Raw genomic sequence first — 548,878 nt, 5'->3', positions numbered from 1 at the left:
TGCTCGACGTTAAATGTTTATTTAGAGTTACATAAAACAGACGATATGAAATCAAAAAACAACACACGCTCTGCCGTAAGTCAACCATTAAAAGAAAATTTTCTAAACATTTTCCCACGGATTCAAAGAAATCAATACAAAACAATGCAAATGTGGCACCCGTAATATTATTTTATTACGATGACATCCCCCATGATACAAGGCGAACGTGCCAAGAATGCACCATTGTTGATTCAATTCTGATGGAAATGTGTGACAGTAGAAATTGAACCTTATTGTATCCTCATATATGTATCTGTTTATTTATGCTAAATGATGTTATTCATATTAGCTTGGAACGGGTTTGTTTACTCTTGCTGTGAGATCAAAATGTGTGCGAGCACATTTAGATTGAATTATATTTAAATTAAACCAAAAAAACCGGCCAAGAGCATGTCGGGCCACGCTCAGTGTAGGGTTCCGTAGTTACTCTTCCTTCACAATAAGCTAAACTGGAGCTTAAAGTATAGTAAATTGTTAACCAAGGGATGAAACGGTACCTTTCACCCGAGTTAAACAAATAGGCAAATTTGCATAATCAGTACCTAATTAAAGTAAGTCTTTTTACTATGAAGGGAAAACTTTTTGCGATAACTCAAAAACAGCTAAACTGATCATGTCCGCTATAGTTTTCATTTAATGTCTTTCTTAAGCTCTACTTCCACGATTTTTTTCATATTTTTTGGACCTATGGTTCAAAAGTTAGAGGGGGGGGGACACATTTTTTTTTTCTTCCGGAGCGATTATCTCCGAATATATTCACTTTATCAAAAAATGTTTCTTGAAAACCCCTATTAGTTTTGAAAGACCTTTCCAACGATACCCCACACTCTAGGGCTGAAGCGAAAAAAAAAATTCACCCCCACTTTACGTGTAGGGGAGGTACCATAAAAAAAATTAAATTTTTAGATTTTATTGTACGACTTTGTCGGCTTTATTGATTTATATATCCATGCCAAATTTCAGCTTTCTAGCACTAACGACCACGGAGCAAAGCCTCGGACAGACAGACAGACAGACAGACAGACAGACAGACAGACAGACAGACAGACGGACATGGCGAAACTATAAGGGTTCCGTTTTATGCCATTTGGCTACGGAACCCTAAAAACACAAGTATAAGTAAAGATGGAGATCTATTTAATCTAGAATGATTTAAAGCCATTCCATTGTTTTTTCTAACCTCAATAAATAGGATCGTAATAAATTAATGATTTATTATAACTCAAGTTATGTTATACGCGTTCCATAATTGAAGTCTTGTGACAAATTGTACAAGCTGCCTTCAGTCACACCTTGGCAAGCGAGAAATGTACACGTTCTAACGAGCTCCCGCTCACCAATTGAGAAAGAGACAAGCTCACGTTTAACTACGAGTTTGACAAAGATGAATGGAATACGAAAATTAATCAATAATAACAATTTTTTTGTAGGTATAGAAATATTTATATGGAAGTATTTTTTATGCCCCTTATGTTTTGAGTATAACCTATCCATAGTTATATAATATCATTGAATGAATCTTTACGGTCCGTTTCGAAGAATGATTAAGACACGTATAAGATCTTGGAAAAATCTTTAAAAGATCGATAACTAAACGACATGTCAAAATTGACGTTTATTTCGATTCCGCTGCGATCCCAATAAGATCTATCTACGATATTTCTTACGTCAAAGTGACATTGGTTGCCCGAATCGAGCTGTTTCTGTCAATTATACGACATACAAACGATATTTAAATGAGAACTCTAAACTAGAACTTATCGTTATCGTATTTCATTCTTCGAATCGGGCCGTTATTCATAACAGATGAAAGCCTTTAATATTATCTTCGTTTTTATTAAAGCCTTTTTACGAACTTTAATTAAGGTGGTTCGACTAGGTTACCCAAAGCTTAAACCTCACTAGATGGCGCCACAATTGCAAATTTTGAGTTTTAATTTTTTTGTGGAGTAGTCTTGGTATTTCTATACTGTAAATTATGTTTAGCGCACTCTTTAAATAAATATTGAACTATTACAACAAACATTGAACACTTCATTGTACAAAAACTACCCCTTAATGTCGACAGAATGTTTCTTGACTCTATTTCTAAGTATCACTCACACATTCAAACAGTCTTACTGGGATCCTTGTAGTAGACAATTTGGCACAGCGTGAGTAGGCTTCAATAGCGTTGCGGTATGTACGTGGAAATACATGCAAGAGGATGTGGGTTCGAGACTCATTAATTTTTTTTTTGTTATCAGTATTATCAAGTACCTATTATTAATAAATTATTTTATGAGAAATATAAGCGTTTTCCATAAAAATATTAAAAATCTGATTCTCACACATCATGATATTTTTGGGTTCTTCCAACTCAGAATCACTAGCATAATCAATCCTCGTGCTAAAAAAAACCCGAAAATTTGTATTGAAATTTTAGTTTTACATTGAAATTTCTTTCACACTAAAATGTGACGTAATGGTATGGATATTTTAGGATATCTTTCTTTAATGCTAGGGTGGAGAAGATTCTAAGTAGAATGAACCTAAGAAAGTCCAAATTTGTAAGTCAGATTTTCCGGTATTTTTTTCAAAAAAAAAACGCTGTTTTGTTCTAAAATTAAAGCAATCCCTTACTGCCCAGCCTTTAAAAAAGTAGGTACTATTTTACAGTAGAATTAAAACATTTTTTTTACGATACATTTAATTAAATTACAGTGAGTTACAAAATTGCATGGCCTTCTATTTATAACCATTATAAAAAGAAATGAGATATTTACCATGTTTGTTTATATTATTGATTTCCCGATATTTTGACACAACTAGAAGTTTCACACAATGCCTAGAGATAGAAAATTATTTATTTATTTTATTTATTGTCAATTTCATTCAACGGATCATATCATATCCAATTTATGTGTTTATGTATTGCATTGTTTTCTACCTAGTTGGTTATTAAATTATGTTACTGCAATAATCTTTATCTACATAAAATATACCAACGAAAGTTTAATAAAGTATATATTAAAATGAAGTACATAAAATCAGGAATTACATATGACAATATCATTCAAAATCGCCTCCTCTGGCTTTGACACAGGCCCTCAAACGACGAGGCCAGTCATCAATAGCGGCACGCACGATTGTCATGTCTAATTCCGTCACTGTCTTAACTATGGCTCGCTTGAGGGAGTTAAGATTTGTGTGGGGTTTAGCACAGGCTTTCTCCTCAATAACCTGCTATATGGCATAATCCAGGAGGTTAAGGTCCGGGCTGGAGGACGGCCAGTCTTCGTGGGCAATAAAGTCAATTTTGTTCCTTCGAAACCAGGCTTGAGTTGTTTTTGCCTTATGTGCAGGAGCTGAGTCCTGTTCAAAGATCCATGGCTGGTTTTGAAATAGGGTGTGGCTTAAGGGCTTCACTATTGGTTCGAGAACGGTTTCCAGTTTCCGGTTTTCAAACCTTTTTCACAGAAATGAATGTGTGTTAGCCCTGAACACCCACACACACACCCAAAATCATGTTTGGCGGGTGCCCACATTTGTGCAACGCAATAGGGTTGTTTCCATCTACCAATCTTAGGGCATAATTGTATCCCAATAAATTCTTTTGGATTATAAGAACATGTTAAACTACTTTTAGGGGACCTGTAATGACCATATTTTTGTAAATATTGAATTTAAAATATCTTGGCACACGTCACGTGACCAAACTCGAAACGTCATTGAAGATTCTGATGACGTCACAACTCTCGGATTGACACTGTTGACAGTTAGGCGATTAACAACAAATGACAAATATCAGTTGACAGTTCGTATCTTCTACGTGTGTATGTAGTTATGTGTCAAACCATAAACTGTGACGTCACACAATTTTCAAAGAGCGTTTTGGGCGCGAAAGCATCTGTCAAAATATATTTAACATATTTAAAGCCGTTATTAGTATAAAAGCTGAATTTTAAGGCAACTTTTAGTTAATATAGAAAGTAATACAAGCGTTTCAAAAAAATTGAATACGATTCTCTTTTTGGGCCCCAATTCATTATAGATACGACGAGATAAGCGTTATGTGTGGTATATAATTATAGCTCACAAAGCCACCACATTATGTCATTTTTTATTTTTTCGGTAGCATTTGTTTTAACGGAAATAAAGAGGTTGCAAATCGAGTAACAGAACTTCAGAACAGATATCATTTGATATTTACCAGTCGCTTTTCGGTGAAGGAAAACATCGTGAGGAAACTGGACTAATCCCAACAAGGCTTAGTTTTACCCTCTGGGTTGGAAGGTCAGATGGCAGTGGCTTTCGTAAAAACTAGTGCCTACGCCAAATCTTGGGATTAGTTGTCAAAGCGGACCCCAAGCTCCATTGAGCTGTGGCAATATGCTGGGACAACGCTAGGAAGAAAGAAAGAAATCGAGTAACAGAACTTAGTAACCAACTAGGTATAATAGTTATGATGTAAATGTCCATATCATGTTGGAGTCATATATGTATTAGCCAACTAATTATTCAAGATCAATACACTTAGCTCCCTTAGGTATTCGCCTAAGTACAATCTCGGGCAAAATTGAGTTTTATAAAAGTGAACTAGTTTCTAGGTCATATTTTCTATGAATTGGTCATTTTTGTAGACTCCAATTACAGTTACACTTTTCCTGGTTTTTCGCGGACCAGAATATCGATGACTTTTTGTAACTTGATTTAGACGTTGCTATCATTTTCAATCCAAAAACACATAAAATCACAATTCAGAACATGCGGCAGCGTTGTTTTCTATCAAGTACCTCAAGCACCAGGACGGCTACCGGGAAAATCGAAATTCGTCAATTTCGGGCATTTTTCTCTGTCACTCTAATTACGTCTTAGTGAGAGTAAAAGAGAAAGATCCCCGCAATTTGCGAATTTAGGTTTTCGCGGTAGGCCCCCAGGTCCTGTCAAGTTTCAGCAGTGTTGCCAGGTGAGCGGAAGAGAATTATCGTACTTGAGTGTCAATATTATTGTACCGTTGAAAAAAATATCGTACGCCAATCAAAAAGGCAGCCCCTAAAAATGTCTAGCAAAATAAACTTAAATTTCCAATTAATAATAAAAAAAAGAAAATTTTCGTCTAAATTGCGCAAAAAATCTGTTTATGTTTGTGTATTTTTGGGATAGACTCAAACGGTATACAGGAAATTGTGACATTTTAAACTTTAAACTTACACCAAGGAGCCGAACACCCAAAAGATACTAATTTTAGCCTATTTCTGAGAGAAAGTGTCATATTTTGCTTCAAATTACTAGACTTTTAGGGTGGCATCATCCAAGGGCTGAAATTATAGTACTTTAGTGTACGATAATGCTCTTTGGAACATTACGTCATACCGGGGCCCAAATTATCGTACATGTACGACAATTATCGTACGCCTGGTCACACTGAGTGTCAGTGTCGACAGAGTCAGCTAAAAACGCGTCAAACATCGCAACGTCGCGCCGATGACCGTCCGAGGCATGGAGTGGCAACGCCGCAATGTATTTGTACACGACATTTGTCACACACACATGAGTAAAATTTATAAAAATATAACGTTGATTATTGCATGATTTCTGTATGAAACAAAGTTTTTCTATTAATTTAGCGCAAATGAATATTCGAAAGTAGATAGATGCGCAACTATTTATGTAATAATATTGTGTAATTAATTAATAAATAGCGATTGTTTTTTGTATGAAAATCGAACCACCTTAACGTGTAAATAACTTTATCTTTAAAAGAAATACCCATATTTTATAAGTTGTTAGATGTGGTCACGGTTTGAAATGTAAGTAGTTGAATAAAACTCATGTAAGTGAGCAGGTTTATTATTTGTTGTCGAATTTTCTCTTCCTTTAGATCCGGATAAAATTGGGAAGCCTCTCATTCCGGGCGGAATATATAGGAAAACCTAATTTTCCCCAATAAAAATGTATGTATAAAATTTTCCAATGGTAATTTACGAAAAACTTTTTCAAGGACATAATTTGATATTGAATAGGGTACTCTATACACCGTGTTTTTTTTTGATATGCGTTAATTTCGAGGGTACATTCCTGAGCTTAAATTAAGTAACTTTCTCAAAGACACCGATAGTCTAATTAACTCCATTTCGGAGTTAATCAATCATTAATTTTTATCTTATAAGGCCCTTACGAGCGTGTATACTTGCCTTAGGGCCTGTTTACTTATTGATTAGTATTTAGTGCGAGTTCATACATTTGCTACTAAACGTAAGTACTATCTCGGACGATCGACGTTCGAAATGACATTGATATGTCACAGTTTTCAATTGTTTGGTTGAGTTAAATGTAATGCCCGTGTTACAACAACGCTATATGCAACATTTAGTTACTTTTTATAAAAATAAATATTGTAAAAAAAAAACAAAAAAAAAATTTTTTTTAAAGTTATCTATGTCATTTAGTTTTCTTAAACGTACTTACCGATACCCCGAAGTTAACGAAATTCAATAAAAACACGGTGTATATCCACCAAAAATCAAAATCTGACGAAAAAAAGATTTTCGACTAAAAATAAAAATTGCCTTACGTATGTTTTTATTACTAGGACTCCATACATAAATCTTAGTTACTGATAAACAAAATAACATATACATCCAGCTGCAAAAGTACATACCCACTTTATGAATGAATTCCATTCATTAAGTAAAAGTATGCACTTTTGCTACTCGCTGTACATACCTACTTAATTGAAAAAGACAAACATACAGCATTTATCGTAGCAATACACTCAGAACCCACATCCTTTTACAGCTGCAAAGGATTAAGATGTACTAAACTAGTCAATTTGCCAGTAAAAGTGCACCCAATCCGCTGGTTGTGACTTATAAGCTGCCATAATCCCAGACTAGTTTTATTCGCACAGACAAGAAGTCACGCGACTTATCGCTGGGTATAAATAAAGTTCCACGGAACGGTCTTGAAGGGGATTATGAATATCAACCCTTGTTTATTAAAATTTATTTTTAACATGATTCGTGGAACGGGTTTAGTATTTAAGGCGCATTTGTTTGCCTAAGTGATAATTATTTGTTTCTTATATTTTAAGTAACTTAGAAATAGTCGAAAAGTCTAGGTATAGACTATTGTCAATACGAATCAATGCTAATATTTTTGTTTTACCACTTTGCAATCATGCTCATCACTGTCATCATCGACCAATGGCTTACAGTTAAAAACACTGGCAATAATTATAATGATCTGAATATTAGGTCGTGTCTCAAGATGTTGATTCAATTATCTAAATATCAAGGAAAGACGAAAGTTTTGCTGCTACTTATGTTACTCATTTAATTTAATATACTATCGGCCCGATTCAAACTAATACGACTACATCAAATAATAGGTCTAGATACTGTGAAGGTTGGGTATTGATCAGATACGCCAGTGTCAAGTGACGTTTTTGTTTAAAGAAAGGCATCTTAAACTTCGAATCGGGCCGTATTTCTTTTATTTAAATAGGGAGCGTGCATGAACTGTAGGAGGCAGCACAGGAGCTGTCAGATTTTTGGCGGGAAGCGTAAATGTGAGGTTTATTGTTCCGATGTAGCCCACAAGATGGCAGAACCTACTATGCACAAGAAAACACTTGACGTGTAAATGTGCATGTTTATGGTTCCGATTCAGACCACAAGATGGCAGACCATCCAACGCGCACGGTCCCTATTGAACTACCATATTGGAAGGTGAAAGAATATGTCGCGAACAATATAATCGTGGCTAGATAATAATTGCTTCTGTAATTGCACGGCTAATTCTCTCGCCGCCGCAATGACTCAGCTAATTGCGTATTTAATATTACAGCAATTTAGATGATATATTAGCTGAGAGCAGGTGTTCAAGCTCCTGGAACTCTGTATACACACACTTAGAAGTGGGACATATTGTTAGAAGTAGTTATCGTAAATTCAGCTTTGTTAATTGTGTGTGACCAGGCGATATTGTGTTTATGGATGATATCGCTTATGTATTACAGTGTGTATTTTTGATATAACCGCAAACTTAAACTAAACGTGGGTTTTAGTGCTATAAAACGATTCTGAAAGATATTTAAAATTTAGTCTTAACTACCAGAGCATAATTCATTTTTGTGCTTTTTCGAGCGGAAATTTATTTCGTACATCAGGGTCACTTGTGATAGTTGTGACGTCGCGTCATTAAATGCGACGTTTTGAGTTAAAACAAAGTAGTCATACATTGCTCGCTGAATTATTTTATATGGAAAAATAAAAGTCATCGTTTTATAAAACCTATGAAAGTGTGTTCATTAATGCCAAAACTAACAAGTCTAACAACCCTTTGGCTTTGCGGTCGTATCAAAAATACACGCTGTATAATAGTTTTATATTATATATGTTATGTGTATTAGGCGACGTGTATTCCACTAATATTTGTTTCTGATTTATTTACAATATGCAGTACTGTGTTTGTGTGTACTGAACCAAATTAACAAACATTTTATAATGTATTTAACTTGTAAATAAACTTAGATAAATAGTTTTATAACTATACCAATCCTATCTAAATAATCATATCATATTTTTAAAAGGACTGTAGGTACTTTAGGTAACACAACTTTTATAAGCCGCTATTTGGCTGCAATGCCAAATAATTACTTAGGCACAATTCCGTACACAGGCTTTTTTTATAATAGTAAACAATAGATAATTCCTTCGACAAATCAGCGAATGCTTTTAGTTTTAACAATCAAAAGCAGATAGACCATGTACCTAAGAAAATTTTACCGATCTGCATGACCCAAGTAATCCCATAAGTTTTCCGTGAACAAAGTTTTGTACGGAACACTAAAAAAGAAAAATACACTCATGTACGGAATTGTCCCTATGACGGATTAAGCCGCATTGATCTTGATTCTAATAATAAAGTTTTCCTATATATAACATCGCCACTAATCTACCGACTCCAGAAATGAAAGCTCCGAAGCTGAAAACTACATCTCATTGAAACTTTTTGCAAACTAATGAATTCTCGGACGAACAGAACGAGTGAAAAAAAAAACAGCTTTGAGTGTCCGCTCCATGTTTCAAATAATTCTCAATCTAGATTTATTTTTTAAACTTAACTATTCAGAATATCCCATTGAGATCTGGACTTGAATTCCGAGTCCGCAATTTCTTGGATTGAATTAAATTGAAGCATTCGAAGAATTTCTAACTAGTTCCTTGTAGTCATCTTTATGAGACTATGTGTCTACGGTTTTGTAGCAGTGTCTACGGCGCGTAGCGCGCATAGCTCGTACGAATGGTAGCGGGCAATTTTGTTGTAGTAACAATGGCCTTTTTAAACTAATTTTCAATTAGATGTTATTAGAAATAACGGTGACTCTCATTAATGTAACTTTTTATTCTATGATAAAGTTATAAATCAAAAACTATAAAGATAGTAATTATACATTAATGACTAAAATAACCAAAACACGCGAAAGATTACATTAAATTAGATTTCTTTATTTAACGATCAAAATTACATTATAAATTTGCTACATTCGTCAAAAGTATATTTATCTTGTCATCATGATCGTCAAACATTACATTATAAATTTCAAACAATAAAATTTATTTGTGTCTCCCAATAAGGATCGTCATGTGCAAAGAAAAACATGTCAAACAAATATACTACATATAATAAACCAACTTAACATTAAAGTCGATGTCAACATAAATAATTGTCAACTAAAGATAAAAATATCAACAATTTAATAATTACTAAAATTACACATGTCGTTACAAATTCAATTCCATGTACTCATTTACAGTTGAAATTTTTTGAATTTGAGAACAAAATTAATTTTGTTAAATTGAAGCTCCCGATCTACCTGACTGTAACGTTGGGGCATAATTGAATACCCTACCCCATTGATTAGAATATGTTTTATACTACGATCCCCTAAAAACCTTACCGAACCCCAATATCATCTCAGTTTAACCCTTACGCTGCCGGGGCCCGTAATACCCGCGTATTTTTAGTGACCCATTTCAGCTGCAGGCGGCCCGGGCCGCCCCATTGACCCACATGCACGCAGTGACGTCAGAGGTGCTGACGTCACGCTCTTTGTGCTCGTATTGAGAACGCGCTTGCCATCTCCAGGGTTAACTCCCCTACATCGATTCTCACGCAACTAACTTTTTAAAATACAACTTAAGCCTAACGTTGTAAGATTGAAATTTGGAATTAAGTAAAGATGTGATACAATGTTGTGGAAGTAATTGATCGATTATCCTGTAGTGTCCTTGTCGACGTATGCTGTTTGCCCAGGATATTGGAGCAATGTTTGCTCGTACTCTTCTTAGTTTATAAAAACAAGTTATGTATGCGATTGTTAAGATACCTACGTCGTTTTATTTTCGACTACTAGGGTTTGTCGAGCCTTTATTGCATAAGTAAATAACGTTCTGTCTATATGCTATATTTTGAACATACATTTAAGAAATATGATTATGTTATCGTCAAAGAGTGGGCCTCGACATAACAAAACTAAAGCCCTAACAACCTTTTACAAATGACGTGCTTTTTTATCTCTAAAAACTTATTTTTTATTTATTGTAGAAACAAAGTAAACTCCATAAAAAATCGATTTTGATAATAAATTATATCTAAGAACCACCGATAGAAAAACAAATTTCATTCGAAATTCAAATAAAAAACCGCATCCAAATCGGTACGGTCGTACACAGCAGTCAAACTTATAACACCACTTCTTTGGGGCAAGGGTTAAGGGGTCGACGCATGTAAATCATTCAAACATGCCACTGGCAAGTGTTTTTGGTAATAAATAAAACCGTGCACTGCAAATGCTTTAAGCCATAATGTGTGTGTGAGAGAGTTGTAATTTGTTATTTCCTTGTAGAGACTCAAATAAAAGCATGAAAATTAAATTATATATACTATAGTGAAAAGAATGTTTAGCCATATTTTAGGCATTATTAGTAAAAATACTCGTACCTAATCTTTTGAACTAAGGAATTCGAATTTAATGATTTAGGCCCATTTTGCTTTTTTTTTCATGTTTAGATAAAAGTAGACATGTACGTTCAAAAACTCTTACACAATGCATTTTACAAGTGACCTTTACTCGCACAACATTTTTAATACAAGTTTTTTATCACTGAATGTATTTTTCTTTCCCCAAGTAACTAATACTCATCGAGTTAATTCTAGCAACCCCAACTACAATAAGTTTGTGTTATTTGATCACACAGTTCCCATGGCCACCTCCTGTCTCCATCATCAGATTGGCTCCATGTCATCATAATATTGCATTATCATTCGATTTAAATATGTATACAAAATTTCGGCTCAATCCGAAATCGGGAAGTGGGTCAAATTTAGCTTCCAAGATTTGATTCACACTGACATAGGTACTTACTAACACAGCAAGCTAAATAAAAGCTTGCAAAATGTGTCATAAGTTTTGCGACTATAAAATACTGATAACAAAAACTGTAGCCACAAATCTTACTCTTTTCATATGTCAAAATGCAAAAAACCTACGAGCATATCACACCGTCATCCGAGCTCGCGTCGTTCCACTTTTTGTTTTATCTCATCTTATCTTCAAAGCCGTACCTTTATATCTGACTCGCAAGACGGCTTACGGCCTGATTCGAACTTTAAGATACGTCAAACATAAGGTCTAGATACGATATGGATCGGATATGTCAGTGTCAAAAGCGACGTTTTTGTTCGAAGAAACGTCAATTTTGATACTGACATATCCGATCCATATCGGGTAGATAGGAAGATCAACAACATGTTGAGATGAGGCTATTTCGTGATACTTTATTCTCACTACATAATTAATTTCTCTTTTAAATCCCGACCAGAAATATATGATCATTATCAAGAGGGCGCTGTTATTCTCATGTGTAGGGTGACAGTTCAGTTTAGTATAAACAATTTAGTTCCAATGAAATTCCGCATATGGCGCGTGATCATATATTACTGGTCAGGCTTTATGTATGTCTATTGGCTGTTTTTTTTTTTATACTACGTCGATGGCAAAGAAGCATACGGCCCGCCTGATGGTAAGCAGTCTCCGTAGCCTATGTACGCCTGCAACTCCAGAGGAGTTACATGCGCGTTGCCGACCCTAGCATTCCCCCCCTCCCCCATCCCCCTCGTTGAGCTCTGGCAACCTTATTCACCGGCAGGAACACAACACTATGAGTAGGGTTTAATGTTATTTGGCTGCGATTTTCTGTAAAGTGGAAGAACTTCCCCAGTTGGGCTCTGCTCTAGACATCCGCTGTTGGTGTGCCCTACCACACAAAGCGAGATGACATTCACAATGCCCATACCTCTCTTTTGGACGTACCCGGGTCCAAATGTTTGTGTGTTTACGTATTTAAAAAAAACTATTCTATTCTATCTAGTACTAATATTTGACGTGTCTTAAACTTCGAATCAGGCCGTTAGTTGGTGTAGTGAAACGATGGATCCCGGAATTGCTCTCGGTGTACTGGATAACAATAGGGGATGAATGTTTTTTCGACATTCGCTCTTTCGAAATCCGATTAGGATTATTGGTTGAATAAAAAAATACATATATTCAGTTGAAACCAAACTATTTGAAGCAATAGGTCGCATTAAGTCTCTAACAAAGGTCAATAAAACTTGTATGATATAAATACATACGATCGAGTAGGATTAGGTATACTTTACTATTGATAATAAATTCCTAGTACAATTTATTATCAATAGTAAAGTATACCGTCCTACGTCGGTGGACAGTGTAGACGAACCATTAGCGAATGACGTAGTGAGTGTTGTGTGCAACCTATTATTTGACATTAAAGCCGTGAACGGGGGTAGTTTCTCGCCTCCCCTGCCGCCGCCAGCGCCCGTGCCGAGTCATCGAGCATGGAGGGCTGCGGCTCGCAGTCTGCGCCGGTCCGTCAACGCAAGCTCCTGATCTCTCTCTCTCCTCCCGAAGTACGGAGTGAAATATGTCGAACGTATGCGACTAATTTTTAATTCGTGAGTGACTTGTTTTAACATATTTAATAGACAGAGTTACTTTCGCATTTTTAATTAATATTAAGTAGGGATTCTTTCATAGTAAGTATATAAGTTAAACTTTGACTTACTGAATACTTACTTACTCATTACTTGATGATATATTCCAAATCCTTAACGTGAAGAACAAAAAGAGAACTATTGAAAAAAAAGAAACATTTTATTTAAATATGTACTTTAAGTGACATTTTGTTTTAGCTAGGTAGGTACATATTCGTAAAGGGCCTAACTAAAAGAAGCTTAAAACACAAAGCCATCTAGTGTGACAAATCTAGTGCGAACATAAATAAAAGATCATGCCGAAAGCTATATAAATAATGTCTGAGCATATGAGCATCTCTCTTGATTTCCATCAGCATCACAATAGCTTAATTTGAATAAAAAGGTGTTGTTTACTAAAAGTAAAATAGAGTAGGCTGTTTTACTTATTTACTGAATAAATTACACCTGAACAAAAGCTTTTTATGTCAGATTTACATTACTTACATCATTATCTATTATGCGAGGTTACAATATTGTATGTCTAATTGTTTATGGTAGGAGATACGAGCACTATTAATCATTATAATTAAATGGTGACTTATAAATTCATAAAACAGGCCCCACGGTAAAATTATAAAATTACTGATGACGTCATAACCTTTTCATGCGCAGATGAATACAGGAAAAAGAGACGGTTAGCATCAATTTAACTCACAATACACTCTTAATAATTAAAATGTTCTGACTGAATAAAGTTGTTGTACTTTAGGGTGACCCAGAAAATGCCTAGTTTAAGGCCTTGGGAGTTAACCCTCATATTTCAGTCTCCTGGAGCGCAGAAGCCCGTCTTTATCGCCTATCTGGCCCTGAAAGACGCATTCGGGCAAAATTTTACATATTCCTAGGCTCAGGAGACCTATTTCAGCGTCGCGCCGCCGTACAGCCTACGTATAGTGTGTTTCATTATATAAAACACTTTTCTTATGTAATGTGGCAGTAGTATATAGAATTATTTGTAACAACTAATAATGTCCCTATACGACACTGAAAGTAGAATACACATAACATATAATAAAGAGAGAGAGAGACAGAGAGTAAACGAAGATACTTCGTGGACATTACCAAAGATATTCGTTTTAGTTGTTTTGTTATCTGCCATCTGGAGGTTTCCAGAAGAAACATTACCCGTTTTGCCTTGATTGTCCTTAATTTTCCATACAAAATTTATTAGTCAGTTTTGTAACGCTCCTTACAACATGTATGGTTAACTGCGTTACAAAACTGACAATTAAAAGTGGGACACTTTTTTATTGCTTCAATCGATAGTGCTCGTGATTCTGAGTAGGAATAACCCAAAATTTGTTAGATTTAAATAAAAAGTACATAGTACACTTTTTTCTGAAAATGCCCACGTACATACAAATAATCACGCCTATTTCCCGGAGAGGTAGGCAGTGCCTCTGCTCCACGGAGTTCTGCTTGTTACGATCCTGACATACCTCTTTTGCTTCCTTCACTTTCATAACATTCCTCATGCATGCTCGCCGATTTAGGGTGCTCTTGACCTGGTTTTTCTTTAGTATTTCCCCGATTTGATCAAAGAAAGTCCGCCCAAGTCTACCCCTTCTAACTCCCTCTTCTACTTCTCCCTTATACAATCTCTTTGTTAGCCTCCTTTCACTCTTTCCACGTGTACAAACTATGTCAATTTTTGTCACTACATCTTCGTTCAGTCCACACTTTTTCCTTATCACACTGTTCATCATTATATCTTATAATCTTACATCATATACACTTCTCAACGCTCTTATTTCCACTACATTCACTTAGCTCTGATGCCTCTTCTGCCATACCCAACTTTCGCTACTGTAAAGGGGGGCGGTCTAACTTGGTGGTATTATATGTATAAACGCTCGATGTAGATTTCTGATACTACATATATAATTATATTTTTTCTTCAATCAGTAATTAACACAAATACCATAAATGTTTCCAACCTTCACACTTCCATTTAGATTTGTATACCTATATTTTGAGGTTTTTCCGGGAAACGCCTCCCGTTCAATCTTGTTACCTCATAGAAGCCTCTCCATGTTATCTTAATTAAATACACCGGCAATGTAATTGAAACCGACGGCGAAGGCTTCCTAGAATCCCTTGGTTATTTTGTAAGCATTGTAAGATGGTTATAAGAGTGTTTGAACATTGGATTTCTCGGAAATAACCTAATTTAATTTGTTGTTTTTAGTTTCTTATTCTAATTATTTAATTGGGTGTATTGCCATTCAACATAGAAGGAAGACTGTATAGAATGTTTTTTTTTCCTTTTACGAAATTAACGATGAGATTTGTACAATGAGATTTTGAATGTATTTATTATGCTTTTTTAGGGTTCCGTAGTCAACTAGGAACCCTTATAGTTTCGCCATATCCGTCTGTCTGTCTGTCTGTCTGTCTGTCCGAGGCTTTGCTCCGTGGTCGTTAGTGCTAGAAAGCTGAAATTCGGCGTGGATATATAAATCAATAAAGCCGATAAAGTCGTACAATAAAATCTAAAAAAATAATTTTTTTGAGGGTACCTCCCCTACACGTAAAGTGGGGGTGAATATTTTTTTTTTGCTTCAACCCTACAGTGTGGGGTATCGTTGGAAAGGTCTTTCAAAACTAATAGGGGTCTTCAACAAACATTTTTTGATAAAGTGAATATATTCGGAGATAATCGCTCCGAAAGAAAAAAAATTGTGTCCCCCCCCCCCCCCCCTCTAACTTTTGAACCATAGGTCCAAAAATTATGAAAAAAATCGTGGAAGTAGAGCTTAAGAAAGACATTAAATGAAAACTATAGCGGACATGATCAGTTTAGCTGTTTTTGAGTTATCGCAAAAAGTTCCCCCTTCATAGTAAAAAGACTTACTTTACCTAATTAGGTACTGATTATGCAAATTTGCCTATTTGTTTAACTCGCGTGAAAGGTACCGTTTCATCCCTAGGTTAACAATTTACTATACTTTAAGCTCCAGTTTAGCTTATTGTGACGGAAGAGTAACTACGGAACCCTACACTGAGCGTGGCCCGACATGCTCTTGGCCGGTTTTATTTTCATACTTTTTGGACCCGTGGTTCAAAAATCAGAAGGGGGGGACGGAAACAAGTATTTATTTTCTTTTGGAGCTAATATTTCCGAAATTATCCACTTTATCAAAAAATGGTTGTTAGAAACCCCATTCATTTCGTTTTCAAAGACCTATAGGGAGCGTGCATGAACTGTAGGAGGCAGCACAGGAGCCGTCAGATTTTCGGCGCGAGGCGTATATGTGATGTTTATTGTTCCGATGTAGCCCACAAGATGGCAAAACTTACTATGCACAAGAAAACACGTGACGTGCAAAAGTCCATGTTTATTGTTCCGATTCAGGCCACAAGATGGCAGACCCTCCAACGTGCACGGTCCCTATCCAACGATACCCCACACCATTGGGTTAAAGTGAAAAAACATTTTGTATGGGAGGTACCCTAAAAAAATATTTTGGTAGTTTTTATATTCTTGTTCTGTCGCCATGCATGATTTATATATCCATGCTAAATTGCAGCTTTCTAACTCTAACGATCACGGAGCATAGCCGCGGACAGACAGACAGACGGACATGGCGAAACTATAAGGGTACTTACCTAGTTGACTACGGAACCCTAAAAAGATTGGATAGTGATAATTTAATTCCCTTAATATTTTTCCAATGTTTTCCAAACGTGTTTTTGTAGTTTTATGTCAAACTGTAAGTGGCTCTGAATGTATCAAAACTTTGAACATCTTCCGGTGAAGTACTTCAATCTAATAGATAGTTATCTTTTACAGCTTCTATAGAGGAAAGGGAGTGTGTCATGGAAATAAAACCAATGAACCCATTTATCTCGGTCTTATGGGGCGTAAACTTAAACCGTTTCTTGAGTTTCATTGCATTAAACAACAAGGTTTATATACCATCAAAAGTTTATTTCTATAATTTTTTGTTAAATTTAATTTGTAATACATTAAGGAATCGACTAACTATTATGTATTTGATTATTTTACGCACTTTTAAATATGTTATCACGGGATATACATGATATGTATTAGTTAAAAGTTTAAAAGCTCAATTATTAATAAAAGGCAATCATCTCATGAGATCTCATGAAAAGTCGAAGCCTCCTGCCAATTATCATACGCTTTAAAAGAAAACTACTAACTAATTAAAATAGTTTTTAGCTTTTACTAAAAAAACTGATACCTCTACAGTTTAAGACTGAAGAATATCAAAAACGGGTTCGTCTTGGCGCAACTACATATGCTCTCTTATAGGTGTCGTCATATCCCTCGCTGTTCTTTGCCGTAGTTTCCGGTCACAGCGCACTTCATTTCGTAAATCTGTCGCCATTTTTTCCCGACGACATTAGTCGCCGAGAGAGTGCCATAAATATCCCCTCCATTTCTGGAGACTTGGGATAATGGGGGCATTAGCGCAATTAGTGACGCCATACCCTAATTGTGCCAAACATTGTTGGTCGCATTTACAACCAGCTATGGAGACATAGGTGCTAAGAAATTGATAACTGAAAACTCAGCAAAATAAGTAAATATTTGTAAGTAGAAACCGACAAAAATTTATAAATTCTGCCCAATTCGAACTTTAAGATATGTCAAATATTTGTTTAAAATACAATATGGATTAGATATGTTCGTGTTAAAAATGGCGTTGCTTTAAGCAAAAGATCGTATCTTTAGGTAATTTTTGACGTATTTTAAAGGTCGAATCGGGTCGATAATTTCAATTTTGTATGAAAAGCGACAAGAAATTGAATAAAAATTACAACAGAATTCTTCAGAAAGTATTAATTGCCAGTTTTAACACTTAGAATAAGTAGATAAATGTTATACCTCCATAATATTATACGTTACCATATGTTAGTTGTACCGAACAATCAAAACAAAAACCTAATACACGCCCGGCACAGTTATTCCGCAAAAAAATCTGTTAAGTTTTATTCACACTGTAAAAAAATATTAAATGCGAAATGGCTTCTTTCATTATCGTTTCGTAAAAAATCGTAAATAAATCGTCACAAAACAATCTTGTTTTCTCTCGGACCTCAAGAACACTTAAACACCAACGTTTTAAGGCCACTTAAGATGTTTTCCGTGTACTAAACTGAATCGGTATCAACAGTCAAGTTTTTTAATCACAAAGTTTGCCGGTATCGAATTGCAAATGAAGTCTTTACCGGAGTCTTAGACGTATCGTCTAAAATGTGGAACTTTGGGAATAACTTTCTTATGTAGGTATTTCGTTCTTAGAAGCAATATTCTTTGTTCTTTGTTTACCAAAACTTAAATATTATTCAGCATTTAATTTCATAATTACATTTTAAGTAAGCTCTTCACTTCTCATGTTTGAAAAATTTATGTTTATGGACGAGTGTAGACTAACGGCCCGATTCGAAGAATGAGATACGATATCGATAAGTTCTGGTTTAGATAAGTTCTTATTTAGATATCGCTTGAATGTCGTAAATTTGACAGAAGCAGCTCGATTCGGGCAACCAATGTCACTTTGACGTTAGAAATATCGTAGAAAGATCTTATCGGGATCACAGCGGAATCGAAATAAACATCAATTATGTCATGTCGTTTAGTTATCGATCTTTTAAAAATCTTTCCAAGATCTTAAACGTGTCTTAATTATTCTTCGAATCGGGCCATAAAATGCGGGTAATATTCAGCTCTAAAAGTCAATAGGATATGAAAACTGTAAAAACATTCGTTTAACGTTTAAAATTAACGAGCCAGCAAAATAACCAATTAAGAGCTTTATCTCCGGAAATCTCCTTTTTATTATATAGGCGGCAAACGAGCAGACGAATCACCTGATGGTAAGCGATTACCATCGCCCATGGACGCCCGCAACACCAAAGGGGTTGGAGGAGCGTTTCCGGCCTTTAAGATGGGATAGATATCTTTTCCTGAAGGTTTGAAGGGCATATCGGTCCGGAAATACCGTAGGAGACAGTTCATTCCAGAGTGTCGTCGTGCGAGGCAGGAAGTTTCTAGAGAAATACACAGTTGAGGACTGCCAACTACCTAAGTGGTGATGATGGTGATCGACTGGTAACATCTAATGTAGACTTAGAACAACATAATCAACATAGTCTAAGTACAGTCAGCATCAAAAGTAGCGGATCAAACAGCGCAAAAGTATCTACCATTCTGTAACAGCTTAACAAAAAGCGGTAGTTCTACATGTAGAACAATTTGGACTACAAAATATATACATTTGAACGTAAAATTTAGGCATTTATCTACAATTAGAAAATTTATTCGGAATATCAGATACGTTATTTCATCCGCTACTTTTTATGCTGACTGTACTATCAATTAAGTACGTAATGTTTATTGGTTGACTCTGGTTTCTCCTCAATACAAACTAACTTTATATGTAATACTATATTCTTAGTGTTGTCTAAGTGTAATTATTTATCTTAAATAAGTAATTTAATCTAAATTCGCTGAGATTATCTGCAAATATGAGACATTAAGGTCGACCGAGACGTCCTACAAATAAACATAAGTACCTACTTATTTAGATTTTAATGAATATTTCAGTTAGCCTGCAGGCTTTTAGATACGACGCGTAATATTTTTCTTTACATAAATGTTCACATAGGTACTGTTTATATTCGGTGATAATTTATCAAAATTGAGTATAAGGAAAGTTATTCTAGACGACTACTACAACAAAATTAGATATTAAAAACGGACATCTAGTGATCTGAACTGTATCTAGTGCACTGTATCTATAGAAAACTAAAATCAGAAAAAAAAGTCTTACCTTTTGAGAACAAGAGCCTTCTTGGCTTACCGTGTAAATTAGTCAATTTGTACAAAAAAATTCCCTATAATATTTATTTATTTTAAATACTTTTCCCTAGGTACACATTTCAAGTGGTAGTTACTTAAAAATGTAAGTAATACATAAACATTAAAGTCCTATTTCAGCACCGTATCCTTATAAAAAATAAAAATGTGAAAGCAAATAGGTAAGGGTATATTTTGCATTTATATCAGAATCAGAGGTTTCTCTCATTGTATTTCAGAAAAACCGTAGGTATTTTATACAGATTCTTTGAATAGGTGAGACTTGTCACTGACGAAATAAAGTGGGATACTGAGCCTAGTTTGGTAGATAAGAATAGGTAAAGGATAACAAACAGCAGGCGGCCGGCATTCAAGATCCTTCTGTCCAATCTAGGGTTGCCACAAGCACAGGCGATAATCATTTATTTGTTTTGCTTGGCTTTTCTGAATGGCTACAATGAATAAAAAAATTGAAAAATGAGTGTTATAAACTTTAAAGCGTAATCATGGGCCTCTTTATGTATCGTAATTTTCGTTTTATTTATATAGATAGATCATAAAAATTCTCTGCTTAAAAATCACTGACATCAATCTAGTCCACAAACAGTATTTTATAATAATAATAAATGAATGAATAATATTTATTCCAGATTAATAAAAATCCATAAATCGGTTAACTGACAAATATACAACTAAAAAAAACAACGGCTTGCACTCCGGGAGTGCCGGCAGAAGTGAAAACTTGAATATTAACGTTGTGCATTTTTGATATTTTGGAATGGTTAGAGAATAATTTTGCACGAACTGCTTTAATTATCAGTATAAAAATACTATCATTGATACAATACAATATGAATGTTTGCTCTATAGTACACAAACATGACAATTTATATTACATTAAAAATTTAACACTTCAGAACTATTACAATTATTTAACATTAAAAGTTTATCTCTCAGAAAAATCAACTTCCATCCATAATTTCAACGACTCTTACACCATCATCATTACTATAACCATCATGGAGTTTTTCTACTAGGTCACGTGTCCGTCTTACGCATTTTCAATTTGACGAATCTGTCGGGTACGTGACCTGTCGCAAGTTAAACATTTTTTCCCCATCACAAAAAGTGCACAGCGCCGCTAAAGAAGTTTTCACTTCAATAATCAGTTATTAGCTACAGCTATAGTAAAAAAATATATCTAAGTAAGTAGGTGATCCATAGTAACATGGTGATCGTGAATATAATCAGATTTATAACAAGAGTCACAACATCAACAAACTTGTATGTGGACACGGCAAAGTGACAAAACTCTCTTATTAAGTTTTAAACTTCGAAGCGACAACCCTACCCAGTAACAATGGAAGAAGTTTTATTAAGTAAGCCGTCTTTATGAATCTCAGGACACGACCAACTTTGCATATGTAGGTCGGAAAGCAATTCTCGACATGCGAGTTTGTATGTCTTGCCAGACTTACGTTAGTCGTTTAAGATTTTGAAATGTCTTTGCAAACGTTGTTTGGGGTTTGGAGTTTATTAGGGACTCAAGTCAAGTAACGATTTGAACAATATTGCGTTGGAACTTTGAAAATTATAAGAGTAATTAGAATGATGTAATTCGCGTAAGTACTTAAAATACAGCATTTTGTAAGTTAAATAAGTAAGCTGCTTACTTTTAGACCAAAACTCAAAGAGAGGTATGGGCACTGTGAATGTCATCTCGCTTTGTGTGGTAGGGCACAGCACAGCGGATATCATTTCAGATCTAGAGCAGAGCTCAACTGGAGAACTTCCTTCACCTTACAGAAAACCGCAGCCAAATAACACGAGACCCTACTCATAGTGTTGTGTTCCTGCCGGTGAGTAAGGTTGCCAGAGCTCAACGAGGGTGTAGAGTGTTAGGGCCGGCAACGCGCATGTAACACCTCTGAAGTTGCAGGCATCCACAGGCTACGGAGACTTCTTACCATAATGCGGGCCGTATGTTTGATTGCCACCGACGTAGTATAAAGAAAACACAAACATACATCAGATCGGACACACAGCTCCAGAAAACAGCATCTAGTGCCTACTAGATGCTGCCAAGCTGGACATACCACTAAACGGAAGAAAACACATTTAGAAGCCCCAATGGGAATCAAACACAAATACGGAACAGGATAATAAAAAAAAACAATTGCATAAATAGCGGAAATTTTACCGAATTAGGCTGGATTCTTCTTAATCGTTTCACTCTTGACAGAGTAGCCGTGGTCATCATTGGATGGTGATGTACATCACAACACGCCGGCATTCTTCTCTGTTGGCTGCCTTCCTGGATATAAGCCTTGTAAGTACTTAATAAATGGAAAAAATATATGTATCTGTACTTTTATGTATAATATGTACCATTTATGAAGGGTAGCAAAGTGTTAATATACTGAAAGGGATGACCACGCTATGTTTTCGCATAAAACGTTACGGCTACTTTCCCATGACTGGTCACCATTTATCCCACCTGTCTATAAAGACGGTCCAAAGGGCGGAATAAAAAATAACAGACCATCTTTCCGCGCTATGGCTCAGCATTTCCTATTCGGAAGGGGTCGTTTTACGGAACGAGTACCAATAACATAAGCTTCGTTGAAAATAGTCAAATAACAAATGTATGAAAAGAAATCTGGTAGTATCGCTGTGTTCGTCAGATGTCTGGCAATTGTGTCTGGTGGGAAAATCTGTCAATAGAAGGTGGAAATTAGTCATAGAGGGCCTACCGCGAACACCGAAGTTTGCAAATTTCTCTATCACTCTAATAACGCCTTAATTGGAGTAAAAGAGAAAGATGAGGATGAACAGTTTTCGCGGTTATAGCCCAGTCGTATTTGCCAAAGATCTGTCTATAGACACATGTTTGGCAGACACATGTATATAGCCTAACTACGGCTATAAATGGACAATTTGGTCCGACACACCAAACCATACACCCCATGTATGCAAAAATCCAGGTGAAAACTTATATTAGGCAACCCCCAAAAATTTAAAATACACCCTAAGTACGAGTATCATCCTAATATACTGTAATAAAAAAAAATTGAAAATTTTAACGTAACGTATATCGTAATGAGAATGAGAGTTATTCACAAAAAATAATCGGACAGACAGACGGACATGACGAATCAATAAGGGTTCCGTTTTTTGCCATTTGGCTACGAAACCCTAAAAACTGTTATCTGGGGGCAATGTCGAACAGGTTCTGTTTATTTAAAACATTTAAAAGATTTTTATTCATGTTGATATGGTCAATACACGATGTTGTTAGGTTAGCTAATTACGTAACAACTTAAGACAGAAGGTCATTTAAGTGGACTGGATAAATTAACCGACTTGGTATTACATGGATCTCACTATTTTTTACGGTAGAAGAAGTAAGTTGCGAGACTTGGTTTTTTTACATGTTTTTGATGGCATCATTTTTACTACTATGTTTTCCAATTGACAATGAATAGTATTTAAAGTCCATCGTATGGGATCACATTTTTGTATTATCATATCAGCTTGTTTCCATACTATTAGCCTGGGGTGTATGTACCTATAACCCTAGCATCCGACCGCAACGTTTATTTAATTTTCCGAAAATATAAAACTAAATTTAAATAACCGGTAGAAAAGAAAAAAAATAGAATTTTAAATGCAAGTAACCGTGAGAAGGCAAACCTATCACCATCAAAGCGCTGGCGAAAGTTATTTATACACCCAACTGAAGGCCTGCCATCGATTGGTGGGGATCGTTACTGTTGTTGAAAACGAATACTTAGTAGACAGATGACTACAGGAAAGGCCATGACAATGATGAATATCAGCATAAAGTTATTCATTCATCAATCATGTATTTTTTATCCAATGCTATTCTTAAAATACGTGTAAAATGTAGCTTTCTGACATCTAAAATGTCTGATGCGTTAAAAGGACGTTCAGAAGACTTAAGAGAAGATTTCTCTGAAACTTTGTTCTTATAATAGGATAAGGTATATCTAAGGCTGTAATTACTCTGTGTAGCCTCAGATACTCCAGTAAAAAATACAGCGAATTTAAGATTTTCATACAAAATTTGTTTTTGCTCAATTTCGTTTGTTTTATAAGGTGGAGAAATATAAACTAATTTCAGCCTTAGATATATCTCATGTCATTGTATATGCAAAATTTCATTCCAATCGAACACGTCGTTTTAAAATGAGAACGAAACTCCGTTTGTATGGGAAGGTGAAATTCAACCGAGCTTGCCGGAGACTCTTAAAGCAAAGCTAATTTGCGTCAAAAAGTAGACGTACTTAAATAATTGTTGCAGTCCTGCAGTCCTCACCGACGTCATTTCCACTGAATAAATTCATAACACCATTATTCCTTTTAGCGTGCGCTTACAAATTTATCTTTATAATTTACGACGTAAGGTTATTTTTAGAATAATATCACAGGACAAAATACGCGGTTGTTGTAGTAACTGTACCGTACATTTTGTACGTTCTCCGTTCATGCAAAGGCCCAGCCAAATCGAACCTTGACCCACTTCGGCCCTAGCCTGTAACAGAAGGACATTCTTAAGTAGGAAAATAATGTCGCTTACGATATTTCATTTAAGCAAGGCTTTTATAAATGTAGATAACCAGATTTTATTCATGATAGTAATGTAAAGCGTCTGTGATAAGGTAATTTAATACGTCTGTGAGGTTTTTGAATTAGACTAGAGGATTTTAATTGACTTAAAAAATATTTTGAAAGAAACAAGCTTTGGATATTCAATTGTTTCAAAGAGACGCTAAAACTGTTTTAAATGAAGTTAACTTAAAAATTAAAATGAAAACTGATTGATTGGTATACAATAGGTTCTAACTAGATAAAACAAGAGCCTTCTTTTAAGTAAAACAAATACTTGTACCAGAAGGCTCCGCTCATCCATTAATGATAAAGTTTACCATCTTCTTCTTCTTCTTCTTCCTCGCGTTGTCCCGGCATTTTGCCACGGCTCATGGGAGCCTGGGGTCCGTTTGACAACTAATCCCAAGATTTACCATAAATATCTTAAATCTTATATGTACTTAATATTTAAAACTTTAAAATTTTAACTAAATTAAATGTATATAACCATGCAACTTGACAATTTAAAATTTTATATGCGAGTGTGTGTGTGTGTGTGTGAGTGTATCTTCAACCATCTGAATGATTTTATAGATTTTGAGAGAGAGCATTTTTTATTTTAATTAATTTAATTGTCTTGTTAGTGATACTTTAAGTAAGTAAAATGTGTGAATGCCTGAATGGCAAGATTTAATGACATAAGAAAAAATATTAGAATGTTTACACTTGTGCTGTACGTAGCCTAAATCATTTACACAATAAATTATTTTTATGTTTGTCTTTCCCATCCATGATCAATTGTGTTCCGGACATTTGGGAAAGGCTTTTTGATACTTCCCCGGGATGTTGCCCTTGCCCGTGTCATGGGACGCACACATAGGACACATCGGCAGCATACGCCAGGGTGTAAGGACTACTAAGAGTTGAGAGAATCTAAAATGAACAAGGATATTGGGTGAAAGCGATGGACTAAATACTGGGCTATTGGATAGAAAACCGGACACCTGCAACAATTACTTTATTGACTCTACCATTCTGCCACTTTTCAGTCTGAATTTGTGTCAGTGTGTGACATTATTAACTCTCCAGCTGAAATACCGATTTAAAAGCGGTTTTAATTAAAACGCAAATTAAATCGGTCATATAAAGGCGAACGTAGGGTTTTTTAGCTGTTTTCTCTGAGTAAATGTGAGAATTCTTTTGATCTTTAATTTTAATTTTGAAGAGACCAATAGGTCTATTAATCATTTAAATGTTTTATGTTTAGTCGCCTAAATAAAAACCCGGTCAAGTGCGAGTCGGACTCGCCCACCGAGGGTTCCGTACGTTTTAGTATTTGTTGTTATAGCGGCAACACAAATACATCACCTGTGAAAATTTCAACTGTCTGACAGGTGGCAGACGGGCGGACAGCGGAGTCTTAGTAATTGGGTCCCGTTTTAACCTTTGGGTACGGTACCCTAAAAGTAAAAAGTCCGTTTCATATACCGGGAGACCCCTGTAACAGGAGCAATAAATTAAACTGTAGGCTGTATTCTTCAAACTAACCAACATTTTGTTCAGCGACTTTTAATAATATGTAACTTGTGATACGATTTTCAGTAGTTTATTCTAAGACGCAAAGTATTGCAAATTTTGTTATGTTTTAAGCGTGACAAGCAACGTCATTTGATAGCGTACATTGAAGATAATAATTAATTCGAAAAATAGAAATTCTTAAGACTTAATTGTTTTTAAAAGTTGCTAACCAAAAGTTTTATCGTTTGAGTAGTACAATATATGTTTTAATTATTTGCTCGTGTTGTAGGGCTCACCCATTATACTTTATAAGAAACGTATGTAGCTATCTATTTTAGTTTGGGTTTTAGTACTACATTAATAATATAGATGCCCCTTAGTTTAAAAAAAATACAATACAGTATACTACAGTTTATGCTGTCGCATATTTTTACCAAACAAAATGTCGTTTAAAACATCCTCGTACATTCTCATAGTAGTCGCTACATATCGGTCTGCAGAGTAGGCTGCCCACTGAGACGAAATGTTGGAAATTACTACACGAACTCAAAGCATCATCGAAATAATAATCTGTGGTATGTATTTTTAGTTTAATGTATCTATACTAACATTGATATACATATAATGATTTTGTATGAATACTAAATAAATTTTGTACAACACAATATAGAACTTGTGCCTGAAATACATAATTTAAATTTAAATTTTAGTGTATAGGTAGTCGCGAACTCCCCTCTATTGTCAAGATGTTAGAGTGCGACCGTACACGAATAAAAATTACGTGTCGTATCTTTCAGTAGCTTGGATGTCGTTGATTTTATTACATTGTCGATGATTTTATTGGCACAGGCGCTGTAAAAATACAATGTGCCTCCAGCGTAGATTGTGCTAGATTGCTCGGAGAGCTGACGAGGAAGTTCTTTCTCAGCTAAATTGCTTCCGCCATGAAGCCTTCCGCTCCCTGAAGATATCTTAGCATTTACAAATTTGCCGACTGGCAGAATAAGCGTACCTATTTAAACGGTTGGGTAAAAGAAAGTTTTTTTTTAGACCATTTACTTTTACATTTAATAATTCCTATTGATTATTTCACAGAAAATATTCATAGCTACTAATTATAGGTAGGCATTAGAGTCAGACCAAGCTTAGTTGGCAGCGATTTTGATAGCCCAGACTGTGCAAGTGTTAAAATCATAATGTCATAGAAGTTTGACGTTTAAAATTACACTTGCACTGTCTGGGCTGTCAAAATCATTGCCAACTTATCTTGGTCTGATTCTATATGATTTTGTAATTGCCTACCTCTATCTAGATTGCGAAGAAAACCAAAGTATTATTTCTAAAATTAATCTATCTAATTATTATTTGGTGCGATTGCAACTAGAAGTAACCGAACGTACACTAACATCAGCCGGGCTAGCACATGATTGGCGCGACGGTATCTCGCGGCGAGATAGACTACTCGACCCTCTTTAATTAACATAGAAAATGACGGGTAGTCTATCTCGCCGCGAGATACTATCACGCCAATCATGTGCTAGGGCTACAGCATAATATCTGAATGATGTCATTCTGATGTCAGTGTACGTTCGGATTAGCCTGTTGGTTATCTTTTAATCGACAGGTACAGTTAAGGTATTATTAAATTTCAATACGGACAAAGTGCCAAATATATGTATACCTTATTGCTTATATAGTTATATATTAAGGTAGTGTGCACATATTTTTGTCACTTTGTCCGTTTCGATATTTAATACCTTAACTGTACTTAAAGATTATTCTGATACGATTAGTCTAGTACCATTAGTCGGTTCCCTAACATAAGTAGGTATCTACTTTTTTATACAACTAGTATGGTTACTTGGTTACTTAAGTTGGGGCACCGACCGTACTCATTAAACACATCTGTCAAATAAATGCATAGGTAGAAAAAAGGCGTGTTCCTATTTGAATTTGTGTTATATAGTTGCAAATGCCCAAAAAACCATAGCAGTTTTACGTTAAGAGGGAAGAACAGCTTTTCGAATCTAACAAAATGACGGTTATATTTCCATAACGTTCCATTTTGGGTGAAAACGGTTTCCACTAACTAAATCTTAACAAATCACTTTGGTCGATCGCTTCAGCATAATATATTTTAGGCTTGTAGATTTACTTTTTGAAAAAAAAAATTTGACAATTTTGAAAAAAAAGGAGAACTTATAAACCTAGTTTTTCACTGCGTCGATAAAATACTAAAAAATCATGGAGAATGGAAAATATTTTACAGTGGTAAAACGTATTCTGGTTTTGTATGGAGTTGCAGGCGTCCATAGGCTACGGTGACTGCTTACCATCAGGCGGGCCGTATGCCTGTTTGCCACCAACGTGATATTTAAAAAAAACGATCACGTGGCATAATTCCCTCTTAAATGATGATAATAACGTTTCTGTTGATTAATTAATATTCCAAATCCAAACAGTAAAAGCTGAAAAGACATAGCTGTATTTAAAAATGTCCGCTCTCCAATCTGTGTTACTAATGTACGAGTATGTATCGTTAACCTATTGTTATTGGTACGTGACAACTCGACACTAAGAGATTGTAGGGCGCAAGGACCTAAATATTTGAACAAGTTGGTCGGAAATGTTGGAACTAAATGTACCCGGGTTGAGAAACTTGGCAAATATTCTGACATGACGAGGGATAAGGCAAAGATCGGTTTATGACCTTGGAGAGTTAACTAGTTATACAGTAGGTACTACCGTGGAACCCCGATATTGCGAAATCCTCGTTAACACGAAAAAAAAATGCTATTTCCTTCCCTTCAAAGTCCAAAGCCTCCATAACTCTAAATATTTACCCTCATTAACACGAAGTAGTATTTTAAGTTAATTATATAATTTAGATTAAGGTACTAACGTTGAAAATGAGTGCCTCATTTCCCTGTTAAACATAAGTTTGGCGAACCTAACATAAGTTTAAAATGTATCATACTTTTTTGGCAATAAATAAAATAAAATCAGAAACCAACGATTCCCCTCACGGCTATCCAGTACAAATTTAACTCGAGAAAATTGACGTATTCTTATATTGCCTCTATATATCTCGAAATTACTTATCAACAAACATCTGTAACTCGAAGAAAATAATAAGACCGTACTTTATGCGTATGTATAAATTACCTCTCTAATACGAATTTTTCATTAATTTTACCACTTTAACTCAAAACCGAATAAAATAAAATACGAATAAAAACCTATAAGAACTTTTACAGTACATATGATGCTACTTTACCGCACTAGTGCGAAAATTAGCATATTACGTTACTATGTCAAACATTTAAAGGGCCATATTGTAATGTAAAACGTTGTACGATACATGTGCGAATAGGTAATTCGCAACTCGTGTCGATTTAAAACACTCCCTTTGGTCGTGTTTTAATTTATCGCCACTCGTTTCGAATTTCATATTTTTCGCACTTGTATCGTAATGTACTATTATAATTCCATACCTTTTTGAGACGAAAACTCGTTACCACAAACTTTTTGGCGTTTACCATCAGATTCGTGCTATCGAGGTTCCACCGTATAAGGTTTCACTATAAACTTAAATCCGCACCAAACTTGTATAAGAGCAAAAAATATAACTCATGATTCAAAGAACCTATTGTTTCAATAACAAAACTTCTTTTAAGTCGAAAACTCCCCACATGTTTCACTCCGTACCTAGGAGAACCCGTTTTAACATATTTAATAAATCTATCGTTTCAGGACAGAAATAGGCAAAAGCATACATAGCAGAGTATTTAGGAAGGATACCGCCGTGGTGATGATCTAGAGATCAGGACGTTAGCTACGTAAGATGAAAACGCCGGTTCGATTCTGGCCTCGGCCAACGGTGAACTGGTCACTTTTTTTTAAGTAAGTATATGACGTCTATTTCAGTTTACAATAGGTATGTATAATACATATAGTAGTGTTAAAAAAAAAACAAATCAAAAAATGTTTATGAAATACCTCATTTGATCTGTTCCCTAGTTGCAGAAATAGGAGAGTAACTTGTTAAATTGTCATAGTAATAATACATAAATATCAAAATCCAACAAAAAAAAAACAACGGGTTGCACTCCGGGAGTGCCGGCAGAAGTGAAAACTTGAATATTAACGTTGTGCATTTTTGATACTTTGGAATGGTTAAGGAATAATTTAGCACGAATTGCTTTAATTATCAGTATAAAAGTACTATCATTGATGTGGTAAAATACAATATTCATTTAATGCGCTATCGTACACAAATATGACAATTTATATTACATTAAAAATTTTACACTTCAGGACTATTACAATTATTCTACATCGGTCTACTGGCTTCAATGACATTGTAACAGTTTTTCGATCAGGTTACGTGTCCGTCTTACGAATTTTCAGTCTGTCAAATCTGTCGGTCATGTGACCTGTCGCGAGTTTAACATTATTTCCCCATCACAAAAAGTGCACAGCGCCGCTAAAGAAGTTTTGACTTCAAAAATAGTTTTATTATGATTGTCATTCAATATATCTCCAGGTTATAAATTTAAAAGAAGCGAACCGAGCTTAGCTAGGTGTCTGCACGATTTTAAACGGGCTACATGTACACGTCGGCCAATATGCCAACATCTTTAAACATGTTGACGACTTATTGAATAAACGCACAGTTAAAATAATGCTCGAGTCTCACGGAAGGACGAGAGTTTTGTAGTTTAAACTAAACAGATGTTATTCAATTTATAGCCATGGATTTCTTGAATTATTTTAATAAAAGTAAACTAATGTTAACTGTTACTTAGATAACTGTATCGCTATTTGCGAGTCTATACACAGGGGTTATTTGTCCTGCGATAGTCATTGCTAAAGTTTAGCGAAAGCCAGATGTTGTTTATGGGCGGCTGCGCTCATGTGCCGTAAACTGGACTCACGGCTGACCTACATTACTTGTAGTTTAGTTTTACCCAATTAGATAAAGTATGTGATTTATTATTTTACTCGGCACCACTTTATGCAATAAAAATTAAGTATAAACTAAAGTTACGAACAGTCTGAGCACGAAATTGTTCCAAATACTTTAGTTTTTGCAACTACCTATTAATATTTTCTTGAAACAAGCTTATTATTAATTGTAGGATTATCTTATCTGATGTGATGTGTAATATATCCACCGAATTACCGTAAACGAAAATTAATACATGAATATTGCCTACACAACTAATGTGAGGGGGGCGAAGTGCGCCATACAGTCTTAGTGCGCCTGGCCGCGTAGCCAACGTTACAATCGTTAACGCTCCGTAGCGTAGCGTAGTCATCTCTCTCTATCACTCTTCTATATTAGTGCGACTGTGAGAGTTGCGTTTCCTTCGCCATGGAGCGTGAACGATATACACGTTGGCTACGCGGGCTAGGTCAAAATTCGTTTCCTTGTCTTGTTTTTTTGTTCCCAAAAAAATGAGACGAAGTGTAGCTTTTTGTATGAGATGAAATTTAGTTTTTAATTTTTCTCATCGTAAATATAACCTACAGCTAAAAAGACGTGCAATAGCACTCGTCTTTTTTTATTTATTTATTTGATAAAATACAGAAATACAAGCGAAACAAAACACAGTAGTCCAAAACAAGACAACGAAATTAATATCGACTCGCCTTTTTTTCTTGAGTTTTAGATATATTCAAGCAACCTTAAACGGCATGGCGCATTTCACCCCCGTCACCTTAATACTTAACTAACTTATAGTTATTGGTACTTTATTTTATATTGGCCACGACATCTATAACAGATGATTGTTTCAGCGTCGGGTAATATCAACTGCGATCGCAGTTTGGCGAGGAATAAAGTGGTGTCACAATGTTATGCACCTTTATGATGAAAAAAAGGTGTTGCGGGGAGGTTGATTGCAACGTCTGCGATGACTGAAGAGTCCAATGGTAATGGTAATGGTGTTATTAAAAACATAAAAACAAGTCGTACAGTCGCATATAAAACAAAAAGGATATAGAGCCTTAGATACCTCCCTAAATTATGTAACTGACTATACGCAATAGGTGAGATACCATGGAGGTATCTTCATCTCAGTTGTACATATTTCGGCGTCCCCATCGTTAATTACTAAATTCAAGAAAATGTTAAAAGCTCTATAGTTTGCTCTCATGCCGAGCTAGAGCTACACTCCCATTGAAATGTAAACCAGTTGAAACCGGTCCTTTGTCTGGCGCACGTCGATGAGACGTCACGTCAGCTGCAGTAGGCCGCGTATCAATCATTTCTCGGCCGAGAATGACGTTCAACACAATAGGGTTACAGATGTTGCTTTAAATCAACATTATCATGTCAGCTGAAAGAGAAACTATACGTCCGTCCTCGGCCTCTAACAGTTATCTGAAACTTGACCAAGGCTCGATTCGAAATGTAAGATACCACGAATATTAGGTCTAGATACGATATTAACGTCACTTTCGACAATGACATATCCGATCCATATCGTATCTAGACCTAAAATTTGACGTATCGCCACAGATCGTAAATCTCAGCCACAATAACACTGCTTCTTACTCTGTAACTACGTATGGCGTCTTGTTTAGGTAGGTTTGTTGGCTGCTGCAGGTTAAAAAAGTTTTTAGATTTAAAAATAAATTCGGTGTTATTATATAACAGAATCGACATGAAGTGCTCATTCATGTGGAATAAAGCAGTCCTTATTCTATGAGTATTCTATGAGATGACGCCAGACGCAACGGGGCCACGCATCCATCACCGTTCAGTGGACAATGACGTTGGTCACACTAGAGAATCGAGCTTGGTTGCTGTAATAATTACCTACAATAGTTATAGTTCGTATTATCCATGATGACGCGCAAATTTGTCAAATCTAACCTTTAATAACATGACAATACGAGTCAACGCACGCGTCTTCCTGAATGACACGATCTATAGTATTTTAATTTGTCAAATATCGTATCGATTCTTATGATTAGTTTAAATAACATGGCTATTTAAATAAGTATCACAAACCGGCAGAACTAGTGAATTGAAATCAGTTTAAATCGCTAAAACAGCGGGTCATTTACTATTTGGGAGCTAATAAAGTTGATCACTTTAAGGAATCGAGCTTTGTTGCTGTGTAGTACAATGGTTAGTGTTTTACAACATATTATTCAGGTACTTACTAAGTACGCAACTAATGGGCAGAGCAAGAACGTGTTAAACTCGCTAAAAGACGGCGACTTAAGTTTAGCAACATCGCAATATCGCAAAAAAAGAAAAATGGGTGCATATTGTAAGGAGCAAGAAAAGTAATATCACAAAAAATTTCATGCATGTCAGGCGCACTCATGTGTAATGAACCAGTCGTTTGTGCAGTCTTCGATGAGATGTCACGCCAGACGCAACGGGGTCGCGCATCTATCAATGTTCGGTCGACAATGACGTTGATCACTCTAGGGAATTGAGCTTTGTAATTGCTGCGGAAATTACAGTGTAGTATAGTCAGAATCAATAGTAGTGGATAGTACAATCCTATAGTATCTGTTACCATCTAACAGTTTTTCAGCGTAGGGTAGATGATACCTTTCAGCTTTTGTATGGTCAGGTCCTGGGTATAAAAATAATCAATTAACATTTTTTTTCTAATTTGACAATTGGGTCAAAGATCTTTTTGTTGTCTGGTTTTTTGTCCCCAAAAAAAATTTGACGGAGTGGAGCTTTTTGCTTGAGATGAAATTTTGTCTTAATTTTTCTCTTATAAAATATTATCTATAGCTATAAAGATATACAACAAACTCGAATTTTTATATTTATTTGACAGAAGACATACATACAAGCGTGACAGAGTGGTCAGAAACAAGACAAAAAATCTGACCCAATGGCATCGTTGACTGTAAAAAAAACCTAAATTTCTAACATGTCAGTAAACATTAATTATAAAGTTAAGCCTATGCCTAACTGAGACTATTCTCTTAGGATCATTTTGACGTAGAGGCACAGGATCTGGTAGTGCCTCATTTAAACATCAACCTTCTATGTCTACACTTGGTGGTCAAAAGTTTACTAGTATGCCTCAATCTAATTGTTCTACTTATGGATACACAACTATATTTGTAAAGCTATTAGAGAATGGTAGATACTTTTGATTTGTAGTGTCATCCACTACATTATAAATAAATGATGACTGTACCTACTAATTTTTACACAAAAAATATTATTATATTCTCTGGAAATATAAAATAAGTATACTAAACTCATTTCGTACTGTGCGTGCGTACCTTACTTCGAAATAAATATGGATTTACGAAGAAGATGGGATTCAAAAATTATTTATCTTGTTATTGTGCACTCAATGGCGGAAATCAATAGGGACCTACGTCATTAACGTGTTAATAATTTACATTGAATTATTACTAGTATCTTAATAAGTACCTATAAATTTATTAAAGCTTTTTATTACTTTTTTTAATTATTGAGATAGATGAGATACACTAAGTATTAAACTTTTTTACATTTTCTATAGGAATTTCTTACCTATGCAATAGTGACTTTTGCTATACACCAATTGAACTGATATAAGTAGACATACGGCTGGCTACAAGGATTAACTATAAGTGTTCATCTGCCTATAATTTTGAAAGAACGTATTACCGATCAATGTACGTAATATGCCCTACTTTTCTTTCCCAGGCTCTTCTATAGACCTTTTTCACAAAAAACCCCAGTACAGGCCTTCGTAATAGTGGTCCTAATGGTGATAGATTGCTATAGCCCGACTTATATAGCCGGCTTTGAAGATAACCGAACCGCCGATATTCGAGATGACAACTGGAGGCTTTGGCGGCATTTGACTCTTTCTGTCATAAATCTCGGGCATTATCTTTGTCCCTATTATTGACGATTTGGGCCTAGTAGTATAATAGTATGTTATTATATCTACAAATATCATTCTATCAGGTAGGTTTGTTTAACAGCATAACACATTTAGGCTTAGACCTAGTTCGGGAGGCAGAGGCTCAACCTCACTACCTAAATGTGTTACAAACCTAATACACCTGTCTTACTCATAAATTTTACAATATGAAATGTAACGTAAGGTTAAAAGCAATAAAGATTTATTTATTTATTATTTAAAGCAATTAAAATGAAATTTATTAGTTTTTAGGGTTCTGTACCCAAAGGGTAAATGGGGCCCAATTACTAAGACTCCGCTGTCCGTCCGTCACCATATTGTATCTCATGAACCGTAATAGCTAGACAGTGAAAATTTTCACAGATGATGTATTTCTGTTGCCGCTATGACAACAAATACTAAAAAATACGGAACCCTCGGTGAGCGAGTCCGACTCGCACTTGTCCGGTTTGATGATGATGATTATCAAAGGTACGTAAAAGTTTTCTTTGAAATAAATATATTGCCATGATATTTATAATTTTGATGATGATATTTATTTATATATTATAATTTTCTTATGAACTTTTACCCGTATATACTGTTGTTATGTTAAGATCCATTTAACTTTGTTTTAATGAAAGTAGTTTTGATTTTATTTGATGTTTTAACTTCAGAAGACCTGATAAATAAAGCTTTTAGTCTTTTGCAACATAATTTAAGTAACTTGGGTAATAATAAAGTATAATAGGAGATAAAAAGATTTGCATAAATTTGAATGAAGTAGGCGTAATTTGTTTTTTGACTGAAATAATGGCTCGAATGAATGAATTTTTATGAGAAGAAATGCTTATTATGCATCTAATAAAAGTTTAATTAAATCATTTAATGTAAAAAAGTAATGGTCTACCATTATTTTATAGATTGCTTACAAATATTAAGGCATGTTTACATTCACATGCAGGTAAACAATTTATTGTAGTTTAAAATTTACATGATTATTTAGTACTTTAATTTGAGCAATAAATTATATTCATTGCCTTCAACAAATAATTGGTAAAATTAGTTCATAAATATTAAAAGGCATTAGAAAAGCCCAGCTAATAATATAAATGTTTGTTTTTTAAGTGAGACGTTATAGTCTCCTTTCCATTTTATTTCTCGAAGACGATTGCCCATATTTAAATATTCGATATTCTTTCACTAAATAAAAGATTGAGTTTTAATATTAGAAATATACTTTAACTTATCGTAAATATTTATTAGAATAAAGCTCGTTAAACGTACTTTACGCGTAGAAAAATATTAATATATACAAGTCGTTAGCACGATGAAAGTAATTTTAGTATCGAAATTGCTCCAGTTTAAAAATGTTGCTCTTCTTTTAATTAATGTTAACAGACTTTAACAATAGGTTGCTTAATATTTAAATCATAAACCTAACTATGCCTGCTGTTTATGTCGAGATGATAGGTTGTGTGATTTTGACCTTAATACCTTTAGGTAACGATGAAATTATATCAGCTTAAAATATATAATACCCGGAATTATCTAGGTCGCTCAACGCATAAATTTAATCAGGTACTTACCGTAGCTTAATTATGTAAATTTATTTCCCTCTAATTTGCAAGCTGAACAAATATCTATATTTTAATTAAGGAGTTAATTACCCTACGAACACAGGTTCTGACAAAGTGATATAATTTCGGCAATATCTAACGCTTGAGGTAATGTTATGCAGGCTACGCGTGCTGTATTATGTACACAGTTCTATGTAAACCATTTACATATTTTCGTGAATAATATATGGAACAGTCTCTCATTACGATGGCGAATATTCATTTTGAAATTATTAATGTGGTCTCCTTTCTCAAAATTATGTAAAACATACATCTGCTGCGCATAATTAAAAGTTATTTTGCCTGTACTATCATGTTTGAAAAATAAGTTCAAGTATTAAGCCCAATGAATTTCATAAACTGTAAGCATTGAGGTATAGTACTAGAGTCGGCATCTCAACAAAATGATTCCACACCTCATTGAAGTGCCAGCACTTCATTGCGTTTAGTACGTCTCCGACTACTGGCGAGATGCCACTAAGATAAAAATTGAAAATGCCTTTATGCGTTATGAAAAGGTATTCTAATAATATCTAGAAACATAATAAAAACAATATAATAACAATCCACTGCGAGAAATGTTTTGTTTTAAGCTTATTTAGATTATTTTGAAATGTCACTTTAAACACTGGCGGTGGTACGCCATTTTCTTTGGCGCATAGGATACATTTCGCAGATGTAACATGGAGGTACTAATTTAATTATAATCTACCTTATTGTTTGTACAATAATTACACAAAAATGATAAATTTAAATAGTCTTCTCGTTATCTTGTAATCTTTTGAAGTGTTTTTATTATATTTAAAGAATATATTATGTTATAAGCGCGATTTGATCAAAATTGCTCCGAGTACGAAAGTCAAATACAAAAGGTTTTAAAGACTATTTTTATAAATTTTAATATCGGCAGTGTCATGAAAGAAACAAAAATCATTGCACTTTAATGGAAATAAATAAATTTTATCTAGATTCTTTACAGTACGTATTTAGGCAGAAAATGAAATGTCGTCATAATAGTTTCGCTTCTGACTAGGTATTATTCTTAAGCTTAGTGACAGACGTCAAACGTCGAAAATGGCGGACACAAGTTGTTATCGATAGCGTGTCTAGTACGTAGTACATTTGTGTCAATGACATAAGTATTTTCTATAGACGAGCCATGCCTACGCGTGCGCCTGTGAGGGACATAACATACGCAATGCAACGGAATTAAAAACACCATACCACTTACCAAAAACATCCCACGTAATTTGGTCGCGATCGCTGTTCCCCACCATAAAAACGGTAGTCAACCAAAAACGTCTACGTCACTGAGGACTTTTTAGAGTAGGCACAAAGAAAAAGTGAGACTTTGACTAGGACAAACAATAATAGCGCTTTCTCTGCTACTCCTACTGAAAGTTCCTTAAGACCATCCCGTTCAGTCACTTACCCCAATCCTAGGTCTAATAAAGTGACTATATTCATGACTATTAATTCAAATTTTACGTCATCATCTATAGGTACTACGCAAATTTTGTATTTAAAGTAAAGTTAAAATCTGGATAGATCACATATCCAAAAAATCGACATAATATTATTACAGAAAGCGTAAGTCACACTTGATGTAAATTGCGAATATCTACAGCCCTGTATTGATTCGATTTCAATATGATGACGAGGGTGCAACAGGTTTAGTACATATCTCACAAACCAATCAGCAATATCCAGCCAAGTTCAATCTTAAATCAGTGTATTAAAGCTCATATTTAATTTTACATAAAACGCGGAAGCTGTAGTTCTGAATCTAGGTTTTCCCGGGGCCTGATAGAAAGAGACAGGTAGCTCAAGCAAGCTGGATTTTGCAAATGGGCTGTCAGAGATGCACTCTGACCTTTTTCTTTAAAATTCGCTTTGATGCCTGTAACCAGATTCGTGTTGCATTTTTAAATTTAAACCAGAACTCGGAAACAAAATGCGAGTGGTAAAGTGTTCAACGCTTACTTTTGCATCATGCAGAGGAGTAAAGTGGATTGATGCGCTCAATGTACCTACCTCATGCACGTCCTACAACATTTTTGGTGTGTACTCTGTTAACAGAAAGTAAGCTTAAATAATTTTACGATGCGAAGGGCGATCTATGCCTATTTTATTTATAATACTGTCAACCCTTTCACTCCTATAGATTTTCACATTATTTTCATCGGGAACATTCGCCTATCTTTTAAAGGTTCCGTACCAAACCTCCCCCCCCCCTCCCCCCTATCTCCGAAGTTTACCGAAGAAAAATGAAGAATTTTTTACATAATATTAATAATACTATATATTATACAGGAAAAATACAATCAGACCTCTATCTTAGTTACAAACTGTACTGTCATGTAAACGTGTTAAAAAAAATTAACTTTTTTTTAATTAACAAAAAACATTTCCAAATTCAGTTTGCAATTTAACCAGTATTTATTACACTTCAAATTTCTAACAGATTACATTAAAAAGTGAACACATATTTTCACAAATAAAAGAACAATTTTTGAAATCGGTTCATATGATACAGAAGAATTATCTTCGAAAAACCAACATACGTGCATTACATCGCGCAAATTAGTTAGACAATTTGCCGATAGATGGCGCTGTACACAATTATACTTAGTATAAATACTTCTGAACAAAAGTCTTTCGCCTTTATAGTTACACGGGATAATTCAAAGTTTGTATGGAACCATGCGTGCGAGACAATTAAGAGGGACAATATTTATTATATGACTATTTATGAATTATTACAACGTTATAACTACCCTGGGGTCACCGGGTCACTCATTTTCACTTCATTGCCCCTTTCGAGAGCGCGTGGTAGCCCGGGCAGCTATAAATAGAGATGGCACCTTTGCACTTTGCACCCGTGCAACCCGCGCGTGCTATCGATTTGCCTGTTTGACCTATGCCAATATTGTAGCTTGGGGGTGAACCTTTGTTGCTGATTGCATTGGGGCGGCTAAAGGGTAACTAGCTTCACCTTTTAACGGTTTAACATGTAATCATTAAATTTTTTACTATACTGAGGTATATCAGATGTTTATATTTCATTGCGAAATTCATACACGTATAATTAGAGTGGGTAATAATCTGCTGAATCGTAGTTTAAGTGTACTACTTATTATCTAGAGTTGACTTACGAATTTCCTCGCAGATTATTTTTTTAATACCACGTCGGTGATAAAAAAGCATACGGCTCGCCTAATGGTAAGCAGTCACCGTACCCCATGGACGCCTGCAACACCGGAGTAGGAGGTACCTAACTCACAAGAGGATTCACAACTTTATTACATTAAAGGTGCGTATTCACTTTAAACCTTTTTTTAGAAACACGGTTTCGGAAACAAAAATGCATAAATTAAAAAAAAAAAAAAAAAAATCCACGCTCGCCTAATGGTAAGCAGTCACCGTACCCCATGGACGCCTGCAACACCAGAGTAGGAGGTACCTCACTCACAAGAGGATACACAACTTTATTACATTAAAGGTGCGTATTCACTATAAACCTTTTTTTAGAAACACGGTTTCGGAAACAAAAATGTATAAATAAAAAAAAAAAAAAAAAAAACCACGTGTTTCTGAAACACAGAAACAGTTCATTCAAAGTTCATTGTATGTCAGACCGTCCACACTATGTGAGCTGAAACATTGTTTCTGTAAACATCGGCATAGTGTTTCAGAAACAGTGTAAGTGTCCCAAACATTGTTTATAGTGAATACGCACCTTAAGTATTTGTCTTTTTAAATAGTTTACACATAAGATAATTTTGTTTTTACAACTGCTTATAAGAACACAATGAAGCAGTTGTAGTAATGCAATAATCTTTAGCTGTAGATACAAAAAGTTCCATAAAAATAAATCGTTTTTACAGCATGTGTATAGAAGAAGAACTCGTCTTCCCGGGACTTCACTGTACGGCAAGTTTATGCAAACTGTGCCCCAGCGACTCAAAACTAGTTGACATTTAATTTCCCAGTTTACCTGCCACTTTGCATACCGCCCGTGTCGTAGCCTAATGATATACATTCGGCGCTTACATTTTATATAATGATATACATTCCTGCCACATTTTATATTCCCCTTTTCAAACTCACAATTTCTGCTACGCTTCAACATCGAGTTGACGTGACTTTTGAAGCAGAAGCTAAGGAAAGCAGAGGTATTTGTAAATTGCGTGGTAGAAATTGCTTTGACAAAATGAAACACAATGTTGTGATCTCAAATAATTTAATAAAAAAGATGCATCCGGATTGAAAAGGTATTTTCTCTCGGAAATTAATTTTAGGTAGTTAAATTGTGCTAAAGTATTTTGGCAGTCACAATTTCACAAACCAGGATGAAGAAGTGAGATTGTAGTCATCTACCGTTTACCTAATCCTTACCTGTCCTTTTCCTGTATTACCTGATCATTTTAGAATACAACTGAGATACTTGTCTCACAGCTTCAAAACATTCATACTAGCTTCAGTTATTCGATATGCAAAAACCAGGCACAGATAGTGATATCCAACGAGTCGAAACCCACTCTTATTTTGCACTAATTATGCACTTAATACGGATCCATACACAAGATGTCAAAATTATATTATTTAATGAAAAAATGCCCTAGCAAAAAAGTATAAGGTTATTATGTAAACTAGTTTAAAATGTAAATAAATTTCATAGTACACAAATAAAATTTATTAGGTTCGCGCCGTGCTTAATTTACACCGATAGAAAGAATCCTACTAAAATAATTCTTTATAAATAGAGTACTTAAAACATTATCCTACCTTTAACAAATGTTTATCCATTTTCTGAGGGTTATTAGAGGGCACACGTCATAAACAGGCCCGGAGCCAACGCAACCGGTAAATCACATATTTATCGTCCGTGTGCTTGTTAGCGCAAACACAGATAAAGCTAGGCCTAATTTACTGGCGTTTGTCTAGAAATAGCCTGCTGTACAGTAGAGTTCATAAATATGTATACATTTATGCATCTTTATCAATTGTAATAAGGTGAAAAAAATTATACATATTTATGAACTTCACTGTACATGTAGAGTCAATTCTGGTTACTACTACATTGTCACAGAAACATATGTATAGGCTCTTTATTACATGTTGTTTTTTCAATATTGGATTTAATATGTTGTAGCCATTGTAAAGGACACCGGTTTGTTCTAGATTGTAAGCCATGCTGATTAATTAACAAGTAGTTATGAGTAATTAATTTTGTCTCAAGCAGAAATGTCCGCGAACGAGCCTCCCTATGGCTCATATGTATATGGTGGAAATATGAGCTGTCTTGGGTACGGTCTTGGTAGCTCAGATGGCAGAGCGTGGTCGCGGGTTCAAGTCCCACCCAAGACAGTGAATTTTTCCACTTTTAATTTATTTCTAAGTCATAAGTAATGTTATACAACATCCCGATAGTATTTTGGCTACATATTACACGACCAATTGACGACCGGTCTGGCCTAGTTGGTAGTGACCCTGCCTATGAAGCCGATGGTCCCGGGTTCAAATCCTCGTAAGGGTATTTATTTGTGTGATGAACACAGATTTATTCCTGAGTCATGGGTGTTTTCTATGTATTTAAGTATTTATAAATATTATATATTATATATATCGTTGTCTAAGTACCCACAACACAAGCCTTAATGAGCTTACTGTGGGACTTAGCAAATTTGTGTAATAATGTCATATAATATTACACAACTATACCACTACAAAAATCTTAAAGAGCTGTGAAAAATAAAATCAGAAGTGTTATAATAAATATTATAAATAGGAAGGCTAGGACGGAGAGGTACTCATATGCTGGGCTTGACTCCTGGTAAGGGTATTTGTTGTAATTTATGGCTCTTTCTATGTATTTAAGTATTTTTATTTTCATATTCTCGTATCTTCATTGAGCACCTACCCATAACATAAGCATTATTGAGTATACTGAGTGACTAGGTTATTTGTATAAAATCTCATAAAGTTCGTTTATTTATTACAAGATACATGAAGAACATGCTTATAAAATAGTAGAAAAGAATTCAATTTTGAATACCAATCATCGTAATTTTAACAACAAAACCAATCGTTGTAACCTACAATTAGGTAAGAGTAACTTATGATTATCCGTCTCATAAAATCCGTCAAAGTATGTCCATACATCCCGAAAATATTACGATTTGTTCAAAAGCTCTCTGCAAATAATGAGAGAAACAGTGTAACGATTTCTTTATCGTATTCCACTTCGGTTGTGTTTCCACTTACCCCACCTGAAACTACTATTTCAAAAAGACGTCACAAATATTCCAAATTAGATCATTGTTGCCTCTTAATGTGCTCTAGGCGGCCGGCCAAAGATAAGGGTTAATAATTCAAATGTAATTTTACCATTCATTATAATTTCGCAAATTATTCTCATATTGCTGAGTTAAATTGTACTTAAAATCTTAACATCATTTTAACAAGTTACGACCGCTATAAATATCTGCTGAACTGGTGAAAGTCAAATAAAAGAGCAATTTCTCATAAACCGCGAGGTGGATGCTAAAATAAAAAGCTTTTGGTAACACAGACGACCTAGTTTTATTACACCTACACTATTTCATAAAATACTTAAGCACATTGTCCTTATCATTATAAATGTTTCACACAAAGGAGTAAAAACATGCTGTTTTCTTCTAAAGTATCATTGAAGTTGGTATTATCGTTACAAATAAAAACCGTCGCCTTCGCAAGATTATTCAGTTTACTATACGAGTAAAAGCTATTCTCCTCTTAAATATAATAGAGCTAATTATAGTCGTAGTTTAATAAACTTGAAATATAATATCCTGACCTACGTAACCGAATGAATGAAACGTCCACTCCATAAAGATTCCCTTAGTAAAGCCCCATAAACCATGAATGCAAACAACCTATAAAATGCTTTACGCACAACCCTGGCTCATTGGCGTACGGGTACTAAGCTGCCAACTTAAATATAGCCTAGCTGCCATTACTCGCAGCAGTCTGTGTGGGTCTCGTAATTGAGCCAGGTAGCGACGTGCTCAGACTGCGTAGCCCCGCCCAGCCAAACGGTGCACGTGTGTGGGTAACTGCGCCTGTATGCGTGCCCTACATTTCGATCTAGGGTTGCTACTGGGTTGGGATAACGACAGATTTATTCACCAGACACAGTGCCCGTTATTTTTACCGTACCCAAAATTACAGCGTAGTGTAATACCATTTTCCATTGAACTTGGTATAATATGTACAGTGTTTTATTTCCGGCTCCGAAAAAGAAGAAGAGAATTTTTATTTGATTATTTTTGTAGTTTACTTGATCGAAACTTTGTAATTAAATGACCCATTTTTCATCTACTTCAAAACCCCGTCAAATCCCCCAATAAACCGGTTTCAGAATTTTACCTAAAAAATAATATGATCGCAGTAACAAGGATCCGATGGGTATCACAAATCAAATAAAAAGAAAAATATAGGTTTTTCTAAATTAATCTACTGTATAATAAGAGACTCGGATCAAAATAAAAAACTTGGTTTTTAAAACCATACAAGCCGTATGGTTGTTTGTATTCTGTGACACGAAATATAAATTTAAAAAAATCATCTGTCATTACCATTATGGTAGGTATAAATTAATTGCTCGGGTAGAAATCTCACCTCCATTAAAAATTATTGAGCACTAATTGCAATGACCGTGCGTAATTCGTAATTTGCATGTTAATTGCTAATTCCAGGTCATAATGAAGTGGAAAAATGTTAGAGCATTCAATGGGATCCAGCGACCCTCACCCACAGCAGCTTGTCTTTCATTTAATGTCAGGGTTCGTGCGATCGATGTAGCGGCCGCCTACGCCGGGCCGCGTCCGCATCGCGGATCTCGAGTGGTAGGCAATAGCGGAAGCGGTTACAAAGTCTTTATTAACATTGCATTAAGAAAAACCTTTTGCAAACGAAATATCTTTGAATTGGAAGAAAACCTCGATAATAATATCAACCGCCTTAGTAGATCTTGATCAGGTCATGTTCATCTTCCTCCAGTAGAATCAATCTCCTCTGAGACTTTCGCGGCCGTCGGCTCAATATGGAGCTCTTCACACGGTATTTTACGTTTTGTCTGCTACTGTTTTGTTTCACGGCCAAACTACTTAACGGCTTTTATGAATTTTGAACTGTGCCTATCTAGAAAACTTAGGTAAATACCTAAGTATAAACATAGATACCTACCGAAACGCACGCAGGCGGAACCTTAGACAGAGTTAATATTTCCTTAATGATTGACTAATAGAAATAAAATTACGAATAGCAAAAACAAATAGACTCATTAAATAGAACATATTTCCAGGGTAGTGACAATTGAAATATACCGCATCTTAAAGTCAACACTGCCGCTCGATGCAGACACAAAGTTTAAATGTGTCAGCCCAAGCCATGAGAATAAAATATTACGAGATAGCGTATCGTTAAGCTAGGCCCACAGTTAATTAATATTCATACCAATAACGGACGCACGATCCAAAAATATTACGTTTGTTATCTTTGTAATATAACCAAAACAGGCGCAAAAAAATGGAGAACAAAGCATGTCAAATGTAATTTAAATAGTAGGTAATGTTGATTGACGCTCGTGTTCCACGGTTCCGCGTGCTATACTCGTATTTATGCCTACTAACACTTTTTGTTACTGAATAAAACTGTTCCAATGCTTCAGTGCCTCAAAAATTTATGAATCCAAAAAAAAATATTAAGTATATGAAAAAATATATATTTTATTGCTAAACGTCGTAACCCGCTCACTCTCTCAGCTTACTTCACGCTCCACGGCCCACAAACAGGCTCAAATGTAGCGAATGGGTCGAATAGCCCCAATGCTTTTGCGTTTGCTGAAGCTGGTGCTCTGAAGGCTTTCAGTAAAATGCCATAAACAAGCAGAAACGGACGAAATTTAGCCTTCTCTGCGCGCTCATTTAGGTATCCAATTACTCGAAGCTTTTGATACAGCTGATGTGTAACTAAGGAAATAATCTTCATTGTGCACCATAAAGTTAAAAATAAATTGAAAATGAAATACAAGTTTAAGACTAGGTATCAGAGAACTAAATAATTACCTACAACTTTGAAAGGGTCGTGGCGATAATAATTCAACAAACTGGGGACACAAACATTTATATTGTGTGTATAGTGCATAAGAACTAAGTCGTATTTTTTCTTAATAAAAGTCGATACTTGGTGCTTGGTTGGTAGGTTGGTTGCTTGATTGGTTGGGTTGGTATTTTTATACATATCAAATGTAATTAACCAAAACTAGGTCATCCAGGATTTAGGTTCCCTGGGTGCCAGCCAAAATGCCAATCCTTTACGCTACCACAACGAAACGCTATATGTCTCTCTATGGCACTAATATGTAAGAGTGATAAAGAGAGAGAGAGAAAGCATTTCGTTGTCGTAGCGCAAATTATTGGCATCTTGGGTAGGCCCCCGTACATTCATCGAACTACGGTAAATTCACAATGTTGGCGCAATTAACTAATGATAAATATTAATTCCAAGATAGCATTGTCGGCTTACTATTTCCAACTCAGTAGAATACAAATAATGTAATATTAGGAACATATACAGGCTGATCAGGAGACGTGCACAGAAACAACAATGTGCGGTAAAGAACCGTAAGGGAAATTTGGTATTAATATTTTTATTGGTTACAAGATAATAATCAGTTTTATATAACGAGAAATAACTATAAGTAGGTAATTTTCGTTAAACATGCCACTGACCATACAATATGGTGTCAAGTTATAGGATAACTATGAAAGAAAGTGAAACAAAACTAATAACTAATTGTTTACTGCTGTGGCGCTGCGGCAGCGGCTCGAAGTGGATTTTGGGCTCCGACACCAAAGACCGCCATGCTTCTCTGTCCAAAACCTTTTCTGTCCAGTCGACGGCGCCGAGTTCGCTAAGGTCTTTTTGCATTTCGTTTCTCCAGCGGTATCTAGGGCGTCCAGACGTTCTTCGGCCATATAAATACAGTTCGCCCCAAAATGAGAACTCGCGGTTTGCCAAAAATATAAATCAATTTAATGCAACTACTTAGGCGGAAAAGGATCGAAAACCGCGTGCTATTTATTGCAAGGTCTTTGGAGCTCTTAAAAGTCACCATAAAGATTAAAATAAACTGTATCTGTGGTAAGCCGTAATCTTTCTTGCAAATAATATGACCAAAATAGCAAGACCTCTCACAAACAGCTTTTTGGCCTTCTAGGCTCTTTCTAGCTCTATAACCCCTTGATCGAGCCTGCTCATAATTCATTGACTAAAATATAATGCCATCAACTACACGTTGACCCAATTTCATTTAAATTAAAACCAATTTACTTAAGTTATTGTCCATCACACTATCCTCTAATAGCGAAGCTTAAAAACTTTGAAATGTGGGACGTGCCCCTGCGGGATGTTCCAATAATGTAAAACTTCACTTCGCTTCATTCGTTCGTTGGATTACATAGCTAATGAGTTGTTAATGATACCTAGTGAGGAAAATACGAGTAATATGTCAAGTTTATTTCATATTGAGAAATATTGCTACTGAGCAATCCTGTATAAAACAATACATGAAAGATCAAAGGAAGTAAGCATATAAATAATTCCGAAACCCGGAGAGGAAGTATAATTTCTCGTAAGCGATGGGAGCGAAATGAGTTTGGCTCGTAAAATGAAACTAATTTGCGTGTAGCTGTCTCCTTGAAACTTCGTTGTGGCATTACGGCTCTTTTTGACTTCTTCGATGTTTAAATTGCTTTAAGAGTTGTTTTGACCTAAATTAAACATTTACTTCATTAAAAAAATAGAAAATGCCGTTGAAATGGTGTAAACATTCAACTTTATTTAATTATACTACGTAATTATTACCTAATTAATATTCTTTGTCTCTTACATGCACATATTTAATTGACCGAGTGTTAGCGAAGGTTTGCGTTTCAGCTTGGGCAAAAATGCTTTTTTATGTCCGGATATTCTCCTCTACAGGTCGCAATTCTCAACCGATTCTGGTGAAAAATTGTGAGCATATTCGATGATTATTTAGAAATTCTCAAAATGGCGGACCCAAACATTTTCTCAGTTTTAAATTAAGCTCGCGAGATCTACAGCTCACAGAGTCACTAGTTTAAATTATAAATTTATTAGAAATGAATACGTACCTCATAAAATATATAAATATTACTTCAGTTAACCTTACAGTTTGTAAATTATAGTAAGTATATTTTATAAATTGACAGTAAAAAAATCCCAAGTCACAATACAAAAGCTTTACACGCCCTTGCGTACATTAGAAAGTTTTAGGAAAATGTAAATATTAAACAACTTTCTCAACATCAAAGATTACTCGTGGCCATCCACTTGAATTTCATTACAGTTGAATTATATTATAAACGACTTCAAAAATGAACAATCTCAAAATAGAAAAAAAAACCTTTTGACAAAATTTTGAAGAATATAATTTGTTTGAAAACTTTGATAATTTAAATTTTATGTGGTAGGTAGTACTAAAATAGATTATGATATAAATCAAGAAGGGCGTGTATTGTATAGTACGTGAGCGCTGCGATTAGAGTTCTCGGGTAAACCAGTATAAAGTGGCATCGAGATCCGTAATTACCATGTTTAAACGGTGAGTCCTCGTAACTGGTTCACCCGAATGAGACAAGCTGCCAGATGGATGGGAATAGTACCTTAGGTAGGCTCGACTAATGGAAGGAAGACATGTTTTATTTATTTATCGGTACAACACGACACGTTTGTCTGACCTTGTCCTGGCGGTCTGACGGAAAATGAGATCATTGATTTTTAAGCAAGGTACGCAATAAAAATGGTAGGTTTTACAGACATCATACCTATTTAAGACGAGAGAACCGACATGAGTATACTTTTAAACATTGATTAAGTGCCTATCAAAAACTTGAAATATTTCCAATTCCTCTATTTATTAGCGCTCTTGTTTACGCGTGACATTTATATTGAAATTACTTTTAAATCACATATTATTATTTTTTGTTTATTTTTCATCAACGTCTAGGTATTTATGATATGGATATAACAGTAAAATAGGGCCAACTAGTTATACAAAAATTATACAATTTTTAAATTTAAATATAAAAAAAGTAAAATACAAAAAGTAATCAAAATTAATACAAACGTATAAAAAACCTAAGCTAGGGTGCCGCCAGCAGCGGGGCAGGGCCCAGGCTGCCGGTGGTCAGGATCGCAGAGAGAGGAACGGCAGGACTATCATCCGCGCAGTGTCCAAGACTACCGTCTTCTGCATCTGACCTTTAATCCAGCCACCTGGCGAAAGTCTCTAAAGGTGTTGGTTGAGACGGACGCTGATACAACTGTCGGGACAATGATCGTCGAATCAACGGCGGGCATCACATGGCGGTTATCTCGCGAGCAAGTCTAGGTACATACTTACTCGACTTATCTTTCTCAGCTTTCACGAGATACACATCATGGGTGATGGTTACATCGACGACCACGGCCCAGCGTTGCGATCGATCTATCTGCACGAGGTCAGGCTTATTTGCTACACTTTGGGTCTAGAGGATTCTTTCTATAGGTATACAAATACAAAACTTTATTAATAACGCCAAAGTTATAGGTCAAAATGTCTTAATAATAGGTACAAATTGTACTTAAAACAAACATGTCAATGTCACAGAGTAATATTTAATATAGATCTGATTCACATTAATTCTCATTTCATATAAAAACACTCAACATAATATAAGTTAATACAACTTCTTAGTACCTTAATAACCTATGTACACGGTAGTTTAAAAAACTCATCGACGTCATACCTTTAGATAAGGTTAGTAGTCACTTTCGCAGTCTACATTTAAATATATCGGTGGAGGCTGCATTTCTGACCACTGCGGGCAGTCTGTTATAAACGGACGGGCCCATAATGTATGGAGAATGCTCTGACTTCGAAAGCTTGTGCTTAGGAGTGACAAGACGGTAACTATATTTATTGCTATATATATATTTTTTGTTTTTACAATAATAAGTACAATATAGCGTTTATGCTTAATGTTATTTATTTCTTTGTTTACTGTTCCCGATTGTTCGTTTCTCCAAATGAAGAAAGGTAAAGTAATAACATCAATAATCTCAAGATTTCCTTATGAGCTAAGACATCTCTATAACTAATATTACCACCCCGTTTTCTTCCTAAATGCCTCGTTTATTACTGTACTTGTTAAGTTCTAATTTAAGTATACTTATAATACTTATTAATTCGTATTAACGTCATAAATAAATTTATAAGTAAGTTACAAATAACATTGTTTAGCAGTTATTTCCACAGCGAAAACAGAAACGGAATCTTTTCTTAAGGCGCAGGGTAGGGCAAGGCATTCTTTATACAAACCTTGTGCAAGTTTTATTCGTTAGTTTTGGCACTATAGCATTTAATTTAATTTTTTGCTTGTATATATTGGATATACGCAGAACTTGATGTAGAAATTTTCTTTATTTAAATAAAATAAAATATATAAAAAAATAATGCATCAAGCCCTAGCTAACAGAGAAATAAGCATATTTACCAAAAATAATAACTGTAGCCCAAACACAAACGAAGAAAAACGCGCAGAAAGTTTGTATGAAAAGAGCTGGCCCTACCCTTCGCCTTAAATAAAAAGGTCAAACATTATTGACGTAACGGAAATTACAAAACCGGACACTTCTCTGAATTCTCAACATTAATTTACTAAAAGCGGAAAATACTTAAAGAGAAAACGTTAAATCTATCCTTATTAAGAAGATAGAGTTGAGGTTGCCTTAGCTATAAATACGTATACTTAAGGAATTGAGTGATGTTCACCGAGAAAGAGGTTTATAAATAGCATTTTAAGTTTACTCATTAACCGTAGTTGTTTGCCATAGCCAAGCTTGCCTACGCATAGTACCTACGCATCCTGAGGGCTTGGTTCTTGATTTTCACGAGCATTATGACGATGTAGGCAGTAAGATAGTTTCTGCTGAATTAGAACATATATTTGTCTTAATCGTAATTATTATACCCGGCCCGGGGAACCTTGATCCCTATAACAGTTCATGTTAGTGATGGGTCGTGTCTATGTAACTTAACTTTTTTATAGGCAAAGGCGTGACTTGTATTCAGCCACGTTGGTAAACATGTTTTTAAAATATAATCTGCATTTCTAATTTTTGTTAAGCTGTTGTTGTAATGATTTAAGTTTTTTGGCATAAATTAAGTAAGTAAAACGAAAGTGTTCCTAAAATAAAAATGCACTCATTACATTTTCTTGACATGTTTTTTATCTGCTTTATTTTATTATAGCAGACAATTTAAATGATTATAAATCGGACACTGAAAGCGTACTAATGTTAATGTATTTTGTACACTCGTTTCCATTATCGACATTTGTTTATCGATACTTTTCCGCACTATTCGATATCTTCCAAACGAAAAAAGTTTTGCAGGACGTAAAGTCTGATTGAGATAATTTCTTTTAAATGTTAAGAATTGTTATAATTCCAACGGAATATCATTGTAATGGCATATATTTACCTAAAATTAATAACTGTAATTTTTAGACGCCTGCAATTCGATTCTAATGTAACGGTGACGCCACTACAAGGTTGTGTCGTGGGAATAACCGTCAGTGTCATAGGGATCAAGGTTCCCCGGGTCGGGTATAGATTCCATTGTAACAATCATAATTGATTTGAAATGTACGACTAAACGAACGTGAAATCAAAAATGTTGTTATTAACGTTTTACCCTATATATAGTATTTTAATATGCTTGGCTAAGCTTGTGATACGTTTATAATCTGCAAACGGGTCAGATACTCATTTAAATTACTTAGAATGTAAATCAAACACGTTGTAAATCTAATATGATTTCAAGTATTTGTAAAAGAAAGAAAATAGGTTAAAGTTAAATATACCATACATAATTGATTAAACATGGTATTTACGGCAAATTTATGTGCTATAATTAAGATATGCCCTTTCTATTTACCAAACGGAGCATCCTACTAACTTTAATTAAAGTGTCTGCCCAATTCATCTTAGTTTAATAAGATTAATTAAGTTGTATAAAGTATACTTTTGTTGGTGTACGCAAGCTGCGTGACCTCCATATTTTTTTTTATACCACGACGGTAGCAAAGAAGCATACGGCCCGCCTGATGGTAAGCAGTCACCGCAGCCTATGGACGCCTGCAACTCCAGAGGTGTTACATGCGCGTTGCCGACCCTTTAAAAACCTGTACACTCCTTTTTTGAAGAACCCCATACTGTAGACCCTCGGGAAAACCTCGGAATAATAACAATTGTTTTACACCATTTCAAATACGGAAGGTGGAGATAAGGAACGAAATCTCCATGTACCAAAAAGTGTCATCAAAAAACTTTAAATAGGTGGCGCTACAATACCTAGAGTACTTGAACAAAAAAATCAAATCATAGACAGCGCAATTCACTCCGTCAATAACACCTAGGTTCTTAGCTACTCTAGCGCTACTCTGGAGAGATTTGGAACTATTATTTATAGCTGACAGCTGGACACTTTTGCAACAGTTCTACCATAAGAGATGCCACTCCTCTTAATTCCACACTCCATAATTTCAAAGTTACTTTTATTAAAAACACTGATAATTATACAAAAAAATTAGGTATACTTTACTTTCCAAACGGTTCCTTAGTCGCTTGCTCTTGAAAATTGAACGTAGGTAACTTTTAGTAAAAAAAGTATTTCAATGCGAACCGTAGTCGCTTTTCACGACTAACTGGGTCAACGGCGCCTCGCCTCTCACTAATTAGGAGGGTTCCGTCTCAAAACTCTCTTACACCGGATTTGGTTAGCAACGCAGGTTGAGATTAGCACATCTCTTCAATTTATTCTGCGATATGAGAAGCTTTCTAAAGGCGGCGTGGTTAATGATTTGGCTATCTTGTCTGAAAACATATAGCAGCCGTATAAAAGGGATATGGACGTTAGATATGCCGTATTTATACATATTTTGTAAGATTTTCATACTTACTAAGAGTATACGACCTTGGGACTAATACAAGAATCGCCTCTTACCGCTTATCAGAAATAGGTATATTATTAATGTTTTTATTGAATTACTATACTAGGAACTTAAATAGTAGGTTGATACTTTGTTACAGCATATACTAATGTTTCTTACTTTGCAATACATTGCGTGCTCATATAATTTTAAAACTATAACGAATATAATATCAAGTCTTTTAATTTTTAAAACCTTTCGTGCCAAAAAATACTATCGCACAACTATATTACCGCATAATCATCATTCAATATCTAAGTTAAAGCCATGAATCCCACAGAAATGACAATTACGTCTCAGACAAACAACTTTACTAATAAATCACGCGAATTGCCCGCAGCCAATCCGAATTGGCGTTAGTAGGAATTAATAGAATATCTCTGGAAGCCAGAATTCAGCATAACCGCAAAATACTAAACGGTGTCTGCCTTTAATTGATAACGTTCCAGTAAATCTTCGCATAACTTTGATACAACGAATAAAATATTGGTTTTAGGGTATTCAAAGCCGATTATGTAATGTCGAATATTTGTGTATTTCAGGAATGTTTTGTTGAAAGTTTACATACCGTAAAACCCCCATCTCTTCGCCTGGAATACCTAACATCGCCTATTTTTATAAAAGTTGGAATTCCCGCCTAGTTTTAGGGCAGTTTCCAAAAAAAACTTCTGAATCGAAAGTGTTTTTATGCATGGAAATATTTTTGCAACAATTGTGGCTAGTTTAGCACCGTTTACGATCAGTGCCGTTTTTTTGTTGGAGAAAAGGTTTATTACCTCTGCGAAACTTCGTTATAAAAATAAATAGTGCTAAAGAAGAGATAAAGGTAAGCTTTTTCTTGTATTATTATCTACAACAAATGCTCTTTCTTATGGTATTGTTATTTTTAATGTACCAAAGTTATGTGTAGACGTCGCAATCGATTACAATGTAATTAAGGCGATGTTCCGGACACCTTCTTGCTACACTTTGCCTGCCCCTAGGGTTTGCCTGACCCTATGTTGGTATGTCGTAATGTTTGTCTGTGGCACCGTAGCTCTTAAATGAAAACAGGTTTGAGTTGGTTTTATTATTACATATTATATTTTGAATAATTATATAATCGAATGTGTATGTAGAGCTAGTGATAGTTTGTACTTGTTATTCTTTAAATTTTGTAATATTATTTATTAATTTTAAAACAAGACATATAGCCATAGAGATTCTTTATTGTTAATAATAAATTACAGGTCACAACTTACATATTATTCAATTATTATAAATTTGTAATTATATATATTATTAACATACTATTTCATTATTACACTTGAGTGTTCAATATATTCTTTATAAACGTATAGAAATATTTTCCACTGAGCCATTTAAAATCTATATTTGAAGCTAGTATCGCCTACAGCAGCTTCTATTACAAATTTTGGCAAGTATTCTTATTACTCTTAATGGTTAAACCTTTCTTATTTTGCTGTCCACTAAGTTAAGGGTATTTTTACAACCCTATCGAAAATACAGTAAATGTATAAAACTAGCTTTAGATCGTTATCTGTTTTCGCCTACCATGTTTTTTTCCTTCTAAATATGACTATTGTGGAATAGTTTAGGTTCCGACAGGCGAAGACGGGGTAGTATGCCTAAACTTCGCCTGCTATATACCTTTGTAGTCCATTTATAGGCATTCTGCAGCGAAATTTAGACCTGAGTTACCTTAAACGATAGTCCTATATACATTAATTGGTTTTTTGATCTTAACAAGCCCAAATACTCATACTCATACTCATACTCATACTCATACTCATTATTTATTGGTAATAGGTGATTACATGTCAACTTACATAACTAGTACAAATAACATAAAAAAAGGAAAGAATAAGGAAGGAATAAGTGTATATCTGTGGGAAATTTCAAAAAGGTGCCAAAACTCAAGCAAAGTCATGGGGTTTTACGTGGTCGTTTTTGTGGAAAAAAGGATACCTACGATCAACTTTCAGTGCAGGCTTAATCATTACGAAATTTTAATAACAAAATATTCGTGAGACCCAGACATATGTTAATCGGATCACTCGCGTAGTTTCAAGTCGAAGAGTGTGCGACAGTCGACATCTTTCACTCCATAACGAAGAGTGCGCGTTGGTGGACCGAAAGGATTAGTGTTGATTTTTAAGGTTCCGTACCCAAAGGGTCAAACGGGACCCTATTACTGAGACTCCACTGTCCGTCGGTCCGTCCGTCCGTCTGTCACCAGGCTGTATCTCATGAACCGTGATAGTTAGCCACTTGAAATGTATACAGATTATGTATTTCTGTTGCCGCTATAACAAAAAATACTAAAAACAGAATAAAATAAATATTTCTTTCCAATCTCGAGTTTCTCATCCAATCACCGAAGTTAAGCAACGTCGGGCGGGGTCAGTACTCGGATGGGTGACCGTTTTTATATATAATGGTACGGAACCCTTCCATTATCGTTCGTAAATGATTACATGATTGTCAAGCATACACTTTTCGTTGTTCTTAATTACACACAAATACCTACAGTAGAAATATTCTATACTTAGACATCACGAAAACTTGGCGACAAGAAACTACGAACAAGTCATTAATTTGTGCTTGTTATTTAATTGGACATCTCTAAGGACGTGGCCAAAGCACAAAAAAAAGCGGTACTTTATTAAAATCTAAAATATTTTGTTAAGGCTTATTCTATCAAACTTATCAAAGCACCAACCTTATTAATAAGGTTAATATGTTAACTAGTTTGCACCAAAATTCTATGACCTATCCCATGACAAATGTTAGCAAAATAATTTATAGTCTGGGCTTAGAACTAAATTTAAGTCGACTGCCAAAAATAGTGACAGTTTCCTCATTCAAACACAAAACACTTCTGGATTGTACCCCTAGTGTAACTTTGATCGACATCATAACGTGACGAACGCGTTTGCGTTAAGTCTCATTTTGTATAGGATTTTGAGGTTCCAAAACGTCCCGCTTGGCGCGCTCTTTCGAAATCCAATACAAAATGAGACTAAACGCAAACGCGTACGTCACGTTTGGAAATCGAATTTATTTACACTAGGGGTACTGTAAGTAGTATGTGTGCATATGCATTGTCTTACTGGTTTTCTAATTTTAAAGGTATTGTCTCTACTGCTATTTAGTTTTAATTTAGTTTTTTTGCACCTCCTAATTAGTTAAATTAAAAGTTTCATTCACTACCTAAAGGTTGTCTGGAAGAGATCGCTCTGTAGCGATAAGGCCACCTGTTGTTTACCTGTATCTTCATGTATTATATGTGTTTCCATGTACATTTATTCTGAGGTTGCGCAATAAAGAGGATTTGTATTTATATTTGGATCTCACAGGGCCAATGCTCAGCAAGTGACATAATTATACGCTACAGTTTTTTTCAATGGTTTGACTGACCCTGACAAGTAATAAGGAGGTTGGTAGACTTAGTAAACATAAGACATGAACTTTTTAATTAATATATCAAATTGCGGTAATCACACATCATTATTTTCTTCCTTACGTAAGCAAACTATTTTTTTGACAATAGGCCACAAGCGCACTTTCACACGTCAACATGGAATTTACATACAAGCAAAAAAAAGCACATCAACATAAAATACTATTAACTGAACTTCTCAATGCAAACTAAAGTAGGTATTAATATTAGTTATTACTTAGAGGTATATAAAGGCTCTTAATGTCGAATTAAAGAAAAAACTAAAATAATAATATTAAAAAAAAACACAAACAAATACAAAAAAAAATATCTAAAATTATTTAGTAGGGCAAATGTCTAACTTATCCTTAGAGATGTATAAGGTCTTGAAGAGTCAAAATTCTGCATAATTAAAACATTTTTTAAGATAAAATAAACATACGAAAACCGAATGAGGTGTCTCACTGTCATTACCTATACTCAAAAAAAAAGTAAGTAAATATATTTAACTAATTCTACGGATTCCACGAGTTTTTAGTCACTCCGCGGCGACATGTTTCGCAGAGCTTAATCTCCACAAACAGCACCCGTTCACGAGTATGACGCATATCTCCGCCATCGCCTCCCTCGACCTTCATTCAGGAAAGTGGCGACCCGATCATCGACGCGACCGTAAGCAAAAACTTATAATAGTGCATTACGATACTAATGTGAAAAATAGGAATTACCTTTTCGCGCGTGTATTGTACGAGTGTAACGTTTTACAGTAGATGTGGCCCTTTAAATTTCGACATACGCAGGTACAATGCTAGTTACAGCACTAGGGCGGTAAATTAGTGCCATATGTAGTAAAGGTTGTTTTGTCTGTTACTAATCGCAACAACATTTTAGCCGCCGTTACCTTGGACCAAATGAGACAATACCCCAGTTGGAAGAAATTTTCCCTACTTCTGAATTACGCAATGCTCCGTACGTAAACAAATAAATCTGGTTCGTAGAGTGGAAATCATTGCTTACAACTTTGTTCAAATTACTTTACGTGACTTAGAAAGTCTAATTGTTGTTTGCTGAAAGTTTTTGAATTATCGTGAGCATTATTACCAACCCGTTGCCTTTTCGGCTTTTTTATGATCAAAATTATATTTCATTCTTTATTTAATGATAAATAAATATTTGCTGCAAAAACCTGATTTGGCTTTGTCGCATTTAGATCAAAAGTAATTGAAAAGAAATCAGATTGATTATACAATACTAATCTTCTATAGTAATGTAAATTGTATTTTTTTCTTCTTATTTGATGCATGTTAATTATAAGATGTAATGTTTTGAAAAGATGTGTCCCGCCGAGTTTCTTGCCGGTCCTTATTGGGATACCCTCCTCAAATTGAGGGGGGATTTAAATCTTCTCGGGTCAGAGGTGTAGGGTTAGAGCCAGTGTAGCTTTATTTGACGTTGACAATTATCTTTCCTAAATCACTCCCACAATCAATTATAGAATTGATCGATTATTTTAACAACACTTAACAGATGAAATTATGAGGAGGCACAGACAGACAACCATGAGTGATTTACTAAAAACATGACCCATTCTCCGCCAGGAAAGTAAAATCGGAAGTACGAGAATATAAAAACCCAACCCAAAATACAAAATGGAAACAAAATACTGTTTCATGAAATATCCGACGCTCAGTCACTAACGAATGGGGCGGAAGTCTCCCATGCGTGTTCGTTATTTCGTAGCAATACAACGTTTAAATTTAACCCAGTGCCTCCTCCACCCGAAAATACCAAGAAAGATTCGAGCAATCATTCATTCCAAACATTGTCTCCAATTCGTTACAGGTAAAATGCCTATATAATCCTTTACCTTCTTGTAATAAACGTATATAGACTTGGAGATATAAGGGCTACATTTATATAATGGAGCCTGGCGGTAAAAGCCCATTCTGCCTAAGCGAAAGTATCTTAGTGGATCGTCGACCGGCTTGATTTTCTCTTAAAGGATGTTTGTATTACCTGAAGCTTCAAAATGTGCCCTTTCTCCATCCTCATTGCACAATCGTATAAAATAGCGGATTTCTAAGCATGACTTAGTTGGAGAATTGCGTGAAATACCTCGACGGTTTTTATTTGTACCCTTGGACGAGTTGTACCATATTTTTGCTCGTCGGAATTTTATTTATGTTTTCCTGTGGAAATTTTGCGTTTACTCATAGCAAATATTCCGCCCTCTGTTGGCTTGTGTCGGATTACGGTCTGTGCGTTTAATCAAGTCAGGAATAAAACAAAGTTATAGTCGTATGAAAGACTTGTTGACGGTATCGGTTGACGGTACGGCCTGTAACAAAAAATCAAAATAAGTATATATGCGAAGTGTGAACACCAGATGATTGTGAAACTTTTTTGTACCATATTTCATAGGGGCAGATATTACATTCCCAAAATTTGCCTAAGTGTTTGGAATCAACTAATGGATGAAGAAATTAATTTCTAAATGTAGTCAGGACAGAAATAGGATAATAAATACCTTTATGACTTCATAATCTCACACGTTGTAAGAACAAACACGATACAATCATGAACTCATACATTTAAACCTTATTATAAGTATTTACTTTAACTTTCAGTTAAAATACCTGTAAATTATATTTATGATTATATATCAATGGTAAACCATATTGATATCAAATATCACATCGTAATACCAATAACAATAAATTTCAAATGGGCTCTCATCCTTGAGGACTGAAACTACTATACATTACAGTGACAGTCTGGCCCTCCATAATGGAAATAGCGCCACAATTACTAAGAACCTTTCTTAATGGCTATTTACTTACTCTAGGTTAATAGAGCAAACTTGGAGGTTGAAACAAAAACTTTAATTAGAGAACAGTATCGCTGTAACTTCCATTGGGATTCCTTACAAAAAGTAATTGAAAGTATCCCCTGGCAACAATGAAAAATTTCGACTCCACCTCGAGTTCTTTTTTACAAAGTTTTTTTTTTATATCGCTTTCGAAAGGGTCCCTCAGTCGCTTTTGTGTGCCTTACAAAATGCCCAAAGCGGTTTCTCTACAAACAAAGGATTTTTTAGGTCGATTAAACTTTCTTAAGGCGATAACGCTACTCGATCCTAAGTATAAAGAAGACCCCATTAAAGTAACACTTTGAGATGATCAATGTCCCGTGTAACTTTTTTAAAGTAGATTGAGGAACTTGGCCGTGATCATTATATATTATGTATACAGCATCTAGATTGATAGGTACACTCAAAGGGCAGCTTTGCACTTTGAAAAAATATTTGCCCCTAAACTAGGACAAATTATAAATAGTTATAGCCTAGTATTAGTTATCATTAATCATGGAAGCAAGCGATGCCTCCCAACACACAGGCAAATATACTGCTTACCACTGGGAGACACCATCCCTTAAATTATATGTAAAAAAAAATTATATTGATTTTTGTATTGTATTTTGTATTTGTAAATTTAGTTTACAACTTTTACAACGTTGAACATTTTCGTATACATTTTTTCACGGCAATGTGTTATTTTTAGCGTAACATTGCCCCGGTTTGCGGTACATAGTAAAGTTTTCCCGCAAGAAACAGTAAGTGGTTCTAAATAGCAAAACTTTTAAGAACATTAAATCCTTTTGCTATTTAGAAGATTCATGGGCTTTTGTATATTTTCTTGAAAGGAATAAATTTAACAACCTACCTACTTTAGTACCGGACCTACCAAACATGAAATGGGATAAAGTAATGAATGTTGAATTTTGGTATCGTCTGTATACCTGCCCGCGCTGTGGATAAATATACAAGGCAATTTTCTTTCATCAGTTTCGCAAAAAACCCAATTTTTATGTGAATATAACATCGTTATTGAGATGGAAAAGGTTTTCCCCCGGAATCTCCTTCACGGAGTGAAATGTCAGGAAATTCAATAAAGTGGTAATAAGTGGATTTCTCGCGAAGTCATATTTTCGTCAATTCCTATATAGAAGTCTTTTATTAAAGCCCGACCTTTCGTCTCTCTCGCACTAGTGAAATTCTTTAACGTATTGTGAGAATCGGGTGAGGTAGAAAATTATTGGTACCTTTAATCCTATTTTGTGAAGAAATTTCATCATTGGCACAAGGTACCTAAGCGGGATTTCATCAGAAGTTTTTATTGGTATTTTAGCTTTGGTTTGTGAGCCCACGTGTGAGGATAAACTTGGTTCTAAAAGAGCACCTTTTCTTACATTAGTATCATCTTTATAAAAATACATTTTATAGCCTATATTCGCCACCCGTCTCGGACTATCTCCGCCTAGCCGTTGAGATTAAATATACGCCCTGGGTGAGTAGCCAATGTGCCAATCATTTACGCTCCGTAGCGAACGAAACGCAACTGTCACTGTCGCACTAATATGGAAGAGTGATAGAGAGAGAAATGACTACCCTACGCTACGGAGCGTTAACGATTGATACATCTAGGTCATCCCACCATCTCCGCCAGGGCCTGCTAGCTCCTCGCTCATCTTGCGGTATTCATACCGTGGCTAATATTATGACTCACAGAGGTGGGTACATGACATGGCCAGCTCAGTCCCATTTCAGCTTGGCGGTCTTAGCTCCAGCATTAGTTAAATATGCGCGTTTTTAGTTATCCTGGCATGCTGCGCTCCATAGCTCGTTGGCAAACCTTCAGTTTGGTATTTGACGCCTTCACGCGTCCTTAAAAATATTGAATAAAATAGGCATCCAAATTGGGAAACACTAATTCGAACTTCTAGGCCTTAGAAAATTTGCGACAGTTAACTATTAGTTGGATATTATGGCCCAACAAGCTACAACTATTATTATACGAGTATAACACTGTTCACAGGTTAACACTACTAAAAAGACCCTCAAGCTTTCTAAAGACTGTAAAATTGTTACTTGTCGCATTATAAGTAGTACTTATGACAGACTTATCTTAGTCTTCGTAACAATAAAATATGAGTAATATTCCAGCGTAGATGTAATTGTACCATCACGAGGCTATTGTTCTTATCTTATTTGGGTCATGCTCCTGCTTATTTCGTTGGCGGTAATAAAATGTAAGTGATTCCTGTCTCAATATATTTACTCAGGGCGTATAGGTACACATACTCATCTTCAATTTAGCGAATTATTTACTTTTCGCAAACTTACAATGAAATGTTGACATGACTTAGGTACTTCAAATTAGGTCCGGAATGATATGTAAAGGAATCTCATACAACCTTACACACCTAGGCCTGAAGGTTGCTTTACAAAGCAACCTTCATTTGTTTTAAAACGTATTATTAAAAAACATGTTTTTTTTCATTGCAAATTTTAGAAAAGCACACAAATCTCGGCGTGAAACGGGGTTGCCGGCCGCATATCCCTATCCGGCCTCGCTATGCTCGGTCTATATCTACTTGGCCTACAACCCTTCGTTTCCCGGCCTCTATAGTAATGTACTATTACTCGAATATATATTTTACAAGTTAACACTTTTTGTATACAGTTACAGTCGGGGCCCTTAGGTAAGATTTAAGACTGATTTGTTACACACTGTAAGGGTTAATGTTCATATTTATATGTTACTTGTTTACTTACTATGTTGAATTAAACAATTAAATGATAAATAAATACATAAATAACTTTTCTATGCGGCTAGTATGGCAACGTGGGTACCTACTTAAGTTGGGGAACTTTCTGTACCACTTAGCATAAACAAAATACATATTAAAAATAGTTACAGTAGGCAAGTGCATTACGAGAATATTTATTGTTTACGTAATTGAGTTACAACGAGTTTTACATATCTACAAATCATAATTCTAATGAAAGGTAGGACGGTAGGTACGTATGTGAAATAATATGTGACGTTCCACGGACAAAGCTATATGTTGTTTGGCGTTTACGCTATTATTAATGACACAATATATTGCGGTGCTAAACGACGTAAGCTCCGATAACCATAAGGATCCTTGCCCCTATAACGTCACATATCATCTTTGCCATTAAAATATAAAACAGGTACCTACTAATTTAATAATTAATTTACTTTTGTAATGTTGAATGTTTACTAAAACGTAAGTAAACCCTGTAAAAGTAATATGATAATTTGCAGCACGGTGCCGTAGCACATTTGGCGGCCCGCCAAAGATCCACTCAGTTCGCGAAACATTGTGAAGAAGGCTACACTGATTTAAGTGTTCTAACTTTTAACACAGTTATACTATGAGTGTAGCCCAACCTAGTTACCTCGTTATCAAAGAGCTTTGTAGGATACTAGAATAAATTATGCTAGCTCTAGGAATTTTGCATAAAATGGATTCTGAAAAGAAGACTTGAAACTTGTTGAGTATAATGAATCTTTGTGAGTACCTATTTTACTTAGGTACAATTGTTTGTTACTATAACGAACAATAACTCATATTATCCATATTAAGACTAAATTTAATTGTAGGTTCTTTAAATTAATTTAAAGGACCTAACCAGAATATAGTTACGAGTATTAAATTGATACTGCGTATAGAGCTTTTAACTAATATATCACTGTTAACTATGTAAGTACGTTGCAATAAGAAATTATAAGAATGTTTTTTCGTAATTTTATTATTATACCACGACGGTGGCAAACAAGCATACGGCCCGCCTGATGGTAAGCAGTCCCCGTAGCCTATGGACGACGGTTCTAGGGTGTGAGGATGGACACCCTGCCGACGGCGAGCGGTGCGGTGATAGAAAGCGGCCGTTGGCATCATGTCAAACAATTCTTCAGAGCACAGCCCATTGTACAAGCCAATGCATGTTGCATTGTAGATCTAGTTTTAACAGAGGACTACAACAAAATCAGAAGCTAATTGTTATCTGAAACCTTTTAAACAGATAAAAGTATTTTACAAATGGTGTCCAAAGCAGAACCGATTTTATTTTACGACGTTTTTATGGCCAAATCACTACTATGCAATTAGGTAAAACATCGTCACTATTCGATGTCCGTCGATATCGAATCGAACGAAGTGTTTGTTTCTTACTCGCACTTGAAGCATTTCGCTAAGCCGAGCGCGATTTTCACGAATCATTTGAATCCTCTTCGAAAGCTGAATCAGGGCTTACCGACCGGTCTCTTTTTGGATTTCTTATCTGTATCTAGTCTTGTTTTTAAATGTAAACCTTATTAGAATGAAGTAAAGTAGTTTTTACAAAGTTTTGGTAAATAAGATGTGAGATTGTGATAGTGAACCTCGTTATTCGAGTCACCCGGCGAGAACGCCCGATCGATTTGCCTACACAGACACATTTGGAATAAAGCCAAGTGTTATTGCATAGAATTGTGGGGCAAAATCGTATGCCATGACGATTCCGGGCGCATTATGAAACTATATACTTAGCCACAACTGGCGATATGAAAGCAGGAATAGGAATGACATTTGTTGAATTTATATCAGAAAAGTAGGGTTTGATACTGGAACATTATTTCATATTGAAACTTTTTATAATGTACCTATAATAGCATTTTCCTGAAATAAATATTAGTTACCAGAAGGTGTCCTCGCACTACTAAGAAAATTTGAAACTACTTGTTAGATTACATGTAGGAAAAAGCTAAACACGTTATCTATCACACCTACTAAGCTAAAAGTGCCAAAGCCATGGCAACCAAGTGCACAAAACAAAAATCCATATTTGGAATATTGATAAAATAAAAATTTACATGTCAGGAACATTATACTTACAGCAAAGCTTAAGATTGTGATTATTACAGATAGGTAGCACGAAACAAGTGAGGGTGAATGAAATATATCTCATTTGACTTTTTTGTTATTATATTTATGAACATACTACTACTTTGATAAAAAAAAACAGAATTGGTCGATTTTGGCTCGGAACTCCTGTCGGACAAATTTATACGTAAGTAAAATTTGTATTTCAGAATTCAGCGTTACATTACTTATTTTCCCTGAAGTACATTTTGAAACCTATGATCTGCATTTGGTATTTATTCAACATTAGAGTATTATTGAGACCAATATCAAATCAAGTTCGTATTTAAAAAAATGTAATGCTCCTGCTGGCCGCTCGCCACCTTCCGATTCCGATGAAGACATTGAGTGAAACTCGGAGTTCTTTACAGCCAGAATCTATCTGGTCTTCATCCACACCGTTTAGTGTGTAGTTTTTTAACTCGTTTTAGCTGCGCTATGCAATGGTATGTCACGCGTTACCTAAAGCTTACGGAGCAATAGGTTTTCAATGCAATTAATTCTCAAGTACTCTAAGTAACGGTACTTCCATAGTGCGAATGAAGCAAAGGCCGATGTCATAATTTGTTTTATTTGATTTATAGAGCGGCTTTTGTGTATACATGTACTTAATCATTACGAGAGTCGTTATCTATGTAAATATAACATTATTTACCCGTAGTTTCCTCAAAAATTCGTAGTTAAAATAGGTTTGGTTATCAAGGTGTGTAAATGAGAAGTAGGTCACAGAATGCAGACTTAAAGACATGAAAAAAAAGTCGAGTCAACTTCAGTATTAAGTAACGTTGTACCCCAATCAGTGACAAGAACGTGTGACCAAAATTTTCGTGTCAGCTATTCTGGACGACCGCCAACTGTGTTATTATGTGAAACAATTCGCATAGCGGCTACCACCAGGGACACATTAGCATCGCCCGTTCCCCACTAAGACAAATCAAATAGGGCAGTCGTGGATTGAATAAATATTGCCGTAACATGCAGAATGGATCCCATTGTGTCGTAATTAAGCAGGGTGTCGTTATTGGGTTAATGGGATTTTGGAGATGAATAGATTATGCCAAAATATACTCGAAGTTTATTAGCAATATTAATAGTTTACAGATTTAAAAATTACATAATATCTTGACGGATATAGTGCGCCGATTCTCTACCACTTACAATGTGCTATTTCAAGAGGGTCAATTGAACCCCTATCGCTATTTTGCCTCAAAAAAAAATCTTTTAGTATTCACCTTTTCTAGAGTTGCCACAAGTATCAGTTCCTATCCGATCAGATTTGGCACTATTAATACATGCATTTCAAATACAGGATTAAGACTGAATGCTATAGTTTTTATGTGTGAAATTTAGTTTACTTTAATTTGCGCATTACTTGCTCCGGTGTTTCATTTATCTAAGAGGATCTTAAGTCAGGAACAAGTTTTAGCACGGCTTAAACGATACAGTTTCGCATTTGCAAGAAACTGTGTCAAGCATGTGTTTGTCGAGCTGTGAAACTGAGTCGAGAGACTTAATTATATAACAGAATAGGTAATAGTAGAAACAGAATATTTTGCCTAGTCATTATTGCATTAAAACTGTTAAAAGCTGATCCTGATTGAAATTAAGCTTCTTGCCTGCATCAATGCGAACAACTACGAGTAATGTCAACGACTTTTGTGGGGCTACGGCTATACTTATGAATAGCACCGTATTTTAATAAATAAATAAAACACAATATCAATCAGTTCAAACTTTTCCAAATGCCGATGCCGCTCCTTCAATGTCGAAAAATTAAATAAAACATGACCTATACCTATGAATATTTTATTTCCCAACGGGTACCTACGAACCTGTAAGTATCATATTTTTTGCCGTGCCTAATTAAAGCAAAAACGTCAAAAATAAACAATCTGATACAGATAAATGCACTGAAAGTTATTTTACGAGTACTGTAGTTATGAAGATGTCCCCTCAATAATCAATAGGAGTCAGGTCACATTCGATATACCAAGACACGTCCGATTTTTGTGACATGCCGACAGCTACATATACGTAATGCTTAGTTTGGCACGTGAGGCACATTTATTTCAGGTAAAGGGTTTGCTACCTGCAAAAAGGTATGGTCGCACAAAACAAGAGTTTTGAATGTGGCAAAATAAATTGGCTATTGTGCAGAACAATGAGATACGGCAAAACTTTTGAATATGTAGCATTGACAGATGTACATGAACGAGCCCGCATCCATGTTATATCACTAATTGAAACATGTTCTTCTCTTAACATGGTTAATTTGATTTGATATAACAGATGAGGCATATTAAGAAAAATAAGGAAAAAAATAGAATATACACCGTGTTTTTATTGAATTCGTTAACTTCGGGGTATTTGTAAGTACGTTTAAGGAAACTACATGGCAGAGTAAATTTTTGAAAAAAATAAATATTTTTTATATATATTTTTTTTTATCTCTCCAGCGGTACCTAGGGCGTCCAGGCGGTCTTCGGCCATTTGGAACTCCAGAGTACGCCCTCCAGACTGCACGATCCTCACCCATCCGGACTACGTGCCCGAGCCATCGGAGTCTGGCGGCTTTCGTTTCTCCAATGATGTTCGGCTCGGACAACAGATCTTCCATCTCCTGGTTCCTGCGGAGTCTCCAGGTTCCATTCTCTCCACGTGGATGAAGTGCAAAAAGACCTTAGCGAACTCGGCGCCGTCGACTGGACAGAAACGGCTTTGGACAGAGAAGCATGGCGGTCTTCGGTGTCGGAGGTCAAGATCCACTTCGGGTCGCTGCGCCATAGCAGTAAAGAAGTTTTATTTTTATAAAAGTAATTAAATGTTGCATATAAAAAAAAAAATTAAAAAAAAATACATATAGCGTTGTTGTAACACGGGCATTACATTTAACTCAACCAAACAATAGAAAACTGTGACATATCAATGACATTTTGAACATCGATCATCCGAGATAGTACTTATGTTTAGTAGCAAATGTATTAAGTCATATTAAACACTAATCAATATGTAAACAGGCCCTAAGGCAAGTGAACACGCTCGTAAGGGCCTTATCAGATAAAAATAAAAATTAGATTATCTCCGAAATGGAGTTAATTAGAATACCGGTGTCTTTGAGAAAGTTACTTAATTTAAGCTCAGGAATGCACCCTTGAAATTAACGGAAATAAATAAAAAACACGGTGTATAAGCAAATCATATTTATAAAGCGAAGTTTAAAATACAGTTTCAATAATTAATATGTTACTCAACTATCAATAATGCCTATTAAACGTCAACTTCCTTGCAGAATGCTTAGGCTGTTTAAATCTTACAATTGAATAAATAAACTTTTCAATGCTATTTCAAAAAGGCTGACCGACAGTTTCCGCGGCGAACTCGTAAAACTCGATCTCAGTACGATTGGGTGCGATGCCGTTCAAGGTTTTTTGTGACAGCCAGCCTATGAGGAGGTTGATTCTATTTTAATAACTTGATATGGTTTTCGTCTTATTTTATTGACTGTGGATCAGCCACGGCTCAAGCACGTTGACGCTGACGAAATCCAATCAGGAGTCATCTCATAACGAAGCCATTTCACTCAGTCTTCTTGGTGAGTGTGAGATGCTTGATGACACAACTTCAATGAATGTTCTTTGATGAACCTTATCAAATTGTTAAAACAAAATCGGCCTCACGGTCAGCCTACAAATTTCATAGCCCTATAAATTCCTTGGTTAGAAATTCTTCCATTTTCACAGCACGCCCTTCGTAGTGTGAATAATTGATACGTTCATTTAAAATACATTAAGCACACCGGACACGATTATGGTCCCTAAAGTAAGGTAGGTACTGAGCAAAGGCAATTTCCGCGGCTAACCTCCTACTAAAGGTGAGCGTAACAACAAATTGGATTGGATGTTTTTACTCGATATTTTCATGAACAAAGAAATTAAGGGATTTTTTGCCAAGCTATTTGTTTTTGATTAAAGTTTAGCCAAGAAGAGTAAATAAATTAAATTGCTTAGTTATTTATAGGTATATCTCGATAGTTCTTTGATCTAAGCAAGGAAAAAGTAAAAAAAGTAGTTAAGTTATCAAGTAATCAAGTAGTAAGTAGTGAGGGTCTCGCACTTATACACTCTTTCTTTTCCACTTTCGCGAAAACTCAATAGATACAAGAAGTACTTTCGTATAAAAAACTTGATCATAAAACATTATTTACGAATACTTCACGTAGTAGCCCGTGCGGGATAATGATATCCACACTAAACGTGTATTAGTAGAAACATTAGAAATTTGATGGTAAACCTACCTAAAACTCTGCCTACTAATCTTATTATAAACGAAAAAAATATATAAAATAAAGTACCTAAACTTTTTCTTAGTTTTGTTCAATTTTTATCGTCGCCAATTTGTCTAGTTTGGGGCTAGATTGATCTGTGTAAGATTGTTATCAAATATTTATTTAAATCGCAAAACACGATAAAGTCAAGTAAGTAAGTAAGTAATTTTTTTTTGCACCAATAGATATACATTTTACATGTAAAACTACAAATAAATTTTAAAGAAAAATAGAACCAGGTAACGACAGGCGGTCTTATTGGCGGTCTAGTATCTCATCGATAAAGTAGATAATTTGACTTCGGTCCATCGACGGACCAATTTACAATATCAAAATACTTTGTTGCTTTTCGTGTCACAGGACATTAACACCTTACTTTTTCCACCTAAGGAGGTGTAGCCGTATTTAACGTAATTCAATTTGAGACACCAGGTCAATCTTATCCAAAATTCGAGGCACAATTCGGTAACTTCGTTCCCCGAGCGTGTGGTTACCCCGCGTCGGTGTTAGCTAATGGTATGGGACACGGATATAATTAATTTTGCCTGAAGGGCATTCGATATTCGTATTTGTGGGGGATTAGATTTTCATTGAATTCCTGTGCGCGGAATAGATAATTTATACCGATACACGGGAGGATTTAATGGGACAATTATTTATTGATGCATATACTGTGATCATTATTTTCGGAATTAATTTGTGCGTGATGGCGAGTAATTAACATTTGAGTTGCTCTGCAAATAGTAAATTCTACACCACATAGTATACTATACAGGATATTTATTTAGTCACCTGCAATAATTTACGGGGTGAATATATAGGTCATACTGAGCAACTTTTACTATGTGCCCAACCCCGAAATCGCGAAAAATCTCATTATGACCTATATATTCTGCCCGTACATTATTGCAGGTGACTAAATAAACATCCTGTATTTGTACTAAACAGACAAATCTTTGAGTAGTATTCAGGCTTTCAAAGGTCAACTTGATTTTGCTTTTAATATGATTGGTAATGCATTTCGACAGGGCCAATCTGGCCCTCTGGCGCTACCGCGTGAGCAATCGTATCATATTACAAAAAGAAAAATCGCTTCGAGCAAGACTCAAACTTGTGACCTTTCGGAACACCGATCCGATGGCTCTTAACCGACTGAGTTAACGACGCAAAGCTTACCAAAATCGTGAAATTTTTTCCATTCCTTGATTTTTGTTTACCAACACTCATTAGGAAGTCGAATACAATATTACCTAATAAAAAATCAAGTTGAAATTGTAAAATGTATTTTTTGTGTTGAAATGCTGATTTAATTTTAAAATACCATTGATTAATTCGGTATTATCAACATCTTTCCACCGTGTACGGAATTTATAGTAGCTTAAAAGCAACTTCATTTCTGCTTTATTGGCTTTTAGTTTTGTGTGCTACATCTAAACCCAACAGCTAGGTTACTAGGTCCACTCATCAGTGGAATTGCATCCAAATTAGTTTGCCGACTACCCCGTCCGCGTCCCGTCGCCGTGCATCAGCAGTTATCTTTTGATTAGCATACATTGTTATGCACTAGACCGTCGGCCGCCATATTGCATACATTTGCATTGTTTAGCCACATAAACTTATTGTGAGTACCGTTTAGGTCGGATTGTTTTTAATAAGGGAGTTTTTAGGTAGTGTTTACGATAACTGAGTGGAAGGGCGTTTCTAACTTTATAATCTGGTTATGAAACTGATAAGGTAGGATAGTTGACAACAGTGAGTTTTCTGTTCGAAGAAATCGAATTTAGCTCACTGTTTTTAAGCAGCGATTTATAAATAATATTTAGTTAACAAGGGTACTTGTTAACTAAATATGATTTATAAATTTTACCTCAAAAGCGAATTATATTACAGTTTATTGAGTATTATGGACAAGCCGAGTGGATACAACTGTGCCTAGAGCAAAACAATAAACATAAAGGGAGCGTTATAACTGGAAAAGGTGAGCGTATTTTCGTTGGTGATATTCATGTATTTATCTAAGGTACTGAGGCTCAAAGAACGGAGTCATAGTAAAGTCGAATCGCATTTTTATCACAGTATCATTGCCAAAGATTTAATTAGCAATCTTGAGACCTTTTTCTAGGGACTTCAGTGATTTGAATCCTGAGTGACTGACGCGAAATCACGAACATAGATGTAAAACACAATATAAAAAAATAAGTTTTAGTAGTATTATAAAACACACAAAAAAATTAAATTTAACAACATGATATTTGCAGTCACGAGCCACGCACATCCATTTCGTTCACGCTTTTTCAAAAACACGAAGCTACGGGGCTTTAATAGCAAAAGTGAACTATTCATTTTAGGCTACAAAATAGTTTACTGTTTAGAATTAATATGGCCACGCCAATCAAACCCTTACAGTGCTGTAAATATATCCCAAACGTTACATAAATAAACTAAAGAAGTAATGGCCTGGTTACACCGTTACATGTTAATGACAACACCTTGAGCTCGATTTTGATATCAATAACTTGTTCCAATCTGTTATATCTGAATTTTTGGGATCCTTAACAAACAAATCCGTTACAATATCAGAAAAAAAATATAATCAGAACCAAGCTCCTTCGGCCCGATTCGAAGAATGAGATACGATAACTATATAATTGACAGAAGAAGCTCGATTCGGGCAACCAATGCCACTTTGACGTTAGAAATATCGTAAATAGATCTTATTGGGATCACAGCGGAATCGAAATAAACGTCAATTTTGACATGTCGTTTAGCTATCGATCTTTTAAAGATCTTTACAAGATCTTAAACGTGTCTTAATCATTCTTCGAATCGGGCCGCTTATCGCATTTTTGGTCCTATAATCTCAAGCGTGCAGTGGCTACGTGCTTGCTACGCCGTAGCGTGTAGCACCTTTATTGCGCCTTATAACAAAGATTCTTCGCGTGATGCGTTATTTGAAGGTCAATAGGGCAAAACAAAAAAAATACGAAGTTACGAGAAAATATATAGTTATACCTACTTTAGCACCATATAACCATAATTAAACCAAACATACGGCCCGATTCGAAGAATGATTAAGACACGTTTAAGATCTTGAAAAGATCTTTAAAAATCGGTAACTAAACTACATGTCAAAATTAACGTTTATTTCGATTCCGCTGTGATCCCAATAACATCTATCTACGATATTTCTAACGTCAAAGTGTCATTGGTTGCCCGAATCGAGCTGCTTCTGTAAATTCTACGACATACAAACGATATCTAAATGAGAACTTATCTTAACCAGAACTTATCGTTGTCGTACCTCATTCTTCGAATAAGGCTGTAAGTAAACAGTAACACAAACTAGAGGATCATTAATATCAGCAAAATAACCCAAGCCACTAGTCCAGTTTTATGAAAATCAGTAATATTCGAGAAACTCCCTTTATGGACCTTTTGTTATGTCGGCTTTCATATAAGCTTGCCCTTTCAAGTGTAGGTATGGAATCCATTAGCATTGTTTCGTTATTATCTCACCGAACGACCCTTAACGAAGTGGCGGTAAGCGGCATTTGACTATAAATACTATAATGCGGGGGACATTCTCGTGAAACTTTATTGGCTATTATGTTTGTGTAGTGTGCAAAATAAACTGTGGGTCTATTGAAACCATTTGTGCTAACACGATTACAAGGAAAAAATATTTGAAAATGTACTGTAAATATTATCACCAGGGGGTAATTCCTTTTTTACAAGGTTTTATTAACAATGCATATGGTACTATCGAACTAATCTGATGATGAACACAGGGTTTATTAGATTTGTCTCGATGAGTAATAATCGCCTCAGTTAATCTAGTCAGATTAATTCCACACCGTTAACTCGCCAGAAGTAGTCGACCTGTGTGCTAGGTAACCCTTTCTATGCTTAAACGGAGTTATCTCTGTTACATCTATATGGATTATTTTCGTCCAAAAGCGGATAATAGCATCTATGATATATTTGCAGTGAGTTTGCAAAAACTGATACGAGACGAGCAAAAAAGGTCTATTATAATACTACTAAGCAGTAGAAAAGGCATACACTTGGATTTTTGATTGATATTACCTGTTAGATTCCATTAGTGGGAATAACCGATTTTATATTATATAATTTATATATATTATGATCTTATGACACTTATTATACAGTATGTCTCCCACGATGTGGCTTTAAATGCAGGGCTCAATTCCACTCGCTAAATCGACAGTGGCGGATTAACCGAACAGCAGAAAAAGCATATGCTAAGGGCCCCGCGCCTAAGGGGGGCCCCGCGCTCCGACCCCGACCATGCGATTTCGGCACGTGGAACCGGCCAAGTTCAAGTAGAACTCGCACTCCGCGGATCCTGTACTATCACATTTTATTTACAAGTTATTTGTTTCGTAAGTCAGTAACAATATTGATCAATTATTATTATTTGTTTTTATCCTGTAAATTTTTCTTTATGACGATACTAAATTTAAATAATTTTTAGGCTTACGCAAAGACCAAGAGCAGAGTTTAGCATAAAACCGAAGGTGCAGTGTCTCGAAATTTTGTGCATGGCTAAGCTGCAGAGCTCGGCTAAACGAACAATAGAAGATACTGTGTTAAAAAAAAAACATATTAGTGAAAAGCAAGGAAGGATGATTTATTTATTTTTTCAAATAACAAATTGCACCTTGCTACATGGATGATTTATTTATTATTTCAAATAACAAATTGCAACAGCTAATGCCTAATGATGTTCAGCTTTGAACCCGTAGTAGGCCAAAGGACGCGCTCCTCTACGGCTGGGCGGGCGCTAGGGAATGCAAACCGGTTTTAACCGAAACTGAAAAAACCGGTTATAACCGGTTTTTTGACGGAAACCCAAAACCGGGTTTTTAGAATTTGAAAAAACCGGTTTCGGTTTTTTTTATTTACCTAACATGCATGCATATTTGCATGTTTTATTCATTAAAAGGGTATAAATCGGTCCTGAACCGGTTGAATCGACATCAAATCAAATAATGTGGTGTTGTGTTAGTTTGATCATTTGTAACGCTAAATGATTTTTTACGGTAGAAAATACAAAAATACGAAAGATTTAAATAATTGAATGTACTGGCAGTGGCAGGACATCCGTGCTGGTGTACGAATTGTATAATAGTACTTTTTAATAAAAATGGGTATAAAAGGTCTTACTTATAATTTTATTATGCAATGCGCTGTAGAAAAATTCCACGTAATCAATTATATCAATGGCAGCTTTAGAGTCTTTTGTTGGTTCGGTCAGTTCGGTGATACCGACAACCTTTTTTGTCTCTTTCGCACTAATAGGAAAGGGTAGTTCAAACCCTAAAGAATAGAATTACTTGACTACCTGTGTTTGCCCAGTTTAAGCTAACACCATCAGTTTCTAATATACTAGAAGACAGTGAAAAACTTAGAGTAAAATTTCGGATTGGGCCATTTGATTTAAGACAAATAACATTAAATTATAAATTGATATTGTCATATATTTAAGAAAAAATGACCTATCCCATCGGTGTCTAACCAACAAACCAAAAAAAATATTTAATATAATTGGTTTGTTCCTATTCCTAGTTACAAATAACATTATGTCATTTGACAATTCCCATACAATACAATAAAATAGTCAGATATTCTGTCTTTAATTTCGTGATAAAATCGTGTATATACTATACTAGCATTCGTTTTTACACGTGAAGCAATCTTTTCTTTATTCCTTGGCGATGAATTTGAGAATTGTTGATTCTAAAAACCGAAGAAAAAACCGGTTTTGAAAAACCTCCGGTTTTTGCATTCCCGGGCGCCCCCAAAATATGCAGAGTTGCTGCAAAGCCGTTATAAAAAGAAAACAGCGGGGCCCCTATGCAGGGCTTTGCATTCGCGTAGGCCGGATGTACCCAAAGTATCCCAGCAAGTCGTACTTTCGAGCAAGAACTAAGGCCGAGCAGCAGGCGAGCCGAAATCTAAAAATTCGCATACTAGGGAAAAATCGGTGACAATACAATATTATCGACGATGATGATGAAAACCGAAGGTAAGGAGGAAACCTATATAAAAGATAGGAAATGTGATAAGATAACACATCTTCATTAAAATTAGGCTTTTTGAAAATGGCAAAAAAAGAAACAAATAAAAAAATCGGAATTCCTTAAAATAAATAAATAAGAACAATAATCCGGATTTTAAATGACGTCATTATAGTTCGTGTCATCCACGAAGACGCGATAATCTGCAACTTTTTGCCAATGTAGTAGTTATGTCTACTAATTAATGTGTATCGACAGAACTACTATAGTAGTAAAAGGTTACATACCACACTTGTAGGTACTATAGTTTTCTATAGTTTTAATTGAAAGTACCTGTATATTAAGCTTTAATTTTTTCTTTCGGAGCGATTATTTCCGAAAATAATAACTTTATGAAAAAAAAGGTTTTGAAGACCGTTATTCGTTTTGAAAGACTTTATCCAACCATACGCCACACTGTAGGGTCAAAGCAAAAAAAAAATAGTATGGGGGGGGTACCCTAATTTTTTTTATAAGTAGTTTTTATTTTACCGTACTGTCGCAATGCATAATTTATGTATCCATGCCAAATTACAGCTATCTAGCACTAACGATCACGGAGCAAACCCTCGGATAGACGGACATGGCGAAACTATAAGATACACTGCATAACATGTTACAAACAAATCGAGAACTAGTAAAAAAAAATGAAGACATCGTAAAAATGTTGTGATGGTACTGAATCCTCGGGGTGCGAGTCCGACTCGCACTTGATCTTTTTTTTTTCAAACCAGGGGGCCCCGCGAGTTATTGTGCTAAGGGCCCCGCGCCTTCTTAATCCGCCCCTGTAAATCGAGCTACTTTTACTATGGGACTAACCCCGACATCGCGAAAAAAAATAATACTTTTCCATAAAAAACATCGAAATCTGATCACCCAAAATGTATGAAAAAGCAAAAAAAAAAACCGAATTCTTTCCCGAAGTGTAGCGAGTAGAATAAATGCAGAGCTCGCTCTGCATTTATTAGCCCCATGATGGGAGACATCCTGTATGTTGCATATTTCGTTATCATGTACAAGTTTCGTTCGTACACATGAGTAAGTATGTACTCATTTGGATAACTTTTATTGACTACGCCACCCATCGCTTTTAAAACTTTTCCGTAGCTGACTTTTGCCATAGAAAATAACACTCTTTATCACCTTTATTTTTATACTTCGTGTTATTGCTTTTATAAATTGAAGTGTGGTATTAAAAGTGCTCGCATTGTGTTTGTGGCTTTCAAAAGAAGCAGTTAAAATAATTCAATGGACCTATCTTAAAAGTGTACAAGAACACATATTCCGCAACACAAACAAGTAAGCCAAACCATTCTGGAAATACACGTATTCACATATTTTTATTCCTGATCCAAATTGGACTCTGATTGCAAACGCTATCCACCAATCGACGCTTTAAATGTGAACGCGAAACTATTAACTAAATGTCCATTTTAAGCCTGATTAGGCCTCGTATTGTATAGTTTCAAATGAAGCAGTTAAAAATAATTCAGTAGTCCTAATAAAAGCGGGTACCGCAACTAGGCAAGCTGGCACATCCGGGAACGCGGTCGGGTCAAGGTCACGGCCCGCGATCGATGCAGCTAGAGCCCCGCCCCGCGCCCGCGCGCCGCGCCCGAATAACTGAACCAGGTTTAACTTGGATTTATAACTTGTAACGTTCATTTTTTGTAATTTTTTACCTGGAGGAAAAATTGTGTTTTACGTTTGCACCCACATGCATACATTTGTGACACGGTTTTTAGCGTGCGGAATGTAGTAACTTAGTTTTTTTTTCTGTTTAGGTTGACAATCCGACTTTGGCGGTTGACTCATTTGGCAATGGCCGAAGCGATCAACAGTTTGAGTGATGCGAAAATCAAGAGTTAAAGCAAGCTACATATATACCGACAGCGCTTCTAAGAAGCGCTGGTGGCCTAGCGGTAAGAGCATGCGACTTGCAATCCGGATGTCGCGGGTTCAAACCCCGGCTCGTACCAATGAGTTTTTTGGAACTTATGTACGAAATATCATTTGATATTTACCAGTCGCTTTTCGGTGAAGGAAAACATCGTGAGGAAACCGGACTAATCCCAACAAGGCCTAGTTTACCCTCTGGGTTGGAAGGTCTGATGGCAGTTGCTTTCGTAAAAACTAGTGCCTACGCCAAATCTTGGGATTAGTTGTCAAGCGGACCCCAGGCTCCCATGAGCCGTGGCAAATGCCGGCACAACGCAAGGAAGAAGAAGACATATATACCGACAGCATCAATGAAAGCAGCGGAGACTACTTGTCAAAAGTATCCCACAAAACACATTTTCATGTAAAATGTTGCCAAGACGAAACCATAAGGCTCGCACTGTCAAAAAGTTATCAGATTTCATGTAGAGCCAAGCTTCTAACTCTACTAGCTCTAACTTCACAAACTCTATACCTTAGTCAGAATATGTGGCTTGACCGAAACTACCCTAAGACTTGTGATGATCATCAGTGAATGAATGAGTCAGAGACAGAATCGGGGTTTTTTAGATATCTTTAAAATCTAAAGTTTAAGAGGTATGCAATTGAAACTTTTTAACAGGTCTACTATTGATATCATTTTCCGAGAATTTTTTTATCTGGGATAATCCAAACCCAAGTTTTTAGGGTTGATAAAACGACAAAGCACTTCGAAAAAAGGTAGGTATTGCCCTTGCGCTTCGCTTGGCTCGTCTCAGCAGGGGCACTATCGTACGTAGGGGGTACGGATACAGATCTACCATTCTTTAATAGACTTACAAAAAGAGACATGTATATATTGGTACAAATAAAATAAATAGAGCATGAAAAATACTTTTGAAGATATACTTACCTATAGATCTCTTTGCAAAACTATTATTTATATAGGGTGCTTTGGGTGCGTTATTCTTCCAAGGTTATGTGCAGACAGTTCAATATGAGCACAGGAGGTCTATTCAGATACTAATTTCTTGTTATCTGTTTTTTAATGATCTGTCAGCTGTCAACCGTGACATTTCTGGCTGGAGAAATTGATAACAAGTACTTGCTATCTGAATAGACCTAGAAAGGTTCAATCTTGAAAATGCTAAATGTTAACACACGCAATGTTTGTACACTAGCTTTTGCCCGCGACTGCATCTGTGTAATATGATGATAATGATGATCGATAAAAACTATCCTATGTCATGTATATCATGTAAATTCGTTCAGTGGTTAAAGCGTATACAAGTAACAGGCAGACAGACAAACAGGGTTATTTTAGCGTCTATAATATTAAGAATGTGCGTTTCATGTAATAATCCCCGAGTAATAGGCCCTACGTATTACTAACGTCTATCTGCCGAATCAAGAAAATATCTGAGGAAGTATTTGAACGTCAATTGAGGAACTTTTTATTGAAAAACCCATTATATTCAGTGGATACATGGAATTAAATTAAAGTAACTATGACATTAAGTATAGTTAATATAAAATTGATTTTATTTGACATTTGTTCTGAACTTGATATTTGTTTTAATGATAATCGTTATGAGATATTTATTATATTTTTAGTTTGACATGTATTCCATTATTTATTTAGTTTTCTGTTTTTAATTTTTTTCTTGATTTTTAATTTGACGGTAATTTTGAAATACCTTTTTTAGCTTATCAATTCTTAGTTTTCATAATTTGTTTTGATTTTTTTATTATTATTATTGACATTTTATAATTATATGTTTGCAAGCCAAATTATTGACGATCATAATTATAAATTCAAAACGCGCGCGTGCGGGCGATTTACAAGTCAAGAATAATTTATACTGCAATTTATCATTATGGTATAAATAAAGTAGGGAGTAGGACTTTTACTTCCACACCCACACATCCACAACCTGTAGTTACAGGATTACTGAGGTAATACCCATTCACAAATTGATTCTTATTCCAAGAATTTTCATTTACTTCCTCCCCCTGTAATTTGTATCATGGGCGACGCACCCTCCGTCTTACTCAACGTTTTTACGTTAAAAGTCTATTACATACCTATAAAATAGAAATAGCTCGCGCTTTTTTTAAATTCTTCCTTGTTTTCTTCATCCTTTTGTGCATTCATCCTATGAATCTAGTTTTTATGACGCCTAGCAATGACTTCGCTTTTGATATTAAGTTCTTATTTATAACTGAAATTTTCTTGCAGGAAAGAGATTGCTTAGTTTTGCCTATATTTTTTTAAATCTAAATAAATGACCGATAAACTTATTCCTTGTAAGCTCCTATTTATTCCTACATAGCTATACGAGTATATAGCATCCTATTCCTAATAGCTGATCAAACAAGTATTTACCATTCTGTAACAGTTTATCAAAAAGTGATGGTTCTATATGCGGAACAATTAATACTGTAAATGATATACTTTAGAACTTATTTGGAAAAGTTATCCAAAATGGCAGATTTTTGGCGCGTTGTTTTAGCCGCTACTATTGATGCTGACTGTACAACAGCCACTTAACACATTCACTACCAAGAACACGTATGTGTTATCATTTTGAACTGAAAACGGGGCGCACGTCACTAAAAGTGTTTAGGTAAAAAAACTAAATCAAAATAAATATTTACCTAAAACCAAATAAGTACATGAAAATATTTTGTATAGCTACAGCTATTCTAATGCTGCCATTATTTCAATTCTGCCGTAATAACAAAACAATATCCTGTTGTAGGATTCAATTAAATGCATTGTTTCATGACGTTTCGCACAAAGCGCGGAATCCTTGTCAATGCTCGTCGGTATTGAACACAAAGTGAGAATTTTAGCTTTAGTACAAACGTGCTCGTACTTTTTGCATAGCAAATATTGGATACTGGGCAATTTTGGATTGCCCACTGCTTTGCGGCATTTTTGGATTTTCAAATGAGCGGTGACATAGTTGTTGGTGAACCTTAAATTTCAAGTTATTTCTGTCTTGTCATATTTCAATGAGATCTTTGTGGCTACCACCAGTTCGGCACTGACATAAACGCTATCGAGAACGTAATTTACTTTCTATGCATTTCGCTCGTACTCACATATAAGTGCGTTTGACACTGTCAGTGACTCATGGTACGGGTTCTGTAACGCGCTTTTGTGTGCATCGGGTAACAACATTTTTGATGCGTACAATCAAGCCGATTTGACGGATTCGAACTTTAAGATGCGTCAAAAATTTCCTAAAGATACGATATAGATTGAATATGTCAGTGTCCAAAGGGACGTTTTTGTTTGAAGAACCGTCACTCGTCAGTTGAGAACGGGCCGTATGTGTACAAGTTTGTAAATAACAAACGAAATCAGTGCCACATTTTGCGCTTATTAAATAATTAATATCTTTTACTCGCAACTACGTTTGCGTGGAATGATGAAAATTATCTTATGTCCTTCCCCGGGCCTCAAATTTAATCTAAATCTGTTCAGCGGTTTCACAAAGACGTAGGTAACAGATAGACAGACATACACAATTATTTTCGCATTTAAAATATTTATCTACTCGTTGACTGTAGTGGTTGCACGATTTCGTATATCAAACTATAATTGGATACTTTCAAGTATGGGCTCCCAACTCAACTATAAGATTCATTTCGATACGCTGTAGTCAACTATAAAAAAAATTGACCAATCACGTGCCGTCGCACTCCCATAGAAAAAAATAACCGGGCGCGGAGCGCGGGGCACGGAGCGAGGGGCGCTGAGTCGCGCGGAGTCGCGCGTTTATGTATTTTGTACTACATTTTTGTCTACTGAGATACTTACCAATTTTAATTAATAATTATTTAGGTTTTATAGGAAATACAAGTATTACTTTAGATGACTCGTAGAAAACGTATATACAATACTGATATAATCATGCTTTTCTATTTCGTACCTTGCTTAGGCAATTCAGCAAGCTTCGTTTCCTAAACACGGTAATCGCCTGAAAAGCTCTCTATTATACCACAATTGTATAAAATACGTTTGTGGAAATAGGTAACTGACATTGATATCGATTTTACGACACGTTTAAGAGGCTGTCAACACCCAATGTCCTTGAAATTGATGTTACTTAAACAGTTCTTTAAGAAAGACTATTTGTTTTAGTCAAGTAAGAAAAATATATGTTCATATTAATTATATTTCAAAGACCGTGGTTGTACTCGATACATGATTGAACGAAATCGGCTCGATAGAAAATAATTGCAAAGATTGGTCTTAAAATCACAATTAAACGGTTTTATGTCTTTATTGTTTTGACTTATGGGTCTGCAATTAAAATCACAATTTCAAAACATTTATATCTAAACCGCTATTGAGACCGCTATATTACACTAATAATCCACTTTTTTTTATTTAAATATTTTTCTTATTATTCCCTTGTCCAGGCTCAGTAACATGCTACAGTGCTGTCTCATTTACTCCGATACAAATAGACAGTGTGCGCGCTTTAGGTATTGACAGCCTCTTAAGGTCTTGAAAAGATCGATAACTAAACGACATGTCCACATTGACGTTTATTTCGATTCCGCTGTGATCCCAATAAGATCTATCTACGATATTTTTAACGTCAAAGGGACATTGGTTGCCCGAATCGAGCTGCTTCTGTCAATTATACGACATACATACGATATCTAAATGAGAACTTATCTAAACCAGAACTTATCGTTATCGTATCTCATTCTTCGAATCGGGTTAATAGTCTAGTTACAACGTATAGTACTTACAAATCTTATAGGTAACCTACTAATATTTATTGTACAAACTATGTTCTATAGACATTTCCTAACGAACGCTATTTTTCGAACGTAATGAATTCCATTAATCGTCGTGAAGTTATTTAATTATCTAGTCTTTCATCAACTCGAGCCACGTATAATTCAGTATGTGCTTATTTACCTACAATTTCACGCTCCAGACAAAGCTAACTAAGATGAGATGGAACTAGTCGCAGTAATGAATAGCCTTAAGCCGGTATTACACTGTCCTGGCCTTAATTACAAGTCAAGATAATGATATAATGGGGATAAATATCTATTACGTAATTATGAGATTACGAATATTAAGGAAAAATGAACGTAATAAATAAAATAAGGTAACGTACACATCAACTGATCTGGAATCAGTTAGGCATCTATCAGACCGTGGACTAGACGCAAGCTGTAAGCGGCGTGGCGAGCGGGAAATCAAGGCCATTCATAGCTAGCCGCGCCGCCCGCCGCTCGCGTCCAGTCCGCGGCTTCATTCATATAATTATATGTTAGTAAATCAAAATGATCAGAACATTTGTGTACATCCACATACTCGTATAATCTAAACAAATACCTACGACCTCCTATTTCATGACCCATTTTTATGAATTTATTACTAGTTGAACACGTTCAATGTCTCAGTTCAGAACTGTCAATCTTATGGCTTTGTTATTGAGACTAGCCGTGACATAAATATGGGGCATGGGCAGTGAACGTGTTAGAGTTAAACAGTATACTATATTCCTACCGAGATTGTAACGAATCGTAGATTTGTAATGTTCTAATATACTAAACTAAGAAACAAACTAAAATGGAGTTCAATAGAAATGTCAAATAATGTAAACAATCCAATTTACCTTCATTACTCCGTAATCTCGCAACCTTTTAAGAAAACCATGATCCTATAAACAGTTTAATGCACTTTAACCTTTTCGCCGCCATTGATTCGATATTCATTTCGTGCCCCACACGCTACGACTTCATATCAAGTCGTAGTTTTTGGTCAGGTTTGTATACGTGCAATTTTTAACGTGGCGTTGATGACACTTTATTACTTCATTGACGAGGCGGCGAAAAGTATTATAAAATATTTTATTTATATCAATTTATAGTTAAAGTATATGATAATAATTATATTTCTGTGAAGTCTTCATGTTAGGTTACATGTCAAATGCTATCAAAATCTGTCATATTCGTACGTGTTTACATTATTTGCTATTTCTATTAAACTGCACTCCACCTAAGTATTGTTCGTCAGTATCTAGCATTCCTAATTAGAAAAGGCAGCAAGATAGTGTAAGAAAAGGTTTACGCTCAACTCGAGCAAGTCATTGTCTGCGACCAGGAGGCCAATTTGAACTTACTTCCGATATAAAAATGATGTAAATTTGCTATCATTCGCGCATACAGTTTACTCGTAATTGTTCGTACATGTGTTGGCGCGAGTGAGACGCATAGGCGAATGATATCAACGGATATAATTTTGATATCATAATGTAAGTTCGAATTGGCCTTCAGGGATACCTACGTCGAAAGCTGACTCTAAGACTAATGAGACCCCAATTCACTAATCTGGTGAGTTGGGTGAACGTTTTGTGGGATGAATTAACCTCTCAGAGTAAATAAGATTACGCAATAGTTATATAAGTGTTGATATATTTATACTTATATTGTTATTTGAAGATCTTGGCTCGAGGAAGGCCTAATGTCATTAATGTCATTGTCATGAGGCTTAATGTCATTAATTTGTTTTAGGAAGTAATACTGTTAATAAATAATTGATGAACCTCTGAGCAATATGTAGCTTTTTTTTGAACAGCCTTTTATTAAAGTGATTATAGAACTTTTCATGTACAGACCCCCCATGCATAAGAATTTGTTGCAGGGGCTAACTATCTCTGCAGCTGACTGTACATATATACTGCACATACAATAAAAAATACCAGCTGCGGATCATACAATAAAAATACCTACAGGTAGCGTACGCCGCGATCGGTTACAGCCTAGCGCCCCGATTCGAACTTTAAGATACGTCCAAAATTTCCTAGATACGATATGGATCGGATATTTCAGTGACGTTCAAAAATGACGTTTTTCTTTGAAGAGATCTAATCCATATCGTATCTTTAGCAAATGTTTGGCGTATCTTAAAGTTCGAATCGGGCCGTAGGTATGTCTAAAAAGAAATGGCTCGAGTCATAACTTATAATTATATAAGATATTATTTATAATTATGTTATCAATTTAGGTATTTGAATTATCCGTTTGCGTCCTATATAATGTATTTGTATAACTTTCTTATTATAATTATGTTATCAACATTTTAGGTACAAAGATTAATAAAATATCTGATAGATACGAACAGAAATACCTAACCAAGAAAGCAATCCCCAAGAGTAATGTCGATCGGCGATTACCCCAGTAAGCCGCTGAACTAATATCAAAGAGCAAAGGGTGGAAAAAGATGAAATCCCGGCGCCAACAACGAGAATCAATTCCTCATTAGCACAATCACCAAATCGATTCGCGGATTCGGGTCAGAACATCCCGGCTATTACTTACGTGCCAAATAGATGGAGCCATTACGTAATTTCGGTACGTGTTTAAAAAGCTGCACGAGATAACTAATGGGCTTGTCCCAAATTTGCAGAACAAGAGTAGAGGTATTATCCGTGGAAACTGTATAATTGATAGTTATTTGGGTTCCGTCTTCCAGGTAGATTAATAATGCTGCAGCACTCTTTTGTTCAATGGGAATAACATTGGTTTTGTTAGAGAAAAGCGAGTGATGGATAATGATTATAACGGATAGTAGTTCTTCGGGATGTCTCACGGCCTTTAATCTAACGGCGGAGAGATCTGAGTAAATTCTCGCATGCCAAAATAACGTACCAATAACACTGAATTCTCAAAGGATTTTTTTAGGCAATCACGTACGGAATCCTTAATTCAAGCATAAAAATTTCGTCCAAAACATTTACGCGGGACCCTAAACTGTTACACAATGAAATGCTAGCCACCGAGTCGCTTTAAACAGGAGAGTTACATTAACCAAACACATTTTTACGAGTTTCACGAATTAATTACGCTGAAATACACTAATAAAACTCGTCTGCCAACTTTATGCAATAATAGCTTTCCTCTGTCACAATATTTTCACCAAAAAGGTGTTTATCTGAAGTTTGGTGTTCAATATTTTATTCCAAACGGCGAGAAAGTCTCTACGAGAGAATATAAATTTGGACGCTTCGAGCTGTTTCGCAATTGTTCAGCGTTGTTTTATATTCGTATAAAAGCAGCTTTCCTTCAATAAATATTAAAATATCTTATGCTTTGAATACTGACACAACTCATTAATTATTTATGATTTCTGTTATAAAAACAGCCATCGGCTATTCGTTTATGCCATTCGCATCGATAATTTCTCGCCGCGTAACCTTACAACTCAGCGCTTCTATCACCTACATGACGTAAAAAAATCACCACAAAATGGGTTTGGCCTATAATAGTTTGCATAAGTTAGCACGGCGCTATTATCGTCTAATATCAAAGCAACGTTAATAGAATCCCTAGAACGACGTAACCTTGAAAATTACTTTATTATTACCGTAAGCGGGCAACCCTCGTCGGTCATGGTCGCGGAACGACCTCAGCATTATATAAGGGACGTCCGCTCACCTCAGAAGCCGGCGCCCGGCCTTCCATGCGCTACGGGAGCCGGGCCAGTGGGAGGGGATGTTTACCTCCCCCGCCCACCGAGCCAGCTGAGCAGAGGCACGCTATATTTAGGTTGCGCTGTAAATATTCGCTTCAAGTACGGAACCCGGGGGGAGGCCGGGAGGCGCTCTCCACGAGGCGGCTGAAAGTTGAAAGTTCACCAACGCCCGGCACACGAGTTCTCGCTGTTACGGAACGTTTTCTTTATTTAAATTCTATTGCAACTTGTTCACCGTTGTAGTCTCGGCTGAATTCGCAATGCCGTCTAATTTTTCAATGTTGGCCCCGCGAGAACTTTTTTCTCGGTTAGAAGTCATTCTATTGTTTTCTGGTTTTAATTTTCGAGGTTTCATACGTGTTTTCTCTAACGACTTTTACGGTTATTTTGTGTTCAGTTAGGCTGGGTTTAGGCTGATAATTTCAGTGACGGTGCAAATGATGCGGTGCTCAGTTTTAGCTGCCCATTACTGAACGAGCCCAGTTTTCCCTTTGACAAAATTGAAACGGATTACTTTTGACCGTAATGGACTGCTCGCGTGCAAATTTAATTTGAGTAGTTATATTGAAGGCTTTAATATTACGTGCGAGTTGTTTACATGGGTGAAACGAGTATTCATTAAGTAATGTAATTTATTCATAATTAGAATTTCAATCTAACTTTGCTTTAAAACATGTATAACTTACATATTTAGTGTTTTAATGGTACCTACTAAACTAAAGACAGTGATGACATCACGACTCGGTCTCGTACAAAGTTTCATAATTAAAAAAGATAAATGATAGGCATGTCACTAAGCGCTCGCAATATTAACATTTTAGAAGTTTGTAATTTAATTACCAAAGTTTTAATAGATACCTAACCAAAAATTAACACCTAAAAATTGCTATGGTTAGGTTTCATACCTATTAAAGTTTTAATGTAGGTATTTCTTGTTTTCTAATAGATATACTAAAATGACAATAATAATCCTAAAATCGTTACTATCAAGCCCACAAACTTGTGTATACTTCCCGGTACAGTAAAGGAACACTTATCTAAGCCAATATTTGCAAGGTCTATTTTACCATAATATCAATATACCTTCACGTTCTATTCAAGGTTTCTTTTTAATAGTGCAATACACGTGTAAGGTACAGTACCTTTTAGGTATTTAAAATACCACTCGTACTTGTTATACATGTCATTATTTCATCGTAATGGTATTTTTGGGGTTTGAGATATAACGTCACTAATTGGTCTGAATTTTCATTAGGTACAAGCTGTTTTTATGAAAAATCTAAAAGTGGTAATAGAAGTAAATTCTAAATTTTATTTTCCTAAGGTTTATAATTGTTTTATTAATGACGCAACAAGAGGAATAATTAACATAGTATCTACTCATACAGCAAACGATGTTTCAAGCTTGTATGTATATGTTTCAATTAGAGGTTTTACACTTGAGTACTCCTTTTACGGCTAGACAACGCTAAGCCTCCGTGGATGCGCCGCTTTCATAATCCTCATAATCATGTAAAACTACGTCACCAGAATCCTTCTGGTATAAATGGTCTTGCTCTTTCGGGTACTCTTCATGTTTGGGGTCGTGGAAAGTCACCACGTTGAGGACCGGAGCCGTGCCGCCGAAGGCTATGTGGTCCTCGTGGCTGGTGATGGCGAGCACGGCGCCCTCGGCGGGGTACGAGCAGGTTATGTAGCGGTTGTGAATATTGATGATCTCCACGCATTTGGTACCGCTGCCGCCTATGATGCCGTATTTGGCCTTGCGGTTGTACTGAAATATGAAGGGATGAGTTACAAGACAAATAAATAAGGATTATTACTCAAATCCTAGTCTGACACTGACAAAAAAATTATATATAAAATCATAGTTTTTTTTTTATGGAGGATAGGCAGGCGTTTGATCACGATCACACCTGATGGTAAGTGATGATGCGGTCTACGGTGGAGCACGCTTACCTATGAGATATTTCTGGTTATTATTTTACTCAGATGTAATCTGAGTTGATTCCACGATTGACAGTCTGTAAGACATACATAACTAATACTATACAATATTTTAAGCGAAGGAAAATGCCAAACAAAGAAAAATCAAATTATAAATAGTTATACGGTAATAGTTTCTCTAGCTAATCTCGTTTCACAAACTTTTTAATAGTTACCAACTTATTAATAGTTGTAAACTTACTCTTCAAAGCTAATTTTATGCATAAAACTAGAAAAATGGCGCCAGCCATACCAATATGTTCAAAAGTTTCGGTATGTTGCATAGTTTTCGAATTTCCAACTGAACTATCCCTGTCACAAGCAGTAGCTAAAATACCTCGCGGAACGCGAATAAAAGAAATAGTTTGAAATGCCATTGTAAATTTCACAGAGTATTTCCAACTTTACAATAGAATAGATAGCATCTAAAATGTGTTTACATCTGCTTGAAAACTAATTTAATTAATGTTTATGTTAAACTTAGATATCCCAAAACTTTTGATAAACATACACGTGCACAAACATGAAACTTGAAGTAAATACTAGTTAGGGTTAGATCTTCCACACATAGGCCTAGTTATGGTTAGTGGAAAGCGAGATTGTGTATGTTGCTTTAGTGAAAAAATTTAAGCGAGTCAATTATATGTACCTAGTTACAAAATTGTTGAAATGCAAACGTCGACATCAATTATTTTGTAAATTATAAATGGCAATTGGATATTTTAAAGCTTAATAATTATATACCATCTATTAGAGTTCATACTTTGCTAATCATTATTATTATCAACAAATATTTTTTTTACGTTTTAATTTGTCCAGTCTGATTGCAGCTTTATAGGCGTATTCTGATTTTAATAACAGGTTAAGACTTAAATCTGGATTACATAGGATATGATCTGTCAGTGTCAAACGTGACATTCCATCAAACAAAAACGTCACTTTTGACACTTTTAAACTGATAGATCAGATCCTTATCTAAGCCAGATCTAAAATCAAACCAAACTAAATTCAAATTGAAACGCAATAAAATTTCCCCTTTCCTTGCAAAGTGTGGTTTATATACCTACATATTTGGGCAAGGCTCACAAAAAGTGTACTTTTTAGGGTTCCGTAGCCAAATGGCAAAAAACGGAACCCTTATAGATTCGTCATGTCCGTCTGTCTGTCCGTTTATTAATATTTTTATCCTGGATCTAACGTTGCGTAAAGTAAATATGTTATTTAAATGTTACAGAAAATGTGTTATGTGGTTTCTGTATACGTTTATTTATTTATTTGACCGATTCTGTCCTTGAAACTATTAAAACATGTAAAAAATCCTGCAAAAAAATTTACTTTTCAAAGGTTACTCCCTCCCATAGAAAAATCAAGTGTGTCGACTCCAATTTGAAGGCATTAAAGTATTTTCTTAACTGTTACTGTCTTAGTATGTGTTGACGAAGGTTCGTAAATGATGAAGACGACACCAAATTGTACTTTAAAACCGTATATTGGTCTGAGCGATTAAATTACATAAAAAATAGGTACGTGTATCGCGAGCACTGATTAGCGGTGTGCGCGCGCGCTCTGGCCGAGAGCGCTGGAGGAATAGAATGCCGGCGCGCGATGAGGCGACGGGCCGGCGGTGGCGGCCCGCGGGGAGCGAGCGCGGGAGGCGGGGACCCGATCAGCGAGTCCGCGAGTGGGGCGCGTTAACAAGCTGGCCCCCTTGGACCATCCTGGTCCAATGTCAGTGGGAGCGGGCAGAGCCTGTTGTAGGCCCTTCTCAGCGTCCCTGTGGTGGTGGTGACGTCAGCGACGCGACTGACTCCGTCGTTGCCCGGGTAGACTGCGGTGACTCGCCCAAGCAGCCATCTGCTGGGGGGCAAGCGGTCGTCTTTGACGAGAACCATCTCGCCAAGCTTCAGCTGGCCTCCATCCCTGCGCCATTTGTTTCGGACCTGCAGTTCTGAAATGAATTCTTTATAATACCGCTTCCAAAAATGCGCTTTTAGTGCTTCTATTCTCTGATATCTCGTTAGGGTATGTATCGGCGAGTCTTGCACCAAGGGAGCAGGTATCATAGTGAGCGTTCGGCCTATCAAAAAATGCGCAGGGGTGAGAGGAGTAAGATCTGACGGATCAGATGAAATAGGGGTTAAAGGCCTAGAATTAAGCAAAGCTTCAACTTGAACCAAAAATGTAACCATCTCTTCATAATCTAAGTGAGCCATTGAGGTAACTCGTTTTAAATGATGTTTTACCTGCTTAACTGCGCCCTCCGCCAAACCATTAAAATGTGGGCTATAAGCAGGACAAAATTTGAATTCTATTTCCTTTGTAGCTGAATATGACGTTATTTCTTCAGAATTATTTTTAAGGAACTTTGCTAATTCGTTACAAGCCCCTATGAAACAAGTACCATTATCTGACAAAATGGTGGCTGGTTTGCCTCTGCGGGCTATGAATCTATTTAAAGCGGCAATAAAGCCCATGGCTGTCAAATCAGTGACGAGCTCCAAGTGTACCGCCCTCACTGCCAAACAAACAAAAACAACTAGATATGCTTTCTTCGTTTGACAACCACGACCCTTTCTGCTCGCTATCAGGATTGGCCCAGCGTAGTCACAGGATGTGTTAGCAAATACATATTCGGACTGTACCCTTTGCAGTGGCAAGTTGCCCATAATTGGCTGATGAGTTTTACCCGAGTATCTTAAACATGTAATGCAGCTTTGTGAAGTCTGTCTGCAAAGGTTACGGCCGTTAACTATCCAGTACCTGTGACGTAATGTTGTTAGCATCAGCTGTGGTCCAGTGTGCATCAACATTCGATGGTAATGGTGTACTAATATTTTAGTGATGTGATGCGATGCATGTAATAAAATAGGGTGTTTTGTGTTATAATCGTAATATGAACTTGCAAGTCTACCACCTACTCGCATAATTCCGAAAGTATCTACAAATGGATTAAATTTCAACAGAGTATCTTTGTGAGAAAGTGGGCGCTTATTTAGCAAACGCGAGAGTTGCTCGCTAAATTTGTCAGTCTGCACTTGTTTGCACAACATTTGTAAAGACAGATTAAGCTCTGACACCTTTAATGGACCTGTATTCTTGTTTGTTACATTTTTACAGTTATGAACGAATCTATTCATGTATGCTACAATACGTTGCAATTTACAAAAGTTTGAGTATTTAGAGGTAAAATTATCCTCGCATTGTTCAGTTGAAACGTGACATTGTATTTTGACTTCAGGCAAATTTTCTAAAGGTAAGTTTTGAGGTTGAGTAGGCCATTGTATTTCCGTTTCATGAAGGAAGGGCGGTCCTTCCCACCACAAAAGTGAATTTTTGAGGTTTGATGCGCTCTGACCCCTACTACCTATGTCGGCAGGGTTCAAGGTTGTGGATTTGGGTTTTAGATTTTCAGCTACAGAGAACAGCAGCTCATCAGATTGACATGACCAAAGTAAACCTAAGGTTTTCGAGTGATTTTGTGTGTCCAATTTAAATAGTTCATCGCTGTTGTTTTCTGCAACTAAATTATCAAGTAATGATGGTGTATTTGAACGCCACTTTCTTAAGTGAAAATGAGCACTTTCTAGTGTTTTAATGACGCCTCTGCATGTTTCTAACAGAGTGGCTTTGTCATCATTTCCTGAGATGTAGTCATCTATATAGAAATCGTGTAAGATTGTTTCACTTACATTTTTTTCTGCGCATTCTTGACCCAACTGTACAAGACATCTGGTGCGCTTGAATTTATGCTCTAATGCTTGAAATCGAAGTAATGCTTGTGCTTTAGAATCGCCCAAACATTCAGGAGATTCTTTTAATGGTATTGTGACAACAAACTTACCATCTGGGTGGCGGGTTGTTGATTGTGTAAATATGCGTTCGCATTCACTCTCACCTTTAGTGTGGATTTGTTGAGTGGATGGAACTGATTCTAGTTCAAAAAACTTGTCTAGTTTTGCATCGAGCTCAATGTTGTTGATTAGATTGCAATGGACTGTATAGGGTTGCTTTTGTTTAGAATTTTGTGTATGTATAGAACCTGCAACAAGCCATCCGAGTGTTGTTTCAACTAGGACGGGTTTTTTCTTGCCCAGGGATATGTGATTATATGTAAGGCACTCCCAAAAGAGTTCTGCACCCAGCAGCATCTGCACCTCGGATGGCTCGTGAAAGTTCGGGTCCGCTAGGTGGATGTGAGGGGGAATAGTGAACGAATCACAATTTAGTTTGGTGAATGGAATCATATCAGTGATCTCTTGGACAACGAAGCAATTGACTTCTGCTGTGTAGTCTTGTGTACGTGAAGTTATGGTTACATCACAATGTTCGGTGATGCTTGATCTTTTCTTTTCTAACCCTGTGACGGATATGCTAGTGGAATAAGTAGGTAATTTTAATTTTGCTTGAAGATCTTTGGTAATGAAACTAGATATACTTCCGTTGTCCAAGAGAACTCTAACTTGGTGTGTGTGGCCATCATAGTCGCTGACGTTGATGACAGCTGTAGATAACGGTACACGATGGCTACCGAACGTGGAGCATAAAGCAGCACTGTTTGTAATTTGTTGTGGAGCTTGTGTATGCTCTTTTAGAGTTGGTGATGCTACACAATCATTAGGTTTGGATGTGGAAGACTTAGGGTCTGCCTTTGCTTGATTGTTTATATGTAGCATGGTATTGTGTCTTTGTGTGCAAAGCCGGCATGAGCTCAGCCTGCAACGTTGTTCGTCATGTCCTGATCGCAAACAATTTGTGCAAAGATTTAATTGATTCACTTTATCAATGCGGGATTCAACTGGCATTGTTTTAAACTTAGTACATTGATAAATTGAGTGATTATTTTTGCAAACAGGACACTTATATTTATACCGAGTCTGATTTTGAGCATGGTTTACAAGAAATGATTTAGGACGATTGTGAGTAATGTCGCTGTGTCGACGTGGTTTATTTAGTGTTTGTGCCTCCTCCATGGTTTCTAGCAAATCTGCGCGGTTTCTTAAGAAAGTGGTAAATTCCGTTAATGTTGGTAGTTTTTTAATATTATTGCGCTCGGTTTCCCAATCGCGCAAAGTGGCTGAATCGAGTTTGCTAGTTACCATGTGGATTATGAGGATGTCCCAGTGCTCTGTGGGTAAATTAAGAGTCTTCAAAGCCCTGAGATTTTTATTGACTAAATCTATGGTATTTCGTAAGGCTCTTGAAGATTCTTGAAGCACGGGGTTTATGTTAAATAATGCATTTAAGTGATTATTTACCAATATTCTATCGTTTGTGTAACGTTCACAAAGCAAATCCCATGCGACCTTATAGTTGTCAGACGAGAACTCTAGTGATTTAATTACGAGTGAAGCACCGTCTTTCAATGAACTTCGCAAATAATGAAATTTGTGGATGATTGGAATTGATTGATTATCGTGTATGAGAGATTTGTAGGTATCATGGTATTCTAACCAGTCCTGATAGCGCCCAGAAAAGGTAGGTAAATGAATTGTAGGTAATTTAATATTTGGCCCACCTGTGAGTGCAGTAACGACATTGGAACCCGTTACCAGATTGTCCTCAGGCGCCGCAGAAGCAGCACCAGCCGCGGTGTGCCTGCTGAGCAGTTCCTGCGCAGCAGCCAAGGCACCAAAGTAGCTTGTCTCGAAATTTTCCCGTTCTGTGTGCTCGTCACCTGGAATTTCCGTCAAATTTTCTATATCAGTTTGAACTGAATCAAAATCATTGTACATATCTTGGATTTTAATGAATCTGGTATTCAGCTCATGATTTTGCAAATTATTTAGCGTATGGCATGACAAAAGAGGCTCTAAATATGATTTAAATATGGTAAGCTTTGATTTGAAAGAGGCACGTGTTTTTCTGAGATTTTTTAAATCCATTTTGGCAATGCGTGAAGTATTGAAAAAATCAAATTTTTAAAGAAAACAAAAGATTTGTGATAGAAAGTGAAAATTTAGTTAAAAGTTATAGAAATGGCGATAGAATTCAAATTTCCAGCTGCAATAGGAAAATGTGATTAGCAAGTGCTTAAATTAAAAAAAATGTGAAATAATATAGTGTGTGAAGCGATACGTAAATTTTGAAATTTTGCAAATAGCACGTGTGCGAGAGGCAATGGCGTGGCGTGGCGTGGCGGAGGCAGGCAGGCAAGCAAGCGCGAACACTGACGGAAGCAGGTGTACACGTGCACGTGCACGCTGTAGCTCCGGCCCCGGCACGGCTTGGTTACGTGTAGGTACAAATACGAACACGTGTAGATTTCTGAAATATTCCAAGTAAATATTAAAATATAGCAATGATGGCACACGGTTGGCACAAATGGTTGCAATACAATTAATTAGGCCTTGAAATGTGGTTACTAATTTTAAGCTAATTTTACGGAAACTGTAATAAAAATATCCAAAATATGAACGGGAATGTTAACCTTGATAAGAAAGCTTGTAAATTAAAAAGGAATATTAAAAAAATATTACGATTTAACTAAGATGTAGACTGATTAAGAGTTGGGTGACGTGAAACAGGAATGTGATTTTAGTAGCTAGAAGAGAATTAAATTGAAAATTAAAGAAATAAGTACCAAATAAAGGTGGTCAAATTATACCTGCGCAATAAGAAATAAAATAGGAACGACTCACAAATAAACACTGCAAACCCTTTTCCTGGTATGTGGAGCCGTTCTTGGTTTGTGGAACCCTTTTCTGGTTTTGAATGTCTCGTTTCTTTATTCTCGGGCAGGACGATGACTTCACAAATTTCGCTTTATTGTAGTAGTTGTAGCTTAGGTTGGCTCGCGGTGATTCACTCCGATGTTATAAAAATGGCGATTTTAGTCTCGGCCAGGCGCGCTATCTTCTTTGTGTTTGATGGACCTCGTCGAAACGGCGTCTTTAAAGTTGCTTTACGTCGAATCCGGCTCGAAACTTGTTGACGAAGGTTCGTAAATGATGAAGACGACACCAAATTGTACTTTAAAACCGTATATTGGTCTGAGCGATTAAATTACATAAAAAATAGGTACGTGTATCGCGAGCACTGATTAGCGGTGTGCGCGCGTGCTCTGGTCGAGAGCGCTGGAGGAATAGAATGCCGGCGCGCGATGAGGCGACGGGCCGGCGGTGGCGGCCCGCGGGGAGCGAGCGCGGGAGGCGGGGACCCGATCAGCGAGTCCGCGAGTGGGGCGCGTTAACAGTATGTATATCTGCAGTGGCAGCATGGTTCCATTTTTATCACTTGTCACTGTGTCCATCACTTTTGCGCTTACATATATACTTGTTAGATCGTGACAAGCATGGTGACAAATGATAAATAGCCGACCATCTTAGCCCTGCAATGCATCTTATATAATGGAATAATATGTATAAAATGTATTTAACTATTTACAATTCATGCATCAGATAATACCGAAATCAAAATATTATGTTTAAAGAAATGTCCCCATTTGGATTTCACGTATGTTATACTCAGAGTGTTATGTCGTATAATTTTGCTTTGAAGCAACACTTCACTTCTTTTTTGCGCTGGGCACTTACTATTCAAATGTCAAATAAGTAATATCAGTAATCTGTCCGACATCTTGGTTTTCACAAAAAGAGCGTTAATGATGTTGAGTTGTTAGTTCGTCATGGGATTTTAATACTTTGTGGAGGCGATTTTTCATTGTAAGTAGTAATTTGTTTGTGTTTGTTGTGTCTCATAGTGTTGTGTTCCTGCCGGTGAGTAAGGTTGCCAGAGCTCAACTAGGGGGGGCGGGTTTAGGGTCGGCAACGCGCATGTAACTCCTCTGGAGTTGCAGGCGTACATAGGCTACGGTGACTGCTTACCATCAGGCGGGCCGTATGCTTGTTTGCCACCGACGTAGTATAAAAAAAAAAAACAGTTCATTGGGAATCCGGACACCTAAAGCAGCTATTGAACTATGATTCATTGAAGTTGTTTCTAGTTGAATTGCATTGTATTTGAAGATGCTACTCGACTTTTACGCCATTGTTTTCACGTCTGTTTGTTCACGTGTGTTGCGTGTGTTACGAAATTATTTAATAAAAGGAGTACCAATGGAATACATTCGTAACCCTGTTATTTCAAATTATATCTTAGTGCTTTCATTACAAGTATAACTAAAACTAACATAGGTTTCAGGGTGTTACGTTGTGTTCCGTACATTACATGTGTTATCGTGTGTTATGGTACAATTTTTGTAGTTAAGCCTTACCCATTTATTCTAAACCAGATGAGTCCTTACAGACTGATCTTTGTAATTACAATTCACAAACACTTTATGGTTATCTAGGTAAAGTATTGGGTGTTCCCAGAGCAATTAAGATCTGATATCGAGCCAAGCTCGAAACTACCGAACTTTACCACCGAGAGCCTCAACACAAATCTAACTTGACTATACAAGACCGAGGATTTGGAAAGTTGAGCAATATTAGCACTTGGTAAGCGGTGGTCCAAGAGTGGAGCTTACAGCTGTAAGAGCCACGATTTAATAAGCCAAGGAATAAATGTTTCTTGTGCACTAGGATTTTCACACGTTTTCGTCTTTACCATATTTATTTATTATTTATTTATATTATAATAGAACCTTTGTTCAGATATTTCTAAGCCACTTCTATATATTCGATGACAACTGTAATGTGGTTAATTCCATGTGTCATTACGAGCGGTGTACTTTTTATTGTAAAATAACTTGACCTCGTAGCTTTCCGCTACTGTTTGTCTCTTAACACTTACCCTGTGTACAGAGCCGGCGAGAAATTTAAGGAAAACAAACTGCCAAAACCTCAGCAGGTCGCTTGTTCCTGACAGTCACCGCTCTTTAATATCCACGTTTATTCTGCGGTAATTGTGTTTTCAAATTAAACAGCTATCTTGATGGTGGTTAAGCAAATATTAAGGATTTACTTTGAAGGTTTTTCAATTTCTGACTCTTCTTATGAAGCAAAGTAATAAAACTGTTTTATATTTTTTGTAGCTATATTTTGTAATCTAAAACAGCACTATAATTTTTAATGATTTCCAATATATTTTAGCCAATGATCCAATATTCAGGTACTTCTGCTAACAACTCATATGTTTGAAGTCAGTGCCAAGCAAAATAATATCAACACCGACTAATAATACCCTCTAACAAATAATGGATAGATTTATATAACACTAGAAAAGCTCCCTAAATTCCTCATGGATTGGACTTTGACAAAAATGAGACCAACATAGACTGTATACTTTTGAACAAAAACGTAACATTCCGATCGGTTCAGAAATAACGGAGTTCTAAGATCTAAAACTATTCAAAAATATGTGCTCTATTTCGTAACCTCTTCCTTTTTCGAAGTGGGTTCAAAATTTTGACAAACATTTCCTCTCGGCAATAACTCAGAAAATGGTATACCTAATATCTAGAACTGCTCGTTTATCTGTACTGTAGCTAGTTCGCAGTCTCACATTATACAGGGTGAAAATGTCAAGTTTGACTATACAGGATATGTAGGTGATGTAGCTCATACTGTAAGGATATTATGGTCGGTCTTGTATGTATACGTGACAGCGTCATAAAATGGTGTCCGTCACTTTCCATCCCGCGGTGTTAAGTGACTGTTATTTTATCACGTGGATAAAGCCATCCATAATACGCCTGCTGAACAACTTTTACTATCTGCTGTCTCATACATTTTGGTGAATCACATGTTAATGTTTTCTATGGAACAGCTGGTTGTATTTTTCGCGATTTCTGAGTTGGCGCTATAGTAAAAGTTGTTTACATATTCACCCCTCAGCGTTATAGTCAAACATAACAATTTCACACTTATTGTTAATGTTGAAAATCCAAGAAAAATTACAAGTCATTGAAACTAGATTAAGCTTAAAGTGCTCGACACTATAATACACGTAATCTCCAGACTTTGTATGTCAAATAATATACGTAATCAGAATTTAATCCCATATTCCATTTAGTAATTCTGTCTGGCTGGGACGTGAAAGCCTCTCAGGCTATCAATCTTTTCACCTTAATGTACTTTTAATGTGTAAAGCCTATATTTGCAAAGGGGTTATAAACTGCGAATTGACGGAGAACTAATAGGTTGTAAATCTGATTTATCACTTTAACCTCTAAGAGCCAAGGATAATTGAAATATCACATACTATACCTACTAAAAACGGCCTCAGAAAATAGAAAATGTATGATATCAATTCAGCCCAAATTCTTTTTTGTTATTGTATGTCATTGGTTTTGATGAGGTTATTATTTTTATTGTACAATTTCTGGTTAGCACTAAGGTGACTCTTTCATATCGCTTCGAAATAAGTACCTGAGGAAATAAAAGAAACCCTTTGAGTTATAAGTATTTTTATGAGAAATGGTATAAAGTCCCCTGTGTAGTTGTTATGAAAACTAAAAGTTACGTGTACTTTTAACGGACCATTAGTTGTTCTTATGTCTTTGCAATAAGATTTACGAAGTGTCAGTTAACTGTGGATACGTAGAGAGTAGGTGTGCGCAATAATCGCAATATGTTTTTCGAGTGCAGTTACTACTTCAGTACGAGTTGATTGATACTTCAGTTGATTGACGCTCGATGTGTTGTAAAACTTCTGACTCTTGGTGAATTTTTTACTTGTTTTTTTATCTATTTATTATAATTGGTGAATTGATTTTTAAGCTGCTTTGGAGTAGTACTACTAAACTAGAAGTATATCATAGCAACCTCAGATTATAGAAGGTAAGCGTTGCATATGCCTATTTATACATAGGTAAAGTCAGGGTGCGTAGCCAATCGTTATCCGTAGCGTAGCGTCTCATCTCTCTCGATCACTCAGCACGTTGGCTACGCACCCAGGTAGCTTGTTATTGTTATAATGTTTTTCAAACTAGATGGGTACGCTGACAGGGTGACATTTCAATAAAATTTTGCGAGATTTGGCGTTTTTAGGTTATAAATTATATGGAGACACTTCACCCTACCCATAGAGTTTGAAAAATACTACAATGTATTATGATTTGATGGTCAGAGTCCATGAGGCCATTTCAAACGTACATTTAAACATCAAAATGATACCATTTAGTTATCATTCGTACAGTCAAGTTCACAAGCATATTTCCAAGCCAACTTTCCAAAAATATATTTAGTCGGCTTTGAGACCGTGTCTGAGTATATTTTTACACTTGACTAGTCTGTACATGTATTGGCGCGAGCGAGACGCACGGGCAAATGATAACTAAATAACATAATTTCGATGTTGAAATGTAAATTTGAATTGGACTCCAAATATATCAACGCAAAATTGCCTTCTGTAAAAAGTATGTACTTTCTTGTGTAAAATTCGTGCAAAGGACTATGCGTCAAAATGGCCCCAATACCAACAGAGTTGAGTGTAAGGTCATTAGATAGGTATTTCTATGTACTTCATTTCGTTCTATGGGCACCAAGCGAAATTCCATTGCAGAACTGAGATATTGGTATTTTAGTCAAAATGTCGTCACCCTTATTATTACCTAGGCAATATAGTCCACCGCCGGGCCAGCGCGGCAAATCATTCAGTGTGCTCGCCCGGCGGTGCGCGAACATCTACCCTGCAGTAATTAATTTACTTACTTGGACTCTATTGCCTAGGTAATAAGGGTGACGACATTTTGGCTAAAATACCAATATCTCAGTTCTGCAATGGAATTCCGCTTGGTGCCCATAGAACAAAATGAAGTGCATAGAAATACCTATCTAATGACCTTACTCTCATTTCTGTTGGCGTTGGGTCCAGGCTCCATACAAAGTTGCCCATGGTCCTTTATTATAAGCGTTAATACCTTAATCACCTTAATATTCAGCTTATTATTCAACTTAGGTCCTAGAATTACATTACTAAAATTGGTTTTTCAGTGGAGAAAGCACTTAGAGCATGACGCCCTTTAACTACTAGTATAACTTCTAGGTAGAGCAGTAGTATTGGGATCGTGCGAAGTGCATGGTGGGGGTAAGTAAAGCGATCCCAGCGCATAAGGTGGTAAAAATTAGAACTAACTGCGGATAGCCTCTTTAACAATGCGTACAAGTTAAATGGCTCTAAATGAAATTTTAATTTACGACTACTCCTGAAATATTCATTTAAATTGTATGGTGTAAGGGATCATTGTAATCTGTAGGAAACGCTTAATATAACTAACGTATTTTATTTGATAATTATTAAAGCTCCTAGCCAGTGGGATCTTTTCCGACAACATCATTATATTTCAACCTATTTACACAAAATCTTAACAAGTTATATACCTAAACCTCAAGAATCACTCTATTGATAGATGAAAGTCGTATGAAAATCCGTTTAGTAGTTTTTACTTTTCGAGTAGTTTTATAAGATGTGCGTGACAGTCGTGCACATAGCGAATAGGTAAGGCAATTGGATTGGATTTAGAGTCGGAGCGCAGTGGCGTGCCATGGGACTTATGGGAGAGGCCTATGTCAGATTGTCTGATAATGATTATACAAACTCACCTTACTGGAATTCCAAAACCGGCATGCGTAGATGTATTCCCCATCCACGTCCGGCCGCCGGTTCTGCACACGTACGATGGAAACCTTCTTCTTAGCGGCGATATCCCACACTGTCAGAGCTTCTGTAGGCAGCCAACTGCCTGCTATACAGAAGTTTCTCTGAAAAAGAAAAATGACAAGGTTATAAGTCACTAAGAGGGGATTACTAAGCCATTAAGCCAAGAAATTAGAAGGGAACATAATTCTCTACTCTACTTATACAAAAGTACGCGGGGACTCTATGCTACATAATATGTTACCTAGTGTGCGTAATTTATTTATTTAGACCTATAGGTATAATGCATGATGATAAATAGGGTCGTTCTTACAACTTTTATGACTTACCTAAGGATTTGTTCAAAATTGTGAAATAAATTATTTAATAGGGATTTTCAATGGTTCTATGTCTTCTTATAGAAGCCACATACAGAATAATACTAGTTAATTAACCTAAGTTCTCAACACTAAAGGAATTAGTTTAAAAGACATAGTTATGTAAACATTTGACCTAATACTCCTGTTAATTAAATACGTTTTGACTTAACCACCCTACCTATACTATCATTTTCATTTATATCTAATCTCGTAATAAACGCCTCTGAAGCAAACAAAATACTTGTTATCTTATTAAATCCTTTTACAATGGAGGCCTATTCAAAGACAAAAGAATAACAACAAAGGTCAACTCTTAGCAAACTTCCCAGTACCTCTATTGTACCCAAGTTGTATAGTAAGGATGCCAAGTTTACGGGCGGGTCCCTAATTTCCCCGCCGTGTCCTATATTGGAAACAACAGGATAATAAAACGTTGTCTACTTACCTATATTAGGTAAAGTATGGTGACATTTCTTTTTAAGAAACTTGGAGTAAATAAGTACCCAAATATTTTTATGGCACAAATAAGTAAAATGAAAATAACAAAGAAATTAAAAATAAAATGATAATTAGGTAACAACAGTGAGCCTTATCTTAAAATGCGAGCCGTGAAGATGTCGTTTGTTAAGAAATACGAGTATATTTGAGGCGTGTCCTCTGTCACTGTTGACGTCGTGCCACAATGTTCTAACAGATGGCGTTAACAACCTAGAACGCAATTTGGTAGAAACCTACATCACGCTTACGGAGTTCCTAATGTCAGTTTTATACAACTTACGACCAAATCTCAGTGGATTTCGGTCCCCAGGCACAACACCCGCCTGGACGGAGTATTTTCTATTGGCCCCCGTCTACCTTTCTACATATTCATTTTATGTCACGGTGGTCGCAAACAAGGTTTTTCCTATGAGCAATTTTATAATACAAAGTTTCACTGTGGTCACAGATTAGAAGGCTTATGTTTAAAGCCTGCTTGAGTTGAGACGCAAATGTTATAAGTAGGTATATTATGCCTAGCTATTAACATATCGTATGTTTATTGCGTAACGGGGAAAATAAATTACCTACATACTGTCCTGTCACGCTTGATGCGTCCAGTGTTCGGAGATAAATTAGCTACATTCATGATAATGCAGTGAGCGTGAGACGGGTATGAATTGGAATCGAGATGGGATGTTGCGCCAAAAACGTCATTAGTTCATTACTTAAGAGGAAAGAGGATGGCCGATTCCCGATACAAACGTAGTCCCCATTTTCCTCTATGGATATTGACATTTTGGAAAATATTTATACATAATTTGATGTCTATTAACCATAGATACGCCCCTACGTTTGACTTTTTTCGATTTTTTTATTATTATAAAAATTAGGAGCGAAAACAGATTTAATACAATTATTTTGATGCTTCTAATTTCTGTAATAGTTAAATATTAGAAAAAAAAAGAAACGTAGGGGCATAGCTGTGGTTGATATACAACAAATTGTATCAAAATATTCTCAATGATGTTAATAATATCCAGAGAGGAAAATGAGGACTACGTTTGCATGAAATGATTTCGCGCGGGTTCTCCACTATCGTCTTATAACCTGTTATTTCATATGCCAAAAAAATAACGATTTGACAGATTAAGATGAAGCTGTCGTATGTGTTAGATTATAATAGTTAAATTTAGCCCTATGGTTAGGATAGCGTAGATAAATATATGTGGTAAATAGCCATGTTATACCTGAAATAATCAATGGTAGCCATGTTATACCTGAAATAATCAAAGTAAATAATTCGATTCTTTTTTTCATGTAGTGATTACTTGGTATGTACCTATATTTAAATTATAAGTTCCTAAAGTTCTAAATCGGTAGTAGGGCCACGGTAATGGTACCTAGTCATTGGTAAACGAGTATTCGCCTTGTACAAAACTTCGCTGGAAAACTTAGACCAGGTAAAAGCAAACTAAGGAAGATAGCGTTCAAAACTAGGGATGAACATCTCGTTTAAGTATTCAGACAATTCCTCTGGAATAGAAATTAATATAGAATCAGAGTAGATTTATATAGAGTAGTACATCTCCATTCGATGGAGTATTTAGGTAAATGAGACGTTAGCAATGGGCGAAGTGGAGACGAAAGCTGACGATACAACATGCGCGTATTGGGCTGAATTAGTGAGAACAAACAGTCGTTGTGACCAAAGTTAGCTATATATATATATATATATATATATATATATATATATATATATATATATATATATTCAAACGTATGAAATGTTACCGCCCAATGTCAAATCGTCCAAGCACAGGCGCAACGAATTATGTATTTTCGAGGTTTAAACCGCTTTGGTTGGTTCGAGACGCATTCAGTCGGCGCGAAGGATTACTGTCTATACTCCTTACGCTGTGTTAATATGGAACTTTGTCAACTAAGTCTGCTGGGAACCTGTCTGCGCACCGCAAAGCTGAAATCGCTTTACAAACTGAAAGTAATGAAAGTACGAAAATAATATTCTTCAACTCAAAGTACGAACTAAGAGCATCAAACTTTATAACAAGTGTCGAGGCACGACTGAACTGTAGATGAAACACTAGTAGGGTTGCGGCAGATAAAAAAGTTGCACTTTGTTAGGAACCTATAAAAAAGTCTGGGTACACTTTTTCATACAGTTTTGCACTAGATAAACACTTTGCAACGATATAGTATGTTCTTAAGAGCACATGAGCATTCAACGAGCGGCAAGGCATGTGCCTTTCTATTCAATACTAGTTGGATGAAACCCTGCCAAATACCAATTAGTATACTTACTTAGTTACTGCTGTGGCGCAGCGACCCGAAGTGGATCTTGGCCTCCGACACCAAAGATTTGCTTCTCTGTCCGTTTCTGAGATTTCTGTCCAGTCGACGGAGCAGAGTTCGCCTAGGGTTTTTTTGCACTTTATAACGAGTATCATTATAAAGTGCAGTTAAGTGCAAAAAGACCATATGTAACATAATGTCATTTAATATTTATGAGTCCTCTTGATTAAAAACATCGTGAGACGAACTTCGAAGAGGTTAGTATGCTTTTTGGTTTGGCAGGCGAAATGCCGATCAGTTTCGGAACAATAATGCAATTCATGCATGCTCTAACTTTTAAGATTAGGTTGCTGAACGGGTTATTTAAAATAACACTAAAACAACAGTAAGGTGAAGAGAGCTACAAGTTCTAAAAACATTAAAAAATATATTTACTGGCGTCGGTATTACCATCTCTTTGATAATTATTATCTCAGGGTAAATCATTTTGATTGGCTATTGAAATCCATCTTGACTTACACATACACATCCCTAAAACTAAAACCACTAAGTTACAGCAAGAGAAGAGCCAAGTTTTAATTAAAAGTGCTTTGTATTAGCTTTGCTGGGCACCGCTCAAAATATTAGATAAGCTTAACATATGAGAACAAACTCTCACAAAGCAGTTGTGAAAGTGAAAGTTTATGGACAACTAGAAATTTTGCTTGTAGTAAACACACCTATCTTGTTTCACTTATGGGAACTAAAGGTCGGAGCATACCAAAGCTCGGCAACAGACCAGCGCTGCAGAAGATAAATTCTTTGACTGTACACACCCAACACCAAGCGCGACATGCATTGGGTGCGGGACAGTCCCAACACCATCTTGAGAATGATGGCGGACAAACTGTCCAACCTCCACTGTGCAGGACTAGATTGCCCTACAAGTGCGATAAAATGGTAGCTGAAATTGATTACATCGTTTGGCTATATCTATTGTTCAACTTTCATGTGTTTATCTGGTGTTCATGTGTGTATGTATTGTATGTTGTATGTTTTGTATTTCTATGTGTGTAAATTATATTAATTTATGAGAAACGCACGAGGCGCCACGAGCAGGCCTCCAACCCTCGCCCACCTGGGGAAGCATACATCTGCCGCGTGTGTGGACGTGGGATTCTCTCTCATATAGGGCTATACATAGGGCGAACGCAAGTGTCGTTACCAGGATACTGCTTAAAACATCTCACACAGATGAAAAGGCCTCTTATGTAAATTATATAAAATAAACAATTTTGGAATTTCAAATTATTTATGCTATTTTTGCCATAGTTCAGCGCTGAGGCGTGCGGCTTCCAGAGCCTTCGTTTTTTACACCCTAACTCGTACTAAATGAGTATCACGGGACTTATTTACGAAATGCCATTTAATATGTTTTACTCATTGCTTATCGGTTAGGAAATTTGTGTACACTTGCGAATAAATTCAAAGTCTACGAGATAATTACATGTAAATACTGAAAATACAAGGTTGTTATTTACTAGGCATTAACATTTTAGTAACGCTTTCAATCACATAATTAAATTTTCTCTAAGGCGTCGAAAGTTATATTAGAGAAAGGTCGAGCCAAATTACTTATAGTCATAAAATATAATTACTATGCCTTTTGCTTAATTAATTTGAGCTTGGCGTATAAATTGTCTTTTCTAATCTGTTTAGTTTACAGATTACTTCCTACAAGATAGAACATGTTAGGCAACTAGTGCTCACCGCTCTTTAGCACCCCTATAAATGAAAAAACGTGACCACTTTTGAGCTTCATATCGGCACACTTTCGGCCCGATTCAAACTTTAAGATACATCAAAAACTCGCTAAAGATACGATATGTCAGTGTCAAAAGTCACGTTTTTGTTTAAACAAACGTATTTTTGACAGTTCGGCAGAATCGGGCAGTTTGTAAGGTTAGGTTAAGAATGTAATATATGAAAAGTTGTTTCCAGAAGATACGGTGGGAGATTACATTACAATATATGTGGCACGTTTAGCCAAAGCATTCCACTTTGTCGATATGGAGTTATTAGTAGTTCCTAGACCTTCATACAATAAAGCTATCTATTGGTAAAATAATGGAGTCTCTATGGGTTTTTTTTTGGTTGCATGAGTGAAAAAACGATATATGAGAAAACGATAGTTAAATAACAACACACTTTTACTACAAATAGTGGGACAAAAACAACACACTTTTACTTTAAAGTTATGAAGTGATTGACATAATTTTTTTACGCACATTAATTACACGACGATGCATTGTTTTTGTATAAGCAAACTAGTAAAAAGTGCTTATTCGTGTTGACAAGCCATTATTATATGTTCTATCTTGTTGAATTAATCTATACTCTTGTTAAATGTTGGGCCTAGTTTGAAGGCTAGACATCAAACAGAGGCTGTTTGCTAAACTCGCATAAATTTTCAAATACCATTATTGTTACCTGTTCAAAACAGTTTTAGGAGTAAAACTGTAAACAATTTAACTAAAGACATTTCAGAAGTGTGCCTAAAATATTTAATGATAATTAAGTTAGACAAATAATACTGATAAATAAATTTGGTGAAGGTCGATTAATTGCCGGTGAAGCTGTGTTAGAAAACTTTTTCGATTTGTATTTAAATGTATGACAGACAGACAGACGGGCAACAAAGTGATCCTATAAGGGTTCTGTTTTTTCCATTTAGGTGCGGAACCCTACTAACAGTTATAATGAATGTATCAATAAAATGAATGTTTGTCAAAACGAATGCGAAAAACACAGATGTTGTATAGCGTTTAAAAAGTAATGGCGTTATTAGGGTTAAAAAGGTAAAAAAGGAATCCTTATAGTGCGACTCTGTCCGTCCGTCCAACGCTAATGTACAACGCTAACTAATAGGAAGTGTATTTTTTTTATTTAATTTATATTAATTATGGAAATTGCCCAATATAAAGAGGGGGCAAAATTTCAAAGTCTAGTTACTAGGTCAAGTGGGATATCATTAGAAAGAGCTTAAAATGAACATTACAAAACAGTGAAAAAATATTGATTTAGGAAGGACAATGTGAAAAAATATCATTTCCCCTTATCTCCGAAGTTTACGAATGGAAAATTATGAAATGAAAACAGATAGCGCTGTACACAATTATGCTAATAGTATACTTATTTACTTCTGAGAGAACTAATTTAAAGTTTGTACGGAACCCTCGGTGCGCGAAGTAAACAACCTCGCACTTGACCGGTTTTTTTTTTCATAAACGCGTTACTGTCCTGAATTTAGCTATGAATCGTTTGTCTTTATCTGTCATTTTGATTTATGTATTTGTAAGAACGGGATAAAACATAATTTAAATAAATCAGGCCCGTAAACTTTTATAAAGAAGGGGGTTACTCTTTACTTACTTTAATATACAAAGATACTTACTTTTAAATCAACACTGTTGCTGCACACGTCAACCCCTTCGAACGTCATCGTGCAGCCAACTTGGCACCTCGTGTCCCAGATCTGTAAAAATAAATCAGGAGAGGTCACAGTGCTCATAAGTATCTGAACAAGTGAACACGTATCCATTGCAAAGCAAACAACAATAATGTAAATTGGTCAAATTGAATAATTTTGTGTCTTCAATCAAGTACTCATTTTGTTGCCTTTTCGTATGTTTACTTTGCGATTACTTTCGAGGTACAAAACATTACTATCACCAGGGCCTATTTCGCAAAGTATTCGATAGCTAAATAACAACTTATATTAACTGCCAGATAAAACTACCTTCAGTTGTAAAGGTACCTATTTATCTACCAGTTAAGCTTATTTGACGATTGTGAAACGCCAACGACGACTTTATTCGTCAGATAAATAGCAGAAGCTTATTCAGGACTTAACTTGGACGATTTGGACATTGTGAAACAGGTCCTTAATATTACATAGATACATACCCCCTTATTCATAAACGTGTACTAAAGTTACGATGCCGCTAAACATCGTTTGTCCCTTTCCATCATACCAATACGTCGGAAAGGGACAAACGATTATGCCTTTGATGTCGACTACGAAAATAATAAGCATTTTGGTAAGAAAACTGATGTGTGGAGTGAGCACTCTATGCTTACTTATTTCTCTATGATATAGGGACCGTGCGCGTTGGAGGGTCTGCCATCTTGTGGCCTGAATCGGAACCATAAACATGCACATTTACACGTCACGTAGGTATAGTAGGTTCTGCCATCTTGTGGGCTACATCGGAACAATAAACATCACATTTACGCCTCGCGCCAAAAATCTGACGGCTCCTGTGCTGCCTCCTACAGTTCATGCACGCTCCCTATACGTGCCGTATCAGCCCGATTCGAAGAATGATTAAGACACGTTTACGATCTTGGAAAGCTCTTTAAAGGATCGATAGCTAAATGATATGTCAAAATTGGCGTTTATTTCGATTCCGCTAGTTAAGAAAACAGATGTATGGAGTGAGCACTCCATGCTTATTTATCTATGTTTATATAATTATATTCCGTCGCTGCTCTTAAGGTGGTTCGATTTTCATACAAAAAACAATCGCTATTTATTAATTAATTACACAATATTATTACATAAATAGTTCCGCATCTATCTACTTTCGAATATTCATTTGCGCTAAATTAATAGAAAAACTTTGTTTCATACAGAAATCATGCAATAATCAACGTTATATTTTTATAAATTTTACTCATGTGTGTGTGACAAATGTCGTGTACAAATACATTGCGGCGTTGCCACTCCATGCTTCGGACGGCCATCGGCGCGACGTTGCGATGTTTGGCGCGTTTTTAGCTGACTCTGTCGACACTGACACTCAGTGTGACCAGGCGTACAATAATTGTCGTACATGTACGATAATTTGGGTTATTTGGGCCCCAGTATGACGTAATGTTCCAAAGAGCATTATCGTACACTAAAGTACTATAATTTCAGCCCTTGGATGATGCCACCTTAAAAGTCTAGTAATTTGAAGCAAAATATGACACTTTCTCTCAGAAATAGGCTAAAATTAGTATCTTTTGGGTGTTCGGCTCCTTGGTGTAAGTTAAAATGGTCACAATTTCCTGTATACCGTTTGAGTCTATCCCAAAAATACACAAACATAAACAGATTTTTTGCGCAATTTAGACGAAAATTGTCTTTTTTTTATTATTAATTGGAAATTTAAGCTTATTTTGCTAGACATTTTTAGGGGCTGCCTTTTTGATTGGCGTACGATATTTTTTTCAACGGTACAATAATTCTGACACTCAAGTACGATAATTCTCTTCCGCTCACCTGGCAACACTGCTGAAACTTGACAGGGCCTGGGGGCCTACCGCGAAAACCGAAATTCGCAAATTGCGGGGATCTTTCTCTTTTACTCTCACTAAGACGTAATTAGAGTGACAGAGAAAAATGCCCGAAATTGACGAATTTCGATTTTCCCGGTAGCCGCCCTGGTGCTTGAGGTACTTGATAGAAAACAACGCTGCCGCATGTTCTGAATTGTGATTTTATGTGTTTTTGGATTGAAAATGATAGCAACGTCTAAATCAAGTTACAAAAATCATCGATATTCTGGTCCGCGAAAAACCAGGAAAAGTGTAACTGTAATTGGAGTCTACAAAAATGACCAATTCATAGAAAATCTTCTTCCTCGCGTTGTCCCGGCATTTTACCACGGCTCATGGGAGCCTGGGGTCCGCTTGACAACTAATCCCAAGATTTGGCGTAGGCACTAGTTTTTACGAAAGCGACTGCCATCTGACCTTTCAACCCAGAGGGTAAACTAGGCCTTGTTAAGATTAGTCCGGTTTCCTCACGATGTTTTCCTTCACCGAAAAGCGACCAATTCATAGAAAATATGACCTAGAAACTAGTTCACTTTTATAAAACTCAATTTTGCCCGAGATTGTACTTAGGAGAATACCTAAGGGAGCTAAGTGTATTGATCTTGAATAATTAATAGTTGGCTAATACATATATGACTCCAACATGATATGGACATTTACATCATAACCAAGGGTCGGACAAAAAGTGCGCATGACGTCAAACCACTTATAGGATGATTTCAAATACATAGTATTTTTGATTTTCATAAACAATTATCACTTATCATTTATCAACCTCTTTATTAAACGATATCGCCACTTGAAATGAGTAAGTACGTTTTTGACTGACACATTGTCAATCAGATGAACAATAAATTGACTTCGTTACTGTTTAGCTATTGTATCTTCACGATTATATTTAGCTAAAATTTATATTTACTAATGTATAAGAAAACGCTCTAAAATGTCATGTCTTCTTTACTCGAATATTGTGGCAATTTTCCGTTTTTGGAGGAACGTGACAAACACGTATACTGATAATCTTACCTACTGTTCCCACTTTTGACTATTAAACCTATTTATCTGAGGATCCCACAGACTTGTTCTAACTAATTTCAAATAATTATACCTTATGGTAACAAGTTTCGTGAAATTTATTTTATTCACTACATCACCCTACCACCTGTATTATTAATTCCATGGATTTATTTACGTTTATTTTGTTACTTCATTAATACTACTTTGTTACTACATGTCACACGGAAGTTTAAATACAAACTCAAACATCATCCTGTGTGCAAGATTACGTCATTTTTACGTCATCCGCACTTTTTGTCCGACCCCTGATCATAACTATTATACCTAGTTGGTTACTAAGTTCTGTTACTCGATTTCTTTCTTTCTTCCTAGCGTTGTCCCAGCATATTGCCACGGCTCAATGGAGCTTGGGGTCCGCTTTGACAACTAATCCCAAGATTTGGCGTAGGCACTAGTTTTTACGAAAGCGACTGCCATCTGACCTTCCAACCCAGAGGGTAAACTAGGCCTTGTTAGGATTAGTCCGGTTTCCTCACGATGTTTTCCTTCACCGAAAAGCGACCAATTCATAGAAAATATGACCTAGAAACTAGTTCACTTTTATAAAACTCAATTTTGCCCGAGATTGTACTTAGGCGAATACCTAAGGGAGCTAAGTGTATTGATCTTGAATAATTAATAGTTGGCTAATACATATATGACTCCAACATGATATGGACATTTACATCATAACTATTATACCTAGTTGGTTACTAAGTTCTGTTACTCGATTTCTTTCTTTCTTCCTAGCGTTGTCCCAGCATATTGCCACGGCTCAATGGAGCTTGGGGTCCGCTTTGACAAATAATCCCAAGATTTGGCGTAGGCACTAGTTTTTACGAAAGCCACTGCCATCTGACCTTCCAACCCAGAGGGTAAAACTAAGCCTTGTTGGGATTAGTCCAGTTTCCTCACGATGTTTTCCTTCACCGAAAAGCGACTGGTAAATATCAAATGATATCTGTTCTGAAGTTCTGATACTCGATTTGCAACCTCTTTATTTCCGTTAAAACAAATGCTACCGAAAATATAAAAAATGACATAATGTGGTGGATTTGTGAGCTATATATAATTATATACCACACATAACGCTTATCTCGTCGTATCTATAATGAATTGGGGCCTAAAATAGAATCGTATTCCAATTTTTTAAAACGCTTGTACTACTTTCTATATTAACTAAAAATTGCCTTAAAATTCAGCTTTTATACTAAAAACGGCTTTAAATGTGTTAAATTACCAAAATATATTTTGACAGATGCTTTCGCGCCCAAAACGCTCTTTGAAAATTGTGTGACGTCACAGTTTATGGTTTGACACATAACTACATACACACGTAGAAGATACGAACTGTCAACTGATATTTGTCATTTGTTGTTAATCGCCTGTCAACAGTGTCAATCCGAGAGTTGTGACGTCATCAGAATCTTCAATGACGTTTCGAGTTTGGTCACGTGACGGGTGCCAAAAGATATTTTAAATTCAATATTTACAAAAATATGGTCATTACAGGTCCCCTAAAAGTAGTTTAACATGTTCTTATAATCCAAAAGAATTTATTGGGATACAATTATGCCCTAAGATTTGTAGATGGAAACAACCCTATTGCGTTGCACAAATGTGGGCACCCGCCAAACATGATTTTGGGTGTGTCATACTCAGAGCTAACACAGATTCATTTCTGTGAAAAAGGTGTGAAAACCGGAAACTGGAAACCGTTCTCGAACCAATAGTGAAGCCCTTAAGCCACACCCTATTTCAAAACCAGCCATGGATCTTTGAACAGGACTCAGCTCCTGCACATAAGGCAAAAACAACTCAAGCCTGGTTTCGAAGGAACAAAATTGACTTTATTGCCCACGAAGACTGGCCGTCCTCCAGCCCGGACCTTAACCCCCTGGATTATGCCATATAGCAGGTTATTGTGGAGAAAGCCTGTGCTAAACCCCACACAAATCTTAACTCCCTCAAGCGGGCCATAGTTAAGACAGTGACGGAATTATACATGACAATCGTGCGTGCCGCTATTGATGACTGGCCTCGTCGTTTGAGGGCCTGTGTCAAAGCCAGAGGAGGCGATTTTGAATGATATTGTCATATGTAATTCCTGATTTTGTGTACTTCATTTTAATATATACTTTATTAAACTTTCGTTGGTATATTTTATGTAGAGAAAGATTATTGCAGTAACAGAATTTAATAACCAACTAGGTAGAAAACAATGCAATACATAAACACATAAATTGGATATGATGTGAACCGTTGAATGAAATTGTCAATAAATAAAATAAATCAATAATTTTCTATCTCTAGGCATTGTGTGAAACTTCTAGTTGTGTCAAAATATCGGGAAATCAATAATATAAACAAACATGGTAAATATCTCATTTCTTTTTATAATGGTTATAAATAGAAGGCCATGCAATTTTGTAATTCACTGTAATTTAATTAAATGTATCGTAAAAAAATGTTTTAATTCTACTGTAAAATAGTACCTACTTTTTTAAAGGCTGGGCAGTAAGGGATTGCTTTAATTTTAGAACAAAACAGCGTTTTTTTTTGAAAAAAATACCGGAAAATCTGACTTACAAATTTGGACTTTCTTCATCAACAACACAATCTTCTCCACCCTAGCATTAAAAAAAGATATCCTAAAATATCCATACCATTACGTCACATTTTAGTGTGAAAGAAATTTCAATGTAAAACTAAAATTACAATACAAATTTTCGGGTTTTTTTAGCACGAGGATTGATTATGCTAGTGATTCTGAGTTGGAAGAACCCAAAAATATCATGATGTGTGAGAGTCAGATTTTTAATATTTTTATGGAAAACGCTCATATTTCTCATAAAATAATTTATTAATAATAGGTACTTGATAATACTGATAACAAAAAAAAATTAATGAGTCTCGAACCCACATCCTCTTGCATGTATTTCCACGTACATACCGCAACGCTATTGAAGCCTACTCACGCTGTGCCAAATTGTCAACTACAAGGATTCCAGTAAGACTGTTTGAATGTGTGAGTGATACTTAGAAATAGAGTCAAGAAACATTCTGTCGACATTAAGGGGTAGTTTTTGTATAATGAAGTGTTCAATGTTTGTTGTAATAGTTCAATATTTATTTAAAGAGTGCGCTAAACATAATTTACAGTATAGAAATACCAAGACTACTCCACAAAAAAATTAAAACTCAAAATTTACAATTGTGGCGCCATCTAGAGAGGTTTAAGCTTTGGGTAACCTAGTCGAACCACCAAGTGTACTCCGTATTCAACACCTACATACACATGTTACTCCAAAGCATCGCGGGCATCCAGTGTATTTCACAACGCCAAACACAAACGGGATACACTTCTTTGTAGTACAGGCGCAAAACGGTGAAAAGAGCGCTTAATAAATAATTTGAACAGTTAACCACCGCCGAGTGGAATATTTTAATCTCGGCAGGGATCCTTTGAGCCGACAGATGACCTAGGGTTGTCCAACTTGTGAAAATAATCGTCATTGCATTATGAAGTTAAAATTTCATCAATAGTGATGGACAGTTTCTAAAACATGTTTCCTTCACCGTGAAATATTTTGTCCAAAATACATCCCTTGAAAATGCCACAACGTTATAATTTCTTGTTAAATTACTTCTAATATTAGTTGGTGCTTCAATAGTTTATGATTTAACCACAACCTGCTTTACCGATATTATTTTCAACGTTGATTTCGTTTTTTTTTTATACTACGTCGGTGGCAAACAAGCATACGAACCCCCGCCCCCCTGATGGTTGGTCGTTATGAACATCGGATTATTAAAACAGAGAGTGAATAAGTAATACAATCTGCATAAGCTAAATTAAATATACTGAACTAGCTAAACTAAACTTAATATAATATAACAATTAGATTTAGGCCTCGAGTGAGCAGCCGAAGTAGAGTACCTATCATTTACAAAGACATGTAAAATGTGAATTTTCTGCTAATTTATGAAAATTGACAGTTACATTTATAAAACTGACACATATCACGCCTGCTCCCCATAGCCAACGTGTCGATCGTTAACGCTCCGTAGTGTAACGTTAGTCATCTCTCTCTATCACTCTTCCGCAGTAGTGCGACAGTTACAGTTGTGTTTTGTTCCCTACGGAGCGTTAACGATTGGCATATTGGCTACGCGGGCAGATCTCTCAGTAGCAAGCTAGAGCTACGAAACTTCAATAAAATTTTGTGGACAGTTACGGTGAAAGACGATTTGGTTCAACCGACCGGCGACCCTTAGACTAACTATTTAGTTTACATAAAACTTCCTAGATCCAGAAAAATCATAAAAACAGCCCTAGCTCACCACAAAACAACCATAGGTCATTGCCTCCTCAGCCCTAGGTCCGCCATGTTTTATTCAAAGCGCGTTTACAAGTTACAAGTTTAGTGGTTGCTTTTGTACCGTTTGTCACCGACTCACAGGTGATATTGCAGGGGAATGAAGACAGCTTAGGGGAATGCAGCATGCTAAATGTCCTCACATAGAATAGAATAGTAAGGTATAGAAGAATATCTTGAACAAAGCCTATATTTTACTGCTGTGTCATTCTTCTCTGACCCACAGCGTGTTGTCTTTCGGGCTTAAAAAGGTTGTAGACTAGAGGATGTAGAGAAAACGACACAGTTGACTGATGGTCTGGTCAAGATCATAAGGAATCTTAAGGTGGGACTATCATCGGTCCTTGTGGAGATCCTTGGGGAGTTGTATGTCCAAAGTGGATATCTTTGGGTTAAAAATGGTGATTGTCAATAATCAGTATTGTTTCATTGCTCATGATATTATGAGCAGTATTATACCCAACTATTTATAGCAAATGACAAACTCGCTGGGAAGCATGTAGTCTATATAGAAGTGTTTAAAAGGGCTATTCTAATTCTAATACACGAGCGAGAATTCTATTTATATACAACGTCTTTATGAGAACATTGGCACAAATTATTTTTCCGAGCGTAAATTTGAGTGAGGTATTATCATAAATCCAATATTGAAGTTTAAAGGTGAGTGCGCAGAAGTCGACATATTTCACCTTGCCATTTCCTCCTTTGCCTCGCGTCATGACTGTCACGTGTACATGTAGGTATATTAAGGCTGCGTGCAGATAGGGTTTTTAGGGTTCCGTAGTCAACTAGGAACACTTATAGTTTCGCCATGTCCGTCTGTTTCTCTGTCTGTCCGAGGCCTTGCTCCGTGGTCGTTAGTGCTAGAAAGCTGAAATTCGGCATGGATATATAAATCAATAAAGCCGACAAAGTCGTACAATAAAGTCTAAAAATTTAATTTTTTTTGAGGGTACCTCCCCTACACGTAAAGTGGGGGTGAATTTTTTTTTTGTGTGGGGTATCGTTGGAAAGGTCTTTCAAAACTAATAGGGGTCTTCAACAAATATTTTTTGATAAAGTGAACTTATTCGGAGATAATCGCTCCGAAAGAAAAAAAAATGTGTCTCCCCCCTCTAACTTTTGAACCATAGGTCCAAAAAATATGAAAAAAATCGTGGAAGTAGAGCTTAAGAAAGACATTAAATGAAAACTATAGCGGACATGATCAGTTAAGCTGTTTTTGAGTTATCGCAAAAAGTTTCCCCTTCATAGTAACAAGACTTACTTTAATTAGGTACTGTTATGCAAATTTGCCTATTTGTTTAACTCGCGTGAAAGGTACCGTTTCATCCCTTGGTTAACAATTTACCATAGTTTAAGCTCCAGTTTAGCTTATTGTGACGGAAGAGTAACTACGGAACCCTACACTGAGCGTGGCCCGACATGCTCTTGGCCGGTTTTTATTTTATCATAGCCTGGCTGCAAAAATAACGGAATAGCATTTGTCTGTAAAGCATTTTACTCGGCATTTGCATGATGGATTTACATAATTGGAACTATTAGAAGGCACAATTACAGGACCGTTTACCGCATTTTAAAGGATCTGAAAGTATTTTTGTCCCACACACATAATGTGTGTGCATGTTTTATATGCCGCCCATCATACTTATTCGCCTAGCAAATGTCAGAAAAGGACATAGTGAGACTTTTAGCTTTTAGGGTTGGCAACGCGCATGTAACTCCTCTGGAGTTGCAGGCGAACATAGGCTACGGAGACTGCTTATCATCAGGCGGGCCGTATGCTTATTTGCCACCGACGTAGTATATAAAAAAAAACTTATTGATAATCGCAAGGCTGAAATTGACCGACATTCAATTTAAATTGAATGAATTGTGTAGTAAAGTTAAAATATGTACAATATGTATATATAATATGTATAGGTATGTACCTAGTATGTATAATTTGTTTTATATTAAAAAGCGGCCAAGTGCGAGTCGGACTCGCCCATGAAGGGTTCCGTACCATTTATGACGTATTAAAAAAACCACTTACTAGATCTCGTTCAAACCAATTTTCGGTAGAAGTTTGCATGGTAATGTATATCATATATTTTTTTTGATTTTTCATTCTGTTATTTTAGAAGTTACAGGGGGGGGACACACACATTTTTTCACTTTGGAAGTGTCTCTCGCGCAAACTATTCAGTTTAGAAAAAAAATGATAGTAGGAACCTAAATATCATTTTTGAAGACCTATCCATAGATACCCCACGCGTATGGGTTTGATGAAAAAAAAAATTTTTTTTTTAAATTTTATGACGTATTAAAAAAAAAACTACTTACTAGATCTCGTTCAAACCAATTTTCGGTGGAAGTTTGCATGGTAATGTATATCATATATTTTTTTTTAGATTTTTCATTCTTTTATTTTAGAAGTTACAGGGGGGGGACACAATTTTTTTCACTTTGGAAGTGTCTCTCGCGCAAACTATTCAGTTTAGAAAAAAAAATATATTAGAAACCTAAATATCATTTTTGAAGACCTATCCATAGATACCCCACACGTATGGGTTTGATGAAAAAATATTTTACAGTACATATGGGGCTACTTTATAGCACTAGTGCGAGAAGTAGCATATTACGTTACTGTGTCGAACATTTAAAGGGCCATATGTACTGTAAAACGTTGTACGATACATGTGCGAATAGGTAATTCGCAACTCGTGCCGATTTAAAACACTCCCTTCGGTCGTGTTTTAATTTATCGCCACTCGTTTCGAATTTCCTATTTTTCGCACTTGTATCGTAATGTACTATTACAGTACATATGGGGCTACTTTATAGCACTAGTGCAAGAAGTAGCATATTATGTTACTGTGTCGAACATTTAAAGGGCCATATGTACTGTAAAACGTTGTACGATACATGTGCGAATAGGTAATTCGCAACTCGTGTCGATTTAAAACACTCCCTTCGGTCGTGTTTTAATTTATCGCCACTCGTTTCGAATTTCCTATTTTTCGCACTTGTATCGTAATGTACTATTTTGAGTTTCAGTTCTAAGTATGGGAAACCCCCAAAATTTATTGTTTTTTTTCTATTTTTGTGTAAACATCCTAATGCGGTTCATAGAATAGATCTACTTACCAAGTTTGAACCGTATAGCTCTTATAGTTTCGGAAAAAAGTGGCGGGGACATAATCGGACAGACAGACGGACATGACGAATCTATAAGGGTTCCGTTTTTTGCCATTTGGCTACGGAACCCTAAAAAGCGAGTATGGTTAGAATGTTCCCACCTAAATACACCTTTATGTTTTGTTTCGTGCTAAAACAACCGCTGCTACGAAGGCTCGTTCCGAAATGTACATTTTTATTTCCTTTTTTTCGGCTGTTTAAATTTGCAAAAGGTTTCAAAAGGTTAAGCGGCACAGTTTAATATCTCCGCAACAAAATAACATTCCTGGTATTTAAGTACACTTTTAATTTATAAAAGGCTTTGTACACTTTGCGGGTAAATTAATAAAGGGGATTTCGTTTAACGTAGTTTTTATAATGGCCGTTAAACTGGTTTTGTTCTTTGTACAATTTTAGTGTGAAGTTGTTCTAGATAATGGAAAATACTTTGAAAATATAACAATTGGATAGTCAAAGGCATACCTAAGTAGGTAGGTAACTCGTTATAACAATACGGGTATTATGGAATAAGATCTATAAAAAACTCATTATTATTACAGTTGTGTCGGGGAACCCAGCCGTTGGTTTTAACGTCGGCAACTAAATCATGTTACACATTTTTATATGTGCGTATTAACGTAGGACTGACGTTCCATGATTGGCCAACCTTTTCGACAAAGCGCAGAAAAAACCCCAAACGTCGCTTTTGATTCTGAAGCACTATAATTATGTAAGGTCAGCCCGCGGACGTCCTGTAGGTACACTTATGGCGACTGATCGTCAAGAGTGAATGCAAACTGTTGAACCGAGTGAGGCCAAAATCGTCAAGGAATTAGAATTAGAATTGACCTTCCACACCTCCAATCTAACCCGAGGGCTATGAAACGCAAGCTGCTCCAAACAAGGGTTTTTGACTCTCTGTCATACATTAATTTATTTTAACCAATATATGGCAGGCATCGTTAGTAAAATGCAGTAAAAAATAAAAGCCTCGTGTACAACACCATCATCAAGCCGGTCCTCACATGGTGGCGAAATATGGCTAGTGACCTAGAGATATGTCCTTGTCCAAACCAGAAATGTGACAGAAATGAAGATGCTGAGGTGGATGGCCTCTCCAGGATTGATATAGAGTTCGAAACGAACACACCCGTGGTAGCCTTAGAGTAAGAGACGTCGCCGATAAACTCCAAGAAAGTCGGCTGAGGGAGTTTGGGCTTGTCATATGCCGCCTGAACACGTAGGTAATAGAGTCCAGCTTTGCTTAGTCAGGTCCAAATCGGAGGACCAAACCAACGCATCGATGGCGCAATGTCAACGCCAAACATTTAAACGCCTGTGGGTTAGCTGAAGACGATGTCCGGGATAGAGCGAAGTGGAAGAAAAAAGAAGGAAGGCGGACCCCGTTACAGTACGGGACAAACGCTAGGAGGATCATCATAATATGGCGGTCGGCGTCAGGGTCGAGCACGCTCGTAACGTGCGTTCCGTGGCCCTCAGGTATGGTGCCTTAGTTGTACTTAATAATAATAAGCAGTATTTCAAATCACCCTGACTGTCTTATCCCACGCCGCACTTCCGAAGACAAACGGCCTGTCGTCGTGGCACTTGATGGCGCACACCTGTCCAAAGTGCATGCGTTGCAGTTTCTTTGGGATGAACTGGAGACGCAGCTTGTGAACTTTGTATGTAAGGATTGCCTGAAAATCAGTAAAATAGCGTTATTATACAAGGGGATAAAGAGGTAAGTAATTATCTTTACATGATAATATTGGGACCGTGCGAAGTGCATGGTGGGGGTAAGTAAAGCGATCCCAGCGTTAAAATTTTAACTAACTGCGGATAGCGTCTTTAACATTTCGTACAATTATATGACTCGAAATGAAACTTTGATTTACGATTACTCCTGAAATATTTATTTAAATTGAATGGTGTAAGGGACCATTGTAATCTGTATGAAATGCTTAATATGACTAACGTATTTATTTTGATAATTGTTAATAATGTATCCATGTAAATAGCTTTGCAAATGCCACATATTACGTGATATTTTTCTAGAAGTTAAGAATGGATATAGTAAGTTATCCTTAAAAGATAGACATTTAACATCGCGGACTTTTTTGTAGACCTATGAATGAGAAACAACCCCACCATACATTGTGTTGTTATAGCTCAAACGGATTAGGCAGCGTTTTCGATTAAAGCTCCTAGCCAGCGTGATTTTTTTCCGACAACATCGTTATATTTCAAACAATTTACACAAAACCTTAACAAGTTATATACTTAAGCCTTCCTCAAGAATCACTCTATTGATAGATGAAAGTCGTATGAAAATCCGTTCAGTAGTTTTTAGTTTTGGAGTAGTTTTATAAGATGTAGTGAATTGACGTTTTCCCCTAGACTTGCGGACACTAAGTTGCGTGACAGTCGTGCACGCTCCCAATATGGTACTACTTTAACGCACTAGTGCGATAATTAGCTCATTACGTTACTATGTCGAAAATTTAAAGGGCCATATGTACTGTAAATGTTGTACGATACATGTGCGAATAGGCAATTGGCAACTCGTGTCGATTTAAATCACGACCGAAGGGAGTACCCTTTCCTCTTAACATTATTTATTCATTACTAATGCCTTTTTCAGAAACAGAACCTCAATTACCGATCATCAAATTAAGCCTAAAAAGACAAGCTGTTCTTATCTATTTTATTCAGACATATCAATATCACTATCATGGCATTGAACTATACCGGTCCCATGATCATAATTAGAGGGGCTCTGAAAATAGGTTACCTACCTACGCCTAATATTCGCAAAGTAATATAGTTAGTAAGTAAATAGTACATATCTATAAAGGCACTAATAAATAGGTCACAATGTCGCCGGTATAATATGTAGGTACATACGTTCAAATGTGTGTCGTGTGTCTGTAATAATAACCATTAAGTGGTCTCAAAATCCACTTGAATTCGGAGTTGAGGGTACTTGAATGGTAAGTTTAAATGAACCCCTATCAATATATTAGCAAAATTCAGAGGACTTGAGAATTTATGTAGGTATCTAAATTGTCAAGCTACTTTAGACTATAAAGCCGAGTCAATAAAGATGTTTTCTTAAAAATCTTTAAGAGCGATTGGCGACACTTACATTTTTAAGGGATTCTTTAAACGTATTCCTTGACCAGTGACCCAGTTTTTAAAGGATTAAAGGCGGCTCTCAAGGATACCGTAAAACCGTTGTAATGTTGAATTTACGACTAAAGCCATAAACTGAGATTAAGCCGAACGGTTTATTGGGGGCTACGTTTTACGCACACTCGTAACAAGTGGTCGGGATATAAATTAGATTATTTGAAAATTCTCGTGGGCAATAAAAAGGCTAATTTTCACGGTATTATAAATAAAATGTAAGGTGTAAACCTGATAAAAATTTCGTTCGGAGAAAGTTACAACGTTCTACTTTTTACTGCAGATTTTTGCGATTTCAAAGAATGTTGAAATTTGAATATTCTTAATACGTTTTAACTTACACTAGCTACCTACTAAAACATGATAAATAACAAATAGGCCTCAATATTAGACCCTTGACTTTTTTTTTATTCATCACCGTATGCAAACATGTTACCGTCCCTGCCCTTTTACATAATGACAACTTTTTTACTTTATAACAAATATGCACCGTGTTTTTATTCCGTTAATTTCAAGGGTGCATTCCTAAGCTTAAATTAAGTAACTTTCTCAAAGACAGAAAGACACCGGTATTCTAATTAACTACATTTCGGAGATAATGAATAATTTATTTTTATCTTATAAGGCCCCTACGAGCGTGTACACTTGCCTTAGGGCCTGTTTACATATTGATTCGTGTTTAGTACGAGTTAATACATTTGCTACTAAACTTACGTACTATCTATGACGATCGATGTTTGAAATGTCATTGATATGTCATAGTTTTCAATTGTTTGGTTGAGTTAACAACAACGCTATCTGCAACATTTAATAACTTTTTATAAAAATATATATATATATATATTTTTTTAAATTACCCGTGACACGTACTTACTCATGCCCCGAAGTTAACGGAATTCAATAAAAACACGGGGTATATAAAAATAAATAAAATATTTTTTCCTTGGTTCCAATGTATCGTTATTGCGGCATTAAAATGTGCTTTACTTATATTGATATACAATTTTAAAAAAATACATAATTTTCAAATATAGAAAATAAGGTCCTTGCTTCTGGGGACAAAAAAAATCTGCAGTAAAAAGTAGAATGACCAAAAGTTGCCAAGTCAGCAAGCATGGATAGCAAGAAAACAAAATTCACATAAATATAGGTACGAAGCAGTACGGTGTCATGTACATTAGCTGTCAAATACAAAACTCTGATTGGTCGTTCTAGTAGACGTAGGTACCTAAGCAAAAGTAAATTGTATGAAATAGGTTCATAAATAACGCCTTAACGAATAAAATGTTATTCGTGAAGTTTAAATAGTAAAAGCTAATAACGATAAATTGAACAGCTGTCGAAACCAAAAGTATTGTTTCACACCTTTCCACGTTTTAATATTCAATGAACATAAATCCAGCCCGCCCGATTGAGTAAATAAAAGTCGATGCAAGTAACACTGGCGTATTATTTAAGGTGTTTTATTTGACTGTAAGCTTTTATGCAAACTATTCGGTATTGGACTAGTTAGATATTTTTTCACGTTTTGTAGCCCGATGGATATTTGATCGCTTTGGCACATTCAAGCCGATCTAAATTATAGAAATGTGATACTTTACCGATAAAGTGCCAGTTACAACAATGACGAAGAACGCGGTATTAAATGGCGACTATCAGACCTCTATCTGTGGAGGGGCACGGTAGTGCTCCCGCCAAGACGATCCAAGCGAAGCGCAAGGGCACTAACTACCTTTTTTGAAGCGCTTCGTCATTTTATTGAACCTTCTTAACTTAGCAACTTTGAGAACAAATCAAATTATTTTACAAGCTTTTACTTAACTTGCAATGTAACTATGTATGTGTGGTGGGATGATAATTTCAGTATTCAGTCATTTATTGCCTTCATAGATACATAAGAATTCTGATCAGCTATGAACCCTGTAAGGACAATGCAACTTAAAACAAACTATTTATCTAATATAAGTACAAGAGCTGTTACGTCAAACACGTATACATGCACAGTCAACAATACTATTAGCTTAGAATCGGTCCAAATCCAAAACTCTCTGCGGCGAGTTTTATAGCACAGAGCGAGGAAGTGTTATCATAAACGTAAAATGTCTGTGAAAGTATAACGTCATACTCCTGTACATCATTTTTATATGCACGGTGCTAAGCGAATTGTTTTGCTGACTGTACCGACATCATAATCATAGTCATTTGCATATAGTGGGAATGTCTTCAGCCTTTTCTCTGTAACTCCCTGTGTATCTAACTCAGGAGCTATCATTTCGACAATATTCCCACACAAATTTCTCAAACAAGTATAAAAGCTGAATATTTACCGCCTGTGTCTCCATGTCGTACACCTTTATGGAGGCGTCGCCGTATCCGACGACCATGTTGGCGGAGTTTGCGGATATCCCCAGAGCGAGCGCCGGTGAACGTTCTGCACGTAAAGTAACCAGTTGATGGTTGCTGTCCAAACAATTTGTTTACTTTTGTACCATGTAGCTTTGCGCGTACGTTGTGACCCCGAAATACGGCATTCGTCGAAATTGCAATAAACGCTAAGTTACCTACGCCTACGTGGGAATGGTGCGGTGGTACTCGTACAATACAAAGCAGGAAAAACAGCCACATGTATAATGTCAAACAAGTCGTGTCAGCACATCTAACTCTACTATATTATAAAGGTCTTCAATACCTCGCATTAGTTTAAGATCTTATACGATTAGGACAGTGCGCCTTGGAATCAAGTGAAAGCTAAGCATAGGTATCTGCCCAGTGATACTCAGCAGATGATCCATATGAGGTCTGAGTTTCAGCGACTAATTAGGTAAGTCCTATATAAAATATTGTTTACCAACAAAATCTATCAACTAACGTGTAACAAAAGGAGCAGTGTACGATGATGGCCCTGGAGCTGCATGATATTGCATCTCTAGACAATCTAGACCCGGATTCGCTTTGATGCCGTAACTTTTTTCATCCTCTACCGCATCTGGTATCTAAAACAAAATTAATTTGGTATACACAGGTAACTCTTAATATAGACCTATAATATTTACTGTAAAACATTCGTCGAAGGCCATGGCGAAACCGTTCCATCTCATCACCTCAGGAATCGTTTGATTTGATAGAACATTTATTGAACGTATCTGATTTATACCTATGGCATGTATTTGTAGCCTACTTCAGCGTAAATTCTTACGAAAGGAATTTCGATGCGATAAATAGCTCCATCCACGCAGGCAGCATAGCAGACTCGTTCTTCCGTGTGACTGTATTCCAGGGCATATATGGGCTTTGGTGGAAATTGGATACTACGTAGAGTGTACAAGGCAGCTCCCGTGCGGCCATGGTGCATCTGTGCAAAAGAAAACAGCAGACACTAGACTCTACTCATTTAATAGTGTTGTGTTCCTGCCGGTGAGTAAGGTTTGTAGTTCTCAACGAGGGTGCGGAGTGTTAGGGTCGGCAAGGCGCATGTAGCTCATCTGGAGTTGCAAGCGTCCATAGGCTACGGAGGCTGCTTACCACCAGGCGGGCGTATGCTTGTTTGCCACCGACGTAGTATTAATAAAAGGGAAAATGTTACCAACAGAATCTGCAGCATCTGCTTTCAATTATAATGTGGCATAATTATATAGGTAACATCAGCAACAACATGCCAACAGCAGCTGAGCAGAAGCATGAGCCAACTATAAAAGGCACAGGTCATATTATGTCTACCTGTCCTTCTTTGACAAGATCAGAATTCTAGGAAAATAGCAATATTAGGACTAGATACGCCTCAGTTTTCAAATAAAACAAAGGACTCATTCGTGTCGTTTTGGTGGGGAGCATTAATTAGGTTCCAGTGTGTAGACTATAGAGGTTATTAAAACTATCCTTTTTCAAGACACTTTTTGCTTAGAATAATAGAAAAGTATATGTAGTTTCCCTCTTACCACTTAGGTTAGGTAGCAGTATCTATGTGTTCGACCTTAAGGTTTAAGGAAAACAGGAGCATTATAAGTATTTGCTTTCCAGTCTATCTACAACCCAATTTCTAAATATTAAACATTAACCGAAACCACGCTGAATTGCTCAATTTTACTTTGGTTACCAAATATCCCTACAAAGTTATGTCGTAATACTCGCAATTAATTGCTGCGGTACCGATCCACCGCAACAAATAACAAAAGGAACAGGTACATAAGGCAGGTAAGGAGGCTTAACAAAAATTAAGCTTTTCAATTTTTTCCCCGCAACGAGACACTTGTAATTTATTATTATCTCTTCTGAAATTAGAATATATGTACGGTTGCAGAGCGGGGGATTAGATCGTAGTTAAACGAAAAAAATATGTAGGTTGTAAAATATAACTAAACAAGACATTTTGTAATATCTGTTCCTACCTACTACATTTACATACATTATAATTTATGTTGTCATCTATTTGTAAGATTCACAAAAAAAGGCACGGAGTTTGTTGAAAATTTTGACAAATCCGTACAAATATTGTACACACCAGCTCTTATGAATCAACCTATAAAGCCTACACTAATACGGTTTGGCAACATGACGTTTTTACTGCTCACTACATTGGTACACAACATTGTTGTTCAAATGTCTTTCAAATAAACTTATTCATTGCATTGCATTGGAATTATGAAAAACAAATGGAATAAGCACTTTTTGAACACGTGCTCTACCTACCTACTGCTACTCTGCTTCTCTATTCTTTTATACTGAGGAAAGAGATGTAATGATTGCAATGCAATACAAATATTTGGGCGAATAACGCTAAGATAATCGCTTAAATAACCCTGGGCGTAGACATACAGAATTTTCATTCGGTTTCCGTACGAAAATGGTACGGAATTACAGGTACAAGCGAGACAGCACGTCCCGTTCACACCTGCCATTCCGTACGGAAACCGAATGAAAATTCCGTGCGTCTGCGGCAAGGGTCGTTATGGTCGATATTCAATTGAACGGTCTTGAGCAGGTAGATCCAAGATTCAATGGAAAGCACAATAAAGATACTCTATAATATAAACCATTATTCACCCTGCAACAGCAAGAGCATTCGATTGCTAAACTTAACTCATTACATTTTTCTTAAATTGCTATAGATACACAACAGTCATTTTGTTTGTATAGCAATGCAATTTCTAGTCTCCCCTACTTTTCTCTATTTACTATTCCACATCCACAACTCAATAAAGTCTAATCAATCAATATACCCTTTTTTCAGTCCTGTAGCTGCTTAACAATCGTGTTCACCAACCTGTATTAATCCAGACGAGTGACCAGCGATAATATGAGAACCATTAGGAGCATATTCCAATGCCGTAATATAACCCAAATCCGAATGATACCACCTATTGTACAATATTTTGTTCGCAGTTCCTTTCAGAAACGTTTCGTAGTTTTGTTTTACCCAATTTTTGTCATCCTGTTTTATTTGTCCTTCGTAAAATAAAGGATACCAAGCGTTACTTGGATGGTATTCTTGCTCATAGTATGTTTGAATTTGTTTGGCGTAAGTCTGAAGTATGGCATTTAGTTCGTCCATGTTGCCTACATCATTAGCGAGGCTTACTAGAGTTCAATTGATTAGAAATATAAAGATATTTACTGTAAACTAGGGGCAGCGCCGGCCCAAGCACTCGATCAGAGTACAGCGAGATTGAGTTATGGCGCCCTTGGTTAAACTTATTTACCTAAATTGCAGTAATAATTAAGGGAGTAGGAGTACCTTCGCAGCGCTTTGTACGTCTTTTTACAAAAAAGAGAAGACTATTTCGAATAATTCAAAAACGGCAGGACCGATCAGGTTCGCCAAAGTTTTCATTGGAAGTAGTTGTTAAGGTTTTGTTTTATGATATTTTTCATACTTTTCAGACTCATTGTTCAAAAGTTAGAGGGACACATATTTTTCCCTTCGTTTTAAAACACCTATCCAACGATACCCCACTCTTGTGCGTTTTTTTTTAATAAACGTATACATTTTTCCTAGTTTCTATTTTACTATGAGGCTGAAGCTTTCCTGCGGGCGCGTTCATGGGGGACCAAAACCTGAGCTTCAGGAGAGCTGAGCTTGGACAAGAACAAATGGCTGTGTTTAAAAAACAAGGCCCAAGACCAAGCTCTGCTTAGAGCTGATAACCCGGAGCGTCGGATTCGAGCTTCCGTTCGAGGCCAAAAGCAGGGATTGTGGGAGAAAAGCAAATTGCATTAATGGTCAAGTTGGAGTGACACCGAAGGCCGACCTCTACATAAGGCCGAAGGTACGAAGCATCCGATTGCAGGGCGCTTCCATGCAAGGCCGAAGACAGAAGTTACAGGAGAGCAAAGCTTGGAATTGAAATAACATGATTTCAGCTCTCATGCTGCTCGGTCTTTGGAAATGAAATGAAAAAAAATGAAAAGCAATGGCAAACCTATTCAAGGAAGCATATATATTATGCGGCACAATGAGGCAAATGCACAAACTACTAAGAAGATACTAATTATATTCGATAAATAGGTACTTACCCGAATGAGTCCTGTGGAATATCCTACGATTAAATATTCACCATCAGGTGAGTAGATCATACAAAAAACAAAACCAAGTTCCGATGAATAGTAGAACTGTAGCAATTTTTCATTAGGTGTCAGAAAAAAGAATCTTTCTTCGTTGTCCTGCAGCCAAGTTTCATCAGTTACTGAAGCTTTCTTGTTAGCAAAGGACGGGAAAGGACTTTTATAATCATCATCTATACTTTCAGCTAGATTGCATAGTACACGGTCCTTGAACTCGTTTATAAAAGTATTAATATCTGGAATACTTTTCGAGAAACTAAAATTAAAGCTGTAAGCGGACGGGCTAGACATTGACCTGCTTTCTTTGATTCAATTTAAATCTGTAAGCAGAACGTAGTGATTATATGCTCTTTGTCTGTAAGAGAAGAAAAAATATAAACAACGCAAACTATTCGCGCGTTTTATTCGGTTAATTGTCATTATTGACAACAAGATTTTTTTTCAGCATTATATTTTAGTAAAACTAAACAGAAGAGAGTGACAAACCGTGATTACAGGTTAGAAGCCTTAGAAAACAAACTGAAAAGTTTTATAAAATGCAAACATGTAAACCGTCTTGGTGTCTGCATCAAGTCTGAATTAAAAATATTATTTAAAAAAATCTAACATATATTGCATGGAATGGAACGTTACGACTTTGTTATGTTTATGTTGGCAAAACGTTTCTTTGATGATAGACAGAGATGATCTTATATAATCTGAAGGCGTATGAGCGAGCTAGCAATGTAGCTACCGGTCTGCCCCGATTGTAATCGAAACATTCACATTTGGACGCCATATTGTCATGTCAGAGTTTTGACGGTGGATGGTTAATGCTTGAGAAAATAATTTTCTAAAACAATTTGTTCTAATACGTGTTTTACAATTTAAGTGCGTCTTATTTCCTAAGGTAAGAATGTATTCTTCTATTTAATAACTGTGATGCGTTTAATTTTGTTGAAGCGCGGAATCGATAGAAATAATAAAGTCGGGTGTGGTATGTAGTTCACGCGATCCCCTTTTGTAATTGTTTATTTTGTTTTATCCCTTTGAATTTAGCCATGGATTGAATAAAACTTGCGGCAGGTGGAAGTGTTTGTAATGAAAATGTAAACTAAAATGGTGTATGTACTTAGTAGTCTTAGGAATCGATAGACGCAGCGTGTGTACTTAGCAGTTTTATTGCATTTTCAGACGCTGGGTGCAGGTAGCATCCTGTGAACCATGAGCTATCAGATTCCGACTTCACAAAGCCGCACAAGTAAGTGTTCTAATACCCCGTTAATAATGTAATATAAAACGATAGATATTTTCATTATCTGTATTCTATATCTTAGGTAGGTACGATATCTAGGTATGCTGGAGCTGTTGTGATTGTTATGGTGACTCACGTCAATGGTATTGACGGTTTGAACTTTCATAGTCTGCTTCAGTATATCTATGTGATAATCAAATATAAGTAAGTAAATCTTGTTTATTGCACCAACAATTATACATTTTACATACATGTAAAACTACAAATAAATTTTAAAGGAAAATAGAACCAGGTAACAACAGGCGGTCTTATCGCTAAAAAGCGATCTCTTCCAAATATACAATACAATACAAATACACTTTATGGCACACCTCAGTACAGAAACAGTACAAATAATACAACACATAAAAAAGAGGTAAACAACAGGCGGTCTTATCGCTAAAAAGCGATCTCTTCCAATCCGTTGTTAATTCATATACTTTGTTAAACTGTTAATGTGGTCAGAATGTAAAGAATGCTGTTCATATTGACATTATAATTAAGGGAATGCTTTAACCAATTAACATGTTTTATAACTGATGAAGTTTAGAAATTAAGCTAAGATTCATGCCAATATTACTTATAGACAATTTTGTGCTGAATGTATTTATTTATAACTTGAATTATCAACTTTTTTATTTTAGTGTCTCACAGCAACTATGGAGGATCTGACGTACCGATGGCTCCCAGCAAGGAGCAGCAAACCCTGCTGTGGCAGCAGAACTCCTACCTTGTGGATTCTGGTATCAACTCTGGAGCTGCCACTCAGGTAACTTATTATTGTAACATATATACTAGGGTGGCACAACTTTGTATGTACAAACTGACCCAAAAATAAAAATGTTGACCAGCATATTTTACGCTTACTTATAACTAATTGAAAAAAACGTAAATAAGTCAATAAAAAACATCTCTGCAAGAGGAAACTTCACTACACATTTTTTTTAAGCTTCTATTATGCAACTAGATTTCAAATAATATTATTAAATATTTTAGTTAATGATTGAAAGTAGATACACTATAATTTGTAAACAGAAATAGGTAAGGTGGGTATTATAATTCTATCTGTCACCATACTGAAGTTGTTTAAAAAATTCTGTAGAATAGGTGAAATAGGTATCTTATTTACATAACTGTAGGAATTGAGATGCGCAACCACACTATTGGGTCAAGCAAAAAAAAAATGTAATTTTGTATGGGCCTAAAAACCCTGTTGCCATGCATGATTTATGTATACATGCCAAATTGCAGCTTTCTATCACTATGAATCATGGAGCAAACCCGAGGACGGACGGACAGAAGAACATATCGAGACTATAAGGGTTTCTAGGTGACTATGAAACCATAAAAAAGCAAACATATTGAGTTTTTATGGTTGCAATTTGTCTTGCTGATTGTTGAAAGAAAAGTACAAATTGTAATAATGTAATGAAATGTTGTACAAAAACATGATTAGACAAAACATTAAGAATTTGTTTATTGCAGGTGCCATCTCTTACTGGCAAAGAAGATGATGAGATGGAAGGTGATCAGCTCATGTTCGACTTGGACCAAGGGTTTGCTCAGGGTTTTACCCAGGAGCAGGTTGAAGGTAAGACACACCTTACATAGTTATCACACATTATCGTGTGTATATAGCCAATATATCTCACTCTCACATTCTAATTCGCATCCAATGTAATGTTCGCCTTAACATCAATAATCATTATTCAAAACACAAACGCCGACAATTCCCTAAGTATTGTTGAGCTTAAAAATGATTACAATGGCTCAATAACTATGACAAAGCCAAATGTTCAAAAATACTGAACCAATTTTTACCACATGTAACACATTTGTGAAGATTTCCAAATATTACATTCCACTTGGCAAATTTTCATATTGTCCTAGCATTCTGCCACTATGCTTCAATATTTTTATTTCAAAAAAATATCCTTGCTAAGTCATAATAATTTACCAAATTGATAAAGATAAATTGAGAAGTTTTCTAATACAATTTTCATTGTTTCCATCAGACATGAACCAGCAGCTATCTCAGACCCGCTCTCAGCGTGTCCGAGCCGCCATGTTTCCGGAGACGCTGGAGGAGGGTATCGAGATCCCATCCACTCAGCTGGATCCTGCCCAGCCGACTGCTGTACAGCGTTTGTCGGAGCCTTCACAGATGCTGAAGCATGCTGTTGTCAACCTCATCAACTATCAGGATGATGCTGATTTGGCAACCAGGTAAACAACTTTCAGCACATTCAATACCTTGGAGGAGGGTAGTCAGCACTTGTTCAAGCCTTTGCAGATTGTGAACCTTGCTGTTGTCAACTTGATTGAATAACAGGATGACGCTAATTTGAGTAATTGACTACCAGGAAAACAAAATTATTATTTTTTGTCAAAAAGATAGCCATTGAGTTTCAGTAAAAAAAATATTTTTGGAAACAGAAAATTTTTCGAACCACTTCGAACTTGTAATTTCGAGATAAGTAAACTAGACTGCCACAAGCATATCTATTTTACTCTTTTTATTTAGCAACATTTAAAATATTAACAAGACTGAACAGTGAACATTATGAATTATGACTTTCAGAGCCATTCCTGAGTTGATCAAGCTCTTGAATGATGAAGATCAAGTTGTAGTATCTCAAGCTGCCATGATGGTCCACCAGCTCTCGAAGAAGGAAGCCTCCCGCCACGCCATCATGAACTCTCCTCAAATGGTGGCTGCCTTGGTCCGCGCCATATCCAACAGCAACGACCTTGAAACTACCAAGGGAGCCGTCGGGACCTTGCATAACTTGTCGCACCACCGTCAAGGCTTACTCGCCATCTTCAAGAGCGGTGGAATACCCGCTCTCGTGAAACTACTAAGCTCTCCTGTCGAATCCGTCTTGTTCTACGCCATCACCACCCTCCATAACTTACTCTTGCATCAAGATGGCTCTAAGATGGCCGTACGCCTGGCCGGCGGCCTTCAGAAGATGGTGGCGTTGCTACAGAGGAACAATGTCAAGTTCTTAGCGATTGTGACTGACTGCCTTCAGATCTTGGCCTATGGTAATCAGGAATCGAAGTTGATCATCCTCGCGTCTCAGGGACCGATCGAATTAGTGCGAATCATGCGCTCTTACGATTACGAAAAGTTGTTGTGGACTACTTCAAGAGTTCTTAAGGTAAATGTTCCCATTTTTTTGAAATTTGTTTTGAGTTTCCATATTTTCTTATTCAATGTCACTATTATATTTTCACCTATGATATACAATTAGAATTATCTACTTTAAAAGCGTGCTTCACAAAGCTGTGTCCACAAAATCTTACTCTCATGCTCTCCTGATGAAGTGCTGACTATGTACACTGCCAAAGACGTCAACTGACGTGCGCGACTACAGCCAAATATCAACATTCGTGCATTTCGATAAGGTTCACGATGACGCGCCGCGCACGATAGCCATGGCGTTCAAAGGGTTAAGGTGTTATACACATTATATTTTAAACACAGGTCCTTTCCGTGTGCTCGAGCAACAAGCCGGCCATCGTGGAAGCCGGCGGCATGCAGGCGCTCGCCATGCACCTCGGCAACCCGAGCGGCCGCCTCGTGCAGAACTGCCTCTGGACCTTGAGGAACTTGTCCGATGCAGCCACTAAGGTAAAACAAATATAATGCAGGAAATATTCTGTGAAAATTTTGTTATTGAACTATGATTAATGGCGAGTTTACATTCATTGGATTAATAATTTTAATGGTTCTAAAATGTCATTTTACCAGTTTCTTTTAACTTGCTGTGTTAGTTACTAGTCTTGTAAAAATACCAATACTTAGAAGCTAAATAACCACAATTTGAACTAAATCCCAATCAGGGTTCAAATTATTATATGTGTAACGTATAATAAATAAAATATGATCAGTGGCACTAACATAATCAAGCTAGTCTAATAAGAAATAAGAAGCAGTATAATAACAAAGAATATAATTGAATTATAACATAACTGTAATAATAATAAATCACCAACTGTAAAACGATTACCTACATTAACATTGCTAGTTTAAGCATAACAAACAACTTTAATATTGGTGATAGTTGACGTTTCCCCAGGTCGAGGGGCTGGAAAACCTGCTTTCCAGCCTGGTACAGGTGTTGGCCTCCACCGACGTCAACATCGTCACCTGCGCTGCTGGCATCCTGTCCAACTTGACGTGCAACAACCAACGCAATAAGGTAAGAGAAATGTACCATTTTCCATACTGCTTACTGATGATTCGGAAACTTATTGCAAAGGAGTAAGGTTCACCAATGGTCAGGGGGATTTTTTTTTCCATCACCGCTTTTGCCACCGGCGTCAAAATTGTCACCTGACCTGCCATTGTCTTAATGGACTTGTAAAAACCAACATAATAAGGTATGTACATACAGCAGACGATGTACCATCGTCCACACTATTAACTGACGACAATTTGGAAACCCACCAGCCTTTTGACCACCAAAGACATCAACTGACGCGCGCGGCTACATCCCAATATCAACATTCGTGCATTCCGACAAGGTTCACGACGCCGCGCCGCATAAGATAGGCGTGGTGTTCGAAGGATAACGAATGTTGTTGTTAATACGTGGTTAAGGCATAGGCAAGGGCGTTATTTTATTTACTTATCTTACAGATAAATTTGCTGCCATATGTACGTCTTGTAGATTGAGAAACATGATTTTATGGGCGCTTTAGTGCACACAACATTGCCGGCCAATACGCCAAAGTGCGACCGAGCCGTACGTCAGGCTAGAAAAGGGGGGATCGCCAGCAATCTGAAATGATCTGGACTCTGTACTTACTTAATCGTATGGCGATATAGTCACATAGGCAAAATTATACATATACAGTATTATTTATAAGGCAACATCCAAGTTTTGCAACCATTGCACACCATCGGGCGTCAAGTCTAATAGATCATACGGGCTACCCGAGTATGCGCGGAGTGGGCACCGCTGGATGATGTCCTCCATAGTCTACTCCTCGATGCCGCAGTCGCATAGCGCGGAGTCTCTCCAACCCCACTTATTCCGGAAGAAGCTGCATCGTCCGTGCGCGGTTTAAGCGACACCATAGTTTCCTAGGAAGGTCGGTCCCCTTGTTCATGATAGTCGGGTCGATATTCCCGGCCGGGCTGCTGTCAGCTTGCCTCATCCATTCTTGTTTCCAGAGTTGCTGTACATCGAAGGAATTTTGTGTGAATGTTGCAGCGGCTGCGTATGCCGGGCGACGGGACTTAAGTCTCGCCATATCCTGGTTCCACCACTAACATATATATTTCAAAAGTGCATCTCTGAAGGAATATTTCCGAAATGTCTTAAAAAATCCGTTGTAATCCCTGTCTATAAATCTGGAAGCAAAGTTCAAGTAACAAATTATAGACCGGTTTCTCTTTTGCCAGCGACATCAAAAATTCTGGAAAAAATTATTAATAATAGACTTGTGCAATATTTGGAGAAGCATGCTTTTTTGTCAAAGACGCAGTTTGGTTTTAGGTCCAAGTTATCAACTGCAGATGCTGTACACGAATTGACAGACTATTTAGTTCAGGAACTAGACAAGGGTAATAAGACAATTGGAATTTTTCTGGACCTCGCAAAAGCTTTTGACACCGTTTCTATTTCCATTTTACTGCACAAGCTTGAATCACTAGGTATTAGGGGCACACAGCACAAATTAATCGCGAGCTACCTAAACGGACGAACTCAATGCGTAAAAATAGATAACATCATCAGCTCAGATTTAGAAAACACATCTTACGGCTTGCCACAAGGGAGCGTTTTGGCCTCTACCCTATTTTTAATTTACATTAATGACCTATGCAATCTAAAGATAGATAGTGGCAAAATCATTTCCTACGCAGATGACACTGCGCTACTTTTTTCCGCAAAGTCAACAAACGAGGTTTACGAGTACGCACAACGAGGATTCAATGTTGTAACTAACTGGCTAAAACTTCATCTACTAACACTGAACTCTGACAAAACAAACTTTATAAGCTTTTCCATGCGGAAATCAGACCCAATGTCAAATAATCACACACTTTACGCACATAACTGTGAGGACGAAACAAATAAGCCCTGTACATGCCCATCTATAGCTATTACTGACAACATTAAGTATTTGGGAGTCATTATTGACGAAACTCTCTCTTTTAAAAATCACATTGAAGCATTGTGCAATAGAGTTCGAAAATTAATATTTGTATTTAAAAAACTTCGATCGATAGGTGATCAAACTTTAATCAAGCAAGTATACTTTTCACTGTGTCAATCGATACTAAGTTACTGTATTTCTTCCTGGGGTGGTACAGCTAAAACAACACTAATAAACCTAGAAAGAGCCCAGAGAGCTGTACTAAAGGTAGCTACTTACCGCCCATTCTTATACCCCACTGAACTCCTTTATAAAGCATGTGAAGTACTAACTGTTCGTCAACTATTTATATTAAGCACAACACTTAAGCAGCACACCAAAATTCCTTTCAACACTGCATATACTAACAAAAGGCGCAAAGATATTATATGTATACAAACCGTACAAAGAAAACACGTATTTTCTTCTAGATTTTTTGTCTTTTTGGGCCCTTATTTGTACAACAGGTTAAATTCAAAATTAGACTTATACCCACTTAGCTATGTTGGTTGTAAGAATATTCTACGACGCGCCCTTCAAAAAATGACATACGATGATACAGAGAACTTACTAATAGTCGTAAAATGATTTCTTACTGTACTTATATAGAATACTTAAATAAGTTATTTTGTTAAGGTTATCACCCTACCAGATTTTTATTGTGTACTATTTATAATTATAATTAAGTGAATAATTACAAATTAATTAATATGGTCCTATTCTGCCTGAAACACAGGAACTCCTAGTTCAGGCATTTGTAAACTTTTCCTTATCCTTAATCCTTAGTCTTTAAGTGCTAACACTGTACTTATACTGTTTTCAATAAAATTATTTGTATTAAAATTATTTGTATTATAGGCTCTGTACTGATGTACTAACTGTAATTGTAATGTTATTACTCCTCAGGTGACGGTGTGCCAAGCAGGCGGAGTGGACGCGCTGGTGCGCACCGTGGTGTCGGCGGGCGACCGCGAGGAGATCACGGAGCCCGCCGTGTGCGCGCTGCGCCACCTCACCTCGCGCCACGTCGAGAGCGAGATGGCGCAGAACGCCGTGCGCCTGCACTACGGCTTGCCGGTGAGTGTTGTACTACTGTAGAGCCGACAGGCGCACTGTCCGCACCGTGGTGTCGGCGGGCGACCGCGAGGAGATCACGGAGCCCGCCGTGTGCGCGCTGCGCCACCTCACCTCGCGCCACGTCGAGAGCGAGATGGCGCAGAACGCCGTGCGCCTGCACTACGGCTTGCCGGTGAGTGTTGTACTACTGTAGAGCCGACAGGCGCACTGTCCGCACCGTGGTGTCGGCGGGCGACCGCGAGGAGATCACGGAGCCCGCCGTGTGCGCGCTGCGCCACCTCACCTCGCGCCACGTCGAGAGCGAGATGGCGCAGAACGCCGTGCGCCTGCACTACGGCTTGCCGGTGAGTGTTGTACTACTGTAGAGCCGACAGGCGCACTGTCCGCACCGTGGTGTCGGCGGGCGACCGCGAGGAGATCACGGAGCCCGCCGTGTGCGCGCTGCGCCACCTCACCTCGCGCCACGTCGAGAGCGAGATGGCGCAGAACGCCGTGCGCCTGCACTACGGCTTGCCGGTGAGTGTTGTACTACTGTAGAGCCGACAGGCGCACTGTCCGCACCGTGGTGTCGGCGGGCGACCGCGAGGAGATCACGGAGCCCGCCGTGTGCGCGCTGCGCCACCTCACCTCGCGCCACGTCGAGAGCGAGATGGCGCAGAACGCCGTGCGCCTGCACTACGGCTTGCCGGTGAGTGTTGTACTACTGTAGAGCCGACAGGCGCACTGTCCGCACCGTGGTGTCGGCGGGCGACCGCGAGGAGATCACGGAGCCCGCCGTGTGCGCGCTGCGCCACCTCACCTCGCGCCACGTCGAGAGCGAGATGGCGCAGAACGCCGTGCGCCTGCACTACGGCTTGCCGGTGAGTGTTGTACTACTGTAGAGCCGACAGGCGCACTGTCCGCACCGTGGTGTCGGCGGGCGACCGCGAGGAGATCACGGAGCCCGCCGTGTGCGCGCTGCGCCACCTCACCTCGCGCCACGTCGAGAGCGAGATGGCGCAGAACGCCGTGCGCCTGCACTACGGCTTGCCGGTGAGTGTTGTACTACTGTAGAGCCGACAGGCGCACTGTCCGCACCGTGGTGTCGGCGGGCGACCGCGAGGAGATCACGGAGCCCGCCGTGTGCGCGCTGCGCCACCTCACCTCGCGCCACGTCGAGAGCGAGATGGCGCAGAACGCCGTGCGCCTGCACTACGGCTTGCCGGTGAGTGTTGTACTACTGTAGAGCCGACAGGCGCACTGTCCGCACCGTGGTGTCGGCGGGCGACCGCGAGGAGATCACGGAGCCCGCCGTGTGCGCGCTGCGCCACCTCACCTCGCGCCACGTCGAGAGCGAGATGGCGCAGAACGCCGTGCGCCTGCACTACGGCTTGCCGGTGAGTGTTGTACTACTGTAGAGCCGACAGGCGCACTGTCCGCACCGTGGTGTCGGCGGGCGACCGCGAGGAGATCACGGAGCCCGCCGTGTGCGCGCTGCGCCACCTCACCTCGCGCCACGTCGAGAGCGAGATGGCGCAGAACGCCGTGCGCCTGCACTACGGCTTGCCGGTGAGTGTTGTACTACTGTAGAGCCGACAGGCGCACTGTCCGCACCGTGGTGTCGGCGGGCGACCGCGAGGAGATCACGGAGCCCGCCGTGTGCGCGCTGCGCCACCTCACCTCGCGCCACGTCGAGAGCGAGATGGCGCAGAACGCCGTGCGCCTGCACTACGGCTTGCCGGTGAGTGTGGTGTTAGTGAGTTCATTATTGGAAGTACCGAATATTATGTATCTAATTATTCTGTCGTGTCGCCAGGTGATCGTGAAGCTGCTGTCGCCGCCGTCGCGCTGGCCGCTGGTGAAGGCGGTGGTGGGGCTGGTGCGCAACCTGGCGCTGTGCCCGGCTAACCACGCGCCGCTGCGCGAGCACGGCGCCGTGCACCATCTCGTGCGCCTGCTCATGCGCGCCTTCAACGACACGCAGCGGGTGAGAAGACTAGCTCTTCTATGATTCTAGCTACCAGAGAGCCATACAATGCCCTCTAATAACCTGCATGTTCTTAGCGTGCGTGTCGTGACAGAGGCGTCAGGCTCATGCACACTTGCAATTAAACGCGGCTACGTTCGGGGTCGATGAACTGCGCCGCATTAGCCAGTCTTTATGGATGTGCATCATAAGATTGTATAGAAAGATAAAAATCTTTTTAGTCTGACTTACGTGGCGTATGCTGGCTACCGAAGACCAAGATATAACAACCTGTTAAAAGCTCTAATGCTGTTCGAATGGTGATATTGGCGATAGATGTGGATCGTTTTCTCTTCCATTTGGGAAAATGTGCCTTCGAAGCATCTTTTGGTATCTGCTTACAAAATTTTCTCATTATGTTGTAGTCGTGTTTGTCATGTTCAAGCATGAATGTTCAGTATATGTGTGCAGCAGCGCACGTCGGTGCCGGGCGGCACGGGCGCGGGCGGCGCGTACGCGGACGGCGTGCGCATGGAGGAGATCGTGGAGGGCGCCGTGGGCGCGCTGCACATCCTGGCCCGCGAGGGGCTCAACCGCCAGCTCATCCGCCAGCAGAACGTCGTGCCCATCTTCGTGCAGCTGCTGTTCAACGAGATCGAGAACATACAGGTCAGTGGCCTGCTTCAATGCTACTAATCGTCTCATAAAACGGACATCCGTTTCTGGAAATACGGGAACGGGTAATGCCTACGCCCACGGAATTCGCATGGAGGAAATCGTGAGAGCGCTACTTGCTACGCTATTATCCTTTGGTGACAAGATCAGTCAAGAATTAGGTACAAACACATAATATCCGAGGATTCCCAGGTAAAGAATTCGACGAAAGGTAAAGAATTCTAATTTCAGCAAGCTTTATCTATTTACGATACCAGTCGAGTGCGTCTCCGCAAAATACAAGCAAAAACAATATTTAAACGCCGACGAAAAACCGACAGACGGCTTACCAAACTTTTGAGACTCGGTTACGAAACTTACGAACCTCCGAACGAGCATTCGTCTCGCCTAACGATTTGCGAGACAAATCGGTTATTCCGGCTACACAGTCCGACAACCAATCTGTTTAGAGAAATATAACATTTCTCGAACAATCATTTGTCGACCTCAACAGGTTCCAATTACGTTAGCGATATTTTTCACTAATGCGGTTATAAAGTGATGTTGTAATGGGCCGTTACAACCGTTCCAGCGCGTGGCGGCGGGCGTGCTGTGCGAGCTGGCGGCCGACAAGGAGGGCGCCGAGATGATCGAGGCGGAGGGGGCCACGGCGCCGCTCACTGAGCTGCTGCATTCTCGTAACGAAGGTACTTGTATTTTCTATTTCTATCCCTTTTATACACTGACCCGCGAGTCAGCTAGGCTATTAGTTTCCAATCTTTCTGATCGGCATGACGGTGCCCCAGGAAAATGTCACGCATCGCACCGTCGCACGCACCGTCGGTGAACTCTTTCTAAAATAGACTAGATACACATTTTAGAACATTAAAAAGTGCTAAATAAACATAAGTGCTGCGATATACGCGCATCACCTCCAAGAGCTGCTAGTGTATCAAATAAAATAATAATAATAATAGTTTGAAATCCCTTGAGCTAGGCAATTCATTCAATCAGTCTTAGTGAATGTTTATTATCTAACAAAATCGTCTTTGCCAAGGCAAAATAAGAGATTGGGATATAATATATATTTCTTAATAATAGATCTAAAACATTGATGTGTGTCCTGGGTTCATAATGCACGCTATGAAGAGAAAAAGTATAAAGAAGGAATCGAAATTTATCTCAAACATAAAGAGTATATCAATAATTTCTCCCAGATCATATCTTAATTTTATTATTCTAAGATTTCAGTTACAAAAATATTAAGTGATGAGTTTGTATAAAATCACCAGAAATTGTGTAGTATTGTTTATGACAGATACCTACATTCAAATCGTCGTTATGTTATGTTGGTCTAGGTTTCGAAATATCAAAACTACGAAAATTGTCTAAAATCTCCCTTTCCAGGAGTCGCAACCTACGCCGCCGCTGTCCTGTTCCGCATGTCCGAAGATAAGCCTCACGACTACAAAAAGAGACTTTCCATGGAGCTCACCAACTCGCTCTTCCGCGACGACCATCAGATGTGGCCCAACGATCTTGGAATGCAGCCCGATTTACAGGTAAGGACAGATATTATTAACTGTTGCGGAAAGACCAAATGAATAAAAGTAACTGAAGAAAAGCGCGTTCCTTACCATTACCGTTTTAGCGAGGTCTACATGTATTTTATATGGCGCTTAGACCTCTCAATACAGAAACGCCATCTAGTAAGCGCTCTCAGATTGAAAAGAGATTGCGTTAAGTCAAAGAGTTCATGGTTAAACTCTCATTCATGCAAGTGACGAGCTAATTATAAGACGAAGAGTTTGTCTTGCGCTTGCACTTGTCTTCGCTATTCGCCTATCATTATAAATAAGAAGTTCTCTATTATAACCAAAACCATTATAACCAGAGTAACCGGAACTCTATTTTCAACTCCTACGCTAACTCTGGTTATAATATTAGCTGAAAATCGTTGAGCATTAGACTTTGTTTGCCGCGACATCTATTGTCGAATAGCAGTACTGAGAGTTCCGCTACTCGATGCTAGATGTCGACTGCGAATATAATAAGCATTTTGGCACCAAAACTGATGTATGGAGTGAGCACTCTATTACTTCTTATTTTTCTATGGTAATGTTAAGGAGCGCGCCTTTTTAAGGAAACTACCAAACTTATTAATTCCTGCTTTAAATCAAGCTGATAATAGGTAGCACAATCATTTAATGTATTTACATTATGCATGTTGTTCCAATGATCATTCCGCCGGTATCTTCCATATTTCGTTTTTCACAAATTATGTTGATTCTGGAGATGTGTGACAGATGTTTTTTTGTGTAGCTAGTCACCCGGCTTTGTTCAGTATTGATTGTTACTTAAGTGTGAAAGACTGTTTTATAGATTGTGTGTTGATTTTTTTCCGTCCACAATTAGAAATGGCAATATTGTATCATTAATGTTTCATCCCTACGTTTACATTATCGATAAGCAAATTTACAATGACCCAGTCAGATCAAAAAGTAGTTGACTGATGAAGTAGTTGACTCAGTTGTTTTAATAAAGTGCCATTTAGACTTTATCACATTAATTATATCGTCAATGATAAACTTGCTCATCGAATGATCTCATTAATGTTTAGTTTCATCTAGTTTGGTAGTATTAGCCCTGTTTTATTTGATTTTGATGGACATTGCCCATTTATTAGGACATGCTCGGGCCAGAGCAGGGATATGAGGGGCTGTACGGTACCCGACCGTCCTTCCATCAGCAAGGTAAGTCCTAGACCTTGACCCAGCTTGTTTGTCCTCTAACGTGTAGATATTTGAAACTTATTACACATACTATAATCACTTAACAAAGACATGTTAAAAAGAGCTGTAGTCGACTTACGCAGTTATAGAAAATATCGTGGAGTGGTTTTAACAGCTAAACTTATTTCCTGCACGTTATTATGTTTTGTGGTAACTGTATTGTTAACGTTGGCTCTTGACAATCAGGTTACTGAGAAACAAAAGCAGGCGGCATCTTGTTAGGCTATTAAATTCGCTCCATTATAAATTCTCTGACTGTTACTGTATGTATTCTATAATTCTTTTGTCCATTATAACATGTATCTACATGTTATAATGGATTCTAAGATAACCAACCTAACACAACATACAGTATAAACATAGTAATTTTCTTCAATACTAATATCAGATATATGCTTTGTCCCTGGCTATTTTAAAACTACTTTAGCTCGGTTGTAATCCCATTGCTAGTAAATTATTTTTAACACGTCATCGATCATCATGATGAGTAAATACATGAGACTATTTCGACTAAAACTATATATATAAACCATCCATAAAGTTCTAAAAGAATACTGAACTTCAAGCTGAAATCGTGTTGACAAATCATCAGTTAGATTGTAATCTCACAGCACCATTTCTCCTTTCAATTCTTACAAAATATTATAAGCGGAATGCGCGATAATATGATCTTCTATTAAAAATAATGTCATGAACATGTTTATAGCACGAATTTGTTTTTGAGCATTATTTACAAGTATTGTCATGTATCTTTTAGAATATTATTTCCTCTCCTTCAAGTATCTACACCTTGTTATTCTTATTATAAGCACGCAAAGTTACCTACGTACTCGTATTGAGTATTTAAAGGATATTTATAAGCGGTGTTTAATTGTTTTTCTCTCTTCTTTACACGCAGCTTAATCCGGGACCTATTTATCACTAAACAGGTGAAGGGAATGTTACTTGTGTTTTTGTTTGGTGGTATATTTTTATGACTAACATTTATAAAACTCTCAATAACATGCTTGGTGTTTTCCTAAGATATAATTTGGCTTTATTTAGTATAAAATACTGACAAAGTTCGATTATGTGTGTTGTGCTTACTATTAAAAGAATCAGAAAACAAAAAGCTATTTGGTGTAAATATGCCGTTCCAACCGCAGACATACATCTCCATAAAAATTGTGTGGAACAAAAACATAAATTGTAACACTTAATCATTGCGGATTGTGTGTAGGTTTCAAGGTAAACACAGTTTTCGCTTTACAATATTCATAAGTAATAGAGCTTAAAAAGAACATAAAGCGGTATATGGATTTGTTTCTTTGTAAGTTTTGTATTTTTTTATCTGTTTGTTTTATTGTTTTATCCCAAAGATTAAAACGAAAGTTAAAAATTTTCACTCACCGGGCATTAACACATTCACTGCCAGACAAAAAACGGCGCACTACCCCAGAAACCGGTGGTCTATAGCTGCGTACAAAACAACCCGCCCAGCGGGTTTTCCGGCATCTGAACAAAGTTCACGAGCGCCCACCAGGTGGGCTCCCGGCAGTGAATGTGTTAAATACTGCTGACTCTTAACATAGTAATTGTAGAAGATGATTTTGCCTCATTTGAAGAAATATTTATTACATCGTAAAGCGTTCAACAAGTCAATAAAAACTTTTTAGTCTCTGGGAACAAACACTTCTCTTTTCACAGAGTAATAATGATGAATGTCATGTTCTAGGATACGATCAAATACCGATAGACTCGATGCAGGGCCTTGAGATCGGCAGTGGGTTCGGCATGGACATGGACTTGGGCGACGCGGAGGGCGCCGGCGCCGCCGCCGCCGAGCTGGCCTTCCCGGAGCCGCCGCACGACAACAACAACGTCGCGGCCTGGTACGACACAGACCTCTAAACCTACAGACCCATTTTACTAGTATAAGCACAAGAATACGTACAATTTTTTCTGTCGAAACACGAGAAACATCCATGGTTTTTCCTGGTATTTTTGTTTTTGTCGTATTTTTCGATCGGTAATCAGGAGATAATCTGCTTTCCACGCTGCGCTAAGCCAGTTCTTAGTCCAGGGTGGAGAAATAAAATTATACCAATGTGTCGATATATTTCCTTAAGAGCTAGATCTCGTAATCAAAATTTTAATTAAATTCCTGAATTAATGTAGGAGCATATCGAGGCTCTCTGGAACATGTGAGATTTCCAATTAATATGTATGATCGAGAAACCTGTGATACACAAAGCAGCTTTATGTCAATTCAGTGTTGCCAATATATGCATTGTCATATGGAATTCAAATTTATATTTGCATGACTCCATTTGAAAAGTATTAGAAGACTATAATGACAAACCGCCTATGAGTTTCAAAATTACTTTGGTGCTAAGTTGAAGAGCTTACTGGATTTATTATAATTATGTTTTATGCTAGTACAGCAGAATATTAAATCCATCGATATATTAAAATTTAAAATGATACCCGAAGGTAGCCCTGCGTTGTTGAATATCGGTCTATATCACGCGAAACGTGAGTTGATTCGGAAAATAGGGTAATTCATTTTGTAAGGTTTTGTAGCCTATAAATTATATAGCTAAATGTATTTATCGGTATTACATTTTCTAGCAATTTTTATTTCTTCCTAATCAATGTTTTTGAGATTTTGTTACACATTTTTTACTTTTTTTCTATTTGATTAAAAAGGATAAGACTGTCCTGTTATCGTATAAGGCGTGTATTGTTAAAGTAAATTTTAGTATTTGACTGCCATTTTTATTTCAATCAAAATGTTCTATTATAATTAAGGTTGATGCCATTGTGCTTCGTATGGTTGATACAGCATATTGATTTTGTTTAGAGTTTAGTATTTGATTTAATTAACGATAATGTGATTAATATTTCTCCGGACTATAGTTTTAAGCGAATAGTTTGATTTATCCATGGTTGATGTAGCAGTGAATATCTCTAACGGTTGTACGATGTAGATACAACTCGACGCCAAACTGGAAGGAAGGGTTTTCGCATTTAGACACTAGGTTACTAAAATAAAACAGCTTTAAGACTCCACCCTTGTTTTAACAATATCTTAACAATAGTGATTAAGGGTATAGTTGTGCCGTTCTCGAGAAAGTTCTCCATTTACTACGGAGAATGTTCTAGCACGAGAACATTCCCTATAAAAAACTGAGAACGTTTTCAAGAACGGCACAACTATTAAGGGTGACCATGAAATGTGTCAGGGATATTTTCTTTGCATTTGGTACTTATTTTCTCGACAGGCCCTATGATATACATAGACAATGCATTCTAACATAGACCTTGCACGTTCTGTACTTCAATTGTAGAAAATGCACTCAAAATTAACTTGAACCATAGCAGAATGTAATTTTTAGATCATAATCGTTAGAATAAGACTTAAAACCTAGAATAACGTAATCGCCCTCAACTAGGGGGCCCTTTTATGTATTTTTTTTATTGATAGTTATTTAATAGACTTTGCCAATGTTTTTATACGTTCGATTATGAAAACATTGCTGAAGTAAGTATGAGATTTTGTGTCCATTTGTGTATGGATAATAAATAAGTTTGAATATATAATATTTTTTGTTTTTGTTATTAATTTACCTTCAGTATGGCTAGCATATACATATCGTCGCGATCTCGCTACTTAATATTGTATCAAGTGGCCGACCTATACTCGCGCGAGTCACGGCAAGATGTGCTAGCCGTGCAGATATCTGCTACCTTTAGTACCCCTCTATTATCGAAATAAATAAAATTCTAAATGCTATTCCGCAGTAGTGAACATTGCCAATTTTTAAACGTATCAAGACCAAAGACTATGATGATAATAATGTTAACGGGTTATTTTCTATGTGAAATTCTCATAGTGAGCTATCATTATCAGTTTAGTTTGCGAATAACCCACATTTATTTATGTAGTAAAAATCCTGCTCAACAATAATTTTTTTATTGAATTGATGACCCTAGACGCGTACTGATTATTTAATTGACGAATCGTATGGTAGATGGCACTGTTCTTAGGTGTTTTAAAAATCTTGAATCAAGCTATCAAGATTTTTCTTGGAATCATGACCACAGACGCCTACACATTTTGTTTAGTTTATAAATAACCCGCTAGATGGCGTTGTTCGATGTAGGTAAAATCCTAAATCGCGCTATCAAGATTTTTCTTGCAGTGATGACCGCAGCCGCCTTACAAATTTTGTACAGTTAACAAGTGGCTCGCCAGATGGCGATGTTCTATGAAGTTAGTCCTGAATCAGAACCATAAACAATTTAGAGTTGTGCCCGCTCGGTCTTTAAAAAGAGCGCTCCGATCTCGGTCAATCGGTCAAACGAACTAGTTCGCTCTTTTAGGTCCTTTAGTTCCTTTAGTTCAGGAGCAAATCTTGAGATCTGAATGAGTATGACTAGGTTATATCTTGCTCTCGCTCGCAAATAAACTGAGCGAGAGCGTGAGAGAGCGAATTTCTTGACCTTGACTCATTCCGATCATTCGCTCCGACCGATTTGTTACTTGGTACTGAGGGCCTACCGCGAACCACGTTCGACGTGTTGCCTCTCTGTCGCACTTGTAAATTCGTACGTAAGTGTGACAGGGAGGCAACCCGTCGAACGTGGTTCGCGGTAGGCCCGCTGACATACCGACTACTGAACTAAAGGACCGAGACCGATTAAGAGCGCTTAAGATGAACTAGTTCCTTTCGGTCTGTGGTGGGATTTCATTCCTTTTAGTTCTTCGGTCCTGACCGACTCAAGCCTAATAAACATTACATTTACACGTCACGACCGTCACGTGTTTTCTTGTGCATAGTAGGTTCTGCCATCGTGTGGGGTCCATCGGAACAATAAACATCACATTTACGCCTCGCGCCAAAAATCTGACGGCTCCAGTGCTGCCTCCTACAGTTCATGCACGCTCCCTATTGGGACCGTGCGAAGTGCATGGTGGGGGTAAGTAAAGCGATCCCAGCGTATAAGGTGGTAATAGTTAGAACTAACTGCGGATAGCGTCTTTAACTTTCGTACACGTTATGGCTCGAAATGAAACTTTTCTAGAAGTTAAGAATGGGTATAGTAAGTTATATTATAGATAGACATTCAACATCGCGGACGTTTTTGTAGACCCATGACAAACCCACCATACATTGTGTTGTTATAGCTCAAATGGATTAGGCAGCGTTTTCGATTAAAGCTCCTAGCCAGCGTGTTTCTTTCCGACAACATCGTAATATTTCAACCCATTTACACAAAACCTTAACAAGTTATATACCTAAACCTTCCTCAAGAATCACTCTATTGTTAGATGAAAGTCGTATGAAAATCTGTTCATTAGTTTTTATGTAGTGATTTGAAATTTTCCCCGTGACAGTCTTGCACATAGCGAATAATGGGATCGGAATCAAATGCGTGCAAATCGTAATCCCACGAAAGAAAGTGCTTAGCTGTTCCTTGAAGGAAAATCGTGAATCGCTTTTTACATTTAAGATTTTCTTCGGGATAATTAAGAGGAATTCCTAGTTGCGAATTTTCCATACAAACGCTCTCGACTGATTCCTCCCTGGATTTTTAACCTAGAGCAGTGATTTTTTCAAATTAGATCAATATCATCAATATCTGTGCCGCTATGTTTTGCTTTTTTGGATTATTTTATTTTGAAGAAAGATACAGCGCCTCGAAAATCGCAAAAACGGCTCAATTGAATTGGCTGTAAAAAAGGGCACAGTATACGAATATGACAAAAAATATCCAAAAAATCAAAACAGCGGCATAGATTATTTCCTCCTCTTGCAGTTTCCAAAATTTCATAAAGATTGATTGCGTTTTGGAGGAGGAAACAGTCGAGAGCGAAACCTCGATTTTTGAGTTTTTTGCGTGTGAATTTCAGTCCGAGCTGCAGTTGTCCTTATCGCAGGAATTGGAGGCGGAGACAGTTTCTAAATATACGTACACAGAAGGAATAGTGAGTGAGTGAGAGGGCATAACATGTTAATGGTTAAAATGAAAAAAAATACACCAACAACCAACAGTCGATCGCCGTAATATAACCAAAATACCACGTAGTTCTAAGAAAAGGGTGCCATGTGTTTTCACACTCTTTAATGTAACTACTATTATGTACCATGGTTTCGCAATAAAGATTGATATTCTATTCTATTCTAAAATGTACCCGTAATGGCCTGTCACTTCAAACTGTTTTTTTGTATTTTTTACATTGCAGGTCATGTAATGCTTATGTTTAGTAATGTTTACTATTAAAGGCCTGTAAATAAAGCTAAGTAGGATAATAGGTACAACCTGCTTATTTTGATTAAAACATCATAAATACCCATTAACAATTTGATTGTCTTGCATTGGTCACACTTGTGCGTCACAAGTAAACCACTAGATAGCAAATTTACATTACAGCTAGCCGATATCAAAATAAGGGCCATTTTGAAATGCGGCGGTTCAACGATTAAGGTATGTTGGGGTAATACCGGATGTGGGTGAAGAACGTAGCAAATTCATTTCTCCCTAATTTGGCTTTATTTTTTAATGTTGGCAATATTGTGTAAGACGCCATTTCATTGACTCGACTGCTAGTGTCCCCGCGCCGCTCAGGGATGTCGGGCTTGTGCTATGCGCAATCACATAGAGCAAGGTAAATTTCGTGTATCCGATCTTCGCCCTGTAATTTATTTTGTGTATTGTGATGAAAATGTGTTTGTTTTTGTAATTATGTTAATGTATAATTTCGTTTTAGATTTATTTATAAAAAAATCCATTCAAAAACAGACCAAGGCAATGCAGAGAGGTTTAGATATTTTCGAAGATAAGAAGAAAATACCATCATCATCATCAGATGAAAACAAGCGGCGATTATTTTAATTTTGTTTACGACAAACATGTCCGATTAAACTCTGAAAGGTTTGTGCAATTTGATTCCGCTAAGTAAGACGAGATAGAGTGCATCTATGGAAGTACGTGTGTAGACAAGACATACGTTCTGTGCCTGAAATTCATTAGTACAAGAAGAAACCGAATAACGACATCATTACTCATGTGTTTATTTTAAAGAATATCTGGAGCAAATTGTTTACGGAGCTAGAGAGCGAGACGAAATTACCAGGAATTATCCTAATATACACTATACCTGTCCTTACTTTACCTCCAGAGTATCTTGAATTCACGTCCAATTGGATATTGAACTCAAAGAAGAAACGCTCAGTTGAGAACTAGGCAAGTCAGTTATGAGCACATGAAAGAGTTCTAGGTCAGACTGAGACACAAGTCACAAAAAACGAAGCTAATGCAGCTTTGTACACAAAGATGAACATAGGTAAAAAAAAAGAACAATTCCAAACAAAATCAGAAGCTGAAGTACTTACAATACCTAGTCTATTACTATCTTGTATACCAAATTGAAAGCAATAAACATATTCTTGCATTACTATACAGTATGTTTTTTTTATTCCATTCTTTTTAAAACTTTTCTACATAATATTAGGTCTACTTGGGCTGCTTACAACTTAGTATTTTGTTTAATATCTTGTAAACAGAAAAACTAAGAAAGTTACAAGAAATCAAACAAAAAAAATAACATGTACATCGCCGAAGTAGACCTAATATTATGTATTACGAAAGTACCTACACATACGGATGCATATGTAGATGTGAACGCACACATATATAGTTAGTTTCGGATACAAAATAGAGATAGCACTTCGAAATTTGTTTCCTTAAAATGCTTCAAGAGGGCTCTCTTTTCCTATATATTTACTTTACTCTTTGCATACGATCCTTACATTTTATCCAAAAAAATATTGTATATCAACTATATATATAATTGCAATATTTTACCGTCAAAATCGCAATTGTTAGCACATTGTTATTTATCAAATTGCCTTATGACATAGGTATTAAAGTTTGAGAGCCACAATTTCACCAAATTTTTGTATCAGGGTTAAGATCGGATACAAAAATACGAAAAATAAAACATTTGATGACAACTTTTAAGTTTGTATTGTTGGCTGCAATTTATATACGTAGGAGAAGGCTAAACACCGGACCTATTTCTTTGTGATACTTTATTCTCTTTCAATTAAAAGCAATTTTTATTAACCATCCGATTTTTCCCCCTTGATGGCAAAACACTCGTTACCCTAAAAAAAGTACGTCTCATCTTTACACATGTACAAAACTAAAACCTTTATATATTGAAGATTACCGAATCTACGGTTATTATTTAACGGTTTGCTCCGTACTTCAAGAATCTGACACGATCTAGGCTTCGGGCAGCGCATAATGAATTCCGGCCGGCTCGCCGGCAATGTCAACGGAACGGCGCGCAATGAGCGAGCGCTCACGTCTCGCATCTGTGTGCGCGCACTCACACTTAGATAGCTCCCTCTCCCACCCACCGCAGCGCGACAGAAACATAGCTTCAAAAATTCGAGATTTGAAAAGTTGCTCAGCTAGGAATTGCTCTTAAGCGATTGACTGACCTCGAATTCATGGCATGTCTTCTTTAAACTACCATCATGAATATGGAGACTTGGAGAGTACTACATATTCAGAGTTCTGACACCTAATTAATATTATGTATAAATAAAAGCCTTTTATATCATGCAAAGAATAAAAGTTACGTAGTTTTTAAGGTGAGAAGAAACTAAAATTAATTAAAAAAAAGTAAAATTAATTATATATTATCTGTTTTCTTTTTTTTGCTTGTTGCACGAACCCCTCTTAGGTGAAGGTAAAGGTCCATAATATTATGTACATAATTATATGTCGCAGGTAACTGGTTAAATTATCCCGCTAATTATTTGGCTGGCGAACAACCAGCCAAGTCATTGATTGCAACGTTTAACCAGATGGCAGAACGTCGTATAGTCATTTAATTATTATGGACATTGATGAATTTGATGTTCGGTTAGGTTAGTATTTTATTGTAAATTTATTTATTATTATTTTTATTTTATGTTATTTCATTTCTTTAAGTTTTGTAGGTTACATTTAAATCAACTGGCCTTATAGCAAGTTTTATGATGAATGACGTATATAATATATTAAAGATATTTCAAAAGAGTTAAGGTTATGCGATTTTCCTGTAAATATTAAAAAATAAATGGACTTTGAAGATGTCCTTGCTAAACCATTATAGGCATGATAAAACTTTCTATTTCTTTAAAACTGTATATAATTGATAAAAGCCTTTAACTTTTTTACTGTCCACCCAAAATACCGCTCGTTTTCCCACACATTTTTAACCTTCATAAATTTTCTAGGTAAGCGGGAGCTGCTCTTGTTAACCTTTTCTCCATCACTTGCATGAAAAGAGCTCAACTAGGCAATTAGACAAGCCGGTAGGAACAGAGTTAGACGCCCCGCCACTACTCTTTAACTTCCTCACATACGGCAACCTAAAACGCGCAAAACAATATAGAAGACGTCTATCAGCAGGCATAACTTGGCCCCCGCAAATTGTTCCGAAGCTAGGTGCGACCGCAGACCGCGCGACGTAACTTCCCACCTTTGTGCGCAGTTATTATGCACAATTAGGACTTAGACCGAGGCATGCGGCAGTAATCTTGCTATAACTTCGTGGGTTAGGCGGAAAATGGTTGCTCGTATGTGATTCATTATTTTCTGATCATCTCCGTATGCGTTTATTATATTAATGCTACATTTGAATAATTTATTTCTGTTGTTTAGCATTTTAAATCGTAAAAACTAGTGCCTATGCCAATTTTTGGGATTAGCTCCCAAGGGGACCCCAGGCCCCCACGAGCCGTAGCAAAAACCCGAGACAACGCGAGGAAGATATTTATCTTTTTAGATGCCTCCGTTGTTCGGAACTGTCAACTTTTTGTTTTAATTGGCAGGTCGATATAGTCCGGCGGACTGTTAATCAGTGAGCCCCTTTAAGGCCCTTTATAGTAGGTATTTAAAAAATAATATTCATTATATTTATAATATAATCGGGGAAATCCTGAAGAAAGGCCTGGTCAAAAGCACCCTAAACTGACGAGCGTGTATGAGGAATGTTATGAAAGTGAAGAAAGCGAAAGAGGTATGTCAGGATCGGTGTAGACATATCAAACAGCATTTGGTTATAGAACCTAGTGGTGAACTTTTTGAATTGAACTGGTGGAGTAAAAAGAGTACCAAATAGCCACGAAAACAATAAGATTGATATTATTTTAACATAACTTTGAAAAGCCTCAATCCTTTGACCCTTTAATTACTATAGCCACAACTATAATTTGGCTAATAAGTTTCGATATTTGCTCAAGCTGGAACACATCATTTATTCACACGCTACAAATCAACGGATCCTACCCGGCAATCATCGACTTCAATATAATGTTTCAAAGTACCTAAATGGTTTTCGGTCTTCCCATGAGCCCATTCCCATGAGTAATTAGACTTAAATATTAGTAACCTTTATTCTAAGGTATTAAAGTATAATATTCGTTTGGTGGAATCAAAACCGGTATTTACTGAGGAGTGAACTGTTGATAATTATCGGAACAGAAACGGTAAGTGCTGACGTAGGTTGGTGTGTGAGTTGTTCACAGGTAAATCTGAAAATTATAGTGGATTTCTGTTAGGTATTACAAATTCCAGTTCTTATGTCCCTAGATTAGAATTATTTCTTAATTATGTAACGACACAGAGCGTTGGTATTATTCTTCCACTTCTTTTCATCCCGTTACCCCCCGCTGGGGTCGGCTCGAACCATTTTCTTCCACTGACTCCGGTCTTGGGCAGCTTGAGTAACCTCCTCCCACCCCATCCCCAATACACCCAACTCTTGCTCCACGGAAAGGTGCCAAGTAGATTTAGGACGACCATGTTTCCGTTCTCCGGGCATCTTCCAGATATTACAATCTGTGAATATTTTTATGCTCTTATACATGCTAAATAGTAGATTGTAAACTAGGGATGAAAGGCACTCATTTCTGTCGATGTAGTTTGGCGCACGAACTACTTGCTAGAGTTAAACAGTCTACTTATACCTACTTACTCCGTCCGTACGTCCATACTTTTGATTTCGAATACGAGGAAAGTAAAATACATGTATTATGAAAACATGACAAGAGAGGAAAAGTTAGTTTTTCTTGCGAGTATTGATTTTGAGTCCCGAGTAAGCGAAAGATTCTTTTTGTTGAGTGTAGCGAGGGACTCAAAAACACGAGATGTAAAATAACTTTGCTCTCGTGTGACACATACAACTTTTCACATCAGTAGTGTGAATATATTAAAGGTAAAAAAAAATCCAACATCAAGTAAAGTTTTTATTCTTGTATTCATGGCCTTCACTAAATTAAAAAGCTACTTTGTCTCACTCCCTGGAGTGAGGAAAGTCGTACTAGGGAGTGACGAAAGTCGTACTAGGGAGTGACGAAAGTAGGCTTGTTCGGGCTGCTGAGGTGAAAAGTATAAACGTACATAGTACTTCTTAAGGGTACTTTCAATCAACAATTTAGGTAAAATGATATCGTTATGTATAAAATGGGGAGTTAAATATCAGAATGGATAGTGTCCAACAAACCCATTTAAATCCAAATTTTAATTGCTTATCGTAAATTAAATTTGAAAAAACGAACTTTCGTAACATAAATACATATTTGGGCTGGTCCAAAAAAAATAAATTATGAATACTTATTCCTTATCCACAAGGTTAATTTTTATCTAAAATACGCAAAAAATATCCATACCAAAATTTTGAGCAATTAAACATGATTTAGAGGACGCTATAAATGAAACAATTCTGCCGTACAAACATGTATGAAAATAATTTGACCCATCAATAATTCTTTGGTGATGTAATGGCTCTTTATACGTTTTATCTATTAATTAAAATTATTTAAAAAATATGCTGCTCGTAACTGTTACTTTTGGGTTCATTTGTATTTTTTGTTTGTCTGAGATTAATGCAAATATCAAAACCACTAAATCTTTAGCAAATGAGTTCGAATTTGGTATATAGATTACTATTTCATTATGGAATAAAGGGAGCCTTGTGCAGATAAAACTTTTTTATTATACTTTTTTTTCTCGATACAAAATTGGACATAATAAATATACCTAAGAAAACAACTGACGCTAAATAAAACAATCGAAATGAGGCTAATTAAAATGCGAAGCGCTGGAACCCAACCTGTCACAAGTACGATTGACGCGATTTCAGGCATCTTGCGCCCACCCGACCGGTGCGGTCAGCGCGTCACAACTTTTTTCATTACACTCAAATTCCGGAAGTGACGGATTTGCATGTTTTTTTATTACATTCTATTTAGATTAAGAATTATTTGTAGGTAAATAGGTACCATACATATACTGGAACCGGTTACTATCGCATCGGGTATTTCATAGAATTGTTTTTATACACCCTATCAGTTCGACAACTATATCGTTAACTTAACCGAATGAAAGTATACCCAAATAAATAGAGTTGATTTTGGGTAAGCGCTGATCGAATCAACGACCCTTCATAAGGTTTCCCTATAAAGAGTGTTTAGAACACGCTCAAATTACTTGTATTTTAATATCTGTGGCCAAACATATATTTATATGCATATCCTATTCGAAACGGAAACTAGATTAAGAGTGGTTAACCTTATTCAAAACGCTTTGAGGAATATCAATACCCAATATAATATCGAATGTCGCCTGCGGTATTTCCGGACCGATACGACCTTAAAACCTTCAAGAAAAGAGCGTACTCCCATCTTAAAGGCCGGCAACGCACTTACAACTCCTCTGGTGTTGCAGGTGTCCATGGGCGGCGGTAATCGCTTACCATCAGGTGATCCGTCTGCTCGTTTGCCTCCTCTACCATAAAAAAAAAAACACAATAACAAGGTACTCATGTCATCTAATATGGTCATCATCATCATTGGCCTTAAAACCTATTAGACTATAGAATCAGTGTCAGGTAGGGCTACAACGTTTTTCATGGTAGGGTATGTAGGGTAGGATAATAGGGTATTCCTATCGTAAATATATTCCTATCGGTTCCTTGCACCCAATACTGCGCTTTGAAGAATATCTATAGGCTAACACAATGACAAGGTAATCATGTCATAATCTAATAGAGTAACCCTATCGAAAATATTAATTAATTAAAAAGGGGTTTTCCGGTCCCTGGCACCCAATAGGTACTGCGCTTTAAAGAATATCGATATTATCGATAGGCTAACACAATGACAAGGTAATCGTGTCATCATTTAATAGGGTAACCTTATCGAAAATAGTAATCAATAAAGGGGTCGCTGGCACCCAATACTACAATAGTGATATCGGAAAACCAGTTAAAATTTTGATTTAAAGATGGATATGAGAGAGCGCAAGGTATCCGAAGACAATGTCGAGGATTGTGCGATACGGGGAAGAAGAACTGAAAGCTGACCCAACGTCATAATTTCATAGATGTTTGAGGTTCAAAATAATACTTGCACTACGTGTGCTATCTAAATCGTTGCAGACTTGTCTTGGTCTGACTCTAGTTTGTTTTTTCATTTACCTTTGTATACAGTATTAAGCTGCAGAGAACTGCAAACAAGCTTCTATGTAGGGGGGGGGGGGGGGGGTCAGTTATATCTGCATCTACATGTGAGTGGTAGTGTTATTTATCTAATTAACAAGTTTTTACAAAGCGCGAGTTTTCCCTTCGAAATCAACAATAGTCGTAAACTTAAAACGCTTAGTACCCAAAGGTTACGCCAATGATCCAATCAATGTCGATTCACATTAATTCCCGATGCCAAACATCCTAAATTAATATTCCATCAATATCTTTGGACAGGACGAATGGAACCCCTTCTTGAATTTGAAACCTTCGAGGGTTAAGGGCGCTATCATTGAAAGTGGAATCTTTAGTTATTGACGTCTGATCCATTGAGGAAAGGGAAATAGAACAGTTTGCTTTTACGACTCTTTGGGGTAGGAAATCTGATTAGATTATTAGTGAATAATGCACTACCCAGATATTTCACTTACTAAAATACTTATCGACCTACATGTCAGGTCTCGCAACTCCCGGATTGCATAACACAATTTACTTTTAGATTTTAATTTAATTTAATATTTTATTCAATTTAAATTTTCAGAATTTTAAAAGTTATTCTTATCAGCACATGCTTAATATTATAATATTTATAATTTTGACATAATTTAAATAATTTTATCGTGTTATTTTATGAATTTATGATTAAATCTTTAATGCGTTATTTTTAAAACTGATTTGTAATTTATTGTGTATATTATGGACTGATGTGTGTCTGCAATAAACGTTTACATTACATAACATATACCCTGTTGTCATTTTTCGTCAGGCAGTTGTTGTTATTTACTTAAATTTGTGTATTATTATTTTTCTCAGACCGTGGGGACCTTATACATCTCCAAACTTAATGTATTAACCGTGGAGACTATACGTCTCTGTCATATTGTATAATATACTTGACTTGGTACATACTAGTTATGTACAGAATGTAGCATTAGTTTATGAGACTGCTAGTTTAACAGTCCAGACGCGGTTTATTTATTTAGTATAAATTTTATTTTGACACTTGGAGAGACTTTACACCTCCAAATTTTATTAACTAGTATTAGTACTCTGACATTGGGGACCTTTTACATCTCCAGATTTAATGTGTTTTTAACCATAGAGACTATACATCTCTATTGTATTGTATTAATTATTTATTTTAAGATTATTATAATGTAATGTTTACCCAGGTATTGGCTGTTGTATTTATAAATGTTGTTATGTATTTTTCATGTCACTATATGATGTTACTATAAATGTTGTATTGACTTGTAAAAGAGCCCTTGAGGCCTACTTGCAGAATAAATTTTTGAATTTTGAATTTTGAATAAAATCATCTCGAAATTTAATTTCATTGATAACAATAGGATATGCTTCAGAAAAGTCAACACTCAACACTTTTCATTATGGATCTTATTTATCTACTCGTGTATTCAGTTTATTTTTAACGTACCTAATTGAGAAATAATTTTGTAAATACCTATCCTTACCCGTATAAAAACACGAGGAATTTGCTTTACACTAAAGAGTAGATAAATTCTAAATTTGTTAACATGACCGCGTACATTTCCCTCGACAGTTAAATCAAGTTGTAGGAATTGTACCACGTTATTAAACTGTAATAGCCAGTACACGATCGGAGGCGTGGTAACGAATTAAAATTGAAAACGTTAAACGTTTTCATCCAAACGTGTATTTAACTTGGCTACTGTCCAGTGATGTGCGGGTGCGATCTCGGGAATATTCAGCAGTCGGTTACATTCTTGGTAACGTAACCTGAATACCCAATTCAAGGGATAATTGATTTCCTCTATCTTTGTGAATGTAACATTCTACGGCTTCTTAAAAAGTGTATACGAATGTAATAGATAGACCCAGGGAATATGCCCAAAACCTTCAATATTGTTAATTCCCGTGGAGTTATTTCATACAAATCAAAATGTAATTAATTGAAATTTATCCACAACACTGAAATATTAATAATTAACATATAAATTAACAAAAAAATGATATAAATAAAACATTTAAATGTATAAACTGTTGATAAGATCATGATTGTTTTTAAAGTTTTGTGCGAAATTAGGTACGATGTAATGAAGATAAATTGGTTTATTTACATTATTGGCAGTATATGTTGAAGTCCACTTTAGCTTATACTGCGGTTTTCCTAGTATTGGAGGGGTTATTGGATTCTTCGAGTCGTAACAAAAATGCTTCGCAAGCACTGAATGAAATATGTACTTATATAAAAAACAGATTTTTGTTTAGTTCATTATAATCTCACATGAAACATTACGTAAATATTTAGAACAAAAACAAAATTCGGATTTAGAACTATCTACGATTCATTCAACGTTGTTATCGTAATAAATTTTCACCGTGTGGCAAATATTATACACTCGCGTAAGTGAGATAAAGAGTTTGTCTTATGTTTATAGTACATTACTATAGAGGCCAGGAAACATTGGGTTGCAGGCCAAGTAGATATAGACTAGGATAGAGATACGCGGCCTGCAACCCCGTTTCTCGCCGAGATTTATATAGTGCTTTTCTCCAACTTGCAATTAAAACAAAAAATGTAGTCAATTTGTTTTGTGGCGAACTACTCGCGTGCGCATGCGTGTCTTACGCGCGTAAGTCCGTGCGCTTGCGCGATGCGCCACCGCGGTTGCTTAGCAACGAATATGCACAACAAATGACCGCACCAAGCTAACTTAAAAAAAAAATTGTTGATGGTTGAATGCCAAGACCTTGTGTCACAATTTGACGTTAAAAAACAAAAGAAGGTTGCTTTACAGTCCTAGGTACTAGGTGCTTTACAGTAGTAGGTGTGTAAGGCAGTATGAAATTCCTTTACATATCATCTTCACTCATCGCACCTGATATGTAGTATTTCCGGACCTAATTTGACGTAAGTCATGTCATCATTTCATAGCAAGTTTAATAGCATAAGTTCGATTTATTTATTTTTTAGTTTTAAATTAGTTTTTTTAATAAATATATTCATTATATTTATAATATAATCGGGGAAATCCTGAAGAAAGGCCTGGTCAAAAGCACCCTAAACTGACGAGCGTGTATGAGGAATGTTATGAAAGTGAAGGAAGTGAAAGAGGTATGTCAGGATCGTAGCAAGTGAAAATCTTTGGTCTCTGCCCACCCCTCCGGGAAATAGGAGTGATTATATGTATGTATGTATGTAAATTTATTATGTTCGAATATTACCTCTCAGTTCGAATTAGATACCGGTGTAGCCATATCAAACAGCATTTGGTTATACAATCTAGTGGTGAATTTTTTGAATTGAACTGGTGGAGTAAAAAGAGTACCAAATAGCCACGAAAACAATAAGATTGATATTATTTTAACATAACTTTGAAAAGCCTCAATCCTTTGACCCTTTAATTACTATAGCCACAACTATAATTTGGCTAATAAGTTTCGATATTTGCTCAAGCTGGAACACATCATTTATTCACACGCTACAAATCAACGGATCCTACCCGGCAATCATCGACTTCAATATAATGTTTCAAAGTACCTAAATGGTTTTCGGTCTTCCCATGAGCCCATTCCCATGAGTAATTAGACTTAAATATTAGTAACCTTTATTCTAAGGTATTAAAGTATAATATTCGTTTGGTGGAATCAAAACCGGTATTTACTGAGGAGTGAACTGTTGATAATTATCGGAACAGAAACGGTAAGTGCTGACGTAGGGTGGTGTGTGAGTTGTTCACAGGTAAATCTGAAAATTATAGTGGATTTCTGTTATTACAAATTCCAGTTCTTATGTCCCTAGATTAGAATTATTTCTTAATTATGTAACGACACAGAGCGTTGGTATTATTCTTCCACTTCTTTTCATCCTGTTACCCCCCGCTGGGGTCGGCTCGAACCATTTTCTTCCACTGACTACGGTCTTGGGCAGCTTGAGTAACCTCCTTTCACCCCATCCCCAATACACCCAACTCTTGCTCCACGGAAAGGTGCCAAGTAGATTTAGGACGACCGTGTTTCCGTTCTCCAGGCATCCTCCAGATATTACAATCTGTTAATATTTTTATGCTCTTATATAGTTGGTCAAGCAAATCTTGTCAGTAGAAAAACGCGGCAAATTTGAAAAATCGCGGGCTAGCAACACTGTGTTCGAATAATTCCAAAATCGCGTGTAATCTGTGTTTTATCTGTAGAATGTGGATCGTCCATCTTGTTTGTTTACATTCCGAATCGGTGCTAATTCAAGAGAAATTTCTGCTCCCAGCATTAAAATAAATATCAATATATTAAATAATATTGTGCATGACCATAAGCAAAGTCAAGATGCCTACAATGTAAGTAAAATCATGCTCGTTGATCTTAACCATTAGAAAATTTTGAGGTTATGATAATTACTGCAAGATCCCGGAGAATTTTTAAGATAATGTGCAGTTTTTTCTGTTTCAGGGTTAAAAGGCTTAAATAAAGATAAAACGTATGCCTAAATATATCCAATAAGACCACGAATTGTGCCCTCGAAACCGCAACTGATTCGATTGTTCCCAATATCAACAGACGAAGTCCTCAAATATTTTCAAAGGTAACTTTTTTAAACAATCTTAAGACGTTTAAGAACCTTGACTATACCTACTTTCTTTCGCAACATCTACCTAATACTTCCATATGTTTGTTGCAGGATTAAAACTCGCCCAGTATAAGGCGTTCGTAAAAGTTTCTCTTCACACAAAACTTACCTACGGCGGTTTACGTACATACGTGTACAACGCAAACAAGACGAAAAATAAAATTGTTAATTAAAAAAACTAAAAAAAATGGGCCAATAGTTTAGATTATTATTGTAAAAGTTGTCCGTTTGTTAATCATCACGAAAATATATTATTTAGGCTGATTTGTTTCATGCACTCAGCTATTGCACATGTATACCTATGGAAAATCCTAGTTTATACTTTCTGAAGTCGGTATGTACCTATTTAAGAGAAGTTTTAAGTCGCTTTACCTGTTTGTTCAATAAATTAAAATAATTTATTCAGTGTGCATAATTTTAGAAAAATATTTTAACATTTAAATCATACCTTTTTTATCCAGAAACAATATAACTCCATATTACTCACATGAGTGGAAGTTGTTAAGTTTCCATTGTCAAGGTATCTTTTATTAATATTTTGAGTACCTGAAATTGTGTCAGTTCCTGACAAATCTTGAATAGACTAATGTGAAAGTTAATAAAATTTCTTAACAGCATTCTCCTTATATCTAAATGACTTTTTTAAATATCTACATATAAAATATGATCTAGCCAATACATGTAAATATCTAACATTTTTAGCCTGTATAAAAACAGTAGTGTGAGCAAAACCTTACTAAGCTAGCATGTAAGAGTGGTCTCAGAGATATTGGAATATCTCTGTACTATAAATTAGGCAAATTGCTTTAGACTAAGTTTTACGAGTATGTGTAACTACTACTATAAAAATACATTTTGAAACTTGGAATGGAAACTTTAAACTTGAAATTACAAATTTTCAAACAGATCTGTTTTATGCTTAAGATGCAATAAGTGACTAGGTACAAAGTATTCTGATGCTTGGTTGGAGTGGACCAGTAACATTGGTAACTTAATGATATTTTTTCAATGAATGGCCTGAATTAAGTGTAAGTAAGCTAAAGTGACCTGTATCTTAATTGCCTTGAAATTAAATGAACCACCACGTAGATGGTTGGCAGTCCTCAACTGTGCGTTTTTCCAGGAACTTTCTGCCTCGCACAGCTAAACTGTGGAATGAACTGTCGCCTGCGGTATTTCCGGACCGATACGACCTTCAAACCTTCAAGAAAAGAGCGTACTCCCATCTCAAAGGCCGGCAACGCACTTACGACCCCTCTGGTGTTGCAGGTGTCCATGGGCGGCGGTAATCGCTTACCATCAGGTGATCCGTCTGCTCGTTTGCCTCCTCTACCATAAAAAAAAAAAAAAAAAAAACACCAAAATATCTGCAGTTGTGTTTTATTTATTTTTAATCTGTATATTTATATAAGTATATTGTAAAACCATTTCAAAATTACACTGGTATGTGAATGTGACATTGTTCAAGAGAAATACACTAATTTACAATTAACAAGTGGCATAATTATTTTCTTTGGGCTTCTTCAGTTTCTGAACTGATGTTAAAAACAGCTTTCTACCGTGGTGCTCATGTTCTCTTTGCTCCCTATTTGTCTTCTAAGTTTGCTAAAACAGAATAAAACCATATCAAAATGATGTAAATAGTCCAGATATTAGATATTTAATAAGCCCTGCAATTGTGACAAGAATAGTTACAGTCATACCCTACCAGGGCTACCGCTGCCAGTGATGGCTCTGGGGTTACTTACCTAGGTTTTAATATTTACCTAAATAAAACAATGGATTGTTTTATTCTAGTTAAATTCAGTAGTATAGGTACCTACTAACAGCTCGTTTGGTAAAAAGTACTCAAGTGCAAATGCCTTAACCTTTACATTTATTTAGCTATGACATCTTCATGTTTAAGTTGAATATATATGTAGCAGATCTGCTCCTAAGCATACCAAAGGTTAAGAATGCGAGCGCTCGCCTTTTGCGTCCACCTTTTACTAAGCATAAAAACCTTTATTTTAAATCAATCTATTGATATATTTTTCGATTGTACCTACCTAAATATGTCTAATTAGCTTTTGAAGGTTGCATAAAGGAGCATTTGTATTGCATTTTATCGTGATATATCTTTAATATTGAATTCCAACCGAGAAATCTGATAATATATTAAAATCCAGCTACCTGCGGAAGCAATGATTTGATTCAAACATTATTTTCTCCAGCATAGTCCGTTTGCAAATAGGTAATTTTTGATCTCGTTTATCATATTGATTGACATCGTTTTTACTCCAGTTTAAAATTGTCCCTCTCATAATAATAACAATTTCCAAATGCTGCAATAAACCGCGAGCAGCAATTTTAGTTGACGTACGAAGAGCGCGCTCAGCGGAAAAAAATATGTTTCGGTTCGATGTACATTGCTGCTTTTCTTAGCGCAATACTGCTCTGTGAGTGTTGCCATACTTCAGTTTGCTTTACATTGCTACTGACAGACTTTGCTTGACAGACTATACATGCTAAATAGTAGATTGTTAACTAGGGATGAAAGGCACTCATTTCTGTCGATGTAGTTTGGCGCACGAACTACTTACTCGAATTAAACAGTCTACTTATACCTACTTACTCCGTCCGTACGTCCATACTTTTCATTTCGAATACGAGGAAAGTAAAATACATGTATTATGAAAACATGACAAGAGAGGAAAAGTTAGTTTTTCTTGCGAGTATTGATTTTGAGTCCCGAGTAAGCAAAAGATTCTTTTTGTTGAGCGTAGCGAGGGACTCAAAAACACGAGATGTAAAATCTTGCTCTCGTGTGACACATACAACTTTTCACCTCAGTAGTGAGAATATATTAAAGGTTAAAAAAATTCAACATCAAGTAAAGTTTTTATTCCTGTATTCATGGCCTTCACTAAATTAAAAAGCTACTTTGTCTCACTCCCTGGAGTGAGGAAAGTCGTACTAGGGAGTGACGAAAGTCGTACTAGGGAGTGACGAAAGTAGGCTTGTTCGAGCTGCTGAGGTGAAAAGTATAAACGTACATAGTACTTCTTAAGGGTACTTTCAATCAACAATTTAGGTAAAATGGGGAGTTAAATATCAGAATGGATAGTGTCCAACAAACCCATTTAAATCCAAATTATAATTGCTTATCGTAAATTAAATTAAAAAAAACGAACTTTCGTAACATAAATACATATTTGGGCTGGTCCAAAAAAATTAAATTATGAATACTTATTCCTTATCCACAAGGTTCATTTGTATCTAAAATACGCAAAAAATATCCATACCAAAATTTTGAGCAATTAAACATGATTTAGAGGTCGCTATAAATGAAACAATTCTGCCGTACAAACATGTATGAAAATAATTTGACCCATCAATAATTCTTTGGTGATGTTTTCATGGCTCTTTATACGTTTTATCTATTCATTAAAATTATTTAAAAAATATGCTGCTCGTAACTGTTACTTTTGGGTTCATTTGTATTTTTTGTTTGTATGAGATTAATGCAAATATCAAAACCACTAAATCTTTAGCAAATGAGTTCGAATTTGGTTCATTATGGAATAAAGGGAGCCTTGTGCAGATAAAACTTTTTTATTATACTTTTTTTTCTCGATACAAAATTGGACATAATAAATATACCTAAGAAAACAACTGACGCTAAATAAAACAATCGAAATGAGGCTAATTAAAATGCGAAGCGCTGGAACCCAACCTGTCACAAGTACGATTGACGCGATTTCAGGCATCTTGCGCCCACCCGACCGGTGCGGTCAGCGCGTCACAACTTTTTTCATTACACTCAAATTCCGGAAGTGACGGATTTGCATGTTTTTTTATTACATTCTATTTAGATTAAGAATTATTTGTAGGTAAATAGGTACCATACATATACTGGAACCGGTTACTATCGCATCGGGTATTTCATAGAATTCTTTTTATACACCCTATCAGTTCGACAACTATATCGTTAACTTAACCAAATGAAAGTATACCCAAATAAATAGAGTTGATTTTGGGTAAGCGCTGATCGAATCAACCCTTCATAAGGTTTTCCTATAAAGAGTGTTTAGAACACGCTCAAATTACTTCTATTTTAATATCTGTGGCCAAACATATATTTATATGCATATCCTATTCGAAACGGAAACTAGATTAAGAGTGGTTAACCTTATTCAAAACGCTTTGAAGAAATTTATTTATTAAAAAGCCTTTTATTTAATAAAAGCCTTTAATATCAATACCCAATATAATATCGAATGCCGCCTGCGGTATTTCCGGACCGATACGACCTTCAAACCTTCAAGAATAGAGCGTACTCCCATCTTAAAGGCCGGCAACGCACTTACAACCCCTCTGGTGTTGCAGGTGTCCATGGGCGGCGGTAATCGCTTACCATCACAGGTGATCCGTCTGCTCGTTTGCCTCCTCTACCATAAAAAAAACACAATGAAAATGTACTCATGTCATCTAATATGGTCATCATCATCATTGGCCTTAAAACCTATTAGACTATAGAATCAGTGTCAGGTAGGGCTACAACGTTTTTCATGGTAGGGTATGTAGGGTAGGATAATAGGGTATTCCTATCGGTTCCTTGCACTTAATACTGCACTTTGAAGAATATCTATACGCTAACACAATGACAAGGTAATCATGTCATAATCTAATAGAGTAACCCTATCGAAAATATTAATTAATTAAAAAGGGGTCGCTGGCACCTAATACTACAATAGTGATATCGGAAAACCAGTTAAAATTTTGATTTAAAGATGGATATGAGAGAGCGCAAGGTACCCGAAGACAATGTCGAGAGGATTGTGCGATACGGGGAAAAAGAACTGAAAGCTGACCCAACGTCATAATTTCATAGATGTTTGAGGTTCAAAATAATACTTGCACTAGGTGTGCCATCTAAATCGCTGCAGACTTGTCTTGGTCTGACTCTAGTTTGTTTTTCATTTACCAGAGAACTGCAAACAAGCTTCTATGTAGGACCCCCCCGGTCAGTTATATCTGCAGCTACATGTGAGTGGTAGTGTTATTTATCTAATTAATAAGTTTTTACAAAGCGCGAGTTTTCCCTTCGAAATAAACAATAGTCGTAAACTTAAAACGCTTGGTACCCAAAGGTTACGCCAATGATTCAATCAATGCCGATTCACATTAATTCCCGATGCCAAACATCCTAAATTAATATTCCATCAATATCTTTGGAATGGAACCCCTTCTTGAATTTGAAACCTTCGAGGGTTAAGGGCGCTATCATTGAAAGTGGAGTCTTTAGAGTTATTGACGTCTGATCCATCGAGGAAAGGGAAATGTATAGAACAGTTTGATTTTACGACTCTTTGGGGTAGGAAATCTGATTAGATTATTAGTGGATAATGCACTACCCAGATACGAGTATTTCATTTACCCTATTGTCATTGTTCGTCAGGCGAGACTAGGTTTAATAGGTACCTTTTGAATTCAATGATCTTTCGAAATGATTGTAAGTATTAAGTAAGTAAATATTATAAAAATATAATATATTAAATATTATTGGTATATATATATATATATATATATATATATATATATATATATATATATATATATATATATATATATATATACCAATAATATTTAATATATTATATTTTTATAATATTTACTATATATATATATATATATATATATATATATATATATATATATATATATATACATTTACTTACAAACATTTCGAAATTTTCATTTATGACAGGATTTGCTTCAGAAAAGTCAACCCTTATTTTTATTCAGCTTATTTGTTACGTAACTAGGAATTTGCTTTACATTAAAAAGTAGATAAATTGTAAATTTTTTAACATGACCGCGTACATTTCCCTCAACGGTTAAATCAAGTTGTAGGAATTGTACCACGTTATTAAACTGTAATAGCCAACGTACACGATCGGAGGCGTGGTAACGAATTAAAATTGAAAACGTTAAACGTTTTCACCCAAACGTGTATTTAACTTGGCTACTGTCCAGTGATGTGCGGGTGCGATCCCGGGAATATTCAGCAGTCGGTTACATTCTTGGTAACGTAACCTGAATACCCAATTCAAGGGATAATTGATTTCCTCTATCTTTGTGAATGTAACATTCTACGGCTTCTTAAAAAGTGTGTAACATGTAATATATAGACCCAGGGAATATGCCCAAAACCTCCAATATTATTAATTCCCGTGGAGTTATTTCATACAAATCAAAATGTAATTAATTGAAATTTATCCACAACACTGAAATATTAATAATTAACATATTATATGTTATCAAAATAAATATATAAATAAAACATTTAAATATATAAACTGTTGATAAGATCATGATTGTTTTTAAAAAGTGCGAAATTACGACGTAATGGAGATAAATTGGTTTATTTACATTATTGGCAATATCTGTTGAAGTTCACTTAAGCTTGTAGTACGGTTTTCCTTGTATTGGAGGGGTTATTGGATTCTTTAAGTCGTAACAAAAATGCTTCGCAGGCACTGAATGAAATATGTACTTAAATAAAAGATACATTTTTGTTTAGTTAATTAAAATCTCACATAAAATATTACGTAAATATTTAGAAAAAAAACTAAATTCAGATTTAGAACTATCCACGAATCATTCAACGTTGTTATCGTATTACGAGTGAATATTCACCGTGTGGGAAATATTACACTCGTAACTGAGATAAATAGTTTGTCTTATGTTTAAATACCAACCTCATTATGTAAAGTATAATTGAAGGGACGTTTTGATTTTCCAGGAGATTGATATAACTAAATTTCTCCTTAAATAATATTGATTACAGCTTGATTTTCAGAGGCGATAAAGCTAGGAATATCTCTTTTTTTTTTCTTTAAATGCTCTTTATTTTTTGGAAAAAATATGAATTAAAAACCAAGGTTTATAAAAACTAAGATTATTCGGAGGGCATAATTATTTTTATTGTAACAGTTGTATGATACTTCTTATTTGTAACAGTTATATATCTATGGCGTTATTCATAAACGTTTGTTAAATTTAAAATGCCGTTGATGATCGTTTGTCCCTGTCTGCAATATTGACATTTGTGTTTGTTAGAAAGCGGGAAAATTGAACAGAGGTTTGTTAAGTGTTATGAATAAGGGGGTTAGTTTGCAAATTTGTCAATAAATGATATGGTTTGAGAAAGATGAGATATTGTATATTTTCATCCACATATTTGCAAACTATCACACTTCTCGTATGGGCATAGACTAAGGTTGATAGCACTTTTGATTTTTTATGTACAGTTGCACAAACATCCATTAAAGGTGGTATTACATCGGAAGGAAGGAATATCTGCCACAAACTATCACACTTCTCGTATGGGCATATACTAAGGTTGATAGCACTAAAAGCATAAAATTGCACAGTCATGTGGGGGTAACTGTGCGCAGCGGGTAAGTGTGCGCAAACTCTTAATTTACTAATGGTGAGGGCGAAGTTTGTAATATGTGTAAAAAAAATAAAAAAAATTGTTGGTGAAAAATTAGTTTATGCAAAATATGGAATCATTCGTTTACTCAAAATAAAAGAATATTTTAAATCCGGTGCTGTTAAGGTAAAATTTGTCGTCAAGATGAAAGTTGTCACAAGTAAATAATTTTTTTTCCTGTTAGCAATGTTTTAGTCTTTTATCCAGTATAACATTTGAAGCTACGTTATGTCGCAATAAAGTTCGCTGTTATCAAAATGAGTCTGCTTGCAATAATAAAAATTCTACAAATTTCATTTAGCTGCGCACACATACCCGCATGAAAAAAAATGCGCACACTTGCCCCACATGACTCTACCAACTTGACATATATACTTTGTATGGGCATAGACTAAGGCACATACACACTTTTGATATTTAATTTTACTTCGGGTAAAAAAACACAAATAAAACAGCATACCAACATGACGAAACTAATTTGGACTACCTACTTACTCTATGTAGATGTGTAGCGAAACAACCAAGGCCGAAAATGCTGAAATTGGCCGGTCGTCGTAAAATGAATATTTTTATGAAAATTTCTTTAGCGGATTGTGAAGTAAATATACAGCAAAAACGGTAATTATTATGCTCTAGTTCTATTCTCAATTAAAACAATAGAGAAACGTGTCACCTAAATTCCTAAAAGTTTGTATGGCGCCATGTCGCTCCGTCCTTCGTTTTTTTCCCTTTCTGGGATTTTCAATTTTATATACTTAGTAGAAGATAAGTGAAATATTTCCAATGGGCTTATTACTGGGAACGGCAATATTCGCGCGATCGCGGAACATCACTATTGGTTTGACCTGCCGACATGTGGGCGGTTTATGCTGTGAAAGGCTTGGGGGTTCCGAATAGACAGTTTGAACCGTTAATTTGTACTAACTACCTACTTACTAGTGTTTACGAACTAATATAAAATAACGGTCATGATAACTAAATAAATAACTAATGACACAACTATTTTAGGGGGAAAAGGTATTGAAAAGAAAATCTAGAATAACATGAAAACCATTTTTTTCTGAACAAACAACGTATAAAAACTTAAAAAGCCTTGACACGAAAGTGGAGGACCCGTACGAAATTGCCTTTTCATACAAACGTAGTCATCATTTTTTTTTAATACTACGTCGGTGGCAAACAAGCATACGGCCCGCCTGATGGTAAGCAGTATCCGTAGCCTCTGTACGCCTGCAACTCCAGAGGAGTTACATGCGCGTTGCCGACCCTAACCCCCTCCCGCCCTCGTTGAGCTCTGGCAACCTTACTCACCGGCAGGAACACAACACTATGAGTAGGGTCTAGTGTTATTTGGCTGCGGTTTTCTGTAAGGTGGAGGTACTTCCTCAGTTGGGCTCTGCTCTAGATCTGGAATGACATCCGCTGTGCTGTGCCCTACCACACAAAGCGAGATGACATTCACAATGCCCATACCTCTCTTGTGGACGTAGTTTAAGGACGTACCCGGGTCCAAACTCTGTCCTCTCTGGATAACATTATAGAAAATATTTTGACAACAATTTGTTTTATATCAATTATCAACCACATTTATGTCCCTACATTTGATTTTTTTCGTACTTTTAATTATTATAAAAGTTAGGAGCATTTAAAAATTTGTATGAAACTTATTTTTCACTCCTAATCTTTACAAAAATCATAAAATCGAAAAAAGTCAAACGTAGGGGCATAGCTATGGTTAAAATATTTTTCAGAATGTTAATAATCAGAGAGTAAAATGGGGACTACGTTTGTATGGAGAAGTGGCCGTCCCCTTTCTTCTTAATTAAAGCGTCGTCGTACCAAAGATACTGGATAGTTGGTTTAAATGAGTCTTTTGGTGAGCTCCAATATATGCATTTTCCCTCCGAACACAACCAAAATTTACAAAAAACCATGTATATTTTGCTCATGATTTTACCCCAAATTCGTTTCGTCCCCCGCACTTTCGGTTTACGACTTTTTAATAAACCTACATTTTAATGCTAGGCGAAGGCATTATGCAGTTTTATGACTACATGGATTATACATCCGCCGTCTTAATTATCTAGCTGTGGGTCCGAGTAACTGTGCGGTTTATTTTGTTTTAGTGAGTTTTGCGCAGTGAGTTGGAGAACGGGTGGCTAGCTGGCTAGTGAGATGAATGTCTTTGGTTGGATGTTAGCCAGACAATTTTTTGTCATTAAGGCAAATAAATTTTGCAGAAGTTGTGGCGCGCATTGTTATGAGCTTAAGGGTTACGTCATCTGCTGTCGGTACATGACGTAGTGCTTTCTATTGGGACCGTGCATGACGATAGCGCCATATAGCGGCTGCAAATATAGGTAGGCGTATTTTGTTACAACTGTCAAGCGAGAAGTAAATAAAAATCGTAATAATTTCAATGAAATCTCATGATAATCGTAGTATGCTATCCTAGACAATTTTGGACAATTGTAGTAGTAGCAAATAGGTATATTAACATTCGTGGTAGGCCCTCGGCGCCAATGGTTTAATTTTTGGCCGTATTGAGCGCTGTGATCATTTTGGCTTCCTCGCCACCCGCTTAGCACTTTATACTTGACAAGCTACGATGGAACACTTTTATCGCAGTGGTGTAATTATATACCTAAAGGTAGAATACACTCGGACGCATATCGTGTCTTTCTCCATTTCTCAAAGAAACCCTAAATTACAATTTTAATTAGTTTTTATTTATAAAAATTTTGCTTAACTATGTTTTTGCGAAAACGCGAAAACGACCTTTAACTTTTTCAATTTTAATAAGGTCGGTAACAACGAGAATATCGAGCGCCAGCTGCCAACTGTTACAGGATTAATGCACAAGAGTTTTTACTACTTTTTAAAAGCCGCGGCGGGCAGGATTTTATATTCTACCTTGAGATAATCTTGGGTCGCTTTATGAGGCTGCTGCCTACCTATTTCGTTATGTTTATGCAGGGAACGCTTAGCCAGGTTGGGTGAACCTATACAAGGTAGGTAAACCTGGCGTCTGGACATGACAAGGAAAGAATGCTTGCTCGAATCACTTTTAGGAAATACTACTTAACCAAATATTAGAAATAAAAATAATAATCGGTGATTACATACACGTTACATTCGTAAAATGCATCCGTAGCCGCGTCGTCCACATGAACGGTTTTACCTACTACAGGGCGTTTATAAGAAGCATAAATAGTTATATTCACGCACAATATGTTTTTAGATGGCTTATTCTTACTTCTTGGTTGACCTCAAAAATTAATTTTAATTAATAAATTAATCTGTTTTAGTACGAGTAGTAACCTAATGATCTTTAGATATATTATACCTCTATCGATAGAACTTACCCGCTATCAAACTAGCGATCTGCACAGTAAGGTCTAGTCTAGACAATATCAATTAAATCGTACCCATGGGGTGCCAAAACGGTTAACGGTATTCCGAACCCAGCAAAAACATTTTGACATCGGAAAAACTTCAATGTCCCAACATCGCAAGGCCTGAAGCTGACATCTGCAATTAGGGACCAGTCTGTCAATTCACAGAACGTTTTGTCTTGAGTGGACTTCAATCCTAGTGTATGTTGAGCCTTAAGTATGGTTACAGATTCTTTATTATCATTAAGAATTAAACAATTCCCCTACATGAGAAATTGTTTTCATTGAAATACCTATTAATATTTAACTTAAGTACCTATAATTTAACTAGTACTTGATATAAATGAAAGATTTAAGTATACATTTTAAGCATAAACTGTTGATACAATCATGATTGTCCACAAAAAGTGCGAGATAACGAATAAATGAAGGTAAATTGGTTTGTTTACATTATTTTCCATTTCTATTGAACTCCATTTTAGTGTCTATATCAATGAAATGGCCAAAAACAGACTTCATACTAACTGTATGAGGTCTGTTTATGCCACATAATGCCTAAATTAAAATTAGCGGCGGAAATAATATTAATGAGGGTATCTCATCATACAGCCCGATATTAAAGATGCTGTCGATTCCAATTAAATGTACGACCGAAAATGTTTTGTTCTGTTCTAGACATCCAATGAGATGCAATTGTAACAACCAACCCTATGAAATTAAACCTAATATAAACTGGTATTTTTGTAGTAAAGGTGATAGTAGTGTTGTGAATCCGTCCTGTGTCCAATGGCGACTGCGTTCGGAATGTTAATTAAATATCTACTTGAAGATTTCGGATATTCCGCGGTTGTCTATTTTACAAGCTTTTATTTACTTTCACCTGACCGTTGTCTGTTTGTAATCAAATCTTGCAAGTTAAATTTGATCCACTTCCCGGTTTCCGATTGAGCTGAAAATTTGCATACATATGTAAGTCGGGTGACAATGCAATATTATGGTACCATCGAGCTGATCTGATGATGGAGACAAGAGGTGGACATAGGAACTCTGTGATAAAACAACCCAACCTAATTGTGTTTGGGGTTTTTAGAATTTGCTCGATGATATGCCTGTGGAAAGAAAAGTACGGTCAGCGATAAAAACTTGTACCAAAAATGAAATTTTTGGCAAAAACTTTTTACAAGGTTAGTATGTAAGTTTGTTAGTTATAGTTAGTGTGGGTCAAATCTTTGAAGCTATATTTCACCCACTTGCCGATTTCCGATTGAGCTGAATTTCATACATAATATGTAAGTCGGGTGACAATGGTATAGTATCGTCAAGCTGATCTGATGATGGAGACTGGATGTGGCCATAGAAACTCTGTGATGGAACAACGCAACCTAATTGTTTGGGGTTTTTATAATTGTCTTGATGAGTATAAGTTGCCTGTGATAAGAAAAGTACAGTCAGCGACAAAGGCTTGTACCAAGAATGAAATTTTTGCCAAAATGTTATTCGTCATTTAATCATAAGAGTACATTTATTTAATTGTATTTTCATTTAATTTCACTTCTTTTCAATTTCTATTAATTTATTTATTCTTAATTATTACGAGTATCAAGTTTACAGACAAGCACCATGTTTAATGAAGTTTTTGCGATAGTAGAATCAATAATAACAATGTCTTCAGAATGATATCAACATACATATTATTCACATTCATTACTTTAGGCACAAGTAATTGTTTTAATAACAAAACTTCTGCGAAACAGAGACATATTAAAAGTGTTAAAACGGGTCACTCACGTATTTTACGTCGAAAACGCTTGACATGTTTTACTCCGCACCGAGGAGTGTTTTCAAGAGCTTGCGTTGACGCCGTTTTAACATATTTAACATCACAAGTAATTAGGCCATAAATAGCTATTTTTTTTTGTAAACAGTGAATCAATAGTTATTTACGATGCCAGTGCGGAATTACATATTCGCACGTATATCATACAACGTTTTACTTTTGGTCCTTTAAACTTTCGCCATAGGCACGGAAAGGGCTTATTCCCGCACCAGTGCGGGAAAGTAGCACCATATGTACCGTAAAACGTATTTTTCTTATCCAATACCAACACTAAAAATTATGTTCATTTTGCAACTACAATTGTGGATATTCATTACGTTTTGCAAGTTTTTCAGAATAAGTGTAATTCAGGTTGCCGCTGGCGTTCGGAAAAGCTGTCTTCAAATTGAGATAGGAACAGAGACGACAATGGAGAGGAGTCGATACGTTGAAAATAAAATATAGATATTTAACATATTACTTTGAGTTAGGTGCCTAATCTACGTTATAACTCCTAATTATACTCTGAAATATGCTATACTAAAGAAAAAGTGATTCCGGCCTCGGTAGTTGTAGTATTCCATAAAATAATTTGATTTGTTCCCTAGTTGTAATTTCTAATCATAAATGACATAAGCAGGACTGAACTAATTAAATTATATCAGCAACAACAAAACAAGAACAATACTTAATTACGTAATAATTCAAATGTCAATAGCGTCTATTATCTTTCACACGACGGGTATCTTCATAGTATGTGCAGTCATATTATTATTTTTTATCTTCTTCAATATCGTAACTTCCCTACAATATGTGCAGAACCGATAAGCTAATGGCCTGTATTAACAAACCTTCATGTGTGGTTGAATCGTAATTTTAACCTCTATTCTAATATAAGTCGAGATGACGTTTTTTCGAAATGAAATGTCAGTTGCATGGTAGATAAAGTAGTTTATGTAACTGTATATAATTAGGCATTAAAATGCTCGTGTGATCCTTTTATAAAACTCTATTCATTCGTTTCAAATATCAGTATGGGTTACTTATATTTTAATGCCTTTCATTATGTAGCAGTCACATAAACTACTATTAAGTTCAATGCTCTCACAAATTTCTGCTCAGTACCAAAGCACCGTTCATCATCTCTCATCAGTCATCAAAGACATTAGATAGCGAAATTAAATTACATATATTTGTTAAAGCACTGAAGCTTCTTACAATTTGCAATACTACTTATACGTAGCTCCATCCGTAATGTGTTATTAATATTTATTATTTGTCATTAAATATATTTGCCTGTAATTGTTAGTTTAAGGTCTCGATAATACCACGTCGCCCTGACTCCATTGCACCTCTGTTCCCGTGTAACGGCAATTTAAGGGTGGTTATTTTAAAACATTATTCCTGCTGCCTATTTATTACGGCTTATCTTAGTACTTTCGCATAAATTAGAGGGCATGAACGCTGTCGCCTTAAGGTACTTCAAATTCTTTATACCAGTAATTACCTCCCTTTAACTCGATCGTAACGAAATTTCACTTCGATTCTAGAACGCGACGTAGAGTTTGACGATCAAAAGATCTGTCTTCCTTTGTAGTCTATTGCCACTTAAGGTCTTGATCTTTCACAAATTTACAAGTGTTCTTATCTATATATTCTCTTGACATTAAATGACCTATGTGGACCTGTTCTAGGTAGAAGCAATGTACCGGGTACCTGCAGGTATACGAAAGTTGACGTTTGGTGTTTGACTTCTCATTTGTATTATTTTATGGTCAAGGTCATAAAGATGAATATGTTACCGTGAAAACCTATTTTAGTGAAAACGTGTTTTAACTGACGTGATATGGAAAACTAGTTTTAACTAAGAAAACGCGTTTTCATTCAAAACAGGGTTTCACTTTGAATAAGTATAAAAACCGGGGATGACATTTACCGGATCATTTCATAAAAACTACTTACATAAATTGGTGTGGGTAGTGTTTAAGAAATTATTAGGTAATGTTCATTCCTGGTTTTTGATCTCTATTCACCCCGCCGACCCTATTTACCGCGGATGACAGTACATCTTATCTTCACCAAATACCCTATTGCTATCTAATGAATAAGAATACATTAGATAGCAATAGGGCTAAGCAATTCATATAAAAAGTGCCAAATTTCATGATCATAATTATATAAAGCTTAAACATGATGCCCACTTTGTGAGAAAAAACATGAAAACGCCAAACGTCAAGGAAGTACACGGTTATCAGGCAAAATCCGGAAAATGTCGAGTGGTGAGCGAAAAATTCTGTAAGATAAAAAGTCCTTTATAAATCCTTACTAGATATTTTATTATTTTTGTGTATAAGTCAACCGGTTAAAAAAACTGGTCAAGTGCGAGTCGGACTCGCCCACCGAGGGTTCCGTACTTTTTATTAGTTGTTGTAGCGGCAACAGAACTATCACGGTTCATGAGATACAGCCTGGTGACAGACGGACGGGCGGACAGCGGAGTCTTAGTAATAGGGTCCAGTTTTACCCTTTGGGACGGAACCCTAAAAAGGGTTTCAAGATAATACGGAAAATTAGTGAACATTTCATCAACCTGTAATATATCACTAGCTTACAAAACTAACAAGAAAATCGTTAAAAATTACATTTTTAATACCATTGTAACATTATAGTATTACCTATTAGGTACAGTCAGCGTCAAATACTTTGTAGCAGTCAAAGTGGCCAAATAGTTCGGTACACCATACTAAATATATGGTGTACCGAACTATTTGGCTACTTTGGTTGCTACAAAGTATTTGACGCTGACTGTACCATTTCTTACATCAACATTATGATTGCTCACATCATAGAAACCATACCAAAAATGCTCAAGGCTCAAGTATATCCCCGTCCGCAGTAATAGGTGCTTAAAATTATTCGCTTTCTTGACTCATAACTGCATAGCACTCAATTCAAATTAGGGCTGCAGCAATAAAGGAAAATGAGATTTTTTACGAACGGAAAAGTGTTGTTTTTATAGGACAGGATTTTTCCCTGCTCCACACTGATTAGTTCATTTATTCGAGGGTGGATTTATTATGATTTCTTTCGTTTATTTCCCTCCTGATAACTTTGTTTTGCACCATTGTTATGTGGACGTTGTTTTATGTGTATGGAAATGGCTTTTGTTTCATTGGACTCGTATTTCTACCTAGAGTTATCTGGCATGTTTGGCGACGCCCACGTAGAGGACATCCACGCCATGATGCCCAAAAAAATTATGTTCATAAGAAGCAGAATCCAGGGTAGTCCCAACAGCATACTAAGTTTGTTAGCGGATAGGCTAGACATCAGTCTTTTTCAAAGGCATTGGATGTCCGCATTAATAAACCCTCATTCTGGGGATGTTTATTGTTTAAATTAGTTTTTTTTTTTGTACAATAACATATAATTTAGCTTATAAGAACGATATCTGAATAAAAGAAAATATTTATTTATTATTATTTATGTAGTGTAGTTCTTGGGCTAGGTACACTCGGATCATAAATCCCCAAATTGGTATAAAATTACATAGTACTTCTTAAGGGTACATTCAGTTAACAATTGAGCTTAAAATATTTTATGGGATGGGGAGTTAAATATCAGAATGGAAACTGTCCAACAAATCCATTTAAAAACAAAATTAAATTGCTTATCGCAAAAAAAAAGTATTGCTGTAGTTTTGGAATGTAAAATGCTCCATTAGAGAAACGTATCACTTTCTGCAGACCTTGTAGAACAACAATGACCCACTTTCAGAGCATGAGAAATGAAAAAATCTTGAACGAGTAGATACTTATTCTGGCTCTTTCTTTTGCCTCACTTCCTCCGCGTACCACTTGTTAATTAAGTTGAACTTGACTATTTGGCTTTCCGTTCTTCAGTAGGATAAAAAAACAACCGCAGTCAAGTAGGCGGTAAGGCGGATGTCACACTGACGCCGCATTTCGTTGCGGCGTACGGAGCGACGAATTCGCGTGCGGCAATGACGCACAACCGGACGAATTTTCTTCGTATCTTCGTCCGGAGTTGCGGTGCACGACGAACCGCGTTCATTTCCCTTTTGTGTTCATTGAAATTCGAACGTCGAGGTGATAATTTATTACTACAATGGAAACGGAACTTATTCAAAACACCGCGGCCAATTTTAGTTTGGCTTTTATATATAATCAACTCAAAAAACGCAGAAGTTACTGTGTACATCCCTATTTACAAGCCAGACCCATAAATTGATCTTTTGTAAAAGTTTTTGAAGATTTAAGGCAACACGAATAAATATTTTTCAACTGCACCCAATGTCCATTTTTTTTCTTATTATCTATTGAGTCATCAACTCATCAGGGTCGGTAAATATATTTTTCTGCCCTCCGGGCGGAAAGCGTCAACTTTGCTCCCGCTGCGCTAAACGAAGTTGCCCCTTTCAGCCTCCGTCGAGTAGAAAAATAGTATGCGCACCATGGGACATTCCATCCAGCATCCAGCGTGTTTGCCACAGTGTTTGAACAATTTTACACGCGGCACGCAATTTTTACTTTTCCTCCCTTGGGACACAAATAACTATACCACCTCCTCCCATAGTCTTGCTTTTTGCACCCGATCACTGTACGCTTCACATTTCATGTTCCAAATTGCTGGACGGCTTTCAATTTCAAAAATAAACTTATCTATATCGAGATCCATTCCGAGCACGTCCTATTTGCACAAAAATCCCGACGAAATTGCGGAGTTCGGTGTGGCATACCCCCCGGCCCGCACCGCATCGCCGTCCGAAGGTGCGAACCATGGAGCCACTGTGTTATACCATGCGGTTTTTGTATACAAATATAGATTCTGCAGTACTAAACTAAAAACCGCAGCACCGGACGTCGCTGCGAAGTGCGGAGCAGTGTGACATCCGCCTAACAGGACGCGGAAAACAGACCATCAAAATTCTCGATTTGTAAACATGGCAAGGCCGAGATTTTGCCGCAATGACTTTTGGGAAAAGTTTTTGTTACAAAAACGATAACTTCTAACAAATATAACCTCTTACTTTGTTTTGGTCAACTGCAAATATACTTTGGTATGTGTAAAAAATATTGAATCTTCATTTCGGAATAAGCATAATTAAAACTGAGGAATATTCAGGATAGACTAATAGGGTTGAAAAGAACCGTGATTAATAGTAGTTTCATGTGAATGCTATTCATGAAAGGCATTAAAATACGAGTGTGAGTTTAAAAAACAAATGTAGTGAGTCCTTATATAGTAGGTAATTATTAGATGTCTCACTAAAATACTGAATTAGTTTACAATAGTTTATTTATCTTTGAGTTTTTACAATTAAAACAATACAAATCCTTCCTTCAATCGCTTGAGTTTTTTCCTCTCAGTCGTAATCTAACTGTCAATGTCACATTTTACCAAAACCGCAGCAAAACTATCTGTCACTTGTCAAACACTTGACAGAATAAAACTAAAAGATCGTTCGAGATATCCTTAATATCTAATATTCGGCCAACCTGATAATCTAGAAGTTTGTCCTCAAACTCAATCTAGCAGGTACTGAACAGTATAAAACCTTATTTTTCAATGAACCACACGAGTATACATAAGTTCATACATTAGTCTCTAATGTGCCATCATGAATTTGTTTAATTAACCTTATTTACGCAAAATTTTGTAACATTTCACCCTTCAATACACTGGTCTCTAATATGCGGCCGTGTATATCCCCTTTGTCAATCCAAAACATTAACAATATCCACCTGAGATGGCATTTCACTCCACACCACACCAGTCACTAATGCGGCTGTATGAACCTGATCACTCAGTCTAAAACATCAACAATATTCATCTGAGGTGACATTTTCCATTTCACTCCGCACCACTCTAGTCACTAGAGTAGCCGTGTGAACCTGGTCACTCAGTCTAAAACATCAACAATATTCATCTGTGACATTTCCATTTCACTCCGCACCACTCTAGTCACTAGAGTAGCCGTGTGAACCTGGTCACTCAGTCTAAAACATCAACAATATTCATCTGAGGTGACATTTCCATTTCACTCCGCACAACACTAGTCGCTAGTGCAGTCGTGTGAACCTGGTCACTCAGTCTAAAACATCAACAATATTCACCTAATGTGACATTTCATTCTAAACCACATTAGTCTCTACAGTAACCATGATCCTGGTCTCCCAGTCTACAACATTAACAATATTCACCTGGTGTGACATTTCACTCTAAACCACATTAGTCTCTAGTGTAGCCGTGGACTTGGTCACTCAGTCTGCAACATTAACAATATTCACCTGCTGCGACATTTTATTCTAAACCACAGTAATCTCTAGTGTAGCCGTGACCCTGGTCACTCAGTCTACAACATTCACAATATTCACCTGGTGCGACATTTTATTCTAAACCACAGTAATCTCTAGTGTAGCCGTGACCCTGGTCACTCAGTCTACAATATTAACAATATTCACCTGGTGCGACATTTTATTCTAAACCACAGTAATCTCTAGTGTAGCTGTGACCCTGGTCACTCAGTCTACAACATTAACAATATTCACCTGGTGCGACATTTTATTCTAAGCCACAGTAATCTCTAGAGTAGCCGTGAACCTGGTCACTCAGCCTACAACATTAACGATATTCTCTTGATGTGACATTTAACTCCAAACCGCACCAGTCTTTAGTGTGACGGGTGAACCGGTTCACTCAGTCTATCCATATTTACCAACAAATAACAGCAAAAAAGGCAACACTAAATCTTTTCATACTTGAATGTCTTTTGACAACAATAAACATGACGTTTTCATAAACCAAAATCATTTTCTTTGACTTTCATTTTCTTTACTAAGTACATCAAGTTTCTTAGGTTAGGTGGAATGGCCTTCTTTTCAGGCATACAATTATATTTTCACTAACTATTCTCACTATCGGTTACTTTGTTCAGATCAATCAACATATCATATTGTATCATCTAAAAGTCAAAAAATATTTTGAATAATCTGCTAAACCTGAATCATCAACATATCAATCATCATAATGCTATACTTTAAATTTGCATGACTGTATACAATCTATAACCTGGACATTTTTGCATTTTCCTTGTGTCGGTCTTATGCCCTATTATTTTGTTAACTGCCCTATTTCCACCTGTAATTCTATAAATATCTGAATTTTGTGTACCTACTTTATACATTTATTTATTTCATTTTCAATACAAACTTACAGTGTACACCAAATCGCTTATATGAGAACAATTACATAAAAAAAAAAGTCAAAGTATGTTACAGGTTTAAACATATCTATAAACATAGCTATATACATTCTTCATATATTTCGATAAGTCATGAGGTTCAGTAAATAGGGCAAATGCAGCATCTGCTTCAATAGTGCAGTCATCAATACATCATTCAGTTACGGATCGACCTAATATATATATAACAGGAAACAGGTCTACCTTAGGCACATAATCTACCATATCACGACGTTGGCAATGGCGGCAATGCTCATCTCACAGTTATGGTCACGCCAGTAGTGATCTGACCATCTGCGACATCGAACATAGGACTGCGCTCGAGCAATCCCCACAATCGGTTATCAGTTCAGCCTTCTGAAGAGAAGCCCTCGCCCCCGAATGTCAGCAAGCAGCACCGCAGGACCTCTGCGCCTCGTGCGCCTTCCAAAACGCATCAGGGGTCTCGTGACGTAGCCGATTTATGCTCAGCGGCTCCAATTGCTCCGACGGCCGTGCACCGCTCCGGCGTCCAGTCTCGCACAGCCGTTTAGCGGTACAGACTCGTACCGCCATTCAGACGTGTAGCCTCGCGTTAGAAGTCCAGACTCGCACTGTCGCTCAGACGTGCAGACTCTTGCCAGTACATTCTGCAATCATAACTCAGGACAACTAGATTTTGCTTGGTGCGCGGGGCCCGTGGGCCCCGCGGTGTGCATGGTGCTGTAGTTGGTATTGTTGTTTTTGTAGTTGGTGCTGTTGTTGATGTTGTTGTTGATGAGTTATTGTTGTAGGTGCCGTTGTTTGAGTGAAAAAGTTTGTTTTCCAAAGGGAAGAAGTGTTGCAGTTGTACTTTTGTTGCGCGTGCGAGCATGCACTCGGCCTTGCGTATGTTGTTATTAATATTGTTGTTTATGTGTTGTTGTTGTAGTGTTTGTTGTTGTTGCTGTTGTTTAGGTGTAAAAGTTTGTGTTTTCCAAAGGGAAAAGGTAAAGCAGTTGTACTTTTGCTTGCAAGGAATGGTCCGCGTGCGAGCACGCACTCCCGCAGCTCGGCCTTCGGCCTCGCGTGCTTGGGCGATCCAATGGGACGCTCCGGGCCTTCGGCCCTACGCGGAGCTCGGCCTTCGGCCTTCGCAATATAGTTACTTTGGGGGTTGAAGGGAAGTTGGAGCGTAAACACGACCCAATAGTAAAAGTGTCTTGACAAGCTCACGTCGGGCCTACGGCCTTCGGCCTCCGGCCCGCCGTTTCGCTTGTCTAAGACACTTTTACTATTGGGTCGTGTTTAAGCTCCAACTTCCCCGCTGGCGAACTTCGAAAGGGGACGCTTCGGGCCTTCGGCCCTACGCGGAGCTCGGCCTTCGGCCTTCGCTAGCCTCGACGCTTCGCCGTCGGGCCTTCGGCCCGCCGGCTCCGCTTATTAAGACAGTTGACTTGTTGCCGGTTCGCTTTATAACTTTTCCCGTTATTTTTGTTGTTATTAATATAAAGAAGATTTGTTTTCCAAAGGGGAAAGTTATTGCGGTTGTACTTCCGCTTTGGGCCGCACTCTCGCAGCTCGGCCTTCGGCCTCGCGTGCTTGGGCGATCCAATGGGACGCTCCGTGCCTTCGGCCCTACGCGGAGCTCGGCCTTCGGCCTTCGCTGGGTTTCGAAGCTCAGCGTCGGGCCTTCGGCCCGCCGCTTCGCTTATTAAAACAGTTAACTTGTAACCGTAACCGGTTCGCTCTATAAATGCATTTTTTCCCGTTATTTTTAGTATAAAGAATATTTGTTTTCCAAAGGTGAAATATAATGCGGTTGTACTTCCGCTTTGGGCCGCACTCTCGCAGCTCGGCCTTCGGCCTCGCGTGCTTGGCCGAACCAGTGGGACGCTCCGGGCCTTCGGCCCTACGCGGAGCTCGGCCTTCGGCCTTCGCTGGGTTTCGAAGCTCAGCGTCGGGCCTTCGGCCCGCCGCTTCGCTTATTAAGACACTCGGGGAGGGTTGGTTTCGCTTCGGGATTAGTGCGGGAAGTTGGAGCTTAAACACGACCCAATAGTAAAAGTGTCTTGACAAGCTCACGTCGGGCCTACGGCCTTTGGCCTTCGGCCCGCCGTTTCGCTTGTCTAAGACACTTTTCCTATTGGGTCGTGTTTAAGCTCCAACTTCCCCCTCTCAGGTGACGCTTCGGGCCTTCGGCCCTACGCGGAGCTCGGCCTTCGGCCTTCGCTGGCCTCGACGCGTCGCTGTCGGGCCTTCGGCCCGCCGGCTCCGCTTATCAAGACAGTCGACTTGGTAGAACGCTTGGGAGCACCGTACGCACGCAGCTCGGCCTTCGGCCTCGCTTTTAGTTACTGGGGGTTGCACGCTTGGGGGTCGGCCTTCGGCCTCCCAGCCTGAAGCTCGCCCTTCGGGCTCGCTTAACCTACTTGGAAATTTTACTTTGCCCCTGTCCACCGCCATTTTGGATTTTTCCAAAAAACTTTTTTTCATATGGTAATCTTGGCCCCCCAGGCTCGCCGCATGCAAAATCTCAGCGCGCTCGGACCAACATTAAAAAAAGAAAAAAAAAAAGTCGGCCATTTTGATTTTTTTTGATGCAGTTTTATTTGTCTTGGGGCCCTCTATGACATTTGGTCGAGCACCCCCCACCTATCACGCACCGTTTGAGAGTTGCCATACAAAAGTAAACTGGCCATTTTTCCGCCATCTTGGATTTTTTCCAAAATTTTTTTTTTCCGTACGAGTCATTGGGGCTCCGAGATACCGCGACCAAAATTTCAGAGCGCTCGGACCTTTTTGAAGTTTTAGAAAAAAAAAAAGTCGGCCATTTTGAATTTTTTTTTTCTTATTCAGATTCCACTCGGAGCCCTCTATGACATTTGGTCGAGCTCCCCCGACCTATCTCTCACCGTTTAGCATGTGGGGGATTCGAAAAAAAATCCCATACAAATTTTTTTTCGAGCTAAAAAAAAAAAAAAAATTTTTTTCGAACGCGGGGGCCCATATGTACCCACATACCGGTTCTCGGCGCTCTCGGACCGTTTTGAAATTTCGGCGCCATTTTGAGTCGGCCATTTTGAATTTTTTTAAATGCCATTACATTTGTCTCGGGGCCCTCTATGACATTTGGTCGAGCACCCCCCACCTATCTGTCACCGTTTAAAAGTTGCCATACAAAATAAAAGTGGCCATGGTGTCCGCCATCTTGGATTTTTTCCAATTTTTTTTTTCCATACCGATCTAGAGGGCCCCGAGATTCCGTGACCGAAATTTGGGCGCGCCGGGACCGACTTGAAAATCGGCCGCCATTTTGAATCCGCCATTTTGAAAAAAAAATGGCGGCCTCCGAAACTGCCCAGGGTCCTCTGTGACATTTGGTCGAGCACCCCCCCACTATCTCCCACCGTTTAGCCGGGCCGTCAAACATTTTTCTGTCCCGATCCGGTAGACCGAATGTCGGATTTTTCCGGAGGTCACCGGACCGCCCCCTGTACGACCGTACCGAACTCGAATCCCCCCCGCGCCTCCTTCCGGGAGAACAATTCGTGTCGATTAATGTTCGGGCTGCAGCTTTATATAATATAGACTAGATTTTGCTTGGTGCGCGGGGCCCGTGGGCCCCGCGGTGTGCATGGTGCTGTAGTTGGTATTGTTGTTTTTGTAGTTGGTGCTGTTGTTGATGTTGTTGTTGATGAGTTATTGTTGTAGGTGCCGTTGTTTGAGTGAAAAAGTTTGTTTTCCAAAGGGAAGAAGTGTTGCAGTTGTACTTTTGTTGCGCGTGCGAGCATGCACTCGGCCTTGCGTATGTTGTTATTAATATTGTTGTTTATGTGTTGTTGTTGTAGTGTTTGTTGTTGTTGCTGTTGTTTAGGTGTAAAAGTTTGTGTTTTCCAAAGGGAAAAGGTAAAGCAGTTGTACTTTTGCTTGCAAGGAATGGTCCGCGTGCGAGCACGCACTCCCGCAGCTCGGCCTTCGGCCTCGCGTGCTTGGGCGATCCAATGGGACGCTCCGGGCCTTCGGCCCTACGCGGAGCTCGGCCTTCGGCCTTCGCAATATAGTTACTTTGGGGGTTGAAGGGAAGTTGGAGCGTAAACACGACCCAATAGTAAAAGTGTCTTGACAAGCTCACGTCGGGCCTACGGCCTTCGGCCTCCGGCCCGCCGTTTCGCTTGTCTAAGACACTTTTACTATTGGGTCGTGTTTAAGCTCCAACTTCCCCGCTGGCGAACTTCGAAAGGGGACGCTTCGGGCCTTCGGCCCTACGCGGAGCTCGGCCTTCGGCCTTCGCTAGCCTCGACGCTTCGCCGTCGGGCCTTCGGCCCGCCGGCTCCGCTTATTAAGACAGTTGACTTGTTGCCGGTTCGCTTTATAACTTTTCCCGTTATTTTTGTTGTTATTAATATAAAGAAGATTTGTTATCCAAAGGGGAAAGTTAATGCGGTTGTACTTCCGCTTTGGGCCGCACTCTCGCAGCTCGGCCTTCGGCCTCGCGTGCTTGGGCGATCCAATGGGACGCTCCGTGCCTTCGGCCCTACGCGGAGCTCGGCCTTCGGCCTTCGCTGGGTTTCGAAGCTCAGCGTCGGGCCTTCGGCCCGCCGCTTCGCTTATTAAGACAGTTGACTTGTAACCGGTTCGCTCTATAAATGCACTTTTCCCGTTATTTTTAGTATAAAGAATATTTGTTTTCCAAAGGTGAAATGTAATGCGGTTGTACTTCCGCTTTGGGCCGCACTCTCGCAGCTCGGCCTTCGGCCTCGCGTGCTTGGGCGATCCAATGGGACGCTCCGGGCCTTCGGCCCTACGCGGAGCTCGGCCTTCGGCCTTCGCTGGGTTTCGAAGCTCAACGTCGGGCCTTCGGCCCGCCGCTTCGCTTATTAAGACACTCGGGGAGGGTTGGTTTCGCTTCGGGAGTAGTGCGGGAAGTTGGAGCTTAAACACGACCCAATAGTAAAAGTGTCTTGACAAGCTCACGTCGGGCCTACGGCCTTTGGCCTTCGGCCCGCCGTTTCGCTTGTCTAAGACACTTTTCCTATTGGGTCGTGTTTAAGCTCCAACTTCCCCCTCTCAGGTGACGCTTCGGGCCTTCGGCCCTACGCGGAGCTCGGCCTTCGGCCTTCGCTGGCCTCGACGCGTCGCCGTCGGGCCGTCGGCCCGCCGGCTCCGCTTATCAAGACAGTCGACTTGGTAGAACGCTTGGGAGCACCGTACGCACGCAGCTCGGCCTTCGGCCTCGCTTTTAGTTACTTGGGGTTGCACGCTTGGGGGTCGGGGTGAAGGCTCCGGGCCTTCGGCCCTCCGCCGGGGTCGGCCTTCGGCCTCCCAGCCTGAAGCTCGCCCTTCGGGCTCGCTTAACCTACTTGGAAATTTTACTTTGCCCCTGTCCGCCGCCATTTTGGATTTTTCCAAAAAACTTTTTATCATATGGTAATCTTGGCCCCCCAGGCTCGCCGCATGCAAAATCTCAGCGCGCTCGGACCAACATTAAAAAAAGAAAAAAAAAAAGTCGGCCATTTTGAATTTTTTTTTTGATGCAGTTTTATTTGTCTCGGGGCCCTCTATGACATTTGGTCGAGCACCCCCCACCTATCACGCACCGTTTGAGAGTTGCCATACAAAAGTAAACTGGCCATTTTTCCGCCATCTTGGATTTTTTCCAAAATTTTTTTTTTCCGTACGAGTCATTGGGGCTCCGAGATACCGCGACCAAAATTTCAGAGCGCTCGGACCTTTTTGAAGTTTTAGAAAAAAAAAAAGTCGGCCATTTTGAATTTTTTTTTTCTTATTCAGATTCCACTCGGAGCCCTCTATGACATTTGGTCGAGCTCCCCCGACCTATCTCTCACCGTTTGGCATGTGGGGGATTCGAAAAAAATTCCCATACAATTTTTTTTTCGAGCTAAAAAAAAAAAAAAAATTTTTTTCGAATGCGGGGGCCCATATGTACCCACGTACCGGTTCTCGGCGCTCTCGGACCGTTTTGAAATTTCGGCGCCATTTTGAGTCAGCCATTTTGAATTTTTTTAAATGCCATTCCATTTGTCTCGGGGCCCTCTATGACATTTGGTCGAGCATCCCCCACCTATCTGTCACCGTTTAAAAGTTGCCATACAAAATAAAAGTGGCCATGGTGTCCGCCATCTTGGATTTTTTCCAAATTTTTTTTTTCCATACCGATCTAGAGGGCCCCGAGATTCCGTGACCGAAATTTGAGCGCGCCGGGACCGACTTGAAAATCGGCCGCCATTTTGAATCCGCCATTTTGAAAAAAAAAATGGCGGCCTCCGAAACTGCCCAGGGTCCTCTGTGACATTCGGTCGAGCACCCCCCCACTATCTCCCACCGTTTAGCCGGGCCGTCAAACATTTTTCTGTCCCGATCCGGTAGACCGAATGTCGGATTTTTCCGGAGGTCACCGGACCGCCCTCTGTACGACCGTACCAAACTCGAATCCCCCCCGCGCCTCCTTCCGGGAGATCAATTCGCGTCAATTCACGTTCGGGCTGCAGCTTTATATAATATAGATATCTGTGTTCGGCTTAACATAGTGTTAACGCGAGGAATGCCGAAGGACCAGAGGAAAAGCGCAGTCCAAGAAATACAGAGGGACTATGGCTATGAGAAAACTAAAAATGAGAATAAAATTAAAAAGATGTTAATTATGAGGCCGACCGTACCTGGGTATAGATTCCGATTTGTTAACGGCGGCCGCCGTATTTAATTTTTGGTTCGTTCTTCTCTCTCCTTACTCCTTCACACTCACGTTTATCACTCTCGTTTATTATAATTATTTCATCGTATTATTTTATTCATATTATCAGGAAAAAAAGTATATTGATTTTTCACTTCATTGACGTTGTCCAACAATTGACATGTATTTAAATTTTTAGCTTCTTTATTTTGCGTTTAAGTAGGTCGGCAAAAAGGCGGGTGATATGAGAATAAAAATGAGGTTGAATAGAGTAGATAGTATGAAAGAAAAGCGAGCGAGATGGATGAATATGAATGATAATGAATGAAAAAGGGCGCGAACATTTCCCCCCGACCTTAAAGGGTTCCTTTAAAGGAAAGAAAAACTAAATATAATAAATAATAACCCTTATCATCAAATTAAACGAACATTCACAATAATATAGCGAAATAATGAACTAAAGAAAAAGTATTATTCTAACGAAGTATACTCCTATTAATTATTGGTTAGGCAGAGGGCATAATCGCACGACAGGACGGACGAAACTTCCTTTATTTGTCCTGACAGTGACAACGCGGGTTGAGCCGTCCTTCGAAGGATGTACTGCCTCTACGACGCCTAAAGGCCATGAAAATGGCGGCGCATTATCTACTTTTATGACAACCACTGTGCCAGTTACGATAGGAACTGATGGCGTGGTCCATTTAGCTCGAGACTGCAACTGATGCAGATATTCTGCACGCCAACGTTGCCAGAAGGACTGCACTATCTTATCCAGAAGTGCATGTCGGTCACGCAAATTACCTGACTCGACCAATGGAGCAGGTAAGGACAACAGCGGAGCAGTGTTGAGGAAATGAGCCGGGGTGAGAGCTGAAGGCTCAGCGGGATCACTACTCAGAGCTGTCAGTGGTCGCGAATTTACAAGGGCCTCTATCTGCGCAAGCGTAGTCAGAAGCTCCTCATATGACAGTATTTGCGTACCGATTACCTTGAAAAGGTGATTTTTTACTATTTTCACCATGCTTTCCCATGCGCCTCCGAAGTGTGGAGAAGCGGGAGGAATGAATTTCCAATCAATGCGGTTCTCCGCGAGCTCCATCTCCAAATGTGGACGATGACCGTCTAAAAACTTGTAGAGGTCACGCATGTAAGAGTTGGCACCAGTAAAATTAGTCCCATTGTCCGAATATATGCATTGTACGGGGCCACGCCGCGCCAAGAAGCGCTTTAAAGCAGCCAAAAAATTGGCGGTACTCAATTCCGTCGCTATCTCGATATGAAGGCAGCGCGTCGTGAGGCAAGTGAAAATGCATAACCAAGCCTTGCGACTCTTGACTCCTCTGCCTCGAGTAGGAGTGTACTGCAAGGGACCTGCATAATCACACCCCGTATGTGTAAACGGTTTATTCACTTGATTCACGCGACAGCTCGGTAGGTCTGCCATGAGCGGGAGAGACGATTGTGGATTCGCTCTGAAACACGTGTTGCATTTGGCAACGCGGTCGCGAATGACACGACGAGCCGACAGTATCCAATACTGAAGCCTAAGTATAGTCATTAATGACTCAGGACCAGCGTGCAAATGCTTTCTGTGGAAATAGTCGACGATCATATTGACTACATGATCACGTCGTGGAAGCACAATTGGGTGTTTCTGCGAATATTTCATGTCAGCATTTGACAGCCTGCCTCCAACACGAATCAGCCCGTCTTTATCTAAGAATGGTTTAAGCTTTTGCAAGGCAAGTGAGCAATACCTTTTGCTCTTTATTTTATCAATGTCGTCGCTAAAGTGTTCACTTTGCAACGATGAAATAATTTTACCCTCAGCGAACTCTAGGTCATTTCGGGAAAGTGCTGAGAAGCGCGGTTTCGGTTTAAGAATGCGGTACACGTATACTACGATGCGCAATAATCGAGACCACGACGATATTCGCTGAGCGAGTGAATAAACTGGTGACTCTGACACATCCGTAGTTGCAGCGTGTGCAAGAGGCTTAAGCTCCGGCACTTCACCGATGGACTCTCGATCGAGCTCCCTTAAAGGCCATTCCGATGGATGCTTGGAAGCCCAAGCCGGTCCCGTGAACCACAAAGGATGGTCCACAAGCTTAGAAGGCGTCAGGCCACGGGACAAGCAATCCGCGGGATTTTCTAAGCCCGCCACATGATGGAAGCAGTTGGCCGGAATAGCTTCGATAATCTTAACTACCCGGTTGGCAACAAACGTTTGCCAGCGGTGGGGGGATGACTGAATCCAGCAGAGAGCAACTTTCGAGTCTGTAAACGCGTAGACCTCGTTAATGTTATAACGAGGTTCGAAGTTATCTTGCACCTTCCGCATGAGCTTTGCCAGGAGGACCGCAGCACACAGTTCCAATCTCGCGACGGAGACTGTTTTAAGGGGACAGACCTTCGACTTGGAACACACCAGCCGAACTGCCACTTCGTCTCCCTTTAGAACCTGAAGGTATACGACGCCTCCATATGCACGCTCGGATGCATCACCGAAGCCTAAAAGGTTTATAGTACAACCCTGTGCTACTCCAAGATGGCGCGGTATTTGGATTCCATTGAGCTTTGGCAACTCCGAACAGAATCGTTCCCATAAATCCACAATATGGGGTGGGGGAGTCTCATCCCAGTCGCATTTGATCAACCAAAGCTCCTGGATGAGGAGTTTTGCGTATAAGACAACTGGAGCTACTAAGCCCACGTTATCCCATAGACGTGCCACTGCGGACAAGATCGTCCTTTTAGTGCACGTTGAGTCTGGCTCTGTCACCTTGAAATGAAAGTAATCACCAGATTTATTCCAACATAAGCCAAGGACCTTTTGGGAGACCCCTGGGTCGATTTCAATGTCTACGGAAGCCCGATGCGAAGCAGGTATTTCGCGTAGCACGGCGTCTGAATTGCAGGTCCATTTCACAAGATCAAATTGACCGCATTTGAATAAATCAATCAGCTCCTTAGCCGCGGCGATAGCAACAGACTCATCCTGCTGCTGCGAGTCATCTGACATAATGCTAAAGCATACGTCATCCATGTATGTACAAGAGGACGCGATCGCCGCTGCCGTTGGGTACTTATGCCCGTCGTCTGCAATTAGCTGACGGACGACGCGGAGCGCGTGATAGGGACTCGACTTCATACCAAAACACACGCGATTAAATTCGTATGTGGTAATGGGATCTGCCGGGCGGAATCTATATAAGATTCGTTGAAACTTGCGTTCCGCTTCGCGAACACCAATCTGTAAAAACATTTGGCGACAATCGGCCGAAAGCGCTATTTTGAATAAGCGAAAGTTCAGAAGGATTGAAAACAAATCCCCTTGAAGATTGGGCCCTGAGTGCAAAACGTGATTCAGCGACAGACCTGTGCTTGTCTTGCTACTCGAATCCAGGACCATGCGCACTTTGGTCGTTGATTTGTCCTCGCGTATGACAGCATGGTGAGGAATTATGTATGCGACAGCTGGAGAGGCCTTCATGGAGATAGTTACCTCCGATATGTAACCCTTACTGACGTATTCACGAATGATATCGTCATAGGCGGCACGTAACACACTCGATGACTCTAGCTTTCTTTCAAGGCAAAGAAAGCGCCTCTTAGCAGCAGAATGCGACTCTCCGAGCTTGAACACGTCATCTCGGAAAGGCAATGCGACAGTATATCTACCACTAGCGTCGCGCGTAGTGGTGGCGCGAAAATAATCCTCGCATTCAAGGTCATCTTGACTTTGAGCGGGCGGAGCGGATATTTCCTCAAGTTCCCAAAACCTTTTGAGAAGGTTGTCTGTGGAGTCTTGAACAGAAGTACAACATGCCGAAGTATATTTACGCGGTGACTGTAAAGCAGGGACCGAACCCATTAAAATATACCCCAATACTGTCTGAATAGCCGGTGGCAGATAGTCCACATCGCTTTTAACAATGTGCGGCAGTAACAAATGTGGAAATATAGTTGCACCCACCAGTACATCAATTGCGACGGGCGTATCCAACGTGTCGTCAGCCAAAGGGAGGCCATGAACATGTGTGAGGGTTGACATGTCCACCGGCACTGATGGCAAATCGTCGGTGATGCGATCGACCACAAAACTCGAAACGTCAAAGTTGACGTTTTCGTCGAATCGCGAAAATATTTTAATATCTGCGTTACCCTTAACAATTTTTTTAGTTTTTCCAATGCCAAATACAGCGCTTGGCTTTTTATCAAAATTCAAACCTAAGCGCTTACAACACTCCTCAGTAATGAAGTTACTTTGTGATGCGGTGTCAAGTAAACATTTGACGACTTGCGTGCCACCCTTATTATCGCGGACGATAACTTTTGCGGTGGACAGCAATACCGTATCACACGAAGATGTTGAGTTTTGTTTTGACATCTTATTGTTAGAGGCCGCTAGTGCTTGAGTCACGATAGACGTGTTACAAGATGTGCTTTCCGGCGGCGGTGAAGACGACTTAGCTACGGCGCTCGCAGATGCACTTGACACATCAGACGTCGTAGCTCTTTCATCCTTGTCTTTGTCAAAATGCAACAGAGTATGATGCTTTTGATGACAAACTCGACATTTCACCTCGGAATTGCACTCGCGGGTGCGGTGTTTGATACTTAGGCAGTTAACACATGCCTTAAGCTCTTTAGCGCGTTTGAAGCGTTCAGAAGGCGTTAAACTGTTGAGGGACGGACATTTAAATAAATGTTCATGAACAATATTGTCACAAATACATTTAGTAGTGCTCGCGCAAGCAACATAACTTTGTAGTTTTGGTGCGGCACTACGCGGTTGAGACGACTTAACACCTTTTTCGCGCGATAGATTTGCTGCGGCGGAGACGACGACGGTGCTTGGTTGCACATTTTGATAAATCCTAAACTGACTCTTCATAAAATCTGTCAAATTGCGGAAGCTAGGCAATTTCGTATCTCGGTGTAACATTTCAAATGCTCGAAGAGTTTCCTGGTCTAGCTTCTTTAATGCCATATGAAGGAGCATGAAATCGCATAAATCATCGAGCTTAAGCGACTTAAGCGCATTCGCAGCTGTGACAAACTTATCGATAAATGTTTGAAAATTAGACGAGGAAGCGGGACCATTAATCTTTAAATTGAGCATTTGATCCATGTAGGTCGAGGCAAGAGTGCGCTTGTCTTGAAATCTGTCAATTAGACTATCGATGATAAGCTGATAGTTTTCAGCGCTCGGAGTTATACCCGCGATGACGGCTTGAGCTTTTGGTGACAATTTCCCAATAAGATAGAAGAGCTTCTCTTCATCAGTAAGCGACAGATTTTCGTGCACTCTGGATTTAAAACTAGCGTAGAAAAGCGGCCAGTTACGTATATCTCCATCGAACGCTACCAGTTCCATCGTTGGCAAAGAAGGTCTGGCTCTCTCCACTATAGAAGGCAGCGAAGAGGCCGGCGGTGCGGCTGGTTGCAGCCGCTTAACCACTCTCCTGATGCGGCAGTACAAATCTTCGAAGGCTATAATCGGCTGATAATTAGGGACAGCAGCCGCCCTAGCTCTTAGCAACGTACGATTATACTCATTAACCACCTCTTTGAACTCTGATCGGAGTTCGTCGATAGTGTCAGCAGCATCAAGGAAACTCTCGCGACTGGCTAAATCGGTATCGACAACTAGCGATTTTTTGTAAATACCCTGGACGAGTTCAAAGAAGATATTGCGTTTTGCTTCAAGCATCGACAGCTCGTCTTCATAATACGCGCTGTCGACGCTTTCGATATTTCTTGTATCTTTCGCCATAATGCAGGAGACGGGTTAAGTAGTTTAATTTTATTTATGCGGTAAAACAATTTATGTTCCTATGAATAAGGATTAACTCTTATAAACGTATACCTAAATTGCGGGTGCGATTAAGAAATTATATTTAGGTAATTAATTTATAAGGGCGGCGCGGCGAATAGTAATACTCATATAAATAAATACCTAAACTGCGGGAGCGATTAATATAGAATAATTTAGGTAATATTTATAAGGGCGGTGCGGTGCGGGAGGAGAACGATTAGCAATGAATGTATGAGGAGAGAAGGAAAAGAAAAGAGAATCCGGTTCGAAGACCAGAAATGTTAACGCGAGGAATGCCGAAGGACCAGAGGAAAAGCGCAGTCCAAGAAATACAGAGGGACTATGGCTATGAGAAAACTAAAAATGAGAATAAAATTAAAAAGATGTTAATTATGAGGCCGACCGTACCTGGGTATAGATTCCGATTTGTTAACGGCGGCCGCCGTATTTAATTTTTGGTTCGTTCTTCTCTCTCCTTACTCCTTCACACTCACGTTTATCACTCTCGTTTATTATAATTATTTCATCGTATTATTTTATTCATATTATCAGGAAAAAAAGTATATTGATTTTTCACTTCATTGACGTTGTCCAACAATTGACATGTATTTAAATTTTTAGCTTCTTTATTTTGCGTTTAAGTAGGTCGGCAAAAAGGCGGGTGATATGAGAATAAAAATGAGGTTGAATAGAGTAGATAGTATGAAAGAAAAGCGAGCGAGATGGATGAATATGAATGATAATGAATGAAAAAGGGCGCGAACACATAGCATGTTTCATTCAACATTTGAAATTACGGTTGAACTATCTTTGCTTACTAAATATTTTCTAATAATTTATCAAAATACTTTTTACTAAATGTTTGATCAAAACGAATTACTTAAATATGAACTGAGGAGGCCTGTGCCCAGCAGTGGGACATTATCTTGTAAAAATGATAATGGCTTCAATTTCATTGACATGCATAAAAATGCAAACTTACAAAACAAGACACAAAGTCTCATATTAAAAATAGGTTTTATATTAGTTAAATTATGTCAATAAATATGTGATCAAAATATTGACTTAAATTGTAGATCCAATACTGTATGAGCTATAGCAAGCTATCTTAGTCACAATAGTAATTACCGGCAATGTAACCCATTTCTCCATTGTAAAAATGATAATGGCTTCAATTTCATTGACTGCATTAAAATGCAAACTTACCAGACAAGTCACAAACTCTCATATTAAAAATAGGTCTTGTATTAATTAAATAATGTCAATAAACATATGATCAAAATTTTGACTTAAGTTGTAGATCCAATACTGTATGAGCTATAGCAAGCTATCTTAGTTACAATAGTAATTATCGGCAATGTAACCCATTTCCCCATTAAGTCATTGTACTAGAGTCGGCATCTCTAACAAAATGTTTCCACACCTCAATGAAGTGTCGGCACTTCATTAGGTTTAGTACGACTCCGACTACAGGCGTGATACACGCATGTGACAAAAAAAAGTTTTTTTTTTTTTTTTTTAAATAAACTGAAAATGCCTTTGTGCGTTATGAAAATGCATTCTAATAATATCAAGAAACGTAATTAAAGCAATATAATAAAGATTCAATGCGAAAAGCTCTTGTTTTAAGCTCATTTAGATTATTTTCAAACGTTACTTTAAACACTCACGGTGGTACGCCATTTTCTGTGGCGCATAAATTACATCTCGCAGATGTAATACATAGGTACTAATGATTACTTACCTTATTCTTTGCAAAATAATAATTATATACCTACACAATAATGATATATTACTCTTTATTTCGTAATTTTTTTTTGTAGTTTCTTCTCTTCTCATATTTAAAGAGTATATTATGCTATAAGTGCGATTTGATCAAAATTGCTACGAGTACGAGTCAAATAGAAAGTTCAAAGCTTTATGACTATTTTTATAAATCTTAATGTCGTCCGTATCACATACGTAAAACAATTTCAATACACTTGTAAGGAAATACAATACATTTTATCTAGATTCTTTACAATGCATATGTAGACAGAAAATGAACAGTTGTCATAACAGTTTCGCCTCTGGCTAGCTACACAGCTATCCTTATTCTTTAGCTTAGTGACAGATGTCAAACGCTGAAAATGGCGGACACAATTTGTTCTCGATAGCCTGTCTAGTATATTTATGTCAATGCATTTCTCACAAACAAAAAAAAAGATTATGATTATGATCTTTTAATGTTAATTCTCCATACAGAATGTTATATACCAATAATTTATTTTATTTTAACTCTTGTAATTAAAAATATGTCTTGTACCACTTATTATTATAAGTATTTTATTTATACACTAGCAGTTTTTGAAGCGGATGCATGTATATCACAGCACTTGTGTTTATCTAGTGCCAATAATTTATTACCATTTCATGACATTGTCAGATTTCAACAAATTTGCTTGCATGAAACTTTCAAATACTTCAACTTGTTGAAACAAGGAACATGTGTGGAGTATACTTAACTTTTGTTATAGCAGCAAATACAGCATCCCCTTAACTTTTGACATAATACCTGCAGTCATCTCTCACCGCAGATTGCTTTTACTGTAAAGAATCCCTTGCACCATCCAGTTCGGGGAGGACACCCATCACGCACTTGCAGTACCCATTTGTGAAGACATTTGGAGATTCTAACAACACACAACATGCAACATGTTACATCTCACTCCACATTATCACTCGTCATGTAGATAAATACAGTGGAATCCATTTATTAGTCAACCGCTTACTATGACATAATTATTGTGTGAAAGTTTGAATATAAAATTCCTTGTAACAAAATCGCATAAGATGACTTGGCTTAAAGTGACAATTCGCTTAGTATGACCTATTTATCCTATTTTTATCAAATCATGGCTGACACATTCACTGGTTTTTATGGCAGTCCCCACACTTTCTACGCGAGGATGCTTGGTGCATGCTTGGCGTCTAAGTTGTTTAGTTTTGATTCTAATTGACAAGTTGATAATTGGTACAAAATTAATAAAAGTCATCTCTCATAAAGGAATTTGAGATTAATTAAGACAACATAAACAACAACTAGGTTTTATATGACATCCACTTAGTATGACATATTTGTCACGATCGATTGATGTCATTATATGCAGATTCTACTGTAAAATTATTGCACTGTAAGTTAACTCTGTAATATGAATCTTGAAATATTATTCTTCTTGTAGCAAGGCATTCAGTAACATTCTTTGGTTGCACTCAAGTAATTAGTATGAGTAAGTAGGTCTTCATGACTAACCAAGACTTAGTCGATATCTCTTAATATCGACACAATTTGCATTCCACAACAAAATATTATTATGAATAATAATTCTATATGCATAGATATATAAATATGTGTGTCCTGATTGACTGATTCATTAACACAGAGCCGAAACAACTAAAACTAATAATTAATAAATGGCCACTTTTACAAGTATCATAACTAAGAATTAGACAACAGGCCTAATTCTTATTTACTCATCACTGAATTAACTACCTCTGATAATACAGTCAACATCAAGAATTCATGTGTAAAAGAATTTCATACTTTTTTCTTTTTCACTGCACATGTTACTACAACCATACCATTTGGACAACACAGGCCTTTAGTGGCTATGCTGGCTTGATATATTTCATTTGAAACATGTTAACAAATATTAATTATTCAGTTAACATAACAATTTTGATCTGTCGGAAACATACCTCAAAGCGACTAATCTTTTGTATTAGTCAATTTTATGTCTGGCAGTAATACTCACATGTCATTATTTAAACCAATACTTACTTGTAAATTATGTGAATGCCAATGAAACATTCTATAATTTGACCTTACCTCACTTCATCTTGTGATTATATATTTTTATACCTCCAAACCTTTTACACACGGCCATAGTGCATATTTGAGTGCAATAATTCTTCAACAATTAGGCCTTTGTGGGTATGCCAACCCCCATCTTGTTCACCCTGCAATTTCATCTTAGAATTCTAACATGAAGCTTTACTCAATATTAAATAACCAAACTTTCGTATCTTTCTTTGCATGTTTTAAGGTTAGCATATGAGCATTGTTGTTCACATGGGTATATGCCATTATAGCTATGATTTCATGCTGTAAAATGTTTTCATATATGTAATACTCAGGATTCAAGATTTGTTAGACACTATAGCACTCAGTTTGCTCTGTCAACATGAACTCTGAACATGATGGCCTGTCCCAGTTTTCCTTTTTTTTGTTCTTTGATATTTCTTCAGTTCTTTGCCACTTCCGATATTAGATGTCTCACTAAAATACTGAATTAGTTTACAATAGTTTATTTATCTTTGAGTTTTTACAATTAAAACAATAAAAATCCTTCCTTCAATCGCTTGAATTTTTTCCTCTCAGTCGTAATCTAACTGTCAATGTCACATTTTACCAAAACCGCGGCAAAACTATCTGTCACTTGTCAAACACTTGACAGAATAAAACTAAAAGATCGTTCGAGATATCCTTAATATCTAATATAATGAAGCAAAAATGTCATTTTCACAGATAAGGTCTATGATTCGTAAGTATGTTAAGTACTCAACATTGTACTTCAAATCCATTTGTATATGTGACTGTTTGTGTTCTAAATAAAATAAAAAAAAGAAATATGTTGTAACAAATAGTTTATCTTAATGCTGGCCTTCATTTGTGGATTTTGAAAGCATCATAGAGGGTTTAGGTATGATATGTGTGTAGATAAAACCATTTTTTAATATACTAACTACGGTGCAGGAATATTTAGTCATCAGGCAAATTATACATGGCTCTGTCCACTTTTTTACACCACGCGATTGAAAGAGATGAATGCTGTTTTTGTCACTCTGTTACGTAGACAAATATGGCCATCATATCCGTACACGACAGATAAGAAAAGGACTGGATCTAAAGCCAGTTCTAAATTAATATTAATTCACTGACAAAATCTCGTGCAACGAAAATGATCAACAAAGCATTAACCACAGAAATAACACCAATTCATCCAGACGAACATCACGGACAAATAATAACGAAACACACTCAATCAAGAAATAATGAGCCAGCAGATTAGATAAAATAGTCTCAGCTAACTTGCCGAGACAGGGCATAAATCTCCCCGTACCAATTACAAGTATATGATCGGTGTGTATCGGAAGAGACAATGGCCCTGCTGGGAAATGCTGGGGTTGGAAGGTCCCTGCATTTATTTGTAAAGATTATACAGCTCTTTGTTGGGTTTTTGGGTATAAATGGGTACAATCACGTTTTATATTATACTTTCCGAAATAAAGGAACAATAGAAAAGTTACCGCCTACATACATAAAGAACAAGGGAGTTGTTTGGCCGAAGATTTTCTGGCTTCTTTCACCCATTCAGCGCTAATCACGACACGTTGTCGTTTTGCCTCTACGAAGCATTTTCGCTACCGGGAAACCCACGTTATCGGCTATGACGTAGCGCTAGTACCGTAGCACAGAAGTGAATGTGTTAATAGGTGTTTAAAATTTTTTATCTGAGAAACATGATAGTTTGTATACTACTTAATTGGCTTAACTGTAGTTAAGATGTTTATTGATAAGGCTGTCGCGACGATCGATTCGATCGAGTTAAATCGGATCGGATCGTGTCGTGAAGGTTTAAATCTATTTTGACAGCTCTGACAACTTATTTGTAGATAATTATGTAGGTAGATAAAGATCCAAGTACGCTGTGGTCGCTAACGGACGGTAATTTTGTCGTTAGAGCTTCAAGCGATTAGAACTATGATAACAAGTGTTAGGAAAGTGAATAAAGGCGACGCGTGGAGTCGGTGACCACATGGGCTGGTCTACCAGAAAGCTAAGTGCTTACCGCTTTGTTATATATTTATATCTTATACAATTAACTAATTAATGTTCTGGCTTGCCACGTGACTTTACCATGGAAGCAGTAAGTTTGTGTGAGTTGAGCTTGCCACGATTTACGATGTAGAAGCTGTTTGGAGGTAGGGCTGCCATCCGTCCGGGTTTCCCCGGATTTGTCCTAGTTTGGAGGCTAGTTGGTAGGCAGAGACCACGGATTTCCACTTACTTGGATCCTGACATACCTCTTTCGCTTCCTTCACTTTCATGACATTCCTCATACACGCTCGTCGGTTTAGGGTGCTCTTGACCTGGCCTTTCTTCAGGATTTCCCCGATTTGTTCAGAGAAAGTCCGCCTAGGGTACCCCTTCCAGCTCCCTCTTCTATTTCTCCCTTATACACTCTCTTTGTTAACCTTCTTTCACTCATTCTTTCCACGTGTCCAAACCATCTCAACATACCTTTCTCAATTTTTGTCACTACATCTTTGTTCAGTCCACACTCTTCCCTTATCACACTGTTCCTAATTCTATCTTGTAATTTTACACCACACACACTTCTCAACGCTCTCATTTTCACTGCATTCACTTGACTCTGATGTTTCTTCTGCCATACCCAACTTTCGCTACAATACATAAGTGTAGGCACCAACACCCCTCTATGCACAGCCAACCGTGCTTTTTGCGACACCTTCTGGCTGCTCATAAAAGCGTTGAGTGCCCCATTCACACGATTTCCAGCATTCACTCTCCTTTCAATGACTTCATCATGTTTACCGTCCCTAGTGAACAAGGCTCCCAGATACACAAACTCTTTCACTTGTTCAACTCTTTCTTGACCAATCAAAACTTCACAGTTTGTCATACTTTCTCCCTTTTCAAATACCATTACTTTCGTCTTGCTCACATTTATTTTCATTCCTTTCCTTTCAAAAGATCTAGATGGATATAGATATACGGAAAAAATACCATACTTAGCTGTAAACACTTGGTGATCGTTGTAATCATATAATACCTTTAACCACAGATGGTGAATGAGAGGCAAAAGAGCGAAGCAGATAGACGAGACTACGACAGGACAATAAGGTAGGACTAACCACTCCTACCCCAAATACACACAATAACCATTATTTCAATTGTCGCGGCGTTCTATATTCTGTAGACTATTGTTGTAGTCTAGTACATTTACTTATCTATATAGTATTCATTATGAGAACGCCGCGATAAAGGCATAAATTCCTTAATATTTTTTTATATTTATCAAAATAACAGTATTCTGATTTGCTGAGTTTTATAAAATAATATAGTCCATGAAATAAATAGGTACAATAATTTTTAACTATTTTACTATCATTAAATAAATAATAAATAAATATTATAGAACATTCTTACACAGATTGACTAAGTCCCACGGTAAGCTCAAGAAGGCTTGTGTTGAAGCTACTGTAAAAGAAAAAAAAAAATACATATAAAATAAGAAATCTAGTTCGAGCGTTTACATTCTCCACCTCAGATAGACCGTATATCTTTTACAGTACTCAGACAACGATATAGGTATGCAATGTAATATACAAAAAATACTTAAATACCTACATAGAAAGCACCCATGACTCACGAACAGATATCTGTGCTCATCACACAAATAAATGCCCTTACCGTGATTCGGAATAATTATTGAGATAAATCAAAGTAAACGATGTAAAATTCTTTTTTATAAAAAGTAATTCATGAAGCTTGTATTATTTTATGCTGGATTTTTGTTCGGCATTATAATCTGGCCACGTATAAGCAGCCCCTTGGCGTGAGGGATCTTAGGATGCCACAGTTAACATGCCTACAGTAGGCTCAAATAAGGGTCTGCTGTCACGTAAGTAATTTTGTAAAATGTGGTAATATTTTTACTTCAAAAGTCATTGATTTTGTTTCCAAAAACTTCTTGCATTAAGGTACCTTTTAACGTGTCTACGTAACTCTCGTATAAATTAGTGTCAAGACTAGTGCTTATTCCACTATATAAAAAACTACAATACCTAATTAGAAATAGAAATAAAAGTAGAAATAAAAATATAAATAGAAATAGAAACAGAAATAGTTTATTTGGTGTACAATGAAACTTAACCTTATTCTAGAAAAATCTTACACCAGTAAACAGGATTGTGGAGGAAGCGATCCTGAGCCCGAAGAACTCTTTTAATAACTGATTTATTCTGTGTAATAATTGGAAAGCATGATATTCAAAGATTTATTAACGCATTCTTTTGGATAAGATTCAACTTTGAAGCTGGCAACTTATTTCGATGGTCTACTGGATTATTTTTCCAATGCTGACTCCGGTAAAACTTTTAAGTTATTCGTTACAGAAAACCACCTTTGAGGCTTTGGTAACTTTGCTAAGTCGTCCGCAGAGCCCGGCATCAAAAATAAGGGTCTGATGATAAAATATCTACTAATACGCTTGGTAAGAATCCAGCTTGTTTACAGCGGTTTGTGGTCAGTGGTTAACTTGTTTTCAACATCTTTATACAACCGAGACTGGTAGTAATGGAATGTGTACCTACTTAGGATTTTCTTGTTCAGATGTCAATTTTCATTTTGGTCAACAGCATAAGATACAAAAGGGTGTTTAATAATAGGTATTTTTATGAAACGGTTTGAAGACTAAACTTTGTTTCAAAAAATTCGTGTGCATTACCACTGAAGCTACCTACTTCTTTGACCGTCTTTTAAATTCCATTTCAAAAATAAGCATTAAAATCGGTTAATATATTGTCTCCATTAACAAAGCGTCACACCTCCAGATATTCAATCTCACATTTAAAAGCCGAGCAAACACCTAAATTACGCTTTGTTGCAAAATAATTAACACAAAATTCTATTATCACATCACCATTTCCACAATACCAAAAACCATCACCAAATAACAATAACAACGTACATTGTTACACTTGTAACAAAATGTCAATCAACCAAAGCACTGAGACGTAATGCAATTTGTGTCGCTATTCAAACAATATGTTCATCAAGAAGGGCGTAAGTCGCGTGTTTTTGTAGGCACTTAATGCTTCTTGGTTGTTTGATTGTACAACTTTATAATTGGTGTTGGCTTCCAGGTAACGTGACGGTGATAGAAAATGGCGACACGTACAACAGAAGTCACGCACAATGTGGAGACGAGCAGAGGAAGGGTTGAAACGTAAGTAACTTAGTAAAACGTTTGCAGTTCTGTGTTAGCGATTCCATTGGTATTACAAGAAAGTAATTAAAATTTACGTGAAAACAAATTTGAAACCGGGGTATTTTCGTTCAAGTGAGATTTGTATCTATTGGCCATAACTATTTGTTGCTTAGTAAAAGAATATGTGAGAGGGAGAGGGGCGGCCATTTTTTTGTAATTTTACAGTCAGAAAATGGTCGGTAATATTCGGTCGAATCAAAAATATTTCTTTTCACCTCAGTAGGACTTCCGGTTCGAGCACCATCTTGATGGTTGCGCCTCGTGATGAATTAGGTACTTTGTTTTTTGCTCATTAATATTGTTCAAAGTGTAATATCGATAGCTTATTATACAGCAAACTAATGTGGTAGTGTGCAGTGAATGAAGAATTAATCTTGAAACGCGTTTAAACACCATTTTGGAGTCAACGGCCGTTAGTCCACGTGCTACTTGTAAAGTCCAGCTTGCGCTTTACAAGTGTTGATTAAATCACCGTACACTGTCTTGTACTAACCGTACAATTTGAGTCGTATCTGAAGCTCATAATACCTTGATACCGGCGAATTATAAAAGAAGAAGAAGAAAATAAAAAATCACCTTACACTGTCTTGTATTAACCGTACAAAAGACCCCGGAAATAAGCCAAAATGACACATGCAGAATTTTGTACAAGTATAAATTGGGAATTGGGATACTATGTTATTTGCTTAAAATCGTAATTCGATTTTAGATCAACATTAAATTATGCTAATATTTTAGGTACGGTCACGTCTAAAAATATCGATACGAAAAAAGTGACAAAAATATGTATACACGACTTTATTGCCTATATATTAGATAGTGTATACATATTTTTGGCACTTTTTTCGTATCGATATTTTTAGACGTGACTGTACCTATCTACTATACTCTGGCATACCCTCTTTGTCAGTAGAAGTAGGCGCGTAATTAAAATTTTCTATGAGAGGACGACCTTACGCGCCTACATTTTTTAAATTTGCTGCCACTTTCTAATATAAATTGCTTGCCAAACTCTATTATTGAACTCCTATTAAAAATACCGGACAAGTCCGAGTCTGACCCGCCCACCGAGGGTTCCGTACAAATTTGCAGGTAAAGTCGACGTCAAAGATATGTTCACACTTTTGCACGTTACCTAATCCTTTGTAATAAGGCGAAAAATTTAACATCTATAGCTTAGGTCAATTTTGAAGTTTGTTTTTTTCACATTTCCACTCGGTATCTCCACACGTTCCGGAGATAAAGGGTCTGGGCAGACAGACAGACAGACGGAAAACAAAGTGATCGTATAAAAGGTCCGTTTTTTCCCTTACAAGGTACGGAACCCTAATAAAAAACATCAAGTACAAAAAGAAATGCCGACCTATAACACCTACTTAAATTTTAAACACTTAAATTACAACCTAAGACTATTATTAGCCGTAAGTACCTTTATCATCAGATTATCATAATAAGTATAAAAAGGATTAGAAAAAATGTTTACAAGTAATACAAATCAATACAAGTCGTCAGCCGGATAAGTAATACGAGTACAAACAAATAATATCTTCTCACTCTCCCTTACCTCCACATTGTTTGACTTCAAAAGACGTTAATATCACGTGGAACAACCCAATAATCCTTTACCAAGAGAAACATCGAGAAAATAGTGAAATCGCGGCACCAATTTCCGGAGTCTGCGAACTCGATACGCCGACTCGATTCTCAATGGCCCTTTTGTCGACTCGAGTACCTGAAGGATAATTGTTAACGATTGTTTTGTTTTCTTGAATACCTTATTCAGTTGATGAACGTTTTTGTTTAAAAGATTAATTCATTATAAAATGTGAAATTCGTAAAATACCTTTGAAAATAAAAAAGTAATAACGTAGCTACTGGTGTAATTTATTTTACAGTACATATGTCGCTACTTTCCCGCACTAGTGCGGGAATGAGCACTTTCCGTGCCCATGTTGAAAGTCTGAAGGGCCATATGTACTGTAAAACGTTGTACAATACACCCTTCGGTCGCACAGCTGAACTGTGGAATGAACTGTCGCCTACGGTATTTCCGAACCGATACGACCTTCAAACCTTCAAGAAAAGAGTGTACTCCCATCTTAAAGGCCTACAACGCACTTACAACCCCTCTGGTGTTGCAGGTGTCCATGGGCGGCGGTAACCGCTTACCCTCAGGTGATCCGTCTGCTCGTTTGCCTCCTCTATCATAAAAAAAAAGTCCTGCTTTCCGCACTTGTATGTAAGGGAATGATGTAATTACGTGTCATGTTAGTCATGTATATTATTCAAAGTTACTATTTTACCGATTTAAAAAAAGTAGGAGGATTAAAAACTTTTTCTTTTTTTTGTGTTCTGTAAGATTATTGATCTAAAAAGTCCCTAGAGAGTGATACGTTTCTGATAAAACATCTCGTAGTTGTCGTACAATAACTTAAAATAATCGAAATTTAATACTACTTTAAAATGGCGAAGCAGCTGATTCCAGTAGGATGCAACATTAATTATAAGCTGCTAATTAACTTTTCAAGCGCCGGGAAGTCGTGACCGCGCGGCTACACCTCATATTAAGAGTAAATCCCTCTAAATGCATAAATAATTTAGCCGACAGAGGATTAGAGCGTTATCATTAACACCGATGCCGTCGCATCCAACTATGCTAGTCTGTTTAAATTAAATCTATGACATTTATAGTGGCGATGACGCGGTTACATTGTTACAAATGTAGCATGCAAAAGCGTTAGTGGCATTAACCACTGTGAAATGAAAAAAATAATAGTATTGTTGGAATATTACCGGATTGATGATGCAAACGAATACTTGTACCAATATTTTAACTTTATTCGTTTGTTAAAAACATAATAACTACCAATTTACAATATTCCAAGACGTATCCACTATAACTTGTTCGTACTCAGCTGCCTTTTTCAAACAATTAAAAATGGCGAGAACCAGTGACAAGTAAGAGTCAATTGATACCAAAGAGTAAAGTAAGTATTGATACTCTTTTATGAGCTTGTTATAAATAAAAGTAAGAATAGTTTAAACATAGAGTCTGTGCGGAAAGAGTCGTGGAATGTATAAGGCCCAATACATTCCACAAATCTTCTTTTTCCGAACAGACTCTAAATACTAACTAAAACCCTAAATACCTAAATACCACTTTTACCTATAAACTATAATAAAGTGGCAAAATGTTGCTTTCCGAAATTGGTTGTTTGAGCGATTTCCATGTATATTGATCCTCTGCCGCTTTCTTGTTGACAGCTTGATACAACACGACGTTGAGTTTTTCCTCTACTTGATCCATGTACATGTACGCTCCCCTTGGTCTCCCCTTCTTCTTCGTGGCTTGAACTCTCCTTTCTATGATGCTTTTGATAAATATGTCGTGTCATAGTGTCCAAGCATCGTTCTTTTTCTCTTTTCTATGGTTCAAAAAAAAAAAACTCTCCTGCTATACGTAAAACCTCTGAATTGGTTTTCTTTTCAGTCCATCTAATCTTTTACAATTATGTCAAACGGTGACAAAAGAAAGTGCCTCAAAGTGTCGCAAACATGCATTCGTTCGCATTTCACCCTGCTCTGTTCGGTGTGACAGCAACCCCCGTATGAGACGTGCGACCCTCGTCTTGCTGCACCATAATCCCCTTAATAGATTCCGACGGCCGCTCACTGTCGTCTAACTATAAATAGAGATCTTAATAAACTGCCGGCATGTCATATTTGCATGTCTGTGGTTTCGCGGAGATTTGGTGTCGCCTGTTTCATTTTTAAGTTTTACGGGTTTTTTCGAGCGCTAAACTGAGAGTGAGAGCGCCTTGTTTGACTTTCGGACTATGCGAGATAGTAGCCGTAGCAATTTTATTAAATTCAAAATCTACGTCTCGACTATTACAAATGACTATTCCTTTTTGACGTTTATTGTGATATAAATTTTATTTTTATTAGGTTATAAAGGTTTTTGGATTTTGGTTTTCTATCGAGCGTAGTTACTACGAAAGGGGATGACCGCCCCGAAACCGCCTTTCCATACAAACGTAGTCCCCATTTTTCTCTCTGGATATTAATATGATTGAAAGTATTTTTACACAATTTGTTTTATTTTAATCATAGCTATGCCCTATTGTTCGATTTTTTCGAATTTTGCATTATTCTAAGATGTAGTAGCATTTCAAAAATTGTTTGAAACCTGTTTTTCGCTCCTAAATTATATAATAATCAAAAATCGAAAAAAATCAAACGGCCCGACCGTTAGCTATGACTAAAATTATTAAATTCTGTAAACATATTTTCCATAATGTCAATATCCAGGGAGGAAAATGAGGACTACGTTTGTATGGAGAATCGATCGTCCCCTTTAATAACGCATTTTGATCAATTATATCTCGGATACGCGAAGAGCTGAAGGCCTCAAATATAACTTAAGTATATTATAAATATTATAATACATGGTATCTTGTATATCATTCGATGTGTGTAAAGCGGGTGGTGGGGGAAGCCAAAACGATCACAGCGCTAACACCGGGAAAAATGACAATGTGAATGTCATTTTCTTTATTCGCGGTACAATCTCTGTGTGGCTACCACCAGTTCGGCACTCGCCGTATATAATGCACGGCACTACGGCAATTATTCGAGGGATAATTGTCTTAAACCTATGGAAGGTAGAGTTAAGGAACGCAATCTCCATAGGCAGAACTTATGCAAAAGTGTCCAGTGGTCAGCTATAAATAATAGTTCCAAATCTCTCCAGATTAGCGCTAGAGTAGCTAAGAACCTAGGCGTTATTGACGGAGTGAAGTGCGCTGTCTATGATTTGATTTTTTTTTCAAGTGTTCTAGGTATTGTAGCGCCACCTATTTAAGGTTTTTTGATGACACTTTTTGGTATATGGAGATTCCATTCCTTATCTCTCCTTCCGTAACCTTCCGTACTTAAACCGATTTATTTTTGGAGCAAACAAAACCTGTTAATGTAATCTGTCCAAATATAGAGCGAGATGAAAATTCTACAGGTAGCCATTTTCTTCATCAACTGTACCTTTAAAAGCCTTTTCCTGCCAAAAGTCCATAAAGCCGTTTTATTATTAACTTCTCAAAATAAACCAGAGCCGATTTTATTTCAGGCCGCCCTAACTCATGGGGTGATACATAATTAATTAAGGTTTTTAAGAATATATATTTAAAGGGTTAATAATATAAAACGAGCCGTGAAAGGGTTAAAGATTGTCACTTGTCACGAAATAATGAACGGAAGAGGGAAAGCGTGTAAGTTTAAATAAATTATCGAATAAATTAATGCATAGGAAAGTCACTTACAACCCGTAAACGACCTGAATGATGTTTAATGTGAATGTTTATATCTTATATGTTTTGCGTCATACTTGTTCATAAAGCGTGGCATTTCACGAAAGTTGAGCAGGAGTTATAATCCATTTTGTTCCTTTTTATTGTGGTCTTACAATAAAAAGTTTAAATTTGCATGATTTAAAGCTATGTATATAAAATATTTGTGCATCTGTAACTACTTTAGTGATATTTCGCCTCTACTAAAATGTGATGCTGTTGGGCGAAGGAAGCGCAAGGGCACTACCTACCTTTTCTCGTAGTGTTTAGTCGTTTTTTTGAACCCTCATAACTGGGGCTTAGATTATCCCAGATAAACAAAGTCTCAGGATATGATGTCAATAGTGGACCTATTAAATATAAAATATTTTATTTATACTTTAAATTTTATTGACATTTAAAAAAACCCGTTTTCGTCACTGATTGAGTCACTCGTTCACTCACTCATTCAGTGATGATAATCAATACTCTTAGGGTAGTTCCTGAAGTCCCAGAAAGCAGAAATTTGGTATGTACTTATAAGCTAGTATTAGTACACAAACTAGAATATTCTAAACCCCAATTCCTTTTAGAGGATAAAAATTTGTATGAGGGTTCCACAAATTTTGATACTTGATGGCTGAAAATTGATATATGGACTTGTTATAAATAATAAAATTATGTATAATTTCAAGATTTTTAGTAAATCATCCCCCACCGTTTAAATTAGGGAATGGAAGAAGACCAAGCTTTGACTAAGGTGTAGAGTTTGTGAAGTTAGGGCTTGTAGAGTTAGAAGCTTGGCTCTACGTGAGATTTGATAACTTTTTGACAGTGCGAGCCTTATGGCTTCGTCTTGGCAACATTTTACATGAAAATATTTTTGGTTGGATTGACTTTTAGAAAATACAAATTTTAGTTGTGTGCAGCAACGTACATACGTAGTAACAAAAACTGGCAACAATGCCTAGATAGTAAAGTTGCCTCAGGAACCCTAATCATTTTCATACAAGTAATTTGTTTAAAATAGGGCTGTCCCAAACACTCATATCATTAATTACTAAAAAACGTGTTTATTAAAAATATTCTTAGACTAGACCAATTAATGCTTATTAAAATCAAGTATTAATCTTCGTGCTAACATAGCTTAAAAGACTTTAATACATAGAAACACACACGGCTCAGGAACAAATATCACACATATAATTGCCCTTACCAGGATTTGAACTCGGGACCATCGGCTTCATAGGCATAGGTAACTAATACCCACTAGGCCAGACAGGCCGTCAAATAACATTATCTATTAAAATATTTACAAATGGGTATATTCATGCACTTTTGAATACTCGTATCATCTCTGCTATGTTTTATATAGTAGCTATATTACAATTTTACTCACCTGCAATCAATAGTTTAAGCACTTATGAAGAAAATTTTACAATGACTCCGAAAACACGTGTTTACCAGATTTAGACGGCGTTATTGTCACTACTGTGTGTGTCAAATAAAAAAAATGCTTGTTATAGTTTATACAAGCTATCTTTTTTATCAGGAGGTTTCTATGAGTTATTTATATTAAATAATTAACCGACTTCAATTTCATAGAAGGAGGAGGTTCTGTATTCGGTTGTGACATATTGTCTGCGCGTATAGACATACGTTGGGGCTGATGGCCAGGATTTGCGCTGATGTGGATGGCAGGTTGGTGAAATGATGAAGGCAGCGGGTTCTTTGAATTAATGGTATAATTCGGAATTTTTCTACATGGTTTTTGAATCAATTAACGTTATATAAAAGGAGCAAAAAATAAGTACGTATAAGCTACGTGGTAGTTCGGTGAGAGATCGAAAATGTGAGTGTCATTCTCTGTCTTCATTGGTGCGCGCAGGGATGACGAGCCTCTACACCATTGGCTGCCGATCACGACATATACGCGATGGATGCCTCTCATTGGCTGCTGGTGACATGACGCGATAACATGTATGTGACGTAGGTGCATTGCAGCCGGGGATGAGCGCACGGGTCGCTAGGCACGGCCAGGCTGAAGGTCACAGGCCGCCGCCAGTTTCTATGCGGTTTAGGTATGCCTTAACATAAGCTCCCGGCCTTGGAAGAGTCAACTTCCAATGAGACAGTGAAGTTAGTCATCATGCGTAGGTAGCGGGCAGATCTTCGAAAAGGCTCGACGTACAGTGCCGCGGGATGTGCGGATATCGGCCACTCGGGAGACGCCGTCTTACCCGGGAAAGTCTTGGTGATTCGCCCTAAGCTCCATTTGAGGGGCGGAGCATGGTCCTCCTTGATCAAGACGAGAGTGTCCACCTTGAGGTCGTCCATATTCCTCGTCCACTTTGTTCTGACCTGCAGCTCGGATATGAACTCCTTCGACCACCTGGCCCAGAAATGTTGTCGCATTTGCTCCACTCGCTGGTATCGTGTCAGACGGTGTACGGGAGCATCGTTGAGGTCAGCGCACGCAGGAGCTGTCAGCGGACGTCCAACGAGGAAGTGAGCAGGGGTTAAAGGGGTGTAGTCTTGCGGGTCTGAGGACAAAGGACTCAAAGGCCTGGAATTCAGGATAGCTTCGCATTGAGTCAAAATCGTGCTGAACTGTTCGTAAGTTAGCTTAACATCACCTATCACGCGTCGCAAGTGATGCTTGCAACTCTTAACACCAGCCTCAACCAGACCGGCAAAATGACTAGCATAAGGTGGTGTCATAATAAATTCAATTTTATGCGAATTCGCGTATTCTTTTATTTCGCCTGAACATGATTTTAAAAACTTTGCAAAATCATTCATAAGACCTACAAAGTTCCGTCCGTTATCTGAATATATTTTTGAAGGTTTACCACGACGCGAAATGAACCTTTTCAACGCCAGTAGGTAAGCATCTGAAGAGAGATCGGTAACCAACTCTAAATGAACTGCGCGTGTAGCAAAGCATATAAATATACATAAATACGCCTTAACAGTTGTGGCTCCCCGACCTTTGCGGTTTAAAATGTAGAATGGACCTCCGTAGTCCACAGCGCAATTGACAAACGCGAACCCGGGTTCTAATCGCTCTGAAGGTAAATTACCCATAATAGGAGTTAGCGTTTTACCCTTAAAACGAACGCAAACAACACAGCTATGTACCACTTTCCTAGCTAAATTCCTACCGCTTACAGGCCACCAGGCCTCGCGAAGCGAGAACAATATATGCTGCGGTCCTGCGTGCAATAATCTTTTGTGTTCATATCGGAACAATAAAACAGTAAAATGGTGCTTACTAGAAAGTAATATCGGGTGTTTCTTATCGTAATCAAACCTAGAAGAATTTGTAAGCCGTCCTCCGACTCTAATTAACTTGTTATTGTCAATGAACAAATTTAATTTGGCTAAGAAACCCTTTGCGATACATTTGTTCTTTGTCAATACATTGTGAACATCCGATAATGACTCCAATTGCGATAAGTGGGAGAGTAATATTTCAGATTCCCTCAGTCCATCTACAGTGAGCGCACCGGTTCGACGTGCATCTTTATTGCGCGCGTTATGAATGAAGCGAAGCACATATGCGGCCGCGCGTTGCATACGGTTGAACTGAGAAAACCTGTCGAATGTAAATAGGTTATTATTGTTATTGTCGTTGCATACCAGACTAGTCATAGGATTAGTTTTACGTTCGGGTATCTGGGACTCGTCTAGCAACAATGACGGATCGACACTCTGAGCATTATAATTAATGTCATGAAGGAAGTCGGGACCGGTCCACCAGAGACTGGAGGTGCGAAGTGCGTCCAACTGTACTCCCCTAGAAACCAAATCGGCCGGGTTGCACTTGCCGCTAACGTGATGCCACGAATGTTCTTTCGTTATTTCGTGGATTTCTGCAACCCTATTTTGAACGAAAGGTTTTAGTAAATTAGGCTGCATTCGGAGCCAACTTAAAGCAATTGTTGAATCGGTATAAAATATTACTCGGTTGAATTTTGCGCGGAACGATTCTTTTATTTTATTATATAATTTAGCGCCCAATAAACACGCGGACATTTCCAATCGAGGCGTACTCAACGGAGGCGAAATTGGGGCCACTTTACTTTTTGAGCATAGCAACCGGACGGTAACAGCTGATTTATCATCAATCGTTCGTACATAGGCGCAAGTGCCATAAGCTAATTGGCTTGCGTCTGAAAATATATGCAATTCTATACATATATGGTCATTGCACATAACATGGCGTGGTATGCGAATGCTAGGTAAAATAGCTAGATTGTTTACAAAGCGGTGCCAGGCTTGCGTGACGTCATCGGGAACCGCTGCGTCCCAATCCACCTTTAATAAAAACAACCGTTGTAATAAACATTTAGCAATAATTATCATCGGACTTAATAATCCGAGCGGATCAAAAACCTGTGATGCCGTGGATAATATTATGCGTTTTGTGACAGGTTTAGGATTTGACTCGTGTCGCGTATGATAGAACAATTCATCACTTTTGTTGTACCAACCGAGACCTAAAGTCTTACTATGCGCGTGTTCGCCTAATGATAATTCCTTTGATGTATCATCATTATAACGTTGATCGGTACAATCGAAGTTAAAAACCCATTTTCGTAATGGAAAGCAACCAGAACTTAAAACTTTCGCGGTTTCGTCACAAATTCGTAGCAATTCGGGAATTGTAGACGATCCAGAGATCAAATCGTCTCTAATCGTTCTAGCTACTTCGGGGTCATTACATTCTAGCGCCAACTGTTTGAGACACCTGCAACTGAGGAAGGCAGCGGCCGCCGTGCCGTATGTAACGGTACTCAGCTGATATATGTCAAGGTTGTCGCATGGATTATCGCGCCATAAAATAAGTTGTAAGTCGCGTTGAGATTCGTCAATTAAAACTTGTCTATAATGTTTTTCTATGTCGGCGCATGCAACAAACCTATTTTCGCGGAATCTCAGCAATATGGCAATCAAATCGCCTTGAATAGGTGCACCTACGCGTTGTATGTCGTTCAGCGACTTGCCACTGGTCGTGGGGGCGCTAGCGTCGTAAACGACTCTAAGACGTGTTTTTTGTGCATGTTCACGATAAATTCCATGGTGGGCCAGAAAGTAGTTAGGGGTTCCGTAGGTATATACTCGTTTCATATGACCTAACGCGAGATACTCTTTTATAAAGTCGCTGTACATGCCTTTGTATATAGGATCGCGACTGAGACGTTTCTCTAACGACAAAAAGCGTATTTTTGCTTGCGCGAATGAGTCACCGAGACATTCGGGAGGTTCTTTGAGAGGAAGTTGCACGCAAAACCTACCATCCTCGAGACGGGTGGTCGTTTTGACAAAATGGTCTTCGCATGCAATTTCCTCTTCGCTGCGCGAATCGTGCGATTTGTTGTTTGCCTGCACCTCCTCTATTTCCCAAAACCTACGTAATTGATTATCTAATGATGGCATGTCAAGAGATTGCGTAAAATTACAATTGATAGGCTTCGTGTTGCGCGTATTAGAGGAAACAGGTCCGGAAACAATCCATCCTAACTTAGTGTTTACTAAAAATGCCCCGTTTGTTAAGCGCGTTATCTCAACTTGACCTTCGAGGAGCTCCCAAAATAGGTCAGCTCCTATAAGTAACTCAACGGGTTGACTTTCATAAAAGTTAGGATCTGCCAGACGTACGTTATCTGGAATGCGGAATTGATTACGTTTGCTCGGAAACGTAGGCAATGATGAGGTTAATTGCGGTAAAACCCTACATTGTAATCGCGCCTTGAAATTGGTAACAAGTGAATTTATTTCGATTTCACATACTCGCGAACTATGTGTAGCTAAATTCATGATACCGTTTAATTCTTCAGTGGACTGTAACGATTGCGGATTTAATTTGTCACACAACGCTTCGGTAATTAGACAACCTTCGCTCCCATTGTCGAGAATCACTCGCGTTTTATGATAATTACCGTAATTATCTGGAATTTCGACTAGGGCAGTTGCTAACATTACAGGTCGCCTCGAAGACAATCGCGCGTATACGTCTTCGTCTATGTGTGCGTTCGATACCTGCAATACGTGTTGTGCGTGTGCAATATTATTATCAGTGATCGAGGAGGAGGAGGAGGGCGACCTTGATGCGTTGTCTGTTGCCAGCAATGCTACGGAGCGCTTGTCACTGGCACCTTCCTTCTCGTCCTCGTGAATTATGGAATTGTGTTTTTTGTTACACTTTCTACACGGGCCATATCGACATTCACTGGATGCATGTCCTGTTCGTAAACAATTCTCACACAAACTTTTATCGCGAACTAACTTTAATTTATCTTGCAAAGTTAAATCAATGAATGCTTGACACGAGTACAAAGGATGTTTACCGTTGCACATAAAACATATTTTTTTGTTTGGTGTTTGTTTGGAGTGAGATTTGTCGACGGACTTTTCGGTAACGATATTGCAGTGAACCTTTGGAGCCGTCTGCGCGTTATGAGTGTATGATTTTTTAGCATCATGCTGCGGATAAGTGCTATTAGTGTTAGACCGGCTGTGCGTAACCAATAAGGTTTCTAACATATCGGCGCGGTCGCGAATGAATTTAAGCAAATCATCTACCTTAAGCGCGGCTTTGTTTTCGTTCGACACTGGTAATAAAGTGCTTTTATATTGCTCCCACTCACGTTCGGTGGTGGAATCTAATTTAGAGACAACTAAATAAATAATTAGTGTATCCCAACTTTCTGTGGGCTCACCGAGCAGTTTTAAAGCGCGTAAATTCTTTAAAACTGTATCTAATAACTTTCTTAACAGTGCCGGCGATTCTTTGTTAAGCGATTGTATAGAAAATAAGGCCTTTACGTGATTGTGCACTAGCAATCTACTATTGTCATACCGGTTCAATAGCAATTCCCAAGCAATCGTGTAATTATCTGCCGAAAACTCAAGTGAATCGATAACAAGAAGCGCATTACCCTTGAGCGATGACTTTAAATAATGGAACTTTTGAATGCTGGTTATTTCTTGCGAGTTATGCACTAAGGACGCAAATGTGTCACGGAATTGTAACCAGTGTTCATAAGATCCGTCGAAAGTTGGCAAAGAAATGACGGGGAGCCGAACTGTTTGGGCTAAATTATTCGAAGCTTGCACTTTAGGTTCGTTAGCTTTCTCCGAGCATTTCACCATACATTGAGTTTCAGCCAAAATCGCGTAATATTCACTTTCGAATGCCTCTCTGGCTTGAAAAAGTGAGTCCATTTCGCTATCGGGAATTAAAATTTCTAGCTGATTATTAATTTCAGTAAAATCATCGAAAATACCCCGAGCTCCCTGCATGCGTAATTTAAGCTCTGTGCGCTGGGTATCGGACAAAATTAAACCCTCAAACGTTTTGACAAACTTTTTGAAATTAGTTAGCCTACATTTTACGGAACCTCGCCTACGGCTTAAATGTTTTATCTTTTCCAAGTCCGTTTCTTGATTAGGACCTAACGCGGCGTGAAACACAAGATCATCTTTGCCAGTCATTTTGCGAATCGAATAAAGGCAGGCGCCAAGTACTCACAGTTGCAATCACCACCACGGTCGAGCACAGCAAGGCAGCTAGCGGTAAAGCTGATGCGCTGCTTGCAGACTTTTGCGAAGGTCGACTCGACGACGTGCGATAGGGTCACAACGAAAGCACAAGCACTGGAATTGAGAAAAGCACGGTATGACGCAAGCGTAAAAGGGAAAGGTAGGAAAGGTAAGCTGGCTCGTCTCACCGAAGATCTTCACCGCTGCCGATGACTCAGGTCGTTACAGCACTCTGCCGATGCGTTCTCACATCCAATCCGTGTATCCAAGGCTGGTTGATATCCGGTCTCGATGGATCAAAACTTATGTCTGCGCGTATAGACATACGTTGGGGCTGATGGCCAGGATTTGCGCTGATGTGGATGGCAGGTTGGTGAAATGATGAAGGCAGCGGGTTCTTTGAATTAATGGTATAATTCGGAATTTTTCTACATGGTTTTTGAATCAATTAACGTTATATAAAAGGAGCAAAAAATAAGTACGTATAAGCTACGTGGTAGTTCGGTGAGAGATCGAAAATGTGAGTGTCATTCTCTGTCTTCATTGGTGCGCGCAGGGATGACGAGCCTCTACACCATTGGCTGCCGATCACGACATATACGCGATGGATGCCTCTCATTGGCTGCTGGTGACATGACGCGATAACATGTATGTGACGTAGGTGCATTGCAGCCGGGGATGAGCGCACGGGTCGCTAGGCGCGGCCAGGCTGAAGGTCACAGGCCGCCGCCAGTTTCTATGCGGTTTAGGTATGCCTTAACACATATCTTGTCGCTTAAATTAGATTATGGTAAAGTTGTTTACAGAAAGTAATGTTGCCACGTTTGACGGTACCTCAGAACTCCGGCATTTCTCATTTTGAGTTTTTTTTTTTTTAAATATATACTTACAGATCGGTCCCATTATTGTCACGAACTAGTTCTAATGAATATTTGCGAGGAATCGAGAGAACTTTCTAATTCAATAGACATACGTAAATAGTGATTTATGTATTTATCATCAGCAACAGCATTTACATAAAAAAGTGACATAAGGATGAAGTGGAACTGCTGATAAGACAGAATGGTAAACCTCAGAGACACGTATATCACGTTTGGCAATAAGTCTTCTTCAGTAAATTTGTTCTGCAAGTTAGGTTTTTAAGCAACATTTTTGTGAAGGTCGAGTTCTGATGATATATTCCATGAGAAATTGAGGAAATTCCTCATTAATATCCTATAAGCATACTAAAAGCGATTTCTTATTTTTTATCTAATAACCAAGCATTTGAATTTATAGAGTTATATTTGGTGAAACGGACCTTGAACTCCTCTATGATAATAGACCCGGAATTGGACCCGGGTATGTCCTTAAACTACGTCCACAAGAGAAGTATGGGCATTGTGAATGTCATCTCGCTTTGTGTGGTAGGGCACAGCACAGCGGATGTCATTCCAGATCTAGAGCAGAGCCCAACTGGGGAAGTACCTCCACCTTACAGAAAACCGCAGCCAAATAACACTAGACCCTACTCATAGTGTTGTGTGGTGAGTAAGGTTGCCAGAGCTCAACGAGGGCGGGAGGGGGTTAGGGTCGGCAACGCGCATGTAACTCCTCTGGAGTTGCAGGCGTACATAGGCTACGGATTCTGCTTACCATCAGGCGGGCTGTATGCTTGTTTGCCACCGACGTAGTATAAAAATAAAATAAATAAAAATAGATTTATAAAGTCTTAAAGCTAATTATAATTGTTGATAAAAATACGAGTACCTACACTTTAACTCCCTCAACATACCGTGTCGTCAGGTTGGGATGGTCCATTCCTGGAACGTGGAACGTCCTTAATACTGACGAAAATTGCCGACGACGCAAATAAAAGCGACTCGGAATAAGCCAGGTTTTCTTCAGCAAAATTATTCCGACAGCCAAAGGGCAAAAGAGAATAACCAACAATTTTTCTCGGAATTACCAGTTTATTTTTAGAACAAATGTTTCAAGTGTGCTTCTTATGTCGAATGGACTAGGTCGTTTATAATGTATACTCGTATTAATGGCACTTAAGGTGTTTCAGTTTTAATACAATTCGTTATTAAGGGAAAACATGAGTGTGCTTTAGTAGGGTACTATGTCGTTTTAACGGAATGTATGTGACGTAGTAACGCTTTAATTTATTTGTAACGAAGGTACGGTACGAATGACTTGAAACGATAGTGTACTTTCTTCGTTTAAGTTTGGGAGGAAGATGAAGCTGGAACACTATTCGTTTTGTTAGTAATTATTATACGAGTATTACATAACAAAGTTAATGTCATAGTGAGGTTACCTACTTTTTGCCAGACCACGGGAAAAGTGGACAAATTTTATTCGAATGACGAGTACCTAACGATTGAAAATAATTAGTAATTACGATACAAGTGTGAAAAGTAGGAAATTCGCAACGAGTGGCGATAAATTAAAACACGACCGAAGGGAGTGTTTTAAATCGACAAGAGTTTCGAATTACTTACCTGTTGGCATGTGTATTGTATTGAACAACATTTTACAGTACATATGGCCCTTTCAATTGTCGATATACGCACGTGTAGTGCTAGTTACCGCAACTGTACTAGGGCGGTAAAGTAGCACCATAATATGTACTGTAAAATATCATTCATATAACGAAAAAAAAGTATCGAATGATTATTCTTATTCGATATATGTTAATAAATTATTCGTAGAATAAAGATGAAATAAATTAACCTTAAAAATGCAGTCACTCGAAAATACACTGTACGAGTACACCCGTAAAATTGCATAGTAATTTTTGAATAAATTCATCCATTGTGTCCATGCAATTCTGCAGCCCGTCGTACATATACACATAATATAAATTACATAATACAGCTGGAATAAGCTTACTATTATAGCGTTACTGTAACACTACCATTAGTTTGAAATGCAAATATACAAGTTTATTAACATATTCCTCAGACTACACGACTGGGAAGGTAAATTCATAAATATTTCTCTACGAACACTATTTCCGATGCTTTGTGCGGAATTTTCCGCTCCTCTATTGAGAAGCGTATTTTAAAAGTATGTATATTTGATTGGTATCTTAGTTCGATAATACACCTTACGGTTATAATAATAGGGACCATATTTGTTACAACTCAGGAAGGGACTTAAATCCTTTTGAATAAATATAGCTCATTTGTGATTGGATTCAGTAAACCTGTTCATAGAAAATATTTTCTGCTTAGAACATGAACTTGGTTTATTATTGATTTAAAATTTACTTTAGTACAATTTTATTTTCAATCTACTGGCATTTTTTACCGATTTCAGGTAAGTGATCTGAGATATTTGAGATATAGGTAAAACCGGATTTACATTTGTCGGACGTGTCGTGTTGTGTTGGTTGCGTTCACATTTGTCTGACGCAAAGTGCATCACAGAAATGTTAAATGTACTTATATGTTAACTGTATGAAACTGATTACTTTTCCGATGCCTCACGACACATCACAACACGCACGTCAGACAAATATAAAATTGTATAAAGCGTTTAATTAACGTAGAGTCTAAAAACGAGTTTCATACAACACATTGTTAAAGTTAAATACTGCTGTATGTTTAAATGTATGTTCGTTTTAGACTTTAAGGCGTGGCTCAGTTTAAGAAAAAAATATAAGTGATATGTCCTTAAACATAAGTACAGAAACTAATAATATTAAAACAAAGAGTACTATGATTTTTTGCTAAAACCTCGCATATATAAAAACAGAAATAGAACAATTGCGATAAAGAAGACAACAAGTACATACATTTATATTAAATAAAATGTAGAGCTATTATAGCGTAGAACTTGCTACGACGTAGCTAGAAGCGTAGCGCTGCTTTTCAATGAGTTAAACTTGTAGTCGATCGAACTTAATAATGTTTTATTAGGAAATGGGAGCCTATTCGGAAAAATATCCTATTTTATTTCAATATTATTTAGTTGCGCTAGTAATCTCACTCACATGTATGGTAATGCTGACACCAGCTGCGGAAATCGAAAGTTACAAATAAATCATTTGATATCATTTTCACATATTTAGCATCGCCCCTATTGGTGCAAGCGAGATGCGTTGTTAGTGAAAAGTAGGTACGAATGTTGCTTTATTATATACGGCCCGATCCAAACTTTAAAATAGGTACGTCAAATATTAGGTCTAGATACGATATTGATACGTCACTTTTGACACTGACATATTCGATCCATATCGTATCTTGACCTAATATTTGACGTATCTTAAAGTTCAGATCGGGCCGCTAGTATTCTTACATAGTGTAGTGTTCATATTGTTTAATAGTTGTATGTAGTCTATTAGTTAGTGGTAATTTGTATTTCTTTGCAGATTGATCGGATACTCCAACGAATACTGTCTATGACCGTAATATGATAAGATTCATATACTAGCCGTTTCTTATCCAACCTCGACATTGGCAGCATCATCAACACCTTGATGGAGCCATAACACGAAAAATTGATTGATTGATCGCTAGTATTCTTAAGGCTATTTATTGCTACGCTGCGCTGGTCCGTAGGCGTACACGTGTGCCATCGTGTACACAAGTTACTTACTATTCGTAAACTTAATTGCAGCGGGATAAGAACTCTAAAGGTTCATTAATGGAGCTCCTGTTAGTACGGCCACGTACTTAATCTTTAAGCCATTTAGGGTGAAAGCTACGATACTATGAAATGTAATGTATATTATTTATATTATCTCCCGTTCTCGCTCTTTTGATATCGTGATCGTGATATAATGTTGGTGCGAAAGGGAAGCGCTGTACAAAGCGCTTCTAATACGCAGTGCACCTATTTTCTCTCGCACTAATAATGTACGAGCGAAATACGAATAATAACATAATGAGTTGAAACTTTAGATCAAATCTATGTTGGAATGTCGCTCCTGCGGCGGTAACATGGTCACATTTTTATCGCCTGTAATGTTACCATGCCTATCACGTTCTAACAAGTATATAAGTGCGAAAGTGACGCGACAGGTGAGAAAACGCCGACCATGCTACAGCCTCTGGAAATACTCTGAGTAGGTATAATTAGATAATTTGATAGATTATACAAAATACTGCTCACTAAAACATAAAGTGCGAAAGCCAGTCACACCATTTTTTGTTGTTATTTTGCAACTAATACAATGATTAGAATTAATAATTTATTTCAATAAGAGTTGATAAACAAATTATATCCCGCAGTATGTACAAATAATATTCACGAAATCAAAATTGCTTATCAAAATTAAGCAACGTATACAGTTTCAGCTAACTTTATTTATCTCGAAATACTTGTTAATACTCGACCCTCGGGACTCGGATGAAGTCTGGCTTCCCTGAATCCCAGAGAGGCTGGATTCCTCGTCCGACATGTTGGCCTACTAATCGCGTCCACACAATGCAGACCCGAAAATCCAGTGCTCGATCTTCACAGGCACCTGTTTATGTGAGTACGTAAAGGGGAAGGGCGGCTCAAGATATACTGGCCTTCAGATGTGTAGGTGGATATTTTCTCGTTTTGATGGGGGGTTAGGTCGGTGGGACGGGAAGTGAGAAGCATCTAAGGACAAAACTTGTTTACACTACTTACAGAATTAAATCACTTCGGTCGATGTTTGTTTGTAAGTGGTCCGGTGACTTTGTGTGTTATATTTAGAGATGTTTTCGTATGAATGGGTGTGTACGTGTATTGAATATATTTTAATGAAGCTTTGTGGTTTAGTGGACTACTGCGTAATTAATGGCGTAATGATTTTGATTTTATTTTTAAGAGTGATAAAGACAAGACACAATATATTTAATCATACAATAATAATAATGTAAGTAGCAATTTCTTCCATGAGATTATGTCAGAAAATTTACTTTTCTGCATTTGCTCAACTTGACATGACGTACTTATAGAATTACATGTGAGTTACAGCACAATATTTGCACAAATACTGCAAAGTGAGGTATCGGCCTTAGGTAGAAGTTACATGTAGTACAGTCAACTTGTTTAAAAATTAACAGCGAACGTATGCGGCCCTCGCGGCGGTGCCGCGAGTGCCCACCAAACTTATTTAAAACTAGGGCAACGCACGCCCGCCCTAACTTATTAAAGTACTCTTAATTCGACTCGTTCCAGCCGATAACAATGCAGCAAAGTTATGCACGGCAGTTAGCGCGGGGAGGGGCGCCGCCAATCTTCCGCACGTTGCAGTACAATACCGAACTTCTTTGTAAGAACACCTCGCAAAACTTTGTCCCAAGTAAACTCGCGGAAACGCCGAAGTCCGCCGCCGGCCGGGCCCGCCGCTGCCCGCCTCGCTCGCCGCTCCGCGAAACCCCCCGACCCCGCCCCGCCGCGATCGACAACGATCCGCCTCCGACAAACAAACGGACAAGTTTTAATGTTTTGCTCACAAAGTGTATGATTAAACGCGGAGAGCGGCGGAGAGAGCCGGCCGTAAGTTATTGATTTTCCCCGACCGAACCCCTGTCGACTACGCGGCTCGCCGTCCGGTGAGCGAGCTCTTCTCGGCGACGTCACTTGCTAACTCATTCAAAATCTGAGGAAAACTACTTTTATACATAAACAGTTTAGCAAAATCACTTTTTGTAGGTCATAAAAAAGTTTTAGTGGAACATGCAGTGTCACAAATAAGTTTTTCGGAGGGTTGTTATGAGAAAAGTTGGGGGTTGCTGCGCAACTACACCGCGAGCCGCGCGAGTCGCGCACCCTACAACTTCACGTCGCTCTACGTTCCGAAGTTAACGCAAAGTTCCGCCATTTTGGAACATGCTCACAACCCACTTGTTTTATAAAGAAACTTTTTATTAATTCCTGTGGGCCGCGGAGTGTCAGTAAGATGTTTTGAGGTTATACTGTTGGACGGAAGACGTTATGCTGACTCGGAGCTGATGTTTGAGGGCCCCTGGGACCGCGAGCTGGTTGACAGAGAGTGTTTGTGCCGATTTGTGATATTGTTTTGAAGTGTTATCAAGACTGACGTTTCCCGGATGATGCTCTTGTAATTTGTGTTTACTTCTTCGCTTGTGAGGAGACGCTAAAGGTACTTTTCGGGAGCTCTGTCACTTCGGACGCCTTGATAATGTTAGGTAGACAGTAAAAAACTTTGTTTCGATAGTTTTTTAGAAGGATACAAAGTTGTGATAGTGAAAAGTTTTGAGACAAAAGTGTTTACGAGTTGGTGGTAACATTAAAAGTGCAATCAGTGAGCGTTGTGCCTTCGTTCCGAGTCAAACTGTCTGGAAATCGCCTGGATAACGGACTGCAGTGAGACAACTCATGAGGAATAACTGAGATATCATTAGGTATGCATTTTCATATTTTAATAATAATTTAAACGCCCTTAAAGCGAGCTGCTGTGTTCAAAATCATACCAAAAATTGTTAACATTCCGTTAGCATACGAAGCAATATGCAAATTAATAATTCCTAATCAAAAACACGAATGAGAGATCCGAGCGGAACACATTTAACAGGAAATTATTCTATGCGAATTAATTTTCGCAGAAGAATAAACAAAGTGAGCTTATAGCTTCTCAGAAAAGGAATTTTAAATCTTACGCGAAGTAACCTTGCTCCGGGGTGACGACGCGATCGATACCATTTTATCACTTTATTATCTCATTCAGTAGGCTTGTTTTGTAATAAAAGCAAGCTTCGGTAGGATAATTATAATGTAAACAATAATAACTTAAGCGTACCTTACAAGATTGATACTCGCACGTTACACAAAACTTTACGTAAATAAGCCTGTAGCAGCCAAACACTGTAAATATGACTAAAAACTTATTATTCCTTGCTAAAAGTAATCATTTCGTTTGTTTTATTAGTAACTCAATTTATGAAGACAATACCCTTTACTGTTAAATGGAACAAAAAGGTAATATTGGAGCATTTTATTGGGCCCGCCATTACAAAGTCATTTCAGTAACCGGTCCCAGACTCAGTCCATTGTAGAAGGAAAATCTTTCTACAGTCACGGCTCTCGATGGGATAACGCCAAAGCCTCAAACTTGAAAGATCCCATCTTCAGACCCCTCCCCATTCAATTATCAACCTTAATCCATCTATTCAAAGCGCAATCTCGCTCATCGCTATAGAAACCTATGAAACTTTGTTAAATAACTTTTCAGATAACTTGAACTCCGTCTATTTGCGCAAAGTTGGAAGCGGTGTTTCACCGCGATGTAATTTAATCTCTACCCGCTTGTAATAAATGTTGTTTTCGCGTAATGCCAATTGGCAAGTTGGTGTGTACGGTTGAGTTGAAAGTTGTGGACTTCGCAAAGCAAAACGCGAACTTTTGTAGAACATTTCAGTGTAGTTAGTACAATGTTATAATGGAAATAAGCACTTCAAAATGGCGTCGTCTGCAGCTGTGTTATAGGTGTAATAATGTATTGATTGCCTTGTTCCTTGCGTTATGTAATCATAGCTCTGCCTTGTTGTCTCATTATTCATTTTTCTATACTAAAAATGCTAAACTGCATAAGGGTGCAGGCGGTCGAGCGATGACCTATACAAGTATACATACATCGGCTCCCCTCTGCCTGAAAATTTTCAACCTCCGACCCGTTCCGGTCAGTAGAAGTCATGTAGCGATGAATGCGACTGTTTATGATTTAAACATAATTTTTTAAAGATTTATTAATACCTACTATCCCAACAATATTAAAAATGCGACATTATCTGTGTCTGTTATATCTAAACGATTAAACCGCTGAACCGATTTAGATGAAATTTGACATGGAAATAGTTTGAGGCAAAGAAAGGACACAGGATAGTAAAGCCTTTCATCATCATCATTCTATGCAGACGAAGACGCGGCCAAAACTAGTTTACAGTTTTTGTTTGAAGAAACCTCCACATATCCGATCGTATCTAGACCTAATATTTGACGTATCAAAGTTCGAATCGGACCGTTAGTTGAGTACTAGGTTATGTTTGTTAAAAACTGTCCTATGTCCTTCCCCGGGCCTCAAACTACCAAACCATACCAAATATCATCTAAATTAGTGCAGCGGTTTAAGCGTGAAGATGTAACAGACAGACAGAGCTACTTTCTCATTTATGATACCTATTAGTAGAGATAAGACGAGTGCAATTTAATAGGTATTTCATATTAGCATTTAACCAGCTGAGTTAAAACCTCCTTACCTCCATCAGGATCCGGGTATGTCCTTAAACTACGTCCAAAAGAGAGGAATGGGCACTGTGAATGTCATCTCGCTTTGTGTGGTAGGGCATAGCACAGCGGATGTTATTCCAGATCTAGAGCAGAGCCCAACTGGGGAAGTAACTTACAGAAAACTGCGGCCAAATAACACTAGACCCTACTCAAAGTGTTGTGTTCCTGCCAGTGAGTAAGGTTGCCAGAGCTCAACGAGGGTGTGGAGTGTTAGGGTTGCAAGCGTCTATAGGCTACGGAGACTGCTTACCAACGTAGTATAAGTTCCCAATACTAATTCTTACCAGACGATTACCTATATCATCAGCATTGATTATCTCATAATATTAATTATCTGGGACGACATTTGGCTATAACGACCAATTTAGATTAGGATCCCTTTACTCAAGCCAAACTTGCTATACATTATTTTACCGCTAAAACCCAATAGTCGTATGTCCTTTAAATATTGGTTGCTCTTACGCTGACTAGGATCTAAAGTACAATATTTACTAAGTAACTTAATAGTTGTATAGGTAGTACCAGAGACAAATTAATATATCCGAAGACTGGTAGTCTAGTCCCACAAAAATTTAAAATACCAATATTATGATATAGATAAAATGCTCTTTATTGCGCCACTGTAGTGCATCGAGCATGTTCGCGGAAGCGCGCACCTATTGCTTCTACGCCACTCTGCGCAAGCGGTGCGCGGCGATGCTCAGCAGAGTGCGCGCCAGCCGCAACAGCGTCCTAGCAATGATCGCAGACCGGCTGGACTGCCCCTATTTGAATCACTGTATAAGTGTTCACGTAGGTACAGGTGCCAGTAATTGATAAGTACTGACGGATTGACGGATGTATTTTAATATTTAATTTATAACAAACTTTAATTTAATTTTTATTGTAATGTATATTTTAATCCTATGTTAATATAATTTGTATTGTGTGGACCATTGTTGTCTATAAATAAATAAATTGATTGATTGATTGATTGCCAAAATGCCACAAATAGTATAAAAAATGGGGTTTAAATGGGTTATTGGTCATTTATAGATGTAGGCCCTAATTTGTCTTTCATGTACCCAAAAGTTAGGAAAATTGGTGATACACACATTGAGGAAACAGCCCAAAAATACTAGGCTATACAAGTCACACCCAGAAAGTAGTCCATGAGCATCAGAGTTTTATTTTTATGGGCCTTCACATGTTGGACTCCTTAATCTCCTCGATACACTTATCGCATGTAATTTATTTTATTTTATTTATTTGCAATGAAGCACTTGATATCAAGCCACCAAGATTGAAAGTCATTATTATACAATGGTCGTTTGTAGCACTATGCAAATTCGTACATAGAACTAACGCTATCTGTAGTCTGCTCCGCAATATTTACCTAGTTACTTAGTTACCCGAGCACTACAGCAACTATTCTAATTAAATCACTATCTTTGTGCTCCCGGCACGTAGGTATATTTTATTCAAACACGACATTCTAAAATTTACTACGAGCAGAATAAACCCTAATAACTTTTCTCTACTCCAACATAGCATATTTTTCAGAAACGGACATGTGAAAAACGACTTTAATCCGTTGAAATAAGTTTAAAATTTCATTGGGGAGTTGGAGACTTGTGATGTTTTGGAGTTTTTATACTGTCTCTTTTTATTTGTTGAGAACAATAAATTGCTCACAGCTCCACAACTGTCTTTTTACATGACTTAGCGATATTAGGCTAACGTACACAGTATCAAGTCGATTTTTATTATCTTTTGCGAATGTTATCGACTAACGTAATGTTATTAGGGTTGGCGCTTCGTCGAGTTTACTTAAAGAAAAAACTTTTGCTGTATTTCTTGGAGTTCTCTTAGAAACCAGTTTATGCTTTCAATAAGAACTAGGTTTTGTTTTCATTATATAATCTAAAATATACTCGTTCCATTGCCCACGGGCAAACTTTGAGGTTGGATGAGATGAAACATTCTTATGAAACCTGTATCCTAGTATAGTTAGTTCAATTTATTTCTTTCTTATGTCAGAGCTGACTCATAACTTCATATGTGCTTGCTTATGACATATAATTCTTTGTTTTTATGCAGTTTGAAAGGAACGCAGCCATAAGCTCGCATACATAAGTCCCTCTCTTTCGCCAGCGTCAGAATGATGGCACAATATTATAATATCTAACGTTAAAGTATTTTCCCGGAAAATAAGGTAGATTATCTCAATAAATTTTCGTTGGAACGTCGCCTTTTATTCAAATCACTTTTGCTTTTATACGACTTCGAAGTTTTTCAATTGATTAATTCAAATGTAAAAGTGGATTTTTGGTTGAAATATGTGAGCATGAAAGTAGTAAACACAGTTCGTTATTTACCAGCGACTAGCCGGAGTTTTACCAACTCATTGTTGAAGAAATGTAGCTCTTAAAACTTGGTGAATATAGTCGATACTCCAGTGGAAGTTACTTGACAAAATAATGTCCGTGTCTTGAACTCGGTCAAGCCCTGACAAAGGCACTTTATATTTAAATAAATGTGTGTGTAAACGTTGCCAAAGCGGCCCTATGTAAACGTCACGGTGATAGAAGTATCCTTAAAATAACCAACACTTCAAGGCTTCTAGGAAAATTCGTTTTATCGAATCTTAGTTTTATGGAAAGGTTGTTTAGGTACTCTTACTAGTTTACTGTTATGATATTAGAGGTGGTACGTCGTTGTTAAAATGGATACATAGATAGGTAATTTTATGGCCGATGGAGCGAACGCAAATCATCTTCGTTTCAGCTTGGATAAAAAGCTATTTAAGATATTAACTGATTTTCTTAAAATAAAATTTACACACCATACCTTCAGCTCGCAGGGGCTCTATTACTCGTAGATATATGGCCAAACGGGCTACATTAACTGCGATTTCAGGAGATGGCCAAGATGAATCATAATCCCTTTATTTCGTTAACTCGATTTTTAATTTGAATTCCTAAATATCTGATTGTATGGCAAAAATAGAAACCAATTAAGAGAGCAGGGCGAGCATCGGTATCTCGACATTTCACAACGGAGAAGATATTTCTTACCCGGCTTCCCGGAACATTTTTTCTTCAAGGTTAACTGAAGTAAATGAAAATACAAATTCGTTGAGTTTATATTTATCTTTTTCAATATTTTCGGGTGAAATGTTTTGAGTATTTGAACACAAAAAAAAAATATTTCTCATTCATCTCTCATGTCTTTATCTTTACGCTAGCCTTTACATTAAACTTTTTGAAGTACACCGTCCCTACTTAACACATTCACCGCTGAGCTACGTCGTAGCCGATAACATAGGTTTCCCGGTATGTAGAGGAAATGCTTCGTAAAGGCAAAACGACAACGTATCGTGATTATAATATTATGAATGAATATAATATTATAAATGTAAAAGTAACCCTCGGGTAAGGTAAGTAACGGCTCGATTCGAATATTAAGATACGTCAAAAATGTCCTAAAGATACGATATAGATTGGATATGTCAGTGCCGAAAGTGACGCTGTTGTTTGAAGAAAGTCTCTAAATGTCGAATTATACGAAAAAAAAAAAACTATGATAAAAGAATACAAACAACAAATACTAAAATTCTTTACAGATGTAAAAGGCTCTGTCTCTGGCACTTAGAGATATAATATTATTAAAAAAACGACCATCGAAATCATCCTTAAAGATGTAGGACAAAGACTTGAATTCTTATAAATTTAAATTTAAAAAAATTAAATCAGACAAACAGACAAGAATCGAATGAAGTATCTCCAGTGAGTATCTCACGTTAATGCCACTCAAAAGTAAAGTTAAATTAATAACATAACATGTAGCCCGTGTAAGCTTAAACATACTGAGGGTATATCACGTTCAACGTTTTGCCTCCCAGTCACACTTACGTACAAATTTACAAGTGCGACAGAGAGGAAACACGTCGAACGTGGTTCGCGGTAGGCCCTCTGTTCTCCACAAACAGCACCCGTTCACGACTATAACGCGTATCTCAGCCATCGCCTCCCATGATTTAGATGTCAAAGTCATAGGATAGTTTTTAACAATTTTCATAATCATTCCACGCAGCAGACGAAGTAGCGGGCAGAAGATAATAGCCTTTTAGTAAGATATAAGTTTTTGGCAAATAATAATTTATAGTATGTACCTACAAGTTTTTATCGCTGACTGTTCCACAGGCAATTAATAGTCATTGAGACAATTCTAACAACCCCAAACACAATTAGTTTTCGTTGTTTTAACATAGACTTCCCATGGCCAGCTCCTGACTCCGTCATCAGATCAGCTCCAAAATGGATAATATGCAATATTTCAGCTCAGTCGGAAATCGGGAAGTGGGTTAAACATACTACATACTAACAGGGCAAGTTAAAAAAAAAGTCAAACTACTTATTTTTTTTTATCCGAACATGATTCGTGTATTCTTACGTTAAATATGTATAGTTATAAGTCTACAATAATATCTCTAAGTACCAACTTCATCAAAATCCTAGTAAAAGTTTGAGAGTAACGAAATATAACTTTCGGCTACAAATTAGGTAGCGACAAAGTTGTGCCGAGCACTTTATATTCATTCCTCTTCAGTGATTCTCAGTGTACTTAATGGTCTAAGATACGTTATAAGGAATTTATTTTATTTATTTATTTATTCACCAACTTACATTTACAGTTAAACCAGACATGCAAGTTAAGGGTTACGTTACATACATACTTAAAACTAATTAGACTAAGCTTATCACTAGATTTAATTAATATTAATAGTTGTGGGTGTAGATATTGACTCTAGGTAGCGGGCTGCTGTGCGTAGTTGCTGTCCCGCCCATGTCACTGTGCGAGTTTGGCAGCAATATATGTAATTATGCCCGTGCAATAGAGATAGCAACACTGCCATGATAAGCCAATTAGCGGTATCTCAAATGAAAATGTAATGTAAACATATGTCTTAAGCTATTTATCAGAAATTTCCATTTTCGAACTCATTTATCTTTGATTTACCGCCTTATGGCTTAGCAGGGCAGAACAAGCGGGTCAATCTACGAAAATCTATCGGAAAAGCGTCTCTTCTTTAATATTATATTTTCACATTGATGCCTATTTCTTGAAACTACGCAGGCATGTTACAGAGCTCCATCACACTGGTTTTCGATCGGAATTTCAGTATATCCGTCCAGTTTAGGTAGACCTTGTACCGGAGTAAGTCACCCGGACCGTAGGTTAATTCGAACTTGCATTTTGATATCAAAATAATGTAATGTTGCTATCATTCGCGCGTGCATTTCGCTAGTACGTGTCCGTAGGTGTATTGGCTTAAGCGAGACGCAAGGGCGAATGTTAATAAAATGGCATCATTTTAAAATTAAAATGTACGTTCGAATTGGCCTCCAGTAGAATGATGGAACAGTATTATTATTTTCTGCTCGTGGGGAATGAATTTGCGTGGCGTGGATTTAGTGACGGGCAACTTGCAACTTTTAAAATAAAATTTACACTAAAATTAACTCGCATGGAATGTTATTATCTGACCAACTCTAAAGGCGTGAGGTATATCATGCTTTGGCATCGGAGTTTTCATCGCACGGTGGCCCTCAGCATACAGCGCGTAAGCGTAGCGGCCCGATTTCAAGAATGAGATACGATAACGATAATTTCTAGTTTAGGTAAGTTCTCATTTAGATATCGTTTGTATGTCGTATAATTGACAGAAGCAGCTCGATTCGGGCAACCAATGTCACTGACGTAAGAAATATCGTAGATAGATCTTATTGGGATCACAGTGGAACCGAAATAAACGTAAATTTAGTTATCGATTTTTTAAAGACCTTTCCAAGATCTTAAACGTGTCTTAATCATTCCTCGAATCGGACCGTAAGAGACGCTTAGGCGTATCGTATTCGTAATACGCGCGTAGAACTAGAGCGCTACGAGCCCGTACAAGGTCAAAGAATTCAGCATATGAAGCGTCGTCGTAGCGTAGCGTATGAGATTCCTGTAGTCATTACGACAGGCGTAGCGTAATACAGGCGTAAAAAACAAAACTTCTGACATAATCCACATAATTAAACAATAAAAAATCTTCTTCATCGGACGAGAAAGAAAGATCTTTGATACATCCACCGAAGACATCTGGCGCCAGTGACGCCATGATTTCAACGCATGAGCTTTCACTTATAAAACGATTACGCGACGCGTACACAACGCTTGGTGCCTAGAACTCTGCGCGTCTCGTACTCGTAATGTTTTTACGATACGCTTACGCTGACGCCTCGTGTGCTGAGGGCCTGATGATTGATGACTGAGGGTGTGATGATTATAATGAGCTACGGAGTTCATATTAACAATAAAATTAATGTCATACTCATCATTTAATGCAACTGCAATCATTTTGTGTAATGTCATCTATTATTTTAATATTTCGTCTTATAGAAATTGTGGTAAATTATAATTTTAATAATTTCATAATTATCTCTTTTGAAACGCAGCTTCATACTTACAATCAATTATATCGTAACAATATATATATCAATTTAGTATAATGTTTAACTAGGTGATTAAGTTGAAATACATCAAAAACTATGAAATTTTAATTCCTAAATATAATAATTATAACGTTTTATTTATAGTTCAAATATTTAATTAGAAGCGAATGCTTAGGATGTTTATAAAGGCATGAGCATGACTTTAATTTTAATGTTAACGTGTCACTCCATAGCTCACTAAATCTTACCGTGTTCGAAAATTCCAATGCCTAATAATAATATGCTTACACCTCTCATCCGATTTACTTACCTAGAAATTCTGGTACAGCGAAAGAGATGGCGCTGCCCTCTATGCAAATATGGATGTATAAAAAAACTAAATTATAATGCATGTTTAAGCAAGTTTACAATTATAATGTGTCCAATGAATACGTACGAATATGATGACACTTTCACTCGTCCCTGGTTTTCAATTCACCTTAAACCTCGCGGGACTCCTGCAAAATGACATACCTAGAACATTTGCATCGTATTGTGCTTTGTGTGTGAATGTGTATTTTTGACGTGAACATGTTGTTCGGTTCCAGGATGTCCCGCAAGTCCCGGCAAGGGTATAGCATCCGGCACCTTCTCCAACTGCCGAATGCACCTCGCAGCCCGCCCGCCGCGCCGCACCCCCCTGCGCCCTGTATAAAGGTATAGTACAAATTAACTTTTCATTTATCATGCTCTGAAAATAGGTCGTTGTTGTAAAGTGTGCAGAAAGTGATACGTTTTGGCTCTAGAGTATTTTACTTTCCAAGTACGTTTTTAGGGTTCCGTAGCCAAATGGCAAAAAACGGAACCCTTATAGATTCGTCATGTCTGTCTGTCTGTCTATCCGTCCGTATGTCACAGCCACTTTTTTCCGAAACTATAAGAACACTGTTGAAACTTGGTAAGTAGATGTATTCTGTGAACCGCATTAATTTTTCACACAAAAATAGGAAAAAAATAATAAATTTTGGGGGTTCCCCATACTTAGAACTAAAACTTCCAAAGTGGTAAAATGTGTGCCCCCTCCCCCCTGTAACTTCTAAAATAAGAGAATGATAAAAGTAAAAAAAATATATTATGTAGATTACCATGCAAACTTCCACCGAAAATTGGTTTGAACGGGATCTAGTAAGTAGTTATATTGAGGTTTATAATATATATTTTTTTCTAAACTGAATAGTTTGCGCGAGAGACACTTCCAAAATGGCTAAATGTGTCCCCTCCCCCTGTAAGTTCTAAAATAACAGAATGATAAAACTAAAAAAAATATCTACGTTCCTACAATACTTTAACATCATTTGTGCGACCTATTCGAACAATACATACAAATTGCATCATTCCTTTCTTAAGTAGGTTTGTTGCGAGCGAGGTGCCTTGTAAGTGATACCAAGAGCGAAGGCAATACGGCATTTATTGACATACTACTGAAAATCATTTTTACTGCAAATGATTTTCAGTAGTATGTCAATAAATAGTACCTATAAATAACTATTGACATTTGAGTCTGTTCAAAGAAATCTACATGGAATGGGTGAGCGATGTCGTGAGTTATTTTAAACCTCTTTTATAATGAGGGCGTAGTCGGTCGATTTATAAGTATGCATAAATGTTTTCTAACTCATGGTTAGGAACGATTACTTATGTGCAAACAGAAAGTTTCCAAAACTGAAAACTTTTCACATTTTTGTGTTGGGAATGAAAATTTCCATTTCTAAAGAAAGTATTCAGAAAATTCCTAGTATAAATCTACTCGTATTATAAAATAAAGTGGAGTTCAATAGGAAAAACAAATAATTTAAACAAATATGATATTCATATTCATATTCATTTAAAGATAGATTCTGTTAGCATCTGACGTTTAACCTAAAGTTTTACGATGGTTGTTTTCATTGAAAATGAAATATTATTTAGCATATAGGTATTTTAACTAGTCGTTGATATAAATAAAAAGTTCAAGTATATAAACTGTCGATAAAGTTAAGATTAGCCACAAAAAATGTAAGATTACTAATAAATTAAGGTAAATTGGTTTGTTTACATTATTTGTGTTATCTATTAAACCCCACTTTAAATACGAGTGCAAAATAAAACCGTGTCGACACTGCGCACAGTTAAAAACTTAAACAGTGCCACTGAATGTGATTAAAAAAAACAACGGGTGGCACTCCGGGAGTGCCGGCAGGAGTGAAACCTTGGAATATTAACGTTGTGCATTTTTGATATTTTGGAATGGTTAGGGAATAATTTTGCGCGAATTGCTTTAATTATCAGTTTAAAAGTACTATCATTTATGTGGTAAAATACAATATTCATTTATTGCGCTATCGTACACAAACATGACAATTTATATTACATTAACTATTACAATTATTTAACATTAAAAAGTTTATCTCTCTGAAATATCAACTTCCATCCATAATTTCAACGACTCTTACACCATCATCATTACTAGAACCATCATGGAGTTTTTCGATCAGGTCACGTGTCCGTCTTTCGAATTTTCAATTTGACGAGTCTGTTGGTCACGTGACCTCTCGCGAGTTTAACATTTTTTCCCCATCACAAAAAGTGCACAGCGCCTCTAAAGAAGTTTTCACTTCAAAAAAAACCCTAAAGGTAGATTAAACTCCATTGTCCAAGCATTTGCGTGCCTTTGAAATAATTTACAGTAAGCAACATTATTATAACTGGTTACATAGATTTGCTCCAAAAATCGTTTTGTTACCTGCCGGCGTACGTATTTCCTATTACCAATTCACTTTGCCTTATTTGTGCAAACACGGCTCTGGATCCTTCGTGTTATTCCATACTAAAGAAAGCGATGCAGAATGTATATTCAAGAAGATAAAGTGAAAGAAAATTGCCTCTATGAATTATAATCCTGGAAAATATTTATATACCCCATCAAGAGACAAACATTTTCAATAGCATCATATTTCAATATAGTCAGCACGTTTTGCTGATATTTATTTACCAGTTATAGCTACAAAATAAGGCCTGAAAGGCGCTTTTAAAGAAACGTTTACCAAAGGCGTTCTGAAATTTCAGAACATTACTGTTTTATTGGATAAATCTGCTTAAATGTATTTATACGTCGCGTAACATTTAAGGCATAAGCGATGACCGGTTTGGATAAGCATGGTGGGTAGTGACCCTGTCAATGAAGCCGATGGTTCCGGGTTCAAATCCTGGTAAGGGCATTTATTTATGTGATGAGCACGGACATTTGTTCCTAAGTCATGGGTGTTTTCTTTGTATTTAATCGTTCTCTAAGTACCTACAACACAAGCCTTAGGGCTACTTGTACCATCCCAATAACCCGGGTTAAACCGTTAACCCAGTGTCAAATTGTACTGGTAACCATGGTAATACCTGGTTAACCTCGGGTTGGTAACTGATGAAAGTGGCTCTTATTGAGGTTATTGTGAGCCTTAGTCAATTTGTGTAATAATGTCCTATTATATTTATTATTTATTTATAAGCAGTAGCGAATAATAAACTTTCATTTTATTTTATTTACATACATTTTGTGGTCATATCGACAAGACAGAATTGATAAAGCTCTAATTATTATAAAACGTTAAATCAAAAAAATTTTTTTTTGAGTTTTCGTTTGTTGTTTTTTGTTTTTTGTTTTGCGGGCGAGTGTTTTCTAATAGAAAGTTGACACCCCGCTAGTTTTAATTTAAGCAACAGCGATCAACTATTTATTCACACGGAATTAACATCCAGGATTATAAGAGCATTTCATTCGATAAAAAATAGTGTATCACTTTATGATATACTATAATTGGACAGGGCCGAACTTTTTTTTAGTTCTTATTGTATCTTATTGTCTTATTTTATTACTCCCTACCTCAAAAAACTTTACAGGCCTCATTTAGTTAGTTCATTTATGTTTTATTTCTTTCTTAAAAATAAATAACTGATAATGACAGATTAAGAGAAACGAGTAATAGCTAATAGCGGCTTGTAGCGTGTTTATCATTAACAGTTAATTTGTATTTTCTTTCATTCTTTGCGTAGGTAAATAGTAGTGGCGTGATATTTTAATTACTTTATCTTAAAGGACTTTAATATGGTGAATTGCTTGAATTAAAATAGAAACTCTTTAGGAAATGTTTTCTTTAGGCGCGTGGTGGAAAGCTTCAGCTTTTCGCTTGGACCACAGGCTAATGATTACATATTCAGTGAACAACACCTTCAATAGGCTTTATTGACTCGTTTTAACGCATAGGTAGAAACACAGGTGAACCTCGTAGTGTTATTTAAATTATCGTTTTAGATGTAATATTATGTTTCTTAATAGCACTTCTTATCAAGAAAATTTTATGTACTTAAATGCAAATATGAAAAGGAAAACGATTCATCAGTTTAAGCATATTATAATGCGTTTATGAGAGTCAAAAACCTTCACCTCCCAAGAAGATACCGGCGCAAGAATCTCGGCGAGCCTTTCTTTTCAAAACAGTATACATCTTACGCATATTATGGATTTATGACATACAAAAAGGTACTATAAAAACTAAAACAAATAGACTAACTAAAGTATGGGGGTGAATCAACTTTATTTGTGTATTAGTTATCCTGTCCTGGTGTTCGAAGGACAATAGTGGGACACTTTGTTCGAAGAAATGTTGTATGCCATTCTATTAGCATGCTTAGTAAATGGCCCATTATGGAAATTGGTTATAACTGCCACAAAAATGCATGTTTGACACATTTAAATACAATAAAATAGTGATTTCAGGAGTCTTTTGTCCCCTGGACAACAAATCGTACACATGGCAACGAGTGACACTAGTTGATTCACCCATGAATAGAATGGATGATATACTAAAGAAATATTACACCAAAATTAAAAGTAGGTATGACATAATGAATGAACATATTGTTTAAGTCAAAAATATTTATTATTCCAATACTTATTAAATAAAAAGATACAATCATTAAAATACTTAAGGACTAACAAATAAACTTAACTATAAATAAAACTAAACCTAAACTAACCACTAAAAAAAAAAAAAAAACTAGTCAAACAACCCACCCCGCGTCGCTCCCAACGCAAAGGTGCCCATCACGCTTGCTGCGTTTCCGCGTTGAACCGCGATGGACAACCTTTGCGCTAGGAACGACCCAGAGCGGGGGTCGAGACCCCTTTCCTGCAAGCGCCGCCCCAGTTCCCCAAGAAAAGATTTCGCCTCCGCGCACCAGCACCCTGACGTCTCCACGGCAAGGGGAACAAACAAGTAGCTTGCCAGCCCCGAGTACTTGTCCCTCTTTAGGGACGCCGCCTGCTCAGCAGCAGCTCCCGCCGATCGCACAGTGCGGCCAAGGTGCGTGGCGGCGAACGTACTGACGCAGGTGGCATCCCACAAAAGGCACTTACCCCTCTCCCACGGCACCAGGGTCAAACCATCTGGTCTTTTACCATCCGACCGACTCAGGCCCGGCGGCTCCAGCACACACGGGACATTGGCTGACACCAGTGCCCTTCGAATAATATCGTTTAACGCGTGGTGCCGTGGGAACCTCCCCGCGCAGCGGCGACAGCTCAAGGCATGGTGCCCGTTGCTCTCCACCATAGACCCGCAGATGCATAGATGTGGTTCACAAACATCGCAGCCCAGGCGAAGAGCAACGGCCACCCGCAACGAGTCGTTGTCGAGCAGGGTGCCAAAGTTAGGGGAGGGGAGGGCGTGTAGCCAAGCCCCCGATTCCGGCACCGAAGCAGCGTTTAACCTGGCTCTATCAGCACCAGAAGCGTTATTTAAAAGACTGGCAAATAGACGCTTAATGCCGACTTCGTCCCACAACCGCTGAAGGAATGGCCTTTCAGGCACGGGCGCACCCGGATTGAGAGCCTCCCAGGCTGGCAACGCATCGGAAGCGAAAGGTATTATAGCCTTGTCACCATCACAGGATAAAATCTTAGTAACAAGGTCCACTACCCCCGCTGCCGATGCCAGGAAGGCCGGAAGAGACACATCTCGCACACGCCGTATACCCAGACCGCCACTACGTATAGGCAATGAAGCCAAGTCCCATTGGTCCGAATCTAAAGCGACATTAAGCACACACTCAGCATATTCCTTTACCACAAGGTCGAACGAGTCAATGTGGCCGGGGTGCAGCCAGGCAGGCACAGTACGCAAAAAGTACGTCACCTTGGGAACAGCAAAGCAGGACCTCAACAAAGTAAGCGCCACATGAGCTGAGAGCTTTTTTAACCTCTCACCAGCGAACCTAAGAAGCTGCTCTCTCCCCCTGATGGCTTCAGGTATAGCTGCGGGGAAAATTGGAGATCCCAAAAGATTAAAATTTTGGGTAGACAACTCCTTGAGACCAGGGAGTAAGGTACCAAACGAAGAGAAGGAAGGTTGAGAATTGGCGCTACAGGGAAAAAACTCACATTTACTGGAGTTAACCTCGAGTCCCAACTCCCGAAAAAGTGGAAGGAGCGCAAGCAGATCCTGTTCAACTTCCTCTGGCCTACCCCCTAGAGTGCCGTCATCGAGGTACCAGACATTCAACGGTGACCGAGATCTAGATACTGCTTTTTGTATAGCCAGGCTGAAGATTAGGGGGCCAAGCGGGTCACCCTGCTGAGCACCGACCTGAGATGAAATGGGTGAACCATTATAGAATAGCTTTGAAGGCGACGAATAAGCCTGATATAAAAAAGGGTAGAGAGCTGGAACCTTGTCCAGAACCTCTGTTAGAAGAGTGTCGCGTTCTAAAGAGTTGAAAGCATTCTTTATGTCCAGCTTGATGATAATGCAATCCACGTTGTTTGGGTCGAGGGCGAAGGCTCGGACGGCGTGGATGGCAGCCTCACAACCCAGTTTGGTGCCAAAGCCCAGCTTGTTTAAGTTATAAATTATATTTTTTTAGAAATACAAAATGTAGGTATGTTTTGAAAGCAGGCTGATAAAATTTTCCCAGATATATTAATTAAATTATTCAGGATTGGCGCACATTGTTTACTTGTGAAGGTGAATAAAATACAAAGTAGCTGATTTCACCCCAAAACCCGTTCCGAAATAATCTCTTGACGTTTGATGTAACACTATTCCGCGAATAGGGAAGACGTTTGGTATGCAACAAAGAGCGTGATGTAATGACTACTAAAGTCCTTCACAGGACAAAGGATTCGACTGTCCTTGAGTACCTCGTTTTCCTCAACAGCAGCGCCTCTATCGGGAAAACAGACGTAAAAAGTTTACTAAACAACGCCTTTTGTTTAAAAGTATGTTAAAGTAATTGTTTAAAATGCATTAAAACAGTGGCCGCTTAGAAAAGTTAACAAATGAGCATCGAAGTGCAAAGAAAATGGAAGAAAAGTAAATAATGTTGCCTACATTCAGAATTCAGCTTTGCGTCTTTGTAAATAAAACAGTGTTTCGTTTACACGAACATACACGCAAATACTTAGAAACACACCATTCGGAATCCCGCCGACTTTCCTTTTACAACCCTCCGTAGTGGACTACCCTTGTCAGCCAGTTTTCGTAGTCGTTCTCTTTGTTTTGAATAGATGGCGCTGATTTCAACATTGTTATATTTTGGTATAATGTGTAGGAACGATATATTAATATTGGTATACGTGAGTATAATGAACTTGTTCTACTTGTTTTATTCATACTGGATGCCCAGTAATTAATGGCTAACCTTCTAAATACCGACAGGGCACCTTAGGCTGGTCCAGAAAATGCATTTATAGGTCTAGTAAAAGTTTTGTGGTTTTCGAGATAACCTTACTTAACTTCATTCACCATCTAAGCCATATCTTTGTTAGAACAGATGTAAAAAACATGACGTGTTTTACCATTTTGGAATCACTATTAGATAAACAATTTTTTTGAAAGTTGGTCTCTCTGTTCTTCGTAATTTTTATATATATTTATGTAGAATTATATATATATATATATAATTATTATTGTTGGGATGATTATTAGTTTGATATATTCTTGTTTATGACATCATAATGAAAGTGTTTTGTTCACAATTAGAAAATACTTCTTACATATTTATTTAGGTAACTTAAATAGGCATACCTAATATAAGTAAATTGTCTAAAAACTGCAAAGATATATGTAGGGTACATTGTAGGATTTGTAGGTAGGCTACATCCATGATTAATCTGAGATTACACTTACAAGGCTCTTACTAATCTGACATGGGCTCCCAACTTTTGTCATATTTTTAATTGTGTTAACATTTTATGCATAAAATTGTAAGTCATAAAAATCTTTAGTCGGAATTATTCCTGAGCATAACTGTGTTTCTGTCTTAAATTAGGTATGTCATAATGTTTATACTCATAAATTTAATTCGCATAAAATTTTAGATTAGGTTCGTTAGGTATGCACAAAAAATGTATCACAACTACTATGTATGCTATGTATGTACTATGTATGTGCGATAAAACCGCCTGTTGTCTGCCTCTATCACTAATCAATTGTTTTTTTTTCTTTAAGCTGTATCTTTTACTGAGGTGTGCCAATAAAGAGTATTCTATCTATCTATGTCATCAAATATTATGGCTAAAAATGTATGACACAATATAATATGACTTTTCTTTTGTATGCGGAATGATGATTATGACACAAGTTGTTATGGGTATCAAAGATATGACTTAAACTTTTATGGAACCCTATATGGACCTTTTAAAAATTTATAAAATATGTTACCGGAAAAATGGCGCCCATTGCCCAACCGAGCACTAATTGAAACAACAAAATCCAAACAATCCTATCGTATTCCAAAATAGCTAAAGCAAATCAATCAGCTACCCCCGAATTCTTGTAAAAGTATTCCGACCGTTGTAGTATTTACGGAGCAAATCAACTATTTATTTATTGGCTATCGCTTTGATCGCTCGGACGTCGTACAAATACGATTGTCCTGTTTAGAAAAGGGTGGACTGGGGAGTTGTGTGGATCGGTTCTTTGACAAACGTATTGCACAAACCTTGAGAAGGTAGTAGGTCTGGCACAAATAATTCGTGAATTCGCAGTATTTTGCTGCAGTAATCAAATATGCAGTAAATACACTTATTATATTTGTATTAACATAAACACTTTGAATATGACATAACTCACACATATGCCTCTAATCAAAATATCAAAATGTTTGATATTGTGTTGTCAAATATACATTTAGTTATTTAACACTTGTGTGTAACTTGTTAACACTTTGTTTGATTTACTACAACACTGGCCAATGTTCGTTACTTTTGTCGTGATACAATTACTGGGTAGTTTGCTATTATTTTAAAGCTAAGTATAAGCTTCAAAATGTTACATCTTGATAAAACAACCTTAAGCTTATCTTTCTTTTAATAAACGAAATAAAAAATTCTCGCATGTCCACATAGTCTCATGTCAACAAAAAGGGTTTCTCCCTATTGCACCGGAATGCCCTTACGAAGCGTGACCGGTGGGCACGGGCACTGTTTGCTCTCGTGTGTACACAGCTCACTTATGGATGAAGGTACACATAAACAAATAAAAACATCATTTGATAAGTCTACTTACTTAAACATATCACTACATATGATTATGTGTCAGAACGCAACTTTTTTATTTATTATTTCATAGATAAGATTCATTGACACTTCCTAATTCCTAGTTTCCCTAACTTTTAATCCCATTACAACTTGACATTGACTAATGTAACAAAAGCCAGAACAACAAAAAAAAAATGGTATAAAATATGAAAAGTCTAAGCGTGTCCTCGAGTTTGACAGCTGTAGAAAAATGATGAATTCAAAACATGAATTTGTCTTTGAATTTACTCACCATGTAGGTACAAGCACTGAATGAATCTTTGCATCGTATTCATAGCTAAAAAAATGCAGGCGATGTAGGTCACTTAAAACAACGCATCTTCGACAGAATTCCCCCTACGGGTAGTATGAGCTAAAGAAAATCTTCAAACTTGAAAACAAACTACACAATAAAACAATTAAATAATTTTCTTTCCCAAGCTCACTTCTTCACCTCGACCAATAAATAACAATTAGTCGTTATGTTTCAATCGCGGGCCGTACATTACCCGACCGTGAAATATCGTCCGGCCGGTCGCCGGAAAGAAATATCGCCGTCGACGCCTTTCCGGCCAGTGTTGTCACAATTCACGCTGTATACTATCGGTAAAACATATTTCTATCGATATATCGCTGTCGACGATGCGCAGCAAATTGCTTTTTATATTATTTTTTTTATTGATTGTTGTATAAAAGCGGTTTTAGTCAGAGTTTTTTATCTTTATCGCCACTACACAACTACCACTTTTTATTATTTCTGTTAATCCCGCACAGCTTCTTATTGTTTTTTATTGCCTGTAGTAAATTTCTGTGGCTTTGGTCATACTATTTTCGATTAGGTCGATTCCTGTGAAAACCCGATTGTAATTGAATAAATCGTAGCTAAAAGTAAAAACGTAATATTTGATTAATCTGTGGTCATGTGCCATTATTCACGATGACTTAACTGAAGCTAAATACTGGCTTAGAAGCCGTGGTTGGTGTCCCGTACAGTTTTATATTTTTTTAGTTATATAATAAATGTATTACATTGGTAAATGCTACTTCTTGGCAATTGCACCACATCGCGTGCTACGCTGTTGACCGTATTTCCAGTATAAAGCGTAAATTTAAGTGTACAGGAGTCATTAGACCAAATGTTTGTAGTAAATAATTTATATAATTATTTGTAGTATATAATTATTATATGATGGCTATGGCATAAGATAACGTACAGCCACGAAAGACCATGTATCGCTTACCATTCTTATCGATAACTTGTCCCAGCACTACGGTTAGTGTTTATGAACAAATCGGCGCGTAAGAGACCGGCCACCCGCCGCGCGCTTAATCACTTAACACTCCGGATTAACGACAAATTTATCGTTTACACCAAAAATGCGACTGTTTCTGTAGCGTTCTGGCACGGAAGGAAAGATTGATGCGATTTGGATGACCGCTTCTTGTTTGCGTGAGCAGAGGCTATGTTTTAGCCAAGTCTAATAGAATTGATTAATTAGATTTTGAAATATTTACTTACAGTTCTTTTCTTCCTGAAGGTGTTCACTGTAATAAAGGTGTGCCGTTCTCGAGAACTTTCTCCGTTTTGTATGGGAAATATTATTACGATTAACCTTATCGTTTCAAAATATTTCTCATAGTAAATTGAGAACTTTCTCGAAAACGGCACAACTCTACTGTAATACTAACTCTACTGTAAATATAACGTTATTTCGTTACCTAAACTAGGTTTTCCATTTCATTTCATTATTTTTTCAATGTTTTATAACGTTTCATGACTATTTTCCACTTTTTGTAATTTTGGTTATTCAAATTTGAGTGATGGGTAAGAAAATGTAGTCTTTGGTCTTTATTGATTATATTTTATATCGTAAGCGAACACTTTTAAATATGGCATGTTGGAATCTGACCAAGATAAGTTGGCAGCGATTTTGATACCCCAGGCGGTGGAAGTGTTATTTTAAACGTCAAACTTCTATGGAATTATGACATTTATTTAACACTTTCAAAACCGCTGCCAACTTATCTTGGTCAGATTTCATATTTCTAAGAAATTTATATTTTATTCGTATGGCAATATATAGTCAAATAGGCGAAACATAAAAACAATATTTTCATAAGGCAACCTTCAAGTTGTATGAAAGTTAGCAACGTCTTCGTGAATGTTTATTCTGTGTTAAACTTAGCCTACATACCGAGTTTGGCAGTTCTCTCAAACTGCAAGAGATGGCGCCCCAATAAACATAATATTTGTCCTCCATTTGATAATATTGTTAATATGAAATACAATAGATGTCATTCTTAAGTAGTTAAGATTGATATGAGATGAAGGCCAAGGCAGGAATCAAACTATCGTCTCTAGTGTCCACTACGGAACTTACGTTTGCGTCTACATATGTAGACATCTTTCAATTGGCTACTTGACTGTTTTTGTAAGTAAATAATGTCAAACGATCTTGATTTTCCTGAGGATCAAATGTCTATATAGGACTCATGGCATTTAAGCAACACAAAGGTCAGAAATGAGAGTTAAAGTCTGACGCTCGCAGTCGACGATTGAAACGCCTCTAATAAAATAATAAGGTGATGTGACGTCACATCATATAAGTCTGTCCTAAATGTATGGAAGATCAACGAAATTGCCATTTTGACCCTGAAATATTACGTTTATGTGTATAGTTGTCATACAATTTATTTTTCAATAAATTGTAAGGAATCGAATGGTACCATTTTCTTTTCTATTTTTGAAAGACAAAAAAACTCTTTTTTTTGAGACTTCGGAGCCTTGTATTTTGTTATAATCTCAATATAATTTTTTAAATTCCACTTTTTTATAATGGATGGCTCATTTTCTATCCATTTAACTAAATTTTGTTATAATATTCAACATGTGTCAAGTACCCAATTAACAATTTTAATTGCAGCGCCTTGCAATCAAAGGACACAAATTTTGTCAGTAAATGATTAGAAATAATAATAATGATGTAATTTGTCTTTTTTTATGAAATATACCTAATGATCTGTTTCTTCTGCAGCGTTTATCTTCCTTACCTGTCTTCCAAAATCTAAGTAGTAACACAATCAATTACAAACGTCTCTTACGATAACATATAGACACTTTAGCGTTCGCTACGGCTCCCCGGCGGGCACTTGGCCATAATCGCTCGTGAGTGTGCTGTGCACGCCCACAGGCGATATTGGCAATTCTTCTAGTTAATCGTCGGCAACATGTGTGGAGATAATGTGATGTTCGAGATCATTGATACCGCTAGTGTTGTGAGGAGATTCATTTGACATCATTAGAGATATTACATTTTTTCCCTCCCTGGTTATCCAATGAATCATTTATGGAACATACTTTTTGATAACAATATTTTTACACCTCATTGGCTACGCTGGTACAATGCAATATTTTTGCAGTAATTTATTCAAATTACTTTCTTTATATTAATAAAGCATGATAAGGAAAACTTAGCTTAGTTTAAGATTGATGATGGTGAGTAACGAACAGAAAAATCATCATGACAAATGACAATCCAAACACTATCCAAAAAGTTGTCCTCTTTCATCTACGCGCTCCAATACCTTAAACGAGTTACAGACTTCGAGAGTGCCCTTACCGCGTACTACGCATATGCCTATTCAAGGCTGTCCTACGGTCTCGTATTGTGGGGAAATAGTTGTGATGTTGAGACAATTTTTATATTGCAAAAAAAATGCATCAGGATACTGGTAAATATCGATCAATTGGACTCCTGTAGACCTTATTTTATTAAGCATCATATACTCACCCTGGCCTCGATGTACATCCTTGAAACAAGTAAATTTGTCAGAAAACATATTAACCTTTATTCACTACTAACAGACAATAGAAGAAACAACCGAAATTTAAATAAACTGGAATTGCCTTTCTCGTCATTAAAACTTGTTACATCTAGTCCTCATTTTATGTGTATTAAAATTTATAATCACCTTCCGAATTCGTTGAAAAACATAGAAAATTACAATTTGTTCCAAAATAAGTTAAAAATCTTCCTTACTGATAAGTGCTTTTATAATGTAAAAGACTACTTCGATGAAAAATTTGATTAGTAATGCTCGTATTCTTAACAATATGTAATGTTAAATTATTTGAAATGTATTATTTCTTAGTTTTAAGTTAACATTAGTTTATATGTTGCTGTGTCCTTACAGGACGTCACTAAAACTAACCACATAATATGTACCACCTTTTATAACTGGTTTGTGATATGCAATAAACAATTCATTCATTCATTCATTCATTCAATGTACTATCTAGTGGGGGGAGTCCGGGAGACTTGCCCATGTGAGAGACTTGGACCGTTTTATTAAAAAAGTGCCAAAATAAAATTATTTATAATATCAGCACTCCAATATCACCTAACAATACGGATTCCGATTTGCTAAAAATATTTTGATTTTGACACTTTTTCTTATATAACAGTTCAAGTCTCCCACCTGCGCAAGTTTCCTGACAATACACACTAACAGAAATATAAAGTGACAATATATGTTTATTCCATTTTATAGATAATAATATAAGCGGGTTACATTTAAAAATCATTTGTATTTTATTAATCGGCTTTTTAATGTAAGATTTATACAAGAGGCATGATGATAGTAATAAATAATCATAAAAATAATAGTTGTTAGGAACGTATATGTTGATATGATTCTAAAAAATTGCCCAATTTCAGTGTAAACAGTAGGAGTAATAATATTTTCAATAAAATTTCATTTCTATCGGCCATATTGACTGAAACACCAATCAGAAACGAACCAACCAATGACGTGATCACTCCATAATATATTTCTTTGAGCAGCATAGACAACCTCATTGACCGTAATCCACACAGAAATGTTGGAATGGTCAAAAAAAATTGTATTTATTTATTATTATATAAATAAATGATCTAGATAATACAATATTTTATTTAAAAAAAACTTGGCTGATTGCATTGCTATCAATGCCACTGTCGTTAACGGAAAAAAATAAATATTAAAAAGTAAATCGACGCCCGCTATTTTCACACAAAGTTTAAATTTATCTACTTAAATAATTCATATTAAATTGCAACCGTCTTAGTGTTTTTGTATAAAATGAGTTATGTAAGTATATTCATTTTGCAATGTATTTATCATCGCTAAACGTAAAATAAAGTCCAGGCTGAATTAACAATATCATTCAGCTTCAAGAGAAAGTTCGTAACTGTAAGTGTCATTAAGTTGTTTTATTATGTTTTTTTTTTTTCGCAAATGTTTTTAAAAGATTTTTGTCAGTTTATGCACATATTTTATTTTACAATCAATGAACGTATCGATATCGACATCGACATCGACATCACGATAAATCGAATAATTAATAAAACAAATTAAATAAACGGTTGGTTTCCTTTCATATTTCTTTCCTACATCACTGCAATGATTACAAAGCAGTGACGTCACAAACCAACGCCGTGACACTTACGAGTGTTTTCGCGCGAGGTTTAAACTAGCTATTTAAAAATACAATTATTTATGTTAAAACTTATGAGTCTAGCTGATATATTGTGTTTCTCGGAACCAATACAAGTGTACCGGCAATATTAAAAGGGATTTCAAAATTTGTCATCATGCCTATAGCAAACAACTTTGTAGGTAAATAAGAAATAGCACTGGACTAGGGTTTCTCAGATCCCCAAAGTTGAATGTACCTACATGATTCTAACATTAAAGTTATTTGCTCATACGACTAGTGTTGGTTAAGACTCCAGTCCTGAGTCCTCTGCGCTAAGAGTCGTCTGTATTTTTCTGACTCATATAATTACGTCGAAACTCCAGTTCTTTTCAATTTGTTAGAGACTCGAGTCTTTTGTAGAGAATTCTCAATTTAGTAAAAAAATAATGTTCCATCATATTGTAAAATTCAGGTTACGTACACCATACAATGACGCTTATTTTTATTACTGCTACTAGTAGTGATATAACCTATAAATTTATTGACGGAGTCTTTATTCGAAAACACGAGACTTTTTGAGTTGCGCTTAAAATAAGACTCCATAAAGGACTCGACTCGGTACATACTCGTAAAAGACTCGGAAGTTTTTAGCATAGAGTCTCGAAAAACGAGTCGAGTTCTTCAAATGTACACTCAAAATACTCGAGGTCCTACCAACACTACATACGACATGGCGACATTGTTTTCAGCAAGCCACTGCAACAATGTATCTCGCATTAACTCGGAGCATTTTGTCTCGAGACGTGACCCTCGGCGCTCTAACGAGTTTTTGAGAGCACCCAACAAAGGAGCAATTTTAAAGGGATTCGCACTTTGCAAGTAAATCGCTCGTTAGGACAGCGGTTGGAACATTAGTGCAAACAAATAATTAGAGAATCAATGCATCCGATTCTCAAACAACTATCAGCTCGTCCTAGTCTCAAATTTAACTTTGTTAGTCCATCAGCGACGGCATACTATAACTTGAGTTGACAAATATTAAGCAAGATAGGTACATTGTTATACATGCGTCAGTTCTGTTACTCTGTGGTTTAACAAGTTACACGCTATGTTTACTCTTTTGAAAGCCTAATATTCCTTGCCAAGTAGCTTGCCGCTAGACAATTTATATATTTACACAACGAAGAAGCCATCACGCATTCATTAACCAAAGTTGACTCCAGAATCCCGATGATCCGTCCATTAAGTATTCATCTCGCGACATTAGTGGCGAGCGTTATTAAAACCACCTGTAAATCCTCCTTGGCTCGTACGTGTCGACGAGAGTCGGGGGGGCCGTCCCTTCCGCCTTTGCGACTTTTGTCTCAAATCTCAGCGCACGTCTTGGACATCGGGGCCACGTCTTACGGAATTAATAATAAGCCAAGATGCCGCGTGCGGTTTGGGCCGCAATGTGCCGAAATTTCCAACCCTCATTACTGGTCCTCTGCACTCTAAACGCGCTCGAAACTTTGGGCGTTCGCGCCGCGTTCCGGGCTTGTTTATTGGTCTTGTAGACATCTTGCTGCTTGTAGTGAGTTTTAATCGCCGAATAAAGGATGCTGGGAACGTTTGTGATCTTAGCCGTTACCTGGTGTTTTGAAATACGGTGCGCTTCCGCACGTTTGCCTTAATGATGTTTTGGATTGTCGCAAGCACGTGCTTTGCTATCATTATCCCTTTCACCCTGCCATAGATTAAATTTTGTAAATTATACATTTACCTACAATTTACGACGATTTTGTCTAGACCTCGTTAAGGTACCGTTTCTACAAAACTGTTCTTTACAGTCCAGAGAAGGCTTATTTAGTATGAAGCAGTATTTAGTATGAAGAACCACACTTCTGTGTTCTGGTTTTTCTTTAATACTTATAAGTACCTACATTATTGTGCGCAGTCATTTTATAAGCTTCTGAATAAATTTTAGTTCTACGCCAGTTCTTTTTCTTCAAGTTGTAGCCAAACAACATCTCCGTCACCCACCAATGTTTTTTTCTTCTCAGAATCTCAAAATTTATAATACCCTCGAGAATTTTATAGAAATATCTATATTTTTTCTCAGGTTCAGTCAGGCATTGTAAATAAACAACAAACAAGAATACTGATTGCCTGATAGTAAATCAAGCAGAATTTATTTTCCTATGTAAATATAAATGTCAAGCTCGCTAACAGTTCCGCTGTTTCCCGCCGTATGAAAGGTAAGCCATTTATTCAAGACGTGCCTGTCCCGCAAGGAAGGGAAATTCATAATAATTTCAAAAGGAGTGGGGTGAAATCATTTCGTAAAATCAAAAGTTGGTCTCAAATTTCAATTACTTATTCGTTCGACGCGTGTGCCGCATGCGAGGGTTCCTAAGGAAATGAAATAATACTTAAAAGTGATTTATGGAAGAAATAATGTTAATCTATGAACAACGCGCTGTTTTCTTGAATACATATTACGTTGTGTAACGAGTCGTTTTATACTAAGATTTTATTGTGATGTAGGATACAGGTACGAATCATTTTGGTTTGATAAGATTTAAATTACATTTTAAACCAAATAAATATGCACGTAACCTGGAATAAGATACCGCGCTGGCGGAATTTTGAAGTTTCGGACTGTCGCAGAGTTAAGGAAACTTGGAGTATTATCTCAAGGCACCTACGGCCTCCAAACGGCTGCATAACAAATTTTATTTCCCTCCGAAAGGAGCGTCCGCACAAAAACAGAACACGAAAGTTGGGCGTTACCGGCGTCCTCCTGTGAATTTATATCGCTCCAAAACAAGAAAACAAAAGTGGAGCCGCGCCAAAGGTACATTATCTTAACAAAGTACAGCAATTAGGTACACGTTCCACATCTGACTCTAATAATTTAAATATGATAAACAAAGTAGGCGAAGAATAAGGCGGGCCCTCGCTTAACTTATTTATAAATTCTTCCCGTAGTCGTGAGACGTTAGGCCGCCGAGGGCCCGGCAACCCTTCCCCCGTATAATGCAATAAAAGGGGCACTCATATAAGTATCACCGCTTTACGTGCACCGAGATAAAGGCTAATCCGCCTCCTTGGGACTGATCTTTGTACTTGCTCATTAGATTTATTATCGCGTCTTACAATTTCCCGCTAAAATGCCGAAGTAGTCTTCACAAACTTTAGTCTGACTTTTAAAAGGAGCTTGACCTTTTTACTGCCCGTTACCTTTACCCGTCCATCAGATGACGTCAACTTATTAATTTAGCGTTAATGGTTTATACCTTCGGCTCAAGACGCTTGCGGTTTCTTTACAAAACAAAGCCAAGACTGTTCAATAGGCCACAATTCAGCGTGCTAATCTAGGGGCGGCTTCAAAGATATAAAATTACAGATCAGAACTTATCGACCCGGTGGCCTTTATTCAAAGTCAGCGGAGCGCACTATCAAAGAAAGTCTACTTAGGAGTTAGCATCTTAGGGTAGCCAAGTTTGCCGGCAAGGGTTCTCCATGCGGGTGGGGCCGTTTTTGAATGTAAATAGTGGCGCGGGCCTCGTATGAATTAAATTTCGGTAATTAATGGATGCCGGTGTGTTGAGCCTGGGCGAGTGCCACGATTACCTACAATAATTAAACTCACAATGCCTAATTTCAATCACCAATAAATTTATTTTAAAACGGTATTGGTAATTTTGGGAAGCTATTTATTTACTTATTTATTCATTTTAATTAACACAGTATAACAGTTAAAACTAAAGCACTGTGAAATTACATATTGAACCTAGACAATCTAGACATGTATAATTGGAAAGAGTTGACATGAAACATCAAAATACTAATTAGAATACAGGTGACACTTATAACACAGAGGAGGGACGAATATCCATCATCTCGCTGAACCTCAGACATTCATCACGCACTGACATCCATCTACTTGCAAACACATCACATTCAGGCGCTGATGCGAGGAGTGAATTCAAGCTGCGTAAAGCTATATACCTACCCTATAGTATGAGGATACAAAGAACAGTTAAATAAATAAATACCGACTGTAAGCAATTCAATCAATAACCAGGAAACACGTGCCAATTTTAAAGCCATCATCAATCAATATATTTATACTCGTATGCGTTTAATGTGCGTTGAAACGTCGAAATTGCGTATTACGTATTCGGAACTTAGTTAGTAGATAAAAAGTTTTAAGTAAGTAAATATGGAATATCTCATTTAACTAATAGAAAAAACAATGTAGATAATTTTCACATTCGAACGTACACTGAAATCAGAATGACATCTAATTAGGGTAACGGCGGCTATTAACGCGGGTATCAAAATCGACGTCTAACACCGCGGTGTTTACAAATACGCATTTTGCGAGCAAACAGATCTATTCCCTAAGAAATAAAGCATACACAAAACAAGCTCATTCATTGGTCTATCGTGCCCATTAGTGTGCATTTGTGTGAGTGTAACAAAAAACTCGCGATTCGTCAGTTTGTGCGACGGCGGCGCAAGAACCGGTTGTTCCATACAGACGCGTGACACCACAGGTAAGTGCACTCCAATCTTACTTAGTGTTTTACGTAATAGTTATGGCAAATAAACTAGTGCAATGCCTTTTAAGAGGTTGTGTATTGTTTTCTACACGATTTTGAATTACTTTTAACTTAGTTTTTGACCCGGAAATACGTTTAAAATTGAAAATAAAATACAGCGGTGATAGGCGCCAATTACTTCTGTGGTAAGTAATTCCGTGGTATGCCACGGTAATAGAAAAAGTGGTAGTTTTGTTATTTACTCTTTAGTTTTGGTACAAATTATCAATTTTATAATTTCTTTTATTTATTCCAATCTTGATCTATTCACGCTATTAAAGAGCTATTTCCGTGGTATGGAAAGTATTTAACTAACCCTTAATTTTTAACAACAACTTCAGCACCGATTTCCTTGTTTCTATGGGAACCCTTAATCTGTCAACTTTTTTTTATTTTGAGTTAAAACCTAAAATTTACTTGCCAGTTATGTGATTTTGACTTTACAAGAAGCTTGTAATATACGTGTTTGATTTGATTTGAAAAACCATCTGTGTTTTATTCTTTTTATGGGTCGGAATTAGGTTTAATTAAACTCCAAATTAAGCCTATTACCGATGGTATGATCAGATTACCCTCGGTAATAGAATGTATAGAAATCTATTACCGACCCAGAGAAATATCGAATGGGTCGGTAATAGGCTCTTAAAGAGTTATCTATTACCGAGTGACTATTTGGTATTGTATTGAAATATCGCATTTAGGGTACTGCAAGTACAGATTTCGTTGATAAAATTTAGACTTCAGTTATCATTATCAGATTTAAATTCTTCTGTTTTCTGATTCAGTTATTACTCTGACAAGGAAGGGTACCCAACTGCAAGACATTTCCGATTAGATTTTTTTTTATATAATTTTATTTATACAGTAGTCCAAAATCTCAGACATGATTTTTTTTAGCTATAAGAATCAGCAATAAGAAAAGTACTGTGATTTTTTTAATTATAAACGGGTAAATTATAACACAGAATATGTGAGAGACTTAATTTAACTTAATTACCTTACCAAAAATATTAGAATTAAAAATTTTCATGTTTTTATATATAGTCGAAATTTTATAAGGTGGACGTTTACCATTTTACTGTGGTAAACTTTCACTCAGGTGGTAAACGTCCAGCTTATAAAATTTCGACTAAAATTTACGCTGTGCCTTATGAGTAAATGTTACTTACTTGTTTTTTTTTTGTGCAGCTAATTATGTCAGTAAGACAAATTCTTATCAATCTTTATAGCATTTAAGAATTACTTTATTTAATAACAGGCAGGCCTATTTGTCATATACGTCCGTAGTAAAACTTTACTAATAGTAATTTTTGTTGTTTTACATGTAAAACATTCAACTTATAACTTGTTATACAGGTACTGGTGGGTACTTGGTAAGTTAACTATTTAATAGTATTTGATTGTGCCAAAGTGTAATTATAATCTCTTCGAATATATCTCTTATTTTTAAACATACTCCTATAGTTTTATTTTTTATTTTTGTGTCATTATTAAAGTTAATGACACAAAAATAATATACAGAACCCACGTCGTTATTATTGTTTTAACTCTCGGTATTAGGTTTCGAATTTTGAGTTTGATTTCTATTAACGAGTGCAGAAAAATCATGCCAATTGTACCCTCGGTAATGAAAGCTCAATTCGCGATAATAGAATCACAGCCTGTCCCTTGCCACGGTAATAGAAGATTTGGTCATTTTGGCTTCAAAAAATATTTTAATACATATAATAACTCAAAATGAATCCAAAAACGTGTGAAACGGAAAGTTCATTAAATGCTCTGATGAAAAAAAAATATTCCTGGCTGTTAGACAGCATTGATACCCTTAATTTTTGGATCTCTTTTGAAAAGTTCCTTAACTACCACGGTGATAGGTGCCTTTACCCTAATGTCATTAAGTTGCACGATGCATTTCGTTTTAACGCGGGCGAGACGCACGATAGCTAAATAACATCATTCAAATATAATTTTGATGTCAGTTTACGTTCGAATTGGCCCGTTGGTCACAAATTTTATTATTTTTTAGTCTATTTTGATCAAACTTTAGCACAATAAGACTGCCACAGATTGTTATAAATTAGAAGCACATACCGCGCCCGGACCAAGTGGGGGTCATTTATTAATTATAATGAACCTCGGGGCGGGGGTTGAGGTCAGCTCATGTCAAGAAAGGGCGCCCGTATTTTAAGACGTTGTCATCGCCTTTGCCCGAGGAATGCGTGTTTACATAGGGTGCCCTTTAATTATTTAAAATATGCTCTTAGGTACACACTTTACCCTATGGTCTGAGCTCAAGTAGGAAATAAATTAGAAGGTTCGTGTGTAGTGGTTTTTAGAAATGCGACCTTCAGGAGTGTGTGGGGTGATATTTATTTTAATATAAGATCACTTAGATCTTGTAAATTTTAAATATGATTTAAAAACCAGTGAATAAAATATAAGTTTCTTAAATTTGAAAAGAAAAAATCTTAAAATTTTAAAAAATACATATTTGTGATTCATACCATGAAGCCTTTCATTAAATATAAGGGCCGGTACAGACGGACTGCAACTTGTATGGGAACTGCACGTCGACGTTGCAGTTGGAGTGCAGTCGGCATGCAGTTCCCATACAAGTTGTAGTCGAGTTACAGTCCGTCTGTACCGGCCCTAACATGATATAATTTGCAAAACAATTTTTTTTAAATTTTCCCCATTTAGCCCCCAGAAGGGGCCCCTACGTTTTAAATTCATTTATTTACATTACATGACCGTCTTTTGGGTCCCAAACTACCACCACACCACCACATACCACAATATATACTCGTATGTACCAAATTTCTTCAGTACTTTCGAATTTACAATTTAATTGGCTGTGACATCCATCTCTTAAAGAATCCTTCATTGGACGCAATTAGGACCCTAAACGCTATTCATCATGAAGTTCGTGTTACTTGACAGAAGATCACAAATTACAAACGCTAAAGTTGCGAAGACGCGTCTCGTTTCGGACGTGATCAAAGTGCCCGTAATCGACAAGCACCTGACACGGTTAAGTGAGAAGCCTCGTTTTATCTACGTCGAAAATAACAGCTTAAAATCTTGTTTACTAAATTCGGACCAAGATAACCCTGCATGGAATAAAGTGTGGCAATGTCATCATTAATGTCACATTGCTATGAAAACGTTTATGATGTCCTCACTTTGTTCTATTTAAATCTATGCAAAGTTAGCTTAGATGGACTCTGTTCTTGCCTTACGGCCCGAGTCGAACTTTAAGATTCGTCAAAAATTTCCTAAAGAAATGGATTGGATATGTCAGTGTCAAAAGTGACGTTTTTGTTTGAAGAAAAGTCACTTTAGGTCGATGTCTTTTGATCGATTTAATATCGTATCTTTAGCAATGTTTGACGTCCGAACCGTCCGTTTCTTTTCAGTAACTAAGACGATAAGTAGCAAATAGTTGAAGGAAAAAAACGTATCGGATACGCCTGTAGCGCGTACCTTTCGCTGGCAGTGAATGTGTTAACTAAGTATATACAAGATCTTGATATTTTTTAATTAGGTAACTCGTGCTTCGTGCAAACTAAATACACTGACTATGTATGGCACTTACGGCTAAAACATAAATATTTAGATCGACCGTTTTCACTTAAGGCAATGCATCCATCAAAACTAAGTTCAACAAGCTACGGTAATTTTCCTTTGGCTATAATTTCACCAGTTGATCATGTGAAACGCTACTTGTTAAATATTCAAAGAAAAGGACCGGGTCGGGTATGTCTCGGGGGCCGAAAAGACCCCGCGAAGTGGGGTTAACCCGCGAGCACTCATGCGTAGCTAATTTCCGATTTGTCGGCGAAAGGGTTGACTGATTAGCATCTGACTTGTCACAACGCATCAGATTACCTTTGTTCTCGATGTCGTACCAAATGATTATTTGATTTGCGCCATTTCGACTGTGAAATTATTTGTTAATGGCGGAAGTCTTAAGGTCATAACTTTGTATTATTGTCCTCGTTAAATCTGCAAGCCGCCGTTCAATTGTTTTCTTTCTTCAATCGATGACTGTCAGATGGATTTTTTTATGTTTACTTATTTAAGCGGATCTATTTACGTTACGTGTAGGTACGGTCACGTCTGAAAATATTGATAAGAAAAAAGTGCCAAAAATATGTATACACGACTTTATTGCCCATATATTGAGGTAGTGTATACATATTTTTGGCAAATTTTTCGTAACGATATTTTCAGACGTGACTGTACCTATTAATTATTTGTTTACTTCCAAATTATTTAATTTTAATTTTTATAATTCATTACACTTCACAGCATAACAGTATTCCAAAGTACTGTGAAACCAATGACAATTTCATACACATAGAGCACATAATTAACATAGCACGGAAGAAGATCGCTCATTTATCGTCTCGCAGAATCTCAAGCATTCGTCACACACGTCCAACCATTCACACACATCACAGTTTGGTCACTCACAATGAGGTCTTCGACTTTACACACACCAAAATGTGAAATAATATTTTGTACATACGTTTCGAGCAACGCATTAGGTACGTCGTTTAAAAAGTTTCACGACAAACGTTTGCAGTAGATGGTTGGTGTGTAAAATAAAATATTATTAGTTCTTCCAAATATTTTCGTCCGCGACAAGACGAAGTTTCCAGGTAGACATCAAACTGATAGCGAAGTATACAATCATTCACTTAGCTGGAAGTTTTCCAGAATGTTCACTTAAGGAACGTTAGGTATTTACTCGCCTTTCATGTAAACTCAGTCTTCTAGGTTCAACGCTTTTAAAAATACAATTTTATTACAGTTTCTCAAAAAATGCTACTTTACGTTACGTGGCTGATGTTAGCGTTCGCAAAGTTAATTTTCATTGATACTTTTCCAATTTTTTAAATTTTACTTTTGACCTTAATTCTACCACACTAAAGAGATTGGGTGTTCAAAAACTTAATACTTATAATTTTTATGTCGCCGTTAGGCACAAAAATTATTATTACACAATATAAACTAAATATTTATTTGTTATTATATAAATAAATAGTTAAAAGGTTTTGATTATTTGGCTGAATGAGACTATTATTGCCACGATGACTATTGTAAAGCAAAAAAAATAAATAAAAAAAACGACGCCCGCTACTTTCACTCAGATTCATCACTTTCAATTGCAACTAAGTGAGTGTTTTTTGCATATCCAAATAAATTGTTATGATTAATTATTGCAATATATTTGTCATCGCAGCACTGCATTAAATTCAAAAGAAAATTCATAACCGTAAGTGTATGGGTAACATGTACAAAACAAAACTTTAATAAAGCAAGGACAAAAACAAAACGGGTTACATCCATCCCGGGCGGATATTCAATTCCGGGACATGTCCAAACTTGACCGAAACAAATATTTATCAGAACCTGTAAGGAATACATAAAATGACATAAAACATGGCGGCCGGGGCCAACAATGCCCCGTGATGGATTATTGCAACTGACCGCCTCTATTTCCTATCGGAATAAGGAATTACCATATGCGCCTCCTGGACTTAGGAGCGACTGGCCACGTTGGTATGGAAATGGATTGTGTTGGAAAGAGATAGTTTATTCGTATTTTTTTTTGGCTAATACCGGCTATAGCGATGTTCTAGCTCTTCAAGACGTTCAGGTTCTACAACAAAACGTTTGACGTTTGTGGATTCAAGTTTCACTCTTTCTAGTATGATATTCATCTATCAAGTTCAAAAGTGGCGGTTTTGGTTGAAGGTTGACATAATGCGCAATTGTAATGATGTCAAATCCATGTTAGATCAGTAAGCATCACATTATATTGTTCCCTCGTGTTAGAAATGTAAGATCATTTATATCATTATTATTTGGAAAACACCGTCTGTCATCAAACTATTTCTATTTTGATACTAGTTGTTAATATTTATATTGTCCGGGTTTGTAAACGTGCCCTAACTGACAGCCCAGCTGTCATGGGCGCGGCTGTCAAGAGAGCTTCCCGCGCCAACGTGAGCGTCGGTCGTCGGATTTAATATTATCATGTACTTAATTTACAAATAAATCAATTACTCAAGACCTAGTGCGTTTTATATCTTTCACTCGGGAGTTATGGATTATGAAAAAAAAAACAATAACTCCCTCGGTTTTTTTAATGGCACCAATTCGTACGTACCAGGTAGGTTTAAATGAGTTCTACTTTTAAAGTACTGACGTTAATATTTATTTTATGGGCTGTGCTAAATGGGGGTAAGAATATTCCAGCTCGTAGCTGTCGTGAATCTAAAAACCTCGTTCCGATATTTAACAAGTAAAATCATCAAAGTCTGTTTAGGACTCTAGTATTAACAAAAAATAGTTAAAGTTTTTGCACAAGCTCACGCTATACCAGATTCGCCCCCATCCGGCGGTCGGCGTCGCGGCGTCCGGCGCGACCCTTCAAAAAGTTTGATAATAACACCCGCGCGTAATGTGACAGCCGATACGTCGCCGCTGTGTGCTGGATAATTTCAACTGTCTGCGGCGGACATGAGCGCTAAGTAATTCTAGTGTGATTAAAGTTATTTGTAGTGTGTTTAAATTGTTCAGTATAGATTGTCTGCAGTTTTGTTGGCCATGCAGAATTATAGTCATGATATTGCTTTTGATGTTCTATAGCTGCCAAGCATACCTAAGCAATGCGTGATCCAAGTTAGATATGCTAAATGATTTCCTGGACTTTCATTCAAATTGTTAAATTATCCCTAATGTTTGGTACATGACAAATATTTTGCAAATAAATTTCAAAGTTTGTAAAGCAGTATACCTAAAGCAAAACTTTTGAAAAACAGCCTACCTCCTGGTCGGAATCTGCTCTTTTTTTCTGAAAATCAATTTAAGTAGATTCACGTTTCACCGTATAGCCTTTAGAATTTTAAACTTTATAAAAATCTATATATCTATCGATGTTTGGCCAGGAAAAGTGCCTAATTATTATAGAATTGGTAATATATCTAAGTGTTCTAATAGCATTATCCTCCTTCAACTCATAAATCTACTTTATTCTGCTGTACTATATTTATACCAGAATAACAAAGGAAAGAACGCCAAATACCATATTAATGATAAATGAGACATTCATGAGGTGTTACCGCGTGCCGGATTACGCGTGTCGTTACCGGCCTAATGTCGCGAAAGCGTCCCCGCGTGACGTGACGTGACGGAAACACGACTGCCCACACCATTAACGGACATTAGCACTATTTTTTTGGAGCATTAAATAAAGTGTCGATGTGACCAAAGCGGACCCGTGCTTTGTTTATCTACATGTAATAACTTAATACAAAGTTATAATTAAGACAGCTACTTAATTATAAAATAAATAAAAAAGTAAAACAATTTTATTCAAATATTGCGTCTGCTATCATTTTTACGTAACTATCTAGATATTTTTGAGGTTGTCATGAACCGAGACATGTGAGCATATTTCTTCGTATAGTTAAGATTGTTTTAGGTACTTAAATATTAAAGGCATGCCTAAACGTTCCAAAAGTACAATGTCTCATTAAATTATAGCCTTGCACCTTCATAAAATTGATATAACTAGGCTTTAGCAACAGCACTAATATTAAAGTTAAGGAGCGTTAATTTTAATAACGTTAAAAAGCATATTAACCATCTATAATCCAAAAGCGCTTAAAAATCTCCACCGCCTAAGTTCGTTAAGACAAAACACCGGCAAAAACTATCCGCAGAATCCTCAAGGGCCTTGACGTCATTACGAGCGAGCTAAGGACCGCATGCATACAGAATGGCTTATCAGTTATGCATAATGTGGAGACCCCGAAGGTGGGCAAAATATTGCACTGGCGTAGACGCCTACGGGGTGTGTGAGTTTTCTTGTCGCGTTTTATTTTTAATTTTTTTTACAGAATAAGGTGCCTGTACCAAAGAAGGCCCATCGCCATTATTTTTTATTTTTCCTATGTTTAAAATTAACTTGCAGTTTTGTCTATGGTACTAGCGAACATGGACGCAAAATATGAAGCCATTCGCACTGATAATAGTATGAAATTTTGAAAGTAGGCAATCAAGGACCTTACCTTCTTTGGCGGAAGCACCTTACTTAGAAACATAAATACATTTAGGTATAGGTTGATGCAAAAAAGCTGGCGAGAATTTTGTTTGAGATATTATGAAATGATTCTCATAAATAACTATAATAAATAAAAATAATAAATACGATGTTTTTTGTGTTTGATTCACTACCAAATTATTAGATTTTATGCTGATGATTACCTTACCTTACGGGTTTAGTATACACTTAGAATGAATGTTTTCATAAGTAAATATTTAGTGTTGTCTAAATTAATCTTACAAAGAATCGCTGTGGTCCAGGCGTTTGGTCTAACACAAAGAATAGAAAAGTAATAAATGTTTCAATTGGAGTGTTGAAAAACGTTTAACTAAATTTTCCATTTAATATCGAAATATAAATATGACATAAATTGAAATATGTGCAATGCTTATAACTGACTAAATGTGAGTTCGAATACTTTAAGTTCACAACGCACGCAAAAACAAACAACATTTTTTTATGAAAATAATCGTGCTGTATACCGGAAAGGCTCCCACGCGCCGCCGTGCATGTCAACCTGATGGATTTTGTTTTCAGAATCCATTGCTGTTTTTTATTTGTCATCTGCCAAAACAGAACTGACCCATGAATATGAATGGAGCGCGCGGTATGAATGTGTTTTAGAATGTATTTTTCCTTGTGCTTACACGTTTGTATTGCTGCAATGATTTTACGTTACCTTGTATGATATCAATATATTATTATGCGATTTAGAAAGCCACTATTAATTTATAACCACAAACGAAGTAATAATTATAAATTATAATCGTAGCTAAAAGAAAAAAACCGGTCAAGTGCGAGTTTGTTTTACTCGCGCAACGACGTACAAACTTTGAATTATCTCGTGTATAAAGGCGAGGCTTTTGAACAGAAGTACCTATACTAAGTATAATTGTGTACACGTATGTTGGTTTTTCGAGGATAATTTTCTATCATGAAAACCGATTACAAAAATTGATCTTTTATTAAAAAAAGGGTGCATTTAATGTAATCTCTTAGAAATTTCAAGTGTAATAAAAACGCGTGATCTTAGAAATTTCAAGTGTAATAAAAACGCGTGAAGTTGGTTAAATTGCAAACTGAATTCAGAACGGTTTTCTGTTAATTCAAAAAAACATTAGCAAGATAGAGGTCTCATTATAAAAATAATATTAGTAAAATTTATAGTAATGTTAATATCATGTAAAAATTTCATCATGTTTCGTCGGCAAACTTCGGAGATAAGGGGGGAACGGTTTTTTTTTTCACATTTTTCTTCATAAATATTTTTTTTTTCTAAAAAATGATTTGGAATGTACAATTTGAACTCTTTCAAATGATACCCCACTTGACCTACTCACTAGACTTTGAAATTTTGCCCCCTCTTCATATTGAGCATTTCCCATAGTTAATAAAAATAAAATAACAAAATACTACTTTCAATGTGTCTGGGTTAGTGTTGTTCATAACTATTCCAAATCAATAGCTTAAGTGGTTCTCGGGATATTTAGCGATGTGACAGACGGACGGACGGACCTTTTTGTACCTTTACCTTTTTGGTACGGAACCCTAAAAAGCCAACTATACGCACCTGTTAGTAGGGTGCCACTTTATTTTAAAGACATGCCATTTATATTGATATAAAATTGTTTCGGTTTAGAAAGAGTTTGAATTTTTTCCTTCGAATGAATATTATACGAAATATAATTTGACAATAAATAATTCTTAAAAATTTAACGAAGTTTAAAAATTTTCTTATAAGGTATAACGTATTTTTCAGTAGGATTTACATCGTTAGGGTTGAAATTTGTCACATTAAATCCTTAGCCGCGACAAATCAAGGAGGAAAAAAGTTACAAGTGCGATAATCTGCAACCCCATCTGCACGAACAAATGAATACCATCAGTCACACGCGTGAGCTAAGCCGAACGAATCTTTTCATGAATAAATACGTTACTTTAAATCTCAATACCAATAAAATAAAAAAATATTTGTAAGCTACGTGGATAAGTATGGCGATGGTTGTTAACTACCGTGTAAATATACAATTTACGAAAAGAAAAAAACATTTACACACGGACGCCTGAAGTTTTAATTTATACATCTAATACCTTTATATCGTACTAACTGAAAAAATTTTTTTTTTTTTTTTTCAAATTTAACCCAAAACAATTTAATGTCTTTTAACGGGACAGAATCGACGGATGCCCCTTTTCAAAAGGTAACTGCAAAACAAATCAGTGTCGCGACACTTTTAACTAAAAAGGGCAGCGGATATCAGATCGGTTTCCAATTAACACTGACTCGGGTCTCATTATATTTTTAATTTGGGGGATAATTTGGGGGAGGAATCCCAAATTAAAGCGCGCCGTCAAAGGACAGTGCCATTAGAGCTAAATAATTAAAGAATTCGACCGTCTTCACAGTCGTTAGACGGAATTAAGAAACCGCCGCAACTTTGTAATTCTGATTTAGGTTCCTAAAAACCTGCACCGATTTTGTCGTGGTATCGCCGATTTTTTGAAATAAATGAAGTTGGTAAAATAAAACGGTGGGATCGAGTTTGCCCAGAGTATCACAACATAAAGAATCAAGGATTTTTAATACCTATTACGCTCAGACGTTTTGCAACTGGAACAAATCTATATTTGTTAGTCGATGTGTTTTAAAATTATTATTGTAATATGTACAGGTAAATAAAAGTAGGAACGGTACATAAATAAAACTTACTTATCTACAAAATAAAACTAAATGAAGACTAAAAACTAATGCAAAATAATATAAATACATCTAAAAAATTTAGCCCCTTTGGCATGGTGCCGATGATGCTGGCAGCATTTCCCCTCTGTATTGGGATGCTAATACGTTGTGCGAGAAAGCTGCCCGCTCTTCAGTCACCAGTGAACTAGGAACTAGTTATAAAAAGATGAAAATCGGTTACATGTCAAATTGTTAAAAATAGTAAAGTACTGCAGCATTAATTAACGCTTATAGTAGCTAATTACATAGAGAATTTAGCTTATCGTGAGTTCCAGAAATCACAAACCCTCGGAGACTTAGCGGATATTATAGCTAATATATATTGAAACAATTTTTGTATGTACGGCAAGTTTTGTGTTAGACTTCAAAAAATTATCTAGCACACATTGGCGTCCCCGACGCACATTTGGCCCATTTTCTCAACGCTAACAATTTATAGACCCACCGCCTTACCCCTCGCCACTAGTTTTAAGTTGATAGTGGTAATGAATCTTGTTTGCATGCAAACGGCCCACGTTCACACGTCTAGACAAAATTGAAATTTACATTCATAAAGTTCAGGAGCAGGATCCTATCCATGTTTAAGTACCAGGAGCGGTGGAGTGGTGTGAGGTTCTTGAATAAAGACGAGTTATTAAGGAGTTATTTTTACCAGACTATGGGAAGGGTTATATATTATGAACTTATGATATTAAAATCGTCCATATAGTATGTAGCAATTATGGTGCTACTTTACTGCACTAGTACAGTAATTAGCACTTTACGTGTCTATGTTGAAAATTGAAAGGGCAATATGTACTGTAAAACGTTGTACGAGACACGTGCAAATAGATAATTCGCAACTCGTGTCGATTTGAAACACTCCCTTCGGTCGTGTTTTAATTGATCGGCACTCATTGCGAATTTCCTGCTTTTCGCACGCGTATTGTAATGTAATGTTAAAACGGAGTATTTAGCATGCAGCTACTTTTATTATTATTATATTTCTTTATTCATTACGAACAATGGTTTTCCGGACATTTGGTAAGCTTACGCGGAGCCAAAGCCAACACGTAGACGCTTTTAACACTTTATTTAGATGTAAGGGACACACTAAACGGACGCTGCCCTTGCCCGTGTCATGGCACGCACGCAGGGGCAGCACCCGCTAGGGTGTAAGGACTATTGAGAGTTGATGATAAAATAAACCAGGTTATTGGGATAAAGCGATGGACTAAATACTGGGCTTTAAGATAAAAAACCACAAAACCAAACATAATTATATTTATTTGACACTTCACGATATTTCAGCTCTGTTATAAATGTGACAGACACGAATTAATGCGTTTGCGAGTTTTAATTGAGGTCGACGCACAGATCATAGATAAATAGCCCTACTGCTAGCTGATTTTGATAAACGAAGTGTCAATTTGATTCGTTTTTATAGGTGACATGCTGTTATGGCTACATTTTTAATCGTATTTTTAAAAGTTTTTTAATCATCTACTATACGAAAAATTCTATCGTTTTTCAAACGTATTTTATTTCGCCTTCCGTTTCAAACTTAAAAATATATCAAAATACAAAACGAAACCATTCCATCGCTGTTTGAAAACATCTCCAAAGCATTTACAGTCACGAATGGAGAAGTTCACTATAATTACCTACACACTCGCAGTCGATAACCCTAAAGTTTACAGGTTTAATCTAATCAAAGCTAAAAACATCTTGGAGGTAATGTCGCAGGGTTGGAGGATAAATCCAGCTCGCAGGGTCTACGGGGCCCTGGGGACAGATTCCGGAGGAGATGACCGCTGAGGTACGGGAGTACTCTTATTATGAGATCCGGGTATACGGGCGGGTCACACGCTGCGATTTTTACCTCACCAGGGGACCTAGCCAAGATGACAATCGTTGATAGACACCTCCAATAGGAACTTAAGTAGAATTTGTGATCGCAATACATTTTTTCTTTTAGCATGGCGTTATATTTTTAGTAGATTTTTATCATTGCGCTTTCTTGGAAGATATTTCCTAATAGCATGCAGAAGTGCTACGCCTTAGAGATAGTCTGAGGCCTGCAAATGTATAAAAAGTTCAAATTGATATTATATTGAATGTCGGATCTTGGTTCTGATTAAATCTAGTCCTAAGAACTATACTTAGTTGATATTAATATCAGATTATGCAAACAAAAGGAACCCCCCTGCATAGAAGATTGTACTCGTACGCAAAGGTGCTAAGTGAATAGCTTGACAGTACAAATATTTGTTAATTCACTGCTGATTTCCCGTTTTTCTACATTTAAATTCATATACATAATGTAAAAGAAGGGGATATTACTCAAAAACTGTATTAATGGAAACATATTAGAATACTTGTTAGACCTATAAAAAATTTATAAAGTCTAAAAATTCCTTAAGGGTTTAAAAAATTCTTAAGGGTTCTTTCACTGGTACACTTACCCTACCTACCTTTTTAGCGATGAATACGGGTCCTTGTGGATCCACAAAGAGGCAGTAAAATAGCTTACGCATAATTATTTTGGTTTTAATATCTTACTATTTTTTTAAATACTAAAAAAGTGTTATAATGTTCGCTAAAAATATATTTCACTGCTCAAAATGGTGTCTTATTATCACTCCATTATCCAAATAATATAGAAAGATAGCTTTACCCGCTGCGTTCCAAACGCCCGTCTGCTCAACTGAGTGTCACAGACAAATAGCGATCCGTGCAACGACTTGGCGGGCAAAGGGTAATGTTGTTTACATTTTAATGTAAGAATGAGGTACAGCGCTCGTTAGGGGATCATTTTCACGTCCTATTCAAACGACTCTTCTTCTTTCCACGGTCCGTGGTAGATTAAACTAATTAACTTGGTGCTTAATTTTTTAACTCAAATTAATTTTTTTGCTCAAAAGGCAGAGTTGAAAAATGATTTGAGAGGGGTCAAGCCACAAACATACCATACATACATCGTGGAACTGGGAATATATAATTACTCACTTTTAAAGTCAGTAGCAGATTTTATTCTACGGTTTTTTAATGAAATAGCTTGGTTTGAAATATTAAACCTTTCATTACTACGAGTTTAGATGCTCAATAGTAAATTTCTACATTACTCCCAACGAATTTGGGCAACTACCTATATAATTAATAATTATGTTTGTTTTGTTATCAATGTAAGTGAAATAAAACAATGTCGTATAGATAATGTCAGTATCAATACTAAATATTACTGATGTGCCGTCGGAAAGTTTACAAAATTATAAATTTCCACATGGAAAAATTTCAGAACCTTCTCATATTTTTGTATAGGAATCGAAATTTTCCTTTTCCCTTTATTTCCTGTGATTTTTCACTTGTATTTCCAGGAAATTATCCAAATTTTTGTAAATTTAAATATTATTCAACTGTGCCAAAATGTTATAGAAACTGACGAAACTTTGTGATATGTAAGGAGAATAAAAAAATAAACTTAGACATAATAATTGACAACATTTCATTTTTGTAAAACCAGCAGCGGTATCATGGTCGTGTTTTTTCACTTGTCATATCATGCGTCACTTTCGCACATACTTATTTGTTAGAGCGTGACAGGTATGGTGACAAATGATAGACAGCCGTCCATCTTAGCCATGCTGAAATGTTACATATGATTTGGAAGTATGCAAAATACCTGAACACTGCAATATAGGTATTAATATAAATTGAATATCACTTATTACGAAAAATACAAAATAATGATAAAAATGTTGTGATTTTACCAATTCTACGGCACAATAGGTGAAATGCCATTGCCATTCATCACAAAGAAAAATTAGCTGTCATAATATTGGATTTGACATTGTCAATTAAGTACGACGTATAGATTGAAATTCAAAACAAAGATAAATTTATTTACATAATTAAGTTACTATCTACTAATCGTTTTTAAAATGGACAAAGCCGTATGTATCGATGAGGGATATATTCCTCCAAAGTATATCAAATACTGTTTCATCCTTACCTACTGCAAAAATGATTCGTGAAAGATATCGGTAGGTACAAACATTTAATTACATTACATTCGTTAGTGTTTATCCGTCGATCCGTCGTATCCCTATGAAAGCCTGGTGTCGTATTCATGTATCAGTATCCGTTATAATATCCAAATTGACGTAGAAATCTGATATTTTATCAAAATTATTTTAAAACAACAACTGACCAGTTTAAAACGTTTTGACAAACAACGTCAAATTAATTAAAACATGTTTTTTTTTTCGATCAAGATAAGACCTAACTTCTAGCGTAGAACTGCAGTAACGCCATTTTAGAATAAGTACACATTTTTTTTTTATTAAATACAAGGCCTAGTGAAAAAATTAAACTATTAGGTTGTTCCTCGTTTCAAGAAAAATGTAGAGAACCAATAAAATAATAGGATCAGAAATATGAAATGTTGTCAATTATGATTACCTGTAGAATTATTATAGATTATAGACCTTATGTCAATTAATGACCCCAAAAAATAGATTATATTTATATGTACTAAATTTGTATACACCGTGTTTTTATTGAATTGCGTTAACTCCGGGGTTTCGGTAAGTACGGTTTTTTTTTTACTATTTTTATTTTTATAAAAAGTAACTAAATGTTGCATATAGCGTTGTTGTAACAGGGGCATTACATTTAACTCAACCAAATAATTGAAAACTGTGACATATCAATGTCATTTCTAACATCGATCGTCCGAGATAGTACGTACGTTTAGTAGCAAATGTATGAACTCGCACTAAACACTAACTAATAAGTAAACAGGTCCTAAAGCAAGTGTACACGCTCGTAAGGGCCTTATAATATAAAAAAATATGATTGATTATCTCCGAAATGGAGTTAGTTAGAATATCGGTATCTTTGAGAAAGTTACTTAATTTAAGCTCAGGAATGCACCCTCGAAATTAACGCAAATCAAAAAAAACACGGTGTATATTTTAAGAGTCCCAGCTTTGTGGTATTAAACTCAACAGTAATTAATACGGGAAGCATTGTATAATTGTATATAACTTCTATATTAGTAGCCAGTTTTCATTTCTCTAGAGATTATCACGCAGTGACGACGTCAAAAACTCCATAGTCATTAATATTAATGCCTTAACGATGTGATCACATTTAATTTATTATAACGCCGACTTCAATCGGCACAGGCGCAACTCTTTCCAATAAGGGCAATAAAAATATTAAATCAGCTATAAAGGGGCCATAACAATTCCAGTTAATATTAATCGTTATTCTTTGCCGACCCTTCCGGGCCGATTTGCTTTATTTTCCCTTCTATTTGTCCCTGAGGATCACTATGATATATTTATTATTACTGAAACCGTTGGAAGACACTCTTGAGATGTATTACTGGTACTTGGGACCCTTATTGGTAATAAGGCAACATGGTGCTTTTTACGACTACTGTAAGGAAATAAGAAAACATTATATACATAGCGTTGTCCCGGCATATTGCCACGGCTCATGGGAGCCTGGGGTCCGCTTGACAACTAATCCCAAGATTTGGCGTAGGCACTAGTTTCTACGAAAGCGACTGCCATCTGACCTTAAAACTCAGAGGGTAAAACTAGGCCTTGTTGGGATTAGTCCGGTTTCCTCACGATGTTTTCCTTCACCGTAAAGCGGCTGGTAAATATGAAATGATATTTCGTATATAACTTCCGAAAAACTCATTGGTACAAGCCGAGGTTTGAATCCGCGACCTCCGAATTGCAAGTCGCACGCTCTTACCGCTAGGCCACCAGCGCTTCTTATTTGCATAACTATAAGTACTTTAATAGAAATTAATATTTATATTGGCGTGAGGACAATTGTTGAAAGAATGCGATGTATTTTTGCCAGGAACATTTATATTTTATTCACTAAAGAACTAATTTTTATAGCGTAGATACGTGTTTCTTGGATTTTTTAGTCAAACACAATTTACGCTATCCAATTCAGTAAGTATTTTCCGATCCCGCCTTTTTTACTATTTTATCACTTTTAAGAGGCGTTTCTCTGTTGTACTGAGAAGCGTTATTGCTAAAAAAACATAAACAGCTACAAAAGTAAAAACGCCTTAAGCGTGAATTGAATGGCTTTGACGATTCTTTTTTTTAATAAGTAAAATTGGTCCTATACCTAATTTTATTTTTGAAGGAAAAAGTTGAGCCAAAAAAAGACCTTGTACCGTCACCAATGACAGATGACGATAACACTGAATAATGTTTCAGTGTTATCGTCATCTGTCATTGGTGACGGTACTACAGTAGTAGTGGTGGTTCAGGTGCTACATCTTTTGTCTACTTTCCAGTTTGTTTTTAGACCACCTATTGCCACATTTCCGAACAGTGGCGTGAAAATCATATTGTTGTTCAATGTTTTTATTATCTACTACTATTTGAATTTAGAAACATCGTAATTCAATTTTGAACTGATATATTTATCCTACGCTTCATTGTACTATAGACTAAAATAAGAAAATATACAGGTGTTTCATAAACATATAACATAAACTAAAATAAAGAAAACATTCTCATTTTATCTAACAGCGCTACGCTGCTTCAAGAGAAAACAACATGTTTAGTTTGAGCAGTGAACGATTTCCGGAAAATTCCGAGAGATGGCGCTACGAGGCTCGTTAGCTTGCGAAACGTTCAAGACGAAGTGAATGAATTAAGTTCCGTTGTGTTATATTAACTATGATCTAAGTTTTATTTATAATAAGTAGAGTGTATAAATAGAAATGCAGATACTGAATGCACGAAACTTGTAACAAAGACTCGACAAATAGAAAACGAGACGCGACACCCCGCTAACGACCAAACTGCGTTTCTAATCACGAAACGTCAAAAATGGATATTGAAAATTAAATCGCAGATTTCTTTTTCCTTTTGCAAAGGGCGAGGGCCCGTTAAAATGGCCAGTTCAACTCAATAAGGGGTATGCGACGTGTTTACCCGGAACCCGCAAGCGGGTTTTTTACATTTTGCCAAACGTTATTTACCCGGTGTCGTAAAGGCATTGTGCCGATGGACAATAGCCAGGGGTGACATTCCCATCGCTTACCAAGCCTTGTAAGTCGAAGGTTGCGACAAACCAGTATAAAGGCTACCTATGACGTACAGTCGTCACAGATCTCGAGGGCAAGTCACACTGGTTTGCGGCGAACTCTATAGATCCCCGCTCGCATAACTAATACACACACGGCCAGGAATATTTGAATCTTTTTTCGTTTATTCTTTTCCGAATGTCGCTCCGTGTTCGTATTCGTTTCGATATTCGGCAGTGATACGAGCCACGACGGCTGACAGCTTTGTGTGGGTTTTGCTCTTTTAGCGGGCGCGAGTTAAGCAGATATACATAGGCCGGGGACGATGAAAGTTTTTGAATGGAAGGTATTTTTAAACCAAATGTTCGTTGTTGAAGCATAGTAATTGGAACAAATCATAGACTAACGCTTAGTATAGTTTCAAACATAGTTATACGACATATTGTTGTACATTTTGCTGTAGTATCAAATACATTAACTATTTTAATTTATTACCTACACAATTTGTTTTTTTTGTTGTTATTCTTTCCAAGGGAAAATAGTGTCACAGTTTGTTAGATGAAACGTTGTATCACGTTCTACTAACAGGCTTAATAGTGTAGTAGTTATGGAAATGGCTTATTACTACCGCAAAAAAAACATGTTACATAAATGTTGATAGCTTAACCAGATTTTAAAAGTCGTTTTTCCCCAAGACAACTTATCGTAACCAAATACAATTGACACAGAAAAAATATTCACGAAACTATCTCTTAATACACTCGACCGTAATACGAGTATCTGTTTCAGTTGATGAATGACTAGTCTGAAGGCAAGGCAGAGGTCGTAATCACTCATTGTTTCACGGCACATTACCCTCGTACGGGAAGTGAGCTGCAGGTAAAAATGTTTGCTTCAATTAACCCCCACGCAAACACATTTAGAATTGATACAAACAGTGTGTAATCTTTCTTGTTACTTATTCTGAATTTATATTTTATGATCATAAACCTGTTAATGGCCTCCTAGCCTAGACGGTAGTAACCTTGCCTACGATGCAGGAGATTCCGGGTTCAAATTCTTATCACAAATATCTGTTCCTGAGTTGTGGATGTTTTGTAAGTATTTATTTATACTTATGTATTATATTTACCGTCACAACACAAGCCTTATTGAGCTTACGGTGGGACTATTCGATCTGTATAAGATTGTCCTTATTGTATTTATTTATGTTAGTAGGTAATAATATCAATAACCACATAAACGTGTTGCATTATTTATATATTTTAAGCGTAATTCACTGGTGAATTCGAACGTGTACCTGTCATCGATCCATTATTTAGATGATATTGGAATCATATCAGTTTGCTGTCATTTGATATTTAATTCAACAGAGTTAGATACGAGTATGTACTTAGCGACCAAGACGGCATTATAACTTTATTTTCTCAATACTCATATTATGATTTTGATTTGGTAATATCAAATCAAAATTAGATTTAAAAGTTCGAATACGCTCCATTTTATCTCAGAGTGACGTATGACGTAATGACGAAAGCCTTACACGCGTTCATTCAAATAGTTACTTAACTAGTTACTTAGTTATTTACCTATAGTTATTGAGTATGATTACCTAGTAGCTAATTACATTATGTGTTTAAACATAGTTAATACACAAGCTAAAACTATAACTACTAACGATTTCCATGGTAATTTATTGTTCTACAGCTTAGGTACATACTAAGTTAGTATTACTAACCTACCAAAATAGTTTAAATGTCGAACCTAACCAGTAAGTAACTTTCTAATACAATGTTTACGTGACACAGTGCCATAACAGTTAACACATAAAACTTGAATTATTAATTTAGTTGTTACAAGCTCTTAATGAGCGGCTATATTTGCATGCTAATCGTAAGTTTTCAGTAATGCGTCTGGAGCATGATCCGCAGTGCACGGCGTGCCAACTTCACGACCTCCGGGCTCACAAGGTCCCGCAAGGCACTAACCTTCGGTCCGGACCTAGAAACGGTCACCAAACGTGTACCAAACTAATTCACTAGAGGCGGAGCCGGTCCAAGGCTTAAACCAGGCTTTTTAATAATAAAGAAGCAATAAAGAGCTCCGTACCCGTTTTCAATAAACACCTTTATCGATTATTCAGTCCGCCGTCCATACTTACAGCTCCGTAGCCCCGCCATAGACAGAGAGTTGGCAAACTAATTCACGACACAGGCATAGCTTGCGTCGACCGGGTGGCTGGAGGTGGTCGCCAGGCGATAGCCGGTGGTCGCGGGGCGGAGGGCGCCCCGCGCTGCGCGGGGCGTGCCTGCCGCTGGGCGGCACCGACCAATCCTAGTGGCCCACCCACGCAACCCCGCCCACCTTACCTGCGCTACACCATTAAGCCTGCTTTCCTCATACTTTTTTCGCGGACTTCGCATCCGTTCGCTGGCGCCGTCTTTATTTTATTTTCTCCTTTATGCCTCCTTCCCGCCTCGACTCCTATTTCACGCCCGTCGGCGTAGGTAGAAAAACCTTTTGTGAATACGAATGCTGAGCAGGTATCCTCGCTCGTTAGTTACGCCCGTTATGTAAAGCATCTAAATAAAGGTTCTTTGAAAGGCGTCCGTGTGATGTATGTAGACGAAGGTTCCGATACTGGCCCGGAATAAGACAAAAGCTAGATTTAATTAAAAATGGCGCGGCGGCCGCAGCACGAATTCTGGTTTACGAGTGCGGGGTTGTCGCGCGGTCGTAATAAAGTTTTAACTCGCCATCGATCCGCGAAACTTCCCGTGGAAAGTAATCCCGGGCCTTGCTCCACATTTTGTCTCGCTGGCCGTATGCAAGTGTCCCTACAGGGTGAACGATCCCCGCATCGATGAAGTTCAACTGAACTTGGAAAAAACTTGGTCCAACTTTGTTCGCGGCGCGTGATTAGGAAGACTTAGTTTTGAAGTGTGTTGGGAACTGTTTTTTTCAGTTTTGAAAGTGGGTGGCTCAGTTTATGATCCGGGTGAAAGTCGCGATCGATCAACCGGGGTCAAGTCTGATCAAAGTTAGGGGCTAATAACCGAATTTAATAGGAGGGGAACAGTTGCAGTTTGGCTAACGGCGGGGTCGGGGGTCGGCCACGTGCTCGCTCTCCTCGATACAAACGCTACATATTACTATCGAAAATTCTTAAACTAAATTATGTAATCAAGATTTCTTTAAAAGAACTCATTAACTTTTGACCTTAGACTTTTTGGTCATGGCTTAGCAATGTGTTAAAAAGTACCACCAACGACATAACTTAGGACGACCACTTACATGTGTTGTCAGAGGTTGAGTATTGCCGTTTTTTTATTATGCTCAAAATAAAATAAACATTTTTTGAACTTGAAAGCTGTAGGATTGTAAGGTAAGATTGTTAAATTCACTCAAAATTACACACTTTTCAGGAATTGTCATTTTCTATACTATTTATTTACTGTTCAAACTCAACTGAAACACTGAAATTTTACCTACATTTATTTTATAATTGCTTATTAAACTTAATAATTCTTTTTTCCGTGTTTTCTTATATTTTATCTTATTTCTTATGTTTGAATCCTAGGTTTTCTTCAAATAAACGTAGTCTAACATACGCATCCACTTCAACTCTACACGTTACCAGAACAGAAAAAAAAACTCAAACTCTTTCGGTTCATTGTATTGCTAGTGCATGAGCAAAACAAAAGAGCTGCTACTTATGCCGAGCTACGACTGTAGCGATAGTGGCGCAAGATGTTGCCGCCTTATCGGTAACGAGCCATCGCGATAAACGCACATACGTGATGTGGGAACAGGGAGGGATGGGAGACACTCCTCTGCATAATTGGGAGATGGGGATTTTCTGTTATTTTCTATAGCCAGTGAAATATACCAAAATTATATAATCCTATAGGTATTCAATACAATTGTAACTATAGATAGAGTGAAAGGAGTCAAGACATACTTAGAATTCCATACTACTTCTTTTTCTAGGAAAGGACGATTTTGCTGTGTGCTGCCCCCTTCAGTTGGTTTTATTATTTTAAATATGCAGTATATACTTCCTTTACTGCAAAATCGACATTTTTCAGAATTTGCGTTTAGAATTTATTTGACAAATGGTAATATTAATAAAATTCGCATTTTGTGCAAGTGTAAGTGCTAACAACCGTTAGGTACCTTTTGTCTGTTTTTAGGGTTCCGTAGCCAAATGGCAAAAAACGGAACCCTTATAGATTCGTCATGTCCGTCTGTCTGTCCGATTCTGTCACAGCCACTTTTTTCCGAAACTATAAGAGCTGTACTGTTCAAACTTGGTAAGTAGATGTATTCTATGAACCGCATTAGGATGTTTACACAAAAATAGAAAAAAAAACAATACATTTTGGGGGTTCCCCATACTTAGAACTGAAACTCAAAAAATCTTTTTTCATCAAACCCATACGTGTGGGGTATCTATGGATAGGTCTTCAAAAATGATATTGAGGTTTCTAATATCATTTTTTTCTAAAATGAATAGTTTGCGCGAGAGACACTTCCAAAGTGGTAAAATGTGTGTCCCCCCCCCCGTAACTTCTAAAATAACAGAATGAAAAATCTAAAAAAAATATATGATATACATTGCCATGTAAACTTCCACCGAAAATTGGTTTGAACGAGATCTAGTAAGTAGTTTTTTTTTAATACGTCATGAAATTAAAAATTTTTTTTTTTTCAACATACCCATACATGTGGGGTATCTATGGATAGGTCTTCAAAAATGATATTAAGGTTTCTAATATCATTTTTTTCTAAACTGAATAGTTTGCGCGAGAGAACCTCCCAAAGTGAAAAAAAGTGTGTCCCCCCCCTGTAACTTCTAAAATAACAGAATGAAAAATCTAAAAAAAATATATGATATACATTACGATGCAAACTTCTAACGAAAATTGGTTTGAACGAGATCTAGTGAGTAGTTTTTTTTTAATACGTCATAAAATAAAATAAAAGAATTTTTTCGTCAAACCCATACGTGTGGGGTATGGTGGGGTATCTATGGATAGGTCTTCAAAAATTATATTTAGGTTCCTAATATAATTTTTTTCTAAAGTGAATAGTTTGCGCGAGAGACACTTCCAAAGTGGTAAAATGTGTGTCCAAAGTGGTAAAATGTTGAACAAGATCTAGTAAGAAGATTTTTTTTTAATACGTCTTAAATTGTACGGAACCCTTCATGCGCGAGTCCGACTCGCACTTGGCCGCTTTTTATTTATTATATATATGTGTGCATTATATAATAAACCATTTTTTTCTTTCTTTTTTTGATGATCCAATCGAAGATAATAAATATCAAGATACTTTTAATAATATCCAGCGTGCACTTTTCTTTTATCAAAATTCCACTTACACATCCAACCAGAAATTGCACTAAAATACCCGACCGCTTTTCCCCATCACTTGAGTGCTTCTTATGAGCGCAGATAAGAAAACTTGAGCGTCAGCTGACCAGCGTTTCATTAGATCACAGATTACGCCAGGTTGTATTCAATATGTTGTTGTTTTATTAGTTTCTGCAAGTTGGCAGAGATCAATCAGCATAAAAATAACATTGCTACTGTATTTTGGATATGTCGTTGTATTATGAGAAGGAGAAAATTCATACTCTGTTTTTTTTATGTGATAAGCAGCAAACAAGCAGAGGAGCCGCCTGATGGAAAGCGGTCACCGGCGCCCATGAACTTAGCAATATCACCAGGAGTCACTTAAGCGTTGCCGACCCTTGATAACCCGAAGGGAATACCCCTTCCAGGGCACCCACTTCTTTAAGACCTATGTCGTATATAGCACAAAGGAAATACCTCAGGAGGCAACTCATTCCACTTTCTACACGTTCTGAAAAGAAACGAGCGAGATGCGCGCTTATTCGTGGTGGGCCATGTACCTAAGATGAGCTTTGCTCCTCTGGCGGAAGTTTTTGTATGGTTATTTTTTTCTATTTTACCACGTCGAGGAATAAGTTGATGTCTGACCTTTTTTAGGTTCCTAAGACCGAAAAAAACCCTCTTCTTCCTCGCGTTGTCCCGGCATTTGCCACGGCTCATGGGAGCCTGGGGTCCGCTTGACAACTAATCCCAAGATTTGGCGTAGGCACTAGTTTTTACGAAAGCGACTGCCATCAGACCTTCCAACCCAGAGGATAAACTAGGCCTTGTTGGGATTAGTCCGGTTTCCTCACGATGTTTTCCTTCACCGAAAAGCGACTGGTAAATATCAAATGATATTTCGTACATAAGTTCCGAAAAACTCATTGGTACGAGCCGGGGTTTGAACCCGCGACCTCCGGATTGCAAGTCGCACGCTCTTACCGCTAGGCCACCAGCGATTGAATCTTTTTATTAAAAAAGTGCCAATATCAAAAGATTTATTTTATCAGCACTCCAATATCATCCAACAATACCCATTTAGGCATGATACATGCACCAGGGATCGGCTCTGAGTCCCTACCTCTTTCTGCTTATTATGGATGCTCTGTCGTCGGATATACAGGAGGAGGCACCCTGGTGTATGCTTTTCGCTGATGACATTGTGCTTGTGGGTGAAGACGGACTCGAGGTACAGAGCAGACTTGAGGAATGGCGGCGGAAACTGGAGAATGTTGGCCTGAAGATCAGCAGATCTAAAACTGAACATATGTTCTGCGATTTCGGCGGTCTCTCCGGTTTCGCTGCCATAGAACTCGTTGGCGTTACATTGCCGGTCTGCTCAGACTTCAAGTACCTCGGTTCGCTCGTGCAGTGCGATGGCGATATTGACCGTGACGTAAAAAACCGGATTAGCACAGGATGGATGAAATGGCGACAGGTCACGGGAACAATTTGTGACGCCCGGATGCCCCTCCGACTGAAGGGTAAAATTTATAAAGCCATCATAAGACCTGTCGTCATGTATGGATCAGAGTGTTGGGCCCTAAAAGTGACGGATGAAAAGAGATTGCACGTAGCGGAAATGAGAATGTTAAGATGGATGTGTGGTGTGACAAGAATGGATAGGATAAGGAATGAGTATATAAGAGGAAGCCTGAAAGTTGCACCCATAATAGATAAAGTAAGAGCGAATCGCCTAGCGTGGTATGGGCATGTGAGGCGGAGGGATGAAAGTCATGTGACGAGAAAGGTATTACGAATAAATGTTGAGGGATGGAACGGGAGAGGAAAACCTAGGAAAAGCTGGATAGATTGTGTGAGAAATGACATGAAACGAACGCGAGTGAATGATGAGATGACGGGTGACAGAAAGATATGGAAGAAAAAGACATGGATAAGGGCAAGCGAATGATGATGATGATGACATGCATGTCAAAAATGTAATATTTTCATGTTGGCAGTTTTTTATAAAGTTGATAAATGTTTCCTACAGAAGTAGTCATTATCAATTCTTTTTAATATTTCTGTCTTAGTATAATCATCATGCTTACAAAGACTTAGTAACAAATAAATTGTCCCAATAACAGCGATTGTGACAAATCGCCTTACAGCCCCTTACAGATGTAAGGCGTGTACCCATTTGAATAACGCAAGACGCTGACTCTTGCCTAATCAATTATTTAGAAGCCTTTCATCTGCATTGGAAATCGTAGGGCGGACTCTACGGGATATTCGTCGAAGATTATTTCGGGATATCGAAGATTCGACGGCCGCTTGAAACCGTATTAATGTTATTTTATTAATTGGTAAAGTCAGTCAGCATCAAATAAATCTTATTCCTATAGTAACTAAGGTAGCTTTGTTTGGCAACTTTGGCTGTGACTATTTGATGCTGAATATATTACAAAATAAGTAAATAATTTTGAGTGTCCTCTAAAAATACCACACCATAGATAAAAGTTGAAATAGCTATTTTACAAGGGGGGCAAAGATGTTGTTATTATTATTAAACTCCTAGACAGATTTCAAAATTGAGCCACAAGCGTAGCGAGTAGTTTGAAAAGTGGAATTTTGAGCTTTATGAAAGTGACCGAGTGAAACAAATAACTATTTCAACTTTAATATATGCTTCAAGACATTTGAAGTCTATCGTGTCCTCTTAAATCTCGGATTAAATTACGATATTTTGTTTCTCACACAAATGGAAGGAAAATGTGTACGCATTTAAAATATTACAAATATTACAAGCCAAATCAAATATTTATCTTTCAAAATCATCACTTAAAATCCAATTTTACCAGCTAACATGAAGAAACAACTCATTATAGATCAAATTACTTTGCATTCTTGTGGATAAAATGCAACTATCTCATCATAAGAATAAACAGAGCTTTTACGAGCCGGTGAAGTAAAAACATTTTTTTTTCATCGAATGAATGCACTTATTTGGGGTGAAGGACGTCAAAGGTTTTAATCCCTGTCGTAGCGCAATAAACTGAAAATTCGACCATCCAGCCTTAGCCTTAATTGACCTTAAAACTAAAACTGCACCTTCATCAAAAATCAATTGTAATTACTAAATACCATTCATTAACATGTCTGTTCAAAATGTGGCGTCGCAACTAAGTTCTATGCAAATCTAGTACATTGATTCAAATTGTTAGTCTGAATTTTCAATCAATTAGAAGGGCGAGGTGTGCGGACCGGAGCCGCAACATAATGCTCGTCCGATCCCTTTGAATATTCACCAGCCATCTTTGATGTAGTGAGTTCACGGAAATTATACTGTCTTCGAACTTCTGGGAGCCTGATACCTCGTCAGTTAGGTGTCGACAGTTTTTGTGTTATAGGTCAATATTTTGACAAGTGCCATTGAAGTATATATTATGTAGAATTAAAAGTAGCAGAGTTAGCTTTGAAGTTAATTATTTATTTATTTAAACTTTATTGTGCAGTACCAAAGGCGAACTTAATGCCAGAAGGCATTCTTACTTATTGTTCTTTTATTGCACTAATGTTAGTTTTTCTCAGCTTATGATTTTTACCACACCAACTGGTAAAGGGCCCCTTGATTGTTCAAGAACTAATGAGAAAGTTGCATTTTATCCACACGTGGGGTAAAGTAATCAGATGCAAATTTTGAGTTATTTCTTTATGTTAGGTAGCTGATAGAATTGACTTTTAAATGATGATTTTCAATAATAATTCTCTTATTACGTTCATTTGGACTTGATTTGGTTTGATTGTTTTGGTATCGCATATTGAGTATTTTGCTGGCGTTGGCGCGGTGAAAAATTTTCACTTGAGGCAAAGTTCGTTTAACCCTCGTGCCTTGAAACCCTCGCAACGCTCAAGATTCCACATCTCTAACCACTCGCTACGCTCGTGTTTCAATTTTGAGATCTTTTGCTTGCTCGGGTATCAATATTAGCTCGAGCGGTTAAACTACAACTTTGCCCCCTTGTAAAACAAATAACTATTGTTATTGGTTACTGGTTATTATGTTATATAGCAGCAGTACAATACAAACAAATATTGTTTCACTCAATTGCGAATTCGAGTTAGTCGAGACTAATAAATCAAGATAAACTGTAACTGTAAAGGTAAGGGTAGTTATTTGTAGTTCATAACCTATCTGCACAGCAGTACACTATAAATCAGGGCGGTGAGGCATCGTTTCTTATATTAGCTATTGTCTTGGACCGAGGGTAATTAAGCGTTTGGGTAAGGTGGGTTTTGTTACAACACTACTGAGTGAGTATACAAGTAAATACGCAAATACTCGTTCCGTAACGAATGTACTGGCAACTGCTCTCGAAGCAGCTAAGCTACCAAACTATCGCTCTGTAAACTTTTCACTAAGGAAGAAAATAATTAATTATATTCTAATCAATAATTGAAAGAATATGTAGTGGACATTGATATATAAAAAATATTCAAGACTATAGCATAAAGTGTCTCAAATAACCATCTTATAGGTTTTGGATTTGTAACTCGTAACTAACTTTCATGAAACGTGGCGTTAAAAAAATTTAGTATTTTTTGTCTACAAACTTTCTATACTAAGTAAATTTCCCTGTTACTCGCGGGCAAGCTACATTCCAATACTTAATTGAACATGTAAACTCATCCCTATCCTGGGAAGATAACCATTAAGGCTCGGGTCGGCTAGACCTCAATAGCAATATTGATCTAATAAATTATATGCGGGGATTATTGAGAATAAGCTTTTGAGGTAAACATAGCCAGGTTATTTGTGAACGTAATAGTGTATAGCAAACTTGTGGTTTTGCTTTAGGAGTTTAAATTTTAAGATTCAAATATAGAATTTAAGTAAACGATACCATCGAATTGCAAAACAAAATCCTCAATGAGGTTATAATTGACATGGTTCGTTTTTGCCTTCGTGGCTTGAATAGGTAAAAGGGTCCTGTCGAAATATAGGGGACTAAATTATAATTTATACAAAAAATTATAATCTATTAGTTTGTTCCCGCTAGGTATATCATGTAAAACATACCTACTAAAAATACCTATACCTAGATACGTTTGAAGTTCATTGATCCTTCCAGTCAACACAGCCAAAAGCAAGTCTTACGATCTAAAATTGTTCATAAACTTGTTTGTTTTAAACTCGCTCACTCGCCGATCAGCTATCTTTCCTCCTAAAACCACTAAATCGCGACTATAAAATCCTGGCAACATTAAAACTTGCAAGACATTCCGCGTACGGTATGCCGGCCCCAGGAATGCCGGACCGCTGTAAACGCCGGACGACCGCCGTCCGGCGTTAAGACCGGCATTTAAGACTGAACGTCTTAAGGTCCGACCACATTACAGCGCTAATTGCTTTCCGTGGATGCTTGCGTCAGCCAGACATTACGTGTGACCCTTAGGGTTGGCTTGCTGTTTACGGTAAATTGGAGAGGAGGCTTTTCGACTTGGCACAGCTAGTCTTATTATACTGATGCAAATATACATACTACTACCGACATGTTTGATTGTATGTTCGTTTTAATTGTACAGAGAAATCGTGAATAAATTGAAGTGAAATGATAGTCAGAAATTGATATGCATATGACTTTGGATCAATACTCATATTTTTTGTTAAGTATAACGCTTAAGCTTTCTTATATTAAAGATCTGTAATATTAAACACTATAATCACAAAAGTTATAAAATTGATGAGTATAAAATTCAAAGGTCTATCAATAATTATTCATAAATATTTTACTACTAATATTTGTTATTCATAACGTTTTTATGACTGAAGTGCTGGACTTAATCGTTACAGAACCGACCTCGACCAGAAAAGTGGGTTATGTAGGGTAGAACTGCGACCGTTAAATAACCTAAATGCTACTAGAAAAGGGTAAGGTTAGGTTAGGTAACTACTCATGCGACTTCCTATCATTATAACCTGCGAAAAAAGACCTTACAATAGTTATTATAAGCTTATTGTTTTTTTATGTATTTCATTGATTATAAGTTTATTTACTCCAACATTATATACAGTGTACCATCTGGACTTCGAATAATATGACTAACAATAATGATGATCTGCCGTGCCACGCCGTATTGGGATCGATCTATTATCACTATTGTAGCCAATAAGGCTGACATCGTGATAATAGATCGATCACAACGCCGGGCCGTGCTCGTCGACATCACTATCCCCCATGATGAGAATCTCGTGAAAGCCAAGAAGGACAAGTCCAGTAAGTACCTAGACTTGGCTCACGAGATAACCGCCATGTGGGCTGTTGATTCGACGATCATTGTCCCGATAATCGTTTCAGCGAACGGTCTCATAGCGAAGAGTCTCGACCAACACCTTGAGAGACTCTCGCTAGGTGGTTGGATCAAGGGTCAGATGCAGAAGGCGGTGATCTTGGATACGTCGCGGATAGTCCGACGGTTCCTCTCTCTGCGGCCCTGACCACCGGCAGCTTGGGCCCTGCCCCACTGCTGGCGGCACCCTAGGTTAGGTTTTTTATAATATTTGTTTATATGTTTTTGTACGTGTTTTTGTATTTTACTTTTATACTCATGATATAAAAAACACAACATAAGAAGAAAAATAAATAAAGATAATGATGACCTGCAAAAATCGGAACTACAATTTATATTGGTTAATTTTATGACTATTGACAATATGACTAATACAAATTATGATGGACAACATTATGAACTGAAAAAAATAAGAAATTAAATTTTATGGGAAATAATAGAAACCCCTTTACCTAGTACTGGCATAGGAACAGAAGCGATAGATCAACAAAGCGTCCAAATCCCTCGTGAAGTTTACTCGGAAAGCGTTTCCAAGTCGGCACACCACACCGACTGTACGTCAGACCCCGATCCTTTAAAATCGACGTTCCCTACGAATCACCGAGTGCCGATTTTGGTGAACTTCAGTGGATAGGAGGTATTTGGTTTCGGCGAATACCAATAATTCGGTATGAATATGATACTGGCAGTATGTATTAAAACAGATTAGGTAATATATGATAATATTGATAATATACCTATATATACCTATCTTTTTTAAGAAGCAAATAAAAAAATAAAAAACCCGACACCGTTTTTTTAAGGGACACTTGAAATCGTTAAAAATCCTAAATGGTCAATCAAAATTAAAAACAATTTCAGAAACCTATAAATTTAAAACCCTATTAAATGGGTACCACCACTCGATATAGTACAGCGATTTTCATGTTATTTTCGACAATTAATCTCCCAATTAATTAATTAATCTGATTGTCGCCATATTATTTAACTTTCAGCAAAATCGCGTGACCCGATCTTCTCTAGACTGCCACAAAGGAACAAACATACATATACACACATACACTGATAAACACATGACCCTCCTATGCGTCGCGCTGTCACGTACAAAAAAAATCTAAAATCGGATCCGGTAATCGACTAGTCGACAGATAATCGTCGCGACCTTCAGGACAAATTCCGCTAAACATTTCATTATTATTTAGTACTTTATCGCGAACGATTGTTTTAAATTTATCAAAATTTTATTTTACATCCCGTTTCGAACTTTCATCAAATATTAGGTCTCTAGATACGATATGGATCGGATATGTCAGTGTCAAGACCTAATATTTGACGTAACATAGAGTTGATTTTTTTCAAATTTTGAATTTCTAACAATGCGAAACGTCGGTTTTTTATACGAACAAACGCCGAAACCAGATACCAAATCTGGACGTGACAATCGTCCCCTTTCCCATCGAAAGTATCTCTTAATCTCAGCTGGACATCGCGATAATGATATTATAAACCTTGCCGCCGACTACAATTCGCTTTTAGAGGGGCATTGCGAACTTAGTGCATTTAATCTGAACCCCATTAAGGGTAGGGTACTCTACGGAAAACGCACTTGAGTGACCATTTTGTGAACCTTATTGTGTTGAAATAAGGTTTATCAATTGTATGGATTTTTTTAGGAAAGAATTGTAGCAAGAAGGTATAGGTAAATATTTGTATACTTATGTATAATTATTTAAAAATTACATGACCATTTCATTACCCAAGCATTGTTGTTCTAAAAACCAAATTTAACTTAGAATGCACCTAAAACATTTTCAGCTTCGTGAGCTGCAACGAACACTGACTCTGTTTTTAGAGCCTCGCTTAAGTTTCTGTACAAATTCAGTTGCTCTGGTTCTGAAAGCGGGTTGAATCCAAACATAATTTCAGTCCTATTCTAGATTCTAGTTTGAGCAGAATTCTGTACAACTGCGTTTATATTGTCTTTATCACGAGTCATGTTAATGGAAACGGTGTTTAATTTTACTTTCTGGTAAATCATGAAATTTACTTAATGTCTTTAGTATTACTAACATCGCCATTATTTTTGTCCCTACCATTATTATAGGTATGTCACGGACTGGCATTAAAGTACCTCTAGAACTGATATGTGAACTGTAGCGCTGAAGTTTATGGAAGGTGCTAAGATGGTCGCTTTTTTATCATTTGTCATCATGCCTGTCACGTTCTAAAGTGACGCATTACATGACAAGTGATAAAAATGCGACGTTGATACCGCTACTGATAGGTATAAACTTATAAATGTTGGTTAACATAATTGGTTAACATAATTAGGTATGAGTTTGTACATAGGTTTATATGAGATGTACTAATCTCAATTAATATAGGTTTATTAATTCAAATCGTTATTTTCTACAGAATTAAACAAAATATTATTAATATATCATTCTTGTCATGTCCTCTTCTTCGTCCTCTTCCTGGCCATTGCTTCAATTAACATGATATAACATTACTTATGACTAGCATTTTTGTATACAATACTGCGCAATTCATTTACCATTGAAGCGACTTTAGAAAGTATATTTGCGCTCACAACCTCTCGAATACAAAATATATTCGTATGGAACTCAAGGGCCGCATGTGTCGTCTTCGTTAGAAAACTTGCCCCGACTGGCGAACTAACTCGTTTCATTCATCGTCTTGTGCCGACCGACATGTTTTGATGCTTTTACGACTTTACCGTAATATAAACTTTACTTATTTCTTATACAAGTTGTAAAGAAAGCGAGTTTTTACGGCAGACGCTTTGATCTTATTTTCATGTTTCTGTTAAGTTCTAAATTACCTTTTAACCTAGTTTTAAACTACGTATTAAACTATAATGAAAAGCAAATCTGGTGCTTTTAGCTTTGCTGAATAATTAATACATATACTATAAGTATTTGTAAAAGGCAACTGAAAATTTTTAGTTAGATAAAGTTCCCTATTCGTCGTGAAGACCTATTATAATCGTTTTTAAAACTACTATAGTATTAAATGTTTGCTTAACCAGTCACGTGCGTTCAATATTACCGTTCAGTAAATATCAAAACTTGGCAAACAGTCTATACCAACAATCAGTCGTCGAGATATTACATGAGAAGATGTCCAATGCGGCGGGCGGGGCGGGGCAGATATGACATATCTGGGAGCCTTCAGCGCCGCAACACTATGCCAGAACTTAGTCTGCGGCCAGCACACATCTGGTACCAACAAATATACATCCAAGTTTTCAAGTGAAAACGCCTCGGGCGAGGCAGCCTACGCTACAATTATTAGCGACCATTGGAACACGACTATTTACTTACCCTCGGCCGGGATTTTTGGATTATGTTGGAGGTTGATTGAGGTCTACGTGACCTCTTGAGCCTTTTAGTTTAGGTTTGATTTAATTGAATATGCATTTTCTTTGTTTTGGCTTCGTCCTCAATAAGATACCTTTACTTAATTTTTATGTATTTCCTTTATTCCAGGTACGTTTGTATGTCTCTATTGGCATAAGGTAGATACACAACGCTATTTTGAAGCCACCAAAAAAGGTAATTTAATTTTCAAATAAACAAATATTTTAATCCGTATAAGTATATGATTTTTTACGAGTACGTTCTTCCGTGTTTCTTTGTACCTTCTGGTTTGAAGTAGATAAAAAGTGAAATAGGTTTCTTTCTAACATGTTGCCATATCCTGCTAGACTCATTTTTTCATCCAATATTTTATTATGCACCGCCTGGCCGATTTTGACGCATAGGATTTCGGTCACGTCACTCCGCTATTCAATTTTCAATGGCAAACATTTGTCCGCCGGGTGTACCTCTCAAATCAAATTTAAAAATATGGATATTTGTATGTAGATTGGACCCTACGTGTGGGTGACAAGTGGTCCCAACTGGAGCCATTGTACGGTGGACCCACTCAATCTCCTGGTTTCAATAAGCGAGAATATTTTTCCATTTTGTAACGGCTTTATTGAAATGCAGTGTCGTGAAAGGAAAACTTTGGAGCCGTTTTTAAGTAGGTATGGCGGCAGTGTAGTTTTTAGATAAGTAGTTCAATAAGATAACATCTATAAATAAAATATAAAGACAGTAGGATTTTCTACTCTAAGATATAGATCTAAAAACGTATGTTTATGTATGTTTAAATTAATAGACATAAATTTAACTACTGAAAATTTTGACTAAAATTTATCAGAATCTTTCTTACATAAAAATAACTCCTAGGTATATCCAAGTGTCACAATAAAACTCATTTTATTAAGTCCATAGCACATCTCAACAACAAAGTTGTTACGTACCCCCTCAAGGAAGGACCAATGATTCGAATTTATGCTTTATGCAGTGGAAAATGATAAATTTATGTGCGTCCAGTTCCTTCGATACGTCCTGTCTGCTGTTGAGGGAAATCTTGATTTTTTATGGTTAGTGCGGCACGTTTGCATAATTTACAACGTCGCCTCTCATTTGCAGACAAAGACGTCTGCGGACTCAGGGCTTTAATAGAATTGTGGCCGTAAATAAAAAGTTTGTTTACTTTTACAAACCTTTGTACGATTTTTGTGGATTTATTTACATGTGAAACGATTAATTTTATCTTGAGGTCAATTGGAACTTACATTTCGATATTTAATTAATGTCATTTTGTTATTATACTCGTACGGGTTTACAGTTCTCTCGTACAAGGGCGTATATGTACAATTAATTCCCTACATACAGATAGTGTAGCGATGTGAGTATTTAAGCACTGTACCTACTAGTGCGAGCAGGACGCACGGGCGGGTGATGACATCATTTTGGTATCGAAATGTAGGTTCGAATTGACCACCTTGTCCGAATTTATATTTAGTAGTTACCATATTGTACTATCGAAGGTGTTAACCTTTGAGGCGAAAATCGTTTAAACGTCTTGCAGGAGGTCAGGTGATAAGTGAGTATTGAAAAAAAAAGGTTTACTTAGGTAAAGTTTATCTTTGCGCATCGGCCGGCATTTGCAATCTAAGATAAGGAATCCTTGTTGCATCCTAATTGGTTATATGTATGAGGAGGGCGGAGTTTAACTCGTTCCAAGGATCGAAGTAAAATTTTTCGTTAGTGGAATACAGTGAAGATGATTATGCCATTAGGGACATAAGTCTATATCCGATGGGATTTCCACCAGCCAGTCCTGTGCGGCCTCCTCAAGCTCCTTCCAGCCGAGACCAGTTGATGCTGCCTCCATCTCAACTGTGCATCTCTTTATGGTCGTTAACCAATACAACGTATGTCAACGTGCGCATATGTTATGTTGTGGATGTCTAATCCAACTGAGGCAGGCAAAATAATTAAGACTGTAATTTGCCATTTTGCTCACTTTTGTATAATTTTAAAAAAGCCTGAATTTCTTACATCTACATCTAAAAATACATTTATCTAAAGTACATTATAGTAGTGAACAATAGCGGGAGATAAACAAATTCCGGGCGGCTGAAGACAGATGGCGTGCCGGATCACGCAGGACACGCTCAACCCTTCCTGGAGTTTGGGCGCAGGGGAGCCGGCCATCTTTAAATTATGCCGCCAACAATCAAATGTTATTAGCGCTCTAGGAAAAATCGAATGTTTATTTTTATTTCGTATTTTTTACGCAGTGATGTATTAAGATATTGAATGTTCGCTGATAGTAGTTTTAATGAATTCAATAAGGAAATGCTAAAACGTTGGCAAGGCGAGTGTTATTAGCATTCTAGGAAAAACCGGATACTTTTTTGTCGTGTGCAACAATGATACTATTTGAAAAAACGCATGGTTTGAGTATTGACTCTAACAACTGTGTCAATGGACAACAGTCTACGACACTAAATACTTGATTTTTCAATATATCTTTAAATGTAAATACAACGGTAAAAAAATGTGTACACGATTTGGTTAGAGCATGTAACTTGTAAAACTAGAAGTACGTTTTAATAATTCGCGGTTGTAATAAGTAGGTTAAGATACTCGTAACTAACAAAGGATTCATTAAAATTACCTACTTTCATTACTTCGATGGTCGAAACTGTTTCAAGGGCCAAATGGGTTAATTCGTCTTACAGGGTAATATTGGAACTTGCGAAATCAAATTTCCAAAAGGCCATCAAACGTAAAGGGAAATTCGTTTAAGAGTATTTAATTCAAATTGAATTTCAGTGAAAAGATTACACACCATGGGAAGGGATGATTGATTTAATTACTCGCTCCTAAAGACGTGTCCTCTTATAATTACGGTTCATTACTTAAGCATCGCTTTATACCGAATAATTACTTAATAGAAGTAACGAGTTATTTCCATCTCGAAGTTTGCTGCAGAAGAAGGAGGTAATTAACATTAAACAGGACCGGAACGTGAATTATAGAGGCCAGATAAATAATGAATACAATTGAGATCGCCTTTTATCATATATGAGCGAATAGATCACCGCCTTGGATTAAGCGAACCTAATCTCATTCTATATGAAATTGGCTTATTTTACTTATTAACTGCGTGGCATAGTGGGAATGCCAAAAGGCAATGTCCTGCAAAATACCTACTTATTACACCAAGTTCAGTAGGACCCATTAATTGCGTCACCATATCCTATGACCATTTTTCCACTAGAAAGTACTCCATAATATGACCTCAATAACACATGGCAGATCTGGGATGCCCTCGATGCGAGTGCAATCGATAATTTTCCTCGCAAGGAAATAAAACTCAATAAGAGCCCGCGGACATGTATGGCTGGCCGCCATCGCCATCTTGGTTGGGATCGAGTGCAACTGCAGTGAGATTTAATTGCAAATGAGATGTTATTTTATCGTGTGTAGATAACAGTTGTCAGCAAGCACATATGATTCATTTAGTACGGTTATGTTCCTGTGCTTCGTATGATACATTCTTTATTTATTCAACTTTATTGCTCAAAATAAACGCTTTTCGGAAAAAATACGAACCTTTTTATGTATAAAATTCTCTACTTTTAAATAAAATAGAAAATATGATACTGGGTGAAGGGCATATAATTTGTCATTTCCTTAAATTAGGCAAACATTAAAGCAGCAGAAAAGGAAGCATAGTCACAGTAAGCACTTCTACACGTAACAAATATGTATGTACAAGCTCGTACAGGTTTAACATCAGTTCTAACTACCACTACTAGCTTTAAGCTGGCCATACACACTAGGGCGCGCGTCCACAGTTTTGACAACTGCACAGGTACCTAGCTATGAAATTGAAGTCGGTTAAAAATGAGCGTATATGGCATTCGAATGTGTAGTTTCCTAACCAGCTTTACCTGTTTAGTTGAACTGTACAGGCAAAACTGCTCAGACATACCTAGTGTGTATGGCCAGCTTAAAACGTCTTAATTTTCCGGCTCTTATCATATAGTTAAAAAAATATAAAAGTATTTTTACGTGGCTTTTGACTTTCTAAAATAAAATAGAATCGTCTCGGATCTTACAATAAACGTTTTCTTCAACAAATGCGTCATGACTTATGAATTTAAACTGGAATGTTCGAATTCTCTAAATGAAGATAACTGCTCGCTTAACATTATTTATTTAGCAAGACATTTGCGAACCTAGAAACAGTAAAATTGTCTTCATCACGAAACTTATCTTTGCCCGCCCGGTGGATCATCTCGGGGAAAAATAGGTTAAAGGGGCCCTCGCCCAGGGGGACGCTGATAAAACTTCGGGACAAAACTTTTGTTTTGACGGAGCACCTTGGAGGGGCTGCGCGCAATTCGGTACAGAAAAACCCATGAATATCGATGCGGGCTGCAAACTGTACCTGAATTTAGAATAAATACATACTGTAAAGGAAAGTGGTACTGGAAGCAATAAAAACTCAGTAGTTTCGTAGAAATTACTCCCTTACTAATTTTTACGATTTTTTTTAGGTACTTATATATTAATTTTTGTGTTAGAATAACAATAAAAAAAAACCCCCAAAAATATTTTTGACACACGCTTTTATTGCCGACTTTACTTTTTCTGTTTTGTCTGATGTCTATCAAGTACTTCTCAAGACCTAATCGTAATAAAAATATGAAAATATGGCTTTAGTTAATCAAATACGTTAAAATGAATCCGTTACAAGTATACGTTTTTATTTGTACCTTTACTATTAATATAACACATATAACAAAAACAAATACTTCAAATTAAAACACTCTCTAACTTCAACCCGCTTGGTGCTCTATAAAATTCCATCTCGTACCCCAGTTCCGAATAAAACAAACAGCGTAGTTTGTAGCAATCAGTGCGTGTATCAGTGTGCCCAGTGGTTCGGACCGCACAAAAAGAGGGTCCAAATGTGAATGGATGTTAACGTGTTTTTTACGACGGTCACGGTCAACATATCGTTTTGTTTGCGTCCGCTGATATCTTTATTTCTGGTTAACCCCCGAATTTCGATTTTTCCTTTTTTTGGGTTACGTGTGTGTAATATTTAGAGGCAACACCATTTATAGCAACATTAAACATTTCTTTACTTTTTTCTTGTCAACTATGTTTCAAATGAGTGAATATGTTATTTTTATTTTTCGTTCTATCTATAAAACGAAACCTTAAAACAATAACTAATAATATAAGATTTTTTCTTAGTTTTCCTCTACATCACAAATAAGATCGTTTGAGATTGACAGAGGTAATTTATTTATACGATTTATTGTCATCGCACGAGGGGCAGGGAGAGTCAACATTGACTCGGTGTGGAAGTGTTTGCTCAGTATCAAGCCCGTGGCTTTAGTTTGTGCCGTCTTTGTCGATTCTTTTTGTTTAAAAATTTAGACGTCTTCCACAAAAATAGCTATTCCTATTAGTTTAGAAACAATGTGTGCCGAAATGAAGACCTATCAAGTTCAAGTTCAAAAGTGTATTAACATACATTTGCAAGTAAATAAGAAAATCTGAAATATATATGTTTATATAGCTATTGTTTTATTTTATTTGTGATTTTATGCATTATCAATTAATAATAGGTAGTTTTTTAATTATGTTTTCCTATAGCTTACAGATACCATCATAGTGTTATGGAACACCAAGCTGTTGTGAAATTGTTGGAAGTACTTTAACAATAGTTGGATGAGAAAAGGGAAAAATGTTACGCTGATATCGCCAGTCGAGATAAATAAAGGGAATGTACTCAATTATGACGTGGAGCCATCAAAGCTGCCCTGTATATAATTGTTCTGGCTGCTAGTGATAAATTGACTTCATAACATGAAGCGGCGCTCTTTTTGCCCGCAAGCGTGCTGTAATATAATGGAGAGGGACTTTTAGATTTTGGTTATGCCAATGGATTTTACTTAGGGTAATTCCAGGGTAGATGGCCCATCGAAATATTTCATGGTTATGATGTTTAGATTTCGCTAGCACTTGCTAGCTTCACGTCATGCTTGGAAGCAAGGATGTGAGCTTTAATTTTAGGCATGATCTTCTCTCCCGGACGAAAAGGACAGATGGCCATTTCAAGTTGGGATATTATGGCCATATGGCCGTAAATTAGGTATTCTGAAGGTTATCAGATAGCAGTGACAAAGTCCCCCTATGCATATAACGAATAAAAAAGGAAAAAAGAGTTAATTGAGAAAGATAACTAATAAATAAATATACTAAAATGAAGAGTTAAGTTATGGCCATCTCTCCTATAATGGTATGGTATGGTCATCACTCCCGGACAACTTGGGAAAGATGGTGGGAAAGATGGCCAATTATATATTTTTTAAACCTTGTTCAAGTTCAATAATTTTTGGTTTGTTTTATTTTAAAAAGTGAGTTAATCAAAGTTTATGAAGAAATAAAGATTTATTTAATTACATGTAAACTTATTTTTTTATCGTGTCCTAAAAAAATATAGCCATCTACCCCGTACTTACCCTAGTTCATGTAACACGAGCGGGAACTACCTAAATATTTAACAAAACATAGCTTTGAAAAACATTGATTTGATGATTAAAATGAAATGTTTGGGTCAAGAATTCCATTTCCTATACAAGCTTTTATTTATGATTTTTGCTAAGGACGACTTATCGAGACGAGTCCAACCATTACAACTTGAAGGAATTGCGTTTCTTTGGTACCCTAATATTTTATTTTCATCTTATACTAGTTATACTACATACTACATTTGGAGAATTTCAGGGTCTTTCGGATACCAGAAAATGGTTTCAAGATCTTGCTTTCAAATTCAGCCTAAACAAACTAACATACATAACACTGTCAATTAAATGAAAATCGACAAACGTTTAGTTACCTAAATTTCCCGCAGAGATATTTTTTAATAATAAATTTCCGTTTTTTGGATAAAATTTATTACCTATACGTACTGTAAAATGTTTAGGATACCAAATATGACACGATAGATATATTTTATTTTTTGTACCTATACTGACTTGTCAAAAGTGCTTATTTTTAAGCCTACTTGAATAAACGATTTTTGAAGTTTGAAGTTGAAGATATCAATTTTATTTGTCTAAAAACGCCAGTAAATCTCCATGTAATCGTGCCCGCCCCTGGGCCTATTGTCGTGTCGTATTAACGAGAATCGCATCATAACTCCCGATAATCTACGTTTATTGGCTCCGCTCTGCTTTATTACGCTCTTCAAATACGTCGCCATGCGTTACGAGTATATATTACGTGTGTCGTGTATGTTGCGTTGCAATGGAGCATGACGCTATAGGATCGCTGTGGGGGTTACTCGGAACGTACTTCTAGAAGCTGAAAGTTTATTTAATGCGGTTGTATGTGATTTTGTGTTATTTTTACAAGCTTTATAAAACTTCTTTTATAACTACGTAACAAAATCATGACTCCAATGAAAAGTAATGCCCCAGGTCCCGGTGGTCGCATCAACTTAGAGTTTGGTAAGAATTTTGAATATTGTAACGTTCATTGTCAAAGGAATAATACAGCAATTGGCTTATGATACTTCATCATCATTATTTCCACCAGCTTCTTATTATGAAATACCTACAAAATTGTTTTATGCACTTGTTGTATGCAATATACTTAGGTATTTAAAAGCATAACGCATAAAGTGTTTAATGCCACAAAAAAAACTAAATATCTTCGGTCATTGAGCAATCATTTTGTAAGACCTAGAAGGAGATCTTATGGTATGAAGTTCTCGCTTAAAACTCCTCAGGTTCTCGATTTAAAATGGTTTTCGTATCATATATATGCTATTTGCATATATGCTATTTCTAAAGTAGTAAATTGGTTTAATGTTAATAATTTATTGTTAAATGAGAAAAAGACTAAGTGCATTAAGTTTGTTACAAGTCACATAAGGAATGAGCAAACAGGTGTCATTGTCAAGGATGAGGAATTGGAACTAGTAGATAGCACAGTTTTTCTTGGTATAACTTTAGATTCTAAACTACAATGGGGTCCCCATATTGCTAATCTCTCGAATAGACTGAGTTCTGCAGCTTTTGCAGTGAGCAAGATCCGTCAGTTAACAGACGTGAAAACAGCTCGATTAGTTTACTTTAGTTACTTTCATAGCATTATGTCATATGGTATTTTACTATGGGGTAGTACTTCAGAGATAAATACCATTTTTGTTCTGCAGAAGAGGGCTATTCGTGCAATGCTAGAGATAAGTTTAAGGACATTAACATAATGACAGTGCACTGTCAATATATTTATGAGAATATTCTGTATGTACATAAAAACATTGCCAGTTTTAAGAAAAACTGTGAAATACATAATATTAATACTAGAAATAAGCATAAGCTCGCAGTGCCCTTCACTAGGCTCCATAAAATTAAGAAATCATTCATGGGTAATTGTGTAAGATTTTACAATAAACTTCCTAATATTATAACTGAATTGTCTGTTAGTAAATTTAAAAATTATGTAAAACGTAAGCTTATCTCTAAAGCCTATTATAGCACACAAGACTACATGAATGATGAAACACCGTGGGATTAAGTGTGATTGTAAAGAATGAATTATTTATTGTTATGTTATTAATGATGAAATTGATAATTCAATGTATTTTTGCCGTATTTTTTGACATTTAGATTTTATTCTAGAAAGGTTCTAGACTAGTATTTTTATACAATTTTGATGATTGACGATCTTTTTGTGAAATTCTTATTATTAAGTTTACCATATCTATAATAGTTCAATGTTTTTTTTAGAACAATAATAACTGCATCAATAAATTGCTCTGATATTTAGATTAAGATGATATTTGTAAAATTTGACGATTTAAAAGTGCTTGTTGCTAGGCCTATTTGAATAAAGAATATTTTGACTTTGACTTTGACTATATATCTTAACTCCAATCACGATCGAATATTATACTAAAGACAATTCATTATTAGAGAGCCGTTTGCCGGCCATAATCGGTCGTTATCGCCCTTTTACTGCGCATTTTATGAGCGAAACTATTCACCCAAGAAATGTACTTACCCTTATCTTGTTATCCTTTGTTAGGGCTAATTACTTTAGTAGCTATCGTTGTTTTATTATTATTACTTGATATAATATTATGAACGTTTACGAAATAGAAATTGCGAAAAAGTATGAAATATGTGTATACTTACCTAGTTGCTTAGGCTTATATTTTTAAAGGAAAAAGAAACCTTTAAGAAACCCCTTTTCCTATTAAGTTGTAGCTCCGTAATAGTTGTTTACAACTCGCTCGTTGCGTTTACAATATATTACTCGGTTGCAGGCAATAAAAAAGGGGTAAGAAAAAATGAATAAAGCGCGCTACAGTAAAATAAAGGCGAGCGGGAATATATGACTTCCTTGAGGAAATAATAATGCTGTTTACAATTCATTTGGCTACCTGGCTACCCTCGTCTTTGGAAACAACAGGTTCGGTGTTTCTTCGACCCTCCTTGTGCCGTTTTTTCGGAGGGTCGCGATTTTTATTCTAAACCCTTTGCTTCTCGCCGGAATACAAGCTTAATGACAAATGTCAAAGAAATGGGTGTAATTGAAAATTTTGATCATGAAATGGATTCTGTTTACTTACCTACCCAAGGTTTTGAAGGTCTCATTTTTCACTTTTTCACTTATATCTTGGAAACTTTGCGTCTTAGCGACATGACTACTTACACAAGACGAAAGCTGATTAAATTTGCAAGAAACTTAATAAACATAAACAGTTTTAACCTCAGAAATTCAGCTTCGACAAAGAAGCCCCAAATAAACTTTCAAGAAAACTATAAATAAGATATCGAAAAACTCGACAAAATAAACTTAAAATATATTGATTTTAAAACACGCCGTATTGTTAAATTTAAGTATGTTAAGTTTTAAATTCATTATACGCGATATAATCCGTTTACATATAATTCTATTTCATGAGTAACTATAGCAATAACCAAAGACAACAACTCAAGAGAACTACTGTTTGTATAAGTTTATATAATTAGCGAGTGTTAATATGTATTTTTCATACCATGTAATTTACGTTTAACACTATAGGATCCACGTATTACTTTGGAAAAATTTGGTATTGAAAAACGCCTTTACAGCCTTTTTCTTTTGTGCCGTAGATTTGATACCGACAAATCACAAGTCCCAGAATAAAAATCAAAGCGTAACAAGGCACCCGGCTGGCTTACATTTAAAAACGTAATTGTAAGTAACCGCTCCCTTTTTATTAATTTACCTCATTTATTCTAACCCCTGAGACGTCACGTTGTACGAGAAGGAGTAAAAAAGTCTTGTTAAAAAACTGTCGCGACTTTTGTAATAAAATATTCATGGAATTCAGGCGTTGATTGTTTTTTTACAATTTCAAATGATTGTCGGTTTTAATTAGCTTTGCCTTTCGACTGTTTTTGACTACTGAATCTCTGTGCGTCAATTAATTAGATACTTATATCAATATTATAAATCTAATTCTTGTGTATTTATATATTTCGGGGATCTCGGAAAACTGCTCTAATGATTTCTATGAAATTTGCTATATGGGAGTATTTGAGGGTGAAAAATCTAGCTAGGTCTTATCCCTGGGAAAACGCGCATTTTTGAGTTTTTATGTTTTCCAAACAAAGCCTGGTCTCCCAGATAATATTGTTGAAAACATAATATAATACATAGGAATGGGTATTTTACTTGTATAATCACTGCCATGTTCACACTATTCATATTTTATTGGAATATTTTATGTTTGTGACTATTACTGTAAATGCGATCTTCGGATTTCAACTGCAGCTGCGTTACTGTTGCGGCGTTTTTGTTGCTGCCACTGTGTCTGTCAATTTCCTTGATAAAATAAATAACGGACAGACGTCTATCTGTAATTTTTTGTACAATACAGTCTGCTGATTTTTGCGGGGGAGGGGCACGTCAAATGTATGGCTATTTGTTGGTACGCAACTTACAAATAGCCATGTCAGATAAACGTCAATCCATACAATACATATTACCTTTAGCTGAGGTTTTCGACAGAGGGGTAAGCTCTTAAAGGTGACTCCGGTTGTTAAATCCTCCAAGCTTACAGCAGCAGCGGTAGCATCAGCGCCGCAGCAGTAATGTCGCAACAGTCATAGAGCTGCAGTTGCCATCGAAATGCTTCGTGGCACTTTCTCCGTTTTTTTGTTTTTCTTTCATGTATCATTTTATATTTTGTGTTTGTGCTTACGAATAAATTATTTCTATTTCTAACCATCATTACTTTTGCTTCTTTTCGTCACATTCTTGAAAACTTAATCAAATTACAAAGTTTACATCCTCAAAGTAATAATTGAACGAAATTTGAAAGCACTAGTTCGAATCGACTAATAGCGTGGAGAGGCTGTCAGCTTAGAAAAGTTTCAGTAACTGAAAGATGCGATCGAGAAATTACGGCCTCTGAATATTAAAGTACCCTTGAGCAGTCTCGAGAGGCTCGAGTCACTTAAAATGCTTGATGAGCAATCGAGTTAGGGACAGAAGACACCGCGGGCGAGTCAAAGGGACTGCATTATGTTTTTGATACGTTTACTATGGATGTTAATGGAATTTGATAAGCGACGGGATGTGATTTTTTATGTACCTAATGGTTGCCGCAGGATAATGAAAATAATTGTTTCAACGGTAATTTAAAGAAATGAATAGTAAAAACCGGAAGTATCATCGAAAGAGTTTCTTTTTTGCATTTCTCAAAAATTACATTATAGTACATTACGATACAAGTGCGGAAAATAGGAAATTCGCAACGAGTGGTGATAAATTTAAATCGACATGAGTTGCGAATCACCTATTCGCACATATTTCGTACAACGTTTTACAGTACACATGGCCCTTTAAATTATCGACATAGTTACGTAATTGCTAATTATCGCACTAGTGCGGTTAAGTAGCACCATATGTATTTAACTCAGGCAACTCGCGTAGATTTAAAATACTCACTTCGGTCGTGTTTTAATTAATCGCCACTCGTTTCGAATTTCCTGATTTTCGCACTTGTATTATATTGTAATGTACTATTTTTTTTATGAATTATCTAACCGTTGTCAAAACATAAAAGCCGACATGTTAAGAAACATGCAAGAAGAGAACAAGAAACCTGCCTAGTTTTAAGCTTCCAAGCCTACAATTTCTACTAACAAAGAGTATCGTTTGAACTATAAGGAGATTTATATACGTATTCATTTCGAAATGAAAAAAAAAAATAACTATATCGAATAACAGGGCTTGACATGTCTTGGAATTTATAAGTATTTTATGTTTATATATCGTATAAAATAGCATTTCTGTCAAAATTCCAGATCTGAGAAAGAACAAAATTTAAACCTTTAAATATGAACATCCGAATGCCCTTTTCCCCGACAAACGAGTCGACCCCAACATTCCTCGAGCTGTCTGCAGCCTCCTTTTTTAAATCCCGGCTCCAGTCGGTAACAAGCCAATAAATCCCGGGAATTTTTCTCGAACCCCGGAACCCTGCAAAGGCTTAACACGATTACACTCAAATTTACTTAACACCTACACGTTAACCCGCTAATGAGGATATTCAGTGTAATTTTCTTATCTCGGATACGCCCGGCATTGTAGGGCCCATTCTAATTTGATAATCGCCGAAAAGTGGGTCTTGTGTAAATTTTGTTAGGCTAATTAAATTCGGTATATGATTAATTTTGTGGAAGCTTGATGAATTAAATTGAGCTTACATTACATTAATTACTCTGGCCAAAAAGGCAACATACGTGGTGTAAAACTTTAAACCACTTCGTAATTTTTCTCAAAGACCACACGAAATTATACTTAACCGATAAAATTGTAACAAAACTAATTTAGCACCCTTTTATTTAATACCAAAATCTTTGAAAAAATGTCAGAAAGGATTTACCCGAGTTTGAAGTTGAGCGACTCTTGTTTGTCTTAAGTGTCATTTTGGTCGGCGGCATGTGAAATGGCCAGTGTTATATAAAACAGGTTCTAGAATCTTTTGAATGAGGTCTCATTTAATTATCTCATTAACAGGATGTTTTACGTAGCAAATTAGTCTTCCACAATTTCCTCGAATAAATATCACAAAACTTGTGATGTTTCATACTTAAATATACTCCGTGGAGTCGTTTGTCGGCTCCTAAGCCGAGTATCAGCTGTAATAATATTTCTAGCTAATTTGTTACCACCTTATACATCGTTTTCCGCTATATACTTGTAAGTTCTTTCTACTTAATAATCAAAGTCAAGATGGTGAAAATAATTAAAATGACTTAGTTCGTTAGTTGAGCAAACATGGAAGGTAAACAGGATTGGCTGAGCACGAGGACTCTTTCAATTAATTAAGTGTATGGAGACACACTCGCTGATTAGTTGCGAACGGGGCTCGAGGCGCTCTCACTGGGACTTTGTGGATCAGAATCACAGTGCTGCTCAGAATGCTCTCAGAACAAAATTTTTGTTGATACTACTACTGTAGTAGTCAATTGCTTGTTGTAAAAGTTACAAAAAAATCAAACTCGACTCGACGAAGATGTAACTAATAAATATTAAATAAATAAATATTATAGGACATTATTATTATTACACAAATTGACTAAGTCCCACAGTAAGCTCAATAAGGCTTGTGTTGAGGGTACTTAGACAACGATATATATAATATATAAATATTTATAAATACTGAAATACATAGAAAACACCCATGAGTCAGGAACAAATATCCATGCTCATCACACGAATACATGCCCATACCAGGATTTGAACCCGGGACCATCAGCTTCGTAGGCAGGGTCACCTACTAGGCCAGACCGGTCGTCGAATATCACAAGTATTTGTACTCTTTTTACTGTCTCCTTTAATGTATGTACAAATTAAATTAAATATCATTTATTTCCAGGCAACTAAGCCTTATAGATACATACCTTACTAACTAACATACATACTATAATAAAAATCTAAAAAAACATTTTAGCGACGCAGTTTTCTGTTAGGCCATCGGTTTCACCTGTTCTGTTGAACTTCTGTGATTCTCTTTGAAAGATGACCCTAAATACATATGTATTTAAACTTCGCATAGACGAAGCAGATTAAATAAGCACTTATGTTTGTGATTATAGCGAGTTTGAACAATAGGCTTAAACAAGAATAAAACTTACGATAAGTGCACACCTGTAGCTGGCTGGCGCAAATTAATTGTAGTAAAAACTCCGGTTAATTTTACGTAGGTCCATTATTAACACATTTCGATACACGTTTTCACGCGTTACATGAACTTATCCAACAATTCTAGCGTGTACAACAGTAAGTACACCCTTTCTCGGATTTATGGCTCAATCCATCTCACGCACATGCTTCTAACGGGCCTTGTCCCAGGACCACTTACATTATTACTTGCTACAATTGTGATTAAATGCTATATTTTAACACACCGACTAAGTACTTAATCATACGTTGCTATATAATAATTACTTTGTTTCTGGTACAGCCAAAAATATTATTTACTTAAATTTATTAATATACAACTACATATGAAATGAAACTTAACGGATTACATCACATATATTGATTTAAAATCTATCCCGACGTTTCAAACGCTTTACAGCGTATTACGAGATAAAGTTTGGTTTCTACCTTTGTACTCTTCATCATACGCTTTCCAATAATACGATCAAGACACAAACCATTAACCCGCCAGGTACAAATATCACCAAAGTAAATAAATTATCAGGCCCAAGACAGCTAAGATTGTACGCCTTATTACAAATTCACTTTGGCTTGTTGGGTCTAAATAATCCTGGCCATTAGTGAAATTTACCCTCGAGGAATTCACTAATTACATTTCGATACTAAACACCTGTCATGGGCCCAATGGTCAGAGTGATTAGGTTTTCGTGGTCGGCTTGACCGACGACGGTCGATGCGGCCAATTGATTAGAAACATGCTTCAGTGATGGTTGTACGCAGTTTTGGAAAGGGTGCTTGTTGCGCCGTATTGCTGATATCGGTTTGCTTGTTTCATTTGGACGTGTATTCATGTCATGTTGCGTTGTTTGAAAAAAACTGAATATTTGGTTGGAATATACGACGTGGAGTATGAATTAACTTGGGTTACTTACAAAATAAAACTCTGTTGTTTATTTGCAGCCTCCAATATATATGATTATAGGCTTTGCTATAACTTCTTCAGTTTTGCTAATAAAGTTAAAATGAAACAATTGTGTTGACTTTAATTAAATATTTACATCGTTAAATATGATGTCATTCATAAAAAATATTTGCTGTAATATGTTAGTGGTTGTTTTAATAAAATTATTCATCCCAGTATCTTGCCGCGACACAGCTGGGAGCCATTCCTCAGCCCATATGTGACAGCCTCAAGTTGATCTACAGACCTCGAAGCAATAAATCGCAAATATAAATTATTCAGATTCGTCATCAGATTAATTATTACTATTCCAGAAGGCTCCGCGATTAACGGTACGTCACCGGTAAATATGGCAAACACTTATTCCGCAATTTATATAGGGGGAGAGTGGGGTAATGGGGACAGTGGGTAATAAATCTAGCGAAGTGATTTGGTACAAAGCACTGGGCCCACGGAGTAAGCTGCTCGGTCAGGAACATCCATTGTAGACCCACACCCGCGGAATCCGATAATGCCTCGGAGATTGTCCCGTCTTTCCTTTAACACCTCTCGATACCGCCCCTTGCTTGTGTGTTTGTACTGAACACTCAAGGAAGGAATGCTAATAAATAATGTGTTACCTGATCTTATGCTCAGCCCTTTCTTAGATTTCAAGATTGCTCCGGTACATTGTTATACACAAGTGACCACAATTAAAGAGGGACTAAGGTCTAGTTAGCGTTAATTTGAAGACTATAGTTGTGCTGTACTTTTTTAATCTACCAATAACTTCAGTAAATTCGAACCGCTTTTGATAAGCTATTTAAATTAAATTTTGCAATTCATTATTACTTTCATGAATTTAAGCGACCCAACCGTGATAAAACACCTAAGCATATACCTAACACACACAGATTTCTGCAAGCTTCAGAAAATAAACGATCAATGTGGTTATAGCAAATGTTTACTCGTATCACTTGCATGTCATGTCGTCCCTAGGATAAACCGACAACTGACTTCATTTTTTAAATACAAACGTTAACGATCACTAGAAACTCGAACTACCCTTAGTCATCTTCTGCATTTCTCTAAACAGCAGTACTTATAACAATACACATTGTGTTCGTACATATAAGAGAAAGGATTTTAATATGTCAGCGGTGTACCGCGCACCGCGTGTGCGGCCCGGCCTAAACTCGCTCTATAAATCAAGAAGTGAAACTATTTAGTAATTAGATCGTATTTAGGATGGGCCCCAACACCTTCCTTGAGGAGCCTCCCGAAGGGCCCAAAGGTAAGGATCCATTGCCTTTCAAGCACCTCTTTAACGGCTAATATCTTTGGAAAACGGAGGTATATTTATACAATAACCGTTAACGTCTGGCGATGCTATCATGTTTATTGAGTTTGAGTGTTAAAGTTAATTTCAAGGGGAGTTCTTCGAAAAAAAAAACCGAAACTGTATGCAAAATTCTAATTTGTTTTATCTATTTACGAGGTTAACATATATAAAATACCAACTGTTGAAAATATTATTGGTTAGTCAATAAATAGATAACTATATTGTGGAAAAACACTATGCAAATTAAGCATATAAATAATTCTCTTCAATTTTCGTTTCCATTCAGACATCGTATTACTGAGCCATTAGGTTAGCCTATTCAATTATAATATGGTATTGAATAATCTAATTTTAACAGGTTCTTTTGAAGTACCACTTTGATTGTTTGGGAACCCTTAAAATACCTACATCTAAATGTTAAAGGTCTATAAATCTGTTCGAGTTACCTTATTTACACGTGTTTGTAAAATTTGACTCGTGTTTTGTCCAAAGTTTTCATCCGGAATTACGAAGTAAAAATATTTATATTTTATATAACTTTGGTTTTCGGTCTCGAAAACTTCTCTGAATTCCTCATTCCCTAGAATGCGCACCGTTGTTCGACTTGTCCGACTTCATGTTTACTGTTAAGCAATGAAGTTGACAAAATGTAGTCAAACGATAAATATAAAATGTATTGATTGTTTACAGTTTCGATTTACGAAATATATAATTATATTTTAGATTATAACCGTAAGCATTTGGCGCAAATTGCAGGGTTAATTGGCGCGAAAATATTTTAACTTTATTTCCAAGTATTCATATTTCAATATCACCTACGAGTAATATCATACTAATTTCAGTGCATCTTTTAGCACCATGAATGAAAGAGAAACTTAATAAACCTGAATTTGCCTTGAACGGTGCTACGTGTGCTAGCACCTTAACAAAAATCGGCCAAGAGCATGTCGGGCCACGCTCAGTGTAGGGTTCCGTAGTTACTCTTCCGTCACAATAAGCTAAACTGGAGCTTAAAGTATAGTAAATTGTTAACCAAGGGATGAAACGGTACCTTTCACGCGAGTTAAACAAATAGGCAAATTTGCATAATCAGTACCTAATTAAAGTAAGTCTTTTTACTATGAAGGGGAAACTTTTTGCGATAACTCAAAAACAGCTAAACTGATCATGTCCGCTATAGTTTTCATTTAATGTCTTTCTTAAGCTCTACTTCCACGATTTTTTTCATATTTTTTGGACCTATGGTTCAAAAGTTAGAGGAGGGGGGGGGACACATTGTTTTTTTCTTTCGGAGCGATTATCTCCGAATATATTCACTTTATCAAAAAATGTTTCTTGAAAACCCCTATTAGTTTTGAAAGACCTTTCCAACGATACCCTACACTCTAGGGTTGAAGCGAAAAAAAAAATCACCCCCACTTTACGTGTAGGGGAGGTACCCTAAAAAAAATTAAATTTTTAGATTTTATTGTACGACTTTGTAGGCTTTATTGATTTATATATCCATGCCAAATTTCAGCTTTCTAGCACTAACGACCACGAAGAAAAGCCTCGGACAGACAGACAGACAGACAGACAGACAGACAGACAGACAGACGGACATGGCGAAACTATAAGGGTTCCGTTTTATGCCATTTGGCTACGGAACCCTAAAAATGGACCGCGACATTATAGTAGAAAATAACTGGTTTTTTTTTTATTCATAGATTTTTTTGAACTGTAATCAATAACAAATCTCACCAGAGCCGAAGCGCTGCCTATATTTTTTAACAAGGTTTGTCATATTTCAATAAAATTATAAGCATACCGAGACAAACATTTCTTTGAACTTTTAATTACAGCAATCGTTATGTTAAAATAAATATGAAAGAGGGAACTTGTAAAATGAAAAATACAATCCTCTTAACAAAGCAGCATTCTTTTGGCGAAAATGCTTTTGATGTGTACTTAGTGTTTAATAAGTTGATCCTATTACAATGTCCAGGTAACGCAGGCGTCGCGTCACAATGGAGGTTCGCTAACAAGATTATAACTTGTTTCGTAAATTAATAAAAAGTAGCGGGACATGAGGCGTGTCTCGTTCTCTCTAATGTTTTCTCGTTCGTGGGCATTAGGCGCGATTGTGTATTGTTTTATTTTAGACCCCCAAAAATCGTTATCTAGTTTATACTTAGGTATGTTCCATTGTCTTATAAGTATTTACTATTGGGGTTGATTTTAATGTTGATATGAGATTTATTATTAACGCTTAATAAGGGTTTTTATATGTACGTTATGCTTCTAGGAAAAAATAAAAATAATACACTGAATAAACTATCGATTAAAACTATTAATAAGTAGTTGAGTAGCTTAATCTTGTTTTGATTAAAAAATGTAATCCACAATTAAATGAAGTTTTACATTTTGCACATAATTTCCTTTTTGTAAATTATGACAATTGTAATAAGTAGTTATATCTGTATTGGCATACTCGTATCTAACAAGGTTTGTATTTGTACGAGAGTGCCGGGTGACGGAATCCGGACGCACTTGTCAGATAATCCCGTGTTAATGAAACAATAAATTCGTATTCCGTTGGCGACATCCTATGAAATGTACAGTCAGGATAATCAAATGTATGATATAAACTTTGGATGGTCTTGTTATAATAATTATATTACTTAATTTATAAAGCATACTGAAATTTAAATGAATGATTTCTTGATTCTAAAATACGATGTTATTTCTTCTGCCTTTTCTCGTTTTTTTTTTAACTATTCAATCTTAGTCATCCTATTAATTTCACATTTTACTTTACGAGAACGTTATAGATGTATTAAGAAAATGCGCTAATAATTGCATTTACCATATTAATTTCCTAAGTTTGATGGCTAAACTAAATATTCCAACTTAAACATTTTCTTAACCTGACTGTACCCGCCCCTATAATAATAGGGGGACGTTCAGTAGTGACACGCGTTGTCTCTCATTAACTTAATATGTTATGGTTTGTACGCGAGCAATATGTGCAAGATGAAATACTTCGATGTTAGGGGGTGATTCATAAATAAGAACGCATTTTAATACTTCGTTTTTTTTTTTGCTTTGACAGACAGTTGAGACAGTATTTTTTTTTTTCGTAAAATACGGTAGAGATAATCAATATTATAGAAATACATGCTATTGAAAAATTTCCAGTGTGGCACTATCTGCTTTCTTGGCTTCGATACACGGTGCTGAAAACCTATTCGGGAAAAATTTAGCCCCTTGTCTTGGGGTCTGCGCTGCGCATTGTACTGAGGCCTTACCGAACGACCAAGATTCAGGGCATTTTTTATATCTATAAGTTTTTAATGTAAGTGCTTTTATTATGGTTTATTTACTTTTATTTCGTTGTACCAATAAATACTTTCTGAAGAGTAATAATTTTTATATTTTACGTGGCGCTTTTAAATTTTATTTTATAACAATTAATTCGTTATAAACAGATATTTGTCTACTATTCACTTTTTAAGTGGATGACATTTCACTATTTTATATATTGTCCTTTTTAGTGGAATCGGTTAATTTTGAGAACACCTATATTATATTTAAAAAATACACCTATTTATCCATGTTTGCAGTAATTTACCTGAAACGTCACTAAAATAAAGACGACGGGCCTAATTTTTTTCATCAGCCTGTACATCATATATAAAGTATAGCAAATAATATGGCACGTCCCCACTCGTCAACTACTTACTGGCTCACACACGAGTTGACGTAATGCGGGTACTTAGTGGACCCCGACTAATTTCATGAACATACCACTCGTCATATGCCACATAATACTGCTGAAAAGGTATGTATGATTCACTGGTTAAAATCAGTGTTATAAGATACGAGTACTAAGGATTTTTATTTTGACCGGCTACTTTAGCTTTATAATTTGACGGCAGAGCTTGTGTTTCTAGATTTTAATCGTAATAATGGAATTGATTGTAGGATGAGCACGGACGTTTGCTCTTGCAGTAAGGATGTTTTTTTTATGTATTATTATGCAAATAATTATATTTATCAATCTTTTATATACATACCGTCTACCTACTTTAACTTTGCTTGGCAATGTAAATAATTAATAAATAGTAAAGGTAACGGTCATTTAAAATGTTTGTAATTTCAGTTCCACGCATAGAGAGATAATACATATACTATACATATCAATCATCATGTTTCTTGATTAATAACAAATGCAAACTACTCGTATAATATTATAATTTACGAATGATAGGATATAATACAACGATTTACATAATTGAGGTAAGCACCTATAGATTTGAGGTAAGTAGTCCGTCAATACATCACATTTCCCCACAGTCTTAGTGAAATGAGCGTGGCCTGACGCGCCGCGATGGGATAGTAGGATTATGTAAGCACCTATTTGTTATTCACGATGTTCACTGAGTGAATGCCAGTGTACGCGTGATCTTAGTTTACGTATATTTATTACGAGTTTAGAAATCACTATTATATTGGTTTGCTTGAGGCGATGCCCTCTGGAAGCGATGAAATGTGCTCCATTCACTTCGATAAGCTTTATTGTGAAGATGCGGTTAATACTTAAGGTTTTACAAGGAATGTATTGTCATTATGTTGGTGCTATGAAAACACGTACCAGTAGCACCAAAGCACGAATCCATTTTCTTGACTTGTCTGCCTAATTTTCACTTATCCAAAACTGTTATCTTGTTACGGTGGAACCTTTAGGTAACTATATTTTAGCCAACTATACTTTATCTACATGCAATTTAATATGCCTAAATATATAAGGTCTCATCGGATTTTGTGTATTATTTATCTCTTGTGTCTTGTGTATTATTATTATTACTAATTACGTAGATAACATATAAACATATAGGCTCACATTTAGATGTCCATTCATACCTAAATCTTAAGTTAATACGAAAGAGCTCAGAGAACTATATTTTAGCCAACTATACTGTATGTACATGCAATTTAATATGCCTAAGTATATAATATCTCAACGGATTTTGTGTATTATTATTTTACTAATTACGTAGATAACATATAAACATATAGGCTCACATTTAGATATCCATTCATACCTAAATCTTAAGTTAATACGAAAGAGAAGTTAGGGCGGTTTTTATTTCGTCGAAGTTATATTTTTCTACGGGTCACCCGCTTAATGTAAGTAGATATTACATTAAGCACTAAAAACCTGATGTCATTTTTATTCAGAATTTTTAAACTCATCTTAAGAGTCGCTACTGCACTTTAAAAATTTGGACCCTCCATACAAAATGTATTTTTTTTTCGATTTTACGTTTTCAGGCGATGATTGAGTCAGGGTGTATTAATGTGCAACTTAACATTAAATATCTAATGCCGCTGATTTTTTCAAATTATTTTATTAATATTTTAGGGGTTCTGAGTATTGATTTAGAGGTGCGTCCATACTTTCCGTTTCTATAAAATAAAAATACAGAAAAAATAGCAATGTTATTTAAGTTAAATTGGACATTAATTACGGCAGCCAAAAGAAGTGCAGCAAACAATACATATATATTTAACAACACAGGGCTCGTACGAGTATGTGGCAGGGTCCTGCCCCTCTTGGGACACCGTGCTCCCGCGCCGAGCGGATAAGAACTTATGAGCATTGTGACTTAGGTTTGAGTTTTTGTGTGATAATGGTCAAGACAGTGCTACAAAACACATCCTTAAATGGAATGCAACAAATTGCTTGATTATTATTACAAAAAATGTATGACTTCCAGTCCTTACATATTTATCAATTGATGACAGTGTCTAAACTCTTGTATCTCTTTATTTTTACATATAAAAAGTATATAATTTATTGATTTGCTTTTATTGAACATTTCTAACAAAACCGTTGAAACTCATTATTATGGCGGTTAGTAAACGTAGTCGTACTTAGCACCAAGTCCATATTATCTCATGTGTTTATGAAACCTTATTGATTTTGACAACCACCCACACTATAGTCCAGCTTTAATTAGCGCCGCTACCTGCCTAGCCGATTAGCAACCCTTGCCCACCTAGGAATTATGATTACGCCAAATCGGCAAGATAACGCTTCGTATTTACTTTGATTCTCGTCGTTAAAAGTTTGTGGGGGCCGACGTGGTCCGTCGTTAGGGCCCTAATGGCCGCCATTTGTCTTGTCCAGCCTTAGTTGTGCCCCGCTAATGAAATTATTGCCGCAACTATACTACGGTTATAAATACCCCAGCGGATGCCACCTTGTTTCGCACTAATGGACCGGTCAAACTGTAAACTGTGTTATCAATGAAATTACAATTAGTGGAGGGATAAAAATGGCTGAGGGTCGGAAGTTGCATTTGCCCCTTTTGTTGATCAGAGGATATGGAAATTACGCGTCCCTTAGTTAAATTTAGTGCGGTATTTGTACATGATGTTTACATGGCTCTGTTTGTATTTAAGTTAATACTTTTAGGAATCAGGTAAATGTTTTAAATAATTGTGGGACTAACTTATTTATAAAACCTAATCTCATTTTCTACTTAGTTAATGGCTATCAAGTTTTACCGATTGCGAGATACGTTTTTAAAGTCACAACTCTGAAAGGGCTGATGAAACCAACATTGATGACAACTATCGTTTTTATATAGTACGAGTAGATATTGTTAAGTAGTTAGAATTTTAGCTATCAATGTTAAAGGTACCTTTTAAATTAAATAGCGTAAGAATACCTCGCCCACCTGTAGGCATGACATTTAATGGTGTGTGGGTTTAGTCGACAATGATTGTATTAACAGGTGGATTAACTTCAGAAAAAAAAGTTAATAAAACGTAAAGCTTGATAAATACCAGCGTCCGGTTTTAATTTCGCGATAAATTGATTTGGGATTACGAGTGAAGAATAGATTGATGTTGACGCCGCCACAACATTACTCGTCCAAATGACAGTTGCCGATGAGTTTACAAGCGAACTTGCGCGATATGAACACAATAAAACGGCGTCCTCTACGATCCGGGAATGTGTCCGGACGCCAGCTGCCGAGGACAATCAAAACTTTCCCAAGTGGAATTTTCTGCTTAGCGTCCGGCATATTGCCGCAGACAGTGACCCATGTGCATGTCTTGGAAGGTTTGCTGGAAATTAAACAATTTTACCAACCGCTGTATATAGTTCAGTACCTACTCGTACTCTGCTTATAGTTGGACAAGAGACTTGTGCAATGTGGACAATGTTGATATGTATTTTAGGATACCCAATTATTGGATAGTCTGCTTGCATTTATGCCTTAACCTATCAATACAGTACAATGTTGTATACTAATGAAAGGTCGGCAATGCGCTAGTAATACCGCACGAGTTGAGTTCATAAGCTGCGATGTCTGCATAGTATCAGATGGACCGGCTGCTTGTTTACCATGTCATGAGATCTTAAAACGTTGATCAGTGCTGCAGTCACGCATAGTTATTAAACATATTTTCATCAAACAAAAACGTCACTTTTGACACTGACTAATCCGATCCATATCGTATCTAGACCTCTAAAGTTCGAAAACATTATTTATTAGGTATACAGTAGGTCAGTAGTAGCTAGTTAGCATTTTCGTTTTTGAAAAAATATATCTAGTATTTATTTCACCAAATTTTCATATGTGATTGAAATAGCTGTTATTTTATTCTCTTTTAACCTAGTTACAAGAACGGCTATTTTTAACTATAAATATGAATTATTTTACGATGATATTTTATGCAGGGTGACCTTAGCCATTGCACAAACACTAAAATCCCACGTAGGGTTACTTCTCAGGAATGCTCTGACGTTAAACAAAAGATAAAAAAATAAATTTTTCGAACAAAAGTTATTTGCAATAATCGACAACAAAAAGAAACACACTGTGTTAATCTTTGGCAGTATTTTTGACAATTTGTTCGAAATATTTGATAATCATGAAATTTTTCAAAAGTCAGAAGTTTATTAGTGTCATAATAAAAAAATAATCATAAAAGTCGAAGAAGGTTCCATACTATTCTTTGAGGATATTACCTTAGGAACTACTAACACATACAGGCTGCTCCAAATTAAAAAAATGGTAATTTGTTAATTTCTCCGAAACCGCTACACCGGTTGTTATGATACTTTGTACACTGGTTCTAAATAGGTACTCTAATGCGTATGTACATTTTGGCTTTGTCCAATGGCTAAGGGACACGCTGTATATTGAACAAATAAAAGTAATCTTGCTTAAATCCGCCATTACAACCACACCAGAACACACAAAAGCATCAACAAATAACACACCTGTGTATCAAAAGGGATCCCACAGAAATTTATAGGCGCTTCATTCTTCTCTTAAGCGAAAAATACTCATATCCGCGAATACCCTAATCTTCCGACATCAAACAGAAAATCCAAAGCTTGATATTACACGCATCATTTGAACACTTTCAAAGACATTCCTTGACGGGGAAAAAATTAAAATAACAGAGCACAATACAACGGCCGCCGCCTAACATGACGCATGAAGTTACCGGATATGGCAAAATTAAAAATTCTTAAAAAATATTCAGCGGAAATTGTCAAAGGAAATAATTACATGCATGGAATACTGCTACTAACAACCGAAGTGGATTTATTTATGATAATGTTCCAAAATTTTAGTCTGTAGCAAATTGTCAGCGTATTTGATTATTTCTTAATTTTTAATGTAAAGTGAACGCCAATAATGTAAAACGAAGCACAACAGACGCCACAGGAAAAAAGGAAAATCCCTGCGAATAGCCAGAAAGTGAAATCGCTCACCTAAAATGTCCATTCTTCATTCGTTTCACACGACTCCAAAACCCAAGTGAGAGGTTCCCGAACACATGATGGATCAGCAGACGCTTTGTGCTTCCAAGCGGTTGCGTTCCAATAGCCCCTCGACACTCGCAGGTTTTAAACGCATTCCACCATTTTGCGGGCCATTAGTTGAGGTGAAAGAGACGTGATTATGATTGATCGAGCCCAATGTGCTGTTTGACTTGTTGAATGGGGCCCCTCACGTGTGCCAGCTTATTTGTCGCGAATTGCAATTTGCCAGTCGAGTTCACTGCCCATTGTATTTGTGGTGTTATGGTATCAAGCGATTTTTAAGAAAAGTGTGTTCACGTTTTAATACGATCAATAAGTACTCTTCAAAGTACTGCTGTAATATGTTGTATCGCTAACAAAATATTAAAAATAAATTAAAAATAAATCTAGGTTTGTACCAGACTTTTAAAAACACAAATCCTTTTTTAAGTGCCCTTAAAAAAGGTTTTCCATAAATAAACTTAATCATGTATGCCCTAACAATCAACTAAAATTAATTTAAATAAATGTCATCCCAACGATAACACTTAGGAACTCCTGGTCTAGCTTTTGATTTCAGTGCACAGTATTAATATTACACAATCTTTAGTTCTGAATCGAATGCAATACCACGTAGTGGAGTGAATAGAACTACAGTCAGTGCACCTATTATAATTGTGAATCGGCACAAGCAGTCGCCGCTTTCAGAGCAAATCGAGAATGAACGTAGATTAACTATTGAGAACTCCGGCCAAGTTTACTTACAAGTTTTGTTGAATCTACTCGTCGAAGAAAACTGTCGAATATGAGAAATATCTGTTGATAACCTAGAATACAAGAAAACGACGTAAAACATGACCATTAGCACAACCATGTGGAGCCTACCCTCAATTGATTGGATGGACAATCTTGGTAGACCAAGCCCAAGTCTACCAAGATTGTCCATCCCAATTACGCGTCAGAAATTTCAAAAATAAATATAAATATTAAATTTATAAAAAACTAATATCCTTGCAACTGTAGAAAAGGAACTGTAAGCCGGTGTGACGGAAACAATTATTTTTATCGACACGCACGAGCGGGAAGTCGGGTCGGGACGGGTCGGGACACCGACGCATTGCACCCGCGGGATCCGGGACAAATAGCACGACGGATAGCTTGCAGAGGGAAGGCTAAGACAGATCGAGTGAGTTCAAAATTCACTAGTTTCTTAAGATATGTTATACAGCGGCTCGAATATTCGTTACCTCTACATTAAACTGTAAACGGTTTTTTGTTTGTGTCAGAGGCGTAAAGTTCATAAAACTCAATTCTCACATAAACGATTGCCTTCTTCTTCTTCTTCCTTGCGTTGTCCCGGCATTTTGCCACGGCTCATGGGAGCCTAGGGTCCGCTTGACAACTAATCCGAAGATTCGGCGTGGGCACTAGTTTTTACGAAAGCGACTGCCATCTGACCTTCCAACCCAGAGGGTAAACTAGGCCTTGTTAAGATTAGTCCGGTTTCCTCACGATGTTTTCCTTCGCCGAAAAGCGTCTGGTAAATATCAAATCATATTTCGTACATACATAAGTTCCGTAAAATCATTGGTACGAGCCGGGGTTTGAACCCGCGACCTCCGGATTGCAAGTCTCACGCTCTTACCGCTAGGCCACCAGCAGCGCTTCTGATAAAAGATTGCCTTATATTTAATTTTAAAAATATAAGCTCTGTATAAATTTTACAAATTTTAAAAATCATTGTCTCAAAAAAACGATAACAGCGGTATTAAAATACAAGTGTTTTTGTAGTAAAATCAATCATCAAGATCTTATTTACAGATCATTAACTGAATCTGTACTGTTAAAGTGTATCGTTTCAAAATAACTAATCACTGAACTGTTCATGTAGAGTCAGTTGCAGAAATGATTGACTCTCCTGCAAAGAAATTTTTCGCAGGGGGGTCAGCTATCTCTGGAGCTGACTGTAAACCCTGCCGCAAAAGTACATGGCCAATATATGAATAGATTCATCAATCATACGTCTATGCAATTTTGAAGCTCACTGTTCTTGGTTTAGAAATGGTAATGTGAAATATAAACTTCACAATCTCCATTAAAACCTTAATTTATACCTCTGGTGTAAAAAAAAGCACCGTGCGAACCTCGCCCTGTATTGTCTTTTTAAAAATGAAGTGGCAACGATACCCTGTTCAGTATAAGCAGTACTTATTTCCTCCTTATGCATACAAGATCCTGCGCCCGGGGCTCGGAGGGACGGCGACGTCTTTTTTATAATCTGTTTACATGTTTCCTCTCTTACCAGATAATCTTTTTGTGTTGATGTTGGCGAAAATGTTTTGGGTATTTGGTGATTTTTGTGGAGATATTTTCTATGAAAGAATTCTGTGATAATATGTATATCCATAGCGATGGTGGCCGCGTGGGTCTGATGCCCGACTTTCAATCTGGAGGTCGCGTGTTCAAATCCTGGCGAGAACAAGTTTTTCGGAACTTATGTACGGAATATCATTTAATATTATTACACTATTCGGGGAAGGAAAACATCGCGAGGAATAAATAAATAAATAATATAGGATATTATTACACAAATTGTCTAAGTCCCACAGTAAGCTCAATAAGGCTTGTGTTGAGGGTACTTAGACAACGATATGTATAATATATAAATATTTATAAATACTTAAATACATAGAAAACACCCATGACTCAGGAACAAATATCGATGCTCATCACACGAATAAATGCCCTTACCAGGATTTGAACCCGGGACCATCGCCTTCATAGGCAGGGTCACTACCCACTAGGCCAGACCAATCGTCAAAAACCTGCATACATCCGCGAATGAATTCAAAGGTGTATGTGGAGTCTCCAACCGGCATCGGGACCATAGCCCAAACCCTCCCGCGCATGAGAGGAGGCCTGTGCCCAGCAGTTGGACGTACATATGCTGAATTATTATTATTTATATCGATTCCTTATTTCACAGTTCACACTCTAACTTACTAATCACGCAGAAAAAACTGCAATCCAATAGGAATTATTTCTGCAAAATTCTGCCACCAGAAAGCAGCACTATCACATCACATAAACCATAGAGTAACTTATACTTGCCTTATACTATGCCTTAAACAGTTTTTTGAGAAGTTTTCACTATGACATTGATGCATCAAGACGGTTTGTTTATAGAGGCCTACCGTGAAACGCGAAAATCCATATTTCGTTATCTGGCCTCTTTATCGCGCGAATATGCAAGAGTGGTAGAGAGGCAGATAACGAAATTTCGATTTTCGTATTTCGCGGTGGGCACTCAGTATGTCGTAGAGGCGCCCCCTACGCATAGTTTTGCGTAATATCTCCTATTAAGACTTGATTTGTGTATTAATTACAACAAAATTTTCCCCGTCATTAACACGAGTTTGTACTGTGATATCGATATCTCAAGTTAGACACCTATATTTTTTATAAACGTGTGTCTGTAACTGTAACTGTACTAGTAAAAACTTCGAATCATAATTTTCATGTTACTAATAAAACAACTGATCTAATCAGACATAATGACATTGACCCAATAAAGGTGCGTCATAAACAATCTGCGACCGAAAAAATAAATCCATCGGAAGCCTAATTCGGTGGAATATGAACCGTTTAACAAAGTTTAACTGTACATAAAATTTTATTGACCCCCATATGAAATAGTGAAACAATTCCGTCGCGGATCCACGGAGTTTCCCGCGTCATTAGATGGATTTTTATTGCCCAATGACGATAAACATGTCGTAAGCTATCGACTGAAAACATCCGTAGAATTAGTTCCGTGTATCTATTCGATTATTGCTAAGTATCGAATCCGGCTCTATTTATTTGTTTCACGATTATTGGCGCTTAATGACGCGTTGTAAAAACAAATGACTGGCGATAATGTTTGTTTTGGTAACGCAGTGAAATGAATTATTGTTTATGATATTGCTCATTTCCTTAAAGTGAGACCAATAAACCAGTTTTCATGAAACGAGAAATTAACTTAACATTGAATTAAAACAAATGAGTTACAATTCATGTGAAAAAAATGTTTGTATTAAGTATATTTAGGACCTGTTTCACAATCTCCAAGTAAAGTCCTGAATAATCCATGCCACTTATCTGACGATTAAAGTCATCGTTGGCGTTTCACAATCTTCAAATTAGCTTAAGTGGCAGATAAAGTGCTAAGTTTTACTTGGCAGTTAATTTATTTGTTAATTAGCTATCCAATACTTTACTTAGACATTGTGAAACAGGCCCTTAGGTAGGTATGTAAATATTAGTCTCAAAAATCTTAAAAATACAAGCCAAACGTGAAATATCAAGTAATAATATTTATTGCTTACAATTTTGCTTACACTGAAAAATATCGCAGTACATTTATCCCGGCACACTTCTTTGCAGAACTTCTAATTTCTAATGGCCCATTTGCCACTTTGTCAATTGCTTCAATAAATCTGAGTGGCTCCGCGGGCCTGACTTATGACCTGTCTTGGGCTAAATGTCACGACATTCTTTTGTTTCGCGCAGATTTTCAACTGATTTTTCAGAATTGTCCCTTTGTTTATTAGTTCTTAGGTATGATTCAGTGTTTTGAAGAGAAGATAAAATACAAATATAAGTAAATAATTGTAGTGGAGATTCTAATTGATGATTATTAGTTAGGGTTTTATAAAACGATTTAGAAATTAGTGTATTAAATTTAACTGTAGATCTTTCAAATTCCATTTTTTTTTGATTATTAAGCTAATGTCATATGAAAAAGCTTAATGACTCTTTATAACCTATTTTGCTTATATTATTGAAATAAAGAATGTTTAAAATCGTGTTTTAATTATTCTGTTATATTTTTAATACTAATCTTGTTAAATGTGTATGTAATCACAAAACTTTCGTAAGACACAGACATATTAAACGTATGAGTATTAAAAAAGGCTATCTCAATTATTTTGTCAGTCCGCCAATGCATGTTCCCGTTGAATATCCTCGTTATTGAGCGAAACATGTCGAGCAATCTTTGCCTGAAAAATACATGAGTTACTCATTTTAATACACTCGTATTTAGTATGTCAATATTGTCATTTCTTGAATTACTAAAATAATCTCATTAGTTATTAATGTCATTATACAAGGCAACTCATTGGCAAGCCTTTAAAACGTTAACTAGGTTAGCATTTCCATATACGTACGGTGTCCGGCGTTAGAGCCGTGGTCTCGGGAGGCAAACTTCTCAGCTACTCACTTATTCACCAGCTTACGTCTGTGACTACTTATTGATCCTTATCCGGTACGAGCAAGAGCGATTTGTGACCGTATTAACTAAATTTGTAGGTAAATGATCATTGAAATTTACAAAATTAACTACTTTGACAAAAGCAATAATAAAAAGTTGAAACACATAAGCACTATGAAGAGATTTAAAATTAATGGAAATTTGCAGACCGAGCACGAAGGGCAAGCGAAGCGTCTCCGTTTCAGTTTGGGCAAAATTTTATTCGTATATCGGGCTATCCGGCTTTTCTCTTCTGGAGATAGCATATCGAAACTCTTTTCGAATCTCTTGAAATCTTATGAGGAGGTTCTATAATTATGTTTTTTTGTAAACTGAGTTTATGTTTTGTTTTTTTTTTTCAAAATAGCATAGCGAGCCTACTCAGCTCATAATGTCCTAGTACCTCAATAAATAAACAAAAACAATATTTTTACGTGACTACCTAAAACTATAAACTGTCTAGACGCTTTAAAATACATTTTTATACGTCAAAAGTTACACTACGATAGATTTTAATTAGAAGAAAATTGAACTGAAAGCGTCGATTTTGAATCGTTAGTCAAATAATTTTATTGCGTCGCTACCGAAACGAATGGGTTTTTATCCGAACGGCTAAAAGCAAAGTTTGAACGTCGTATTCTATTTTCAAATGTCTTTTTTAACGATCCTCGTATGATTTGTGACGTTGAATACAAACGCCTTTATATTATGACTAACATAGTCATAATGATTTGATAATAGAACTGTATAAAATAATAAATATCTTTAGTATATTTATATTTAAAGCATAAAAGAATGTGTTTGTGGCATGACGAAAATACAGCCGTTCGTATTTAAAACAAAGTTTTTAAACGATCCAGCACATATAGTGGATGTTTATTTAAGGCCGACCGCCGGAGCAATTTCGCACTTTAATTCCAGAACGAAATCCCAGTCTTTGGCTCGTGTCGGCGTCGGCCGCGCATTTGTCCGACACATGGATACGCCGCTTGTCTTTATTCCCTGAATTTTAGATGCCGCTTACGTCAGAGTTAGACGGTGGTTTTCAGGTGGACAGACTACGCAAGTACATTAGAATTGTAAAGTTTGAGCACCTCCTGAAATAGAACTGTCGTTTCGCTCGTGGTGATTTTTTAGAGCTAACTTTCAGAGTGGATAGTTTGGGTTCATAAAATGTAATTAAGGCGAGTCATCAGTCACCAGGCGGGTCGCGTGTCTGTTCCTCCAAGATAACGGCGGGTCAGGCTGCACCCGCGTCCGCCGCTTGATGAATGTGCCCTTAGCAGACCTCAAATATGCCTCTGTTGACAGCTCCCAGCAATGTTTGAATAAGCTAAGCAATTACACAGCGCCCCCTGCGGAAGATGGCCCTTGATTCGTTAGTCGTGGCCGCAACTTTTGTTCCATTGTCTTCCCTTTGTGCTGAAACTACTCTGAGCCTCATAATCACGCTTCAACTGTTCTTTCGCTCCGCTAATATTTTGTTTAACGAAATCGATCGTTAAACTTGGGCTGCATATTATTCATAAGTTTGTGTTAATACTCTCCGGACGGACGGTGCGAGTGCAAACAACCGCGATTCGCGTTATTAATCATTCACAGCGGCTTGTTATCGAATAGTGGCGGCGTGATGAAGTGGCGGCTGGCCTAATTGTGATCGTCTAACTAGGTGTTGACCCACCGCAGCTGGCCGCCCGCATCCATAATGCAACCGCATACTCGCCCAGGTAAACCGTCTTTAGACAAATGGATTCCAACTCTTGGCTCTCGGAATTAATAATCTTACTTCGCAAGTTAATTCTTTTTTGGGACGATTCGTCAAAGATTTCTTCCTCATTATGGAATTGCGTCTGTGCCGTTTTCTCCGAGTTGTTATTTTCCGTATCGTTATATTAAACTGTCCATATAAAGGCCGCGCTCGTTACACAAAATATCATTCACCTTCTCACTCCTCATTAAAATTTGTACGACAGCTTCTAAATTCTACTCTTTTCTCCGCACCTCCATTTCAATATACAGGAAAAAGTGGAAGAGCGCTGTGTACGTAGTACCGAGCCGGGCTGGCAAAACTTTTGCCTCCCCCACCCCCGTGGGGGGGCAAAAAGTGTTGCCGACGGGTGAGCGTTTATACTTATACCTATGTCAGGGAAAAGTTTTCCGTGTTGCGGGTTGAGGAGGAGGGGGGAGGGTGGCGCCTGCGCGCCTCGGCCGCCGCAGCACTGACGTGACAGTCCTACTCAGGACTCGGCCACCGACGCAGGGACTTAGCCCGTCTTTCAGGCAAAACCACACGTTTCACGTTACGTTTTCTGATTTCAGTATGATGATGATTTTCAGGTTTCAGTTAACTGCATGATATTCAGGTTATTTTGATATAATATTTTCGTAAATATTTACCCTGCCGTTAAATGTAGATCTTGGTATCTTAATTAAATCCTCATTTATAAAACATACCATATTAAGTGAATGTATGTTACTTAATATGCAAATGAAGTGAAGAGATGTTAAGACGTCAACTCGAATTGAGGACACCGAAGCTCAATCGATACAATCTGCTTCATGCGGCCAAGCAAAGTACTTGGCGTAAACTTTTGGCGTCGCCTACGGAGCTACGCCGTGGCCCGTAGCGAACTCGTAGAGTATCCACTGCTACGATATTATCCCATTTTTGTTTATGATAAAGTTATAATTATTTTGCTTCTGATGAAGTACCTAGTATGTTTGCAAACAAGCATACGGCCCGCCTGATGGTAAGCAGTTCCCGTAGCCTATGTTTTTCATTTGAAACCATGTTTGTTTAATGCAAAAAATTTAAGGTGTTTTAGGCAAAAAACAAGCAAACAACCTTTTAATTTTTAACACTAGGTAGAGAAATAATTTCCTAGTTGTTTGGCCCACTGAAAAAAATAAAAACACAGACATAATTGGTTCATAACAGTTCCAGCTCCGGCAAGTTCAGTGCACGCGAGCGCCGCAAGTATCCGGGTTTGAACTTGAAAACGACTCGCGCGCAACTTTCCAACGGATTTGTTGCGACTTGTTGTTGCTCCGTTTGTTACCAAACTAAATTTGAGTTGCTAAACTAAACTTGTGGATATTTAAAGGGAACTTTTTCACGGAGTCAACGGCCGCTTACACTGTCACCCAGTTTCGGAGTACCTACGGAGTTATGGCAGTTGTTCGCAACTACTTGGACCAGGGGCAGAGGGCTGCAGTCGGAAGGTCAGGTCGCTAATTTGACCTTGCCTACAACTTCTGGGCGCCGCGCTAGTTCAACTTGCCAATTACAATTGTTCAACTACATATGCCGCTTCGGAACGAGGGCAATTGCAATGTTCAGTGGGTAAAGAATTCATGCTGATTCTTCCGAGGTGAAATCATGTTTTTAGACTTTTCACAAATGCTCTATGGGTTGATGTTGTCATCGTGTTTTGACTAAATAAGTTAATATTTATGTATTATATTTTGCACGTTTCTTATTTTTTGTGCAAGCACTGAAGTGTCACAATGCAATAAAATCTATATATTAGTTTTATAATACATTTTGATAAAAATTTTGTATTTATTTACAACGTGTCGTAAATGTACATATATTACGGTTAAAATATAGTTAATATTTTAAATGTTGAAAAATCAATTATAACTGTTCTTTACAGACCTAGCCTCTGGTTTGTTAGTATTATATTAACACCATAAACTACAATTTTTTTCTTAGTATTATATTAACACCATAAACTACAATTTTCATTTATTCATGATAAAGCACAGATATACAAAAATATACACGTCACATAATACCAGACAACTTATCATCTAGAAATTATATACAAAATTATCCTAATTACTTAATAATTAAGACTAGTACTTAATAAATAAGAATAAAAATAATATATACAAAACTTCTTTTTTTTATTTTTCACCGCTGAGCTACGGTCGTAGGGCTAATGTAGCGAAAATGCATCGTAGAGGCAAAACGACAAACGGGTTAAAAAAAAATCTGTCATATTTACTTCAATTGTAATAATGTAATCAATATAATTTACACCGAGTACAGCCTGCAATAATAAAGTGTGTTTCAAAAAATGTATTATTTGGTTCTGTTTATAGTAATATAAAACTCTTAAACCAATATTGGTCTCTTGGTATAACAATATTGGTCAAGTATCTAGGAGCTATAAATTTTGATTGGCTAAAGTATAATTTTAAGATTGGATAATTTAATTGCGTGCGCTTATATTAAATCTGTTTCGAAGAAATACTGAGCTTCCAAATATTGTTCATAAAGACAAATTAAGTAATACGATAAAATATATCTGCAACACGATCCTATCCAAGTCACTCGCAAACATCTCAAATTACCTGAAGCAAAATTAACAAAATCGGAGCAAAGTCGGAGAGTCGTATCGAGACTTAATTAAGTGAATCTCCTCGGCCGTCAAAGGCTTCAAACAAATTGGCCACGACAAAATAATGCGGTGGATAATGGCCGCTCCGACAGCCGTGGGCGTCGCACCTGACTAGCTAAATTAATTACATCCCCATAAGGAAATATTAACCGGCCGCTTAATAAGCCATTCTTGGATACGCCACAATTAAATTGGGAGGGTCGTGGAGTCATTATTTATAAACAATAATATATCAAAGCGATACGCAAGATGGCTGCAGCGCTCCGAACATTCTTTAATAAATGGATCTTCACTAATATACCTTTCTTGGAATATGCAAAATATGGGCGCAGGAGAGGTACTTGTTTTGATGAGTTGGTTCTACGAATGACTTGCCGTGCTTAAGATATCAGTTATTTTTATTTTTATCGTCGTCACTTTTATCAAGCAGCTAAACTATATCAGTATCAGTTTATGACTAGATTGTCTTCTAATATCAACACTAACAAATCTAATATTTTATCAATATATATTATTATACGAATAATAAATAAAATACTTGGCACATTTTATTTTAAGTTGTCATTTCTTCTCAAAATCATTAATCAGATCTTAATAGGAGAAAGACGGTTTCGCTAAATTTCAATACATTTTCCTTCCATTCCGTTACCACCAAAAACAGTTTATGAAACATGATAACAGAATGTGAAACGTGAAATGTATACAACTTAAAAAAATTACTCCTCTAAATATCTCGTATTGGATATTCATTTATAGGTATAATAGTTTCTTTGCAGAACAATCCTGACCGCCAGACCAATTTGTGCATTCAATTAACGCGAATTATTATATAAAAAGAATTATAAATACATAATTAACTTACAGAATAAAAAAATATTTCCTATAATGTTTCTGATATTTCGTACAAACAACACAACTTTGTAAAATATGCAACAGAATAACCTGAGCGAACAGCGTAAAAAACGTGTTCTTTATTTCAAACAGCGTTCACAACAAGAACGTATATTACTGAATATTACAAGAAAATTCTAGTAGCTCGATGTCGACGTAGCGAGCAAAACACGGCCCAGAGCGTATTTATGGTTATATGACGGGAAAGTTTCCGAGCGTAGGAGCTAAAGCCATCGATTTTCAAAACTTTTTCATGGAAATAAACCTACTTTCGTTGGAAACGCTGTGGCGTTGTGTGCGTGAACGCACACCGCTGCAGCTGGGTCAGAGGTCACACGCTCCAGATCTAGATTGATTAGCTATGGATGAGTTTATTGATGCGTGGAGACTTTGCGGATGATTAAAAAGTTTGCCAGAAAGATGGATTATTTATTTTATATTTGAGAATCAACTGTAAATACAACGTAAAATTGGTTATACAGAGAGCAAAATAATTGTAGATTCGTATGTTGCAGTGTTGCTTTGAATCTAATTTCCAGCATTTGCTCGCAGTAATTTCTAACAGATAATGTTTGAAATTGGCTTTTGGCAAACTAGAACACTACATTATATTAGCACGTGCCCGTCTCTGACACATCCCGACCATCGACCGCGTGTCGCACCCACACAAGCGCAGCGCTGTACTTGTAATGGGCAAAGAAAACTTTTTAAAACTTTTGCACCGAGGCAATATGGCTCGTGTTCTCAGCCGCTATATTTTATTTAGGCAACATTAAGCCATCTCGCTCTGTGACATGAATACTTGTATTTATCTGAGGGTGTTGGGTATATTTTTGAGAAGTTCTTTGCTGAATGATGCCATGCCCGGGATACGAGGTAATTATTTTAATTCTGCCATTGACGTGTATTTTTTATGAGTTGACAGTGATTTCCAACATATATGTATGAGAGATGTAAAACTACTCAAATATGTGTAGGTATAAAGTCAGTTTACAAATAAGATACCATTTTAATAACGTTAATCATCATCATACTCGTTAAAATTGTCGACTTAATGATGTCCAATAGTAACATACTTGTATTTTGATTCTTGAGTAATTAATAACCATTGTAATGGATGACCAAAGGAATGGTCTATTTTTGTGGCAACACTTATTAAATAAGTACACCTATGAAACAAATAAAATTATTTTATTAAATATTTTGATTTGTGTTTTTAAGTAGCCACTATATTATACACCTTGTTTTCTTTACTCCGTTAATGGTGCATTCCTGAACTTGAATTAAGTTAATTTCTCAAAGAAAACGTATTCTAACTGACAATATTTTAACATAATTTATTTTTATCTAAGAATACCCTTACAAGCGTGTACAGCCTTAGGTCCTGATTACATATTGATTTGTGTTTAGTATGAGTTCATACATCTAGTTTAGCTACTAAACGCAAGTACAATCTCGGGCTAACGATGTTCAAAATTACTGATATGTCATAGTTTACTATTATTTCAATTGTTTAAATATAATGCCAGTTGTTGTAACCAACAATGCTTACACAGAGTTCAAATATTTTGAATGAAATAAAACTATGCCATTTAGTTTATACTTAGCCATATACGTCGAAGTTAACGGAATTATATAACGTGCTAACAAATTATTTACCGATATTATAAGAAATGATCCTTTATACTAAAACAATTAACTTGAAATAGAAATTAAGACAACTTGTAATATCATTTTTTTGTTTTCATTTACCGAACAATATAAATAAATAATAACCCTATCTAAAAATATTCATCATGTGCATTTAACTGACAAGATGTTTAACACTTTTTGTCATGTCAACAATGTGAAGTTTTCAACTAAAAGGTACTACATTGTCGGTTGTCGATTAGGTACCGATGAATGAAGGTGATGATGAAAGTACAATTTACGCACACACTTGTATTTCATTTTTGGTCACACTTTCGAAGTTTGACAGTCGTTCTATACTATCCTATTTCTATGACTTAAACAGAAATAGATGTCATACGGCCCGAAGTTCTATCTTCTAGATATCTTTGAAAAGCTAGGCTTTGACCAACTCTTAAAGGGCAAGTAGTGCGTGCTTGTACCATCTATATGAATCTCTTACGTCATTATGATATAGCGAGAAAAATGGTGCCGTCCTATACTAGTCGGTTCGGTTTAATAAAATTCAAATTATCTTTATAATTGATAACTACCACTTTAAAAAACATGTCAAGAAAAGTTAATGCAATTAAATTTTATATCATTAACAATGCCGATACCTCCCAATTACTCGTAAAACAAAGAAAAAAGTGCTCAGATATATCTAATAGGTATATATTTCAAATCCATGTCAATGGTGAATACTTTCAAAGGATCGGCAACGCATGTGATGCCTCCTGGAGTCCTAAGCATCTATACAAAATCACATGTATAACCAGGTATACAGCGAATTTAGTTTTGACACAGGTTTCACTGGTCATGGTCGTGGCTAACTTATGTACCAGCAAAATGTCAAAACAATTTAATATGTGTTCAAAATGAGAAAGTTTTAAATGTTATATTGCAAGCATCTAAAGTAGGCTAAGTACGGTTGCCGCCAACCATGAGATAACGCTTGTTTGTATCTAATAAAAAAATGTATCTACGCATTTGTATAAGCAGTCATATCGTCTTCTGTTTTATGCGCTGCCTCGGAATGCAGCATCACGGTCGTTTATCACGATCGCTCTGATCGGGGCTCAGCTGCGTTTTATTGTCGATTTTACCAAATTTAAGACGCATATTTTCCTAGTTTTGATTGAGACTGCTTTAATTTTAGGCTTCGTTTCTGTTTTGAAAAAATGCTGATAAATACAATAAACAAATGTGCAAATAAGAAGTAAATATAATGTCTATTAGAACAAGTACTATGTACTCATACATGTTTCTTAAAATTAGGTGATATGTATGTGTGGATGTACAAGTACAATTAATGTTGAGATATTTTTTTGTAAATTTTTAAACAAGAACAATTATATGAAAAGAGCTTGTAAAAATTCAACCATAATTAAAATGTCTTAAGTCGTAGCGTTAATTTCAAAAGCTTCCTTATCAAGCCGATGTAAAATTTGAAAAGGTCCGAGTTTCTCCGCTCCTGCTCGTAAATTACCGGGGCATTGTTTTATGCGCTCATTACATAGATTGTTCTCAAATGTTCTAGAGTGTTCTATGGGGGAGCGTTGTTATGATTTCCAAAGGACGAGGAAAAATTGCATTTCAAGTCATGGGCGGTTTGATTGTTTTAAAATTGGGAGGCGTTATGTTTCATGGTAATATACTTTTATTAGGGTGTAGGCTAAAATGACTTATAAAATAGATATGACTTCTTGTAAGTCTTGGAAATGAGGCATGTAATTTTCTGCATTATTGTTTGATTTGGTAAATTTCCGCTACAAAAGGAGCGATTGTAAAACTTTCCACAGAATTAGTTAAAAAAACGTTACTTTGCAAATCTGGCGCACGCCATGCAATAAAACCCGACCACTCAAGCGTTAAATCACAGAATTTGCAGTCAAAATACACGAGTCACGTTTGCTGCGACACCAGCCGCGAATGGCATTCCAGCTTTATCTGTGGAATCAATTAATACGGGGCCGGCGGTGCCTGGCTCGAGGCGGGACGGCTCGAGCTGGCTCGTGGCTCGAGCACGAGCCCCGGATGTGGCGATCGGCAGCGCATCCGGACGCCCAAACGCACGTCACTTCCGCCCTCAGCACGCGGGAAATTCTATTTGTTATTTTAGGGATTTTGAAAGCTTTGCCATGTTGGTTTTGCACGCTTCGGCTATAAAATTTGCCGCTTAAACTTTGTAATGAAACTCGCATTTTGCGAAGTTTGGCGACATGGTTTGATTAGCGAGCTTTAATCACTGCTTTATGTCAAAATTTAAACATTAAAATTATGTTTTTTATCGTTACAGGTATGATCAATACGTGAATATGCATTACGCATTTGAAGACAATAGGCGAAGTTCTGGAGTAGAGTAAGGAAACTTTTTATTCAACATAATGCAAATATAATACTTTTCTTTTTCTGGAATCTTACAGCTAGGAAAACGGTGGTTTCTACTAGCATAATACCAATAATAATGTAAAGTCTTTGTTTGAAGATGTCATGATAGTTTACGCGGCGTATTAGTAGTGCCAGTGCATAAAGCTAATCCGGAGATCCCCGCGGCAAACGCGGCGTCACGCGCGGTGCAGTGTATGCACTCTTTTATGTAAAACGAAAATGCATCTTGATATGAGACACAATGGGTTATTTTCACAATTACATTAGAATTATTGAGGATATATATATAAAAATACAATATTTTTTTCATTAATTTGGTGTATATTTAATACTTATATATTAACTTCAAACGTTTATTATCTTGCTACTCCATTCGTCCTTAAGAACAAACTATATTTTCTTTCTCCTATAGTTTCTGATTATCCCTCATTGCTGCATTTGCATTAATTATATCCCATCTTTTATTCGCACTCGGTCTTTTCTTTGTCAACATTGAATGCATGCACCAGATGCAGTTAAGCCCGCAGTCGCAGTCACGATTTATTCGGTCGCCGCGCTGTCACGGCACGACCGCTGCAGTCGCATAAATACCACCGGTAATTAGCATTCATCGCGCCAACAACCACAGCTTACTTCAAACCATTAGATGAAGAAGAAAACGCTTGAAATGTTCGAAAAATATTATAGTTAAAAATAGAATAAAGACACTTGCATTGTTAAAACAACGATACATTTAAAATTGATAATTTATGTACCTATCCGTGACCGTGCTGCAGTTACATAAATACGAATGGACGGTTATACTTCAGTGTCGTCCCTCCTCTAATCATTGTCTTCTTCAACCTGACTTTAAGGTACCTTCAAGGGCTGATCATTGCCATCACTGGGTAGTGAATCTTACCCTAAATAGAATTTACCATGCTTGGCGACACAGATTAGCAACTTACAATGTAAAAAAAAAATACTTTTATTGAGTTAAGGTACTAACATTTTAGAAACAACGGTTTTTCCTAGCAGCTAATTTGATGCGGGGTATAATGTTAGGCTACGAGGTTCGACGCTTATTTTGGGTTCTTAGATATTTTATACGCCTTGGGAAGTAGTTGTATTATAGGTGCACTTGTCCATAACTATTTTTAGTTTAACTTAACTACTTATTTCTTACTTTCTATAAAGGATAAAATAGTTATTTATTTATATAAACTTTATTGCACAAACGAAGAAAAATGTACAAATGACAGACTTAATGCCAAAAGGCATTCTCTACCAGTTAACCATTGGGTCAAACAGAGACATATGTTGCTGCACGAGAGATTCATAAATTATAAAGAGATATACAACTATAAACAATAATATATACGAATCAAATTATAATTATATGATATACAAAACTACTACTACTTATATGATATACAAAAGATTATATTACTACATGCTTTGGTCTTACAAAAATAAAGTAAAACCGGCCAAGTGCCAGTTGAACTAGCGCGCGAAGGGTTACGTTTACGATTATCTATAAAAACGGCAAAAAAAAAACACGTGTCTTGTATGGGAGCCCCCTTATACATTTATTTTATTCTGTTGTTTAGTATTTGTTGTTATAGCGGCAACAGAAATACATCATCTGTGAAAATTTCAACTGCCTAACTAACACGCTTCATGAGATACAGCCTGGTGAGAGATGGACAGACAGACAGACTGATAGCGGAGTCTTAGTATATTATTAAGTTTTAAGAGTCTTAGTACGGTCCCGTTTTACCCTTTGGGTACAGAACCCTAAAACCGACGAAATTGACCATTTCACATTAAATCGGTAGTTATTTATATAAGTGCTCTGGCTGCTTTTAGCTTTACCGCAGAGAAACCTTTTATTGTAGTGCCTTAATTTTTACTTCACGTGATATGTATCGATAAGGAAATGCGCAAGTTTACGGTGTATTACTATAAAGTATTAGACATGGTGTAATAAAATAGAATGTTTCAATTACTTTGTAAAACTTGCCACTGGAAAGATTTTTGTGCTGTGTATTTATACTTTGTAACCTTAAATATGTACATAGTTTATAGGTATAATAGTGTTATTTTACGTGGCAAGAGAAAATTCGAATTGCGATTACAATTTTTCTTGACATCTTCATTTAATAAGCTTATCATAACCGCAAAATTAGATTTTCGTCTTTTTAATTGCTTTTCAACTGATAACGCCAAAACCTCCACCAAAAGTGCTTATTTTAATATTTACTTAGACCGATTTTATGGATGAATGGATATTCTAACGGCTCGATTCAAAGAATGAGATACGATAACGATAAGTTCTGATTTAGATAAGTTCTCATTTAGATATCGTTTGTATGTCGTATAATTTACAGAAGCAGCTCGATTTGGGCAACCAATGTCACTTTGACGTTAGAAATATCGTAGATAGATCTTATTGGGATCACAGCGGAATCGAAATAAACGTCAATGTTGACATGTCCCTTAGTTATCGATCTTTTAAATATCTTTCCAAGATCGTAAACGTGTCTTAATCATTCTTTGAATCGGGCTGTAAGTCTGGAGCTTGCTATCTATACTCGTAATAATCTTAGACAAATAAAAATGCCATAAAATTCTATTGACTAAATGTAAACAAAAGGGTTGAATATTTAATGGCCACAATATTTTCTAGGGATGGAACTATAAAGTATAACTGCAGGTTGCATAATGACAGCACTCATAAATCTACGAGTAGAGTCGCAATAAAAAGTGATGATGGGTTTTTGTTTTTCGTCAAAGCAATATTTGCTGCATGGCTTTATGTATATTATTGATTTTTGTGTTACTGTTAAATAGGGTTATAATTAATAAATAATGTATGACTAAATCTGTGAACCATCATCGTTTTTCAATTTCATTTTTTTTTTGTATAATTCATGTTATGGACATTTAAGCGCACGATTATTTTATGCGATAAATGCAGCGTCAAACGCGTCCATACGTTTGCCGCACATCCATTTTAAATCAGATAATCTAATAACCGTATCATTGTTTTAAGTGGTAAACGCAGCGATAAGCGAATTGTCATTTTTCCTCCATTCCGTGATCGCATGCGTTCGACGCTGCGTCTATTGCATATAACAACCGCGCGCTTTAAATTAAATTACCCTATGAACTGACTTGCAATGACAGAAAAAGTTTTATTATCCTATAAAATAGTGATATCAATCAGAAAAATTAGTGCTAACCACTAAAACTCGCGCTGCCGCTATGCTTGCGGCAATTTATAACAAGCTGATATTTCCTTCGAATGCAATAGAGCCATAATTTTCATAACATGACAAATACGCACAAATTACAATAAATTGCTGAGTCCTAGCGACATTTAGCATCACGTGCGTTGTATAACTGCCTTTCATTAGGGTAGTGTTGACAGAGGATGCGTGCGCGCCGCCCGCGCCTGGCACCACTATCGCGCCACCATCGATGACTAATAAATCGAGACTCTGCTGTACAAACCAAAAAAAAACTACCAACTAACCCTTACCATCCAAAACATAAAGCCTATTACAAATTCAGAAAACGCAAACGCGTTACTGCGACGTTATAATCACGAGTATTTCGTGCAAACTTAGGTTTGCCACTGATAAGTATCTTATGCGTTCGGATATAGGGGTAATTTTAGATAACAGCAGATACACGATATCGAGTTCGCTGTAATCGCGACCACTTCTACCGAACACTTTCTGAAGTTCCCCCCAAATCGAGCGTCCGACGGAATTATGCCTATCTACTATCGAAGGTTGTTTGTGCGTGGGCCACATTATTTCTTCATTTCCATTTCTGTTTCATATCATTTTGATTTCTTACTTTCAACGTAGGTCACGACATGCATTTTAACCATACCTCCTTTTTTTATATTATAGGACATTATATTATAGGAGATTATTACACAAATTGACGAAGTCCCACAGTAAGCTCAATAAGGCTTGTATTGAGGGTACTTAGACAACGATATATATAATATATAAATATGTATAAATACTTAAATACATAGAAAACACCCATGACTCAGGAACAAATATCCATGCTCATCACACGAATAAATTCCCTTACCAGGATTTGAACCCGGGACCATCAGCTTCGTAGGCAGGGTAGTGACCCACTAGGCCAAACCGGTCGTCAAAATGTTTTACGGCATTAGATATTTATCGAAAATGTCTACTGTTTCTGTAAGTATTAAATTGTAGCAATTTTTGCAATGTAAACGTAATTTCCTTTAAATTGCTATTGAAACATCCGTGACTGGCTCTTTTTATATTTTCCCTTGCCGGCCGTGTTAATCACCATAATGATTTTCTTTAACGAAACTTCAAACATTACTCCAAGAGTGTTTAAAAAGGCACTCCTTTAGATTTTGCGCGTAAACCCAGCAAGTAACAATCCGTAAACGCTTTTCTTATTTGGAAAGTCGCAAAAGTTTTATCTCGAAGAGCGGCCGAGCACCTCTCGAGATTACTCATCTCGCAATAGCCGGAGGCAATTAAAAGCAAGGGGTAGTGCTATCATTAACTGGGAGCTCCCGTCTTAACAAGAATATAATGCAATTTTAAAATAATCCCCGCAAAAAAGAAATTAATGCAGGCACCTCGCTGGATTCCCTTTTTATCTCCTTAATTGGTTTTCACATCTTACAGTGTAAAAAATATCGTGTTCTTTGTAATCTCGGGCGATGTTTTAATAAATATAACGAAGTGAGCCAGGCCGGGGGAAAAATATCGCCGCCCTTAAATAAACCTTCACACTTGAGAGATCAACGGCTGCGTGGGATTTATCGGGAAGTAATTAAAGGTTGGCAACTCCTTCCAGTAATAATTAAAGTAAACTCAGTCTTAATATATATTGACTTAAATTTATATTGCAACTTAAAATAAAAACATTTTTTTCCCATACCTTCTCAAATTTTTCAATAAATACTCTGGCAGCAAAAAACGTAATGATAACCAAACCATAATAAGCGTGATTCTATTTTTTGTGGATATGTTTAATTTATAAAGTAGTAAAGTAGAATAAGGAAATATTAAATGAAATGATATATGTATAAAGAAAATGTGACGCTAGTGGCCGAAGCCGAATTGGTAAGCGGTGTCTTCAGCAGTTTTTTGTTCCCTAATATAATACCATTATTTAAATATTTAAGAATTACTTTATACTTCCTTTGTTTTTGTTATATCATGTAATTTAATGTGTCTTGTTTGTGTTTACGAATAAAAATTATTCTATTCTATTCTAAAGCTGGAAATACACTTCAACAGTCTAAACTAATTCTTAAAAAGTCAAATAATGGTATTGGTATTATATTTACGTGTTCTTTATTAGTTATTACCCTAAGACTAATAAGCCACTAAGAAAAAATAGAAATGATACCAAACGAAGGGGCATCATAGGGTTAATGTACATAATTGCGTAATAGTTATTTATTATACAAGTGCAGAAAATAGGAAATTCGCAACGATAGTGATAAATTAAAACACAACCGAAGGGAGTGTTTTAAATCGACACGAGTTGCGAATTACCTATTCGCACGTGTATCGTATAATATTTTACAGTACATATGGCTCTTTAAAGTTTCGACATATGCATGGAAAGTGCTCATTCCCGCACACGTGCGGAAAAGTAGCACAATCATCATCATATATTTAAGAGTTAGACTCTTGTCGGTGGAGCGATTTCCATCGTGTCGGTCCTCTGCCTTCTCCTTGACAGACTGATACGATAGGACGTTGAGTTTTTCCTTTACTTGATCTATGCAGGTTCTCCTTGGTCTCCTCCATCTCCTTGCCTCTCAACTCTCCCTTCAATTATGTTCTTGATTTATTCGTCGTGTCGTAGCAGGTGCCCAAGCATCTTTCCTCTTCAATTTTCTGTGGTTCTCAACAAACGCCTCTTCTCTCCTACCATGCGTACACCAGCACCATATGTACTGTAAAAATATTTCTTAATGCAGTTGCTCAAAAAGTGCTACTTTACGTAGCTGTTTAGCGTGCGGAAAGTTGGATTTCGTGAACTAGTGCTTTTCACGTTTCTAATTGTTTTTTAATTTATACTTGTTCCAATTCATGACTACTTATTGATGAGTATTAATGTTAGTTTCCTTTAAAATCTCAATGAACATAGAAACCTACTGTTAATGTAAGAATAATAAAAATATACATATTTTATTACTTAACCTCTTCATCATTACAACACGATTAACACGTTTATTTTTTAATATTGAAAAACCGTTCTTAATAAGTTGTCGGAATGGGACGGAATAGCTGCCTAAACGCCTGTCAAAGAAGAGGCGTTTTTTCTTACTGCAAGCATATATGTTTTAAGTTTCCAAAGGCAACATTCGATATTGTTTTTATACGATTTAAAATAACGATACTTAGGTAGTATTAGTAGAATATTTTATATTTATAATTGTTTCTGTCATGTAATATGCATACAAAAATACTTGTTGTTTTTTTTTATTTTTTCGCAACTGTATTAAAAAACGTCGTTCGATGCACGTGCGGAAATGTCATTTTTCAGTCGTCCCGGATCTTGATATCTCGGTACTCGTGAAGCAATGATATACTTTCCGCACTAGCATCGAAATGTACATTCTCTAACGTTGATATTCAGAGAGGAAAATGGGTACTACGTACCCAAAATAGGCGCCAGTCGCCTAGAAGCGGAAAATCGCCCGAGCTACAATACAATGGGAACTGGACTACGTTTGTATGGATAAGCAGTCACGTGCATCGTTTCGTTCCTCTTAAATATCGAGATTACATTTTCAAACTTTTACGAATGTCTTATTGAAACTTACACTTGCGCAAACTATAAGAAATGCGATATGAAACGTAACGTTGTACTTTTTTCTAAAAATAAACAGTTTCATTTTTTTTTATTGTAGTTGACGCGTTTGAATACTCTTAGAGCCTGTGCGGAAAGAGAAAAGTCATAGAATGTATTGGTTCCCTTATATTCTACAACAAAAATGTAAACTCGTTGTTTGAGTTTCTAAAACGTCCCGCTTGGTGCGCTGTTCAGAATCTCATACAAATTGAGACTTAACGTTACATCTTTAACATACCTAAACAAGCCATCACAATAAACATTTTGGCAGAACACACTCGTAACGTAGGCAATTGATAAACAATTGTACAGCGTTTATAGCTTACGAGCAAAGTTGCTTCCACGGACTCTGGATTAATACATTGCGATTTCCTCTTATAATCGCATTTTATTAGTACGTCTTAGCTTTCCAATATGATTTTTATTCCAAAGGAATGAGTTCGCTTTTCCATTAACACGATTTAGTTAGATACGAGTCTGTGATAATATCCAAACCATTTGTTTCAGCTTTATTCTTCTTAGAGAGGCTTTTAGCGGTTTTTATCGTCGAATTTAGGTAGTTTCCGTCGCTTTCACAAATATGGAATAGTTTTTCTTTGCTAATGTTGACGAGTTTGTTGTTTGGATTTTTCTTTTGCCGCTCTTCTATTGTTATTGCTATATTCATAATGTTATGAAGAATTATATAAACAATGATATCTTATTATTTACATACTGACGTCATGAAATATGTGGTACACTTTGTATTCAGGTATCTTTGGAGATTGGGTAATCCCGAAAATTATTTAATAACCACTCTTATTCCGTTCTAATGAGAGTCCCTTTCGGAATCATCCACCACTTAATTAGTGTTTTCCTTTTGGTTTTACCCGAATATACCTTAGTTAAAGCTTTAAAAACGTTCTAGTCCAACATATTCATTAAGTACTGAACTTAATGCATTAAAAATAAAAAAAATTATAATGTGTAAAAATAACTGATACTTACTCCCCAACACTATTCCAAATAGCCGCCTAAGTACTCGGGCGCAACAAATTGAATCACAACACTCTTGGCTCGATACAAAGTAATGTAATCCAGTCATAAACCCAACATTAATCCTTCCACTCTGCTATACTGTTGTGTCATCAACGGTAGCCGAAATTTTAATCACCTCGGCCCCCTCCAGACCCCGCAGGCCCCGCTGGCCCCCGCGGGCCCCCGCCGGGGGGCCGCGACCGCTCCTTACACGATATTCCCATTACTTAGTCCAGGCTATAATAAAATTTAATATAATGCGAGGAAACGGATGCGACCGCGACTGCAACGGATCCAGATTTAAAGTGTGAGGACAGATGGTGCTGCGGCGGTATTTTATTTATTTTAAAGTTGTACTGAGTGTGCCAGAATAATTGGGATGTCATTTTTTGACAAGATTTTTTATTTTCGTAGCCTACTTAAGTATTATATAAGAATTGCAGAAAAAAATTACGTAGTTAAACATACTTATAGTATTTTTCAAACTCGATGGGTACGCTGACAGGTGTCATTTCAATACAATTTTGCGAGATTTGGCGTTTTCAGGTTATACACCTGTTACTCTACCCATCGAGTTTGAAAAATACAATAAGGATCTTTAATTAGTCCATAATAGTATGTTAATTGATTCCAAAGTGTTACGAAAATGTAAATCGTTTTGGATTGTATTTATTGTACTTAATTCATATGCACTTAAGTCCATAGTGTACGCTTACACACTTTTATGTAGGTATATAACTTAAATAAAAACATTTTTATTGTAACTTTTTCCATTGACATTGCATCATGTTATACCAATTTCATGATGCAATGATGATTTCATTTGTTTGAAATAATTGTCTGCCTTATTATTTTTAATGATTCCGTCTTTAATAGAAATATCTATAGGTAGGTAGGTACGTTTAATACTTAGCTAACCGATAATTAAAAGCAATAAAGCAAGCAGCCACTGTTGCCGCGAGCTAAAGGGTTATCCGCCGAGCGTCCATCTTACGGGGCCGGAAAATTGAGAAATGAACCGGGTAACTTAGTTACTTCACCCCGTGCCACTGGGTTAGCGAGGATAAAAAATACTTTAATTTTGAACTACCGTATTTTATTACATTTATGGTATAAATGCTACACTATTATGTTTACTAAAACTACACTACGTCGACACTAGTCGTGTCTGTATTTTTTGTCAGGTATTAATTAATTCCGGACATTATAATTCATTAACTCGCTATGTTCTACATACTGTACCTACTGTTATAAATAATTTCTCGATAAAAAAAAATCTATATATATATTTTAATTGTGTCTTTATTGTTTCCCATAAAGTTTTAAGGCATTATGTATTGTTTGTCCGCATTTTCGTTAGTCATAATTTGCTTTTTCTCAGATATACGTAACATTTCAGGATTGCTATAAAAGAAACCTAAACTAACCTAACCTATCTATAGGATACCCTTACAAAAATCCTGAGAAGTTAACGGTTTCAGAATTATGGCTAATGATAATCTGACCTTCATTACATAATGACTATCAATAATTCAGTTTGCGTCTTGCTACCGTCTCGACATGGCGCGCGTATGCGAGAGATAACGCGCAGTGCAATTGTTTACTTTAAATAATTCGCTTTGCTTTATTCAGATATGTCCGAAAGTGTGATTATAAACGAATTTTTGACGTTTGTGCAAAATAAATTTTGCATATTAGATGAACTGACGCTAGTGCAAATCTGTGCTTCCAACTTCTCAGAAAGTGAAATAGAATGTGGCAAAAACGTTTTATTCAAGGCCCTGCCGGACAGTCATGTCAAATGTACAGCGAGACGGGGAGAGGACAAAGACAAGAAAAACATCAAAGACGTGATAAAGTTATTTAAAGAGACCTCCATCGATAATCATCCGACGTTTGTGGCGAAAGACCTAAATCGTCTGCCGCCTGTCACCATGGACCATATAGACGTGAGCCGTCTTTTGCGTGACCTTAGTGCTATGAAAGTAGCACTGCATAACCTTAGTCTGAAAACAGTGTCTAAAACGGAGATGACTGAATTTGAAACGAGGATCAGATCTGATCTAATAAATCGATGCACCAATAGCCCCCTTCGACAAGAGCCCAGTGACACACTAACTCGTGATATGACTCCACCAAGTGCCACCTCAGTATTAAAGACGCCTAAGAAACCATCCAAACAGAAGATGCGAATAAGTTTGAGCAAAATTGACCATGTTAAGATCTACCGACAACAACATTAGCAATAAGCAACAGTCACCCGTGCGAGTTTCGAGCTACCGCGATATCGCAGCAGCGCAAGCGAAAACCGACCGTGTTTCTATTGAAACTGAGTCAGATTTTAAGCTAGTTGAAAAGAAAAAACGTAACAAAAAACGGAATCTCTGTGGAACGTCCCAGAATACCTGCAAGATACAGGCTGCAGACCTAACGTCAGCTGTTTACGTATCGAGGTTAAAAAAGTCTACAACTATCGATGATATAAAGGCGCATATACACGAAATGGGTGAATCATGTATCAACGTGCAGTTGTTAGTACCTAAATGGGAAACCAGTTTTAATTCGTTTAAAGTGATAATACCTAGGAGTAAAGTATCGACCTTCCTGTCAAGCGACTTTTGGCCCGCGCAAGTGAAATATAGACTATTTGTGGAGCGTCCAGTGCGTGCTGCCTAGAATTCTCATTTAATTATAAAATATGGATAGTTTACAACAACAAATTAATACGCCGAACGGAATCGTAATGGTTTCGTTTAACTGCAGGTCTCTAAAGAGATCCATTGGGCATGTTCGTCAACTTTGTCGTGATGCCGATATCGTCCTGTTACAAGAGACCTGGCTCCTGGGACACGACCTGAGCCTTGTGCACAACATCGACGAGAAATTTAGCGGCTGTGCTACTACCTCCGTGGACACGTCGACCGGGGTGCTGCGCGGACGGCCCTACGGCGGCCTGGCTATATTATGGCGAACGTCGGTTTTCTCCAACGTTATAAGAATAGAGTGCGACAACGATAGGATATTGGCAATTAAAATTGATTATAGTAGTATAAGTTTTAGTATTTTTAATGTGTATATGCCCTGCGACAGTCCTGATAACTTAATGGATTTTACGTGCTGCTTAGCCAATGTAAGTGCAGCCATCGAGGAGAGTGATGTTGCGGCTGCTTATATCATAGGCGATTTCAACGCTGGACAAGAGTTAAGCGACTTTTGTTCTGAGCAGCAATGGGAATGTGCGGACATAAATATCCTAGGTATCAACTCTGATACCTATACCTATTTAAGCGAAGCGAATGGCTCTCGACGGTGGTTGGACCATTGCGTAACCACTAAGGCCGCATGGAGAACGATACAATCTGTTTGGGTAGGTAATGATGTCTCCTGGTCAGATCATTTTCCGTTATTCATTCGCCTAAACTTAAAGGTTATATGTAACACTACGGCGGCTAAACATAATGTAAATGCATTAAAAAATGTATTGTGGGGTCAAAGGGATATAGAACAAATAAATAAATATGGTGAATATTGTTATGAACATTTAAAACGCATTGACTATTATAAAAATGGACAGAATTTAGATAGTAAATTAATGGTTTCCGAATTATATAACAATATTATCGATATTATGCAGACTGCTGCATCCATGAGCTACTGTTTGCGTCCAGGTGCACGAAAAAAAGGGCAGACAGGTCGCTGGCTGGAACTACCACGTCAAACAGAGCCATCTTATCGCTAGAATGTATTTTAATCAATGGGTAGATTGCGGGAAACCGCGCTCGGGTGGCGTTTATAATAGCATGGTAGAAAGTAGGAAAGTTTTCAAATATAAATTAAAATGGTGCCAGGATAATGAAGAGTCAATTAAAATGAATATTTTAGCTTTAAATAGAAAATGTAACAATTTTTCAAAATTTTGGAAAAATACTAAAGCTTTAGATTATAGATCAAAACTACCTTTAACTATAAATAAAATCATTGACCCTAAAGAAATAGCCAACCAGTTTGCGCATCATTTCAAAGTAGACCCGCCAGCCGACGTCGGCAATGCGCCCGCTCCCCCCCCGCCCTGTCCAGGGGAACTCCCCTGTTCCAAGCGAGATGAGTCAGTTTACTCCAAAGGATGTCGCGGATGTTGTAAAACGTATGAAGAGGGGCAAGTCTCCGGGACACGACGGGTTAAGCGTGGAGCACATACTATATGCTAGCGATGAGATGCCGCGAGTACTGGCTATTTTATTTAATCTATGTATCCAGTTTAGCTACCTACCTGAAGCATTAATTAAAACTATAGTTGTCCCTATAGTCAAAAATAAAAGCGGTGATCTGTCTGACCTAAAAAACTATAGGCCAATATCCCTGGGCACAATTATTGGTAAAGTGTTTGAGAGGTTGTTGCAGCCCGAACTGACGAAAAACATAAGGTTGAATGACGCGCAGTTTGGTTTTCGTACCGGCCTATCGACCGAGTCCGCGATACTTAGTCTCAAAACAATAGTTAACTATTATATCAGTAAACATACATCTGTGTATGCATGTTTTCTAGATTTGAGCCGTGCCTTCGACCTAGTAAATTACAAACTACTGTGGACTAAGCTCTTGGAATCAAACGTGCCGGTAGACACGGTCAATGTCCTAAGGTATTGGTACGAAAACCAAACAAACAACGTGAAATGGGGCGACACCCTCTCTAACGATTATAGGCTAGAGTGTGGTGTACGTCAAGGGGGCATAACTTCTCCGGACCTATTTTGCCTCTACGTCAATGGTCTGATTGAGGAGCTGAGAGGTACCAGGACGGGTTGCCATGTTGCTAATATATGCGTTAACAACCTGAGCTATGCCGATGATATGGTGCTTCTCAGCCCCTCAAGCCAGGGTATCCAACAATTGCTTACTATTTGCGAAACATTCTCGAAACAGCATTATCTAAAATATAATATTTTAAAAACAGAAATGCTCGTTTTCCGATACGGCAAGGGTCCGGAGGTAGTTCCGCCAGTTTATTTGAATGGTTCGCCGGTTCGGGTCGTAACATCTTTCAAGTACTTAGGCCATTTTCTAACGGAGAACCTTCGCGACGACATGGACATGGAGCGAGAGCGCCGTGCGCTCGCGGTTCGCTGTAACATGCTGTCGCGAAGATTCTCCAAGTGCACCACGGACGTAAAAACAACTCTATTTAGGGCATTCTGCCAGTGCTTTTATACATGCTCACTATGGTGTAACTACACCAAACGCTCATATAACGCGCTCAGGGTTCAGTATAACGATGCGTTCAGAATACTCATGAAACAACCTCGCTACTGCAGTGCTAAGACCATGTTTGCTGATGCGGGAGTACCTGATTTTTATGCAATCATGCGGTCACGCATAGCTTCGGTCTGGGCAAACGTATGGCAAAATTCGCAGCAAAATGATATTCTGGCGCTGTTTACTGTCAACCCGAGCAATAAGATCCTAAAGCACTGGACAGCCGTGCACCTGGACGAAAATGGTAAATAATATATAAATGTATATAACAAAGGATCTGTCTACAGCATCTGCTTCAATTTATGTTTAATTTTATGTTATTGTTTTATTTATTTAATTGTATTGTATGAGTTTTTAAACTTGAAATAAAGAATTTATTATTATTATATATTATAATAATTATGTCAAAAGGATCCGATTTTAATTATATTAATACGTATCTTATGAATTATTATAATTACCTGTTGTCAGAACGCAATCATAAGACGTGCTCTGAAGCCAGCATGAGGTTCAGGTTGCAGCAAGTAATACGAATGCAGTTAGTAGTAGTAATCACTTTGCTGTACACAACACAGGTTTACAACTATAGTATGATTTACAACTTCTGCGGATCCACTGACGTGCGGCATAAACATTGTTTCGTAATAGCAGCCACGACGTAACACACAATGGATTAAGACACGAAGACACACTATCGTGAAGCGAATAGAGAGAGTATTTTCGCGTCTTCGAGTTCATGCCAAACGATTTTTGTGCCATATCAAAGGGACTAAAAAGGTGGGCAACGATCGTTGACGTCGACCATTGATAAAACAACCGTATAATTCTTTTAAATACTACCTAACGCGGTAACTTGACATGTGTGTAAAAAAAAGGTGTACTAAAACCTACACAAACTACCTCCTTGCCATTCTCTATGTGCCGTACCCATATTATACTACTACTTGCTCGTAACCCCTTGTACCTGTACACAGTACAGCTCGTCTAATAAGCCTGCACTCAGGTTAATGAGTTTACTGCATCCTGGAGCGGAACTTTTTAAAAGTACAAGAGTTCTGACGCCGAACCTTTGCCGAGGCGTCGGCCATTTAACTTAGTTTCGCTCGAGGCTGGTGTCAAGGGGAAATGTTTACCCAAGGCGACTAGTTACTGAAGAAAAAGATGGAGTTTGTAAGGTGAGGTTATGTGTGAGTTTTGGGCGTTCAATAGTGTTCAAATTCATTTAACAAGATTTATTTACACTAAGTAACAGACACGTAGGCGAGTTGAATAAGTGGTTTTATTTTTTTACTAGGTACCTACCTACAATCCTATGGGCTTTCTAATTTGATTTGAGAAAAACTGTGTTCCAATATATCATCCCTGGTTTGGATCGGAACGGTGCCGAGACTCGGCGAGAAGGTCTCGATGAGTGTGGGCCACCAGGCATTATATAAAATACTGATTTAAAAAATAAAAATAAAATTCATTTATTTCAAGCTACAAGGCTCATAATCAATTTTAACATGTCTTAATTCTAAATCGTATTAATGTCTATCATAAAATATTGTACAAAAATATATAAACATAATCATTTAAAATTTTAAATCTGTCGCACTGAAATTGCGAACGTAGTTGCTCCATTTTGAAAAAAGTTTTTTTTTTTTTATTTGATCGAAGGTACGGCCCATATTTTGATCGGATTTGAGCTTGAGCTCTACCAATGGTGAAATTATGCTCTACAATGATTTAATCGTATTGACGTGTAGTATATACGTACCCTTGAAAAATATCGCACAGGTACCTACGTAACATAATTATTACACGAATCACTATAAAACCTTAATATCGTAAAGCCACTTCGCTCCGACGCGGCGGGCTAATAAACCCGAGTATGAATAAAATCATAATGAATGTCGGCGATGCATCATAGCTGCGGTAATCAGACGTGGCTTCGCGATGCATTAGACACGTACGCGGTGCATCTTTATAGTCTCTCGTAACTATCGTTGCAACAACTTTTAGATATTCTTAACGAACAATACCGTTAGGAGATCTTCACTTGTCTGTTTTGATACAACCTAACCAACGAACATAGCGTCATGTCAGAACAAGACCAATACCATAAAAGATGTTGATTCAGAATCGGCCTCCAGAGCGTTGTGCGGATCCGCATGAGTATGATAACCGCATTAGATTGCACTGGACCCGGAATAGGATTTGGTTTTATATGGCTACGAATTGATCTAAATCATACTTTATATTTAACACTATTGCATCAGGCTAGCACCAAGAAATCTGTTAAATACCTACACTTACCTAATGCGAGAGCAAGATGTTGTTAAAATAAAACGAATAATTGTAATAACTAAAATTTATTTTTTAGAATAGAATAGAATAACAATAAGATTTTTTAAAGACATAAGTCACCGACAAGAAGATACCTCATATATTTAAGAAATACTTATATGTAAGAATGCATTAGATACTGATGCAGTGAGACCTCGTGCTCAGTGGAAAATGTCTGAGTGCTTGTACCCATTTGTTTGGCCCGAAATTCATACTCGTATTTAAGGGGAACGTCTTCTAGTACTAAAGAGCGTTTAAGGCGAACTTCTTCTAGTGCCAATGGGTAATGGTAGTAATGTGAGCTACACGGCGCAGAGAGATCGGTAAACTTGGTTTTGGAGTTATCTTGTGCGCAAAATAGACCACCCGTCTTTTTGTAACCATATTAATTATAAAGGGACAGGTATAATATCTCGCGCGCGAATAACGAAGGCGACGCACTCGTGTTAAATTGGCTTAACAGCAGAACTCAAATTCCGTTGATATTAGTATTATTTTCTCTACAATTCACTGATCACGGTGCAGCCACACATTTTTAACTTATGATTAGATTGATTAGATCTAACAATTATAACGTCAAATATTTTTCCCATCAAATCAGGATAAGTTATCAGATAGTATTGGCGTTAACTATAAAATACATACATACATACTTATAATCACGCCTATTTCCCGAAGGGGTAGGCAGCGACCACGGATTTCCACTTGCTACGATCCTGACATACCTCTTTCGCTTCCTTCACTTTCATGACATTCCTCATACACGCTCGTCGGTTTAGGGTGCTCTTGACCTGGCCTTTCTTCAGGATTTCCCCGATTTGATCAGAGAAAGTCCGCCGAGGTCTACCCCTTCCAGCTCCCTCTTCTACTTCTCCCTTATACACTCTCTTTGTTAACCTTCTTTCACTCATTCTTTCCACGTGTCCAAACCATCTCAACATACCATTCTCAATTTTTGTCACTACATCTTCGTTCAGTCCACACTTTTCCCTTATCACACTGTTCCTAATTCTATCTTGTAATTTTACACCACACACACACTATAAAATACCTAATAATATAAGTGAAACTCAGTCAAAAGTCAGATACAGTAATGACCAACTGGAAATAAAAAAGTAATAAACTACGAGTATGTATGTTATTCCAGTCGTCTGGAGTAAATCCTCACGTCACTTATTAGGTCCCATAAGCCATATTTTGCATCCCTACTCGAAGTATCGATATTCACCATTAGCCCAAAGCTCCCAGCTTGCACGCTTATTATACACCGCCGACGGCCACGGCATTGCCAATGTCCCCAAGAAACGCAAACACCTCTCAGGCTAATCGCTTAATCAAAATTTATTCCGCACTTTGATTTTAAATTTAGAACGCAACATTTATTACTGGCCCCCTCACAACCCTTCGCTTCATTATCGCGGATTAAGGCTGCGGAATATGGGCTCCTGGCTTTCTTGATCACATATCTTAGATTCTAATGTTTTGCAATGTGAACCTTACTTTGCTAAAGGAGGATTGCTTTTGCATTAAATTTATTAAACAAGATACGAGGTTGGTGAAACAATTAGTCGATGCTTCGCCGATCGATTCTGCGTCAGTATTCATTTTCAATTAAGCGCGAAGTATTTTATTAAGTTTGAGCGCGGATTTGATGAGTTTCGCTAACTAATATTTACAATGGGTGGCGTGCGTCGTGGCTAGATAACGTCACGCCACCTCACCTGTTTCGAGTTTCCTTGAAATACTTGACTATTAAATGTAAGGAGATTGTTACACAAATTGACTAAGTCCCACGGTAAGCCAAGAAGGCTTGTGTTGTGGGTACTCAAGCAACGATATATCTTATATTTGTAAATTAATACGTAGAAAACATCCATGACTCAGGAAAAAATATTTGTGCTCATCACACAAATAAATGCCCTCACCTGGATTTGAACCCAGGACCATCGGCTTCATAGGCAGGGTCACTACCCAATAGGTCAGACCGGTCGTCATTATTATTATGATCAAAACTGGGACGCATTTTTATACTAAGTGTTTAAAACAAAACTTAATCTATCAAAAGAAAGCTTCATCTAAAATGTAATGTAACTCTACTCCATTTTCAGGGACTATTCCAATTACTACGAGGCAACTTATTTATTTATCGAACTTATTAAATTCAGCATTCACATTGTTACAAATGTTAATTACAAACGTCTCCTGCATTCGACATCGCATTTGAAACACAATTGCAACCTATCATAAAACTTGCAGAATCGATATTCAATTTAAATGAAACCCGCAGATAAATTAATAGATCTTTTCACAAAGCTTTGTTGGTGGCAGAGAGGTGACTTCAATTTCCTGGCGGCGTTGCTGTGGTGGGTACGGAAGAAAGTTTTGAAGGCATCATGGAATCCGATGCACCTATGCTGTGTTTACATGCCCGTGAGCAAATAGGCTATCGCTTTGTGGTGGCAGACGGGCGGGTCAGAAACGGACTTTGAGAATCTCATATAGGTAATTTTAATTTTAGTAATTGCAACAAAGAGTTAATATTGGTGGAATGTTTTATATTTCCAAAGCATATTTGTAAAGTTTTTCAAAACGGAACTAGTTTACAGTTTAATATTACATGTTGGTTGATTTGACTCGTAAGTACTTATGTATATATTTATCGTTGATCTCTTTTTATATACGGTGACCAAAAATATGTGCATTCCCGTTGCCAGGGAGGTATACAGGGGCCGATTTTTGAATTTCGACCGCTTGATTTCGTGTATTTCGTTGGATCTTATTTCCACTACTAGGCTTTTAGTGGTCAATACCACTAGATTCCCAATAGCTGTCGCTTGTATTTCAAAAACAGCATTTCTCAATTTGCTACAGATTTTCGAGTGACGTAATCGAAACTATTATCGTATTAGAACAGTCGGTAAGTCTTAGGACTGACAATCAATAACAAAACTGATTATAAATTTAATTCCATTTCCAATTTAAATAAATAATCATCGAGTCTTCTCTTCAAGTGTGGTTATGTATGACTTTGAGCAAATGTGTAGGTAATAATTCAAACCCTTTAGTGTTATATATTTGTATAATTTAATAAAATTATAATATAAAACACACAATATAAATTTAATTAAAAATTACTTAAGTATTTAATATTTCGTTTTGTGGTATTCCATGCTGAACTTATTTTTGGATGTGTTCCCGTTTGTCCCTGCTCCAAGTGAGCTCCGTCATACATGAGGCAGGGATAAATGAGAATGATTTATGTGAACGCATCTATTCCCTTCAACCCGGAGGGGACAAATGGGAATACAGCCTTTTTTGTAGTCTATCTCGTAGAAATGTAATACTTTCCTTCCTTTTGAACGCTCATTAGTAAGACCGCAATTTGTAATCAGGTTAGAATAAAACTTGGATGGAATTGGACAATGGATATTTGTTACGCTAATAGAAATTAGAAATAGGCCGTTTATGTCGTTAAAAGTTGCTACTTATAAAAACAACGCACATTCTTAATCGGCATTTTGACCGCTGCGTTTTTAAGCTGCCCGTGGGTGCTTCCTAAACGTTGTGTGAATAAATAGAAGCTTTGAGTGCAGCGCTGGCTGCATCTAATGCAATTTCCGCCGCAGGTGAGCCTGATAATGCGCCGTCATTGCACCGAGCATGAGATAATTCTGTCGTAATGGGCGTTTATTTCTATTATGGTATTGTTTTAATAATTTATATAGTGTTAGGAGAAGATTGCAGGTAGGTACACATATTTTTAGCCAAATTTGTAGCACCTAGATACTATGCTTACTTGTGTAACTACTATTGTTAGGATACATTAGCGAGAACTTGTTACAGAGCTCAACGAGGGTGCGGAGTGTTAGGGTCTAAACGCGCATGTAACACCTCAAGAGTTGTTAATCCCTTACCACACGCAGGCGTCCATAGGCTACGTCCATAGGAGACGGCTTACCATCAGACAGGCCATGTGCTTGTTTACCACCGACGTAGTATAAAAGAACTGAAAAAAATATAGATTATCAAGAGATACAGAACAACGAACGAAATACTGGTTACTTAAGTTGTAAATCGCTACGTATACGAGTAGGTATATTTTACCTATCTTAGGCGGCCTAAGATACACTTGTAAATTTACTTACGTAATTAGTGACAGAACTATAATAGAATGAGATATGAATATCATTATCTTTTTCTAACAAATAGCTTTGTGCCTACTTACGTAAGTAAAACTTACAAGTGTATACTAGGCCTTACATATAGGTAAAATACGTAATCCGTAACGGAACGTCAAAGCAAGCTGCTCATGTTCATGTTATAAATAGTTGGTACGAGTATTAAGAACCTTCAAGAAACACTACAGAGCAGTGCGGCTATATTTCGGCTTCTGTTAATTCAACGTGACTAGCTTTAAAACGTGCAACACGCTAAAGGCTCGTGTTACTTGCATATCCAACATCCTCTCTAATACAAGTTCACTTGCCAACACGCTAATATGCGAGTATACAGGGTAAAATTTGATTCAGTGCCTATAAAATCGAAATGGTTTTTTCCCTTATTTTTCTATAATATCATCGTAATCATGTTCAGCCGTTTTAACGTGTGTGACCAACATACAAACGTATAAACATTCAAATCAATAATATATGTATATGTATTATGCGTATGTTACGTGTTACTTCATGAAGTAACACAAAATGATTTTCACCCATGGGTGAAAATCATTTTGGCGCAGGACAGGGCTCGGTGCGTTATTTAATATGTACTTAAAGAATTCTGCTTCTTTAAATATAATAAAAATATTTTTTGTAAAAATCGATCGTATATATTATTTTTATTTATTTATTTATTTCAAGAGAAAACTTAAGTGGTAGGTATACATATTTTTTCGCAAACTGAGGACAGTTTGTTGGCGAATAGTGCGCTCTAAAATAAAGCTAACAATATTGTGTCATACCTACTCATACATTATACAAACTTATTTTAGTAGGTGAGTACTCAGTTAAATTATTCATTTACAATGCTTACTTGTAGATATATATAGATATATATATATATATATATATATATATATATATATAGATATATATAGATATATATATATATAGATATATATATATATATATATATATATATATATATATCTAATCTTATGCTGTAGGAAGTTGTATGTGTAAATTAAGTTAGGCAAAAACTTTTTATAATTTATTCTATTTTATAAGTTAGAACCTTTAATTGGCTTTGTAATTCTATTGTTAGTTCTGGATATACATATAGTTTTCCATATACTAAAATAAAATTTGTAGAAAACTTCGATATAACTAACGAGTTACAAGTTTAGCATGTTGTATTTACTCACTTGATACTATAAAACTTAACATTTAGGCAAAAAAACAACTGTATAGAGAAATCATATTTTTACATAGAAAGCCAGTCGCAGTTGCCAATCCGTTTTATTTTTCAGTATGACTTGTGTAAGTATTGAAATATGCTGTCTAAAATTTCTCCCTGTATCCCAACGCTTTCACGTACAACATTTACCTGGGTGCACGGACGCATCGCTTGATATCCCATTTGTCTGACGAGCTCACGGGACCCGAGTTGCCGTGTTTTAAAGGATCTGAGTAACTTTTCACTCAACGTGCTAATATTGTTATGTTTAATCAATACTCTCAAGGCTTGTTTGTAAGATCGGTGTTTTGTTACCAGTCTAGCTGGCTAGTAATTAGCTGAAATAGTTTGGAATTTTGAGGTATTCATCTACTTATTAATTAATATAGCGTAAACACATTACTTACTTTCGAGATATATTGGGAATTTTGGTTTAGGTTTATGATTATCATTTAACTAAAGGTGTTTGCAGAGCAATGCAGCCAAAAATTTAGTCTAAGCAATTTAGATATAGGCTGATTGAAATCAAAATATAATTATTCTCCCTTCATAAAATCACTGCATCGATAATAGAAAGCTATAAGTACACTATAACATTGTACCTCCGTAAAGTTTGTCTGTCTGTTTGCCGATGCAATAAAAGAGTCCATTTATTTATGACACGTCATTTTCGCTATTAGGCAAGTCTTAGCTTAGCGGGGCTTACCGAGCTCTGTCGGCATCCTTCGCGAACCGAAACTTTTCGAATGGCCGCCTTTATTAAAACCTACAGAGCATATTGCATAACTGGCAGCCATAAGTAACGCGACCGCTCGCACCGCTGCGAACAGTGTTGCCAGAAAAACATTTTGAAAATCCGTAAAAAATAAAGCCTAATAATCTGCAAGTAGCCTTAGAAAACTTATTGTTATTCAGTTTTTTAAAGCATTAGTTTCGTCGAATCAAAACCTTATTATAACCTTAAAACATAATACTAAATTTAAATAATGCCTTTCATCCGGCTGATTTCAAAAGTTACACAGATATCAAAACTTAGTTACAAACCCTATGGTCGTAAAGGCGGGATCCCACCAGTGTGCGGCACTGTGCTGCATAAGCATATTCAGCACAAAAATGCTTGCGTCACACAGTGCTATACACTGGTGGAATCCCGCCTTTATACTTGACATTTAAATGCAGACTATATCATTATAATTTATCTCACATTTATAGCTACCATAGAATACTATGAAACCTCAAAAAATTGACTTCATTGTGTTGATTCATAGGCCAAAATCAGGTCTGCAGATTTCTCAGTAAATGTGGCAACGCCGGCGAATCCAATATTCACAGAGAGTCGGAAAGTTTTATTATTGCGGCGTAAATATAATGAGTGCAGGTGAGCCAGTTCCGTCTGCTGGGATTCACAGCGGCCATTGTAGGATGGAAGATAGCGCCAAATTAACTTACGCTGGGCTAAATTAGTTACTGGCTGTTTTAAGCTGCAGTCTTAAGTTTTGCGGAGCTTATGATGACGCGGCGAAGACAAACGTAGGTTTTGGAATTTAAACATCTGAGTCCGACTTTTTGGTTTGTTGTCTGCTATCGTTCAACCAATGCGCGGGTTTACCTGCTACAGCGTTTTATCTACAATACCTACAGTCAATGTCATGAATATGTTGGTACAATCGCCATCAGATATATCGGAGCGGACGAGGTGCTCAAAAATATCTAAACACTCTAGCGCCTTGGCAATAGAGGCGTGTTCAGACATTTATGATCACCTTGAACGCCCCGATATATTTGATGGTGACTGTACCTACAGTCAGTTTGAGAGAAAAATGATCACTGTGCATATAAAATTCTGTCCCTTGCTTAGTGTTTGTTCTTTCGTTTTGAAAGGCCAAATTATTATTTGCAAATCACATAATATAAGTTATAGTTTTTAACATAACTACATTGGTTATTGTAAAATTTGAATTATAATAATTTAACAAAATCTTTGCATTAAAATATATCAACAAAAATTTTACGTCCAAGTTGTCTGACGTTAGTTATTCTTAAAATTCTCCAAAGCACATTCATATTTAACGTGACAAGGATTACGATACAAAATTTCAACCGTCAACCCGCAAGTGTAATGCAATTAAAATGAAATGTTGAGTGCGACAGAGTCCCAGCTGCGGTGAGACTGCGTTCTGCGGGGAACCTTCGTCACGCCGCGTCAGCTGCCTGCCCAGATAACACCTACGTAATGTTGTGCATGAGACTAAATAAAATGAAGTAGGTAGGTTTTTGTTGGGTGTACAAAAGCATTTTAGCTTGGCGAAATTATTTATTTACATTTTAAGAGTAAAGAAATTGCCAATGAAGACGCACGTCTCGTCGTCACGTTTGGAGACGTAATAACCGTAAATTAAAAACAAACTAAACATGGCTGACAAGCATAACATGACTCTGACGAGGGGAGAATAGGCTCTCTAAACTTTCATTAGCCTTGTGTTTTATGAAATTTTACTCATAACTGTTGTTTGTTTCTAGTGTTTTAACGAATCATTCGTTTTGCTACTCGAAAGTATAATTTTTGGATCAAATAAGATAAGAAAAATGTCTTGAAAGTTGCCATTAACTTCTAATTTAGCCTCTAATTTTTTAATGGAATTGATTCATCCAGAATAAAACGGATACCTTCACGATATCATAAATCACTGCAATAAGGACACCTACAGCTTAATGCAGTGGGCCCCTTACACCTAAGATCCGCGAAACAATATTTAAAGCAGATCGCCGAGCCATAAATCAGTGTGCGCCTGAGCGCATATTTCATACTTAATTCTTTCGTGCTCAGCCTCGCCTAGTTTATGAGCCGTCAGTTACGCGGTTAGGCCGTTGCATGCACCTGTATCGGTGATCGTTATATAATTATAAGAAGTCTTTTTTAATTTTCGCTTTGAAGCAAATTTGTAACTATACAAATATAGGTATCTATATTTTTTTAGTATGGGCTTATTATAATTGCCTTCAGTTTTGTACTTTATTGTGTATGAGAATATTACTTGTAGGTATTAGGTGACTGTTTCTAAAAAAAAAACTCCTTAGCCCTATGAAAGCATTTAGTGTTTCCATGGGCCCATTCGACCCGTATTTTTTGTAATGCAAGTTTCGCTATACGTCTTGACTTATAAAATAAGATTATATGTAATACTGTCTTACTATTCAAAAAAGCTGGTTGCTAGGCCTACATGAATAAAGTATATTTGAACTTGAACTATGATTAGTTATACCATACCCATCTTATTGTTATCGTCAACCTGTCTTTAATGTAACTGCTGAAAATTGATTATTATTCCAACAAGGTGGTCATAAATAATGTTTGCGCAAATCTCAGTTGAGCTCCCTAGGCACCCATACATCGTGCATCGCCATATCGTTCGACCGAGAGGTGTTACTCGGATTCCTTAATACTTTACTTACGTCTGAAGATATTGTAAGACGTATTATTTTGACGTGAAAAGGCACGTCTGAAGTTAAATATATGATTGAAAACATAAAATTTCAAAGAAAAACATTTGTGATTTTTTAAGTATGTAATTATTTGGAAAATATTTCCCTGCTATTAATATTTGCTCTAAATATTTATTTTCTCGAAGGCTTCCAAAATTTTCAATTCTTTAAATTCATTTACATATAAGGTCAAGCGAGTCAGTTGTTGCCAAAATAAAGATTAATTTTATTTTATCTAGAAATAAGTATACATATAAGTAGAGGAAAAATAGAGTAGTACAAAAATGTAATGTCAGCATTTCTAATGTCGGAGATATTTCTTTCGACCACTCTCAAGTTATATAAATCGCTCGTTTCCTTTGAGAGTTCTTGTACCATCAGATGTCTCTTTAAAAACATATTTGTAACTCCATAACGTGGTTTGATAACACTTCAGTTCATTCACTGAACTCAATTAAAATTTCGCCAATTTCGTCTATGAAAACCTTCACACATTAGTTGATTACTCGACGCCATAGGTGGACATGTTAATTACTCAAAATTGCTCCATTCTACGAATCCTCACATTCGTCACAAGCCAAGATGCAAGCCATTGTACAATTTGTACAAATGGTGTATAGGCACCGTCCCATGTAAATGATGGACCATCACAATAGTGTTCGAACAAGTTTGGGCGAGCCCTTTGATTTCCAAATTCACACCCCGTTTTACGCCCAGTAATTTTCTTGTCCGAACACAATTTCGGCAGCCGTGGACCCCTCACAATAATAATTTCGCAGCAAAACTATTATAGTCGATCCTCTCTAGCCAGTAATTAATTTTGCCATAAACTGGCTCAATTGAAGCGTGAAGATTTCGTGTAGGCTGACTCGTCCCTCTGAATTTTCTGCAAATGATTATTAATTCGCAATCAACTTTTGTTATTCCTAGCTGTTTTTACTAAACTTTGAAAATATAGCATTTCAAATATTATTGTAACCTAACTTAATTGATCATGATCCGTCCATATCCGTTAGGTTGTATATCTTTCACAACTCCCTGCGCTAGAACAAAATTATTTTAATTTTTCATGTAATTTGCTTTACCAGTGCTTTATATCTAATTTTAACCTGGCCAAAGTAATAACTTTGTAGCGTTAAACAATACTCACCCTTAATACAAACAGGAAACTGGCAATCGAGTCGAAATTGGCGGAGCACCTCGTGACGTATTACAAAGCCATTCTATACCTGCATGCCGCATATGCAATAAGATACATCACAATACCCGGCGAAGTTTCGAGAACAAAGCCGCAGCTCGCATCCTCCACTTATAATATACAAGTACCTACACCTATTCCTGCATTGTCGAATTCACTTATGAAGGAGACACACGGCGGAACAGTTTATTCTGAGTTTGAAAGTTAGTTTAAGATCTCCGACTAGTTTTAAAACCATAACCCCTGGCAAGTTATTTCTGATAGAGCCGTATTTCAGTGAAGAAGCAAATAGTTTTATACTGCTCTTAATAAAAAGATAACGTTTTCGTATTCTTATTTACGGTTACAGAAACTTAAAAAACTTAAGGGTATCGTCAACAAAACTGAACTCACACGTAACCCACTCAGGAAAATCGCTTCAGCGTTCTAATTTACTTGTCAACCTTGCCATCAATGGGTTGCCCGCTAACATGCAACATTATTGGCTCGCGGGCAGTCTAGCCAGTCGGCGTCTAGCACATTCTCACCTGAGGCCCGGACTTGGTAAGACTTCGCAACTTTGACGGGGCTCAGTGGCTGAATTACTGAGACTCCACAATCGATAGCACTTGAATAGCCGTGATAGCGATGTCAATAAACTTAGTTGAATTACGCCTTTGAGTAAACTTGACGTGCTTATTGCGCTTTATAGACGATTAGGGGTTACGGCTAGATTTTTAATGTGACTAGGAACGCAATTTTTATTAGTCTTAATAGCTAGCTAATTTCAAGAACTAGTCACTTCACAGGTTCCATTATCGATCTATTAATATAGCCGCCAATTTTTGTAGTATGCTACAATTTTACTTCAACTATTCCACGTTATAGCAGTGTCACTCGTTGTTATTGAAGCTAATCAGAGCATTCCAGCATAAATAATAATGAGTATTTATTAAGCTGAAACTTTTTTATGAAAGACCATATAATTAAATGTAAATAATACATTAAATACTGACCATTTGGGATTAGGTTGATTCAAAACCGTACGAGAAATTCAAATTTCTACTGGAAACCGTTTTAGAATCTGTGCAAGTGAGCTCTTACACGGGACTAGCAGAACTGCTGATATGTACGGCTGCAAACTTTCCGAGCGTTTAGCCTGTCGGTGGCAGAGAACTCCAGTTTTTACTCCACCTAATTAACTGGCGAGCCACGCCGTCACGTAACTGCCGCATTCACCATAAATACAGCAAGAAATCGGGACCATCCCCATAAATTCCTCTCGTAAAAGGCTCTGCGATTATGTTAGAGGGTGGTATTAGCAAAGTTTGTCCGATATAGGGGGTAGCCGGGTAGCCCCCCTCTAATACATTTTTCGTTGATGTAACACGATTTCGCGACGGCTCCCAGTTACGTGATGGATTAAGAAGCGGGTTTCGTTGCGGCCGGATTAAGAATGCTTCGATATTTAGGGCATTGCCGGCTAATATACAATGTTTGCCTGCCGATAGACTTAGTCCGGTAATGCTAAGGATTCGGCGGGAGTTTCCCTTATGTAGGTACGAGACGGACTCTACCGAAGTGTTCATATTGCGAATGTATTTTAGGGGATAACCGTTTATGACTAAGCGCTATTACCAGATACTTATACGTATAATACGTTCACAATATAATTATATTGCCAAAAGAAAAAAAATATGTACCTGAAATTCAATTAGCATCTACAGCAAAGTATATTCGACGTGCACGGCGGCCCGAAGTTGCCAATAATCATAAATACATTACGCGCGATTGGAGAGGTGATCCCGTTCGTAAACAACGCTCGCTGCCAACTCTTTATTGCCTATCTAACTTTCACTGCTTTAATAATATAGAGACTTACGGGGATAAACATATTTTTGTTCGTCAAAATTAATATAAGTGAATTTCCTACCAGAAAATAAATTCATATATATTGTTACGAGTAGAATAGTATGGTTATAGTATGTTGTAGATAGTATTTTTGTAGTAATACAACAGTATGTGTTTAATTTAGGGCTAAAGAGTAAACTTACCTCTTCAACATCATCAATTGTTGTCCAAAACAATGGCTGGCGTTTGTTTTTATAGTAACTTTTATAATAAGTACTCAAAGGCTGCACAAAATATCTAAATCACAGTAAATAAACGAAAATATTCTGAACCAAAATTAACTCAGCTTTGCACAAGCTTCTTCTTACCCTACTCATTAAGACGCATGGCTTTCAGCTAACGCATTTGGCTCCGTATTTCTTACATCGCTATTTGTACTAATTAGAACAAATTTTACAAATTTCCTTACATCGGCCGACATCTAGAGACTGGCAGCCCCCTAAGCGTATAAATACTGAATAAGCAGTAAACTGTATTACTTCGGCGAACCCTTTTCACTTGGCGAATTAGTAAAAAGCTACCGGGTAGCGAAAATTTTAACTTAAATGCTTCCGTAAGGTACCTGGAGTGTGTTTGACAGTCCGAAGTGATTACATTGCATACCCTTCCTTTTGTTTATTTTGATTTAGCTTAATTTGATTTGTGACGTTTCTCATGTCTCACATGCGTTTGGTTTTAATATGGAATTAGTGTTTTTCTTAGGCTACAGGCAAACAAGACATATACTAATATATAGATAAGACAAATAATTAGATATGCCAGTCCGGGAATCTTAATACAGTTTTAGTCATTTCTATATTCCAATGATTTATTAGCACAGTAATCAAAATCTCTAAGTCAAGGAAAAAATAAAGGTACTCAAGCGTAAAAGAAAATACTAAGTTTCGAACACTTAGACCATTGATGAATATTTGAATAATTATAGTATAAAGCTTAGAAAAAAAAGTTTTTTATTTTGATTTCCACGCTGATTGATGCTTTTCGATGGCGATTGGTAGGCAATGTTAGCTACACCTGCTATAGCCAGAATCGTCAACTGTAGGTGTTCATTCAACATAAGGTATGTTAAGGTTGCACTTGGATTAGAAATGTTGTGGAAATATTTCTGAAGACTACATTTTTTATGCTAACACGACAAAACGATCTAGATAAAACGATCGCCCATAATGAAACATGCCACACACGCAGACACGGCCGTTACTGTCTAATTAGCAAAAAGTTAATAAACAAAACATGCGCTCTTGACAGTGACAAGCCCCCGTGAAAACGCCAAGATGAAACACGTTTAATTTGCGTACTCGTAGAGTTATGTGAACGCCCCATACGGCTACGCATAGACTAGCGTGAACAGTAGCTACATGTACCAGGCAATTGATAATAATTATTATTTTTTACTTATTTAATAAACTCAAGTAGAAACGAACCGCAATCGTCATATTATTTTTAAATCCGGACCCCTGATCTACAAGAGTCTATCCAGATGAAATCTGCATAGGATTGACTAAAGAGTATGAAAACATGACGTTCAACCATTCCATACTGTACCGCTGCAAATTTAGGCGGACTCTACTTAATTAGGCTTCAACGAGATGCTAATCCTGACAGTTCTAGCAAAACCCGACGTATTAAGGCATATCTAAAAATGGATTAAAACATTAATTTGAAAAACCGCTGGTGAACAACCGTCCATCCCTCACTCTTTCCCATGTCATGTGTAATTAGTATTCGTAACTCATTTCGGCAAATATTCGGCTAAGCGAATAACAAACTAACTTTCAGCCCGTGTGCGTCCAGTTTAATTATCTCAATGAACCGCATTTAGTGTGTTCGTTTAAATTACTGCTCAATGTTTTCATTCCTTTATGTCATTGGAACCAGAAAATCTTTCAGTTGAAAAAATTACGGGATAACACCACTTACCATCATATCGAAGGTTGCGGGTTCAAACCCCGGCACGTACTAAAGGGTTTTTAGGAACTGTACGATATATCATTTGATATTTACCAGTCCCTTTTCTGTGAAGGGAAACATCATAAGAAAACCGGCCTTATCTGAGGCCTAGTTTCCTTTCTGGGTTGGAAGGTCAAAAGGCAGTTCCTTTCGTAAAAAGTAGTGCCTACGCCATTTGTTGAGGTTTATTGCCAAGCGGACCCCAGGTTCCCACGAGCCATGGCATATCTTAGATATAGCATATCATCCAAAGTACACTGCACTCTTAGATAAAGGATAGGACACGACGTTCAGCATTGCTCTCATCCAAGTTTCCTTTGATCTTTGTCAGATCCAATACGATATCACCACTAGAGACAACGCAGTGGTTTTGTTACTAGTATGTCAATTTTATATAAAATACCCTGTATACTTTTTTCATCGATCTCGCCTCGACCCATAGCTTCTTTGTATCCTAAAGTTAATAATATATTCACCACCGCATAGGCTCGAAGTTCGTTCATTAGGTCGCAGGCTTTTGAACGAAATAAAGGGTGATACCAGTAGGGTGCGCCAAATTCGACTATCTTTACATAGTACAGGGACAATGGCAGTAACCTATCTCAGAACATTTAGGAATTCGCGCTCGTTATTTATATCTCGGAAGTAACGATTGCGTATCTCTACTAGTTTTGATTGATCCAGGCTGGCTTTGTACTTGTAACACTTGTTACTTGCGCGCGGCCTTTTGTACTCTATATAAAGATATATATTACTTTATATAATTTTATTATACTCTGGTCGTACGCTACACTCGTGTGCGGAACAAATTTGACGTTTCCGTATGTCATAATTTGCATGCAATCAAGCGTTACGATATTACCGTCTTTATGCGTGCGAGTAGTAGCAAAACAAGGTAATATATCTGTAAAGTGTACCTTTGCTGCTATGTGACGCTTATAGTTCGTATTATCTACGATGACGCGCAGATTTGTCAAATCTAACCTTTAATAATATGTGCAGCATTACGCTTTGGAAGAAACCTTTTTTGTAGGTTGATTCCCGAGAGTTTGGTTTGACAACTGCCAAAATAATAAGAAAAGAGAAAGAATGTGTCATCGTGAGATCATATTTGATGACATCTTTCAACGCGGAATAAAATTAATTTTGCTCATCGGTGCCTTTGTTATTGTTGATAACGATTGTCGCGTTATAAATTGGGAAAACCGCTCTTTGTCGCGGTTTTTCTTTCCGGGGAAGCATATTTTTACTATTGCGTTTAAGGACGTGGACTAAGGCGCCTACCACGAAACCCGGCTTAGTTCGTCCGGGATAGTTACCTACAGCACCGACGTCAGCCTGAACGTTGGGGGTGCCTATTGTGCTGACGCGGGGCATCATAGGCCTAAGCCTATTTTTTTTTTACGCAGCTGTCTCTCTCAAGGGAAGTGTCCAATTATTATTTTTTTGATTAATACAACCAGATGAACTATTTTTAGCAAACACTCATTCAACGGTTTTTTTTTCTGTGTATTTTATACATTTAATTCTGTAATATTTTTATGCTATGTAGACTTTACTCCTGGCCGTTCCTTACTGGTACCAATAGGGAACAAGAAAGATTTAGCCAGTATTTTTTTCATTTCATAAGTTTTATTTCTGTGGCACGTTTCATCTTAAAGTTAACTGGATGTATTTCTGATTTCGGTGGCAGATACTTTTTATTTATTACTTGTGTTTGATTTCCGTGGCACGTGTTAGATGGATAACATTTATAGGATTTGTATAATTTAGTGTGAATTAAATGTTTATCTGTAGATTCCTGCGGTGATCCCAATTTTTTTAATGTTCTTTTTTTGTCTAAATTTAAAATAAACGTTTATTTCTCGTAGCGAGTAAACCATTCTTTCTAATATTTCTTGCTACAAAAATGGCGCCCGAACTCAAAATAACTGACTTATTATTATTATTTTTTGATTAAAAGAAACTTCCGTGATTTTTTTTTTAAGAAAGGGGAGGGAGTCAGTTCATTCTGCCTTACTATAACGTTCAATCCATTCGTTCATTTGCTAGTCCACGAGTATCGTTTAATTTCGACTCCAAGAACGTACAATAGTATTGAGCATAATGACAGATCAAGCTGAAGGATTCATTGGTGACACTCCACGCCGATCTCTAAATCCATTTGCCAACCCAAATCCACGTGTGTTAGCCATGGATAGTGGTGAAATGCACTCATGTCCAATCGCGGAATCGCCAACGCGATTTGGACCATTCTCTGCTTCTACTCCTGGACACCAATCCGGATTTCCGAATCCAATGCATACTAGTCACCGATGCAAACCCGAGTCGCTGACCAAGTGGAATCTCACCTTTTCGGGTGAGAAGTGCGTACGTGACTTTTTCAGTCGTGTTGAAGAAGAGGGTATTGCGCGCGGTGTTAGTCCATCCTACGTTGTACAGAGGTTTCACGAACTACTTTCCGGCAGCGCTCTGAAATATTTTCGCGCTATTCGCCAGCCGGACCTTTTATATGTTGATCTAAAGTCAGCCTTTATGCGCACTTTCGATATTGTTGACTTTGATTTTAAAACAGAACGTCAACTGCGAGAACTAAAACAGTCCGATTCTCAGACCGTTGTCGATTTTGTCATACAGGTTCGAGACCTTAATGCTAAATTGCGCGTCCCTATCGGTGAAGACGACTTATTTACTATCGTCAAATACGGTTTACACAAGCGATATCACCCGTGTATTGCCACAAATATTATAAGAGACATGGACGCCTTGCTAGAAGTAGCTAAAAATTTTGAGGCGTTCCAACCACAGCTGGTTCCGGCTACTACAGTAGCTCCAATTAACACCCTAAGTCCAGCATGCCTTAAGTGTGACATGTTAGGACACGACTATAGGGGGTGTCCAAATGTTCCAGGTGTGGTATGTTTTCAGTGCAAGCGGACAGGTGCTGTGACCCGGAATTGTCCAAACTGTAATCCTCTCACGCCACCAAAAAACTAGGTGATGGCGATGCCACGCTCAATCCTTCGGTATCGCCTATAGTCATAAATGACTCTTTGGATAATAGATTGTTTGTCGAAGTTTCGGTTTCTGGTACTCCTGTTAAAGCTCTTTTAGACTCTGGTGCCATGAGGTCTCTCATCGACCTCTCACTACTTAGGGATTTAGGCCTAAACTATTACACGGGTACAATGCCACTAGTGGTATCCGCGGATAATTCACCGATCGAGATTCTTGGAGGAGCGGAAATTTCTATTTTTTTTAATGGATTGTCTATCTCCCACCCATGTCTCGTAGGCAGGGAATTACCTACACAATTTATCCTCGGAATGGAGTTCTGGGACGTGTGTGGATTAACGTCGCTCATCAAGCAGTTTTTCAGGGGTAAAGACAGCGGTAAGCTTTTTGTGCCGCCCACTCACGTTCCTGTCTGTGGGCGCGTCGAGGCTAGTGTCACTCGATATTTACATCCAAGAAGAGTCCTTTCTGCCGATCAAGAACTCAAACTCCAGTCCGTCATCAGCACCTTGCAAGGCATCTCTTCCGACGAGATAGGTCTAGGATGTACATCTTGGCTCACCCACAAAATCGAAACTACTGGTCCGCCTATCCGTCAGCGTTATTACCCACTGTCACCTGTCAAGCTGAAGATTCTCAATGAAGAGATCGATAAAATGCTTGCGATCGGGGTCATACGCCCTTCTCGGTCGCCCTGGGCAAGCCCAGTGGTAATGGTGACAAAAAGCGACGGAAGTGTCAGATTCTGTGTAGACAGTAGAAAATTAAACAGTGTTACCATCCGCGATTCCTATCCGCTTCCGCGAATCCAAGACATTCTAGATAATTTACGCGGTGCTAGGTACCTCACTTCACTTGACCTTAGAAGCGCCTTCTGGCAAATTCCGCTCGCAGATAAAGAGAGTTGTGAGCGTACAGCATTCATTGTACCACAACGCGGGCTATTCGAATTTGTCCGTATGCCTTTTGGCCTCACGAATGCTGCGTCAGAAATGCAACGGCTAACTGACATGATAGTCAACTATGAGTTTTCAGCTGAATCAGACGACTTTGTATTTGGTTACGTTGATGACTTAATTTTAGTATCTCGCGATTTTGATAGTCATCTAAACCTCATCACTAAAGTCCGCGACCGCTTAAGAGAGGCCGGTCTTTCCATCAACCTGAAAAAGTGCGAATTTTGTAAATCTGAACTTCGATATTTAGGGTATATTGTAAATGAACGTGGGCTCCAAACCGATCCAAAAAAGTTAGAGGCTATAGGTAATTTCCCGACGCCTGCTACGGCAAAATCTCTACGGGCATTTATTGGTATGTGCTCGTATTACAGACGTTTTGTGAACAATTTCTCATCAATCATCGCGCCTTTAACGTCCCTTATCGGAAAAAAGAAAGGGAAAGATCTCATCAGTTGGAGTGGGGAGGCTGAATCTGCATTTAAGCAATTGAAGGCGGTCCTTATTGATTCTCCGGTAATGGCATGTCCGGACTTTTCAAAGCCATTCGTGCTGCAGTGTGATGCCAGTTCGGTGGGTCTTGGCTCGGTTTTAGCCCAAAATATTGACGGAGAAGAGCATCCTATTGCATATTACTCACGGTTGTTTTCAAAAGCTGAACGAAATTATTCAACGTCAGAACGGGAGCTGCTCTCGGTTATGGAATCAATTAAACATTTCCGCGGTTATCTCGATGGGATGAAGTTCAAAATAATTACGGACCACATCGCTCTAAAATGGCTCATTACCTTAGACAATCCAAGTGGCCGACTAGCTCGTTGGGCTACTCTGATATCTCAATACGACTTTGAGGTCGAACACCGAAAAGATGCATTAAACGTTGTCCCTGACGTACTTTCTCGTCCCCAAGTCGGTTTGATTTCTTTCAGGCGGGGTGACAGCATTACGACAGATCCCTGGTTCGAGAGGGTGTTTACGGGTACAATAAGATCACCACAAACATTTCCGGCGTATGCAATACGAGATGGTATTCTAATGCGTAAGATGGCAGTTGATAATCCCTTAGTGTCCAACTCCTGGCGGACGGTTTTGCCTAAAAGTAAAATAAGAGAGGCGATCGCCGAAATTCACAACGGGTTCCCAAATGTTCATCCTGGGGTCATGAAAACTTATTTGAAATTAAGAAGTTTATACTATTGGCCAAATATATATCGCGATGTAACCGATTACCTTGCGGAATGTCAAGTCTGTAAAGCGTACAAGATTTCTAACACGCAACCGCGTGGGCAACAGCTCTATCCAAGACCTGTATATGCTCCACTAGATTTAATTTCTTTAGATTTGGTGGGTCCTCTTCCGATAGCATATTACAGATATCGATATATTTTAACCATAGTTGATGTTTTTACAAAATTTGTTTGGTTGATACCATTGAAGAAGGCTGATACGAGATCTATCACGGTTGCTTTGGAGTTGGAAGTGATATTGCGCTATGGAACGCCATCCAACGTTCTTTGTGATAACGCGACTGTTTTCCGTAGCGTGGCTTTCGTAGATTTTTTAAGGTCTTACGACATTCCCGGTCCATGCTACACACCCTATTACTCGCCTCAGGCCAACGTCGCAGAACGCTACAATCAAACCGTAATCACGACTCTTAGTATTTTGGTTGGTAATGATAATCGCACTTGGGCTAGGAATTTGCCAAAAGTAGCTTTATATTTAAATTCATGCGTAAGTCTCGCGACTTCGTATACCCCTAATTTTTTAATGTATGGACGTGAGGTGGAGACAACACGACAGCGTGCCCAAACTCAGACTCCAGGCCCAGAGTTGGCCCGTAGTCGGAGTGATCGCGCCTTGAGTCTTGTAGCACTTCAAGACATTTATGCGAAAGTTGCTGATTCCCTGTTTCTTGCTTTTCAACGGAACGCTAATACTTATAATGAGAAAAGAAAGGCTGTTATGTTTCAGCCAGGTGAAATGGTATGGCGGAAGAATTTTCAGCGTTGTTCTCTCGGGGAAGGAACTGGCGGGAAGTTCGCTCCGCGGTTTGTTTCGTGCCGCATAGTCAGGCGTATTTCGCCACAAGTTTATGAACTGGCTGACGTGAGTTCACCTCACGTTGGTTTCTATCATGTTAAGGACATCTTAAAGTAAGTTGTCATAATTTAGGTTTTTTTTTTGTTGCTAACATAATTCATTTCGTGTGTGTCATAAGCTACCATTGGTTTTGTTTACGCATTGTTGCATCTACGCAATATTCATTTGTTATTAGTGTTTAAAGTTTTTTTAATTGGTTAAGAAGAAGGGACACGTTGGTTAAGGATTAGATTAGGGTTTATGTATAATGTTCAAAAAAACCTTTGTTTGTGGGTTCATTCCCTATATTTGTAACATGGCTATGAAGTAATACTAGGAACTCTAGTCTATTAAGTAGTTAAGTCGGGGGTGTTGGGGATATTTGTGTTGAGACACCTATCATAACAACAACTTTTTTTGTGTATGTTAGAGGATGTCTGCAGCATTACGCTTTGGAAGAAACCTTTTTTGTAGGTTGATTCCCGAGAGTTTGGTTTGACAACTGCCAAAATAATAAGAAAAGAGAAAGAATGTGTCATCGTGAGATCATATTTGATGACATCTTTCAACGCGGAATAAAATTAATTTTGCTCATCGGTGCCTTTGTTATTGTTGATAACGATTGTCGTGTTATAAATTGGGAAAACCGCTCTTTGTCGCGGTTTTTCTTTCCGGGGAAGCATATTTTTACTATTGCGTTTAAGGACGTGGACTAAGGCGCCTACCACGAAACCCGGCTTAGTTCGTCCGGGATAGTTACCTACAGCACCGACGTCAGCCTGAACGTTGGGGGTGCCTATTGTGCTGACGCGGGGCATCATAGGCCTAAGCCTATTTTTTTTTTACGCAGCTGTCTCTCTCAAGGGAAGTGTCCAATTATTATTTTTTTGATTAATACAACCAGATGAACTATTTTTAGCAAACACTCATTCAACGGTTTTTTTTTCTGTGTATTTTATACATTTAATTCTGTAATATTTTTATGCTATGTAGACTTTACTCCTGGCCGTTCCTTACTGGTACCAATAGGGAACAAGAAAGATTTAGCCAGTATTTTTTTCATTTCATAAGTTTTATTTCTGTGGCACGTTTCATCTTAAAGTTAACTGGATGTATTTCTGATTTCGGTGGCAGATACTTTTTATTTATTACTTGTGTTTGATTTCCGTGGCACGTGTTAGATGGATAACATTTATAGGATTTGTATAATTTAGTGTGAATTAAATGTTTATCTGTAGATTCCTGCGGTGATCCCAATTTTTTTAATGTTCTTTTTTTGTCTAAATTTAAAATAAACGTTTATTTCTCGTAGCGAGTAAACCATTCTTTCTAATATTTCTTGCTACATATGATAATACGAGTCAAGGCATGCGTCGCGCGTCGTCGTGAATGACACGATTTATATCTATTACGTATTCCATGAAAATACAATATCTCTTCACACGTAACCTGCATACAAAATGATTGTGTAACAGTATATGAAACCGAAACAACAATTGTGTATTTCTAATTTCTAGATTATTTATGGTTAATTTCTAGATCTCTGACAATATTCACAGTATCTTCCCACAAGGAAGTTATGCATAACGCGGAGTATATTCCAAATGGCTAAAATCAAGATAGATGAAGATACAGGCATACGCGCGGAGTGTCCTCAAGTCCAAGCATCCTCCCAAGCAAATCATTAAGACCACCTCACACGACGCAAGCAGCGTTGACACATCGATCTGTCAAATTAGTTGGTCGAACGCCACGATGCGCTCTCAGGGATGTTATTACAAACGTATACCGACCACAGGCAATTCAAAGCCCATACAAACCAGTACAAGATTTGCAGCTGATACAAAGCTCGAGGTCACACAATGCGAAATCGTAGAAATTCGAATAAGGGATCGAACCACGCAGCTATATTTGATGTCGGAATTAATACGATAAATACTCCTTAATCTTGATAAATTCAGATCCAGACCTTGAAACCTGAAACGTACCCGAAGCATAAACCGTTTTAATGACGAGTATTGCAGAATGCTGCGTCACACGTAACAAAAACTTAAAATGGAAAAAGTAAAATTACGTTTCTTGAGGGTATTGACCAGTAGGTATTATAACTATTTGACTTGGCGCCAACTTCAATCATATCAGTTGCTAGCGCATATACCTAAAAGGGATAATATTTTACCTTATCCTTTTTGAAGTCTGGTTATCTTTTATTTATTTAAGTGACGAGTAATTGAAAATCGTTTGCGTATAAATGATACAGGCTGTGCTTGATACATTGTGATTTCAGAACAGCAAATAACCAGTAACAAGGAAGCAAGAACAGAGACTATGTAACTGGCTGAGCTGAGCCTCGGTGTTTCGCCTAAGAAAGGCGCTTGTGCTTCTTAGCCCAATGGGAATACTTGGGCAGGTGCCGAAGACGGGCGTAGCTAACAAAGCCAATCAGAGGCACACGTCGCCCTAACGGATAATCTATCATAATGACATCGATTTCCCATCTGCCCGCAGAACTTGAACGTGACTGACGCCTGAGGAGCCATGTCTTAGTGCGTGATCTTGTGATGCCATGTCTTAGTGAGTGATTAAGTGGAATTAGTGTTGCCCTGTTGTAGATGTATATTTTTGTTTGCATTTTTAGTCAAAATTTTCTGTATTTTTTATTTGCATATGTTTTTAGTATCTTTGCTAAACGGCTTTCTCTCATTCTGCTCTTTTTCTTGATTTGACCTAACATCTAGCGAGTTTCGGCCTTACATTATTTAAACAATGTATTGTCTTAAACTTTGATCTATTGTAAATTTAACTAAATATATGATTATTGGTTTTCGTGAGTGAGAGTCGTGAGAGAGTGAGAAGATTTAGTTTCACTAAGAATAGCCATCATAAGATACAAGATACAAGCGAATCTAGAGTATATTGAAGTTTGTCAGCTCCTACCAAAATATCTATATCCCCACATCAGACCTGTACATGTGTACGTCCCAATTTGACGTGAAGACGTCAACCGGAGGCACGCGCCGCTACGTGTCTAATAAGAGTAATAAGGCTTGCGGCCTCTCATTGCCGACCGTAGACAAATTTCCAAAGACTCCCCATTATGAAGCAATTACGAAGACTCGCAATCTCCACACATAGACGCTCTTATACTTATGCTTGTAAAGTACTGTGCTTAAAACTGCATAATTTGGCTGCATCATGCGTCTATTTATATAACAACAGCCAATGTTTATCCTTTGTCGATTTTGTAGAGACTTAATATTTCGCGCACTCAGCTCACCGGCCGAATATGTAAACGCAACAGAAATGAGCGGCCGCGTTCTAATGCTAAATAAGTGTGAGAAAACAAACAAATAAAATAAAACTGAGTTTTTATTGATGTATATATAATGACATTAATGTATACTTAAAAAAACTGAATAGGTATCTTTATACTTTTACAACTAAATATATATTTCTTAAGTATGTCAGTCGGATACCAATTAGGAATGTGAGAAAGCTAATGCATTGTTACCGCAAGTCACCTTACATGCTCCATCTCATAGTAAATGATCTGTGTTGCCGACGCATCGCGATACAATTAACGCTGCGTCGCGTCTCGTGTGGAAGGGCTTTAGGTTGTTGCCTTTTTGGCACTAAACGGCGCATGTTAGTGCTTATGGCGGATTAGGATAGTGATATGCATTATTGTTAAAGGCAATTAAGTTATAATAACGGGTTATCAATTTGATATCACATTTTACCATTTTGCATGTCTTGTGTAAATGTGGTGCAATTAAGGTAAGGTGAGGTTAAGGTAAGATAAAAAATAAATTGTATTCATTCTAATATACATACAAAGAAAATAGACAATCAAGATATAATAGGTACTCAGAAAATAGGTTTTTACTTAGAAAATACTACTTGCGCGTTAACCATAATAAGTTTTATGAAGACACTGTATTAACAGCCAAATCAACACAACATCTAACTAAAAATGTATCCACACTGGTCTAACCAACCAAAACACTTCATTAATCATTTTAAAATAAATGTTATTGGTGTAGTATGTTTTCTTCTTTTGTTAAAAACAAAAAAATCTAATTTAACCAATTGTGTTGATGAAAAATTGAGAACACACTATCAAAAACGCGATCAATATAAGAAACCTTATTAAACATACTCGTAGCTCCAGTCCAGATGCCCTACTAATTCTTGCTGGATATTCATATCGAATAAGAAGTTCTAGGGAGCGTCATGGAGGCTTCCGCGCCTTTGTGCGCCGCTGAACAACGCCGAGCTACGAGGACAGAACTGGGTTAAGATTGTTGTAAACTGAATGACTTAATAACTCATCTGTATGAATTTGTTAAATTTTTTAGCTGTTAGGTTAATTCTTGTCATGCACTTAACACATACATTGGTTTCCCGGTATATAGAGGAAATGCTTTGTAGAGAAACGATAAGTTCTAGTTTAGATAAGTTCTCATTTAGATATCGTTTATATGTCGTATACTTGACAGAAGCAGCTCGATTCGGGCAACCAACGTCACTTTGACGTTAGAAATGTCGTAGATAGATCTTATTGGGATCACAGCGGAATCGAAATAAACGTCAATTTTGATATGTCGTTTAGTTATCGATCTTTTAAAGATCTTAAACGTGTCTTAATCATTCTTCAAATCGGGCCGAATGAGTCGTGATTAGCGCTAATCGAATGGGTTAACATATTCACTGCTAGCACGAGTTACGCGCTACAAGCGTAGCCGATAACACGGGGAAAACCGTATGTAGCGAAAAGCTCCCATAAACAGAGAACCCGCCTAGCGTCAAGTGTTAACACTTATCGACATGATTTTATATTCCATCTATTAAACTCGTCTAGGCATAGCAATATAATAGCGAAACATCGCCGTGAATTTGGAAAAAGTTTTTAGGGTTCCGTACCCCAAGGGTAAAACGGGACCCTATTGCTAGGACTCCGCTGTCCGTCCGTCCGTCCGTCTGTCCGTCCATCCGTCTGTCACCAGGCTGTATCTCATGAACCGTGATAGCTAGACAGTTGAAATTTTCACAGATGATGTATTTCTGTTGCCGCTATAGCAACAAATAATAAAAAGTAGGGAACCCTCGGTGGGCGACTCCGACTCGTACTTGTCCGGTTTTTTTAGATTTTTGATTTTGAATATTAAATAAGCATCATATTTCAAGTGCATAGTGTTTGACTTAACGCGCTACCTCATGTGTACGAGCGCGATACACTCATTCATCGCTAATCACGACACGTTGTCGTTTTGCCTCTATGAAGCATTTTCGCTACATAACGGGAAACCCATGTTATCGGCTACGATGTCGCGCTACAACCGTAGCTCAGCGGTGAATCTGTCAACGGCCCAATTAGATCTTTAAGACACGTCAAATGTTTGCTAAAGGTACGATATGGATTAGATATGTCAGTGTAAAAAATGACTGTTCTTCAAATAAAATCGTCACTTTTGACACTGGCATATCGAATCGTATCTTTAGGAAATTATTGACATATCTTAAAGTTCAAATCGGGCCGTAAAAAGTATTTTACATTTTAACGATTCCGCAACTTCGGCACCAAACATCGTTAGGTGTGCTACGCGGTACGCCGTAACCCGTAGCAACATATTTCTCAATTGAACAAAATTTTATGGTACCTAACGATCCGAATCGAACTTTTAGATACATCCAACGTTTGCTAAAGAAAACCGATATTAGTCAAGTACTTATTATTAAAAATCGATACTCCACTTATGTTATCACTTCTGACATATTTAATTTATTCACCTCACTAAATCAGTATGTGTTTCACTTCCACAACTGTCACCATGCTGACAAACATACTCGCGTCAACCCCCAACCATAATTAAACGCAACGCTTTCATAAACATCTAATGACACATTCAAAACCCCGTTCCATAAAACCAATCTGCGTACGAAACGAAACCGTTTATTTACAAAGCAAACGCCTTCCTATAGTTCTTAAGACTTCTTCAACATTCTTGTACAAAAGGTCTTATCTTGTGAGATATGCGCGCTTGTTATGCCATTTTCGTCTGACAAAAGCAGTCTGACTCATTCAGTCGCATGCAGATCTTGATTAAACACGCCCTGTGTACCCAAGTCTTAATTAAAGATGTGACGTAAGCTCAAAAGAAACTCCGTATTTAATAATTTGCTGTCAATATTAGCATTTAATAAGCAGGCTTAATAGGATGTTTGGTAGCTAAATGAGTGTGATGTATGAATAAATTATATTAGAAAATGATTTTATAATTTAAAATTTGAGGTGTGGTTTAGTCTTTATCGTTATAATTATTAAATGTTTACTTTGTGAATTTTTTAAATTAGTACGCGTATTTGCGAGCAGTTGCTTAAAAGAGCCAGTTAAAAATATTATATCGAAAAATCTGCTAAGTGGCTCTGCGACTTAGGTGGGTGTTTAACATCTAGTTTTATAACATTGTTAATACCTTAGGAGTACTTTTTAAAAACCATTCACTATCATGTAATTTCATAATGTAGAAATAATATCTTATTATATAATATTACGAGCAATTATAATTAAAATAAATAAGTATATATAATAGGACATTATTGCACAAATTGACTAAGCCCCACAGTAAGCAGCACTTGTATATTTATATATTTCGGGAATCTCAGAAACAGCTCTAACAATTTCGACGAAATTTCCTATATGGGGGTTTTCGGGAGCGAAAAATCGATCTAGCAAAGTCTTATCTCTGGGAAAATTCGCATTTTTGAGTTTTTAAATGTTTTCCAAGCAAACCTCGGTCTCGCAGATGTTTCGCGTATATCATAAGGTGACATTTGAATTTGTTTGGGTTTGTGTAAAATTGTCCCTTAACATTTACCCTAAATATATGCACTTCATATACTGTACATAGTACAAATAACTTACTTGTAGACACAAGTAGGGTGTAGGGACGTTTAAAATTTAATTATTATTTATAAATTCAAATAGAGTATGCACACAACCTGTCACCGAAGTTCACAAATAATTGCCGCGGCACCTGCGTTCTATGCAAATCGGTTAAGGATCGGAAATTTTATGCACATTATGATAAGAATGCGAAAATGTGCGCATGCAGGGCTGCCACCAACTTGCTAAGAGACGTATTCGTTTGTAAACTTAGCCATCACGTACAGTGTTTCGTATATAGGTCAATTCTCGATTAAATTTATGCCTTAAAAAAATACATTTTGATCATACCTAGCCAAAAATATTATAGATATCACGATAGGTTTTTTAAAACACATTACAAGTTAATTTTAAATAAAAGATAAAAAAGATAAAAGTTTATTGCATATATTAAGTCCGCCTTTTGTACTATAAGGTTTTCTTTTGTGCAATAAAGATTAAATAAATAAATAAATAAATAAAAAGAAAAGTTACACAAAAAGATAACAGTAAGTATTAATAGTAATGCGCATAGTAGTGTGTTTACAGACATTGCAGAGGTCCCCGCACTAGGCCAGGCCTGTATCGCGGGAGACCAGTTTACCATATTGTGCCATGCCTTAATCTACATAATATTTTAAAGGAGTAATACAGAGTGATATGGGTATTTTTGCAAGCTTAGAAAAGTGACTAAAATACTAAATAAGTGACTAAATAACAATATTAACTATATTAAGAAAAGTAAACTACATATTATTATGTATCAATAATAAGTCAAATGCCTAAAATATAGTATAAATATAATAAACATATTATATTTTTAATACGCTATATTTCATCAAGTCATGTATTTAACCAACCAGCTACTTAACCAAAATAATAGAGAAGTACGTATTCAAATATATTAAGTTGTCATTATACGGCCTGCCTGGCTAAGATGGTCGGTTTCTTATCATCTGTCATCATGCCTGTCACGTTCTAACAAGTATCTAAGTCCGAAAGTGACGCATGACATGACAAGTGATAAAAATGCGACCATGATACCGCCGCAGGGCATCGACCCGCGACTAAATGCTCACAAAATAGGTACATAGCTCTAAATAATAAAGTCCATATTTTTTTACCAGTCATAACAACTAGTCTTAAACTTCAGGCAACCCTGCTAACAGCCTCGCTAGATACCGCGTCATCTGATAAACCTGCCCTCCCAATTTCCGCACGTTCATACATCCCTGTTCGAATAATATTTAGGGTGAAAATATCGGGCATAACTAATTTATTTGCTCTTAGAGCGAGAAAGGTGGCACAATATATTTTAATAACGCACTCTCTGGAGACTTGCCTGATTCGTATAACGAAGCTGGGTAATAGGTATTTTTACTTCATTGCTGGATACCTCTGTAATTTTAATGAGGGAAGCTCGTATATTTATATTACAACGCGCGCGTTTCGTTAAAAATTTACACGTAGTTGCTCTTTTTGGGGCAATTTAAATTATATATGACAACAATGTCATTGTTGGTAATGTATATTTAAAGTGTTATTTTCATGTACTCCTTGATTATTAATATAGGTACGAAGTAGACGGGTAAAAACTTAAACCTTATATATGAAGCCCTTAAAAATCTAGAATCGTTTGACACGTTTGAAACGTATTACAAAATATTGTTAGTTACATTATCTCGAGACATTTAAGCGCGGAAATATAACGGCACCACCGGTATCAGCAGTGTGATCACGCAGGTCGCGGCCGCAGATTGGATCGAGTTAATTTCGCCCCACAAACAAATTGACAAAGTTTAGAGCGGGGCATATTTCTTCGTACCCGCGGATTCCCGCCAGCGGAAATTAAATTTCACATCCGAACAAGAGCCGAGCGCGTGTCGCGGGGACATCACGGTATTGATAGATTAAACTCTGCTAATACGGCGGCACAAGTCGCGTGTTTGATGTGGTTGACTGTGACAAGCAGCCTTGATACAACTTTGAACACAAGCGGAAAATTTGTCAGGGGATGCGGAACGATGATATAAAAGCATGCAGGTTTATATTTACTATTAACAGCAAAACTAATCCGGGTGTGTTCTATCAAAATCGCAATTAAAAGCCCATTTACGGCGGCGGGCTGAGATGGCCGGGGTCACCTCGAGAAGGACACACGAATTGGCCATTAGCGGGCTCTTCGGACCTTGTTTACACCGCGCTTGCCCTAATGACGACCTTTGCTCTGCTTCCCTTCGTTAAGGCGAGCGAAAACCTCACACTAAAAGGCGCTGGGACCCGGACTGGACCCGCATAGACGCGTGAGACAAAGCCGGCCGCAGCCCGCGGGTGCGAACAGGACAAAGCCCAATAGCTTTCGGATTAATGCCCATGTACACGCCTGTTAAAAGGCCAGCCGGCCCACTCGCAGCGCCAGGGTTAACAAGGTTATTACGGGATCATCCCGAGTAACCGGCCTCGTAAAAGTGTTAATTATGTTTTAGAAAATGGAGTTACAGTCGCTTGACGTATGGATTGCGGTGTAAAAATGATATTATCTAGTTCAAGATAAGCTCCGGCTTCTGTTTTCTAATTAGGGATATTACCATAAAAGATTTACGGTCAATAAAAACGGTATATCGATGTTTTTTTACCGATGCTAACGACGACCGGGCGGACAATATACTGGGACATTAAAAACTCTCCAACTCTGTCGAATCCTAATGGACTCCATTGACATAAATGTTTTATTCAATTGGAGCTCGCGCCAAAACAAAAAAAAGTATGTCCCCATCATTATGAGTTCAGAAAAGTTTTTGCATTTTACTCGTTGCTCGGAAAGGAAAACCGGCGATGGTTCTTTGTTTAATTTCTAATAATGTAAACAAACTAGATTACTAATGATTTGATACAAAACCCTTTATACCGGAGCGCGGACCATTTTCCCAATTTCGCTTAACAACTGAATTAACGACTGGCCGCGCACCACGTGTGCAAATTTACTATAAATCCACGCATTAGGTGAAAGCCTTCATTACTTAAGTCCCGTAAAACCCTTATCCCATAACGTTAATAACACAATTACTATAAATCTATCATCGCTGAGCAAACACCGTCCAAATCTCAGCCTAAGCTAATACATTTTGTCCACACCCGTATTCATACTTAACGACTAGGGTCTAGTATTTGCCGAGCACACATGCGGCGCCCGCACGCGCAATATAACCTGTAAGACGGCGGGTCGAGCCCCGGGGTCCTTCCCCAACCCGAGAGGACAGTAATTACGGTAGGCAAATTAAGCAGTAAGGGGCCGGAGTCTGCCCCGTAACGCCCGTGTCCATCTTTGTACTGCAGCCTCGGCGGTTTATTTTAGGTTATTCCACCTCTTATTACAATGTAGCTCGCCTCCCCTGCGGCGCGCTCACCTCCGAAACTGATTTGGGCCCGGCATCAGAGTTTCATTACGGTCTGTCGAAAACAATCCACTCTAAATATCTATTCTTGGGTGCGCGCACTGCGGAATTACATTAGTCTGAGGTGGCGAAGGCTCGACTCAATTTGTTTGGCCGTAATAACGCTACGCTATCAGGTTATAACAAATGAGCTATTGTGAGAGCAAATCGGAGGAAAACAGTTTTGCAGTGTCTGCTCGATTTTATAGTCGGGAAGGTCGGTGTGATTTCTAGCTTGGGATGAGTCATATATTAGATTCAGTCTTTGAAATAGCGTCGTTTGTCATTTTGCAGTGAATTTGTGGCGTAAAATAGAAACCCTTCGCAGCAGTAACGAGAGTCTTTACGCGTCGAAGACACCGATCGTTTAGATAATCACCCGCTCACGAGCACGTCTTTCGTGGCTTTAAGTTTGTGTAGAAAAGTTTGAGAATGCTCGACCGATGCCCCTTTAAACCCTGAACACCTCGCGTCGCATGTGAGCCTCGCGTGTCCCCGAAGCTTTAAACGGCACACCACTTTCACAATAGAGCCGCCCACGATGTCCTTTGGGATTCAGGAGGAAATATAATTTTCTCCATTAAAAAAATCAACAATCGTTGACCACACTCGACGTGGAGATGGTCACAAAGCGTCTCGTTAGCGACCGTACGTGCCGCTTGTCACACACTTCAGCCCATCGGCCCTTCGTAAATAATGAGAGGGGGTGGCCCTTGGACGGGCAAGATGTGTGAGCAGCTCCACGGATCAGGCACATAGGTACATTGCGTGATTTGTAAAATAGTAAATTGAAAAATTAAAAAAGATTACTGCAAAAATTTGTTAAAAATGCGTTGGAGAAATATTTACCTACTTATAAACACTCTCCAATTCTACACAATTCTTAATATAAGAACAGTCCTTAATATTTTGAGATTTCTGCAAAATTATACGAATTAAGTACCAAAATCGCAATCATGATATCTAAAATTTTCTCTTAGTTGAAATGCCACATCCAACACTACCTTGTTTACCCCGGTAACCCCTTAGGGAACTAAAATCTACGTGGCCCCGTCGACTTGTCGTCGGCCGGCAAGGCTGAATACCTCTTAGATTGCCCCCGACCTCCTAAATATAGCCGGCCGCCAAACAAGGACTTGTATTAGACGCGTGAAATGGGATTTGCCAACGTAGATGTGCTGCGGAGATATAGAATGCGGTCCGAAGGGATCTTAATAGAATTGCATTAAGATTATTCTAACAAAAGTATGTATAGAATCCTATACTCACGTAGCTAGCTTTGGATTAAATTTAGCCAGCTATGTGTTAACACCAACGATCTTTGACTGCACATATTTCACTTTTCTAAATTTGTTAATGCAAACACACACACATATTTTACATCTAGTTAAGATAAGTGTCAGATTATTACCTCAATTAATTCAATTCCCACGCTTGAGGGTCCCCATTAATTACCGTTATCTTTTAGGAAATTACCTCAAAAATCGAAGAGTAAAGCTTGCACGGTGCTATTTACATGAATTAGTCGACATTTATGCCTCCGTCGAGACAAACCGCAGCGCCGCGCCACCTGGCGGGGAGAGTTATTCGCCCGTTACTCGCTCCGCCGCCTCGGGCCCGCGATATCTTTTACAACTCGTATTTATTGAGCCACCCGAAATGTGACCCGGAACACCGCTTAAATTTTTACTCGGAAAATCAGGATCCTTGGAAAAATATGGTGGATGTTTGTAATAGCTTTGGAAGTTAACTACATCACTTACGTCAATCGCTAGAAATCATTCTTATTTTCCTATTTTATTAAAATGTTTTTGTTTTCTAATATCTACGGCCCGATTCAAACATTAAGATACGTCAAATATTCGGTCGAGATACGATATGGATCGGATATGTCAGTGTCTGTCACATTTTTGTTTTAAGAAACGTCGCTTTTGACACTGACATATCCATTCCATATCGTATCTAGACCGAATATTTGACGTATTTTAAAGTTCGAATGGGGCCATTAGTCTATGACTCGCGAATTTAGTTGATAAAAGTGCAGAGTAAATATAACTAAAGTAATATCAAGGTAAGTACCTACTGTACAGTCGCCATAAGATATATCGGAGCGGCCGAGGTGCTCAAAAACATCTCAACACGCACTCTAACGCCTTGACAATAGAGGTGTGTTCAGATATTTGTGAGCACCCTGGCCGCTCCGATATATCTGATGGCGACTGTACAGTCGACGTCAAAAATATTCTGTTTACAATATTGCATCTTACTCCTTTATAATAAGCCGTACATCAAAGTAATGTAAATCAATCTGAAATGTTACTCATTAGCTCATGACCTGGCGAGAGTCGCTTGTTACGAGCCTGACTGCTTGGGGTGGCTTATCGGGGTATCTTTTAAATAGCTCCTTTGTGTCTAGTCAGACCAAGAATCCTTACAAGTGATGGTGTGCCATTTCGGCAATATGTGATGAGGGTTGAAAATTCGCTCCTATTCATAAGGACTTTTAGTTAAAACAACGCTACTACTGTTAAATATAAATATATTGCATATCTCTCAAACAGTCTGGTCGCATAAATCTTGATAGTGAAAGGTATTTTTTTAAAGTATATTAAGATAACTTTCATAATACTGTAGGTATGTTCCGTTCATCCAGAAAACAATGAAACACCAAATTAACTAAAGGTACCCCATTATTTGAAGCCACCTTAGGACAGTTCCGTACCAGGCAGCCATGAATGTCAAGCCAAGCCGTTTGTCTCCTGCGCACCTCCGCGCGTCCGATTTATGGCACAGTTTTGTGAACTCTTAACCGTTACGTGATCTGCTTCCGAATCCAATTTATGCCCTCCATGGGAAAAGTTGGCGACGCCTATTCTTTACGACTCATCTCTGCTCTGAGCCAGACTTTTATCGACCTGGCAAATTGTTTTTCAATTTAAATTCGATGTTTGTAGTCAAAGTTATTTTAAAACGTGTTTTATAAGATGAATGAAAAGACAACTTCTGGTGTTATACTGGAGCCTGCTGGAAGCTCCTGAGTCTTCCTAAGTAATAGGTTGCCAAGCTGATATAGTTAGTCATGGACTGAATTTTACAATTTTTCTATCAGAGTTCAACCCAATTTGGCCGCCATTTTTTAATAAAATAAAATAAAAATAAATCGTCTTTATCAAGTAGATCGAATCATTTATAACCTACTCTTACCAAGATTTATATGAATACACGTATTAAACATTTCATTAAACGTTGCTCAGCATTATTAAAACGAGGAGCAAGAGACAAATGGAGTGGAAGCCAGATGACCCAAACAAGCAAGGGGTCATCTAGTCCTAACAAAATACATCCTAAATAATTACCGGCCACAGTCCATTCCCGATTTGCGAAGCTTGTTATTTATCGTGATTTGTTTAATCAATTAGTTAGATCTGAAAATGAATACTGTGATTAAAATCTTCCAGACAATATATAGAGTAGGTATTAATATTATCAAGTCTTGAGCTAAATTAATAATTAAGCAAGTTTCAAACAATGGTTTATCATTTTTACAAAAAGACATATTTACTTATCTTATCTGTTATCAACACGCGTAAAACAATGTTTTATTGTAATAGGCTTTGCGTATCTTCAACTTTTTATAATCTACGTGTGAAGCCGCAGGTACGCAACACAGGTAAATCCTTCAGATATATCGGAGCAGCCAATGATTTAACAAATATCTGAACAACTTCTCTATCAATAAGACATCAAAGGAGACTACTTATATACCCGTGTTTTCGGGCTGGCCTGTCTGCGCGCAAGCTCAGTTATTTGGGCCAAGGAAGCGTAAGAGTTCGCGCCACGCGTGGGTATGGAACTGGGATTACTCGGAGCTGATGCGCAGGTTATAACGACGTGGCTCTTTGCATCATTGAACATTTTAATAAAAATCAAAACCTCTTAGGCATGCCGAGGTTAGCGATATTTTATTTTGTTGATACTGGACAGGATAGGCAGAGGCCTAATTCACCTAGTAGGTACTCGTATATGATGCCATCACGCAATCGCATTTTAGTGCTCCATACAAAACTCTGTTCAAGGAGCACTTCGGTCTTGCAAATCGGATAAATGCGTTTTTGTCAGAGACCGTTTGGAGATATCTAAAATTGGAAACCGTTAAAGCAACTACTCGTACAACCACTATTGCTGTGAGTAAGTCAAATCCGTTATTTTCATTATTTTATTAGCAAACATAAAAGAAAAGCTATGACATCGAGGTTTCGGCACTGAATATGAATTTTAACATTATACTTTGTTAAATGTCTATCAACTAATTGTGCCAAAGAAAAAAAAGAAATTGATTTCACCCAAACACAACGCAACATCCGTAACGGGAGCACTCCCGGTCACCCGATGGGCATTTAGTATTATTATTTATTGACTTCATTCGCCCCGGATTCACTTCACCCCACGCTCCTCGCAAACAAATCGGAACAAGTAATTATTAAGAATATTACAAATACGCTGCCCAACTTTATTAGAAATTTTGGGTATATGTAAATTGGCTTTTGTATATTGTATTGCTGTAAATGCTGTACCATAGAATGCATTGTTTAATTAAATCTTTAGGTATATTAAATTAAGCTAGCTGAATATTAGACTTAATGCGAATTTTCAAAACTGATTATAATAATTCTGTAATAAAATCTATTTTTGGTTAGTTGATGATACTGAGAAATTGTTTTGATTGATCTTTGAGAGTTTGACTATAGATGATAAAAATGTGAAATGTATTGGGACTAACAAGCCAATTCGAACGTGCACGAAATCTAAATTATGTCATTTAGTTATCGTGCGTCTCGCTCGCGCCAATAGATGTAGTGACAAGAACGAGCGAAATGATGACACTGCACGTTCGAACTGGCCAGTAAGCCTTTGGTAACTCTTGAAAAGTGACTTAAAAAGCGCCACCGCATATAGGTATCATAGCCTGCATCACCAATGCACCGTAGCAATAAACAAACACACACAATTTGAACGCACATCGGAAATCGAAGGATTTGTAGTTTTGTTATTTCGCACGGGAGATCCTTTTGTTGCACGGAATCGCGTTAAATGGGAGGGAAGTTAGTGTAGGGAGGTGTTCCATCGGCCGAATGGAACAATCTTTGTTTCCTAAGGCTATGCAAGACAACCAATGTCGGTTGGCACGTGGAATTGTATAACCCCGTCCGTTTTTCACTGTTTTTGACAAAACTGGCGGGGGCAGGGGAGGCCTCGGATAGCTGGTGGTTGGACCGGAACGGTGCCGTCCACCCCAGCAGACTGGCTGCGAATAAATCAGAATCTAATATGGTACGACAAGATTGCTAGAGTTTTCCGTCTTATTGAGCCTTCTTCCTTTGGAAAAATCGGAAGCTTTCGCATGAACGCGTTAAATTCATTCACATTTTAAAATAAAAAATCGCTGCCAAGCGTAAGTAGGCATAACAATCTTCAGAGTGTGTTAGATTACTCGTAGCATACTTTATGGGTACCATTGTCGAACCAATTCAGTATTTTCTGTAATTATTAGTACGTAGTACCTATATCATAAACACGAATACCTAACAATGCTTTTATGTAAAATTTTAATTATAATGAATAATCATGTATCAAATTTAACTGTCAAAAAACAAAAAGTTAACTTTTTTTTTTATAACATAATGGATGGTTCCGTAGGTACCTTCATATATATGAAAAGGCATAAAAGCAAAATAGTTTACAATAAATGATTGCTAAAGATAGAATCAAATTATAATAGTAACTACACATGACTAAACGGAAATGTATCAGTCTACTTAGCAAATACTGCAAGACGGGTGCGGTGGCCTAATCGCGCGTCTGCGGCCGGCGAGGAATTAATTCCATTGATTGTGCCCGCCTCTAATGAGAACGGAGGATTTCATGGAAATTTAATACACGGCTAGTTCATACGTTAATTTGATCATGAAATAATTTAAATAAACTACGAGGCTCATTCTGATTGTAATAACAGGTTATGATTTGTTTTCCTCTAGAAGCTTACACACTAATGACACTATATACATAAATGTCCATATAAAATTACAAAAAAAAATAATGCTAATACACTACTCTTTCAGGCCCTCTCATTTTACATTCTCAAATACAAGAGAAATAATACGCATTTTTTAAATAGCTTGATCTTTCATAGACTATATCTAGTAGTAAGCTTCCTATATAGTTATACTATGTTATGGAAGCTTAAGCTACTTAAGATTGTAAAAAGAAATATGTTTTGTTGAGACATATTGAATGTTATTATATATATTACACGTGATTTGGAATTACGAAGGAATTCTTGTCTTATCCCTATAATAAACTTACCCCAATAAACAAATTTTTCCCTTAATTCTTACTTATTATTAAATATTAATAAGCATTTCGCCTGCTCATCTCAGTAATAAAAATAGAAAAATACTAGGTACAAAGTAGAAAATTAACTACAAACAAAAAAATGTAATGCCAGATGCCTTTTTATCAAAGTATTTGAACTCGTTGCCGTAGTCAGGTAGTCACGGACTAAATTGAAAAGACGTAAGCGGCTACTTGCGGCGTTTTATTACGTCTTAGTCTGTTGATGCATCCCTTTTTTTTTGCATAAGGATATATAAGCACAAGTATGTGTTCTGTAAATCAGTTAAGATAAAAAAGTCACTTGAAATGTTCTATTAAGAAATGTGTGCACATACGTCGTTTTCCCTTTTGGTAACTTCTCTTATATCAATACTTCTTATAAAATAAAGTCCCGAGCCACGTCTGTATGTCTGTATGTTCGCGATAAACTGTAACTAGTTGGCCTGTAGCTATTTTACCGGAAAATAAGAATGAAGATACATGATATAAATTACACGTGTACGTAGTGTACCGTAAATTAACCGAATCAAAGTTCTTATGACTTATTTTCATAATGGTAAAAAGCTTTCTTTCTGCCTGAAGTTTTAATCCTTTACATTTCGTTTGGCAACATGGATTTTAACTTAACCCTTTTTAATTGGCCATCTTAATCTACCAGCCTTTCATAGCAGCCAGTCACTGCAAGCAGCTCTCAAGCGCCTCAGTGAGCATGCATGGACCAAGCTCGTACTTTGACGTGTGTGTGCCTTATTTCATGCTCCATGGCACATCTTATCGCCCGCGGTCGGAGCAAATTATAATTACTAATGCTCGTATGCTCAAAGCTGTTGTTTTTGCGGTTTGAATTTTGGCATATTAAATCTCTGTTTTGCTGGACTGAGGCTGAAAGGGTTGTGACGGAAATTTTATAATGTACGGTACGCCTCTAAGCAATTTAGTTTGCTTACATTGCGAGGCTCATCTAAATTATAATGAAGTATGGATAAATCTGGCGTGTTTGCTTTAAATTTTTTTTTTTTTTTTTTTTAAATATTTTCAGTTTCCATGACCAAAGGTCCAATTCCCTTTCAATTCGTATTCCGTATAAAAATATCACAAAAAAATCAGGCAAATTATGCTTATAAGCTCAATTAAACTAGAAATAATTAGTTATTTTAGAAATAAGAAGTTGGGTTTCGTATATTTTTGAACAAGGAAAAATATTAAATGAAGTTAAGTACTTTTCTTAAGGCCAGGCCACACCGGTTGCGTGTGCGTAGACGTACACGTACACGTACACGTCCCGTTGCGTTGTAAACTAAGAATTCTTATAAGATATGACACACCGCTTGCGTGACGCGTGCGTGACGTACGCATGCGCGTGATCTGCACACATTGCAGCTCCGACGAGACAAACCGGTTGCGTGCTGCGTACACGCGTGCACGCTGCGGAGCGGCAACGTCGCTTCGTTGCATGCAGTGATGACGTTGTGTTTAACGGCGTTCCCTATGAGAGGGCGAACCGAGCAGGTTCGGACACGCACAGCTCGGTGCTGCATAGGTGCTGTGCGTGTATACGCGCAGCTCTCTTGTAATTATTTAAAACTCGGGCGGTGAACGTGCTGGTTTTTAATATGGATTCCGTGATAAATGAAGAAGTAATTGAACTACTATGAAGTATTGAATGTATTATTTACAACATAAAGCACAAAGACTACAAAAAATACGTTTTTATTATAAACATGTACTGTGGGAACCAATCGATTTATGCAGTATTGGAATACAAGCTTAGTTTATGTATTATGAACTATTGTGCGATGAATAATATTATGTACTCTCAATGATCTCGATTGAAGTGAGGCATTTTTTTCTCTAATTGCAATAACGGTATTAAATAGGTGACCTTGCATTAATACGAAGCAAAGGCATTAATGCACTGCCTTCCAAGTTTTGACTCCTTGCTTCTATATTTTCGGGCAAGTTTTGACTCAAAGTCAGTTCATTTGATATCATTCGCATCATGTTGCCGTGTATAATTTTGACAAAATTTTTCAAGCAGCATGCAGCTTTTGTAAGGTGAGTATAATAACATGAAAGTAGTTTCGCAGGAGTATTTTGTATTAAAGTAAGAGGAGTGCTTCCTCTTCGTCCGATAAACTGCTGTCGAACATTGGTAGGCGTTTTGAAATTAGGAAATAATACGCAAATTTATATCGGCGAGTGTGCAGACAGCATGCACGCACGACAGAGCTGCAGCGTGCGCCTGCGTGGCGTGTGCAGCACTCTGCAGCACTTGCGCTGCGTGACGTGTGCGTAACCCGGTGTGACAGGGGTGCTGTGCACGTCTACGCTTACGTCGACACACAGATGCTGTGCACGCAAGCGGTGTGGCTCGGTCTTTATTCATAAGGTAAGTACTAGAAGTTAAGTAGGTACGCAAGTACTCAAACTTATTAGTAGTTAACCTACCTACTCTTCTTATTCATGAATTGTTCTCAAACATTGCCACCGCTTGGTGCAGAATCAATTGTGATATTAATTGCCGTAAACCGCCCTCCATTGACGCCGATTCAGCATGTATCCACGATTAGACAAATGGCCCTCCAAGTAACGGAATTACCTTAATCGAATAGTTGTTTACATCGTGTCACGGCGCGCAATTAAAATTGTTTCAAAGACACTAAATCATTCGCGGGAAAGTGAACCATCACGGTGCACGGGTGTGCAATAAATTTCCCAATTATAAGGAAATTCCTGAACCACGCCGGGATAAAATTAAATTAATTATCTTTGGTACCGCGAGACGTTAGTAAATTACATGGCTACCTTTTTACCATAAATATAATTCAATGTTGTTTTTGGAAAATGTTCAAAACAAACAAATAAAGCTTTTCTAAACTATTACAAGTGTTTTAAACATACCTACATGTAAAGACTGGGATAGACGATATACTATTACTTAATAAAAATAAAAGAGCTTCTTTATCAATTATTCCAGTATATTCGTGTTTTCCGTGATTTCTCGATAAGACAACAACACATGCTGTATAGGTAGAGAAGATAAATTACGAAAATCCTGTAATAAGGGTCGTTATTATGCCGCGATGTCGCGAGTGTCACAATGTGTACACATTTCGGCACTTAGCCTGTTAATTTGACGATGACTGTCGCGCTGCTATCCGTCATCGCAGAGACTGTCGTAGGGCGTGTTTGCTTGCGTGGAACGAAAGGGATAAGAAACTAGCGGGGTATAATATGGTCAAAGAAAACTAAGTTTTCGTGACCATAGCGTAAGCTTAACATAAGTACATGCAGAAAATTGCAGCAATCGCTAATATATAACTTAATTGGTAAATAGTATTAGTAAATCGATTTTTTTTTTGAGAAAATCTCCAATTAGGAAAATATAGTTCAGTTCAATTCAAATACTTATACTTTATTCATGTAAATCTAGCAACAAGCACTTATGAATAGTAAGACAGTATTACATATAATTATCTTAAGCTAAGTATCAGAGCATTTTATTGATGTTAATATTATTTCATAATTCTATTGAATTATTATACAGATCAAATTTATTGCTCAGAATTTCACAAGTTTCTAGAATAAATTCTAAAAGTCAAAAAAATAATGAAAACAACAAAAAAGGAAGTACATACATTGACATATCCATTTCATCATCATTATTCAAATATAATAAATAATTAATCATTTCGAATCACAATTAATCCCACGTTGTTTTATCATTCATGTAGTCTTGTGTGGTATAATTAGGCTTTAAAAATAAGTTTACGTTTTACATAAATCTTAAATTTAATAATTGATAATTCAGTAATATGGGCTTGGAAATTATAATAAACTTCCAAACCATATAATCTTACACAATTACCCATAATTTTTTATTTTTTTATTTTATGGAGCCGAATGAAGGGCACTGCGAGCTTATGTTTATTTCTAGTATTAATATTATGAATGTCATAATTTTACTTAATACTAATATTTACTTATTTTTAAAGTTTTAGCAAACGTGAGGGTCGATTTTGGTAAGTACTTAATTTTTTTTTTAATTTATAAACGGTGCTATTAGGTAATGGTACTACAGTAAGTAAGGTAAGTAGGCACTACAAAAACGTTGCCAAATTACATAGGCACCCAATTCAGAAACATAATTAATATAATTCGTTACACTCGCTCATCGCTTGACAAATGTAATTCTCTTGCTTTGACTCCTAATTGTAAGATCATCCCGCGGAGTGAACAGGGTGACTGATTATACGACGATGAGTCGCGATTTTTGCCGCGAATGGGTTAAGTCAAGCCGTTAGTTGGGAAACTTTTCAATAGATGCAAAGGAATTCCACTTAATTTTAAAGAAATTTGTCTTATTACACGCCCATTGCTTGCAACTTTTGTTAGGTCTTAGGGGGCCTAAAGTTTATTAGGTACCTACTTACAAATAAGACATCAAATACGAACTCAATTCATTGTTCTAAAAAAATTCAGGTGCGCATTTGTTGACGTATTTAATATATTTATCGCGTTACTTGCATCATATTAAAATATTGTTATAATACTTAATACATATTCACTTTACAGTATTTCATTTTCTTATTTCTTTATGCATTTTCCGCTTTTTTTCGGGTGGTAATGCAAAAAATCTAGTTCAATAATTCGTTAACCGCCCTGACGGCCTTCGAAATTTGGACATATAAACGAAAAAATAAAGTTATGGCAAGCCGTAAAAGTTCAAACATAGGTACTGTTAGAATTTACAGGATGGTAAGCTAAACAGCTCAGGTTGCGAAGTGAAACAAAGGTCGGCCGATAATTGGACGGGGTCGGTCTGAATGCGCGCTAGACGAGACTTAATTGAGGTTTTCGAGTTGGGCTAATTCGCCCCACCTTCGATCAGCTCCCTGGGGCTGAGGGTCCAGGAGCAAACGGGTTAAGTGAAGTGCGGTGAGACTCGATCTTTTGTAAAACACTACGAATTGGTGCCAATTAATAATTTCATAAATATTTATTTGAATTTTAGTTTTTCATAAATATGGTTCACGAACTGCACTGAACTTGGACATCAAAGTTTTAAATTCTAAATTTTATACCAGAATTTTACACGACACGTCCCCGGGCAACGAAAAAGTCCACTATGATTAAGAATTCCCTCACGTCCCGCCGAACAAAAAGTAACAACTAAATATTTCGGAGACGGCCCGATAGAGGTCGGGTGCGGATAACAAAAAGTAGGGCCGAGGCGGGACCCTCGACACCCGCGCAGATATGATAATCCCAAGTATGTAAAATAGTGAAATTTAAGGCCTTTCCATGTGAAGAATTGTGCTCGTTCGGTAGGCAAATTATTCTAATGCGGCCCTTTTATTCGAGGCACACTCGAGCCGCGGGTCGAAATCCTCCGGCACTCATTTGTATTTCAATAAAACACCACTAAGCCTATCTAAACAGAGCTATGACGCTGATATCGATAGTAGGCAACCGACCGAACGCCTACAATTTAAATAACTTGTTACAATGTTTTCAGTCGTATTTTCTCGATATAAATATAATCGTTGATCCATCAATCAAGTTCTCGATGAATCAATTTCAATACATTGAACTAGGTATGGTATTAATGGAAGTCTACATAAAGTTATTGATCATGAATACAGTCGTAGGAAATAAAAAACAATTCCCGGTTCGGTCACATTGTGCCGGTCCCCTGATACAGTCGCGGTGCATTTGTGGATATGCCAATTCAGATGTGAAAATAAAAGCGTCGTATCGCGGGCCGGATCCGGTCGTGTCGTCCGATTTGCATGGCGTGGAAAGTTCACAATCGCACGGTCATCAGCCTGCGGGGAGTATAATTCTTCCTCCGCGCGTCTTCCTGTATCTACCCTTGCGAAACCTCTTTTTGCTGGGGTCCGGCCGGCGGCACAATTCTCGATACATAAATTTTCGCGATCGGTCATCCCTTAAAAACAAGTTTAGCTCTTTATCCGGACGAGAGTAAGTTAAAGAATGGGTCGGCCGTACGTTACCCTCCGATTCGTTACGTATTCAAATTATTTCGCCGTCCTGTTTTGCGTCCATTTGTACTGCTATGTGTACCTACAAATTCCGTACACTTTTGTTAGGGTGGTGCCATTGATTTGGAACCTCTAAATAAGCGCATAATTTGTAGATGTGCTGGAGATTGGACTGAAAATAAATGCGCTGACTAAGGCGGTGTAGTACCGTAGAGGAAGTTAGTCTATGCCTAATTAATTGGCGCGTCATGTGGCTACGCTAAGACAGGAGGCTACCCCTGACGAGCCTCTACACAAGACACCCTTCGTTGGAAAGTTAGTACTCACTCGTGGCTATCCGAAATCGTATATCTTAATAACATTGAAATTACAAGTTTCAAATTTGTCTTTATTTCGATGTATAGAGAGTATCTTTAGATATTAGATATACCTATATATGAATATATCATAAGATATTTAGTAACATCAAAAATTAAGTTCTACACTTTGTGTTTATCGTGAATTGAATCAACTGATTCTGTACCCCCAGAGGTTATGTAATCGCTTAAACAACCAACCGGTCAATAGTAACAAACAAACAAAAACTAGATGCCTTACTTATGTATTCGACATTAGAGCTACATGAGAGTGTGTTCTCATGCGTATTAGTACAGCGACAACGTGTTCCACTCAGCGCTCGGCTGCCTTTGTCGCCTCATCCGCGTCCACGCCATTCAGAACGACAACGAAAACTTCACCAGCTCAAGATAAAGCCGGCCGCGTGCATGCGACACACGTCTACTCTTTACAAATTCCGCGCTGATGTGGACCCATTCAAACGGCGTGTAAGTTTCGCGTGTGCGCCCGGCTGAATGCAGTGATAAGTCGCAAGTTGACAATGAGCGAATCGTGAGTTGATTTCGTATTATGCACAAAATTTCAACGGCTCTCAGGGTTTAGATTTTGAAAGGTAACTTCGCTCGTTAATAGCGATTGGTTACTTATCGTGATACTGGTGTTTTGAAGTTTTACCGAGCATGAATACAGAATGTGAGTTACGTTCCACCATACTTGAATTCAAGTTTCCCGAACTGCCTCTAAATATAATATGACATATTAGAGACGTATTTCTCACATAGCTCCTCATATCTAGCCAAATATGATATGTGACATTTTAGTTATCTGACTTGGTATGAGTTCTTAATTTCTTATCGATGTATAGACAATGAATAAAATCTACCTATCGCGTAGGGTACGTTAAATAATTTTATTTCAAAAAGTGCCAAAATCGAAATATATATTTTATCAGCACTATATTACAATATCACCTACGAATAACTATGTAGGTATGTAGGCATGACAGTAGGTATAAAGGTATGTAGATGAAAAAAGAAACGGGTAAATTCAGATCAGAGTAAGATTTTGTTATTGAAACTTACAAATAAAATGCATTTAACCGATTTTCAAGACCGAAGTGATCTCATAACCCGTAAGTGGTCCGTTAACAAAACTTTGTTATGAGCACTAAATATTGGTGACATATACCAATTATCAGTATTATAACTTTAATCTGTAAAATTGCTTCAGCAAAAAAAAAATCCCATACTATTCGCTAACTGAAAACTCTCAATCGGATAACTCTTATGGTTGGCCATAACAGCGGTTGTTTAGCTAAACCCCGGCTTATTGAATAAGTGCATGAATCACCGGCGCGGTCCGCTGCGTCCCCCGTATCCCATCAGCCCCATACGTTTGTCCGGCGATGGGACGTCGCCGCGCTTTCCGCTATGAAGATGTCATAGCTGAAATATTTTGGAAGCAGTAGATTAAGTCTAGGATTTTGGAAAGTTTTACTTTTGCGTCCTTGATACTTTCGTTTGACTTTGGGAGAGCTTCGTTTCTTCTTCATAGTGTCGCTCGCACCAAATTACATGCAATATGAAGGGCGAAGGCATGTGATATAATATGAGATTAATTTGTAAGTACCAATCGGCCTTCCGATATTGAAACCTTAACAATGTAAATTAGCCTTGTAAGTTTAATGAATTTGCGTTAGAACCTAATGCTAGCTTTGACCCCTTGAAATTAAATTTCTTCATACCTACTTCAGGTCGCAGATTAGTTATGACGACATTTCCGTTTTTAGGAACAATGTATTACTATTTCAAATGACTATACATACATACACACACAACAAAACACACTCAATGTTTATAAGAAGTCTGGTGTTGCAGGTGTCCATGTGGTACGGTAATTGCTTAGCATCAAGCGAGTCGCCCGCCCGTTTGCGTCTTACGAGTATATCATAAAAAAGTATAGGGCGAAAGGAAAAAGGCTAAAGGGTAGTCTATTTACAGACAATGTTAATTTAAAAAAAACCGGCCAAGAGCATATCGGGCCACGCTCAGTGTAGGGTTCCGTAGTTACTCTTCCGTCACAATAAGCTAAACTGGAGCTTAAAGTATAGTAAATTGTTAACCAAGGGATGAAACGGTACCTTTCACCCGAGTTAAACAAATAGGCAAATTTGCATAATCAGTACCTAATTAAAGTAAGTCTTTTTACTATGAAGGGAAAACTTTTTGCGATAACTCAAAAACAGCTAAACTGATCATGTCCGCTATAGTTTTCATTTAATGTCTCTCTTAAGCTCTACTTCCACGATTTTTTTCATATTTTTTGGACCTATGGTTCAAAAGTTAGAGGGGGGGGGACACTTTTTTTTTTTTTTTTTCGAAGCGATTATCTCAGAATATATTCACTTTAGTTTTAGCGAAGTGTACATTTAATTTATTCAAAGAGAAAGAGGAGGAATTTGTACCAGTGGGTTTAACGATGCCGACCGATATTAAGAATTTCCATGTTTCAGCTGGTGATGAAGATGAAATGTTGTCATGGATATATTTCTGTTTGGTAGCTCTCACCAGCTGATTGCATTTACTATTCCTGTATAAAAGATGCTCCATTTATCTTTGCAACGATCTCGCTTGTACCTCCTAAATGCCCGATCGCGTCTCGCCATAGCGATTGTGACAACCTGAGTAATCCACGCAGCAGAACATAGGTATTATTAAATGTAATATGCCTTTGACTTACTGATGTGTTACAGTTTACTGTGGACTGTTAGGACGCTTTTTATCCCGCTAATGCTATCGCGACAAGCAGCATTGGAGACTTTTGTCATGATTATTAGTTTGGAACGTATAATGTCTTTACGCACCGCTGGTCCGAATCCGAATTGATGGATCTCCGTTGAATATTTAGTATTTTCAATAAATTGAAAATAACCTTCCAAGGATTGGTTTTGTAAATATCATTTTACAATGTTGTTTGGGAAATCGTTTTTGTTTTTTTACTAAAAGCTAGTAGACAATGGAAATGCTACATTTCACATTGTTTTAAACAAAGGTTGGCTGTTTTTTTCATGTCACGAAATTGTCATGTCAACTCGAAGTTTGTGACCTTGAAAGCTTCCTGGGACCCAATGGCTTGAATTTTTTTTGGATCCATTTTGACCTTGACAACAAAGGGCTACAGAGCTAAATTAATTAGCATTTATTCTAGTGTACACATACATTGCAATCTTTATTTCTATTATAAATATCACTGCGACTAGTCTGGAAACAGGATTAATAATACATCAAAACGATGTACATTGTACACTAATGTAAATTAACTCTATAGTCGTTTGCCTTGCTGCGTTTTAGAAAAAATTGTCCTAAATATGAAATGTATGATAAATAACAATGTAAATTAATATTTTAACTCACATATTAGTGCTAGTAAGACCTTAGTTCTTTCCTATGTCATGTTATAATTGACGACAAGGGTCTGCAGAAAAAAAATCGACTGAAAAAGTCGTCCCCAGTGTGCCGTGCGCACGTGCGATCGACGCGGGTCGCCAGCAGCGGCGAGACGCACAAATCATGCGACATGCGGCACACGCTGCGACCTCCATTCGATACGCCAATAGGTCATTCTTCGAGCATTTCAAAAGCATCATTACACCAATAATTTGTGACTTTTTTTGGATGTTTGTGTTTGGGGCCAGTTTACATATTCATAAATCATAATATATCAAAACGATGAAATATTTTGTGTAAATTCGACAACCATAGTATCTATTTATTTTCTTTGATTACTTATTTGTGAAATAAGGATTGAGTAAGTCGTGCCACTTTCAAACCGAAAGTCGCCATTTCGAACGGCGGCTAATAAGTTTCTTGGAACATATGTTCGAAATATCATTTGACATTTACCATTCACTTATCGGTAAAAGAAAACATCGTGTTAAAACTTTTTTTTAATACTACGTCGGTGGCAAACAAGCATACGGCCCGCCTGATGGTAAGCCGTCTCCGTAGCCTATGTACGCCTGCAACTCCAGAAGAGTTACATGCGCGTTGCCGACCCTAACCCCTGAGCTCTGGCAACCTTACTCACCGGCAGGAACACAACACGATGAATAGGGTCTAGTGTTATTTGTAAGGTGGAGGTACTTCCCCAGTATTAGTCCAAATAAGGTCTATTTTCCTCTTTGGTTTGATTAATGAGATTGTAATAAAATTCGTAAAAATTAGTGCCTCAGGCAATTCTTGGAATGAGTTTGCCAGGTGGACTCAAGGCTCCTCAAGTGAGCCGTGGCAAAATGCTATATAGGGCAATGATAGCAAGATGATAATGGATTTATATTATTTATTGGTAATTTATTTGGCTCAAAATTTAGGCAAATCATTGGCCGTGAAGAAAATGTTGAGTGTAATGGTGGTCCTACACTGGCATTTATATAACTTTTCACTACACCAACTGATAAAGGCCCTCTTGATTGTTCAAAAACTAATGAGAAAGTTGCATTTTATCCACATGTGGGGCAAAATAATCAGATGAAAATGTTAAAACGTTACCTTATGTTAGCTGGTAGAATTGACTTTTAAATGATGATTTTGGATGATAAATGTTTAATTAAGTTCATTTGGATTTGATTTGGTTTGATTTGTTTTGGTATTTCATAGTTAGTATTTTCCTCGCGTTGGTGTGGTGAAAAATGTTGTGTTTCACTCGGAGGTAAAGTTTGTTTAACCCTCGTGCCTTGAAACCCTCGCAACGCTCAAGATTCCACTGCTCGAACCACGAGCGTAGTGAGTTTTGGAATCTTTCACTTGCTCGGGTATCAATATTAGCACGAGCGGTTAAACAACATCTTTGCCCCCTTGTAAAACAAATAACTATTATATAGCAGCCTGTGTGGGAGCACCACAAGCAAACATAATTGAGAAGTTTTATTTTCATATACCATGTTATGCATTTTCAACAAAATCCGTCTCGCTTACCGATAGCAGTAGAGTTAGATTTAGCTCACATGCCGAACTTCGGCCTCACGGGGCGGCATGCGCTCGAAATTGTCAAAGCTAAACTCACTGCAGTCGTTTTTACAACGCAATAAAATATACGAATAAAAATCCGCTCGCGAACCAGCAATAAAATAAATCGCTAACCGTTTTTACGGCGCCGACAATATAATGAAATAATCGTAACGGCCGTCGACGTCATCGAATGGCCCGATAAATCTTCCTCGGGTCATATTGTCCGCAGTCCTCTTGGCAACACTTTAATATCGAGAAATATCATCTCGATAATCGAAGCGGTGCGCACTCGCCACTGCGTATAAATCACTCCCCCGCACTCGCCTGTCGTTTATTTTTTAGACTTTCCATTTCCAAATAAAGTCCCAGAGCAGCGGGCCAGCACTTCCGCCTTCCGGGGCGGTTTTTATATGATTTGTCGGCTGTCGGCCATTTCCCTTAATATTGTCAATATTTCAAATATTAATTGTTATAAATCAGGAAAGTTTTCGCCGGCGATTTTTATAGCCTCTCTCTGAATTGAATTTCTATTTAATTGTGATCACGTACGACCGTCATAATGGGCGTTTATCGTGTTTATAAATGGAGACTGAATCGATGGACGGTACGTCCAGGGGGAAACGTGTTAAATTATGTAGGTACACTTAGCGCGTCAATCCACGCACTACTTTGAAAAAGTTCCGCCCATAAAACATTAACAAGCACTCAAGAAAATTCCCGGGCGCTGCCCCGTTCGTTAAGTAGTGTCAGCCGGTAGTTTTTCCCACCTCGAACTGGCGGCTGTCCACTAGAGGCCGGAGGGTCGCTGTCAACGCGATTGGCGAGCCGATATCTCCCAGGAGTGCCGCCCCGGGCTCGCAGCCTCTCGAGCACGAAGATCATCGCAGAGCCCTCAATTAATGACAAACAATGGCAGCCCTCACGCGCCCAATTTTCAGTTGTCGCTCTCGTTTTGCACGGTGACAGTTGGCACGGGTCAACCTCTCACGCGACGCTTATTCCCAAAGCTGTTGACTTACATTATTCCGCCCAAACAACTTACTAAACACCAACAGGATGTTGTCTATAAAAACCGTAACGTTTAATAAATAATTTGACTAACTTTTTTACGAGCCTAAAAACATCGCGCCAAACAATGTGCGTATTCGGTTTGCAGCACATTTTAAAATACTAATTACAATTTTACCAAACATGCTATTGTTTTGGAACTCTCAACTAACACAGTTTTCATTTTAAAATCCCGTTGAACATTAAAATCCTCGCTACAAAGCGTCATGTTAGTCCTGGAGCGTAGTTGTCCGTTTTCATGAGGCCAGATACACGAGTCTCGCGCCGCTCGCTCGCTATCGATCCACCTCCCGCTCCCTGCGGGGGCAGAAATTTGGGAAAACTTTGAAAGTTTCGCGTCTAATTCAGGAGCACGCACACAAGCTCGCAATCAGCCCAACTGTCGCACACAGCCGCGCCGGTAGCCTTGTAATTCTTCTACTTGATGCCTTACATTTTCAATATATCACGTGTCAACAATACCACAATAAAATTAGCTAAAGTAACGCAGAATAATGTAACACAGTCGTCAAAGGTGAAGTTACTCTTACTTTGATACGCACGAGTCGCCAACAGATCAAAGCTGGTGTCATTATCCATTGTAGCGTAAGTGCTTTTGAAAAGAAAACAATAAAGGAGATGAGCCGTAGGGTGACCACGGCATCCTGGCGACAATGGCCCGGAGACGGCCACTTCCTGCTCGCGATCAAAGGGATACTTTTTCAGTTTGTTTAATGACTAACTGAATGGTGGTCACTCATTTAATCTAGCTAAAGAGAATGTTTCTATTCGTACTTGAACATTAACATGCATCAAAAGCAAAGATATATCCTTATATATTAAACCATTACCTATAATATAAACCGTCAGTTGTCTTATATTGTTATTTGTGAAAAGGTCGTATTCAGAATACAATTAGTTCATGTTAGTACCTAAGTATGAACACCCTTGAAGGTTATGAAATTATTCTAATAAATACCCTTATTCGCAAAGCGCGATCGTAAAACATTTTAGATTTTCTGTATTGTTTCGTCTTTGTATCTACTTATATCCACCCGTTCCATTCCATCTATGAAATGTATTTTTCATTTTCTCGTTAATTTATCGCGGGCATAATTTTTAAATATCCTTTGTCGTCACCGCCGTTAGTAAACAGGCTGTTTGTGCCGCAAATAAAGGAATTCCATTCAGCGGGAGCCTTTTGCGGGAACAAAAAATTGGGCCGCTAAATAAAAACAAAACCGCTTTGAAAGCGCAATTAGTGTGATTTAATGGCCATTTAATTATACTATAATTAATGTGATATTTTAAGCTTTCGTCCTTTTTTCGCTGTTAATCTTTAAAATAACAAATCAATTTTCACGCATGTATTATGTTTGCTCTTCATTCTAAAATGTATTTAATTTATTCGAATGTTGCAGTTAGTGCGTGAGGGCATTTTCCGCAAGTCGACAATCATTGTGCTTAATTTGCGTGTATGAATGTTGTAATAAAACTATATCATTCATAACACATCTTAAGACGAAAGGGGACGACCGTTTTTTTCAAAGAAACGTAATCCTCATTTTCTTCTCTGATTATTAACAATATAGGAAATATTATGACGCGGTTTCATGCATATTAACCGTAGCTTTGCCCAATCGTTTGATTTTTATAGATATTTAATTTATTGCAAGAATTGGAGCTTTAAAAATATATGCAAAAAATATATGTATTTTTTATAATAATTAAATATCGAAAAAAGTTAAACGAAAGGGCATAGCATATAGTCAATAAATTGTGTAGAAATACTTTCCATAAAGTCAATGTCCAGGACGTAAAATGGAGACTACGTTTGTATGGAGAAGAGGTCGTCCATTATCCTCTCTCAACAAATCTCCACAATCCATACAAAACGCAGTCAACTAAACACTACAGTTTTTTTCTTGTTTGTTACCGAATTAAAGCAATATAATATATATAATTGACATTCTCGCTTATGGCCTGCAAACTCTATTCTAATTAACATTCCCATTAGTGTAATGAAAGTGTTCTCTTTTCGCGTTCACATCGTATGATTAACGCGAATTTCGTCACTCGCGTAATGAAGACAACTTGCTGCTAATTTTATTATGTGAAGATTGTTTAGAAATTTATGATTGCAATTAGAGATTACTATTTACTAAAATGTATGGAAAAATATTTAAGTGCTTGTTTAATTAACCAGTTGATTAAATAATCATATTTATGTATGCTGCGTGGTCTTAACAACTACTTAAGATACTTAAATTTAGTACCTTACGTAATTAACAAGTAGATACACAGGATTTATTAAACTGTGATCAGTATTGTGATCTTATGCCGCTTTGCCCTTGTATACGCAGTTTATCTCATCACAGAGTTTTAGAGTAGATTCTGGGAGACCGAAATAAGTCAAGTAAGTAAAACCAGAATAAACCTTGACTTTTGTGAAGTTTCGTTTTCGTTATAAACTATTTTTAGGAAGAATAAAATAAATCACTCAGAAATCAGAATGGTAGATGACTTATTTAATCCGACATTTTTCCGAAAAATTACTACATTAACCATAGGGCTTAAGCACATAATAAGGTAACTCTTATTTTTTATTAAGATTTAAGCAATAATTTTGAAAAAAATAAAATTTTAACCGTCAGATTCGGTTAGGTTAAGAGGGAAAAATAGCTTTTTGAATCTAACGAAATAATGTTTTTTTTTTTTTTTAATTTCGGGAGAAAACGGTTTCCACTGACTAAATTTTAACAAATCGCTTTGACCTTGATGTCGATCGATTCAGCATAATATATTCTAGGTCATAAGTTTCGCTTTAAAAAAAGAATGTCTGTTTTATTTTACAAATTTTGAAAAAAAAGAAACAATTATAAACCTACTTTTTTATTGTGTCAATGACATACTAAAAAATCATAGGGCATGGAAAATATTTAGTAGTGGGAAAACGTTTTCGCTTTTTGTATGGACGATCACGTGGTACATTTCTCTTAAGAAATTCAGCTATTTCAATAATAGGTAATAAACAGGATATAAATTTTTAAAAAATATACATACTACACTTTTTCGAATACCATGTTCAAGACTGGAGTTTTGAGTATTAAATAAAAATCGCAGATACTTAAACTTCTAATTCCAGTTGAACAATGGTACATAGGCTTAACTAATTTTATGACAAAAGAATATATTTTATTTGTATGACGTGCACATGATGCCTGTATCCCTATACGCCTAGCGCGTAAACATAATTTACAGAACACATGGTGCTACTTTACCGCGCTAGTGCGAAAATTAGCATATTACGTTACTGTGTCGAACTTTTAAAGGGCCATATGTACTGTAAAACGTTGTACGATACACGTGCGAATAGGTAATTCGCAACTCGTGTCGATTTAAAACACTCCCTTCGGTCGTGTTTTAATTTATCGGCACTCGTTTCGAATTCCCTATTTTTTGCACTTGTATCGTAATGTACTATTAAGTTGGCCAAATTATTTAAGCCAAAAGGATCGTAAGTTTCAATGTCCATAAAAATAGGCCTATTTGAATAAATTAAAATAAAGAAAAAAAATATAATGAGTTTGACTTTGAATAAACAATAGTACATTGTGCATTTAGTATTTCGAGCAAGTGTGATGAAAAATATATTGTTACTGCAACACTTATGTGTAAAAACTATCTGCAGGATATTTGCCAGATTTGAAATTTTTTCATCAAGTAGCTTTACTTAAATAAGTTTATTTTTCGTTGCGTTTATCACCTAAATATTTAATTACATTCATAATTGTTTTCGTCTTGTTTATTAAATAATAAAACATATTAGTAAAAAAAGATAGGTGTATTTAAATTTAACGATTTGTTTTTAAGGCGGTAGGAATTAACAGAAATGAAAGAATCCCGGTAGCGGCGGGCGCAGCAACTAATAGCGGGTTCTCAATTAAACGACGCCGGATTGAGCAGATGGCATTGCTAAAATTAAAAGGTCATGGTGTGGAAGTTTACTTACTTTTATAGTTAGGTAAATTCGATACTGGCATATTCAATTCAAAAAAATATGTATTTAAATAGAAGTGAATAGACTTATACATACAACCGAGTACCTGATAAGGGGCTTCCTTAACTGTCTGTTAAGGAGGCCGTGGGTCCGGCACTGGAATATTGCAAGATCCAGTTTATTGGATTTGTATAGATACAAAACTTTAATATAGAAACAATTAGTTTAATCAATAACGGCATCACGTTGGGTCTCATTAGTATTGTACATGTAAAACGTTTTCGGTTACGGAAAAGGAAGATGATGCTTTAACGAAACATTTATTTATTTTAGATTGCTTCTTGCTATAATATATTTTGTTAATACTCGTAAATTGCCTCTTGACTTCCTCAAAGTCAGTAAAGTGCCATCTAAAGCATTATTTGCTGCCCAAGATCAAACTGCCGAGCGGGAGCGATATCGCACAAATAATGCAACCGCTCTGTAATCCGGTGTTCGGCAGTGTTAAGGAGCCCACTGATTAACAGTCTGCCGGAGGATATCGGCCTGTCAGTTAAAGGAAAAGTTGACAGTTCCGAACAACTGACAGGCCGATTACTGGACGCGCCAAATTGGCGGATTACCGAGTGCCTACTATAGTTAAATTTTTCAATAATATTAATATTAATCCTTTTTGAGGGACTGGTCGGTGGTTGCTCAAAACCGGGATGAGTGGAAGAAGAGGGGGGAGGCCTTTGCCCAGCAGTGGGACACAATGGGCTCGTTATATATTATATATTAATATTAATAGTTTTATCATTGTATGTTAAATAAAAACAAGTCACTATTTCGGAATATCATTTATTGGGTAATAATATATTTTGTTGTTGTTTTTGTTCTAGTTTCATAATTTACAAATGTTTTGTCTTATCTGCATAAATTAAGAAACAATATTCCTGATTTTAACTCCTTGGGCCCAAAGTCCTTCAACTATCAAAATGTTCTGTGTTTACCTACATTGCTAGTTCTTAAAAGTACATAAAGGCCTCGCAACTAAACCGTGACTTTATATGGTTTCAGTTAAAGTTTAAGCTTAAAGACAAACATTTAATATATATATTATGCTGTTTGATATAGATACACCTAAATCTAGAGATAAGCAAATATATCAAAGTCTATATTAAAAACTGAACTGGCTGCATAAATACAATTAATAATACCTATGCGACTGAAGATTAACCATTTTCCCAAAAGCGGAACTCGGCTAATATCAATTAATCGTATTCAGTCATTCGTAAGTAATCGTAAAAAAAAAAAAATCTTACTAATGTGACAGATGCTTTATGGCCCTATTCGAACTTTAAAATACGTCAAATATTAGGTTACGATATGGATCGGATATGGTAGTGTCAAAAGTGACGTTTTTATTTGAAGAAACATTGATTGCCGGGAACCCGCTCACGGGCGCTCTGTTCGTAGTCGCTTTCCTCTACAAAACAGAAAAACGCTAAAATCAGCTACGCTACGAAAACGTTAGACAATAACTAGTAAATCAAACAAAAAAGTACCGTTAACAGTCTATCAATATCGTTTTATTAATTTCTGTAGGTTTTTCGCACACCAATAGATTACTAACACGAATGTTCGATACTCCATCAGATAGGACGGGGCTTGTGTAAAAGAGCGGTGGCAACAAATAAAGCTGTTAGCCGGCATCGGCAGTCAGGACACGCCACGGATCAGGCGCAGCGCCGTGGATTGAGCAGCATGTTACTTAGTTACAACGAACATATTAGCCCCGTTATGTGTGTTATACGCAGTAGGATATCTATTATTGGTGCCTATAGCCTTTAAATGTAAATAAGAACAAATAATTTTACGTTTAGTATTACCTTGTTTACTATATGGGGCTCAAGTCTATTTTTAGAAATACTTAAGGCACTTACACAACAGATGTAGTTCACTTAAATGCTTAATAGCTTAATTACTTTAGTCTACATAGACCAAGCTACCTGAAATAATAGAACAAAATACTTTGAACCTTGCTTTTCTCACCTGGATAAAATAGTCTTTATATATGATAAGTAAATAAAGACGTCAGGAATCGTATTTAGATTACACTCCAAAAAGAGTATATGGTCCACTCCTTTCATTTCCTTCGTCTCATGTGTCCCAGTCCACCTCACAAGAAAACCGACTCGAAGTAATAAGAAAAGGTAGAAGTGCCCCATTGAATGATAACTCCGCTCCTTTGTCCCGCCGTCTTGACGAATCGAATTAAAAGGCTTATTGTGTCTACGTGACAGCTCGACCCTCGGCGTTTGAGCGTTTTTGTCTCAACCAAACTAAAATATTACAGGCCATTCACTAGCTCCGAGGGGCTATGGAGGGATCTGCTACTCGAATTTGTACTCAATTTTTAACTCTCCCCGTTAATTAAGAGCTCCTCTTTATTAGCGACAGTCTTAATGCGTTAATTGTCGAAATGCAATCTCGGAAGCGGGACTTTTTAATCATTCAAATGCGTCATATTTTAATTTGGGGAAAGTTTCCAGTTTAAGTGACAGGGATTGTAAGCCCGCTAATGGAATTTGTAAATATTTTTCGCGATGAATTTCAATGTTGTTTGTGGAACTTAATTTTGTTCCTTATTATTTCTAGTAAAAGATCGTGACACTAATGACATCGTGTTTGTTTCAGGCATCCCTCCGGCACCGAATGCCTTCGCCGTCCGACCAAGGTAAGCCGCGTTTAGCCAAAAAACAACCTATTTGTCCGCAAAAAACCACTTCCCTTATAAGACATCTTAATTATTCATTGCATCCCACGACGCCGTCCAAGGCGAGTCATAAAAATATACTAAAACGTACACGCACATTAATGAGGGCGGTGCAATATTTATACACAAGCCACCCTAATTGGTGGGGTGGAGAGTGGAAAAAATGGGCAATTTCACGTAATGTAATATGTATATTTAAGGTGAAATTCCCGAAGCCAGCGGTTTAGTCGTGGTACTTATTACACGACGCCACTTCAAACGTCTTTCCGCTGCGCTGATGAGCGCGCCGTACGGGAAGTCACTCTACTTACTCGGGTGAACAAATCCGCAAAGAATGTTTTAGTACATAATACAGTTATTTATGTATACATTTTACACTTAGGTAATAAACAAAAAGTAGGCAGGAATGATATTCTTACAGGAGCATAAGTTGTTGTACTGTAAAATTTCACTCATTTTATTAAAAACGTATGTTAGTCATGTGCATTAAAAATATGTTTAAGTAATTACTGGCAGTTTGTTAGATTTAACCTTATAGACTTATGTCTATATTGAAACAAATTTAATTACTGGCAGTTTGTTAGGTTTAAGCTTATATACTTATGTCTATATTGAAACAAATTTAATTACTGGCAGTTTGTTACGTTTAACCTTATAGACTTATGTCTCATAAGCTGTAATAGTTTTGCGTGCAGTGTCCCGGAGAGGCATATGGCGCTGTTGTTTCTAGCTGTTCAACCTTATGTATTAATGTTTGTTATGTTTTAGTTATTTTGATGATGAAAATTAAATACATAGTAGTTATGTATTCTGTAGAACTAGTTTTAAGATTGTTAGCTTAACAGTCTCTTGACGTGAAATATGTATTTCATACAATTTTTTTTTTTATTCTTTGACATTTGGAGAACCCTTACACCTCCAAATCTTATTATTGTGTATTATTATTTTTCTCAGACCGTGGGGACCTTATACATCTCCAATCCAAAGTTAATGTATTAACCGTGGAGACTATACGTCTCTGTCATATTGTATAATATACTTGACTTGGTACATACTAGTTATGTACAGAATGTAGCATTAGTTTATGAGACTGCTAGTTTAACAGTCCAGACGCGGTTTATTTATTTAGTATAAATTTTATTTTAACACTTGGAGAGACTACACCTCCAAATTTTATTAATATTAGTACTCTGACATTGGGGACCTTTTACATCTCCAGATTTAATGTGTTTTTAACCATAGAGACTATACATCTCTATTGTATTGTAGTAATTATTTATTTTAAGATTATTATAATGTAATGTTTACCCAGGTATTGGCTGTTGTATTTATAAAATGTTGTTATGTATTTTTCATGTCACTATATGATGTTACTATAAATGTTGTATTGACTTGTAAAAGAGCCCTTAAGGCCTACTTGCAGAATAAAATTTTGAATTTTGAATTTTCTACATTGAAACAAATTTAATTGCCAGTAGGCAGTTTGTTAGGTTTAACCTTATAGACTTATGTCTACATTGAAACAAATTTGGTTTAATTATGTACGTAAAAACGCGCAAATGTCTAACTTACACTATAAAGTGCGAAGTAGAGTAGCCGAAGTCACGACAGTGGTGTAAGTAGCTCGGATTTTATTTTTTCAATATGTTTAGGTGCTCGCTCCCCTCGCCACAATTTCCTCTTGACGGAAACCCTCAATCTAATGATACGGCTCCGTTAAAAAACACAAGGAAATTTAATAACGCCACCACCAACCAGCCTCAGCGAAAACAAAGAAAATTTAATTTCAACGATTCCCACATGCTCAATATCGCTGAGAAGTTGCCCCCTTCAAGAAATTGCACGCAAATTAAAAACGCCTCCGTGAAATTTATTTTGAAGGGAAAGTTTAAATAAAATATTTACACGGATGTATCAATACAAATCCATATTACCTTAGTGTCATTATTAACAAATAAATGGTAATTATGAACCACTGGCAGTGCCAATAAATCTTTATAAAAAAAGTTTACATTTTCCGAAAAAAAAGGTATAGATAGAACAATAAATTAATGGATGTAAAAGTGTTCGTTAATACAGCTAATTAACGCAGAAGTCCCCACTCAAATGCAAAGTGACCGACGAAGGGAAAAACCAACAAGTGACAAAATGCGCATATCACGTAACGGGACCGGTGGCAGTAATAGCCGGAACAAAGCAGCACATTTCAAAGGTAAGCAAATTAGTTCCGCACTTAATGATCCGACAAAGCGCGTAAATCTTTTTAAAATGCGCACCCGCTGTTTCCTTCCGTAGGGTAAACAAGGTAAAAAAATATTTGCATAAGCCCCCGCATATATGCAAATGTGGCCCGTGCGAGGAAACGCGGTGAAAATTGTATCAAATTGTTCCAACGACATGTAGGCTTTGCGGCAATTTGTCAAGCGAGCAATAATTATTTTAGCCCCTCCTCTGTGAACGGAATACTATATGCTCCGATTTGGTAAAGAATATTAATATGTTTAGAAAAATGGTTGCATTTCTTCAAACGCACGTCAAACGTGTTTAAGCATAGTAAAAAAACTCGTCATGTGTTGACATTCTGCAAAATGCAGAAAAACAGAAAATCATGATACGCACTATAGTAGAAAAGTATTCAAATACTCAACAATACACCATATTTACATAGCTCCTTGCACTACCTGTTTGTAAAGGTTGGAAGAGTGCTTTTTAGGGATAAGACTGCCTGTTGTTACCTGGTTCTATTTTCCTTTAAAAATGATTTGTAGTTTACATGTATGTAAAATGTATAATAATTATTATTATAATATTATTGGTGCAATAAAGAATATTTACTTCCTTACACAACAAATAAATACTTTTGGTCTCCTTATAAGCTTTCAACTAGGATTCGAATCCTACATAAAATTAGGTTTAAGATTTTATTCTTGCTTTGAAGAATTTGAAGTCAATTAGGCCATACGTGCTATTTATCTACATAAAAAAGGGAAATCCGATTAAAAAACCGGACGGAAATTTCCAGTCAATAAATCGGCCGATGGGCTTGGTGCGGTGTGATGCGCCAAGCGTGTTAATTGAGCGCTGTATCGGCTTCAGGCCCACCAACATATCTGTGCTGCTTGGCAAGCAATAATAGCCTTATTGTCAATGGTATAAGGGTTGAAAGCCAGCAATGTGTCGGTGTATCGGCGTGGGCCGCTGAGTGGACACGCGGATGATAATTGGCGAGTGCGGAATGGCGCGGAATCGCCTATATCGGCGTGGAATTGACTGCATGGACGCGGAGCGTAGATGTCAAAATGTACACTGGAAACGATGTACGCACAATTTTCGTACCTGACAATGTACAGTCGGTGTCCCAACATAAGTCTACTTTTGTTTACAGCTAGTATGGCGTGGATACAATTACTGTACGAGTATTATGTGAAGGTTTTTTTAGTGACCAGACTATCTATACTAGTGACTAATTGACTTTTGAGTATTTATAGTCATTGTCAACTCACTTATTTTGTATTAGTCACATAAAGCCGGTCAGCATCGTTCTGGTTGCTCCAACCACAATTGACGGACAAATAATACATTCTAGAATCATATTACTAGTAAGTAGGTACATAGTCTGACATAAGTACATATGTACTGACCAAAAAATATTAGTTATTTGTTCAAGCTATTAAATACAATAAAATATTATTCACTGTAATAACTCAAATTGTTCTCGGGAGTATATTTTATTATTACCCACACATAATTTTAAAAATCCAGCCTCGTCTAGTTCTAACATGTTCTGACATCTGTGAAGAGGACACACGCCTGCACGCCCGCAGGGATAAACGCATACGATTACGCGCCACAGGTGGCGTTCATTTTTCACAGGCCAGCGTAATTCGGCCCGTGGCCCGGGGCTGACCGATTTGTAGTTCGCGATGCGTGTAGTTGCCGTGAAAATAGTGCGAAGGGTTATATGATGGATAATTGCACTTTTTACAGATCAAATGCGTATAAATTAAACTCTGCGTGCAGTTTTGACCTCGGTAAGAATACTAATTGTCAGATAATGATGTTTGTCACCTTAGCACATAACTACTAGCAGGCTAATTCGAACGTACACTGATATCAGAATGATATTTCAATTATGTTATTAGGTATCGTGCGTCTCGCTCGCATGTACAGACAAGTATGAGCGAAATGCATGATAACTAGATAACATGATTCAAATATTATTTTGATGTCAGTGTACGTTCGAATGGCCTGACAGTAAGTACTCGCAGGTAGAATGAGCGTGCTTAGAAGGTGCAGAAGCGCCGCGTGAGATAAGCTCCTAGGGGTTTTAGTAACAGCATTAACTATTCAAACTGTTAAAGGTGGGTTGAACTTATCATGGTTTATTAAATAATATGGGATTATTTCTAAATTACTTTTATAATATTGTATGAAGTTTTCTTTTTTCCATATTGATCTTATACTACATCATAAAATTCTTCGACAATGAAAGACTCACTCAACAAAGAGTCCTTAACTCCAACAACGTGAGAGAACTTGGAAAATCTTAGAACCTCAAGTGTTCAACATTTTCCCACGGTTATGAGGTCTTAATAGTGCGGCGGTCCTTTATGAAGTCAAGCGGACACAATAACGATAAAGGTGAGCGGAAAATCCGGACAATAAACCTCTGCAAAAAAGCTGAGCGGGGGCAGCAGGGCAAATAGTTCGTGAAATTTCCAAGGGCCCCTAGTAGTGGGGACTACCGGGGCACTTTACGACGGTCCTCCCAGTAAACCTACCCATTACGTTGGGTTAAAGGATCGTTCTACTCGAGTTATAAAGATGCCGAACGCTCGGCAAGATTTGTTGCCGGATGGATGCAGAAGGGTTGGGTCGGTCGGCATTATGATCATGTCGAGTCAAGAGCTCGTGTCATTTCAGCGAGTCAACACCGTGCGATGGAGAGGGCTTAGCGCCGAGTAGGAAAATGTGAAGCTTGGCTTGTGAATGGGCTTTATTTGGATTATCCAACTTCTGATATACTTCATGCAGCTTCAATACGAATTGGGTAAAATGTGTGTTTTAACAGTTTACATAATATTTACTACAGTGAACACACTGGCTACACTGCTCATATTCTATGCTGAAACCAAAACAATAATTAGCAGAGGTCGTATCGTAAACGTCATTAAAATCCAACAATCCCAAATACAGCTACCTAGGTTCTTAACAGTGCTCTCAAAAGGCCACATGCACGTTTCGACGCCATTCTGCCATTCTATATTTACAATCTTTCTAAAACTATGTGTCTCTTAAGACGTGCCCTTACAGTACAAAGTTGAATGCGATTGCATTTGTGCAGTTGCAGATATTAAGTTGGTATACAGGTGAGACGTTGGTGGCTAATTGTACACGGCAGCCGTGACTGTCCAGTATAAACAGGAGGCAAAGGCGTTTACAGTGTTTGCAGTCGGCCCTCACGTAAACAGCTCAGTTTGCTGCCTTTTGCTTGCTGTCTAGTGGCGAGTGCTTGAGTGTTTACAGTTTAATAATTGAATTTAAGCTGTTTCTACTCCATCCATGAAAAATCACCTTTATATTACGAATAACAAATTGTTTATGTTTTAGTTAGTACCTAATAGACCGGCCGCATGCAATTGTCTTCAATCGCGTCAAGGTTCGTAAGTAATGGTCAAGATTTTGCTGCGTATTACGCTTGAAACTGAATGCAAAGGGTGACTTAATTTTATATTAAATATAAAATTAAGTCACCCTTTGCATTCAGTTTCAAGCTTAAAACCGATAATCAATACAACTATTAGTAACGAATGTTGTCATGAAAATTGCCCCTTACTACTCCCCTAAATATTGTTTATCGCTTCAAAGATAAAACCATGTTTTGCAACCAAAGCGGTTACCGACACAACTAGACTGCGGTCTGAATATCCCGCCCTAGACACGTTTCGGTCAATCCTTTTGACGCGACTCCGCAACCTGCCCGTGTGAACTAGCCCTTTGAGCTCGCACCTACGACCGCAAACGTTTGTGGACACGGCTTTATGAAGGACGGTAGAGGGAAATTTGTTCCAATTTTGATATTTGAAATTCTTAGTGGCTAGTGTGTGTATGACTCATGGATGGAACTTGTAACAGATTTAGTCTAGTTGGTTATTACTTTATTTTATGGCCTTAATTTGTTTCAAGTTACATTAGGGTTGCCATATGTTGGCGAGGAGGTTGCGAAAGAGTATTTCGGCGTTCCTGGGACCTCGCCCTACAGCACTGAGGCGGCAACAAAGAGGTTTTAGTGGGTAAACCATGGATCTCATCAGCCTATAGGGAGTCCCACATAACCATCCCAGGCCCGTCCCCGCGCCTCGGTGGTATGCGATGAGCATTTCCCCTCTTAAAAAACAAAAGGTTTGCCATATGTCTTGGTATATCGGAACGTCCTGGTTTGGTACCACGGTTTATCGGCATTGTATTAAGAGCCCGGTAACAATTTATGAGCAAAAATGTGAAATTGATAGATTTAGTCGTTGGAACCGTTGTACACCTTTTGTTACCTAATATCTAAATAACAAGTATTGGTTTCTATTAGTACGTCTTCTCATCTTGCCTTTTAATAATGAGGTCGCAAACGTGCGTTCCCGGTAATATGTGACGAAAAGGGACAGTTTTTTAAAAAGCCATCAAAAAATTATGGTGGTAAATTATAAAAAATGATGTATAAGAACAGTTTCAGCAAATGTTGCAGATTGTTTAAGTATCAAAATTACATATAAACTAAGTCGATTTTCAGAGAAATTGTCACTTATTATGAAGTAAATTCTGGAGAAAATTGATTTCGTCTAATTTTCATTTACACTACTTTAAATTGATAATAACAAAAATGTAGTTTATTAAAGTTGAAGTACAGGATATGTGTAATACCAAATTACTATTTTTAGCAGTCCAAACTTTACGAAATTTACAAATATTTAAGATCGACAATCAGTGCTTTACGCGCGTTTACTTAAACGTCCATCAGAAAAAAAATCATTACCAAATAAGTGAGTCTGTTTTCAGAAAACTGAATTATTAAAAAGAAAGATAACAAGACGTGCTAATAGAAATCACTACTTGTTATTTCTTATAGATAACAAAAGGTCTACAATTTCATCGAATTTATCTATCAATTTGACATTTTTGCGACTAAAATCGATAACGGCCTGTTTTTAATACAATATTTCGAAATGTAGTTTCTTTTAGGTACCTAAGTCGGATAGCATGTAAGTTTTATAATATCTGTACCCTTGTTAAGGGTATTATGTTAAATTACATAATGTTGTACGTAGTTACATTTTGCACATGATTCTATAGGTACAATCTAGTATTAGGTAAAGCACGCTCGAACTTGGCCAAAGCGGCTTCACAAAATATGCAGTTTGCCGCATCCCGGCCGCTCGCTGCATTTTACATGAGCTCAACTTCTGCCGATTTCTTCAATATTTTACCGTGGGAATTCTCATCTATATGCATAAAACTGAATAACGTTTATGTTTTATTCAATCGGGTAAAAACGCGAAATATTGTAATTTTATTATAAACCGCTATTGGAAAGCAATTTCCAAAAGTACAATAGACATTTCTAACTAGTTCTGTTTTAGTAGCAGCATATCGACCACAATTCTCGAGTGAACAGCTCTCATATTATCAATAGCGCTCCTGACTGCCTGCAGGAGAATACATTAGCATTGTCTATTAAACGCAGCTCGAGCTCCATTAGAAAACACATTCAATGACGAGATTGCGAGAGTTAATTTCATTTCCTAATACACCGCTCGTATTTGCTCACCATCCTTCCATGTTTACACGCTAGCGTTCGTTTTACTCCTCAGACAACCATATTTTCCTTTTGTCTAGACGAAATCTTAACGAATATTTAAAGGGTTAATGTATATGAAACACGTAGCACGAAACAGATACAATTACAGCCGTGTAGCAACACGAATGCGAGTTCGGAACGAACGGTATCTCCAAATTGCTCATGTAAGACGAAATTAACCCTCGCCCACATTAACGCAGATAAGTCGAGGAGCTCATTTGCGAGCCTTCCGGCCTGTGCTCGTTACATCTTGATATTCTTTACCCCTTCACCGATACGCGGTTCGGCGTTCGGCGTTCGGCGCACCACACGAGCAATAAATGGCGTGGAAGACCCGCTATCGCGCCGCCCGATATCTTCCATCCGAATTAATTTCTGAACCCAGAAACGAAGCAAGTTCGCGGACTTGTTATTTCTACGTGCACCCGAGCGAGAGCACGCGAGTTCTAATCGCGAAGAGTTGCAAGATAAAATGGCGACCCGTAATTACCATAACGCGCCTTTCGAAGATATGTGGAGAATCTTAATGGTACGGTGGCTTCGTAAATAATGGGCTCTTATGGGAAAGTTGGTAAAGAGCACTGTTTCGAATGTAATTTCAGGGGCTTCGTGCTTCACGTGCTTTTAGAATAATGTGTTAAATACGAGGTAGGTGCGTTAATGACGGCATTTGTTTTGATATAAAGTTGAATAATGGAGCATTAATGTTCCGTAAAATATCTATCGACTTTTATTATGGTAACCGTAAAATTATCACTCTATCAATGTGTGGCTATAACCACTTGACATACTTACCCAAATCGTGTATCTTGAGCAACGTATACCTTGTCCTTCGATGTCGAAATAAGCTAAAACTAGATGTATTGCTTGAAATAGCAATAGCAATCAGCTCCAAGAATTTGAAATGAATATTTCTTCACCTTTTTGTATATGTTTTTCACAGTTCTTTAATTCTCTCTCCTAATCGGACGCACCACCAAACAATTAAAGCAAGTAACATTCCACGTTCATATCACTGGTAGCCGAATGCAGTCTCAGATTACTTATGAGTTATGATTCAGACTCAGCCGCGAGCCCGCGGCGTCTTACCCCTTTCAGGCGATAATTTAACGAGCTCTATAAAACGAAGTCGCTATGACAATCTACCATTATGTACGTGCGTCTTTTGCACTTAATTGCTATCTTGTACGCGTACATCATTGCTCGCTAATATGATAATCTACTCTGGAACCACACCAAACCCAAACTTCATCACAAATCCGTCACCAATATCGATGTCATCTAATTAGAAATCTTGTTTGATTAGGTAGGTACACACTACAGTAGGTAGATGAAAACAATATTTATATACAGATTTATTTATATAAACTTTATTGCATGATATAAAATTGTACAAATGGCGGACTGATAATGCCTTAAGGCATTCTCTATCAGTCAACCATTGGGTCAAACAGAAACAGAACAGAACAGATCAATCAAAAGGACGACATTGAACCATAAATCATTGATTGAACAACGTGACATTGCTCACTATTTTAACTGGAATTCCTACAATAAATTTAAAAATAAACTTACTACAACTACTTAGGGAACAAATCAAATTATTTTTATTAAATATTTTGACTTGTGTTTTTGATTCAACGTTATATATGTGTATCTAGTCTTCCACGTATTTTTGAGCATTTTTCTCCTGCAAATGAATATTATGCCTAATTAGCGTCTCTTCTTGATCCTATATACAATAAATCCCTCTCTAAGAGATCTAATGAAGCGCAATATGCAATTTACGGAACTGCACGAGATTACGCATGAGTTACGAGCAAGTGCAGCGCTGGTCGCCCGCGGCGTCTTGCTTCTTTCACGACAATTAACAGCGGCGCTTTGTCGTCCCGTTCATTTATGCTTATCTGTGGTAAATTTAGGAAGCAAGGAGTGTAAAGGAAAATTCATAGAACGTCTTGAAGAATGAATAGGTAGGTAACAAGATTTAACTCGTCTGGCAAAAAATGGTTCCATTAATGTCTTTCATGATGTGTTGGTTTATTTTCACCTGCACATTAATAAACAGCCGCATTATTCTCCCACACATATTTGCACACCGTTTAGTTCATTACCAGCAGCGAGCACCTAAATGTGAACCTGCTCCCTCACATTACAGGCATTGTAAATTAGGCACCAAAAACGGTCTCGTTTTCCGCCCGAGCTCCGCGGTTAATATTGTCTCGCTCTTGAAATATGCAGTCTTACCTGAAGTGCCGCTGTAATCGTTGGATATAGTGGCTCGTTTAATCCGAGCTACATCTTCTGGAATGTTTGAGAATGCAGCCAAGATTTGCAAGCAGAGAGATTTGGCCGCGGGCCTGGCTGTGGCTTAATATGAGCTTTAATTCGGGAAGGGATTTGAAGTTGTAGAGGATTTTCGGTATCGCACTGTGTTAGTGAAATTAATATGTTACTCCAATTTTTATTTAACGTGAAGCTGCTAGTAACGACTGAGAATATTCATTAATCACTCGTAAGGAATTAAAAACACCTTTCGTATGTGGGTCGAGGGGAACGCCCACGACACACTCATCACCTGCCTTAAAACTGTAAACGAAACAAAAACTCGTTTACTCACCCGAACCCTTTCGGAGTTGAAGTCGAGCCCTCAGCCCGCTTCTGGAAAACTTAAGCCACGGCAAACAGCCGTCAGCCGTCGTCGATGAAATTGCAAAAATGTAAAAGAGCTAATGTTTGCACACCTTAAACCCCTTCCCGACCCCACGTGCCGGCGTGACGAGCCGGATAAAAGGCTTTAATACACCCTCATCCCTTATTACGAAACTTGAAAAAGACAACAATATAGATCCAATGTGTCGCGGGCGCGGGCAATCATACGCGCATCAAAGGTGACGCGCCTACGAGCTACCCAAGTGTGGAGACGCCTTTATGACACCGTTTTGTGATATCGCTATGTATGGAAATACCGAGTCAAAGGGCCGCGTTATGACATCTGAAACAATGCGGATTGTGACAATCCCGTTTCCTACTCATGTGAGGAAATGTTATTTGAATGTTTAATGAAGATCCTGGGTTTATGTGATGTAAGTAGGAATACGTTACGTCACTTGTAAAGTTAGGCACTTACACAATACAATGACATGTAAGAAATAGGAATGTTGCCTATAATTAATGAGTTTATTTATTTCCTTGCAGAAGGCATATTTTAAGGTCACTGAAATTTACCTCTGTGATATATACTCTGTGAGATATGTCATAAAAACTTTTATTTACTGCAGCATATTATTGATAACTTTGATAAGTTTAAGCGCACGATTGTTTTATGCGATAAACGCAACGTTAAATGCGATGCGTCAGCCGCACACCCATTTTACGTACATGAGGTAATCTAATCATTATACATTGTTTTAAGCAGTAAACGCAGTGTTAAGCGCTGTAATCGCGCGTAAATCGCATAAAACAACCGCGAGCTTTAACAAAAGTTTTCGTTTGTTTGTATCAAAGCTAAAGGAAAATATTTTGAAGATAATGTGTTTTGTTATGGGTACTTGACCTACTTTTTATATTTCATAATTTAAACTAACACTTTTCTAAACTTTAAAACTGTCTCCATACCGTGCGAGCTGAAACACATCAAGCAGTCATTACGCCCCTGAAAAATCTCCAGGCTGCTTTGCAAGTCAAACCGCCGGCACTCCCCCGTAAGTGCCGCGACAGGCGTGTGCGACACTTCGAAATCATCTATAGTCTTTATGAATACTGATTTTCGGTTAGGAGGTGCGGTTAAGGAAACTAAGGTGCTATAAAACTGTAGGTAGTTAGGAATTAAGAGATGAGAGAATCATTGGTAAGTATGGGTATACAGATATAGGTAATATGAGCAAATTATTTTCGTAAGTTGAATACAGTTTTTTTTTTGCATTATAAGCTTTTATGTGTTGCTTTAATGATGTATAATTAACGTGACGTTTGACGTTTACCTCTTACCAGATACATTGTATTTGAATTTATTTTGATCAAAATTGAAGTCTGCAAAAGGGTTTTTCTCAATTATTTTTTGTATAACTACTATACTATACTTATCTTCTTTAATTGCCTGCAATATTAATAATTTATGGCAAAACTCTTCAGTGGCAAAAAATCGTTTGTGTCATATTAAAATATATATATGTACATTTTTTTTATCTCAGACAAAAATTAGGAAAATTACACACTTTAGATTGCTGATTATTTTGGCCGATCCACCGAACTGCACGTTTGTGAACTTGCCATTCGATAAATCGTCCCAAAATACCAGAATCAAACCGCTCGCTCGGCTATCATTTTCAGGATCCCGTTGGTGCTACCGCGTATACGGTGTACGACTGATGCATTCTTTTTGCGCATAATAGCATAAAAATCATCTACATGTGCGTCCGGAAGCATGCCAGAATATTATAATATTAATATTAACATTTAATACAGAATAATATAATATTAACATTTTCGGAAGAATTAATGCTTTCGGTAAATCACTTCTTCTGATAAGTCCACATACACTATACCTATATATAATGTAACAGTCATGTAACGTAAAGAAAAAAAGTGTTACTGCCCGCAACATTTTGTTAACTAGAATATTATTTTGCCATATATTACAGCTTATGTGCATCGACTCGGTAATGCTCCCCATTCATAAAAAAAAATCAATCCATAATCGATTTGGCGACAGGGCTGAATCGGTTCTGAACATCCTCACGTCGTTAAAGCTTTCAAAATTCTAGTCAAGAACACGCAAAAAAGTCCTCATCTTACTCTCACAGTATTGGCACGAGTGTAACAGATGAAAGATTTTCGTGTGAAGTAAAGAAGGTATTAAGGCGATCGTTACTTGAATTATTCCAGCGACAGCCCGCACCTCAAATTGACATTCAATCAGTGTTGCAACATTGTTTCCCTATCAATCCTTATTGGGAGTGCGCACACGCGCGCCTCGCCGATATGCCGCCATCAAATTGCAATTTGTTTATGAAAATTTATTGTATTCGCCATTACCGCAGCGGATTCTTTTCCTACGGGAGCGACCCCGCGGAACGAAATCACCTTATTCAATTCCCTTTTTGCATACATCACACGCATCTTGGGGGAACATCGTTTTTGTCTGAACACGTGAATCGCGTTCGGTGCGTGTTCGCTTCTTATTAGTCTGGATTGCGTAAAGGTTTTTCGCAAATCGCCTGCGGGGTTGCTCCGTATGTACACAAACTTCCCTGGTGTGTCTCTATATTTATCCAAATGTGTAAATCAAAGCCTTCTTAATATCAACACCGGCACCTGAGGCTTAAGGATTATAAGACTCTTAATTTGCACTTTGAATGCTTTCATATGTTATTTTACTAAAAAATTGTAAGGTTTATTACATTAAGAAATAAAATAGTGTAGGTGTGAGAATTGTGTAACTAGTAGCTAAGAAAGGGTTTCCACTATAATGGCTATTTGGAGCAGGAGCACTTCTCAAATATCTCCTGCAAAACCTCCCTACATTTCTCCCTACATTTTAGAAGTGTCTTACGAATCACCTGAAAATATCCCATTCGCATATTCAAAGACATTCATTTATCAGCGGAGAATTAGCGCGTCGCACGCTCGTCGATGGTAAGTGGCGCGCGCGATATGACACCGCTTCCCTTCTGTTTCCAGGATTTGGAAAAAGAATTGTCGCATATATCACAGTTAATAGGGTGAGGAAAGAGCACTACTTATGCCTAATGCGACAAGGAAACATGCTCCGCACCGTACGCCCGAATACATTTTCAGAACTGGATTTTCAATGGCAATAAATATGTAAGCGAGCGGCGTGCTTTCGTATTTATTAGGTAGGTGGCAGGATTTTGGCTGTGTCTTTATGTAATCATAATACACGAAATTTGCGTTGAACTTGGACACAGATACTAAATATATTCATAGTTATCGTGATCTTATATAAAATAATGGATTTACATCGGGCTATTCTCGTATGCGGTAATCATATACGAGCTTTTGCAATATATAAATAGCATAATCAAAGGACAACGTACTCATCATCAGACTAAATTAAAAACCTAGCATAGCACCTAGCTATGCATAGCTTAGACGAAAATATTGTTGAAATTTATTAAGTGTACAGTAGTAGTGGTATGGGCATTGTGAATGTTATCTCGCTTTGTGTGGTAGGGCACAGCACAGCGGATGTCATTCCAGATCTAGAGCAGAGCCCAACTGGGGAAGTACCTCCACCTTACAGAAAACCGCAGCCAAATAACACTAGACCCTACTCATAGTGTTGTGTTCCTGCCGGTGAATAAGGTTGCCAGAGCTCAACGAGGGGGGGGGGGGGGGGGTGTTAGGGTCGGCAACGCGCATGTAACTACGCTACGGAGACTGCTTACCATCAGCGGACCGTATGCTTGTTTGCCACCGGCGTAATATATATAAAAAAAAATCGTTTACATGGAAACAAAAAACAATGTTCTTCTTAATTTGATATAACATACATACGAGTATAATACAATTAATTTTGTGTATCGGATACATTAAGTAACCTCTTTTCAACAAAATATGTAATACTTCGAAATGGATAATTAAGAATCAACAAAATTATATCTCAAAAAGTTTCCCTTTACGGAGCTATTCAGCTAAAGCCTTACACCTATAACCATAGAAAAATAATACATTAACCCCTTTTTGTTGTGACATAACAGTAAACCGTGACGTGTCGTAAAGATGGCAGAATGACTGCGTAAAAAGCTACGAGCGCGGTAAATACCGACAGGCGATGAAGACAAGCTGGTAACAGTAACTGAATGCTCTTACTAAGGAAAATGGTGATTACAGTGACAAGAAAGTGGCCTTTCTCCTTCTGGCTTTCCAAACTACTAACCAGATAGATTGTAAGTAAAATTTATGGCAATATGAAATAAATATTATTGTTTGAGACGTGTCTAACAATGCAGTTCCAATTTTCTTCTTCAAACAGCCTTTACGAATAATTCGTGACAAACGGAGAATCAGTTTACTCTATTCCTGTCCTTCGGTAAGCAAAAACACCATGCAACCTAAATGTTCTCGATCTAACTTAATTTTTTATTTCATTTTGGGGAGTAAAAGGTGCTTAACATTGAATATTTTAATGCTAATAGCTAAAACACACGTTTGTTCTGAAAACACACGATAAAGTACAGTACATGATTACACTGCATTGTAATGCAAATCCGCTAAGCGATTTTTTGTAGAAAAACAGTGAAAGGATAAAAGCTTGAGTTCATGAATAGCATCCCACATTGAAGTGTAGGTAGAAATATTAATACTGAATGGCAATGGCACTAATGATGATTTGAATATTTTTTTATTTAAGAATGTGTCAAAAGTATGTACAATGTTCTAAAAATAAGTAATCACTTTAATAATTCAGACTAAATTATAGTTTACCGACTAGTTTCTCAACTCAGTGCAATAACCTTTATAGTTAAGGATAAATGTCTTTTTTCTTTGCGTAGGTAGATTATGTAAAATACAAAGTATTATTTTTCGTATGCATACAACTGTGAGTTTGTCAAGCACCCCTCGCTAAAAACCGTTATATTTTTACCACATGATTATGTAAAAGAATTCCGAGATTTAGCGTATGAGGGAAAGAAAATGTGTGTCGTTAAGACCCGATTTGCATCTGTACCAGTCCAAGGGGTGCTTTCTCACGCTGAAGCAATGTATTGGGCGGTATTATATGGCGTTGTGGAATAAATTAGGGATAATTTAAAAGCCGTAACATAGATCGTTGACTTTTTTTAACCAACGTTAAAAAAGGGGGTGAATTTAACCAATTGATATGATGCTATGTTTTGATCGATACTAAACCGACTTTTAGATTATTTTGTTTCCCGTAGATTTAGAAATAAAGATTGTAATTCATTAACTATCTTAAAACACAATATCTATAGGTAAATCATACGCATACGTCGTAATTCCTGTGAGACCCTAAATTTAATTCAAGTTTTAATGAAATTCCAATCGAAACAAAAAAAATAACTAAGAAAGAACCAGTTTTAATTACAAAGAGAATTTGCGAGTTTTTGCAACAGATGTGATCGTTATTCGATGTTGTTAAATGAGGCCATTTGTTTAATCTCCCGATCGGCTTGGCGACAGTTGCTTTGTCGTAGCCCCGTCGTAGCTCGTAAATTAACAACTGTCAAAGGACAATACCATTTTAATCTTAAATACTAAACTTAGAAGAATGGAGATACTGGAAAAGTCTAGTTTCAAATATTACTCGGTCAATTTTAAAGACTAAATCATCCTCCTGTAAAATAATAAAAGAGGCTAATTTTCCAACTCAGTTAACGACTTCCCCGTCAAGTTAATAAGGCAAAACAAATTACAAACAAAATCTCCTAGCAACATTGAAACAATTAATCAAAACGTTCCACCGTTGCAAAAAATTAAAGAAACAATCCTTCCGACTCTGCGAATGCCTTTATTATTATTTAAATCTTCAAAATGAGTCGACAAAACTGCGCGATATAGATATAAGTCTGCAATAACCCATTTAGGCGGATAAGAAAAAGGGATGGTAGTCATTAGCATATAATGACAGTAATTAAAATACACAAATAGTGCTATAAAGAAGGCCCGGTGGTGAAGGGTTGTCTTCATCATTCTCGGCGAGAATTTATACATGGCAAATATTTTCGCTACGGCTCAAGCAAACCGCTGCAAAATTAAGAGCGCTTTTGTTTAATTTATTAATTAATGGACCCACTGGCTGTTACGTAATGAAGATTGTGTATTCAGCGGTACAGATTACACCATTTCAATCAAATAACGCATGCGGGCGCATTGAAGATACTTGAGCTATGCGAAAAACTTTAAAGGTCGTATAATCCGTACATATTTTTCTTTCATCTATTACGGTACTAATACAAATAATACCTAATTTGTGTTACAGTTTGAAAACCTCAATATTTTACAAATTTATAGAATTTTGTTGAAAGACGTCATCTGAGCTGACGGCGGAGCTCACGGACAAGCCTTCTCTGAGATATAATTTCAATTCATCCGTCAAGTCCGCACCACCGCCTCGCAGACAATGGCGGCTAATTACGAGTTGTAAGGCTTTATTAACGCAATCGCACAGTTATTAACATAAAAAAATAATATTTACGCGCGTCGGCGCCGGCGAAAGCTCTTAATTTACGAATATTGCGGCATTAGGTTTACTGCGCCCGCCTCAACCCTTCCTTACAAATAATTGCAGTGATGTTACAGAGAGGAATGGGATAACCGACAAGATTAAAGCTCATCAGAGATGTTACGCCCGAGAAAATTTAGCGTTCGAGGTATTTCACTTTCCGCGCCGCGATGCTAATGTTTTATAAGAACAAATTGATATTTCTTGCACGGATTCACAAAATGATGTCTATTGGCCGGGATGTCTTAAATTATCACCTCACAAATTACTCGCTCATTGATATTTTAATCAAGATCCATCCCTTCCACGCAAATTTTGATATTAGCATATAAATAGCGACTAAAATATGACATCAGCATTTTAATTTTTCGATATTACGGAACGATTTACAAATTAGCGGTTAAGAAAAACGCCATAGAAGCCTTAAGAGGGTCGACTTGCCCGCAGATGTTCTATTTAAATGTAAATTTCCTTCGACACGCCGACGACACGGATGAAAAAAATAATTTAGAATCAAAATATTTGACGGAGCCATCAAATACGCAGGAATATTAATAAGAAAAATAGCATGCTAGGAAAAATTCAAAATTGTATAAACCACTGATCAGAATTGTTAATTCTGGCATAACAGGTATTTCATAAAATTACAAAAAGACTAATAGAACCGTTGGACCCTCTTATTTTCCGTCAGTATTGTCGACAAATCTAAACTTCGTACTCGGAAAAGAAAAATTAACTAAATTTGACAGCAGTATTTAATCAACGCCGCTCACAACAAACACTAGGAGGGTGACAATTGCAGGCGCCGGACAAAAAAGAAAGAAAGAATTCTTTACGCTGTAAAAGGCAACAATAAGAAAAAGAATGATAGAAAAGGGACCGCTGCGGAAGTGGAAGTGACAGATCGCCGACAATGGTGGAAAGTCACACCTCTTGTTAACGGGGCGCCGGGCACGGGCAGAATTAGCCATCATTTACTTAAGTACTTTATATAATTAAGCGGAACTGCCATCGCGGAAGCGAGGCGCAAGGGTCGCTATATTCTTTCACGAACGACTCTAATTGCGACTATTAGTTGGCCCATGTCGACCGTTTCGTGTCGTACGTGAACGTGTTCTTAGCAACATATAAAACAATGTAAGATTCCCCTTGCTTTTATGAACGCGAAGGGCCACAGAATTGCTTTTTGTTTGCGAATGTTCATTAAATCCCCTCTGCATCTCGAATTAACGAATCGATCATAATTGATTAAGTAGAGCTCCTCGCCGAGGAATGCCACAAAGGAGTCCATTCGGACCACCTCCGAGGAAAACAAAAACACGCTCCCCTCCAGTTTTTGACCGAGCCGTCGAAAGCGAAATCTGGCTTTGTTCATTTACTTGGTAAACCGATAATTTCATTAAACAACAAAGTAGGATTCTTCCAAGCGCTCTGTAAACACGGTAAGAAGCCAATGTCCCCCAGATGGAAAATTCATTTCAAGAAATAAGAATAGACCGTTAAGAGTTCCCTCTTTTGTTTCTATTTAATAATTACTAAGTATCTAAAAAATGCAATTAGTCGCCTTAACTACAGATTAGAATAAAATGAGTTAGTTTAAAACGCGCGAAATTCTTCGGAAAATGCCGTTGTTCGTAATTTTCCGTTTATTGGGCATCTTAACCCTACAGTGTTCACGGACTCTGCTAATATTGTTCGAAACCCAAAACGGTAGCATTCCGCACGTTAAAAATATCGCGAAGTAATTTGGAGCATTTGGGCGGGCTACTCGCATTAAAGTTAGGTAGCGAGGCAAATTAAGCCGACCCCCGATATATTGCGTTTGTTCTTTTGAAGCCGCCGGTGAAGGGTTAAGCTAAGAATGCTTTGCTTTTTATAAAAGTCCAATAAACCGAGGGCGAGGCCGAGAGGGTTGGCAATAAGTACATATGTGGAGCAAAATTTTAGGAGGATATGTTTGGTTTTCTTTTCTATAAAGTAACCGTTACTTATCATTGTATTTCTTATTGAGGGGTAATTTTAAACCCTTCAACACATTATTTTGAACACATATGAGGCCACAAATACTCGTTATACAAAGCCAATGAATTATACCTCAGTCAGGTAATTAGACCGAAAATACCATTAAATTAATAAATAAAAAACAGAAGCGGACCCCATCGGCTCTCGGGACATAGGCCCCTCTCTCGAATAAATTTATGTAAAAAATTTCATTAATATTTTTGAGGCCGAGCGGCCGCTAGCCCCTGGGAGCGCAATCGAGTTCGCGGTCGCGATGGAAAAATGCAAACCGAAAATTATGGGACCCTCGCCTTGTATTTGCTTATGAATACCTACCAGGTACGTTCCGCTGGGTATTAATATGTGATACGATACGGAAAAATAAAATTAAAACATTGTTTCAGGGTTTGCGACAGAAAGGCATGCTGGCGTATACGTGCCGAAATTACGAGCAAATATCCTAGAAACCCAAGTGAATTAGATTGTCACCGCAAACATACGATGAACCAAATTTATGATACATTCTGAAGTCAAAAGTTTAGAGAACGTGCCATATTTGGCTTGCCGTCGACTTGTAGGACGCACTATGAAAAACGCCCCTCTAGAGACCAGCGAGATTATGAAAGATTTGTGAGAGCTCGAGTGGCCGCGAGCTTAAGAGTTTCGAGGGCGCCAGGAATGCCAGATACAAACAGATTTCTTACGGTGCCACTGCAATATCTTGGAAAAGATAGTGGAATACTTTTTCTGCGGTTCTACTGAGATAAATGTTTGAACTCGATCTTAAATTTAACAGAAAACAAGTGGGTATTAAAGTATGAAACTTGGTTTATATTTCATGGTAATATTTTATAGGAGAGGAAAAATGAAATTTTATCATCATGAATACATCCATAGAACAACATTCTTAGAGTATTTTATATGATAGGTACTGATTAGACGAGCACGTCTCAAAAAATTATAACTAAGGTACCTTTAATAAATTAGATTTAACTTTCGTATTTTATTCTTTAAAATCTTTTTTTTTTTTTGTTTCCCTGATATTGAATTGTATATTAAAATGCAATAGCTACCAAGTAGTAATGACGTATTCACTGCATACGCTTCGCTACATACGGGTTTTTCCATATTATCGGCTACGCTCGTAGCGTGAAGCACGCGCTGGCTCTGAATGTGGCAACAGACGGCATAATTCCTCAAATTGTTTTACCTCTTATTTTTTACCTCTTAAGAATAGTACTAGACATTAGACCCATGTCCAGAGAAGTATTTAAGACTGCACGTTATTTTAAACCTCTAATCACTGTTATGTAAAGTTTTTGCTTGTACTTCAAGAGTTGATAGATTATACAAGAGATTTGATATATTTTTTGCATTATCACGAAAACGAATAGGTATATTTACTCAAATACGTAATCTCCAACTCTCAAGTCCTAAGCCACAATGCAGCCAAAATCAGCGATATCTTGCTCGGCGCCTGTAAATCTTCAGCATTTTTATATTCGCCCCGCAAGGGCTAAGCTAGTCGCGCCATCCAAGATTATATCTTGACACTTGATGGATGAATGGTTATTGGATCTCTACATTTTTATCATTTTGATACAGTTGGTAGGGCAAGGTGCGCCCTTTTGTGTTTTTTGCGCAGCAGGGGGCATAGTTGACTGAGAAGGCTCCTTAACTTATTTAAGTGGTTTGCAGGTTTTGAAAGTTGGGTCCGCTTCCTGAACGAAGTCACATTAATGTATTTTAATGTTGATACTTTGCAAAATTTGAAAAAGTATTCAAACCGGATATATAAAATAGTCTGATATACAGGTAGATATATATATATTCATATTTGTATCTTCATAATAATTCACATAACATATCGTTTTTCTTACTTACATTGAAATACTTAAATATACATCTTTTCTTTCCTTTTTTGCATCCTGAAACATTTTTTTTTTTCATTTAATGTTCGTTGGTACGGTATACGATTATCGCCTTGGCTAGGCCTCCAGTAAAGATGATCGTCTGGATGTGCTGTTAGAGATATAGCAATATATTTTATTTAATAATAACTTTATATTAATCAGTGTCACGTTTCTGATTTCATTGTTGACACTGCATTTTTTAGACGATTTTGAAATTAAGTGCGTACGGGTAGTATATTAATTTTACTCATTATTAAGTGAGAAAGGGCGTGTGTCGCTCTTTTGCATCATCTTACCCTCTCTGTTGTTAATTTATTTATTTAAGCGTTATTGCACAAAAGTAAAAAAACGGACTTTTAACAAAGAGGAATCGATGAATCCGATCAAAAATAATACTACGTATTTTTAATAGCAATTATCATACTAACGTATTCACTGTCAGTAACCCGCTAAGATGGTTTTCTGTTCTTAGTAGCTTTTCGCTACATACAGTTTTCCCATGTTATTGGTTACGCTCGTGGCACGTAGCTCGCGCTGGCTCATCTGTTAATAGATTTAATGCAAAAATAGTCAAGGGTTTTGAATTGATCAAGTTACTAGAGAAGGCCTTGAGATTGCTATTCATATTTTTTGACAACCTTATAATATGAATAAACCGTATATTTCAATTTAAATTGAAAATTTCAATAATGACCTAAAAAGCGCTACAATTAAAAAAACTGCTGCCTGAACCTTAACAACAGAAGAGCGATGCTTATACGAAAACCTGTTCTTATACTCAGAAGTCTATTTACTTTGAAATTTACTTCCTTCTTTCGTTATCTATTTCATATATCTTGCAAAATTTCCCGTTAAATATGAGATGCGCAATCGGCAATGGTTTGGGAGCGCGTCTGACACGGGGCCCGATCGTTTGCACTCTTTACTACACCCCTGTCTCATACTTCACAATACGCGTATGGTTCGCAAATCAAGAAATATAATAATTACATAAACCATAAAATTAATAATGTATGCTTATAAAATAATCAAGAATCATTCTACAGCTGGTTCTAACTTTCTTCAAATTTTCTTCACTGCTGTCTCTTGTACGTACATTATACGATTAAGTCATCTACACTACAATGTAAAAATCACACAAAAGTAAAAATCTCATACGGCTTGGTTTGTAATAAATATTTACGTTTTTGTTGGAAGAAACGTCACTTTTGACACTGGCATATCTAATCCATATCGTATCTTTAGCAAATGTTTGATGTATCTTAAAGTTCGAAGTATATTTAAAATAATTTATTTTTCTAACACATTGTTACATACAATTTTAAGAAATGTTATTTTAAGAGCATAAAAGTTAAAATTGTAAAGTAAAGATAAATCATTATTTAGTGAATTATTTATAATGCATAAAGGTTTAGGTAAAGGTTTATGTTATACGATTACGAATACGAAGTTTTTTGCGGATTCTGTTTAGTACCTATGCTTTTGACGACGAAGCCTGCGCTGTGGATTTAGATGATGGTCATGGTTTCAAATAAAGGGTTTATACAATTCATTGAACATCGCACTTAAAAGTAAATTTGGAAAATATCATAAAAGAATGTTCGAATTAGTTTCAGTATGTCAAGTACTTAAATCAAACGGAAGTACCATAAAAATGCGCCCTCATAAAGCTACTAAAAGGTATTCGACACCTAACACCTCAGCTGCTATCGTTACAGTTTCCGCTCGTTTTCCGCGTCATACGCGATATGCTCTGAAAAATGCGGCCGCGTTAGCGGAAACATATCAATTCAATTTGAGAACGCGCGGGACGCCGTGAAATGGGGCTGTCGCGCTAAATCATGGCCGACGCGATAAACATATCGGAAGGGTTATGTTTTATTAGCCGAGACGTTCGTTTATCTACTCATGAAAACTGTCTGAAGAAGTTTGTTGTAACAGAGGTTGATAGTGCGTGGCACAACGTGATGATTACGATGTTCGACACTAGGTACACGCATAATTATAGTTGATAAGTTGCGTAACTTTGGTAGATAAAATAAAAAAATACAAACAGATGCTTCAAATAAGAATGGATTTAGATAGTTATACCAAAAATAAGTATTAAATCGGATTTATATATATATATATATATATATATATATATATATAATTTAATGTATATATTTATTTACGTCGTCCACAACATGTCGCACACTGTGCTGTCTCGCACACCCCACTGGCTCCACATAAAACCAGCGCCGTTGACCACGCTAGTCGTGCCAGCTGCATTGCTGAGTGGAGACCATTTCGGCTTCACATCTCTGTTTCTACTGTTTTGTTTATCTTTGCCCTGTATTTGCTATAGTTATTGGTTATTGGATTTGATGTTATGTCTGAATAAATGATTTCTTTTCTATTCTACTATTTAGATACGACAAACCTTATATTTCACTTATTTTCATTCTTAACTAGCACTTTTTACTGTTCAACAAACTTCATCAAGAGGATGGGGTATGAGCACAAAACTTAATTTGTATTTCACCTGTTAGTGTGTCAACTGGTTTAAGTAATTCGTCACTTCAGCACGGTGAAGCTTGTTTCATAATTAACCCTCCCGTTAATAAGATAGAGCTGGTTCAGTAAAAATTCAAGCGTCATTCGCGTCCCGGAGATAAAAATTAAAAATGCACACGCGGCCGCAACGCCTCAAGGAAAATATGTTTACCGAGCTGAGGCTTTGTAAAATTTTAAAGAAATGGCCAAAGAATTTTTAAGATAAACTTTATATACGTCGGTAATTCTTAATAACAAAATGTTTATAAGTATGTATTAAGTAACAAACTCTTTAGGGGCTATTATAGTAGACGACAAAGCACAGTAATAATATGAAATAAACTTAAACATCATAAAAAAGCAAACCTTGTTGGACATGTCGATACAAAGTGTTTGTAATTATTACTCTATACAAAGCTTAAAAACTAAAATTAACTTAAACATACAACACTGTAAAATAGTTTGGACCCGGGTACGTCCTTAAACTACGTCCAAAAGAGAGGTATTGTGAATGTCATCTCGCTTTGTGTGGTGGGGCACAGCCAGTGGATGTCATTCCAGATCTAGAGCAGAGCCCAATTGGGGAAATACCTCCACCTTACAGAAAACAGCAGCCAAATAACACTAGACCCTTCTCATAGTGTTGTGTTCCTGCCGGTGAGTAAGGTTGCCAGAGCTCAACGGCGGTTTTGGGGTCGGCAACGCGCATGTAACTCCACTGGAGTTGCAGGCGTACATAGGCTACGGAGACTGCTTACCATCAGGCGGGCCGTATGCTTGTTTGCCACCAAGGTAGTATAAGAAAAAATAGTAATTAGATTAACATATTATCAAAGATTATTTTATGATTGGCAATATAGCAAAGCAATGGAGTAATCTTCAAGTCGATCATGCAGAATATGCAAATACACGAACTTATCTGAATACCGAAATTGCAGCAAAATCCAAATTTCATTGCCAAAACGCCGTATAAAGACAATGCATAGATAGCTACCGATTTAATAACACTCATAATTGAAGCCCGCGTTCTTCCGAACCCATTAGTTGGAGCCAGACTCATCGAGGGCTGGTAATGAACCCGCATTATGAATGCAACGAGGCATCGCCTCGCCGATGCACCGCGAACACACTACGGCGAAGAAATTAATTCATTTGCATGTAAAATTTCACCTACGGAACTCTGGGAAGATTGGTTAAGATGCGGATCGATGGGGCCCGGGCATCGTCTTGTCTTATCTATGTGCGCTTTATTTCTTTACATAGTATGAGTATTTCCTATTTAACGCAACTGAATATTTTACAATGATCTTGTGTCGAAATGAAAATGGGAATCCAATTTTTGATATACTAACTGAACCAATTCAAGATCATGATCATGAGACGAAGACACACACATACATGGCTATGGCTATGGACACTTTTGTTTGTGATCGAAAATATACTGGGTACATACTACAGTGTGTTGTTCACATATAATATCATTTAACTTCAAATGCGTTAACTGATATTTATTGACGATTAAAGGTACCGTTGGAAAAAACACACATTGATTAAGTGTGTAATTGAAGAGCTCCTTTTGGTTTTAAATTCAGTTTACCATAATTTAAACACTTGCGCACAAAATAGCTAATATCAACTTAATAATATTACAACATTATGTATGTATTAAGTTCTGAAACAATCCAGAGATTGACTGTAAAATGCATAGAACAGCAAACTACTTAAAAACTAAACGCAGCATAAAAGAAAATTAAGACCAAAACACTTCCACAGTTATTAGCCGGGGGTTCGTTGACTCGCCGAGGTGCCTTGAGACACCTGCATTACCAAGTCTCACCTAACGACTCCCCTCCTAATTCCAGCTACTCGACTGCCACTTTTTACACTCGTTCCAAGGCTCTTGAGGACAATCGGATGCAAAATGGTGACTTCAATTTGGCCGCTTGATTGAGAGGGTTGTTTATGAAATGTTAAAGATGCTGTTAGAAAGGGTAAGTAATAGAACGTATACAAACCTATAATATATCACTCTGAATGTATAAATTCAATTTGTATAATTTTGATCGAAATACCATTCAATTGCAATAACATGCAATATGTATAACAACGAATTCTATAATTGTAAATTGTATAATAAACACTACATATATCATTGTTTACGATAACATTAGAAAGGTATAACGTTGAAATAATATAACATACAAAACAAATATCATACATTAAAAATACCGAACCACTACCGAAATTACATTATTTAAATATATTTTTGGGTGTTAGTTAATGAACAGATACAGTTTTTAAATTATTATGACATGAGCAATGTATTTGAAACATCTATACTATGCGAATTTATATTTCAACGTAGTTTGCTCCGTATTTATCTATTACAGATTGCAGCTTTTTTCTGTGGTAATTCTGGTGCTAATTTCTTTATCTAGAGGGTCACAGTTCTAACCTAACCTAACCCACTTTTCTGTTAACAGTTTCTTTTTCCGAAGCCTCAGAGTTCTAACCTAACCTGCTACCTATTCTGGAAACAATTTATTTATCTAGGGGGTCACAGTTCTAACCTAACCTAACCCACTTTTAGCAGTTTTTTTTCTAGTAGTGTGTTCTATGAGGTTTGAAATTCTAGGTCATCCTACTAATTTTACTACTTAATTATATAAGATGATATTTATATTTTAATATGTATATATTATGACAGTTATATGAAATGAGCTTAACTTATATGTATATTATACCAAACAGCCATATGTATGTCGTATGTTATATTATTTTTATGTTATACTAATTGAAAGTACACGTTTACTTTATTATACATAAGATTAGTATACATTTTTAACGTTTGTAAACTGAAATTATTGCAAAAGTGCGTATATATTATAGGACGCACCCGTTAGAAAAGCCAGTATTAAAAAGTGAATTGGAAATATAACAGGCCTTATAAACAAATAGGTATTTTATAAAAAAAAGAATCGTAGTGGACAGATGTTTTGCGGAAATTTTCACATACAATATGTGCATCCCCTACACCTATACTTATAATTCATTGCCATCAAATCCTCGCAGTCCACATCGAAATATAGATTCTCACGTTCAGTTAAAATCGAGATTTAATAAGTTATGTATTATGCTTCACGAGCGCACGCTTCATAAACGCATTGTAATATAACGATATTGTTATTTTTTTAATTTTTTATAATTTAGTTGACAACATAATAAAAAATTCTGCCCTTCAAAGACTACAAAGACGTCAACGAAAATCGTTCCCTTGGGCAAGCACTTATCATCGACATTAACTTTTTTGACGTCCATAACATTAGCATAGCAGTAAAACTCTGACTATGGGCCCTATGAGCATACTTAGTAAGATGATTGTCAGAATTTGGAAAAATTGACGTTCTTAAGAAAGATAAGTTGTAATTTTGATAAGTTTTTGAATTTAGAAATTACGTTACTTTGCATTATATGTGATAAATATAAAGATATTTTATTATTCAAGTTTGAATATTACTCGTACAATGCGCTTATGAACGTCAAATAAAGTCAAGTAAGGACGAGTAGTTTTATGTAGGTACAACTACTTACTTGCTTATAAAAAATGTTACAACTTACAACGGACTACTCTTGCTTAGCAACGATTATTCATTTATAGCAGATGCGTGTTTTCAATTCAATAAATAGGTACCTTTAATTCAATAATCGCACAATTGTTAGTATGAACTAATGTCAATTCAGCGATGTCTTGAAATAGCTGTTTTTTTAAACAAAAAAAATTTGATGTCACTAACAGATATGTTCCAATTACGATGAGTTAACTTGAAACAACAAATTGCTATTTTTTTATCTTTTAATGTGGAACACCAATGTTATATTTACTGGGCACCTATTTAAGATATTTGAGTTTAATAATTTGCAAAAAAAAAGTAATTATTTCCCTGTAAATTTTCGAGAATAGTAAATTTAGGCACTTGTATTTTTGCTTGTACATTTTACCGATTTGTCAGCTGTACGTCCGATACGCAGTTCGTCCAAGTGATATTTCAAATCTAACAAAAAGTTTCAGGACTTATGGGTTCGAGTGTTTTTGCTCACTCCTGAAAAAAAATCGTGTGACATGTTTAAAGAAACTCGTGAAAATAGAAGCTATAATGTACTTAATCTAATTACTGTCGCCTTTTTTAATGACAAAAAAATGTTATTACCGTAATCCTCCCGCTACCATCCCCATATATTGGGGTCCGGGCTTGTGCTCAAGGTGGCCGACGTCTTAATAAGTAGGTATCGGAGCAGCTGTTATGACACCGGCCGAGAGTGGTGTGCAATCAACCGAGAAAAAAAATTAAACATTGAGAGGAGAAAGATTCTTTCTACGTATTTTTAAAGGTTCTAAGAATTATCGTGATTTCTTTGGAATTCGATAATACTTGATGGAGTTTCCTATTTTATATTTCTACTAATAACTCTAAATATTCAGATAATTTGGAATGCAGATGGAATTTTATTTATTTTGTTTGTCGCAGATGGTTCATGAGTAAATAATTAGATATTCCGAGTAAAGATTATTTTAAATTAAATTTGGTCAGTTTATATGTAAAGAACTGACAAAATATAAATCACAACAATGTTTCCTTGCAACAACTTAATTAAGTAAATTCTTACTTCAAATGAAGAAATGTGGTCATAAATCGTTATCTCGATTAACCTTCCGAAACCAAGGCGAGCCGTAAATCTCTCCATAGTCGCACATCCCACGGCGATCGCCTCTTGCCGCCCTAGCTTCGGAAAAAAATAGGGGAGATTCCTATCTTGTCGCTTCTAATTTACTTATTCCTTTTTTTAAAGACTTATTTACCTTCAAAATCCCATTGTGTCCCGAGTGGGGCTAAGCGGAGATTTCCTCCAGTAATAACGAGAATCTCGCGACGTGTCAAACGAGTTTATTTTTCTTAAAAAAGCAATAACAATTTACATAAACACCCGGGCCTAGTTAACAGTTAATAAAGGAAACGAGCTCTCAATTGACGAGCTTGTCTCTTAAATGCTTTTGAGATGGAAATTTTAATGGCATATTGTTCTTACAAATACAGTTTTTGCCGTGTTTACTATAAATCTGTTACATTTTTAATTATTTTTAGCTTTGATACAACGCACAAATCTTTGCTTACACGTTGACTACGTTCTCAAACATCTCAAGTGAAGCGATAACCGCCTAGGACACAGTCGTGCGAAATAAGCTAGCTCGCAAACTAATAATACTTTTTATGTTTACATTGAAACACGCCGAAACACTGTAACTCTCCCCCCCCCCCCCCCTCTATCACTCTGTCTATCTAAATAAACCCTATTTACCCTACCTAGCTAAACCTAGACTTGCCTAAAATACTAAAATACCTATTTCCTAAAAATTCCAATAAGAAAAATTGAAAATTCTAAAACCTTTAAAATATCGCAATCCGTAATTACCTTTACTAATTTTAATAAATAATGTAATAACCTAAAACAGCTCTAACTAAATAAGTTAATATCTTGAATTGGATCAGTAAATTGGCCAAATGATCGTTTAGTGTTTATGTAGGACCCAACTTTGTAACCGCTAATAGTAACCAAAATCCTTTTCGCATATAGGAAAGAGTTATGTATTGTTTACGCCTATTAAACCTAAAATGTCAAATAATTAATAAACGTAAAATATAACAGTATTAGTGTGTCAGAGTAAAAATAAGGTAATTGTAAGTTTATTGGCAGATAAAGTATGTAATAAGTTGTAACCAATAAGGCAATAGTAGTTATGTCATAATTCAATATGTCAGTAGAATGTCAAAGTTAATATGTCAGTAAAGTATGTCTTCGTAAGTAAAGTCTGTCAAATGTAATAGTCAGTTGGTCAAAGGTCAATTACTAATAAATGTCACAATATTTTGTTTTTGGGGTTATAGATATCGCCCGCTCCTCCGCGATATCCGTAGCCATCAGCCAGTTACTTGGGACAGGCTTCCGCCCCAGTTCTGAAGGAACTATATTTGTGGTCCTGAAGGGACATCTTTTCATAACAACAGGACTCTTTTCCATTTGTCCATGTCATTATGTTGTGACACTTTCGTCATAAATGAGAGGAATCCAAAGGGACAATTTAACATAACAAAATACTGGTAGTAGAGCAGCAGTAATTGATCCACTCTAATTCTCCAGAATACTGTAATTCAGTAATACATTTTAGTATTCAATGAAATGATAATATCCAAACTGTAGTTGTAGTCATTTTGAATCACCTTTCGGACCAAAATAAACCACGATCTTGCATCTGCCTCGATCCAGTTCGGGTAAATCACTCATTGGGTTAGAATTTCAATAAGGTTTTATGATAGTAAGACCTTGTATTTTTAAGGTCGGGTGTGAAAATTACAGATCTGTCGAAAACAGAATGAAATCGTCATACTGACTGCTAGAGACAGGCAAAACAAATATTTTCTTTTCATGAGCAAATTGACTCTACAGCACTACATTATATTGTGGTTATTGGATTGTATATTCCCCACAATATATTTTCTACCAGTAGTGTTGCAAGGGATCAAAATATATTCAAAGTCATAAGTAAATATGTCAGGTTTGTCAATAAGTCATAAATAAATATATGTAGTAAAATCCTAACAATCCCTAACCCCAACTACATCCTAGCTAATTATACTTTAAATCTAACCCTTAAACCCATAATTAAACTCAAAATATGTAATTAAAATTGCCATAAAGTATCAAAAGGTAACCTAGCTAACTACTGCAAGTATCTAATGGCTTTGATGTAATAAAATTATAAACCTGTATTAATCCTACAATTCCCTAGACCAAACAAATAAAAACCCTAGCCCTAACAACTAAACTATCCAACTATTCTACCGATATATTTGCAAGCTAGCAACCCGGGTTGCACATTTAATTTACTCGCGTAGTTTTCCGATGTGCAATGGAAAACTCCTGGACTAAAGCTAACTACGACGGATGGGGACACTCCGATTTAGTCCTACTTCCTAGTTCCCCGTGTGCTGACAATACACTCACGCTTGGGTTTGGGACAGCAAGTGTAAAGTCGGAAAGGTAAATATAAAAGTGAATATATAATTATATAGATACGGAATTTGGTCTAGAACTTGGCTTTTTTAAGAAGTCTAGTTGACAACCCAAATCGTCCAAGTTCCAGGGGTAAAAACCTGTCTTAATAGACGCAGGTAACTGCCAGGACCCACCTGGTATGATCCTATGACTCAACTTAGTGAATTAGAGCTGTAGTTATCCACCGCTAGGTTACCCGCTCAGAATCACTAAGTCGCCAGCACTATGCTGAAGAAGACAACCTCTTCTACCCCATAATTTGTGAAAGAACCTACGAAATATATAACTAAATTAATATATAAAGTTCTCCAACCAAAATCATTTCAGTGTTATAATCACTAAAATAATCCCAGCCAAAACACTATGTATATTAAACACAATTAAACCACAACTAATAAATTCCACTGTGAACAAAACAAAACTTTACAACCTTTAAAACATCTATTGTTTTGTAACCTAGACTTCACTAGTATAATCTTAAACACTAGCGCTGGTCTGGATCACAAAGCAATAATCAATCAAATAGTTAAAAACTACACAAATTAACACAAACTAAATGAACTTCTTTAGAATTATTCAAATAAAACCCCAAAACAAATTACTCTATATTATGCCCCAATCCAAACTCTACCAGCATCATGGAATACTAGCAAAGTCTAGGTCAGGTCATAATATAGGTAACCTAAATGACCTAAATACCCACTATAGAGCGTTGTCTAACAGTCACTGCGAATGGCCACGAGAAATCCTCGTGCAAGCGGTTTTATGCATCCCCACCAGAGATCCTGAAAATCCCGCGCTCCCAGTTTCAATGCACCTCATTGGTAGTTCTTTAAACCAAGACTGAAATTTATAACTTCATACAATTTTACACAAATTACACTTTATTTCCTAATTAACATAAGGTCCAAATTTGACCTACTTTTGGGTGTGGTTTAAACTATTTCTCTATGCATGTAGGATGTCAATATAGTTTTTAATTCTAACCACCTTTGTTTTTCTATATGAGCACATCGTTTAGAGATCCGCCCTTTCTTATTTCTTTATAATATGGTTCAATTTAGCTAAGAATATTTTTATCCATAGCAAACATATTTCATTTCATTTTATGATGACGTAAGGTTCGAGCTGATATTTAAAACTAACACTTGAACTAATGGTTCCCAGTATATTGTTTGGACAAATTTTTATAATGCAAAAGCTTTACGACATTGAAATAAAGTTCAAATTATTTTATAAACAAGTTTCTTATTATATTGGTTTACTATTCAGCACTGAGCCCTCCAAATAAGCGTTTAAGATTTCAGACGATATGACCGATGTCAGTTATGAAAGAAATTTATTACCGTGAGACCCAAACAAGGAAGTTTATATAACCGACTTAAAAAAGATCAATACTATGTTCATATATGTAACAGGCAAGGAGAGGTACTGGCATGTTACAACACGAAATGAAATCCCCGGGCTATGAGAGCTGCACACGAGTACGCAATGACCCAAATTCGGTGAAGTTGCCTGACGGAATTGTTTCATTAAAGCGGACCCGAAAGTTTGGAGCAGCGAGCGCGTGCTGCGCGCGCGATCGATCCAGTTCATCGCACTCTTCTCTTCGATGCAAGACAGGGGCAACCCCAATCAAAAGTAAAATTACCCCATCATATTTAACCCCAACGACAAGAACACTCGCGCCGAGTTATCAAGTTATCAACCACTCGGCATTAAAAACTTTCCCTAATAGTAATCCAAAACAGAGTTCATCCAGTTCAAGGTTGCAATTTAAAGTTTTTGGAAAAGTTCCTTTCCCGCTCACTTTTTTATAAGTAGGTATATAAATCTTTTTGCCGGCAAAGTTCCTCAAAGTTTTTGGCCCAGATTGTCATCGATTTTTGTTTGGAGAGTTTGTTTTTTCATTGTTCTTCTTTACTTGTTTAACGGTTAATTCATAAAAACTTCGCCGCCTGCACAATCGATAGCGGTCGCAGTCGGTTTGTAAACAAAAACCATGCGTTTTGACATCTGCGCTTTATAAATGATTTTACTATAAAATATCGGTAGTTATACGACAAATTGCCATGATGTAATCCGTGGTGTGATTGCGATAGTGTGCTAGTTAAAAAAAAAAAACATATTTTTCTTGCCTACGTTATCGAATAAATCAAACTCGTAACAGTACTGCATAGATCATGATAAAAACATTACCAGAAGAATATAGCAATAATAACTTACAATTTTCTTTTTATCTTCGCGAAACAATAAACCGCTTAGTGCAGGAATGTGCTAAAAACCCGCATGAATAGCTGCGCTATTTCCAGTCGCTCCATAAATATTGCGTTTTCGCGCCGGCTGTAAATATTTTCCCCATCATAAAGGCTATGCATAGAGGCCGCCGGGCCGGAGGGCTCTCATCACCTCTGAATATTTTCCTACGTATTCTTCCAAGCCTCTGTCTCGACTTATGTAAATTCGCCCTAACACTTTCGCCGTTTTTCTCGCATTTGCCGCACAATGCAGCACAATTTGATGCTGGATCCTGACATTATCCCCATAAGTGTGCCCTCAACGCACACAAGAATTTCCAAATGGAAACTGTGATTTAGAGAATTTATTTTGCCGAATTCGAAAGGTACAAGGTGAATATATTAGCTTACTTTAACGTTAGTTTTATTCTGAATTATAGAAATCATTTAAGGATAAGGAATCTGAAGAGTACAAAATTAGATTCTTTTTTACATTAATTGCTACTTGCGTGGAGAAAGAAGGCCTAATGAATAACGTCCCTACTGTCCGTCTCGGCTGATTTATTTCATGACTTTTCGGATATGCAAATAACATTAAGATTCAAAGATGTAGGTATCTTCGCCCCCTTAAAAGAAATCCGTGGCGACCGCAGAATGATGCCAATCCTGGGTGAATCTTAATATTTTATGTTGTATTATTTCCCTTCTCTTTTCCTTCCTGATATTATTTATTTCCTCGCCGACAATGAGATTCCCACTTTGGCGCGTAATAAAAGAGAATTATTGTTCATCTTTTTATAGCGAGACGTTTTGTTGGGTTTTATATTAGCGAGATTGAATGACTGCCGATTTGAAACACTCGCGCTGCCGGCGTCACTTCATTCATTTTCTTTTTATTGAAAGATTGAAAGTTATTTTCAGAATAGTCATACTTATAAAAATAGGGCTCGAATACATTACTGCTATGGGTCTTAAGTCCTTTGGATCTTGTTGACCAGCTATGTCCATGGGTTGCATTAAATCGCTTGGAGTAGTGCAATGCTGACAGTGGTAATCGCCAGCAAGGTAGCTACTTGATTTTGCCCTCGCGTGAAATGTTTTCTTCGAGGTCTTCTGCCCTCTATCGACCCTGTTTAAGGTAAGCATTTGACCACAATCTCACCTATTCTATACAATTTCAATCCAATTCTCATGAAGGGCGTGTCAATAAATCAAAATTCTGCAATACCCTAATAATGATATCAACAAAATCATAATCTATCAACACACACACGTATTCCAGTGATTAACAAGCCCCCGGTGGTTGAACACAAAAAGTGGGAAAAAATCGTCGAGGTGCGTGGCCCAGGGAGTGATCGGGCCGATGATTGATCGCGGGGCTAATTGGATGATGGATGAACAGGTCGGGGATCCAAGACTGCATAGTTTGCTGATGTATCTTACTAGGCTGGCATCAGTTCGCAATCGGAGTTGCAGCAGTATAAAGTACCTATACGTGTACTATAAACTATCTGCAAAGTTTGCAATATAAATATTAATTATAGTAAATGTATTTAGACTTTTTGACATTAACTTCTAACGACAAACCCATTGGCATTAACTTTTTGTAATGACGTGGAAGATTTCATTCAAATAATTGACTTACGTAATTGTCAAATGAGTACAGCTAGCATGCTTATAATTGCATAGAAACATTATTTATTTATTTTAACCTTTCGAGACCCGTGGGCTCCCTGGGTAGCCAGCTTCAAAAACCAATGACGGAATGTCGCTATATTTCTCCGGGTCTCGAAAGGTTAAACTTTATTGCACAAATACACGTAAAAAGTACAATAGGTGGACTTAATCCCTTGAGGCATTCTCTACCAGTCAACCACTGGGCCAAACAGAAATTTGCTAAGGTGGGTGCAATGTGAAATAAATGTTCCAAGTACTAACGACCTGATTCGATACGACAAAAGAATGCATTCATAAAGTGACCATACAATTTGTCGCCTGGTGGTACGGTCGAGGAAATTAATTTCTTACCCATTTTGTTGAAATGTTGTTAGACATTCGCAATGCATTGTCAAAAATGTATATTTCAGTAATATTATTGAAATGTCAATACGTAAACTTCAAATTACAGACAATTTCATTGCGAAAAGCTATCATTTGCTTTTCTAATTACGGACTGTTTAAAAAAAATCAGATATAATTAATTTGATGAATCTTTTTGCAATATGCTTCAGTCATGAATCTATTGGATGAGACGCGAGGGGTGGGGGAAAATGATCGCACGGGATGGTCTTATGGAACTTTCAGTAAAAGTAGCAGTCTCACATTTCATTTCTACTTATAAAAAACCCTAATTGTCACGTCTAAACGCTAGACATTGTTGTTGTCCACCGGTTCCTGATGGGGAACAATGAATCCTACCAAATCACGTAGGATGGTTTTGATATGTTGACAGGAATGCTTAGACGTGTTTTAAATTTTGTCGCTTTGCGTTAATAAGTTCTGTCCATCACAGGCGTAAGTGTACGTTCCATTTATAGAAAATCCGATCCATCATGGCAACGTATTTAATCTTTTGCCTAGTTACAATAAAACCATACATGCGACATGTCAAGCCAACGTTGTGCTCTGGCTAGCTCTTATGGTGACAATTTACTAAAGTGGATTGCAAACTAAACTTTGACTGTACCTAGCTACCTACCGAATTTAAAGTAGGTAAGTATTAACTCGACTAAACTGTAATTTTCTGTTTTTGAATAATAATAACCCCGGTAAATTATATGCGGCAATTATTACACAAATTAGACAGAAAAGTGATCAAAAGCCAGCCAAAATGTACCTACATATCTAAACGGTGCAATGTAATGCCGAAATGGTGATTAAATTCCACATTAGCCGTACAAAGCAGAAGATACGCAGAGGAACCTAATTTTCATAGCTGATTAGACTTACCCCACATGGGATCGTGCGATTACGACGTCACGGCCTTATTCGGGATATTTAGTGACGACAAGCTGATATTTGAGGGATAAGAAATTGTATGACACACACACTTGCCAATGGTGACTCTATTATACAGAGAGCTGCAAATTGAGTCCATGCACTTTTCCATGGACATTTTGGAAATCAAAATGCGTTTAGAGATATTTTATTGCCGTACCACTACTTACCAGTAATTTAATCTAACTAACGAAACTAAAATATCAAAAACGTAAGTAAACATATTAACTGCTAAGATCAATTTATAATATTTACACCCCTTTGAATATTATATTAGGTAAGTAAGCAACATAATTACAATCTGTTTAACACTTGATTTTTTCATTAAACTTAAGGAGCATTTTACTTATTGTTATTTTTTAGACTATAGATTCGGATTGACCTGAATAACCTGCCCATTCTAAAGTGCATTTTGCTCCCATCCAGCATATAGTTCATTCAAAATCATCCATCTATGATTTTTAATGAACTATAAACGTTTGAGAAAAAAATAACAACACATAAATGTTATAGGTTTAATTTTAATTCAAAAACACAACATTGCACACGAACACTAATTCCCCATCTCCATCGCGCTTCGCTCCGGAATACGGCCGCTTGCACGTACCCCTATCATCTGTCGGTTGCACGTCGACGTCACGTCACGTTTGACGTCCGCAATGAAATGTTACCAAACGCTACGTTTTTCAGCCGAACACTAATTGAACCCTAATTACGTTCTGTTATGAATTTCAGCTGTCTACCTTCGTTTGTGAGCCCACGAGGTAATTATACAATTGCAGGTTGGTCGGTAGCTAAGCAAAATTTGACAGGATGACATGAAACACTCGAACTAGAATTTTATTGTTTTAGACATGAGTGAAACATCAAGGTTCTCAATTTAACTATAATTTCGTGTAAATTTTAGATTCTTGATAATATTTAAACATTGTTTTTTTATTCAGTTGGTGAATTATTAAACACCAATTTATTTTCTTTACTTTTTTAAAATAGCAAATACTGTTATTATGAATTTATGGAACATTAAGTTCAAAACTTCGAAATTTATGTGTCTGACATTCATACGTAAATAGTCTATGAGAAGTAATTACTGTTCATTAATAAATTTAATGTTTGGTTTGTGGGTCGTGATTAATTTAGTATATATATATATAGTAGAAAAAGCGTCTACAAGCTACAGTAATACATAGGTACAATATTTTTTTATAATTTAATCAATATTATAGGGACATTGTTACACAAATTGACTAAGTCCCACGGTATTTTTTTTATACTACGTCGGTGGTAAACAAGCATATGACCCGCCTGATGGTAAGCAGCCTCCGTAGCCCATGGACGCCTGCAACTCCAGAGGAGTCTCATGCGCGTTGCCGACCCGAACACTCCGCACCCTCGTTGAGCTCTGGCAACCTTACTAACCGGCAGGAACACAACACTATGAGTAGGGTCTAGTGTTATTTGGCTGCGGTTTTCTGTAAGGTGGAGGTACTTCCCCAGTTGGGCTCTGCTCTAGATCTGGAATGACATCCGCTAATGCTGTGCCCTACCACACAAAGCGAGATGACATTCACAATGCCCATACCTCTCTTTTGGACGTAGTTTAAGGACGTACCCGGGTCCACAAGGGTTCCGGTGGTAAGCTCAAGAAGGCTTGTGTTATGGATACTCAGACAACGATATAATATATAAATACATAGAAAACAACCATGACTCAGAAACAAATACCTGTACACATGACACAAATATGCCCTTACCCGCTTCATTACCGACTAGACCAGACCGGCCGTCAATTGTACAAGTTGGCTGATACATGTATCTAAACTTAATATTATACTGTCGATATAGCAATGAGTACATTTTATTAAACCATATTAAATAAAAAAAGTTATGTACTTGCCTTATCAATACCTTAATAATTTTCATATAAAAACATTATACTCGCAAATTGCCGATTGCAATTACAACGACGCTTGACTAAATCGTATTTATATTTACACAAGTGACGTTGAAATGTAGGGAACGCGCCGCATTTCGCAATACTCCGCTATACTTACAGGCCAAAGAGGTGCATATAAAAGCTGTCTAGAAAGTTTTCTGTCGCTCACTGCGATCGATACTGAGGTACGGAGCACCGCACGCTACGAGTACCGCAGATCGTAACTGCTAGTCCTAGTTGGGTTATTATGTCATTTAGAATTGTTTGCAGTTTTATAGGCTCTTTATTTTCCTGGCTTAGATTATGCATCAATAAAATTAAGTTTTTCACATACACGCTAACCTATCTGTTTGCTTTGTACTATTCATCCCGTATTTTTATAGTAAATATGACAAGATATTTTTTAATTAATTAATTAAGGCTTTACAAAATGTAACATAATCATATTAAAATACCTATGACCTATAATATGTATTTATTTTGCTAAACTTATTAATGACAAAGTTATACAAACACAAAAATCTTAACCAAAAATAAAATCTAAATCTAATCAACACATACAAAAACTATCTGCAAAACTCGCTCCGCGCCCCTCTAGACGCAAAGGAGCCTGTCACGCTGGCCGTGTTTCCACGTTGAACGGTAATGGACAACCTCTGCATCAGGAACGAACCGGAGTCTGCCCGATTCTCCAATAATTGTCTTAGCCTCAGCACACCAACAACCAGTGGTTTCCACGGCAAGAGGGACACATGTGTAGTTCGCCATCGCCGCGTACTTCTCCCGCTTTCGGAACGACGCCAACTCAGCTGCTGCCCACGCACGGTTCAGCTAATATGAGAAGCAGCAAAAGTGCGTTCCACAAAAGACATCTGCCCCTCTCCCACGGGATCAGGTCAACCCTTCTGACCTCTTCCCATCAGACCTACTAAGACCCGGTGGCTCCAGCACAAAAGGTACATTCGCCGAGACCAACGCCCTCCGGATGATATCATTTAAGGCATGGTGGCGTGGGTACCTTCCTGCACACCGACAACAACTTAACAAAAAAAATACATTATTAAAATACTTTATTTCTTTTTTTTTTACATTTAGTCTTTATCTTCAAGTCATCAGATTAAGTTCATAGTGTATATGTATAAGCTCGATGTCGAATCGAAAATATTACTAATCGTGGAATGCTTCTACTTCATAATAATGAGTGACATAAAAATGCTAACGCATGCCCAAGTATTCAAGTAGTTGTCAACGCAAAGGAAGTAGTAGTTTACCAGTAGTATTGTCAATATGTGGTTATTATTTATTGACCAGCAGCAGTGCGTGGGCGGCAAATTTCATTAGTTCCCCCGAACACGCGCTAAGAAACCTGTCCCTCCGCCTCCAACAGGGATTTGGTCCCAATTATGTATATGATACGCTTACACTGCTGGAAAGATTCAAGAAAACTTACGCTGGTATAGAAAATTGAGAAAACTAATGTCGTGGTTTATAATTTTTCTACACACATTCTCCCGTCAGTTCGCGATTGGAGCGTACAGACCATAAGCATTAGAAAGGTGTATTTTGACATGAGTGTACGTGCGATTGCATATAGAAAATTGATTAAGGTCAATGTAGCGAAAACCGTTTATCAGGTAAGACAGGTAAGCTCTTTCGTCGCTTCTTACTCTTGCGTTTGTACACATACCTACTGTACTCTCGGCAAACCACAAGGAGCGAAGCTCTTTCATTCTGTGTCTGAGCAAAGTATGTGTTCCAATACGAGAGTTCTTGCCCTATGACCTTCCCAACCAAAAATTGAGTATTCTCACCAAATATTGGGGTAGTTTTTTTGCATATTAAGGGCACCTCATACAAGTTTTCTTTTCGATTATCAATATAATATATGAATTATTTAAATACTTTCATTCGAAAATTTGATATTAATTGCATCAGAGAAATTCCTACTTCGGTCAAAGGGTTATGGGCTCCAAATTAGTATTATGGGCATTTTACATTTCATAAATTGGTTTATTGAATAACAAGTCTCGATACTTTCCTTTCAATATTTATAATTAGTAAGATTACGCCACAGCTAATGGCAAAGAAATGCAAGAGTTAATGCAATGTAAGTGCACAATATTTAAGTTGAAAGTTCTTAAGCGGCTATCGGAGAGAAAAAAGAAAATTGATTTCTGCTTCGCTGTCAGTAGAATTGCATATTGTGTGCGTGATCTCAATATCTCGGCAGCATTGTAAGCGCACGGCTCGAGCCGAAACTTGGCTATATCGACTTGCACGCCGACCCGGATTAGAGATTTACGTGTCTTAGCGTGCATCACGTTATACTTAGCGCATTTATTCACCCTACACCTCGATGCGTGAATACCCTTAATAACTATTGGTTTCGAGTTACACCTATATAAGTATTTTAACCTTTTTAGATAACATGAAAATACATTTATTTAACATCCCAATCTGATGTACTACTCGTATAAAGGAAACAACTCAAATTGGACGCTAAAACAGGATCCTCACTCCAGTAAGCTATAGCGCTGGTTTACATTTAGTCTAAAACAAGAAATAGATTGCCGATGCCGACACATACAGCGTTTTAACTGGAGCAATGACCTAGTGAGAATATATGATGATAAGGATTACGATAGGATTGAGCAAGTTGACCAGCTAAAAGCTGTCTGTAGTTTAAGACAAATTAAACTTAACTAGAAAGTCTAGAAATTTACAAGGCTCGTGTCATTAAGGCCGTATCGTAACACGCGTAGAACGGGAGCGCTAAGAGCACGAACAAGTTTAAACAAAACCGCACACGAAGCGTCGTACCGTAGCGTACGAGATTTATATCATCATTACGACAGGCGTAGCGTAATACAGGCGTAAAAAACAAAATTTCTGACATAATCAAACAAGAAAAATCTTCTTCATTAGACGAGAAAGTAAGATCGTCGATACATCCGCCGAAGACATCTGACGTGAGTGACGTCATGATTCACTTCACATTTCACTTATGAAACGATTACTCTTACGCGAAGCTTGATGGTGGCCAGAAATCTACGCGTCTCCTCCTACTCGTAACGTTTTTACGATACGCTTACGCTCCATATGCTGAGGGCCTTAATGTTACTAGACACAAAATATTTGGATAATTCGTCACACAACGATTTACCAACCACACTCTCCCGCTTGAGTGTAAATTATTATTGCCCTTTGGTTATTAAACAAAATAATATTAAAAGGAGAATAGTTACAAATGTTAGGTGTAATATGAAATTTTCCTACTCATTTTCGAACCAAACCCTTCCGCTAACCAACACCGAAACAAGAAAGCAATCCTTCCTCAAATCTCCCAGTCATCTGGACTGTATTAAAATTCCCACCACGTGACCCGTAACCAGTGGTTGATTTGTTTAGGGTGGTGGTACATCGGTCCATAAATCGGGCTTGTCAGCGGCACCGAGGGTTAAGGTGCGGACACACGGGGCGATAAATTAGGCCGCGACGTGTGGGAGTGAATGTAATGTGCAAGCCTAGTTTACAAGAATAGTGTGGTTTCCAGTTAGGACTCACTGTTTTACTTTGAAATCGTGTTTATAAAGAAACTCATGTCTAACATATTAGTGCTTTCGAGCATTTGTAATTATGTAAGTAATGGAACCTAGTTTGATGTGTTTCACTTGCCTGATTGTAGCTAAGAAATTCAGTATTTTAATACATATGATGTTTATCATCAGTTAAGTATTAAAACTAGTGGAAATTACAACATATATCATCCGTAGAATTTTACATTGCTAAGCCATTTTGAACTTTTAAAGCGCTACGGCAACCAATTTAAAGCGCTAAACACTACACATTCTCGTTATACTTTTACAAAGTAGTACCGCTACACTGACATACCGAGGAAGCTATGCAACAGGCTACGAGTGCTACGACGTAGCACTACACGCTTACCTTAGCAGTGAGACTATCCGATGTTAAGGTGCAGTAGGTTCACGAAACGGTTTTTTCACTTTATTTGAATCACAATACGGCTGCCATACATTTAATTAGCAACCTTGAGGCCTTTTTCGAGGGACTGTATCGATTCGAATGCTAAGTTTATGATTTTCGCTCAATAAAAAAAATGACGAACATAGGTCTAAAATGCACTTTAAAAAGGTGTTACAAATTATGCACAAAAGCTAGAAATATGGAAAATAAACATGATATCCGCACCCTCGGGTATGCACTTCCATATCACTTACGCTTGCGTTCAGTGAGAGTGAGAGAAGAACACGAATTTACTGGGTTTTAACGGTTTTTTTCAGCGTCAGTAGTCAGTAGACGTAAGGTTAGATGAGATAAGAGAAACACTGGGTCAAGATGAGCACTTGTTCTAACAAGTCCTCGGAATCCTCGTATTGTTTCCCTTGCCCCGAGCAAAATGAACTCTGTTTCTCTTACACCCACATGACCTTATGCAATTCGAGGGTTACTGAAAATAATAAAATTAAAACTGAATTGCACTTTATAAATGTTAAATAGGACGTAATTATTAAACACTGCATAATTCCCGCAACATTCGAGTTTTCAATTCAGCAACTAAGCAAACAGCTACTCCAATATTACCGACCTGGTTCTTTTCACAGAAACTAAAGTGTTTTCAGTACGCTTCTGTTTTCGCCCCGCAATTAAACTGCTGTTAAACTTCTTGCAGCGGTGTTTGCAGAGCACCTGAATGGTCGAAAGTTGTGCGGGTGTTCCTTGTTTGCCTGCTAATTATCCCGGTGCAGAGTCGAGTCAGCGGCCAAAGCGCTGACCCGATCTAAATGATCAGGGACTATTCAAGTGGTGCGAGGGCTTCCTGTAGCCATAGCGACCGCCTTCGCTTATTATTGCATTGTATCAACATTCATAGCGTCACGTGTAGCCGATACGCTTTAGCGGGGGCCCGAAGCCAGATTTGTCGTCTCCTTTCAAATTAGACGACGGTCCGGCCCGCGACGCGCTAAAATCAAAAGCGCAAAGGGTCACATAATCCGGACCTTTTTGGACGCTACTTGTGTTTGTGTGCATGTCTCGTCTTTTGTCACGTATTCTTAATTAACGGCCGTTGCCAAGCTACCCCGCTTGTCACTTGTATTGATTGTGCAAGGGCTTCTGTATTGTGACGATGATTTTTAATACTGTGTGGGAGAGTTGATCGTGTTAAGCGTGCGACGTACTTACGTGTAGTGTGAGCTTTTCAGTAGGGAAATAGCTTTACGTTGTTCATTGAATACCACTGAACCACCACTTACAGCACTGAATATTATAACAAGAGACGCAAAGATATTGTCTGGCCACAAAACATTCATAGGAGATATGCTTTTTCTATGAGATTTTTCATTGCTCTGGGTCCTATTCTTTATACAACAGGCTTAACGCAACTTTAGATTTATATACACAAAGTGTAAGGAAACGCTCCAAAAGGCCCTTCAAAATATGACGTATGAATACGCAGAGAATCTACTTATAGTTATAAAATAATTATAAGCAATATGTCTGGGTTTACAATAGGATACATAGGATAATTATTTGATTATATAGGTTTGATTATTCGAGTATATAGGTTGCATATGCGGTAAGGGGTTAAGTACGGTACCTTTTTAGGTGCATAAAAATGTAAAAAATGAGCGCTGTCTCGCCAACAAACCGCATAAGCAGTTTGGCGAGTAACTTTAAAATTGATTATGTATATGTGCCTTTGAAAAATAAATGAAAAAAAAAAAAGATTAATGTATTATAGTATTAAGTTGCTAAATTGTCTTATGTACCAACTTTATAAGTGAAAATTAATTTACATGAACAATGTTTGCCATATATCTCGCCTGAAACACAGCTAGTTCAGGCACATGTATACAATCACTATTTTTAAGTCTGTGTTTTATATGAAAGTAACCATGAAATACGTGTTTTGAAATAAATTATGTTTACTCTGACTGTATAGTTACTCAAGTAGTTATATGTATATAATTAATTTATGGAATCGAGTATTACCTAATACTGCGCCAAAGATATGTATGTATATGTATGTGCCAAAGAACTTTTTTGTTCGCTAATCCACTTATTGATAAAAATAAGATGAGTGATTTGCTTAAAGTATTGTAGAAGAAACCCTCTGTTTGCAGATGGGAAGCCAAGCCTAATAAACCGGCGCTTAACCTCTCACAACAAAGCCGATACAAAGTGAGTGACATCCCGCCCGGAGATCCGCGAAAAAACCCGGCGACGTGTCAAAGACGCCGCCGCGAACCGAGGGGAAATATTTTTTAAATCTTAACTCCTTAGCGAATTGAGAGATTAAGTCCTTTTTGAAGAGGCAACCAGTCCCCGGGGTCGGGCGTGATCATTCCTTCAGATCTCATTTCCTCGGATGCTCTATTTGATTGTTATTTTTGTAGCTTTTCCCGCCGTGCCACCGGCCCGGGATTTGAAGTGACAGTCAACGATTTGCACTTGAGCGCGATAAGTGTTTTCAGACGTTTTTTTATAAGCAGCTTTGTTAGTGTTTTGTTTTTATCGACGGCCCTTCTTATCTATCCTTTAACAGGATAGAAGCAATCTCAGACAAATAAAATTGTTTTCTGAACATGGATGTAACGAACCGCCTCGGATAATTCTGCTTAAATTGGGAGTTGTAATTTTTCACCAGTCTTACTAGTCAGAATTTTATTGAAAGACTAGTCATCTATCTACTGCCGTCAGTTGCGACAGGTTAATACGATTTGGCGGCGAAGAAATTAACCCTCTCCATACAGACGGGATACCGAAACACTGCACAGTCATTTTTCAGCCTTCAAGTTTGGAACGTATTTTTGACGTCTCGGCTTGGCAATAACCCATTAAAGTACCGATTTTCCTGATAAATATTAGAAAACCCTATTAATAAGTAGGTAGAAGTATTTATTTTTTGATTTACAATATTGTTTCTATACAAATGTGTAGAAATCATTGCGATACGTAGGCTCCCCTTAATTGCATTGGCTTTAATTCGAACCCCTTCCCTCTTAGGGAGGCTTAATATGCAGTAACAAGTAAAAAATTCATTAAGAAATTCACCTTACGATTACTTATTTTATCTATTCCTTTTTTTAATTGATACATGCGCAATAGGTAATGAGAAGCAACAGTAAAAGGTAATTAGAAACTACATAATAATGTTTTCCTTACTCAAATGTTATTCGTCCATTAGAATATGTTTTATTCCATCTGAATATGCATTTATGCGTATATGCTCCATTGAGTGGATCCTGTAGCCCGTGGACAGCCGGCATAAAGCCACAAGAAAATATGCAAATCACTATAAGGCAGTAGGTAAGCGGTGGTAAGCCCCGTAATTATTCACATCGGGTTGGATCGCGCCCGGAGCGTGCCGTTTCTGCACACGAATTAAACTGACCCTTAGCAGGCATTTAAATCAAAACACATGTGCTGAGAGCGGACGGCTTAGCCGGCGTTGATTTTCGGATGAAGGCCCCTTTTTTGCGGGTCCCTGCGTCGATTCCTTGGCGGGCGATGATCGATACCCGCCTCCGCCGCCGGCCCGCCCTCCCTCTTAATTAGGACTCGGAATCTGTGGCGGACACACACACACGAGTCTCGTGCGGGTATAATGTTAATCAACTTTCATTATGCACTAAGGAATTATATGGGTACGCCTGAGGAGTGATTATCCGAGTTAGGGCCGCGTCCCCGACCAAGAAATCATACTTTATTATGATCATTCCGTATTCGGCGAGGCTTTACGGCGGCACCTCGCGGGGCCGCGGCATTAGAATTTACGGCGCATATATCACCACCGTGTTAGAGCATTGTCTGCAAAGTAAGCACGGGATAATTGCCCTTTGTTGCTAGATACTAGTTAGTCGCCTTTCGGTAATTACCTGTAAAACATATCCTGACATATCCTTTAAACATGCTCGCCATTTAACCGTCAGACTTCATGTTTTATTGAATATTATATCCAATAGATGTACACAATTACACGTATCAGACAGCGAGGCAATTTCTATGTAAATAATTTCTACACCTAAATACCGACGACCGGTAATGATTACATCTAACTGTACATATCACATTTATAATATCTACGAAAGGCGATAACACAGGATGTACTCTAAACTAATGCCAATGACCGTGTCCATGTATCTGATAGATGGAGGTATAATCTCTAGCAATATATAATCAAAAACAATCAAGTTAGTTTAAACAAAATAGACCTTATGTTGGTTTTGGAAAGAGCCAAACTTCAATGTGCAATAGGTGTGATAAGGGGCCAAGTGAGTGCGGCCACTACAAAGACTACCTCCTATAGATTTTTCATAGTTCATCCATGGCAAATACTGCGACCACAGCGCTACTTCGGTTGTATTTTACGCCATTTGTATGCTACAACAACCGATGTTTATTTCAATAATGTTCTTTTGCAGATTTTCAATATTCGCATTCACGAGTAGTAATCCTGGATGCTACTAAAGTTTGCGACTGCGCTATTACGTTAAATCAGTATTTTACACCGAATCGTGGTAAACGCGAATTGTCTTATATGCTGCATCTAGATAGTAAGCGGTCTGTGGGCCACTAGCATAATCGGGCGACGTGTTACGAGACCCATGCTCATAATGCGTGAGATTGGAACTAAGCCCAATCCTTTTGCGCTTACTCGCAGATTAATATCACTTCAGTCATCATTTAATTTCAGAACTATACTCATCTGTGGACTCAGATAAATGAACGAGTAGATATATGAAACCCTTTTGCCTGCGTACTACTTACGTATATTTTATAAAAATATATTTACCAAACAATTCCGAATTTTGTTGGCTTACGTATGTATATAGGAAAAATCGAGAAAAAATATAGATAAATTGTAGTTTCAGCAAATCAAAACTGTTGCTAATAAGTAACTTATTTTTGATAAGAATATAACTAGAGGTAGCGCAAATATGCTACTAATTGATAGATATATAGAAATTGTAGTTTGGAAGCATTACCTTACGAACCTGAAAATCACAACACGACTTCGTCCATAACATAGCAATATTGCATAACACCTACACGGCAGTTCAAACAACGTGAGCACATTACAAGGTCCGTACTACGCTGATGTGAAACATCATAAAGCCCTCAAACTTCTATGGCCCTCTAATCGCTCTAGCCTCAAGAAGGGCCCCATTGAACGGGCTAAGGTTATGGGATAAACCTCCGATAAATCTTTCAGTTTGACGGCCCTTTAATTAAGGCGTGTAATAAAATGTAATTGATCAAGGCGAATAGTTTGGACTATAATTTATTAGCCTAACTTGTGATCGTTATTGATGGCTGAAATTATTATGACACTGTGAGACATTTTTAAAGTTATCAGTTAAATTATGATGGTATTTTTATTCTTTTATCAATCATGTTTAAAATTTATTTATACCTTACAACCCGAATGTTCAAGTAACAAAACGTACCACAAAGGGTAACCCTAACCCACGTAATCCATCACGTACTGTAGAGCAAGCGTTACACTTTTGATAAATTAATTTTCTTCGCTCTTTTCCAGCAACATCGTGTTAACTCCATATGACCCCAACCACATACCCAAGACCTGCATAGCTTCACAAATAATAAGAAGTATATTAGACTTGGTGGAGTGAAAAGGTGTCTTGATAAGTTGGTAATATTTATGACACTTAACCAGCTAGTAGGACCCTTGTTGTGTTGCAGCTACAAGGAAATTCATTATCCTTGGAAGATTAAGAAAGTGTCTTGTTAACCTGGTGATCTCGCACACACGTGCAAGAAAATTCTCGGGCCCTTGTACTAATTTAATAAATGAGGTGTTACCATTAATTACGCAAAGAACGTCGGGCGCAGTCGCCGCTAACACACGAACAAATTAACGAGATTATTAACTCCTTCCGACAAGTCATTCTTTCGCAGCGGGTAGCAAGAAACTTACGTGAGAAACTGATATACAAGTAGCATCATATCACGTTATAGAACCACGTTTTAATATGTAGACTGTTTTCTCTAATATTGTATTACGAATATGTCTTAATATATAAGTACCTGGGCGACCGAGCTTTGCTTGGTTATAACTATTTATTGTAATATGGTGGTGTATAGATGATAATCTTAACTACATTTTTTTACTAAATTAAACTTGTTAAAAAAAATAAAAAATAAAAAATTATATATAAACTTGAACATATATAAAAAAAAAACAAAAGTTAGTCACCGGGCGAGATTCGAAGCCGTAACACTCGTTTCTAGCCGTCCGCGTCTTAACCCGCTGGACCAGACGGTCAGTGGCCGGCAACACGAAATTAGCGACCAAATTCTGCGTCGAAAGAAAAACGCATGAAACCTCGAAAACAACCGTTTTCCCAAACATAAGACTAATCTAGATCGATTATATACCCCCAAAAACCCCCATATACCAAATTTCTGCGAAATCGTTGGAGCCGTTTCCGAGATCACATACAAGAATTGCTCGTTTAAAGGTATAAGATACATTTTAAAGGAGCCTTATTCAAATGTCTAAAGTTTAAAAATATAGGGCAACATCTTTCTATATTTAATACGATAGAACTGTTGGTATTATTATCATTTACCTTGCCTCTGCTTGATTTTTACATAATTATGACAGTACCCTAAGGTTACAAACATCAACCAAAACTACTACTAAATTGATCATTAAATCATTAACAAAAAAGAACAAGGAAGAGTCTCTATATTTCTGAAGTTATAATTAATAGTGAATATAATAGAATCGATGGTGAACATTTTAAGAATGAAACTTCTTTTAAAATTATTTTGAATCCGAAAATAAATCACTGTGCTCTCTTTTTCCCAGTTAAATGATAGGCTGCAAGAAAATGACGTTGATATTATTAATCAAATCCCAAAAAAATGGTAGCGTGGGGTTACACTGCACAGGACAGCGACGTGTGATTGATCGTTAATGAAGTGGATAGTTATTAATGGTGCGACCCCGCAGGGACTTCTTTATTTACCCACTAACACCTATTAACTACAACAGATATGTTACAGTGGTTTTGCTTAGGAATATCTAGTTTCTTGAACCTGCCTAAAAAGTCTGATAAAACAAAGAGGTGAGATATCGCAAATCAGCTTTCGATATAATTTTACCTTATGTTACCTTTTGTTCTTTAGTCAATTTAAAACTTCCTCAACTTTCAATATTTATTTTCTTTAAGATTTGCACTTTGTTACGCTACAACCATCTACTTAATTACCATGTTATACAGATTTATGGCCTGTTGACTTAATACCTATGTTATATACCGGATGGGACCTGTAAGACGAGCAAATAACTTAAACATAGATTGTACTCCTCAAACGATAACAGTATTGTTCAATAAGTTATGAAGTCTACTAGACCTCCTATTGTTCATACAAATTAAATATTATTTTCAATGTACGCGGTCATCAGTTTAATGGGCGTTGCTGGTCACGCTCTAAACATAACAAAATTCGCTTAAGAAAACAAAATCAAAACGTCAGTTTTTTTACAGTAAACAAATTTTATACAATTTGACGAGTACATAGAGCCTAGAGTTACATTTTTTTTTACTGTTACAGGCCCCACTCGGTATCAATTTATTGTTCGAAGTGTAAGAGCTGGCCTGCTGGAGTTGGCTCAAATGTTAAGGGCATGGCTTGGACACACATCTAGGCACTGATAATTCATCATCCCTCCCGTAGTATATCAATCAATTTAGCAAATTATTATGAGACGGAAAACTGTAACACCTCTTTCTTATTGAATCGAATAAAAAGTTAATATGTTTTTCTTTTTCAAATATATAATCTGAGTACTATAATTTATGATTTTACGAATTATTAGTCGAATTGTCGATAAACAAAACAAAACGTAAATACAAATTTAGGGAGTAGACGGAATACATAATAAGTGAAATATTTCTATGCCTGACTATCTGGCATTTTGTCCTACGAATGCAAATAAGTAATAATGATTGGAGTGACTTGATTCAACTCACCCTCGAATATTTTGTTTTATTTCAATTAAGCGGCAGTCTCAAAGAGTTCTACCGCAGCAGTCAGTCTATCGTCGACGATTTAAACAGATGTCGTGTTAAGGAGGTCCTCCCAGAATATTCGTTCGGAATTTAAATTGCAAATTCGTGCGGTGGCAGGTGCAGCCTCACGATTGAACGACAACCTCTCTTTCTATCCTTAAGGAAAGCCCATCCCACCTTCTCTCGCAAGACGCTCAAAATTAACGAATAATGACCGTCAACAAATAAAACTCGAGCGTTACTAATTACTTGGCGCTCCAACGAAGAGAGGTAATTCTTGCACTCTATTGCGAAAAGGAAATTTTAAAGCTAATGGCGTTAATTTAAAAAGAGGCCCATGACTGTGATTTTTCTTTCAAACTTTTGACTTGTGATTTATTGGTTTCGTTGTCTATACGTTGGAAACAGGAAGCGGGCGTATATAAAATGTCAGTCACACACTGGCCCCAAACTAAATAGAGGGTGCGTTCATTATGAACGGAGTGGTCGCAGGTAGTAGGTCTAAATTAAAGTTTAGCTCGAGCAGTGTGTACAGTGGACGAGTCTTTGGCAGGCAGATCACGAGCCGCGCGGCTTAATGAATGAAGAAATTCCGTGGAGCCCCTCACACGTGCCCGGGGCGGCAGCGGCCGGCCCCTCGCATACATTGTAAAGTGCTACTCGGAGATGCTCACTGCTTTAATGATTGAACGTGATTCTAGACGGGAACAAGAAAAACGTTATTACAGATACGTAGCTTTTACGACCTACAAAAAATCATCCACCGACCGCTAACGTTTCGGCTCGACGCAGAAAACGTAATTTATCGTTAATGCCAGCAAATTACATTAGAAGGTAAATATAATAAAATAAAGCTAAGGCAATAGAATTCCCCACTAATCTTTGTCGTCCCCGCAGCCGTAGCCGAGTAATTAGCTTTCCAATTTTAAAGAGCGGCCCGGCTCCATCAGACCTCCCCTGCGCGCAGAATCGATAATAATTAATTATTTTTGACATAATCACAACCAAAATCCATTCTCTTTTTGCTTATTCACGTCCTGATAATAAAACGGGGCGACGCTTTTAAGGCTCGACCGAGTGAAATTGATAAAAAATAAATAAGATCCGCCAAGTTTTCGCCAAGTCAAACAAAATTGTGGGCTAGCGCTATTGGGTGTTGCGTGATTAATTACGTTTCAGATGTACCTACCGTATTACGGAAATATACCGAGCAATACTGACTAAGAATAACAAGAAATCAGATTATAAATCACAAAACTTTAAAAATTATTATTATTAGATAGTAATAAAAATATCAATTGTGGGTGCATGTTAAAAAGTCATTAAATTCCCGTTATCAATTTTGATAATATCACTTGTTAATTGTTTTCTAAGAAAAAAAATATGTTTTTCACCCCTGAAGTCCCTATTACCTAGTAGGGTAGAAAGGAGCATGTTGAGCAAGCGAGTAAGTTGGGCAATCAAAATATCTCCAAACGTAAACATGCGACGCGGGAACGCAATATGGCGAAAAGTGAAATCCGGAGGAGAGGAACATAATCTACCATTACCAGTTGCCACGCGGTGCAAGCTTCGTTCTTTTTGCTAAAATTGTAAGAACAGATATCTCAGGCATCAGGTTTTAATACTTACTAAATTTACTCGTCTATTGTGTTTTAATATCTATACGTTAACGAAAGTATTACTATTTTTTTTATCCAACATTAACAAAAAACGTGGCAGGGGGCTAGTTGCGCACTTTGTGATGGGACTCGATGATCAATAGAATTTATTAATGAATATTATGTAGCTGATGTTTATTGTTATTTATGGAAAGAACGGCAACGACACCGTATTTAGTAGTAATCAATATCGCTTATTAATGATTGTGTATAAATTCGTAAGTCATGTTATGTTGAACAGTCTGTATTTTTTCCTTGATCAACTTACTTCACTATCGAGGCAAGTTGAGCATATCTGATTTTAAGTAATAACTTGAGAACATTTTGCAGTTTATTCATACGTAAACGGACAATTTTATGACGTTTTATCTCATATAAATGATCTATCGAGTTCAGTAGATCAGATTTTTTGAAGACTAACTGTTGTGGCATTACTTAGGGATGAACTTAAATGTGCTCAACATACCCCGCTCTACCCTGCAGAAATATATGGAGCAGTATACACTTTTGTCTCGGGCGATGCCGCTTGACCTTCACAATTGATCCTTGGGTCAAACAAAGCTGATCTAGCCCGGTAGCCACGAAATCGTGCCGTACCAAAAAGAGGGGGGAAGGGTTGGTTTCCCAGGACCAATTTACTTCCTGCTCTTAGCAACTAGGGTAAGTTATATATGTATGGTTTCCGTATAATTTAGGGATAATCTTTTTACCTTTTAATACAAAAAAAAATGTTTGCACAATAAATAAATAAATAAATGAAAATTACACGTCTCTTTTTGGCCCAGTGGTTGACTGGCAGAGAATGCCTTATGGCATTAAGTCTGCCATTTGTACTTATAATTTGTGCAATATAGTTTGAATAAAATGAAAAATATATACATACTATGTAACTTATTGTGACAATTTCGGCCTCTTTTAAAGCAGCTGTCAATGTAGTTCTGATTATCACTAGGAAAATATCTGTCACTCCTTTCTTTCGCCACGTATTGTGTTGTATCATTAAATGTCGAACCTCAAAGGTCTGTTGTGATTCGAGCACCTGACATCTCTCCGGGTCCCGCTCGTTGACGCGGGTGTGTCGTGCGCACAATCGCGACTGTGTCAATATTGGACACGGCACATAATGGACCAAGATTGGGATGTGGGCGACCGTCCCGTGTTAATAGTTGTTTGGCCTTCTAGGACGCGGGCGGAGATCAATAGCCGATTGTTTTAGCCGTGTATTGCTTCAGATGACATCCTTTGATAGTAAATAGTAGTTATCACAGTCACGATCATAAACCTGTATACGTACTACAAGGATGGAGAAAGGATGACAAGTATTTAAATACGCCTACGTAACAACAGTGCCTGTACAAAACGTTTTGGTGAAAAATGATAAAAATCAAATGAAAAGAAATTTTCACACTTTTTGCATTGTTGCGTCGCTTTTTATGCCATTTTTCAACCAAAAACGTTACATTTGACACTCATAGGTTAATATAAATATTATTTTAAAAAATAAGATCAAATTCATAACCTGTTATTACAATCAGAACAGTACAGGAGGACACTACTTTCGATGTCACGCGCTGTTAGTAAACAAAATGTAATGCCAATCCTGTAACTTTTGTTTTGTTTCTACCTAAGCAGCCCCGAAATTTCAAAACCCGAATCCTCTAATTTGATGAGAATGGAAATTTTCGTTAATCTTTTTCTATTTTCAATTCCATTGAAATCCCATCGACCAAAAAACCAGCACAATTTCCAAATAAAATCCAATTAACGTTCCCGAAACGCCCTCGCAGAACAAGAACGCCGAGCAAAATACCGGTAAGTTGCCGGTACTTAAAAAATACATAGTGAAAACATTAGGTTGGCCCCGGGCCGCCGTGATTAAACCCAGCGAGGCATGCCTAACGAGGCCGGTATGTTTGAACGCTAAGGAATACTTTGCAAGTCTCCCGGACAGCGGTTGCCGCACCCGCCGCACCTGCCCATGTTTATTAGGGCTAAGACTCCGCGAGCCTGATGTATTGTTAGTTTAGGCTTGATCTAGCTAGTTCACCCCAGTTTTATAGGTAAGTGCATTTTTATTCGTAAAAAAAATAAAGGGTAGGTAGGTTTGGTAAATTAACAGAGACTAAGAGCCCGATTCTGATTTTAATTTCAGTTCAGTTCATTCAAACCAATGACATTTCTGAAATGTTACTTTTGACAGCTGTCAGACCATATTTAGATATTCTGGCTCTAGATTTGTACTTCTGTTACCTTAAGTGTTTTTTTTAAGTTCATGAATTTTATCATGTTATAGCTATGCTGATACATGCAAATTTTCATGCTTCTTATTTGTAAAAGTTTACACAACAAAACATGATTTGAACGAAATAAAAACATCCACTATTTAGTTACTAAATTCCGACTTGCATATTTATGACTCGTTTAAGCACAAGAACACCGTAAACTATAGCAAACCTACTCGTAATATAACCAATAACTACATGTACGTGTCTCTGACATCTGCAAACTGAGATTAACATGAGTTTTACCCCTTACCTTTTAATTACTTTTTAAGTTTACGTACATATAAATAAATTCAGCATACCATAGTCCAGTCTTAAGAGGGTTGAAGGGTTGTCAAAACCGGCAATTTAAATCTGCATCATAATTAATTACAAATCAGTCTTCAGCACTGATATTAAATAATATTTTAAAGGGATAAGTACCGGCATATAGCTAATGCAAGAAGTTTTTAATTAAAACAGCCAAACGGTAAGAGGCTGGGCTGTAGGGACTATCAAGTAATTAATTCTAAAAGGACTTAAGAAGACTTAAAATTTGATGTTTATATGCCTTTTTAGACCAGTCTAGTAGGCTGTATCAGGCATATGCTAAAGCCGAAGTACAAACATATTTAGGCCCGTGCGCAGCTAATCACTGGACCAGGCTTGTGTGCCCACCGCCTTATACCCCTTCGAGCAATATTAATATATTAATTATTTATGAGTGTGTTTGGAAGAGCAGGATGATCTTGCATTGATTTTATCGAGAGTGAGCAGTGATGCATTTTGTTGAGTTTAGATTAATTAACTGGAAGACAGTATTTTGGTATTGAGTCCCTCTCTATGCGTTAACACACTCACTGCCAGGGACTCCCTAGACGGGTTCTCCGTTCATAGGCGCTTTTCGCTACACACGGGGTTTCCCGTGTTATTGGCGATGCTCGTAGCGCGTAACTCGCGCTGGCACTGACAGGCCAAGTCGAACATACACTAACATCAGAATGATATATAAATCATATTATTTAGTTCTCTTGCGTCTCGTCCGCACCCATACATGTACGGTCAAGTACGAGCGAAATGCACGATAACTGAATGACAGTTAGATGTCAGATACTTTCTTTCTGTAATATGTAAATATTCTCATGCCAATTCGAGATGGTTTTAATCACAGGCTAATTCGAACGTACGATGATATCAGCATGATATTTGATCAGGTTATTTAGTTATTATACTTATTATGCATCTCACCTCTGTCAATACAATACATGTACGGACAAGTACGAGATAAATGCCCGGTAAATAAATAACATAAATATCTTTCTGATATCAGTGTACGTCCGATTTGGCCTGTCAGTTATGCTATCGAGATGTAGTAAACGCACTGCTACGCCGTAGCCCGTAGCAACTACCTGTCTTCATCGAGCTGACTGACTTGTCATACGACAATGAGAAAACCCCTGATATATTTGCTAGTGTACATATTAGATAGTACCGTTTAAATATATTTCATAATTTTGATACGTAAAATGATTACGTAACATACTTAAGTGAAAGGCAGGTGAATCGAAATCTCGTACTCTACTGGGAATTTTGTCGACCACTTTTTTACCTTTGCTTCGTTAGCTCACCGATCTAACCGCTTTTTCCTCTTTCAGATGCACGTGACTGCGATGAAGAAGAGGCTAACAAGGTAAGTACATTCGCTTAGCTTAAAACTAAAAGAACAACATTTAAAAGCCACTCCGGCCCCACAAGCGCAATCCAAACTTCGGCGACGACTTTATGGCCTCGGCGACCGCCAAAAGTCGCCACGCAAAAGTGCAAGCGTGTTTACCCATATATCAGCGTTTCTTTTCGATAAGCTCCCCCGCTGCCAATAAAGTGATTAAGTCACAAATCGCGAGGGTGGCCAAGCATTTTTATAATTTCACTGTTTTTATACTTGTTTGGTTGGATAAAACGCTTGTAGATATTTCTTTATTTGCTTTATGTGCACTGTAGCTTGCTTCTGAATTCGTTGTAGCACTTTTTTTGTTTTGATTCAGCTGTCAAACTTGATTGGGTGAAAAAATCACTGAGCATAAATAATTGTAGGTCGGTAAATTTAAAAAAAAACGCTAATTTCGGTAGGCAGTTGTAAACAAATAAATTTAATCAATAAACGTTTTCGTCGTTTATATATATTTCTGATATCATAACAACATGGTTAAATTTCCACGGCTATAAAATAAAATAAAAAAATAGTTTCTTGAATATATTTTTCGCAACAGATTATGAAAATATTTCTTAATTCTAAATATTATTGGGCAGTAGATAGGTATCCACAAATAGGCACACAAAAAAATATGACAACCATAATAAACCTATTTGTTATGTCTTATTTGAAATGTCTCAATAGACACATTTCTAAAAACATAATAATTTTTGCCATTGCCTCATTTTATCGATATCAAGTCTCTTAGTCAATACCCTGCCCTTCGGAACCCCACGATTGTTAGTTACAAATAAATTGCCCGATGGTATAACGTTATAAATTTCATACGTGCTGAGAAATGACATACGGTATTATTTACGACGAAGGTTTTTTTCGGGGAAGCACAAAGACATTGTGACATAATTGAGCCGTTTTGGGACACGCTACAATTTGCAGCAATTTTCTACGATAAAGAAATGTTTTGTGAGGACTTGCTTTTCTTGTAATATGAGAACAGAACATTTTAAGTAATTTTAACGTTAGGAACACTACTAAAAAATTGCGAAGAATGTAGACAGATATGACAGATTTTGTTAACATTTGACATATAACCTAACATTTTAACGAAGGTGTTTTTCATTGAAGTATTAATATTTTACATATATTTTAACTAAAGATTGATATAAATAATATAATTAATAAACTCTTGGAAACATCCTGGTTGTCCTTAAAAAGTGCGAGATTACGAATTAATAAAGGTACGAGTAAATTGGTTTGTTTATTAGCAATTCCTATTCAATTTCACTTTAACATTTTACCAGGCAAAGGGTGATATGCCACCCATATAGTATATCGTTACCATAGTCAGGTTTTAACTCCAAACCTCCTACAGCACATTATATCGATCTCTGAAAATATTATTTTATGATCTTCATTCAAAACACGCTTCTTAATCCAATAATGTTTCTTTGGCAGCCGTTCGAATTCTCTTGACTAGTTTATTTCGGTGATTTATGACGAAAACCGAACACTACTTAATTTCAGAGAAATAAATATAAGAAAAATAAGATAGGTCGAACAATTTTGATTTTGAGTTTTGTAATGTTATCTAATCTCATACTTTGCTAAACATTCATGCATTTCTGTAATATGACAAGAATTATGATGTGGGATGACACTGCCCCATTGCCTTGTTAGAGTTTGACTATGTGGGAACTATTCTGCCCATAGCCCGGTTAGCTGTCTTGTCGTATCATGTAATAAAATTCTTATTGTGTTCAACCTATAACTAGGGAATTTACCTAGTCTTAAAATTTCCTTTTAGGAGATTTAGAGTTAAAAACTGACTATGGTAAACGATATACTATGTGGGTGGCATATCACCCTATGCCTATGCCTGGTAAAGAATACAATTACACTAAATTAAATATAGCAGTTCATTACTCAAGGGGATTACCGTATCCCACGTTTTTTTTTCTGTTTTATAGGAACAAATCTCACTTTTGTAAACACATTTGGTACAAGACGTTCAATATACAGTTGCAAATCTATATAAAATTACTTAATAAAAGACGCTTGCTCTTTACGGCCAGGTAAAGGGTTAAATTATCTTTATGAATTAAAAATGTTATATTTACTACTAAACGGCAGCTTCAATTTGCTTTAGGAGTCGTCATACGTGGCATCCATGTTCCCCAACTCCAAAACGTGATTGCTCAACGTGTGTGAAAAGGTGACTACATTTAGGTTCGTCGTTCATTACGAGTATAATCTACGACCCCCACAACGATATAGCTGAGTTTCATTCTTAGATTCTTTTACTAAACCTCCCAGAATATTTATTGAGGTTTTTTTTCATATTTATTATACACTTAAACAGAATAGGAAAATGCACTGAAATTATACGAATAAATAAACAAACAAATTCGTTAATAACCAGTGAGATTGATATCGTCTGTCAACGGACATTAGCGCCGTGCCGGCACGTCGCGCCGCACGCCGCACCGCTCACCGCCACAGGCGCCATTAGCTCTACAAATGACACTAAAATGAAATCTATTCATTTCCTTTGAGCCGAGTCAATCGTCGGTAAATATTGTTCAATTTCACGCGATCCGAGCATTAGATCTAAAGCTGAAACCCCTTACTCACTAACCAAGCGAATTACGACCTTATTTTCAATGTGGCAAATCTGTATACACGTGTAACGTTAAGGAAATCAGAGTTCTCATGGTGACGATTCGTGTTGATAGTGGGAATAAATAGTTCTGTGTCTTTTCTTCTTTTGATACAATTTATTTTATCCGACGAATCAAAATGGATTGCACTTTTATTAGCACAATCGGAATAAGGCAAACCTCTCAATTTCTGGAACAGTCCTGAAATTTGGTATATATGTAAATTAAAAACCCCTTTTTCATGTCCACACCATTTGACATTTGGGGACCTCGAGTAATCGCAGCCATCTTGGAAAATGTGTACCATTTTGGAGGAATTCGCGTTTTACTCTAAATCTACGTTCTCTATGAAAATATGATGTATGGCAACATTAAACCTTATTAAATTCTGCAAAAAAGTCCTAAATACTAATATAGCTGCAGAATATTCGATCATATTTTTTATAGCTAGAGATTTTATATGAATATATTGTGTATGGCAAAGTGAAAGCTTATTAAAAATTACACCCAAAAAAGGTTTACAACTCTATGTCCCTTATGTTCGTGATGCTAATATTGATATCCGAGCAAGCGAAAGATTGCAGAATTGAACCATGAGCGTAGCGAGTTGTCCGAAAAGTGGAATCTTGCGTTGTGTTGAGCGTTGGGAGGATTTTAAGGCCCGTGCCTTGCCTCGCTTTGGCAAAATTACCGAGTAAAACACAAAATTTTCACTACACCAACGCGAGGAAACTGTAAGACATAAAATAAAATTAAACCATATCAAATCCAAATGAACGTTATTAAATATTTATCATTCAATATCATACCAGCCAATATTAGTAAACAACTCAAAATTTACATCAAATTACTTTGCCACTCTTATAGATAAGATGCAATTTTCTGAACAGTTTTTGAACAGTGGTTAAAATGTTTTTTCAAAGTAATTTTGGGGTATGCTGTAGATATAGGGACACTGAAATTTATCTAATGTCGTTATGTCGCGTAGATGTTGCGATACGACGCGGGCTAATTTGTAACCCCGTGTTTATCTGGGTTTGAGCATCAATTTGTATTGCTAAATTTGACATGAAAAAAGTCCGTCCTGAATATTTATTGGCGTTTGTGGAAATATTTGCGCTTGAATAAAAAACCTGTTCAATTCCTAATTGGTTTTCACAAGTCTCTGTATCTGTAAAATGACAATTGTGCTGTTGTCATAATATACATATAAGCTGTAGCTGGAATACAATCATTCTGTTTTTATGATCAACTGCGCTAGGAACTACCTGATTGAATGACAAAAAATTGACTATAAATAACAAAATATACACAAAAAAATTACAAAGTATTTATTTTAAAACTGGACAAAGAAAATTAAAAATATATTACCTTGGTTGCATAGTGTTTTCTTACCTACGATGTTAATAAGAAAAAGGACTAATATTTTAAGGGCTCAGATCAGTGACAGATGAGACCATTAAATTAATCATAGAACATCTAACATCGCAACACCAGCAATATTGCAATGTTTTGTATCATCCACCGACGTGACCTTGACGAGGCGGACGCGAAGATTGATAATGCTGAGCTCGTTAGGCCCCTTTATCACCCTAATTTGAAAAGTTCTATGACGGTTTGAAATATAATGCGTTTAGACCTTTTCGGTTTGGCAAGGTCGTACAGGAGCCCATCGATTATCAATTTGAACAGCCCCTGAGACAAATTGCGGGTAGAACTATGATTACAGGCTAACTAGTCGGGGGTAAAATATTAGGGGATGGATCTTGGAATTTACATACTGTTCGAGGTATACGTCTTCGCGTATACTTATAGGAATACGTGATACCTATTCTTCAATATTTTAAACAAGTATCTTCTTTAAATTAGTTATTTCAATAATAACGAAATTGGATACAACCACATGTATGGAGCCTAAGTTTATTAGTACTACAAGAACATAAATTTAATACGAGTTGTATATCACGAGATAGCATAGAGAATATACTCATGTGTTAACTGCATTTTTTTTTTCAAATTCTTAATAGTTCAATGAGGTAATTTGTTATCAAATTGTTTTTAAAATAACATACCTTGCTACGTTATTTTCTACTTACAAGCTGCTCAAAATATACGTAAAAGTATGGCATTAACAAAAAATTGGCTTTATTACGGAAGTACTCGCCGTCAGTAACTGTCTTGATCAAATAAAAAATTAACTCGTCGAGGGTGACCGTTGCGCGGACAAATTGTTCCGATCGCTCAACTGATACCTACGGAAGGACAACGTCATATGTGACAATCAGTTTAGTAGCGACTTACGTCATTCTTCGTCTGAAGGTATAAAGTGCCCCCGGTAGTGAAATCATATGTCCAAACATATTAATTTACTCGATTTGCGTTTTTATCGGATATCAAAAGATATGGGGCGGACGTATGTTGTAAATCATGTCGGAAAACCTTGTGATACTTAATACCATGCGTATCGTAGAATAGTAATTTATTATTTTTGTATTATCAAAAGAATGCATAAGTTGTATATAGCCATTTTTATCAAAATAGTGTAGGGAAGAACTCTACTAATGAAATCTATACGTATTTAAGTATTTCTTGCAAATAATTACAACTACAACTTACTAATTACAACTTACTTGTACCTTGTAGAGTTTTTGGTGTAAAGAGAACCAATTTTTCTTTTATAGGCGAATGCAACAAAACATCAAAACTGCATGAAAAATAAAAATCGGATTTGGAAATACAAAATTATTAATTCTAGTTCATTTTAACACCTTAAGTTGTAGACAATAAGAATTACAACCCTGTTATAATCATTTTCCAACCTAGGTAAATTAATTTTAGTGATCAGCACACCCGGCACTATGACTGACTTGTGACCAGACAAGACACTTCCTTGGAATTTCCCTCGATTATAAAATCAATTAGGTAGAACCGCCGCCGAGTAAGGCTGGAGTTTTTAATCTGCCGTGCGGCTTACAAAATATTTAATATTTACGAACACACATAATCATCTTCTCATTTAAATGATAAAACTTAAACGTAAAACTTTAAATTTTTTTAATCGTCTGACATTATTTAATATTTTCTTGTGTCCCAAAATAAACTTATCAATTGCGTAAGTTTTGGTATTTTCGTACATACCCAAGCAAAGAAAAACATTGAATAAAGTGAGATGAAAGAAAGAAAAAATATCTTTTTTGAACTTTGGACACCGTATACCTATAATACACAGTCAACATTTTGTAATTCCTATGTTTTTGTTTATGACTGTGAGCGAGAGAGAGTGAAATACTTTATTTTGAAATTAATATAAAAGAGAAGTAGCACGATTGATTAAGCAATCAATAAACAGAATCTAATAACAGTGATTCAATTAACTTCGTTTCAACAAAATTATTCATCGTCGAGATTTTATAAAACTCGACGTCACGCTCGAACAGTCAAAAACAATACTTATTCAAATGAAACAAAAAGCAATTAACGGAGGAGATATCCCTCCGTCCTCGGAGGATACGAGAGAAGAGATTATTGAAAAAATAATTAATAAATATTTATGGGTAGCCACCTGAGGAACGGCGACACTGGGTAGGATCTCATCTTTATCCAGTGCTCGAGTACGCATCTGCAGCGTTACAGGGAAAGCGGTTTATTACAAATGCAAAATTTTCCATTCATATTCAAAATTTTATATCCCGATGTGGCCGGGAGAGAGCTAATTTATTCCTGGGGACCGGCTAAGGAGACGTCCCGGCGCCTCGCGTCTTGGGGAGGATTAGGGAAGGGTTGAATGCTGCGAAATTGACAGGTGCCTGTCAAAAATTACAATTAATAATAATTGAGACAATTGCGGACGCGGCTGCGGTTGTGGCGGCCGAGGAGGCTGGAGTATCTTGTCTTTATTTGGTGTTTCTTTGTTACTTAGTGAAGCATACGACATCGACTAGACCGCCCGAAAAGATCTAAAATTATGCTGCAGTAGTATTATTTGATTTCTATGAGAGAGAATCGAGAAAGTACATCTATTTAAGCTCACGTATAATATATCTGTCAAAAATAAATCGCAAATGGACCACGACTGTCTAAGGCACTTTTACCAAAAATAGTAAGTTTTTGCTTGCTCTTCATGCTCTTGATCTTGAGCTAGTACAAAATCGGCTACATTATGAGTGCAGTGTTTACACAGTAATCAATCTGCGCCGGAAACTACTCGGCGGGTAAGTGCGGAGTAAACCACCCATACCCGTACATAACAGCGAATTACCGCCGTTAACCGGCTGCTGTAAAACGAGTGATCGATGCTCTGGTCACTCCGTTTATATGGTGTTTTATAACATTGTGGAGATTCATGACTGTTTTGCTTAATCAGCCAGGCTATTGCTCTTCAACATTAACTATCTGTTAGGGAAACAAGATAGTGTCAAATTAGTAAATTAGGATACAAGCGCAAAAAAAAAAATTGAAATTTGCAACGTGTCGCGATAAATTAAAACATGACTGTAATTTTTTTACAGTACATATGGCGCTACTTTACCGCCCTAGTGCTGTAACTAGCACCATACGTACGTATGTTGAAAATTTTAAGGGCCATATGTACTGTAAACGTTGTACAATAGACGTGCGAAAAGGTAATTTAAACACGACGTGTTTTAAATCGACACAAGTCGTTCGCACTTGTATGGTAATGTACTATTACAGTACATATGGTGCTACTTTACCACACTAGTGCGATAATTAGCACATTACGTTACATACCTATGTCAAAACATAAAGGGCCTATACCTATTCTATACTGTAAAACGTTGTAAGATACATGTGCGAATTTCCTATTTTTCGCACTTGTATCGTAATCTACTATTTTGTCACACGCTTTTATTGCTCCATACCAGTTCCATGAAGCATAATTAAGTAACAAGATTCGAGTCTCGTTTACAGTACGGTGTGAAACTAAGCAAAAAGTGTGTAATAAATTAAAGATTTTATTTGATGTTGTTCTTGCCTAAAAAACTACAAAAAAAATGCAATTAATAACATATTTGAATAGCTACAGCTGGTTTGAGAAACCTTGAATACCCGTTTTACGGTTTCCTGCGCCTTTAAATGTCGCTAATGAAGATTTAATGTCGTTGCAACAAATTAAGGCGGCAACCAGGTGAATGTTAATGCTGCATAAAGGGTTACATTCTAAGTACGTGATATGCCCATTAAGTTATAAACTTCGTGACAGATTATATTAATGTTCCATTTTGACGTACTGTAATATATATTATATGGTCTGTAAATGCATCAGTAGGTAATAATTCGACTTCGTTGCCATATTACGATCAATTAGAGGATGAAATCAAATATCCCTTGTACCATTATTGTAAAAAGGGATAAAAAAGCACAAATGCTCCCATTGGTTACGCGAATAAAGGCACTTTGATTTTTTGGGCGATTTAATAATATGGTAATGGTAATTATGTTTCTTATGAGTCAAGCTTCAAAAATACTCAAACAGGTATTCGGCTCGCAACGCAGCTTTGGTCATCATTTTTACGGCGCAGAGCTACGTAAAACTGAGTGGACTTCATAAACGACTCATGAGATTGAAGATCTAACAGTTATGTCTATGCTATCTATGCTGATTTACTGGAACTGACATCCATTATAATGGATGGTCTCATCCATGTGATAAAATAAACATCAAATTTGAACATTACGCCACTGAAAGAGTTCAATACTGAACGCTGTCAGACTTTAATGGTTGAGCCATGTAGGGTTCAAGATAATTTGGTTGTCAATACTAACGGTATGAAATTTCCAAAGTAAAGTGCACCCTAATTGGCTCAACAATTAAAGTCCGTGACTGTACGACCATCATTACCCGTGCTAGCTTCGGCTTACTCCAATCAGTGAGCGATGGGAATGATACCCTGACCGGTACTTGGTCATGAAGAGGCAATGTGGGTGAAAAATGCCCCCATCAATAACCCGTAGTACAGCGCTCGGGGCTGATTGATTCATGGGATTGTGAATGGTGATTAATTGATATGACATATGAATACGGTCGGTGGCTTTTTGTGGCGACTCTTCCGGGAGTCTGTTGATTAATTTGTAGGTACATGAATAAAATTGCCTTTTGTGCAAATATGGGGATTTTTAATGATCGATATTTAGACATACACTGCATCTACGCATAGATAAGTGTTGTTCAGTACCAAGGAAAATATGTACAGATGAGAAATATACGTATTATAAATAAAAAAAAACTGTTAAAAAAGGCAAGAGATTTAGTACCAAATATTAATACTACTTATTTAGGTAAGCAGATTGCAATAATTTGGAAAAACAGAAGAGGTTACTTGTTTGAAAAAAGCATTCAAAATACGTCATACAGATGTATCAAAAAGGGTAGGTATATTGTGATGTTAATTATTTTAAAAAAAAGTTTTTAGGGTTTTTTTATTTTTTTTGTTAGGTTTCGTTTTAGTTGTCTTATTTGATAAGTATCGAATAATATATTTTTTGTATATAATTATACTTTAATACACTTTATTTCAGTTAATAAATGACCACCCCATAAAACTAGCTTGGAGAAGAAGAAAAAAAGAGAAACTGTTAATTGTACGAACATTACCTGAACCGTTTTATGTACTGTGGAAATGTACTTATCCACAGTTCAACAATATTACGACCTACTAATGTAACAATCAGCCCATTTTACAAAACGCCGAACAAACATCCAAACAGCAAACCAAATCCCTACATGTAAATTTATCTCTGTTAACCTAAACGAGTATCGTATCGACCATTACCGCATTGGCCATTTGACAGAGTGCCATCATTTGTCGGGGCTCCAGTGCACTACACGCGTTTCAATGGCGCTGTTGATTTAACGGGCAGAGTGGTGCTCTGCAAATAGTTTCCGTGTTAAGGGTGTTTTGATACGTTGGTATGATGGGTGTATGAATGTGTGTTATATAGTTAGTATGATGGCTTTAACGAGTCTAGTTTGAAATTAAATACCGAATATTTTGATTAATTAGGATGATTAAGATGTATTAATAAAAAAATTGTTGCTTACAAATATTTTGATCCATCCTGTCACGGAATTAGTTAACAGAATATAGTGTAGCCTAGTTTCTAATAGAATATATTTTTCAACAGTATTCATCAAACCAAAACGAAAATTGGAATATAATTGAACGTTAAATTATTCAGCAAAAATGCATATAAAAGACCATCTTCTTTCATTGACACGTCACTTGTTGTGTTGCATTTCTGTTGCTAAATTCGGCCCGCTTCAAACTTTAAGATATGTCCAAAATTTCCTAAAGATACTATATAGAATAGAGAATAGAGAGCGCTTATACGTGGCAAAATAAAAAAGAAAACAACAAGTAACATACCATAACATATAAGCCACGAAATGGTCCCAACTCAGCATGGTGCTAGCCTGGCTGGGCTAGCGCTGGTCTTCCGTAGACACGCAGGCAAGCCAAACCTCTATAATACATCTCTGTATCAGAATTACTGTTTGTTTCGTTGTTTTTGATGTTTCATTACCTATTTATATATAAAAAAAAAAGATTAGATATATACTTAGTTACTTAAAGCTAGGTGAAATGAGATAGATTTCTAAATATAATGAACCTGCATTTTAGATTACTAGTCAGATGCAGCGCTCTTGAAATACGACGAGCTTACTTAAAATTGCAAATTTATTCAGACCACGTTTTTCCGTGAGCTGATTTAAAACAAATTGCTCTAATTCAAAGACCATCTTATGTATCTACGTATAACGTAAGCTGTGGTGCAATTAAAACGGGTCTGGGAAGCAATTAAGGCGCGCGCGCAGGATTGTTGTTCCAACCACTTATCGAGTATTTGATTTAAGTTAAACAGTATAACAGTAACCTCGATATATGTAACAAATGTTCGTAATCGGAGATCATAGTTGCACTGGTTCGCTTTAAGCGAATGCTCGTCTACGCACAGTAAGTATCAGGCTAGTTCAGTACTCCCGCGATCCGAATTCACTTGTGCAATTTCATGGTGGAATTTCCATAGAGTCTGCGTCATAAATATTTTGTCCGATAAACCGTTCGTTCGACAGCCGCGAGGCGTAAGAAAATGTTAATTAACGAATCCATTGTTTTCCCGCCCGGCGGCTCCAAGATGGTGCCGCTTCCGTTTCCGGCGGGCTTTCTTTATGTGCGTTTCCCTTATTTTTACTCGGGGTAGCGGCATTGTGGCGCGGCGCGGTGCGCGGCGGAGTATAATGATTTTAATTTCCTCTAATCAAGAGCCTTCGGCGCGGCTTAAGAATTCTAATCATGCGCAGCAGTCTCCGCGGGTGACAGAAACATCAGCACTTATTCTGATTGCGTCGAGTGTGGCGTTGAATAATTAATATGCCTTTATTTTACACCATGCTGCGGCAAAACAAAAGGACCGCCTTCGTTTATGAATTGTGATGTTTGAAAGCCGCGAATCTCCCATTTTGACAGTTTATTTAAGATGTATTTACAATTAATAACAGCAAGGGCGTGAAAATAGAATGAGTATGAATACACACGGAGGCAATGAAAACAAGCACACTTCTTGAAAAGAAATACTGGAACATTCCTCATCCTCAGTGATTGTAATTCGTTGCCATAATAAATAAATAGTTTAGAAAATAGACATTTTATTTACAATAACAATATATATAATGTATATTTACAGAGGATTACTATAATAAGTTTAAATCTAAAATAGGTCCTTGAGGCATTGTACCAAGGATGCTGGCGGCATTTCCTCGTTATATCGCAATACTGATACGTTTTGCGAGGAAGCTGCCAGCTCTTTCGTCACCAGTTACGTCAACCAGAAGCTTCGCAATTTCTGCAAAAAACTTAATTAATGTGTAAACAGGTTCCAATGTGCAATGTGCCGACCACACTTACCCATATGCCACACTTTTACCTTACTGTATTTAACATAAAGTATTGCTTTATTGTCGTTGTTTTTACACAAATTAATTTAGTAGTTAAGAAAAAAATTCTTAATTAATTTTTTTTAACATTGCACTTATACCACTTGCACTATTTTTACTTTAGCTCATTATAAATAAATAAATAAATATTATAGGACATTATTACACAAATTGACTAAGTCCCACAGTAAGCTCAATAAGGCTTGTGTTGAGGGTACTTAGACAACGATATATATAATATATAAATAATTATAAATACTTAAATACATAGAAAACACCCATGACTCAGGAACAAATATCCATGCTCATCACACGAATAAATGCCCTTACCAGGATTTGAACCCGGGACCATCGGCTTCATAGGCAGGGTCACTACCCACGAGGCCAGACCGGTCGTCACTATCACTTTATCACTATCACTTCATCACTCACACTCACTATCACTTTATTTTCGTATTTATCACTTCTTTTTCTTACTTTACTACTTAGTAGATTACATCAAATTTTGAATAGGAAAACTTAATTTCCTTCCAACACAACCATGATTCCAGCGATATTTGGCTTCGTCCGCAAGCACCGCACAATTAAGGCAACCCCTTCTGTGCGTACTTAGCATTCTAATCACCCACGCCACAATACGATGCTTACCCGAATTAAGTGCGAAAATAACAAGATCTCCGCGCCGCACTAAATTATGTCGCGAAACAGCGTTTACGTCCGGCACCTTCGAATTTCAAGCCTCATATTTCTCGTTATTATAATAGAAAATTCTAATAAAACTAATAGCAAACATATTTTAAGTAGAAAACTACTTAAAATAAGTTCGCTTGGATGTACACTTAATAGTAACAGATATGTGGCATCATCAAATGTGGACAATAACAAGTGTTTTGGCAGTATCTGTCTTGGAGGTGTGTGTTGAGTCATTTGTGATGTATCGATGACGCGTATATGACACCTACGGAGTTTCATATGTAGCGCTGACCACCTTCTGACGACCCGTACGTTTGCTTGCCGTATAAAAGCAGACCATATAAAAAAATACATGACTGGTCTGCTTATATTGTTGTGATTTACTGAAGAAATAAATAAACTTTGTTATTATAGCCTAGTTCATGATCATGACTAAAAACACGTCATTGTTTTTCAATATTGGTATATACCAGATGATAAATTGTAGCTAATTTGGACAAAACAAGGAACTCCCTAAACTCATAACCCTCGAGTAACCAAAGCACAGTGGCAATAAAATGCGGAAAACGATTACAGATCAATGAAGCGCGTACCCTCCGTCAAATAAAGCCGAGTACACACTTCAAATATGCTTTTCTTAATCGTTCTCATAAAACAAAGATCAGCCGACTCCCCCGTGGCACAAAAAAGTAAAAAATCTCCCCGCTGCATTGCTCATATCGCGCTATCACTGCGGATTTTTACCGCAAATTGTTTTCCTCCCCTGAATCGATATTGTTTGGATTGGAATTGCTTTAGAACTTAAATTAGTACGTTGGAAAGAACAAAATGGAATTACGAGCGATTCTGCGCACTTGCGGTTCATTTGCCTGTGATGGCGGTCGACGACGATTGTGTTTTACGCTGAGTGCTTAGCGATATTGGTGTTTACATTTTTGATGCGAACGTTGGTAAGGGTAATTCTTTCGATTTTGGCTAATATGAAAAATATCGATTAATGGTTAAGTGTGTCTTGTTCTTACACATATGGAGACCTATCAAAGGAAGTAGAAAAGTGTGTAGTGATGATTTCAAAAGTAACAAATAAATAAAAAATGTCCAAATCTTATCATTATCACTATCCCTAGTGATCTCTAAAACTACCAGTTATACGTTGTTCTCACCCAATTGTCACTTTGTTAGAAACTTTTCCACGCCAAACATAAAGATTAATTACTATGTCTGAGTGCTTAGTTTACAGATACTAAGCTCACGCCTTTCAACTACTTAAAATTAAACGAATCCCCAAATCCAGCGCACTTTACCGCACTTAAAATATAAACCCAAAAACAAATTCCATTTCAACTTTAAAATATTAACCTTCTTAGGGAAAAAGCATGGAAAATCTTGGAGGTTGAATTGGCTTAAAACCTCCCGGCGGATGTGTCATTATAATTTGTAGGGGGAGATGACGGATCCGCCCGGGGCCCGATTACAATACCGTAAGCTATTTTAATCTTAACTTAGTTAAAAATCTTGCGCACGACATTAGCATTAATCACTTTTGACAGTCGAGTAATGGATATTAAGTAATTACGTGCACTTACAGTGAGAATGACGTAATCCCGAAGCGGTATTATGCTTTATTTTTTGACAGCTCTTGACGACGAAGATTTTCAGACAGCCTGTCTTGGCAACTTTCTTTATTATTTATCCACCTCAAGTCACTCGCGAATGGGTCAACACAGAAAAAGGTCTCTTCTGTGGATTAAACAATAAAAGCCGATCCGGGTACACAACATATATCTGCAGCGCAAAAATTTGATTTTGATTCCTTTAGCTTTGCGATGTTTACAGAAAAAACACGAACGAATTAAGCAGACAATAAAATATGTATGACCTGTGACCCGATTATGTGCATGATTTTGTTAAGAAACGAATGAATTTTTTGTCGTCTCCAGTAGTCACGTATTTACATAAAATTACTCGTGAAAAATAGGTACAGTAATTACAACGATGTTGATCAATTGAGTATTAATTATTTTGCAACGGTAATTCGATAACAACCAATGTACTCACTTACCTTAAAGATTCAACTCTTCGATCAAATTAAACGCTAAGGCTTTAAGTAAAATTAATTTATTATACAGGAAGAAACAAAGGAGCACGAAATATAAAGCTTAATTGAACGTCGACATTGAGAGATTTCAATTCAATTACTAGACCATATTTAACGAAATCCAATCCCCCTTTCCCTCGAGAAATAATATTATTTATTCACAAAAAATAATACAAAACACGGCAACGGAACTCCGAACGCTGTTGGTTTAGCCGAGATCATTCGATGCAAAAGTTGGTTGTGGAGGACGAAGGAACTTGGATAAGCGAAGCCCTCTAAAAATGATTGATGCCATAGAGCGACAGGCCGCCGCACCGCTGTACATTTTAAAACGAATAAACGTCGATTTTGAAATTTGAAAATTAGGATCATTAGCGCTGTTTGGGGGCCAATTTACGAGTAATACCGCTTTACTTTGATCTTAAACTGAGTGCGTTTTCTGTGTATATTAATATACTTTTTAAGAGCCTGGCCGAAGTAAATGTTTCACTAAATTATTTTGTTACAGCTATTTTCAGTTTTTATCAGAATATTCAGAATTTATATCGAACGTTTGCATACGACGATTCGATTTGTTGAACAAAAGCCCGCATGGCACCCAAGCAATTTCCTAACGTATTGGAAAATGAACAATTGTTTGAAGACATGTTATTACGGCGTTTAGCCTGCTAACAAGTATGCGTTTGTTTCTGCTGTATTGTCCTATTCCGCTTTTCGAAAAGGTATTTTCGTTTACATTTAATGTGGAGATACGGCGTTTTTGAATAGAAAGGTGGAGTCGGTGTAACAATTAGAGAAAGCGACCGGTAGCGATGGCACTATCGCAGCGACAATAGTCGGACTGCGCTCAATATCTTTATGCTCTTTGGTGGTGCCGATGCACGGTTGAATGCCTTCTTGGTACGTTTAAGGACGAATATAGAGTTAAGAAAGTGTTGTAAGGCCGTCATATATTATTTTCAGAAATAATACCTAACTTAGCTTAATTAGGAACACATATCACATCAAAAACATGTTCATGTAAATTGTTGCAACCCGACGACGAAACCATAAGGCTCGCACTGGCATTGCAACTTTTTGACATGACATGGTTTCGTTTTGGAAATATTTTACATGAAAATGTTTTTGATGAGATTTCATTACTTTTTGTAAGTTGCTTGTGACAATCTTCCATCCCCTAATTAAAAGGGTTGGGGGTGATTTACTATTAAAAATCCTGAAATACGAATCTGGGGCCATATTTTATACAATCTGCTTTTTACTGATTCCCCATACAATCATCAACCTCCTTTTCCTCCCTAACGCCCTTTTCCTATCTCTTTTCACCCTTACGGGGTAATTTTGGGGTTCAAAACTATTCTGTATCCTTCTCCATAACAAAAGTTATCTATATTTTTCAACTAAATCGGTTCAGCGGTTATTGATTCCCCGTACAAAATTCCAGCCCACTTTTCACCCCTTTGGGGGCTAAAAATTTCATGTTTCTGATTTTTTTTGTTGTTTGTGTACTAATACTATCTTACATACTAAATTTCAGCCTCCTAGGAGTTCAGTAAGTACCCTAAGGGTTTTGATGATCATCAGTGAGTGAGTGATGAAATCGGGGTTTTTTAGATATGAATAAAATCTAAAGTATAAGAGCTACGCAATTGAAATTCTAGTTATTTAGTCATGTGCTCGAAATAAGTCTTGTTTACTGAAACAGATCAAGTGTGTTTATTTGTTTAGTATACACCATGTTTGCGGTATGCTATTGGATTTTGAATGTTATTTTTTAGTAGTTTTGTAGTTTTTTGTAGTACTTTTTAGTAGTTGATATTATAATTATTATTCGGGCCTGATAATTATTTTGAGAAATACCATTTTGATAGCGATAACTTCTGTATAGTAATGCCCACGACACATAATAAACGTGTTTTTTTTTCTAAAATTTACTCGCGATAGACTGCTGTGTGAGCGAGTAGATTGCGTGAATAAATCCGTAGGTGTATTTCTAACTTTAAAATATATTCTGCTTATTAGTAAATTCAGTTTATTAGTACTATACTCTAGCACGGTTAGAAGCCCTCGTCGCCGGGCGCCGCTTTGTGCCCGCTTCCTCCCACGCCATGTTGAATGCAACGTCTTTACGCGCCAAGATAACGCCGCAATTGTTCAAATGCGACGTCAGATTTGCATACAACTCTATAAAAAATAAAATATACATAAAGAGTAACTATTGTATACTGATTTAAATAAAAATGAATCCTATTTTATCAAATAGTGGACAACCGCTACTCCATGCAAACGTAGTCCCCCATTTTACTCCCTGGATACTGATATAATGTATATTTTTACACGATTTATTGTATAAGTATTAGCCTTACCGGGTATAGCCCTTGGTTGGCCTTATTTAGATTTTTATATTATGAGAGTTAGGAGCCAAAAGCCAATTTCCTACATTTTTTAAAAAGCTTCTTAACTCTTATAATATTAAAAAATCGAGACAAAATCAAACGAAGGCGCATAGCTGTATTTAAATACAAATTATACAATAAACTGTTTGAAAATACTTTCTACAATGTAATGTATAATACAGTGAGAAAAATGGGCACTATATTGTATGGAGAAGCGGTCACGTGACCTCGTCCTCTTTCATAATTCCCAATTCCCACTGTGCTACGACTGCTACGCGGTAGCGCAAACGTAGCGCGTAGCGGCGTCTTACGAATGTGTAAGATGGCGAAAGGTGTCTTCAAATTGGATGGTTTCATATAAAGTAACCTTCCGAAGACTTATTGGATTTTTTTTTATTTCATCTACTTCATAATAATAAATTACAGTATCACGTCGTCTTCACGACGGCAGTTTCAGGGGCCCATCTAGTGGGCGGCGAATCACCGCCTGCCTCGATAACTAGTATAAACATTGTTATGGCAGGTGCCCGAACGTCTTTGCAATAACCTAGTCCCATTGTTCACCAAAACTTCAATCCATAGACCGTTATACTGATCACTTTTTTTCATTAGTCGACCGGTTCATGGGTGTTTATTGTTGCGCCTCTGAACGGGTTCCAGCAGGCGTTACATGACCTTAAAGCTCTCCAAAAGGTCTCTACGTGTTCGATCTATACCTTTACGCAAGCCTATCAAAAGACCGGGATTTATAAGTCCGAAAAATACTAGAAAAAACAGTATAAATTATACAATGTCAATCTACACGTAATTACATTATGATCGTATATTATGAATACAAGTAGCTAAACGTGTTTAACTAGCGCGATTTAAATGCAATCAGAATTGGGTTTATTTTTTATTTTCTTAACAGGTTCACTATGACATTTCTCACATACCGTTCAATTTAGAACCTTAAATGTAATAACCAATCGAGGTAAGTAATTAACAGGAACTCAATAATATCATCATAAACTCCCGACAGGAGAACCTCAGCGTTGTCAACTTACTCGTAATTTACCAAAATGTAAACACGGCTTACGCAAACACGCTACATTTACACATAACTAACTCTTGGCGCACAATCCCATTATAACAATCACCTTCCCGTTCATTACGCTCTAAGATACTAAATTTAAATTAACAGCCCCTTGTTAGCTGAACTACATCTGCACTCGAATGAATGCTCATTTCGTAAGCGAAAATCGGAATAGTGTCGCGTTGCTGTTATTGTTGAGTTGACTCGTGAGGCACGCGATGTTCGACTTTATTGAAAGCAAAGGTCGTTATCATTGTCGTGTAAAATAAATAAAAACTTATACTGATGTTATTTTACTCTAAGAACAAATTAAATTACTTTCTATGAATATACACTACTATTTAAACTATAAACGAAATAAATGTCATATACAAAAGAAAAATTACCAAGCCTCCAGTGTCCAGAGCTGGAATCAAATCAGGGACCTCACTAGCACTGGAGGCCTTGGTATTTTTTTTATTTTGTATATGACATTTATTTCGCTGATGTTATTTGTTTAATTTAAATACTTTAAAATTATACCGACACAGTTACATTGAGTTTACTAGCGCAGCGGTAATACCTGACACCAGCAAAATAGATAGTCCTTCTGAGCTAACTTTACAACGATTTGGATAAAACAAAATGTAAGAATGTCATTATAAAAGTCATATTTTCAAACATTAGTGAAATGACTATGACATTTCCTTACTTTGTCATTGCAAATGCCATGCACAGTTAGCTTGGTCCGGCTCCATTCTCATTCATATCATAAACTAAAAAAAAGAAGATAGAATTATAAGTTTAAGTTGTCACAGAAACGCTAAACCATAGAAATACATACTTACTGTTGTGTGAAAACAGAAAGTAAGACAAAAACTTAGATAGGTGCCCGGAATCAAGTTAGCATTAGCACCACTCCGTCACACTATTCTCAGCAAATGATTCCAAATTAACAAAAACAGCTAAATTGTAATGCACTTTTTAATATTTATGAATAAAAACTAATTATTTTTGCTTATCCTACAAGCCGACATAGAAACCTACAGTATCAAGCGGCACGCTAACCAAATTCCAAATACAGCTGTCGTTTAAAACGTCTCCCTATCTTAATACCTAGACAGAAACAGCCAATTTAGCCGTCGCCTCCGCCGTCTTTATCGTATCTTTAATGAACACTCATAAGCATACACACTACTTAACGTATTGTGTTGGTTAGACGCTACCTCTAGCGCTGCGACTTCAAGTGCTTTGTGGGATTTGGGTTTTGTACTCGCGATCGTCGGCTCGTTCCTTAATTATTAACGCCGTTCGAAATACTAAAATCATATAATCGAAACGAAATATTAAAATATACAACTCCACACAGTTATAGACACATGTCCATAGAGTGTAACCCAGTTAATTATTGGACTGCTTCAGTTTCAAACGAAATGACAATCCCTACTTTGGATTTGACATTTCGATAACCGTAAATATTGAGCGTTGTAATTTTCCCTCAGGGTCACTAACTCGTCAGTTTTAGTAATAAAGAAAAAATCTAGGCACTTCAAGCACTACACATTTATTAAATACACCATCCTACATAATACAACATTTTATTCCGATCGTAACGTGGCAACTTTATCTTCGGACTTAAACTAACGAAAAAGGTTTGCTCCCCTTTGTACTAAAACAATGTAGGCCTAGCACGGGAAATGCTAATACGGGCCGTTCGGTACAAATTGATACTCGATTGTCGTTCATATAAAACACTCCGCGAGCGAGATCGCCCCATGAATAATAAAGAATTGCCGAAAGCCGACGACTAGGCGACGCGAGCGATGACTCGCTGCGACGAACGGAAAGAAGATTTTTGTATTTCTTAAGGTGCATATGTGAAGATGCTAACAACTTATTCACCAACGGCGATGACCAATATAATAATAATAACTTGCTTAAGACACGTAAAGGACGTTTACCCAGTCTAGCAAACAATATGTATTAAAATTAGGCTATGATATGCAAAGAATAAAGCCTTGACTGTATAAACTTGACATATTAGATACCCGCATCATGTTAATTATATATGCCTTAGTAATATTTTTCATATCATATAGATACACAAGTACCTCCATAGGCTAGGCTTTTATATAGAGAAGTGCCTTTAAGGGATACCATGTTTTGTTCAGTTAACTTGGGGCTTTTGCTAAAAAGAAAATCGGCGCAAGCAGCCGGCACCCGAGTAAAAGGCGCCTATTCGCTGCACGTCCACTATAAAACATAACTCCGATTTTCATACAGACCCATGTTCTACGTTTCCATGTCAAACATCTCCCCTCACATAAAGTACCCCGGGTGGCAGTAAACCCGCGCCACTGTTAGCTTTATTGGGATTTTATGACTAAATCAACACTTGAAATCTATAAAAATGTAAAATCATGACGCATAGCTGCCGTTTAGTCATTGATCGGCATATGTTTTATTTTTTCTTAGATTTTCAATGCAATCCTTAGGTATATAACGTGTATACGAGTATATATACACCGTGGGCCCATATAACCCCACAAATTTTAACTACGCATTCTTGAGATCATAAGGCGCAAAGAAATGTTTTATGACTTTTGGTCACATTCGGCAAAAAATATGTTTGTGTGTGTGTCTCTTCTGCACACGACACGTTATTTCTTTTTACATCTTGGCGGAAAAAAAACAACGTTGCAACGAATAAGTAAAGTTTTTTTATTAACAGATAATTTTTGCAAGCTTCCTTTAAAACTTTAATGTCTCGCATTAGGTATGTCTAAACCAAGTCACATAGTGGCAGCGTCGAGCCAAAAAGCCGTTTTTCCCTGAGTTATGGCAGAAACAAATTTCCTGATGAATTGTCATTATTTTTAAAACAAGTCAAAACATTTTAGTTCCTAAATGTGGTCAACAATCCACCTTTAAAATTACGGTTAAGTACAAGCCACATAATGCAGTTTGGAGTAAGAGGATTAAAAGTAGTTAAAAACCTAAATTTCTTCTTACTATCGGCCCGATTCCAAGAATGATTAAGACACGTTTAAGATCTTGCAAAGATCTTTAAAAGATCGATAACTCAACGAGGGGGGGGGGGATATTAGGGTCGGCAACGCGCATTAACTCCTCTGGAGTCGCAGGCGTACATAGGCTACGGAGACTACTTACCAGCGGGCCGTATGTTTGTTTGCCACCGACGTAGTTAAAAAAAAAAAGTTAAAGTAGTTTTTTTTATATTCATAGCAATTACAATGACACTTTTAGATACGTTACCAAAACAATACAAAAAAGATAAGCTTTTACTCTCGTAATTACATTAACAACATTCTAACACAAAAAGAAACACGATGTAACTAACAATGTATTTCTGAGTCACCTGCACCGCTAATAAAAATGTAACAAAACTAAATTAGACTCACTTAATTAGTCTATTTTCTTTCACGTAATTAGACACTGTAATTGCCATGAAATCAAGTTAAATGCGTATAATTAATTGTCATGAAGACATGTAATGACGGTGATCACACGTGATTGCGTAAGTGGAGTCATGGAGGTACGCTTCCGCGGGATTCGGGAACCAGTCAGTGGAATACCGATTGTCGTTAATGTGTGGGGTGATAGTGGCTTTAGAGCTACGAAAGTCGTGAAAGTAGCAATTAACTTTAATTATTATACACGATTTATCTTATCCATCGTTTTAAAAAGGTTGGTGGTACAATACATAAGTTGTGCTTAAAAATTAAATAATACTTTGTGCAACAGAGTAACAACAATGTTTGTTAAAACGTTAATTTTTACATACTGATTGCACTTTCCTTTTGCGCTTTTCTGCTCAAAGTTACTGTATTAATTTTTATTAATTTTACTGCCACTAATCTCATGGTTTTTGCGTTACAAATACAAATATACAAATACATTTATTTTCCAAATTGACATGACATGAATCATTAGTAATTATATTAAAATTAAGTATACAGTATGTAGGGTCGCATCAATAGTAGCGGATGAAACAACGCTCCAAAAGTATCTGATATTCCGCATAACTTTTCCAAATATTGATAAATCCATAAAATTTATGTTCCAAAGTATATCTTTTAACGTCTTCATTGTTCTACATATAGAACCACCACATTTTGTTAAGCTGTTACAGATTGGTAGATACTTTTGAAACCTTGTTTGATCCGCTACTTTTGATGCTAACTGTATAGTTATGCTAACTGCGCTATTATATGGAACCCAAATGAGAATAAGTACTCCGCGATGGTCGAAAAAATACAAAACAAATTCGCCAGATATTTGTATTTCAAGGAGTATGGGGTATATCCTTTTTACCCACTCATGTACCCGACTCTCTTCGTTCTCGGCATGGTAGGCTATACAAAATTAGAAGTGAGGCGGAACTTGTCGTTAGCAACTTATATATTTAAAGTATGGCGGGGGGTCGTGCAAAATCCGGAAGTGCTGGGTGCCTTGGGGCTGGTGGTGCCGCGCGGGCCGTGCCGCCGCGCGCCGCGCCTGCTGGCGCGCCCCACCGCGCGAACTAACTTACTCGCTAGAGCACCGTTGGTCACCGCAATCAATATTTTAAATAAGATCTCGACTGAAATAGATTTGTTTAGCTGTTCTCTTACTGAGTTCACAGAGGTCACTTACAAACAATTATGCTATCCGTAATTTATAGATATTGTTAATTATATTGAACTTACATTGCTAATTATATTAATCACATTTTTATATTTTTATTTATTATAAGAAATTATTATGGAATTGCTATTGAATTAATTTCCGGTGTAAAATTGTTTATTGAATGTTTTTAAATGACTAGTATGTAAGCACTTTGGTACAATACTGTAATGCTTATGTATGCTGCTGAAAAATAAAACAATAAATAAAACAATAAAACTGTATAGTCTACTGGTAAGTATCAACAATGTTTAATTCCCCACAGTCCTCACGTCACACGGCCCGATTCGACGAATGAAATATGATAACGATAAGTTCTCGTTTAGATAAGTTCTTATTTAGATATCGTTTGTATGTCGTATAATTGACAGAAGCAGCTCGATTTGGGCAACCAATGTCACTTTGATGTTAGAAATATCGCAGATAGATCTTATTGGGATCACAGCGGAATCGAAATAAGCCTCAAGTTTGATATGTCGTTAAGTTATCGATCTTTTAAATATCTTTCCAAGATCTTAAATGTGTCTTAATCATTCTTCGAATCGGGCGGACAGGCTCGACCTAGTGTGAGGGCTATTGTTTGCTTTAAGAAGCGGTTGTATAACCACTATGCCACTCTTTCCAACTCTGAGCATCTCTTTAACTTGTATAAGCGACTCCAGCGATATCTAGGGCGGCCAACCGGCCGTTTCTCATTTGGGCCTATGCTCTTTCTAGGTGTCAATTTTGATTCGTATAAATTTAAATTCCCGGAACATTCTGCGTAGCCATGCTCCTCCAACTCCCCTACCATATGAGCATCTAATTACTCAGTCTAAACCACAATCGCATAAGGCTAGCTCACTACGTGTATGACGTTTACCCGCGACACACAATTACCCCCTAGCCCGATTACCGCAGGTGTCGAAACGGCTTTACATTAATGTTGATTGCTGTCAAGCTTACTTGAATAGTGATTTCAATTTGTCAATATGTCTACAAAATTAGCTCATTAGGTTTAGTTAAACGTTCACAAAAAAGTGTCAATATTTGTCATTTATTTGAAGCAAAGACTTTGATCTGGTGGGATCGTTTGGTACGATTTCTGTACGTACAATACGTACAAAAATCGTATACGTATACGTAGATCGTATGAAGTCCACATAATAATCGTTCTCAAATGCATTTTTTTTTTCAATTCATCTGTTTTCATTGCTCTTGATTGTAAAAACTAACCTCATTGCTAAATATAACAATTTCTGCCGTAGAAGATGAATTGTACTAAATATTCTACCCGACAATATAGTAAAACTAAACTATTTATATATAAATATAGCAGTTAATAAATCAGTTGTTTTTTAGAATGTTGCATTAATAAGCCGTGATGGCGATTAAAATAATAATCAATATCAAACGCAATAAAAAAACTTATTTTAAGTCACCCGGATTCATTGCTTGAGTATAGAAACTAACCCGATTGCTAAACATAACCTCATTTTTAGAAGACAAATTGTACTATTTTACTAACTATTATGGATACTAAGACTGCATATTTCATAGGTTTATAACGAAATGTTTTAATTATATTATAAATAGCTAGAAACTGAATACTAACACTTCAAACCGCATTCACACTTGTGTACCCAAAATGTGTTTGCCTCGTACATCCACAATTAGCTCCTTACAGATTAACGCACAGGTGTCGACACACCGCGCTTCATGCTCATTGCTTAACGTAGTGATTTGAATACGGCTTCAATAGGGATTAAGCTACGAACGGTTGATACTGACAATAATTGCTACTAAATGACACAATATGTGTACTAATATTAAGTATTACGGAATGTCCGTACTAGACTACGTATAGACAAAATGAGACCAGAAACCAATGAAATCAGGTACTAGGTTTTAAGGATTTTACTGTAATCGCCATCACGGCTTGTAAAACCAACGTTAAAAAAAACAACTGATTAACATTTAAATAGTTTATGCCTTCTTCATACATTGCCTTCATTAATATTAGTAGAGAATTCCCTCTCTGTACAAAAGTACCCCCTAAAATTATTCCTACAAGTGGAAGATCGCAATTTCTAAAAGCAAATGCCTGTCTTCTAAGACACGCGATACGCGCACATGTACCGTACGTCGCGTCTCATGCAAATTTATGAGGCGGAGGCGATTTTTAATTACCGATGTGTCTGAGCATCTGTCTGCGACGGTTGTGACGGCCTAAGGCTTGCTGTGCACGAGGGGATTATGTTACAATAGCTTAGCTACACGAATACGAATCTAGAATAAAGCAATAGTAGGAGTTTCTCATTCATTTGTGTGTAGAATGACAAATCCCTACTAAAATTATAAATTCGAAAGCAAATCTGTATATCTGTGTATTTTCTCTTCACGCGTAAACCGCTGAACTATTTTAGATATGGTATGTATTGAGATAATTTGAGGCCTGGATGTTCTTTGACATAGGATAGTTTTTGCCAATAATAGAAACTAGTGAAATATAAAAATCTAGAATAAAACAAACATCAGTTGTGAATTGTGATGAATGAGTTCCTAGGTTCAGTTGTGGGTACCAGTAGTGTATAAATTGTCAGAAAGCTATATCTTTCGCTTGAACGATTGCATTAATAAAATTGTTCTTAATCGTGGTCTATGCTTCTGCATTACCACTATCTGAATCATATCTAGGGCTAATAATTACACAACACCTATGTCATAATTCAACCCACGTAACTGCTTATGACTGAGATTACTGCACCATTTAAGAATGTAAACTGGTTTTAACTCCACCTATCTTTACTACGACACAGCCCGTAGCATATTTTCTTTGTACTCTGAAAATATTACACAAATAAGCAAGAAACGCAACATCACATCTTGAAGACACCATGACAGTGTGCGTCGTACCTTAATTCCTTACCAGGTCGCTTGCAGGTGACAACGCGCGCCGGGGAGCGGTTAAGTGCGCATTTTACGGCTTTTATGCATATTTGATGGCGCCGCCATAATCTCTGCTCACCTGCCATGTGGGTTGCCAGCTTATGTTGAGGGTTTCTTACGCGCGGTCTAAGAAAATTTAGGAAGCTTGTATTAATTGTTTAATGAGAAAATTATACGGAATTAAATGATGCGTAAGCATAGCCAGTAATAAAATAACAGTAAATGTAGTACGAGTATTTCTGTCCAAAAATCACAAGAGCCAGTTATGTCGTCATTTTAGTTTACAACTACTCAACTACAGTCTGTCTAGCAAAGATTTCCATCATCTGTATTATCCATATCGAATATCGATACAAATAATGATTTAGCCAGTGCTACTTGCAATAGTTGAAATATTCCAAGTATTTGATAATTCACTGAATTACTACTGAGTTAGTCATCAGATATGATAAAAATAAGAAAATTCGCACCAACTTATATTGCCTTATTAAACAGCTGATTTCAAAATATCTCTATTTAACCAATCCAAAACAGTACACAAAAAATAAACTAATAACCGAAACCGTTATCAAACTACCAAAAACACAGCTAAATTAATTCAAATTCGGAATACTTAATGGGGCGCTTAACCGTCGTCGGTACGTAAGCCAATCGGAAAATAATAACGGGAATTACTGGTAAGAGCGTATCAATTACTGGCCGTAAGCAAACGGCATTACGTGCTCAATATTAAAATCAAATTTACGGAGCAGAGGAGCTTTGGTGACATGTGGACCCGCGGTACGGATAGCAGACACAGCTCTAAAATGCTAGACTTTTCATGTCGGCATGTCACCACGTTTCTGTTGTTTACCAAAAAGTGGCGAGGCGTACATATAATTAGATTCCCACCGGCTTACCTAGTTTGAGACAATTGAGCACCTTTTTTTACAGGCCACAAAGAAAAATCTGAGAAAATCTCTTCCGGTGTACCCATCTGGTATATTTGACGCCCAGCCACTGCTGCAGTCAGTATATATAAATATTTTTATATCAATATAATCAACTACTTACTGCTAATAATACCAATTGGTACTTTCTGCCTAGCACTTACCATTCCTACGTGTATTGAACTTGTAACTAAATAGTCCACTACCTGTAGCATTTTTAACGCTATAGATGAATTATAAATAAATAGTCTAGGACATTATTACACAAATTAGCTCCACAGTAAGCTCAATAAGGATTGTGTTGTAGGTACTCAGAAAACGATTATAATTTGTCGATTTTTTTTTCGGTAGGTGTTCCAAGATTCTGGGCGGATGAAATAAGAAATCCCAAACAGTCCGATACATAAAATTAAATGATTAGATACCTTAATTTATTTACGTTTCTAAGTAAAATAACCTCCCAGGCCGCTTAGCCAATATGCAAACCGCACGCTTCGTAGCGATCGAAACGCAACTGTCCCTGTCGCACTAATATGGAAGAGTGATACAGAGACAAAGCATTTCGCTGTCGTAGCGATAGCGATTGTCACCTTGGCAAGGTCGGCTGTTCAGAAACAACCGTTAAATATAATGCTGGTCTGTTGTAAATCTGAAGTAATTTCTGTGCCGACGCTACCCGTAAGAACTTCGGTCGCGTAACATCAATTAAAATCGCATTTAGAGTCGTCCAGCACGTAATGCCACAATTTCCCGCGATCCGATACCAGCGCTAATACCACACTAATACCACTATTACACGACTGCGCTTTGTCCAAGCAGCGCCTATTGAAACGTACGCCGTAATTACGATTACAACACGTTTAAAATCGAGTATAACAATGTATTTGTAATTGTATTGAAATTTGGTAGCTACGAGTATTCCTTCCTGACTTAATTGCGCTATAGATATTGTTTTGGTTTGAATCTATTTATAAAAAAAATTAAAACAATTACGCTATACAAATTATTAACACTGATTATTATTTAAGCATTGTTCACTCTGAAATTATATACAGATTGACTTCATATCTCCAAGGCTCATAACTACCGATTATTTATGGATATTCGCTACTCCAACCCATTGGTTTCCTGTGATCGTGAATTGACGGTCAACCTGGTTTACTTCCGCTTTCCAAATCTAGAAACTGTCAGAGCTTTGTGGAGGACCTTAGTTTACCTGTGGCTGGAAGACTTCGACCATTCAAAACCAAATTATGCGGCTCGTTAAATTGCCCTCCGAGTGACTTTTAAGCCTCAATGTTTAGAATCTCTAACATACTACAGTCAGTTTCCTAACATAACTATCCACCTTACTACACAGCTAGTATGACGATGTGAGAACTTAAGTTAGGGCTCTTGCTGTACTTTTTACAAGGATTTTAATTGTTGAGCCATTTACCCCCTTATTCATAAACGTATATTAAAGTTGACAAGCCGCTAATAATCGTTTGTCCCTTTCCGACGTATTGGTATGATGGAAAGGGACAAACGATTATTAGCTGCTTGTCAACTTTAGTAGACGTTTATGAATAAGGGTGTTAGGGTTTACTTCACATTGGACATTTCATACCGTTAGTTATGACAACCAAAATAGTTTGAAACCTAAATGGCTCAGCAATTAAAATCCGTGGCTATACCTGTTTTCTTTTAGTCTACAACAGATAAAGTTCGTAACCTACATTATGTTATTGTTTCAGAAACAGGACGATGGGATAGTACACAAACGCTTTAGACCGTCCACTTCGCAAAAGTAAGTACTTCAATACTGCCAAATAGAGAAAATGTCCCTGGTGCGATACTTATGGCCTGTTTCACAATGTCCAAGTTAATTTAATTATTTATTAGCGATCCCATACTTTACTCAGACTTTGTAAATCAGGCCCTTGGTATGGTACCTACTTTTGGTATTTGCAGGAGAGAAAAGTCCAACCAATCTTACTTGTCTTATATGTGTTAATAACTTTTGCAAGTACCTAAACATTTCTGCAACATGAACACTAAACTGAATAAAGTAGTTTAGCTGAAGGTGTAACTATATTTTAAGGTGAATTGTTTACCAAAACATAAGATAAGTAAGGTCAAGTATCTTGTGAAATTATTTGAGCACATCTTAAAGTTTATAAATTTGTTGTCTTAAAACTTTTAATTAAAACTTAATTTATCAATTAAAGTGATTCAGAGAACGCATATTCTTGATTTTATCTACTTTCACTTATGTTTATTGTAAAAGGAAACTCAAGAGCTTTCTACCAACGTCGACCATATTGCCAAAATATTTGACGTTATTTTTAGGGTTCCGTAGCCAAACGGTAAAAAACGGAACCCTTATAGCTTCGTCATGTCCGTCTGTCTGTCCGATTATGTCACCGCCACTTTTTTCCGAAACTATAAGAGCTATACAGTTCAAAATTGGTAAGTAGATGTATTTTATGAACCGCATTAGGATTTTTACACAAAAATAGAAAAAAAAACAATAAATTTTGGGGGTTCCCCATACTTAGAACTGAAACTCAAAAAATCTATTTTCATCAAACCCATACGTGTGGGGTATCTATGGATAGGTCTTTAAAAATGATATTGAGGTTTCTAATATCATTTTTTTCTAAACTGAATAGTTTGCGCGAGAGACACTTCCAAAGTGGTAAAATGTGTCCCCCCCCCCCCCCCGTAACTTCTAAAATAACAGAATGAAAAATCTAAAAAAATATATGATATACATTGCCATGCAAACTTCCACCGAAAATTGGTTTGAACGAGATCTAGTAAGTAGTTTTTTTTAATACGTCATAAAATTCAAAAAAAAAATTTTTTTTCGTCAAACCCATACGTGTGGGGTATCTATGGATAGGTCTTCCAAAATGATATTTAGGTTTCTAACATCATTTTTTTCTAAACTGAATAGTTTGCGCGAGAGACACTTCCAAAGTGAAAAAATGTGTTACCCCCCCCAATTGGCCTTACCACAAAAAAAAAATAAAGCTATTACTTTACTAACTACGCTTAGGTAATTTACAGTCGAAACGGTTTTCGGTCAAATAAATATTATTAATTAATATTTACACAGAATTACAGTTTAAAACTAATACACTGTGAAATGACAATTCCATACTATAAGTATGTACAACTATGATTGAATATGTTTGTATGAATTGATAGTGTTTTAACACTAGATTCCCCTTTATCCATCATCTCACAAAATCTCAAGCATTCCTTACACACATAATATCTTAGACTCTCTTTAGTCTTGTTTTACGGTTCCATATTTATATCTTTATTACTTGATTATGAAAGTTAAAAAAGCTGTACATTAGTATAAATCCCATTCAACAATCCGCGAGTCACGAAGTCGCAACATCGTTGCGCCGGGGGCAATTAGCAACCTCCTGCAATTGTCGCACGATATTTACGCATTTATTTATGTGTCGCATAAATATGTGCGCGTGACGCGACTCGCGGCAATTATTGCGTGACTTATTGGCGAAGGAAGATAACACGTACGCCATTAACCAGCTTGAAATGACCCGCGAAGCTTCTGATCTACCCCTTTTGAATTGTACTTGTGTTAGAAGGAAAGGGGATGAGGTAGTTCACGATACTTTGGTGACGGCGTCACCGCTCGGAGCGGTGGCAGCTTTATCTACGCGTTTGACTCTTGGTCGTGACTTTCCGACTGAGATTTCGCTAATTACGCTGATTATGAGAATCGTGCCGCTATTTATCGATGGACCCTGGGGATTTGAGGAAGAAATGGGAATCGAAATTAGATACCATTGTGTTATAGCTTTTTTGATTTGGTAACAATAACGGTAGGTATTATATAATAGTAAATATACTGTAAGAAATATAGTGTTCGTTTAATTTCGGTACAAGGGGAAAAGCTGCGTTTGTTCAAATTGTATTTTAGTAGAAGTTCTCTATCGCATAAGAAACTATAAACGCAACATTTCTGGTTAATGCAGTGATCTAGGTTGTAAGTTAGTCAGTCCGTACGTATGCATTTCTGCATCTAGACTACGTATATCCTCGTTCACAAGTTACCTGCCGCGGGCCAACTGCGTCTTACTTTGATCACGAGAATATGTTGCTCTTGAACTTAATATAACACCATTTCCTTTTACTGACATTCGTAAATCATATTCCTGGAAATATGTACATGTACGTTTGAGATACGAACGGGAATGAAATTTTGAACTGGCAGCTTAACAAGTAAAGTTTAAATCACGCATGCATATCTACATATTTAAGTCAATTAGAAAAACTTATCATGTCAGCTTTCAGTGAATATGCCTATTTGTTGAGCCATGTCTATTCAAGCGAGAATAATCGTTATTTATTAAACTTAACTCTTTTAAACAGACAAACATATTATAACATTTTCATAACATAACAACAGTACACATTATCATGCTGTAGACCTCTGCTGCTATTCGCACTGCGTACTTAAGTTGAACGTAGGCAAAGAACTTTTTAGTTAACTAGACCATAGTATCCAGTGTAGTTACACTAGTTACCATGGATGTATACAGATGTCGGAGGTAAAGTATTTAAAAAGATCCCATACTTTGCGGACGTAAAAACGAGACTATTACTTATTTGAACCATCGAATGCGAAGATGTCAAAATTATAATATTACATGTGATTAATAAAGCATACTCGTGCAGGCGGGAAATGGTTCAACTCCTGTCCAATGAATTAATTTTCAAAGAAAGAGTTACCTAACTACAGCATGCCTGCGCCTCGGGTTAGACGATGCGACAATAACAAAGAAGTTTGAGCAAACTCGACGAAAATTAATCTTACTATAACACCAAAAAGTTAGTTCCGACCTCGACGAGCTACAAACACCAAATGAAGACACTTAACCCGCGAAGTTTGATCCAATAAAACAAAGTTCTGAACAAACGAATGCATTAAAGTCAACCCGCAAACCTGATCCAATCGTAATATCGCACTGGCAGACATCGAAAGTTAGTATGCATTGACTTTGAAAAGTCGTCCAAAACTAAGTTGGGTTATGTTTATGAAACTATTCGGGTGCGGGGGTGTGCCGATACACATGCAAGAACTCGCGCCCAACTCGAGGCATAGTTCGCTAAGTGGAACAGCTGTAAAACAAAGTAGCGAAGGGTCTAGGAACTTGGTGTGTACGAGTTCGCGCGGCCACGTGTCCGCGACTCGCGCTCGCGGACCCTCGCCTCAACTTTGACAGTTTAATTCGGGAGCCGGCCGACGACCGCCATCGATTCTTAAAACAAGTTTAACTAGCTTTAACTAGAGCATGGCGGCGGGATGATAACGGAGCGCCTACCCCGCCCGCGCCCCCTCCGCGTGCAGATAAACTTTTAAAATGACTTTGGAAGCTTTTGAGCTTTTAATCGGTAAAGTTGTACAGACAGACAGTTCGGGCACAATCCTTGAACCGCTTGCGCCGGCGACGGCGGCCGCAAAACTTTGTTTTACAGGACTACTTTTCTTCTTGTTTCAAGGTTGGACTCTTAAAACAAACTCCGGTTCGACGGAGTTCGTGAACTCGGGCGCCAACAATTTACAAATTTCTCTCTTTCATAACAACTAACTGCCGCTCGGCGCCGGCGAAAGTTGTCCTGCGTAGATCTTAATCGCATTGTCTGTTGCGCTGGCGCGCCAGCTGATTGTGACGACACACTTCCCAACTTTTGCTTTACGACTCGTACCGACTGGCCACTACATGCGTGAGCCAAACAGATCCCCAAATAACCTAAGGTGTCTGCAGTCTATAAGTGAGTAATCGCATAGGTGACGAAGGGTCTGTAAACAGCCCTCGGACTCGACGCGTTTATTCAATTTATGTAAGTGACATTGATAGCATCGACTGCGGCCAAAAAACTCGTCTGCCGAATTTGACGGCGCGTCCCCTCGGTGTTTTCTTTTTTCGTTCACGCCTCACCTGTCATAGGCTTTGGGTAAAAGCGTTCATTGGCATTTAATTTACAATCGCTTGCTTTTGCAGACGAAAAGTAAACGGTAAACACTGACCACAAAATGTAATTGCGGAAAATGTTGGCACGAAAGTTTTAAGAGAATACCTGCATAGGCTTTATGTATTGCCAAATAGATTGTAACATAAGCTGCAGTATTGGATATTGCGCGTAAATTTTACGTAACTAGAAATAAATAGGTTGCGGGTGGGGCGGGTCGGAGTGGGCGAGGCTTGCGCGCGCAGCGCCCCCGCGCGGCCCGCAGCCTCGCCCGCGTCCCGGCACTCGACTAGTCCACAAATCGCCGCGGCCCTCACTCCTCGCACTCGCTACGAGGCTACGTGCGCTACGAGCCGCGACCACAAACTTTTACCACGCGCTACGCGGTGCTACGAAGGCGCAGGCCTTCGACATGCAAAAGTCTGTAACGCACTACTAATGTGCCTTCAGTGCAGTGAATAAAAACTTTTTTTAGTGACGTAGTGTTCAGTAAACTTTAGTGTGTGATGTGGGCCCGTGTTTTATAGCGATGTCGGCTCTCGTCCGACCAGTCTGGTAAGTCGCAGATATTTTCCCGCTACCCGTCAACTATTTTCTTTCGACCAAGGGGAATAGTTGAGCGCGTTTGTTGTTTAAAATTGCGTCGTTAGTGTATTGTTTTTTGCGGTTTCAAAAACGGTTTGTTATTTCAGCGTTGCGTCCTACGGTGAAAAACTGAAGAAGTGTCAAGATATAAAATAATGAGATCGTTTGCGCACAAATCCCACGCTCGTAAAACCATTTCACGAAATGCTTTCAATCTGTTTTGATGTGAAAATTGAGGTGATTAACCTGGTTAATTTATGCGTATTTGATGTTTAATTAGGGGTTAAATATGGATTAGTTGGGTGTACTCGTATTTGCCGTTCGCGGTTGATTATTCCTCCCCGGCTCGCGTTGCGGCGCCTAATCGAATGACTCGCGACATTACGCGAATGCGGAATACGTAATTGATTGACATGATTCTACTACAAGCAGTTAATATCCATCAGTATACCTCTATATGTTTTACGGTTATAATTCTCTGACATGTATAAGTTTGCTTTCATGAATGAAAAATACTTTGATTATAATTCATTTTCTTACTTAAGTCAAGATCTCTTGAATGCCGTCGTAATAATATTTTTATCAAAAAGTTGTTTAATCACTTTTTAGTTTAGAATTACAAATTCGGAAGGTCGATTCGATCGATTATTTATTATTTAATTTCTTATATCATCAAAGAAAATCTTTAAAAGTATGAGCCTTTCTTCAAACAAATGAAGCATACCTATACTTTTACATATTTTAGAACTAGTGAACATCGAAATAGATTATTTATTACATGCGGTATATTAAGTTGAGTTTTGTAGGTAGTAAGATATATTATATAACCATGTACCTATGTACATACCTATGTATTACGCTTTCTTGCAGAGCAGACTTTAAAAAATGGCTGCTGTCGTCACAATTTTACGATATAAACGAATTAGTAAATTAATTAAATAATTTAATCAAATATTTGTATAAAATAATAAGTACGATATACACAATTGCTAATTATTATGCTTATATTTACAAACCGACCTGTAACGATGTTATCAATAAATATTTTCTTTTCTTTTCTTCTTGCAGTAGCAGCAAAAAATAATTCCCGAAAATAATAAATAACAAATTTTAATAAACGTATAATGCCTCACACATTCTAGATAACATTATAAGGCTCTTTTTATCAACCATTTAACGAAGAGTGTCCGATAAAAGTGTTCCCATTTTTGGCAAGCTTTAATTTAGCGCGGTAAACATATCAGCAAAAACCATAAGAATCCCATCTCGTCAAACTTGCTTAGAAATGTACACACAAATTGATATAAACATCAAACAGCAACCTCAAAATTACCCTTAGCGTCAGGTGTTGGAGTGTTCGAGCGTGCCCATCTTGATAAGGAGCAAATTGTTTCAGCTGAACCCGCTTATCTGATCGGCTGTGAGCGTAATTGTGGTATATTTTACACTTACGTTAGCTTAATGCTTTAATAGGAGAAAATACCTCCTTTACCTTTGGACGGCATATGGAAACTAAGATTTATGGTTATTTGAACGGTGGCATGAATAAACAGTTTTATTTTGGAGCCATATGTTGACAACATGGTTATTTTGATATCATGGCATTTGCTGTTTTACTGAGATAATATTATAGATAGAACTCTAAGCATATTTAAAAATAGCGTTGTTTTAGACATATTTGTTTCCATTTATATTGAGTGAATATAATAAATCTGTATACGAAACAACTGTATTAGTAGGTACTTTTAATATTGAAGTTTGAAAAAGAAGTTACCTGCTTTTTTGCTGATCCAAAGAGTTTAATTATGATTTAATATTTGTAAATTCACATTACTTTTAAATGTAAACATTCAATTGTTTACACATATTTAGAGCTATAAATCCATAAACAGAAACATAAACCCACCAGTATAATTTAAAAAAATACACTAAGTACAGTGGGCATCTCAGATATGTGAATACTTATTCATTGCCTTTTTACATTTTTTTTTTAATTTTAATCGTATAGCTGTATAAGTAATTGATTCGTCATAATAAGGTACTAATAATAAAGAACGACACAACAATATTCAGCATCTTTTTGCCACTAAGGCTGCATTTTCACTAGGCGCGAGCAGGTTTGCATAACTATGCAACGCCACTGACATTAAACGTTTGATATAAATATATTTAAAATAAAATATACTTAGGTAAACAACATCCATAACCCAGGAACAAGTATCCGTGATAAAAACACGCAACAAATGCCCTTGTCAAGATTCGAACCCGGAACCTCCAGCTTCGTATGCAGGATCACTACCGACTACTCTAGGGGCCGTTACATAAATAAAAATAAGAAGCATAAGTTTTTATCATTTACCTTGCCATATTGTTACCTACAAAGACACGTTGAAGCAAAATTCATACTTCAACATTGCAATATTTGCAGTCCATGTTCGATTAAGTAAACAAATACATACAAAGTTTTGATTGAAAACAAACACTTGTACGAAACAAACGTATCGATTATTCGCAACAAAGGGGTACGAGCAACATGTGAGTGGCTGCAGAATCGATATGCAGTAGTTCCGCGTTCGCGTAAGTGGGGTAATGGTCGTGCACTGTGCTGCACCCTCGCGAAAAGCCCACGCTCGCCAATAGGGCTGCCTACATGAATAGATTCTTAATTTTTGTTGGTTTTGATTTTGTACATTGAAATTTTATTTTGCGTTATCCCGGTTTAGTTTTGGACGCCTTGATTATTATTACATATTTGATATTATCATAATTTTCGTATCTAAAAATATTTAAGTACTTTATTAAAATGAAAAAACAAGTAAATTATGTCATATCACAAAATCTGGTAAACGGATAATGAATATATTAAAAGTGTATGTGTGCATATGTAAAATAGTACAACAATATGAACAAATATCATAGTTAGAACTAGATCGTCGAATAATATACAGGAATATTAGAATTTTAGCTATTCGATCTGTTTCCGACATTTCTTCAACCAACAATGTAACTTTTGACACTGACAGATCAGTATCGTATCAGAAACAAATTGAATAACTAAAATTCGAATACGCCTGATACGCTCGTCATCTCGTCATTTATAGATTATTTTTCGATGACGAAACTAGAATGTATTTTATTTATTTTTATGAGCCAATTTTTTCAAAAGGGCAGAGCCTTGGAGCTTTCAATTTCTTTGGTCCCAAAAGCCACTGGTGATGTAAATTACTTTATCTACACACATATCATAAACCCTCTATGATGCCTTCAAAATCCGTAAATAATGGCCAACGTTACGATAAACTGTTTTGTTACAACAAATTTCTTATCTGTGATAATGTAGTTATAGCTTTATAACTAAATCAAAATCGATTTCGTTATGCATTCAAATTTGGAACATCTCTGAAAAAAAAAGCAATTCTATTTAGCTTCTATTCTAATATCAGTCGAGATGCCTTTGCATACAATTTTGACATATCTCGCATGTTAGTTTGTATCGAATCATACGGAAATAGGCCCCCGACTCTAGTTTGTCTATGAATTAAAAAAAACTACATGCGTGAAAAAGTTTTCATTTACCGCCATTTGACGTACAGTGTATCTTTTAATTAGTTTTAAGTATAAAATGAAAATGTTTTGTTGTTTTTAAGGCAACTATAGCAAAAATTTCGTGTAAAATAAACGATAAAAATATTTCGGTGACGCCACCACATATCCGCGAGTTCCGCCAAGAGAGCAACGATTTGGCAGCGATGCCCTAACGGAGGCTGTAATTTAGGTTAGTGAATATTTCATAGAAAGTTTATAATATGTGTGTAGATAAAATAGTGTATGTAACTGTACATAATTAGGCATTAAAACACTCGTGTGATCCTTTTAAGAAACTCACTTTGTTCGTTTCTTCAACCCACACTTGTGTTTTAATGCCTTTCATTATGTAGCAGTCACATAAACTACTATTTTGTTCTTATTACTTATTGCATAATGAATACAAAAATGTAAGAGTTTAAAAGTTCAAACAAAGGTAAGAACCTTTTTTTCTTAGTAACAAACATTACTTTTAACAAGTAATTTGTCAATGTTCCAGGTTTTTTAAAATTAATTTTACTATTTAAATGAAACAGCCCGCCTGCCCTAAATTATATCCAATAAATGTACATAGTTATTTAAAACAATATTTGATTTGAACCTGAGGCCCTGTGAAAAACGGATACGAAAATTTCTTTATCTCCCTCCCTATCACTCTAATTTGCAAGAGTGATAGAGAGGCAAATAAAGAAATTTTTGTTTACGTTTTTCGCAGTAAGGCCTCTATAATCGGGTAACGCGCGACAACCCTAGCGCGGGCCCAGCGAGGGTTGCGCCGGACCCTCTCGTACCCGGACACGTATTGCGTGTTACTTATTCACGCTGCTTTCCCAGCACTATTACTGTTAATATTTATGTTTAAAGAAAACTGTTTTCTCTGATATAACATTACCTCAGTGGCCTACTTTAAGTAAAGAAAAAAAAACAATATAATTGTTAAAATTAGACTGTTAAACTTTTTATCGTTTAAAACTAGCTTCAAATGGTTTTTTTTGTATTACAAGTGTGGAAATCTAGCAGTTCACAGCGTGCGATGAGGTATTTATTTACTTTCGGTTAAGTATTAGTGAAACTGAAATTATTTGCCTATCTTATCTATTAAATTATGCTCAAAGAGGATAATTTAATTTTTGTAAGTCTCATAATACTCGTATCTTGTCGGTACGTTTTATAATCGTTTTGCCAAAGGATTTATTTAATTTAATATTTATTTGTGTCAATAAAATATAGATTTAGTTTTTAAGAGTATAAAACGCATTTAGTTAGAGTTAGACCAAGATAACTCGGCCCGATTCGAAGAATGATTAAGACACGTTTAACATCTTTAAAAGATCGATAACTAAACGACATGTCAAAATTGACGTTTATATCGATTCCGCTGTGATCCCAGTAAGATCTATCTACGATATTTCTAACGTGAAATCAAGTGACATTGGTAGCCCGACTCGAGCTGCTTCTGTGAATTATACTACATACAAACGATATCTAAATGAGAACTTATCTAAACCAGAACTTATGTCATTCTTCCTGTACATAACGTACAGGTGAAAACATACCTAAAATTTTACTCAGTTTATGACCAACTTAACTCAGAATTGATTACTTATAATTTTAATTTTCTAATTACATCAAATTCCTAGCTATTCCTACCCCAATATTTGATTTTTGATTGTCATACCAATAAATTGGTTTTCAATGCAATGTTATTGATGCATTTCCAATCTGTTCACCGCGTAATTGCGTCATATAGGTTTGTCTGGTGATACATTACTCATGACAAAATGAATAAGTGATACAATATCTGGAATGAGGATGGATAATAAATAAATAATAATAAATAAATATTATAGGACATTATTACACAAATTGACTAAGTCCCACAGTAAGCTCAATAAGGCTATATATAGGCTGGATAGATATATGTATGGAGTGGGGTGAGTTTTATCGTACCTAATCAATGCCTTACACTGTTAATTGTCAGTTGTCGTGATCACAGCGTCGACCATAAAGACTATAAAATCTGACCATGCATGAGATACCAGATTTTTACCAATTACAATGTGCTTTCAAGCAGTTTATTTTTAATTTTTAATAATATACAGATATAATACTATATAATAAATATACAATCATATTACAATGTGTTGGTATGTGTGAGCTTTCGCCGAATATACTCCATCATACCTACCTTAAACTTTTTGTCCAGCGTTTTCTGATAATCTTCACGTGCTTCCAGCTACAATGTCTTAATTGTACCTATTTATATTTTCACGAGCTGTTTTTACGCTTATTATAATATTATCTTATCAAAAAAGTACTTGGTGTAACTTTTTTTGCTTGAGGTAGTCAGGAAGAATTTCTATTTCGAGCTTCGTAACGTCTTTTAGTACGTTTTTATTTGGGAGCCATTTTTTGTCAATTACCCCAAAGTTAAAACACCTCCGATTTACATAAATCTGAAGTCAGAAACATGTTGTGAAAAGACAATGTAATAAGGTATAATGTGGAGTATCCAATTAAAAGTAAAAAATATTCTTAAAAGGAAAACCTGGTAACGACTGTCAGAAGACCACGGACAAAACAGTATAGATATAGTTAAAAGTCACGGACAACCTATCGTTATATTGTGTGTGTATTTTTATTATGTAGTTTGATATCGACAAATTATTTCAAAAAAAGTGCTTGAAAACATACACATTCATTTAAAAGATTTACCATATCATGCTTGGCCAGATTTATCGTGTACAGGCTTTACGGCGTAGTTTAGATATTGTTACCTACGTACCACCCCTACCACCTAGACCTACAGAACAAAATTCATTTATTTTATCCAGAATTTAACTAAATTAAAATTACAAATTGGGCTTGTAATCACATTAAATTATTTTCTCGTAAAATATCATCAGAAATGCTTGGTTTATAAGTTAGCCGGGTTATTCAGGTTCACCCTGTAAAATAAAAGGAATGCGCACCAATGTGATATAGAGGCGTATTCTGATTGTAATACCAGCTCATGAATTTGATCTGGATGTTTTTTATATTATCTCTGAAATGCCAAAAGTGACATTTGACAGATGATATCCATAACAAATCCAGCGGTGGCAGCATGATTCCATTTCGATCACTTGTCACTATGCCTGTCACTTTCATGCTTACATACTTGTTAGAACATGACAGGAATGGTGACAAATGATAAAGAGCCGACCAACTTAGCCCTACTGATCAAACTTATAACCTGTTGCAGTGTAATATTTTTTTGAAACTCGGCCGATTTTCCGTACTACAATACAATACAACAGGTACATTTAATCTGGACACACACACACAGGCACAGGTAATTTGATCTGGTTTTGCTATTCATAACCTGTTATCACAATCAGAATAAAGCCTCAAGCGCTTCAGCAAGCTTATATTAAACATCAAAAGTAAAAGTATAATACCTTTAGTAAGTATCTGATGCATACCTACAGTGAGTTATGTTTAAGTGGTTACTTCTTCCAAATTCTAAATTATTTATTTGTTAAAAATAAGTGGATACATCAACACAACAGTAGGTCTTAGATAAATGTATAATTACGTAGCATTATGCTCCGCCACATGGCACACAAATAACTACAGAAGACATTAGACGTTGAATTTATTTACTAACTAGTATGAAATAATCTGTTACATTTATTAAATACCTAATACATTATTCACATAACCATATCATTGTTAACTATATTCACATCACTAATACGTTATTTACTTCACCTTCATATTAATAAATAAAGAAATAAAAACAGTAAAGTATTTAATCAAATCACATGTCCATCATTTATAAAAGTAGTTCCGGATGTAACGCACTAAATATACTATTCAAACAAAAAGTTATACACTTTAGTACCTATTTGTTTTAGAATTATTACAATTACTTAAGGACGATTCCGAATTGCGAAAAAAAACTTGTGCTCATTAAACATAGCCTAAGTTACTGAAATAAACGACATGACAGGAGTGACCAGGAGGCCTTGCGCATTTGCCATGCGCATGCCCCAGGAAGGATATTTTTTTCTAACATACACATTATAAAAAACGAATATATTGTATAATACACAAATAAAAATATTGAGGTAATATAATCGTTAGATAGATAGAACTAGTATTGCCTAAAACGGGACTTAATCGCGTGGTCTTTCTTCCCCGAGACCAAGGGAACAACGCAACGTCGTCCTCGAAACATCGGAGGTAAAACACTTAATTTTACGCGATGAAGTTCCGTTTTAGTCAATAATAATGAGTAAAAATCAGATAGATCGAATGCCCTTTATTGCACATCTCCGTAAAACATACATTACAGAAAAACAATTGATAAAAGATAATCATTTAAGTTTTCCAATGATGTATACTCATAGATAGGCCTATTTGGAATATGTGTGGAATATTTGTCAATTTTTTGAGACTAAATGTAGGATATTTTTTTGCGTGTGGGTCTGTAACTGAACTGAACGAGTAGGACATTTCACAAACCTCCTGAAATCGCAAGAATAAAAATCTATTTTGTATATGTATTAGATTTCATAGTGTTTTATTAAACAATACTTAATCTTAGTTTTGGGATTGTTTTCATATTGTATAAACTGCTTAGTGGGTAAAGTACGTTGTTTGACACGCAGAATACTAGGGAATACTCAACTTGCGGTTAAACGTTGCAAAACACACACCAAGTACTATTCAGATTTCGAAAAATAACTGGGAAACTGTGGTAGCACCCATAATGACTTTTGAACAGGGTACATTTCGTCAAGTGACAAGCAAAACTCACTAATTACGTCACAGTTCATACCTATAATTAACCATATTACTACTAAAAAAGGTTCATTTTTGTTTCATTATTTATCTCGACGATTTATCTCTAAAATAATAAAATTTATCATATTTCGCCATAAAACCACTTTTCCTATTTTATCGTTATTATTCTTGTGTACATTTTTTGATTTTATATATTATTGTTAGAATCGTTAATATATTGATTCAAAAGTAACTTATCGTTTGTTTGATAAGTAATTAAATTTGTGTTTAAAACCTTAGGTACTAACACAAAATAATCTAAACGTGCCCTGACCCCAAGCAGAGTTCCTCATAAGAATAATTATGTAATAGGTATTTAACAAATACACTTTATCGCAAAAGCAGCTCTTGGCATGGACTTGTCGGGCTCAAGTGGCCTAAGTACGCCAAAACTTTACACAACATCTCAGCAAGGTAGATTATGTCCAGTTATCAGGCAGTTCCACTGCGCTATAAACTTCAGCCCGCTAAAGCCATTTAAACGGGAAACTCAATTCGGCCCAAATTGGAAGAGCATTTATCTTTCCCCGGAGTCGATTTAAAAGCAGAATCACGCAAGCACACGACGCTATTATCGCGCGCTCGCGATCCTCAGGCCGCGCCAACTCTATGAATCTAATCCACGGGATTTACCCGCTGATTTACAGCCGAAGAAGCCCGACAGGAGCCGAGCCAACCCGAGGGCGCCTCAAAAGAAAAGTGATAATGTCTTAATCCTACCACACTCGAAACCCCCTCCAATTTTATGGTCGCCCGCGCAGACGGCACGTTTTGATTTATGATTTCAATAATTAAGAATTCTAAGGTGCAATTTGAATTTGAAGCCGCGATTTCTGAGGGGGGCAGCGCGTGTTTGTTATTGCCCGGGGCGGAAAGGGTCTCAGATCTTATGGCTTACCTTTCATTTTCCGAGGAATTATGTCGTGTAGCTTTAATTGTGCAATGAGATTGTGCAAGAACTCTTAAATCTTAGTGTGCTTGTGTGATTCGGACGCATTCGAACAATGCTTATAAAATGTCACAGCGTTACAATACCGATCTGTCAGTATCAAAAGTGTCATTTGTTCAACCAAAAACGTCACTTTTGACACTGACAGATTGGATCGCTGTGATATCTTATAAGCAAAGCAAATACGCCCGGTAGTACTTAGCTTCACTGCACCGTTTTTAGTTTTTAGGTACCTTAACTAGGTAGTTAAGTAAAGGTTTAAGCTTTTTATGATATATTGTTATTAGGTACTTTTCAACTATATTGGACGAGTTATTTAAAATCCCAATATATATATATTTCCTCATCATAAGATACTAAATTTAACTAAAGCAGGCTTGTGCCTAATGCGCTGCGTTTTATAGCCTCATTAATAGGTATACCTCTACATATACATCTCTTCCTAAGACAATATCCTCGCGTCCTCATAATCCCTATCAGGCATAATCTAGGGGCATTACAATTAACGCAGGCCGAGATAACCCGCACTCGCCACCCGCCGATAGGCTGCACTAGTTTAAACCGGTTACACCGCCCTCAGGGTTTATCTAATTACCCTACGCCAACACGGGTAAAGGCACGCGTGTAGGGTTGCGACACCTGGACTGAGTTTTATGCGGATAAAATACGTACACGTGAACACCGTGAGCTAGCAAAATGATGGCTTGATTTACAACTACGCGGCGACTAGCGTTATTCATAAATGTTTGTCAAATTTAACAAACCGATGATAATCGTTTGTATCTGTCATTTTATTAGAAAGAGACAAAATTTAACAGAGGTTTGTAAGAAATTACTAAGTTTTATGACGACGGCCGGTTAAAAAGTAAATATTACGTGTCGCAGTTGTATCAATAACACGTCATACTTGACATATTAGTCATAATGGTTTAATCGCTATTTTTTCAAGTTTCTATATCTTGTGAAACTTTTGTGTTATGGACAAATCTATTTTAATTATTTTAACGTGTCTATCCTACATACTATTTACCGCTGAGTTGTCTGTTAATCGCAGTATACAAGAACACAGGAGATACAATACACCATACTACGCGCATGCAATCCAAATGTAAATGCGCAGAAATCCATTTTTTATTATATGTAATTTTATTTTTCCACATATTTACTACCCCATTAAATTACGACATTCTATTCAAAAGCAAATAAAAGGTTTAAAGGTTATCATCCATTTCAAAGTTACGTTAGAAAATATCTTTAGCACTTACTTTTTATTAAAAGTTTGTTTTAAGATCCGGCGTTGATTTCTGTTGTATTCTACGTTGCAAGGTAAATATTTTTGATAAGTTTATTTACGGTCGTTGGTTTCCCCTAAGTTTGAATTTGTATAATCATTCCTACCAGCTCTATATCTTTGCTACTTTAATAATTATTTCATTGTTTACTTTAACTAAATACCTACAAGTATTATGTCAAAATTACAGTTTTACTGTCAACTCTTCTCAAAAATATCTTCATTTTGAATATGTGTAATATGTTTGATTTAATAATATGTGTAGCCGGCTTACTATGTACGTACCTATAGTCGTAGTCATTTATTTATAATATATTAAATATTACATGTCAAGCTATATCGGCGTTACCTATTCAGTTGTTATATAACATACACTGTTTATAACTAATATCCGTCATAATATTAAACTAATAAGAGATCGTCACTGACCTGAACGTCCATGAATCTTGATCTTCGTCCACGGAACCGAATGATGAATATTGGCTTCAGGTGTAGGGCATAGTGCAAAACTTCAGCAGTAAAAGTCAGTAAATAAACAGCAATAGTCTTGTGTCTCGAGATTAAAACTAAAAGAAAGGAAAAAAAATAATTTATATTGGTTCGCAACCGATTCTAAGCGTCATTTTTAGTTAGAAACCCAGTGACGTAAAAATAAGACTTTGATTAGGTTTAAACATAAGCAAAACTGAATATTTTTTATACATGCAATATTACCTGCATTAGAGGCAGGCCATATATGTAATACTTGTCAGCAATAATTAAGCACAAGCATATAATAACATGAAATAAAAGTATTCAAAGTTGTGCAATTTGCAGTAAAATAGCCGAGAAAATTGACAAACAAAAACAAAAGACGAATGACAAAGGGCATGTTTTTTTATCACCGGCCAGCGCGCGCGATGGTTGCGCTGTGCAGGTTTGCCATGTTACATATGTGTATATTTTTGTTCAAAGAAAATATGTATTGTTGGAAATAAAAAGAGAAATAAGAAAGATTCCATATTGGACTCTATTTCTTATAAGCATTGCAACTGTGTAGGTAAATAAACAAAATATAACCTGACCCAAACGAGCCTCACGTACCAACCCTACCGTTAGTCCGTTTCCTTCACCCTACTCACGTACCTAAGCGTACCCACACTTCCGGTGCGTCAAGGACCATCGATTACATCTTGAGGCATATTGCACAACTTCCAAACTGGTCGGCAGCGGAATATTGAACAAACAACATTAAGTTCCTACCTTAAAACCTATATTATAAATTATGAACATAATTTATTCTATAAGTACAGTGTGTATTTTTGATATAATCGCAAACTAAAACTAAACGTAGGTTTTAGTGCTATAAAACATATCTGATAGTTTTTTTTTATTTAGTCTTAACTACCAGAGCATAATTAATCTTAAATTTTTTTCGAGCGGCAATGTATTTTTTCATCATCGTCACGTGTGACAGGTATGACTTCGCGTCATTAAATGCGACGTTTTGAGTTAAAACATAGTAGTCATACAGTGCTTGTTGAATAATTTTGTATAGAAAAATAAAAGTCGTCAATTTTTATAAAACCTATGAAAGTGTGTTCATTGAAGCCATAACTGTTTCCGCTTTTGTTGTTCAGTCCCGCCGAGAAGACATCTACATCTTGCGAATCTTCTATTTGGTGTGTTGAATAGCGAAAGGCCCGGATATTTGTTCGCCAAAATACGTATTCCCTCTTTCCATAAACGACACGGTACTCGATCTACCAGACGATGTCTTCTGGAAGTGCATCCCCACAAAAGTGTTGCTTTCACTGGCTGTTTTCGGTATCTCGCAACCAGGTGCTGGAACAATATTCCTCCACCTATTCGTCATGAAAACCAAGCAATCGTTCAAATTTTATTTAAAAAAATACCTTTTGGAGAAGCAAAGTTTGGGAGTCCCTCATGATTACCTGGTTGCTGATTACCTTGGTCTTTACTAATACTATTATTTTATTTTATTTGGTCTTAGTAATTCATTATGTATAAAATATGAATTTCCTCTTATTATACACTTGACACTACGTATTACTTAGGCGGCCGGTACACTTGTAAGTTTTACTTACGTAAGTAGGGACACAGCTATACTATAGAGTGAGAGATGAATATCATTATCTTATACTAACAAATAGCTTTGTCCTTACTTACGTAAGTAAAACTTACCAGTGTATCTCAAGCCTTTTGCATGCTAATCACACTGACACTTCAAGATCATTTCTATTTAAGTACACACTTTTAATGGTATTATGGTGGTGGTAATTATGTCACTAATTTTATAAACAAGTTATTTAGGTTAGTACTAACTTTGATTATTCCATATTTTACACTGTATCTTGGTTGACGTGATCTGGTCCTGGCAGAATATCAGTGGCATCAGTGCCTCTCCCATAGGGTGAAGCGTAATACTGAGCCAGATCCCTTTTGTTTTGCTGCGACGCACACAACATTTCCTATATGTATGGAACAGTATTATTTCAAAGTATTTTTTTCTCTCTCTTTCCACTTCTATTTTGTATAAATGTGTATTTCTCTCATTTGATTTTGTACTATCTGTTCTTTTTTTTGTCATTTTATTATTTGTATTTCCTGTGTGTATTTTGGCAAACAAATAAACGGATTATCTATCTATCTAATTACCCTTTGATTATGCGGTTGTATCAAAAATACACGCTGTGCTCGTATAATCATTTTCAGGGATACGAGTAGATCAATATATATATCGGTCTTAGTAGGTAAACAGACTTTATTTTTTGTGTACTAATTGTGATGTTTCAAATCAAAACCCCTTATTACATATAACAATATTAGCGTACAGCTCTGCCGCTACGTCAACTTTTTAACCTTTTCTGCCAACCATCATCATTCACTTGGGATCAGCGCTGCATATCTTTATCTTCCATGTTATCGTCATCTCATCATTCACTTGCTTTCGGTCCATATCACCTCTCACAAAGCCTATCCGAATGTTTTTTTTAAAGTAAGTAGTGTTAATAACAATAAAATTTATATTAGAACTAAAATAGAAGATAACAAGTAGGAAATTGGCGTCTATTTTTTAAAGATAATTTAATTATCCTAGCATTATAAATTCCACGTACCAAACCAAACCTATTCCAATATAGTCATTATATATACCAAGGATGAACTCACAGGAACCAAATGATTTGTGACTTCTAGGTACCTATACTCGCAGCTAAAGCGATTCCGTTTGGTTAACGGCCATAGAATACCACTCAAGGCTACTGAAGTTTCACAGTTTCCTAATCCGGTCGATACTGAAACTCGGTCAATTTATTGTATAAAATTATTATTTATAAAAGTATTCAGCAACTATACAATTGCTTTATTATAATTTATATGGTAGTGAGTTCAATTGTTTTAATTATTCTGGTTTAGAAAAAATGCAGAAAGAGGGTCAAATGTTATGTTTTTTTTTAACCTACACGACGCAATACAATACAATGTATAAAGTTAAGATCACATTCGTATTGCAACTTCAGCTGCATTACTGTTCCGGCATTCAGTGGCGGGACAAGACCAGCATTGTTACTAAGAAGGAAAGACTTTTGGCAAAAACTCAGAAACGGCTTAACCGATCATGCTCGCTATAGTTTACATTGTTAGTATTTACTAAGCTTTACTTGCCTGTTTTTTTTTCTTTCGTACCGCATATTTCCGAAAATATTGTCCTTGTAGACCCCTATTCATTTTGAAATACCTATCCTATGTCATTCCACATCATAGAGATCATCCATATTTTTGTAACTCAAGTTTTTTTTTTGTAATCCGTTTTGTTGCCAAGATTGACTTATCTATCCATGCCAAATCACAGCTTTCTACCACTAACGATCATGGAGCAAAGCCGCGGATGGACAGACTGAATGGACATGGTGAAACTATAAGGTTTCCTAGTTGACTACGGAACCTTAAAAAATTTAGGTATATCCAGCCGTATCAAACTCTGTAAAATCTATCAAAAATCGGTTGTGGAATACTATAAGCTGTGAGAAATAGGTATTAAACCATGTGTAGAATTTTATCGTAATATTTCCCAAATACATCTCTTAGTGCGGCATCGGCATCGGCAGCCTAAACGTATTCACCAAATTCGACCTCGTAGTTAATTTTGGAAATATTTTTTTCACGTCAGCAGCTGGAACAAGGGTAATTTGCTGCTTAAAAACAGTGAGCAAAATCGAATTTTGCTCACCGAGTGAGACAAAATAACATTCAAGTGACCTTTAGATTCGAATGTCATTTCAACGTGCGGGGCCTAATACAAGTTCGAAATATTTGGATTCTATTGTCTTTGTCCCTTTCACGTCATTAGCAAAAAGAAAGGGACAAAAAAGTGCATACGTAATTCAACGGTATATTGACGGTTTATAATAGACCCCCGAAATAAGTTAGACTGCATCGTTCCAAAACACCCTACGAGTCTTCATTCGTAATAATTAATTAATGTAATAAAAGTTTAAAATTTAATAAAAACACCATATTTTGCGTATTTTATCATACAATCAAAACAATGAACTTATACAAATTTACGCAATTGTTACGCAGTAAATAATTCTACTTAACTACTTTTAACGATCTCTACTATAGTTGACAAATAGTAGTATCCGCAATTCGGACCGTATCTTACAAAGTTTTTTTTTACAAAAAAAAGTTGTCGGTTGAACTGTCAATTGATGTTCGTTATTCATTATTTTCGTATTATTTCATTGAAATTTCTTTCGTTTAGTTTTATTGCGGTAATTAGTGTTAATTGTTAGAATACCTTCAGAAAAAATGAGTGAAATAGTGATCCTTGCGTCTGGATTACATTTTTTCAGGTTGTATTTTTTGATGGCTGACTGACGTGAAAATTTTTGTGTACTACACGAGATCAAAGTTATTTACATCTCGTGCGCTTTTGAGTCCCTTACTACGCTCAAGATTCTAAATTATAGAATCTTTCGCTTGCACGGGACTCAAAACAAGCACTCGAAGAAATATCAAACTTTGCTCTCTTGTTGTACAAATAACTATTGTATACGTTTTGACCCTCCCTCTTCTTTATTTTAGTGTTTGATTTTCTCTCACTGTCCCATTTGCATTATGCAAACTATGCTCTTGTTGGTGCCTACGAGTTCACTGAACTTAAAATTTCATAATGTCTGAATTTTCCATCGTTTTATTTTTTATCAAGAATACGTTCCTTCTTTCAATTTCAATCTATAACGCTTTCGGCACTATATTGTCAATATAAATGTAATATTTTTCAATGTATTTTTAACTCTTCTGTAATGACTGTTTGTGCCAAAATAAAGAGAAAAAAATAATATCACAACGGTGGGAATCGAGTTATCTGCTCATCACTCCCTTCACGTACGCACGTTAGGTCTCATCCGGTGAGCTAAGGACCATCGATTTCATCTCAAGGCATGTTGCACAAACTCCCAACTTCGGCCCGGTCGATACGCGAATGGGTGCTTTGTTTGTATACAGTTTGTAAATCCGATACGGGCGAATATTTAAACGGTGGTTAGCATAGAACCTAAGAAGTATATTGAGATAATTTTTGCTTAGAAATACAGTGAAAATATTATCATGACATTAATCATACAAAATAATTCGGCCCGCAATGTAATGCAACACACAAATTACGAGATACGAGCTTTTTAAAGTAACTGTCAATGCTTGCAAGATGATTACATCTTAATGTAATGTTTTGAAAAGATGTGTCCCGCCGAGTTTCTTGTCGGTCCATATTGGGATACCCTCCTCCAATTGAGGGGGGGATTTAAATCTTCTCGGGTCAGACGTGTAGGGTTAGAGCCGGTGTAGCTTTCTTTGACGTTCATAAGCGCATTGTAATATGCCTACTTGAATAATAAACTATCTTTATCTTGTATGCAGTACTTTGCTACTCTGTCAATTTTCAAAAATGGTCAATGGGGTCATAATTAAGTGTAACTTAAAAATTTGTTAATTAATGATAACACTGATAAACTCTATATCTGGTTTAATTTATTGACCGTATTGGATTTGCACACTGTATAGATAGAGTAATAGGCCAAATTATAACAGGATAAAAGGACTCTGATTGACCATACATTCATACAACAATGTAATACTCGTATGTATAGGTGCAACTGTTATAAGAGCCTGACAATACTAAGTACCTGCTAGAGGTCATGCATATTTCCCGGGAAAATCTTAACACCGCGAAATAGAATTTTTCACGCCTGGTACAGCGACATCTAGGGGGTAATTCAACAAGTGAAAATAACTTTTTTGCTAATAGAACAAGGATATATTTACGTACAAAGTTGTACAGCTAGTGTGCTTATGTATGTTTTCAAGCCTTTGGTATATTATTCTTTTTAATGTATATATAAAAACGCCTTTTCATATTTATATCTAAGCAATCTGATACATAGTTTTATGTTATATAATTATATTTATATGTTATGTAATTATGTACTCATTCGTTTGTCGTCTTTGCTACCGAGGCAATATAACGAGGTAATATGGGGGAGAGTCGGTTATATTGTACCAGTTTTTCAAATCGGGGTTTGTAATTATTATTAAGGCTTCGGAGTTTTTTTTATCGCATGGTAAGACGTTAGCGAGCTATGGAGTCGACATTAGCAATAAATTTCAACTCATATTCATACTCGTTTATGTAATTAGTGATTTTAATTTTATATTCAAGGAGTAAGCGGTGGTGGCCGAGTGGATATGACGTCCGACTTTCAATCCGGAGGTCACGGGTTCAAATCCTGGCTCGTACCAATGAGTTTTTTCGGAACTTATGTACGAAATATCATTTGATATTTACCACTAGCTTTTCGGTGAAGGAAAACATCGTGAGGAAATCTGCGAGGAAATTCAAAGGTGTATGTGAAGTCCCCAATCCGCATTGGGCTAGCGTGGGGACTATAGCCTGAGCCCTCTCGCGCATGAGAGGAGGCCTGTGCCCAGCAGTGGGACGTATATAGGCTCAATTATTATTATTTATTCAAGGACAAGAATGTTGAATATGAGTTAGTAAACTATCCTTTAATTTTGTCTTTCAGGACTTAAATATTACAAGACGAATGTTTTTTTTTTATTGAATAATTTATATTTATATTATTTTAATCTCTTTATGTATATTAATACATAGTGTTTTTTAAGAATTTTCATAATGTAATCAATACAAAAAAAAATGGTTCCTATTCCTATTTCTTTTTTTTTATATTCAAAGACAAAATTAAAAGATCGCTTATGAACTCGTTAACGTTCTTATCCTTGATTTATTAGATGAATGAGTATGAGTAATGAGTATGAATATAAGTTATATTTTATTGATAATATTTAAGCACTTTCTGCCTATCAAAACTAGTTTTATTAATTAATTCCCTTATCCTGCCCATTATTGATTATGGTGATGTGTGTTATCCGGACTTAAATGAAGAACTTCTCGACAAATTGGATCGGCTACTCAATAACTGCATTCGCTTCATTTTTTGCCTTCGTAAATATGATCATGTCTCATCTTTTCGTTCCCAGCTTGGCTGGCTCCCCATCAACAACGCAATGTTCGCATGTTGTGTATTCTTTTTTCTGTGTTAAATGATCCACATTCTCCTGTATACCTTAAGTCTCTATTTCAATTCTACGGCGTTACCTGGGACCGTCAACTTCGCTCTTCCGGCAATATGTCTCTATCCATCCCTCTTCACCGCATTGAGTTCATGTCGAATTCGTTTTCCGTGCAGGCGGCCCGTTTTTAGAACGGACTTCCCTACGGCATCAAAATGCTCAAAATAAGTTTGAATTTAGAAAATCCTTACGTGCTTTCTTTGCTAGCAGAATGAAAAATTAATAATGAATGTGTAAGCTCTATATGTTTTGTCGTTATTTATGTATATATTATAAGTAATATCAGTATGTATATATTTTAGTTGATTTATTCACTATTAATTTTGAAACAAGGTTTAACACAATAAGCCACTATTGAATACCTCTAGGGTTTATGAAATAGTTGGCGAGATCCGCGTTTACTTAATACTATTATGTATGTATGTATAGTATGTTATTGTATTATATTTGGTTGTTGTTGTTAAGTAGCACCGCCTACAATTAAGTCCGCCTTTTGTACTATAAGGTTTTCTTTTGTGCAATAATGATTAAATAAATAAATAAATAATATCGATTCCATAGCTCGCTAATGTCTTACAGTGTGATAAAAACTCCGATGCCTTGTCATTAAAATCTAAATACGCCTGCAAGTTAATATTTTATAATTGATCCTATTAAAAAATCCAAAACATCGACAAGCTAATTTTTTCAGTGTGGCTACCAAGTACCCGTAAATACGTTCTCGATAGCGTATATGTCAGTTTTGACACTGTTTAGTGACTCCATACTACAGGTAAACAGGTTACTACACTTATAATGGTGAACAACTATTCAACCCTCAACATTTTTTTAAATATTAAAATTAACAACAAATTCACTTATATACACCTATTTATCTATATGTAAACTATTGAAATAATATTAAAGCTAAGTAATTGCAACCTTTTTTAATGTAATACGGTCATGTCAACAAATAGCAGTGCAATCTCAGAACAATAATACATTGTGCAACAAGGGGGGTAAGCGAAATTTTGGATACGGGGGAAGTACGCAGGCTGGATCTCTACTGGAAGCTCTATTCTAATATCAATCGAGATGCCTTTTTGTTCGAAATGAAATTTTGACATAACTCGCATGTAAGTTTGTATCGAATGATACGGAAATAGGCCCCCGACTTTAGTTTGTCTCTGAATTTAAAAAAAACTACATGTGTGAAAACGTTTTCATTTACCGCTATTTGACGTACAGTTTATCTTTGAATTAGTTTTAAGCATGAAATGAATAAGTTTTGTTGTTTTATAAGGTAATTATAGCAAAAGCTTCGTGTAAAATAAGCGATAAAAAATAGTTCCGCCAAGAGAGCAACGATTTGGCAACGATACCCCAACGAAAGTTGTAATTTGAGTTAGAGAATATTTCATAGAAAGTTTATAATATGTGTGTAGATAAAAAAGTGTATGTAACTGTACATAATTAGGCATTAAAACACTCGTGTGATCTTTTTAATAAACTCACTTCGTTCGTTTCTTAAACCCACACTCGTGTATTTTATGCCTTTTATTATGTAACAGTCACATAAACTACCATTACAATATTATAGATATTACAAGGGGAGAGGGGGGAGATGACCGAACGAGACGATTTTCAACCCCATTATATACGATACTCGCACTCGGAACAAAATTCTTAGAGACGGTATTTCCTTTTAAACGTTTTCCTTCGAATCATTGAAATAATAAAGAGATGATTTCGCTACCTACTGACTTAGTTGCCAGCCTTGCTATACAAAAAATCAAATCCCGGACCCACCCGCCCGGACCTACTCGTATCTTAAGACAACGAACATAATGAGGACACTTGTAATTTTAATTAAAATGGAAACCATCAGACCAAGCTAAGTTGGCAGCGTATTGAATAGCCTAGCCTGTGCAAATGTTAAGTAAATATCATAATATGTTTGACGCTTAAAATAACATTTGCACTACCTGGGCTATCAAAATCACTGCCAACTTATCGTGGTCTGACTCTACACAATATGAGGTGCGGATGCAAAAATGAAATTCAAGGACATTGGCTCGTCGATCTCACTTGATTCGATTGAGACAGATCAATTTATGAGGTGCGGACGCAAAAATATCAATAGGGAATATTGCGTGAAATTCTGTGTAGGGGGCGCCACTACCACACTCCATCACAATCTGAGGGTCTACCGCGAGGTCCCTCTTGCATATTCGAGCGATAAAGAGGCAGGTAACTAAATTTCGATTTTCACGTTTCCCAGTAGGTAAGCCCTTTTGTAAACAAACCGCCTTGATGCATCAATGTCATATAAATTTAGTTAAAATTGAATTCAAATTAAATCTAAAATTGTATTGTAATAATATTTATATAAATTAACTATAGATATAGTTAAAATATCAAAATGTACCTTATAAAATAATAATGTGTCAACTGAGATAAACCCGAAAAATGCCGTTAGGAAGGAGCGGTACCTCCTAACACAAGTATTGCTATACTTACCAGGAGGTATCCATTACCAATATTGTTTAAATTTTACTAGATACCAAATAAACTATTTTGATTATCTGTGAAAACTTGTCAAAAAACAGTTTAAGGCACAGTATGTATAAGTTACTCTATGGTATACGATAGGTATTAGTGCTGCACTCTGACGGCAGATCATTGCAGTAAAACTCGCGCCCTATTTTCGAAGCGTTTTGGGGTTATTATTGGATTTTTTATTATTCACTACAACGGGACTTAATGGTTATTTATCTCCGATGTTTCGAGGACGGCGTTGTCTCCGTGGTCTTTGTCTCGGAAAAATAATTTTACGTAAGTCCCGTTGTAGTGAATAATAATGAGAAAATGTCGTGAAAGTTATTACCATCATTTCATTTCCATAAATCTAAGCTTCGTGATATATTGATAAATTGTGTACCTGACAGACCTACGTGTGGACGCTATATAGATGAGATTGACACCAAATAAATTTCTGATCAAATTGACAATGTGATTGTCCCGTCTGACTTACAGACCAATTCAATAACATGGACCGTAACTAAATAACATGATTCAAATAGCATTCTGATGTCAGTGGACGTTCGAATTGGCCTGCTTGTTAAATAAGCGATAGGCCCTATACGTTGAATTAATTCACAAAAATCGTAATCGTTAATGGCGGTATTCATAAACTTTTGACAATTTTAACAAACCAATGTTTATCGTTTTTCCCTATCCGTCACTTTGACTAATCTTTTTGTTAGAAAGAGACAACGGTTTTTATAAATAAGGCAGCAAATAAACATGTACTTGTTACGGGTGATGTTAGAAGGTTAACTCAAGTTTACCACGGTATATGATCCAAGCCTTTTTGGTGAAGTCCGCAAAATGTTAAGAACATGAATCTGTATTCGGCGTTTACCCGTACACATCTAGGTCTACCCAACACTGTGGCTGGGTAATGTAACGTGTTGCATCATTACTTCTGACATTACCCTCCCAGTGTTGGGTAGACCTAGATGTATACGGGTAAACGCCGAATACAAATTAAGTTGATTTTATTTTCGGGCTTTACCCAAAAGGCTTGGGTAAAGTATTATCCTAGTAAGGTATACCCACGTAAACTTAAGTTTACTTAAATTAAGTATACCGGATACGGATAATGTTAGAATATTAAGTAAACTTAAGATTACCTGGGGCTACTTTACAAGCAACAAAAAAAAAGCTTTTTTGAAAGCTTTTGGGCAAGCTTTTTGGGTACAGTACGAATATGAGAAAAATATAATATGTGTTCGGGGTTTACCTGTACACATCTAGGTCTACCCAACGCTGGCTGGGTAATAATAGTAACCTATTGCAGAAAATATATCATTGGTAATGTAATTCCTAATCGTGGATAAATCCTAATAAATAATCAAAACTACCTACATAAAGCGGATACATTCCAATAAATTCGAAATAGCGCCAGATGCTGGCCATAATCTAACTGTAAAATGATAAACCAGGCGGTTCATGTGCCGTAGGTTCAGAGAGTGGAGTTATAGATAACAATATGGTTACCAAAATTCATTTAGCAATTTTGAGGATTATCTGAACTTCAGTTATTCGAATTCCGATTCTTTGACTTTTGCTCGATAGAAAAAAAACACGAATATAGATCTAAAACGCACTTTAAACAATTGTTACAAATTATGTACACAAGCTATACATATGAAAATTGCTTCCAAAAATGTGCAATTTTATCTTTGAGGGAACTCAGTAATTCCTCTTTTCTTTTTTAAATCTTAACAACAATTAAAAATTCAAGAACATGATATCCGCAGTCCCAGTCACGCACATCCATCTCGCTCACCCTTACGCTCATTGAGAGTGGGAGAAAAGCACGAACCTATGGGGCCTTAACCTATGTATTGAACGATATTCAATTCAAATACGTTATTCTAGCAGATCATCGGCTGTTCATTTGAAAATGATTTTTACATACCTATTTTTAAAATATTTTTATATAGCCACACTAAAGAACTTTAAATTTTTTGTTAACCTTCTTCTTGATTAATAGATATCTTACCTCCACGGATATGCTATAAATAGTTTGTTAAGTCTGGTCGAAAAAATCATGGCAACCAACAATCCGTGAAAAAAAATACCGTTCCAGTTGAAGAACTATGTTTTGACAGAACTCAAAAAGTTTCCTGAAAAGTTTCACCCTTCGTGCAAAAGTTTTTACCCGTTAATTATGCGCATAGTCATCATATTTGGAATATAAAGAAGAAACGAAATTACTGTATGTACAAAAGTTTTTCACCAAATTAACAATATGTGTAACCTCGGGTCATTAACTTCAATCTCGTATTGGTCGCTCTAGGAAGAACATCGCACGGAATAATCGGTTTGACTGCTTTTTGACGCGATATTGTATTAGTAAAATTCTTTATGCTTACATTGTGTAAAATTTAAGAACTTTTTTTAAGTTTTTATGCTCGAGTTCAAACTTTTTGACCTTCATTCTTGTTCTACCATGTAAAATTACTTTTGGTCTGAAAGCTCTTGAGTGAAATGGTTTTTACGTGGGAACGATTTTTGTGCAACCAAACATAACAAACAAGTGCTTAAAGTGTTTCAACGTCGATGGGAAACGCCTAGAATCATTTCCGCGTAAAAATATTGTGATTGTGGATGGAAAATCGAATCGCAAGTACAATATTTGAATTATATTAATGTTGATATACGTGAATGTGTCACGTGACGCGGGGATGAGTCTGACGGAGCCGTTTGTTGCAGGACGGCGCCGCTGAGCGCGCAGTCGTCGCTCGCGCAGATCAACAAGAGGAGGCTGGAGTTCGGGGTGGATGTAGAGTCGTTCAGGTTGGCCGACCGGAGAGTGGAGCGTAACAGTAGTGAGGGCTCGATGGACGAGGAGGAAGTGGCCGGCAAACGTAGGCGTCGTCTTTTAGACGACGAACGCCGAGAAGACGACCTCCGACGCCGGACCCTTCCCTACCGACCAGGCCCTACCCGAAACGACGACGACGAAACAATACTGAGAGAAACGCAGGCAGCCCTAAAAACACTTTCCGGCAGCTGGTCCAGAGAACCACCCCAAAACTACAGCGGCGACGAAAACGACGACGCTAACGGCTTCGAAAACCTCTTCGAAGAAAAACAATCGCACAAAATGCTTCCGTCTTCCCCCTCCCCGTCTTCCGATAGCGCAGATGGCTCGCAAAAGAGCTTCTCGCAGCGCCACAGAAAAGAAGAAGGTAGTAGAAACAGTTCTATTGAAAATGAAGTACAAATAAAGAAAGTCGCACGTTCAGAACGCGACAAAAGTGACGATGAGTATGAAAACCACGGAAAATATTCCAATCACTACGATGCGCCAAATTTTGATGAGTTAGTGGATTCGTCTTCCAATGAACTTGAGATAGATATGTCTGACCGGCATGACGACAAGTATGATGATAGAGAAACTAAGCCGAAGCGTAAAAGTGAGACGATGTCTGTCAATAAGCAATCTTTATACAACGCTTACAAAGCTGCGACAGCAGCGTTGCCGTATTCGACGCAGTCCGCGTTCAAGCCGCCCGCGGAGGTGAAGCATCGGCTACACGGAGCGACATTTCCCAGCGAGCCCTTCGGAGGGTATTCTAACGAGCATGATAAGAGCTCCGCGGGGAAGGGCTCGAAGCAGTATACAGTGTTGCAACCTGCGGGCGCGGGTTCCCGTGCTGCAACAGCTCTACAAGAGGCACGGACGGTTCCCTCTGCCACACCGACGCGTGACTCCAGGCCGCTCGCCGCGCTCTCTCCGCCGGTCAACAGAGGTACAACCACCTCAAGCAACACACCTAAAACTTCCGTAATGACATTACTATAACGTCGAACTTCGCGCTATGAACTTCGCCCAAGTTTGTTTCAAGGTCGCTCGATAACTCATAACGTTACCCGTGGCGGAACCTGATGTTCTATGTTGTAACCATCTTTCCTAAACTGTCTAGACAATTTATGTGCCTTCTATGAATGGAATGTACTATTGTTACTTACCGTATAAATTATAGTAGTTTCAACTAAGAGGTCTCAAAATGGGTTTTATCATTCAAAACAATCCTCATCTGTCCGAGCAGATGCCAGTCCGCAACAGACGCTGGCAACAAATCATCCTTCATTTGTAAGATGCCTCTCATAATTTAGTCTGCGACGGTTACATTGAAGGCCCCACCTACGTGGATATAGTATATAAGACAGTTAAATATTTTCCTCGTATTGTCGGGCGATAGCTGGGTTTACGTTAGGGCGACGCGCAATAAAAACGGTCACACAGGCGGTGGGCGGGGTTACGTGCCGCCCCGTTTTTCCTGAAAGAAAAATTGTGAGTCCGCCGCGCAGCCGCCTGGCGTTCTTTATTTTTTCTTTTAAGTGTTGTGCGGGGTGGGGTCGGAGCGGGTGGGTGGGCGGCGCCGCGCAGGTACGCCCCGGCCGGCACGCCTGCCCGTATCGATCGATCCACGCCCCCCTGATGATTAGGGAAATACTGATTTGTGCATCGGTCGATTTGTTCGCAGAAGGCAACAAGTGTCCCACGCCCGGCTGCAATGGGCAGGGCCACGTCACCGGTCTCTACACACACCACAGGAGGTGAGTCGATGATCATCATGTATTTCAGTCATCGAGGTAACTGCAATAGTAACTTTACTGGAATTAACCCAGCAACATCTTGAACAAAATACTACATGGTTCTGAACACAACTTCGCTCATAACAATTAACCTTGGTAAACTGCTAAACTTCAGCTAGAGTTGCAAGGCTACGGGCCTAGTACTGTTTACCTACGTATTACGCAATAGTTAAACTGATCTAAAACGTGTTTTCACGATACTGATTTGTGAACTCTTTGCTCCCCCAGTCTGTCAGGATGTCCAAGAAAGGATAAAGTTACACCGGAGAGTAAGTAATATGATTTTAAAGGCTAATAGAGCTTCTTCGGTTTTCTTTAACATTTTGTTTCCTTAATAAGACTCGTATGTTGATTCACTTTTTTATTTTATGTTAATATTGATTATTTGCTACTTATTACATAGTTATTTTAGTTCAAACTGTAGCATATGTACTAGATCAGATTTCTACTCAGCCTACCTTTAGATAATTAAGTACCTATAATGTAGTGGACAGTGTCAAAATGGGTATTTTCGATATTGAGCAATATAAATAATATCAGATGACGCTTACCTTTTGGAAATGTCATTGAGCTCCAATCACCACAATATATGTTTTTATAAAAAAATACTTTTATCAATGTTCGGCTACTACAAAGATTATGTTCCAAAACTAAATTGGATCCCTTAAATCCAACCATTAAAATTTTTGACGTGCCCAATAATATACACAAGCCAACGAACTATACAATAAACTGTCCTCGTTAACATTATGAGTGCCTTTTAATCCTTATACCAATAAGTAGGTAGTCTTAACGCGTTGACCTTGCTCTTGTAATGTTTAATTTAAAATTGAATAGTAGATATCGATCTGTAAGCGAACTTTTTAAAGTAGCCCTTTGAAATACGACCTTCAAAACTTGAATAAAACTTGTTCAAAAGTTTTCAAAACTTCTTTTTAAGGTCAACTCGTGAAATCTCCAACTTTACTATAACACATTTTGGTTGTTTTTGTAGTCCTTTTTCTTGACCGGAATCATTTCACGATTTGAGTTTTAGAAAATTTAAATTTACCTGTTTATCTATGAACGAAATTTTTTTCGATATCAGTATTGGCGTTGCACGAGACGATCTTGAAGTGCCCCACGCCGGGGTGCAACGGGCGCGGCCACGTCAGCTCCAACCGGAGTACTCACCGCTCGCTGTCTGGCTGTCCGACTGCTGCTGCGAGGAAGGCCGCTGCGAGATCCCAACGCGCTAGACTCACTGGTAACATTCTCCACTACTAGCAACATTTCATTTTAACCGACCGGAGTAGTAACATCTCATTATCTGGCCTCGTATCACTGCAGTGAATAAGACAGCAACGAGGTCCCTACGTTCTAGACTCATTGGTAACACTACACAGTTAAATTCCAATGGCACTATCTGGTCCTCTAACTCGTTGTCAGATAAAAATACTAATGGCGCCGCGAGAAAAGCAGCTCCAAGTTCGTCTCCCAACCTGGGACAGATTCTCTGCAACAAAAGTTTTCAAAAGTCTCTAACATTTGACATATACTGGCTAATACCACAAAAAAACTCTCCAGATGGAATCGTTATTATAGCCTAAAGGCTACATACACACGCTAACAAAGTAAACAACAAACAGTACTTTACTACAATCAATCGATGTGGTTCAGTGAATACCTATCAAGGGGGGACGAACTGAAAATCAATGTTGCGCGGTCATTTTGTGAAATGGCTGACGCAGTTTATGCTGAGCCAATTCCTTTTGTCACACATGCCAATCGTTAATCTTATCTTTGTATATTTTGTAACTTTAATCTTAGTTTGTGTGAAGCAGTAAATGGTTTCTTATTCTTAGTCATTATTTTTCTCAGGTCTCCCCACAGTGCCAGCGCCCGCACCAATAACGATTACCATAGAGAGCACGCCGACCCGGGAGCGCTCCTCGGAAGCGGCGTCGCCGCGCAGCCCCGCCGCCGTGAAGCGCGAGCCCGAGCTGATCGTGCCCAAGCGCGAGGCCGCCGAGCCCGAGCGCGACTCCCCCGGCATGGAGACGCGCCACGCGGGGTACGGCGCGCCGCCTGACCAAAGGTCGCCATACGAGCGACCGCCGGACGACCACGTCCGGTCGTATAGGTAAGTCGTTCTTTATATCTTCTTGAGGTTAACAATGTACGTGATATCCAATTGCTATTTAGATGCTCCTGAAAGTTTACTGTTGAAGTAGCCTTTCTTCAGTTTAGAAACTAAATTGCATTAAAAGATGATAGTAACCCCCTAAATGAGCGCAAACTGTATGTAAGGAAATTGGGCTCTAGCCTTTTGACACAGTGTTTAAACATAAACAAACAAGTTGTGTATGTAACAAAATAAGTATATAATAATATTAATAATGAATTATTTTGTACATATCTTCTTAGAGGTGCTATCCAATCATGTTAAATTTTAGCAGCACTAAAACACACACTCACTAATCCACTTTCTTTAATATTGTCATTTAAATGAGTATGAATATTTTTAAGGTAAACATGAACTGCACGGGAGACTTATCCCATCTAACTTTGCCGCGTTGACAAGCTTTAGCTACCTTGTAGTTTTACAGTCAATTTTAGTATCTATACGTAATTTTCCTTAGCCAAATGAACGAAGCGCGGTACGGTTACGAATCGCGGTGTTACGACGGAGTCCCCGCGTTCGAGCGGTACGACCCCGCGCAGTGTCCGCAACGCCCCTACGGCTGGGAGGAGGAACGCTACCACGACCCCCACATCCCCACACCCATGAAGACTGACCAGTCCGAGCAGGAAACCAACTCTGGACCCATCTACCCCAGGTATGTCTAGATAAGGTTAGGGTCAACTATGTGGTAAACGAGACATATCTATAGAATCGGGCCTAAATCCTTGGTATGATTGACATTGAACCCCCTTTCCTAGACCAATGTACCACTACGAAGCAAGTAGCGGAGTGGGGGGCGTCGGGGCGGTCGCGATGGGGCCGGGAGTGCCGCCGGGATTCTCGGCGATCAACTTGTCGGTGAAGATCGCGGCGGCGCAAGCTCAGCGGCCGCGCAGCCCAAGCCAGCGCGACCCGCGCGATCCTCGTCCGGCCATAGACCTATCTACGTCTAGCGGTAGTCCACAGGTGAGATATCGTGCCCATGGTCTAAATAAAAGTTCAGCTCAGAGATGGCGATTGGTTAAAATTTGCAACAGCAATGCGCTTATCAAAAGAAGCATCCGTCACTTTCCTTAAAAAGTATAGTTATAGTCTGTTCATGTCATTTATGTATGATACTAGAATATACCTACTGCCACGTAATAATTACAATCCAAGTAATTTCAGGGCCAAAAGTGATTTAAATTTACTTACAAACCTTTAACAAAGGTAAAACCCCACTGCGGTGTCCAGCTTAAACTTCAAATCCGGGACTTGTTGCTGTGCCTATTGTTTCAATTTTGTGATGTTGTTGCATAATCAAACCCCTCAAACGAACTGACCTTGGAGCACGATCACTTATTGGTAATTAGGCTGCCTTAGTTAACACTTACTAACAGTTTGTTCACACCAGGGTCCGTACGCGTCGCCCGTGTACACGAGCGCCGGCGGCGCCCGCGGCAGCCCGCAGCCGGGCGCCTCGCCGCAGCTGACCGCGAGCCCACAGGTCCCGAGCCCCCAGGGGCAGACCCTCGACCTTAGTGTGTCACGTTTACCACATAGGTGAGGCTTTCAGTTCTTAGGATTATTTTGTGTAACTTGTTCTTAGGCCACACCACTTGACTGTATTTTCCTATTCCTATCGCATCTCTTGGTTTAGTAAAAGGTAGATAGCCATATTTATTTTGCAATTTTCAAAAATACATACAAGCGAGTGGTCGGCCTGTGTGTAAGTTGTTATTTTGTGTTATTTTTAGTCCCGACTTTAGTCTAACATAGCAATTTAAGCTTCTTATTTTTTCGGTCATAAATTGGGTGATTTTTAATCACTAAGTTGAAACAACAGAAAGTTATTGTAATTAGGACAATTAAATTAGTTTTTCCGTCAATTCTAAATCTTTCAATTTTGTATTTACGTACACACAAGGGCGCTCATAAATAATGCTTTTCATTTTATTCAATAATGTTCTCTTTATACTTATGCCATTAATTAAGCCGACTAGACTGAAAAATATTCTCCCTTAATTGTATATTAATCGCTTGGGAGTAATTAATCTAATGGGTGCGATTTGTCACCAGTCGCAGCTTCCCCGGTGGCGTGTCGTACAGCAGGGAATCCACGCCCGACAGCGGAGGCAGCCATCCGTATCTAGAAGCCTACCATAGAGACGCAGCCGGTGAGTCGATATCTTCCGGGGCTAGAGCTGAATAAGTGCCTACTTCGGCAGTTGGCAGCCTTCGAAGATATAAGAGACTACGAGAAGCTGAAACTGCAAAAAGTAATCCTTTAACCTTCTTTCAAGGCACCTTTAACTTTTGTACAAAAATAGTATCATCAATCACTACCTAGTTAGTACTTTACCTAATAATAATAGTTACATGACATCAAACTTGTCTTTAAGGGCCTCTGCGATGCTGGTTTCGGCCCCACGCACGCCTATCAAAAGTCCGGAACCCCATCCTGGTTCCGAAATATGGAAAGACAAACATAGTTACTTATAGTTAATAATTTTAGTATTGAATAATTTACCTAATTATGTGTGCTTATCCGACAAACAGTCTAAGCATGATTTAGAAAATATCCGTTTGTGCAGGATTCGGTGGTTATCCAGGGTCCATTCAATGAAGACGTTTATTTATATATGTAGAAAAATATGTTTATTCTGAATATGGCTTTATATAACCTTAAATTTAATATGTAACGAACAAGGTGCGTATCGTGCCGTATATCGAGTCGAATGAATCCAGAAAGATGAGCGCGGAGAGGGGCGGTACAGGAGTTGTCGCCGCAGTGCCGCTAGATGTCACTAGTAGTACTAGATGCGCGAACATGCCCCCGGCCTTGGGAGCACCAACTCCCAAAGTAGTCATCATCCGTCGTGGTCTGCCGGCTCTGGTAGTAGCGGGCAGATCTTTGAAAAGCTGCGTCGAATTGTTCCTGTCGCCGTGAGGATGTCGGCGACACGGTTCACGCCATCGCTCCCAGGGTATAGGCGCGTGACTCGGCCTAGCCGCCATTTGAGAGGAGGCAGGTTATCGTCTTTGATTAAAACGAGACTGTTTAACGATATGTCGTCCTTCTTTGTCTTCCATTTGGTTCGTCGCTGGAGCTCTGCAACGTACTCCTTGGCCCAACGATGCCAGAAGTGTTGACGTAGGGCTTCGATCCTGGCGTAGCGAGACAGGCGGGAAGGCTGCACATCCGTCAGGTCCTCGCTCGCAGGGCAGGTCAACGGCCGACCAATTAGGAAATGGGCAGGCGTGAGCGGGGATAGATCAGTAGGATCTGTGGACATAGGTGACATGGGCCGGGAATTCAGGATGGCTTCGGCCTGTGTCAAAACCGAGCTGAATTCCTGGTAAGTTAACCTAGCATTACCTACTACCCGTTTTAAATGAAATTTGCACGCTTTTATTCCAGCCTCCCACAATCCGCCAAAATGGGGAGAATAAGGAGGAATGAAACTGAATTTAATGCCATCATTGGCAGCAAAATCGACTATTTCCTTCGAACTATTTTTTAGAAATGTGGGAAATTCTTTTTCGGCCCCAACAAAACATTTTCCATTATCCGAATAAATTATATGAGGCTTTCCTCGTCTACTAATAAAACGTTTAAGCGCTAATATATAATCCTCAGTGGAGAGACTCGTAACAAGTTCCAAATGAACGGCTCGTGTGACCATACATATGAACAAACAAATATACGATTTAATAAGCTGAGCTCCTCTCCCCTTTCGATTAAGTATGAAAATTGGCCCGCCGTAATCAACGGCTGTACGAATGAACGGGAAACCAGGCTCTAAACGATCCAAAATAACATTACCCATGATAGGACTAAGTACTTTACCTTTCATTCGAATACAGGTAACGCATTCTCGCACTATTTTCCTTGCCAAATTTCGCGCACCTAAAGGCCACCAACATTCACGCAAAGTAGATAAGAGTAGCTGCGGTCCGGCATGTAGCAGCCGCTTGTGTTCATATTTGAATAACAACACCGTTAACTTATGTTTACTGCACAATAACACGGGATGTTTTTTGTTGTAATCGAAACTTGTAGAATTACACAATCTACCACCGACTCTAATCACTTTAAACTTATTACGATCGTCTAAAAACACGTTAAGACCGGATATACGATTATATTGTTTACAATTCGTCTTAATCGGTTTATTTTTAAGTAAACTATCGTAGACGTCCGGAAATGATTGCATTTGTGCGAATCTAACTAGCATACGACGTGATGCATCCAACTCGTCCACCGATAATGAACCGGTTTGGCGGAGTTGTTTACGCTCAGAGTTAGTGCGTGAGTTTAATATAAAGCGGAGTACATACGCGCCGATCCTAATTAATTTAATGTAAGATGAACATCTATCGAAATTAAATAGTTCATCTTGCTGATTGCAAACTAAACTTACCGCGGTCGATCGTAACTCGGGTAAATTTTCGATTGCCGTATTTTTACTCGTATTGGCACTAATAAAATCCGATTTCGGGTCATGCAAGAATGATGGTCCGAACCACCATAAATTACAATCAATTAAATTATCTAAAGTAACGCCTCTAGACAATAAATCACTAGGGTTGTCTTCGCTTCTCACATGAAACCATATAGCATTACCGGTAAGTTCGTTTATTTGTGTAACACGATTTTGAACGAAAGGCTTCAATAGATGCGGAGACATACCTAGCCACGAAATTACTATAGTCGAGTCACACCAGAAGTAAACTTTAGTGAACACTAACCTTAAGGAATCAGTTATTTTCTTATAAAGCTTAGCAGCAACGAGTGCGCCTGAAAGTTCAAGTTTCGGGATAGTCAGAGACTTCAGGGGTGAGAGTTTACTTTTAGCACACAATAGTCTGACAGTTACATCTGACCCTTCATCATATGTCCGAATATAAGCGCACGCGCCGTAAGCATGCAACGATGCATCAGAAAAAATATGCAATTCCGTATGTCCAGTGTGTACACCCCTTACATGACGCGGAATCCGTAAATCGTTTAAACGGCTTAATGTATTTATGAAATTATTCCACATCGATTTAATGTCTTCTGGAACCGGAGTGTCCCAATCGATACGACTTAACCATAATTTTTGAAGCAAAATTTTGGAAATTATCACCGCAGGAGAAAGAAGACCTAACGGATCGTAAATCTGTGAAATAATCGATAACATCATTCGTTTATTTAAGTACGACGAATTAGGCAAAGGATCGATTTTTGTGGTGTAATACAATTCATCGAGTTTATTGTCCCAACCTACTCCGAGCGTTTTGTTCTGGGTGTGCTCACCAACAAAATGTTCCTTGGACTCTTCTTGTGTAACGTCACAATTAAAGGTCCATTTACGTAAAGGAAAGCATCCTGATTGCAAAACGTCATACGTTTTTTGACATATGTCAAGTAAGTTTTGGAAATTATCATCTCCCGTAATTAAATCGTCTACGAATATATCTTGGTTGATAACGCGCGCGATGACGTCATCACCACACTCCAACGCTAACTGTCGTATACAACGTTGACTTAAATATGGCGCACTAGTTTGCCCATATGTAACCGTATTGAGTTCATAAACGTGTAATGGATCGGTAGGGTTTTCACGCCAGAGGATCATTTGCAAGGATCTCTGATCTGGTTGGATCAAAACCTGCCGAAACATTTTCTCCACATCAGCACAAGCAACGTACTTGTATTGACGGAAACGTAGCAAAATAGCAAATATATCGTTTTGAAGTGCTGGACCCGGCAGCTGAATGCTATTCAACGATTTATTCGTGGTGGTGGGAGCAGCGCCACTATATACAACGCGTAATTTAGTGGTGGTGCTCCCCTCCCTAAATATTCCATGATGAGGATGGAAGTAATTCGGTGTACCATAGTCGGTAACACGAGTCATGTGACCCATCTTTTCGTATTCTCGCATGAAGTCACAATATAAACGTTTATATTCCGGCAAACGCTCTAATTTACGTTCTAAGGATAAAAATCGAATTTTCGCTAACGTATAAGAATCGCCCAACGTATCAGCTGATTCTCTTAGCGGCATTCGGACGGAGAACCGACCGTCCTCTTCACGTTTAGTCGTATTGGTAAAAATATCCTCACATTTCTGCTCGTCAGCTGTAAGAATACTATCTACCTGAGGGATATCCTCGATCTCCCAAAACTTTCTAAGTTGAGAGTCAATCGATTGAGTAAAATAACAATGGACTTGATTATTAATGCGCAAGTTCCGTGTATTAATTGGACCAGATACCAACCAGCCAAATTTCGAATTTATTAAGTACGGCCCTGTTGGTAATCGAATCTTTTCACCGTCTAAAAGGTCCCAAAATATTTCTGAACCGATAAGTATATCGATTTCAGAAGGCACGTTAAAATCGGGATCTGCTAACTGAATGTTATCAGGAATACGTATACTATCTAAGTCTATGTGAGTCGAGGGCAAACTGGACGTTATGCGCTGCAAGACAAAACACGTTATTGACATAGAATAATCCGATTGTTTAGATTGTATAGTTACATCGCATGACTGATTTGTCTGTGTAACTATTTCTGCTACACCCGAGATCTGAATAGTGGACTGTAAATTTTTAACGTTTAATCGATTACGTAACTCTTCCGTTATAAAGCAATGTTCACTCCCATTGTCTAAAAACGCACGACACGTATGGAACTGATTGTTCGCATCGGCTACTTCGATTAACGCAGTAGGAAGTAAGCCACGCCTGGGAACGAACCGGCTACTTTCCGCGCCACCATCGCACTCGGCCATAGGCGCGCGGTCAGCGGATACAAAGCAGCTAGATGTACTCGGCACTGATAACGGCGCGCTGTGTGCAGGCGCACTCGACGGCCTCACGCACACACTATCATTGCGAGTATTATCCATATGCAATAAACTATTATGTTTTTGTTGACACTGTTTACACGGACCGAATATACATTCATTTAAGGAATGCCCTTCGCGTAAACAGTTATTACACAGGTTTTTATTTTGAATTAATTTTAACCTATCTTGGACAGATAAATTTAAAAACTTAGCACACGTATAAAGTGCATGATTCTCGTTACACATCGCGCAGTTTCGGAAACGTTTATTATTGAAAGGCTTCGATTTATTAGCATTAACACTAGCAGAGACACAGCTAACTACTTGCGTAGGTTTATTTGACGTGTAATTAGGCTTAGTATTAACCGCGGTCGGTGCCTTGGAATGATTAGAGTTTATCATTTCTAACGTATCCGCCCGGTTTCTGAGAAACGATAAGAGATCTTCCAGCTTAAGTTTCTTAGACTCATTATTGATTGACTTATCCGAGATAGACCCTATGTGAGATTCCCACTTACGCTCCGTGGTCGTATCGAGTTTTGACACAATTAAATGAATAATTAACGTATCCCACGAGTCGGTAGGTTCCTCTAACGTTTTTAAAGCGCGTAAATTACGTAACACGGTATCTATCAGTCTACGTATTTGAGTCGAAGATTCCTGTTTCAAGGCTGAAATATTGAACAAGGATTTTATGTGATTATGTACTAAAAGCCTAGGGTTATGAAAGCGAATTTCAAGCAATTCCCATGCTTGAATATAGTTGGCAGCCGTGAATTCTAACGCACTAATTACTTGTAATGCACTACCACTTAGTGATGATCGAAGGTAATGAAACTTTTGAATCGCGTCGAGATCGGAATGTTTATGAATCATGGTTTCATAAGAATGTTTAAATTCGAGCCAACGATCATACGAACCATCGAATGAGGGCAATTTAATTTCGGGTAGTTTAAATTTTGAAAACGGTTTGTTCACGGTATGATCACAACTTGAAATAGTAGCGTTATTTGTCTCCACACCATCGATTAAACAATTAGCGCTAGCCATAGTACCGAAATATAACTCCTCGAGAGTTTCTACGTATTCGGAATTGGCAGAAATTTCTGTTTCTGGAGAGCAAAGTTCAATTTGGCTTTCAATGTCATTAAAATTTTTAAAAGTCTCTGTAGATGCTTGCATGCGTAATTTTAATTCTGCAATTTGTACTTTGGAAGGAGTCACCGATAAAAGAGAATCAACGAATTTTTTGAATTGCGTAAGCCGGCCTTTCAAGTTACCCCTTTGTTTGCGGAGCTCTGAAATTGTTGCCTGACTTTTTCTAGGTGACCCTGATCCAGAAGGAATAGTCAATTTAGCACCAGCTTCATCCCTTTCACCCATTTCGAAAGATTAAGAGAAATTGGAACTACTCACGTGCATAAATTCCAAACGGGTACGGTAGATCACAAACTGCTGCTGCGTGACTTGCGTAACGAGCGGCACTGGAATGCACAAAAAAACTCGGTTTTAACACAATTCGACTAGGAAAGGAATAGACGGGATTGGTAGACCTGACCGTTCACTGCTGCAGACGCTGCTGAGGTGCTGTCATCTCGCAAGGGTATTTCGTCTTCCTGACGAGCTGACTTCTCTTGCAGTATCCGGCTCGAGGATCAAATTATGTGCAGGATTCGGTGGTTATCCAGGGTCCATTCAATGAAGACGTTTATTTATATATGTAGAAAAATATGTTTATTCTGAATATGGCTTTATATAACCTTAAATTTAATATGTAACGAACAAGGTGCGTATCGTGCCGTATATCGAGTCGAATGAATCCAGAAAGATGAGCGCGGAGAGGGGCGGTACAGGAGTTGTCGCCGCAGTGCCGCTAGATGTCACTAGTAGTACTAGATGCGCGAACACCGTTGAATATTGATATGAATATAATCCATTTTGGAGGTTCTTTAGTCCAATTAGTCCAATCATTGTGATACCGTTCATTCATTTTACATAAAACCTTACCTACCTACCTAAATGAAGAAATTTTGATTAAATAAACCATTAGAGCAAAGATATTTTTACATCTCAAACTTCCCAAATTTCATGTTCCACCCCCTCCATAAGGGGTTAGAGCCCTCCACACGTAAAACACGTCGTACAAATTAAAACGCGACCGCGATAATCGCTCCCCGTACACCCTGTGGCGTGTAGCGAGCAACGCGCTGCGCGGTGTAATGTTGCTAATCTTAGCTGGCAGGCGCTGTGCCATGCCGGTGCCGTAATTGTTGTTCTTGTAGCTTACCGACCGCAAGCAAGCGTTCGGTTCATCCAAGCCAGTATATGAAGATTTCGCGAAACTGAAAGTATTCATTTTTTATGCAAAAGTTAAATCTTTAGCAATACCACTTCTTTGACTTATAAACTCTTTAAACATACCGGGTGTCACACACTTTAAGACGCATTCCGAAATCAGTCATCACAAAAACGAAAAAAAACTAAGTATACTTCAAATTTCTCTGTAATATATGTATGGGTATAAACTTGACACAGTACCTATGCTACAAATATAAATACAAATAGGTTTATTACATTATTTTTTACAGCAGTTCATACTGTTCATAGGTATATAGGGTCTATACTTACTATCCCCGTATAGCACAAAGTAATATATTACCTACAGATAAGTTTATACCGGTTTACTTGAGTCAGCTGGTCGCTTGCGCTTGCTAAGTTACAGGAAAACAGAGCTAGACCAGCGGTTGAACAAAAATGGGTTTCGATAATATTAAAGTTTTTTCTTTTTTGATATGTCATTGGGAGTATGTTAAATAATACTTTGGTAAAAAGTTAGAAATTTTAAGGTTGAGCTTTCGGTTATATTTAAATATTTTAATTTTTGCTAATAACTAAGTAAATATAGAATTAAAGTTACAGAAAACTTTAGCATATCGAATAACACTTCAATTTATGTACAATTTTCAGTTTTTAGAAATCTGGAACAGCTGCTTTCTGGTAAACGTAAAAACACGAGTTATTTTGTAAATATAGAATTAGAGTTGCTGATATTGCAAAATTACGATATTATCGATCAACTTAGTATTCTAGTAAAAAGTTAGACATGTAGACAATGTGCTTGTCTAGATATTGATTTCAGGTTAAGCAGTATAGCTAATATTGAATTAAAGTTTGTAGAGTTAATAATAATCGATCATCAACAATGATCTCAGTTACTAAACAAAAATTTAGAAATATAAAATCACGGCGACACTCATTACTGATATGTATGCATTCCTTGCTTATATAAATACGTTACGTTTCAAACGCGCGGCAAATTTGCGCGCGCCGCGCGCTGTGGCAGGAGGCAGCGAACAACGGTAGTGGGGAGCGGGGTGCCCTTGACTGCGTCTACGGTCCATCAAAAAAAATCCTAAAGCGTGTTTTAAATTAATAGCAATAGAAAATTGTTATTTTGTTGTTACTATAATAGGTATTGCCCGCGGTTTCGTTCACGTAGAATTCGTTATCGCGTTACATGAATATTATTTATTTATTTAAACTTTATTGCACAAACAAAAAAAAAACACAAATGGCGGACTTAATGCCAAAAGGCATTCTCTACCAGTCAACCATTGGGTCAAATAGAGACAAAAAAAACACATTCTCATACAGATGACCACCCTTCCTTGTACCATTTTAAAAGCCAGTTGCAGCTTTTCTTTCCCGATTTTTTTCAGATGTTTGGACTTGGTATTTTCCTCGCGATAGTTATTTGTTTTAAGGGGAATGTTGTTGTTAACCGCTAATGCTAATATTGATAACCGATAGTTATATAGAGATACGTTATAAGGTATGTGCACCCTCATGTTATTTATTTCTGATAAGAAATAAATGTAAGACAAAATTCACAGTGATACATTTCAAGTAGGTTGCCTTGTAAGATTGCGTACGGATAGTTTTTTTGTTTGTTATTTCATCGTATGATATATCAAATGAAAGCTTATTTGAAAGTTGCCGTATTAAAAAAGTTGGTCCAGTTAATGGTCGCCTAGATTAACCGATTTTTATATAAAATGTAGGCAACCATGGACTGGACCAACTTGTTAAAAAGGCAACCTAGTACAGTTAGTAATATAGTACCTGGGCGACCGAGCTTTGCTCGGTTATAACTATTTATTGTAATATGGTGGTGATAATCTACAAAAACTTAAAAAGTAAAATGTGAACTGACTATTATTATTATTTACAATCGATTTTAACCTTACAGCACTTGTCACAGAGTAACGCCATCTATTGTCGATTTCTCTTATTACATAGGTCATTTTTTTTACTAAATTAAACTTGTGTAAAACAATAAAAATTAAAAAATTATATATAAACTTGAACATATAAAAAAAAACAAAAGTTAGTCACCGGGCGAGATTCGAACCCGTAACACTCGTTTAGCAGTCCGCGTCTTAACCCGCTGGACCAAACGGACAGTGGCCGGCAACACGAAATTAGTGACCATATTCTGCGTCGAAAGAAAAACGCATGAAAACTCGAAAACACGCGTTTTCCCAAACATAAGACTAACAAACATAAAAAGTAACAGTGGGCCGACGCCTTTGATGTTTGCGTAAATGCCGACACCGCTCAAGGTCTTCGTACCTACCTAGGGTTATCACAGACTTACACAACTGCCCAAAAGAGGATGGAAATGTTTTTAGTTTTCATGTTGTATGATGTATGTGTACTAATTTTACAAATGACGTCCATTTTGGAAATAAAGATGGCGGACGTCACTTTTTTGAAAAAGTCGTCATGGGTGTTGTTTTCTGGGTTTTTAGGGGTGTGGATTTCAAAAATGGCATCTATTTTGAAAATAAATATGGCGGACGCTACTTTTTGAAATGGGTGTCGATGTGTGTAGCCGTGATATCAACCACCTTTAATTCTAAAATGGTCTCTATTTTTGAAATCTGCACCAACAAGAACCGCCAAAATTGACGTCATTTTTGTAATTGGAACCCCGAGGAACCTCGGAGATGACACCCATATCGATTTTTAAGAAAAATTAATGTCCGCCATCTTGGATTTCAAAATAGACGTCATTTTCGTAATCGGAATCCTGAGGAACCTCGGATATGACACCCATATCGACTTTTAAGAAAAAATAATTTCCGCCATCTTGGATTTCAAAATGAACGTCATTTTCGTAATCGGATCCCCGAGGAACCTCGGAGATGACACCCATATCGATTTTTAAGAAAAATTAATGTCCGCCATCTTGGATTTCAAAATGAACGTCATTTTCGTAATCGGAACCCCGAGGAACCTCGGAGATGACACCCATATCGATTTTTAAGAAAAATTAATGTCCGCCATCTTGGATTTCAAAATAGACGTCATTTTTTAAATCGGAATCCCGAGGAACCTCGGATTCATATGACACCCATATCGACTTAAGAAAAAATAATTTCCGCCATCTTGGATTTCAAAATGAACGTCATTTTCGTAATCGGATCCCCGAGGAACCTCGGAGATGACACCCATATCGATTTTTAAGAAAAAATAATGTTCGCCATCTTGGATTGCAAAATGGACGTCATTTTCGTAATCGGAACCTCGAAGAACCTCGGAGATGACACCCATACCGATTTTTAAGAAAAATGAATGTCCGCCATCTTGGGTTCCATAATGGATGTCATTTTCGTAATCGGCACCCTGAGGACTTTCAAAAATAATGAAAACATCAAATACTACAGATACATATACAAACAGAAGCAAGAAACAATTTCTTGCTTTTTAAAGTCTTAAACTACTCATAATTTCTTAAAATAAGTTATAAAACATGTCCGCCATTTTGAATTTGAAAATTGATATCATAATTATGATATATTTTTGTTTACACTGAGACAAATAATTAGCACATGTCGTATGAAATATTTTAATTGTGTGTTTTTTTTTTTTTTTTTTTATACTACGTCGGTGGCAAACAAGCATACGGCCTGCCTGATGGTAAACAGTATCCGTAGCCTATGTACGCCTGCAACACCAGAGGAGTTACATGCGCGTTGCCGACCCTAACACCCTCCCACCCCTCGTTGAGCTCTGGCAACCTTACTCACCGGCAGGAACACAACACTATGAGTAGGGTCTAGTGTTATTTGGCTGCGATTTTCTGTAAGGTGGAGGTACTTCCCCAGTTGGGTTCTGCTCTAGATCTGGAATGACATCCGCTGTGCTGTGCCCTACCACACAGAGCCAGATGACATTTACAATGCCCATACCTCTCTTATAATGCCTGTGCTAAAAATGTGATTGCGAACTACCTGCAATAACTATACAGTACCTGGGCGACCGAGCTTTGCTCGGTTATAACTAACTATTTATTGTAATATGGTGGTGTATAGGTGATAATCTTAACTACATTCTTTTACTAAATTAAACTTGTCTAAAACAATAAAAATTAAAAAATTATATATAAAATTTAACATATAAAAAAAAAAAAACAAAAGTTAGTCACCAGGCGAGATTCGAACCCGTAACACTCGTTTAGCAGTCCGCGTCTTAACCCGCTGGACCAGACGGACAGTGGCCGGCAACACGAAATTAGCGACCATATTCTGCGTCGAAAGAAAAACGCATGAAAACTCGAAAACACGCGTTTTCCCAAACATAAGACTAATCTAGATCGATTGTTTACCCCCAAAAACCCCCATATACCAAATTTCAGCAAAATCGTTAGAGCCGTTTCCGAGATCCCGGAAATATATATATACAAGAATTGCTCGTTTAAAGGTATAAGATAATTAGGCATTAAAACACTCGTGTGATCTTTTTAAGAAACTCACTTCGTTCGTTTCCTAAGCTCACACTCGTGTATTTTAATGCATTTTATTATGTAGCAGTAACATAAACTACTAATATATGTTGAAAGTAAGTACAGGCGGCTAACACAATGGTAACAAAAGACAAAAGTTTTTAAAATGTAATTTTCATCATCGTCACTTGGCTGTACATTTGAGGGCCTATCGCGAACCACGTTCGACGTGTTACCTCTCTGTCGCACTTGTAAATTCGTACGTAAGTATGACAGGGAGGCAACACGTCGAACGTGGTTCGCGGTAAGCCCTCTGATGCCACCTCCATTAGTCTTTTGTACGCCGGTATAGCCTTCGACTCAATGTATAATCTACACTTTTTATGGAAACGTAGTTCCTCCTTCCCGTAGAAATATTTAACTTTCCCATCACCAAGAAAGATTATTTGCTCGCAGTTATTAACTGCTCAATTCCTCGTTTTTTCTCTGTTACTAAGTCAGTACAGTACAGTACACATATCAAACATTTTTCACTCATTTTGAAGTCATAATAACTTTTATTCTATAATTAAATTCATCTAATGTCCGCATCTAATTTATGTGCACGATAAACAAACAAATGAATGATTTGAAAGAAAAGACAAACAGCGCTTGCGAAGCTGAGCGGGGGGCGCGGGCGGGGCGAGATATCTATCGCTCACTAGGTCGGCTACGATAGGCTTCCGCGCGCCGAGCCGACATGTTGACGGACCAGCGCGGCGTGGTTATGAATTTCGCGCCTTTTTAAGTTGATTTTACTATTACAATGCAAGCTACACACAGATATTTCTACCTTTCCATAAAATGGCTGCATATATTATTTTATAGTAATAGACTTATCTCTACGGACTTTAATTCAATATTAGATCTTACAGGACAAAAAACGCATATTAATTGTAAAGCACATATCCTATTCTTCTAATTTTTTGCCTTGCCTATTAACTTAAGAATTTAGATATGATATTGTGGATTTTTCAAACTTTAATTCAATATTGACAAAATAATAAGCTAATTTGAGTTTGACAAAGTAGCACGTTGATTTTTTTTCTAAAAATTTGATAGCATAAGGCCTCATACATAATATACATATTACATATTAAATTTTGTACTTTAATTCAATATTCAAAATTCATCAATAAAAATACATAAATACCTTATTTATATATAACGCTCGTTCTAAATTTTCTTCATATATTACAAATATGCTTAAAAATATGTCCCATACCAGATAAACATCACTTTTCACTCTTTAGAATTATCGAAACTTATAGGGCAAAAATCCGGTCCCACTATTGGTCTAAGCATGCGGTAACTGATCGACGACGCGGTTCAACTTTGCCATCGGGTGCACATGTGTTTAAAATTAAATTATAATTATTCTCTACGTCGACTAATGATGTAATAGAAACTTTGGATGAGATACATTTCGAAAAATAAAGAACGCGACGCTGTAATCTCGATATTTACTAAAGATTGAAAATTGCATAGTTTACCCTGGGTAAGATAAACCAGTTTCGTAATTTATTAACACAACTTAAGATAATACGTTTTTCCTGTTATTTCTTTTACTCTATACTACAAAACAACTTACAATTACTTTTTTATTTGTATGCGTGTAGATGTATAGTAGCAGACTAGCAGTTAAAGAGACTACTGCACAGTCACATCATAGTAGGCACTGAATTGTAGTGATCAACCGACCGAAGTACAGTTTCGGTAGATTTTGGCATAAAAATTATATTTCGGCCGAAGGTTCGGTTTCAGCCAAAATACTTTCGAACTTTCAGCCGTGCCGAAACATTCTACCTTTTCGGTAATGTCCGACACATTTGGTTTCGGCATAAAAATAATGTTTCGGTCGGACACTACCTATACTAATTGGTGGTTTGCCTCCAACTGTATTGCGCCCAGACCATGGTCAGTGCGACATTGGAACGTCGGAAGCTAGGTTGGTCAACTCATATTTAGTAAGTAGGGCTTGTCAGCCCAGTTGTGACGCTCTTAAAAGGAAAAAGGCTATACAGAGCATAAATTAAGAATACAAAGACAGCACTCGCTAAGAGCTGTGACTCCATGGCACGCCCCTTTTTCACACACGTGGCTTGGCCAATACCAGCTCAACCCTCAATTTGTAAATACGATAAAAGTTATGTTATGTGTTATGGAGCCACACTTTTTTGCCTGAGCAACTTTAAGTCCTTTAAACAAAGATCTCAAAACAACAATTTTCGCAGGTTATGGTGGCGTCAGCCCCCACCCAGTGGCCGGCTACGGCCTCGGGCAGCCCGACTACGCGGCGGCGGCGGCGGCGGCCGGCTACGGCGGCTACCAGTACCAGTGCGGCGCGTACCCCCCGCCGCCCGCGTACCCGCCGCACGCGCCGCCTTACTCGCCGCCCTGCTACATGCCCCCGCCGCACGCGCCGCACGACAAGCCTAAAGATAGCAGGTGAATATTGCATGTTGACGGGGCAGGTTTCACCAACATTTGAAGGACTGCTGAGGGCTTAACACGAAAAACAAAATCCAAGCGATAGAGAGGCAGATTAAGAAATTTAGTTTTTTGTGGTAGGGCGTCTGTTAATCTTAGCGCCACAACAGATGCGTAACATAGCTCAGAACGATAGAACAGCGATACAACAGCATACCTACAATTCCATACCACAGGGATGTGTTGTATCTATGCAGGAAGGCGAATTAGTGCTGTATTTCGTATCAGCTTTTAATACCCAATAGATCCGTAACGGTAACAGTTATCGTGTTGTCCCGTGGTCATCTCATAACTTCTGTGAGATAAGTAAGGGTCAGTTGCACCAAACCGCCTGAATGATTGAATGAATCATCGTTTCGCAAAATTTAACTGTTGGTATGGGAAGTTTCACAGATATCTGCTGCATGACGTTAAGTAATATTATAGGTGTATGTACCAGTGTACGGCGAGTATCTGTTATCACTACCGTAAATAGTGCAATACCCGTTAGCGAATATTCAGGTGTGAGAACTAATATTATATGCGAAGTGAAGGTTTGATCCACTTAGGTGCCCCGGGAGGAAGATGAATGTCTACAGACCCATTAGTTAAGAAATGAAATACAATATATTCTGATTTTGATTATTTTATCCATCTCAATAACAAACAATATATAGAAAAAGAGAAAGAAAGGAGACACGTACCAGGTTGATCAGCTACTCAAGTACGTACCATAGGCAACACAACTGGCGATTCATAAACCTAATTACTTAAATATAATATTATAAGGCATTCTTAATGTATAATATTATAAACCGTCATATTATCATATGATAAGGGGTCTTAGTTTGCACGTAGGTACATTGCAGAAACAATGTTTACCTTCCAGCTTCCTTAAATAACCTACGTACCTTAAACGCTTCACACACCTTAAGTACTTAATTCAGTTGTCCTAACTAGGATCCTAAGCAAAATTGTAAACAATTTGCACAGTCAGACTACAATGCTTACTTGCTAAACAACATGATGACAGTGATAACTAGGTCATTTAGGATCCTGAATTAAGTAAGGTGTGTGAAGCGCTTTATTATCTACTCTTAGTAAGTAGGTAGTAACTAACTACAATCGACACTCACTAGTACTAGCACTAGCAGTAGACCTATTTAAGTTGCATCAACATGCCCTCCGCTTGTCCTCGCTCGAAACAATAAGGAGAGCGTGCTCTTAATTTAAATCATAATAAGGGTACCTTGATGATACTGGTACGCAACGCAATAGGTATGTAGGTTAGGTCAATACGGTTAGTTTATATTTCCCCTTTCTAGTTATGTATACGTCTAGATAGGCTAGGCTAAAAGGTTTTAGTTATTAAATCTCTTTCCAATGTGATACTGATATGATAATGATTTATTTATTTTTGTTTATTTGTTTTTATCTGATACTGATCTGTCATTGTCCAAAGTGACGTTTTTGGTTGAAGGTTGACATATCTACTCTTGGAGGATTTAACAACTGGACACTGGAGTCGCCTTTAAGAGTCCTCTCTGTCGAAAACCTCGGACAATGTTCATATGCTCATATGTATTGTATGGACTGACGTTTATCTGAATTCTGATATAGCTATTTGTACGTTACATACATTTGACGTTCCCCTCCCCCGCTAAAATCGGCGGACTGTTTTGTACAGAAAATTACAGACAAGGCGTCTCCAGTTAAATCCTCCAAGTACCTAACTAATGCGCAAATTGCGCAATTCAACAGGTCCTCTAAAGAAGATTGAATTGGATCATCCAATTTGGATGGAACCATCTCATATTGAAATTAAGTCAGATCCGTGTTAGATTAGTATCACATTATATTGTTGGAATTGGCCTGTTAGCTAGATGTTTCAACACTCAGTTACAGGTTGGATTTGTACCTACCCTTAGATTTTAAATGTAGGTGTGGTAGTCAGAGAGCCTACCGCGCAAACCGAAATTCGCAAATTGCGGGGATCTTTCTCTTTTACTCCAATGAAGGCGTAATTAGAGTGACAGGGACAGATGACCACGATTTGCTAAGTTTGATGTTCATGGTTATAGCCCTGGTGGCAATGGTGTAACATATGTTGGTAATGTTGATTTAAGTATCCTGAACACGTCAGTGTACCGGATATATCGCTCTTGTGTCAACAAAGCGATAACAATATAGGTACCTTAATCGAGCACCAACCGGAAATGTTACTTTTATTAACGATACTAAACTTATCTAAGCAGGCTTATAGCCTATTGGTAGAGGTACCTACTTTAAATGTATCTACAGATAAGACTGTTTTTTATTTAAATATATGATGGTCAACCATAGTTTAGAAATAGTTACAATCAAGTTTTCAGTAGATATAATAGCACAGGAGCAGCAATAATAGATGGTAGGATCATATAGTTGTGCTATACCCTAATTCATAATTAAATTCCATCAAATCTACCACTGTGTTGCCAGTAAAATGAAATATTCCATAAATAGTAAATATATTATTGGCAAAATAATACACGTAAGTAAATAATTTACTACTAATTTGAAATACAACATTTAAATTCTTAGTTTAAATAATCATACTTATAAAAAAAGCAGTCCCATTCATTAATACGAGTATTGAATTTATAGTATTTTATGCAACCGTTGTTTAAGAGAGGTCAAAAAAGGCGAGTGGCATGAATAACAATTTGAGGCGAAGCCGAAAATTGTTAATAAAGACGCCACGAGTCTTTTTGGACTCAGTTTAACAACGTTGCATACAATACTTTTTCTACGACCAAGCACTTACTTTGAAATAATACAGTAAATTTAACATATATTTTTCATGTAATCTATCGTGCTTTTGAAGGCAGCAAATTTTTAGTGACTTCTTGGGCCATCACTATTTCTTCAGGCGTAGACACTAAGTTTTCTTCACTTCATCCATTTTAAATTGAAAGACACTGTTTTTAACACGAAAGTTAAGTTTTTATTCGACAACCACAATAACCACATTCAAGAAGTAGCAAAGAATGGAGGTTACGGGCGGGAAAATGAGCAATGAAATTAAAAAATCTTGTCTATGGTTCACTTATTTGTCAGAGATGACATTTAAAATAAGGTTGGCAACAATGTATTTCATACAATATCTGTTAAGTGGTCATTAGACGAAGTATCGAAAAGTGCCAAAAAGATACTGCGTGTATGCACAAATGCGTTTTTGGGGAATAGACTAAAGACTTGTCTTGACAACTATAAGGTAGGGTTTTAAAGATGTGTGCACGACCCTTTAAATGACAAATAAAAATACGGGAGTAGAAAAAAACTATTTTGAGATAGAAATGTTCGTTTTGAAATGGTAATACTTCAGGTCTAAACAACATTTGGTATTCCGTTTTAATACAATTACATTCTCATCTTGAAATATGTCTATCATTCATTTATTACTATACCTTAAAACGTAAATACGAAAACAACAAGTACAGGATAGTGTACTACGCCATCATGATACATGATGGATTTATGACGGCTATGACACTGGTCAAGTCAAGTTGTCACTCATTCGGCATCTGACGTCTATCACTTATAGTATTTTTCAAACAGAAAGGGTGATCAGAAAAGAACAGATATCATCTCAATACAATTTTGCTAGATTTGGCATTTTAAGATTATAAATTGTATCGAGGTAACACCTATCACCGTACCCAACCTGTTTTAAAAATACTCTAGTCCCCAACTGAGCAAGGCTTGTACTGTATAAATTATAAGTGCTTAAGGGTGATACCTTTGAAAGTAATGTATATTTGTATGTAAGTATCTATGTATGTATGTCACTTTATTGCACATAAACAGGTTAACAAAAAACAGACAAAACAAAACAAAACAAAAGGCGAACTTATCCCTAAAAGGGATCTCTTCCAGCTAACCTTTGAGAAAATGCGAAAGGATCAAACACTAACAGGTGAAAGACAAATCAATATTAACAGTAGCAATATGAGAATTTTGGATACACATAAAAGTAGAACGAGAACAATCAATAATAATAAAATAAAAAGTAGATAAATATAATGAAATAAAGAGTAGTCGAGTAATTTTGTATACTAATGTATAGTGAATAAATAATTACTTATATATACTTATAGGCGACGGCAGCGTTTTATTAAAGGTATAGAAAATGGAGTCTATGTGACCGAAACCAGCAAAATGTCCCACTTTGTCACTTGCCATAAGGACGAAATTTTCTTGTATCTTTATACGAATAACCTGCCAAGGTGCTGCCAATCATAATTTTGGGCCGCTCGGATCCTCAGATATCGATTTTCATTGTGATCAAAGAAAAAATGCAGAAATCCAAGATGGCGGGCGTTTGGTTAATTTTTGACCTCAGATTCATAATAAAGGTCCGCTCGAATCCTCAGATATCGATTTTCACCTTGGTCAGAGCAAACATACAGAAATTCGTAACGAACACGTCGTTGTAGGAACTGAGGGCCTACCGAGAACTACGTTCGACGTGTTGCCTCCCTGTCACACTTACGTACGAATTTACAAGTGCGACAGAGAGGTAACACGTCGAATGTGGTTCGCAGTAGGCCCTCAGATTATATGGGAAAATAACATAATTGTTTTTATTATTTTCCTCGCATTCTTTCCATATTTTTTCACCATTCAAACCATCCCTGTACCTAGAAATATCCCAATACCAAACTTACAATTAGCCAAATCGGTCCAGCCGTCCGCGAATTTAAGGATATGTTATGTTATGAATAGCAGCGAGATACAAGAACTTAGTAAAAATGTACACATAAAAAAGCGCCACCTAGAACGACGATTCGTATTTACTATTACAAATTTAAATTATCAAAACAACACCCTGAACAAATTTAAAATGAAAGTTTCCAAATATCAATGGTTGTTTAAAATGCATAACATCGTCCCCATATAAAACCTGTTATGGCTCCTCCAGCATAGGCCAGTCCAAGGGACGTATTTATGCGTTAGAGGGAGCAAGTGATATTGCTATCTCATTCCACTGCATAGCTACGTCCCTTAGACTGGCGTACGATGGGCCATCACGTAGAGGAGCCCTTATGATCAAGAGAAATCAATATAATATGATCCTAGTTAAACTACACGTAAAAGGTAATCCAATATTTTTTCCAGTGTTTGTTGGAACGACTAGCACATCATTTATCCACACAATAAGGCATATTTATTTTGTTAAAGATATAATTTGAATACTTCTTACTATGACTGTGACAGCGTGCCATTTGCAAACTAAACAGCTCCGCGGCACAATGATGACGCCCTGCCCGCTTTGGCACAAATCGGCACAATGTGTGTGGGGTCATTTTGCAGAGCTAATTCGTCATCTATGTTTATTATCAATCGCTGGTCGACACACAACACTAACGATATCCGATTTTTCGACTGTCGATATTCGTTCTCACTTACACATACTTATAACTGGATTCCATGTGGATGAGATTTATATTTTCTAATTAAAAAACTTAAGGTGTTACGATGCCGGAAATATGTTTGAAAATAGGGTTGTTTCCATCTACAAATCTTAGGGCAGAATTGTATCCCAATAAATTATTTTAGATTATAAGAACATGTTAAACTACTTTTAGGGGACCTGTAATGACCATATTTTTGTAAATATTGAATTTAAAATATCTTTTGGCACACGTCACGTGACCAAACTCGAAACGTCATTGAAGATTCTGATGACGTCACAACTCTCGGATTGACACTATTGACAGTTAGGCGATAGACAACAAATGACAAATGTCAGTTGTCAGTTCGTATCTTCTACGTGTGTATGAAGTTATGTGTCAAACCGTAAACTGTGACGTCACACAATTTTCAAAGAGCGTTTTGGGCGCGAAAGCATCTGTCATAATATATTTTGTTAATTTAACATATTTAAAGCCGTTTTTAGTTTAAAAGTTGAATTTTAGGGCAACTTTTAGGTTAATATAGAACGTAATACAAGCGTTAAAAAAAATTGGAAACAGCCCTATTAATAAATGGTACAAAGCGTAGGTAGTACGTAGCGGCCCCCCTTTTTAAATATCTATCGTTAAATTTAAATAATCACCATTATTTAGCAGTGGCGCTAGTGAGCACGTTGATGGGCTCTTAAAGCGTAAGCGTCATCAACTCATCGTAGTTTTCAACGGACGGAAATGTGTGTCCAACCTATATCGAATCGATTACGTATAAGTATGTAAATAGTTAGTAAAACCGTTTCAGTATTAAAATATATGTATAAACGTAAGTCTGGAATGTTTAAGGACTTTGGATTTCAATTTTGGCAATTAATTATTCTGTAATAGCTATTATTCCACCAATTTAATCATGCCGAAATAAAGACATGCCTAATTAGTAAACATACTTAAGTACGTAATAAGAATTGTGTAAACTGATTCACATCGTGCCGACATCTTGGTCACCCTAATGAATTTGTCAATTATCGTCTTATATTTTTATCGTAAAATGGAATAATTGTGGTTCACCTGTGAAAAGATATACCACAATCAGCAAAACTTTCACTTCTACAACCTGTCACACAACAACTTCACCCATTTTTTTAAAAATATTTCGCAATTAAATGCTGAGCCCCACCATACACGTATTTTGAAAATATCTCCAAAATATGTCATCAAGTTGGGGATATCAATTGATATTCAAAGTTTCTACAATGTCTACCATATCAAAATTAATGTTTCTTTTTGTTGTGCACATGCTTGGTTTAATCAGTTAATAATATTGACATCATAATTATTTACAAATTACTTAAAAGATTTGAGAACCGCACTCTGAATATAGCACCAAAATAGTATAAGTATTTAATTTCAGTAGTATATTGATATAAATACTACCACAATGGTATGTTTTTAACATTGGCAACATGTGCGAGTGAGACACCGCGACCCACCTTTGCTATCTCAAGTGGACCGTTTTCGCTAGTCTGGTAAGAACACCTTCCTGACTCAGTGACAAGGTTCAATTTGCTATGTCAAAAAAAGTTAGTGTGCTATAGTTTTTAGTTATTTGGTCCGTTTATTTCATGTATGTTTTAGTGAGAACGTTTAAGGAAGTAAGCGTTCATTTCAATAATATCATGAACTTATCCTGTCACATAAGTACTGCAGTTGTTTCTCCAATAAAGAAAAATAGAATAAATAAATCCCATATAATAAACAATGAATGGTATTTTACGCCGGTCCGAGCTCACGCATCCTTCTTTTTGTGCACTTTGAAGTTGAAGGGCACCTCGAGGTATTTAAAATGGCGTTATATAAGCGTTAACTCGGCGAAAGTAGCAGGTAGAACTTTTAGCGAACTCGCAAACGTTTAAAAAGAAACCCATAAATGCCTGGCTAATTATAAAAGTCGGCAAGTCACCTTGATAACGTGACTTGCGAATGTGTCTATCATACTTTTTAAAACGACTTAAACAACTGTGAAACAAACTATTCCAACTAGAAACTTTTGTAACTAATGCAAAAAGTGGTGACATTGTGAATTAATAGTAAATTCAAACTTAATACAATGCCGTTATCGCTATTATTTTCTGTAATTGAATTGCGAGTTTTCCTGTGTTGTTGATCAATGACTCGACGCGCGAGTGACGTAAGCGGGCAGCCCTCGCGAAGCATCGTGGCCGTCCCGATACTCGCGCCGCTGGCATTTGAGACGCGCGAACGTTGCTTTCTGACGTTTGAATTTTAACGGTAATTTTATATAAAACCTACATTAAATAATAAATATTCTGTAAAAGTAATAAAACTTTTCGTAATAAACATTAACAAGTGAAACAGTGTTTGAATTACGCAGTATAAAAACAGTTTGAATAACTTTTCTGTCGTGACCGCAGTGTGAAGTTCGTGAAGTATCCGAACGCGTACAAGTCACAGTCGGTGGATCAGTCTAAATATACCGGCGCCTGCGCACCACGCTGTGCGCCGCGCGCTAGATAACCAGTTGAACGATAAGATACACAAATAATAATATCCGTGCCATTATAGACTTTACGCCAAACACAACTATGCAACGTAACAGGTATGTGTCAATATCAACACTTTACATAACTTTCTAAAACTTTTGCTAACTTTTCAAACTATGCTAACAAAAGACGTACAAACTTTTGTAAACATTACACACGCTTCACGTTGATAGTGATCGTATATTAAGCTATTAATGGCGACCAGTTCACGCTAATTTATGATTTACAGCGTGCGTTCTAGGTTAATGCCTTGAGTTACTAAAATTGGATACGTTAAGGTCGCATAACAATGCGTCGGCGGAACTTTTTTTACTTCATTATTGTTTGTTAGTTCGCCGACCGTAGTAAATGTTTCATTTTCTGTTTGCCTTAAACAAGTTTTAAATAGTTTTGTTACTTTTTGTTTTGTTAAGTTGTTGTTGTTTTGCTAGCTATCTTCACGAGGAGTTTTTCGGTAAACTGGGCTACCGAATACGGGGTCCCGAGGCGCGAGAGAGGGAGCTAATCCAGTGCCCCGTGATAGACTGCGACGGCTCCGGGCACATTTCTGGCAACTTCGCGACGCATCGCAGGCAAGCGGCCGGCACACATTGCCGTAACTAGAATTGGCGTTACTTGTACCCAAGAACAGCTGACGTTATTGGGCCATTAATAATTTATTACTTTTTTTAACTGTTTTTTATGTTTGTAACTTTGGCGGCGCCACCGTCTATGTGGATTTGTTTGAGTAAGTTTTAAATAGTTTCGCGCGTTACGTAAAAACTTTTATAACTTTTAAAAACTTTTATGATCCGTAATTTTTGTTTCCGTAAAGTTAATATTTTGGAAAAATATAAGTAATAAGAATGATAAGGATTTTTATAATAATACGATTCTATACTTTGTTAGGTTATGTAACATGACAAGTGGCATAGTAACCTGACAGTAAGCATGCGATTAACCACGATGAAACTCAAAACCACGTTTCTTGCATTACGTTATGTCTGCCTGCTCTTGACATGCTGTCTGTTATTTGTACTTTTTTCGCACTGGTCGGTCGAGGAGCGAACGTATTCGTATCGCAGATGTGATAAATAAGGCATTTTTTGTTGTCGTTAGCCGTTGAAAGGACAAACATTGTTATGTCAATAACATTTTGCAGTGTAATTATAGTGTCATCAAGAAATCACTCTTATAAAATTTGTAATACATACATAACAATGTTATATCTCGATCTGATAAGATAAGCAAAACTTAATTCAAATAAAATTCCGAAGTTTTCAACAGTTAAATACACTTCTTCGTATTCGGGTTTTACTCGAACTTTAGTGAGATGATAGACTTTATGTAGTCGACTTAAGGACCCTTTTTACAAAGCAGGTCCTTACAATAGAAATAAAAACCGTTTCACTCCACCCTAGTTTAGTCGATGCTGTGACGTCACAACGCTATTTCAATGGAAGCTTACATCTTTCTGAGAAGGGCTGGGAATCAAAGTAGGTAGCCCCTCTGTACAAACGTGGCCCTCACAATTTCACAATAGCTGTTTAGGTTTCAAACAATTATAGACCTTATGATATAATAACAACCACGTGTTTTGCATTGGACTAGTGTAACAAAATAGCGCAGGTACTAATTATGCAGGTATGGCATATACTGTTATGAACATCGGCTTTATTTATGCAAAAAGTTTCAAACCAGGTAATTGTAATTTTTCAAATGTTCGCCATTCAGAAATTATTCCATTTCCAACTCATGCCAGAAATTAGATTATACATTTAGTTATTGCCTGTGTTCCGAGTCCCTAGAGCAATATTCTGGGAGTGCAATATGACTGTATTAGCGCGGTGCACGCTGCAGTGACAATTGCGCCCCTCAACGGCAATTTGCGCATTTCCGCGCATCCAGCCGGGCAAATGACACCGTCTAGCCGCTAAACAGCACCTCCCCTCTTGCGGATGTTCTTACCAGTATAAGTGAGATCTCTGTTCACGTGTAATTGGTATAATCTCAAGGTTACTCTTGCACTGGTTATCATGACGCGATGAGAACAGCCCTGTACCAAACCGACTCCTTACAAAGCTGCCAAACTGCTCGATTTCCTTTTTTAAATTAAGCTTAGCTATGTACTCCTCAAGAATCTACTCCTTTTAAGGATGCTAGCAAGACGCGCGATTCTTGCCATTCGTGTGACGAATGAACTCCTTTAGGAGCCCCATTTTCGATAAAGGCAAGGTTTAGCCGCAAAATTACCGCATCCTGAAATCTGTTGTGTGATTTCCACATTATTTAGTCGCACGTTTTGTGCAGCAACCGCAGCTGTCGGGCGAGAAATGCGGATTTCTTGCCTTAGACGTTCATATATGTCAAGTTCATGCATTTGGTTTGTTATGATCTTGATCTCTCGTTTAATACCGAGATAATATCAAATACGAAGTATTATAGTATCCATAACTACACTAATATCATTATTTCCTTCCTTTTGGATTTTTTCCCCGGAATGGCCTAGGCAACTGATTGGTGTTGAGTCAACTATATTATCACTGCCAACCTACTTACATGACTGTTATGAAAATATGAGAATTAAACAATAGGTATCATGTTTTCTTACATAAGTACGTACTTTTTGCTCTTCGTCTTCAAAATACTTTATATGTAGTTACTTACCTATATGACTTCGGACCGATAACAAAACATAAAGGCAGATTTGTAAGTGCGTTGATAAAATGAGAGAATGGAAGCAAGGCCTGGCTTCCTATGTTTAGTCATGCGTACTACGTCACCCTATACATATAATTATGAGAGCTAATGATTGCAGTAAATATTGCATAATTTGGATTTTCACTAAATATAAATGCCTAGTAGTAGTACCTACATTATTTCCTAATGCCAGATCGTTATTATTAACCAATCAACCAGTGATAACACTCTTCAATACTTTGGTATATTATTATACGATACTTGCATTATTGTGTTTTCCACGTTATCTACCTGCTACATACGTAGTAAGTAGATGCGTAATGAGGTAGCTAAATACATACATATCAGGTGGTAGAAATTACGAGTTATTTTACCTTAGCCAAACCTGCACTTTGGTACCTAACTTGACTGTGTAGATTATCGCCATCGATGCATTAGCAAGATGACGAGTGAGACAATGAGACTTATACCTATGTGTTTATAACTTATTATTATTTCGCTTTTGTATTTATCATTGAAATCAATTCATTAGCTATTTTATATTTACAAACTATTGAGAGAGGCGAGCCAAATTTCACTAAGACGTACTATTTATAACCCGTTCACATAAACCAATATATGTGTGTAAGTGTTCTAAATAGTGTTTCATCTCAGTTATAAATAAACTTAATATAAACTAGCGCGTTCCTGCCCATAAAACTCGGCACATGCATTCATCGAATCACCTATTTTTACCGCAAGTGCATTGCCGACTGAAATACTTGTACACTACAGTTACTATATCTACTTAGGTAATTAACATTAAAAGTAGGTAGTATTGTTTGGCTCGAGTCGAGATAATTAATACAAATAAACTGGTACGTTACATTAGAGACTTCTAGTTTTAGTCATTAATTTATGCCAATTATCCGTTGAAGTTAATTAGTCCACTTTTCATGCGTTTTGAATTTTGAAAACTATTTACGAGTTTGTTTGGTCTTAATTTTGTAACTTAGTAAGTATACCATATATAAACGTTTAGATTTAAGGGTAAAATTGACTTATAATTAACACCAAGTTATAAAATTGTGTCATGTAGGTTTTAACATGTCAAACCAACAGTGATCTAATGAACCATAGTGTGGATATCTCTCCAGTCTCCCTTTCTTTCTCTTTTCTCTCCTGATTTATAAATACTTTATCCCAAACCTTAAAAATTATCTGTTTACCATAAGGGCTCATGTAGACGGTGCGAGAACTCGTATACGAGTTTCCATTGCATTTTGAGTTTTGATCAGTCGGCTGAACTACATGTATTATAAAGATAAAAATAAAGATAGTTTATTATTCAAGTAGGCATATTACAACTTATGAACGTCAAATAAAGCTACACCGGCTCTAACCCTACACCTCTGACCCGAGAAGATTTAAGAGTCCTTATTCCTACAGACGAGCGTATTTTGTAAAATGCTTCCTTTTTCATTCAAGATTACGACGTAACTATTAGTATTTATTCAAAAACTGATAACGTACTTAAATAATCGTTTCCTAAACTAGGGGCTCCAACAGTTCAAATTTTCATTTTCTCTTTTAAGCCTCTTTTTTAATGAGGTTTTTTGGGAGTCTTTTCCAAATTTTGCAGTGAGATGTGGCGTTTCGGTTCTCAATTTTGCTATAAACAAGAATCATTTGGTACATGAATGACTACAATTTGATTCAACATATCTCGTACGAGGGGCTGGAATGATTAACAATCGAAGATTCATTTGAAAAAACTGATAAAATACCTTCCGAGTTTTCTTCATTTTTCTGGCGAAAACAGGGTTTTATTATATTTTATTTCCGCAAATTGTACGCATATTTTGCTTTAAAAATAATATTATAGCAAACTGTAACTTTATGTTAACCTATAAAAAAAAAATCGTAACTATGGGACCTACATTGCCGTAAATTTATATTTTTTTAAAACACGTATAAATCACGCAGCAGCGACGCCCCGCTCTCAGTCCGCGCGGAGCGCGCTTAGAGGATGGACCTGCGCTCGATTGTCAGGCATTCGTTGCGATCGTAATCAGCTACGGAATTCCGAAACGTGCTATATACTGCGATTAGAAAATCTTAATAAAAGTTCATTTTTTACACTATGCTTAACAGACTCTCGCTTATTGATGGATTTTCAGTGTTACTTTTTTTTAAATACTAAGTCGGTGGCAAACAAGCATACGGCCCGCATATGTACGCCTGCAACTCCAGAGGAGTTACATGCGCGTTGCCGACCCTAACCCCCTCCCGCCCCTCGTTGAGCTCTGGCAACCTTACTCACCGGCAGGAACACAACACTATGAGTAAGGTCTAGTGTTATTTGGCTGCGATTTTCTGAAAAACGCATTTTCACTTGAAATTACGTTAGGGTTTGCATTATTATTTTTGACCCGGATGAAGTCCAAGTTCTCATGATGGAGTCAGGAGTTGGTCACCAGAACTCCTAATCTACTAATTATAATCCCATCGTGTTTGGGCTCAAAAGATTTGCCCTGACGAACACCATCGATCTAGATGAGGCCCAGGGTCTCATGATGGAGTCAGGAGTTGGTCACTAGAACTCCTAATCTACTCATTATAATTCCATCGTGTTTGGGCTCAACAGAGTTGCCCTGATGAGCACCTTCAATCTAGATGAGGTCCAGGGTCTCATGATGGAGTCAGGAGCTGGTCACCAGAACTCCTAATCTACTCATCATAACTCCATCGTGTTTGGGTTCAATATGGTTGCCCTGACGAGCACCATCAATCTAGATGAGGTCCAGGGTCTCATGATGGAGTCAGGAGCTGGTCACCAGAACTCCTAATCTACTCATCATAACTCCATCGTGTTTGGGCTCAATAGATTTGCCCTGATGAACACCATCTATCTAGATGAGGCCCAGGGTCTCATGATGGAGTCAGGAGTTGGTCACTAGAACTCCTAATCTACTCATTTTAATTCCATCGTGTTTGGGCTCAACAGAGTTGCCCTGATGAGCACCTTCAATCTAGATGAGGTCCAGGGTCTCATGATGGAGTCAGGAGCTGGTCACCAGAACTCCTAATCTACTCATCATAACTCCATCGTGTTTGGGTTCAGTAGAGTTGCCCTGACGAGCACCATCAATCTAGATGAGGTCCAGGGTCTCATGATGGAGTCAGGAGCTGGTCACCAGAACTCCTAATCTACTCATCATAACTCCATCGTGTTTGGGCTCAATAGATTTGCCCTGATGAACACCATCGATCTGGATGAGGCCCAGGGTCTCATGATGGAGTCAGGAGTTGGTCACCAGAACTCCTAAACTACTCATCATAACCTCATCGTGTTCGGGCTCAATAGATTTGCCCTGACGAGCATCATCAATCTAGATAAAGTCCAGGGTCTCATGATGGAGTCAGGAGTTGGTCACTAGAACTCCTAATCTAATTATAATTCCAACGTGTTTGGGCTCAAAAGATTTGCCCTGATGAGCACCATCGATCTAGATGAGGTCCAGGGTCTCATGATGGAGTCAGGAGTTGGTCACCAGAACTCCTACTCTACTCATCATAACTCCATCGTGTTTGGGCTCAATAGAGTTGCCCTGACGAGCACCTTCAATCTAGATGAGGTCCAGGGTCTCATGATGGAGTCAGGAGCTGGTCACCAGAACTCCTAATCTACTCATCATAACTCCATCATGTTTGGGTTCAATAGAGTTGCCCTGACGAGCACCATCAATCTAGATGAGGTCCAGGGTCTCATGATGGAGTCAGGAGCTGGTTACCAGAACTCCTAATCTACTCATCATAACTCCATCGTGTTTGGGCTCAATAGATTTGCCCTGATGAACACCATCGATCTAGATGAGGCCCAGGGTCTCATGATGGAGTCAGGAGTTGGTCACCAGAACTCCTAATCTACTCATCATAACCTCATCGTGTTCGGGCTCAATAGATTTGCCCTGACGAGCATCATCAATCTAGATAAAGTCCAGGGTCTCATGATGGAGTCAGGAGTTGGTCACTAGAACTCCTAATCTACTCATTATTCACTCCTCACAGGAACTCCTAGTTCAGGCATTTGTAAACTTTTCCTTATCCTTAATCCTTAGTCTTTAAGTGCTAACACTGTACTTATACTGGTTTCAATAAAATTATTTGTATATTATTATATTATAATTCCAACGTGTTTGGGCTCAAAAGATTTGCCCTGACGAGCACCATCGATCTAGATGAGGTCCAGGGTCTCATGATGGAGTCAGGAGTAATTTGGTCACCAGAACTCCTAATCTACTCATCATAACTCAATCGTGTATGGGCTCAATAGAGTTGCCCTGACGAGCACCATCAATCTAGATCAGGTCCAGGGTCTCATGATGGACTCAGGAGTTGATCACCAGAACTCCTAGTCTATTCATCATAGCTCCATCGTGTTTGGGCTCAAAAGATTTGCCCTGACGAGTACCATCGATCTAGATTAAGTCGAGGGTCTCATGATGGACTCAGTAGTTGGTCACCAGAACTCCTAATCTATTCATCATAATGGTAATTTGATGGTGCTTGTCGGAGTAAATCTATTGAGCCCAAACACGATGGAGTTATGATAAATAGATTACGAGTTCTGGTGACCAACTCCTGACTCCATCATGAGACCCTGGACTTCATCTAGATCGATGGTACTCGTCAGGGCAAATCTTTTGAGCCCAAACACGATGGAATTATAATGAGTAGATTAGGAGTTCTAGTGACCAACTCCTGACTCCATCATGAGACCCTGAACATCATCTAGATTGATGGTGCTCGTGAGGGCAAATCTATTGAGCCCAAACACGATGGAGTTATGATGAGTAGATTAGGAATTATGGTGACCAACTCCTGACTCCATCATGAGACCCTGGACTTCATCTAGATCGATGGTACTCGTCAGGGCAAATCTTTTGAGCCCAAACACAATGGAATTATAATGAGTAAATTAGGAGTTCTAGTGACCAACTCCTGACTCCATCATGAGACCCTGAACATCATCTAGATTGATGGTGCTCGTGAGGGCAAATCTATTGAGCCCAAACACGATGGAGTTATGATGAGTAGATTAGGAATTATGGTGACCAACTCCTGACTCCATCATGAGACCCTGGACTTCATCTAGATCGATGGTACTCGTCAGGGCAAATCTATTGAGCCCAAACACGATGGAGTTATGATGAGTAGATTAGGAATTATGGTGACCAACTCCTGACTCCATCATGAGACCCTGGACTTCATCTAGATCGATGGTACTCGTCAGGGCAAATCTTTTGAGCCCAAACACGATGGAATTATAATGAGTAGATTAGGAGTTCTGGTGACCAACTCCTGACTCCATCATGAGACCCTGGACTTCATTTAGATCGATGGTACTCGTCAGGGCTAATCTATTGAGCTCGAATACGATGGAATTATAATGAGTAGATTAGGAGTTCTAGTGACCTACTCCTGACTCCATCATGAGACCCTGGACTTCATCTAGATTGATGGTGCTCATCAGGGTAAATCTATTGAGCCCAAACTCGATGGAGTTATGATGAGTAGATTAGGAGTTCTGGGGAGTTCTGGTGACCAACTCCTGACTCCGTCATGAGACCCTGGACCTCATCTAGATCGATGGTGTTCGTCAGGGCAAATCTTTTGAGCCCAAGCACGATGGAATTATAATTAGATTAGGAGTTCTGGTGACCAACTCCTGACTCCATCATAAGAACCTGGATGGACTTCATTCGGGTCAAAAGTAATAATACAAACCCTAACGTGATTTCAAATAACACTGAAACTCTATAGCACTAATGTGCGCAAACGATTGGCATCTTGACTACGCAGCATGGGTGCGTAGCCACCATGCCAATCGATACGACAACGAAACACTATCTGTCTCTCTCTCGTACTAATATGCACAAACGATTGGCATCTTGGCTGGGCAGCATGGGTGCGTAGCCAACATGCCAAACGTTTACGATACGACAAGGAAACACTATCTGTCTCTCTATCGCACTAATATGCGCAATCGATTGGCTTCTTGGCTAGGTATCATGGGTGCGTAGCCAACATGCCAATCGTTTACGATACGACAACGAAACACTACTCTCTCTCTATCGCACTAATATACGCAAACGATTGGTATTTTGGCTAGGCACTAAGCAAGTGTGTGGCCAACATGCCAATCGTTTACGATACGACAACGAAACACTATCTGTCTCTCTATCGCACTAATATACTTTATTTATACCTGCAGTCATTTAGTAACTTCTTCATTTTCCATTGGTGTGAAAGAGACAGAATAAAGAGCAAGGGTTATAGTACACTCTGTAGTCTGTACACTTAGTAGTAGTGTACATAAAAAAAAAAACTACTGTGCATATACAATAAAATAAAGAGTGCCCATATGATATCATATGACACTAAAATTAATGTTGCTTGAAATTATATTGAAAACTATCAAGATTATTCTAGTCTGCATTGAAACGCGCGTCGCGTTGCCGGCGCTCGCGTACCGAGCGCCAACGCCATCTATCGAGCGTTATTTCGTGAAATCGGAGAACGCTCCAAGGATTAAGGGCTCTTAAATCCCCCCTCAATTGGAGGACGGTATCCCGATATGGATCTATAACCTAGAGTCCGCAATGTATGTAACTAAAATCGCATACGAGTTCGCGCGCCGTCTAAATGGGCCTTACGCCAGATCACTTACCACCACCATGTCTATGCTATTCATTTATATTTTGTTATATTCCACTGATATATAGGTACAAAATGAGATAAAGACACCTGCCTAAGCCCCAGGCATTAGGCAGCCCAGGCTGCCTAATGCAGCTTGATGACCACTTTACCCAGCAAATCCCATCTCTCTATCCAAATCATCACCCGTATCTCCGCTCTTACCCGTCACGCCATTGTAAGCAGTCTTTATATGTGCAGCCTGTCGGGGTGTCCGCGCGCCGACCGCTCCCAGCTGCAGCCTCACTCGCAGGAGCTCAAATGTCCCACGCCCGGTTGCGATGGCTCCGGCCACGTCACCGGAAACTACTCGTCACACCGCTCACTATCGGGCTGCCCGAGGGCTAATAAGCCCAAGAGTAAGCCCAGGGACGGACAGGACTCCGAGCCACTCAGGTCAGTTGATGTCTTACCGGTGAGGGGTTTGGGTTATGGGAGATTAATAAAGTGTTTTTTTGGTGATGGGTTTGGGTTCAAGTGTAAGTTAACATTTATGGTTGCAAGCGGATTTATTAATACAATTAAATTCTGATTGCACCAAGTTAGAGTAGGAATAAACTGCCCCGACAGATATCTAAACCTCCCATCTTAATTATCGGAAAAACTAGATACGTATTAACAACTATAATTCTTTCTGACCCTTTTTATGTCGCAAGTGTCATCTTATAAATCTCTATCTAACACCCATAATTTCATTCTGTCTACGTTGTTATTTCTTGTGACGTAAATTCACGTTGAATTGAGAAGAGAGCCTTGGATTGGACCGTATCCGACTCGTATACCTAATGTTTATTTAACATTCAGCCATTATTCATGTATGGTATACAATAAATTATGAAAATATTATTCCGAACCGAAAACAACTCGCTCGACTACTTTGTAAACCTGATGTTTCCCTCGATTTGCAATTACGCCCCGTGACGAATCTCTGTGTAATTTATTTTTACGATAAATTGGTTATTTGCACGCTGCTTAGATGCCCTATACCGGGCTGTGATGGATCTGGACACGCTACAGGGAAATTCTTATCGCATCGAAGGTAAGATTTTAACGCGAAATAGAACTTAGTAATATGTAGATGTAACCATAGTTGTAGTGTATGTAGAAAAAAATACTTGCTTAGATACGTTGTAATAGTGAGTAAAAATGTTCATTCAGTTGATGTGGGCCACTAGAACCCTTCTGGCTTGTCTGGCTCTTTACGTGGTGATGGTAAACTAGTGTGCCCGAAAAAACGACTAGCGCCCGCATCAACTAAATTAACTAAACTTCGCTGTTTTCAACGTATCCGCAACCCAACCTGTTAAAAAAATTACTTACTGAGTTTCCCTCATACTTATCTTGTCTATTTGCTCCAGTGCCTCGGGCTGCCCGATCGCGAATCGCAACAAGATGCGAGTGCTAGAAAGCGGAGGAACCGTAGAACAACACAAAGCAGCCGTGGCGGCCGCGGCATCGGCCATCAAGTTCGATGGCGTCAACTGCCCGACTCCCGGCTGCGACGGATCGGGACATATCAACGGGTCGTTTTTGACACATCGCTCGCTGTCGGGGTGCCCTGTTGCGGGCGCCGCTACTCCTACACCTCAACCAAAGAAACCGAAGTACCCTGATGACATCACGCCGCTGTATCCTAAACCATATTCAGGTGACTACCAAATATTTCACACTCACACACAGACTCCAACGAAGTAATTATTGGTTCTAGCTAAAAGAATGGTGGTGAAAAACCGTCACACTCACGAATCTGGACAATAAAGTGCTGTAGGTCAGGGCAGTTGCATTCTTCAAAAATATCCTTACGGCTGTGTACCTAAAGGTTTTATGATGAGATAACAACACATTTTTTTTAAATGTGTACCTATGTGGGACACTTTATGAACCCCTTGTTATTTTTTCCAGGAATGGAGATGAGCATGCAGACGGGAAACGGTGAGGACCTGATGACCCTCGAGCAAGAGATCACGGAGCTGCAGAGAGAAAATGCGCGGGTAGAGTCGCAGATGATGCGCCTTAAGTCTGATATCAACGCTATGGAGACACACCTCAGCCACGGAGAACGGGTAAAAACAATTCCATATTACCATTAATGGTACGATTACAGCAGTTATGTTGTTTTATACGTTAGTCCGTTTGAATCATATAATAATTTTGAAGACCGTACTTTAGAATGAAATAAATTCGGCGTCGGTAAGAGCGACCTTGATTACTGTAATTGTGCCATAACATAACTTAAAAGCTTCTCGCTTCTTCAGTTGATTCGATTTAAAATATTATTATTTTTGTCCGAAAACGTAGATGGTAGTGTCATGGCTCCAAACAAGTCACACAACCAACTTTGAGTGCTACTAACACCATTGTGAGTACCATCAAATTACTTAACGATTTAGTAGCCACTCGGGTCTGGAAGTCAGGAAAAGAAAGCCTCGTTATTCGCATATTAATCACATAACAAGCTATCTTACTAATTTAAGGCTATTTGGCGTTGCACTGTTGATCCAACAAACTGTGAGCCGACAAATTATTCAAACAAAAACTGAATTCCTGCTGTATTTGTTTGCAGGAGAGCCAGTTGATATCACAACGGAACAACAACCTCACGGACTACTACGAGAGCCTGCGCAACAACGTGATCACGCTGCTGGGGCACGTGAAGCTGCCGGGCGGCGAGGCGGCGCCGGCGGCGCCGGGCGGGCCGCCGCCGCCGCCCGACAAGCCCGCGCACGACAACTTCGACTCCTACCTCACCAAGCTGCAGACGCTCTGCTCGCCCGACGGCTACTGCCCCGACGAGAACCGCCCGATCTACGAGACCGTCAAGAATGCGCTTCAGGACTTCACTGTGCTCCCGACGCCCATTTAAGGTTCACAGAGCGCCGCCGACTCCGAGCGCCAGTGAGCCAGCGAGCGCTTAATACGACTGAACTGACTTAGTGCAATTGAACCAATGTGCGATTAATGTTGTGATCGGAGCTACGCGCCAAAGATCGACAGTGTTCGAATTATAAATCGGTAGATTAAGTGACGATTCGTGACCGAATTGAACTGTGTACAGTGTCGCTCACGCGAGCTATTCTCGGATGTGTTCCGTTTAGGTAACTACGATGTCTGTTCGTTTTGTAAACCGGTGTATACGATGACTTCTCGGTGACTTCATCATGAAGATTCGCTCTAACTTAATGATAAGATGGACTTAAACATAAGCTTACATACATAAATGAATTTTAACCACCGTTACTCGTATATGCGTAAAATAAATGTAATTGTTAGGGAAGAAATTTATACTATTGTATGTAAGCGATTTTAGCCCCACAAACACATAACGATTTCAATTGTGTAAATATTGTACTTTCAACAAAGATTAATTCGTCTATGGATACAGGCTGCCGTCGGCGGCCAGGGTTTAGTGAAAATTATAAATAAGCAGACTCAGATTTTTATCATAAACCTAGTAGGTGATAAGAACAAGTGTTAAATATTTGTTTAAGTTCTCACCCTGGGATGTGCCAAATGCTTAAGCCGCGGAGCACCCGCCCGGATACCTATCGAACGAAATAATTATTCCTTTAAGGACCTTCTAGTCACTTTTTGTAAATAACATTGTGAATATGTAGTTGTTACGTCGCCAGACGTTTACACTAGGACGTAAGATCTCATTAGATCGGGTAAGTTAATTCAGTCATTAATTGATAATTTTAGGACTAAATACTTTGTTTGTTAGCCAATGTTCACTTCACTGTGATTATGTTACGTGTTACGACTTATTTGTTGTTATCGACCTTACGGAATGTGATAGCTTGTTCGACTCGAGTTAGTTAATTTGCGATGTACGTTTATTTGTGCTTACCATGTGTGCAATCATTGTTTTTCAATTGTAAGTAGGTGACGTCTTTTACACAATTCTGTTTATGATGCGGATTTCTTGTTTGTTGTTCTTTATTCCACGCAACCACATTGGTACACTGAAATCGATACTACCTACTTATATTCGCATTTAAATACTAAAACCTATTACTATGTTACTACTCTGATTGTCATATACGTTTCTGTAATATATTGAGTATGTGTTGTTAAAGAGAATAAAAATAATAAATACCTACCAAGATTATCGCATCAGTTTTTGTTTACCCATTGTTTTCCTCTTCTGATATCCATTCCTGTGGTGGTCATGGCAAAGTAGGTAATTGAAAATTATTAATGTTTTAGGTGTTTTTCTCATATGGTATAATATCCATTATACCATATGGGAAAAAACACCTTCCAATAATATGGAAGTATCCATTCCTAAAACGGTACTTAGTTAGTTACTTAGTGCTTGTGGGCATTTTCCGCAAATCGACAACCATTGTGCCTATTTTGCGTGAAATCGAGGTAGCACTACTCAAACCACCCCAGCTCTTCCACGAAGCCTAGCAAGGCTTTCAGGTTGCTAACTGCCTCCTTTAGTGTGCACGGCGTGCACGGAGTCCCTAGGTATCTGTTCCTGTATACTTCTACCTGTTTGCAGTCTAAGAGAATGTGATTAGTTGTATCCTAATCACATTTCCTGAATCGGAACCATAAACATGTACAGTCAACCAATTTGAATCCTAGGCCACTATAGAACCTTGTCGCTTTAACTACTCTATACATGACATGCATCACTCAATAAGCACTGTCGTAGAAGTCATTATGACGTGGTTCTATAGTGGTCTAGGAATCAAATTGGTTGACCGTACATTTACACGTCAAGTGTTTTCTTGTGCATAGTAGGTTCTGCCATCTTGTGAGCTACATCGGAACAATAAACATCACATTTACGCCTCGCGCCAAAAATCTGACGGCTCCTGTGCTGCCTCCATGTAGTTCATGCACGCTCCCTATATGTACGGCCAAAGATACGGCATACGCTTTTGGGGAACTTGCGCGGGTTATATTACCTACCTATATGCATCGAGATGTACACAACTGAGGGCCTACCGCGAACCACGTTCGACGTGTTGCCTCCCTGTCACACTTACGTACAAATTTACAAGTGTGACAGAGAGGCAACACGTGGAACGTGGTTCGCGGTAGGCTCTCTGTACTAAGTATGGGCTATTTTATTTAAAGTTGTATACCACATATACCTACTAATACAATGTTTGTTATTTTTCTACTCAGAATCGCGAGCTTCCTTTCGTTGATTCAGGCATCAACTCGTCAGACCAAAATTTTGTTCTAACCGGTCATACCGCCAAAAGCAGTATTATTTGATTTCTTCTTCTTCTTCTTCCTTGCCTTATCCCTTCATTTGGGGTCGGCTCTCCTCGTCCTTAGGCGCCAGGACCACCTGTCCTGGGTTGTCTCTGTGTTCAGCTGTGCCCGTTCCAGATCTTTGGCTACGGTTGTCCACCACGTAGCAAGCGGGCGCCCTCCTCCTCTTCTCTCTTCCGGGATAGCCAAGGCCTTTTTGACTGGGTACTCTTCGTCCCTTCTCATAACATGGCCAAACCAACGCATTCGTCTCTCCACCAGCTTATCCCCTATGGGTGCAACTTTGAAGGAGCCTCTGACGTATTCATTGCGTATCCTATCGTGCCTTGTTACGCCGGCCGACCATCGCAGCATTTTCATTTCGTTTACGTGCAGTTTATTTTCGTGGGTCTTTTTCGCTGCCCAACACTCGGAACCATATAGCATGGCTGGTCTAACCGCTGTTTTATATACTTTACCCTTAAGTTTGATTGGCATACTGTTGTCGCAGAGCACTCCTGACAGAGTTCTCCATCTTAGCCATGCTGCATTGACTCTATGAGTTACGTCCGAGTCTATTTTGGCGTCTTCCGACAGTATTGATCCCAGATATTTAAACTGATTTACTTTGGGCAAGGGCTGGCCATCTATGAATATGCTGGTATTGGGTGTGGTCTGATTATTGAAACTGCATCTCATGTACTCGGTCTTACTGCGACTGATCCGGAGTCCATTGTTCTCGAGTGCTTGCTTCCATTGTTGGAGTGTGGCCTGTAGTTTGTTCGCACACTTGTCTGCCAGAACAACATCATCCGCGTACAGCATGCACCATGGTATTGGGGATTGGATGTCCTTTGTGAGATAGTCCATTGATAGGTTAAACAGGTACGGGCTGAGGGCCGATCCCTGATGCACTCCAACGCCAACTTGGAACGGTTTGCTTAGTCCTGCTGCACTTCTCACCTGTGTGCTGATACCGTCATACATATCCTGCACTAGTTCGATATAGTGTTCCGGTATTTCTTGTGCTCTCATCGCCTGCCAGACAAGTTTTCGCGGTACTCTATCGAACGCTTTTTCCAGATCGATAAACACAATATGGAGGTCTTCTCTATTGGTTCGGTGTTTTTCTAAAAGTATTGTTAATGTTTGTATTGCATCTATTGAGGATTTTCCCGGCGAGAATCCACATTGATTGTCAGATATGGTTGTCAGTTCGGCCAGACGGTTATTGAGTACGCGTTCCCAAATTTTAAGTGTATGGGATGTAAGCTTGACCCCTCTGTAATTTGCGCAACTACTTACATCCCCCTTATTCTTAAAAAAGGGTATCAGGTAGCTGTGGCGCCAAGCACTGGGAATTTTTCTGCACTTAAGTATGGTGTTAAATAGCTTTGTAAGCCACTCTACCGCTATTGGTCCCAGGAGCTTCCACAAATCTGCCGGTATGCTATCTGGTCCCACGGCCTTATGGTTTTTCATTTTCTTGAGTGCAGTTGTTACCTCTTTAATTCCAATGCTCATTAGTGGTCCGGCTACTCTTGCTGTGGCTTGCAAAGGTTGGCTCGGAAATTCTTCGTTCAGTAGGTGTTGGTAGTATTGGTGCCATCGGTTATTAATCTTCTCATTATCGGTTAGTAGGTGTCCGTTATCATCTTTGATATATTTGTTTATTTTAATATCTAAGCCGGTTGTGTGTCGTTGCTTTGCTAGCTTAAAGATTTCCCGATCATTTGTAGCAGTTCCCAATCTTTTGTAGAAGTTTTCCTTAGCATCTTGTCTCTGCTTAGC

General features: G+C 37.2%; 7 protein-coding genes, 1 long non-coding RNA gene and 1 pseudogene across 16 annotated transcripts; 2 read left to right on the top strand and 7 right to left on the bottom strand.

Moving 5' to 3' along the window:
- Nucleotides 1-86,062: 86,062 nt before the first annotated feature.
- On the bottom strand, nt 86,063-125,340 carry LOC133521229 (uncharacterized). Its single transcript, XM_061856074.1, has 8 exons — nt 124,833-125,340; nt 122,769-122,924; nt 122,442-122,565; nt 121,900-122,003; nt 117,934-118,083; nt 105,862-105,942; nt 99,225-99,383; nt 86,063-86,527 (listed from the first exon to the last, which is right to left on the bottom strand). The coding sequence occupies exons 1-8, from the start codon at nt 125,118-125,120 to the stop codon at nt 86,222-86,224; spliced, it is 1,368 nt and encodes a 455-aa protein (XP_061712058.1). The 5' UTR covers nt 125,121-125,340; the 3' UTR covers nt 86,063-86,221.
- On the bottom strand, nt 88,210-93,810 carry LOC133521228 (uncharacterized). 2 transcript variants are annotated; one of them, XM_061856073.1, is made up of 2 exons: nt 92,255-93,810; nt 88,210-88,687 (listed from the first exon to the last, which is right to left on the bottom strand). In XM_061856073.1, the coding sequence occupies exons 1-2, from the start codon at nt 92,619-92,621 to the stop codon at nt 88,431-88,433; spliced, it is 624 nt and encodes a 207-aa protein (XP_061712057.1). In that variant the 5' UTR covers nt 92,622-93,810; the 3' UTR covers nt 88,210-88,430. The 2 variants fall into 2 exon arrangements, with proteins under 2 accessions (XP_061712057.1, XP_061712056.1); XM_061856072.1 differs by having other exon boundaries at nt 88,512-88,687; nt 88,983-93,809.
- A 1,532-nt stretch (nt 125,341-126,872) lies between the features above and the next one.
- Nucleotides 126,873-143,603, top strand: LOC133521230 (armadillo segment polarity protein). The gene is made up of 15 exons (XM_061856075.1): nt 126,873-127,019; nt 127,304-127,370; nt 128,048-128,172; nt 128,889-128,994; nt 129,419-129,629; nt 129,985-130,567; nt 130,894-131,040; nt 131,489-131,611; nt 134,460-134,630; nt 136,426-136,596; nt 137,047-137,244; nt 137,822-137,936; nt 138,637-138,791; nt 139,916-139,982; nt 141,736-143,603. Exons 2-15 carry the CDS (start codon nt 127,334-127,336, stop codon nt 141,909-141,911), a joined length of 2,385 nt encoding a protein of 794 aa, XP_061712059.1. The 5' UTR covers nt 126,873-127,019; nt 127,304-127,333; the 3' UTR covers nt 141,912-143,603.
- Nucleotides 143,604-159,558: 15,955 nt separating this feature from the next.
- LOC133520967 (uncharacterized) lies at nt 159,559-160,694 on the bottom strand. Its single transcript, XR_009799849.1, has 2 exons — nt 160,367-160,694; nt 159,559-159,799 (listed from the first exon to the last, which is right to left on the bottom strand). It is a non-coding gene; the product is annotated as an uncharacterized LOC133520967 (long non-coding RNA).
- Nucleotides 160,695-184,993: 24,299 nt separating this feature from the next.
- LOC133521227 (uncharacterized) lies at nt 184,994-195,276 on the bottom strand. Its single transcript, XM_061856071.1, has 2 exons — nt 194,449-195,276; nt 184,994-193,300 (listed from the first exon to the last, which is right to left on the bottom strand). Exon 2 carries the CDS (start codon nt 190,584-190,586, stop codon nt 185,301-185,303), a length of 5,286 nt encoding a protein of 1,761 aa, XP_061712055.1. The 5' UTR covers nt 190,587-193,300; nt 194,449-195,276; the 3' UTR covers nt 184,994-185,300.
- An 11,519-nt stretch (nt 195,277-206,795) lies between these two features.
- LOC133521226 (uncharacterized) lies at nt 206,796-208,536 on the bottom strand (annotated as a pseudogene).
- Nucleotides 208,236-215,112, bottom strand: LOC133520989 (uncharacterized). The gene is made up of 7 exons (XM_061855709.1): nt 215,103-215,112; nt 214,391-214,418; nt 212,606-212,730; nt 211,510-211,685; nt 211,052-211,242; nt 208,492-210,112; nt 208,236-208,283 (listed from the first exon to the last, which is right to left on the bottom strand). Exons 1-7 carry the CDS (start codon nt 215,110-215,112, stop codon nt 208,236-208,238), a joined length of 2,199 nt encoding a protein of 732 aa, XP_061711693.1.
- Nucleotides 215,113-218,568: 3,456 nt separating this feature from the next.
- Nucleotides 218,569-545,981, top strand: LOC133521220 (myelin transcription factor 1-like protein). 8 transcript variants are annotated; one of them, XM_061856065.1, is made up of 21 exons: nt 218,569-219,950; nt 228,902-229,010; nt 392,164-392,203; nt 447,671-447,705; nt 475,860-475,912; nt 504,276-505,318; nt 506,057-506,129; nt 506,397-506,437; nt 507,256-507,414; nt 508,029-508,290; nt 508,790-508,987; nt 509,091-509,298; nt 509,726-509,874; nt 510,391-510,488; nt 524,214-524,427; nt 542,060-542,269; nt 542,850-542,912; nt 543,232-543,521; nt 543,776-543,936; nt 544,172-544,232; nt 544,437-544,575. In XM_061856065.1, exons 2-20 carry the CDS (start codon nt 228,903-228,905, stop codon nt 544,223-544,225), a joined length of 3,459 nt encoding a protein of 1,152 aa, XP_061712049.1. In that variant the 5' UTR covers nt 218,569-219,950; nt 228,902; the 3' UTR covers nt 544,226-544,232; nt 544,437-544,575. The 8 variants fall into 8 exon arrangements, with proteins under 8 accessions (XP_061712049.1, XP_061712045.1, XP_061712044.1 ...); XM_061856061.1 differs by lacking the exon at nt 544,172-544,232 and having other exon boundaries at nt 218,571-219,950; nt 510,397-510,488; nt 544,437-545,981; XM_061856060.1 differs by lacking the exon at nt 544,172-544,232 and having other exon boundaries at nt 218,571-219,950; nt 544,437-545,981.
- On the bottom strand, nt 510,943-516,730 carry LOC133521219 (uncharacterized). The gene is made up of 2 exons (XM_061856058.1): nt 512,162-516,730; nt 510,943-511,597 (listed from the first exon to the last, which is right to left on the bottom strand). Exons 1-2 carry the CDS (start codon nt 516,534-516,536, stop codon nt 511,182-511,184), a joined length of 4,791 nt encoding a protein of 1,596 aa, XP_061712042.1. The 5' UTR covers nt 516,537-516,730; the 3' UTR covers nt 510,943-511,181.
- Nucleotides 545,982-548,878: the final 2,897 nt, after the last annotated feature.

Source organism: Cydia pomonella, chromosome 9 (genome assembly GCF_033807575.1).
Source record: "Cydia pomonella isolate Wapato2018A chromosome 9, ilCydPomo1, whole genome shotgun sequence".
Classification (NCBI taxonomy): domain Eukaryota; kingdom Metazoa; phylum Arthropoda; class Insecta; order Lepidoptera; family Tortricidae; genus Cydia; species Cydia pomonella.
Note: the sequence above shows the minus strand (reverse complement) of the source record. Positions and strands in the feature narration are given on the sequence as shown.

What these genes read in the sequence shown, in the direction of transcription:
- LOC133521219 (XM_061856058.1), bottom strand. Translation starts at nt 516,536, where the DNA reads ATGGGTGAAAGGGATGAAGCTGGTGCTAAATTGACTATTCCTTCTGGA. An exon ending in TACCTGTATTCGAATGAAAG is followed by an intron (nt 511,598 to 512,161) that starts GTAAAGTACTTA and finishes CTATGTCCACAG; the next exon opens with ATCCTACTGATCTATCCCCG.
- LOC133521228 (XM_061856072.1), bottom strand. Translation starts at nt 92,621, where the DNA reads ATGGATTTAAAAAATCTCAGAAAAACACGTGCCTCTTTCAAATCAAAG. An exon ending in CGGAGGGCGCAGTTAAGCAG is followed by an intron (nt 88,688 to 88,982) that starts GTAAAACATCAT and finishes AATTCATTTCAG; the next exon opens with AACTGCAGGTCCGAAACAAA.
- LOC133521229 (XM_061856074.1), bottom strand. Translation starts at nt 125,120, where the DNA reads ATGGACGAACTAAATGCCATACTTCAGACTTACGCCAAACAAATTCAA. An exon ending in ATCGCATCGAAATTCCTTTC is followed by an intron (nt 122,566 to 122,768) that starts GTAAGAATTTAC and finishes ATTTTGTTTTAG; the next exon opens with ATACCAGATGCGGTAGAGGA. An exon ending in GCAACAGTGTTGATTTAAAA is followed by an intron (nt 99,384 to 105,861) that starts GTAAGTATCTTT and finishes TTTCTTTTTCAG; the next exon opens with AGAAACTTCTGTATAGCAGG.
- LOC133521227 (XM_061856071.1), bottom strand. Translation starts at nt 190,586, where the DNA reads ATGGCGAAAGATACAAGAAATATCGAAAGCGTCGACAGCGCGTATTAT.
- LOC133520989 (XM_061855709.1), bottom strand. An exon ending in CATCCCAACCTGACGACACG is followed by an intron (nt 212,731 to 214,390) that starts GTATGTTGAGGG and finishes TCTCAATTCCAG; the next exon opens with TGCTTGTGCTTTCGTTGTGA. An exon ending in CCGTGGTGGTGATTGCAACT is followed by an intron (nt 211,686 to 212,605) that starts GTGAGTACTTGG and finishes CTTTATTACCAG; the next exon opens with TGTCGAACGAAAACAAAGCC.
- LOC133521230 (XM_061856075.1), top strand. Translation starts at nt 127,334, where the DNA reads ATGAGCTATCAGATTCCGACTTCACAAAGCCGCACAA. An exon ending in CCTTCAACGACACGCAGCGG is followed by an intron (nt 136,597 to 137,046) that starts GTGAGAAGACTA and finishes ATATGTGTGCAG; the next exon opens with CAGCGCACGTCGGTGCCGGG. An exon ending in ACGAGATCGAGAACATACAG is followed by an intron (nt 137,245 to 137,821) that starts GTCAGTGGCCTG and finishes CAACCGTTCCAG; the next exon opens with CGCGTGGCGGCGGGCGTGCT.
- LOC133521220 (XM_061856060.1), top strand. Translation starts at nt 228,903, where the DNA reads ATGTCCCGCAAGTCCCGGCAAGGGTATAGCATCCGGCACCTTCTCCAA. An exon ending in GGATAAAGTTACACCGGAGA is followed by an intron (nt 506,438 to 507,255) that starts GTAAGTAATATG and finishes TTTCGATATCAG; the next exon opens with TATTGGCGTTGCACGAGACG. An exon ending in ACCTCAGCCACGGAGAACGG is followed by an intron (nt 543,937 to 544,436) that starts GTAAAAACAATT and finishes ATTTGTTTGCAG; the next exon opens with GAGAGCCAGTTGATATCACA.